We start from the raw sequence: 576,716 nt of genomic DNA, 5'->3' as shown, positions 1-576,716 counted from the left end.
CTGTTGGACTCAAAGTAAGCACTATTTGTCCTGTCCAGAAAGAAAGAAGGAAAGAGCAACCTGACTGAACCTATTCCTCCATGAAACTATGGGAAAATACAGTAATATGAAGTAGATGAGTCTAATGAAAGAATATAAATTTAGAAATTAGTATTCAATGAGTTATAAAGAAAGATCAAAGATTCTCAGAAAGATGTAAAATTGAATAAAAAACCGATGTGGCTTGGAGTCTTCACAGAGAAATGAAAGAAAACCAAGAATGAAATACAAGTTTTAGTTGACATGGAAAAGTACCTGCAGAACTGTATAACATTTCTGGTGTCTTTTAAGTACTTCCTTGAGTAAAATCTAAATATGATCCCAGTGCAACTATTCAAAACAGGCACCAAGCCACCACAGGAAAATAGGCTCCCTACTCGTTTCAGTAATTCTGTCATTGGGTCCATTATTTTTCATTCACTGCACAATTGAGAAAGGAAATTCAGACAGATATCATGTTAGTAATTTCTAAAACTTTTCTCCTATGTGGAAATGATAGTAGTAGATTTATAATCTCTGTGTTGCTTATTTTGAGTAGAAATGTATCTGAGCAACTGACTTGATCTAAATGCAGGTCTTTGAGTTGATCCAACTGCAGGTCTCTCAGTTGGTTTCTCGTCCAGAGGCAAAGACTGTGGATCACTTGACTTTGAAGGAAGTGTGTTGATTTCCATCGGATGGGGTCTGAAAGGCTGTAATAAACGTTTATTTTCTCTGAATATTCTCCTGAACCAAAAGTAGAAGATTTTGGGTTCTCACAGAAACTGAAAAAGTCTGTAGAAGAAAGCAGAAATTTTCCAAAATTACCTGGAAATACTTGTGCTCATAAGATACCTACTTACTCTGCAGACACTTAAGTTTTAACTGTTGTGAATAGATGGTACACGATTGTCGGTAGTTTTGATGCACTCATATATAATGCAAACCTCATTTTATGAAAACTTTTCATGCTTCAGATAGAGTTAATCAATTTTGCAGAACTAAGAATGAAATAAATTATGTATCATCACCTAGAAGAGAAAAATGGTCTTCACACATGAAAGACTGATTCACCAGTCACTAACACAGTTAACTTCCTGTGAGGTGTTGCCTTAGGCATGAAGGTGTGATCAGCACAAAGCAGGGCTGTGGAAAGAAAACATTCTTCTCTTGAAAAGCAAATTGATCATTTCCGTCTTGAAGAGCAAGTAGTTCATCACTGGTTATTTCAGCCAATGTTCTATCTTGAAATCTCTCAGTTTAGGCTGTATGGTTATGCCATAAATATCACTGTGGGTATCCAAAACCACTTGGCACATGGTTGTTGCTGTTGCTGAGTCTAAAGAACATCTCTTTCTCATCTCGTTCCTCCGACATAATGAAGTTTTGTGTAGGCTCATTACAGTGTGTAATGTGAGCTATGCCACTCTCTCATTTCTCCTTCTGTCAAATGGTCTTTTATTTTGGATGATGGTATATTGTTCACTATACATTCTGCTTTCATTTGGGATTCTGTCCTTGGTTTCCTTGCAAGTATCACCATAGCTTTGCTGCTCAAAAGACAGAAACTAAATACAGTATAATGCTGGCAGAATTCAACTGAATAATTTACAATGCCAGTTAGTCAGAGGAACTCACTTTAACAATGTGTTACATGATATCTGGAAAATAATTTTCCACTTTGTAAGGCTGTATGACTACAGAAAATCAGAACTAAATTTGCTTCCTCTACAAACCTCGGTAGTACTAGTATGTTTTGTAAATGACCTCATTTTTTTTTCTTTTTTATTTTGAGGAATAAAGTGCTGAAGGACTAAATGACTTGAAAACAGCTGTTAGAATTTTCTTTATGGTTAACTATAATTGCTGTAAACACACATGCTAGGGCACACATGTGCCTGAAGTCCTAAATTGTAAAGAAATGGTTAGAAATAGTCAGAGGCATATGCTCAGCTGAGAAAGGTTGTACTACTGCTTACACAGTTCTGGCTGTTGGACTTCACCTACTGCTTTCTGCAGCAGCATAAGCCCATTTACAGCTGTGAAAGGGCTCAACCTGACGGAGAAAAGCAAAGCTGGGATTCTGCTGGACGCAGCCAACCTGCAGGCTGACATCTGTGAATTATGCAAACAGAGGAGCAGAACGCAAGCTTGTCCTTATAAGCTGGTTGTATTTTCAGTGTAAGAGGGAATGGAGAAACATTCTTGCCTAATAATTATTGAAGTTGGGAGGGAACTTATTTTCGTGGTGCTTCTCAGGGAGGAATAGTTTGTTTTGGCTTGTCTCTTCAAGTGGAAACATAACTGTGAATTAAAAAATGGCATGCTGAGTTTTAGGAGCTGCTTTTTTGCTGCTTGCCAGAGAAAAGCGGTGGGTAGAGGGCAAGTTGTCATTGATTTTTGAAGCTTGAGTGCGCTTTTCATACTCTGATGCTGAATAGTAAGCAGTGTAATGCTGCTCATGATAGAAAGTTTATGAATAATGCTAATAAATGGAGTGTTCACACTGCTGTTCTTCCCTGACATAACATAGCCACCTGCTCCCTGCTTTTGGAAGAAAGTGGTAGAAGATAAATTCCACCTTATTTAGGAATATGAGAAGCTAATTTATTCACCGTAAGAATGTAATTCCACAAGCATTAGGCTTCTTTTCTTTGTTCAAGTTTCTTTCTAGTTCTGTTTGATAATTTATAATGAATATATTAAGTTATTTATTAATTATTTCAGTAGTATTCTTCTGTATGGCATGTTCTACAGTAGTAATAATGAAAATGCTCTTACTATTACTTTAGCACCAGTGTGAATGTAGATCTGGATGGTGCTATGTGGAGTCAAACAACAGGTTATTATAGCTTTTTTAGTATTGATTTCTTGAAGAAGAAAAAAAAATACTATTACCATCATAAAACATAAACTGAATTTTGTAGACCTTAACCTCAAATTTCATAAATTTCCAGACCAGATACAAATGATGACAATTTTATTAACATGCAAAACGTTTGAGAAGCTGTAAAGAGTGTAAATAGCAATACATATGTAACACTAAACTATTACAGAATTTGAATAACTTTTATGTGGTCTGCCTAGCAGAAAGCAGGGCTCACTCCATCAAACCTGATTTCATATGGACCACCGAAATTCAATCACATGCACAATATACACATGCACAAGTAGTGCTTTTGGGCAGGATTGTTGTCATTCTGGAGCCAATATAAACTCATGGTCTAACTGGTCAAACATAATATACATAGCTCATTTCTACTCTCGAGTTTTTCTTATCAATAAGATCTTATTACAAAGAAAGAGAATGAAAAAGCAAACAAGAACTAGAGTTCATGCATGTTTTCACGACAATGTCTCCTTCCTTATTTCATGGAAAACTTTGCTTATGTACTTAGATATTTCAGCCATAGCTGGATGGTAGGTTTCACTACCATCACTAAGAAGAGACATAATTTATTGCCTATGTTACTATAACGTAATTTTGCAACAAACCATGAAGGATCCATTGTCATGTCACAGAAAAAGAGTTTGCTTTGGATTCTTCCTTTTGAAAGAAATATGACATTAGGCTTTCTCTGCTAAGAATTGGGAGTTACTCTGTAGTTGAATTACATTTTCTAGAACAATGCCTGAGTCAGCATAATAAATAGAAGTTATACATTCCCATTTGTGCATGGAAGAGAGAGTTTAAACAGGGAACGTTTAAGCAGTACAACTCTTTTTACCTTTTTTCTCTGTGAATGAAATTCAACATTGTGCAGAGTGTATGCAAGCCCTAAATATCACGTACGTTCTATTTTGAGAGCTAATGGGGACTTATGTAGTTCATAGGTTTTGTTTGGACATGGAATTTTACCTGTGCGCTGCAAGACACCTTCAGAAGTCCATAAATGGATTCAATAAACATTGCTCAGATTAGGCTGTCTTGGAATGATTTTCTCACTTTCATTATTTTACTCTCCTTTTTGAATGCTGCTTAATAGCTTCTGCCAGGTGTCACTTACTGCTTTTGGACTCACAAACATCATATTGAACAGCAAATTCTTTTCTGTAAACAGATTTCGTTAAATGGCAGTTTTTGTCAAAGGCAAATGATACTCCCATAGGAAGACATCCTCAGAGTCCCCTAAAAGTCTTCATCTCTCTCTCATCTTTCATGTCGTAAATAACCTGCTACTTTTTATATTCTATAAGCTTTGCTTCCCATCTTTGCCTGTTTTCAGGAGGGGAAACAGGAATACAACAAATGTTCTATTAATAGATACTATTGCTTAATGCCATTGCTTAGGAAGGCAAGTGCCTGTGTGTTGCAAATTGCAGCCCACACAAAAAATATGGACACTAGGACAAGTATCATTCCTTTAGCTACCATTAATGATGTGATGTAGCTGAAAAGTTTCTTTCCCTTCCAGACTTATAACTGCCAATACCCACAGAGCCCAGAAAAAAAATTATATAAAAATGATAGCGTACAGTAAGTGAACTGTCTTTGATATATTTTATGAGGTACAGATGCTCTTGTGAGAAAAGGCAGAAAGAAGATCATATTTCTTACACATAAAACAACACTGTGCATAATATGAGAGGATGAACAAACCTCAAAGGCTAAGAATTAAGAAGCTGTTTGGAAAAAGGGTACACAAGTTCACATAAGCATCCAACTTTACCGATGCAGCAAAATATAACTGAAAACCATGGTAAGAAGGTTTCCTGTGGAAGTATTTATCATAATTCTTTTTCCAGCCTGGAGGTCCTTCAGCAAGGGCTGTAGTATTAGCTGGTGTTACAATTAAGGTGAAAACTACATTTCAGAAGAGTCATGTTCCATGTGGTTCGGAGATGCTGCGTTGCTATGGTTTCTCGATTTGTGTATCTGGTTGTCTTGAAATTTCAGTGGAGAAAATTTTGGGAACAAATATGCTTTTTAAGGTTATGTTAAAAAAATCATAATTAAACTTTGCCTTAAGCAACATAATTTGGGCTTTCATCCGAAAAGCTAATTCCTTGAAAGAAGTTAGAGGCTGTTTATTTCTTTTCTTCAGTGAAGCACATGCACAGGTGAGGTCAGTTTTCTGCATCATTGCCAATTAATTTACAGGCAGAATGGGTATTCCTGACAATTGTCTGGAAGGCCTTCAATTCTTCCATGGCCAGTCACCTGTGACTGGCTGTCTCCCAACAGCTTACCACAGTATTTGCTTTGGTTGAAGCCTCTTATGTTATCTCCTTGAAGGGTGGCACTTTTCTCATATATGAAGCCTGAAGGAAAGTATGCTTGAGGTGAGTGAAGATATGCATGAATAAAGCTACCTAGGTCTAGAACGATACATGAAAAGCCTCTTTCTCTAGAGAGTCTACTGCCAGGCCTCCTAGATCACCCATGATATTCCCTCTCACTTCTTTTCAAAGTGATACTGTAGATGAGTAGGATTTCATTGGAAATACAGTACTCTGGTAAATACTGTCACTCATAAGCATAAATATTGTATACAGTTATCAGATATACTGACAAGGACCTCAAAAATGTGTGTTGTAAGACAGTTTCATTGCATGCTAACCATAAAAACCGTTTTTCGCGTATGCCCCCAAATGTTACAGTGCTTAAAAAAAGAGGGAGAATGCCATTCATCAAGGGAGATGCTGTTGTTTTGCTACCACTACTGGTATTATAGCTTCAGTGGAAGTTATTCTGGGCTCTGCTGGAACTGGCAGTTTGCAAGTCTCTAATGGAAGCAAATGATAGACTTCCTAAAGCAACAATATCATTTCACTAATGTGCAACTAAAAGTATTTAAGTGAAATCTAATAGCTTCTACTTTCCAGAAACATTGTTAAAATAATTGCTCCCTCTTTTTGCAAAGTAATCTGTCATGTAGCAGATATTGTCTGAAAGGAAGGTAACCTAAACTATGACAGGAGAATGTAAATGGCCCAGATAGTACTTTAATAATTCCTGAGTGGTGTAACCAGAAGGTTTCAACATACCAAGACACTGTGAGCTAAACAGAACCTGCCTGGGGATAATTGGTCTCTTTCACATCGTCCAGAAGGTCATGGGACTCAGCCCATCTTGCTTATTTTACCTGAATTATTCAGTCTGTGCATTTACTTATCTATCATTAAGGCAGCAGTGTGACAGCTTTGTTGTACTCTGATGTTGTCTAATTTTATTTCCATTTTCACACTCTCAAATTTGTGTGTGTGCGTATTTATACACATGAATACTTGGGTAGTGTGGCTATGAATATATATATATGTAAACATATATATGAATCAGCGAAGAGAGAGAATACATGAATAAAATATTAGTGATGTACAATTAAAATACGATTAAAAGCAAAAGTAACGTTTGGAAAACACTATATATCTGAGCACATTGCCTTTCTTGGCATAAGCTGTATTTCACAGTATTGTTTACCATATTTTAATTTTTTTTCATTTAACAAGCAAAGAGGAGTAAGAAATATATATGAAACAACACCATAACATGAGCGTTTGGTGTTGTACACTTCTGTGTACACTTCTGATCAAATGGGTAACAGGTGGTTTTGTGTTTTATTTTTCTGAGTCTTCCTGACTCAAACCTGCTTTGGTTTCTATTATCAAAAGAAGAGTAAAACCACATTTCATTACCTCTATGAATTAAGCACAATCTCATGCTGTGTTTTTGATACCTCATTGCCCTCCAGCGTGGTAACCGGCACACTTGGTCTCTGGCACTTTTCTTTGCTGCTGCCTCAGAAAAGTGATATAATCAGCAACTCAGAGTTTTCCTGCTAGACCTGAGTCTGCTCAATTCCCACCCCCAGCTGAAACAGGTAGCTGGGGAGGTTAGGGACAAACGAAGGAGGTGCGGGATGTGGGAGGGCTGTGCTCTGCTCACCCCGTTGTGCCGTAGGGCAGCAGCGCTTTCAGAAACTGCTGCCAACTCCCTGCAGTTCGGTGCACCACGCTTTCTTGCCATGCCTCTGCGCTGTGCCGTGGGCAGCAGCTGCCAGCCTGAATATGTAGCGCGGTCTGGTTGAACTTCAAAAAGAAGGAGACTGCTGCAGCTGAGCCGCTATATTTCCTCCAGAGGCAACAAGTTTCCTTTGCAGGCTGAACTCTCTGTTGGTTTCCATGTTCTTCAGATTGTCTCCTGCTAGCGACCATTGCATGGAGAAGAGCAATGCGTGAGGGCATCTCAGCACATCAAAGGGAGGGCCGGGAAGGGGGGAATAACTTTAAGCCTCTATAAAGCGAGGGGATCTCCCATTCCTTTCTGATCATACGGCTCCAGGCCTTACAATCGCTGTGTGATTACAGCCTTGCATTAAGCTGACAGTGCAGCTCACTGCCTGAACCTTGAAGTTTAACACTCTGCAAGTATTTAACCTCCCTGGAATGCTGACAGCAACATTTGGTTTTAAGGTATATAAGGCCAAATTCTTCCTTCCCATAATTTCATTTGCTATAGTGAAATTATACCACAGAGAAATTCGTCACAGAAAATCCTAAAATAGCCAACCTTTATATGCTTAAATCACTAATAACCTCTAGTGCTGCATGAAATAAATACATCCCCTTTTCAACCTTCAAAGTGTGTGTCTAATAAGAAAAGTGAGAACCTATAATGTGGCACCATTGTACCCAGCTGATCTGCTTCCTTTCAGGAGCCAGAATCGCGTTAGCTGGCTTCAGTGCCTGCGTAGGATCCTTCCCGCCTAGCAGTGTTAGTAGCCCTGCAAAGCCAGCGACCTCAGAAAAGAAGAGTTACATTTTATTCTAATTAATTTTGCTCTGAAATGGTAGCTTAAATATATATTAGTATAATATGTGTGTGTATGTATTGTTTTAATTCTGTAATTCACTATCATGAAATTTTATAATTGTATTGCTATATAATGAGACCTCTATAATCTCTATCTGTCTAAATCTCAACTACCCCTATACAATCTCCTTGAGAGCGCTGGACAACGCAAAAGATTCTGAGCATATAATTAGAAGACTGTGGTGCTTATTGTCTGGTCTGTCCAGCAGAGCAATTGCTGGGGAATGTGCACCAGAAATAATCCCATTTAAAGCAAGAATCATTACTCCCCTGTGACACTGTGGTAGAGAAGGCTTAAGCTACTCTGAAGACAGTTTGAGTTTAAAGTTACCGCGGAGTAAACATCCAGCCCAAGGATACCCATTTTCCCCAGGTCACATTTGAGAGTAGGAATGTTCTATAGAACTAATTGACCCCCATGTGGACATGCTGGAACGTCCATGTATTAAAATAAGTGTTTCTCTGGACTCGGCAAGGCATAAACATGCACTTCATTGGAGCATGAGCCTAGTGTCAGCTGGGCTTGGGAAACAGGAGCAGATCCAGATTTAAGTGATGGGCAAACCTAGGTACTGAAAAATAAGAACACTCACTTCTTCTGTACTGACCACACAGAAAAGAAATTTTTCCAATATTTTTAATTCTACTAGCAAACTGGGCTTTTACTCTCTTTCCTTTTTTGACATCATGCGTCTACGTATCAACCAGAAATAATTTCATGATAAATCTTAAGCAGCAGAGTTCATCTGTCTTTCAATTCTGTGTGGGCAGAACAGGTGGAGTCAATTGTCCACCCTTTTTTCTTTTCCTTGGGTTTTTGCTTTTGTTGTTTGCCCCCCCCCAAGCCTGGGGGGCGGAATTCTTTTATGTTGTTTTATGTCCATCGGTGAGCGTGGCCTAGAGGCTGGAACATGGGGTCTGCAATGTACAGAGTTTGAGTCCCCTGCAACAATATCAATACTGAATTATTTCTTTCGAAAAAGAATTATCTTTCTGTTCACGTTTGTATAAATTTCTTGCCTTCTTTTCTGTGACTTTTTTTGCATTGGGTATGGCATGGATGTGTGTTTTTGAGAAGAAAGAGAGAGGTTTGAATCTTTAGAAATAAAACCTTGTTACTGGATCATTCCCCACATATTCAACAGAATTGGGACTTTTGTTTTCACCTCACAGCTGTAATCGTGCCTGAATTTATCTTTTCCATTGAGTTTCAGACTGTTTTCATTTGTCTCTTTTTCTCATTTTTCTGCCTGCACGCATGCACACACACACATACTTTGTCTTGTCCTCATATGCATATGTACACACACCCACACACTACTATAGGTAAGGTACAATTTAATTTCCCAGTGCACTCAGCGTGGCCTAAATCATATATATGCAGTGAATCCCCAGTGTGTTAAACTGCTGGGGAGATGTGACTGAGCTCTGCAGGCAGAGTGACGTTGACATTATCTTCTGCACTGAATTGGACCTGTGGTTTTGTTCCCCATAGTGTAAACCCCACAGAAGCCTGAAGCAATATTGTCTTTATGTTAAACAGTGCATTGCAGTGCGTTCAAATGATTTTGTGTACAGGCAGTAACAGGACTCTGGCTAAAGAGAAGAGAAGAGGCATTATCTTGATGCATGATTTTCCTTATTATTCTCCCAGTAGTTCCCCTTTACATTTTAGAAGCAGCAGCAGGTGTTTGTTTTATTTAACACCTCACTGGATGGGTCCACAGCGCGAATTGAGCAAACAGTGTTCCTGCAGTACACCAAAGGTGCTCAGCAGTGGCCTTTTACATGTGCGTGTGTGCATGATGTTGAAGGGGACAGCTTGTTAGAGATGATATCCCATTTAAAACTGGCTGGCCAGGGCAGCGTAGTGGGTTTCAACTCTAGTTTGGGATGCTGGCACAAGGCGCTGTCGCGCTACATTGTTTGCTGCCCTGTTTGATAGTGCTGCTGTCACTGCTGTCCTTCCCTCATTCCTGCAGGTATTGGGGATCTCCAGGGAGCACTATCTTTGTGCGAATGAGGAATATGACACTGCAGGATGCAACTAGAGTGTTAATGGGTCAGTGAGTGACAGCTGAGCCTTCTCTCTGAGGTATTGAGCTGGCTATCACTGCCAGGAGCACAAGGTCTATACAGTGAAGTGTGCCAATTTAATTTTGTCACATGTGGCCTGGGTTGTACAGATAGGGCTGTTTCTAGAACTCTTTGACAATGCTAAAACTGATTCAGGCCACAATGCAACATTTAAGGATGCTAATTAGAAAATAATTGTGCTGGGTTGTACAGACTTTACCATCGTAATATATCTTAAAGGCCCCTATAGAATGAGAAAGAAGGTATTTTAATGCACTTTACATGCAAAATGAGGCACTAGATTTTGTGATTTGTAACAAAGTGTAGTACAACTGCCATCACCCAGTAAATCAGAAAGCAAAAATAGTTCTTAAGCAGTTAGTATCCTGCTTTATTTGCTAATTAAAATGGGATTTGGAACTGCTCTTCAAAAATGATTGCTCTAATTAATTTGTTGTTCTTTTGCAGTTCTACCTTCTATAACATTTGAATACAAGGCAATCCCTTGTGCTTCTCAAAAGCATGACAGCCAACAGGGCATCCTTCCCTTCCTCAGAACAACAGGCTTTATTGCTTGTCATTGTTTAATAAAATGTCTATTCTACATCAGGGCTAAAAAGTCATCCATATACACACTACCACAAATCTATTTGCAATAAAATAAAAGTATAAACCCTCGTTTTTAATTAACATCAAATATTTTTTTTAATTTATGCAGAATTAAAAGAAAAACAGATGATCACTTTTATAAGGCCAGTGACAGATTTTAGCTTTAATTATTTTTTAAAGCTTAATAAAAGATAGTGATTATTGTAATTGCTATTCCTGTCATTGTGATATAATCTTTCATTTTGTGATTGATGGATGATATTTAAGGTAGTTCCTACAGTTGCCTTTAAAACATTGCCTGCGTTACTGGCATGACTATGCACAGTACAAGACATCATGTATTAAAAGGGAATAAAAGGGGTGAAATATGGAAAAAGATGCACTCATTTTGCACCAGAGTGCTCAAAAGTTTGAATATGATTCTGTCGTGATTTAACCCCAGCCAGCAACTAAACACCACGCAGCCACTCGCTCACTCCCTGCCTCTGGTGGGAGGGGGGAGAGAATCGGGAGGGCACAAGTAGGAAAACTCACGGGTTGAGATAAAACCAGTTTAATAATTGAAATAAAACAAAGTAGAACAGTAATAATAACAATGATAACAACAACAATAACAGAATATACAAAGCAGGCGATGCACAATGCAACTGCTCACTACCCACCAATAAACACCTCACACGTCCCGAGCACGAGAGCCCCCCCTTCCCGGACCATGCCTCCTAATTATATACTCAACATGACGTTACTTGGTATGGAATACCCCATTGGCCAGCTGGGTCAGCCACCCCGGCTGTGCTTCCCCCCGCAGCTCCCCATGCACCTGGCAGAGCATGGGAAGCTGAAAAGTCCCCGGTGCAAGCAGACCCACTTGGCAAGGACCAAAGCATCAATGGGCCATCAATGTTTTTCTCATACCAAACCCAAAACACAGCACCCCCCCCAGCTACTGGGAAGAAAGTTAACTCTGTCCCAGCCAGAACCAGGACAGATTCATAACAGTAAGGACAGAGATTTAAGGAGATGCAATTGAAATATTGGTTGTGAATAGTCTATTCTATTCTATTCTATTCTATTCTATTCTATTCTATTCTATTCTATTCTATTCTATTGTATCTGATAGAGGTAGCCTTGCATTTTCTCAAACTGATCCTATCTGTGCATATATTTATATTATTTACAGGTTTCAGTGGAGAATTTAATACCGCAAAGTGCTTGCAAACTGTTGTTTTTAGTGACTTGTTCAACACAGGAGATGTGTGTTCTATTGCTGGTTCTATTTATTAGAAATTTTGAATGAAAGGAAAAAATGAAGAATGGGTCTGGAACTGAAGTCCACTGAAGTCAGTAGAAAAAGAGATTATAGATGACTTCAAAATCAGTTTGATCAAATCTGTAATACTTACAAGTAGTAGCATGATCCCACAAGTATCACTGGAGTGACCCCTCAGCTTTATTCAGAAAAGAGGTGTGAATCTGTCACGTCTTGTGTTATTTGACCAGTTCCACTTACAGTAGCTGATAAGAAAGTTTTAAACACTTCAGATTTTCATTGCCAGCACATTTGGAACTAACCTCTGTTTTCTTCAGCAGTGTATAGATGGCCATGATTACAGCCTGTCATATTTTAAAGAATTTAGGATATTAAAGATGAATGGTCCTAAATTTAGTTTTGTGGGGCTTTTTATACCTTCAAGCTAGAGCTAGGTCAGCATAGTGGCTTATGGATTCTACTTTGTGCAGTATCTGGATAATAGGTGTTATGAGCACTATATTAAATATTGGGTAACTGTAACAAAAATCCATTTTTCAGAAAAAGATTTCTGTCGACCCAAACCTCTGAGCTATTTGGAGTTGACCTCTCCATATCTATTTAGTTGGTCTTTTTAAAAAAAGTAAATATGGAAATGACCTCACAGTATCTAGCTACTCTCTGGTTAAGACATTTCCAGCACAACAGTATTTGTTAGCAAATTATAAATCATGGGAAGGAACTGGAACCTATTTACCTTTCTTTTCTTGCCCATCTGTCTTTTCAACAGCAGTCCAAGATCAAACAGATGCTTTTAAAGTTTTCTTCCTTAAAAATGAGCAAGCAGGCTAAGTGGTCCCTACGGGTCCTATAAGACAAAATCTTCTCTGGGGACAGAGGCAATGCACAGCCTGTCTCCTCTGTGCAGGGTGCCTCTGGCCTCCTTGCAGAGGGCCTCCTCTCTGCCGGGCACACACTGATTCTTCCTGGGACAAAGTCCTTCCGACCCTTAGGAACTATGCTCCATCCATTTCTGCGTATCTCCCACCCTCATCTTGCTCCACAAGATCTTCATTTCAACCCAGCACTAAACTGTTTATGTTTCCTCTTCCATTTTTTGCCCCTAAAGATTTCTTAAATTAATGACCCACATTTTCATAGCAACTAACCTTGCTGAGTATTTGCATTTCTCAAATGGCTGCAAGTACTTAGCCTTCAGCCTCATGCTTCACAACATCGTGACTTATTGCTGTAATAGTTATTTTCCATACATCTGGAATATGACCTTGCATACTCAAGTCTTCACGCTCCTATACATTTACATGTGCAATTCCTTTGCATTTCCACTCCCACCACCCAGCAGTTTTGTAGCTAGGCATTTGCAAAATACTACAATGACAACAACATCATCTTTTCCAGTTAAGTCTATGTTTTAAAATAGCAAAAGAAAGACTTCTTGTGGTAGCAGTAAGACAAAAATTTCCACATGTGATTTGCTCCCTATTTTCACTATATTGTCGTCATCCCTAAGTACCTGTCATCTACTCCTGCCTGTCAAAATCTGCTGATTTTCTCTGTTGTCCTTCAACACCTTATTTTAATGGAGAAAGGTTTTCAGAGGTGCTTTCTGATACAAAAAAGAGCTAACACAAGTTTGTTCTTCTGCATAAGCAACATCTGCTGATGCTTCTACCTGTTAGAATAAATATGTCTGTAGAAAAAGGCAAGGGTGTCTAGAAGGTAAAACACAGTGTCTTACCAGTCTGAGCACTGATGAGATATCTGCTGGGAAATGTGTGAGATGGAGAGGGGTGGAATGGGAGAAGCTGGTGGTATGGAGAGATAGCTGAAACAAGCAGATGGCTTAAAGGAAGCTGAGAAAGACTGTTAGCACTTAAAGCAGCAGACACTTGATGATGAATTGCCATTTTGAATTGCTAGCTTTTTCTTCCTTATTTAGCTAACTACTGTTCCAATAATGACTTGCATAATAGCTTCTCTGTGAAGACTTTAAGTCTGCTTTAGATTGAAGGTACCTTTTTTATAGAATGAAAGCACAGACTTAAAAAATCATTAAGGACTAATGCAAGGAGAGGAAAAAACTGGGATGAGAGAAAGGTAACCATGCAATTTGCTTCCTTTTCCCTTAATCAGATGAAAGTCATTCGTTGCCCTATCAATGGGAAATAAGACCTAGGAGTCTACAGAACGCAGTCCAAAATGGCCAGGCTGCTCTTGGTGTATCATCTACACACACATCTGAGATAGCTCATCCCAGTCCAGCTTTGATGTCCTGGACACAGGCTCTGTATGACCCCTAAACTCTTCCTATCTTGCTGCTTAAGATGTCTCATTACAGCAGTAGACTTATTCGTTACTTCTTGCCTGACTTTGGACAGGTCCCTTGGTTTACTCTTAGCCTTAATTTCCCTACCTGCAAAATCTGGCTTACAACATTGGCTGATCTCAGGGCGGCATGTCTGGGAGATGGGAGCTCATTGCAATACCTCAGGTAATATAGTAACTATCAAGAATACTCAAGGAGGAAACATCTGTTCAAAGCAGGACACAAACATCGCATTTTGCCATGCTAGTAGAGTGCCAGGCAGACCCCTCTGTCAGGATAGTTCTGCACAATCAGCTGATCGCAGGAGAGAGGGTCTTTTCAGTACTTGTCTTCATCAGACAGTATGGGTAATATATGGCAGGTATATGTGTGACAGTCACTGCTTATTTGGACAAGGGTGTACTAAGGCATATTTCAGAAAGCCATGAAACGTACGCATCCATGTTACCAGGCCTGTGCTGAGTCTTCAGGCGGGGCTTTGTCTCTTGGGTTGTGACAAGTGTCCTCCATCATTGATACCTAACAATGTCGTTCTCCTAGTTTTTAAGAGAACAGTAATGTACTGATGTGTTTCAAGGCAAAAGTGCATGCAGCCCTTGGGATACAGACAGTACATGCATTGGTTTCATTTTGCTAAATACATTGCTTTAATGTTATTCTATAACACCTATTCATTACTGGTAATGAGCGTAGAAATGATGATGAAGATATATCTCCAATTTCCTACTGTACCTGTAAAATATTAGTAATTTAAATGAGGCTATGCAAACTACAAAATTACAGCATCACGCACTCTCATTGCAATGTGATTGGATTGCCTCTCTAAATGGTTCATCATCAATCCCAATAAAGACAAAGTGTGGGTGTAACTGTTGTCTTGGATCCAGTAGCTTAGTTTTATTGCCTCAGTAGCAGCTGTTTAAGTGCCCCTTCCTCTGCTACTCAGTGATGCGATACGCCTTTTCCATAAAGCAAGTCCATCAAACTTGCCAGGATTCTGCTCCAGCCCACCACAAGGGATCCTCTCAGGATTAGAACTGCACAAGTATATTTAGAGGGGCATAAATGAGTAATGAAGGCACGAGTTCCTCTTGTTGTCCGTTAACTGAATTAAAATTCAGAAGAAAAAAAAAAGAATATTCATCAGCAGTTCTCAAAATCTCTAGCCATCTCTAGGCCGTTACTTCCATGAAGGAAAGACACGGCAGGATAAGAAACATCCTGAAATATAAGAACCCTTTGGAAGTCTCCTAAAAATGTTTAAGTACTAATGAACTCTGGGTGAAGAATTTCCTGCTCTAGCTGGTCATTAACTGCCAGGAAATTCCTGGACTGGACATCATTACTCATAAATCGTGAAAATATTTAAGAAATAAACCAATTAGACAATTAACTTACTAAAAGTTTAAACTGAAAGACAAAAATATAAATGTAAATATGTGTTACCAGGGCCTGGAGTTCTATTTAGTTATTAATGTTTTCTTAACAGGTGAAGTTTAATAGTAGGCAGGACCTGATTCTCTCCAATACCCTGGGCCTATAAATGTCGTAACTTCTAATGATTGTAATTCTTTTTCCAATTTCAGTACATTATTTGAAGTAAGAAACAGTGACAATGTCTTAAGTGGGGAAAAAAACCCACATATGCAAATTGAAGCTGATCAAAATGAGGGTAAAAAGTGCAAATTATTTTGCCATTTCCTGATTCAGTTTTTGAAATAATGCCCACACTCAGGCGAAATTGTTTTTTACTCACTTTCAATTTTTTTTTTTTTTGAGTGGAAAATTCACATTTACTTTGATTTAAAATCCACTTCACTATGGTGGCTGGGGATTTGTAAGCATGCATACTATGGAAACGTTTCTTTGTAATTTCTGGGCCTCTCTCATCCCTGAGTTGATGCAGAATGAAAAATTGCTTCCTCTCTTTTTCGTATCAGTTGCAATGGAAAAGGTACTGCTCAGTATGAACACGTGGTAGGCACTCTAGAAAGAAGGACAGTGCAAGGAAGTTGTCATGTATTGCATTGAATGCCTAGGCCTTCTCTGGCCATCTGTCTGGGAATATAGTTCTGTCCCTATAGTTCAGAATTTCAAGTTTTAAATATCCTGCTGTCCTATTTAAGATGAATTTTAGATATATCTTGGTGCATGTCAGGAATATTTTAAACAAGGAAAACATTGTTTAAATGGAAAAGGATAGCATTTTTGTATCCTCCTTGACAGTGTAGCTTTAAGTGTGCATCTTTTGATTGTGTGCAATAATTAAAGATCTTTATAGTCTTACTCTTACGTATTATTTCCCAGCTAACCTAATTTATGAGCAGGTTGCTAATTTACTGTTCGAATGCATATGAAATACAAGTAATACACTGCCCGGGTGATTCCCACAAAATATATTTCTGCCTTGTTTTTAAAATTAAGATTATTAATATTCTGTGCAAATAAAATGTAATGCTATTATTTTGTTTTCAGGAGATTTTCACAATCATTTTATGCCACAAGGAGAATAAATATACACATCTCCACTACAGCTACTGTACATATTTTATTATAATCTTCTATTGGTTTGCATTTTTCAGCCTAGAGTTTTGCAACCTGGATGACAATGGTTATGCTGATGAAGTTGTTAAGCTAATTAATATATAATAAAGTAATAGCTAGGTTTATCTCTGCACTTCCACACTACTGCCCTGTAACAAGGGCTGTTTATCAATAAGCATTCATGCTGAAAAAAATAATTCTGTGAACACAAGTCATTTCAGGCAGAAAAGAAACTAATGCAGCAAGACTGATGGAAAATGAACCCACCACAGATTTTGGTGTGAATTTAAACTTTCGTCTTGACAGGTTTTATCATCGTCCTGTAGACAAGTGTAAAACAGCACCTGATGAAAATCCACAAAAACAACAGTTTATAGAAACTTCTATAAACACTTCTGCTCTGCTTCAGAAAATGGCTTCATTCAGGGACCAATGAATTTATATGTGCAATTGAGACAAATTCTCATAAATTGAATTTTGAGGTCTCCAGTGGTTACCACAGTATTCCACACATCCATCCTATTCAGCGGACTGCTTAAGTGTATGCTTTAAGACAATGCTTAGGAAATATCAACATTGCTGGCATGAAAACAATCGATACTTACAATAATTTGCTAAATAAGTATATTGCTGAATTGGGACATTTACCATATGCTAATATAAATATTTTGAGCCTTTTCTAGGCAAATGTCTAAGCACAAGACTTTCACCCTGAAGTTTAGTGAGTAATTTGAAGAAAATGTCTTACGCTATTTATTAGTCATTTTAATGGGGGAGGTGTTAGTTATTTTTTCATAATCATGACATGATTTCGTGAAGTGTGTCTTTCCCAGTTCTATTCATCAAATAAGCTCTCCAAATAATTTTGAAAATTTATTCAGAATACCTCACTGCAAATATCAAAAGATATTTCACTATAAATGTCAGTATTACCACGTTCATGTTTTCTTATTTTCTGGCCTGATTGGAGTCTTTGGTGACATATTACATTTTTTTCTGTTCCCTTGTTCATTGACTTACAAAAATGGGTTTTCTGAGTCTAAGCACTTGGGTTTCAGAATTCCTTTCTTCCAAATATTTATGGAAATTCTAAAAGAAAATATCGTTTCTGTGAATATACTTTCCAGGAAGTTAACATTCTGGAAAAGAAAACTGTCAAAAGTAAGGAGTGAAGTTTGGGGTTGTTTTATCAAATCAATAACATATTAATTACTTTTTAAAAAAATATTTGCCTATATTCTAGTGGAATTGTAGCATCCTCACTAAATGGAACTAAAACACTTTCAGGCTTGATTGTAAATGGGGTTCCATTGTGTTCACTTGCATCGTGTCTGATTTTTATTGTACAGTCCACAAAATCTGTAATCCTGTTTCCATTATTGTACACACAGGGACAGCCATGTCTTTATTTCTACAAACCTACTAATTATTAAGATCCTCATCTTGTTTCAAAGATGGATTTAAGATTAAACTATTTCATGAAAGGCTACATGGGCAAATCTATATCATAGGTATAAATCTGTGCTTTAAAAAGTGGATTTCAAATGCACTGTTGCTATGATTCTTTCTTAACATCTACTAAATAAGTTATTTTCCCAACAGTTATGCCTTCTGCCTAGGGCTATTTTATTTATGCATTATTTGGGAATTTTTATTCATAGACGTGTCCTAGATCACAGCAAGAGTAAATCCGGGAGGGACTGTAGGAAAATCATTGAAAACATCTCCGTATTGATTTTGCATGTTTTTGACCACTTGATAAAGGAAGTACATAAAAGCTTTAGGAAGCAAAGAGGTGCCTACATGTAGTACAGTGATCAGAATTGTTGAAATCTCAAGAACTAAAGCAATTCCCTGAGTCAAGGGTATATTTTATGAGAATAACACAATAAATTCTAGCAGTTGTCTTTAATGAGTTTCTAAATAAGCTTTAATATCCTCTTTAATACAATATAGGTTGATTTGATAGCCAAATTCATGGCATCATTTGGATTAGCAACTATCCATTTCCCCTAAATTAGGAGCAGTTAGGAAATGAGTTATTAATAGACTGTGTGGACTAGAAAAAGTATTTTTGTGAACTAATAGTAAATTGTCCCATCAAGCAATTGTGTCCCTCCCATTGTGATTGTCCTTTCTAAACAAAATTTGTAAATGTGCAAGTGAGCGCTGTCCTAGTTTTGTATGAGGAGCAGATGTAAACTGTGTTTGAGATAGTTTAAAATACTTCTATTTTTTCTAAATGAAAATATTTCATATTTCTAGCAGATTAACCTCTTGTACCATTCCTGTTAGTGGAGTCCAATGTCTGTACAAAAAAAACTCTCCAGAGAAACTACTTACTAGCCATTGAAATGCAAATGAGTGAAAGAAAAAGTGGGCTGTAAAACCTTCAAAGCAGCCAAGTGAGTTTGGTCCAGTTTTTAAAGCATATTTACGTGACTTTAATCCACAAGTGTCAGTTTTCGGTGTGGAAAATTGAATCTAGGCTCTTTAACCAGTCCTTTAAAAAAATATTCTCCCCATAGCCTTCTACTACTAAAAATATGTTGGATTTTATTGCCCGTCATGTTCCAAGTTTGAGAACAGCTCAGATTCTGAGAGCCAGGGAGGCGTCCTAGTCAGGATGGACATGCTTACCTGGTCTTTGATGATCCTTATCCCAGGCATTTTAGATAAATGTTTTCCTCTGGGATCTTCCCTGGCTGAACTCAGACTGGCTGGTTCTGAGAAGTGTCTTCAGAAAAGGAAATACATTCTAAATAATAGTGAAACAACCTCCTCCACCAAAACATTTTTGTCTTTTTCTGAAGGCAGAATTCAGTATGTCCATAAGATTTTTCAGTTTTATTTGACTGGAAGTGCTTATCATAATGGTTATGCTGAAAGTTCCACCCCCAAATGCCATTTCACTTTTTTTTCACCTCCTTTCAGTATTCTTTCGCACCCATAATTTTGTGCTTTCCCACTGGGCCGTGTCTGGTGTCTGTTATTGATGCATTTGTTCAGAGCCCTTGAAACTGGGACAGTACAGCTGCTGTCTTCCATTGGGATTTTTTAGGTTTGTTCCCATTAATGTTTCATTGTAGTACAATGTTATCAGAAGAAAAGCAAGGATGATCTTGTTAATTAAAATGGCATTTTGGTTAACCTTAAGGTGATGACAAATGGATAAAAGCCAAGACATGTAGTGTAAAGGCTGACATGCTTTACTAGGCTTGTCATGTTGGGTTCAAGCTAGAATATGCAAGCTAACTATGGTACTGTCTCAGTTTTAAGTTCAGAATGTCTCATTTTTATCAGAAAATCTGTGTCCTATAAATAAAAATAAGATTTTGTAGCCACAAGGTTTCCCTGGAAAAGCTATACTTCTTTTCTGCATATTGTACATTGAAATATAAGAGCTCCCTCATCTCTGCTTTGAGGCAGCAAGTGTTTAATCTCTTAATTCTAGAGCAGAAGAAAGCAGAGTGAGCTCCTCCTCCTCATCAGGATTTCCTTTTTGCTCTTCATTTTTCATTGTTTGTCATGTGTCTTAAATGTGTCATCCAGACTGAAACTAAGTGCTTAGCCCTTCATTTCATTACGATTATGCCATGCTCTCTGAGGTTTAAACTAGCTCATGCACCATTTGTAAATTTTGCAACCGATGCTGAATGCCAGGCTGTGATGATACCTCAATGGCAGAACTTAAATGGTTTCTTCATAATAAGTGGGAATCCTTGGATGAGCAGCAGTCAGAACTTTAGCTGTAGTGTAGACATAGGCTACCCTCTTTCACTTTCTGTTTATTTTTACAGATTTTAAAATAATTTTTCTGTATTGTTATAATTACGTCCTAAAGAACCGTTCTAAACAAGCAATTTTCTTTTCATATGTTGTAATAAATCCTTTGAGTTACTGCTTGTTTGAAAGTAATGGAGCCCTTTAAAAAGCATATTAATATATATCATGATACCTTTGCTCAGTGCACAAGGGAGCTACAGAAACCTAGTGAGCTACTGCAGTGAGTAACAGTTCGTAGGAAACGGTCTGTATACTTTATGTCTAAGACAAAATGTCTGGCTCTGCGTGAAGTTTAAAAGCATGATGGGCAAGTTAATTTCTGATAGGATACAGCTAATGCCACCAGGTCATAGTCTTAATTCAGTGCTGCTGGATCCCTAATGTAGTTTTGCCTCCTGTGATGGAACTGCTCTTGTTTTGGTTTAGGACACCAAAACAACCTTTGGTTTAGGTTTTGGTCAGGAGCTGGTCCACTGATTACACAGCCACTAATCGGCCAATGATGCCTTTCTGGTGACGATAGAGCCCTTCATAAACTCCCAGCCCTGCACATCTGGGGTCCCTGTGCCAGGGACTGCAACGAGAGGGGGAAAGGTAGAGGACGTAAATATTTGTATTCTTTATCTGTGTTTTCAATTGCTTTTGAATTTAAAAGCTTAAATAAAAAAAAAAAAATCTTATTTCAAGATAAAAATCTTAGCTTTTGATACAATCAAATTTAGTCTGTAGAAAGAAGAGCAATGCCAGCCTGTGAAATTCTTGCTTCTGTGCTTCCTCTTTCTTCAGAATTTCCTTTCTTAGGAGGAGTTAGGAACCTTCAGTGCCTGTCAGCTGAGGCCTCTAAACAGTCTCAATTCGATCCAGAAGATAGCCTGATTTTCACCAACCCCTGAGAAATAACCAGGCGGCCTCTTAGTGAAGCCAAGAAAGGGATAGTGTATACTTCCTTTGCTGGGCAGTTCTGATGGTGGAGACCACTAGAGGTCTTTCTACAGAGCGTGTTGAAGTTAAAACACCCTGGTCATGATGGTTTTCCAGGGCAATTGTGAGGTTAGAGGAAGCCCTTACAAATGAGTATTGGGAATCTGTGTATTCTGTGTGAGGTTTCTGGGGGTTTTCAGCTTTTTATCACCTCTTAAAATGAGAGAAAAAAGAAAAGACGGATTTCCTTCTTTATGTTTTCAAGAGAGATTGTATTTTACCCTCGTTCTCTGAATGATTATGGATGAATGGGTGTAGCAGTACTTACAGCTCATTGACTTTATGTTCAGGTGAATACCTGAATATATTGTTCCAAGAGGTAAATATTGACTTATGCCAGCAGTAGTCAATAGCACCATTTTGCATGCTCAATGTTGCTCTTCAACAAAAAGAAGTGGTAACAAGGACTGCACAACTGCATACATTCCTTACGCGGGTCTTCATTCAGCTGCTCATAACCACCTGGAGACTTAAATCATTCTTGCAAACTTTGAGACATTAACAGGGTGAGGGAATATGTTTTATCCTCCTTTCCCACTTTTTATTTGTCTTGAGTGGATTTGTTTGCTGTTTTCTGATCCTTCTTTGGCATTTAAACCCTGGAAGAATAATACTTTATATTCTCTAGTTACATTTTAAAAGTTAGATAAGAATTGGGGATTTTTATTCATATTTGGAAGTTGAATCCATATGTATAGTTGTTTTCAGCTCTAGACATGCAATATTCAAGAATTCAACAAGATTATTGTTTTTAAAAGGAGAGTGCTTTTTTAAAACTCCATGAATAATTAGTTCTTGGACTGATACTTCATATATCCATCACATTTCATTATCATGCAACAACTTTTCATGCCCTGGCAATAGAACAGCTTTCATTACAGTGACACTATTATACAGTGTTAGTATTCCAAGAAATGAAATATTAGAAAAATGTACATTCGCAGACTGTATTACAAAAAATCTGTTAACACCCATGAAAATGAGGAAATTCAAAGTTAAGACCAAACATGGGGATTTCTGAAATAAGCGCAACTACAGGGAAACCAGTGCACTGTTTTGGTACTTCCAGCTCTTCCAAGTCTTTCTTATGATATACTCTATTTCTAATCTCGACTGTTTAACTGTGCCCATTCCCCTTTTTAGAAATAATAGTCTATCCAAAATAACGCCTGAAAACAAATTTTAACTTTGATCAACTACTATATGAGGCCAAATTCACATTTCCACTCTCCTTGCCTAAAGTCTTCCAGGGCAAATACTGGAAAATTATTTCTTTATAAGGCAGGCTGCTCTTTCACTTGATCCATGTGCACATGTTTAAACTAGGCCTTTTAATACAAAGCAGGTGAAACAATGCCATGAAAATGACCAACCTACAAAGCCCTCTAAGAGTCTTATCATAAAAATAATCTTAAAATACCGTTATTTATTTCTGTTCAATAACTGGGCACCTCTGTAGGTTTGTATAACACGGGTATTTTCAGTTACATTGTGGATCTGTCCCTGATTCCATTCTGTATTTGAAGCTTCCTTTGGAGTAAATTGCATATACAAAACACAGAGCACATAAAACTTCAAGTCCACAAAAATTTGTGGCATTACATAATAATAGTCAGAAACCTGCTTCACTACATTTGATATTTTATCTTCCATACCTGATCGCCTTGTTAATCACTGGTCAGTTACCAATTCCTCCTTGTATCTCACTAGAAATACTTGTTATTTTCTGAAAGATTGTACTAAAGATATACTTTGCAAAAGAACTGCTCTTTTAAAGAAATGTTGTGTGTCTATTAACCCAAATTTGTGACATTGACTTTGAAAAACAACTGACGTGAATGAAAGGAAGTGTTTTCTTATCATGACTGTCACTATTATCCTGTTATGGTACCTCAGCCCTATGAATTTAAATCAGTGAGAAAACAAAACAACAGTAAAACCTAGCTTGGTCTTCCCTCCAACTTTAATTTTGCTTTATGCATTGGCTATGTGCTGGCTAAATCACCTTGCATTTGTTTAAATGCTTTACAGGTTTTCTCAGTCCTAGATTTTTTTTTTTTTTGCCAGCCGCTACAAGAAGAGTCACATCTCTAACATTTGACCTCTGTTACCTGCAATAATATATACCACAGGCCAATAAAGTGAGCTCATCAAAACTGTCTGTATGACTAAAATTCCCTCATTAGATTGTACAAGGAAGGTTATTCCTTGTTCTTTAACTTTTTAGCACTAATTTTCTGTTTGCCTGACTATTTCTCAACAACTAAGGAAAGTTTGCGGTTATAGAAATTGGAGCAAAGGAGAAACCTCTTTGCTTCTTTATTGATAGAGACCATTTATATATCTCACCATGCAAAACGTACATTTATTTTTCATAACATCTGAAAGTAAATACATTTTAAGGGGCAGAAGCACAGCAGAGCCTTAGGCAGTCAGCAAAGTAAACATCAGGTGAAAGACAAAAGCCTGGAAGAATTGATTATGCCACTTGGCTGCTCTCCTGGGGAAGATAAAAGAGGCCAGGACATGCTCTGCTACTCCCTGCATGTAGAAGTCAGGCTTGGAAACAATACTCTGACATCTTTGCCATGCAGATAACTCCAGCAGGCAAGTCTGCTGATTTAACTATTCACATTTTATATTTTTTGTGCCAACTGATTGACAGCTACAGAACACATTCTACCAGCTTGATCTTTGTGTACTGGCTTTAATGAAAAAGAATGAATTAGGATAGGAAAGGGATGAAACTGAAAAGATAAAGTGATTAAATAAAAGATTAGGATTCCTGAAGACTGGGTATTCTGCCAAGATAATGCAAGGAGAACTTGAGGCAAAGTGTCGGGCTGTATGCACACAGCCAAAGACACTGGAGACTGTTCGAACTTCTGCTGTTCAAAGCCTGCTGGGAAATGCAACTGCAAAAGAATAACACTTCAGAGATCCTCAGCCTTTGAAAGGCTGGGTCGCAAACATGGTGTTACCTATTGTGCTGTAATACCTCCAAGCCAACATATCAAAGGACAGCATGCTGCTTACGTTCAGTTCCCATTAAATACTATGTCAGTTAAAACTCACAACATTTCGTGGTACTGTGCTGGATCAAACTGGAGGTACCATGTTACGTTTTGCTGATACAAAGATCTAAATAATAGTCATTATCTGGGAAAGGAAGAACCTGAACTCTATGAGTTATGAAGTCCGCCCTCCAACAAGCGGGAAAGGAAGGAGCTGCTTTGCACCAGGAGGTGCTGGTCCATTATGATCCCAGTAAGACAGACACTAAGACCCTGTAAGTTATCGTTGAAAATGCTGGTTATTAGAGCTAACACTATAAGAAGAGAATAGCATAGGTAATCCGCTGAGAACCCCAAGTGATGTTGGCATCAAAATGACCTCTGACCCACACGCGGGCAGACCCTGTCCACAAAAGAGGTTCTCCCATTACGGTCATCTGAGCTATTAAAGGATTTTCTTACAAGAAAACAACTCTATTCATCATTTCTACTGTCGAACAGAAAGGATGTTCACAGGAGAACTTCTTGCTGCAGTTGTAGGTAAAGGCAAGGCCGGGCGTGTGGCGTGATCAGCGGTACCAAGTAGGAGCTGCCGGCAGGCTCCTCGCTCACAATGAGCTGGCTGAGTTTATCCTGCCACTAAAAGATTTATACGGCACAACACAACCTGAAGGCCACGCTGGGCATGCAGCACAGCACAGGCCGGCGCCTACTCAGGCTAATAGCTAGATGTACGCTGACTGCCAGTTGTACAGTGGTCGCCTGGTCAGGACCACTGCAGCAGCTGGTTTGGTTTTGTTTTAGTCTGAACTTTGACACTTTTATAATTCAGAAAGTAGTGATTCCTGAAATGAGTATGAAACATCAAGTTGCATTGAGCAAAAAGAAGTTGGAACCGCTGCTTATTCTGGAGAGATAAAATGAAATAAAAGGGCATAGACATTATGGATAAGAAGTCTGCCCAAAATTATGTCCCTGTAGTTTCTCCCCACCTTCTCTGGGAGCCAGGCTGTCCAATGGCAGAATTAGGATCTGTGTATGAAGAATCTGGCTGTGACAGCTTCAAAAATAAAAGCCAGTAACAAAATGCAAGAGCTTCGAGATCAAGCTCCCGGCCTTGATACCTCATGTTCTCAGGGTATGATGATCTATCTGTTGCTCTTAGCCTAGCCTTTCCCCTTTCCAAATACATGAAATACAAGTGTCAAGGCTTCCTACAGATCATAGCATGTTCATCTGTAGGCACTGAAAGGCGGGTCTGTGGAGTACCCTTTACAGCGATCATTCTGCCTACTTCCCATGGCAGCAGTGCTCCTCATGACTTCTGTCACCATGGTTGTCTTTATCCTAGTTGGGCTCCCCAGATCCTCCTGGCTGGAGCAGGAATCTGTGCACCATTCAGTTTTCATACGTAAAGGAACCTCAGTTAATTCTCAGGGAATGAGTTCAAGATTAAGCTACGCCAAAGGCATCCAGTTCTCTACTCTGCCACCTGAGAAGAGGAAAATAACAATATCATATTATTTCAATATATTTCATGTCACCACTTTTCTTAAGAAAAGGAGGAATTTTCCAGTTCTGCCATTCTCTCTTCTGAATACACTTGAGAGGTACACCCTACTTCTGCAAAAATAGCATGTTACATCTGCAAGATATTCAGGCACATGCAGCAAAACATAAATGTGCACAAATTCAATTTCTTGCATTCAGAATGGAGTTTCAATTATGTTAAGGTAAATCCAGTGCTATAAGAAGAAACAGAAAAGCTTATAAAATGGAAGTTATGATCTGTGCACAGGTAAGGAAATTACAAAATACAATGAGTTCAAAATAAACTCTTATGAGAAATTGCACTGACGGGGAAAGATAATATCAGCTAAGCTACCAATTAAAGATGTTAGTAGATGTAGAAGATGAAAAGTATGAAATGGCCATTATATAGAATAATTGCTGGGAGCCAAATGATAGGAAAGAAATAGGAAATGAAGAGAAGACTCAAAAATAATAGAGAAAGGGAAAAAAATCTAAGATGGCTGCAATTGTGGGATTAGGAGAGAGAAGTATATTAGTAATAAAAATAGTGTATTTTAGTCCAGAGGTGATTTACAAGGAGTGAATTTGAATATGTGGTTCTGAACTCAACATGACATCAATGAAGTTGCCTCTCTGCTGCCTTGTAGACACTTGTAATGTGAAATCTGACAGCCAAAAGACATAAAAAACAGCACGCTGCCTGGCTGGGAACTGTGGCCATGGGCACTGGAGCATACTCGTCTGCTTAAGAGAAGTATCACTGTTCTCTGTGTTCCTACAGGGAAAGACTTTGATGTTAAACTTTTCCTCCAAAGACTCACTCTGTGTTGGGAACACATTAAAGATAAAGGGTGCTGTAGGAAGGTGATTGGTGACCTTGCACTGAATTTAATCTATTAGAGCAGAATTATTTTAGCTGGCATTCATCTTACTGAGAGAATTATTTCTTGGCACTCACTACTGTAGCAACCGAACACATAATGAACATTAATAGATTGTTTTCATCGTCATAAGCCTTATGTGAGCTGCGTAAGAATTAGCCCCATTTTGCAGGTGGTGAACTAAGCCCAATCCTTCAACATGATGAACGTGTCCTACATAGTGTTGTATGCCCTCAACTCCCATTGGAATTGCAGAGCAGTGAATACCTCGGAGAAAGCTTCCAGACATCCAAGCGTTTTGTTTAAATGATTTGCTAAAAGTTCTACATGTGTGGCGTTCCTTATTCTCAATTACACTAAAACCATATTACATTAACTGGGCAGGAAGCCAGCGAACACAATCTGAACCCTACAATACTAACCCAGTGTCTTAACCACAGGATCATTCTTTCCCCTTAAAACAGGCACCAAAAAAATCCAGGATTTTCGGCAAAAACAGGTGTTGGGATAATGGAATCAGTGCACTTCCCTGGCACAAATGACAGTCTGTCGATGAGAGCAAAAGGATAGAAGCAGGAAAGGGGCTGGGGGGGGGTGTAAGGAAGCAGTAGAAGAAAGGCGTATCAAGATTGAGAGGGTGTGGAGGAGGTCAATAATAGCAGAAAGTGAGGAGAGACAATATGTTTAGTAGCATTAGTAGTGCATACAAAGGAGGCCATTATGGGAGTGAGAACAAGCACAGCAAATGGTAAGACATGAGTAAATGTATTGCACATGTTTTAAATGAACAAATCTTCAGTACTTGGTATGTTATTTGCATCCAGACACAGGTAAATCTCTGGAAGAAGTCATATGTACCTTAGAACACCACAATAGCTATAAATATAATGCAATTTCTACCAAATGGTGATTTGGATTATATGTTTATTGTTAATTGTCCTTTATGATTCGTGTATTATTTTCTTGTTACAGTGTTACATGTTACAGTGTTTATATTGATTAAGCAATTATTAAATATTGTGATATACTTCTTTATATTGATCCACCACTACAGTAACAATTGTGCTTTGGGGTTTGCTTTTTATTTTATTTATTGTTATCATTCACAGAATTTCCTTTCATGTTCTCCTAAGTCCTACACAACAGCTTCTAGACAACTTCTTGAGGGAATACGTGTTAAAAGGATTTCAATGGCTTGGGAATTAACACCCTAAAATCAAAGGGCATTAGACAGAGGCTTTGATCTTGCAGCTTTGTGTTCTACCACCTTCTCCCACTCCTTTTGATCTCCTCCACCTTTGCTGAAGCTAACAAGCAAACCACAAGTTGTCTAAGAGGGAACACATGCTGTCCTCCCTTAAACCAGTTTATTCTGCAGTGTAACTTACATATTCATTTATATTAGATGGTGTTTTGGAGAATTCCTTCTAGCTGCCAGGTCCCATACCTTCAATGTTATATTCCTCTGTAGGAAGGGAAGATGAACTACATAGACAAAGGCATAGCCATATGCCTATTGATGAAAGAAAGGCAAGTTTTCTTGAGAAAGATAATATGTTCTACCAGAACAACTCTTACTGCTGCTCTCAGGCCCAGAAGCCCTTCATTAAGTGTGTGAAGTTCTTCTAAATAATTTTTGAAAAATTACTACAATACTGCTAAAATTATAAAGCATGGTGGAAGAAGGCACGGGAATGGGCTGACCCAATTACTCCTGTAAAATTTCCCACGTTAAAATTATCTGTTGTGTTCCTGGTTAAAGATACCACCGGTACCTAATACTTTCACCTGGTGTGTTGTACACAGTGATCAGAGACTTTCACGGTACAGCACCCTCTGTTCAAAGGTAGAGTTGATCCTCGCAGATTTGCTGTATCAGATTTTCTGGCAAAAGGACCTTCAGTGGGATTTGTGGTCTGTTCAAGCAAAGGTCAAGAGTCGATATTCACCTTGTGCTCACATTCCCCTCTCTAAAGGGAGAATCGACTACCTAAACTTCTCTCGGTCAACCACAGGAGAAGTGATAAAGAGCCAACAGTCTAACAGTGGGGGAGAAAAAAAAGGTGAGCTGATAGACATAGATCACACACTGGGCTGAATAGCAGCCAAGCTGTCATCCAGTCTATTAACGCTGCAGTCACTCGCCATAACTTTTACCCTACATTGGTCATTGGCTATTTATTTTCAATGAGAGAAATACAGTTTGTCAAAATACCAGCTTTTTCTGTTAAAAAAAAACCTGTCGGATATTTTGCATGTCACCTCTGGAGGGACTGGTCACTTTCTGAGAGCGTGTTGCAAATGCCTCTCCAAAGTGATATGTCTTGTGTAATAGCCACAACCTCTTTGTTATTTTCGTACATTTGAAAAATAGAAAAACATCTTTTAAATAATCCCACTTAAGGTTTAAGCTCAGTGCTGCAGAAAGCTGTCATGGTGATTTTGATTTCAGAGTCTGAGCGAAAGGGAAAATGATGAAAATTGCACTGACCTTTAATTCCCGGTGTAATGGGAGTGGATAATTTCTGTGGTTACTGTATAGACAGCTTTGATGTTTTAGGATGAAACCATAGGATATTATTCACTGTTCACTTTTGAGAAACCATACACATAGCATAAATGTAACTTGAGTTTAACGAAAAATATATGCACACACACACACACGCACGCATGCACGCACGCACGCAGAGTACCAGCTCAGGTACTACAGAGAATACCAATGTGCAGTAAATTGGAAGAATTTGATCTCTTACCTGTACATCCTCCCCTGTGTGTTCATTTTTATTCCCCATGTCCTTTGAGTTGTCTGTTATTTTAACGTAGTGCCAGGTATCAGAATACTATAAAAATATTGCAGTGCCTCACACAAAGGAGAGCACAAGGGCACACAAGTGATGGATATAAATCTGGGCACACTCAAGACTAAGTGTTGCAGGAACAGTAAGGCTTCTGGCAAGCTAGTTTGACTCTCACAAAATAATTTTTACTGGAAAATATGACTAGGATGCTTTTTAGGGACTGTATTAGCCAAGACTACAATGCAATGGCAAGAAGACAAAGCTGCGAAGGAGGCTGTATGTGACCCGCTATAGGAATCAGAAGTGAGATTGGCAAGGTAGTCATATCATGCATATGAAAATCTATGAGCACATTACTGAGTACCAGAAAGCAAGGAGCAGAAAGGCAGAGCAGTGATTCAGTTTCTCTTAAGAAATTATATCCATTACTTTTAAAACCTACACAATAGGTCAGGGGCAAAAACAAGGAATGAAACGGTATGATTAAGGCCACCTACAGCCTACGGACCTGCTTACATCCATATGGTAAATTTTCAGCTATGACACTTACTTGTTATTAAGAGCGTGCTGTACTGCCGATGTCATCAGATTATTGAGCACTTCCCAGCTAAAATTGGTTGAACATGAAGAAATCCTTAGAAAACTGAATGAAATGCATAGTTCTTCCCCATACAACATTATTTCAATTTGATTTGTTTATTAGCTGGTGTTAATTGGCATAAGGTCAAATATTCAACCCACTTTTGTTATCATTTTGATCTTTAAGGGCCTGAGGACATTACTAGTCATTACTTAATTGGAATTTCCCTTCAAGTACATTTAATGAAATACCAGGTATGAGAAACTAACAACTTGCAAGAAATTTGTGGTATGCCATGCATCCTTTTTGTATTTGGCTGTGCATGTTTTGTTAATAATAATTTTTGTTGTCGCTGTGTCACTCTTCCAAGGACCAGAATTTTAATGTTAAAACATTCTGTAGTCTTCTTCCATTCATTTTAAGAACATGAGTCATGAGAAAACTCCGAAATTCTTAAAACATAAAACAAGAATAGGCAAAAATTACTACATATGTTCCATACATAATATTCCCAGCAGCTCACATGTAAAATAGGTTGATTCTCTTGTCTCATCCCATGCTATCAAGAATGACTGGATTGTCTAATTACCGTATGAAACAAGAAACAAGTAGGATGTTACAAATCAAAAGGCAAAAGGATATACATAGGCAAAAAAGACAGGAATGAAGATAAAGTGTATTTCTCATCTTTCACATGTCACAATCTCTGACATGTTTCTTAATGGCATTATGAATTGATCTTGAAATTTATTATTTCCAATATTTTTTTACCCGATGATCAGAGGGAAGTAGCTTTTTCCACTAAAAACAGATGACTCCTTCGGTGGCTGAATTAACATTTCTGAATACAAACCACTGCATATTACTTGAGCCAGTGAAGTATATTTGACTTAATATTATTCAACAGACTAATTATGGAGAAGATATCCAACCAAATAAACTAAATTAATGGCAAATCTTAAAACTAGGGAGAAATGTTTTCCTTGCATATTTAATCCCGTACTGGGTTTGACTTTGGACAGTAACAGAAGCAAATCCTCTAGCTGATCAGCTTCACAGGAAAACAACCCAACCTGAGAACAGGGATCCAAAACCAAAGGACTCACAAGCTCTGCTGTTGTTACTGATGGACTTCATAAGTTCAGTTAGTTAAACAGATAAATGAAGGAAGTCACAGCATCTGCTGAGAAGGTTTGAAGAGTTTAAATAAACACCTTGTGAAAAGTTGCTCTACCTTACACTACTTTTCCTAACCATTATGTAAGGAAAATATCTCCAAGCCTAGCTTTATTATCAAGCCCTGAGATGAAAACAGCCCTGGAAAGTCAAATGTTTCTTTCTCTAGCAAGGGTAATACCTCCACAGCTGCGGAAGCCAGGCTCTGTACTTGTACAAACTCACATTTTTTACTTCTTGATAAATGTACTACAATGTATTTTTAAAATGTGGTGGTTGGCACAAGCATCATGTGTGGATCCATCTTTTTGTCTCTCTTCAGTGGTACTCTTTGTACTAATACAAAGGAGGAGTGTAAATCACGTTTAGCTGGGAATCCTGGCTGCAGATATAATTACTGGAATCCAAGGCTTCGTGGTTCACAACTATTTTTTGCAGAGATTGATCACTAGAATGTTTCATTTTGTTTTGTACACCAGATCACCTGAGGACAGGTCTTACGCTATTGTCTAAGGAGTATCAGGACTTAAAAAAATATTTTTTAAATAAGAAGAGCCAAATTGTTGACACCACAGGCCTGTTTGGTAGTACGTCTTGGCTATACTATTAGTGCTCCCAGCCTGACTTGGCTTCTTGCACTTGTTCTTCCCTTTCCCCTTTCATGAAGGGCTCCAGTCCCTTCACTTACACTAGCAGAACAGCTACGCCATCACAACTTTTCCTTTTTTACTATTTTTTTATGGTTTTTTTCATGTATCTGGTTAATGGTGTGGACACACAAATGGTCGAATAAGTAGGACTGGGGGAATGGCAATGTGTGACAGCAAGAGCAAGAATAAGGAGCACAGAGCATAGCAGGGGCAGGGATCTCTTAAACGGATTCCCAGCTGACCTCCTCTGGTTCCCTGTTCTCATCTTCTCTTTGGAGAAGCAAGCATAGTCTACGGCAAAATACGTCTGTTCCTCACCCAGACTCAGTCATAAGGAGGAACGAACAAGAGAGTGATGGCTTGGGGATTCAGGCTCCTGAGGTTACAAGTCTCTGCACCCTCGTTAAAGGCTGGTCTTAAATAATCATCACTCATCCCTTAGACCTGCATCTAAGTTAAAGAATACTCTTAAATATTTAGTTATTAGTTCATGCATTTAACACACATCAGAACTGCAGAATCGCTATGGGCGATAGCAAGGAAGGGAGGGGTACAGCTGAACTGCCAATAACTGCACCTCTCCCTACCTGATGGCTGCTACACACTAGGAATGAAGAGATTTTACTGTTCCACTTTGTGCTTGCAAATAATTTTGTCTAATAATAATAATGGAATTATTATGAAATGAAATAATGAAATTATTGAGTACAATGTGTCCTGAAAGGCCATGTCCAGCTTGGCTGAAAACTGCCTGAGTAATGCTGTGGAAAAAATGAGAAGAAGATGGGAGAGAAAAGCTCTTTGTTCACCCTCTTGGTTCTGCATTTGTATGAGGATGAAGTAGACTGCACTGCAGAACAGTAGTTTTGTCACAGAAGATATCTTAGCTGATAAAAAGAAATAACCTTGTCACCTTCTGTATCCTTTGCTGAAGTTAACATTATGTCATTATGCTTCTGGTATTTTACAGTGAGACGCTGAGCCAAACTAACATTTCTTTTGTCTTTTTATTTTTTGTCCTCATCCTCAGAGCCTTGAACTCTAGGCATAATGTGGGCCTTGAATTAAACATCTGCTCCCTCTGGATTTTAGACATTTGCACCTTTACTAGGGACTTCAGCACGGGAGTGTAATCCTGTTCTTGCTAACACTGGTGTAAAGTAGGGATCATTACAATGCAGTCAGTGGAATTACTCTGGTAGAAAATGGGGGTAAATGGGGCTCTGGATTGTCCACAGACTTTCAGACAATTGGAAAAGATGTTGCAGTATGTCCTCCAATTACTATTAACAAAAGTGCTCTTCCCCACATAGCCATTTTTCTCAAAGTGCCAATTTCTTTTGAGCTCTGCTTCCCATTAAGACTTTTCCTGAATGAGGGCAAATGAGAGTGATGCTCACTTTCATCAGCTGAGCAGTATTGGAGGACTGGCCTTGCTATTACTATGCACTCACAAGCAGCTCAAAAGCAATTGCAACACACTTGGTTGTCTAATTTGAAACTTTGAAAAAAGAAAGAAAAGGGGTTTTAAGGCTCAGATCAGTAAGAGAATAGCTTGTGTAGCAGCATTTAAAACTTTCAAGTGCTTTTTAGAACAAATCCCTTGAGAAGAATTTTTTCCTCTCTTCTCTTTTCCAGCGTCCGGGATCTGGTGTGTTTCTCCTGCGAGAATTTGTGACAGCAACAGATATCTTAGAGGGAAGGTAAGAATTGCAAGAAAATGGTTTGCCTTGATTGTTATTAACGTGCCCAGATTTACAGCAAAAAGCAGACCTGGCCTTGGTAGGGTGAAGGAGAATGTTCAGATATATAGAAATTAAACTGCTGTGAACAGCAATCCCAGTTTGGCTGACAAATTAAATAATAAAGTTCTGCACTGAGGCCTCTCGGTGAAGTAAGGAGCGAAATCCACAGGCTCCTGTCCTTCCTGAGTCTGGGAGAAGTCCTGCTCACGGCCCATGAGCCCGGCTCTGACACGGGCACTCAGCGCTAACCCAGTGGTCAGGGTCCCGGCAGCCCGTTTAAACTAAAACAATTTTCATCTCTGTGATATCGAATTTATATCCATTTAGACTCTCTTATATATGCTTAGATTGAGAGTGACAGAATCTAATTTAGGCAGTTTTATTAATCACTTCTGAATTAAACTCTGTATCTGTTTTCTAAGGGAAATTAAATAAAGAAGATGTCCTGTCCATATTTATGAGGGTTTTCCCTCTACCTCAGAAACATATCCTCTGGCTTACTCTTCCTAAACAGCTTCTCAGAAGAATGCGGGCCAAGAAGCTGTTTACACTGGGATGCACACAGCTCTCTTTACTTACATTTATTTCTTGTGTCAGCATACAAGCAGCTGCCAGGTGAGGAGTACCCAGCACCCGCCCTCTTGGGCTGGAGTGAAGTGTTTGCATGCTCTGTACCTCACCCAGCAAAGCCATGTCCAGTGGGGAGAGAATATGCAAGTAATGGAAAACCTTACAGTTTATTGGAAAGTCTGTACTTTATCAAATTTAACCCATTTATTGGTACAGTTATTCCAGTATTTTTTCTGTTTATAAGCCACTTATTCCCCATCCAGTCGTATCAGAATTCAGGAATGGTAGCGGTTGGAAAAAATGATGATGGACAAATTCTAACACAGTTTTAGTGCTAATATGAATATGCGCTACTAAAACAAAACAGTTACTATAAATTTATAGGAAATTTTCAACAGAGAAGAGTTGAGTCAAAAGGACTGAGACTGAAGCAGTCTGATTTCTAAGTGACTTTTGTTTACTTTAGCAATCGTGCTGAATTTGCTGTTAAGGCTTAGGTAAATAAAAATTGTTTGTGTGAGAAAATATTTATATTTTGCATCCTTGTGGCTTAAATCCTCTTTGGTAAAAATCTGATGGAAATCTGGAGTAACTTTCAGTGTCTACAGAGGTTAAAGCTTTTTCATCAGGAAATCTCAAAATCCTACACAAAACCCACAAGTGACAGTTTTGTTTTTAAGGGAAAAACTGATAGTTTGCTCAGGCCATATAGTTGCAGATGGGTAGCAGTGAAATCTTCAGCTGAAGCTCTATCCACTTGGTATTTTTTCTTCTTACTCTCTTAAATAAATTCAGTATAGGTATTGTACATCTATATGGCATACCTTGTATACTTTTGGGGTTCCTGTCAAGTTTAATCAGTATGAGTAGATTATGTCTCTGTATGATTACAAAGATGATGATCTGGCTTTCATGCAAAAAAATCCCACCAAACCCCACCAAAAATCCATCCAGGCCTGTTTGGAAAACCACTGCCTTCACTGGTGCCATTTGAACTTGATCAGTTTTTTCCCCTTCCCCTCATCTTTTCTTAATAACTTAAATTTGAAGGAAATCCCAGTATTTTTATCACAGCTACTGTAGGAATTCGGTTAAAGGAATTCCAGTTACAGCAAGCTACAGGAAAGTGCTTTACACAATCTTACCCTAAAGTTGTGTATATGTCAGAGCCTCAGCACTTCACCAGAGGTTCTATACATTCTCAGTCAATGTTGCAGTTTGTCTGCATCAGTGATGGGAGCTAGTGTTGGGAGGGGCAGAAGGGCGGTGTGTGCACTCTCAGGGTGCTGCATGGAGCTCCCTTGCCGTTGAGAGGTGGCACATGGATGTAGGATTCTTTTCAAATTAAAAGGATCCAAATGACTGGGCAAAAGATGATGAAATCAAAAGTTTCAAAGCTGCTTTCACATGAATTCTCTTTTAAAATAGATGTGATGGGAGGAGACTATTTCAGGTATTGATTTTTTAACTCCAAAGTTAGCATAAATACTCAATTATATTCCTTGGTATTTCTGTCTGATGGGCAGAGTGGCACCTATATGCCTACTTGACATCTTCAAATTATCACATTGCTTAGTAATTTTCTTTAAAGCATTTCTAAATATTATTTTTTGTTGTAATTGTGTCTAGTGGTTAAGATGTAGGCTTGCAACAGAACCTTCCATCAGGGAAATTAGCATTTTAGTCTTAAATGTTAAATATTTTTCATGTTACCATTTTAAAGAGATGGGTTTATCAAACCTGTTTTCAGAAAGCAATGTTCACTATCCGAAGGAATCCAATCTGGTTCTGTTCACTACTGTTCAAAGTGTAGAAATGCAGAGATACCCTGGAATAAGATAGACACAGATAACATTGCTGGAGTGGTGTTGCAGCATTCCTTAAGTGGATTTGCCTCATCTCGGAGGCCTTCTTAACCTTGCTTGGTGGCTCCTTAATGAGACTACTGGTAAAAATTTCAGCGTGAGCCTTTCAAGTATGACAAGACTGACTGCAAACAGCCTCCACAGAGCTGCAGAGCACATCTTTGATTCTCTAGTTTGTCTACTTGACTCTATTCATTGTGTCTCCTCACAACACCCTGCCTAACTAACCTTGAGAAACGTAATTATACACTCACTATTGATTAGTAAGGATCCATATTTAATTATGTGTAACATGTTCCACTCTTAAACTTTCAGTTCTTTGTTCATCAACACGTCACGTCAGATTGCGGTTTATTTTCAGCCATTGCAGTAATGATCCTCATAGGAAAATGAAGTTTCCCCCTTCCTTAAACTGCTTAAGAAAGAGGCTTATTTCCCGCTCCTCTAGCTGTCATGCAAGGACATGCAAGCTGTCATCCTTCCCTTGGTACCGAAGCGTGACCAGTCATTCCTCATTGGAGAATTTTATTTTTTGCAATGAAAACAGTTTTGCTGAGGCAGTGCTTTGAGATCTTCGCATTGAATCTCTACTGCGGTCTCTGGGGATCATGTCAGTTAAATTTGGACCTATTGCCATAGCAGTTTCTGTATTTTTAGTTCACAAAAACTTACACCAGTGGTATAAGATCACGTACTTGAACAAACCTAAAGTCTTCCCTAACCAGTTCCTATTTACTGCAAAAATAAACTTTTCCAGTAGAACAGGAACATATAATTAGAAACTCCTGAAGTCTAGCTTTAGCATACTACAAACTATCTGACTTTGCAGACAGTCTCCTTAGAAGTAATATGTGGTGATTTGCTTCCTATTGAAAAAGGAATCATGCATGAAATAAACCTTACTTTACAATATTTTTCTCAAACAGGAGCCTAATCGAATCTTCCTTCCAGGGCAAATCTAATCTATGATCCTTAGAGATGCAGATTGCAATTCTTGCTTCTGAATCTGCGTCCCCCCGTGGTTTTGTTTTTGTTAGTTCAGTGAAGAAGAATTAAAACCAGAAGACCTTAGTCTCTAGATCTGGTTCACATATGCTCTGAATTGGAAGAAAGGCCGTGACAGCAACTCACATCATTGTAGAACTCCCAAAAGCCAGACCTTCCACCAGACTGCACTTCAGCACTGGAGTTCTTTCCTAGACCTTCTTCAGTCCCAAACATGGGCTGATTGCTACTGATAATTCAGGGTCAAACTCAGAAGCATCAAACTGGGTGCTAAGGGAGTTAACTCAGGATGAAAGAAAATTAAAAAGTCTCTCCTCAGAGATCACTTCTGTCTTCTTGCTGAAATAGCTTCTACAGACTTTATACAGGGTAATGATATTTGTAGGAGCATCCTTGCTTGCTTCCATGGACCTGGTCTGTCTTTATAAGACAATCTCATAGGAATCAGGGTTCTGCATTGTGCAGAACCTGTGCAGCCATGTCATTTTCCTCATTAACTCTTGAGAGTTCTGGTTGCTACCAAGGCAGAGCATGGGAGAGTAAAAGGAGAATGAATGTGTCCTCAGAAGACACCATTACTAAAACACTTCCCTATGCAGAAACTGTGACATGAAAATGTACTGATGAGTTCATTGCTTAGTGGGGCTTTTTCTGGGATGTTTACACTCACCTCTTGCTCAGAGCTGTGCCTAGTGTGAGCAACTAGTTTTAAAGGTTTGCTTAAGATAATAGTGCAGTGTTAAGCAGCGGAAGCATTTTCCTTCGAATATGTCTATAGTACAAAAGAAAGTAGTTCCGAGTAGCTCGTTTGTGCCATAAAGCCAGTTGGTAATACGCTTTGGGAGCTGTTTGGATCCAAGATGTTGTAAGTGGAGGAACATTATCACTGGAAAGTGCTTTCAATGGCAAATGGTCTGTATGAAGTAACAAAAAGAAAGAGATTTACAATCTCTTGTAAAGAGAGATTGTGTAAAGATCAGATTCAAAAGCATATCAAAGTAACTCATGGAGCTACAGCAAAGATTTACATACAGTAGTGTCATGGGGTTCTGTTTGTGTCGTGCGCTGGTAAGCTGCAGGACTACAAAGCATGATGCTGCCATGACTGAACTGAGAATGAGATATACATTTTGTAGTTGATAAAGGAGGTATAATAATATCTCATGATAAAAATAATAATTTATAAAATACAGGATGACTTACTTTTTTTCCTTCACGCTGAACAAGAACAGAATGAGAAAAACAGTAGTAATCCTAAGGCTTGTTCATTCTCTGAGCAAGAACTCGGTCCCCCAATCTTCCAGGCTGTCTAGATCAACAGAAAAAAAACGGACTGTGAAAACCTGTTTTAAAAATCACTTCTAAATACAGTAAATAGCCAGTGGATTTTTAATAGGTCTGCAAACAAAAGGCAAAAGGAATGTGTAACATTCATATATCAGATTATGGGTTGCATTAATTAAACTAAATCTTTTGTATGCTAGGAATCAGAGATTAGAAAGATGATGTTTTATAGTCAGGATATGTGTTGCTGGTACTGTAAAAGTATATTCTCCTGCTAGTAAAAACATCTGATTGAAATCCTCCATTTTCTAGTACTATTGATTAGCTCTGGCGCATCCTGCAGACTGTTTCTGCCCTTATTTTACATCTGATAACACCACCCTGATGAATTGTGTTGTGTAGTTCTAAAAATAATAAGAACCCTCAAACAAACATGATCATTTGTGGAACTAGAGAAAGGTGTGCAAGATGGTGATGGCAAGAGTGACAGGAGAAGAATTTTGTTCTGAGAAGTTCACTGGGAGGATTTACAAAATAGTTTGTGTGAGTTGAGACAGAAAATATGATGAGATGAGATTTTCTCTGAAAATGACATCCAAGCTACTTTTTTATAATTATTTTTTACTGAAAGCCTATTGGCATATCCTTCTAACTTTTTACATTTGGGAAGGAGGAGAAAATGGACAGGAGATTACCTAACTAAAGCAGTCCTACACAATTTACATTCCTGCTAAATGATTCACAGATCACCCAGTAACCAAAGTCTACATCAGGTAGAGAACTCTGGTAGTTGATTTAAAAATTGCTTATGGAAAGTACTGTTTTCAGTCTATTACTTGGAGCCATGGCAGATTAAAAATTATCTAGATCCTCTCTTTAGGAGCAATATGAACAGGATTCACCCTTGACTTCTTGACCTCAAAATACAAATCACACCGCACAGACAATATGACATCCATCCCTGCCTTCTCTTAGCTTTTGCAGAGCCAGTGTTATAGGGCAGGCAGTCAAAGAGTCAGTCCTTTACGAGTAGGTAAGCACAGTGCCTCACCTTTTGGTCTGTTGGGTGCAAACTGAATCCTGACATGTAAGTAAGAAGTCAGTGTATAAAAATGATGGCACAGTGCATTCCACAACTAGTGACTAGGGTCACTAGTTTCATGAGCTATTTGGAGTAAAGCTTGTTTACTGTCAACACATGTGTCTATGTAAGCTAAGCTGAATAGATCTGTACTGCAAACACCAGGCTGAACATCAGTATTTTCCACTTCATAATGAGCAGGGAAGAGAAGAGTCATACACTTAAATTTCTTTTGTTATGTATACTATTTATATGTTTGAAATTACTGTGTGTCCAAGTTTTTGAAAAATCTAATAAACATAGATGCTGCGTGGAGCTATTTTAATATCCTAAATGTCAAACACCCTCCCCCACAAAAAAAAAGCCCTGACATTTAAGACCTAATTTTTTTCTTCAAGCTATATGCATGCATATACATATAAGTAGTGGGTGGAATTAATATTCCATCTGACTCTAGTATCATATGGATGTAGCTGCATCTTAAATTGCCAGTTTCCAGGCCATTGTAGCTATTTCGCAGGTGATTCTCAGCAACTGCTTGTATGCAAATCTTGCATATAAAACTACTGTAGAAATCTTGCATACCCATTTACTGTGTTGCTTGTATTTTTCAATTCAAAAGTAGTAACCCCTGCCTAAATGGCAACGTCAGCCATTCAGACGATGCTTAGGTAACTAAAGAACTACGCAGTGTTACTGTTTTGGTGGTGTACATTTTAACAGAAGTAGGTACACTGTAAAGTTCTACTTTGTGAAGTATGCATTTAGTAAGAATACAGACAAAACCTCCACCCTTATTTTTTTTTTAATTAAATGTTCTTGAATCAAATAATGTGACAAATCAAACAAATGCCTGAAATAAGGAATTTTGAAAGACAGAGAGAGGGGTTAAAAAAAAACAGGGGTCAGTGCATCTGGATTTGGACTCATCTATCATATCTGGGTTGACAATTACAAATGTGAGACTATCTTTGCTTTAAGAAAACTTGTCCTCCTTGGCCAGTCTATCAAAGCTCTGAGATTCGTGATTGTTCTGAAACAGGGAAAATAACTTCTGGCAGCAACATCCGGGAAAGCAAAGGTTTCAGATTTCCTGGGATTTTAAAACATTCATCTGACTTTTAGTAGATGCACAAAAACATTAAGTACTATGGGAAATCACAGTGAGTCTCCTCAGTGATATTTGTCTTCAGCTGCTCTGCTCCAGCCGCCTGTTAGGTTAATGCATACAAAAGCACTGCCAACAAGGCCCAGCTAAGAGCCCCATTTTTTCATGTTAATACAAGAATGAGGAGTGTCAGAATGTGACAGTCATCTGCTGTAAACTTGCTTGACAAATACGTGTCCTAGATGGGGAAACTGCAGTCAAATTGTGTTCTTTTCTAACTAGCTCTGCCAGTTAACAAAGGCAGAGTTATGTCCTCCAGCAACAATTAATGGTATGTACTATATCCTGGCATTTGCATGGCCTCAGAAAGTCTTTAGACAAGTCATGACTGATACGGTAGAGAATCTGAAAAGATGGGGTGGAGGAATCAGCTCTCCTGCGCTCAGTCCATAATGGGGAACCTCAGAGATGAAGAAACCATCTCAAATGGATGCCTGCTGATTACAAGAAGTAGCAGCTACTCCACAGATATCATCACTTGGTCCCGTTTTTCAGCAGCACTGATGCCTGGGAACCCTGGTGGTCCTTGATGTGGGAAAGAACTTTTATGTTGTTGAAATAGCATTGCCTCATAAAAATGTTATGAGGAAATAGGGCAGGGATATGGGGAAATAGGGTAGGGAAAACCTCAAATGGTGCAAGAAAGAAAGTTCTCTTCAGAAGGATGTTTACTCTTGGATAGCGTTGAGAAGGAAAAGAGAATAAAAGAATAGGAGAAGGATGTGTAGAGGAAGCACTTGTTATCCAAGGCACTAGAAGAAAAAAGTGAAGGAATTCTGGTTCCTTTCACAATTCAGAGAAGAAGGTAAAAGTCCCTGTCTGCATTCCTGAACCATATCTCATTACACTTAAATGAAGGATGCTGTTTACTTTGATAAGAAATACTCGTCTCAGAAATTACTTTGGACTTTGACTGTGGAAAGAAAATAATGTGCATAGCCTAGTCAACACCTTATGTGAGTGGACCAGAAGCCCTCAGATAAACATTGAAGGCATAAAGAAGACAAACGAGGTTCTCTGAATAAAAAGTTGCAAGGACTGATGTGATATTTAATTTTTTAAAGCTGAAATAACGGAACGATATAAATCTGAAAATTTTGTGTCACAATTGAGTAGAAAAGCATGAGTTTTGTCAAGTATAATATGCCTGGGAGCTTTCACATTATTCATATAATGTCAAATGCAGAGCAAACAGCATAAATGCTGAGCTGTGAGAAACTCTGTGTGAATAAATATGTGCCTATCACACTTTACACATAAAATATTCATATATTTCAATGCTAATTCTTCCCTAACTGGACCACTTCCTGAAAAAAAAAAGGATGTTTTTACAGAAAAGTCACTATCTACAAGTTATACTTAATATTATTGGTACAAACAGTGGCTAGAAACACTAACTAGCCCTTGTTTAAACTCCATTCTCTTTTAATTGTGAACCTTCACATTACAGGGTGATAATTACAGAAGCAAACTGAGCATGGGGGCAAACAGCATTTTTCCTGCATCATGGAGCTGGTTGGGATTCAAGTCCAGACCCTGAATTCGCTGGTGTCTCAGAAGCAGCGAACAGATTAGCATTCAATAAAGAATAGGCCAGCTATGACCAGCTTTAATTGAAAAGGGACAGCCAGAGATAATTTCAAATGTAACACCATGGTTTCTTGCCCGTTTGAAAGAAAGAAGAGCTCTCACTTCCTTAAGTGCCCTTAGTGTGATGGGAAAAGCCCAGCATTTTCAATCCCTCCGGTCAGGCCCGGGGAAAATATTAAACCAAAAATTATGTATATATACTATTTTTATTGGATATTTTGGTCATTCTCAGCATTGTGGACTGAGAGAGACAGCTCACCTGCTTGTATGGCAAGTCTGAAGAGAAGAAGCAATTTTAATCAATGCACAAGCATTGCTCAGCTCCTCCGTCATGCTCCAAGTAAGCCCATATGTAATGCAAGGATCTGATTCCGTGCCTCCGTTCCTAGATCTATACCTTTGGAATGATAATCTCCAGGGATAAATAATGGTCTTTAAATTTGTGGGGTACTGCGATAATGGAGTGATACTACAAAGATATCTGTAGAGAGATAGGTGCTCCAAAGCAATCTCTTCCCAGGGAAAACAGCATGCACCCTACTGACATTGCAATTACCTAGCACTGCCCAAGCCCGCCTTTGCTTGCTTTTATGCCTGCTGGATTCCTCTGCCATGTTATTGGTATACACTTACCTCAGCGAGTTCAGTTCTCTCTTCCATGGCAGGTTCCCAAGCAGGTTCCTGGGGCTTTACCCACCTTCTCAAAAAGACAGCATTGCCTCTCTTGTGAGCTCCCTATTTATTTCTCACTTGGACTTCGTATTCCTTGAGCTCTACACAAACCTTGCCCCAGTATATTTCATTGGGTGTTTTCTTTCTCAGTCATCCTTCTTATTTTTCATACTCATCTTACAGCTGAATTTTCATTGTGTCTCTGTACAACTCACCGCTTGTGGTTCCTGACGCATTTTTTACTGCAGTTCCTGACATCTGAAAATGATTCCCTATAGTTCTTTGCCTCATAAACTCTCCATCTTCTTCCAAATCTCGGCTGAAGATGTACCTTTTAGCACCTGCCTATACCTCTTAATTTTCTCTTTGCAGTTTTTTTATTATATAACCCATCAATTTTGTTGCTAAACTGCATAAAGTCTTTAGGAATACATGGTATATTAAAAAAAAGTTATATAAAATATGGCTGAATTGTGTTGGCCAGATTCTTCTTATTCACATTCGTTGGAAAAGAACTCCATCATTTTCCACAGAATTACACAGATAGATACACTCTGGAGTCAGTGAAAGAGACTAGGCCACAGTATATTTCATGAGAAGAGCTGACAGCAATCCTAGGTGCTATGCAATGCACCAGAGGCGGCTCACCTGCGTGGTGGGCTGCTCTGGATTGAGCAACGAGCTGGTCCAGGATCGGGAAATTGGCATGGCAGCAAAAAGCCACGTTATAGTAAGAAACAAGCCGAGTGAGGGCTTCCGTGAAACAAACCTGGTGCATAAATTCAGCATTTTGCATACTGTCTTCAGTGAAAAATCTTCTTTTAGCCCTTGATACTTTATTTTCTGCAGCTTCCTTATTGAAACAAAGCGTTAAGGTACGAATCTCATATACACAGAAGGAGCAGTAATCTGTGCTCATCTTGCATCCTTGATCACCTTAGGCCCATATACAACCTCCAAAGCCACAGGGCCAGCAGAGCTGTAGTGAGGCTTTAAAATCACTTTAAGGTACTTATATCAAATGAGTTTTCCATGCCCCTGCTCTGAGGCGAAGTCAGAGAACAGAGAGTACGTATGCTGCCCCCAGAGGTTGTGTCACTGGCAAAGAAGTCAGGCATTGCTAATTACTGAAGTGCCTTACTGTGTCCTTTGGCTTAAGTAACTAAGGGACTGATCCAAAGAGACCACAGGAATCAGTGGGAATTTTCTTCCATTTACTTCAGCAGGCTTGGGGTCAAGCCTTTGTTACAGTGCTCCAAAACCTGCTTAAATACACCTCGAGTTTCTGCTGGCCTCGTAAACTCTATCAATTGTTCCCAGATGCACTGCGCAGAAAATAATTTTCCTTTTCTGTGAGATTTCAAATACAAACAGCAAGCAACATGAGAAGTCTGTGGGCAGCTGGTTTGACTTTTGTCCTAGAAACTCCAGTCTGGCCATGCATAACCTTTCTTGAATAGAAAAAATAACAATAATTCAAATTGATTTGGATGTGAGTGCAGTCAAAAGGATTGAAACTGGCTGAAAAGACCCTGGCTTGGGAGCAACTTCAAACACCACTGAGGAGAGAAATAAGAAGAACAGAGAATGGAACTGTGAGCAGGAAATTATAAAATGAAATTCTAACCAGAAAAGAAAAGTTAATAGACCTTCACCCAAATTGCACCTTATGTATTTCCTGTGTTCCTGATCTCCTCCTCTCTTGCAGGTTTTAAACAGGCCTGATACGGCCGTTGGCTTCAGTAAGGGCGTTGCTGTTTTGCCTCAGTGCCATTGCGAAGTATATCAGCCTCAAAGACTTCGAGGTGACTGCATGCGGTGTGGAAGAACGTGCCCGAGTTTCTCACAGTCTTCAGGAAAAACAAATATGAATGATATTTACATGTCTGTTCCTATATTATCCTTTTTCTCAGGATATCCTGGGAAGGGGACAATTAACATTATACAGCCAAACGGGGATCTGGCATTCCTAGCTCAGTGAGGGATGTGTCTTAATGAACTTCCAATGATCCTGAACACCGAAGAGACAGACTAGGCAGATTTGTTAGTGTGACACTGGATGGAAAATAATCTAAATTTAATATTAAGAGAATTCAAACTGAATATCACTTCCTATCAGAAGGGAAGTGTTTCCCTTGAAATGGGCTAAAAGACCTATTTCCTGAGATGCCTGAGAAGCAGTGGAAGATAAGTACACTGTAAGAGGCAGTCTTGCCTTGGCAGGAGGAAGAACCAGGTAACCTTAAGGTACGTGTGTCTAAAATGGATCCTGCAATGACTTTAATGGAATGGGTCTAATATAACGTTAGCAGCTGAATTCATCACTTCACTGGAGTATCAGTACTTATTTGAAAGTGTTCACACAGTGATATATATTTAGAAACCCACAACAGCCTAGTTTCAGCTGCTGGTCACACATGTAGAATGAGTGCTAGATCAAAGTGACATGAATTAAAAAAAAAAATAGAAGAGAAGAATTTAAGTATGAGCCACAGAGGCAGTGTGTTCCGTGCTTCCAAGGAAAGGTCCAGGAGCCAGAAGAATTAGTTGAGATCTTGTCAAAGTCATTTACTTCAGGGGTTTAATGAAGCCTGGCTACCAAACTTATGTCAGGCAAAAAAAAAAAAAAAAAGGAGCTAAGGAGTTAGCCTTCAATTTGCAGTTATAAATTTGAGATGCTATATCTAGGACATGTGGTTAAACAATTAGTAATACAAAATGTATCTGCTTCTATATCTAGTTCATTTTAGATAAAACAATCTATAGCTAAAATAGATTTATGGAACTAAATGAAGCAATTATGATCAGGCCACAAAATATCTATATGCATGAAAATCCAGTGCATAGAAAAGTAATTAGAAAAGCCACCAATCCAATACACTGTTAGACATACTGTACAAATGAGCGACCTAATTGTTCTGTTGTAGTGGTGTTAAGCAGATGTAAAATGGGTTACATTCAGATCCAATGGCTTGCTATGTGTTTTTTATTCAGACAGGGTTTGCTCTGACTTCGTTTGAGTACAGTGGTATATACCTAGTGTCACGGGGAGCAGCAACAATTTACTAATATTTGTGTGCTAATTTAAACATTTGTTGGTTTGTTAGGATGGACATAAAGATAGAAAGAAAGAGGAAGGAAGGACTGAGGGGCTGTTTATTTGGGGAAGAAAATGCAGACACACAAACTAAAGGACAAATAGGTAAACACTTAATTCAAGTTGATTTTCACATCCATATACCCAACACAGTTGTGCCTGGTAAAATCAATACAACTTACTTTTTCTTTTGCTAGAAATAGCTGCCTGTTTCTTTTTAAGCTACCACTCTGAAACTGCTTTCTCTCCTGTGTGCTTTTTTTTTTGCCCTGGTCTGCATTTGGGGTTGATAATCTTAGGGGTTGAGTAGCATGGACTCTGATGCTGTTCTTCTCAGTCTTAAAAAGCTTGTGTATCCCATTCTTCCCCTGAAAACAAAAACTCTAGGGTTTTTTTGGTGTTTTTAAGGTTAGGAAGATTGCGAGGTAAAGGAAGCAATTACGCTAGCCATTTAAATCCACTGATAGACTCTAACTGACAGGTCTAACATGATTGTAGTGACAATGGAAGAGGCAGGAGGCTCAGCAGACCAACCCCACAGTGGAGATGTACAGCAAGGAGAGTGTAGGAGACCGAGAGGGACAGACAGTGCCTAGATAAAATCAGATATCTTGGTAAAATACAATGGGAAATGCGGGTTTGGTTCAGATATGAATAGCAAGTCTTGTTGCTTTTGTTATTGCAGATGCTGCTGTTGCTGGGTTTTACATATTCTTCACTCTTTATGCTTTTTTTTATTTTTATTTTTTATTTTTCCTGAGAAAAACAGATATATATCACATCCACATCTTGAAATGTGCTGCATTCATAAGCCTCTGAATGACAAAATACATGAAGAAATCTAACACAAAAGATGAATTGTAAAAAAATAGAATGATGCATAAAAACAGAAAACAAAGAGTGTAGATTAAAATCCAAGAGGTGTTTATAGAACTGAGTCAACAAATCAGCTTGAACACATTCATACATTTACTTTAGGCCTATCTATAATTCAGTTCCTCGATTGTTTGCCTGAGTATGTAGGGACTGATTGCCCTCTTGCTTGTTTGTTTAAATCAGGAACATCTTCAGTGCGTTTGCTAATATAACAGTGACATAACGGAGAGATGAGTCAGTCACAGAAAAAAGTTATATAATGGTATTCAAAAAAGATGTGCCGTAGTTTACAGTGAGTAAAAAATAATTTTTATAAGCTCTTAGCAAAGAGGTGAACAAGTCGGACTATATACTGGGAACCAGTTACTCAGTGGCTCAGTCTTGATCTATGCTGACGAAAGATCTGCGTGGGGACGTCAGTCACTGAAATGAGCACAAGGCAGCAGTTTCTCCCAGTGATGCTATTGACTGGAATTCATGCTGGCCCTGTGCATGCCAGCCAGCGGTCTTTTACACAGGATGTGAAAGCCGGAGCCATCCCGTTCTTCTCATTCCTGGAGTCACATGCAAGGCGTCTACCGAACCCCCTTTTTGCAGCTTTCCCATCCAACACTGCTTTCACTTGGTCAAGAAACAGAAGTGAAGCCGCGTGATAGATTTGACCTCCTACAATTATTTGCCAATCTTTTTGGAGCTCAAATACAGAGAACAGTTCATATTCGGTCCACATGGTTAAACAAAATTAACTGTGGATAATGAATACATTTGAGGAAATCGTGACTTGCTTGTGGATAGTCCCACAAACAGGAAATGAGACTAAATCAATTTGATAAATTACTCCTTGCAAATGAGTCATTCAGACCTACTTTTACAAGCACTGTACTGAGAGCTATCCAGAGCGATTGGTGAGGGGGGGAATAGAGGGACTGTTTCCTGGCAGAGGGGTAAGCAGAGTGTCCATCCTACCCTGTCCAGGAACCATCTCATGGTAGTTCCCAGGCAGCTCCCACTATCTCCCACCTACCGTGGTGCTGATGTCTTTGTACTGGAAAAGGTTTCCACAGTGACCGGGGGACATCGCTGTGAGAGCTGTAGTTCACATCGATGCTCAGGTCACCTGCCAGAGACCTGTCGGAAAACAAGGGCCCCGTTTTTTCCTGGTGAGCTGTGAAAAAAAATTCAAAAATTCAGCCTGTGAATTTTGAACACTGTCAGTGAGGAGGTCCTCAGCTCTTTACATACATACTTCATAGGATTGAACGATACATGTCAGTGAGGAATTTCAGCCTCATTACCAACTACGTTACATCAAATTAAACTCCCTGTGAACTCACTAGATCTAGCTCCACTCCTAACGTTGTATTTATTTTGTTTTATGTTGTATTTATGTTGTAGGCATAGCTACATTGGGGAAAACAAAGATTCTGGATAGTTAGCTGGGTATGTGAAAGTAAGCTGGCTATTTTCATGGCTGTAGGATACAGCTGTGAAATAACGTGCAGAGGAATAAGCTAGATTCCTTAGTGTTGATCTTAGACCTATCCATGTCTCCTTTATCAATGTATAAAAGAGCCTGATATTTTACAGGAGGCGCGAAGAGCACGGCAGCTGATGTAGGCTGCCATGCGCGCTTAGGCGTGCTCTGCTGGCTTCCCTGTGGGTAAGCGCAGCTACTCTTTTGGGAGGTAGGAATATATTGGCTTAAAGAGAATTTGATGCAAAATGATTTAACACCATTTCTTAGCTTTCCACTGAATGTAGATACAAAGGAGGGTAGATAAAATTATTGAGTCATTGGTGCTACTAGATGGAGCAATTCTGTCTTTATTTTTCTCTTTCTGGGGACCCAATCCCTCTTTCTGTCAGATAAGACTGAGAAGATGGACTTTGTATTCCCACATATTAAATGGCAGGGATATTCTCTCTGGAAAATAACAAATCTCTTACTAATAAAGCAAGAAGGAATAGGAGAAACCTGTGGGGAAGACTTAAACGGGAGTATACTGGTAAGTGTAAGTGCTTTTTGCTCAGCAGAGGTAGGTATTGTGTGTGCATATTTGTGGGTGAGAGAGAAGTGCTTTCAAAAATACACACATTTTTCAGTGCAGGTAGAATAACCGTTTTTACTCCTGAGAATACTCAGGTGACAGACAAAGTAGTGCTTAAAGAAACTTTGAGCTGAAGTGTTATTTCTACAGCCATTATCAGCTGCGCTCCCATGACTAAAACGCGTTCCTCCAGAGAGAGAGGAAAGCTAACAGAGCTTCTAGCCAATTCGCAGGAAATCTGTTTCTTCTTCTTCAGAAAGGAGCAGAGGGAGTACTAGGTGAAAAAATTAACTTCGTTGAGACCAGATTTTCAGCACACAAGCAGACACGAAATGGGCAATTATATAAGAATTTAAAGCCCCGGTCACACAATGGGGAACCCCAAGGCCTCTTGTTTTTAATGGCGTGGTGACATTTGAGGCCAGATGAGCACTCACTCTTTCAGACTACAGCACACACGGTGAGGTAGTAAAAATTTTCAATTGCCAGAACTGTAGTTCTAGTTTTTTAATGTTCCATGCTTGAAATGAGACTACTTTGTGTATTATTAATCAAAGACCAGAACATATGTCTGTTACATGGTCTGTATAAGGATAGCATATCCATGATAGATGGAGCCACACCACATTTACACCAGTTGATGGTATGACTAACTGAGATAAGTTTCTGTCATCACTCAGAGAAACAGAGATTATCAAACCCATTTTGCAGGTGGAAAAGCAAAGACGCACATATATTGTGTAGCAGAGTTTGGAAAACTCTGTTAATTTGCAGGGCCCTTTCTATCTCTGCCGTGTCAGGTCTGTAGGTACTCCTCCTCCTTGCTAAATACTACCACTGGGCACAAGGGCACAAGGTGCAATCGGTAGTAGAAACAAGCACACAAGGAGGTAGCCCACAGCTGAAAATCTCTTCCAAAGACCCCATTGTGCAGTCTTTCTAGTTTCGTTCCTCTCTCCTACAAGTTGTGTAGATTTAAATATATGTTTCCCAGTTATTTCTGTTTCCTTTTCAGTACAGCATTATATCATAATGTATCATGGAATTCTGTCAGCACAGATCTTTTCCAGCGACATGCCACAGAGAGACATTTTGAAATGTAGGATAAGTAAGGGTTAAAAATTGATCAGTGGAACAAGCTAGTGTCTCCAAATTGCATTTGGTAATTTTAGGTTGTCCCAACATACCCAGTGACAGACATTTCATGAAATGTTTTTAAAAAATAATATTTGTCTGGATTAGAGGATTTTTATCTCATTTTTGTTATGTGCAGAAAAAGGCTGATAGTATGAACAAGTGAGAGGAAAACGTCTGTTTTTCAAAGTACAATATGTATTAGCCAGTATCCTATGTGTCAGGTAACTAAATTCACTGCATTGCTTGTACAGTTGGACATTAGCTATAGCCACTAGCCTGGTGTTCTGGAGTATCAGGGCAGAGGAAGAGAAACACAAACCAGGAACTCCTCTGCACTTCAGAAAGCAGGAAAAAAGTCAGGAGTACATTTTCAGAAATACAGAGGATGTTGGGAAGTATTTCTAGCCATGCCACTGTCCCAAAACAAGCATTCCCCCCAAAATCAGACAAATACAGAAGCTCCATTTGAAAAAGTTGTCTAAGCACTATGCATGTCTATGTCTGCACTGAATATATTGTCACTATTAGATATGAAATAGAAAACGCCAGGGGTCATGAGAGAAACAGCCAGCCAAAGGAGATGATGGGAAGCAGTAAGATTTTGAAACTGACTGTGATTAGTCTTGGTATTGATAGAAAGAGTTAATATCCAGAATACTTATGCATAGCATATCTAATGCACTGAGATGAACAAATTATCTAGGGCTGAGCTAAAAAGAACCCTGGTTTTAGACTACAAGAGAAAGACCACTGCTTTGAACTACAAGAAATCAAAAAATCCTGCTTTGAACTACAAAAAGAGGTACCAGTAAGAAGAACCTTGCTTTAGTTGAGCAGCAAAAGAATTCTGCTTTGAAATACAAGTAGGGGAAAAAAATCCTATCATATTCTGAGATGAAATGAAGAAATGCACTTCCAAAACAAAGACAAAACCTGGGTTTGGGCATTTGAAAGAGAACAAAGAGAAATAGCTGTAAATACAGCAGCAGAGTTGTGTTATCTAATGGTCAACACCTAAGATTGGAAAGAACTTCTGAGTCATGGTTGATGCTAATTTGGTCTCTCCTTAGCTGTGTTTCTTACCTAACTGCTTCACTTGCTCTCTCTGTAAAACATAGCTGACTCACTCTGCTTACCTACCTCGCAGAAATGGGGATATTTTTTACAGTGCTTTGAAGATGTTAAGCCTTATGTACAAGCTAAGTATTGTTATTATACTTTGCTGTGGATGATTACAATGCAAAGGAGCGAATAAAAGCCTGGTTTGATATAGAAAAGATAAATGAACGTTCTCGCTGTAAACAAGAGTAGGTAGTGTAGAAAAAAATCAAAAGACTGAATAAAAGAAAAACAAAATGGGGAGGAAAGAAGTAAGCAAGAACGCTCTTCCAAGTAATTCCGTCATCCATGAAATGGAAATGACTTGGAAATGACTTGCAACAGGGTGAATTTCCACATGGAAATGACTTGCAAGAAGGAAAGTGCTGTTTGCTTCCCTCCTACCAGACGAAGTAGGCCTCTTGCTGTCGCATTGCCATCTGGTGGGGAAAAGCGACAGGCTGTCACAGCGTGTGCTCTCCAAGGAAGGTTATCCAGGTAGAGCTGAGGCAGGAGCCACCAGGTATTGATACTAGAAATCAATAGACTGTCGCTTGATTGATCTCTCTGGCTGCTCCACCGTACCAGGGAGACCGACTGTGCTAATCTGAGAGCAAATGCAATATGTAATGGTGCTTCCGCTAATGGGTAGACAGAAGAAAGCTAGTCATGCTGAAGAGTATGTGCTGAGTACTTCAAAAAATAATATATAATTAGGGAGACATACGGGTAAATGAATTTCAAAGACTGGGTCCCTCATCCACTCATCTGTATGCTATAGCTAGCTCTTTTCTTAATATTTCCGGTGAAAATGGAGAAATAATGAGATAGAGCATATGTACTTGTACTTCTGTATGCATTAAACAAAGAGTTTGCTTTGGATGGCCTGATAATTATGTCCAGCATAATGAGGATATATGAGGAAAACACAAAATTAACTTTGTCTTGCAAAAAAATCAAAATGTGCTGAATTCAGGGGTTTTTTTCATTCAAGCACACACAACAGAGGAAAGTAAGAATGAAGCTGGCAGGAACAGAAAGGTCCACATTCTGCAGAATGTTTTGCTGTTTCAAAAGTGAATAATAATTGTGGTATAAATTTGTTGCATCTCCAAACAAATCAGCTAGTTAAGTCAAACCTTTTCAAAGGAAATGCTGATGTTTGTGGGCTGAAGCGTATTTCCAGTATGTAAAAAGACAAATCAACTGAAACAGGAGTGCCCCAGATAAAACTAGATTCCCTGTAGTTACTTTATCTTCATGAATGAAACGATTAAAGTCAGTCTTTTTCAGGGAGGCCAGATTCTGAGTTCATTTTCACCCGCGTTTGTCAGATCACCTCTGCTGATTCCATTCATCAGTCTTGCAGCAGTAAGGTTTCTGTGGCATCATTCAAAGGCATCAAAACAGAAAGTCCTTCAGATATTGATTCTGCCACTAAGTATTAGGCACACTGTTACATTTGATTTTTATGGATTGTTACCTTCCTCATGGACCTTTCTATTCCAGGTTCCCCTGAGATCGATGAACGTGCATGCTAAATAGAACCTATCAAACATTATTCTTCACTCATTTTAAACCATGCATTTCAACAAGCAGGATGGAATTCAACATGCCACAAAAAGCTACTAGGGAACTGTCAGAGCAAGAGCCGTAAGGACTTCTATACTGCCAAAGAACATCCTGCACCGGGAACAACTGTGCCCTTCTAAGCTGCATGGTTGAATCACAAGGCACTGGCGTAAACCTTCTCCAGCTTCCTAAACATTTCGCAAAAATGGAGCATGGACCCATTTTCCTCCCACAGCTTGTGATGACCCTTCTCTCAACACCATGATGCGGCCTGGAAAGCAAGAGCCTAAGCCGTCTTCTGGCCAGTGATGAGATGGTATGACATCAGACTCTACCCATGTTGTTGTACCAGCACCAGAACAAACCCTTGGGCTTTCCACAGTTTATATGACTCATTTTAGGGTTCTGTCCTCTGGCTTAAGGGAGCTTAGTGACATTCGGCAGTTTTTTCCTACCCTGATTCAGCTCTGTGGCATGTAATGTGTTGACTTTCTGAAGCAAAAGAACTGCCATGTTTCTGAAAGCGAAGAATGGACCTCTATAACTCTATCTCAGAACAGGGAAAAATCAGGAGCAGCAGAAACTGGGTGCGAGAGAAATGGAGAGACCACAATGCAGGAAGAAGCTGAGTGTTTGTACTAGCAAAGGTCCTTCTGCAAGGATCTCCGTGGTGCTTGGAGCATCTTCCTCTGACTCCTGCTGTTTAGCTAGGCCGAGCACCAATTCTCACGGCAGTAGATCGAAAAGGGCGAGGACACAGTAAGACAAGACTGCATTTAGGTTTATCAGAGTGGTGAAATGGTCCCATGGAAAGTGAAGCATAGTCCAGAACAGTCTTTCTCCCTCCTCAGTTTGGATCAATGCATGCAGGCTGCCCAGGTCTACTGGCGTGTGGCTTTTCCCTTTGTCGTACCCTGAAGAATCCCTTCTGTCCTTGAATTCTGTTGTGGTGCCTTTTTAGATGGAGGGTTTGGATGGATATGACTTTTCAAGTTTTCTTTACCTCAAAGTAATTATCTTTTAGCTTAAAAATCTAGAAATTACTTTAGCTAAAAGTGTATATTGAAATATGAAAGATTGCCAAAATTAGGTGATTACTGGAACAGAACTTATTCTGCTCTAGAATAAGTTCTAGACCCCTACCCCGGAGGGTACTTAAGTCTCTGCACATAATAAAAACTTAAATTCCAGAATATGAAGCTTTGATAATCCCTTCAGTGTGAGGAGATACTTTCTCCCTCCTTTCTGCATGACTTTTATTACATAACACTGAATTCTGGTTAAATATGGCTCCCAGTTCATGTGGGCCATATGGAATTTAAATGATCTGAAAAACAGGTGCCATCCAGCATGGTGTTTTTAGGAATATAGGGCTTGATCCTCCCTTGCAGTACCCACAGGTTGACTGTTTCCGCCAATTCAAGATGAGAGCAAAGTGCGTGGGAAGCATCATCAAATCTGTGTATTAAATACCCACTGAAAGCATATGACAGCAGTATAAGAAAAAAACTAGTGAAGGATGAACTCTACAGAGTGTACTATAGCCATTGCTTCCCAGGATTTTTATGTAAAATGCAAAGTCGTATAGATATAGGTATAGATAAAATGCAAAATACTTTTTTCAAATCTTCTTCAGCATTTCTGGAACACAGCTAGGGGGAAAAGTGTTATACATGTTTTTTTCTTCTTTTTTATTTGTTAAGTGCCTATCAATGTGGAAATGTAAAGTGTCCCACAGAAATCATACTGATATTTGTCTGTGGGCATATTTCACCACAGCAGGAGTTTAACGAGTACACTCAAGGGACAAACACGCTAAGACAGTGGACTCCAAGTCCATGACTTGGCATTATGAGCAACACTGCAGTATAACAATGGGAGAGGCTCAAACATGAAATCAGTCATACCCAGTTCATTTGGGTTTCAGGTTGTACAGTGAAGAAGCATTTGATGATCAAGCAAAAACAAATGCCACTGTGACAAGATTGATTATTTAAGTTATAGCAAGATACATTCATCAGCAGTTATAGCTGAAGTACAAGGCAGAAGGCACAAATGATAATGCACTTGCCATTTTCACACTCTTTAGCAATTCCAACTTTTACCTTGCAAACTCTTTATTTCACTTAGTATCTTGCAGGACAGAGCTGTTTATATGACTATTTAATTAAAACCAATTATCATAAAGTGATCCCATTTTCTGCATTGCAGTCCCTTTGCTTTACTTAGGAGTGCTCTGAATTTACATTAGCTCAACAATTAAAGCTCCAAACCAGTTGTGAAAGCCTTTTATATCTGGTTTTCATTAGTTCATATTAAACGATTCGTTGGCTTGATTTTCACTTCAGTGAGTCTTCTCATAAAATCTGCTTAGGCATAATGGTGATATCACATAGGGAGTGAAATGAATTAATACATCAGCAGAAACACTAACTAGAAGGCTATTTTTTTTCCTCGCATTTTATTATTTTGCAGATATACTTGTCAGTCATGTGCAAGATATACTGAGACCAAGAGAGTGGGAAAACAGCACTAAGTCAGAAGGATGCTTTGACACTGTATTCTGTGTTCGTCTGCTGAAGCAGGTGTGTAGTCAGCAAATCTCTGCTGAAGGGAATTATTCTTTAGATGGTCTCTTCTTAGTATTATAATGGCGCCGCTAAAGCTGCAATAATTAAGGATCTCTCAGCATTTCATTACAAAACCATATTTTCAAGTGGATATATAAATTGCATATAGAGAAATTTTGCTTCTTGTTCAAATGTCTTCCTAAAATTAGCATTCTGAGTGGGTTCTTAAAAAACCACACATATTAATTTTTTGATAAGAATGACTTAATGAGTATTTACCTCAGAAAACATGGAGGAATAGCTGTAACCCAATAAGAAGAAATGGTTTACCGCCTGTCGTGGTTTAACCTGGCAGCAGCCAAATACCACGCAGCCGCTCGCTCACCCCCCCTGCCAGGTGGGATGGGGGAGAGAATCAGAAGGGTAAAAGTGAGAAAAACTCGTGGGTTGAGATAAAGACAGTTTAATAGGTAAAGCAAAAGCCGCGCACACAAGCAAAGCCAAACAAGGAATTCATTCACTACTTCCCATCGGCAGGCAGGTGTTCAGCCATCGCCAGGAAAGCAGGGCTCCATCACGCGTAACGGTGACTTGGGAAGACACACGCCATCACTCCGAACGCCCGCCCCCTCCTTCTTCACCCAGCCTTATATGCTGAGCATGACGTCATATGGTATGGAATAGCCCATTGGCCAGCTGGGCCAGCCGCCCTGGCCACACTCCCTCCCAGCCCCCTGCACATCTGGCAGGGCATGGGAAGATGAAAAGTCCTTGACTAGCGTAAACAATACCTAGCAACAACCAAAACATCAGCGTGTCATCAACATTATTCTCACACTACATCCAAAACACAGCACTATACCAGTTAATAGGAAGAAAATCAACTCCATCCCAGCCAAAACCAGGACACCGCCTTCCAGATCTATGCAAATATTGTATAAAATGTAATGTACAAAATGCCCCTGAACACAGGAGCAGACATTGATCATCAGAAATATGTCTGTTTAGCAGGCAAGGAGCATCCTTGCATTTGTAGGTTTTTGATGTTTGGTGGAAGGCCTGTACAGGCTAATTGAAAATACAAATCTGCAAGATCTCATGTATTATTAACCTTATTAAAAGGTTGGAAAAAGAGATTTACAGTGTAGCTTGCCTAGGATGGCAAGCGGAGAAAAGCGCTTCTGTCATCCAGTTGTATGCTCAGTCCAATAATCTGCTTTGCCCAAATTATCCTCCATATTCTCTTGTATACACTTCAACAAAAGGCGATCATCAGGTATAGGAGCAACATGCTGGAAATGTATCTAGGCAGACAGGTCGATAGTATGGCCAGGCACTCCAGCCTGCAAATGTAGTTTGCCTTTGTGGCAGGCAGCGAAAGCGGAGAGTGACTCAGGCAGGAAAGATCCCACACTCATCTGCCCTCAACAGCTAGAGCAAGCCAAGGTTTTCCTTCTCCGGTTATTATCGGTGTGTTTTCACTCTTTTCCCTTCCACGAGCCTCCTAGTGACAAGATCAGATTGGGACCCTGTTTGTAGCGGTTTGTGAAACGGTGTGTGTTTGTGAGGGGCCGTCCATGGCGAAGCATGGCAAGGGCAATAACGTTATTCCTTGTCAGGCTCCATTCTGTTATTTTGGCTTTTCCCCCCTTATGCAAAGCCTGTGTTCGCCATATAGGTGTTAGGCAGGGAAGCATCAGCTGTGTATTTCTGACTTTGAACACCAAATGCTTTCCACAGCACTGTCACAGGCAGTTCTGGGGTCTGAGTTCTGTCTTACACATGTAATAGAGCAACAAATGGTATGCATTTTTTTCCTTCATTTATAAAGGATTCAACAACAACAACAAAAAGCATTTTTAATGTCTTTGCTGCACTATAGAAGTGTTTATTTACTTTTGCTTCAAAAATACCTAAACATTTTTATTTCAGATTTATTCAGTACTTACCCAGAAGACTGAAGCAGCTCTTTTTAGAACATATAGTGATACGATCTATAAATAACGAAGAGGATTAATTAGGTATTTATCCAACAGATGGTCAGTGAATTAAATAATACAGGTTTTAGAAAACTTCATAATTATGTATTTTTGCCTGAGAGCCCAGTTAAATCTGTATAGAACACCAAAGATGAAAATCCAAAGGATGACATTAAAAGGCAAATGTAAATAACAAGAACAGTAAATAACAAGAACAAGAACAAGAAGAGTTCCCTTTCCAGGACTTGTGCAGTTCAACAGCAAATATCTGCTCCTCCAGTCTTGTTTTGTAGGAGTTACTTCTGATTCATGTCAGTATAACTAGGAGCAGACCCAAAGATGAACTCTTGTTCTCTAGAAATCATGCTGTTCTGCCTTTTTTTTTATTTTTGACTTAAATAGTTCTAGCTTACCTGTCAGTTTGTCAGATCGTTGACACCAAAATATATTAAACCATAGTTCCTGTTGGAGTTACCCGCTGCATATCTAATACTTGCATAATTAAATTGCTCAAATCATGTGAAACACGGCCTGTATGTGGTGGAATACATTAACCTTTTGCATATTTATCAGGAAAAAATCCAAGATTTCGTCCACTTTCCACATAAGGATACACAAAAAAAAAAATGTGTATGTATAAAATGTTTTGAATCCTAATGCTCAAGTTTAAGAAAGTATCCAGTATTAAGCTTAGGTTTTGACAGCCTGATTCATTATAGTTATTTCCACTTAATTTGAATATTATCTTCTGCATGTCCTCTCCATTTTTCTTTCATATTGCAAAGCCCCATTTTAAGCAACAGATGAATTTGCGCTACAATTATGTTCCCTTTACCTGCCCATCCATGTAATCTGATGTCTTAAATAGGTGACATCTGAGCCAGGTGCTGTGGAAAAGCCAATCTGTCCCACCTACTGAATGATGGTCGTTTCCATACTTGAACAAAATGATGATTTTTTTCCTGATAAACAGCCCATACATATTAAACTAGAAGTCCTAATGCTGACATTACAATTCCATGAAATGGAAAAACTGTTTGTTTTTTTTTTTGTCTTGCCTTTTTAATTCACTTTGTAAGCATCCTATTCTCATTTCAGCTACATAGAGCACAGGCACCAGTTTATTGCCTCTAAATCTCTATATTTCAGTCAGGTTGAGTGTTATCATTACCCACTCTTCTTTAAAATTTTGTTTTATGTTTTACTTAGTACTTCAGGCCCTACAATCACGTGAGGCCAGAAACCATTTTTTATCACAAAAAAAGAAACAAAAAGATTTCTATACCTCGTAAGTGCAGAAAAAAGATTTAGAATCTGTTATCTGGATATCTGATAAGACTCTGCAAAGAACAATATGAACTGCAATTGTGTCATGATTTTAAAATCTCACTGCTTTTAAATTAAGCACATGGTATGATTTGATTGAAACCTGATTTCGGCATTGGCAGAAGGGTTCCGCTGAGTCCTCAGTGGACATGTGTGGGTGCCAGGAAGATACCCCTTCTGCCACCCATCCCAAGGCAAAGACCATCATGGTTAGGCTGCCATTAGGAAGGACGATGATCCAGTCTGTCTGTGGTGCCCTCCCACTAACACGATCACTTGCCTCCAAGTAGATGAGAAGAGACATGTCTGCTAAAAATATACGTCTCTCAATAGCTGAAAAGCGAGCAGGAACAATACTGTAATGCCCTCTAGAAACTAAGGGTGGAAAAAGGGCAGAAGGGGGAGGAAGTACAGAAAAAATTGAGAAAAGCTGTACAGAAAAGTCAAAGGGGAAGCAAAGCAGGTGACCTACAAACCAGCTACTACTCTTTAGGAAAGCGGCTTTGTCTTGGAGGTCGGAAGAGAAAGCACGACCAGTAGTAGATATGGAGTATGCAGTAAATGTGAGCCACCCCTGTCGAGCAGAACCTGTAAAGCAAGCCTTTTTTTTAGTTAAAAGATTAGACTAAAATTCTGTTTGGCTTGATACTGCTCACAAAATTTTCTAGGACCAGAGCTAAGGGGTCATCAGAACAGTTTTTAATTTATTTTTCGTTACTTATTTTTATAGGAATTTTTCTTTCTTCTATCAACCTTTTTTCCCTTCCAGCAACAAAACAGGATGAGGGAAAGATAAACAGAACCAGAAAGATGTTTTGTAAGATTTGAATCCACCTTTTTTTAATCTTTGAGGAAACACTGGAAGATTTTGAATAAATATATTTTCCTGAAAATACTTGTAGAGCTTTGCAAAGTCCTGTTGGAGGTAGGATAAATAAATAAATCCGGAACTAAAAAGTCAGGCTGTGCCCAGCCTGACTTTCTACCACAGTATCTAAAGCATGGGTGCCACAGTTAATACTGAAAAGTGGAAAGAAGCATGAGTATCGTAGCATTTGCTAACCTTCATTTGCTCTTACGGTTTTTCTGTACAACTACGATAACTTTCTAATTTAACTGAGGGTCTGAACCTACAGAAGTGGAGTCATGGTCTGAAGGGAAGCAATGCGAGCAGTAGCAGGCAGGTAAGAACCCCCTGTAAGTGCCAAATGCAAGGTGAGCTGGGACCACTACCTCTCTTCACACATGTCATCATGCAGATGTCATCTGATAACAGTTTACTTAACACTGTAGAAAGAGGAGGTTTCTCATCTTAATTACAACAGCTCTGAAATAGCACCATGGATTTCATTGAAATTATTGCGTGATTAAAGTGGCGACTGATGTAAAGGAGAGTATAATCAAGATTCATATTTTATTACTTATGGAGACCACAAACTGTGGCCTGGCATCCTGGTTTGTCCAAGTGGAGGAGGAAAATGTGGACATACAATAGGGACCCCAGGGCAGAAAGACAGTGTAGGACAAAGGGAAGGGAGTGTGGACCATGGCATTGATGTTCTGTTTTGAGAGGTGGGATAAATTGTGGTATACTACATTATAATATGGTTTATAATATGGAAGATGGAGTAGTCTGAGGATCCACAGATAAATGTAAGTCTACAAATTACATTTCTCCCTAGAAATCTGTGATTAGTGGCCAAGGAACAGCAATTCACAGACGGCCAGCGGTGAACAGCAGAGGAAGCGAATGAATGAAGAAGTGGCAGCGGCTACTTAGGGGCAGTGATGGCAGAGACAGGAAGCATGAGAGATATGCTAATAGCTATAGAGGAGTTCAGCGCTGCGGCTGGAACTGAGACTCAAATAGCCCACACCTACATTTCTGAAGTTTAAATGCCAAATCAGCCCGAAGAGCAAGAGAACTGACCACTCAATGACCCACAATTTACAAAACCGAAACCATGAACAGTTGGTAAAACAGCTTGGGATAAATGAAAACCAACTCCAGTCTTTCAGCTCACACCTTAAAAAACAACCAAGTCACCCTTCTCTGTCATTGGAAATAGTACTTGGGGAAAAAAAGGGAACCATGGAGTATTTAGGAGAAGTATTGGCTGACTGATTTAGGGTTTTTTTGATTGCATGTAATCATAGGAGATGGTCTGGCAGGGAGCTAAAGAGATCATCTAATCCTTTTCCACATCCACAGAAACATCTCAGTATCAGAAAATATATCTATTATATTTGATTTCCGACTTTCTCAGAACCACTTACTATTAAATAACTTTAGGGAATCTTTTCTTTCTGAATTTCAAGCTGGGGCACAAAGACACAGAAAATCAAGCAATTGCATTATCTTTTGAAATAGATATAACTTCTTTCAAATAGGGCAGAAATCTGCTCTGGCAGAGCAAGGAATAGTCAGGCACTGGAACCTGAACTGTCTCTTCAGTTTGCCCATTTAATGGATTAAAGGCACACCAAGGTTCATGCCTACCGCATGGTTTCTTTCATTACTGAGAACTGCTCTTATCAAGAAAATACTAACATTTACTTAGCACCAGTAATACAAATAGAAAACATTCTCTGTTCACAACCCAGCAAGACTGGTTCCATGGCTGTTGTCTCACACAGCCAGCTGAGCGACAGCTTCCAGGATAGGAATGAGCGTGCTGTGGTGTAGAGGCAGAGAAGGGATCTTCTTACGCCCAGCAAAGAAGCCCAAAGGGGAATAGGATTTGCTTCTTAGAGTCCAAAAAAGGAAAAAAAAGAAAAACCTGATTATATGTAGATTCTTCGTTGTCCAAATAGCTAACAATTTGGTAATATGCCTGCATATTTTTTGGCTGAATTGAATGCTACTTGGTGTTATTCCTAGGGGAATTTTATCAGTAAAAACATTCTTTCCTGTGTGAGAATTGAGACATCTCTAGGACAGTGATTGCTGAATAGAAGAAAACCAATAGAAACCCACTGACAGCCAAATATAGCATTAATTCGTGCCTCCTGAGAGGTAACAAAACATACGTTTTGGTAGCATCAAGTGGTGAGCAGCGGGAGGAAATCTTAAGATCTCCCTTGATTATCTGAGATCTTTCTCCTGTATTAAAACATAACCTTTGTTTTGCCCACTGAGAAATCCTTTCAGCATTTCACAACACCTCTGAGTACCTTGCCCCAAGGCTTTGTAAAACTCCTCCTCCCAGCTAGCTTTGAAATTGTGCAAATTCTGCACAATGTCGTGGGGAATGGAAATAATTTGTTTGTCCATTTGCACTTACTGCAGATCAGATGAGGCTCCCCAGTCAGGGCTCTGGGCAGAGTTTTCCTATGCAAATTCCAGCAAAGTGAACGTCTTTCGTGCTCAATATTCCCGCACAGTACACATGTTATTCCCCTGTCAAAAACAGTTTGTGCTGAAGTGCCTGGTTGTTGTAAACAGGGAACAAGGAAAATTACTTCGGGAGAAGGCTCACACACACACACACGTAGCTCTGCGAGCAGCTCTGATTGAAGCCGTAGGCAAACCAGCAGTTTAAATTTGTCTTTGGAGACTGTAGGCCAAAGAGACCTAAACAGCACAGGAAACTTAAGACATTATCCAACAGATGTGGTTTAATTTTGCTACATCTGTTGGCAGATACACAGAACGTGAGAACATAGGATGGCTGATAATAACAGCCTGGGAGGGGCAAAGCCACAGGCAGTGAAAGCTGAATGTCAGGGACGTGATGCCCGAGGCAGGTGTCTCTGGGCGTAAAATGAACTCCTTCCGTTCAGTCTGCCAGCTTGATAACATTTTTTTCTGTAGATGGAAAAGGTATTTCCTCTAGAGATGCTGCAGTCGTCTAGCAGGGTACATCCTGCAGGTACAGTGAGCTGGGAAATAAAAAATTACTATGGCAAATTAGCAGAGGGTTAAAAAATTAAAGTCAGCATTTTCAGGATGGCACACAGATTTAGGAAGGCTCAGTTTCTGCATGCTCAGCCTGAGAAATAATGGCTCAGATGCTAAAGGGCTAGACCACCACCCCCCCTTAGAAGTTCCAGCTTTTCAGGGTTTTCAGCCCTCATAAAAACCAGGCATTAGCTCTTTTGTATAGTGAACGTCTACAGATTAAGTGCCACTGTCACTACCGACTTCTGGAAAATGTCCCCTCCTGTTTCCACCTTTATGCTTTACGTTTGGCACCTCCATCCAGCTAGCCAGATGTGCTAGTGCAAGTGAGAACTGTGATCTCAAACCCACTTCTATTCTCATTCAGCTGCTGTGGTTTTTGTGGGGTTTTTTTTGTTTTCAAATTAACAATAAGCCCTTATATTTAGGACTGCATTCAAATAGGATTTTCAAAAAGAAAGTGACAATAATGGATTTTCATTTTTGAAGTGCCATATGCATTGACTTTTTAATAAGGTCTTCCTGAGCATCTCCTGGTTAGTCTTTTGCTAACTTATTCCTATTTTATTCCTAGTTTACATGCATAATCATTTAAAAAAGAAGCTATACAAAGACCTTTCACCTTCACCTTGCCCTGGCAGTGAGAAAGCAGCCTTGCATCTGCAGTTTTTTCACCATACCTCTCCACAGTGCCTGATGTCTCCTTGGTTAGATGCTTCCTCGAGAGAAGTGTAGCGTTTGGTATTACTTCTGCCATTTACAGAGAAGAGGAAAGGCTCCGGTTCATGCTCACTTTGCACTAGCAACCATTTCAGTAAACTGAGGGCTGTTTGGAAGGCACAACCATGGGCTGGTGGATACCCAGCTTGGCTCTGGCCAGCCCAATTCAGTCCCAGAGCAGTAAGCCATGCTAGCGCAGTAAACTCAGTAAGACTAATATAGTTGCCATCTGTAGAAATGCCTGTGCTTGCTGTGAATGAGCCGTAGGCTCTCTAGGTCCTTGATACCCTATAGTTACGTCAACATACCACTCTGTCTGGTGTAAATACCCTACATCCCCTCCTGGTGTGAGGCTAGCTCATCCAGTAAAGGCTCACATTCTTCATGCCTTCGTGCCTTCAACTCAACTTTCTTCCTTCTCCCCAAAAGGACATTTAATTTAAAACTAAGCGTAAATTCATTGTATTAACATAAGGATTTTTATTCAATTATTTCTTGGTACTTTATTTAAATAGAGCTTGAGTATTTTCTACATCATACTGGCAGATATCTGCAAGATTTCCTCCTGTCTTTCAACATGAGCATATGATCATCCTTTCAGAAACAGTGAAATCTTTTTTATGTAGTTCTTCCTTCTTCATCCTGTTCTTTCATAGCTTCCTATATCTGTGAAATACAGATAGTGTTGTGTATAGGCTTTCTCAGTGCCAAGGAGAGATAGGGAATGGAAGAAGATGAATTAACTGGAGCTCAGTCAAAACAAGACTAAAATTATATCGTTTAAATATTCAGTTTATTTCAGAGGCAGAGAATAGCAACTATCATTGTAGTAAGGCAAGATATATGGAGAGAAATACAGAAAGTATCACTGGTCTTTGCCCAGCATAAATGGCTCTTGCTTGTAAGCTATAAAAATCTACACAATATAATCATAGAAATAATTGTAAGTTTACCTTCTAAGGGCTGCTAAAATGAATCAGAGGATTTTTTTCAATTTTTCTGAGTCTTGAAGCTGACACTGAAACTCTTGTGTTGCAAGACTGAACTCTTGTTCAGTCACATTTCCCAGTGAATTCGGTGGGGGGGGGGGGGCGTTTAGAGCATGAAGGAATACATGACTGGCTCTTCAGGACACGTCAATGTTGATGTGAACTGAGAAAAAGGCTCCTGTTGCGAATATAACCATTAACCTTGTGCTTTGATACTGACAGGCAGCTGTAGCATTTAGCCACTAGGCAGAGAATGGAGCGGCCGCAGCTCTGGGAAGCCGGAGAAGGTAATGAGAGTTAGCAGGGAGCAGCTCGCTGGGCTCAGGTACTGCGGCTCCCCAGGCCCCCCTTCGCTGCGCCCGCTGTGCATGGCCTGATCCCTGCTTGCGCCTCGAGGGCAGCGCGGGCAGCTCCGAGTGTTTATGGTCTGCAGCTGTAATGGACCCAAGGGTACTTATATGTGAGCTTAAAATGGAAAACCAGAACACAAATAGCTACTGATATGAGGAAGAGGTGCTGAGGAAGCCAGAGCCCCAGACTACTGGTAGCCAGCATCAATGGGAGTCAGTCCAACAACCTGAAAACAGCTGTTTGGGCTCAAATTCAACTAAGGGCTTTGCAGGGAGCTGGGGTAGACCGCTCAGGGCTTGTATGGGGATATGTGGTGGTTGTGTTTCCCATCGCTTGGAAAATATATGTTGTTGTGCTCTGCTACAAGCACTGATGGGCTCCAATGGAATTATGAGAAGGAACGAAAGTAAATTTGGAAGGATTCAGAAATGAAAAATGACACAAAGGAGCTCTGGGAATCTGCAAGTAGGAGTGAAACAGAATTGTGTTTGCAGTGCCTGTAGTGGAAATGTGTTCCTTTTACACTGCTCTCACGTAGCCTGCGGCAATTTGGGAGGCCCACTGATGAAGCCAATGCACTTAACAAAAGTGTAAATCCAGTGAGAGAGAAAAATTAGGAGCTATGAGTGTGACATACATTAGGAAAGTATATTTACAGTGAATATAAACAAAGATAACTGTTGAATATAGTTGTTCTTGGAAAAGTTTTGCCTGCGCACTGTTTGCCCAAGCAATATCCTGCTTATCATAGGCTGGGTGCTTACTTAATGAAATCAGTTCCTGTTTATCTTCAGTTTCTGACCTATCTGTCTTTCTATCTGTCTGTCTGTCTTTGTATCTGTATTTCTATCTAATGGTCTGGTTTTGCATTTTCAGGCTAGTACTATGCAAGTTTTTCATCTAAGCCCGCTCCTTTTGTTTGTCATTCCCGGGCCTGTTCAGAGGTCCTTCCCAGCTCCAACCTGCCAAGGCTTCCTGGTAGGACTCCTTGTGCAGCAGGAAAGGTCGTCAGTATTTCTTACTGAAATAATCTTTTTCTCCTAAGGTTCTGTCAAGCTAGACACTTTAAAAGCTATGTTAAACTGACAGAGTTCTTTGGGTTTGGCTCTTCTTTTAATTCCTGTGTTTGACTGATTTATTTCTCTTGTCTGCTCTGTCAGCTTTCTGTTTGTTCTCCCCTTACTTGCTCTAGACATGCTGTTTGTTCCCTTGGCATTTTTCAGCTCTCTGCTTTCTTTTTGTGGGCAGCTGCGTCATCTAGAGCTGGGATCACAGCACGTGCTTCCTCTCGTATCACCCACTTCTGTCTGAATAGTTGACCTTAATTTTCTCAAAATTAAAAAAAAAACATCTAGGAGAGTTTTCCCCTTTCCACAGTTTCCAGCTAATGCTGTATCTTGCAATGTGGTAACCGGCCTCAGTCCCCTTCTCTCTGTCCCCTTCGCATACGAGTTCGTGTACTATTGAGTTTAACATTCCTCGAGGTAGAGCAGCGGGGCCTTTACTATCCCTGTAGAGTGCTGTATTTCAGAGTATAAAGAACAAAACCAGCAAGAAAATTATATTGTAACTGAAATAGGATTGCTATCGGGATTCAAATGGGTGATCTCCAGATACAACTCAGCTATCACAGGAAAGGATGTTACTGAATGCAAAGGTTTTATTCTTCCCAACTCAGCACGTTGTGGCTGCCTCAAAACCAGTTATTTGCAACACACATAGCCAACATTTCACCAGGATGACAAGAGATGCTGTACTGCAGGGCTGCTTCTTTCACTTAACTGTAAAACCAAGTTTACAACTGCTTATGGTCACTAATGTGTCCTGGCATACTTCCAAGTGTTGGATCATTAACCTTGCTGTCAGAGCTAAAATCCACTTATATAATTAGGTTATCTTTATCTCAGATTTCCACTTGCAGTTTCACTTGGAAAAAAATCAACCTGTTCTTCCTTCCCTTTCCTTCAGAAAACAAAACAGCTGTGTGGAGCTGCTGTCAAATAAAGGTGACTTGGCTCTTCCTTTGCCTTTTCCACTTGTTTTTTTAACACAGTAATAGATCTAATCCTTCACCTCCTCACTTTACCCTCTTTGATTCTGTATCTAAATCACAGAATTCAGTTTAATACTTTTAATGTCCTTATTCTGCACCCATGACTATTCCAGAGAGGTGTTAGGCCAGGTGAGTGGCAGCTTTCATGTTTTTTGCTTTCTCCTTAGGTGACTTCTAACCAGACAAAAAGTTATGGAGAAAGGGAAACGTTGTGGCTTGCTATAAGATGCTCTGGGGTTTACCTTTGAAGACAAGGTCAAAGCACCTTTTAGTCTTTGGAAAGGATAACGACAGGGTTTGAGGTAGTTCTTATTGTATGAGAACTTTTATGTGATATTTTTGGTGCCATTTTTCTTCACATTTATCCTTTTTCTACATAGTGCATTCCTCAGTAATTTGGTACTTTCTGTCATCTGTATAATGCTGTACTAGAATTTAATGTGATACTCATACAGTGCACCCCATCAGGCAAATGAAAAGCTCTGAAGTGCAGGCAGGCAGCAGAAGGCACCTTACATGCAATCAGCAGTGTGCATGCTTCCAGGTTTAAATCACAATTACAATTTGAAACTTATACCTGTGAAAGCAACATTGTGAGAGTTCGGAGTATCTGCTCACAAAGGTCAGAGGCAAAGTACGCTAGGAATTTCCTAATGGCCAGTGCTTTCAGCTACCGCCAGTGTTAGCGTCTGAAAATCCATCTTCACTCTGTCTGGCAGAGATAACTTCATCTGTAACAAAAATTCTAGCAGGGCAAAATCTTTCTTAATTTACATTTTTGCAACTTCATTGCCATCAGATGCCTCAGTTCCCACCACATTTTTTTTCCCTGTATGTACCTGAAGGGATGTAGACAGTGGAACTGCACAGGGGCCATGGAGGCACATCTGGACTGGCAGCTGCAGCTGCGTTAACAGGTTTGTTGTTTGAATGAGAGCAGAATCCAGCTCAGGCACGCTCTGTGCCAGATCTGCATGACTAGCAAAAATAAGATAGCAGCTAAGACACATTCTTGTCGCTAATTCCTATCAGCTTGTCTTGAAATGCATCCATTCCCACAATGTGATGGAGGCATACACTTTGGGTACCTGCTCCGCTGATGGGAATTTGGACATTGGTTTGAATGAGGGACTGTTTTCTGCTTCTTTTTTGCCAGAGCAGAGAAAATGTTTTTAACCACTCCCAAAGCTTTGGTGCTGCTCATTCAGTGTGGTGGTGTTCACGTAAACAGAAGAGGTGATGGCCACATGGGTTTGCACCTATTTTGGTGTAACCATTTGTATTTGTCTCCCTGCTACAACCTGTCCCTTTCAGCTGTGCTGAGCACTAAGAAGCTGTTCTTGGCAAAGACTACAGGCACAAAAGAAAGCAAAAAAACCAAAAATGTTTTTCCCATGAACCATACTTGAGACTGCCAGCTTTATACCCTGCACAGGAAACAAAAGTCAAACCATAGAGGAGGTACGCTACCCATAGCTAAAGGGAAGGATATTTTAAGTAATATAATGTTGATGAGAAAGTTTTATTAGCGATAGCATTGACTTGCTTTTCTCTTTTTAAGCTATTATGGAAACTATTCTGTATTTAGGACTACAATCTATCTCAATTATACGTAAGCCAGGAAACTATATAAAGTAATATCAATAATTGGATAATAAAGAACTTCACTTCTTTAGATATATATGGAGTGGAGTATAACCACCAGGAAAATATAGATTGCTTTCATGAATTGCTATGCTCTTTTAGTAAGGAGTAACATGTACTTTGGGGGTGAGAAATGACATATGAAAGAAGATTAGCCGCATCATATGTTATGCTTCACAAACTATCTCCATGGAAATGCAGAGTTCACTTTCTTCTTTGCTCAAAACCTGTTTTGGGTAGAGATCACTATTGATTTGAAATGTAAATCAAAATTTCCTCATGAATCAGAGGACTTCATTAGTCAGGCATGGCATTGTTCTTTCCAATATGACCTCTGTTTGCAAAATGATGTCTCGCTCCCATTCTCAGACTGATAGAGTCGGCAATGAAGGAGGAAGGTTGGGCAGCTTTGAAAAAGGTAACTATTTGTCTTGAGTGCTTATTTCAATATTTTCTGGTGTGAAAGCAAAACCACATCAGAACCAATTTCCTTGCCTTCTGTCAGTCTGCCTCACTTCTTCCACAAGGTGCAAGTTGTGGGAATTCACTGAACAGAAATGATACTGCTCATCCTGTCCTAAGCAGAGCTCTTACTTCCATTTTAATGTACTCGCCATGTGAGAATGTTGCATGGAGTGGAACGTCATTTAACATATACCGTATGATATTCTAGTCCCTGATGCCAATGGTGCATGGCTGAATACTAAAATCAACAGGGAATTCAGTGTACTATAACATTTTTTTCACAATACTTCTTCTGCGGTGTGAAGTTGATTGATGTCTTTGATTAGCCCAATTTTAGCATAGAGGATGGTGCAGCTTCTTCTCTGTCTTGTCTGGAAATAGTAAAAAATGCAAAGTCTGATATTTCTAGTTAGTATTTGTTGACTGTAGGTACTGCTTATTTCCTCAACCCCATAATGCACTTAAGGATTTATGTAGTGCAAGATGAATGCCTTCAATAGTAGAAGAAAATCCATTCTCTCTTCTAAGGAATATGCACAAGCGTATATGTAGATGAGCAAATACTTTTATTTCCGTTCTGAGAAATTTACAAATCTAGCATCAGGATCTAACAGTCTGATTAATGACATTTTAATTCATTTTAATTATCTATGTACTAAATAGGCTTCAGTTAAATGTTTTTATTAAATAGAGCTTTTAAAAGTTCAAATAATTCATATTAGTTTAAATTAAAATGGCAATGAGCATTTTCTAGCAGTGAAATAAAAGTTGAAAAACTTTTAATTAAAAGACAGAACTGTAAAAACTCTAAAAAAATCATCTGCTCAAATGATTTCATTATTTATACTAATAGAAAGTCTCAATGGAGTTTTCAAAGATCTCCATAATGAAAAAAAATCTAAATATAATAACCTTTCTTTTCTTTTTTCCTCTTTTTTTCCTCTAATTCATATAAATAAAAATAAAATGTAAAGCATTTTGTGAAAAGGGGGTATGCAATCACATTTTATGGCTTACATTTCAATTGGTTTAAAAATAGAGACATTGATGAGACTAGGTTTCTATGAAGTTTTATCATTAACTTTAATGTTCCCATAAAAGTGAATGAGAATTTACAGTGTTTTGGTCATCTCAGTAGTTAAACTAATAAAAATACATACTTTTTCAACCTTGCATACAATAGTACTCCCAAATGATTACAACAGTTGTTTTTTCCCCAGTTTTCATGTTTTTATTTATTGTCTGAAAATTTCCATTCTAACTATCCTAAATTCACCTGAGCATCAAACATCAGAAAGACTTCTCTTTTCAGGGAAGCAAATAAATCACAGTAAGGACAAAATAATGTGTATTCAAATGTCTTTTGTTCAGAGGTGTCATGGTTTAACCCCAGCCAGCAACTAAGCACCAGCCGCTCGCTCACTCCGCCCCCCCCCGCCCTCCCCCCCCCCCGTAGGATGGGGGAGAGAATCAGAAGGGTGAAAGTGAGAAAACTCGTGGGCTGAGATAAAGACAGTTTAATAGGTAAAGCAAAAGCCGCGCACGCAAGCAAAGCCAAACAAGGAATTCATTCACTACTTCCCATCGGCAGGCAGGTGTTCAGCCATCTCCAGGAAAGCAGGGCTCCATCACGCGTAACGGTGACTTGGGAAGACAAAACGCCATCACCTCTGATGTCCCCCCCTTCCTTCTTCTTCCCCCAGCTTTATATGCTGAGCATGGTATCACATGGTATGGAATACCCCTTTGGCCACTTGGGTCAGCTGTCCTGGCTATGCTCCCTCCCAGCTTCTTGTGCACCTGGCAGAGCATGGGAAGCTGAAAAGTCCTTGACTTCATAGAAGCACTACTTAGCACCAACTAAATCATCAGTGTGTTATCAACATTCTTCTCATACTAAATCCGAAACATAGCACTATACCAACTACTATGAAGAAAATTAACTATCTATCCCAGCCGAAACCAGTGCAAGAGCCTTTTTAGCTGAAGCAATTCTTTTGGAGAAAAATGTAAATTGGGGGGGATGTATCTTCCATTAAACTTTTAACTGAATTATTCCATTAAAAGAACAAAGACAAAAGAAAACATGTGAATATTCTACTTGGAACTTTTAGGATGATTTTTTAAAAATGAAAATTCTTTGGTTTTTCATTCAAAAATATTTACATTTTGAAATTTCCCTGCTTATTTCAGATTTTTTTCTAAAGTTGTGAAATCAAAATGGTGTTTTTCCACTATCCTGATTTGTTCCCATTGAACTATTTTGTTTGATCCTCCATTCTTCATGTTCCTCCTCTAAAAGACCTCAAATCAACAACAATGCAGAAAGAAATAAAACTTTTCTAGTTTCAATTGGAAAAAAACAAAAGCAAACTAACAAAAAATCCTACCTTGCAGGTCACTGGAAAACCTGTCTTCTGAAGCTAAACCAAACTAAACCAGGAATTATTCTCATCATTCTAGTTGTATTGGTTTAGATAGGAAGGAGCATGGGGAACGTCTAACCATACATCAGGTGTGCATGAAGAAAAACACAGGCCTAGAGAGACTGTACAGAAAAATGAGGCTGTTTGCTAAAAGCACATGGACTCTTAAGATAAATATTTTCCTTCCGAGTCCAAGCTGGTGTCTCTGCAAGGCATTGCACCACAGACGTGTACTCACTGGCGTCGAGGCTGCCTCTGCATCGTGGCACACCGCTTGTTCACACTAGGTAGAAATCACCACAAATGCATCTAAATGATTTTATTAGCCAAATGAAAATGCCCCAGAATTCAGGAGGCTGTGGATTAACAATGACCTTGTACGAGAACATTTCTAAATCGAAAGAGAAACAAAAGGCACGTACCAGTCACTCTCAGTTACCTTCCTGTCACTCACTTCCTCTACGGCGGGTCTCTTCAGCTGCAGATGGTGCTCCTCCCGCTCCCTCTTTCCTGCCCATTATCTGAGGCATAAAATTAAGAGATTGGGTATGTCCACACCACAGTAATAGCAATGACTGTTGCTTGGTGTTGAGATACCCACGTTGACTTTTAAGCAGCTACGCTCGGGCATAGGAAGCAGTCCCGTTCCCCTGGCATGTCAGCACATCAATTCACCCCGTTGCTGTGGCTTGTCACTGATGCGTGGACAAATGCTGTGAGTCTCAGCAGTGGAAACAAATCATAATCCTTTCACGCTTAACCTTGATTCTGCCTATTAAAATAGACTTGAAAGCTAATGAAAAAGATATTATTTGTTCCATACTTCATTTCACCACTAAGTCAGGACCTTTAAATATTCACTGCTAAACAAGGACTGTTTGGAAAACAAGACGCCAGAAGGTGACCGGGGATCTCTGCTCCTAGGTAGCAGCCCTGTTAGCTGATAGTAAAGCAAATGAAAGTTAGGTTTTTAAAACAAGAGTAAGCCCTGAGGCTTCTGACTCTAAAGGGAGATGTCAGCTGTTGAATTTGCTCATAGTCCAGCTATTCATGTCAAGGACTGGTCATTCAAACATGCTTTCCCATAAATATCCTATCTGCCCTTTGTAATAACAGTGAGAAACAGAAATGATTATGTTAACATAAATACAAGCACAGCAGAATTATCATTATGAGGTAAGAGGGGAAAAGTAGAAAATTTGGAAACTAGGTCACTCAGCATATGTTAACGTGGCCTTTTACTGGAGAGAGTAATAGAGAATTTTGTACAACAGCCACCCCTTCCAGAAAAATAAAGATGATACGCCGGAAGCAAAATCTTTCCAATGCTAATGTTTAATTCCACAAAAGATGTTTTTTTGCAGATGGCTACTATTTTTTTCCAAGCCATGAATTTATGAATATTATGTATATGAATACTATGTATATTAATGCACAATATTTTCTATGAGAAAAGAAATAATCTAATTTACACAGTATCCACCCATTCTTACAAAAACTAGACATTCACATAGCAATGCACTGAGTTGATCAGTTAGACAACTTTTAAGATTTGTCTTTTAATGTATGGCCTTGACAAAAAAATAATAATACTATTTTCTTACATGTGTCAAGCACATGAAAAAAGTAGGCACTCGCAGCCTGTTAAAAGTAACAGAAATTTCACTCTAGAAATTTTAGTGCTTCGTGGTTTGCTGTTTTACTAATAAGAAATGAAAGAAAAAGGACTCCTTGATAGTCAGCTTCTCTGTGTTTCTCCCAAAGTTACACATCTGTTCAATCCCAGTGGAAATAATTTCTTAACTTTATTTTAGTTACTAAGCAAAATTTTACAGCTGACCTACCAAAGGAAACGTAGTCTTACTTCCCCAAGTCCATTTAAAAAGAGCCGCAAGCAAAGAAGACTCTGACCTCAGCAGTGCAGGGCACCATGGAATCGGCACAGCAGAATTTCCGAATCTTGCATTAGCATTAGTGATATCCATTTTTCAACTGTTTCACACTTTGTAGAGCAGAACGCGAAATTTTTACAATTTTAACAACTACTGGTAAGAATACTGAGCTGAGGAGTTGTGATATCCAATGAAGTAAAACATCTATTAGCAGGAAAAGACTATGTCTAATCCAAGCTGCAAACTCCTATTCATCCAGGTGGACATTCCTATGAAAATCACAGAAAAGGTGTGTGATCCTAAGCTGTTAAATGAAGGTTGTATTTAAAAATGGGACTTAAAACCCTGCGTCACTTAGGTCTGTGTAGAATCAGACCAAAATATCTTCCAGACATCCATCTCTTAATCCCAGATCCTGAAAGCTATTCAGGTTCTTAATTCCCATTGAATCAAACACCTTTGAAGCTCTGTGCGTTCTGGCTCCAGCTAGGTCTGGAGGAAATTGCTGTCACACACCGGTGCCGGCTCACATCATTCCTTCCATAGGTTTTCATAAACTTCCATCTGTACCACAGAGATAGTACCACTTCCTGAGCTTTTATAAGGCTGTGAATAGAAATGAAGACCTGAGAGAAACTGGTAGTATTGTAACAGAAGTTTTGTCAGTGCAGTAAGTGGTATCTAACGCTTTTCCTGAGGATGGGCTACTGCAGGTGCTCTCGTTGGCTTCTGTGCGGCTTGGGATGGTACGAGGTACTATTTTCAGTGTTGGGAATGATGTGTGACCTTAAATGAAGAATGATGAATAAGTACACTGAGAGACTCTCCAAAGCGGGTAGCTGTTGAAGGAGAATTGTAGTTTCTGCCAAATAAAGAAAGAAAGGATAGAAAGACAGCGAGCTAGACAGAATCAGAAGAAAGAAGACAATTAAAGATAATTTTGCTACACAAAATCGCGCATCTTGTCCATGGCCTCCTTACAACTAACCAGAAAAAAAGTTGGATAAACAGGAAAATTATGTAGAGGTTCTTTTTGTTTATCAGGAACTCCCTTTCCTTCTGTAGATATTTTGTGCTGAGTTTATATACATGTTTGTGATGGCCAGCATCTGTGAAACATTGCCATGGAGTAACTGTCCCTTTCTTTAGTGATTTTCCTGTAAGACCTATGAGGTCTGTTCCTGCTTGCTTTTACTCCACTGCTCTTTTGCTCACACAGATCATTCGTCCCTGATTTAAACGGAGAAAATAAGCGAGATTTGTTCTTTGTGATCATGACAGAAACCTTTAAAGATGAAATGCCTTTAGTTAGTTTGGGATCTCGAGTCTCTGGGCCGGAAAGGGTAAATATGATGGCGATGACTGAGCAATGCTTCAGTCTTGACATGACTGCCTCTTCTAGCAATTACAGCAAAGAAACAATATGTTCTTTACCCTTCTAAGCAAACAGTTATTCGTTATTTGCACGAGATGCTGGTTAATAACACTGCGCCTGAAGTAGCCAGAGATTTCTTGCTTTTCTTTTCTTTTCTTTTATTGGTGTCTTGGTGTTTTTTTCTCTTTATCCCAAGGCATTAGGTGGATATTTTCATCACATAGACTGGCTCATTTGTCTCTGTAGCTCTTCCATTCAATGCATGCTCCCACTGCCTGGCGCGTAGCCCTTCAGCTAGCAGAACTGATTACCTCCCTCTTTTTCTTTAAAAGTGAAAAAAAACCCTCCCCCTCTCTCTGTGCTTACAATAGGGTTAGCCAAAGTACATATTCACAGCTATAAATATATCTCTTGGAAAACTGTAAGCATGTGCCATGAATTGGATTTATTTTGTCTTGGGAAATCACACTTAATATAAAACTACAGTTTCTGACCTTTTCTTTGTTTTTCATTGTATTACTTATTAGCATAAACTAACATTTATACTCCCGCTAATATCCAAAGAGGTGTTGACATGCTTGAGGATACCTAAGCTTGCCAGATAAATGACAAACCAAAGGGACATGTCTTACCCATGCAGTTGCTGCAGTGCATTGCAGAAAAGCGAAATATCCTGCAGTTCAAGGAGGTGTTGCAGCATGAACACCATCACCTTGACCGAATACAATAGATCTGCTTGAAAGCACCAACATCAGCTCAGGAAAAGGTAGTCACTCCACCAAGACAGGATTGATAAACATTGTCTGAGCCACCTAGGCTTCTTCCAGTTGCAGTACCTATTACAGGGGTGGGTGGATATACTTTAGTAATGACTGTAGTTGGCAAAAATTACCCCTTGTTCCCACCTAAACCCTAGATGAAACACATGGTTTGTTTTGATTTTTATAAAGGGAAGGGCTTGATTAAATCATTTCTCTTTCCCCAGGGTGTTTGTCAGCTGTAGGTTGGAATATTTATTAATACACTGAAATACTTAGAATCCCTTTTAAGGGATTTTATGAGAAATATTTGTATAGTTTTGTCTTTATTATTTTATATACTATTTATAATATTTCATGTGCTCTTATTATTTTATTAATTTATGAACTACCTTGAAAGAGGGTGTGATACGTATGGGCTAGTGCCTGCTACAAACACAGTCAAGGCTTCTGCTGACTATTAGGGCCATTCTTCAATTCACTGTGCTCCTTTTACTGCTAGCCTGAAAAGGACTGAAGCTTTGTAAGCAGAGGTAGCACCTGAAGCACAGCTGTGATGGAAAAAAAATGAATTGTGAGTAAGAGTCAGAGTGGAAATAAGACTATGGTATTTGGCCAGGTATCTAGTCCTCCGTACTTGAAATACCTTCCTAGGTGTTCCTTGAACTGATCCTTCCTAGGCTGGAAAATGCAAAAATCAGATGAAATAAGAAAATGTGATTAATTTTGACACATTCAGTCCCTGGTAAATGCACGTTTGTCACTCATAATGTAAAATTTGTGACTTGACTCCAGTAATGTTCACTTTGATCTTTGTATCAGTTTAACAGTCACAGATGTTTGGAGCATCTCCATGAACTCCCCCCTTCTGAAAGTCACAAGGTAATACTTCATAACTCCATTGAGCCCATTTATATAAAATCCCTGCTGTCCATTTGATATCATATCGTTACAACAGTTTCACACAAACTCTTGCATAATGATCTGTTTAACCAATGTCTCTGTCTTTTGGAACATTGGGAGCATTACCTTTTGGATCAGTGAAGGACAAGAGGATTTCTTGACAGCATATGTTGTCCATGAGTGCTCTACCTAAACCCTCATCAGTCCCACTACATTATGCTGAGTACGGCAACATGCTAAGGGGGACTCACTCCCTCAACTACAAGGGAAGGTTCCTGGTAGCCGGCAGTTTCCTCAGTGACCCACTCTTCCAGGACTTTGCTGAGGAGCACAGGCTGAAGTGTTGCAGTTTCCAAGGCATACTCCTGAAGAAAGCTGTAAGAAGCAGCCATACATATTCCAGTTAGAGGTATGACCGTGCTAACCTTGTGGTATCATAGGACTGTGGCTTCTGCTTCTCTGTAAGGGACTTCTACCCTTGCAGCTTTAGCTGCCTGTACTGCTGGAGGCAGAACTGAAGGAGGTGCAGCCCACAGGGCTGTGAGCAGCTGTGTTGTGTTTGCACCAACAAAAGCAAGCTGAGAGGAATCATCAGATCCTTGTTGCTAGGTCTCCCCTTTACTCATCCTGCCTGTTCTTTCTCTGACCATGAGAGATTCTTTATTCAAAGCTTTCTCCTCCCTGAAACCTGTTGTTTCCCAGAAAGCTCATTTTGTTTCCAGAGGTCTCCGACAACATGCAGGCTGGCAATTAAGGGCCAAGCTAACATCTACAGTAGCCAACAGAGCTTTAAGGTAGGTGAATAAGGTAGTCTACGGTAATTGTACCCTGCGTGTGTTTTGGTACCTGCTGTGAATTTAATGTGGAGATAGGTAATCAAGTACACTGCATTTGGTCGTAGGGAAGAGGGGATAGTTCTGCAGAGAGGCATCTTCACCCAGCTGTGCAGGAGTAGCGTGCAATCTGCGTATGAGGATGATGTGGGCAGAGATGAAATATCTCTAGCGTGTTTTGTGCTGCCTAAAGAAATTTAGCAGAGGTGTCCCCTTTCCAGACCCCAAATGCTTCAAATGTAGGAACTGTGATTAGCTGCATGAAGCAAAGTTGCTTGACTATTCTCGTTACTCTAAAACTTGCTTTCAAGCCTATTTTCTCTCTTTGTGAATCCAATAGACCTTTTGGAGCAGTTTTAAACTAGCTAATTGTGTGATGGAGGGGGTTTGTTACAGACCCATTTAAAAATGGGTCATTACCTTCTCACGGTGAGGGAAAAGGGTGGAAGAGGAGAGAAACTATTAAACAGCTTCAGGGTTAAAAATGGAATTGGTTGCTTTTGATCTGGCATAAAACCAACTGTAGGTAACAGATTTCCTGGGAACAGAGGTGGGGAAATCAAGGAGCGCTGATTATTTGTAGTGTCTACTGAGTCAGAAGCAACCGTGGCACAGCAATCAAGCCCTGCTGCGCAGGTGTGAAATTGAGAAGTCACACACGTCCAAGAATACACTGAAGGCATCAGATGCTGCTGTGATTGACCTTATTTTGTGTACATTAGGTTTGTAACCTTGGACAGTAGGTAACGTGTTACAGGCAGTACATAGTCCTGATATCCAGTGTGCAGTCCATTTGTTCTTTGCCTCAACAGATTGATTCAATGATTTGCCAGCACCTCTGATCCAAAAGCAGCTGATCTTTCTGTCCAAGTCCCAAAGACCTGTGCCCGCTTCTGCTTCCATGTGTTCCTAGCAATGTTGTTTTGGATCAGAAGCCTTCCTCTTCCCAGATAAAGAAGGAAGTGGCAATTAATAGTCAAGTGAAACAAAGAAAAAAGAAAATGCAGGGGAAATACGTTTCCCTTTTTATCTTAGCGTATTTTTATTTAAAAACGTCGATCCTTTCCAACCAACCTTGTCAATGATCAGAAAGGAAAAAAACAACTATTTAAAATACGTCTATTTCCCTCTCATCTCTTTTTATCCACTATTTCCTAAATATTGTTAACAACTTTTGCGATTCAAGAGTCTGAGTGGTGATGCAGAAGAATTTCCAGCTCTGCTTGGTGGGTTGGTTCTGAGATCCAGGTGATCACAGCCAGGCTTTCCATCAGCCCAGCATCAAGTAATGCAGCCAGGCATGTCCTGCAGGATCAGGCAATCAGTTAAACTGAGTGGAACTCGGCCCCGCTGCTGCCTTGTTCAAAACTCCCGCTGTCTTTGATAGGGCCTGAATTTCCCACTTTGCGTAACGCCAGGTAACCGTTGCCCCAGTGAAGCAGATGAACTTGCCTTTATATAGGCTGTTAAAAATGACCATGATTTCTGCCACCTACCCCAGGGAAACGGACATAAACCACTGGGAATCAAAATTAATTGGCAAGATGTTCGGAAAGAGCAGGAGCATTCCTGTGAGAAGGGCAGGAATAGCAGCAGCAGGTCACCGCCTCCACGTTGTGCCTTCTAACCTGAATCTCTTCCATTAATTGTCTCGCTTCTCGCATAGCAAGAGTATGTCAGCAAAGGAGCAGAGACAAAAGCTCTGTCTTACGAAAATCTAGTATTTATCATAGCTTTTCCTACAGTACACTTAGCTACTGCTTGCTCAGTGATTAAAACCTCCTACAACGGAAACAAAAAATAGGTTTTACACTTCCTATTGACATCGCATGTGAAGGGTGCCCTATTAATTACTAGGTATGTGTGAAAGCTCTCTTCTTTTTCGAGTAGAAAAAAGCCATTCTAAGTTGCTCGTTTGTGCCTACCTACAGCACAGTTTCCATCTTGTCCCACTGCTACTTTCACCGCTATCTGCTTATTGCACACCTTTCTTCCTCTAACCTCATCACGCTCTACTCTGCCATTGAAGCAGAAATACGTTGAAGTGCTTCTTTATAACCACTGAATGCTTCAGTCGCTTTTGCTTCCACCTTTCTCAGTTCCTTGCGCTGGCAATGCTCCTCCTATGGGTCCTTTGATGGATCACGCATCGCTGTGCATGCAGTAGAGCGTGGTAAGGCTGTATCTCCTTCGCAGCCTGTGTTGCAGGCACTTGCACTTCCAGGGAGCAGGTGCAGAGTTCTGCCTCTCTTTCAGGTGCTGTTCTGTAGTTGCTTAGTATAGGTGACTACACTGACCTCAAAGCAGAGGTGGGCCCTGCCTATGTAATTGTTAATACCTATTCTTACTTTTGAATCAAAAATGTAGAAAGCTTGTGCAAAAATCTGATCTTGGAGAGGAAGAAAGAAAAAGGGCAAAAAGCCTTTCTAGGCTTGCCTCTGCCTGCCTCTCCATACAATTGGCAGGATAGATGTTGCCCTGTTCGAACAGAATCTGCTTCAATTCACAGAAAATATTGGCAAGTGAATTATTTTACCATCCATAACTTCACTGCTTCTGTTAGCTGAGCACATGTCACGGTACTGCATCACCTGCTTGTGAATGCTGAGCCTCACAAGGTGGAATAAAACCTCCCAGGTCAGAAGAGCGAGGCACTGTGGAGAGCCCCACACCTCAGCATGGTGACTGAAAGCGGTGGGAAGACACACTCCCCAGGTTCATCCTTTGGGAATGAAAAAAAGCAATAAATTCTCTTCACCTCTACATCTGTGAGAGCAGACAAGAGGAGGGGGAATTAAATGTGGATAAGGGGCAAGGGATGAAGAACTACAGGACTGCTCTGCAATTTTTTAACTGTAGAAGTGGGAAATATAAATGAAGACTTCAGACCACATAGGCCATGCAAGGAGAGGCCCTGCTGTATACTCTGTAAAGTGTAACAAGACAAGCTTCACAGTATGATTCAGGCTGTTGTTAAAGAAATGCGGTACCACAGAAATAAAGACAAATTGGAAGCTTACTACAAGTTCCTTCCCAAAACATCATCACACTTCTGCTTAACATTGGATTTAAATGTCTAACAGTCTCCTTTCATCCCAGCAGCTCACAGCAGGCAAGGTTTCATCTTGCAAATGCCGTCATCACAACTGGCAGCCTTGCTGACCGCCTTAGCAGATAGGCCAAGGACTTGTTGATGTTGTGTTAATTTAAACGGAATAAATTGGTCTAAACAGTCAAAGGCATTAGCATGACCCTGTCACTGTACGCTTAAACAAGGCTCAGGGTTTTGAGCACAGAGATTTCAGCTGAGTCCCATGGCAAAAAGTACCATTAAAAATCTTTTAACTTTCATTAAAGATTCAGAAAAATAAAGAAAAACATTGAAGTCACTGAAATGTAGAGTATTAAGGCTTTCACTCAGCCTTCCTTTAACTCTTTAATTATAGAGCTTGCTTTATTTAGAGGAACAGAAAGCAAATATTTAGCCTTAAGTAGGATGAAACTGGTTTTGGGGAAAAAAAACCAAGTTTGTTGAGATGGTCTAGACTGTTGCCATTAAAGTCCAACCTCAGCTTTCTGAAAACAAACACTCGCAGTCATGCAGCAAATGGAGTTTCTGCTAATGGTGACTCTTCCTTGCACTTCTCAAGTCCCCCTGATGGGTGAGGACAGGGACAATCCGAAGCCCACCACAACCCAGTAAGCTTGCAACTCTTTCTGTGCTATTTACTATGTGGCTGTTAATAGCTTCACTGGTTACAGAGCCTTAACGGTACCGCAAGGGATTCACTTGACAAGGTAGTCAAAAGTGAAGACAAAGGGGAAATAGAAAGAAATTGAGATTAAAAAGAGGAGAAGACACATGGTGGGAACACCAGTTCCAGGGGGTCTAGCAATGCTCCTCTTCACAGCATATCCTGCTTAGGCGGCTTTCAGGGTTGGGACAGCTGAGGTCCAGGGGCTCAGAGCGGTAGTGGTGTAGCTCAGATAGCAGAAATGGTGTCCTTCAGGGTGATACTTCTTCCTGGCAGAGTTGCTCATTGGGAGAACCGCTGACTCAAGAGCTCAGCCCATGTAGTACTTTGTTCGGCAATTACACAAAGAAACAAGTTTTCCTTCTGTTTGCCTGTGTTCCTCGGGTACGATCTAATGCCATACTTGAGTTTTGTCAGTGCTCTTGGCTGGACGGGTTCTGTGTCTCTCTAAAGTTTCCTAGCTTCACTACGTGTACACACGTAACAGTCTGATCTGGACTTTGTTTACCTTGAGTAGCCTAATATACCGCTAGAAGAAGTGAAGACACAGGCTGGGCAATTGTGCACCTTATGGATCTGGCTAAGGCAAAGTCATAGAGCAGCGTGGAACAAGCATGCTATACTATTTTGGAGATTAACAGGATCTAATTCACCATGCCATCTATTATGATGATTCCTCAACCAGCCAAGCCTGAGCCTTGATTGTGGTAGGTGTCATACAGGTGTAGATGACAAGTCTAGCTTGCAGATATTTGATAACACAGTGATAATAATAACTTAAAGTTTGCAGTGGCAAGCCTGCTTCCCTTTCCATTTGGTTACTTAAAAAAAAAAAAGCATCAACAAAGGCTCAGCTGATACATGGTTTAGATGGTTTAGTTTAGTTACCTAATAGTAAAAAAGGAGTATTTAAAAGAAAGGAAATACAGCTGCCCATGAATGGTTTCCAAAAACACTGGATGGCATATTCCCTTACAGGGTACTGGGCAACTCTTGCATGCTGTCAGCCACAGGTACATATCAATATAGCACCGAAATAAGGGAATCTGTAGAGCTGCTTGAACAGAAAGATCATGCTCTGGAACAAACGAAGCATGCAAGGCAGAGGACAGAAATAGAAAATAAAAACCTTCTCACACCTGTAAGGGCAGACATAGAATGTTGTGCATAGGTCTGTACACCTATCTTTGTAGCCACCCAGCTTGCCTGACCCACCTCCAATTATTGTGCTGTTCTCAGCTGCTACGGGGACTCAAGAATAGCAAAAGGGGGAAAAGAGGAAGTTTCTCCAGATCTGCAAGGGTTAAAGCCTTTAAAACTCAAGGCTATGCTGGGTTCACAGGGACAGGATCTATTTTAAATGTAAAGTTAATTCCACATTACCAAATAAATTAAAGAAGTTTACTTGACTTAGAAAGGGGGAAATATAACCTGACTCTATCTCCACATGCAATCGGTGCTCTTTCCCACGCAAAGGCAGCAGGAGCTCTCCCAAATGCATTAATAAGCGTTTCCCTGCAAGACATTGTTCTGGAAGGCGGGGAGAGGAAGACTGTTCTCTGAGTAGGAATGGTAGAAATGCAGCAATGCAAACAAATGCTGATAAGTAAACAACATATGTACTTGAGCTTTGCAGTGGATTTAAATTATAAAATTGCAAAGACAACAGTCTGCACGTTTTCTGGGCCTTCAGCCACTACCTGGTAGATCTCAGGGGAGAGCAGCGAAGCATCTCCTGGAGTTCTTGGACAGTGCCAGACTTCAGGATGCTGGAGGTAGTTCTCTATATCTGGCCGTCCTTGTGTCCTTTCAGAGATGGCGCGAGGTCAGAAGAGCAGAGCCAGGGTTCAGCTACCAAGCAGAGCATTCAGCGGAGCCCAAGTGCCTCAGACACGATGGCAGCCCTTCCTGAATGCGTCCGCTCCCTGAATCCAACCTGCAGCAGGATCAGAGCGGGCACTGTACAGCTGAGACAGAAAAATGAGGCCTAATTATTTGGAGACCCTTATAACCCAGATGCGCTGTTCCACTAAGCAGAAATCGGTGCCGCTCCATTCATTATAGGGAAACATTGTGCCCATGTAGAATTTCCTTTATAGGTAGAACTTGATACCTTTTTATTATTATTATTATTATTCATTCTCTGCTGCTGTGTAATACTACACTGAGCTGTCGGGAGCTACTTTATTGTCCCTGAGTTGTTACTTTTTGGTAGTGGATGAGCTGACTCGTGTTAGAAAACAGCTTTCCTCTTCCCAAACTGTTTAGTGTAAACAAGACTTTTTTTGCAAGTATGTGATGTTGTTTAATTGAGGTGAAGTATTGTCTAATTGCACAGATCATGCACAAGAAATAAAAGTAGCAAAACTGCAGGATGGAATTTTTAAGGGTTGGGTTTTTTTTTTACTTTTGCTGTGAACAAAACATATTTTTACACTAATGAGTTTTTAATTAGACACAGCTCCCATTAGCTAAGATTAGGAGCTGGATTACATCTCCTGCATTTTTGAAATGCTATATAATGATGAAAAGGATAAGTGAAAAGGAAGAATTAACACAAATAGTTTCATTGCATCTAGGGATATGCTAAACAACATCTGAGCAAAGATAACTGCCTTTCCTCCACCCCTGCTGATGCGTCTGGGTTTGTCAGCAGGAAATGAGAGTGTTTATGTATTGGGAAATATTTGTTTTAAATATTTATAGGGTGCAAACTCCTTAGGCATTTACAGAGGGCTTTGTGAATTCATCATTAAGTTTTTTACACAGACGTATTTTGGTGAATCTTTTTGGCATAATGCAAAAAGATTCCCTGCCCAGCTTCTGCATTAACCTTACTGCACTGTCTGGATTAAGAGGCCTAGGAGAGGCAATGGCACAGATAAACGGGCAGTACCTGGAACACTGGAAAATCTCAATGTGAAGCAAGAGGGTTGAATTACAACACTGGCATTCCTAACATTTCATTCTTCCCTTTACCTCACCCGTGCTTGCAAAAAGAAGTATACACAAATATGATCCAGAGTGTTTGCTCTGACCCTGAGTGTAGCAAAGAGGAGCTTCTGAGTAGCTAGTGATTCTAAGACTGATGATAAGGCACTGAGAAGAATCCATCTCCTGTGAATAATCATAAAAATATAGGTGTTCTCTTGCCTTGCTTCTCTCCACCTTTTGCCCTCAGATATGTTTCCCTTATTTAGCCTAATAAAGCTGCACAGGGCAGGAAGTTATAGATGCTTAAAGATAAGCATAAGTCAGCACTTCAAGGTAGGTATTCTGGATCATGTCCTTTAGGTTAAGTGCAGCCCATTTTTTGGTGCTTTGGTTAGTTTTTTTGGAGAGGTATGGACGGGAGGCCACGTGGGTTTCTTTCCCCCTCAATCTAAACAACTGTATGTGACGAAGCACAACCCATGAATTTTCTTTTCCTTTTTGTCTCTAAGGAGAAACAAGAGGGAAAGGTAGAGAGTGTGTTCTTTGTTGCCATAGGTCATAGTGAGGTAAGTGTTCCCAGATCCTCTGCCAGCTCTTCACCTGTAAAGCAACAGATGAGCCAAAAATTGTTTCTCTCTCTGTGGAACGCTGCTCTGCAGAAATATATGCTGAGGAGCACTTTAACGAGAGACAAATACTCTCTCCCACTTGGCATTTCAACATCAGTGATATTTGGGATTCCGAGCTCTAAAACATTCACAGATCTCCTTGTACAACACCTTTGCCATAGGCACGCTAACTAAAGATGCAAAATCTGGCTGGACAGGCTATGCTTTGTGCCCACAGTTGATGAACAGAATGGGTATTTTGGCTGCCAGCTCTCCAGTCCCATCTGTTACGATGCTGCTTATGTCGGTTAGATGTTGGTCAGACCCTTGCCTCTACTCCAGAAATGCCGTGTATGAAAAGGTTGACAGGTCACTTTGATTCCAGACTTGCAGTTATTACTTGCAGAAAGCAGCAAGATGTGTATGAGTTGGGATGATTTATGACTTACACAGAATGTAAGACTTCATTAACTAGAAGCTCTATTAATTAGAAAACTTTTTTTTAAAGTCATGGGGTTCCGTATGCACATGTTATTTTTAACTTTAATTGTTAACTGGAAAAAAATTTAAGCAAGAAGATTATAATTAGCCACGTTTCTTTACTGCATGCCTTCATACACTCTGCCACACCTGTTGACATTTAAGTTCCAAAAAAGCTTTTCTAAACAAGACAATAGCCAAATAGCAGATGATGGGAAGGCATGCAGATCATAAGGCTTGTAGATGCCAAAAAGACAGATTGTATGCAGCAGGCACCCAGAAAAAATATTTGGAAAGTCACTTGGTCTCTCTAAGTTTGTGACAGTGAAGAACTGCTTACAGGCAGCCCCACTGCATCCACTGACACCTGCAGATAAACTGTAAAAGGAGTTAATCAGACGAGACATAATTTGGAGCCTGCCACTCAAAAAGGAATAATCCCAACTGGCCAACCTCAGGGTATCTAATGCCCTTGTAAAAAGACCAAGGACATCACAAAATATGACTTCCCTATTAAGTTTATTGCAATATCACCTACAGGTCTGACCTGAGACCAGGAATTTATTGTATTATAGGGTGTACAAATGCAGCCTCCACAATCAAAAAGCAGAGAGTCTATATGAATGAGGTTGACGGTGCCCAGCCATAAAAGGCTGGCCTGATTTGGGTACGTAATCTCATTCTCTAGCAGAGAGCAGGGAGTTAAATACAATACCAGGCACAAGGCTGGCTGCTTGGTTCATTGCATCCTGCCTCCGCTTGGTCTGTATGGCAGCTTTTCCTTGTACTGTATGTACTCATAAGTAAAATCCTCTCTTAGTGCTTTGGGATCTGAGTGGAGATGACCGTACAAATGTCCATGCTGACTGCAGATCATCTGTCATACAAGCAGAAGACAGCAGAGCATGTGTTAGGCAACGGAGAGAGATACTTTAATAACTCTAAAAGGAGTTCAGCAATTGTTAATTTTCAGATCTGACTAATTCCGTTTACCTTTGGCTATAACGATACAATGAGGAAGTGGGATTTATCATAATTACATTTTCACCCTGAGGAGAGAGACCTGGAGGTAATTCTGAACTGCAGCGCTATCTGCTGGGTTCACAGAAGGTTTGTGATTAACTAAGAAAGATGAGGTTTGCACCTCTTGCCACCAGGCTTTGCTGCTACAATGTCAATTTGAGCAAAGTCCCCTCATACAAAGACTGCTGGGAGTCACCATGAACCATCTCTAATGATGGTAGGGTTACAGGTGCCTTTTGTTTGAGAGAGCAACTGTGCTCCTTTCTGCACCAGAAAGGAACCAGATAGTAAAATCAGTTGGGGGAAATACATGACTCCCATCTGTGAGAAACCCGTGGACTTCTGCTGAGAAATTGTTCCAAAAAAAGCCCAAAGCACTATTAAAAAAATGGGAGAATGTTTGAAGGCTTAACTCACCATTTATTGGTTTTATTTTCTCTCCCTGTCTCCCAGTCCTTTTCTTCTCTAACCAAATATCCTTTACCACACAATATATCTTATCTTAGCTCATGGATGTAAACAGTGTTCCTCCTGAAAAGAAACCTCTTGAGCATAGAGCATGGCAGGAAATACAGCAACTGGTGGTCTCAGTGCCATGGGAATAAAAGTAGGTTTTGTCATTTCTGACTTGTAGGGCAATTATAACATTACTTCCAGACATCAGCTGAGATCATCCTCTTCAGCCCATTGTAACTTTGATTCGTTTAGATTGTTAAATAAATAAATAAATAAAAAGAAGCAAACAAGCAGCAACAGAGTGCACAACCCCATAATCTGTTGCTTCATTAATGCAAGATGTAAACGCTTCTCTTAATCTTCCTGCACCTAGGAGTACAGGGTGGTGTATCATGATGACAAAGCAGGGTTACCGAAGGGACACTCTATACACCCTTTTTAACTCAAACGCATTCAGTGCCATTGAACAAAAAGCTTTAATTTATCTCATATGCAAAGCTCTGAATGTATTGCTTGTTTAATCATGTTGATGCAGACAGTGCAATTACTCAGAGTTGGAACTTCTTTCACCGTTGGCTCAACTGCAGGTCATGTTAGAAGCAAAAGACAGAGGTTGATTCCAAAATGTTGTGGGGCATGAGACTCATATTGATAGCTGGGCTGGCCACAGAACTGGGAGACTCAAAGTGCCCTGAGTTCCCACCGAAGTTGTTGGGAATGAAAGCAGCGAGGAGGTGCTGATTCTCCCCGAGGCCACCGACTTGAGGTCCTTGTTGATGCCACTTGTTAGTGCACAGAGCACAGGCACTCGTCCATCAGCAGAGCTGCACTGCAGATGTGGCCATAGGTGCTTCCCAGGGACGTGCTGGCAGAAAGGACTCAGCTCAGCATCTTTGGGCATCAGGCATTTTAGTTGGATAGTTGGGAATGTCATTACAAGTATGGATAACGGGTGAAACCACATTGACCGTTTTGCCTCCAGATGCACATGTAAATTGCACTGGGCTTAATGCAGCTTCATAAGCACACAGCAGAGCAGGATATTTATAATGCCTGTTGCTGTGATACATAAGCACTTATCTAACTTACTTTAAGTGCTGAGCAAGCCAGCTGCAGGCCCTCCACGGAAGCAAGATTAGCAGGCAGCTTGTCGCTACACCCTCAATGGGAAGCACTCGCTACAGTGAATTCTTGCTACCAAAGCAAGGGTATGGTTGGTTTCTGTGCAAAAGTCATATCCAGATCTGGCAGCAGGATATGTATCCTGGGCAGGATACATTTGGCTATAACTTTTAAATATTTCAGAACTTGATTGTATTTTTATTTAGCTTGTGCAGCTCTTGTACTTCAGGTATTGCACTGCTTTGGTGATCTGAAAGAAGAAAATGTAATTATGCAATGCTGAATACAGGTTGTGCATACATGACCTGCTGCATCCCGTAGAAAATAATTGTATTAGAATAGATTTTTGTCCTGCCTCTTTCCCCCAGGCAAATTCAGTCGATTTCCCAATCGAGTATGTCAATCATTATAACAACCATTTCCAGATCATTTGAGACACTGCTACGTCCATGCCATGGGAAAAGGAGGAAAATCTTAGAGGATATTTTCACAGTTGCTACAGAGCTTTTCCCCAGTTTTATGCATTTTAGGCCCACGAAGGAGTATGTATGGGACAGTCCCTGAATTTGAGTTCAGCCCCACTAATCTTAATGTTGCTCTGCATGGATATAATGGATATATTTCCACACGTGCAAATTTCCACTTACAAACCCACTCTATCTTCACAAGCAGTACAACTACACTGCAAACCTCTGCAACTTGTCTTTACACAATACAATTGGCCAGAAGAAGTCTGAGCTGCAAGGCATCTATTTTTGCTTAAAGAAATTCAAGTCCAGTTCACATGCCATTGAATTTCAACCAAACAGTTTTACTCTCCTTGTGTTAACCTAGAGGGAGTTCAGCATCACTGAACATTTACACGGAGTCAGTGCTCTTCTGAAGTTGCTCCAATGTTTTGAGACACTCTTTAACTTGCTTTTTTAAGTTAGATATTCATATGGCCACCTTCTGTAATAGATGTCTCATTAACTCTATGAGTGAGAGATCAAGTCCTTTACTTTGAACTATTTAATTTTAAGTTTAATTTTATATATGTTACTACCTTTAAATTCATTTAAGGACTAAGAGCTCAGATTATTATTACTGGCAACGTGTTAATCTTTGAGGCATGGACGTGTGATCCTAAAATGCAGCCAGAGTCTTGGGACCCCTTTGATAAGTTCTGAAAGCAAAGGTAACTTCTCCACATACTTCCCAACTATGCAGCTTGCCTGTATCCTGGTTAAACTGGGAGGCTAACTCAGCGTGACTTGCAGAGGAGCGGCAGTGATGTAATAATTTGAATCAATAAGAATTACCCAATACTGTAATATCATTTCTAGGCATCACATGTTCAAAAGCTGCATTTCAAGGAATGATTTAAAAAGCTGACACTGCCAGCAAGTTGAAAGGCAGCTTAAATACCAATTCACATCTATCATGTCTGCAACTCAGTATCCATCACATTAGTGTATGCAGACCTCATTATACAGCTTTGGTCCAGTTATGGTTGAATTGAATTAAGTTTTAATTAGCTCAGAAATAGGGACTGTAGTGTTTTGGAAGTGAAAGCATATCTTTTTAATGTTATAAGTTCAGTGTATGCAAATTTACTTATACCACTTTGGGGAAGCAGAATTTAAGTAAGTGCCAAGATAAAGGTCTCTGTTGAAGCACTAGACTCAAACTTTCAGTTGTAGTTGAAGCTGTTCAAGGTGGGATAGAGGAGAGGCCATGAATATTAATATGGGCTCTACAATTTGACATATGCAAAAAAGAGGACAATTTTGTCCCTTATTTGCCAGAAGTTTTATTGCTGTGTGGAAGTACAAGCAAGAAAGTATCCAAACATCTTTGGGCTAAATTGTCTCCTTTTCCTATTCCTTTTCCTTCGTAATACATTAAATTGCCTTCATGAAGTCAAAAAATACATATTTTTGTGAAAGCCTGGGGCTCTATTAGAAGACTTGCACATAAATGTTAATCAGAGTTTTAAAGGGCTATTTAAAAATGTGTACAGAATGGGATTAATGAAACTAACTGGATTTGTATTTAGCCCAGTTTTGCTGTCAAGTTTTCAGATTTCTCGTTTTGAGGGCGAAGAGAAAAGCTTTGTTTTATGCTTAACTGCTGGCAGGTAGCACTTCACACATTATGCAGTAGACTAAAGATCTACTTTAGTTATGGAGCAGTGGATTATAAGTCTTTATTTCTAGAATAGTTTTATTGTTACTATTTCCATGGAATTGCTTCCAGGAAGGGCACCACTTAGGTTTTTCCTCTTTTTCCATTCTTTCTTCATCTTTTTTTTTTAATCTTTTCTTTCCTTTGCCTCTAGACTTTCACTTCAGATTCTTTTATAGAGCGAGCAAAGCTGAGCAGGTTTGGCATTCTATTTCAAGTACCATTAAAATGTGTATAAATGTAGTACTCAACAAAATGTGACAGTAATGGCAGTCCAAATTCACCAGTGTTGCTGTTTTACACTGCAGTCCCAGCTCCCTCGCAATTAAAAAGCACAATAGATAATGTTAGGTGACATACTCTAAATATTTCCATGTGTTTCTGTTTCTTATAATTCTAACACAATTCCCCTCCCTTGTAACAGGTTAGGGATTATTACAGTTTTTAGTGCACTTTCTGGAAGTATTATGCCAAAATATATCTCAAATTCAATTCTGTTTAATGTAGGCCATAATCTCAAAAGATATTTAGATGCTAAACTTTGAGGATCTTGGCCCTAAGCACATTGCAGGATGTACACACGTGAACAGTAGTAGCACTAGTCACATTTCTGAAGTTACTGCATGGTGGGATATATGCAGGATCAGGAGCTAGTGCTAGTGAAATTAATGAAAGTATGCATTAGGACTGTGGTCATAAATTGAGAGGAGCAAATGCAGAGCCCTATAATTGCCTTATTTGGAACACAGCTTGCAGATCTCCTGAAGTTTTCAATAATAATGGTTAAACAAAAGACAATTTACCTTTAATGCTTAGAATTCCTGGATCCTCGCTTCTTTTGGCTCTCCAGACGACATGACCGCCAGTAATGAGTCCAAGCTGTTAGCTGGAGACTTTCTGCCTCTCTGTAATTTTTACTGGATGATTATTAGACATAGAAAACTGACAGCCTGGAGTTTCTCCTAATTTGCCTCCTCAGAGCAGGTAAAGAATATGCATCAGAGCTGCAAACTTTCCAACTTCTCAGTCCTAATTAACCAGAAATCGAACCAGACACTAACTAAAGCCTAAAGAGGCTGCTCTGACCTCAGTATCAGCCTTAATGTCTGCTCTCACAATAATTCATCTTGCAAAAGAAATCTCAACTGTGTGTTTTGTGTATTTACAAGCCAGTCCATTTGCTGTTGTAGAGGTGATTAACTTGCACATTGTCTACTACTTGCCTACTTCTGCAGCTAAGAATCTGCACAACAAATCTGCACATCATTGTTTATTTAGAGTAGCATCCAGTCTTGCTAATTAGAATTAGATTTTAATTATCATTCCTAACAGTGTGCTTGAGACACAAGCTAATTTACCCCCCTTCAGGCAGTGAGATCAACTTCCAACCTTTCTTTCTATGATTCCAAAGGGATAAATGAGTTCCATTTAATGTCTAGTTAAGATGCACCCAGACCAAGCATGACCTGAAGAGTCCGGAGGCACAAAATCTTGTGGCTTTAGACTAAAAATGTTCATCCTCAAGTTCCCAAACTCTTGACATTGTTAATCCTCTTTGCGTCACGCCTATTGGTAATGACAAGTATTTCTGTCTGTTGTCTTTCTCTGGAGAGAGCTCACGAAGTTTTGGTAGAAACTGAGGCAAGCATTTCTGTGTGGGGTCTTCTCTAATGCAAATAGGACATGCCCCAAAGATATTTCGTTCATCAGATCTTATTCCGAAATCTACCGAGAAAAAAATTGCCAGACCAAGAATGACAACTGGTTCCTAACCCACCTTCCTGAAAAAAACCCTGAGATTATGCTAAGGACTGTGTATGTCAGGGGGACAGACAAAGAAAGATAAGCCACATGGAGCACAAATCTTTAGAAATGTCTGAGGAAAGATTGTAAGCCATCTACATATGTTTTAGGTACTCACCCTACACTTTTCTACTGTTGGACTGGTTTACAAACATTTAAGCAAGGTTTCTTAAGCAAGAAACCCTACCATCCAGGCTGAACCACACTTGATAAATATTGTTGTATTAAGTTTTGGGTTTGTTTTGGGTTGGGTTTTTTTTTTTCCCCCTCCCAATGTCTATACCAGGGTAATGGCTCGTTTTTCAGTTCCCTAGTGAATTCCTCTTGAATGTATGCTCTGTGTGCAGAATCCATCAGCCAAAACAGTCCTTGTTCCAGCAGCAGCCTCAGAGTGCGCAACTAACAGAATTAACATCAATAAAATGCATATGGAATTCCTTAAGCTCGTGAACACTTATTTTCCCGCCAGAGGTATATGGTAGTTCATAAGAGTACTAGCAGGAAATTCCGGTTATAAAGAATATTTGTGTCAGTAGCAAATGTAATTAAAGGAATCGTTCTTCGGTTTAATGTTCACCTTTGGCACTAATTCTATTGGGGTTTAAATGTGGAAGGACATAAATATTGTACGTGGGGAAAATAGCATCTCTATTTGCAGACCAGCTGAATTAAAAACCGCAAGCAGTTAGGTGGTCCAGATGAAAACTATTATAGTGAGAGGTGAAAACCATACTGGGTATTGTGGCCCTGAGTTTCAAGAAATGCACACACCCACAGTGATTTGCAGCAATGGCCTGGTAGTTGCACAGCCAATCTGCTAAGACACAGGCAACCTTTAGTAGCTATAGAAGGAATTAGTTCGCTAAGTGGTACCTGCTGAAGTTCTTAGGAAACCGGTAACAGACAAAGCATGAAGATTTGTTTCATGTTTTCATGGGTTTTAGGTGACTCCAGACAAATATTAGTTCTCTTCTTTGTTATTTTCTTTTCCAGTTGCTTTCAGTTTATGCCTCTCAATACCAATCACCTCCACCTTGTATTAATACTTAATAGGAGACAGGAAAAAAAGGGCAGCTCAGCTTCTAGTTCCACCACCAGCTGTGTCTATTTATCAGTGCTTCCAAATGAATCAACTAGATGCAGTGATCTAAAAATGTCTTTCTCCTCCAGTCGTAAATCCCCAGACTGGCACAAGTTTCTTAATTACACCACTCATCAGCAGAGAATAAGCATGACACCAACCCAATACCCAAGCAAAGTCCATTAGCTTTGGCCTTGCAGCTTTCTACAGCACTGTGAAACGTTAGGGGTTTTCCCAGCTTATAATTTTTTTTATATAATTTGGATACAAAGTACCACATAAATGATCTGCTGTTCTCAAAATTGTTTATATGGTTACATTTGGATGTCTCCAATAATATTTTCTCCAAAATTACTGATCGAAAGCAAGACCTGTGACTAAACAGGTCTATCAATACTTTCTATAATAAGCTGAACGGAAAACCGAAAAACTCCTTTATTTGAGGGCAGAGAGCCGTACTGCAGTGTAATGTCCCCGTGCAAAACTGTATTAAGTTCGGACTAGGTCTGAGCCTGATCCTGCTCCAAGACACTACACATTGTTTAGTACTTTTCCATGGCACAGAGTTTTACTGATGGTTTGGAGAAGCACAAATGATTAATGCTGGAGCTGCGGTAAGGAATAAACAGATCTTAGTCATACATTATGGAATTGTTGATGAGTGTACTAGTTCTGGGAAAACCAGCTAGGAGGATAAACACGGTATTGAATGTAGACTTGCCTCTTGATCCTAAGACCACTGTCACTGGCGATCTTAATTCTCTTGTAAACATTAAGGACACATGGTACTCCTAGGGCAGAAGAATGTCCTTAAAAGGGCAACGAAAGGTCTGGACCCATGCCAAAATGGGGTAAGACTGCACAGTGCCTCCTTTGCACGCTCTGCACTCTTTTTTGGAGCTCCGCCAGGCACAAAGATCTGGCTGGATGGATAAAGTCACAGAGCTACCTTCCACCGCATACTCGAAGGCAGTCCAGCTCACGGCACATACTGCTGTGCTAAACCACTGCTGTCCTGGCGTCACTGGAAAGGACGATGAGTAGGTAACTGCTGAGGCCAGTCACCAAAGGCTGCGCTGTTAAGACATGTCTGAGCACCCCTTAGAGCTGAGACCTCTAAGGTCTCTGTGGATTCTCTACCTGCCACGACAATGACCCTGGCTGCGACGCTCAGCTAATGGCCTTCCCCTTGGGGAGGATAAAGCACAACAGGGCCATAGTGCAAGCTGCATCACGGTGAGAATGATTTTCCTTGCAGAGAAAGATGGAAAGCATGTGTGGAGTAAAAGTAAATTTAAGTGGAAAATAAATTCTTTCTGGGGAAAAAAAAAAAGAAAAAAAAAGAAAAAAAAAGAAAAAACAAGAAAAAAAAAGAAAGGGAGAACTGGCTAAAGATGGGGTGAGCTACTTTGTTCTGTGCTCCTGGAGGGATTTTGACAATCCCCAAAACGTTAGAGGTGTGGGGAGGAACAAGAATCATGAAATCTTTTCTTGGCTTGTAACTGTGAACTTGTCCTAGTTATGATGATATTGTTCATCTGATTCTTCTGAGAAAGAGGATCTTGCAGCTTATATATACTGTCCTGCTACTTTTACAGTGTTCCATCCCCTCCAGTCCTCCCACATGCTCATCATTGTAAACTGTGATTAGTTCTTCATTAATTAAAAATTCAAAGGGTAAAAAGTCAGCCAGCAGCCTCCAAAATTCAACTCTTGCTCAGTTCCAATTTATGCCTTCCTCTTGCAGGAGGGCATGTAGAGCAGGCTGAAAGCATCAGAGGTCTCCAATCATTAATGAACTTACCGCCATTCCCTGTGAATTTTGAGACTGTCCGGCAATGTGCTGTCTCGTCCCCCTCCCATGTCTACTCTCTTCCATTCTATGCCTTCTATCTTGGTCACTTGATCATTAAAACTTGCTTTTCAAAGGGATCATTAAGCGAGTTGGCATTGTTGCTACTTGGAACAATTTAATTCCAGAGAAATCGATGAGTGCCCAGGCAGGTCTGTTATGGTCTAACCTTGTTGTCGAAATTGTGTTCTTCCCTTTTTCACCTCCTGTAGTCTGGAGAAGGAGGAGCTTTTAGGGATGTAAGCAATTGCTCTTTTTCTTGCTGATAACACGATCACTGGTACTGCTTTGTTGGGTCCAGGAAACTGGACTTTACAATATCCAGGTTTTCAGTGGTAAGTTCTTGTTCCGCATTTCAGAACTGGTTTTAATAACCTAGAGACTAAATAATGAATGATGTTTTAGTTATGAAGGTAAGATATCCCTTCTCATCTTAGAGTTCGTGTTACTCAGAGAGGAAGCAAAAGTCTTGGCCATTATCAAGCCAGTATTGTAGTCTGTATCTTATCAGACTTTTGAAGAGAGTCTATGAATAGTTCCAGTTCAGAAAAAGAAAAAAGAGAAAAAAAACCTGCAACATTTTATAGCGGATAATGTAGAATATTAAGTTTTTATTAATAGATTACCATCAACTAATTTATGAATGCACATGGAATGAAATGAACTAAGAAACTCAGTGCAAGATACTTTAATCATCCTCGAACACAGATCAACTGAGACATCTCATAAGAGAAAGCATTGTGTGGGGCCACAGCCAAGGGTCCATTTATTTGATATTACCTTTCAAAACGCTACTCAAAAGAGAAACAATGAATAAAAATGTAGGTCTCGAATTAAAGCGGTAATAAAGTAGATAGCTGTAGATAACCTGCAATGCTCCCCGGTCAAAATAAGGCTCTCACTATTATCTTTACAGTAGAGTCCTATAGGTGAAAGGGCACAAAGTTTTTCACATAGAGGACTTATTCCTAAAGGGCCTGAGCTCGTGTCTGTAAATCTCTGTGGAACTTCATCTGAAATAAGAGCAGACCCAGAATAACTACATCTACTCGGGGCAAAATTTAAACCTTTTTTTTCAGTGTGTTACGAGAAACGCATGTGGTCACGGTTGGACTTCAGAAGTAAGGGAAGACTTCTCTTTATTTTTCAAGTTTTGCTTGATATTGTCTGTGTTGCACATGAGGAAAAGCGCAGCTGAATTCCTTATAACGTCTTCAGACAAAGAAATCTTAAGGCTGTCAATTTAAATTACTGTAGTAACACAAACCACATAAATTACTTTCTAGCATTGAATAACATGCACTTTAAGGAGCTAAAGGTCATACTTAAAACAGGATCACATGTTATCGTTATGGGCGATTTTTATTTTCATAAACTTTTCATCTCTCAGCTGTGGGGCTGAACATTTTTGTTATTCCATCATTTTTCAGCCTCTGTACTGATAGATAAAACCGAGTATTTCTGTGAAAACAAACTAATTATTGCTGAAGAGTCAAGAATGTTGTTAATTATTTTACTTAAACAAATCATGCCGTTTGTGAAACATTAAGTTCCATTATAAAAGATGGTAATGATAACTACGAGTATTACAACTGCCTTTATGAAAAGAATGTTAGAATAAATGTCCTGGAAATGATACAGTTTCTCTTCTATGGTTTTACACAGAACTTTTCTACTTCATCTCTGAATTCTAAGCATTAAATATACGCACAGCTTGGAGCACTTCACAAAACAGAATAAATACATCTCCTCATTCGAATCAATAAAGCTACTTCAGTTAACAAAGACTTCATTCTTGTTGGAGCAATCAAAATCTATATAATGTTTGCTTTGATTACTGTACTGGGATGTCTTTTGCCTGTACATTTGAGCTCTAATTGCCCTGCCACCAAGAGGCCAGGAGAAAAAAGACTGAAAACACACAGCCAGGCTTCCCGTCACAGGCACCTACAACAGATTTCCTCCTAACTGTCGCACACTGCTCAGGAATTTCAGGGTTTTGCTATGAAAGCTTCTTTCTGTTGAGTAAAAAGGATAATCCAGCTATATGTTGGTGGGAGTAAATGCATTCTAGGAAGGTGCAGTAGAGCAGCCAGTAGGGAGAGTTGCATTTCGAACCCACCGTACAACAGAGTAGTTTGTCAAGTTTCAAAATGAGAAAGGAAAAAAAAAACCCAAACAACCCAAGTGAGGCTGTTTGTTCTTGTCATGGCTGCTTTTTCTCACAAAGTAGTTATAAATGGGAAGGCCGGAGCTGTTGCCATATACTCAAACTCCCATAGTTTGCTTAATGTGATGTTTTCACGAAATAGCTCATGCACGAAACTGCAAATACATTGAACTATAAAGAAAATCCGTGACAATTAAAAATGTGCCGTTTTTGATCTAGAAGATGACAAATGAATGTTACATAGGTCTGTGTGTAAGTTTGATCTTATTGTAGAGCCCTAAAATATCATGTTAACAATTAAGTTTCTCAGAAAATGTGTTTCTTTGTAGAACCTGCATCTTCTTAAACATCTTTTGCCAGAAAGTTCCCTTATTCTTCCTTTATAATTCTTTCTGTGTGCTATCAGTTTCCTCCCTTAAGAAGTGGTTTAATAAATACTGTAATTATAATTCTTTCTAATGTCACTTTATGCAAAGTGTATCAGGCAAGAGGATCCATAAAATAATAAATGGAGTAAGAGCAACCCAGCATACACGCCGCCAGGGAGAATTTGAAACAAAGATCCCAAACTGCAATTATGCCTTTATCTCCCGGTGGGCAAGGCAGGGAGAAAACTCGAGGGCAGAGGTGGGCAGCGTGGCAATACTGAGACATTGGAGGCCACGAAATTTGGAGGAAGCCCACCCTGAACTGGACAATCAGAAATTAGTACTCAGTAAATAAAACAAAAAACCACTTCAGTGGAAACGGAGGGGGATAATCCCGGGGCAGAGACCGACATCCGTCAGTCACATGAAGGTTCGACTCAAAGACAGATCTGTAGTTACAACGCTGCAAAAACAAAAGAGCGCGCTATGACCGCGTTCTGCAGCAGACCGAGAACTTTTGCAGGTGACCCGCGCCCTCCAGCCCGGCCGAACCCCGCCGCCGGCCGGGGCGGGGAGGCGGGCCGCCGCTGCCCGAGGCCGGCTCCCAGACAAAGCGCTCAGGTGAGGGGGGGGGGGGCCGCGGCACGCGCACGCGCTGGCGGAGCGCTCGCCTCGCGCCGGCGGGAGCGGCGGAGCGCTGCGGCGCGTGGCCGGAGCCGCGTGGCATAGCGCCCTCTGCCGGGCGGCAGCGCCAGCGCCCCGCCGCCGCCGGCGGGAAGGGGCCGGGGAGCGCCCGCTTCGGCGCGCCGCAAATACGGGTTGGCAGCGGCCTCACCTTTCGTATTTTTGCGGTGACTTCTCAGGCAAACGACTACAGAGAGTAAAATGCTCAAGCTTTTTCTTTCCTTTTTTTTCTTTTTTAAAGTGTTACCGAATATTTGCAGATGGGAAGTGTTTTGATATCGTGTCATGCAACAGGGATAAGGAAAATAGTTTGAATACTGAACTTCAAATGCTCGTGATGAATTGTGCATGAATGAGCTACAGCTCAGGAACTGCTCAGAGAAAATATTCACCAAACAAATGTGAACAGAGAATAAATAAATAAGAAATCTGTGATCTGTTTACAGATAATTCACATGAAAGAAAAAGCTCGTTGGAAGCATTATTTGGCTGTAGCTGGAGGATACATTTCAAAAATGGGCAAGGAGCCTAAGTCCCGTTGCTATTCAAGAATACGATGCCCCTGACTACTGAAAGTGAAATGTAAACACCTTCGAATTTTTTACCTTTATTCCCTAGGCATGTGAGTCCCCAGCTCCAGCAGCCTCCTCTTGCACAAGTTACAACAGGATATCATGCACAGTAGGATACGACAGGATGATATGCACAGTATCCAGCATGAATACGGGGACAGAATGTGGCCCTACCTTTAGTATAATTACTTGCAAATGGTCCTTTAGTTCAAGAATGCCCTCTTCAGACATTATGAAGAGCCAAACTGTTCGAAAGAACAGTGAGGACAACAAAGTTGTTAATTGCCATAAATTTATTAAACAAACAGGAGCGTGTGCACCTGAAAAGGCACCAGGAGCAGGACATCATACGGCCTCCCAGGTGATTCAGCACAGTTCCAGAGTGATGGTTGTTACGAGGTGAGACACTGTTTAAACTCTTTCTGTGGGTAGTAACGTATATGTTGACCCGTGGTCTTGCTAACACAATGTCGAGACTGAAAATTTAGCACACCAGTACAGCGCGTGAGTATGGATGAACTTTGGAAGATCTGGTTCCATAAATAAGCAAATAAAGCAGTGATTTTGGAAGCTGAAACACAATCACTTATTTTATTAGATTTCACTAGCTATGAAAGAGGTTTTCCTCGGACCACAATTCCACCACAAACAGCCATTCCCAGCGTGAAAAAAACGCTCCGAAGTTTTTACGGGGAATGAAGTTGCTCTTGAAATGTAAGACAGAAGGGTAGTCTCATTTGCTGATCCACAGTATCACACAAGGCAACCGCAGAGGAAGTACCTGCCTATCTGAACTGCGAGAGAAAACTGCAGTACTTGATAGCTTGTGGTATGTATGTCAGTGAAGTGAGAGGCTCGTCACACACCTGCTTTTTGCATTGTGTTGTGCTGGGCTCTGCCATAAAAAAACACCAGCATGGCAGAGCCTGGGGGAATGGCACAGCCAAAAACAGGTGTGTGATATACCTTTCATGGCATGCATGCCACATGCTACCCAGCATTGCAAACAGCTAGCGGAGGAGCTTGCAAAATAGAGCCCTCGCTCAAATACTCCATGCTGCTTTAGAATCATAGAATCATAGATTCATAGAATCATTAAGGTTGGAAAAGACCTCTAAGATCATCGTGTATCTCAGTAGCTGAGAGCATCTTGACTATCAAACATAACCACCTGATGTGGAGCCTCAATCTGTATCCCTTATTAATGTTTGTGTAGCAAATGAATCCTCAGGCCAGTTGCCCAGAGGTGACAGTATCCACCTAGGAATGCGATGCTCAGTGCGAGGATGGGTTACCGAGTCTCATTCGTAATTATCAATGCACAGAAGAGACTCCTCTCCTTGTTCAAACCAGCATTGCTCAAGTCCCACGTAACACAGGGGACCTTAGTACCTCTGCTCCAAAGTCATTAATCAAATTTCACAAGTCTTTGCAATGGGGATCGGGGCTCTTTGTTTTCGTACAGTGCCTGCTGCAATGTGGTCCTGAGCTGTGCCACTGTAACAAAAGAAAATATAAATTTCCCTTGAGTTCTGTAATTAGATTAAGGTTTGTATAAATAGTTATAAATGTAGAGGATCTTAAGGAAACGTCTCGAGCAAAACCTGGTACCTATACTACCATTCACAATATTAATTATGAAAGCTGATATGACTTTTCAAATCCAATATGCCTTCTAATTGATTGTTTTGCAACCCTAGATGCTTGGGCAATAAAATACACCGAAGTCAAATTCACCAGCTCTGTGCTTTCAAAAACGGCTTGTCAGGAGCTTGAAATTCCAGAGTTGACAGCAGGGGTGAAAAACTTGAAGTATTGATTTAGAACCTAACTCATTTAAAAAGCTCTTTTGGAAAAACAAACAAACCCTTCAGTACACAAGTTACATAGAAACATTTTAAATGTTACCCTAGATTTTATAGTCACTTACTGTGGGTATTTGATTTGGAGTTGCAATTTCTTTAACTTACCTGAAAAACTAGCTAAAGCAACGCCTATCAGGCTGCTAAATCCACTTTCCAATGCAAACTGTTTGACACTTGGTATTTTTGTCTAAGTATGAAAATTGGAGATTAATATTTGCTTCAGATGAGTTTATGAAGGGTATACAGTCATTTTTAAGGACATTAAAGGTGACAAAGAGATAAACTTACATTACATGTACTTTTAGTCACTAACTTTTCAAACAGCTGGGAAAACACCTTCCCAGCCAGGTTCTATCAGGGAAAAAAAAACACTTTTGGAATAAACCCAGGCAATTTGCACGTTCCAATCCCAAATCCCTGAATTATCTCAGTCCTTTAACTCCTGTGTCAAATCTGAAATTTACTAAGCTGGGCTAATAATTCTGCTTATCTCATAGGGAGAAAGGTAAAGAGCCCTTGGGACAGACTGGCTCCTGAATGGGCAAAATCCAGCGCAATGGTGTTAGGAATGGCCCAGGCACAAGTGTCATTTGTCAGTGCATGGAGGACCTCTGAGGAAGCTCCATGATGTAGGCATGTGGAGCATGCTTGGATGCCCTCTGTCATGCGTAATGGAGCATAGAAGGATTTGAAAGCACGTTTTCCAGAGAAGACCCCTATTTAGCTATTCGTTGCTGTGGCTTGAACCATCTTCTCCATGTCAAAGGTATATCTACTTCCAGTAGAAAAGTGACTACTGAACACCTCAGGCTGCAGTACCCTTGTTCTTCTGTTGTCCGCCACACCGTGGGTATTGGGAAAAGACTTGCTTTCTCTCCAAGGCAAGAGCTTGCGGTGCCCATGCCGTCACTTCTGTCACGGCTGTGAAGCAGCAATGCTCCCCCGTGCACCTACTCCCGGGCAGAGAGGCTGACGGGTTGGCAGCCACCAGGGATCCCTGGGCAGGGCTGCAGGGACATCATCTTGAAATTGGGATGGACCTATTTAATGAGGTCACTGAGCTACTAACTAGAAACTAAGCCTGGAACTATAGGTATTACTCCTGGGAAGCCCCAAAACATCAAAAATAAATTAACTCCACTTAATGGAGAAGCAAGCCCTCCCTCCCCCATCCCTCGTGGCAGTAGATGTGCCCGTCAGCTGGTGCTGCAACGAATACATCTTCCACGTGTGACATCTTTCAGGGGTCTCTTTTCTTGCCTTTGCAAAGTTTCCCCTAGCACAGGGGAAACAGTAAATACCCAACAAATGGGAGATGCTCCCAACTTACAGAGTTACGGTAAAACTGGCAAACAAACATCATACATGGGGAACTGCTCTGTTGACTACCAACCTGAGACACAAGGCTAGGGATCAATGTAAGGAGCGCATGAAATCAAAAAAGCTCTTGCTCGGAAGCCACATTCTCCTTTGAACATGGCTGCAAGTTGAGAGTTTCCTTTCCACCGCTTATACAGCCTCAGGACTTAACTCACAGGTTATGGTGGAGCCTTAATGTTTTCTGAACTATGCCGTAGTGTTTGAAGTGTACAGGACTCGCGCCCTTAAAAGACGTTGTACAGCCAGGAGATGGAGAGCTGGAGTGCTCTGGTTGGAGAGGACTGCTTAGAGTTTCTGGGTTAATCAGCCTATTGGGCTTGAAACGCACCCTTCCCCGGGCACCTTCCAGGTGTACCCAGCTGCGCCGCCCAGAACAAAATCTGCCCCTTTTTCTTGCTCTGTGCCTGTACAAAAAAAGAAATGTTGCTTTCCTGTTGCACTGCAGCCAAATGTCAGCTGCTGTGGAGGAGAAACCCCTCCCACCCCCCCAAACCCAGAGATGGGAACCGTCTGGGTAATTCCCTGGGAAGGGCATTAAAGTCAGGGGGCAGGTGGGATGGAGCCTCCCTGGGGGCAGGCAGCTCCTGTGGCCCCTGGGAAACCCTCCTGCAGCATCAGCAACGCTGCTACTGTTTTCCTGCCGGGGCAGAAGGAAAAGCCAGGGTCTCTGGGAAAATCCCAGCCACGCCTCGGAGGCAAATAGCGCTCCTTGACTCGCACGCAGCCCTGCTTGGGGGAGCTTCTGGGCTGGAGAAGGCAATGCTCCCTAGAGTGTCATGGTGTGGGGAGGGCTGTGGGGCCGCAACCCCCTGGAATTGGCAAAGCCTGGCGTTTGAGTAGTTGGGTCTGTCTGGTCACTGCTGGGGACAGCCTGCCTGGGTTCTGCAAAGGGAAAGGCAACTTAAAAACCAAAACAAAAACAAAAACAAGCCCCAGAAAGCAACAGTAAAACCTGGTTGAGCGGCGAACCTGAGATGTGGGCACTGCCATCCCACTGAGTGAGATTTGGTGTGCGCGTGATGAAGGCAGAGGCCAAGGGAGAGCTTTTTGGGGGTGTAAGGAGGGTGGGAGGGTAAGGTCTGGCAGGGAGCCGCCCCAGCCTTAAGAGAGAGACCCTCGGGAGCAAATGGGGAGATGTTCCCCAGGGATGGGGGTGGGGAGGGTTCCCCAACATCCCTCCTGGTGCTGCCTCTCCCCCTGCCCCCCACCCTGCTCCTTGTGGGAGCAGACGGGTGCCCCCCGGCCAGCATGGGGCTCCTCCACCCTGCATTTTGTGGCTCCCTAAGGACAGCCCTGGCCCCCCAGAGCCCCGTAGGTGTGTGGGGGTGTCACGGCCACAGGGACAGTGTGGGGACGAGAGAGCCACGGGTGCAGCGGGGTCCGGCCAGCGCAGCCCCGGCTCCTGGGGCTTCTCCCGGCTGCACGGCCCGGGTGGGCTGGGGAGGGGGGTGTGTGAGTGTGTGTTTGTGCGTGTGCATGCGCGCACGTGTGTGCACTAGCATCTGCGTGCGAGTGTGCCCGCGGGTGTGCGCGCAGGGGGCGCGGGCGGGGGAGGCGAAAGGGGGCCGGTTCTGCAGCGGGTGGCTCCCAGCCTCCCCCGCCCCCTTCCCTCTGGGTCTGCTCCTCGCTCCGGCTCGCATTTTATCGCAGGCGGCCGGCGCAGCCCCCTCTCCCCAGCCCCGGCCCCGGCCCCGGCCCCCGCCCACCCCCGGGGTGGAGGCAGCCGCGCCGAGCCGCCCGCGGGAAGAAGGCAGCGCTCCGCCGGGCTCCGCGCCGCTCCGCGCCCCTCCGCGGGGCCATGCAGCGCCCCTGCCCCCCCGCTACGAGCGGTGCCCCTCGCCCCGCCGCCCCCCGCGCAGCCTGAGCGCCTCGCGGGGGCTTCGCGCCGCTCCGCGCCCCTCCGCGTCCCCCCGCGCCCGGCGGTGGGACGGGGCTGGCGGAGGCAGAGGCGGCACAGAAAGGCTCCGCGGCTCTGCGCGACTCCCCCCCTGCCCCGGCCATGGGGAAGGGGCTGGAGGGGACGGCGGCCCGCTGCGGGCTGGGACTGGGATACCTGCTGCAGACCGTGGTGCTCCCCGCCCTGGCCGTCCTGGGGGCCAGCCGCCCCGGCTCCGCGGCGCAAGGTAAGGCGGGGGATGGATGGAGAGGGGCCGGGGCATCCTCCGGGTGCGGGCTGAAAATGCGAATTTATGCCGTGGGTTTTTTTCTTCTGTGCGTATCTGTGCAAGCAGCGCATTCCCCCGCATGCACGGCCCCCGCCGGGGTTTGGGGGGTCCGGTCGCCCCCGCCGGGTCGGGTCTGTCGTTGCTGAGCCTGGCCGGGACAGGCGTTTCCCTGCACTCCGTCCTGAAGCGGGGCACTGGGGCCGGAGGGGGTGCTTTGGGCTGAAGGAGCCCCGCCGGCAGCCCTCGGGGGCGGGGGAGCGGCGCCGGTGCGCCCCGGAGGGCTGGCAAGGTGCGTGGGAAAGGCAGGTGCGAGGCGGGTGGCCCTCTGCAGCGGCACAGCCGTGCCCCGGGGCTCTGCAGGCGATGGTCATTCGTGAGCCCCCCGTCTCCCCCCCACACCCTCCTTCTTCGTGCCTAAAACATGATACACCCGGAGGGAGTTACCGTGTCTCTGTTTATGCTTCTTTTTTTTCTTTTTCCCCTCCCTTGTCGGGGGTTCTGGAGTACATCTAGATCTGTTTTCCCTGTAGCCCATGTATAAATTCCCCTTTCCAAGTGAAAACGCCTTGCTTCTCCGTGCGTGTTTAGCGATGTCTTGAGAGCATCACAAAGAGCCCTGGCTCAGTGTGTCACCCACCCGGCAGACAGCCACAGCGGGAGGCTTTTTCTCCTGCGAGCTGATGTCCGATAAACTTTCTCGGTGCTTTTCTTCTCTCTTCCCAGGAGTTAGACCTAAAGTGGAAATGGGTGGCTTTTGCTGGGAAATACTTTTCTACAACCTCCTCAGCACTGGAGAGAGAGAGAGGTTGCTGCTGCAAGTGGGCAGAGCTGTGCATAGCAAGGATGTGCGGGTTCATTAAAGCACTTGGAAATATGGTTAGCAAGAGAAAAGGAATTTTACAAGCTGTTTTGTGGGGGGTTTTTTCCATAGATGCCACCAAGAAATAATAATATGCACCAAAGCTTTGATTTGGAGTTGTTAGCATAATGCCAGTGGACGAATGCTTGGTTTTCCCCCCGTCAACTCTGTGGAGAGGCACTTAAGACAACTGCACAGATCTGACCCCGTGCTCTCACCCAGCCATTACAAAGTGCATTCCTCTATGGCCTTTCTGACAGGAGAACGGTGCTGGTTACTCTGACTCCCGATGTCCCTGGCAGGCTTTCGGGAGCCGTAAGCTTGCTGCCAGTGGGCTGGATGCACTGTACATCATGTCTGTACATGTAACGGTGCTGCTTGGGTGCAGCCCATTCCCGCTGATACTTACTCCATCCTCAGAGTCACGTTCACTCGCCCGTACAGGGGCGTTTGTCTCGCAGGAAGAGCAGAAAGCTGGTCATGAAAAGAGGGTAGCAGAGAGCGAGAGTACAAAAATCCCTTATGCATCATGCCATGTTTCTTCCGTGACTTACGTACCATCGTTTCCTTTCACTGGTCGGTTTCATGTCTGAGATAGGACAGGTTTGATGTTATGCATTTAAAGGTTTTAATAGTACCATGTGCATGTAGACCTAGATGTCAGTGGGTATATATCAGTCTGTGCAGATGGGGGGGTGTTGAAGAGGAAAGATGCTCTCAGATAGTGGGACCTGGAGCAGAAAGGAGCCCGCCCGCTCTGCTGGCAGGACACGGGGTAATTCGCATGACAGATGGCCTGAGCGGGGAAGAGAGGACCCCCTGCGTTTGGCTGTTCTAGAGCGCAAATCTCGGTGCCACAGGGCATACCCCACGCTTTCAGACGGTTTCTCCTTTCCATGCATACCCTCCACAACGCCGTGGGACAGAAATGCCACGAGGGGAGAGGAGCCAGGCCCCCTGCGCCTGCGCTGCGAAGGGCAGCACGTGTGCGGGACCTGTCACGGGACACAGGAGTGCTCCCCTACCCAGAAAGGGACGGAGAGCTCTTCAGCAACGCTTCCCGTTGTGCGGTGTGTGATAAACTTTCCCAACAGAGTGGAAAATCCAGGGCATGTGGTTGGGATATAGTCATTCGTCTTGGACTTGTTTTTCCACGTTTGCTTTTATTTTTATTTGCCGTTTGTGAGGACCAGGCACAGAATTTGGGTGCAGACCTGGTTTTGGCATCTTTCCCAGAGCTGAAGGATTTTCTGATTGGTGTTTGCTGTGGGGATCTTCATGTATGTGTATGTGGTGCTTCAGTGAGGCAATGAATCAACAGTTTAACTATGCCCTCTTCAGGAAGTTTTCTCATCATATAGCACCGGTCAAAGTTTTCCCTCTGTTTTATTTACACGTTTCCAAAAATGCGTGAACATTGAAACGATTCTTACCCAACCTCTTTTTCCAGAAAAAGTCATCCTCCATTCAGTCCGTCTCCTTCTAAATGGAAACACCCCTCTAGTCTTTTTGGTTGCATTCCTTTGAGAGCAATAGAAACAGGACACGTGGAAGTTACACTCCAAACTGGTCTCGGCTTCTGATTTTCAGTGGGTCTGGAGCCAGCTGGTTTTAATTGTGCAAAAAAATTCAATCTTTCTTTGTGATACCTTGAAAAGGAGGAAACCCTTAAAGTGGTGTCTTCATACAGCAAACACATAGTTACGATTTAGAAAAGGGAGGAGGGGAAGGGAAAGAGGGTGTGTACATTTTTTTCCAGTACTTGCTGCTTGTACTATTTCTTGTTTTGCTTTGCTTCTCCATTCCCCAACTATCTTTATCTTTTGAAGCAGGCTAAGGAGGCCGTGAGCATTGCTGGGGCTTCTGCTTTCATGTCTTTCTTTTCCATTGCCTCGTGGAAAATAAATTTATTAACTGAGTAGTTGGTGGACCAACCCCCACACTCCCTGGCAGAGAGATTCGTATCACTGCATCTCAGCATCCTCCTGTGAGCTTCTCAGCAGAACTAAATACACTTTTTGTTTTATGAGCATTTCTTATCTTCTTATCTGAAGCTGTCTAAGTATTTTTCCGCTGTTATCAGGAGAGAACAGGAAATGGCCACAATGATAGAGACAGCCCTTAATTCTCAAAGTGGGGTGAATGGGGCCATAGTGATTATCAAGCCAGAAGCAACTCTGATCTGGCGTTTGCTGCATTTGTTATACCTCTGTGATAAGCTACATCAGAATGAGAATTCAAATGTCCCAAACTGTGAAAGAAAAAGCAGCCACCCCTGGGCCCAAGCACCTACCCCTGCCTGGTATTTCAGTGCCATCTCCCATAAGAGCAACTTTTCCTTCGGCTCTTCAATCAGCAGAGACTGAATTTCAGCTGTTGCACTTCTCTACTTCCCTCCCACCCCATCTTTGGGCATTAAAATTGTTTGAAGAACTTATCCTGTGGCCCCCACCTTTTTGGGGTGTAGGTGGGATGAAAGGGAGGGTCAGGTAACTATCTGTAGTGACAAGCATGGTTCAGGCAGCTTTATGGGCTAATAACGATGGCATAAGAGATGGATAGAAAAGCTAAAGGGACTACATATTAATGAGTTTTTGTTTCAGTTGTTCCTTTACAACAAAAGAGTACTTTTTTTATGCTTAACCCCTCAAAGCTAATTAAATCAAAGTGATAATTTAAAAAGAAAACTGTAAAAGAGCCATATGTGCAGATATTTGCCTTGCCCCAGCATAGTCTGTATTAGCAACAGCAGCAGTTTGAAAATGCTTGGTGTGGAAAAAGTGAAATATAACATCTGAATGTACTAACCTTTTGGGGATGCACTTCTTAATTAAATATCTAAACATATCTTGTTGAAAAAAGGGGGGAAAAGGACTTAATTATCTTGATGCATCAGTGGACGGCTTGTATTTGATCATGTGGGTGTAATAGTATTTGTGATAGTGAAGCGAGGGCCAAGTAGTATTTCGTTGTGAATGGATAATGTCCCTTTGGAACATTAATTTGTTTTAAAGCGGTGTGCTCTGGCAAATTTCAGTGACGTTGACGAGTTTGGGCTGGATGTGGTAGCCCGTACTCGCCCTGAGTAGCATTTTAGTACTGCAGTAGGCTTCGCTGAAAGCAAAGCAGCCACCGGGTTTCCTTTGCCGACTGAGGTGCAATTTAAGAAGGAGTAAAATGAAGTGGATGGATCTGTCCGTGGAGAAGGGGTTCTTCCCCGGGAACACAGGAGCCAGAATCTGGGCTCCTCTTCCTCCGGCTCCAGTCTCTAGCAGCTGGTTGCAACAGTTAGGAAAAAAGTATATACATCAAATACAGCCCCCTTCTGATGGCTTTTCAGCATTACTGTCAGTGTCATTTATCCCTCTGTACAGTAAGAACGCCTGAGTGTATCTAAACATTTCTACAATTATTGTGCATATTTACCCTTAATCATTTTATGTGGATCATTCATCACACAGCTTTTTTTTTTTTTTTTTTTTTTTTTTCTTTGGTAATGGTTCTAAACCTGGGTTATTCGCTATATTTTGGGACTAGCTTTGTGTGTGACATCCAAAGTCAGAGACAGGAAACAGCATTAACCATATTAAAAAGATTTTCCTAATTTAATTTTCCAAATACAGTACATCTGAAAACAGGAATACAGCTCTGTGCCAAAGCCAGGCAAATCAGTTCCATAGCTGGTCTGCGCAGCAAGAGAGGAGAAAATGTGGATTATATTTATTAGACATTTTCAAGTAAATATCTAGATTTTTGTGCAAGTTGAAGAGTGGTGTTTTGAGGCGCAGTCTGTCCAGTCCAGTTGAATAGGATGCAAAGCAACATCAGTTCCCATGGAAGGTGAGACCCAGGCTGACTAGGACAAAATTGAGTATTTCCATACAGTATAGGACCAGAGTTTTGTATATATGTAAAATACTAAGGAGATCTGTATTTTGAAAAGTGAAGCTACATTTATTTCGTGCTACCAGCTAAGTAATCTTCTTTGGAGTAACCCATTTTATAGTGTATGGCTATGTTTGTTGCTTTCTGGTGTCTTTCTGGATTTTAAATCATTGGACTTTTGAGGAAGTTCTGGTTCCTTTTTCTGGAAAAAGGCACAAATGCAGCTTATCAGCAAAATATGTTAATTGCTGTTGCAAAGGAGAATTCCTAGGTAAATTTGCATTGCTCAAAGTAGTCAACAGTTTGCTGCGATTTAGTCAGAGGATTCGACTCAGTGTGAGTCTCAAATGTTCACATCGTTGGTTTGTCATGGAAAACACGTCACTGGAGGCTATCTTTGAAATGAAAGTTAATTTAATCGTAGTGCTCTGCCTATGCAATATGTTTCATATAACTATCTACATGTCACTATAGGAAAAAATGGCATTCCCTTTCCCATTCCCTCTTTCCTCCCTTTCGAGTGGGGAGAGGGTTGCGCTAGTTTGTGAAGTGCACATCTTGTTAGCCACCCAGTGGAGGTATTCAAGTTTAGCAGGCAGCGATCTTGGCATCAGTGCCAATAAAGCAGTAATTACATCGCCTGTCATTTACATTAGCCATCTTTGCTTTCACGTTCGACTTGGAGGTATAAAACAGCGCAAGCTTTTAAAGCGTAAGTCAAGGATTAAAAGCGAGGAGTAAGAGATGAGCAGCGGTTTTTCCAGTTGGCTACAATCTCCGTCAACGCAGCAGCAGAATAATGTTGTGCAGAGGCACAGTTCAGTGCTAACTGCTTCCAAGGACTGAAGGGATGGTGGTGTTTTAAGTGATTTATTGCGTGTGCTCGGTAGAGTCCAGTCGCGGGAGCAGGCGCCCCTGGAGCTTTCCATCATAACATTATCCAAGAGGCGATCTGAAGGAAATGGTATTAAGTCTTCTGGGAGGCAAACTGTATCCAAAGAAAGACTTAATTTGCATCATTTGTAAGCAAGCATTTGAAATTGTGCTGAAAGGGAAATGATTATAAAGAAGCTTACGTGAACGCATAGGAACAACAAAATTCCCCTTAATTTTGCACGTACTTTTCTTCCCTGTGTTTAATTTAATGGGGTCATCTGCAGATACTCTGACCTCAAACTCCAGCGGTGTGATGGGGAGAGGATTTATTTAGTATTGTCACTGTTAAACATTTTGCAGAGCATCAGTTGTGGGTTTTGTCTTTAGATTTGTCTTTCTTGGGTAAGGATGTAGCATAAAACTGACTGTAAGCCGTGGGCGTGCACGCTAGCCGGAGAAGGTAGAAGAAAGCCCTAAACTGTAGTTGTGTTCCAGTCGCTTTCCTCGAGGCTGGCTCTGCTCGTACAAACAACAGGCACAAGGAAAGCGCAGCGAGTCAGAACAGTGGGCAAGAGCTGCCAGAGGTTTTCCCAGCTTTCAGAAACCTCAGAGATGCTTGTATACAGCTTTCCCCCTAGGTAGTCATCACTAGAACAGCTTCCTGTTTGCTTTTATAACTCCATCCCAAATCACACGTACGTTAGGCAGGAAACATGGGATTTCCTCCTAATTCATCAAATGCCGGGATTTGGGGAGTTCCTTTATAGCCTGGCACATTATTATCTAAAAGTTTGGGCTGGGGAAGAAAAGCTTCATGCAAAAGTAGTTTCACTGAAAAATATCCTTTTTATCAACATGGAAACTTCCGGGGGAAACAAACAAACAAACAAACAGAGTCCTTTTTCTTCATTTGCTGGGGGGAGCTTGAAAAAAAACAAGAAACCTTAATCAAACCCAGAAAAGATTCAGTTATTTTAGTCAATAAAGACCCAAATATTTACCTCACTGGCCAAACTCTTTCTGTTTATGCTCTCTGAAAATCTGTTAGGTGTTCAGTGAAAATGAAAAAGTTAAAAGTTGTAAAGTCTTCCGACAATAACAGTTTTCATTTCCATTTCCGTTTTTCCATATATTCCAACCAGCCTTGTGAAAAACCTCACTGTTAAACTTCACTTACAGTCCTGATTAAGCACTGGTAAGGCATATATTCACAGCAATTTCTAGGTCTCGCTCTCTTCTTTGTTTTTTTTTAATCACAGTGATTTTACTGTGATGCAGACTGAGACAGAGACCCAGATTCTCAGTGGTGCCAGACATGCCCTTCATGCTGCCAGGGAAGGGCAGGCAACGCTGGATTTAGGCGAGTGCCGTTGCTGTTCTGCAAATACAAGCAGTGCTGCTCTAGCTTGCGTGACTGTGCAGTAATCCCATCGAGGCAGGGGCATCCCCTATGTCAGTATGCGATGCTGCAGAGCATCAGCGCCTCCCCAGATTCTCACTTTCCTTCGTTACGAGTCCTACACAGGCAGGACAGGAAGAGGCAGCCAAAAAGCTGTGCGTGCTCGTCTCAGCTGGTGGTACCTCCCATGGGGGACGTCTGCAGTTGCATCTTTAGGATAGTTTTGCTACATGTTTGCGTTGCTAGAGACAATGGGAGGTTCTTATTTGTCACATTGCATTAGCTATTTGATCTTTAATCCATCTTGCGGGATTGGGAGGACAGGTATACTTATCTCTATTTGGTGGAGAGATATAAGGGGAATTGCCTAAGGGTACAGAGCAAATGTGTAAGGAAGCCAAAATGCGAACTAGAGGCTTCTGAGTGCCCAAGGCTCTGGTGCTCCAGTCCATCCTCCTTCTTGTCTGACAATCCCAAAGATGGTTGCTATGGAGGGAATGCTACATTGAAGGCTCTCAGGTACCTTCCCAATGTCGAATTTGTTGGGTCTTACTAATGGTTTCTTTATATCTGCTGGTATCTAGAAATATGTATAAAAGACGAAGGGCAAACCCATATGCTGTTGCTCAGAAACAGGGATGCTTCCTGGAAGCTCTGACTTTACGGTGGCAGGCGGTGCGGGAGGATTTGCTTTGCCCAGTGAAATCCACAGTGTTATCCCAAATTCGGAAGGAGCAAGAGTGGATCCAGTGGATGACTGCAGCACTGTTGTAAATGGAATAAGGATCACTGCGCTGGGTTGTTTTGTGCGTTTGGGTTTAATCTGACTATCTTATTCAACTGTACTTCATTCGTCTGAATGCACGACTGGCGGTCCAGAGGACCCTGTTGCCTTACGAGTCATAAAAGCTATGAGGTTGCCTAGGCAATGAAATCAGTATCTTTTTTTTTTCTTGTTGAGGTAACATTATCAACAATAATGCTAAGGAGCTCGGATAGGTTTTACTGGCCTGGCAACAAGCTGAGCATTTTCTTCTTAGGTAGCTCCTGCCAATCCCTTTTTAGTTATTTTCAAGAAGTAAAGTAGCTTTATTTCTTAGTCTCTTATTGAGTGAGAGGTTGAAATGTTAAGCTCTGTGGATTAACGGTGTGTCCTTTGAGAAAAAGGAAAGCTTGCATTTTTCTTGGTCCCCTGAGTGCTGGATGTGATTGTTTGAGAAATCTTGAATTTCATCAGCTAGATACAAGGAAACGTGCAAGTAAGCCTTGCATGATCTGTCAAAAGAGGTTGACTCTATCGCAGCCGTTCTGGAAACTTGTTTGAACTGATAGTTGTTCCCCAGGCGTTTCTTTGCTTGAATTTAGTGCATTTCACGTCAGGCAGTGAAAAGTGATCACCACAGGATTATTAGTAATTCAAAGCTTCTTGGAGAGCTATCTTCCAACCATAAATTTGCTAAAATAATGGCTGGAACATAAATTGCTGCACTCTTACGATATGGTGTATTTATTTATTGTTTAAATACATCGCTTGTCTTATCCAGTCCCAACATATGTGTTTATACTGGAAAGTTTACATAGTGAGCGAAAATAGTAATATGGTCTCGCTGAATGAGGTTAATTGCACTTCAGTCATACCGAAATCGAGGAATAAGAACTGGGGCAGAATAGCAAGCGAGACTAATGCTGTTCTCATGTGCATTGGATTTACCTACACTGACTGTAGCACAGGTAATTACCGGGAGTAATTCAGAGTACAGACATGCACACTGCCTTATTCTGAATTAATCTTCTCTTTCATTAATGTATCTCCTAGTTTTGCCAGTTGCTCATGGAGTTAGCACAGATGTATTCCTCTCACCTTGCCCTACAACATCAGCAACTTCATGTGTCCGCCTGGTTGCTCTGCAGCTCTACACATACAAAAGATGAGTGGCCGTGACTAGTGGTGACTAGCCGGGGCTAACAGGGTAGTGGCGAGGTGAAATTTTGGTTGTCTGCAGTCAGATGAGACTATAGAGAAACCTCTTTATTTTAGGATTAGGACAAAACTCAGTGGTGCTTTCAGCTGGGAGGAGATAAAGTTTCCCCTGTCAAACTCTGTCACTTCAGATCTGAAAATCAGAGTTGATTATGGAAACGAGAAGTCTGTCCAGTTAAGGGATGGGGCTGTAATTAAATGGTGGTGAATGTGCCCTTGTACCAGCGTCATTCACTGAAAATCTCGCTGAATTGGCTTATGAACTACTAGTATTCCTTGCTCTAAGCTTTGTGGCCCCAAAGCTGCACTAGTGTTTGGCAAGTCATCCCCATTACAAATTCCTTTCATGCAGATGTTGCAAACGTAGCTTTAGGGACTTCCTTTCTGCTTCCTCACCAGTTTCTGAAGGTGAGGGTAACTTTTTCAGTTTCTTGCTGAAATAAAATGCAGCGATCATCTTATGCAGCAGATCTCTGCTGGCAAGAGTGCGAGTGCTGGTTTTCCTTCTCTCCCTCATATAAAATAGCTGTGCTGTAGCAAATGGGAAGTTCCTCATTTCTTAGTTCCTAAGTAACTAGAAAGTTTGTAGCTACAAAGTTCAGTACGGGGACGTGTCAGTTTGCTATCAGTTTCCTTTTGTTTTTTTAAATCCCTAGTGCTTATACCAAGGATAGACTTACACTATACGAGGCCAGGTTATGACCATATAGCTGCATTAATTTCAAAGCCAGCAGACATCAGAAGCTGATCTGGTTCTGTGTTAAAAATATGTCGACGCAGTAGAGTGAGACTCTAGGATGGGTGGACCTTGATCTCACCTTTTTTGCTGGCAAGTTTTTCTGTGTTATTGAGCTTAAAAAAAATAATTGGAGTAATTTTCTGACTTTCCATTTCCCTTATGTGTAGCGATGTGGCTCTTTTCTGTAGAGACATTAACACAGTGCCTCACTTGAAAACGCGTTGGCGAGATTCTTCCAGGTAAATGTTTTTTCTCTTGGGTTTTGTTACGTTATTTCATATAAAAACACTGACAGCCAAATGTCACCAACTGTAGGCAGATATCCACATAAATATCTATTACATACAAACGTGTGGCAACTTCCTGCCTCAGCAATCAGTCTTTTTTTAACTGAAGACCTCTACTACTAAAAGTATGGGCTTCGAAGGCTTGAGTTAGAAATGCAACCTAGTAGCTGGTAACAAAAGCAGTTATTATCCTGGGTTAGGCAGTAGAATGAGAAGGGCCATGTACCTTTAACGAGCACTGGAAAAGGGAAAATTGTTCAGCTCCTGCTAGCTTTTGTCCTTTGCTTGTCCTGCACTATTTCTGCATGGAGATTTTTTTTTTTTGCTAAGTGTTATATATTAATTCTGTGTAGTAAACTAGTAAACACAGCTATGAGATAAAACCTTCCAAATCTTTAAAAAAAAAAAAGTCCTAATTTAGTTACTTGCTTTGTAAACATTTCTATCGTTTTGTAGTCTCGAGAGGAAAGTCTTAAATTTGCATTTATAAGAAACATTTTCAAAGTAAACTGAATTAAAATGACAAAGTGACATTGTGTGGACTATTCATCTGCTACGTTTTACTGGTGAGCTTATTTTATGAGTACTTGGTTTCATTGCGAAGATCCTTTCTCTTAAGGAAATCAATTGATGGCAGTACTTTGATCAAATTTTGCTTTCTCTCTGATTAGTTTCACTGGATTGCTTGGGATTTACTCACCTGAGCAAAACAAGGAAAATTCGGTCATTTGTCTTTAAAGCTTTATATCCACCAGTACCAATTCAGAACACATATTTCGCTCCTGGAGGCCGGGCTGAGGTTAAGTTGGTTTTAAAGATAACAGTAGATTCCAGCGTCCTTGCATTTGTTTTGTATTTGGTGACAGTCACTAAATCAGAGGAAGGAATGTTCAAACAACACACTTGAGGAAAAGTGATTTTTATAGAAAGGGCTCATTCCTGCTAATAGCCAGTAACTGCACATAACCCCACTGACATTAAAAGTCCATTAGCTAAGCCCAGTTTAAACAGCAGCTGATGCTATGTCAGCTAAATGTATGTTGGAATTTTTCATGTAATGCAGCAATAGCACTTTTGTAATTTTGCTAAAACTATGTACATTAAGGAAAGCAAATGTCATCTGATAGTAGTAAGATGAAGAGTTCACATTAAAGTAGGGAGAATTGTAATCAAACCGAAGTTACCATCTGGTTGCATTAGCAAGAAACAAAAACGGTTACAAGAAAAGCAGAGTGTGTCAGGTTTCTGAAGTAAAGCTAGATTAGCAAATCTAGTGTACAGGCTTCTGTAACACAGGACAACCACAGAGCTGCTTATCTGCTTGGTTCTTACCATTAAATACATTATGACCTTGTTCAAGAAAAGTTTCTACTGAAGTCAGCAAGATGCTTTGTCATGTGGAGCACTGGGTTGCCATGGAGAAAAAAGATTATTTGCTGGCTGTTTAGGAAATATGTCTCATTACAGTAGTGTGAAAACATTTAAAGTAATCAAGATAGTGTTTGTATGCCTATGGCCTTAAATTCTAGTTAACCATTGGCGCAGCAAATAGCATCTACCTATCTCAGTGTATCAAAAAGGGGGTTGAGAAGTATGGTGAAAAAATGGTGCGTGCTTGGTAAAGAGAAGCGTGACAGGTGATGAACTTGTTATTCATCTTCAAAGGCAACCAGCAGACTGAGGTCCTCGTACTGCGGTCGTGGGACCCACTGAAGCACAGTTTAGCACCCGGTTTGGTGACCGGTCTAATTCTGAAGAGTCACTTTCAAGTCTGCTTTGAAAATAGATCTTGTGCTATAAAGCCATTGTGGAGACAGGCAAAGGGTCGCTTAGTAAGTTAATGTGAGAGCTGGAAACAGAGAGATAATTAGTCGCTTACTGACGTGCTCCCAAGTACGGTGAAGTATTACTGTAACCTCCTCCGCCTCCTCTCTGCTATTATCCATCCATTAGTGAAACCTTGTACAAGTACTGACAGGAGTAGAGCTTAAATGCCTGATGTGGGTAGAGATACCCACTGCAAAAATCCTGCGAACACATCTGAAGGGCTCACTTAAACTCTTAGCAAACTGTGTTAGTAGTGCAAAACTCTCGAATCTGTCGTGAGGCTGAACTTCAATTTTTTGTCTTCCCAAGCTGAAGGAGTTGATATCAGTAGCAGGCCCAGAGCAGATCGTGTGTTTGCAAACCACAGGGTTTAAGGAGAGTAATTCAATTGCATTTTTTTCCCCCTTCTGGAACATAACATGTAAACACATTACTGAACTAAAGCCTGGTTTCAATTACAAGCAGTAACTTTTTCATGTTGACAGATTTTCACATGGAAAGCTTTATTGAAAATGAGAGAAGACCTTTTTGCCATCATTAGTTCTTGCTGCTTAGTGCTTTTATCAAGTACAGTAAAATACCGTTTGTAATTAATTCCAAGCTTATATGGACATGTTTAATATAATTGCCAAACAAAATCCTGTTTACTAACATTTTGCTTGTGAAACCAGTCTGAATAATCTGGTCTCTAGCACACATAAATCAGGCAGTAATAACAGCTGTAAATATTTCACAATATACTTGGAGTGCTTTGATTTTAATACTGAATCCACTTTTGGGTTTTAAGGATAAAACATAAGTCAAAAGTGACTTTTCCCATATGTTCTTTCCTAATCTCTTGCACTACTTTGCCTGAAAGTTATTTTAAAAAATCATTATTGGATTTGATGATGAAAAAGTAAATATACACACATTCATGCGCTGGGAGAATTATGTAACTGAACTATGCTGGAGCTGCAAAATGACGCCATTCACATTGGCACGGGACGATTGCTCCAATACCGCCGTGAAAATTTTTCATTGGAAAAGGCATTGCAGTGCCAATACTCTCTGTCTTTCTCGAAGTTTTACTATTTTTATCTGTCTGGATGTCCGTATATTGTATACTAAGCCTGAAACACGTGCATAACACTTAGAAGCAGCTGATGATGCAGCTAATTCAGGCGCCCAAAGGGCTGTGAGAACTGAAGGTGACCAGGAGCCAGGTTTGTAGTCGAGCGCTGGCGGACCCACGAGACTGTGTTATGTGCTGGGTCCCCTCTCTCTGGGAAGACTTTGAGCCTGTATTTAAATAGAAGGAGGAAAAGGAGACTGATAGTCTGTCTACTGCAGAATATTTGAGGTTGCATGAGGCTACTAAACCGCCTTTGTGAGTTAGGACTCTGCGTGTAGCTTGCCCAGTTCCACGGAAGGCCTTGAAAGTTCAGGAAAAGATTTATAATCATCCCTCAAGTCATTTTGCCCTGCCTCAAACAAAGACCTTGAAAAACAGTCATGTAAAACAAAACATTTTGCAATTTTTGTTTACTTGGGAATGTTCTTTAACCTCTAAAATAAAATAAGAAATAAAGTAACCAAAGTACTATTTTGAAAGACAAATTTGAAAAATGGTCACTTTGGGGATTTTTTACCCTTGTTCTGCAGTTGGATTCCCTTACTAAAGTTGACATAAATTTTCAGATGTTTTGGCCATTGCGCTCTTTGAAGAAATTATTAGTCTCCAAAACTGTGCCAGGCTCCTTCATGAATGCTGTCTCCTCTGAGCCGTGAGCCTCTCAGGCTTAGGACCCCACTCCCAAAATAAAAGGCACAACTAAAATAAAAGGCACAACTAAAAATTGTTATCAGGTAGGCGATAACGTTGGGAAATGTTGCAAATTTTTTGTCCTCCCTCCTGCCGGGGATGAACAAAGCCTGCGGACGCGTTCAGCTCCCCGAGGTGCGTGTCCGTGCAGAGGGAGCCCCTGGGCGCAGGAGGGACGGAAGCTGCGGGGTGTCTCGGCTGCTCCCCTGCACTAGGTGCAGGTGCCCAGGCGCTGGCAGCGGGGCTCCGCAGGGGTGGCCCCTGTGAGGAGGAGGAGGAGGAGGAGGAGGAAGTGCAGGAGCTCAGATCCCCCTGCAGCCCCTGCAGAGCCCAGGCTGGAGCAGGTTTATGCTGAGGGACTGCAGCCTGTGGGAAGGACCCACGCCGGAGCAGGGGAAAAGCAGTTTAAGTGGCTCAGCAGAGGGTTTTTTGTAGGAGGCAGATGAAGATCCATGGCTTAACTGGCACACTAAGCTGCCATTAATATTTTCTGCAGTTAGTTAAGGACAATAAATGATTGCATGCTGTCATTTATGCAAGCAAAAGCGTGTATCAAGCAAAACTTCTGGGATGTTCTGATTGTGTCAGCTCTCAGTGATATGTCTGACTTTAACGTGATTTTCCCAAGGTTTCTGCTGTTACGGTATCTAGGCATTTTGGAATTTGGTGGGCTTATACAAATGCATTTCTGACTCCCCAGTTATGAAAAGGGTTCTAATTTGACTAAAAAATGTAAAGACTTTCTAGTGAATTTGCTTCTTTTTCTGTTTCTTCTCTATGTATATCTAAAGAAAGAGAGTCTGGTTGCTCTTGTTGAAGTTCCTTATTTTGAGTCGTGGACTTTAGCACTTCCATGGAAGTACATTTGTGGGGAATTGTAGTTGCCACACAGTCTGTAAGGTCAAAATTAATCTTAAATGACTTCACTTTTTGTCAGCTACTGAAGTTTAGTTTGTTTGAGCAAAGTAACTCTTACCCACAGTTCAAGTTAAAAACTGTTGTATTGCTTGTTTTCTGAAATGACATCAGAAAAATAAATACAAATACTGGCCTATTTATTATTACTTGTGCATATTAGAAAATAAATGTACCAGGGAAGGTTTTGCTTAAGGCAGTCCTTAAGGGAAAAAAAAAAAATCATACTCTTTAATAATCAGATTTCATCTAACTTTGCCTTGCTTTTAGATGGTCAGTATTTTAAGATATATGAGTATATTTTGATCAGTATAATAACACGTGGTATCGTTATCTTGTGATCAGTATCAAGTGTCCCTATGGGCACCTAGGAATACATCGCTATGATTTGCAAAGGTGTTACTATGAAATATGTAGCAGGTTGTTGTCTCTAGAGAGATGACAGGGGTTCCTGAATGCACTGCTTTGATTTTGGAAAGCTGAAGTCCCAATTCTTAGTTTTCTGTAGTATGAGAACTTGCATTGAAGTGTAAGTCGTTGCTTGAGAACATTGCAGTGCATGAACAATATTAAATTGCTTTGTTATGTGTATGTGCAGGCTGCATCCAGACACTGTCATTGGGAAGTTATTAATATATATAATTACCTAACCATAAGGAATTTCTGGACTGAAATAGCTTATGTAAGCTTACGTGTTTCCTTCCCACAAACCCAGCTTAAAGGCCCATGCAAGTCTTTTGCCAAGGAAATGTCTTACTGACCATGAAATATTCTTTGGGAAGATGCACGTACCTGCAAGGGTAAAGACCTTACCTGACAATAGCCCTAGCTTCAAAATTCACTTCTTCTGAGTTGTGCTCTGGGTTGTTTATCAAATGCTGGGTTGTTTCCTATTAGGTGATGTGACCTTTAGATTTCAGCTGCCGCCATTATCTAATCGGCAGCATGAGTCTTCCTATAGGAGCCAAAATTATTAACGAGAATTTGTGCAACACCGAGTTTTCATGACTTGAGGGCCACAGGTATGACTTGTGTGCATGAAAACCAAGTAGTTGTAGCAGCGTAGGTCTGGAATTCGAGAAGGCCAAAGGTGTTTTGATTCGTGAGGAAATGGATACCGGCTGGTTTATTTATGCTTATAAATATATATGACTGTATTTAGGTGCACAGGTAAATTGTGTATGCCACTTAGCCCCATCTGTTCCTAATAAATTTCAGCCCACAGGCTCTAGGTTTGGAAACTTCTGATTATGTTCGGATAGCTGAACTTTCTAAGTGGAAGAGCTGGCCTTCGCAAAATGTGTTTGCAGCTCAGCCTCTCACTTTGTGTAAACCAACACAGCTTCCCCGAGTTTAGCGAGAGCCTCAGGTCTGCACCGGCTGAGGGCTGTTAACAGTTACCGTCTCTGTAAGGCTGTGTTCCTGGTGGAGAGATTTCTATCTCGTCTGTTTGGACAGAAAAAATTTCCATGACTCTAAGAACGCTTTTAAAAAAATGGAAAGAAAGGAGCAGACACTGCAAAGTACGTCAGAGAGCGATCCCAGTGTTAACAGAGATTCTTTGCCACTAAAATCAGGAGGAAAATGTCTGTATCTTTACAAGATCTTGTCCCATTTAAGAAAGCCTAAAGAAGAGATAGGCAATTATTAGGTAGAATGCTGTTTTATGACTACAAGTCATTTTGAGCTTTTCATTTTTTAAAAAGAAGACTTTCTTTGGTAGTTTTTGCAGCCACCCACCACCCCACAGATGCAAAGCCTCGGCAAAGACTTAGTAATTAAAACGAAAAGGCTGTATGTCCACATTGCCCCCACTCTCTGCAGTTGTTTGTTCTGAGAACATCACCCTACTTCTGATCAAAACCTGAGATGAACTTTTCTCAGCAGGTCTCTGTACTATTGAGGCTGTCTTTCTAGCTACGGCAATGACCGGTCACTTTTGATCATCTTAGATCAAAAACAAAAATAAAACTTTATTTTCCTCATTATTTTCTCTCAAAGTAGGCAATGGAAAATTAAAACATACAAAAATTGACCTGTTAGGATTAGCAGTTTCCAATATTAATTAGTAACAGTGGAAAGAATACATTTCTGTGGAGAATTAAGAGTTTTGAATACACTACAGTATTTATTTTTATTTCCCTGGGTGGTAAGACAAATACTGCACTGTACAAAGAAGTTAAAGCATCCTCTTTTCCCCAGAATACATGTTTATAAACACAAGATACAGACTAAACATCCAATTTTTCTCTTGCATGAAAACTTGAGATGGGAACAAACTTATCTGTGGGATTGGAGGCTGGAGAAAGACGGTGTTTTGATCCTCCGGCTAAATAAAAAATATGTTTTGGGGAGCAGAGCAGTATGTATTTACTAGCCACTTCAAAACCACAAGACAGACAAAAATGCACGCAGGCGGTCTGTTTAAAGATTACCAAAGCATGTTATGCATGATGCTGCTTGAGGCAAGAAAGGGAGGACGGTGACAAAGGGCTCCGTTTTGTTCGGACACCAGCACGCTGGGAACTACCAGCAGCAGGTGCCCATAAAGAAATGCCAGAGAAATGTTTGAAGCGGCAAATGCTGCTTTGGGAAAGACCTCAGGATCCTCGGTTCAGCCTGGAAGACGATTTGGTATGAGCTGAGGCAAGCGGGGACGAAGAACTCCTTGAAAACCAAAAGAGAAGTCACGTGAATTTAAGTTTTGTTTTGTTTTGTTTTAAATAAATGGTCATTATCTATATGAGCTATCTATGATATTGTGGCTGTGAGGCGTACTAAATAACAGAGGTACTTTAAAAACAAGACAAAAAATTAATATTGCCACCAGGTTATCACTTGATGTTGTTGTGGTTTGGTTTGGTTTTTTTTTTATGTGAGGCTGTTCCTTATCCGCGTGAGAAATCTTGCAGAAGTGTGAGGAATTTTCTGAATTGGTCCATCTAGCCACTAAAAAAAGATATCAGAGGGTCTTTATTATGTTTGAATGCAAGAGGAAACTGTAAAACCAAAGGCAACATAAAATGGGATCCCACAAGCTGTCTGAGTGAGGAATTGGGAGCAAAATAGATGGAAAGTCTCAGCGAAAAGGCCATGGATCAGGCCCTTGTTTTTGAGAGCTAGCGCTGCTGCCAGGGCAGAGCCATTTGTTATCAGTGATGCTGAGACAGGTGTCATTTTGGTGTGCTTGCTGAGTACGCTAAGCTGTAAATTACATAAAAGGAACCAACAAAGTCAATTTAAGCATTGTGGGGTTTCATACCTGTGGAAGAATGTCAAAGGAAAATTTAAAGCATAAATGGGAGTAAAGGCACAGTTCTGTAAAAATCCTTTCTCTCGTGAGCAGTCCTATTAACCTTTGAAGTGTGACGACACTTCTGCACACATCTGTGTTTCAGTGTGTGAGTAATCCCACGCCTCTAATACGCAGCTTTGCAAGGTTGTGGCCTAAAATGAGCAGTCCCACCAAAGCTTCCCAACAGGATCAGGAGCAGTCCCTTAGGAAGGAGTTCAGAGCAGGAACATAACTTCTCTGAAGAATTCTTAATCTAAACTCCCCATTGCAGGAGCTCTCATCAGAGAAGTTTTGATGATGTCTATTGATTACATTTCTTTTTTTCGTATTTTAAAGAGTAAATCGAAAGGTCATTTTTTATATCTGCGTGCAAGGAGTTTTATTGATTCTCGTTTATGAGGCATTAATGAAATCTATAGAAGCCTAACAAGATTGTATAGTTAACCTTGGCAAGATTGCCTGGTCTTTTTACATGTGCACAAAAGGGAAAATACGATGTTCCATTTTGGCGGTTTAAATTATGTGGGAGCGAGTGAATTTCACGGAATCAAATACCTCTTAGCACAGAAGAGAATATGATGTATCTGTACTAACCCATTAACTCCAAAATGTGCTTAGCAGAGATTTTTTGGGAATACTTTGTTTTCCTGCCTAATGGTACCACATATTTATCACTATGAAAACAAGCAGGGAAGTCAATCACTCATTACGTGTGCCAGAAATGCCTTCCACAGTCACAATGGTGGTATGTCAAGAGTCTACCCCACTTTAAAAGAACAGGCAGGATTTATTCTGGAAGTGTACCAAAATGGACCGATCTGTCTCAAAAATATGAAGCTGGCATCAATTTTGCAAAGTTAAAATAAACAGTAGTCACACTTGGCCCAGTATATTATGCTAACAGAGGAAGAAATGTAAAGAGCTGGGGGTATCTATGGATTTGGCTTGGTAGAACATTAAATATGATACATTGGATTAAAAAATTATCCACTAACTTAAAAACTATTCATAATAAAATTTGGGAAGGATTTGTGGAATTATTTCATTCCACATTATTTTCTTAAACATATTTTCTTTTTATACCACTTAAATTAATGAAGGCCATCTTGGCTATGAAGTACAAAGCTAATGCCCCCTGAGAAAGGATGCCCTTGCGTAGTGAAAGCTCAGATCACGCTCATCAGAAGCCTTTGTGCATTTTTATTTGCAGTAGGAAAAACAGATCGGAGAGAGGCAAGTATAATTATCTCCATTTTTAGATGGAAACCAGAGGAGCGGGAGGCAGCACTGGGGAGTGAGCAGACACAGGAATTCCCCTCTGGAGGGCTCACAGAAAACATGGAAGTAATTTGTGGTATGAAAATGGCTGGTGTTGCTTGTTTCCATCAAAAGGCCACGGAGAATGTAGGAAGCAGGCGCTGGGTTTTTACACCACAGTCTGATTTGTGACCAGCCTAACTCCTGCTGGCCCACCTCGTCTTTGCCACTCGTCCTCGTCAGGTGGTCAGCAAGCTGCTGGTACAGACAAAATTAGGAGTGGGGCTGTTAATCCTGATTTTTGGCTCCATGGACCCGCAGTGAGAACAGCGGCTGGCTGCAAAAGCCCAGTTGGAGGAGCCCTGGAGCAGAGCCGTTGGTCCTGCTTCGCCGGTGCCTCTGAGGACCAGCCTGCCCTGGTTTGCTCCTTGCCACGAGGTTTTCTCCAGCCTCCTCGCCTAAGCGCGCAAGTTTGTGTGACTCTAATGACACCCCTCACGTGGCTCTTCTATTACTCACCGCCCTCGTAAGAGCCTCGTTTTCTCCCCGCTGGATGGACAGTCTTCCCAGAGCATTCCTGAGGCTGTTTCGGCAGTGTAGGTGAGGGGATGCAGCTCCACCACTGCCCCCCTGCCCCATGGGGCTGCGCTCGGCTGGGCGCTGAGCTGGGTTTCACACGAAGGAGCCGCACTGCAATGCTGCATGCTTCAAACCTGCACAGCTGGAAGTCCCTCGGGGTCTTGGTGCAGTTACTCAAGAGAGGTGCCCTCGCTTCGCCCCTGTGTCAGGCACCAGTTGCATTTGAAGAGGGCGGAATGGGCTGGAGATGCTGGTCTGGAGTTGCCGGAGGGGCATGATGTAGCGGGTCAAGACTTTGCCTGTGCCCAGCGGGTGAATGGCTCTGCTTCCCGTTCTGGAGCTCCGGTCTCCTTCAGAGCACTACAAATCAAGAAAGAGATAGATCCCAAAACACGGAAGCGGTCTTTAGCTCGGCTCTTGCACTTTTATTAGCTGTCATGAAACTGGGGGCTAGAGGTTGCTGCACTTCTCAGCTCATAAAACAGGTACAAGACAATTCTCCTTTTTGTATTTTTTAAGTCATATTACGTCTTCTATTACTGGTTTGGATTTTGAGTAATGACCGCTCAGGCTCTGGTGTTTATGAAATTGTCTGCACTGGAGGACAGAGATCTGCGGTACCTTAGGCTCTCTTTATTTCTTCCTTTGAAAGATGTATCTAGAAAATCCATTGCTTGGGTCTCACTGGGTGGGAGCACCCCCAGAAACCAGCTGGAGTAACCTTCAGGGATACTGTAAGAAAACTGCGGGATTACCTGAACAATACGTCTAAAACGCATTGCAGGATGTAAGTGAATCAAAGAGGGACAGGCAGGCAGGCATGTTACCTTTTGTTTTCATGTATAAATAACACAAAGAATAAGGGTTTGCTTATTTTCCTTTTGATTGAACATTTTGGTTAAACTTCCTTGTAGTTTTGAGATGTCAATACATCAGTAGATTTATATATTTGAAAGTTAAAGACATTTTGATGGCTACTAATATTTAGTTTCTACTTCAGCTAAGCTACTGAATTCTTTTATTTATTGATCAAATGAGCATTTAGCATTAAAGGATGCCAAGAAGTATTTGGACCCTGGCACTCTAGTAATAATATAAGGAGTAAGCATAATTGTATATGCTATCTCAGGGTACATTTCCAGGCTGTACATTTCCAAGAAGGCAGACACTCCCAGTTTTGTAACAGAAAACACTGAAAAAAAGACTGAGAGAGATAACTGGATAGATGGAGAGACAAAAAGACGAATGGGTGGATGCAAAGCTGAAGAGAGATAGTTGGGGTTAATCAATCCTTTGCAAACATAGTACGTGCTTCAGGAATGGCTACTTTTTCTTCCTGGGAGCGTGCTTGAGAGAGAGTGCAGTAAGCAATGGCTCTGGTGGCCAGGCTGGGAGGTAGGAGAGAGGGTGCCGAGCTGTCTAGAAATGCTCCTGCACAATCCAGCTGGCAATAGAAATGAGTGCAAACACAGCTGGTTTTAGCTGTCGGTACCTCGCAGCACCAGGCAAAGGTAGGAGCACGTAGCAGTCGGAGGAGGCGTTCGGCTGCGGGGAAGCGGCGGCCACATTTGCAGTCCTGGTGACTCAGCCTTCTTTGTCCCCGAACCGCGCACGCCAGCCTCTGCGTGCTTGCAGGTGAGTGCACCTGCCAGACACCTGGGCCGAGTGCTCATGATGTGTCTATCAGTAAAATAAAATCTGTTAGGAGGCCTTTGGCACAGATGTTGCTGCCTAGCCCTCGGCCTGGCTTCTGCAGACTGCCAAGGTGACGGGTTTATGATGTGGAAAGGGGGTAGCATAATTCAAAGGGGAAAAAATAGCTACTGACCTAAGGGTGCTCCTCTTAAAGCAGTTTCTGGGGCTTCTCTAGCAGGCATTGTGCTTCAACCATCCCATGGTGGAGTTGGGCAAAATCATTAACCATTTCCGAAAGCCTTAGCCCTGCTCTCTGGATGGGCAACACCTTACCCCTGGCTCCACTGGGTCCTCCCACCCAGCACTTCCCATCAGTGCTTTATGGAAGTTAAGTAGTGGTGACCCGTGTTACAAGGCTGGCTGTTTTTATCTTTCCTTTGATACTGAAGGCTTCTCTGGTCAAGGTGGAGCTGGTGACTTCTCCAAGCCAAATGAGGTTTCTGCCTGCTGTTAAATTTGAGAATATTTTGTTACTACTTTGTATATACCTCTGGGTCCAAATGGGTGTTTGCACCCCAGAAACGGGATGATTTCCTGCACAGAAATACCACCGGGGTACAGTGGTACTGGTACCAAATATGCTTTAAGAGGCAAGCCACATTCCCCACAAGTTCAGAAGCAGGGGTTAAAGCCTGGGTAGATACATCCTAAGCACTTGCACTCGTTTGACTGGTCTCAGAAGGGAAATGGACTCCCCAGAACTACAGCCAAGAAGGCAACATATTTTGGACAAGTGGCCAAAAAACCTCTTGCTTTTTGAAAGTGTGGAACAAGAGTTCAAGCTTCATCCAAATCATTATTAGCTACAAAATGGGACTCTGTTGCAGTAGCCTTTAAAGTATCCCTGGCTTTCTGGCTGTGATTAACCCTCCACATGTTTTGCTCAAAAGCATCCCTGCCCATGCACAAACTCCATCATTCCCCCCTTCCTCTCCTTTCCTCTGCGTGGCATTTTGCAGGCTTCGTGTAACAACTCGTGTGTTACACACAGCCTCCAGGACACCCTGATGAGCAAACCCTGTAGGAACTGCCCCAGGTCCTGGTGACTGGCACTGCTGTAGCAGGTAACGCTTCGTGCCTTCACTGTAAGAAGCTGCATGACGTTCCTGTGGGAGGCCAGCTGAGCCCCGCACCTTCTCCAGAAGGTCATGCAAAACAAAAATCCCTGGTCTGCAGCAAAGGCAGTACTCTCTTGGTGTGGTGCACAACTTTACTTTGCTGTTCAGACATGGAGGATTAGTTCTCGGTGGTGCTGTAAAGTGAATTATGTTCTCGTGATTGACACTGCAGGGATAGCCTGCGCTAGTCGCTTCTGAAACTGATAGCTGGAGAAACGGGACTCGCTTTTGGCCAAGATGCAGTTGGGGTTTTTGGCACATGGCGTATTTCTGCTGCTTGTGTGCAAACAACTAGGCAGGGGTTTCCCACTGAAGTTCATCCTCTGGTCTTCTCTGAACACGTAGTTCAAAAATAAATGAAGCAAAGTATCTCAAAACAACTTACGCGTCTTTTTTTGCTGGTTACTTCTTTGGTATTGGTTTTACCTGGCACAGGAAGATTCGTTTTCCTTCCTTCTTCCCCTCCCTCCCCCCCTTCTTCCAAATCAGGAAGCTATATAACCTATGGATATTAGATTATTTCTCCCAAATGCTGTAGTAAGTACTGCACAAAATGATAGAGTTGCCCTCCCCTTGGTCTGGCCACCATCCGGCTGCCCTTCAGGTAGCCTGGCTAGGACTACTACACAGAGAGGCACTCTTATTCTGTCCCTGTGCAAAACATTGTTAGGGTTAAAATGGTCAGGACTGCCTTTTACTTGTCTGTTACATTCAAGGTCAGATTACTGAAGAATTTAAACTGCTGGTAAAAATAGGGGAAAATGGAGTTGCAGTTTTTTATATTGTCCTAAGGATATTCCATTCTCTTTGGTGTAATATTGTAATTTTTAATGGGTGAAGAGTGACTTACACCACTTACGACTTGCTTAAAACACTCTAGCAGGAATTCAGTTCAATAAGACTTTGTATAGGTTCTTTGCGTAGGTATGAATTAAATTCAGAAATGTCATTCATTTGCACAGGGTAGGAAAAAGACTTTAAGATTTTGTTCTGTTCTTAAATGTATTTTATTATATAGTTTACCACTCTAAATCTTGCTTTGATATTGGGATTATTACACATACTTCTATTGTCTTAAAAGGCTGTTTTCAAGTCTGTCTGTCTGTCTGTCTAGCACATAATAAATCTGCTTCAGAAAATTAATATATGGTGCAATACTTTATGCTGCAAATAAATCTGCTTCACTTAATTTATGCATGGTAGAACAAATGCTTGAGCTGGGGAACTGGAATCATGTATCTGATACTTAATCTGCCCACTTTTGGAGCAGTGTGGAGATAGTGTGCTTTCCATAACAGTCTTTGTCTTTCTGTGGAATATTTTGAAGTGTTAGATTAATCAGTCAGTTGCGTATTAATAACATATTGAAACTCAAGTATAGGGACAGCAACAGCTTTCTGGAGTGAAAACTAAGTGACGCTTTCTAGCTTTTCTCATACTGTAAAGCCATGTCTCGGTGGCAAAATGGTGGTTTTATGTCCTTTGCAATGTATTAGCACCATTTAAATGGGCATTGCGAGAAGTTAAGAAAAGGTAGGTGTACTCTGGAGAGGAACTGTGGACTGAAGTTTCATAGATACATGCCATGACACAGATCCGTGATGTAGTGAGCAGCAATGTTTTCTCGTTGCCATCCATTGGATCCGATGTGGAGAAAGTACCAATTTCCCATTGATCCTTATTCACAAGGCTTCCACTGGGGGCTAATGATACAGGAGTTACATGTGCCTTGCAGTCCTAGAAACTCTGATTTTTTTCTTTTTAAGCCTACAAGAGTGCTGCATCTTGATGGATAAAGGCAAAAATATTTAAAAATGTTCCTAACAAGTGCAGCTTTGTTGTTTCAAGGGAAGGTAAGGAAAAGATGCAGCAAAACAGTCAGGGTGTCTGTTGTGGGGAACAACGGACCATACCTGGTACTGGTTTGTAGTGTGAAATACTAAATGATGCCTTCGGACAACCCACGTCTCCAAAACATACTCCAGAACATACCAAGAGTGTGGTCAAACACTGGAACAGGCTTCCTGGAAAGGTGGTTGATGCCCCATGCCTGTCAGTGTTTAAGAGGCATTTGGACAATGCCCTTAATAATTTGCTTTAACTTTTGGTCAGCCCTGAATTGGTCAGGCAGTTGGACTAGTTGATCGTTGTAGGTCCCTTCCGCCTAAACTATTTTATTCTATTCTATTCTAACCTTTCCTGCTGGGAGGGGAGCTTTTGGGAGAATGGGAGAAGCATCCGTTCCCAGTTATAAACCAGCAGTTTGGCTGCCTTAATCTCTTGCAGCCATTATGTTAGTTGCATTTGCATATGTACTTCAACTAATCCAATCCTTGCCAGTTTTCTTGGCATCAACCCCAACACAATAAAGAAAAAAAAAGCTACTTTTAAAAAGTTTAGGAAATTTTCATGTGTGCGTGCTGATACTCAAGGCTTCGTTGGCAAGTTTGGGTCAGTGAAGGGTGTGATGGAAGCCGGACCTGGGAGGCAGAGCTCTCCAGTCATTTTGAGTCTCCCAGCCAAAATAATTCTGCTGTTGGCTTGCTCTCTGACTACAGAAATCCATGCAGGCAACGCTGGGGTGTTGTGTAAACTATTTTGTACGCAAACTTGACTAATGAAAACATGTAATTGAGAACTGGCATTTTTCCTTCCTTTTTTAAAAGACATGCTGCTAGGATTTGCTCTCTGCTTCGTATTTATATAACATCCATTGTAGCTGTCTGTTCTTACTATTCCCTGAGCATAAAACAAGTGAAAGCAGAAATATGTTAAAGCATGTTAAATTCCCTCTAGCATAGCCTCAGCCTTTCCTTCCAGTTTCTTCTTCTTCTTCTATGACTAGGTGAAACAATTCTCAAAAGTTAATCTCTGCCTCGTTCCACAGCTCCTTCCTCCCCACGCTTCTTCCAGATATTCTGGAATTAAATTTGAATCTTTCTGAAGTTTCTAAAACCTTCAGTTAATTTGCATGCTTTTCATTGTCTCATTTTGTTTCTGCACATCATTTTGAAGGATGGTCCAGAGAGAGCAACAGGTTTGCCTCTGGCAGTGGTCCTGCAAGTCAGGAGTCCAGCCTATCTTGCAAAAAACCCACCCCCAGGAACCTTTTTTTAAAAGTTTCTGGCTGAATTTTGCAGACTATTTTCAGAAGCTGTCCCAACAGCTATCCAAATATTGTGTTGCTTCTCCGGACGTTGTTGATAAGGTTGATGCTGTCATTAGTTGTAATGCTTTTTATCTCCCAGAGCAAACAGAAGTGTTAATGTGGATTAGCGTATTTGACGGTATGTCACTAGTTTTAATTTCTGTAACTCTTCCGGTCATCCTCGCCGCTATTTTTCAGCATTTGGATAAGATAGTATTGAAATTATTTACGAACCCGTAAAGTCCGTTAAGTTGTGGTGTGATTGATCATTTGTCTGAAAATTTGTATTAAAAATGTATTGCGTATCAGAGGGGTGTCAGCAGCACACTTATGATTTACTATCTTCTAGCGCTAGGAAGCAGGAATGGCTCTTAATATCTTGTATGCCTTGCCAGGTGAAATGGTATATTGCCAACACAAAATGTTTGGGAGTAAAGTGTACATAAAAATTTTCCATGAAAATAATGCTGTGAATACTGGCAAACAGCAAACATAGCTGAATAATATTCAGATTGGATTGTAAATAAAACTAAGAAAGAAATAAGGCGGTATATAACTTGTAAAGAAGAACGTGATAATTCTTTTTTTGCCACTACTTTATCTTCTTGCTGCCATTTTTCAGTGCCAATCAGAATTACTGTGGTTATTTCGAAATGTGCATTTGAGTTACTGGGTTTCGGGAAACATAAATCTGAACAGCTCTGTTATCACCTTTGACTTACGCTGCACATAAAAGGCAGATTTTTCTTATGACACACGTTAAAAGGAACATCAGTAGGCTGGCGCAGGTAGAGGTGAGAGGTTTTGTGAAGCGGGGCTGGTACCTGAAGCAGGGCTGACGGCGCGAAAGGGAGGAAGGACTCACAGGGCTCAAACGCTGCCTCCGCAGCAGCCAGCGGAAAGACTCCGTTAACGTCGGCAGGGACGGGACTTTACCCAGGGACACCAACGTGAAGCTACAAGTGAACCAGCCCTGCACAGGGCTCTTTCACGATGCACTTCTACTTTTAAAAAAACCCCACAACCAAAACATCCATTTCAATGGCAGAGCACAGTTTGCCTTTCAGAACGGGACAGGGAGTGCCGATTTTCAGCTTCCTTGAATTTGTACCCCTGAGGGCACAGGAGAAGTCGGGGGAGAGGAGAGAAACACGTTAGTGTGCTCTCCCGCTCCGGTTGTAACGATTTCTTCCATCGCATTCTGCCTCTGCCATCACGCTAGGCATTTTACCTGAATGTACACTGTTCTTTTATAATTGCAAATACTTGTTTAGAGAAAAATGTCTGAGCATTTATAATCTCTCAAGGGAGAGATTTTAAATTTAAAAGGGAGAAAAAAAGATAAAACACTAAAATCTGTGAGACTTCACATAAATCTTTTCTTTTTGAAAGTGGGGGGAGTGGGGATGGAGAAAGAGGGTAAGTCAGGAGGTTCCTCCCTCCTCAAAGCATCCGTGGGATGATAAGCGGTGGGAGGCTGTGCGGCGCTCGACGTATTGGGATTGAGCACACGCCGTGTTTCTTGAGTGACTGTCAGTGGTGACACTCGGACCAGGCGGAAAGGAGCTTAGGCTGTCTGTCTCCCCTTTGGAGAACTAGCAGAGCCAGAGCCTCCCTCTGGTATTTTATCAGTGCTTGCTTGAGGAGTGCCAGCTTACGCTGAGTAACAACACATCCGCTATCTCGCCTGACTTTTCCTTTCCCCTTTAAGTCAAGGAGAATCAGCTCTCAGGGCGGAGATAGCATGCTCTGTGATTGCAGCCAGTGCAGTCGCTAACATCTTCCAGATGTTTTATAGTCCCTTGCATCAGTTTCACAATGAAATCGCTCTCTCTCTTGCCCATAATTTCTTTTATTTTCAGTTAAATCTATACTCTAAGGGATACCTCCTTTGTAAGATGTAAATCACTCCATTTTTGCAGTCTGTAACAAACATTCACTGTCTGACAGCTCTACGTGAAGTTAGTGGGATTTTTATAAACTGGCTTCAGTAGAAACAAGATTGAATATGTAGTAAACATTTACCTGCGGAAGCCTACTGTCCAACAAGGAGTCAGGGAAATAAGTATTTCTTACATGAGAGTATATAAACCAGGATATTCCTGTACATAAAGAATAGGGATTTAATTCTTGCAGTCCTGCCTGGCTGCTGAAGTTGGGGAATGAAAGGGGGTTGGGGATTCAGCTGTGAGTGTATGGTAAATGCTTTCGTCTTCAGCTGGAGTCAGTCATTTTCAAGCCCTTCATGTAGGCATGAAGTCTCAAAGCTTGGAAGTGGATCTGCGTGATTCAGTTGAATAAATGTGTTTGACATTGAAGACAAATATTGTACTCAGTAGAGCAATTTTGAAGTCTAATACTCTCCTCTCCCAACTAATTCTAAGGCTTAATTACTGAATACCAATATTGTATAATTCACAAATAATTCCCTGGCTGCCTTTTGTTCACTTGTGCCTTTAGTACCATATTATCAAATACCAAAAAGATTATCAGATAGCATGACTGGTTTGCAGATGCTCTACAATACCAAAAAATATCAAAATGCAACAACTTGCCAATTCGCAAAGTGGTGTTCAACTGGCTCTATAGGAGGATGAAGTATTATTCCACTCTTTGGTTTTCCAAGCCTGATTTACATGTAGTAATCTTCCCTTCATAACACTATTAATCTCCCAAATTTGAGAGGCAGACAGAATGAGTTTCCTTTGTCTTAATTCGAGAGAATATATGCTTTGCCTGTATAGTTTACAGAATCGTTATCTGCCATCAAATTACTGTAGCTAGGAAATAGGAGACCGAGCCTTTCTGCATAGACAGCTTCTGCTTGAGTATAAACAACTGCATCTCTACTGACTTTATATTGCAGTCTTTCCAGGATGGCTCCATTTGGTCCACTTTAATAGCTTGAGAAAATATGGGGGTTTTTTACATTAGTTTCTTGAAAAGCCGAGCTGTTCATATGAGAACTTTTGAGTGTCAGTTTTCAGTTTGTTGAAGTACTGTACACAAAAGGACATAAAAGCAATATATCTAGCAGTGGAAATTGCTAGAATTGATTTTTGTACCATAAATTGATCTTATTTTTAGCAATAATCATATTACATTATTACATCTAGAGATTTGATAGATGTGTGCAGTTTTTTCTTCCTTTAATGAAAAGGTGTCAGTCAGAAACTTTTAGTGTTCCTACGCTCAATGTAAAAATAACACTGTGGGAAGGACTGGGATTTTCACTGTGAATATATATCCCATCATCAGACAGAGCAATTCAAATATTTCGCCTGACAAAGGAAAAGGCGTGAAAACTGAATTGCTACAAAGCCCTTGGAAAGCAGCAGAACGGTTCAGACTTTGCTGGGCACTTACCGATGGGTCTCACCTGGTAACTGCCCACCACCCTTACGATCCTTTAATCCTGGAGAGGTGCAGAAGGCTCCATGGAAGGTCTTTGCTCCTGTTAGTTTGTTACTGTATAAATGAAGAGTGTTGAGTTGAAGCTCAGTTTAGTCATGGCTCTCAAATTCCTCAGGCCAAGCGGTGAGTTCAGAATAGTCCTCATTGTTTCCTGAGTTCCTGGCCTAGATCTGTCACTGAAGTGGAGTGTCTTTAATCCCCCTGAAATACCACATATGGCAGCCGCAAGAAGACTAGTACATTGCTGCCAGCCCGCGCGACAAAGATGGAGTGACATGGAACTTTCTTTGCATAGACTTTTCTCTACTGCTTGGCTTTTTGTACTGAAGGAGGTGGTGGCAGCTCCAAGTGTTACCCCAAGCATCAGCAATCAGTGAGAACGGCAGCTTGAGTCCTTCCGCATGTGAGTTGCCGCCACATTCAGTGCTAGCAGGGCTGCAAATTCACTGTCACCAAATGCAAAGCCACACACCCTTTTGCGAAGATTCAAGGCTGTCGGGTGCTAGTTGTGGCTGTGACTGCAGCACGGTGACTTGCGCAAGGGGCCGGGGGAGATGAGGAGGTTAAAGAGTGTTAGGACTGAAGATAAAGCTGTTTGAAGCAGTTAACGAGATAAATTATACTGTTTGTGCTATGAGGCTGGGTTGGCAGCCATGGCTTTGCATAGGGCTTCAGTTTCATTTCCCCTAGTATATGTTTATAGAAGATGCAGGCTGTCACATCAGGAGAGGGAATCTTCCAGAGCCTTCTGCCGTGTGCCCAGGCAGATGGCTACGTCCTCCCACACTTTTATAGGAAACTGCAGCAGAGCTTATTGCAGCACGAAGAGCAGTGGCACAGGGCTTCAGAAATCCCAGGCACGCTCCTGCGCACGCAGAGCAAAAGTTCGGCGACATGGGCTCAGGAAAACCACGCAGGCACTGGGGGCTGTGTTTGAGCCCAGTGCTCAAACATGGGGAGCAAGTGCTGAGTTAACCCTCTGAGAAAGATACACTTTTAATGGTGCTGCTACAGCGTAGAGTGAAAGTGCATCAGTAGGATGTCTCAGAGAAGCCTTATATTGCTCCTGGCCATGTTAAATCTATCTGTGCATGAACAAAGGCCGTTGGTTTCTAGGGCTACCTATCCATTACCTCAGACAAACGAACGCAAGGTCTGGAGGAGAAGGATGTTAGAGCAGCAATTACATGAGGTTGTATTAAGGAGCCACAGCTGGCCACTTAGCTTGTCATTAGCAACCGTCGCTGGGTTCGAGTCAGGAAACCCTAGAAATCTGCCGAGGAAGCCTGAATTAGCAAAATTGTGAGGACAGTTTTGAGATCAGATGTTCAAAGGATTAATTAACTTTTGGACAAACCACCTGCTGGCAGATCCGTACTGAGCCTTTGAGACTGCAGGGATCGGACCACCACAGAGCGGGATGTGGTCCCAGGGCTATGGCGTGGCTGAAGCCATAGCCACGTAAGCACCCCTCTGCCCCTACAGAGCCTGCTGCAGAAGCTGGGCTGCAAATTCAGTTAGAAGTGCTTGAGAAAAATATAGGGTCTGAGCTGGAGTTTGCAGAGGTAATGAGGTATAATTTTTAAATGACGAAGAGCATGCATCAATAGCAAAGCTGGAACAGTATGTTGAATCCTGCTCGCTTGTCCGTTCCTTTATTTTGTACTTGTACCCTCTAATGGTTTCATGTCCCCACTTTAACATGAAGATCCTTTTTAACTTGCTGACCTCCAGAAGCTACCATGAAGCTGAGTTCATTAAGCTTTGAAGTTTTCAGCCTCAGAAGAGGCTTAAGAACTGCCTGCATATAGAGCACTGTTGAAGGAGCACAGTGGTGTTTAAAGCAACACATCACACAGGTTGATACTCTTGTAGCACCAGTCCTTAGAAACAAATAAATGACCAGAGTTAGTGATTTTTTTTTTTTTAAGGGGATTTTGCCCCTTATTTGAGAGAATCACAGAATCATTTAGGTTGGAAAGGACCTTAAAGATCATCGAGTCCAACTGTTAACCTAACACTGCCAACTCCACCATTAAACCATGTCCCTAAGCACCACATCTACACATCTTTTAAATGCCTCCAGGGATGGTGACTCAACCACTTCCCTGGGCAGCTTGGTCCAATGCTTGACAACCCTTTCGGTGAAGAAATTTTTCCTAATATCTAATGTAAACCTCCCTTGGCGCAACTTGAGGCCATTTGCTCTCGTCCTATCGCTAGTTACTTGGGAGAAGAGACCGACCCCCACCTCGCTACAACCTCCTTTCAGGTAGTTGTAGAGCGCGATGGGGTCTCCCCTCAGCCTCCTCTTCTCCAGGCTAAACAACCCCAGTTCCCTCAGCCGCTCCTCATAAGACTTGTGCTCCAGGCCCTTCACCAGCTTCGTTGCCCTCCTCTGGACACGCTCCAGCACCTCCATGTCCTTCTTGTAGTGAGGGGCCCAAAACTGAACACAGTATTCGAGGTGCGGCCTCACCAGTGCCGAGTACAGGGGCACGATCACCTCCCTACTCCTGCTGGCCACACTATTTCTGATACAGGCCAGGATGCCGTTGGCCTCCTTGGCCACCTGGGCACACTGCCGGCTCATGTTCAGCCGGCTGTCAATCAGCACCCCCAGGTCCTTTTCCTCTGGGCAGCTTTCCAGCCACTCTTCCCCAAGCCTGTAGCGTTGCCTGGGGTTGTTGTGGCCGAAGTGCAGGACCCGGCACTTGGCCTTGTTGAACCTCATAGAGTTGGCCTCGGCCCATCGATCCAGCCTGTCCAGGTCCCTCTGTAAGAAGTTCTTAAGAATAGGTACAAAGAGTGTACTTTGGTAGCAGAAGACGTCTTCAGCCGTTTTCCCTCTGATGATACAGTATTATTGCAACATGTGGGACTCTTACAGCTGTTACTGCTGTATAATGCAATGAGTGACAAACGCTACTTAGCATACTGAATGGGGGCACTGTCCCTAGCTTAATCTACCTAATGCCCCCACTGCAAGATATAAATAGATTAAGAGAGAAAATCTAATAATTTCTCCATTCTCCCACCAGAGCAATACACATTACATGTTCCTTGCCATCTAATTGCATTACATGGCAGGGATGCAATAAACATTTAATGGCAGTCACAGTCATCTGTCACTTCCCTTTAGATTGGTAATGTTCAGTATGATTTACGTGCTTAACACTGTACATTTTCAAAGGGAGGGGAGAGGATATGAGTAACCCACATCAAAGAATTCTGCTTTTAGCTAAAAGATTTTCTTTAATTAGGTTTAAGTAAAAGGAAGAGATTGAGTACCCAGTGCTCCTGAGTACCTTAATTAATCCCTCATTAAACCAGGATGGGACTTTAAAAGTCTTGGGCCTGATTCACCTCCAATGGTACTTTAGTTTTGCACAGGTATAATGCCACTGAAACGAAACTGGAGTCACACCAGTGAGTTAAGTGCAAATAATTAGAAGTGTTTAGGAAAAATGTTTTTGTGTCACTCTAGCTTGTTACTTAGACATCTTCATAAATTACTGTATTTCAGAGGGAGGTGCGGTGGGTGCTGGGAAGCAACGTGGTCTGATATATGTATATATTTCAGGACGTAGTGAATGTAATTGATCAAAACAGTGAATCTTCCATTAGCTTCAAGGAGAACAGGGCAGTTCCATCACAAAAGTCTGTTAAAAACATGAGAGACCATGAAATATATTGTTCATGTTGAACATTTTAATGGAAAAGCTACAAATCCCTGTGGATGTGTTAATATCAAATTATAATTTCCCTCCCCCAAGGGCAACTTGGGGGAAGATGCTCAGCCACACTTCTCGTAAAGCTGCTCTGCTTTGCCTTGTGTAGAGTTTTACCATGTGACGGGTAACACGTTACACATCCAGTGGCAAACCCCAGCTGTTTCTAAACAGGGAGAACAAAAGCTTTCACATACTTTTTCTCATAGCAGCATGGAGAGCTGTGCTTTTGAATACACAGGCCATTGGCTTTATTGAGCAAAGTTAAATGGCACTTCAAAAAGTGTCCTCTCCACACCAATGTTTTTCAAATTTACTAGATAGGCATGAAATGTTAAAAAAAAAAAAATCCCAATGTAGGTAAGAAGAAAGCATAAACCAGACACAATAACAAAGTCAGTGTGAATTAGAAGAGCTATTTTTAAGGCAGATAGGAAGGCACCAGCTTATTCCAGACAGACCACCAGCAAGTCGTCATCTGGTGAAAACTTTCAGCCAGTGTGAATTTGAGCCGAACAGTAGCCTGCAGGTGACAGTCTCTGTACCCCATTAACAGTCTCTTGAGGCCTGTAATCCTGCAGCTGAGCCCATTTCCTACTCTTTCTGAGAGCTCGGTTCACGTTTGCATTTGCTTTGCTGTGCTTGCGGCTTGCTGGCAAATTGGGGAGCAACTGTGCTCTGCTACAGCATTGTGCTTCCCCAGCCGTTAGGCAGTTTCCCTTCTCCGGCTTCTCCTCTTGATCCCAAGAAGGATTGCTCTAAGGTTTTGTCTTTTAATTTTGCTTTTTTGCTCTGTGTTTGTAGGGAAAAAGAAGGGGAGTGGGATTTAGTCTTCTTGTCTGTTAGAAAGTCGGAGTTGGGCTTCCTGGGATCTTTCACCAAGGGATGGGATGAGCAGAACAGAAATCCAGTGCTGAACTACTCTGTCCTAAAAAGAGCTCCCAGAAAGCGTGCTCAGCAAGGGTGAAACACAGTGTGTGTGTGCGCGTGTGTGTGGGTGGAGATTCACTTATTGATAAACTCACCTCTGTAATTTGCCAGCAAGTTACCTGCTGTATGGTGCTCTGGGCTGCTGCTAATTTGACAAGGTCACTTCACATGGCACTATCTGCAATGCAAACAATTACCAAAGGTGGCAAGGCAGCTTCTCTTGTACGAATCACTAAATCATTAACTTCTGTGTCACTGAAAAAATATCCTAGCTACTGTTTGTGTCCTCCTCAATCAATATCCCCAGACAGACTATCCATGTCCTTTATCCCCCCCAGGAAAGACTAAACCTTTCCAGCAGCTCCGAATCACTCAGCTAATGGGCACGGGAGCACAGACCTTAATTGTCCCTGACACCAACACAACTGCTTTTCTTCTTTGCATATCAATACTGTACATCTCTGTCCGAGCAGAGGCAAATGGAGTTATGAAAATGCTAAGGCTGGTCGTCTCAGAGTACATTACATCAAGTTCGGGGCATACCGACTTGATTCTGCTAACATTCCTGGGATTTTAACATCCTTCTGAAAGCAGTTATTTGTCATTCGTCTTGAGGCTGTCCACATTATGCTGCTACAGTGATACAATTTCACCAAAATCCTCCCGATTTCAAACTTCGGGTGTGAATCGCTGCCGAACCAAATTTTCACGCTGGGAAGGGTAGAAGAGAAAACTGAACGCACAGGCAACGACGGTACCTGTGTAAATAATAAAAAAATTAAAAGGCAGTAATTAGCGGTTTCTTTCCCGTAGGCCGCCAGCGGAGGCGCTTAGTCCAGCAGCGGCGGGGGAGCGGGGGCGCGCAGCGCGCGCCGCCACGCTGCGGTGAGGGCGCCCTCTAGCGGCCCGTGCTGGGGAGCGAGGGGCCCGGCTCGGGCCGAGGCTCCGGCCCGGCCCGGCCCCGGGCTGCCGGGTCCCGCCTGCTCGGGCTCGTTCGGGGCGGGGGGAAATGTCATTTTATGCACCCATTGCTTTGCAAAGTAATCAGTTGTGTTGCTAGCCTTCTAATGAAGCTTTAGTGTTGGGAAACATTTTAAACATTTAAAGCATTTTAATGCTTCCGCAAAATCCCCATAAAACTACTTCCATAGCAATTAAAAATGAAGACTATAACTATTGCTATCAATCCCTTGCATTCAGTGAATCAGAGATTTTAAAAACCTGGAAAAGATAGTAATGATTGAAGTTTTGATTGTGTTATTTTTGCATGTACACCTTGGATTCATCCATGCAGATGTTTTGATTGGAATTTCTAGTCATCTTTAACAGTAAGAAAACAACTCAGAGAGTTATTCCTTCTATATTTCACATTCTGTGGTATATCTGGTAACTTTCTAAAAGAAGTTAAGGTACTAATATAGCCATAACAACTGCAAAACTCCAGGCCCTTTCTTTATGATTTGAGAAATGCAGTAATTTGTGGGGCTAGCCACACCTGCGAGTGTGGATGTGGCTGCTTGACTGATGCACTGAATTTGGGGATGGCAGAGCAGGAATGAGTTCTACACCATCCCTCGCTGTCCACTTAAGCATCAGTACATGCTTAATTTTCTTAATTTTCTTCATTTATCTAATGAGATAAAATTTTACTTAACTGAAAAGTTTGCAAGGGTTACTGCCTGTCTGCAATTGGGATTTGTGGTCTGAGATGTTGGGAGCTTTGTTTTTGCAGGTAACAGGTCCTTGAGAAGTCTTCCCATACAACTAATATCAGAACGATATTTTGAAGCTATGTCCTTATGGATAGCGTAAATAGGTATGTCTTTTCCATCCTGTCCCATATTTAGTGTAGAACGATGCATGATTTAACCCGAGGCAGCCGCCCCAGTGCCAACCCCTCCTACCCTTGCTGCAGCCAGTGCTGGACCACAAGAAACCTGCTGCGATGGGAGGGTATGGTGCTCCCAAAACACACAGTAGTCTGTATGATCCCCCAAATCTGCCCTTTCTCCCCACCCGCCTGGCTCTGCTTTCCCTGGAAGCGTCTGCATTCGTCGTGAGTGTGGGGAGATGTCTGCTCTTACACGCTGGCTTGAATATTCAGCTTTGTTGCTGGTTTATTATTGTGCTTCAGGCCTCGTTAGAAGTTTTGATGGAAGCATGTGCATATAAATATAGTCATTAACACATTTATTATTTGCAAATTTACACTTAACTTTGGTTATTAAATAAACAAATGGGAACAGCCTGTACCAGTATTACTAAGCTGCCTGAAATATTCATTTCAGTCAGGTCTTGCAGTGATGTAAACTGCTGTAACCGCATTCAAATCAATGTTACTGTGTGATTTAGAGCAATTTGAAAATCTGGCCACAGTACATATTATTTGTTAATAATTTGGGGAGGGAGTTTTATTTATTCCTTTGAGGACGAACTCAGAGAAGCCTAGATTTAAAAACAAAGTGAAACAACCTATCATTAATTTTAGATATAATACATATCTCAGCAGCATATGCCATAAACCAGTATAAAAAACTGTAGCCCCTGGAAATCTTCTTTTTATTTTAGTTTTTTTAAACAAAAATACATATTTGTATTGCATACAAAGTGTGACTCCATCAAAAACAGTTTTTGTAAGTGGTTTTCATACTGTGAGAAAGCATAAAGGACCATGTTGGAGAAGAACAGTGTAGGGGAGCATTGGGTAGAGGTTACTTAGCATCCCTGTTGACTTGCTAGCCCAGGAAGCGGAAGAGGGTGCTTAGGGTGGCTCCTGCTGGGACTCTGGTAGGGGTGATGTGTCAGTCCCTGGTCAGCGTGTAGAGAAAGACACTCATCTCTTCTGCTCATTTCAGATGTTCTTGGAGATTTTTTTTTCTATATATATATATAGAAAAAAAAATCTCATATATAGACATGCAGACATATACAATAATGAGGAATGCATAAATTTAGAGAGTAATTTCCATCCTACTGCAGCGAAAATAGAGTTTCTTTATTGGCACCATGTTGATAGTGTGCTTTGAACACAATATTAGCAATTGCTCAAGGCTTTGCACCCTTAAAGGAAGCAGTTGAGTCTTCCCTTTCCACCGCAAGGCAGGGGAAGCATCACTGTCCCTCTGTTATGGCAGGAGGTCCCAGCTTGCACTCGTGTTAAACGTCACACAGAGTACTCACAGTAGAACAAGACTCGGCGTTCAGGAGCTTTAGGGACATGCGCGTGGACCGCTGTCCCATTCTGGGAGGAAACGCACTCAGGCCCAGGGCTTAGCAAGGCAGGGGTGAAACGCTTCGACCACCATGGAAGTGGTGGTCAAAAACTGAAAGTTCCCTGGGAGTGGCTGTGCAATGCAGGCAGGATCCTGGTTTTACAGGTCTTATTATCTGTGATGATTTGGGGGTGGGGAGACTGTTGGCTTTTCCAGAGCCGCTCTGCCTGGCAAAAGCATGCTTTTGCTATGCTGCACTGTCTATCATTACCTATTCGTCAGAAGCTGTGAGAGTCAGCTGCCCAATTCTCTGAGTGTTCTGCTTTCCTTTAATGTATTCCTAAATTGCTTAAAAGTTTATTTGTAGCTGTAATAGCCTCTGCTATCCCAATTTCTGTCTGCATATTTGTAAAATCGTATGTCAGAAGCCATCAACATTTGAAATCATTGCAACATATTTCAATTATATCCCTTTGATGCTGGTAAAGACTGTTTAAGTGTAAAATAACAACCCTGCACTTAATGCAATCAAAGTTTCCTCAAAACTGGGTTATACCATCATCATACATTCAGTATGGTTGAAAACACTTTGTATAATGCTATTAGAGTGACTTGCCAGTAAACAATACAAGTTAATATTGATTTTAATACACACAAATGATTCTTTAAATCCTCAAATGCTTAATGAAAATTTTAGTGTAGTCTTATAAAAGAATTCATGGATGCGAGCTGGATAGCATGCAAAGAACAGTAGATTCTTCCATTCCAGAATACAACCTGATATATGGCATACTTGTTTATCTTACCTACCCTCCAGGTAAGCAGATTCATGGCTTTATAAATATTTGACATGGTCTCTTCCCCCCCACCCCCCTTTTTTCCTTTTCTTTCTTTTTTTCCAAAGAAGATCACAGAAGTGTGTTTTTAAGGCTCTGTCTGGACTGGGAAAATTAATAAACTAATTCCCAGGATTAGTAGTGATAAGAGTTTTGGTACTGACAGTGCTTCATACTCAGATGTATTTTTAGCAGCACTTCACTTCACCGTTATGAAAACTAGCTGCGTTGAGTAGCAATGGGGATTTCTCCACCTGACCTCATCCTCTAACCTTGTTTGCACTGTTTTAATTTCTGAGCTCCTATATGAACTGTGTTCCCAACAAGCTAAGGGCTGAGACACGGAGAAGAGAGATCTGTAGTTCATGATGAGGGGAAGTGCTAACAGGGTTGGTTGATTATTTGGTTTTTTTTTTAAATCAGAGACCTGAAAGTGTACTTGCATTGTAAAAGTAGAAAGCCAAAGAAGAAGATTAGGTAAATAAAAAATAAAGAAAGAGGGCTCAGAAGGGAGATCGGAAGAAGAGGTATGCGAGGGTCATGCCAGGAGGACAGAGATCCCACCTTCCAGTCCAGATCTGCACAGATCAGCTGGGTCAACTGGGAGGGGAGAGCTTCTTCACTCCTTTGGCCCTCGGCCTCCTCGCTGCAGCTGGCGATTTTACAAGATCTATATAAGCTGGAGACTAGTATGCGCAAAGAACTCATCTGAGATCAAAAAACCATTTTACTTGTAAGCCACCAAGCAACAGTAGACACTAATACATCTGAGTCACTAGTAAAGTAGGTTAGATTTGAATTTGTGACCTATAGTGAAAAATTCCATATGTGACCGACGCTCCCTGGAGAGATGCGTTGCCCTTTCCTCTGTGTGGTCATTAAGCAAAAGTTACGTTTTCATCTCTCCAGCTTATGCATTAAGCGCTAAGGGAAGGAAGATACAGAAGGTATACAGAAGAAATACCTTACTCTAAAGCTGTACAAACTTGCTAATATTTGTGCAGCTTTATATTTTCTCATTTTTTGCCTCTTTTTTTTGAAGTCAGAGTTTGCTGTGCAAGAGAGACTTGGCACCCAGGTTGCAATGTGAAATCGTGACCAAAGAGTAGTTCTGCCTGTTTTTTTCCCAGCCTGAGAGATGCAAAAGCATCAAGGGCATACTGATGTTTTAACCACTGATGTCCAGCAAGCACTGCATGTTAGCTTTGGGTGGCAAAGGAAGCGTGAGTGCAGGACCCGCCAGTCTCTCTCTGGTCTGCTTTCACCCTCCTTTCCTTTCTGAAACCTCCATTAGTTGGTCCGTCGCCGCTTCCTTTTGCACCGATTCGCACATGGAGGGTTGTTTCCCCTGCCCAGGAGAAGGGGGAGCGTGGCCTTAATGGCTTCATCCCGTTGAATTCAGTAGAGGAGATGGCTTTGCATCCCCTGCCGTGTTTAGCTGACCCATTGCCACCCTTTCTGCTCCCTGGGGTGCCGGGGGGTGCCAGCCGAGTCAGCAGCACGGCACACCTCCTCCCTGCCCAGGCGCACTCCAGTGCCGCTGCAGCGTGCGCCTCAAAGCACAAACTATTCCACTCTGAAAATTGCTTCGAGATTGTAAATTGCTTTTTTGATCCTTTGGGATGAAAAGTTCTATATCAGTGTATTATTATTAATGACAATAAATTATTCTTGAGGCGGTGGGGCTGCTTGGCTTCCTGTGGAGCAAAATGAGTAAGCGGTTTCCCGTGAGGACACCCCAAATGCAAAATGCCGGCGGATGAGCCGAGCGGCCGGGCGGCCTGACGTTTCACCGCCTGGCGCGCGTTTTGCTCGCTGAAGACTTTGCTGGAGAGAAGACGCCCCGAAGAGGAGGCGGGCCGTGCTGCTGGTGGCACGCTCGCGGCCGGCGGGGCTGGTGCTGGCCCTGCGGCTCGCCGGTAGCCTCTGCCGGGAGCCGGCTGTACCAACGCCCTCTTTGAGAGGCTCGCTGAAGTCCCGGCTCCGTGGCTGAAGTGTTTCCACCATTTGTTTTTCTGGGATTCCTTCCAGTTCCTCTGAATCGGCCTCTTGTTTGCCCTCCTCCCCTGGCCTGTGCGCGGGCCGGCGGCGCGCCCCGGGCCTCCACCGCTGACTCGCGCCGCTTGGCCGGGGGGTTGTGCTGGGGCCAGCGAGTGATTCAGAGTCAAATTTCGGTAACTGACGAAGCGGCCGTTAACTCCATCACCGACTTTCAGCAACACCCTTGTCTTTTCTGAAACACTCAAGTTCATTACTGCAAGTTCAAGAAAGAAGAAATAAGCCCCCGCGCTGTAATCACTGGCTATGGAGAAGCCCGTTTTTTCTTACCCTGCCGCTGACTTTTAAATATTCAGGATTTATTGTTTTGAAAGATGCCCTGCGCAAAGGCATATTTCAAGAGGCAGAGGGGCTGACAGCGCTGAGCACGCGTCCTGGCGCGTTGGGAGCAGCGTTAGCAAAGCGAGCTGCGCCAAGACGCGTTTCAGCCAGGAACAACAGAGGCGTTGGGCGCGGTGGATCTGGGGCCGGGCACGAGCGGGAGCGGCTTTGCGCAGGCTTGAGAGCGGGAGAAGTGGGGGGGATGACAAGTCATGTAATAGCAGATTTGTGCGGCGGTTCTTTTCCTTCTGTTTTTATAGTAAGTGAGAGGCTACGGCAAACCGTTTTGTGCCAGGGAGCCTGTTTTCTGAAAGAAATCCAGACACTGTGGAGAAAAATAGCAAAAATCAGTGGTGAACCACCCCCCCAGCCACTTCATACCAAGTTTTCAAGGCTGAACTAAAGCCAAATCATGAAAAGCGTTCTTACTAATCACTCTAATTTCATGCAAAATGTGTTTATTTACTAATCTGAGAACAAACAAGGTAAGAAGGCCAAAAGAAGTAAAAAAAAAAAAGGGAATTTTTTCTTTCCGCAAAACCTAAAGGGAATGAGGTAGCTGGTGCTTCAGAAGGAGAGGATGGACAAGGGCTGGGGCTGGGATGTGGTGGGTTTATCCAGATCTAGCATGGGGTGGTCCTGCTTCATGGCAAGCACTCCTAGGCGGTCTTGCAATACATTTGCTGATAATAACCAGCCCAAGAAGAGGATGCCAGCAGCCGCTGGCAGCAGCACCGTCCAAAGTGGGACTTGCAGCCCGCCGCCCCTGCCTCAAGCTGCGTGCGTCACCCCTGCAGCTCTGCCAGCTGGGTTCAAAACAGCTCATGAAGCTGTATTGACGCCAAGGCCATGGTACTCTGCGAACTTGGCTTAGGTATGTAGAGCCCGTAGTTGCTTACTCATGTTTTCGTAGATAGTAAAGTACTTCTTGGCCCTGTGGGTGCATGTGCCCCATTCTCCCATGGTGCATGCCTTTTCCAGGAGTGGGGAGATGCCTAGTTTTTTAATAGTAAGCTGACAATAAGCTGATAAGATTGTCCTTCTGGATATACTTTTCTACCAGTCTGAAAGGAAGTAAGTGCAGTCAGTCCTCTAGAGATGAGGAAAATGTTCTGAACAACAGAAATCTCTTCTTCCCTCTTTAAAAGAAAAGGGTGAAGAATACAGCAACTGTGGGCTTGGTTGCTGGGAGTCTGCTGGGGGAGATTTGGTAGGACATTCCTTTGGAGGGTTTTTCTTTACAGCTGAAAAATGTCATTTCTCTATAGAAGGCTAGAAGAATGATAAAAGGAAAGTCCCTTTTACCCAAGCCATTGAGAGGCAGCACTGACAAAAAGAAAAGAGGGTTTAGGTTTTATGCACCCTTTTTTTTTTTTTGCTAAATGTTTGTATGAATTTTCAAATACATAAACACAGGTTTTTGATCTGGCAAATGCTGGGCTAGGAACTACCCGCTCTGTGCCTATGTGTTGGCATGAAACAGGAGGGGAATAGTGTGAAGGTAGAGAAGCATTTTCTTTTCCATAAAGCTGAGAGCCATTGTCTGAAGAGAGCTCTGTGAGTTCTGCATCTGGGCAGCTTTCCCATCTTCTAGGAGTGGGAGCATAGGTAAGATAACCAGGGGAGCAGCTGGGAGCTCTCCTGGATCTGTTCTGAATTGCACAGATGACAGATCATGATCCTGGGCTCAGATGTAGCACGTGCCTTTGAAAGATGCTAATTCGGAAAGCCAGTGTGGTTAGTTTTAAGAGGTGTTCTTGTAGACAGATGTAAGTGATGGGGATAGCAGCGTTCACTGTAGCTGTCGTTGTTTGGGACTACCAATGCAATCAAATATGAACAGGCAGAATCGATGGGTTTTTGGTCTTCTAGGCCAGATCCTTCATGGAATTTCTCCGGTTTAACCATAACTTTCAAGAACAAGAGGTAAACGCATAGGAAATGCAGCTTGCTGCAAGATGCAATATCATCACGGAAAAGGTGGATATAATAAAAAGACTAAACCACACTAACTAGACCACATCTTGACTGTGGTGTTCTTCATTCAGAATGAGCCAGAATTTAACGTCCATTGCAGCGAAACATCCTTAAAAATGTTAGGCTAGCATGCAGGTATTTACAGGCTTTGTCAGTAAAATGGAAGAATATACATCCAAAGAACTGGTGTTACTATTGAAGGCTCTAAACTAGACCTCAGGGACAATAAAGGGTTCAGATTTGCATGGATGATTTTTTTTTTTTTTGGAGAACTGACTACAGTTGTCCTCCACTCAAAGATGGGAGGATTGGATGGCCAGGGACCTATTCTCTTTTTCCTCTGCTTTTCTTGATTTAATTTTTTTTAATGAGACAAAAATAAAGGAACCATTTATCTCTTTTTGTAGAGAACAATTTAATATGACCTAACAAGAGCATTAACAGAATAGAGGCTGAAAATGGTAACGATAAAGTAGACCGCTAGTAATCTATTCACATGGCTTTGTGTGTGTGTGTTGGGTTTTTTTAAAAAAGAGTGAGCTATGCAGTCAGTCTAATTATTAGGAAATTAAGAGCGCAAGGGAAGTCAGGCAGAACTGTTCTACTCGGAGGGAAGCAAACATATGGAGTAAGTTGTAGAGCAAAGCTATCAAAACCAATATGTGAGTTGCAGATTGACAAAGAGAGTGATGTGTTTATTGTGAAGAGGGAGGGGGTTCTGAAAACACAGAAACAGTGCAAGTACGGGGAGATGAAATAAATTTAAAGGCTGGATTCTGTGGGCATAGTGTCCTTTTCTTGTGTGATGAGTTTGTACATGCCTATAAGGTAAGGGAGAAAATTATTTTTACATTGAAGTTCCAATTTAACTGGATGCTTTTAAAAAATGAAGGAGCATGGGGATGGAAGCCTTCATTTTTCTTGCAGCTACTGTTTCAAGGAGTTTCATTTCACATCCACCAGACCATTGTTGGACTCTGGTGACGCTGGTTTCAGTGGACCTGGGTATTTTATACCAGCGAGTAGGTCCTTGTGCAGGTCTGCCCTTCCCTCTGAAGTCAGTGGGTGTCCTTTTGGAAGAGAAAATCTGCTGATGCTGTGATTCTGGTGCTTCGGCAAGATACACAGCGGAAGCAGAACCCATATAAAGAGGGTGTCCTCTTCACAGCGCTCTGCATGTAGAGGGTTCAGCCCTGCCCCCAGAGACTGGCTCTGCTGGCCTTGGTGAGTCTGCTCAGGTGAGGGGTGGACAGCCTGCACAACTTGGAAATTAAGCATCCTTGTGACACAGGGAATTAATTGGGAATGGGCCCTGCTTTTCCAAGAACTGGTCAGGACGCTTGCTTTTTTCCCCCCAGTTTCGGGAAAAGTGTGGGGTTTCTTTAAACAGGAATTTTAATGATCTGAGCACTGCCAGGGAGTCCAGCTTCCAGTCCTTCCTCTCCCTGCAAATTCGACCTCTTCCAGGAGACAGCTCTGATCGCAAAGATAAGGCTGTTTTGTGAGAAACCATCCCCTGCCCCCTGGGATCTCCTTTGTGAAGTGTGCCGAAATGAAGAGCAGAAGGACAGATCCTTTGGTCCAAAGTGATAGCGAGAAAGAAAGGAAGCGTGACCTGAGATCCCCTAATTATGGCTCTGAGCACAGAGATCCAAGGCCGGGGGTCTGGTCTTTGCCCCCACGCTTTTCTTTCCCGTGATGTGAAACAATCCCGTGAGTGTGATAGCTGGTCTGTGGGTATCCTAGCAATGATATGTGCAGCCTGGAAAGATTGTCTGCTGCTTTGCATCAGAGCTCTCCTAATTTTGTGCTTAAATGTCCCACGTAACATTAACCTTTACATTCTCTCTTAGGCCTCAGAAATGCCTGGCTTCTTGACCAAAAAATCAAGCTAATACTTAAGGTCTCTGATAGATTGTTTTCTAATAGAATTAAAAAGTGCATGGTGGATAACATAGTGTAGGAAATTTTTCGCTTTTAAGATTGTCTTTTTTACAGATTGATAGCAAATACCATATTGGAGAAGTTGTAGCAAGCCTTAAGCTGAGAAAAGCCAGCCCTAGTTGTGAGCTGGGCCCAGCCACAGTAGAATTTAGTCTCTCGTCTTCTTTAAAAAAAATTGCCTATTTCCCAAGAAAATAGTCAATAGTCTGTTTATTTCTACACCTGCTGGAACCATTTTCTGTTAGATCACGTGTGAGCGATGGTTAATTAGTTGCTTTTGTTTCGGCTCTAAGGTTTGTGCAAGTGACTGTGGGAAGAGGGGGTTTACGAGCTGGTCTTCTGCCAGGGGTTGTCATTCACGTGGTTGACAACTCCATCTCGCTAGAAGGCCATATAATAATGTATTTCAAAATAAAAAGTCGGTTAAGGGGACATTCATCACTTTGAGAGCATGTTCAAAGCAAGTGTCAGGCATATAATTCAAGAGCGCTTCAAAGTAGGGCTCCTGAGAGAAGAATTATTAGGAGAGAAGCACAGCCAGTACTCCCTGTGTCCTTCTCTACCTAACTTTTCCTAACAGGAGAGATGTGGCTTTTCGTCTCCGTCTCAAAGACTGCAGGTTCAGCGTTACCAGCCGTGCCTGAGCACCACTGCCTGTTAGCATCAGCGCGGGTTCAGGCGGCCGGCGGTGCCCTTCCTTCTGCGCCACCTTTTCTCGGACAGAAAGGGACGGCGCTGATCTCACTCATGGTATTTTCACACTCGAAATGGCTCTGTTAATACAATATCAGTGTGAAGTAGGCACTGGGTCCGGAGTGTCTTGCCAGCTGGTGTCCTGCACTCCCATGGTAAGAAACGGCAGCAGATGCGGTGGTTCTGTGGCGCGTGCTGTTGATTTGACAGCAGCAGATGTTGCATCCCTGAATCACCTGCACACTTCTGCTTTCGAGCCTGATCTCATTCTTGATGGTCACCTCACTCTCTCGCTCCCACCGCTACAGCCACCGTTCAAAGATGAAGTTTGGGATCCCGGTACAAACTGGTGGTGTTTTGCTATGGCCGTGAGACCCCACTCACTAGCCCAGGATCTAGCCACAGTCATGTGAGTCTTAGGAGGGGTACTCAAGTCCTTCAGCAAACTGAGCACTTTTATGTTTTCTGAATAAGAAAATAGGGTGAAACTAGCACGTGTTAAATTGCTCTCAATGCTGGTTAAGGATGATTTTATCAGTTCTTGTCTTAGTCTTTAAATTAGTCTTGCCTTTTTTTCTATGATGTTTCTTTGGACCAATGTAAAGACATTATTTCTCTTATCTTGCTGTTTCTGTGCAACATGCCTGCTGTTCTGGGTCTCAGTCTGGGTAGACCCTTCCACTGTTCTGTGATAAATGTATATTTTGGTCTTGCCGTGATCTTATCTAACATCTCCATCGAGATGCATAGGATCCAGTGGGAGTTTTAAACCCAACCTCCCTTGATCATATTCGAATAGGAATGTATCTTAGACCCATTTGTGCCTTAAGTGGAATGCTGTTTTCTGAAATTCTTGTCACTTTGGGTCCAGGCACATACTGCGTGTCAGTGTTGCTGGGCAGAAGACTTCAACGATTGCTGTATGCAATCCCTAAACCAAAAATGTCTGACAACTGCAGGGAAGAGGATCAAGGTGCTATCAGTGAAACTACAGGTTGTTTTCACCTTTAGATAGCTGGTAAATGAAAATTGCTCTCCAATTTCTCAAAGAGGGAAGTGTGAGAAACTGTTAGCTAAAAGCTTTCTGCCTGACAGCATTAATTTCCTATTCATTTCATTAAAGGGACATTTTTGGAGAGACTTGTAAATTACAGCATGCTCCTAGCAGAATAATAGCTTCAGGAAAAACATGTAATAGCTCTCCTTAATCAAAATAAGGGCAAGTTGTTGTTTATCCAGCTGAGGAGCTTGGGATCACTAAAGCTTGATTTCTGTTTTTCACATTAAACAATTGTGTGTTTTTTGAACTATGTTTAAGAGAAACATGGGTATATTTCAGTAAAGTACATGTCTATTTGGTTATTTGTTTGTTCTGAACATGTTTATGCTTCTGTTTCCTTTTTTATTCCTATACCAGTCTCCCTGTCCATGTCCTTCCTTGACTGTGACATGTCGGCCAAAAAGAAACAACCTCGAACTGTTGGATAAAACAGAATTCTGCCCCTGTGGGATAATGTAGCAGATATTATCATCGTTTAGATAAAAGCTGATGATAAAACCTCCTGCCAGAGCTGAATGATTCTTGTCTTAGTCACATAATAGAACAGGTGGGAGTTTCTGCTGTCGCTTGCGCTGTGATGCTCAAGATCAGCTCACACTAACTCTACACATGTAAATAATTAACTCAAAGTGGAAGGAGATCCAGACTTAGACCACTGATTCTAGCGGGGCTTTTCGGAGAAGGATACAAGCTGCCTGGAGATAGCTAGGACTGTGATCTTCAAAGACACTTAGATACCAAGTCTAGATCCCCATGGGTATTTAGAAAACAAAGTTCATGTAAAATTAATATGCCAAAAATTTGATTTTTTTTTTTCTGGGGTACCATTTTCCTGCTTAGCTTGGGCTATGTTTGCTTTTAATTGGGTTTTAGATAGTTTGTACTGTGGAGTTGTGATTCCTCTTGCATTATCTTCTCTGTGCTTTGCAATTAAGAACAGTTTTATTCTGTGTTCCTGCAGCCTGTAGGTTTAATTAAGCCTCAGAACTTCGGTTTACCACAAAGGGTTTTATTTTCATTATAAATAAATAAAATAAAGCAAAGAGAATTTAAGTAAAATATAGAATAAATAAATTTCTGAAATAACACAGCAATTTAGTAGCTGTAATCCCTTGCTTATTGCTTGTGTACTTACGAGGACTGGCAGCATACTACAGCGTATCTTAGTACCTCCCAAAACCTGGGTGCTTGTGCTCTTTCCTAAAAGACTAGCTAAGAGACAGTAAAGCTAGGGGCTGTTTTTTGAAAGTTAGATACATGGAGTTCATTTCTTGGAGTATGTACTGTGTTGGATTTTCAGAAATGCAGGTGATTTCCATTGGTAAATTTGCAGTGTGATGGTTGGGTGGAGGCGGGAAGGGTTATGTGGAGGTGGGGCAGGACCGTGGTGTTACCGGTTGCAGGCTAACGTGAGCACCGGCTTTTCCCTTAAGGAGTCGGTCAGCATTTCTAGCCTCCCTGTGCTGACTCCCTTGGAAAAGGGCAAAATAACAGCCCTCTCTGGACAAAATGAAGACTGAAAAGCATACTCAGATTGATATGTACTTTTCAGTTGGCTTCCTTGCTCTGGTCCAAGAGATGTATTTAGAGATTGCAGCGTGGCAGGGAGTCGGAGCGAAGAGCTGAGGCCTCTCCATGTTGTGGCAGAGGGTGGGAAACTTGTGATTAGCGCTGCAACAAAATCATACTTTTCAGTGCTAATGGCTGACTTTACTAATAGTGGTGTCAATGCACATGGGGAGGAGCAGAACGAAATAATTGAGAAAACCATGAAGAGCAATAATGTTCCCCAGAAATAGCTTTTTTTATTTTAGATATATGAAGTGTGGCACGCAGTGCTCTTGCCTATATTGCATTCACCATCTGGCTGGTTACTGAAAGCTCAGATTCTCCTGGGCTTTTCTGAGTTATTTACTTTAATATTCTGCCTTTTATAGAAAAGATTATCTTACAAACTGGATTCTCCATAGTGGATAGATTTTTATGGTTTAATCCTGTTTTTGATCTCTAATTCTATTTTTTCCCCTTGAATTTAGTATCATTTCCCCTGATACACATACATAAACATGCACAGCATTTCATGTCTTTTTTTTTTTTGTGGTAGTGTCTCATGCAGAGATTCTTTCCTTACCACATTTGATTGAGAAATAGCTCCTATGGGATTCAGAGAATTGTTCTATACCTTCAGCTTAGGGACTGAGAAATCACAGTGCGCCTTGTTCCCTTTAAATGGGGACTACAACCAAAGCCCAATTAATACAGAGGGAATCCTTCCATTGATTTTGGTTATCTCTTGGTCAGCCTGTCTGTCTTTTATGCTTCATTATCATTATCACTGAGCATCTCATAATACATATATTTATCCTACTACATGCCTGTGAGGTAAGGAAGCGGTAGTCTTTCTACTTTATTGATAGGGATTTGAAGTACAGCGAGATGAAGTGCTTGATCTGGCAAGAGACTGAATTCGGTTATTGAAGCCCTGGTTTAGATAAATTCCAACGTATTGTCACCAAAAGACCCTGCCAAGTGGCTGTAGGTGCTGGTGAAATGCATATATCCTTTATGCAGATGATGCAGTTCATGAGAAGTAGTATGGAAACAGTTCTGGGAGCACAGCTTGGGATGCAGGGCTAGCCATCCTTCTGGGATGACAGCCTTAAATGAGAAAAGCAAATCTGCTTTCTCTCTCTCTCCCTGCTCTTGTTCTCCTGGGTACGCACTCAACGTTATGCTCAGTGGCATATATGCAATGAGAGTAAAATCTACCCCACACAGAATATTGCTTGGTGGCTGTAGGACTCCATTGACAGATTATGGATATGAGTTATCTGGAACTGAGCCTAAGTAGGGAATGACCAGTGACATATTGTCCTGCTTAGTTCCTGTGAGATTTCCTGCAAGACCTTGGCTCTTCAGAAGAGGTTTCAGGGTTGGAAAGCCCTAAGCTGGCAATTGTGTGTTTGGTTTCTTTTAGTTGGAAGGTAATTAGTTGGTCTCCAGAATGGTTGGTGATAGAATGCCGTGGGTTGTACTGGAGGACGTGCTTAGGATGGGAGGAAGAACGTCTTCCAAACTATAGCCAAAGCAAAACAGCTGGAGTTTTGTCAGCCCTGGGATCACGCCAGGGGCTTTCTCTGTTATTCCTCTATCCCACCCATCAGGCGCATTGGTACAGCACTGCATTATGCAGTGAAAGATAGATCTCTTCTGGTTTAGGTATTTAATTTTATGCGGGAAAATAATGGGCTTTTTATTTTCTTTACTTTTTAAGACATCCTTGTAAAGGTCCCATAGTGCCTTAGGCAAATCACTGTAAGATTTAAAGCAGAAAGTTTAGGACTGTGTTTAGTCTTGCCATTAGTCTGAAAGGGGTTTAGATTTCCACTGATTGACCACTGAACCCTCCCTTCCTCCCTCCCTCCCCCCACCAACTCCACTTCTCTAGCCCAGATCAATGTCAGTAGTTAAATGGATCGGTTATTTGAAAGCTGTTTGTTGACCTTTCCTTCATGATTGATTGCATGAAAAGTGCACAGGAGTGTGGCTTCCAGCTAGGCGAGCAGTCACTGCTGACGGCTCTCTTTCACCACTCCCCATAGCCCACTAGGATTTCCCACAGAGGAATAGGCTGCCTGCGAAGATGCCGGACCAGAGAGTGCTCTCAAGTAACCATAATGAAGCTGAAAGCCAGCTCTAGTCTTCCTCAATGGCCGAGAGGAATTATTTATGAAGAGGAGACCAGGGCTGAGTGGTTTACTGGCCTTCAAAACACTTCCTGATCAGAGGTCTGGAATTGGAGAGCCACAAGAGCCCTGGGTGGCAGTTGCCTACGGGTGTTGGCAGGTGTCCTACCAACAACGAGGAAAGAGGACAAAACCAGGGCCATCTGACTCTGGTGCACCCACCAGCATGCACTTGCCATCTCACGTGCTCGCCATCTTGCACACATGCTGTCCTAGCCCAGAGAAATAATTAACTTTTCTATCTTTCAATATGCATTTGAAATACAAAAACAGCCTGCAGGAGCAGATGCATAGAATTAGTGTTTGTGCAACTCTTCTTTCTTATGCTTTCCCAGTCTAAAACTAATGTTGTCAGAGCTTTAATTTGCTTTAAATCTCCTGTAACCAATTCCATGGTAACAGGTTTTGATTTCTGGCATATGGAACATTTTAGTTACTCGTGATTGTTAGCATTATGAATAATAAACCCACCTTTTAACTCTTAAAATGAAGTTTGACAGTGCAGTAAGTGACGTTCTGTTTGCACAGAAGCAGAGAATACAAATTACCCTAAATCAGGTAATGGGAAGCTGATGTATGATGATTATGTTGTTTCATCACCTAGTTTTTAGTAGGTTGTGCAGGATCGGTAATTCACTGCATGATCTCCCTTGTAAATCACTTTCTTAATAAACATGTAACAACACTACCTGATGTAGGGCACAGCATGACTCTATGCTTAATCTATATTTTACAAACCAGCAATACACCACAAGTAATGCAAAGGTTCACAATGTCAATGCTTGATTGTGATTATCAGAGAATTGCTCTCTACAGAGTGTGGGGCGACATGGAGAGTTGGAGAGGAGGGTGGAGCAGGCTGAGAGGAGGGTGGAGCAGGGGTTTCTGCTGATAAATACCGTGTACCAAAGCCTAGGCTGGTGTGTGAAATGACTATTACAACCTAGGTTAATGGTGGATGCTGGCCAATTTGGCAATTGGAACAAAGGTTGGATTTTTTTGATGGCAACAATTTGCCATCAGCTGGCTTCTCTGTTGCCCATCATGCTCTTCAACTCTGGCACTGCAGGGTGGTCTTGCCAAAGGGTTAGCCTTAACCCTTCACAAACAGTGGGGAAAATAGCTTGTGGAGGAGCTCTGAAAGGTATGAGCTGGGAGTGAGGAATGAGTGAGTCTGTTGGAGGCTGAAGAGGGCTTGGGAGCTTTAGAGAAGTCAAGAGTGTGATCCTGCTCCCCACGGACGGAAATATTTGCAGCCTGCTGTATTAATCTTTGGGGCATGGTGTGGTGGAAGGAAGGGCAAACAGAGCTGAAAATGAGAGATCTACCTCCTGCAAACTGCTATCTGTATAAGAGCCACCCTAAGTTTCAGCTGCTGGAACTCCACACCAGCAGATGAAGAAAATATAAGCCAGGTTGAAGTCTAGGGAAGGCTGCTAGCGGTAGTTTCACTGCATTACATATGACAACTTTGGGTGAAAAAGCCACTGATTTGAACGTGATTCCCATGTTCGAATGTGGGAATGCAGAGGGCTTGGGAATGGTGCTTCGTAATATTTATGATCGACTAACTTTGCCCTTCTGTCTGCTGGAGTCTGATTCAGGGTTACCATAACTGGTATCGCGCTGTGTGGGTCCCAGCGATGGGGCTGAGCTGGAGAAGGACGTGAGTGCCCAGCTCTGCAGCCATCCCGAACTGCTGAGATCTTCCTGGGTCATTCATGGCTTTAAAGGGCCTCCATGTGGCTGAGCACCCAAAAGTGAAATTGTCATAGGGAAAACCCCACAGATCTACCCGAAAGATACTTGTACTAGACTGTGGTTAATGGCATCTCCACATTCTCTCCATTTGGCTCCACTTCTCTTTCAGTTTTCATGAAAGTTGTATATGGCTTTTTTTCACCCAGCTAAGACATGTGGTTGATTAATTGACTCCTTCTCTTCTCACATGCTCCTCCACTCAACATGGGGTTCATTATGGCAAAACTCTCCATTTGTCTTGAACACCCTAGTAATTAACAAATGCCATCAGCATGCCACCAGTTGCCACTGTTGGAAAGTACTGGTGGAGAGGGTTCACCGTCACTTTCACATCATTCTCTAAATAGCCTAATAAAAGACTAGGGAGAGCTGTTTCAGGGTTAATAAAAGAAATTGTAGCTCTTGTAATTGATAGTACCTCTGCTCATCTATCCAGTCAAAAGTAATACCTTTCTTTTTCCTAAGGGGTGAGGGATCAAATGGTGACTTACCAAATCATACGGAAGTGAGATTATTTCAGGCTCTAAAAAGAGTGTAATCAGGAATAGACAATTTATTTCTTCTCTTGGTGCAAGATAATTTGAAGTTATTCTTGTACTGTAGGGGGGAGGGAAGGAGGAAAAAGGAGGCAGAAGAGGAACAAAATAAATTTAAAAAAAAAAAAAAAGTTGTGTCCTGGTTTCAGCTGGGATAGAGTTGATATTCTTCCTATTAACTGGTATGGTGCTGTGTTTTGGATTTAGTGTGAGAGTGATGTTGATAGCACGCTGATGTTTTGGTTGTTGCTGAGTAATGTTTACACTGGTCAAGGACTTTTCAGCTTCCCATGCTCTGCTGGGTGCATGGGGGGCTGGGAGGGAGCATGGCCGGGACGGTTGGCCCAGCTGGCCAGCAGGGTATTCCATACCATGTGACGTCATGCTCAGCATATACAGCTGGGGGAAGAAGAAGGAAGGGGGGGACGTTCTGAGTGATGGTGTTTGTCTTCCCAAGTAACCATTACGCATGACGGAGCCCTGCTTTCCTGGCGATGGCTGAACACCTGCCTGCCGATGGGAAGTAGTGAATGAATTCCTTGTTTTGTTTCACTTGCGTGCGTGGCTTTTGCTTTACCTATTAAACTGTCTTTATCTCAGCCCATGGGTTTTCTCACTTTTACGCTTCCGATTCTCTCCCCCATCCTGCTGCTGGGGGAGTGGGCGAGCAGCTGTGTGGGGCTTAGTTGCTGGCTGGGGTTGAACCACGACAAGTTGGCAGCTAGCCAGCTTGCTTGCAAACCCAGTTTGAACCTAGTGCGTGCTCAGTCTGCACAGCTGCATGTTTCCTTGCCCTGCTGACTCATCTGGAGTAACTCCATGCACAGCGCTTATTTGACTTAGACAGACTTGGTTGGGTGAGAGGGGTGTTAGGCAAAGCAAATCCATGATATTTAAGAAATATTTCTGTAGTTAGAATTAGCAGGAGAGTTGTTGTGTGTTAGAAAGGAGGCTGGCACTTACTCGACCCACTTATTCTGATAAAGATGGAACGGTAACAAAAAACTCCCAGGCAGAAAGCTGTTATATTAAGGCCTTGAGGAAGTGGACAACACGCTGGATGCTATGAACACCGAGAGGCTTGGACTCATGCAAGACTGTCGCAGAAATGGCTCTGCATTCCTGCTCAGCTCTTTTACCAAAGTGGTTCTCCCAGCGGAGAACCTAGGGAGAGCATCTCTAAGTCAGTTTAATGTCCACTGGGAGAGTGCCTTCCTCTTTCCAACAAACCTTCAGGTTTTGTTCCAGTAATTCCCTTTCTTATATTGTTTGTAAAATAGATACTTTTCTGGAATTAAAAAAGAAACCTATAGGGACATTCTTCTGTTGCAAAGATGGGATGAGGGCCTTTAATAGGGCTAGAAACTACAGACCTATCAAAGAATACATTTAGAATTACAAAGCTGTTCACAGGACAATTAATTGCTCGAGAGTAGCCAGCACCCATTGGTTTGGGTGCTTGGGCGTAACAGGGTTGAGTCTCCATTCTGTCTGACTCAGACCAGGGATTTGAATTTCAGTTTCTACTGAAAAACACCCACTGAGTGTCCTGACTATTGGCTGTTGGGTTCATTTCTGAATCAGAACTTGTATCTTTGATCTGAAGAAAGAACTGGCAAAAGCATCAGAGAAATAAGCTTATTTCATTAAATTGTTTTCGTTTTGGGTACTATGCCAATTTTCCTTTGGGAGGGAGCGAAAGGAGTAAGTCTAAAAATTTCCAACCAACCCAATAAAGAATGAAACAAAATATAGATGTCATATCGGTACCCGCTCTCTCTCCCTTCCCCGAGGATCCTTTCATTGCCACAGCTGAGATACAACAATGACTCTTTGCAACAAGTGCTGGGGAAAATTCTTATCCCAATCCTGGTGTCCTTGCACGGTCCTTCAGACCCAGCACTAAAGGGAGTCCTTGTGTCTCCCACTGATCTTGCCAGTTAGAGCCCGTGGACAACTTCGGAGCACGCATTTACAGCTCGGGGAAGCAGTTACCTGGGGTCACTGCAGCACTTTGTTGGTGGGGAGTTATTCCTGAGCAGAATACTTGATTCCTACACAGGGTCTTGCAGTGTGCCTGAGATAACAGCACCTTACCTTTGAATAAAACTAGGGTTGATGAAGAATTGTTTTGATAACTGAACAGAAGTGAAGAGGATGCAAAGCCTTCCCCCTTCCTTCCTCCTTCCCACGTAGCACTTTAGCTCTTCTTCCCACCCAGCCCTGGATGCCTGACTGTTCCCAGTGTCACAGTGCTCCACACCCACATTTCCATAGGGTGTCCAGCCATCCTTTCCACAGCATCCCCCCACAGCTTTGGATCTTTGCACAGGAGTTAGCAGGGCTCATTCAAAGAGCTTTAAACTAGATTTGAAGGGGGGAAGGGATAAAACCAGGCTCGGTAGAGATAAGCCTGGGGGCGGCACACCAATGAGGGATGGTGTGCTAACGAGGTCCTTCAGTCTGCCATCTCAGTGGAGGTAGGGGATGGAGATCTATGCAGCAGCAAAGACACAAGAGTTACAGAAGTGTTAGAAACCACAGAAGTGCCTGAGAATGGCCATGTAGGAATTAGGGCTTGTCCCCTCAAAAAGGTGGCAGGATCAATAGCCCAACTGAAGTGCATCTACGCCAATGCATGCAGCATGGGCAACAAACAAGAGGAGCTGGAAGCCATTGTGCAGCAGGAAAACTATGGTATAGTTGCCATCACGGGAACATGGTGGGATGACTCGCACAACTGCAGCGCTGCAATGGATGGCTATAAAATCTTCAGAAGGGATAGGCAAGGAAGGAGAGGCGGTGGGGTAGCCCTGTACGTTAGGGAGTGTTTTGATTGTCTGGAGCTTAATGATGGTGATGATAGGGTTGAGTGTTTATGGGTAACAATCAAGGGGAAGGCCAACAAGGCAGATATCATGGTAGGAGTCTGTTATAGAGCACCCTACCAGGATGAAGAGGCGGATGAAATATTCTATAAGCAGCTGGCAGAAGTCTCACAATCGCTAGCCCTTGTTCTCATGGGGGACTTCAACTTACCAGATGTCTGCTGGAAATACAATACAGCAGAGAGAAAACAGTCGAGGAGGCTCCTGGAGTGTGTGGAAGAGAACTTCCTGACACAGCTGGTGGGGGAGCCAACTAGGGAAGGCGCCCCGCTGGACCTGTTGTTCACAAACAGAGAAGGACTTGTGGGTGATGTGATGGTTGGAGGCTGTCTTGGGCACAGCGATCACGAAATGATAGAGTTTTTGATTCTTGGAGAAGTAAGGAGGGGGTCAGCAGAACTGCTACTTTGGACTTCCGGAGGGCAGACTTTGGCCTGTTTAGGAGACTGGTTGACAGAGTCCCTTGGGAGGCAGTCCTGAAGGGCAAAGCTGGGCATTCTTCAGGAAGGAAATCTTAAAGGCGCGGAATAGGCTGTCCCCATGTGCCAAAAGACGAGCCAGTGGAGAAGATGACTGGCCTGGCTGAACAGAGAGCTTTGGCTGGAACTCAGGAAAAAAAGGAGAGTTTATGACCTTTGGAAGAAGGGGCAGGCAACTCAAGGACTACAAGGATGTCGTGAGGCTATGCAGGGAGAAAATTAGGAGGGCCAAAGCCCAACTAGAACTTCATCTGGCTACTGCCATAAAAGACAATAAAAAATGTTTCTATAAATATATTAGCAACAAAAAGAGGGCTAAGGAGAATCTCCATCCTTTATTGGATGCGAGGGGAAACACAGAGACAAAGGGTGAGGAAAAGGCTGAGGTACTTAATGCCTTTTTTGCCTCAGTCTGTGACAGTAAGACCAGTTGTTCTCTGGGTACCCAGCCCCCTGAGCTGGAAGACAGGGACAGGGAGAAGAATGAAGCCCCCATAATCCAAGGGGAAATGGTTGGCGACCTGCTACACCACTTAGACACACACAAGCCGCTGGGGCCGGATGGGATCCACCCAAGGGTACTGAGGGAGCTAGTGGGAGTGCTCACGAAGCCACTTTCAATCCTTTATCAGCAGTTCTGGCTAATCAGGGAGGTCCCAGTTGACCGGAGGTTAGCAAATGTGACCCCCATCTACAAGAAGGGCTGGAAGGAGGATCTGGCAAACTACAGGCCCGTCAGTCTAACCTTGGTGCTGGGGGAGGTTATGGAGCAGATCATCTTGAGTGCCATCACGCAGGACACACAGGACAACCAGGTGATCAGGTCCAGTCAGCGTGGATTTATGAAAGGCAGGTCCTGCTTGACTAACCTGATCTCCTTCTCTTTCTGTGACCCGCTTAGAGGATGAGAGAAAGGCTGTGGATGTTGTCTACTTGGACGTTAGTAAAGCCTTTGACACCGTTTCCCACAGCATTCTCCTGGAGAAAGTGGCTGCTTGTGGCTTGGATGGGCGTAGTCTTTGCTGGGTAAAAAACTGGCTGGACAGCCGGGCCCAAAGAGTTGTGGTGAATGGAGTTAAATCCAGTTGGTGGCCGGTCACGAGCGGTGTTCCCCAAGGCTCAGTATTGGGGCCAGTTCTGTTCAATATCTTTATCAACGATCTGGACGAGGGGATTGAGTGCTCCCTCAGTAAGTTTGCGGGCAACACCAAGTTGGGTGGGAGTGTTGATCTGCTCAAGGGTAGGAAGGCTCTGCAGAGGGACCTGGACAGGCTGGATCGATGGGCCGAGGCCAACTGTATGAGGTTCAACAAGGCCAAGTGCCGGGTCCTGCCCCTTAGGTCACAACAACCCCAGGCAACGCTACAGGCTTGGGGAAGAGTGGCTGGAAAGCTGCCCGGAGGAAAAGGACCTGGGGGTGCTGGTTGACAGCCGGCTGAACATGAGCCGGCAGCGTGCCCAGGTGGCCAAGAAGGCCAACGGCATCCTGGCCTGTATCAGAAATAGTGTGGCCAGCAGGAGCAGGGAGGTGATTGTGCCCCTGTACTCGGCACTGGTGAGGCCGCACCTCGAATCCTGTGTTCAGTTTTGGGCCCCTCACTACAAGAAAGACATGGAGGTGCTGGAGCGTGTCCAGAGAAGGGCAACGAAGCTGGTGAAGGGTCTAGATATGAGGAGCGGCTGAGGGAACTGGGACTGTTTAGCCTGGAGAAGAGGAGGCTGAGGGGAGACCTCATCGCGCTCTACAACTACCTGAAAGGAGGTTGTAGCGAGGTGGGTGTTGGTCTCTTCTCCCAAGTAACTAGCGATAGGACAAGAGGAAACAGCCTCAAGTTGCGCCAGGGCAGGTTTAGATTGGATATTAGGAAAAATTTCTTCACCGAAAGGGTTGTCAAGCATTGGAGCAGGCTGCCCAGGGAAGTGGTTGAGTCACCATCCCTGGAGGTGTTTAGGGACATGGTTTAGTGGTAGAGTTGGCAGTGCTAGGTTAACGGTTGGACTCAATGATCTTGAAGGTCTTTTCCAACCTAAATGATTCTATGATTCTATGATTCTAGCTACCTGATGTCTGATAGACTGGGAAGTGAATATGCTTTCCTGTCCGCTGCTGGTGCAAGGATGACACCAGATTTTGCAAACGACCCTTTCATCCCTCATGGAAAGCTCTGGGTCTGGGCTTCAGATTTCAGCAGTTGTGTTTCCCAAATGGGCCTTTCCCCGTAGGTAGGCAGAAAGCAGTTGGATGATGGAAGACACACAAGAGCTTAACTCCCTGCCAGCTTAGTATAATGGTCTGCACCAGTGTGCTGTCTTGAAGAAAAGGGGAAAAATATCAGGCTATCTGGTTTGTTTTCATTTAGAGGGAGAAATGGAGACATTCTGAGAGATTAAGTGATATGCCTAAGCTGGGCAGGGGGTCTGACCGGAGCTCAGACCTGAATTTACTGTTGCCCGGTCGTGTAACTCGAGCTCAAGACTTTTTCTAACCTTTGCATAAAACGTGTTTAAAGCCAAACATTTACAGTTCTTTCTGGCATGGCTTCTTTCACATCATCCTAGTAAAAAGAAAGTAGAAAGTTTAAGAATAAACCCAGGTCACAATATCCTGCATTTTCCTGAAGACTCCTAATGATTTTTGAGAACATAATTTCTATTTTATTATGGTGAAAAGTAGCACCTGCAGTGGATTTATTTCTTTGCAAATGCCAAATCTAATGTTTCAAAGAAAGCTCAAGATTAAATGAAAATGAGAGCAGAAGGGTACATAGCTGTCATTAGCCTTAAGATTGTTTATGAAAACCTGAGATGACCTACAGCTTTAAATGACATTGATTGGCGTACTTTAACTTTGTGCTAATGGACTAATGACTTGCAAAGCTCTGAACATTCAGAGGGAAAAAAAAAAGACTGGCATCTGTGAAAGATGTTGATTGCAATCTGTTGTATTCAGCTGACTTTTCCAATAAGTGTTAAATATGCAGGACACTGCATAGAATGGTAATTGTTGCTATTTATAAAAAAAAAAAATAATTCCTCAAATAACAAAGTCTCTTGTCTTTAGTGCCAGGAATACAACACGTTGAAATGAATACTTTCAACTGTAGCCTCTTGACACTAGAGGCAAACCTTGCTACAATTAAGCAGCACGTAGCGTCTGAACAGTCCTTCTAAATCTTCAGTCTAACGGAAAGAGTACTGAGGGAATAAAGCTAAAAAAAATAGGAGAATACCCCTTCCTCCTTCTGCTGCAGAACACCAACTCCCTTTGATTCTTGTTTTCCCCCTTAACTCAGTCGGATGTTTGGGATAAAAGGGAGGGTAGGATTTGCCTTAAATTTCCAGTGTAGTGGTGACTGTTTTTTCTTCTTCTCCTTTTATTATCCTGAGTAAAATGTGCCACTACAAGAATCCTTTTGAGACGTGAAATACTGCTGAAAGGTCACTGTTTAGAGCACAGCCAATATAGCACGAGACACTGCTAATCTATCGGTTCTATGATGAATATGTTGACAAGCAGCTGAATTTTAATAATTAATCATGATAAAACTAAGGCGAGTTAATAATTTAGAGTCTGATAATGGAGAGTGGTGTGACTCCTTGAGTAGGCAGTTTCTATTAAGTTTCACCTCTGTTAATTTTAACCAAAAGGAGCACTGTCACTTTTAATTATCAACGAGAAGCTCTTGGAGCTGTATGGCTGGCACAGAGGAGGTCGGCTCCAGTATATGTTAGCAGCTCAGAGAGAAAATTCGGGGAGCGCATATAAAGTCAGTCTAAAGCTAATCAATGCGATTGGTTCCTCAAGCTGTACGTTTGCTTTACCATAGTAGTGTGTTACTGGAGAACAAGTAAGCAAAATGGTAAAACGGTGAATAGATAGAAAGTAGATGTTTGTCATCCCAAATATGTCAATCATAAAAAGTCAGCCCTGACCTTACTAGCGATGGTGGCAGAATTGTCATAATCTCTAATGGAACTGGAGTTTACCCGTTTATATGCATGTTTTCACCAAAATGTTCTCATGGCCTGTCCATCATTGCAATTTCCTCCTCTGAAAACATTATGGATTTCTAAAGACCTGAGATGTAGGTACTCACACTTTTGTCAAGCAGATTGCACCTCCAAAAATGTTGCATTTTTTATTTAAATAGCCCATTTCAAGAGAAAGAGGTAAGAGACCCTACGAGATATTTCTCCCAGCTCTGCGAAAATCAGTAGCAGGGTATGAGAGGACCTAAATGATGTTCTGGTGAAGGGAAGGGTGCATGCGTGGAGGGAAGGGTGCGTGCACCCTGCCCCTGCAGCCCTACTCCATGCTGCCCCAGCAGCTGCAACGGGAAGACTGCAGTGCTGCCAGTAGTGAGAGCCCACTGGGACCAGGGAAGGGGGTCTAGGGGATGTAAGGCAGGAATTTAAAGGAAACTGGGCTTCAGCAATTCTGCTGCTGAGGGAGTAACTTTTGCTTTTATATCCCAACTGATAAATGCATCATGCTTTCTCAGGGCTGAATATGCTGGTGTAGGGCACTGCAGCGAGCACTCCACATAAGATTGCCAGCGTGGCATTAGATGCTGCAGTGCCTGAGTACTGACTTGTGTTTCCCGCTACTTACGGTAGGAAATTCCTGAAATACTGGGACTACTGAGGTACCTATTGAGTTATCAGAAGCATTTGGCAAGTTTCTAAAGGTGGCCACTGTAGCTGAAATGTTATTTTAGTAATTTTACAAAGCTTTGATAAACAGAGGTTGACATTTCTAAGGAACCCTGTTCTCTTCACCCTTGTGGCAGTCAGAGTTGGCCAGCGGAGAGGAAACACCTCACACGGTGCGGCTCAGGTTACACAAATCAGATGATTTAACAGACTTTTCAATGTTCGCTTTTTAAATAGCTGCTTTTGTTCCAGGCTTGGCCGAGTTTTCAGAGGGCTGCCGTTCTCCACTTACTGTCTTATTTGCAAAAGTTGGCCGTTCCTGTTAAAGATGCCTTGGCATGGTTTTAAAAGAAGAAATAATAAAGCAGGGCAGTAAGTAGTTAAAGTATACGGTGTTTAATATTCAGAGTTACTTTACTTGCCCTCAGCACCGTATCAATGGCAAAAAAATTAACACCAAAAAAATGCATACAAAGAATGGCTGCTTCTGAGAAGCGCTCCGAGCAGTATCCGCTTGCCACTCTTACATCTCCGAGTGCGTGATCTTGTCTCTGTTAGTTGTTTGTTTTGGCCAGACTCCAAGGGATTTGTACCACAGGCTGTTTTGTCACTGCAGTTGACATAACTCACAGTTTTTCTCTTTGGTTTTTCACTAGAGATAATCGTATTTGTTGTACTGCACAGAATAACTTCATCACACTGTTTGTAGTTTCATGTCGTTGTGTTGATGTGTGATGAAGGCATGTCCTGTCATGATTTTATGTCATTATATGACAAGACACCTTCCTCATAAATTAACACAATTTGATTAAGTTGCAGTATTGGGTCAAGTTATTCTATTGCAAAGAGTCCCGGAGACCCACACTAGTTCAGAACAATAACAAAGCTTTAGGCTAAGCTTGTGGGATGTGAGATACTCCCCATAAAATCAGGATTGTCCCATGAACTTATTTGTAGACAACCTTTGCATCATATCCCAGCCTAAGGCTGTTATTAAAAATGTTCCTGAATTGGCTAGCAAGCACGGGTGATGAAATACATGTGTTTTAGGCATCCTTTCTTCTAAAGACAAAATTCACATATATCTGCACCTGCCAGTTTCCAGTCGACTTGAATGAAAGGGGTCTCCAAATGTCTGCCCTTCTTACTCCCTAAATTCATTATGTAGCAGTATGATGTACTGTAGCAGATGTATGGATGTTTGAAAGAATGACAGCATCCAGTGCACCATCTATCCATGGGGATCCATGATCCATAAATCATTACATTTATGTGTAGCAACCTGCTGCATAAAGCATGGCACTTAAGGTATGAACAGAGAACGTTACCTGGCAGGAAGAATAGAGCTATGCCTGTTTTATAGTAAATCGTAATTAATTGGCCATGTCCTCCATAAAATGTGCCAACATCTCTGAAGTCATATGTGAACCGCATGCAATTATAGACAAATGCCTGCACGAAAGGGTTGGATGTGTTTCACATGCGCTGAGAAGCCCAGTTACTTAGCACCAGACGTGAGAGCTAAGTCTGTATCTCAGGGGTCACCAGATTCAACCCCCTTATGTTAATGCTATCACCTACTGACTTGATTTATTTGTTGAGGTAATTGCATATGTTATTACTCAATTACTGTAGAATTTTTATTATAATTCACTCATCTATAAATTCCAGGCCAAATTAGACTGCATATCAGATAATCTTTATTATATCTACAGAAAGAAATAGTTGAATCACATTTTTATGTATGACAATTTGTATCAGCAGTCATCGGCTTCCTTTCTGCAGACTGGAGAAAGAGTAATATTGCATTCTTTCTTAAAAATACATGCTTTTGAGTTAGATTCCATATATATGTATAGAAGGTTTTTGAGAATCTTGTACCTTTTTCAAATGTTGAGTATTTTTTGTAGGTGACAGAAATGAGCTGAAAGTATAAAATTACCACTCTCCCCCCAAGTTTTTCTTCTTGCCAGTCATTCATCACTTTACAGCATATAAAACTCTGGAGCTTTTTTTAATCCAGCTTTGTACTTACTACATAACATCAATAACTACTTATATCTTCAATACAATCTATGGACAAGAAGACAAATCAAGTCTAGCTTGTTCATGATTTATTGTAAAAGGGCTAGCTATTAGATTTTGATTTCAGGCCAACAGAAAGCCCTTGCACTTTAACTATCCGTACCTAGTAAATAATTTTTCTCAAGTCATTCAACCAGTAGATATAAAAAGTGAGCGCTCTCCTACAAGCTCACATAGTTGTTGAATGGTTAAAATTGCCTCTTTCATTTTGGCTTTTACTACATTTTAAACAATGGACATCACATTTATTCCTTCCCTAAACAAATGGTGCAATGAAGTAACCTATTCTACATGACTTAAACAAAAGTAACAGCAAGAGAGTTTAGTGTTTAGGAGCTGACAAGTGTGCTTTAGGATTGAGATGAATTGCAGCCACCGGGTGTATATGATAATGTTACTACTTCTCTGTCTGCTGCATTGATCTGCAGCTCAGAGGTGGTGCTCAGGGATGCTCTGCGACCTCATCCCTTGGGACATTCACATCTTCCTCCGTCTAAGGTGGAAACCCACCTTCATCTGCCTGTCAAAGGAATGATGAGAGAAAAAGAGGGCCCCATCCTGCAAAGCGCTAAGCATACCCCGAAGTCTTGCATTCCCTCAGCTCCCCAGTGATGAAGATGCCCAGGTTTGTCTGTTCTGCTTTAGGCGCGGCAGCATGGGGAATTTCAAGTGCTCATTGCTCTTTCGCTTGTTTCTGTCCTCTAGTTGATCTCTAGTTTTTTTTGTTTGGTTGCTCTGTGGCAGCCGCAAGGCTGGTGCACTGTATCAGTGAAAAGTAAAACCCGTTACATAAATCAGATAAAGAAAATATCAGTCAATTCCTTATGGGGGTTTATCTGTTTTAAATTACTTTCATATGACTGATGTTGTGTGCTGAGCTAAGAAAAGAAAGCAAGCTGACAGTACCTCTGTCAGCCATTTAAAGATCTCTTGTGGAGAGTTTAATGCTCCTTTTGCAATCTTTGGGAGTTGTCTACTTGGGCTGATCATAAAAGAACAGTCAAGTAAAGACCATGAAACCAGCAGTGAAAGAAAGTCAGGGTTTCCCTCCTGTGGGCTCAGACCTATCGTGGTGTAACTGCCTTTAGCTCACTAGTGGTCACAGGTTGCTCCTGAAATAAACTGCACTTTATGTAGGCTAAAGATGTACTCCCAGCATTTTAGTTTTAAGAGAGACAAATATGCTTGGTTTTTTGTTTGCCTTTATTTTGCAAAGGTTTTTTAGTTTTGTTTTTTTAAGAAAGTGGCAGGGCAGAAAGCGTTTCCATATGCTGCAGCATGGAAAATTTGAAACCTAAAACTTGATACTGGTGAATTATTATAATTTGCTGTTTATACTAGAATACCCAACATGCTGTAGGATCTACCCAGAGATGCCAGGAAGGCATGATTCCTCCACTGCAGAGCTCCCCAAATCAGTATAGGCGCAGAGAAGACGACACAGGCCAGAGCAGATAAGGAGTGTTAAAATGGAAGTCAGCTCTGCTCGCTGTAATATGGCACAATTGTTTCTTAAGGGTATTTCGTGGGTAATGAAGCTAAACAGCTTAATTTCATTATCCAAGCTGAGATGAATGCATGGGGAATACATTTCAATACATCATCTAAGCCTCCATGTGATTTAAGTCTCCAGTCAAGTCACGGTCTGTTCAATACAACACTATGTTTGTAGGAGTTGGACTTTTAAACACAATTAAAACTTCAGTTCCCAAAAGTACATGAAGTCTAAATTTTTGTGAAGGATTGAGCGATTGCACAAATAAAGATGTTTCCCGACTAATTAGTTTGGGATCACTGCAGGCCATCTTATATTTGGCATGTCCCATCTCGCTTGGGCACTCTCACTGTGCTCAGAGCTGGGACGAGAGCGGAAGTAAACTGGAGGGTTGCTGGAGTCGCTGGGCTGGCAATACCGGGCAATTGGCTTCTGGATGCTTGGCCTTGGTAGAAGGGTGAAAACAAGAATATTTTCTGGCCTGTTGTATGGACAAAGGCCCTGTCCCTCTAAGGGTGTCCTGAAAACAGAACAGGGTATGGGGGGCAGAGCTGGGAAATCACGTAGCTTCTATAGATGTAGGGCTGCAGAAGTACCGACGGGTGTGATGTGTTCCTGAACTCAGGCACATGCACTGAGTCACGCCTTTGAGAGGGAAGTTGATACTGAATATGTCTTAAGGAATTTTGACTTAACAGCATATCTTATGAAGTGTAAACTGCATCGCTTTAAAATTTCTTTTAGCTACAATGATCTTAGAGCAATTTAGAAAAAGCAGGTAAGAAGTGTAAGATGGCACGAAGAGGGCAGCACCCTTGGCTGGCCTCTGCCTGCCTCTTTCCAGCAGGGCTCTGGTCGAGGGTTTGGCCTGTGGTGTTTATCTTGGTAATGTCCCTTTACATGTCTTATGCTCTTCAACCCGAGTAACTCACTCCAAAGCATCATTTCTGTTTCCCCCTGTGCGGTGCCTGCACAGAGTCAACAGGAAAGCTTCAGTGAACCAAATCTGTTCCCACAAGAAGTCAGTGGGGAAACACTGACTGATATCCATGGAAGTGAGATTTGGCTTCACTTGCTTGATAGATTACATTATCCAGAAGGGAAAACTTTCCATTTTGAGTTCTTTGATACCCTGTACTAATTACTGCTCATTGATAAGCATCGTGCTGTTCTTCAAGTGGTGAGTAGAAAGCAGAAGATGCCGTCAGTGTGTAAGATCATGAGATATGGGAGACGACATAAAGCTATCTGTCTGGCTCATTTGCTCGCCTGCCCTCCTATGATCTCCAAAATCTGCTGTGACTCTGTGCTCTGTGGAAAACCCGTAATATGCAAAACAAACATGATGCTGGCGATGCAACATTAAGCGACTGATGATGTTAAGAAATGTACTAATACTCATGTTTGAGGCCGTCTGGTCTGGTTTAGCCCTCCTGAGCCTCTTTAATAGCTGAGTATTACACAGTGAAGTGCTTTAGGATAAAAGTTTCATGTTATTGTTGCTACATTCTCTGAAATTAATATTTTCTGATTTATATTTCCCTTGCCTCTCTCTTCTTCATATGTATGCATGTATGTACGCAATGTATATACATTTTGAAAGAGAATTTTGTATTTCATCTCTCTTGGGAAAATTCTTTTCCCTGAAGATGCCTGGTTTTCCCTAATGTGGACTAGTGGCGGTGAGTTAATGAATTTTTGCTTCTTTCCTTAAGAACTTTCACCAGAGACACTTCAGTAATAGGATGGTACTGAATGTAAGTGGAATATAAATTTTACACAGTTGAAATGCCTGCTTCGATGGAAGGGGGCAGAATTATGAATGTCAGATATTCCAAACTGTTTTGAGATGACTGGATTCATTTGAAATACAGCTTTGGTGCAGAGAAACAGCCTGGGGGTGGATTGATCTTGTTTACCTACTGACACATTCCTTCCTTAGTTGTTTGTCTGTGCAGAAATTTGCCCATGCAGAACTGTATGCATTGGGGAGACAGGTTCATTTTAGACCTTTTGACTAATTTTCTTTAGAGTACCTGGTTTGTCAAAAAGAAATTAAAAAAAAAACCAAAGTGTTGTACTCTTCCTTAAGCTTTAAAAAGGACGCTCAGGATTCATTTAAGCCTTTAAAATGTTTCAATGCCTCAGTCTTCCTGCAGTGTCCCAGTGCAATGTTGCATCACCCAAAAGAAATACTTGGTATTTTTCATTCCCATATTGTAGAGTTAGCCAAGGGACCCAGTGTAAGAGGTCACGTCCGTACTGGCACGCTGTGGTGCTGTTTCTGTTGGGTTTGTTATTTCCCACATTCTGCTGAAAGCATGTCAAAATGGTGCTGCTGCACAGGTTCCTAAATCAAAGAGCTCTTCCCTCTCTCTTACCTCCCACCCTCACCCACACGCCCTGCTGGGGGCCTTGGGGTAAAAGGGAAGAGAATGCGAGTTTCCCTGTGACAGCGTTGTTTATAATGATTTATTATTTCTATTACTGTGGTCCTTAGAGGCCACATGTAAAGGTTGGGGCTTAATTGCACTAGGTGCATTGCAAACGTGGTAGAAAAAAGCAGGCATCATCCTGAAGACACTTGTTAATAAAACACCCTCGCTGGCCGCAAGTCAAACAGGTGTGTGAGGTGGATACAGGGGAGAGAAAGTACAAGATAAAACGGGAGCAAGTTTGCCGTACAGTAAAGGTATGCAGAGACTAAAGGAAAGTGTACTTTACTCGGGTGTCAGGTACTAAAATAAATCTTACCAGCCTCTGAAGAAGAGTCAAGGCTGAGCAGAGTGGTAAGCTGAGTGCTTACCAGGAGAGTTAACAAGCCTGACAATAAAACCCTGGGTAATGATGGCTCTGAAGAGTTACATTTGCTTTGGAATTTACTTTTATAAAAGCATGAAATTTTATATATAAACAAGATCTATAGCCACCTATGTAAAAGTAAGTGGTTTTAGTACCTCTGAGAATGATGGACCATATTCTGTATGCTACTGCAGGACAGATCTTGTATTAGGACTGTCGGATCAGAGCTCAGTGAGTAATTCAATATTGGTTATTTCATAAGCTTTGTCTTTGGTGAGCATAAAATATGACTTTCTTGAATCAATTTTTTATATGACTTCGTTTTTTTTCTGCCAATCTGCTCCTGCCAGACTTACTCTTCGCATTTCCTGGGTCACTAAGCAGTGACCCAGATGCCGAACCAGAGGTGCGGTAGCTGGGGTGTGGGAGCACTCTCAGCCTGGGCAGGGAGGGACCAGCCCTCTCTACTGCCTCCTGCGAGCATGCCCTCACCACCCTGCCTTGCCTTTCTGCTGTGCGAGGACCCACAGCCTCGAGACCATCCTTCTTCTGCGGGTGGCAACGTTGCAGCAGGTGACCCTGCTGCTGGCCTCTGGGCTCCAGCTGCGGCAGGAGCTTGGAGATACAGGGAGAAAAGAGGAAGGAAGAGTTAGGGAAAGGCAAAAGATTTTTTCTGAAGTCTTTCTTCTGTCTCTTTTTTCTGGAAACACTGGGGCATGAGATATGTTTAAGGGTAGCGTGGATATAGCTGTTGCCTTCAGCAAGAACACGCTGAAAAGCAAACTTGCTGGAATTACACTTTTGCTTATTGCTCCCACGAAGCAGCTGCCTTGTGAACCTGGTGATAAATCACAGCCCAAAGCCCACAGCGATGAAGAGGTGAAGTACGGAAAAAAACCTGCAAAGGAGAAAGCGAAGACAATGGAGGAGGCATTGATTTGATTTTGATAGCTGCTAAACAAAGTGGGCTGACAAAAACCATTAATGCCCCTTTCAGCCACCTCCACAGGAGGTCAGCTGCCAAACAAGAGAGGAAATGGCGGGGGTGAGTTATGTGCCGGCTATAAGGCTGATGACTTCTTAGGCTTGATGGAGCCAGAGCTGCTCGCTAGTGGATGTCCTGGCGTATCAGAGGGAGGCCTGGGCGTTTGCTTTCTGACAGGGGATCCTGAAGGAGAGGCAAGGCAAGAGTTGCTTGCAGTGGGCTGGCAGCAGTTGGCTGTGGGAAGTGCCTGAGCTCTGCTGCTGCCCCGGGAGGCACGCTGGCGTCACCTAAAAACGCCCTGTTCTTGCGCAGGGCACGGCAGCGGAGCACTGCCAGCCCTGACGCGCCGCAGGGTGGGCTGAAGGGAGTTTTGGCACAAGTCCTTAGCGTAGCCAGAGACCCAAATTTCAGAGACTAGGTAGCCCTAATGGAAACTTTGTGACTAAAACTCTGCTCTATTTTTAAATGCCCAATTTGTTTGCATTTCATGTAAAAAAGATAACCTACTCAAGTTTACCTGGACAAATTTTCTTTGACTGCAGATGTCTGATGTAGGAGTCTATAAATTACTAATAGAGGCAAATTAAGTGAGATTGCTGAGTGTTTTCCTAGATAGGTTACCAAATAACCTAACTAGGCTTGTGCCAGACTAACATGCCCTTCCTTGGCAGCAAAGTTGACTTACAGGGTTTCTCTGTGCTCCCCATCCTTCCTTTGCTCGCTGTTACCCACTTCACCAGATTTTTCCCTCTTGCCTGTGCCACACTAGTGTTTGTGGGGCAGTGCTGTAACCTTATTGACATGATCTGAGTTGAGAAAGAAACCCTTAGAAGAGTTTAAGGGTTGATTTTTTACCCATATCGCTTCTCCAATGCAGCTTGTAATAAAACCTCCAAAATTATCAGCATAACTGGGCAAACAGTGAGCTGTTATCCCATCCCCACAACACTCTCCTAAGCTGCAAATACCACTGGTGCCTACTCTAATCTCCCTCCTTTTGATAGTTACCATTATCCTACCACTTGCCACGTTATTCTCTCTTCAGTTGCCATCACCTTCCTTAAGCGTCTGATAAGCAAGCAGCTTCTGCATGCATACAGAATTGCTGGCTTCCAGGACTTTTATTTCCATTACTTGCATCAGGACAACACTAATGAGGTATGAAATCATGCTGGCCATGAGACATTTTCTAAGCAAATTCTCCTCCAAAATAAGCAGGCATCTGAGCCTGATGGAGCAGTGGAAATTGCATGGCGCAAGGAGGACCTTGGAGAGCCATATGTTTGAAGGCTGGTGGTGACATTTCTGCTTTTCTTCCTTATATGGTTCATTACTACAGTTTGTTTGTTTTCTTAATTGCTCTCTGTTGGTGAGTCTCTGTGGACTGTAATGTATGTAAAACAATGTGTATAATTCAAGGAAAAGCAAGGGTTTGACTGTCTTGCTATGCATACCAGTATGTGGAATACTGTGAACTACGAATTTAAGGAACCCGCTGTCCACTGAACTAAATCCTAAACCAGTCGTAACTTAAATCCTTTGTCCTAACTATAATTTAATATTTCATAGCAGCAGATTTGCTGTATAATGCCTAAGGCACTTGCACAGGATGAGGGCTTACTTGGCTGGACTGCTGCACGCACCATAGCCGTTCCAGCAGAAAGGAACTTGCTTTGTCTTAGCAGGCAAAACGTCTGGATAGAAGGGAGCATTTTCATCCTTATTCCGCAGAAGAGGCAGACTGAAAAATTAACAGACTTGCCCATAATCTCCCAGGGTCTTCACAAATGTGCTGGCGATTGAATCTCCTGAGTCCTGGTACATCATCTTCATCACAAGTTTTGAACTAATCGATAACACATTTATTTGCCATCCCATAATTGCAGCAGTATTTTGTTGTTAAATACCCTGCAGTGTCATTAAAAACTAGGTTATTTAAGAATTGTAACCAACACAGGCACTTGAGGCATTTCTAAAGGAAATAGTGTGTCAGCCATTCAATATAACTAACAATAAAGCAAAATACTTGATTACCCAGCGATGCAAACATGAAATCCTTCCTGAAGTCATCTGGAGAAAGCCTGGCAGTGTCATACCACCACGGCACATCCTCTTTACTATTCTGCATAGCACTGTAAAATGGCTGCAAAATGAAACACAAGATTAAAAAGGAAAAAAATTGACCTGGGCTACCTTGATCTGAGGCCAAGAGCGAGAACATGCGCTGGTCGCCTCTGACACCCTCTAACAGAGTGGCACGGTACAGAAGGGGGAATCCTGAACGGCAGATTGCAGCTTTGAAATTCCAAATTCAGCATTAAAGAAGATTGAAACGTCGCTGAGCAGGCTGGTGGTCCACTGGAGTAACCACCCGCAGCTGCATTTTCAAACAAAAGCTCTGAAAATAGCCACAGGGTGACCAACAAAGGGGCAGAAAGCTAATTTCCCACAATGGTCGTAGACTGTAACTCTGTCCCAGAGGCGGAATACTGCAAGGGAGTGATTCTGTGGCTAGAAATGATGTGTTACGACACTTTAAGCAAAACTAAAAAAGTTGCCCCCCCTAATCTTTACATGGGAAAAATCAGATTAAAACACTGCTACTGTATCAAGATCCAAAGAACTGATGCTAACAAGCTAGGCAAAGGAAGATAGTTAAGATTTAGCCAACAAAGGAAATGTCTATAGATAGTTTTCTAAATCCCGGCTGTTAAAAAAAATTATGAATTGAGCTGACATATGGATAATGCAGCATTGTTCCTGTGTTCTGGATGGGAACGGTGCTTTTAATTGGTTTTCAGTACATGTGCTTGCTGTTAGAATTGGGTTTGGATAAACCTGCAGGGAAGTTTGCTTTTAATGTATTGTTTTAGCAACGTTCTTGTTTTCTAACATTCTGGTAAGATCGATATTTAAAGGCTGTGAAAGCACTCAAGTAATTTTATTTACAATTTTGAATGAACATTTTGGGGAACTGTTCTTCTTTTTTAGTTGCCCTTTTTCCCATTTGGTTATCAATATGCTGGAGATAAGAAGACAAATCCTGTTCATCTCCTATTGATTTTGGACTAAGTGAGCAATCAGCCCCTGTAACTCTACTCCTCCGCATGCTCAAATATCTGTAAAAGCAGAAGTGTAGTAACAGACGTGAAGATCAGATATAGACACACTGCTTTTGCAAGGGAAGCGTTTAATAGAAACAGGAAAAATGAATTGAGTACAGTGAGTAGTTTGGGAAGGCTACCTGAATTATTTGCACTCTTGAAAGTTATAGTAACGGAAAACATAATTTCTCTCTAAACCAGTGGGGGAATTCCTCTACATCAGAAACCTGACTGGAGTATATGAAGCAATTAGTGCAAATATACTACAACATCACGCAGCACGAGCATATTTTTTTTTTTAATTTTGCAACAATAGAAGAGGCCAAATACCATTATATATTACATTAATGAGATAGATTGCTACTTCTAATGGAGCCTCTGTGCTCTGCACTGCACTGTATGCAGATTTGCTAGTTAATAAGCCCAAACAGTGTTTCTGTTCATGGAAAATGAATCTGAAACGTTTGTCAGATTATCTGTTTGGCATGCCTGACTGGTGTCTGGAGTGGCACTTTGCTAATGTGCTATTACTCAGTGTCATTAACCCGCAGAAGTGATTGAAAGGTGAATTTGTATTTGCATCATGCTGCTCAGAACAGGCGGTGCTCTGGATTAATCTGGTGCCCTGTGAAATGGTGCTGCACAGGATATAACAAACTGTGCATCTTGGAAAGCGCATATCCCTAACTCTTGGTAGCTTTATTCGTTAGAGGAGCGTCCCGTTGTGATTATGGTAAAATGCGGTCACGAAGTTGCTTGTGCGAATGTTTGTTTGTTAGCTGTCTGTTCAACATCATTAGAAATCCAAAGTTTTTATAATTCCTGTGAAAAGCTTCTGATTGCTTTACTCATCAGCATTAAAACCACATCAAATATTTTGGCAGCTGCATTATGTATGCATAGTTTTGAAATACTAAATTAAAAAAAAGGGGGGATTGGTCTGAGAGCTGATTTTTTTTTCTTATTGATTGAGAAAGTGTATCTGTTTGCATGCAAGTAGATTACTTTCATCCTACACTGTACTTCCTTCTCCACTGAAAGTGAATAAGTCTTATTTTCTTTCCATAAGCGGAACCATCGTTGTTATTTTGTTCTGGGTTAAATAACCGGTTGGAGACCGCTTAATGCTTTGCATCTTGTGCTATTTTTACAAACAATATTCCTGGCAGACAGTTTTAAGGGAGGTTTACCAAGTAAAAGCCACAGTCTTTTCATTTAGGTGGATTTTGGAGCTGAAATGGGGTTTCCTATGACCTGTTCAGGCATGCAAGGAGATACAAACCCACAAAACAAAACAGTTTCTTGCTTACTGAAAATGTAGGAAGATGGGGAGAGAAAAGGAGACTGGGGTTATTCTGCATCTCTCCTTATTGGACTTCTTTCTGTTTGGTTTTACATGAAAGTTTGAGGCTTGAAGTAATCAGTCTTCTGGGTTTTTTTGATTTTTTTTTTTCAGTAGTTTTGAAATACTGGTATATTTGTCTACGTAAAAAAGGCAAAAAACCGCCTTAGCTCTTTTGCACCGTGCTTCACAAAAGACGGAGGAGTGTGACATACCGTGATAATCTCCCTTTGACGTACCCCAGAGCTGGAAATGTTTTCAAAAAACCAGTGAACGGGGATTTTATTTCCTACATTAGCGGCTCAGGGCTCCCACTGGGTCTGCAGCCAGAACGCCACCGTTCCAGCAAGAGTTTTACCCACGTAACCATGTAGCGAGAGCCTGTGCCCAAACAGAACTGAGGAAAATTTAAAAAAAAAAAAAAAAGGCGTAAGTGAAGACTGTGACATTAACAAATCATTGCAAAAACGAGTGCAGAGCTGATCTTAAATGAGAGGTGTCACGGTAATAAATGACTTCTGAAAATCGTGGTGACAGGCTAGTGTGTCCGGGATCGGGGTGTGGAGAAGCGCCCGCCGTGCTGCGTTATGCGCTGCGCTGGGACGTTGCTTGTCCCACATCGCTTTAGAAGGATGCCCGTTCTCTTCCATTTTCGTTGTAGTAAGGATTAGTGCTATCTCCATTTATGAAGTTTACCCCTTTTTCAGGGACTTGAAAAATAACGGACTTGCTGTTCTTCTCAATTAGTGCTTTATTTTGTTTAATCAGGTAGAGATCAGTTTTCTGTCGTCATTCCTTAATAATAATAAATGCACTGATGAGCCTAATTGTTATAGTAATTAGACCTTAAACCCAGGAGCAGTCACCCCTAATTTTTATTGTTCAAAAAAGGATAAATGCAGAGCACCCTTGAATGTCTTTCCAGACGTTGATTAGCTGTGTAGCCTAAGTACTGGGATTCTTCTGTGTGTTATTTTTGCTGTTATTGGATGGTAAAACAAAGAAAAGAAATCCCGAGGAGTTCATCTACATTGACATGATAGATTACAAGAGCTTCTCCAGGGCATTTGTTCATCACGTATAGATAAATTCAATCTCTCTCTCCTTTTTCTGTAATGGAAAGATTGCTACAATATGGAAGTTAATTAGCAGAGCTGTTTATGAAAAGGGGGGGGGGGAGCGGTTTATGGGCATGGCTAGACGGATGGATGGATTGATGGATGAATAGATAGATGCTGGAATGATTTTAAGTTTTAAAAAACCCCCAAGTGTACAGGGGATTGCAAAATTTGGAGTTTGCCCATATTTATAAAAACAAAATTACTACTTGCTATCAGTCCAGGAAAAGCATTTTACGACAGAGAGATTTTTTATTTTTGTGTGTGCACATGTGTTTTTTTTAACTGAAAAGCACTTTCTGGACATTGTGTAAAATTCCACTCGCTAACAAGCAAGTCCCTTCATGTCACCCAATGGAAACTGGACGGGTAGCACAGAAAAATAAAGGAAAAATAATTACGAAGTTTAAGAAATCGTTAAGGAGAGCCTGGAGTGGTGGTGTAGTCTGTTAGTTGAATTGTTATCTTGATGAAGAAAATATGCATGGTAATACTATTTGTAAAGAGAAGGCAATTCTATTAATGTTGCCTTTTTTTTTTTTTAAAGACAAAACTGAGTCATATTTCAGGGGGTATTTCTTTATTATCTTCTATATTACTTAATTTGGAAAAAAGTTACAAACTGCAATGAATACATTTAGTTTTCTGCATTTCACTCGAACGGGGGTAAGGCAGTGACCTCCTCCTATTTCCACTTTAATGACTAATACTGATATAAATCTGAACAGATTCAGGCCTTTTCTGTTTCTGATCGGTTTGCATTCCTGGTTTGCATTCACTAAGGAAACATCATTGTGGACCAGCACAGCAGTCTGCTACTTGGATTTCCATTCCTCTGTTCTGATGTTTATTTCATTTCATTTGGTTTTTAAATAAAGCCATTATTCCAATTTAATTATAAAAAAATTGAGTAGCTCTTGGAGTTAAGGAGAGAGCTCATGAAATAATTTATTCCCATTTTAACTTCATTTAAGTAAATATCTATTTTTAAGAAATGGTTGAAGCCTTTTCATTAGAATATATACATATATATCTAGGTTTAGCTTAATAATGTGTCTTTGACTCAGAACAGTTTTTCATTACAAATATAAATGTTAAAAAAATATACAGAGGTCTTAAAAGCACTACAATTATTTGTAGAGTCGATTAGCAGGATGTATATAGATAGCATTCCTTTGGGCTTTAAGAGGGAAAGCGCAAGGCTCAAAGTCAAAATGCAACCAAAATTCATTGCTAATGAGCCTGTATACAGTGATATATGTAAACATGTGAGACAAAGCACATTTTGGGATTGCACAGAAATAATTTGAAACTTGTTGTGAGATGAAATATATTTCATAGTTGTCTTATTATCTGTTGACCTGGAAGAGCCTGTCGTACTGAACATGAGACCAGCGTGTCTCCCAGCCTCACAATTATTTCATTCTGTGATTTAATGCAGAAAATAGTATGACTGTGTTCACGTGAAAGTAGAAGTACTGTTTAGGAAGGGTCTTCAAGAGGAATGAGGACATTTGTCTGGAATAAGAACCCGTTTGGGCCGTTTGCTCCTCCACTGCCCCAAATTTGGCCTTGGACTTTTGGAGCTCTCCATGCCCTGGGCTGAGGCACACCTCTCCCAGAAGCACCGTCTCTCCCCCGAGCATGCCTTCCTTTGAAACGAACACCCCGCCGTGGCTTGCTGCCGCTTCCCCTGTTCTGGCTTCTCACAGCGAAGTCTTTCTCTGCGAGATGTCCAACTGCCCACGGTCTTCTCACCAAAATGTCTCCCCCAGGCATCCCATGAAGTTTTCCATTTCGTAAAGCTGCCTGCAAGAACACAATTTGGTCGCAACATACAGCATGGCTGTATACTAACCGTTGTCAACAAATTGTGCCAAATCCTCCACATGCTTTCTATGTACAATAGTAGCAGAGAAAGTGAGAGTCCTTCCATAGGGATCTCACCACGGATAGACGTTAGTCAGGTTCATAGTGAGCACTTATATGTAGACCATGTTTTCAAACATTATCAGTTGAGATCCTTCTCACTAACAAAAGGGAAGATCATGAACCAGTTTTCAAGGCAGTGAGCTGGTGAAACCCACTTAGGGCAAACGTCTCGCTATCGCTTGGAAAAATTAAAACAAGGTGGAGACTCCTTCCTTTGTCCATGTCAGAAACCACCCATTGCTCCTTCTCCTGAGTGCTCGGGGGGCTCTGCGATTGTTAGATTTTAAATTTTTTATTGTTTTGTTAGCTTAACCTGCAGCTGACCCATACAGATTTCATTCAGAGTGATGCCACTTAGTAGTAATGCATTTTCTGACACCCTGTAAAAATTATGCTGCCGGCGTCCTGGTCTGGACCATCAGCCCGGGCGGAGCTTCTGGCAGGTTCATCGCCTGCCGGGGAGCCTTGTACAAGGCTGCTCTTTTATTATTTAGCACCTTGCTTATGGCATCATGCTTGAACTCTGGAACTTTTCAAGTCCACTTCCCAGGGGTTCAAGGGCAATTATTAACCCCTGCAATACCAAAAATCTCCAAGAAGCTGAAACCCTATAGGTGCGTGTGGGCATGGCTAATGTGTACGGGGCATCTGCTTACTGCATAATGACTGTAAATTAATTTAGCCACCATCTTCTGTAACTCCCTCAAAGACACCTACGGGAGTCCCAGCGCAGGGCCAGACCCCAAAGGGTTGGCTGTCACCACCCCACATGTCCCTTTGCATCCTCCTAGGCGTGGGCATAGCCCCCTGAAGGCAAAGCTTCCTTTAGCCTTGACATGATCAGGATTTCACTCCTGATGTCTAATGCCATCATGTATTGAGAGTCTTACATTGCCTGCAGAAAGAGGTATTTAGTCCAGTTATTTCCAGTGCTTGCCAATATATGGTACTGGTTTCTTCAAGTGAAGCTTGTAACAATGTCTGTCTGTTATAACGTAACGAAGACTAACAAAACAGGCTCATTACCACACTGATCGCTGCTGATATTCACTGCTCAACGCCTTCTTGCAAACATGATCCTTTAGGAAATCAATTTTAATTAAAAAAAAAACCACCAACAACAACAAGTTAAAATTAATGTTTCTGCTGTGCCTCCGCCTTTGGAACAACCGAAGGAAGGCAGAATTCAGGTTTTCCTCTAGAATGTGTGAGAAATGAGAATATTTTATCTCATGAAGTAGAAGTTAGGAAAAACAACCAAATTCATTAACGTTTGATTTTGAACTTGAAGCTGCAGCTCAGGAAAGCATCAGGCAAGAGAATAATAATGCCAAGAACGAGCAGGGTTCTTGTGGTGGCATGTGCTTCCCTGCGGCTCTGTGTGGGTGTGTGGGGAAGGGGAAGCCAGTGGGTGAGCGCTTGTGTTTCAGAAGGACTTTGTGAAGCCGTCCCGTGCCTCCTGCTTGCTTTTCCCATTCTCTTTGCGAGCAGTGGGACAGCTGTCACGAGAACTGCGTTGCAAAGAACAGAGAAGGAAAAGCCAGCACCATTAAGTACTGGTGAAGGCTCCCTGGAACTGCTGGCACGAGCCCCGTATTTTGGAAGAAGACATCCTTAGGCAGATTGTCCAGGTGGACTTTGTTATTAAGGCAAGGGGTTGCTGGTGGTAGCACAGCGAGGGTCCTGTAAGGTCAAATGGGGAGTCAGGGGCTGTGCATGGTGCATCACCTATGCGAAGGCCCTGCTCAGGTACAAGGGCTCTCTTTGTAGGCTACTCCTGAAAGAAAAAGGCTTAGATATTTTAAAATGGAGCTGAGTGACTGTCTCAAAAACAAAAATGGTCAAAAATGCTTGAATAAAAAGCCAACCCTACACCTGTTTCCCTGTTATATTTTGGCCTCATCTGTGCAATGGAGAAACGTTTCTTTTGTACTTGAATGAGCTGGATGCAGATGGCAGCTACCTATAGTCCCGGTGCAGCTGTACTTTGAGATCTTTGCATTTTGCTCATTTTTCACACCACGGCTTAAACTCTCTCCGAGGGTAGGCGCTACCTGCCAGGTGGTTGCGGCAAACCACGCTTCCAAGCACATGGGGCTGATCCAGCCTTCATCTCTGCAGCTGCTCTGTCTGCCCTTCTCAGCGCAATGGGAAGCTAAAGATGTAAATGGTATGGTACCGGCATGAATTTTGTCCTAGAGCTGTACCTCCCTTAGCTTTGTAACTGTGGACTGTGAGTCAAAATAAAATGTGGCAAATCGTTATGCAAATGAGGAAGGGAAAAAGTGTTATTTCTTAAGTGCTAGATCTTGCAAATGGATGTCTGCAAGCTGACAGAGCCCTGCCCTCACATAGAGCTCTGAAGAGCTCTGCAAAAGCAGGACGGGGCATCTCCGTGCATCGGCTTGCAGGATTAGGACTGGTGTATTAAGGGGAGAAAAAAATGTAGAGCCATCATTTGTCTTACAGAAAATTACAGTTTGGAAAGGTTTTTCTATAGACAGGTTATCACTGCTTCAGAAATAAGTACCCACATGAAGACACAAAATTATTGCAGTTCCTTTGTTAAAGGGATATTAACTTTTAGTGGATGTGAATTTAATCTAACCTATCTATTCGCGTTAGACAGATCATGCATTATCACTGATGATTATTGGAATTCTGCTTAAGCATTTGAAATTCAGACAGGATGCTATGAAAGTAAAATTGAGTAGGAAATAACTCCAGACAAGTGTGAAGCTGACTATCCTGTCTTCATCAAGAAGGGGAAAAAAAAACATTTTAAGCCTTGAAAAACAAGCTAGGTGGTCAGAAAATCCTTCAGGTGTTGATAATCTTCACATGCTTCTACTGTTTATATGAACGCTAAAATCCAGCATTTTTAACCTCATTAATGTATCCCTCATTCATTTGATAGCATGTTTATTTTTCAGCTATAGAGTCTGTATCATAAAATTCATTAGCCTGTTGATGGGGAATCAGCTGGGAAAATAAAAATTAATGAAGCCCTCAGCAGGCAGCTCTTCCCCCCATCCCCAACAGACCAACAAAAGGGGAGAGAGAATCAGATGTTACGCCCCTCTGAGTCTTTTTTGTTGTTGGTTTATAAGGTAGCGTTTGCGCTTTGGTGGCTAAAATCCCTCTGACCAGATCTGCTGTGCCATCCTGTGGCATTTCCCAGCGGCAGCTGGCAGGAACGCTTTGCACTCGTGATTTATCACATCATGACTTGCACTGCAGTTTTATTAATACTGTAGACCCAGGTTAGGCTGAGTTTCGAATTGGGAGGGACCTTGAGGGAGAGGAAGACTTTTGAGATTGATCATCAGATCCTTATTTTGCCTTTTTTTGCTTATTTTACACTGCAAAAGAAGGTTATTTTCCACCTTTCAAAATGGGAAAATGAGTCTGGAGTGTCTACTAGAGTGCCCCAATATCAGATGGAGAGACACATCTCTTTAGTTCCATCTCGTTCACGGATTGCCATAAAAAGCAACCGTCTCCCAATCAACCAGAATTTTATAGTGTTTATTCTTTGCATAAAATACTTAAATTTTAATTCTTTAGCTCACAGGACTGTTTTGGGAATATAATTATTAATATTTATTCATTTAATTTTCTTTCATTAAAACTAACAGCTAACGTTTTAATTTTTAATACTGTTTCTGGTATACCTGGTCATAGAGGGAAAATAAGGATGCTCCTGGGAATCTTGTTAAATTTGTAGCTGACCTACCCAGTATGAATCATCAGTCTTCAGAGAAATTAGAGGCCCATTTTGCTACTCCTTTGTCTAGGGTTTTGCATCTGCATGAGGGAGATGGGGGATGTTTAAACACTTACCGGCTCAGTAACTATCTACAGACCATAACTGAAAAGCTCAGTTACAAGTGATGGCCAGGCAGTGGTGAATTTGGTCCCGTATGTTGAAAGAGAGAAAGAGATATAGTCCAGTCAGGTCAGCTAGACTGCTGGTAGGTGACTGAAGAAAAAACAATGTATGGATGAAGAGAGTCAACAGGTGGTTTTTGCTCCAAACTGCCTTTCTGAGGATGAGCCAGCTCAAAAAAGAGAGATATAACTGAATATTTAAATTGAAATCCAAAGTCCTCGTTGAGTATCCGAGTTTATTAAGCACTTCCTTATCTGAACTGCTTTTGCTAAGCTGTCTTGTGACTTGCTGACACCTCCAGAAGTCCCCCACAGTCCCTAATGATCAGCGGAGGTCGTGCCATCAGGAATAATGTGGGAAGCACAGACCAGACCCAGCCGTGGACTCGATGCTCCTGCAGTCGGTCGGCCTGAGGCATCTCGCGGTGGCCCAGCTTCAAGGATGGGCGTTCAGAGAGGGCCATGCCTTTGGAGCAGAGCTTTCCAGCTGTGAGTCCCTTTGAAGCCACGAGTCCTGCACCTAATCTCTGAAGGTGGTATGGCATCCCTCTGTTGAGTATTTCCTGCCTGGCTTGAGGCAAGGGGGGGCTTCAGCACACACAGTCAATGAGAGAAGCTATACGGCTAGCTAATCTTTACTTTGGCATGTCTGTGAAAATCATGCTGCTGGGGTTGGTTTTCTCTATGGATTACGTCTTCAAAATGTGTCAAAGGTGGCGGGAACCTGAGAGGCTCCTTTCAGGGGTTTTTTTGCTTAACTTCTAGTTTTTAAGAAAAAATTAAGGTGATGTTTTTTGTTCGTTTTTTCCCCCTAGATAAATAACATTAATATTGACAGAAAGGGATCAAGTCTCACAAGTGAATGACTTCTATTTGAGAAATCTCTAGGGAAATCTGAGGGCTTAAAGCTTACCTCTCTAAAAGAAATGGAAACCAAAGCTACAGTATATACGAGGATCAGTTTCTATATACTTAAGACTATATGTTCTGGTTGTATGAATGAACATGTGTGGATACAACTCACACATTTGTTGACAAGTTTCTTCAGTGTGTCAGCTGAAAAGTAGCAAAGCTGAACAGAAACGGACACTAAATTATTTCCTCACCTTAGAGTTTCTGGTAGGAATAAGGGCCCTCGTCCTGCACCGAGCAGGGACAGCTGCAGGGAACAGTCAACTGGGACAGTGCGATGTGATGCCTTATCTGTATGAATGTTAACCTTTATTCAAATTTCAGGATCAGGCCCATATTCCAGCTGTTCCTACAGTGTACTTGATGGAGTGTTTTCATGCTTTCAAATGATCCCTTAGATGGTCTACAGATGCTCTCAAGCGAGTGCTCAGGATCACACAGGTAGAGGTGAGGTGTCCCTTCTACTGCCCTTCGTGTCTGTTGTGGTTTAATCCCAGCCAGCACCTAAACCCCACGCAGGCGCTCGCTCACACCCTGCCTCCGATAGGATGGGGGAGAGAATCGGGAGGGCACAAGTAGGAAAACTCGCGGGTTGAGATAAAAACCGTTTAATAATGGAAATAAAACGAAGTAGAACAGTAAAAATAACAAAGATAACAACAACAATAACAGAATATACAAAGCAGGCGATGCACAATGCAACTGCTCACCGACGACTGACTGCATGTCGCGAATGGGGGGGCGAACCCTCCCACCCCCGGTTTTTATACTGAGCATGACATCATATGGTATAGAATACCCCATTGGCCAGCTGGGTCAACTGCCCCGGCTATGCTCTCCCCCCACCCCCTCAGCTTCCCCCACACCTGGCAGAGAATGGGAGGCTGAAAAGTCCCCAGTGCAAACACCACTCGGCAACAACCAAAGCATCAATGGGCCATCAAAGCTCCTCTCATACCAAACCCAAACACAGCACACCCCCCACCCCCAGCTACTGGGAAGAAAGTTAGCTCTGTCCCAGCTGGAACCAGGACAGTGCCCCTCCCGGATTACACCGTCCCGTCCCTCAGGCAACGTCTGGGAGCTCCCACCTTTAGCTGCTTCTCGGGGTTGGTACCGCACCAGAGATGTGGCACTGCTGGTCTCAGACCTGCAGCGAGCACGCGGAGGATGGGGAGGTTCCCCTCAGGCGGTGGGTTTACGCACCGGGTACAGGGCGGTTTGTGTAGCCCACCCTCTGTGCTGTCATGGATTTTGCTGGAGAAGAGAGAATCCAGCAGTGATAGTGGGTGCACAGCTCCCTTTGCGTTGCATGGAAACGTTGCCTGCCTTAGACAGATGGCAAGGTCAGGTCCTGTACAAAGCAATATTTAAATTACAGGCTGTGGAAATGAGTATTCTGACCTTTTTGTAAACTTTTTGCTACTCGCTCTTTTCGTTTTTAGTCTTCATTCACCAATGTTTAAAAAAAAAAAAAAATCCAGCAGAAGGTCTGAGACTGACATTTCCGAGTGAAACAGAGAGTGCAAAATTTCAGTTTGACCCTGGCACTGCAGCTGCTGAAATATTAACGGCATTAAATGCAGGTGAATCGGAAATGTGTGCGCAGGCCAAAGATTCCTCCAGGCGGTTTTCTTCGTGGCTGCCGCCGGCGGGGAGTCTCCTCCGCTCGTCCAAATGAAGAGTGACAGGGGTGATGAGGATGGCAGTTATTGCAACAGCCTTTCTTTGATAGCGAAAGCTGTCTGTCTGATAAGATTTAACGAGCAGCCCGGGTTGTTCAAGCAATGCAAAGCCACCTCTGGAAAGTGTGTAAGCCAGCTAAGGAAAAACCAGGCGTTCTCGCACGGTGTCGGCTGCCACTGCCAAGCCCACGACCGCGGAGGCCAGGGGACACGGGTGGCTTTATTGAGGTGAATCGGGACCTCAGGCCAGGCTGCATTACCTCCCTGGTACCAAGCTTCACCCGCAATGTTCCTACATTTATTAGTGATCGTATGTCGCAGCGCGGGCTGCCCCAGCGCACGCTGCAGCAGCGAGGTAGGGGAGTCCTGTGGCCACTCTTCCTGGGAATTGCTTGCTTTGATAAACGATCGCAGCTTGAAGCCTAGAAAAGGAAATATTTGATGAATAGAAAATAACGCTCTGAGCTGTCTGTCCCAAACAGCGGAGAGGGTGGTGGTGCTACACGGCTGTCAGGCGCTAAGCTCCCGTAGCGGCATGATTTTGGTGGTGTTAGGAGGTGAAATATTTGGAAGCGGGCACTCTGGTGGCTGCCAGAACCATTTGAATTGTTAATTTCCATCAATGTCATGCCAGCTTTTTCACAGAACTGGTTAATGAGTAAAGCAGTCATTTTGATATTGCCACATTTAGGTTACTGGAAAATCTGCCATGACATAAATGAACTTTAAAAAAAAAGCCTAAATAAAATGAAATGTCTTTAACTATTCCCCCCTCCTCTTTATTCGAACAGGATAAAATGCTAAGAAGGGGATTTGAATGATTATATAAGTGCCCAAAGCATGATTTTTACTCCTTTCTACTTTCAGGACATGAATAAAAAGCGTGGGTTTGTTTTCAAAGTTAGTTCTCCGTCAAGTTTGTTGCCTGGCTTTTCTTTAACTTTCTTTCTACTCTTTTACCCCGTCATTTTTCCCTCCCCCGACTGCCACCATCCTTGCTCGCTTTCTTGCAAAGCTGCCAAGAAACTGTGAGCAAATTTAATGTCTGAATAACTGCTCAGTCTCTCAGTGACCTTGAAAAAATTACTTTGCATCATTAAAAATTCATAGAAATGAAATTTTTGTGAGGAGACTGGCACATGCAAAATTAGTACTTGTTGAAATGCAGCTGGAGTAATCCAACCTCGTGAACTTTCGAAACTGTAATTCTTATGAGAGCTAATTGCGGCCACCTTACAACTTGGATCAAGTGTTGCTGTTTGACTTCCTAAAATAATACCATCCTAGGCATGATATACCTGTAAGCACAGGCAGTAAGTGTAGGTAAAATTGATACGTAGCTTTGCAGGGACAAAAATGTTTAAAGATTGTTAAGCGCTGATACGATGATACGTGCTGTAACAGGATGCAATGCCTGAGTGGGATAGTTGGGACGTCAGTAGATGACGATGCTTTGCCGCTGTGACTGGGCTCCGTAGAGCTCTGCCCTAGAGCTCCGTAGGGCTCTGCGTATCCACTCTGTGCTGTTAATTAGCTGTGGTGCCGTGAAGTTCAAGCCCACGTCAGATGTGACTTCTTGAGCTCTCAGAATATATCGGTCCAGACTTTTTCCCCTTGCGTTGGTCATCTAAGCTGCAAAGCTTGGTTGTGCATTTTGGGGGGGGTGAGGTGGGAAGTGTGTTTGGGTGCTAACTATGGTGTTCTGTGTTGTCTCGCTTTCCTGTCACACATGAAGAATGTTTCGCCAGGGAAAAACATAATTAAATAATAACTGCTGAAGTACAGCATGTAGTAGCAAAGTGCACTTTCCCTTCTTCAGCAGTGGCAGGATGGAGACTTTAACAGATGTCGTTTGTTCGGTTTTCAGTTCAGGGAAATAAAATGCGACGCTCATGGGACCTGGGCAGGAGGGATGCTGTCCCCGCGACCCGAGCGCATCAGGTTGTTCAGCCCTGATGGAGGAAACCACTTAAGGTTTCCGAGTACTGACCAACACCCTCGTGGTCTGGCTCTCTATTTTCGCAGTTTATTCCTTGAAGGCTGCTTGTTAATACAGGAAAGCCCTGCAGTGTTTTGGGCGTGATCCCAATTTCATTAATACCAACTGGAGATTTTCCATCTACTTGCCAGATTTGAGATTTGGGTTCGTTGCATCCACGGGAAAAGAAAGAGATAGCTTTTATGCTTATGATCTAGAGAGGCTATTTTACACTGTCATAATTTTAAAATCACCAACTTTTTGGGAGATTTCCTGGGGAATTCAGCACGTGTCACTGCAAGTCTGATGTCCCAGGCTCTCAAGCAGAGCTGGGACCACGCGAAGGCTGCAGCTGGCAGCCGCAGTATTTCGTTGTAAGCAGCTTTGTTTGCCCGGCTCTGAAACATGCCTGTGAGCTCAGTGGACACGCTGAATAGCAGTTGCAGCTCCGTCACCACTCGCGCTGCAGTCCATTTTGCTGTCACATCATAGTTAAAAAATCATTGCTCTCAGTAATGTTTGGCACCGTGGCTGAACCGAAGCAGTGAGCAGCTCAGATAGGATGTGTCTGAATGAAACAAAGTTTGACTGCCCGACATATTTCCAGCCAAAGTCTGTGAGGATAGCAATACATGCATAACTTTGGGGAGCACGCTCACTCCTTTTCGATTTTGCTTTGTTCCCGGGCGTTTTCCTGCCTTTGTTATACAGTACCTTGGTGTTTTGAACACATCCTGTTGTCTTCCCTGCTGGATGCCATTAGCATATATCTGGGCTGCCCCTTGTGCAGAGTTGTCCCCAGGTGAAAGCCCTCGTGGTCTGGGATGGAAAGAGGCTGCAATTTACCGAGTCCATTATCACCTCCGGACGTGTAGAATGATAATGGAAGTGACAGAGGTGCAGCTGAAAATTGGCTCTTAATATTTTATGTGTTAAAGCTGAGGATTGGAAATCTCACACTGCTCTTCAGGGAAAATGAAGTGTGTGTGTCTTCCCCCCCCCCCTCCGCCTCCCATCAAATTCAACCGTTGGGCAAAACAGCTTTCTTTTTACATCTACGCATGACGGAAACACTGTGCTTCCGTAGTGATATTTTAAAAGACAATGGCATGAAACAGTATGAAGAAGGATGAGTTATCCTGGACGGTAGTATGGTGCCATCAGGATCACTGCTGCAGTGAAACTTTGGAGGACATACGTGCAAGGCTGCTTCTTCCTTTCTCCCTTCAAGTTAGGGACAAAACAAAATGTCTGCCCTAAAGAAGCAGCATCTTCAAATAGCTTTCCTTCAGATCTTGTGGTCTGTAACCTGGGTGGTTTCATCCCTCTGCTCTAATGCTTGCAAATTATGCTCTTTTATCAAGGCAGCTCCCTTCCCCCTCCTCTGCACATACACACCGAACTATTATTCAAGATTACTGTTCATCTATTCATGTGTAATGTGTCATGGATACATAATTTTAAATAGTTTCTTCTTCTAAATGACTTATGCAAATGGCAAATTAGCTTCCTGGCCTTTCACCAAACTGTCTGCAGACTTTCTGCGTCTTCTTGGTAGTGATTACAAGCAATATTAGATGAAATTGGTTCTCGCAGCTTGGCTTTATTAATTTCTCGTGTTCTTACATCAGTTAAAACACTTAGGACTGGGTGCTGCCGTGATTCTCATTGACCCAGAGATTTCTTGAGTGCTTTGGAGGACTCCTTCCTTCTGCTTAGCCTCTTCTGTGCGAATGCTAAGACCGGGAGCACTCTGCTGAAGGGTGTTTCCATGCATACAAAAGGGATTCTGGCTTTCCTTGTGTGCTCTGCATTTTTGAATGAGCAAAGTTTTCATATGTACTGCATCGCTTCCCTTGCAGGCGAGTCTCGCAGCAAGCAGACTCATGGGCCACGTGTTGTAAGACACTGGTGCAGTTTAATGCCTCCAGCTGGCCTGTATTGTAACAGCCCCTAACTACAGTCGCATTCAATTTCATAGCATGGGCTGCCTTACTCTGTGCTGCACATTGTTTCTGCTGTCCTACGCACAACCAGAAATGTTTAAATATTAATGCAAACCACCATTTTGTAGTTGTCATTACCGTAATGGGCTGCGAGTTGTGTAGGTAATAGATTAGGCTCGGATTTAGGGAGCCCGGGTGCTAGGCATGGATCTGCAGAGACTTCGTCTGTCGGTCCAGACGTGTGATTTTTTCATGACTCGGTTCTTCATTTTTTAATGAGAAGTAAACACACTTTCTCAGTAGAGTTGTTGTGACATAACTGTTACTAATTTGGAGATTGCTCAGCTATGATGCCATTATAACAATGAGGATGCTTAGGAAAAGTCAATATTACTCATCACTTTAGAAATTGGTAAAATAAAGCCTTGAAAGAACTTCAGCGTAAACAAGGCTGACGCATCGTAGCTAATCATGTTTTTATAGTGTGCCGAACTAATTTCGCAGAATGGAAAAGCACCACCCACCCCCACGCTGTTCCGGCTCCTCTTCTCCGCAGAGACGTGCTGGGATGCAGGGAACACCATTAGCTGTAGCTGGTTGCAACTGGGTGCAAGAGATAGACGTGCCAGTTTGATGAGCGAGGAAAACGGCCAGGATAATAAACATCTTTTCTTCAGCGGTTCCCGCTTGACTGTTGTGAAAGTTATGGAGGTTTTTTTAATTAAAAATCGTTATTATTGAAATGAGCAACCGTGCATGCCATATGGGCAAATAAAATATAAAGTCCAACCTTTCCATACTATTTGTATTCTGTCTTTTTGCTTGTTTTGTTTTAAATAAAGAACCAGGGAATCACCCTATTAAGATTTAATTGACTTAACACACACAAAAAATCCTAACTAAGAATGAGGAACAAATGTTTCCTCTAATCCCAACAACATTTTATCTGAAATAGAAAAAAACTACCCATATTCAGATTTTGTTATTTAATCACCATGTTTGTTCCCAATTTCTGTGTTTCATGCCAAGCCTGCTGCAAATAGGCAATGAGTTTTTGTAATGGAAAGCCCTTGTGCAGATGGTCAGAAGGAGCAGTATATTTGCAGGACATTATAGGAAGTCATAAAAAAATGAAAGAAGATGCTCCAATAGCCTGAGCAAGGTGAGCAGAGAAGAATGGGATGGGAGTCAGAGTGAAACTGGGCAGCTGGAGTCTTAAATCCTTTTTGAGGGTTTTGGAAAGTGTAGGCAAGGGGAGGAATTAAAAATGGAGGAAGACTTTTCTCTGTATGAGAGATAGTTAAGATAAAGAGCAAATAAAGAACCACAACGTTAAAATGTAGCTCCAGCTCTTCAAACTTCAGGTTATTTGCATCTGGGTTTTGGATTTGTAGTAAGTCCTGCTGAAAATAAAACCATTCAGATGTTTTGCCTTTTGCAAAATACAAATTTGGGGAAGGAGGTAACTTTTTTTTTTTTACACATTCGTTTACATCTGCTTTCCAACAACGATTATTTAAATTTATCTACTGTTTTAGGTTTTAAAAATGTAGGGAGTCATTTCTTGGCTACCACAATAAGTATCTTCCAGAACGGGGAAAAAGTCAAATTATAAAGTATCCTCATAAACAATTGTAAAAAGTTGACATTCAATGTGGTCTGGTGCACATGGATTCGATTAGCTCAAGGTATGAGTGCTTGAAACAATGACGAGTAATACTCAACTGTTTCAGCAGCCTGACCTTTTTGAGGACACTGCTAGGTTGCTCATACGTGAGGAGCTCGGCACATTCAGTTCTGGCGTCCCATGAAGTGCTCGGTCCTGGCTGGAAGCTGTTGCCCAGTGCTGTAGGAACAGGCAGGCTCTTATGACGGGGCTGTGTCTCTCTCTTGCTTCAGAAAGGTGGAAACGGGTGAGACTGAGCTCTTTTCATTTCAAGGTTTTCTGCTGGCTGATGTCGTTCTTGACTCTTCACAACTCGGGGACATCTGCCCGTGCTGTGGCCTGCCTTGTGGGGACCGAGGCAGGGAGAACAGAAGCGCTCAGTTTAATGGCAAGCAGGATGCCGCGGCGGGAGGAAATAAACTCCAGGTCACTGATACGATAAATCTCTGCCTCCCCTCGCAGACCACAGCACCTCTGAGACATCTTATTTTCAATTCCATGTAGTTAGTAATCGCATCAAGTATAAATAGGGCTATTCATGCTTCACTATCTGGTTGTTATTTTCCCCCTTTTCTTTTTCCAGTTGCTTTAAAAGCAACAAATGAAAAGATCTTATTTAGGTTAGGTCTTTATTACAGCTGCACAAAGTGCAGAAGGACCGACCTGGGCAACTTTGCAAGTTCAAAGTTTCTGAACGAGCATGAAACCATTTCCTTCTCATTTTTCTTTTTTAATTTTTCTGTTTGACATTAGGTTAATTGCCTAATGTTCTCGAGAGAGAAGTAAAACAAAAGCACTGATGAAGGTGGTGGGCGCTTCTGTGCGCTGTGAGACCTAGCATCAAAAGACTTAAGTTACTCAGGTTGGAATGACCTCAGGGAACTAATGGGTTCCCAAAGCAACCACAGCTCATGCATTTTAGCACTGACAGTGTGTGGCTTCCTACCTGCTGTATGTTATTCCTTAATTTTTATTTTTTTTTAAATATTTCAGTCAGTGAATTAGCAAAGAAAAACAATCTTATGTGATTTAAATGACCAGTTCTTCTAAATTGTTTTGCAAATACTTCTAAGTAACATATATCCCCAAATTCAAGATCAAGCTACAGACTGTTTTCATTTGAAGAAGGGAAGCAAGCAGGGTTGCATGTGAAAGCCGTTTTCATAACAAATTATTTTGACAAGATTTTGACATGATTTTGCACAAATTAATCGTGTATTTTTAAAAGTGAATACTCCTTAATAAATAAGAGTCTGCTTTTATAATTTGAAGGAACAGATACCATTGCCTGGTGGGAACCAGCTAATACTCCTTTTCTCTTCACAGTCCATTGGGGGAAGAGATCCTTAGGATTTACAAATAAAGAAGGAGTTCAAAAAGTAAAATACTCAGTATAGATACTTTGTGTAAAGACACCTACTGATTTAAGGAGAAAAATGAGAGAGGAAAAAGAATTCCATTGTAGCAGTTGGCTTTTCAGATACTTCTAGAGCAGATGGTCTAATGGTCTAAGCATCTGGTTTGAAAGATCTGCTTTCCCTAGGGCCATCAGCTCGAATTTAGGCAAGCTTCGTTTATACCTTCATTTTCAAGACAGATCATTTGGTCTGACTCTCTGGTTGATTACAGGGTGGGGGTTTGCCCAAGTAACACCACTGTTACTGGCTCAAAGGGTTTCATGCTGTTCACAGGGTAGATTTTTCAGACTTGACCTTAAAAATAGAAGTTCAATTGGCTACATGTCGTTCTTTAAGAGGATCTTTGTGCCGCAGAGGGATTTGTTCTGGTGTCGTCGTTCAGAATTTCCCTCGTGTCCCTACTGCTATGCAACATTTCTTGGACGGATGATGTATTGTTCTTGCTTCTCTTTCGTGCTTTGAGTATTTAACTGAAAACCTTGGAAATTACATCTGAATTTGGACAGAAAGCTTTTGGGTAAGAGCAGATAACTGTGTTCAGAGTGAAAAAAAAGTCCCTCTTATATGGCGAGTAACACAGGGGTGTTGCATCCTCAGTGCTAGTTGCATGGGGTTTTACAGGATAAGGGTTGTTATGTGCCTTGAGTCACACTTACGTCTTGCTTTGCTCTCTGCTATCTATCATGCAGAACGTTCCCTCAAACTGAGAGGTATATATTTTCTTGTAATAAAGAGGCAAATCTGAAACAACGATAGGAGAATAGGAGGGCAATGGAAGGGCAGGTTCATTTTGTGATCATTGTGTGAAATTGTTTATGCTATCATGTATTCCTCATTGCTGAAATCGTCTTTCTAACAGATTTCCTGCAAATTTCGTATTATGCTGCGCTACAGCTGGTGACCTATATGCTGTCATCTGCATGGTTTTTTATAGTAAGAATTTGAGTTTGAATTAGTTTTCTTCTCTATTATTTATTGATAGCATGTTTTTAGAAAATCAAGGAGAAAAAAAAATTAATAACAGGGAGATTTATAAGTCAAATGATGAGAACAGAATTTAGCCTGCTGTATAGTAATTGAGTGGCAAAAACAATTCCCCCTGTTGAAGAGAGATTAATCAAAAGATTAACCAAAACCACTTGCTAACGGCAGTTCTTAGGACAGTCCGGAATATGTACTAGGCAAAATTAATCCTTCCAAATTGCTAAGAAACTCAGGGACTTCGAGATTTAACCCAGAGTGCCGCAGTTAGTAAACCGTTTCCAATCATTGTGTCAGGTTTGTAATTCTTCTTTGTTTTGTTTTGCTTTGGAAATGTAAATTCCTGGCATGTTCGTGCCAGGGGTCAAACCCTTGCCTGGACTGTGGCATCCTTGTGTCCCTCGGTTCCTGCACAGGTTGTACAGGGCTGGGGCTCTGGAGACTGCTCTGAGTTGTGCCAGCTATCTGTTCAATAGAAAATTGGGGGGCTACCGTTGATTTGGGGAGACTTTCTTCAGCTTGTGTCCCATCGGCATCTTTGCCCGTCTCTAGAACGGATCCCAGAGCAGTTGGTGTAGGCACAATGCTGACGGCTTTTAGCCGCTTTAGGGTCTGACTACATAAGCAAAGGGATCCTTCATTAGTCAGCTGTATTGATTTTATGTTGGCTTTGTACAATCGCAGCCCTACTGCGAAAGAGGTCTTACTCCACAGTATTGGATGTCACAGAGCTTTGATGGGGCATTGTGTATCTCTAGGGGTGATCAAGGGCTATAATGAAGAGCATGCCTTATTAAGGGGTGTCTCTGTAGGTTGACTTAATAGGTGACCTGAGCCATTCTATAGAAATATTTAGTACAAATAATGTCTGCTATGATTAGAATTTAACATAATCTGCTTCTCAGATCTGGTTCCCAATGGGTTTATTGTGATCAAGGAAAAATAAAGAAAGAAATGAAAAATAAACAATGCTGAAAAGATAAATGGGAATCCTGCACAATTCGTTTAGTCGTTTTTTCCTCAAGTACTTTTCAGAGTGCAAGAGAGAAAGAAGCAGCAGAAGGACAAAAGACTTCTGGAAATTTCACTGCAACGTTCTGTTTTCTTCAGGCTCTTTCCTCTGCCAAAGCACGCCGAAAATCACAGCAAACTGGGAATGAGACAGCAGCTTTGTCTTTTTTTGTTTTGTTGTTTCTCTTTGTCTTCATGACTGACATACCCAGTGCTGCACTTTCCAAACTGTCACCTTCCCGCCTCAAACTGCTTTCAAATCCCGTGGAGCTCCTCCGAGGGAGCAGCCGTGTCAGGTGTGCCCCTCTGCTTCTGACACATCGATGTACACAAGGACCTGGAAGAGGAGTTATCCCTCCTGCTCTTGCCCCACTTTTCTTTCTCTCAAATTTTCCCAGTCCAAATTTTCCTGGAAGTTGGGGGTTTTTAAGTAAACAGGGAGCCAAGCAGGGAACCTGAGCTCCATGAACCTTCCAGCCCTGGTGGCTTTGCTCCTGTACCTGGAGTTCAGTCTTGCTGACAGGTACTCCTGCTGCTCCGGGCCCTTCCCGCACTGGACCTGGTGCGTCAGGGAGGACATCTGACACCTTCATGGAGAGCTCAGCCGAACGTTGGCCAGAGACCACAGCAGTCAGAGGGGCCAAAGAGAATCTCGAAAACCTCTCCTGAGCTAGAGCAGGCAAGGCTAGGAGATACTGTGACACGTGGGGTTACAAATAAGGTTTCCTTTGCTGTGATAACCAGGGTGTTTCTTAACTGTCAAGTGCTGGGGTCCAGAAGGCCGTGGTTCTGTGTAGGACTGTGAAATGCAATATAATGGGCATCCTTGCCTTTAAGAAGTGCTCTGGAGGGTGAGGTAAGCCAGCAAGTATCCTGAGTTTACCATTCCCTTCCCTCTTGCTGAAATTTTTTGTTCCACAGTATCGAATTTCTCTGAGCACATTGAAACTTAGCATAAAAGTATGGGGTGATTAAAACCAGGCAGCAGAACAGTAGGATCCCATTGACTTTCTGAAGGGTTTTCTTCAGAGGATAATCTATTAATTCAGTATTTTGCTGTTGCTTACTTTTTTGCCACTTTAGAGACCTTTATTTGCTGCAAAAATGGATTAATTCTTGTTGAGTAGCCAGTTTTCTTTCTAGGTGATGGCCAAATATAAAATACTTAAGCAAAACTACCATCGTTAATTCTTCATCAGATACTCTGACTCGTTATCACATATTCTGTGTGGGGTTAAATGAGTTCCCATGTTACATATTTTTGCTACAGAAAACAATCAGCATTTTTTTCATCGCTGGTCCCTTCAGTATTTTGAAGGGGGCAAAAAAGGAAAACCAAACCAAAGCAGTATTTCTTGAGTAGTTAAAGGCTGAAACTGCAGTAGACACAGTCCCGTTGCTTTGCCTGGCAGGGCACTCGAACACCACCGGAGTTTCAGGGTTGGTACTGTTGCAATTTCTGCGTGGTTTCCTTTTGACATACTGCAGTTTTATGCTCCTGAGGTCCCCTGAGGCTTTATGTGGATTGAGAGAGCCTTAGTTAAGCTTGATTTGATGCAGCACTCTTGGAGCCAAGACAAAGCAAAGCTTTCGTATTTCCTGAAGAGCACATTATCCTCAGAGCACTTAATTTGTACCCTCTACTTTTGCTAGTAAAAGAGGCAGTGCTGCTCTGCCCTCCATGGGGTAGTAGCAGGGTTTTATTCCCTTCTGCCTCCCCTGCACATCTGTTTTAACCATAGTTATTTACCTGCATTTGCCTGCAGATCTTGACAAGGATTCTTGTATAAATAAGGTGATAAAAATGAGGCGCAGGAGGATATTTTGCTTTGAGCCTAGTGCATATCTGGAGGCCTTTTTTGTCCTGCTGTGCCTGTGCAAAAGGGTATCTCGGAAAGCAAGGGAGAGAAAATGTGCATTAGTAAATACGTGATAATGCTTCACAAATAAGAGAAGTGGGAGAAGAGCAAGAAAAACATTATCCACCAATATTGTAATACCGGTATCTTGTAGCTGACCTGGCAATGTATAGAAAACCTAATCCCCTGGATGTTTTCCCAGGCCTAATCTGATGGCCTCTTTTCACTGCTGAGTTGTCCTATTTATTCTTACCCTTGGCCACAACATATGCAGCAGATACAAATATGGCATGGCATAATACTCCTGAGGTTCTCAGTCCACATATCAGCTCATAAATATCTCTCTCTGATGCATGTGGCAGAGCCTTAGCAATTGCTAAGCAGAAGCCCCTTGCCGGCAGTGCTGGGGAAGTGGAAGCATAACTGCCCTGATCACACGCAGGGCAATGTGCTTGCGGAGAGTCTCGTGCTATAGTGTTTGACCAAACAGAATATGGTCATGAGCGCTTTATATGGCAGCAAGGACCCCCTTGCCCAGCACACGCAGATGCTGGAGACTCGCCGGAGACTCACCTTTGCTGTGCAGACGTGAACCTGGCACAGTTCCACCCAGGTCAGTGGGCAGACTGGTGATGGGCAGCAAAACCTACGAGATGAGAAGCTGCTCCGTGCTGTCAGGTGTTACGCAGCTCTGTACTTATTTATGCCTACCTGGGCCATGGTCCGGGATAAAAGAAATAAGGAGGATGAGATCCAGCATCCAAGAATGCCACAGGGTGGGACTAAGGATACGGAGATGAGACAGCAGCTTAGGAGCGTTTTTTCTGCACCCAGCTGGGCTTTGCTGCCTGGATGTAGAATAGAGGTATTAGAGCTTTGAAATGCGCTTCTTTTTATTCTTAATTTGCATCCTCAGCGTATTTTGTTAGGGATCAGTAGTAACCTAATTTCTGTAAATGCTTGCAGTTTTGCCTGGAAAGTCAAGGATCAGTGTGATCTGCAGCACACAGAAGGTGGGAGAGATCTTTGATTATCTGCTGTGTGCAGGGATCAGGCGATAAAGGTTAGATTCAGAGAGGTGTCCTGTGGAGCCGGTGACATGCATCTGATCCTCCTGAGATTTCCATGAAAAGCCATGGCACGCCCCGGTGTGGGGCCATAGACATTGCACAATAGAAGCACGTGAGAAGTATGTAAGAGTCGTAGGATACAGGTGCTTCTTCGTGCCTGGAAATCCAGGAGAGCAAATCCCCATACCTAGGCATGGAGATGGGAAAGTAAGGGAGCGTGCAAGCCTTGCATCAATTCTTGCTAGCCAGCTCTTGCACTCTCCCTCGCTAGATCTATGTGCAGTACCTAGCATGAGGGGAGCTCCATTTTGACTGTCATATCTAGGCACTGAGTAATACAAGCTATCAGTAGGAAAAATTAAAAACCGTTATGGGATCTTTTTATGTAATTTATATAAATCTATCTAGGTAGTGTGTGTTTGCTATGCTTGTTACACTCTCATATTTCTGTACTGCATTTCTGCTGCTTTACACGTCCAAGATAATCCTTTTCTAAAGCTGGAGGAAAAAGTGGCACTGACTAGGAAGATAAATCTGATTTACCTGCAGTGCTAACAAAAGCAGAGATGTTCTCTGGGAAGAAGAGGGCAAAAGCATTAAATGCATTTTCCGTACAGCAGAGCTCCTTTATTGGTTTCTTTTTTTCCCGTTTGGTTTGGTTTGGTTTCAGTGAGTGAGTAAGATCTGCACGCGTTATTAATAGTCAGGAGCACGAGTGAGCTGGCTTTTACCCGCAGCCCTGCTGTTATCTCTAACGCACAAATAAACTACAGCTAAATTGCAGAATTAATCACCTTAAATTTTTGGACCCTGATAAGGAAAATGCCACTCTATTTTTATTTATTTTGAGCCTGGAAAACAATTCAGCTGAGTTCCTCTGGATGTGCCGTTTGCTTCTCTTTCGGCATCCTACGGCATTACATTAGATCTTATCATTGCTGCTGCATTTGTGTGTCTAAGCAGCACTCCAGTGATTATATCCACCTTCTTCAACTCCACTGCTGAATGAACTGGGACAGAAAAGCTAATTACACCTTTGCTACGGAGGAAGGTTTCCTATTACCCAGTCAACATGCCAAAAATTTGGAAGGGCCCTGGCTCCAGTTTATAGTTATATTGCTTGCCCAGCCAACTGCCTTACCCAGGCCTGCAAGGATCGCTGAACCACGGATCACCAATACCTGCACTTCAGGAAAGGCTGGAGATGTGGGAACATCTGCTTTTAGCAGAAGGAGGTGAAGGAAACTGTGCTGGAGCTGGGACAAGGAAATTTTGGAGACAGGAAGGAATGCAGCGTAACAAATCCTGCAAGTAGAGGTAGGCTCCAAACCTGAAGCCACGTCCTTTGTGGGGCATTGGTAGGTTTGCTGTATGTGCAAGCCCACTCGGCACTATAAATGTTATAAACCATAGTCATAAAAAATAACAAGTATGTCTGAGGAAACCATGACCTGATTATAAAAAAGCATTTTAGTTTCACTGAATGAACTATTTCCTGAAAGTGATTAACTTGGGTGGAGTAATAAATGAAGTAATAAATCTCTGCATTTGATCCTCTGGGTTTAATCCATGAGACAAGATTTATGACTGGACCCATTAACTCTTGTACTGGGAAAATGCTCTTCATCTCTCATCCACATGATATTAATTTGGAAGGTTTGCAATCAGACAGGTACATCTTAGCTTTCAGTTGAAGTAGGGAAAAATTCTGAGAATATTTCACACTAAAAATATGCAAGATAATAAGCAATGTTCTTCTTATGTATGCAGCATTTTGCTGGTTATTCTGAAATTAGGCTATGGTCTGACTGAAACCTAAAAAATGACGAAAATCCATTTAAAGCTTCAGTCTGTTCTGAATTCATGCTGCTGTTGCCAAATGTGTTGGCTACTCATGGATCTATTTCTGCACGAGAGAAGACCATATGAACTGCAGTGTATTGTCCTAACAGATGTGTTAAGAGCAGAATGGAGGACTTAACTCTGCATTTCACTGTCTCTCTGGATTTAAGCCTGTCTACTGCAGGCATGTTCAGGCAATTTGAAGGTCCAGAATATATATGTGTACATTTTAATAGTCTGAACAATCAGAAAGATACTAACGCGTATAGATGCATTATGTAGGAGATTCAACCAAGCCAAAACACCAGACCTCAACAGATCTGGGCTTTTGGGTACTTCAGCACCAAGAGTAAAAATGACCTCATATTAGGCACTTGTAAGTCACATGCAACAGCATGGTTTGGAAACCTTACAAGGAATCTAGGAACCTCATTTTAAAATATTTTTAGCTCCAGATCTTGTGTTATCCTGTAGCAAAAAATAAAGACGGTCAGCAGAGCTTGCTGTACAGGAGCATTCAGCTACTATTGTATGTTGAAACCTTAGGAGCCACAATCTTAGAGTTTGGCTCTTATGGTATACCTTATCTTTCTTAGAAATTGTATTTCAAGACACTTTCCATAGTTATAAAATAGCTGCAGAATTATGTGCAATATCAGCTGATGGTGACAGCATCGTAGCTAACAAGCTCAAGTGAGATCTCTTTGTTTCTTCCTTAAGCTGTTTGAAAATGGATTTTTAGCTTATAGGGTAAAAAAATAAAAGCTAAATCAAATATTCACAGGTGAGCTAGAAGCAATATCCCATTTTGGGGTTCTTTTAATGGAGTTAATGCAGAAAAGCCATGCAGTCTGTGTGTCATTATATAATCCGGTGTCAAAAGTAAGGGGGGGTTCTCTGTGTGTATACATACATATATACATATACATATATACACACACACATATATATATAAAAAAAACCACCACTCACTGCTTCAAGTGAGTGTAAGTGCCTATTTTCAGATTGTTACTTCTGACACTAATGGGGAAATAAGTTCCTTTACAGTGTGCTTTCAGACACTAATATAATAAGCTTGTTACTATCCACAGCATTCAAGGTCCCTTAACATCAGCGAGAGCTTAATTATAAAATATTACCCCATAATAAGGAGATGCAGTGTTTCATAAGCGTAAACATTAAGGCTGCTCCAATTCCAGGCTTCCCTGTAGCTGCTTTGGAAAGACACATACCTCTCTGCCTGCTTTCAACAAGCAGAGAAGGGTGTAATCCATGTTATGGGCCGATCCTGCACATGCTCCGCTCTAGTGGCTGAATTGACATCAAAGAAAGTCTTTGGAAGATAAAATCTTGGCATCCTATGGCCAGCTAGGATTTCACCTGGGGTCCATAAATTGAAGTGGGTGTGTACATTTTTTGCAGATTTTGGACCTTAAGACCAAACACTACCCAGAGGTAGGGCCCTTTTAAAGTCATTAAGATTGCAAAATGGAGCTGTGCCACTAAATGTATAGAGAAGAAAGATTTCTTTCTTTTTTTCTTTTTTTTTAAAGCTGATGAGGTGGCAAACTGTAAAGGATTGGTTTGGGATGAGTATCCGGAAGGTGACTTAAATTAGTAAGCTGCACATAAATTACCACACTTCTTATTTGATCATTTCTGACGTTCAGTATTAAGTTAAAACGTTGAAAGGGTGTCCGCAGCCAGCACTCCCTCGGTAGTTCAGAACCCACATTCGCATGGCTTGTGTGCAGAAATGCTCTCTGCAACCTGTGCCCAACCAGCCCCGCATGCTTTGCTGTGGCTGGAGCTGACTTGGGTCACCGGGGTTCGATAGCGTTGATGCCGACAACCTTTAAGCTAGTGATGGGACGTGCTGAATGCCAGGAACTTCTCGGGGCTGCCAATATTGTTAAAATTCTGCTTGCCTCTGGACTAATACAAATTGTGTGCTCTGCAGACCAATTCAGCCCAGGCTTGTCAGAGGAGGAGGAGGGCCATAATGGTGAGACAGGTAGCGCCCAAATTGCAGCCATCCGCAACCTGATGGCGGACGTAGCTGGGAGAGATGACCTCCTGTTCTTGGGAATGCTTTTGGAGATGAAGCTTCTGCTGTGCCACTCGAAACACCCGCATGCCAAAGTTTCTGACACACTTTTAACGCTGCTCTGTGTTTTGTGATGCCGTCTTCTGCGCCTGCGCAGCGTTGGGTGGATGAGCTGCCCTTGCTCTTCGCATGTAGAGCCCTCACCCACATCGAGGATGTGTCGCCGAGGGCAGCTGTACGTGCGTGAGCTGGACGGGCCACAGTTCCCATTTTGTTCCTAGATGCCCTCATGGGTGCCTAAGCACGCTCTGCTTTTGCTCTTGATCAGCTGTCAATTTTCTACAATAATGTAAACACTCAAACAGTCCTCCATATCTGGTAGATCTGGAAGCAGTTAATTAGCTGAGTACAACCAAAGCAGAAGCAAAAAATAGATTCTGCTCCTCGGAGGTGTTTCTGGAGAGCCAGATGTCTGTCATCTACTGCAGTACGCAAATGCCCTCCAAATACCGGACAAATAGGTGGCGGTCATGCGGTGCGCCGGACACAAGGGCGGGTGAGATGTCCGGGCTCTCCCGACTGTCACAGCAGCGGAAACGCAGAATCACTCCTTCTGCATCACTGGGGTTTGCTGGCGGTGTAACTTTGCCGAGTCTAACTCCTGGCCCTGCTCGTGGGAGCTCCTCCGATCATCCCGCCTCTCTTCCCTGTCCAGGAGCGGGGGAGTGCGGTCACCCGTGCTCATGGAGGGGGGAAAACGTCCTGGATTCTCAGCAGTGGGTCTGGCCCACGACATCCCCTGGCTGTGCACTTCAGCGACCCATTTCTTACCCTTCGGTTTATTCTTCCAAGCCTTTGCACAGGGGAACAATCTGTTTTCATTTTATTTTTCCGACTCAAATCAACATGACTGCTCGCATCAGCTATGTTTACAAGATCAGGCTCCCTGATTTGTAAAGCTGCGCGTAGTTCATCTCTGTTGGTATACTTCTTTTCTTACTTGCAAATCTACCCAGGAGAAAATGGTCAGAAAATGTGTTACTGGCTTGGAGACTCACTAACCTACCATTTAACGATGGTTGAAAGGGTTTCTGTATTTTTATGTAGAGTGCAGATCGATAAATCTTTAATAAACATCCATTTTTTTAGATAATGCATCTTTTGAGCTACGGGGATGCTAAATTACCTACCAAGATGCGTTTCAGTACAGAAAAAGAAAAAGAAAAGCTCACTTACAGAATTTCAGCCCTGGGAATTTTATGTTTTAATCAGTTTGCTTAATAAAATACAATAAGGCTATTGCCGTTATCAACATGATAGTTTTCAGAAATCTGACACTTACAGCTGTTTCATTTATTAATATGAATCACAAAAACAAATGGTAAGTACAAAGTATTCAGCTGAAGTTGTGATAACTCCCAAGATGGCTTTCTCGTTCTGTTGCCTCACTAGCTTAAGTTTGTAATGACAGCACTGCAGATCTGATGTCTTTGTACTGAATTTTTAAATAATCCTTAGAAGAAAGAAAAATCAGGCCTCTAACCAATTAAGACTAGGGGTTTGGATTCAGAGTTACAGACACTTCAAAGAAAGCTAAGTTTGCCCAAAAAGACATTTTCCCATGTCACTTTTGGTTCAGATGAGAACTGTAAGATGTATTTGGTAAAAAAAGGCTGTTTGTTTCATTTTTAAAAGCCATCTAAACAAGCTTGTGTTGTAACAATGTAACAATGATCATGTTTAAAAAGTAGTTGTATATATTATAATATAATAAGATAATAAATAATACATGTCTGTCTATAGCTATCTATCCACCCATCCATCCATCTAGCCATCCATCCATATAAATCCATTCCTCTTAACTGTGAAATTGCGAATAGCAAAAAATGCTTGTTCTCTCTGATACGCTCTATTTTTTCCTAGGAATGATTCTGAACTTAAACCTCAGATTTAAAGGAATCCTTATTTCGATCAGGCTGGCTTACAAATCTAAATTTTCTGTGTGACACCGAAAATGTCAGTGCAACCAAAATGCAGATCTCCCCTTGCATTCAGCAATGACTTTTTGTGCTTGGCGTTTCTTTTCGGGGGGGGGGGAGGTCCAGTGATAAACCGTTATTGGCATTTACAATTTGTTACACTTCGCTTGCATGCAGTCTGTGTCAAATAATGCAGGAGCATGCCAGGCTTCACTAGCGTCCAGGCAATATTTGGGATTATCTAGAAGGGGACCAGGACCGTCCTCTTGTGCAGAAGACACGTACAGAGGCAGAGCCCAGCTCGAGCGGTTGGTCTCTGCGTGAATCTGAGGACCGGGACTTCTTGGGTCCAAATCCCAGCAGTGTCTCCGTGGGCTACAGCCAGGTAAATGGTGTTTTCTGTTACCTGCTGGTGGCGAGTAAAAGTCCCCGCCGTCCTTGGGGGGGCCCTAGGAGGCTCAGCGAGCTGTTTGGGGTTTGGGAGGCAGGCGGGGGAGCACGCCTCCCTCGCGGGGAGCATCGCTGCTTTGCATCAAGGCGGCTGCTACCAGCTGCAGGCACTAGGGATTTTAATAATTGAAAGCTTTGCTCCCCTACACAATTCAGAGCTTTATACCCTCCTCCTACGAAAACTTCCCGATTCCTTTTGCTGCTGGTAAAACACCTGTGCCTGCGGGCAGGTGCTGGCTGCCTGCCGATGCTGGCAGCTGGAAATGGGAATTTCACCGTGGGGCACGGCGAGCGCTGGGGTGGTGCAGGGACCGCGGAGGCTCGTCCCTGTGCTGCTTGGCGGGCGGGCGAGTCTGCAGGGATGCGCTGGGACAGCCTGGCACAGGCAGCCCCCAGCCCCTGGGAATGGGCACCCCACGCAAAGCCCCGATGCTGGGCTTTTATGCTGCGGGCTTTTAACATCCACGGGGGACGCAGATCATAAATAACCTCTCTGGTCCGAGTCTTCATCGTCGCAGTGGGACACCTGCGAGGGAGAGCAGTGGGAGGGCCAGCATGGCAAGGTGGTGGGGACGTTCTCAGTGCTTCTCCAGCACGGGGCTGGAAATTGCTGCGTGGGGGTCATTGCAATATCTGGCATATGGCAGGAGTGGCTCCCATGAGAGGAGGGGATGGGCAAGGCAAGGGCGAGGTTGGGGTGGGGAGACAGTGAGAGAAGTACTTGACACGGTGGGATGCTGGTGAGACCAGCGCTGCAGAGCAGTGGTGTTCACACAAGTAACCGTAACTCTTTTTTGGCTGCCTTCACATCCTCGTTATGAATTATTTTAATTTCTTCTGTGGATTTATTAAGCGCCTCTTGTCCTGATGGCTCAGCACTTATTTACCAAGTTAAACCAAGCAGTAAATTATCTATGCTTGCCTGGGCACAATGGACTATGCAACAGAACTGCAGTTATTGTGTTAGGAAATAAAAATCAGGCCAGAAATAAAGAAAATGGGAAGGCTTCTACTGTATTTCTTGCCTTTGCCTTCTGCTAGATCTCCCGGGAGAGAGGAATCCGTGCTGGAAGTCCTCCTGGAAAAGACCTCTGCTGTCCCCTGGGCCTTAAAACTAAGGAGCCTCCCAGCTGATGGATAAGCACTGATTTTCTTCCTGCTGGATCCTATGTACACAGTTGCTTTTTGTGACGGCTCCTAATATTGACACCTTCTCCCCAGCAAAGACTGCTCCAGCCTGAGAACTTGCTCCATCCATTTATTCTGGCTCCACTTTGTCTTCTGCAGTGGCGTTGCAGTGGGGCTGTGTTTCCCCCCGTGATTCACAGATAGGTCAGGTATTAGCTGGGCATGTGGGAGTTTTGCGGCTGGTTCCACAGTTGGCCCTTCTCCATGGAGCCCATTAGAGCTTTTATGCTACAATTAGGCTAAGAAATTCTATTTTATCAATTTCATTGTCCTCCAGGTATCACGGTGAATGTCAGATTGGATTATACAAATGAAGACGGTTTTACTGAGAGCCTGTTAAAGGCTCTGTGCTAATTTTGTAACTTAGTTTATAAAGTGCTTCTACTAACAGTGAATTGATTGTGAGCAAAGAGACAGGGGCTGTTTGGTCTTTTGACACTTTGCTTCTTGGTAGAAGCAACACAATTGTGGAGTTTAGTTGAAAGCATCAGATAATCACAGTGGGTTCCCAGCATTTGATCGTTTACAATCCCCATACGTTTTCTGTGCAAACATTTTCCCCTTTCTGATGCTTGTTTTTGCTGACCCTCTCTAGTCAGGAGACAGGGTTCCCTTATTAATCTGTAAATCAGAGACATTTAATTGCTTCTGCAATTTCAGTATGGGTTTGGTCATGTTCCAGTGGAAAAAATGTTGCTTTGACCAACCACTATGATATCTGTTTTTCCAAGCAGGAGACAGAAGAGAGAGCAGAGATAAGATACAGTCAAACAGAGAATGCCTTTTCTAATTACAAATGGCCCATTCTGTTCTGCTGTGGGCAAGAGGCCAAATGTAATATATTACAGAGTATAACAATATAACCGTATATATGTGTGCTTAATATTAGAGAAAAAAAACACATGTCAACTTAGAGTGTCTTCAATACAAGGAATATGCATGTTTCTTTGGAATAAACCAGCAATTTGTAAAAGGAAGAATTTTCTTCTGAGTAGCTATAGACGCGGGGCGCAGTTGCAATGCTGTTTACATTCACGACCATACTCAGATCAATTCATAATGAAGGCAGATGAAGGCAGGCTCTTCTAATGACTGGAGAGAGTCCAGAGTATGTCAGGAATTTCTGAGACTCTTTCTAGGGTGCACTGCAGCTAATTAAATCCAAGGAATAATAAAAAAAAAAAAAAGAAAAAAAAGTAGAGGAAGTGCAAGTACAGATTGCAGAACTAACCTCAAGGGTCTTTGCCATTTCTGAGCTGTCTTCACTTGAATCTAATTTTTGGGGGGGGATAACTACATTTTACAATTCTATGTACATTTGCTTTCTCACAGTGCTGCCTCCAGCTTTGTGTGACGAGCATCTTCAGAGCGGGGCCCAGGGGGTTGTGCACAGATAAGAAAGAACCAAACAATCCCTGTAGGATGGGCACTGCCTTCCTCCTTTCCTTCCAGCACTTGGAATGCTTCTGTGCTGCATAGGCTTTGTGCACCCCTCGGTACCTGAAAATGCTTCTTTTCACTTCCACGTGTAGGCATCTCTGTGAGTGTCTCGTTTGCTCCTCTCCATTTGAAGCTGTCCGAGAGTCTGGGCACACTGCTGAGAGTCACGTAAGAAAGTACAATTCACGAGGTGTGCATACAGGTTAAGCTTTAAGCATGGAAAGACTTCATCCCTCCCTGAGGTTGGCAGCCTGCACTGGAAATCAGCAGGCTCTTGCCAGACTCAAATAAAATGCAAAGAAAGGCTCAGGAGGAGTCGAGCATCAGCGTGCAGGGATGCAGGGCAAGATAAGGCTCAGCGGAGAAAGCGCTGTCCCCGGGACGCCTTGAAAGCGAGGTTCGGGGAAGCAGGCGGGGTGCAGCACCCTACGGACCCGAGGGAGCTGGGCGGTTGCTTTCAGGGTCTCCATCAGCTGGGAAAAGTTTGCTCATCCCCCCAGCTACTGCCACTTAAATAGCACTGCCTTAAATACACAGAGTGAGGGGGGTTAAAGCTTTTAGCTGTCTTTTCAGAAGCTGATTCAGGAGCGGATAGGGTGGCGGGTGAAAGAGAGCTGGTTGGGAGCTAAAGATCCGGGTGGTGCCTGAAGACTGGATGTGTAAGAAATGGCTTACAGAGGGATACTGGAGCAGCCTTGTCGCAGGGGGAGAATTGCTGGGCTTTCCCACTTGACCTCTGGTGGGAGTAGATGGGCTTCAGGGGCTCACAAAGCGCTTTGCAGAGAAGCCCTCTGCTCTGCTGGTGCTTGCAGGTCTGCACTGAGGCTCGGAGGCCAGCGACTGCTGACTCTTCTGGGCCCCTCTGTTTATTTGCCTTCAGAGAGTCTTTGAAATCCTGCTATATGAAGTCTTGTCTAAATATGTTTAAAAAAACCCCCACAGTTTAATGGGAGTAAAAAGAAACTTCTGTGTTCCTGCATTTGCTGAGCTTGTTTCCCACTGAGGAATATGAAGTTGTTTTAAATAACTAGTAAAGTAGCTGCAAAACTTGAGAAGGAACTACAGGAGGGATTCAGACTTTGAATTTGTAAATCCGTAGGTGTGATCCTGTAGACTGGCTACAGAAATCTCTTTTGGAGTATTTGGGGTGTGCATACAGGCTGCGGGACTAGGCTCTGTTGTGCTTAATAATGCCAAAGATTTTCTATATGAAGAGATAAATGCAGATAACAAATATTGTGGCAGTAACAGGAACCCCAGTGCAAAGCTGCAGAGCACCTTTTTTCTCATTTATGCAGGTGCAAGGCTTTGTTTCGAGATCAGACCTTGGTACTGCAATGCCACTCTGTGGAGCTGAAAACCCGAGAGACGTGCGAGCCATCAGATGAGTGATATGGCTGAATGGTGACTTCATTCAGTGTTCTCAGTTCAGAAGTGGTCTTTCTTTCAATCTACTAATTTTGTTTGTTCTCTGCCAGTCAGTTACCATCAAGTTCCCAAATATTTTCTGCCCTTACATGTGTATGTGCATCTATACATTTGTGTAAGCTTACAATTAAGCTCGAAGGCAGAGTAGACTTCATGATTTTTCTCTTTAAGAGCCATTTTGGTTTTTTTTCTTAGTGAAAACATAGATGCTAGGAAGATGCCAGGTTGTCATGTCCCACTAATAACTACAGGAGCTGCCTTCTAAAACTTCACTTTCATCTTGAAGAGTAAGTTCCTGATTTTCCTTTGCTGGAGAATGTAGCAGATGTAGGGCATATCTGAATGACAGCCATTGTGGGCTTTTTTTCCCCCCCTATTCCCTAACCATCTTGTAAATGGAGGGACTTCCCATGCTGCTACCATTGGGACAAAAGCATCTCTGAGCTACCCACGGCTGTCAGCCCTCGTCCGCAACTCACTTGCTCTTGGGGAGCCGTGGGCTGGGAGGGCAGTTCCCAGTGTCTGGGAAGGGAATGTGGTTTGTGGGGTAAAAGAGTGGCCCGGAGCGTGGCTGGCTTTCACAGGGCGCTTACAGGTTTTGCAGCATTTGGGGTCCTGTTAGAACCACAGCTGCTGGACTGCAGTTCGTGCTTGTGATTTCTAACCTGCATCGCTGTAGGCAGAAGCCTGACACTGTGACCTTAGGCATGCCAGGACCATCCCAGAAAATTGCAAAGGACCTTGAACAGATCCTTTTCTTTTAATTTTCCTTTCCCTTTTCTTTTTCCATCTTTCACTCTCCGAAGTGATCAGATTGGGAAGTTTCAATTGGTTTTGTTTCTCTTGGCAGCATTGTGTCTGGTACAGGTGGCAGAAAAAGGTAGTTGAGCAGTAAGTCAGAAGGAGAGGGGGAGTGTGCTCTGCATCCCCCAGGGCTGTACTCCTCGCCGTGAGCTGCTTGCCAGCAAGGAGGTAGGATGACACTCTGAAGGAAGAACCTTCCAGAGCATCCTTTGGGGAGGCCAGGCTTTTTGCAGGGTTTTTTTTTTCATTTTCCTGTCCCATCCCGCTCCCACATACGTGCCCGTTGATTTCATGAGCCTCTACCTCAGCGAGTGATGTGCTTGTGCCTTTAGCTGTTGAATCCTGCTAATATATGTCTTAACTAGATGGTGCCAAGCTGAACCTTACGGTCTGCAAACCATATTTCTTCCAATGCTGCCTGTCTTTTCATGAAAACAAGGCCCTTCCTCTGACATTATGGGATGCTTTTGTTTTATACAGATTACACTGAAATTCTCACTCACAAGTTTATTACAGTTTACAATCCCCTGAAACTCCATTATGAATCCTCTTGTAGTAACAAGTACCTGGCTGTCACATATGCAAATGCCTTATCTCATGAGAGCAGCCGGGCACAGAGGGTGCCCTTTGCTGAATACTTCAAGGTACGTGCTGAGATTGCTTGTTTCTTTTTGTGCGAGTTTATCCCAAAAGGAACCTGCCCTCCAAGAAATCAGTAATGCTTCTATATTTGTCCAGGGGTTTTTGTTGGTTTGCTTAGCTGCGCTAACAGAAATCCCAACCAGAAAAGTTACTGAAGCAGGAAGATAAATTTTGACCGGCTGCTACCAGAAATACCTCGTTACTCAGAATTTGTAGGGTATCATGCTGTATGTGCGATCTGCATGTCTGTGATGATCAGCAGCAGTGTGTACTTTCAAGTAGCTGATTTTGCATGTTAAAAAAAAAAACAAAAACAACAATTCTTTGTAGTCTTCTGCAGTACTCTTAAGTCCTTGGAAATGTGCAGTGAGCAGGCAGGGCTTTGCTTCACTGCCTGCCAGCCAAGGGGATCTTCTCATCTTACCAGCAGTAACTTAAAGACCTGAATTTCTTACAAACTGTCCAGTCTAATCTTAGGACTTGATTTGTCTCTAACACCTTCCTGCCTACATTTCTCTTCAGCTAATGATAGGGGTTGTTCACTTTCTGCAACACTGGGGAAAAACTGCAAACTTGGAAAACTACCCCTCATCCTTGCTATTATAGTAATTAGGGAACTTGCTGTATTAACATGTGCAAAGTGAAGCCAGATTGCATCTTCTCCTGAGACCCTGGGGAGAGAGAGATTCTAGGGCTTTATCGTAGGAACACCGGGTCTTCGTCTGGGCTAATTGAACTGTCATAAGCAGTGCATCAGTTAAGACAGTCGGATACATCTCCATTGCGAAATCCACAACTGACAACGTGGCTCTCTCCGGAGAAAATCCTGGCCTCGCCGCAAGGCCTTTGACTTCAGAGGTGGTGGGCGGGGGAGAGAAGGTTAAAAAGAAGAAAAGGGAAAAAGCAGGGGAGAAAAAAAAGGCTAGGGCCTAATTGAAGTTAGAAGTGACCTTATTTTAGAAAATGTTTTCTTAACAGAGTGTTGCAAGCCTCCGCCTCAGCGTTTTGGATTAAATTACTGTTGGTAGAGATAAGCTCCATTAGGGCCGTCATTTCCAAAGGAGGCTTTTCCGTTACTCTCCCTTCCTCCCCCAAACCTCAGGTACAACGATAAAAACATTAACAGGGGCCAGAGCGGGCCATGAGGATGAACCTTTTATTACTATGCAAATGCAGGCAATCTAGGAAATTAATATTTCATGCGTGCCTCTCTTCACAAGACGTGTTTCGATTACAGGCTCCTGCTCCCTCGGCCGGGCAGCTGGCTGCAAGGGCTGTTGTCCTAAGCGGGGTCTTGAACTTATTTTTGTTTCTTGCCGGCTGTTACCTGGGGACCAGTCCCCCGTTGTGCCGGGCGGGCTGCCCCGGGGGCTGTCAGCAGTGCTGCCAGAGGAGCGGAGCATCTGGGTGTGCACTGCACTACGAGTGCTGCTGCCCAAGCCCGTCACGCCGTGTTGCACATCCTTCCCGGGAAGTCAGCTCGGGAAAGGAAGGTCTGCAACAATTACAGAAGCGGTTGAAATCGTTTCCCCTGCACTTCCCTAGCAGGTAGCTAGGCAATGCTACAGACAGATGTACAGCCAAGATGTGAGTAGGACAAGCTGCCGTCCAGAACGATAGCCCTGCTGTGTGTTTGTACAGCACCGAGTAACGCAGAGCCAGGGCGCTGGGGTGCTGCTAAGAGTGGTTTGAGCAAAGAGCAGGTCTGCTTGGCGCAGGTGAAGATGCAGATTTCCCCAGGCTCTCCTAAGGGCACCAGCAAGCCTTGCACCTGCCTTTGAGAGAAACAGAATGTGGTCCCCCAGCACCTGCTGATGGGCAGAACGCTAACTGCGTCCACAGCGGGGTTTGCGGTGGTCACTTACGCTGGGGCTGGCAGTAGGCACACTGCCCAAAAAGCCTCATGTGCTTGGGAATACCGAGTTACGGCTGGCTCCTGCCCCTTTTCTCTCTTCCTCAGCCACTTTGCAAGGAGCAGCTGCAGTTTCACCTTCATGAAGCCTTGCAGCGTGCCGCGAGGTGAGTGAACGCTGCTGTACCGTTTGTTCAGCAGGCAGGCAGTTGTTAAATGGCCCAGCCAAAGTGACGTAGGACTCGGTAGTGAAGTTCAGGATGGGTCTCAGGATTCAGGTGCTCACTTGCTCTTTTCTTTACCGTGATTTTAATGAACGCTTATCACAATATATATGCAAGGCAAAAAGCGTGAGTCAGTACATACCACAACCTGAGACCACGCAAGCGGCATTCTGCTTCAGATGCACTCACCCAGAAGGAGTAAGAGCCTCTTCATTTGTTCAGAGCATTAATAAGCTTAAAGTAGATTTGAAGAAAAGGTAAGAGAATTGTGAATTAAATATTGATCCTGGTATTTCATTGTTGAATTGCAGACATCCAATTGCCCATGGATTATTCTGCCATCAAATCATAGCAGCTAGAGATGGAAAAGCTGTACAATTATCCCCTTCGTCTCCTTGCCAATGGAAGAGTGTTCCCCACAGTACATTCTCGTAGTGGTTGAAGTTGATTACTTAATTCCAATTACTGACAGTCTACTAATTGCTTAGGCTGTATTCCAATTTTTGTCAGCCCTCCCATCATGTTAACTCCTTATCTAGAGGTCTGCCCTACCTTCTGGAGGGGGATCACGCGAGTGGTTTTGAATAGGAACTTTTAAAATAAGCCAAAGTTTCCCCCTATTTTTTTTTTCTATTCTCCTTCATTTTTGACTGCATGTATTCTTGATCCACCTGCACTTTATAAAATAAACAGGCAAACTAGAATGCCTCCAAATGAGTCATTTAAGGAGAGCAGATGTGTGTCAGCATTCCTCAGCCATGATTATTTTCCTTTCAGTGTGCCTTGGTCACTAGTCTCCAGTGGATGGCTTTCTGATTTTATATACTTCTAAATAAATTAAGGCAAAATATCTCTGCCAAAATCTCTAGCATTGGATTCACATAATTTTTTTCCCCTGCCATTAGAGAATTATCCTCCAGCAATCCTTAGTTCCAGAAACTAGTCTTGATGAAAAGAAAATATTAACTTTCTCTGTTACTCACTGGTAAACTCCCACCTCAGCCCTTCACCATCTTCTCTCTCCTTAAAACTGCCCTGTTTCACCCCAGGCCATTTAGCTGTCAGGGAAAAATTAGCTGCGCAGAGGGCAGTGGGCAGTTTTCTGACTGTCCAAATTCCTTTAAATCATTTATTTATTCACTCATACATATTTTGGCCAGCAAATGTGTGTGAGCAAGGGTTTCTTGATAGGACTGGGCAGCCAGAAAGGTACCAGATGGAAAGGTTGGCAGAAATGGGGGTCACAGGAGAGCGAGGACGAGTCTGTGAAGTTTATTTAAAAAAGAAAGCGCTAGTGATGGAGCCAAGGGGTAAAGGCTGGCATGGGTCTGGGGAGAAGATGAAATGCTTGAAGGTGGATAAAAGGACTTTTCTTCTGCGTGTGTGTGCACTGCAGAAGCAAGTAGCGAAAGGCAGCTGGGCGATAGCAGCAGACTGGGAGGATGCTCAGCACCCCTGGGTGGTGCTGGGCTGTGCCAGGCACTGTGGGGGGACAGCGGGCACCGAGGGGCTGGCGGGCCGCCTGCGCCCACAGAGCTCGTCCTGGAGGTGATGTGAGTGTGGAAGGAAAGCTTTGCGGCTCAGAGTGGCATCGGGAAGCCTCCGAAGGGACCGTGGTAAAGAGGCTTAGTTTTGACAGGTGAGGGCACGGCACTCCCAGATGAAGTGACACCAGATAAATGACTGTCATTTTCAACCACATCTCCGGCACAGATTTTTGTGGAGGAAGATTTCCAGGCACAAAGGGAGGAATTTGACTGTTGCTGGGGATTGCAGCCAGAAAAGAGTAAGTCAGTAAAAGAAAGTCCACTTTTTTAAGAAGTTTACAAGAGACAGATCTCCAAGCACGTAAAATTAAAGAATTCTGCACAGTCACGAGATGACACAGAGATATGTCAAGCTTTCTGAGAGTTTATAAAAGGGCTTAAAGTCTTGGCTTTGCTTTTGCTTTGAACATCCCCATGGAGTGCTAAGCGAAAGAATACCTGGGAGCAAGCACGCTGAAAATGAGCCTGTGCGGCAGAGCTGCTGCATTGAAGGTGCGTGGCCTTTCACTGCCACACAGCTTTATCACCTCAGGTTCGCCAAGTTTTTAACCTGATAAAATGCAAAGGGAAAGGAAAATGTGCGAAGGAAAAATGTTACATCTGTCTGCAGTTTAAGCTGAGCCTCGAGTTCAGGTTACAGAGTGAAGTAAGGTTCACAGGAGTTATTTTAATATTTCAGTAACTGCGGTCAAGACCATGGTTGCATTTATGACTGGCAGTGTAGAATAACCTACAGGAAACATTATCTGTCCTGAAGAATAGACAGTCTGAGCAGGGATGCTGATGTTAGCTCAGAGGGTAATACTAAAAGGAGCTGCTATCTCCCATGGTAGTTGCTTACGAAAGAAATGTATTGCCAGTTACTGTAGCTACGCTATGTAACCTCCAAAACAATTCCCACCATCACCTCCAAACAATGGTTTGTGGATTTTTAATCTTCTATTTGATGGTTCACATGGCCATTCTCTCAAAATTTGAATTGTGTCTCCATTAGAGATGGCTATCTAAAGCAAGAAATCATCCTGCTTCTTTCTGCTTACCTTATGTTGCTGTATAGCTTATGGCACATGCACTTGACTGCTCTCAAACCTCAGTATATCCTGTATATTTCTGTCCCTTGCAATATGAGTCTGAAGCAAAAAGATGTTAAGATGACGCAGGTGATATGGGCCCCATGGGACTCACACCTTAGGCAGTTATCTTTAGACATAAAATTTTTGTCTGAATAGCACATAATTTTATACTTACAACTATAGCATTCCATAATTAGGGACTGCTTACATTCAGGAGACTTTAAAAATTCATTTACTTCCATTAATTTCCTTGCCAACTCTGATGGTAAGATATTTGTGTTTAAACAGATGAAAAAATTACTACAAAGAAGGGATCAGACATCTTTCTGTGTTCTCACAGGACAAGGCTGAGGGGGCTGAGATTACAGGAAGGGAGATTCGGGTAGATCTCCTGAAAATCTTTCAAAGGAGAAGAATAATTAAGCACTGGGATAGTTACCTGGAGAAATGGTCAGGTCTGCACTGAAGGGGATTAAAAATTCATTGGACGTGTGTTGTAAGCATGACCTAAATTGAACGGATCTTGCCTGTGGACTGAAGGGTGACGTCTGTTTTCAGTGATTCCCAAGCGTCAGGGAAGAAAGACAGCGGGTCTTACACCAGTTACTGCTATTCTGTCTGGATTTAACTCTCCTTGTCCAGGCTGGGTTGTAGGATTAAAGTGCTGTAAGCCCCCAAAATGGTGTGTATTTGTGGCAGTGCACTAGTTTGGAAGCACAACATAATTGCAAAGAAAGGTCAATGACCTTATTCAGAGTTAAGTGGAAAGATCTACGGCCCAAAGGGGAGTAAGCTTTTGACAAACAAAAATAGCCAAATTTAGCAAAGCAGAAGAGAATAAATCAGCAGGCAAATGCCCTTCTGTTATTGTTTAAAGTGTAACGCTCTTCTCTTTCAAGGTTGCTCTCCAGTTGAACCTTAAGCAGTTGCAAACAGAAATTTTAGGATCTCCTTCCTGAATAAATAACGGCTCTGGAGAGCAGGTCCCGATTTATAGGGTGGTGATGAATGACTGCAGACTGACTCCGTTAACGCTGGCGGGTATAGAGTGTCCTCCCAGATCACACAGTGTGGTTCACAACTTTTCCATCCACTCTCCGTGAAGTTTCTTTAAAAAGCACTCAACGTCCATCCTGGATGGCATGTTGTACTGGACAGGTGGAGGGGATTACAGAGCTCTAGTCTTGCAGCTCTTCTCCCAGTGATGTTGCCATCAAGGCAGCTCTGGAAAGAGAAAGAGAGGAGGAGGTAATTTCTAGTTCTCTTGCCTTGCTGTGGTTAGCTATTTCACTGTGAAATACCGAAGAAAGTTGTTCGGATACTTTTGCTAAGAACACTTTGGGACAAACGCCGGTAATCACGCGTGGCCCATCTGGCTGGTGGGAAGACCAAATGCAGCAATGCCATCCTGCGAGCATGGACCTTTGAACCGCTCTGAGCAATTACTGGCTTTCAGTTGTGCTACAGAACTGCTAAGCGATCCATGTTGCATATGAAATTATGTGCGGGTGAGAATGGAAAACCAAGCAAGCAAAAGTATGTTTTTTCCTCCAGCTTTGCACCTGAAGGAAAGCTTCCTGGAGAGTCAGGGCTGGACTGGCAACTGAGGAAACTGAGAAAGCGTGCCCATGCCTGTGTTTATTTTCAAAACAGCCATCCTTGTTCTGGGTGTTGTTTCCCAGGTAAAACAAGAGAAGTGTTCCCTTCCCTGCTGCACATAGCTCTGACAGATTGATGTAGTGTGCCCAGGAAGAAAAGAAATGCTTGTCCAAAAATTATTTCCCATATCTTTGAGAGGAACAAGCCATATTATTTTTTCCCTTGATTCTTAGTGCTGAAAGCTCTGCCTTTACTCTTTAATAGATGACTGTGTTTGATGAAGGTTTTTGAACCGCCTAAATGGTCAGGTGTCAGAGATCTATAGGCAGCTGGTGTTTGTTTAGTAAATGATGTCCCTGTTATTGTAGTAAAAGACAGGCCTCGGTGGGCTATAAATACGCTCTGTTCCCATGCATCATACCTCTGTCCAAAGGTACATTTCAGACCTTTGGTTGTTTGCTCTCCAATTTCTTTCTTTTTCATTACATTTCTCCCTCCCTCTCTCCCACCAGGTTATTACACTGAAACAAGACCAAACCAAGTAATTCGTGTAATAACCCTTTCAGAAGGAAGCAGAATTTTCTATATACAACAGTTGCCATTCTTTATCATTGTCCTTTGCGAACCGTCGATGCTCCCATGTTACTTGAATAAAGTGACAAAGATGACAATGAACATGTATTTAGTGGATACCACTATTGCAAAATGTTCCTATCTATCTGCATGAGAAATTGTGAAATGGAAATGGTGGACCTTAATCTATTTTGCGAAGTTGATTGCACGTCTTATTGTAGAGGATTAGAAAGGAAACTCTGCTGGTTAGAGAGTGCATGGGATTTTGTGATCAGATGGGTGGACAGAAGAGAACTTCAACTGCAGCACTATTTCCTGTCTGTCTCTCCTGGTTTTACTCCTGCGATGGTTGTTCTTGTAGATGAAGAGGAATTTTAGGTGATTTGCAGGATCAGTAGAGCCCCACCAACATCCCAAAGATCACCAAACATTTATTTGAATATCTAAAGCTGTAAGGTCAGAGGAAAAAATGGCTTTTGGGAACCATTTTTTTATATATATAAAAGTTCATGTTCTTCTGGTTTCACATACACTGACATAATCGTAAAAATAGCTTGTCTTGTGGCGTCTTGACCATTTCATGTCTGGTTCTGTTTGGGACTCTAATATGTAGAAGCGAGAGTTTGGTCCAAGGCTTGGAAAATACACGAGTGGGGCTTCTGCAGTAAACGGGAGCTAACCTTTCCTTGTCTTGGATACCGCATGGTTATTATTATCTCATCTCAGCTGGGTTGTCTCCTCTCTTTTGCCTTACCCGTAACCCAGAGCTGCTGGTCTGCTCGTCTGGAAGTGCCAGTGCGGTGTAATTGAGAATAGAAAGTGCTCCAAACACACCTGACATACAGGTGGTGCTGGGTGGTACCTCGGAGTCAAATCCATCCTGAATTTGAAAACATCTGAATCCAGGAGGAGTGCATTTGAAAGAGGAAAGGAAAATGTAAACATTGGAGAGATTCATAGGCTCATCAAACTCTGAGCCCAGTCTTTCCAAATAAGAGCAATCTCTGCCCTGAACTCTTTATGCAGTAAATCTGAACATCTGATATTTCACTTCTGGTGAACAACTGGCAGAAAGCCCAGGAACACAAAGCCTTGAACTGTCCTCCAGTTAACATCTCAACGTCTCCAGATCTGTGAATGGGGATTAAGCATCCCATAGCATCTGGACACACCCTGTGGCCAGGGCTGCATTTGACCATGACTTAACAAATGCGCTTATGATTTAAAAATCGACTTCAGATTCAGAATTGCATCGAGTTGCTCACAGAAGTCCTCCCCTGGTAGACAGAGAGTTACATTTACACTCCTCTCCAAAAGATCACAAGGACAGGAAAGAGTGACATTGCAGGTTTTCTGATGCTCTTCTGAAAGAATACAGTCATTTGTTCAGTACGGAGGAGAAGCACGGCCTCCTTTTGTTATTTTTTCCCTTCAAGCATATCTGGCAGAATTAGAACTGCAGTAAAACTGTCCTGATAATGATGCAAATGTGTGAAATTGCAGATCTCCTTCAACAACCTTTTGCTCTTAGTTTGTTTCTTTTCGGCTGTCGAGCTGCTGATTTTAAGCCTCCCCTTTCCCTGAAACAACATTTTATTGGAAAAAAGATATTTTCTCACTTTTTCCTGGCTTAACTTTCCATTCTCCTCATTGATACTCCAAAGACGAATCTTTGATGGAACCGAATAATTGGAATCTTCAGGGTACGAATTGTTCATTTTCCACTAAGTATGAAACCCATCATGCTGAACAGCGAATACAGCAGGATACACTTAGCAGGTGTATGAAAATGAAAATAAAAGGACACTGATTGAAAGGAGAGGGAAAAAAAACCATGAAAGTGACATTTCCTCTACTCTTCCAAAATATACAAAACTATTTTAACTGCTTTCATAACAGATACCGTGCAAAGAGACCCAATTAATTTTATCTTCATGCTGCTATACAATCTGTATAATTCTTCTGGTCACCAAAATGTCTGAGGTACATTATATTATTCATACAGACTTCACTCCTTGGAAAAAGAAATCACATTTAATCTCTTTTTCTCTTTATCTATGGATTGATCTGTCCATGAACAGCTCCAAATCTTAGCAGGGAAAAAAGTGTAAGTAATAACAACCTGATAGGTTCTGGAAGAAACCTTAAAGACAAAGCATGTTCGCATCAGACAGAGATTGACGTTTAAATAGAGGAGCACATACTGCGTGAATGTATTTGTGTTTAAAGGTATAATGTCTTCTAACTTGGTGTATTGAAGAGATGAAGTGCTTTTGCAGGAGGTCAGAGTAGCCTTACAATTCGCATGAGGGTAGTAAAGGGAACGCTTACAATAGCAAATGAAGCTCTAATTCCTTACGTAGTTACGGGGAGCCAAATTCGTTTCTACAGTTCCTTGAGCCAGACTCACTTTTGGTTTCCGCTGCTGGAAACCAGCAACAGTTTTGCCTATCAGCAAGGAAGGAGATGTGGCCAAGACCCTCAAAGAAAAGTGCTGGTTCCGCTGAGCAGCGGGAAGTGGCAGAAATTTTATGAAACTTCTGTGCAGGAACGCAGGACGGGGAGGCCAAGTTGCGCTCTGATTCTAGGAAAACCTTGTTTTCTTTGCAAAACTAGAGCCAGGTAAGTCCTTGCATTTTTGTTGTTGATCTTCACTTCAGCCTGTAGTGAACGTTACGGGCTGCTTGGTGTGCCTGAACCGGACATATTGATCTACAAGGATGTTGGAGAGGGAGAATGACACAATCTGCTGGAATTTGGTTTTGGCAACAAAAATGAGTATAATTGACAGGTTAGCAAGTGGGTACTCAGAGATTTGTTCTCCAGAAATGTCCAAGAGGGAGGATGGATGGGTAGGTTGATTTCATAATTAAACATGAAAATGCCTCATTTTCTGGTTTCATTGTCAGCTCAGAAGCCAGCCCCAGTTTGACAAATGGTTTTCTCCAGTTTACAAGGCTTTCGGAAAGCTTTGGTGCAGTTTCAGGCAATCTTGGGCTGAATTCGGCTCTATACAGGAGTCTGGGTAAATCTGGGTTAGTGTATGATTTCATGCATCCAGTACAGAGAAATCAGCAAATTGCGTAAGTTCTTCTTCTGCATATGGGCTAACGCAGAGAAGAGCGACAAATTTGCAGGGGACTCCAAATGCCGACTTTGGTATGTGGGCCTATGTTTTTTTTTTAATTCCCAAAGACCCAACATTTGACGCTTTATGTTTGTTGTCTTATCTGAATATAAATCACAGTGTAAAACTTGTTTATCTCCTGCAAAGTGAGAGCATGAAAATTAGTCTTGCATTATTCACTGTATTGAGCCTGCTGAATCCAGAGACCAAGCTGTGATCAGCTCACCTTTGGGAGAAAGTCCACAGGGTACCTGTGGCCATTTGGCATGGGGTAGGTAAGAGAACCATCTGGATCTGCAGTTGGAGGTGGAAAAAGTAAATGGCCATAGAAGAGGGGAAAGCACCACAACTTTGACTGGCTACAGATTTCAGTAGCTTCTTACATATTCAGATGAGAACCGAGAGGGAGCTGAGACCTGATCTGGAGCACTATTTGTTCTCAAGTTTGCTGCCCAGATAGCCCCGCTGCTCCCTGCCCCTTTCTTCCAGCAGATCACAGAACTACAGGCTAGCCTGCCTTGTGGGCTTGTTTTTGAAGATAGCAGCATCTTCTCCAGTCTGGCCTGACGTCAACCACATAATAAGTGTGTATTTGTTACAACATGGGTGAGAAGCCTGTTGGAATATAGGACAGAGAGCCTGTCCTATATTACAGGTTGTTGTTTTTTTTTTTTCCATTTAACAAATGCTCATTTATCAAGCTGCTGAGGGGAGAGAAACCCAGCTTTTTCTGCCTGTGTGCCTGCTAGGACTTAAAAAACACCCTTAAAGGTATAAACAGACTTGAAACCACAAAGGATTTAAAGACAGACATGAAGCATATGCAAGTTTTTAGAAAGATAAGTAGTTAGTTCCATCCTTATTGTGTTTTTACTGATTCTAGAAAACATCTTCAAGTAGGGATTTAAAAATGCTTCCTGTATTCCTCTCTATGCATTCATCTTTGCATGGTCTGCACGTTTCAGGGGGGCTTATTTTGAAATACTGGATTTGGATAGTGCTTCTCCTTTTCCTTATTCTAAGTCACTTTCTTGGCAGTGACTGTACTTAACATTAATGCCTAAACTAATAGGCAGAATGGATGTCATTGGCCCTCATTCTCTTCTCTTTACCAGTCAAAGGGTAACTGTGAAGTTAAAGTAATTATGTTGGTCTGAAGTTGGCATCAGAGGCTTATGCCTGCTAAAAATTATCTTTTCTGTGTTTCTTTTAATATATACAATGTTTTTAGGTTTTTGCTTACAATACACATACACACAACTACTTGAAGAATCATACCTACTTTTTGTGTCCTCTAATGACCTTATTTATGATATAACTATAAAAGAAAAAGCTAGATTGGTTCCTCTTTGAGGCTATGACTTTGATCATAGGACATTAAATTGTACCTTACTTTATTTTAGAGGTTCTAATGAGAACAAAAGTCAGGACAATTCAGAACACCAGGGAGGGCCTTTCTATTCAGAGGTAGATTACTTTATCTTTAATCCTCTTCCCTTCCTTGTGCCTGATGCGATATGCACATACGCGCATCCATGTGTACACAACTACTTGTACGTTTAAGTTTCCCTTGCCCTCCCTCAGAGCCAGAAGCATAAATCTTGTTTCTCTAATAAAGGCATTTAAAGCACAAAGTTATGAAAATATTCTCTATATTTCTGTGTTGGATATGTCACTGGCAGTAGGAAGCATTTATCTTCCCTGTCACTTAGTTTCCTTGCTGAAGTCTCTAGGGATAGCAACATTTGGTTTTCTTGAAATTTTCAATAAAGGCAAGGCAAATAATGTCTTTCTCTGCTACGCTTTCCAAGCTTAGCTCTACCAAGGGTGTCTTGCAGGGACAATTAAACCACGCCATTGCCTGAGTTTCGGTGGATGTTGTTATTGCAGCATTTGTCCCCTTCCTGACAAATCGCATTATTCCCATGGCCGCGGACCATTAGTGGGCCCAGGGGAGCCAAGAGCGGATCACGACCGGCTGCTCGCCCCCGGGGCAGAGGCAGCCCCAAGAAGGGGTGAGCAGAAGGTGGCCAAGAAGGAGCCCATTTGGGTGCTCTCCCGTACCCCTGAGCTGGCAGCTACTTAGTGCTCGGTGTACCTGATGCCCCCTTCCCTGCCTGGGGCTTACTTCTCTCTTAGCTTTGCAGTGCTGCACCCACTGTCCTCCCTACACCTCCTCCCACCGGGGAGGGGGCCTTCCCATGTGCTTCTCTCTCTGCCCAAGCATTTGGCCATAGGCGGTTGCTTAAACATCAGCAATGCCTGGAAACCATGCCATTTCGCTGAACTATCCCTTTTTTCTTTGCCTTTTGTGTGGGTTTTTTTTGCTTGATACCTGGTTCAATTTCAGGCTTTGGCTTCTCTGGCAGCGCAGTGTCGTGGTTTAACCCCAGCCGGCAACTAAGCACCACCCAGCCGCTCGCTCACTCCCCCCGCAGCGGGATGGGGGGGAGAATCAGAAAAGTGAGAAAACTCGTGGGTTGAGTTAAAGACAGTTTAACAGGTAAAGCAAAAGCCGCGCACACAAGCAAAGCCAAACAAGGAATTCATTCACTACTTCCTGCCAGCAGGCAGGTGTTCAGCCATCTCCAGGAAAGCAGGGCTCCATCATGTTTAACAGTTACTTGGGAAGAAAAAATGCCATCACTCCGAACATCTCCCCTTCCTTCTTCTTCCCCCAGCTGTATATGCTGAGCATGACGCCGTATGGTATGGAATATCCCTTTGGTCAGTTGGGGTCAGCTGTCCTGGTTGTGTCCCCTCCCAACTTCTTGTGCACCCCCAACCTGCTCGCTGGGGTGAGAAGCAGAAAAGGCCTTGGCTCTGTGTAAGCACTGCCCAGCAGTAACTAAAACATCCCTGTGTTATCAATGCTGTTTCCAGCACAAATCCAAAACATATACTAGCTACTATGAAGAAAATTAACTCTATCCCAGTCAAAACCAGCACACAGCCAGGAAGGGTAGCAGATGTCATGGTCTAGCTGAGGTTTTGAGGTCTGTGCAGCAAAAAATGGCCAGAGCTTTTCAGCCTGACGTCAGGCACTGCGCAGGCAGCAGTCGGGCACTGTCTGTGTGGGGCATCACTGCGGCCGCGGGAGCGAATACATCCTTGACGCTGCTCGTTACATTAAATGGAGCTATGCTAGGTGGCAGTTCTCTCTTTGAGACACTAATGTGAGGGGGACAGGAAAGTATTAAGAGGTCAATAATTAAAGCCTTATCTTGACTTGAAATTCTTCCCCTGTTCAGTTCCTGATCCCAAACATTCAGCTACAAAGTCCCCAAAGAGGCCGGTTTGTAATTCTCACCTAGTCTTTATGTAACCAGCTGTGTTTTCCGCATCCCAGGGGTGATGTGGGTCTCCAGGTCTCTTGCTTGAGTCTTATTAATTACTGGGTTTTTTTCTAATATGGATGTTCCCAATTCACTTTTTGACATATAGACAGAAGTGATGATGCATTATGTATTTTCTACTATATAGATATTTCTGTTAACCTAAATAGCCTGCTTGGGGAGGGACAGAAGGGAATGATTGTGCTTAAACATAAAGGAGTTTCTGGTCTTCTCTCAGATTGCTTTAAAAGCACTGAAGAAAGCTGGTATTTTATCACTTGTAAGGTCCTTTCTGTTTGCTTTCTTTCCCCAGAAAGCTTCACCCCAGAAACAGCGTGTACATGGTACTCCCTTCATATGTGTCACCTTCATATGGCACTGCTCCTTGGTGAAAATACACTTGTGGTCTGTTAAATCGGCTGATTTAACTTACTCAGCAGTTCAGTTCAGCATCTAGACTTGTAAGCACAGCCGTATTGGTAATTGTTACTATTGGAAAACAGATCCTTCTTGCTTTCCAGGAATTTTTAGATTTTGTTGGTATTTGTTTGTAGTATTTCCATTTGCTGTGGACAAAATGCATATGCTAACACAGCAATCTTGTGCAAATTTCTGCTCTTGGAATTTTTATAGAGTCTAAGTGGAAGCACGTGAATCAAAGTGGTTAAGAAGTGAACGCATAGGAAGATTTGTTCCTTCAGTTCTCTTTCTACCTTTGCTGCAGACAATGTGTTATTTAGTACAGGTGCTTCGTTGGGAATCTCAGTACCTTGCAGTAATGATCACTGCAGATAATCAGCCTCTGTCTACAACAGAAAAATTACTGCAATTGGATAATGATGTAGTTTATCTCTGCTGGGACCCCAGATGAGGCGCGTTAGCATAACTGCACAGCCAGCCGACACAACAGTTTTAAGCACCATCTTGAACTGTGAGATCAGCGAGATGCTGCGGTGCTTGGTTGGGCAGTGGTTGTCACCCATCTGCCAAGGCTACAGTCCCCACTGCTATGAACAGCACAGGCACTCAATTCCTAAAATATTCCTTCCAGGGACCATAGCCGTGGCTAGCAATCCTGCATTCCCAATCGTCTTTCTTTACCTGTGAAGCTCTTCTGCTCGCAGAAGGAGCGCTGGCTTTGCTGGCACCGCTCAGCTCTCCTGCGCTGTTTTGCTAAATATAGCACGATGCTTTGTCTTAGCATGCCTAAAAATAAATGCTGTGTCATCAAAACTGGGTTTTAAAGATAATTTACTGAGGAAGTGCACTGCTTAAAGTTACTGCTTTTATAAAGAAGCCACGTTACACTCTGAAGACTATGCGAGCCTTTAATTTGCTTTGGTGGTTACTAGGTAGGTTTAATTGGGTGCAGCTAAGCTTTAGAAGCACTGATCAGGTCTGAGATTTGGGAGTGCACCTTGACGGCATCCCAAATCTTCGTTAGAGTAAGACCCGAGTGCATGGGAGCGCAGCCCCCAGGCACGCTGCAAGAGCCCTAAGCCAGCAGCAAATACTGGGCCCTCGCGGAAGCTCCTGCGCAGGCAGAGATGAAGCAGCCCTCAGCTGCCAGTGCATCACAGGAGAGGATGAAAGGGGTAAGATGGGGCCAAATTATGAGACGAGACAGGTCCATGTTTTTCACAAGGAGTTTTTTTTGAGGGTTTGGGGTTTTGTTTGGGGTTTTTTTTGCTTTTAAGCAAAACCCAAGGCTTATACTTCTGAGAGCTGGATTTGCAGTGCTTTATGCTACATAGATATTAATACAGTACCCATGAGTTAAGATCTTGATCCTAATAGGAACTTTTAAGTGCTATATAATGTACCTCATTTCACTGGTTCAGCTGAATAAAACACATATAATAGAAATGGCATCTATGATGAAGAGTAAACTTTTAAAATTCTTTTTGTTTTCTGTAAGGTTGGTTAATTTGTGCATCCAGTTGTCTCAACAGTCTCTTGGGACTGTTTGTGGGAATAAATGGGCTAGTTTTTAATCCCTCAGGCTTTCCTAAGAACATCATTATGTCATTTAAAGCATGAGCAGTATTTATCTTGATGACCTCTTGTTATTTGAGATCAAAGTCAGATAAGACTTGAAAGTTAATTCAACCTAGCAATCTCGTTAAGAAGCCATCTACAATAAGAGTTTCACAGCAAGGTCGTTCTGAAGGTTTTATTTTGGTCCCTCACTCCAGTCTTTCCTTCCAGAAATCCACTTCTTGGCTTGGGGCACTAATTACCACCTTTATCAAGAGCCCTGTCCTCAAAATGCCTGTGAACACGTCTGTGTCTCCTGGCATCACTAGTGTCACCAAATGGGAAATTAATTAAATTACAAAGACCTAAAGATTTGATGAATTCTAGCCTGGAGTGAAAAATAATATCTGCCCACTTCAAGGCGAGTTGTGAGGGTTTGATAGGGACTTGCAAAATCCCTATTAATGCTCAAGTATTATTGGAATTAGGTCATGATCCAGTGCCTTTTTCCTAAGGATAGGGGTGTGATATTTATATCAGAAAGACATGTGTGAATCTGTGTGAGCCTGAAGCTGTACTAGCTTCAGAGTTGCTTTTAAAATATTATTCTTCCCTCCTCCCTTTCTGAAGGGTCTCATGAGTCTGTCTGGAGCTAGTACCTCAATGAAAACCATTTTCATGTCTAATTCAGATTTACTATAACATATGGTGGCGGGGGGGGAGGGGAGGAGCATCACATTTTGTGAATTAAATTCCAGAGACAGAAATAATTCAGCTTTTTTTGAGCTTGAAGATTTCTTCCAATGAGTCCTATTTATTACACACATTGGTACCAGAGGAAAAAAACCAACAAAAAACTAACATTCTGCTTTGGTCTGTTGAATATGTCCAGAAAGTTTCTTTTCTATTCATCTCCCTTTTAATGGGTAAATCTTGCTGCTTGAAAAAAGATATTCAAAATACTATGTGGAACAAAACCAGAGTTTTTTCCCCCAAGTTATTAACTCTTGCCAACCCAGTGGATGCATGAGTTGTAAGACAGAGCGTCTCAAATTACATTAGATGCCTATGTTTAGGCAACTGATTTAAGCCCTTTGTATGGTGATGGCATATAATTAATTCATACTATATAATAAAATATGCATAAGTAATTCATACCATAATGAAAAGTGACATTCTTATTGTCTAGTGTTAGTAGAAAGACCTGGTACTGAAAAAGACTTCAAGATTTCCTTGTACATGTTCACACATATGCAGAATATATAAAAATATTTGTAAGTTCTTATTGCATTGGGCATATCATCTAACACAAAAGAAGCGAAGTTGCATTACAAGCTATATAATTGACCTCGGCCTTGAAAGCAGTGTTAAAGATGGAAATTCATCTTAGGTTCTGTTTGTAAGCTTACAGTATGAAATAAAATTTATTGGCAGGTAAGTTTTAAATGGGTGCTCATCAGGGACTATGAGAATTGGGAAGATCAGTATAGCCAAAGAGAAATAACAAGCTAATGCTGAACTGTATCAGGAGCAGGAAGCCACAGAAATCAGCAGATCCCTCAAGATTTAGGGAGTAATCAGAGAATATGAGAACGTTGCAGATGCTTTTCAAGATTTTATTTTCCTTGGTCTTTGCTACTGAGAATGATGAATAAATTGGGAGTGGGGGAATTCCAGAGAGTAAAGGTGCAGTGCTCCCTTTGACAGATGGTTCTAAAAAATTTCTCTCTATATATCTATATATATGTATTTGTGTGCGTGTGTGAAATGGAAGAACTCAGGAAATTAAATGTCAATAAATCATTGGGACCAGATGGCATTCATCTGAGATTTCCAAAAAACGCAGTAGCAGAGTTACTATAAAAATATGTATAGATTATCACTGAAAAAAACCTCATCTATTAAATGAGAACAGTTGTCAATTGAAAAGACTTTTTAAAAGAATAGTGGCAGGAATGATATTGTGGCCAGCGAATTTAATCTCCATAGTAGGAAAACAGATGTACGATGTTTTAATAAATTAACATACTATTACTTTTGATGTCCTACAGTCTTTGACAGGCTTAACAAAAATATTTAAAACAATGCAGGAAAAAACCCTGTGTTATTAGAACATAGATATAACTAATTTTTTTCTTTCAAATGTCTTGTTATAAAGTTCTTTTTATGAAGTCTGTTAATGAAATTTGTTAACCAAAGGGTGAGGGTAAAGTTAGATCTGATCAGAGATTAAGAGAGGGAATTAGATAACCTAGATTACAGATAGGAAAAAAGAATACACGGACTGATATCTATGCCTCAGCACAGAAGGAGGTTATTAATACATAGCCGCAGGGTTCAAACCTAGAGTGGGTGTTGAGAGTAGGAGGGGGAGGAAAGAGGTGACTGCTGGCACAACAGGAACTCATTTGTGCAGCCACACAGTACACTGAAAATTCCTAAGCAAGCTAGAAACCTGGGCAATGTAATTCAAGATAGGCAGGGCCAATGAAATGCATACTGGAAAGAACAACTTGGCAAGCGCTCAGACAAGTTTTGGATTAACCCAAGCCACTCCCAGAGGAGATAAAGGGATGGGAGGTAAAAACCTGTCCCTTCTACATGAGAGCACACACGCGTCCTTCTAGAATAAATGCAGCCCCGTGGCTGAAGAGAAGGGAGACGAGCGTGACGTGTCGTGGGGGTGTCTGAGGTGGGTACCGCTCACAGCAGCCGCTGGCGAGCACTGCCTGCCTCTTCTTCGCCCCTGTAGTAATGGTCCCGTCACTGTGTCTCCTAGAGTGTTTATGCAACACGTCACTTAGCTTTCTGCAGGCATCCGGGCACCTTCCCTTACCCATCCCAGCGCAAACGTGTAACGAGCATATTAACCTTACAGAGCCAAGCGGCACTGAAGATAGACGGCTAAAGATACCTGTGTGGCAGAGAAAGATGATGAGCGGAATACCAAAATGTTGCACTTTGCTGAGGAGGAGATAATGTTGTCTATTATAGCTTTTCACCTTTATTAAGGGATTCACTTTCACTCATTTTATTCTGACAAAAAAAGTAAAAGAGAGCAAAGGAAAGAGTGAGGGAAGGCTCACCAAAGATGAGAGGAATGGTAGGTAGAAGTGAGAAAAGAGATTCGGCAATGGAGACTCGAAGCAGTGCTAGGAAATCATTTTGTCTCCCTTCCTATGCACAGGCTGTAACTAATGATTTGGAGAACGTTTCTGAAGGAGGCGCTTGCTATAAACCCCAGACTAACTCATCTGTTTCACTTCAAAGTATCTGATAGGGGAAAAGTTTACTTTATCTTCTCTACTCAGGGTAGCAATAAAGTCCTACTTATACTCCTTTCACTTCCAGCAAGAAGTCTGCGTCACTGACATTCTCAAGCCCAGCTCTGCAAAGAAAACATCTAGAGACTGTTTTTTAAAAGCAGGCTGAGATCTGGTTTCCTCCATGGGATCAAAAGGCTGGACATTTCACAAAAGATTTATGGGCATCTCTTCCAAATTCTCAGCATTCGGCTGAATAGGAAGTGTGCCTGTTTAAGAGTTGGATTGATAATTCAGTGCAGTGGGGATAAATATTAGCTTCTGATGTTTGCCAAGAATTTTGTATCAGAGCATCCTAAAGGAGCGGGAAGGAGGGCTTCCGTGCCTGACATTACAAAGCTCATCTCTAAAAACAAATACCTCGCGGTTTGGAGTTTCAAAAGAGGATGTGTTTTATTCCGCAGCGTTTGGAGAATTTGAGAGGTCAGCAGAACGGGACTTTCTTCCGCTGTGCTTTTCTTTCTAATTAGACAAAAGCCAACTTTTCCTCAGAAGGAAAGCCTGCCTTCCCCAGCTCCCTCATTTCCTCGCAGAGTGTGCTGTTGGCAGAACAAGGACTCGCTTCTGAAATCATTGCTACCAATTATACAGTAAAGATAATTCCGCTGAGAAAGTGTAGACCAAACTTTATCTCATTAAGACAAAGTCCAGATGCTCCATTTACGTTTGTTTTAAAACCAGCGCAGTAAAGTCTTCCAGATACGTATAATTGGCAAGAGAAAGCAGAGTACAAAAGGGTAATAGTTCTGCTCTTTTGTTTTAAATTAACAACTGTGGTGTATCGTCTCGTCTCCAAATAGAGATCTGAACAAGGACATGGATTGTGCGGCATGCCAAAAAGACTTCGAGGGCGTAAGTTGCAGGAACAAAAGGAAAGGACGCTCTGAGGGATAGGAGATGCTACAAAGACTCTCTAAGAGAGAGTAACATTGGAAAGAAATCAAGATGCCAGAAATGTGAGAAATAATGTCAAATTGTCGGCTTCATTATTTTCAGGGTTGGAGGGGAATAAATGTTCTTTCGGGTCTTTGGCAGGAGAGCGTTTCTGTCCATGAGCAGGGGTGGGAAAGACCCTCTCCCAGTTAGGCAGGCGGTCTGAAAGCGTGGGTGGGAGAGGTTGATGATGGACACGGACGCCTTTGTCTCAATTTACAGATACTCAGTAGTACAAATTCCTCTCCTGTCCCCTGGGAGCGAGCTCGCAGGTAATCGAGAGTAGCATTTTACACAAGAAGAGGAAAAAAAACTGCATTTAGACAATTCTCTTTGGAAAATTGTAGCCCAAGGCTATAATAAAGATGCCAGTTTCATGAAACTGAAACAGGCTTGGACACGCTGAATTATGGAGTAAGGGGAGCCCAGACAATTAATAGTAAAATTGCTCTTAAATATAAATGAGAGTTTAGGATAATGTTTTTGATAATAATCTTTTTGTAATAGAACAATAAAGTGATCCACACTCCTCGCCTTGCACAGAAGAGCTCATTTAAATGTCCTCTATTCCCTCAAGACCAGGCTTAGATATTCGACGTACACCATAATGTCAGTCATTATTTCCTGAGCACATCAACAAAGTTTGACTCCATTTATCCTAAGTGCTGAATTTAGCTGGGGGCTCTGCAGGCTCTACATTGCACCGACATGACCGCGGCTGTAATGCAAAATGATAGGCGAGGCGTAAATGGTGTTGCAGCTGAAGTTTCTGCCTCCCTTGGCAGGACACGGCGGAGGAGCCCGGCGCTGTGTGCTGGTGGGACGCACGCTGCGGCTCGGCGCACCCACTGCGGGGCAGGTGATGCTCTTGGCAGGAACGGGAGGAAAAAGCTCGTTATGAGGGGTCTGTTCGTAAGGCGAACACCGGCAGACTTTTTCAGTCTCTTGTTCTGAGTAATCCAGTAAGGTTTTTAAATGCGTCTCTTGGAAATTATACACTGGAAGACTGCACGTAGCCACAGCACAGGAGACGGCGCGGAATTGCTCCCTTATCTGTTGATGTTGGCTTCACAAAAGAGCACGGCAGAAACTACAGCCCCAATCTGTCTCCCAGCGGAGGGCTGCTAGCAACCCAATCTCATGTCTGCGCTGCTTTGTAGGGCATTGATTTTCTCTCTTAGGAGCAGATAAAGCTCTCACTAAAATCAAGGACAAAATCCCTATTGATACTGGTGGAAGTAGAATCCAGCTTTTGTGATTTAAGTGGTGTGTATAAGGAGGGGTCTCTGTCCCAAAGAAGAAAACCTCTAACTTTTTAAAGCTTGGTTGCATTCATCTTACAGGCGATCTGAAACAAATATTATATGGAACCCAGTTCCCTTAAGTGCTTTCCGGGGGAAGCGCCAAGCGCACCAAAGCTCTGTGTTGTTTCTCTTGCCTCTTGACTAAAAAGGCTGACTCTGATATTTGTGGATGCAGCAAAGCAGCAGCTCCCTTTCATGCCTGGGGAGAGCCTGGTTGTTGCCCAAAATGCCGCAATTCCCCTCCAGCTGGGGCAATGCCCTCCTCAGGCTGGAAATCCGGGCACAACTTAACGCTCTCGCCCCAGTCTGGCTGTGGCATCGCTGGCGATGAAGGAAAAGTGACGCATCTTCGTTATACCATCAGGATGCGCTCTTCTAGGGACAGGGCTCATTGGCTTTTTAGGGCGGTGGGAGAGAAAGGAGGGAAAGTGTGACGGCTGTTTCATTAGACGGGATGTTGAATGAAACAGTTAAGAGACTGCACCCCCCAGAGTTAACCTTTCCTGCCTGCATTTCAAAGCTCAATCGTGAAGTTAGGTTTGAAAAGGCTGATGGGGTGGGGAAGGGGAGGTTAATGTATTTTATTAGAGTCAGCTAAGGGAAAAAAAAAAAAGGTTTTTCTTTCGTGATGACCTGAATTACTCTCTCCTACTATAAATGAAATGACAGCTTACCTGGGAGAAGAGAGAGGGGATTTAAAACCAAATAACGATTCATAAAATCCATTGCCACAAGATAAATAAGTTTTGAAGAACATCTAGTGCTAGGCCAGCTTTGTAGCATACAAAAGCCTCATAGCTGAAAGCCATTAAAGTCAATTAATACTGTACAATACATCAGAGCTAGTTCATGCTGACAGAAGGTCAGCTCAAGGGAACGATGCCCTGGTCCAGCTGATGTGCTTAGCTAAGACGTCGTGTCCCAGGGCACTGTCCCAGCAGCACAGGGCGGGAGGTGGATTCTGGCTGAGCAGTCCAGGTTTTTGTGGTTTGCAGCTGGCTACTGCGCAGGCTTTTTCGTCCGACTCCTATCTCCTGGCGTTTGCTTTCTGCACGTTTTCAGGCTTCTAGGCCAGCATAAATGTCTCTGGCAGAAATTTGCACAACCGGTGCCCTATCGGAAGGTGTCCTTAGGGCTTGTCCTCTGAGCTGGGGAGCCACGCTGCTCTGTGTTTTGTACCACCAGGCTCTGCTGCGTTTCACACCGGTGTAAATCCGGAGGACACCCGTGGCCTATCAGTTTACACTTGGGAGAGAAGGAGACCCACTGCTGCGAGTGCATTGTACAAAATTAAGTAATAAGTCAGTCCGGGTCTCCGCTTGGCCTTGTCAAAGGGCAGGGTGAGAGACATGCAGCGGGGAGGTGGGGTGAGGTGGGGGGGTGGCAGGCTCAGTTTGAATGTTTGCCCTTTGAATTAATTCTGGTTGACCTACTTCAGCAATGATTGAAGAATTTTTTATTCCGTTTGCCCTGATCTATCCCCTGGTGAGCGTGCGCTTGTTATTTTTTAATGAAACCATTTTCACAGCCTGTTGTTTTAGGTGTTGCGAATGGAGGAGAGTGAGTTTATTTTTTGGTTCATATTCTATTTTTTGTTTCTTCAGGGTTCCCAGTGCCACGCGGTTGCTTTTAACTGCGTGTGTACAGTGCAATCCCCGTTCCTTGCTCTTGGCTCAGCAGGATTGTTTTCATAGCAGATAAAAATAGTGTAAAGATGTAATCGATGATTAAAAAAAGATCTCTCTCACAGGAGTCATAACAGAGTATTTTTGTCTTTCCCTGTAAGTCATGTGCAAGTAGACTTGAGGAGCATTTTCCTCTGACTTTCAACTTCTCCAGAGCATTGGCATTTGAGCCTCTAGACACAGAATATATGTAGGATGGGATGCACTGAAGTAGCTGTGAAAAATAGCTATTAATTTACACTCTCGCTTAGGTCATACACAAAGGACTTGCCATACTGGATGAGATCACTGTTCCACCTTGTTTTCTGTCCTGAGGAAAGTGCAGCAACTCTCTTCTCCCATCACAGCACGTACATGCACATTCTCCTACCACGGCTGTTTCACTGCAAATGCAGTACCAAATGGTGAGATCCTGAAGTCTCTGCATATTTGGGAGCTTAACATCACAAGAATTGCATTTAGTCTCCATCACTCTGGAGCTTTTGTACAACGGAAAGAGGCTCAGGGATGACTGACGGCTTAGTGCCTGTGCAGATCCAGGGCTGATTGCCTTTTGAAGGTATTGCTTTGGCTCTGAAGTAGCAGGTATGGTAAACAGCAAATTTCGGGTTTTGTTAGCAATCAACAGCCGCCGCATTTTTATCGCATTAAAAGACAACGGGTTTGGTTTTGTTAAGCGACACAAAGGAGGTTTCCTTGTGGCAGTCTGAGAGAGACTGGCGTGATGTGCCGTTCCCTGGCTGTTTGCTGACAGTCTCAGCTTTCGTTTTGCAGGGCAGGGCTAAGCGGCAGCGAGCAGGGAGGTTAAAAAAATTATCTTGGTTCTTTTTTGGGGTTTGGATTTTTTTTTTCTGTCTTAAAGAAAGTAATTTCCAAGTTTCTGGCTATGAAAGACAAATGAAAAATGTTACTTCTAAACAACTGAAAGTTAAATAAAAAGACCCTCAGTTTGTTAAGTGAATGCTTCTTAGGCAACTGGTATTGATCACAGTTTCAAATATCAATTACTGGCTTAAAAGAAAAATTGACCAAATGCCAGTAACCTTTTTTCAATAAAGAAAAAAATAATGCTTCTAGAGAGGAATTACATAGTATTGTTATTTGTTGTATCGTATCATTGTGCTCAGCTACATGAATTAAGGGACATATAAGTTGAAAGGCAAGGAAAAAAAAAAAGAAGCCTTTATTTTAAACAAAGACATACAGCTTTATTCCTCCTCAATATAACTTGCCAGGAACAGGTTTCATAATGGGACACTATTATCATAACTTTAATCTTGTTTAAATTCAAAATTCTTCCTGCAAGCCTCAAGGCCTACAGGAAAGACCTTTAGTAAGTTATCTTAAGAAAGCAGATTGCCTGTGAATCACTTCTTACAGTGATTATAAAATCCTTTGTAATTTACAGAACAGCTGTCCATAATAAAACATCAGAAAAGTTCTACTTTGAGTCCTTAAACTGAAATAAACATGATGTAGAAAAATACAGTTATGTGGAACACATTTAGAAAGGTGCAGGTGCCAGCTATAAGCTTTTCACTTCTTTACTGCTAAAAAGCCTTAAGGTAACAGGTTAGAAAAGGATGCCAGATTAAATAATAGTCAATAAAAATCCATGGAGGAGCATCAAAATGCTCAAAGATCATCCACTGGGACTTCTAGAAAAAAATGTGACCTCTAATGAATTTGAGAGGGAGAAAACATTTCTAAATGCAGGTATTGTTAAATCATTGACCTTCAGATTTTTAAGTTACTCTTCCCTTTGCTGTTCTTATAAACAAGTTCCAGGATCTTTTCAAGGTTAAGAGAGGAGTTGCTGTAACATTTCAGTGTAACAGGTGTTCACTTAGCATATGTTGGCCATGAAGAGGACAAATGGAGCCTTTTCACCCCATGGCTGTTTGGAAAAATAGCATTCATGATACTGATGCCACATAAATGTCTTCATAACGTACAGATACGCTTTTTTGAAATGAGATTTCCCGTAAAGTCAGGTGCCAGTTAAAACAATACTGATGCCTGTTTCTCTACCACCTTTGTTCCTGGAAGACCTTAAACTTACTTTGGCATCACAGACCCATCCATAATTTACTGACAGAGTCTAGGACATGGTAGGGTAGGAAATAAAATAACGGACCTGAAGACAGATTTTTTTAGAGAAGAGCTCTTACCTCCATTGGGAACAAAGTTGCTCCTTCCGATGCTCTTTCTGGGATTCTCCAGAGTGGAATTCTGTTTTGAATAATTTTCCTAGGTCCTCTAAGGAAACCAGCTCAAATTTATTTTGGAGACCTTTTTTTTTTTTTTTTAAAGAACCGCTGCAATTGGAATGGCAGCTATGGTAAGCGTACCCACCGTGGAAAAAATCCCTTCTTGAAAAGCAAACCGGCAGTTAGCGTTCAAGCAAGGCAATGTGGGCTCAGCAGAAACCCCTTATCATGGTACTTGGGAAGGAAAAACTAGGCAACTAGATCTTGGTGGCAAAACTGTTCCAGCCCTCTTTTCAATTTTATAGCATCTGAAGCCTTGTACTTCTTTCCTGACACAGTGACTGGCCGTATACTAACTTCACAGTGATTGGATGGCAATAGGTTTGGACACCTGATGATACGACATGTATAATTTGCAATATGCGATAGCCTTTATGTAAAACAGAAGGTTACTTAAACTATGTTGTCTTGCTTCTGTCTCATCAAATGAGAAAGATGAGAGAAAATGGTTGTTATGTCCTTGTGTAAGGACTTCACGTTATATGTTAACAGAGACATAGGTTTGTTCCTTCTGCCTAGTGTTAATAAACAGATGAGGCAGGAAGACAGTGGATTTTTTAGGGATACCTTAGTTTGCTCAGCACGCATTGAAGATTGTTGCGATGAAAAGGCATAGCTTTCTGAAAGGTAGGAGGTGTGTATGCTTAACTAGTTGAAAAAATATGTTTAATCATATTGCAGAACTACAGCAACTCCTTCATTTGAAAAGCAACAAGAAGATCTATTGAGGACAGATTTCAAACCAGCTTTTTACATGTTTTCTGTTGAAGACTCAGTAGCACTGTTACCCAATCGGTGGCGCTGAGAATGCAGTTGTGGTCTGACCAGAGGAACTATGGTAAGAGCAAAGACTCAATTCAGCAAATGAACTGTGGAGTAGAAAGATTTTCATTCTAAGTAAAAAAAAAAAACTCGGCATACCATATACACCAACTCCCTACGACCACTTCCGTCGTCCAAGGCTCTGGTATATGTCCCATACCAGTGAGCAGACTGGGAGTGGGAGTAAGAAGGAATGTCACAAGTCAAAGGAATTAAGATAAAAAAAAAGAGAGGGAATGTGAACAAAAGATAGCCTGTGCAACAAACACCCCGCATGCTTATGCTTAACCAACTAAACAACTTCAATAAGTAATTCTTTCAATTGCTTCCCCCTTCTGTTAGTATTTCTTATTATTATTTTCCCAGTACCATCTGATCTCGAATCTTCATCTTTATGGTAATTACAACTTAAGCTGTTACTTCCTTAAAAGAGTAATAAATTATATTGGATAGGGGAAGGAAACTAATGGGAAAAAAGAATGGATGATGGGAGGAAAAAAAGAGGTTGGGAAAGGATGCATAGAGTCTGGCCAGAGCTACAGACACGTTTTGTGTCCCCACGTATGAAAGGATATCCTGAAAGATGATTCTGCCAGGAAAGATTAAGTCGTGCTTGGGAAGAGGGGCTCAACGGTGGGTTTGGCTATTGAATGAGTGCGGCAGCTCTCCTTGGCTTTCAGGATGTTTTTAGCTATTTACTCTTGATAAACACAGTCAGAAAGAGAAGGTTGAAAAGGATATAGCTTCCAGTTGCGATTAGTACCCCGTACTGATAAAGAGATTCAGGACTGTCAGTTTGCAGTGTTAAGGGTTTCATTACCATTTTCCAAAAACATCGTGGTTGCTGAATTTTTTCTCTTCTAAACTGGGCAGATTTTGGTGAATGCTGCCCCTGCGCCTGTTCTCCAGCATTATCCCAATAGCGAGCTGATGCTGGGCTCGTGGTTACAGTTCTCCCTGTGGTATGTAAGAGGTAGTGCTAAGCCGTTACTTTTTCTAGATCAGTAATATTCACAGTAGCTTGTTTTTATTTTGTTAAATTCAAGCAATTAGCATATCCATCTGACATTTTTCTGACTTTCAAATTATATATTTGTCCTGGTTCCGGCTGGGACAGGGTTAACCTTCTTCCCAGTAGCTTGGGGGGTGTGCTGTGTTTTGGGTTCGGTGTGAATGGCCCATTGATGCTTTGGCTGTTGCTGGGTGGTGCTTGCACCGGGAGGGGGGAGCACAGCCGGGGTGGTGGACCCAGCTGGCCAATGGGGTATTCTATACCATGTGACATCATGCTCCGTATAAAAATGGGGGGGGGGGGGGGCCTCGCCCCCCGTTCGTGACACGCGGTCGACGGTCGGCGAGCGGTTGCGTTGTGCATTGCCTGCTTTGTGTATTCTGTTATTGTTGTTGTTCTCATTGTTATTATTACTGTTCTACTTAGTTTTATTTCAATTATTAAACTGTTTTTATCTCAACCCGGGAGCTTTCCTACTTGTGCCCTCCCGACTCTCTCCCCCATCCCACCGGAGGGGGTGTGATCGAGCGGCTGCGTGGAGTTTATTTTTGCTGGCTGGGGTTAAACCACGACAATATTTCAGATATGTACCTCCTTTCTGTCCTCTTAGCAACTCTAGCAGTTAAGCTGAATTTGCCAAAAGCTCCACTTACTTAGTATCGGTGGCAAAAGTTAGCGAAAACTTTGATGCAGAGGGCCTCAGAGCAGAGAGTCTTCCAGGGGGAAGGGCAACGCAGCTTAAGGTAGGTAATCTCTCTTTTGTGCTGGGTACCTGAGAAAGTCTGCACAGCTTAAAGTTGGCCAGGGCCTGTTGAGTGGGTGGCACGCTGGAGCGACACAAGCTGGAGAACCTGAGATGGCCTCAAAAGGCTATCCATAAACACCCACAGGTGTCTAGAGGCGGTCAAAGTGAAGGAGATGAGTGATGGGAATGATAGCTCTCCCCCACGCCACCACGCTGCAATGTTGTGCAACAGAGGGGACGGCCCAGTGTGCCGGGGTGTGATTTACACTCCCCTGGCCCAGCGAGGGCTGACAGTGTCAAGGCACCACGTATTTATTGCTCCCACACACCCTGAAACTCTGCAGTCTCAGCTGTCAGTTTGTCTTTGCTCAATGGAGAGGCAGCAACCTTCCTCCCTTAGCAGGCCATGCAACATCTGTTTCAGTTTATTAGCTAATTTCCTACAAAATTGGGAGGCTTTAGTCTGCTGAAAATGAAGTTTCTGCTATCAACAGCTGCCAGTGGAATGTGCTTTTGTGGACCATCTCGTGCCTTTGAACAGGACTTGCTCAGCTTCTTAATTAAACCTCTCTGGTCTGGACAGTGCGCAGAAGGTGTGGAACAGGAAAGATTTCATTCACAGCTATTTCCTATCCAAACTCTGATTTTCCCATTTTAGGTCTGGTGAAATTTTATTTTCCTTCTTTTGTTGGCTTCTGCCACCAACTCAACTACATATTGTGGTTTCCTTCATCTTAACCTGCTTTTCCAAAGCCACTGCTCAAGCGAGGCAAAGGCTTACTAATAGGGTTGTTCTAGTAGCTGATCCACTAGCTGCGAGGGAACTGCCTTCTTGGGGTGATTTTTAGTGACTCTTGCTGGGATTGGTGATGGACCACTAAAAAGAAGTTATGCCACCGTGCTGCCCAGGTCTGGCAAAAAATTCTGCTGGGGTAATAGCATATCTGCCTTGTATTTCTATTTGTATATATTTCAGTGTGGTAAAGTGTCCTCCAACTCAGCAGCTTGAGGAGCACAGCATTAAATTTCCCTGTTGCTGTTATTTTGAAATTTATCAACTCCTGCGCTGATGCATCCTAAAGTGACAGGTTTAAAATACAGCGTTGTTCTCGTGTCCTCCTCTCCCAGATGCAAAATATCGCTCTCTTTTTGAACTCCAGTAAGCGCATGTACAGAGTAAAATACTGAGCTCTCCTCACCCTCCCATCTGCAGATTGCTCCCCATATGTTACATTTTAAGATGTAATTTAATAACTAAAGGGAATTAATACATTTAAAAAATTGGGCATGAATTTTTAGTGCTTGTAGAAGGTGCCAGATGGACAGGCGGTGGAGAGGGAAGACCTTTCTTTGTCACCAGAGGCCCTAAAGCAGGAGTAGCTGCAGCACAAAGCTCTTCACATTGCCTGTTAACGTGCCTTAATCTCCCTTCTTAACCGACCGCTGAGCTTTTTCTCAGGATTTGCTCCAGACCCGGGCCAGGCTGAATTTTTTGGCTCTTTGGCTGTCTGTCCGTCCATCACCCTGCCCCAAGCAGGGGGATCAGCTTAACACCGGGAGGAGAGGAAAGTGGTGCATTTTGGGCAGGACGGTGAAGCACGCGCTGCTCTGGGGCTGGGAAATGGTTTGTGGACTTGCTGGAAAGCACGAAGGTGGGAGCCGGCAATTAGCGAAGCTCTTCTTGGGTGGCTGGTGCTTTTCGCAAGGATACAAAAGGAGCTGCAGATAAACAGAACTAGCACTTTAAGCACGTCTAGTCTGCATTGATATAGTCTGTGGTTTGCTGAGATTGCCAGAGTATTATAGAGCTGAAGTCTGTTTGAAACCTGGATTTATATAACTAATCCACTGAAATACTATAATGAGTAGTGCATTGAGCTTTTAATCAAGAAGTGGTCTTTCTAGCTACAAAATCATTGCACAATAGTATTATGTAATACAATTGCACATTTAAAAAAACCCCCAATGATTCAGTACTGATGGCTTTTGCTGTCTTATCATTTTCCTTCTCCTAAATCTGCTGTTCACCAGCTTGCTTGTTTCTCAGAGCATGCTTTTAGGTAACATCACAGGTAAGGCTTGCCATGTTTATTTAAAAATAGGTCACCAACAGTATGCAGTCTTCATTGAAAAGTATCTGCGTTTGCTTACTGGATATTGAGTATTGGCACTTTTTTTGTAGCCACAGTAAAGTGAAGCGGGACTCTAGTGAGTTTTGTTCAGTTCTTGAACTGCCTCGTAATCGTTGTCAGATTTCACGTATTTTTGATAGAAGTCAACCATTGATCTTAGAAAGCCTGAAGTTTTACAAGAGATTTAGCTAGTCCAGCTGTTAAAATAATGAAAACACAAATGAACAAAATCAATAGATAAAAACGTGGTTTGAGGGCATGCTAGAAAACCCCCTTTATCACCCTGGTGCCACTGCAGCTCATTCTGAGTCGCAGAGCACTGCCAGCCAGAGGCTGTGACTGCAAACATATGTGCTCCACGTACAGGGTAATGTTTGGAGCTAGGTCAGCTATAAATGAAGCCATTATGTCAGTGGCACACCCCAGGTTATTATTTTTAAATCTTCTTTGATGGAGCTTTTTACACCTACCTGACACGGTGAGAATTTTTGTAGCTTTCTCACCAAGCTGTGCAAAGGTAGCTGTGCAAAAAGAGGCAGAACAAATGTATGCAATTGGAGAGGGATTTCTTTTATTTTAATTTAATATTTGTTGTGTTTAAAAGTAATCAAAATTCAAGTTGGTAACAAAGAGCTTATAGCAGCATTTTATGTAGATATATGAAGCTAATAAATGAGCAGAACAGTTAATGGAAGTTAATGGAATAATTTTAAATGGGTGTGATAAACATAACTGTATAGATAATAAATTTTCACATTTTTTGTGTGTAAGACAATCTAACTTTTCCCTTCAGGATGATAAATACATGGTTGTAGTTACCTGCATCAGTTACTGCCTGATGATGGCTGCCAAGTGACGGTATTCTTGCCGAGGTGCCCAAGCGCCTGCCTTGGGTGGCCATAGAAAAATGCCACGTCTTGTCGAGGAGCATGTAGAGGCATGCCAGCTTGCGGTAGTTATCCTAAATTTAAAAAAAGGGAAGTAAATGTTCAGGTGGGTAATGAGTACGCTTGCCCGCTTTGCAGTACGTGAGGCGGTGCTTTAGGCACGGTTAGGGGCAGAGACCAGGTCAGAGGTGCCGGGCGCCGCCCTGCACACCCTGGAGATGGATCAGCCGCTTGAGAGTGGGGTTGCCCGCTACCATCAGTAGGAGGCATATTCGGCCAAAGCCAGGCACTTCTGAAAGTCCCGCTTTAGAATGATTTACCCGGAGTTCAGGGTATGGCCGGGTGCCGCAGGCGGGGGTAGGGTGCCCCAGAGGCACCGCGTTTCCCTGCAGCCTGCCCCGCCTCGGGGTGCCTGGCCTGCCCAGCTGTGGCCTGGGGTCCCTCATCCCCCGCCACGGCCTCTGCCGGCCCGGAAAGCGGGGCAGCCTCCTTAATCTGTAAAAATTGCCCGTTGGCTCCAAGGGTGCCTCATACGGGCCTCTGAATGCCGGCCAAGACTGCAGCTAGCTGCTGCTAAGCTCAGCCCCCCTGTATTGCCCCGAGACGTGGGGTCCGTAGCCTGGGGTCCAGCATACGTTTTTGGCCAGTCTGTACCCTGCTTTGGTTGCTGCCTGTGATAAATACGTTTAGCAAGTGAAAGGTGCTCCTTTTCTAAGGCACGGTGTTGCATCTGCACCCTTTATCTCAAAAGGAAGCACCAGACAAAGTAGTAGGGTTTTTAAGGGAAGTTTCTTTTTATTGTCTAATTGTCAAACTACCTGCAGCCCAGCTTTGATGCTGCGCCGTGTTTTAGAGCGGTTCTTCCGTGCACGCTGCGCTCGGTGTTTATCTCCCATTATCATACCCTGCTGACAAGACAGCGAATAGAAATTGTGGCGAATATGTGACAGGTGATTCGAGGAAGCGTTTGGATGCCCCTAGTAAGTTAATCAGCTTCTGATACCTGCAAACTGACTGTATTAGGGGCCAGAAGACTGATGGCAAGCCGCCGCAGTAAATTATTTCTTCTTCGCGGGAAGCGTGCGGCAGCAGCATCATTTGGAGAACGGAGCGTTTGACAGCTAACCCGTCAGGCGCGGCGCGCCCCGCGGGAGCTGCTCACCCTCCGTTTTGCATGCAGCCAAGCGCTGATGAAGCAGGGGCTAAATAGGAGAATCATTTTCCAATCAAACCGCCGCGTGGCTATTTATCCCGTTGCCGAAAGGGAGTCTGTCAAACCCCGCTGCCTGGAGGACATTCGCTTGGCATGTTTATTCAAGTAAGGCCTGTGCTTGGCTGGTCATTCTTTATGCATCAGGTGTTGTAGGCTTTTTCTTTTTCTTTTTAAAAAAAAAAATGGCCGAGGAGATAGGGAAAACAGTAGAAGTCTCAGTTAATATATGGCCTCATCGCATTCATTAATGCAAGGTGGCAGGATGACAGATATTGGGAAAACTATGCAGGGTCTGTGCAGCCATGCAAAGGGGATCTCGCCAATATTTAATAAAGGACGGAGTGATGAGACAAAGAATGTACGTACATGGGCTGACCTGGTTAATCAGTGCTTGGCTTGTCCAGATGTTGGAGTATTCGAGTAGCTTAAAGAGTGACCTGTAAGCAGAGTAAACAGTGTTATGCACGTGCTGCTGAGGCATTAATCTGAACTTCTTGAGGGATTTAAAATCCAAAGTAGAACTATGATTTTACTAGTGGTGGGGATTGGGATTATCCAGGTTTTAATATAGCTATTTCTTTTTCATAAAGCACACAATCTCTACTCAGTACAGAAGCACTTATCTTCTAAAACCAGCAGGAAAATCCTACAAGCAAAGACAAACTCAAACAGTATTATCTAAAAAGAAGGGAAAAATGCAGTTTTCATACAATAAAATTCCCTGAATTATTTTACATTTCTTTGCATGGATTACACAGCTTTTTCCCTATACCTTAAATTTTTTACTCTACCACTGCAATACTGTGGTTTTTAGTTGTTGGGTTTTTTTAGGTATTTCTTCAAAAATAAAGATAATACGTAGTTTGAAAAGTGGTAGTTTAGGCGCTTACAGTGGCCAGAGATCAATTCATCTTCCCTCAGCGTTCATCGGCAACTTTTTGCAGATGTTTGCAATTTTTCTTTAAGTCCTAAAGTTCTGCAGACAGCTACATACTTTCTTGCCTAATCCTGTATTTTCTTCACCAAGCACAAATCTTTTAGATTAACTGTGTTAAAAAAATCTTTGATTTGCAGTGATATAAATTAAGTGTATTTCTACTGAAATTGATAGGTCTGTTTTAGAGTTATACCTGGGCAGATTGAAAACAGAATTTGGCTCATTATGCACATACTTATTTTTAAAATATTTCATTACAAAGTTATGTATTACTAACATTTCTGAGACAGTGAGCTCAGATGTCCTGACCTCTCAGATTTGCTGATCCAGTAACTTTTGGCAATACTCTACCTCCTTTGGTCGTCTAGCTTTTCTCCTGGGTATTGTCTCCTTATGCTTTAATACAGCTCTTGTTCAGTTGTCTCTCTCTTGGATCACTGCAGCCAGAGCTTTAACCTTTAGGAAGGTGGCCAGGTTCAAGTATGCAAAGTGGTTTTACTTCAGTTCTTAACCCAAATCTGGGTCATTGTCTGTGTGCAGAATCAGTGCATGTCTTAAAATTCCATCTTAATTTCTGCCCATTCCCAACTGGATGTATATATCAGTATATCGGAAGTTCAGTAAAAATTATGAGGGGTCTTTCCAAGTAGAATTTGGAAATCTATGTAATTTTCACTGAGTTATTTCTTGAATCAACTTGTGCATCTCAGAGATTGAATACTTTGGCATCATGATGCTTGGTCCAATATTACTCAGAGCTCAGGTTTCACTATAATAATTGTAGGTTACCAAAGATCGTATGGGATCACATCACATGCAGTATATGTCCATCAGACCTCATGGGGCTCTGTAAGATCCTTGATTTTGGTGCTTGAAATTTCAGTTCAAAGTATGCGAAGACACTGGAAATAATCCTTCCCTCTAAACTTCGGTAGAAAAATGTAAACCCTAAAACCTGTCCTACTTCCTGTCTTCCCCCACGTTCCCTAAAATATGCCTGCGTGTTAACACATGCACCTGCTTCCTTGCAGAGATGGCCCAGATTTGAAGAGATATATATAAGTGTATGTTTCACTAGGTTTGGTTCTGTGTTTTCTACAAGTGAGACCTAAAGATTGTATTTGGGTTATGCTGCAGATCTAAGACCAAAGGTCAGCTGCGGACCCTAGTGGGCTAAATACAGCTCTGACTTTGCCTAGCCCAGTGCTGGGGAAAGAAAGCATGGGTGTGGTCTGTTGGTTTTGAATGCCCACTCGCAAGTCAGTGAATTTGGACGCTGGATGTCTCCTGTGCATCAGGATGCGGAGGTTGCTGCTCCGTGACTTTGCACTGACAGTGTCTGTCCCCTCAATACCGCTTTGTTCAAGGTCAGGAGCCAAGACACGCGCAGGTGGGAGTCGGGAGCCGGGAGAGACAGACCTCCAGGTCCAAACCTACGTGGGTGGGAGAGAAGAGGGAGGAAGGATCAGGGGAGATGACACAACACCATTATGGCTAACTGGTTGTGATTTTAGCAGCAGGTTTGCCAGAAAAAGACCAGACCACGTCCTGCCTGCTATCACAGTGTCCCCTCACTTAGTAATCCTCTGCACAGGTGACACAAAGTACGTACTATTGGAGACTCGCAACCAGAATATCTGGTTCCAAGCTCTTCCTAATGCATCCCAGTATTTTCTAGAAGAAGTTAATTTTCTTAAATTTGCTATGTAAAGATAGAAAATTAAGTTCGGTGATTAAATAGCATCAACCTTTTCTCTGCAGGGCTGGGTAAACCATAGTCATGTAACATAGCAGAGGTTCATACCACGTCATACACCGTATGGGCCTTTTAGGTTCTGCTTGTGTTAATGACGTACTTACCAGAGCCAAATAAAATGTGCCAGGGAGAATTCTCTTCCAATAACACACTTCTCCGTTAGAGTGATGTTATGTAACATAGTGGTATGTGACTATATTGAACATAGCTCCTTTTAGAATGAAAAAAACCACCTAAAAAAGGAGTAGGTCAATTGCATCAAAATACCTAGTTGTTCACCTTTCTAGTACAGTTAAAGGGCAGCAGTTTATGGACCAACAGTTCCAAATGGATGTGGTGGGAGTTACGTCTTGCTGCCATTGACTTCATAGCTCAAATAAAACAGGACTTGTTTGAATTAGAGTCAGCTGGCAGCCACCTTTGGAGGTTTTCAGAATGAGATCCAAATTTGCATAAATCTTTAGGAAGGTGTCTTCCCTGCTTTACTCCCTTAACTCCATAGCCTGTGGCAATTCTTGGTTATGCTGAAGAAGCACATGATAAAGACCCGAAGGAAGAAAGTTAAATAGGAATGATGCAACATTTTCCCTTTTCGCGTCTTTGCCACTCTCACTCAAGGGCTCTTGAAGACTTCCTGTTTGGGGGTAGGTATGGAGGAAGAAATGGAGTTACAGTACCTCTTGAGCTGCTTTGTGAGTTCATTTTTCCATCATTTAAGAAACTAGATAGTGGTTTCCATAGAAGCCAAGAATCTGAGGGGTATAAACATACTGCTTTAAAACTAATGGTGCACTGTTGACTCATAGGATTGTTTGAGCTGGGAACGTAGCAAGAGTGTCTTGAGATACACAATGCAAATCTCTTGTTTTGTACAAAACAATATGGTGATTTTAAAATCACATGGTGATTTTTAAAAACAATCAATCAAAACACTTGTTTTCTGGCAACAGTGATTCACACAGGTTCTGTGGCAACTCTAAATGAAATGCCAACATCGGGAAGGGTCTGCACATGCTTCTAGAAGCATTTATATTTTTCAGACAATGTGACACTTGTGGGTGTTTGGGGTTTTTTGGGGGGAGAGGGTGGGTTTTTTTAAAGACATGGAAAGCTGCATGCTATTTGCTGTGTGTCGTAACCTTATCTTCTTAGCAGATTTTCCAATACTGCAAAGTGTGCATCTGTGACTGAGACAAAATCAATGCTTATAGATTTAGCTGTGTAATCCTATCGCTTGTCCTCCTAGATATGATTTGAAATGTAAAGTTCGTTAATGTTTAAATGAACTTGAAGGCCTAGGGTCTCTAGAGGAGTTTTCAGTTTCTTAGAGAGTAATCCATTTCTTATCTTCTTTTTTCCTTCTTGTCACTGTCTGTCTTTTTGTCTCCTTAATCGTTTAAGACGGTGGAACGCTCAATCATGCCCAAAGTATATATCGAAAGAAGAAAGCAGGAATGTTGCTAATCATGTTACCGATAGCTGCTTAAGCATGTGGAGCATTTGAATTCCTCTGTACAAGCAGGGTTAGGAAAAGTGAAACAGAAAGTGAGTAATTGACTTTTACCTCTTTTGTCATAAAATCAGTTAAAATTCAGTTCCCCCACACTATAGACAATGACTCTTACCTCTTTCAAAAAACACTATGTATTTTATCTTACCTGTTTCGGCAATAAATATTTTAATGAAGATGTAGAAGAAAAATGGTTTATTTTATTTTTCTTGTTCTCAGTTTCACTGGAGTATATATACCAGTGCCAGGGGTACTTTGAGGCAAAAATTCCTGTACAAATTTGTAGAAAAGGGAGGCAAAATAATTTTGGGACTTGTTGCAAATTTTGCTAACCCTGCATTTATAACCATCTGTTACTTATTTGGATTGCACTGGTGAGAAGTCAGGCTTGTTCACCTAAGTAAGGAAGTAGGCTATTTGGGAGGAGATATTTGGGTATTTTAAGAGCTCACCTGGCACGAGTGCTTGGATGCTGAGAGCAATGATTAATTACTTTCAGTCTCTTAAAGCCCAGCCTAACTCTGAGACAAAATGCTGTTTCATTGGGCTGATGTTCTGCACTTTAATGGATTAAACTGCTGGATGGGGCCCTGGTTCCTAATGTTTTTCCTGCATATTCAATGTCTTCCTGCACTTTGTCCTGTTTGCCTCCAGGCTGAGCATTATTTTTGAATGAGAGCTGCTCTGAAGTTTGGAAATGGGGTTCACGTAGCAGAGCTGCATTCACCGCCGTCGGCATAGACTGCCAAGCCAAACTGCCGCAAACACATCAAACTCAGCCTAGGGTTTGTGTTCTTCATGTTTATGGCCTTCAGCGGTTCTGGGGGAAAGTTTGGCTCTGGATTTAGTTTATTCCCATCCCTCCCCCTTCCCTCGTTTCCCACCAAGTGAAACTCCCTCCGTGGGGGCACCTCTGAAAGTGCCTGGGGTGTGTTGGGAGGGACAGGCGTGCCTGCCTGCTCGCAGTCGGGGGACAGCAGCTACACATGGAAGAATTTCTCTCAGGTTTCTTCACTTGAATCCTCAAACAAACCAGCAAAGAATCAGTAAGTTGTGGTTTGGTTTTTTTTTTTTTGAAACCACACTCAGGCTTAATTTCCTAAAACCCTTACGAAGTGAATCCTCAGAAGTGTGTTTGTGTGTGTGCGTGCACAGGCAGGAGGGACAGTCAAATCATAGTTTCCCACAAACCTCAGTATGAGTAGGGCCTTTCAAGGACTCTCGGACCAAATGCAAGGAGGAATCTGAGAAGGATTTTTAAAATGTCATTGTAGGTTGGGGGTAAAGGGGAGATGTCTAACTTTCTTGCCTTAACTCAAGACTAATGCCAAGGCAGTTTGTTATTTCTTTTATTTATTCATTTACTTGGTGGGAAGGTAGGATTAACAAGGATTTTAGGATGTAGAATTTGCACTTGGTGATCTCGCAGTAATAACCTGTTCAAGCCTGTGTATTTGGAAAGTCTGATACTTCTTCCAGCTCAGTTGTTTTCATTGCCAAAGTAGAGCAGGGTAGGGGCAGCAGAGATACGGGTGTTTGATCCAAGTGTCGTGTCTCAGATCATTTACATAACATCCCCGTGCAGCTCCCAGGTGAGACCAAAACTGCAGTAAGCTTACTGAAAATGCGGGGTTTGTCTTTCAGAAAGAGGGTCGTGATAACAGAAGAATCTTGCTTTGAAAATCATTATCTGTGGGGGCTGATGCCTGCTTACATATACACAGCCTGTGGGCTCAGCTTTGATGTGAGGTTTTACACGCTGGCACGAACACTCCCCCAGGCTGACCTTCAGCCCCGGTTGAGCAGCTGAAGCTTGGGGCCGGTGGGCTGCCTGCTGCCGCGGAGCAAGGGCTCGTCCTCTCCCGGGGCGGGCAGAGGGGCTGCCGCTGCAGGAGGGAAGAGCAGAGAGATTTTTCTGGTGGCTGCATTAATGGGTGTGAACTCAAGATGATAGTGATCTTGAAACCCTGAAGCTCAGGGAAGGATGATTCTCTTCTGTCGGGTGGGTTCTCTGCAGTTTGCAGCGTGCACCCAGTGGGAAACGTGGATTTTGGAGTCAAGTGGTGAGATTCAAAGCATTTTGTTCTGACCGAATGAACCGTACTTTATGATGACAAAAAGCAGCACAGAGAGTGCTTAACTTGCATTTTAACTTACCCTGTCAGTGTGCTGATAAGGACAGAAAGATTTGGGGGACTTTGCAGATGGGGAAATTAAGGAACATAGGTGTTGCGGTTACTTGGGCCATGCCAAGTGGCCTTTAGGGGCAGAGGCAAAGCGCAAGGAGCTGAAACAGTACAAGAGGGTAGCATTAATGGAAACCAGGAGCTATTGAGTTGCTTGAGGGACTGTAAATTGGACCAGAGGCTCTGTTATATCAAGCAGGTGTCTGTATGCAGTGCTGTTTACGACTGTGAAAATAATCTGTGTTAATAATTGATTGTTCAATTAGTAAAACAAATGTTACAAAGTTAGACAGCTTTGTGTGCCAGTGATGACAGGAATATATTTGACTGCAGCCCATTATCAGTCCAAGGCTGAGAAACATTATTCCAGGAAAATCCTGTTTGTTATTCCTCTTGCTTACCCTTTTCTTCCTCCACCATTTATAATGGTATAATACAAGCAGACACTAAGTACATGCAGTGAATAGCATTAGATGAAGATGTAGCTATGCTTATTGTATCACTGGTAATAACGCTAGACAGCATAAAAAGCCCCAGAGCTGTCTAGGCAAGGTGACATCAGAGCCCCAACTTCTTCTGCAGATTTTGAGGAGGAAAAGCAAGCTGGCAGGAATTCTTGCAGAGGGGCACAGAAGCAACATCTGCTGCTGTTTTATCTCGTTTGCCCTTGTAATGTCGTTATGTCCAGAGTGACGGTGTGTTTTGCAGAAGAATGCAGAAACTCTGGTGTAAGCAAATGTAACTTTTTCACAAGCCTTGGAAATGCGTGAATGCAGGTACAGATTACTCCCTTTACAGTGTGAGGCTTTTTTAAAAGATGTTTGAAAAGTTCAAATAAATCCTTTTCTTGGTGGCTTATCTTACAAAACAGTGCACGCAGAGTACACTGTAAAGGTTTTCTGAATCAGTTGCCTGGAGCTTGCAAATGCCTTATCAGAAGTTAAGCAAGAGCTGGACCTCTTCTCGTTACTCTATTCAAATCTATAAAGTTTTTGTACAAGTCTGTATTGGAAGTAACACACCAGTAATCATTCTTTTGATTACCAGTGGTAATACATGGAGTAGCTTTCCCAGAAGAGTCTCAAAGAAACATGTAACCATTAATTGCTTAAACCTCACTGCACTCCTGCCAGGTGAGTCTGATGGGTGTAAAAATGTATTGTGACCATTTTTCAAGGGAAGGTTGCAAGTGAAAGGAGGCAGCTTAATAAATAGGTGGAACCAACTTAATAAATGCTGTGCCCTGTATTTGGCTCTCTCCTTTCGGGAAGCGTGATCCGGTCCCGCAGCCCCGCTAGCTCAGTCAGCACTTTTCAGGCTGCTGCCTGGCCGTTTGGGGACTTGAACTTCACGTATTTTTGTCCCTTTGAGTTTTGAGAAAGCAATTAGTAAGTTAGTCTGCTTATTGCTTATTTCCGCAATGCTCAAGCTATGCGGAGGCGCTGCGTGCGCGGGATGCACACCTCCGCCGGCAAGGCAGGGGCCCGTGGCCCGCGGTGTGAGAAGCGTGTTGGCACAGCGGGCTGTAGCCGGGGACATCGGGGGTAGGTCCAAACCGGCAGCAGCGGGTGTCTTTATTGACATCAGGAGTGAGGAGGCAGAGCTAAGCGTGTGTATGTAACGAATGCTGGGAAGAGACTTGTGATTAATAAAGATCATTATGAAGCTGAATGGGTACAGAGATCACTAAAGCTCATTTTAATAATCCCAGAAGGCTTTGGGTCTTTAAATAATGGCAGTGAAAAGAAAGAGTCAAAAATAATGATGTGATAGTGAAAGGCAGTGGCTTATCTTATTGTAAGAAGTGTTGTACTTAAACTTTCAAAGATTTCATGCCAAAGGAAATGGCACGACAGTTTGGAAGGAAGAAGAGGCAGCGATCAGAAGCGGATCTGCTTTTTTCACTGTTTTGTTCTGTTTTTCTCCCATCTTCCTTTGTGTTTTTCTAGACCCTATGCTTGCCAGCGCAGGAAGATTTAACAGGTGTTTGTACAGCATGTTTGGGCTTCGTTCTAATCGTGGTACTTGAACGCTACCAGAACAGAACTAATAAATAGTAATTAAATCAATAATAGAGCCACACAGACACATGTATAAAAGTTTGGAATGCTGAAATAAATCTCAATGAGATTAATTTGTGGGTAAGGTATATAATCAGGCTTAGAGTAAATTGCACTGGTTTTCTGAAATGTGCCTCTGCTGATCACATAAAAATCTCTGTCACAAGTCTGGCATATAAAATAGCTTTGCTGTACACATTTTTCTATACATATTCTTACATCAGTGCAGCATGAAAACAGCCTGTTTTGTGTTTCAGATTCCCTAACTTTGACAAAACGATTTCACAGTTCCAAATGAATTAATAAAACCAATGGTGACTACTTGCAACTCTTTGCATGTTTTGTAATATTAGAACTCTTAAGGGGAGGGATGTGGTAGGAGACAGACTGGAAGGAAGTTTGTCAAAGGTATGATAAATTATTGTATGCCTCTCAGATTTTATGGCACGGCTTTCTACTCCACCCATAGTGTTCTCCTACTGCTCTCCATTTATACATTTGTTTAAAAGGGGAATAAATTAACTTAGAAGAGCAGCTGATAGAAGTGGGTCAGCATCTTGGAGTGAATGTTCATGGCTTCTCCTCGAACTTGTGTTCAAGGAGATAGATCAGTGAGGAGAAAGCAGGTAAATGGTCAAAATTATGACAAATAAATTCTTGACATGGTTCTGAAAATTATGTTTGGATTCGATTATGAGGGATTAGCAGATGCCATGTGCCATTGGCATTTATTAGTGAATTTGATGTTGCATCCTTCAGCTTGGCTTGAAGGGAGTTTGCAGAGCTGCACAGGTTATTAATGGCAGGGATGCGAACGAATCTGGTGGTTTTTATGGCAATGTTGCTAGGTCCTGACTTTCAGAAGTGCTACTCTACATTAGCCAAAATGGAGCCTGAACTACCACATGAAGTCCATAATTGTCACTTTCCATCAGTGCCTTTCAGGGAAGGGCTGCAGTTGGAGTGGTCTCCCAGCCAGTGGCACAGCTACCCCCTGTCCCATCAAATATAAGGCCTGGGCAGGGCTTTTCCTTAGATGTTTGACTCACGACACACATGCCGAGTGGCTCCGTGCACAAGCAGGACAAGGCCACGCGCAAAGAGAGTGCACGCGCGAGGTCACTGGCTGGATTCACTCACTGTGCCAAAATTGTTCTGCATTGGTGAGATGTATTTGCCTGGGACTTGAGAGTAACTGAACCAACGTTGGGTCCAACTTCCAAAATCTTTGGGGCACACTGGATCTCTCTACTTTGGTGGTTTTCTATATAATTACTAGCAAGTGGCAAATACGAATAAAACTAAGTCGTTACACTTCGCTATACAGTTCATGAGTACGTAAAATGTATATTGAAAAAGCTATTACTAAAGGAGAATTAAACTGGGAAGGCTGTGATAGTCTTGGGAAGACTGTGATAGTCTTGTGCTGTATTAGACGAATGCATTGAAAGTCACTGCTTCGCTGAATCTAAATTCTGCTTCTTAAATTTAGGTATAGCATATCTCATCTCCTGGAAGTATATGGTGCTAGCAGTGATGTTCTATTGTGTAGCTTAATTTAGGCCTTGAAAACATGGAAGCCAAACACTTAGAAAGCAGCTGTTCATCTGAATGTATTAAGCAATTTACTTTAGGTAATGTAGCCTATAAAATTTTAATTTTGGATTAAATAAACCGTATCCTTCAGCATGACTCTTCTACCTCAATGTTCAGAGAATGAAATATGGACACATTTAGTGAATTTCTTCTCCAGGATGCTCCAGTGGATAAGGGTCAATAGTTTCCTAATGAAAGCAGTCAATAGCAATTTCTCTTAGTAAGCACAAAGAAATTAGCATTAAACAACAGGCATCAGCGGCGAAAGTTTTATGTGATTATGTAGTTGGACTGCTACAGGCTTTAGGAAATAGCTGTAGCAGGTAGCATACTACTACTCAATAGATAGGAGGCAGCTTAATTATATCCCTGTTGGCAGGAGGTGCGTCATCAAAAAAAGCGTCTAAACGAGTTGGCAACAAACGTACAAATATTTGCATCTGTGTGTGCAAAGGTAGGCGTGTTTTCTACAGTGTTTATATTATGCATTTTATGTCTTAAGATGTGGAACTAAGCAGATGTTTTGCTGTGGAAGAAAGGCTGAAATGATTTCTTGTCACAGTTCCTTCATGAATACCATTCTCACCCTAAAAACGTGTCATTTCTTGCCTCAGTTATTGTGGCAAGATTGCATGTGTTTTACCTGCACCCCTCTAGGGACAAGACCTTCAGCTGGTATTGAGAAATTTTGCTCTCCTGATGGTGATTGAAATGTCATTTGGAACTGCTGAAGATCTGGCCCGTCTTTCCTTAGTCTCGGAATAGCACAGCACTGAAATAATGCAACCTAAAGCATTAACTGAGGCTGTTTCCCTATATGAAATGAATATTATACTGCAAGTTTCAGATCACAATCCCACAGATGCCGAAGAGAGTCTCTCCATTGGCATCTAACCATGAGAGGATGTGGGCAGGGATGTTGGTGCGGGTACAAGTAGCTACACAGGCTGTGATGGAAAGTAGTCAACTATCTCAAACACATCTTGTTTTTAATTTAAAAAAACTGAGCCAAAGCATGTGTTGCAATTTTCTAAGGAGAAAAAGGTTCACCTATATCTGGAATGATTTCAGAAACACATGTAAAAATAACCAGCCCTGCGAATCAGTGAACACCTCCAGCCTTCGCTTACTCCTGTTTATTCTTGGTATCAAATTAGCTTTTGACTTATGACTCAGAGTCACATGTAGGCTCTGAGAGCCTACGAGATGTAGGTGTACGAGACAGGAATTCAACAGATTTCATTAATCTATGTAGAAAATGTTAATAACCTGGGAGGCCTGATTGTGTGTTGTTTGTCATCTGTTCGTTTTTAACTCCTTGTTTTTAATGTGATCCTTCTAAAGCTCTTCTCGATTTTTCACAGTAAAATAGAAGTCTTACACGGTCGATACCTGAGTTTGTACGATCTATATCATAGTATTGATTTGGGACAGGTGAGGAACTCAACTATTGGCAGACTGAGGAATGAAGGAGCATTTTTAATATGGCTGAGATGAGGTTGTGCCAAGGGCTCTTTATTCATCCCGATTCCAAAGCGATACCTCATTGCATCTAAATAACAGCAAGAGAGGCAGAGAGGCTGGGTAAAAACAGGGGAGGATAGCAAGATCTTAGAAACAAGTCTCTTCCAAATGTTGTCCAAGGCTGTAGGCTGTGAGGGACTGTGAGGGTAATGCCTGTTTAATGTGTTGCTTTTAAAGACTAGAGTTTCATCCTGAACATCTTGAGAAAATCTAACTCTTAGAATAAAATTAATACAATAAGCAGAAATGCTTTTTGAATGGTAGGAGAAAAAAAACAGGTATTTTTGTAAGGTGGCACAGCGAGCAGTCACTTTTTTATTAGTTTCAAAGACCCATGCTTTCATGTACTTATTTCTTTGATAAGAAAAGTAGCTTAGCGCTTGTATTATATCATATACTTTCAAAGCCGTTGTTTGATAGAAAAATTTAAGGCATGGATACTTTATTGAAGTCTTGATTTTATTCTTGATAGACTACCAATTCGCCCAGCAAAGGAAATTGTTAGGATAAATTTTTCTTCTGCCTGATTCATTCCACAGCTCCCTTTCCAGAGAGCACAACTTTATTACATATTCCATCTCATTCTCTGCTGTTACACAAAGACTATGCCGCAGAGATATGCACTGCCCGTCAGAAAAAGCTTTGCTCTTGGTCAGCCATGACTTCATGAATAACCAGGCAGAGAATTACTCATGTCGTTTATCCAGGCGGCGTTGCGATAGCAGCCTGGTTCGGACGCAGCTCAGGCAGAACTGAAGCAATGCTCTGGGCTGCCCGTGCCACAGGCGTAGGGCAAAAAGCGGTGTTTTGACTTCCAAGCTTCACACATCCACACAACTCCGTGGTCATCATCTCCATTGCAAGCAATGTCCAGTTGCTGTTTAATCTAGAGCGGAGAGACACCCAAAGCAAAGAGACAAATTGGCATTTATTTCTTCATAAGCCCAGGCTCCTTCAACAACAGAATTTGCAAGATCAGTATTATTTATTATTGTTTAAATGACGGTTTTACTAGAAACCCCAACCGGTTGTACCAGGTCTGCGTAACGCGTTGTACAGGCAAAGGACGTGAAGGCCGCTTGCTACTGGGAAGACTAATGGTGTGCCTGAATAAGTACAGAACAGTGGTAAATGCTCCTATTTGAATGTACATTCAGTGTGTTAGCCCAAATCCTTCAATCCCAGCTGACTGAAGGACATGTTGTTCTGACACACTGGAATAGCTCATCAGTTGGTACAAGGCAGTGACTTAGAGTAGCCAAGAGTTGGGTAAGAATTCATCTGACTCTGCACAAAAGCCCATTTCTGCTGGAGGAATAGGGGATGAACCATTTGAGAACACCAGAGCAAGTGAATAAAGATGCTCTGTATTGTGTAACTATATTTTGGAATAGGACAGGTATTATTTTTCATTGAATAATACTAGTAGGAGGAAAAGCCTGTGTTCAGATGGAGCAATGGCACAATGTAGATGCCTCTAATTTGGATCGAAACACAGTACAATTATGCCCAGTCAAGGGTTATAAATGCAGGATATTTAGACTTCAGTTCAGAGATCCGTGCTTGTGAAGGTAGGGAAGTGCTCGCTATCCAAACAGGCTTAACTCTCACCACCCCCAGTTAACAACCTTATAATTACAAGTGAAGCATTTAACCTTTCTGGTCCTGGATTAGGTTAAGCTGATCTTGAAGGGCAGTTCTTCTAGGTTTTTCCCCTCTGTGGCTGTGTGATTGTGTTGCGTTCCCATGCCTCTAGCCTTCCCTTGGACACACACATTCCCACGTGCATCTACGCACCCTCTCTCTGCAGTATCCCCTTCTTCTGCCAGGACCTCCCACCCCACAGCAGTAAATGCCTGCTCTCCTTTTTTCAAGACTGCTGCCATCTTCCCTTGGTATGAAGAGACTGGTGACAGAGCTGTGCTATGGTGCCCTTTCTCTACATGACCATTTCCTTCGTTATTTTCAAAAAAGTGAAGTTGCCTTTTTCAAGAACTAGCTGTAGTCTCAGTTCCCTTGTGAATAATGGGAGATAAATGTTCTCAAAATAGCCACCTATCAGTGGGTAAATTATGACCTTTATCCCTTTCAGAGCAATAGGAAATTACGGCCATTTGGAAAGATGGCAATTCTACATTAAATTCTCTATGGTACAATCATGTGCTCATGCTGGGAAAAAAAACCAAAACTGTTCAAAGTTAAAAAGAATGGCTGGAAAAATAATAAAAGGTTCCCTCCCTTCCCACATGCCCAGCTTCTGCGTGCTAGTTGAGTGAGTCCCTGGCTATTTCTGACTGCATAGTATCTAGACATACGGCAGCTTGCATTTATCTTAGGCACCACTGGTACAAATACTGTTGAAGATCCAGCATTGCGGATTGCGATGGAAGCTAAATACCCAGGGTCCCAAGTGGACTGGCACAGAATGTACTGAAGACAAACCTGTCAGTTACGCATCGCTTTTATTATCCAAGCCATAAAGATTAAAGTGGCTCAGTGCCTGCAAATACAATTCAAATTGTAGACCCAGATTTAACTCAAAGGGATGCATAATGCATCCATCTTATTCCATAATGAGAAGGAAATGGTCTGACACCCACAGGCCAAATTTCTTGAAGGGCTCATTTTAAAATAAACTCATACATTAATCAGTTTATTTGCATTGTCTTGGAAAGAAACGGTTCTTTGATCAAAGTCCTAAGCTCATTATTGGCGGAAGGTCAAGTGTCTTCCTGCTGGAAGCGTAAATACTTTGTTGCATCTGCGCCTAAATTCTGACATTTTGGGAAGGCTATTGTAGACACGTAGCCATGGCTTTAACTTCAAGGCTAAGCTCGCTCCGTTCTAGATGCAACGTGAATGCGGTGAAAGGTCATCTTTGCCCCTGTAAGACTTTAAAATATTAAGAGGTAAAATAAGAGTGGAAGGAATAAAGATTACTGCTGCGATCCTACGGACCAATGGGCTTGCCCATGGTTACTCAAGTTGTCTGTGGCAGAGCTGGGATTGACCTCGTAAGCCCTGTGTACACATCTGTCATGTAGCTCAGCTTCCTTCCCCTCAGGACTTTGCCGCTGGGTTTATGTTATATTGGGCTGGGCTTGTTTCCTGTGTGAGATGTTCAATCTTTCTTTCCGTGACTGGCAGGAGCGCACTTCACCTTGTCCTCATGTAGGACGTTGAGAGCACGGAGAAAGCCAGTAAGGGACACGCATCAGGCGCAAAGTCTTGCTCCCACCTGACTGGCACATCCTTCCACAGAGAATTGAGATATCATTGCGGCATGGGACACAGCTGTGGGTAGCTGTAATATAGCGTGCTTGCAAATTTCCTGGCAAAATTGATATAGTCAGCACACAGTATGCTTTACAGCAATGATAATCAAATGTTCCATAATGATGTATGATTGAAAAATAGTGCTGGCACTACCGGCCCCGCTCTCACAGGTTCTTCATATTAATGGACAGCTTTGCCAATTTTCCCTCTCCACGGGGGGGGAATTCATCCAGGCAGCTGGGTTGCATTTAGTTTTGCAGACCTCAGGGCATGCCTAGCTTGCTCTAGAGCGACAGGACCAGCAGCGCCGTATGTTTGCGGGAATATTCCTGAATCATTTCTGAAGCGCACCAGGTACTGGCCGGGGCCATAATGGGGATTGCTGAGAGCTTAGCGCAAGTCACGGCGGGCACCTGCTTGTAAAGTTATGTGAAATAGCAGCGGCTGCGGCTAGCACGTGATTCGGGGAGCCCATGAAGACCATCCTCCATCTCCCCTGCTTCTGTCAAAATTCTGCAGGAACTGTTCTCAGCACAGCCACCGGAAAGAAAAATAGTAGGCAGCTCGCAGGCTGTGGTGTTATTATTCGGCTGGTATTGACTGGCAGTACCAGGACACTGCAGAACTGCATTTCTGTAGCTGTCAGCCGATCAGCTGTGACAGCCCTAATAATGATTATGTCAGGAGGCAAGTAAAGAGATGCCACAAATGGATTGCACGTGTATAATTGCTTCAAAAACAAATCTGTTAATAAAAGGAGATGAGAAAATTGACAGGAAGAAATGGCTTATTGCATGCTAATTTTCTCCGGCTTTCATATTTTCTCTCTCTCTTTTTTTTTTTTTAATTCAATTGAGTCACTTCTTCTGGGGAGAATTGTGGTCAGAAAATTGAATGCAGGGAGGAATTCTATACAATAAATAATTACAATGATGTGTTTTTCCCAACAAGGATCAAGTTCAGGCAGATGGATTTGGCTGAAGAGCTGTTACCTATCTGATGGCTCTTTCAGATTACATTTACCCTGTTACAGTCCTTTGAGTTTATAGGCAAAGGAGAAGATAAATGGAGTGGCCCAGAAAGCATAAAATCTCTTGGCCCACATGTCTTCAAAGGTCCCATGATGATGTCGCACCTGCGTTATCCCTCCAGAGGAAACAGAAGATGCTGCAACTTCTTGTTCATAGAAATGGCAACATCCACAACAGATGAAAAGGATTTTATTTTCCCAGCCCACAGCCTATCAAGATCCATGTGGGTGTTCCTGAATTAAGATGCTTTGCCTTCTGCACCGTGTCAGTAAGGTTGCTAGTGTACATAAACAGGGGTGTTTACAGAGTGTATAAGACTGACTAATACCTATATCTAAGTAGTTGAAACCTGGGTCGTCCCAGAAATAAGATAAGGAAGCCCTGAAGCAGGGGAACTAGAGAAATGAATGGATATAGCTGATGAGACAATAAGGCTAGAAATAAATAATTTGAGAAAATTGTACCAAATAATGGGATCAATGCTACTCTTGATGAAGGCAATAGTTTTCATATGACATTAGAGGAAGCAGCTGCAAGACCAATAAATACAAGCTCAAGAATGCCCATTTTGATGCAATTTTTTATTTTTCAGAAGGAAACATTTAGTTATTCTTTCTAAAGAAAAGCATCTCTCTCTCTATATATAGCTAAATATATCTATATTCCCCAAATACATTTAGACCCCCCAAGTCTCCAAACTGCCAGCTGTAATGTGAGTCGTTCTGACTGCAGGAACAACTGGAACCCCTCCTGAGCTGGGGCCCTGTCATGATGCTGATGTACAAATCAAAATCTGTAGTTTGGTGGTAGAAAGGGTCAGTGTATATGCACCGAGATCTAGATATTCAGGTAGTTTTATGAACTTTGTTGGCAAACATTTGTTTACTTCAGATTTACAGGCTGAGCTGTATTCTGACTTGCAGAGCGTAGGTGGAAACAACCAGCTGGAAAGGACCTGTTTGGAAGAGGCAGGGACAGCAGTACGGTTTATTTTTTAGATTATTTCTGGTCTGAGGTTGCTGAAGATGAAAGCTCTTATTGTAGAAGCCGAATGATGCTTGATTGTTGTGAAGGTCATTTGTGCTCTTGCTGGCTTTCTAATGAACATGTTGCATGAATCTCGGCATCTAGATTGGTCACAATTTGCAGCCTCAGCAGAAAGCCCGGGAGTTAGATTGCTTCAGAGGTAAGGTTTGCTCTTTTAAAGCAGTTTAGTAAAGCTAGACAAACTGGTTCAAAGGAAGAATTGAGTCTAAACTCTCTAGGCTATGACAAAAATCTCAACTCAATGTGACAACCCTACCCCTAGAAAAGTTTGACTAAGTGACGACTAGGGATAATCTAGGAGAGTGAAGACTAGACTGAGATTTCAGAAAAGTGGGTTTGACTCCTGGTTCAACCAGTTTCCAGTCTGACAAGGTCCCCGTGCTGTAAACAAAAAAGGAAAATTAAAAAACCCCATCTTTGTCTCTAAGATGCCTGAGACCACTGCTGACAGGGAAATGGACAGGTTCTCTGGCAGGGGGGCAGGATTACTGTGCACTTGCAGAAACTCCTCGATGTGTCCATTTTTGGGTGTTGGAGCAACCAGCCCGGCATTTTTTCTAGTACTTAATTCATGCTACAAATACAAATTTAAAAAAATGTACCCTGGGAACAGTTATTTTCAGATTTGTAAGGAGATACTAGAAATGGCACATGATAAGAGCAGTAATACAACTAGGGAAAGTGGGACAAATATGAAGAAAGATTTGAACAATATTCTTTGATGTTACTCATTTAACAAAGATAGAGAACACTCTTTTCATAGATGACTGCTGTGATCTGTGCTAAGATAGTTTATGGCTGCATCAGTTTTTACACTTTTCCTCAAGTTGTTTGGGGATGTAGTATTTACAGTACATTATTTAAATACAATGCATGCTTCGTATTCATGCTTTCCTTAATTAAAAATTCTGCGCAGTGGCTTGGGGTTCAGGAGAGCAGTCACTGCATGAGCTCTCTCCGCTTGAGCAATGAAGAGCAAGTTGCTGTACATGACAGCATTTCATCTCTGTATGGCTGGGGACAGTAATGCATGAGCAGCAGGTGAAGGCATTAATCTCCTTAGCTATCCAGAAATGAAGTGTCATGTACAGCAACTTGTCCTCTGCTGCTGCTGCTACCTAGTCCCCTCTCCTTCTGCGTCCAAGATTACCTTTGCATACATTAAGCATATTCTTGAGGTAATGACATTTTTCCACCTGGGAGTAGCAGATCGGGGGAATATGAAGCCAGGAGGTGCTGCAGTCCACGGGGCCAGTCAATAGTGGTGGTTGTGGCAAGTATGGAGGCAGTGGGGATGCCGCAGGACATCCCCTTTCCAAGCCTGCAGCTCACAAGGTTTGAGGGGTGCGCTGGGGGAGATCCTCAGGACTTGAAAGGATGTGGGGCGGTGAGAAACAGGCTGGTAATTTGTTATCTCTGAAGTGTGTGCGATACATTAGAGTGTGTCCCCAGTACCCTGGCCCATTTGCTGCGTGGCTTATGTGTAAAATAGTCCTTTCCCAGTCAACTTCCAAACCCTTTGGAAGGGTTTCTGCTCACCTGGCCAGAGCATAGACTGTCCTACGTGGGAAGGAGGATCCTGGAAGAGAACAAGTGACTTAAAAACCAGCGCCAGCTGTAAGTGAGTAAATCATGCAGAGCAGTCTAACTTCAGCATCTTGGCAGAGGTTAACGTAATAGTGGGGGGAGGCAAATTCAGGTTAATTTACAGTGGTGGGAAGTGCTGTGCTTTCTTTAGTGTTGGCAGGGTGACAGTGTACTACACGGTACCAAACAGCAGAGATGGACTTGGGAAAGAAGCAGCTCAGCTAACAGAGATTTTGTTCATTAACAGGAAGCTACAGCCCAGAGTCCTGAGGCAAAACGCTGACTGTCTTGCTCGTACAATACCTGTTTTCAGCTGTGCTATAATGCGTTTTGGCTTCAGCGCTGAGTACAGTGGGAATCCAACCAAAATGCACCCCTCGCTTTAAGTATTAGCAACGAGCTACTGAGGTTTCTTGCATACAATTACTACCCAAATGCACAGCTGCTGCTTTAATTTAGATATTAATTTGCTTGCGTGCTGTGATTTTACCACTTAAAGGAAATGTGGCTCAGAGAGTGAAATGGAACCATTGCAAATGACCTTTTTGGTGTAAAACCTTTGCATACTATGGCTAATAATTAACGTTACGTGCTTTCAACCCTTTCTGCCCCAAGCCTTGTACAGTCACAGAATGTAACCTTCTACCACATATTTACAGATGTTTGATTTAATACTACCATGCTCTGCTGGTCACAGATTAGAAACCTGCTGAATGAGGCTCCCTAACATCAAAATGAACTTGTGCTATTCAAGCCAATTTTGCCAAATGAAGAGCAGAAAAAGCTGTTTAAACTAACTGGCGAACCACTTTAAACTGTAGTCTCTGGTTAGACACTAGAATAAAGTGGGATTACCTCTTGCCTTATTTAAATATTAGAATATTATTACTGTTGCATGGATGAATGATTTTGCATGAATGTGAGTAAAGTAGATCTGTAGTTAATTATTCTGAGAGTTATAAAAGTAGGTACAACTATTTAGGCTTGATGTTGGCTTTTGCGAGATTTCTGTCCTCAATTATTCTCTGTCTCCGCTTCTTGGCTACTAATCTTTATCCATTTGTAACAACATAGGAAGATTCCTGACCAGTCAGGTTTGCTGAACTTGAGGAAAAAAGGATGGGAGGGATGTGGAATTAAAAAAAAAGGGATAGAGAGCCTAGAGGCAAAAAAGAAGAGGATAAAAATGGGGAATAAAAGGTAGGACAGAAAACCCAAGAAAAGGGGTGAAGAAGGTCAGAGATGAGAAAACAGAATTGTAGTACGTATGTTTTACGCTCAAATCAGTCAGATAGCTTAGGTCTGTGTTTCTCTAGTGACGGCATTTATGATCACGACTCAACAGATTCAGCTGGGGCTGGATATCAGTTTCCTCAGAAAGGCTGAGGATGATGGGGAGGGAGATTAGAGCACTGATTCATTGCTCCCCAGCTTCGAGCTGACCTGCTGAGGAGTGCTGAATAAATAAATATGATACAGCAGTACAAAACATGTCCAGCAAATTAATTGCATTTCCATTATTCCTCTACAGTGTTTCTTTTTCTTTATGTTTTGGATTCATTCTTTAACATTGCTGCGCTGTCTTTTTGAGTGCAGGTCCATATTTTAAAAATCAAAACCAAAGGAATCTATTGGCGTCTGGTTAGGGCCAAGGCTCTGGCACAGGCAGCAAAGTTACTTACGCAGGGAGTTGACACCTCAAAGGTCTGCAGTTTTGGACTAGACTGAGATACAGACAAATGTGATTTCTTGGAATAATCTGGGCTATTATTGAACGATACCGCTTCCTCTAGACACAAGGGAGTCAATGGCGGCTATAAATGACCACGTGTCCCAATACAGGCAATGCACATTTAAGGGCCGGTTTAACCCTGGCTAGACGATACTGTCCTGAGTGCCATACAGTGTGTTAGCGCCTGTGGCATCTACAAGACAGAGCTGGGTATCTCCCAGCGTTTCTTATCCCTGCTGCTAGAGGTGGTCAAGCTAGAAACACTTCAAGTCACCTTTTCACTCTGTTTCTGCACGTGTGCTTTCAGCTACTGAAACTCAATACTGTTATTATCTGACCTATGGTTTCAGTTTCGGAGTGCTTCTGTTTTAGTCCAAAGCAATTCACAGCACCGAGGAGAAACAGCGTATGTAACTTGGTAGCGAGTCTTTTGCTTCTCAGGATCTGAAGCCCCTCTTCCAGAGGCATTTCTGTTGGCATATTAAGAGATATCAGTCCCTGTAGGAACCTTACATTAAAAATGGATGTGACAGACAAGAAACTATTTACAGATAAGGGAGAGAAGCAAGTCAGCGTGTGATAGATCCAGGAGTTAAACTTCGTCTGCCGGTCTCTGAACATCAGCACCCACCGTCTGTCTTTCCACAAAACATCAGCGCTGGATCTGTTCTCAGCACTTCCTGGGGATTTCTCTACTTTAACTATCACTGCCAGTCATGACTGTGACTCCTGAGTATTCAGAAGGTTTCCTTTTCTTTTTCTTCCTGTGTCTGTTCTTCCTGTTAGTGGCCACGGAGTGAACTTGAAAAGATTTGGAGGCAAAGGGTAGGGTGGTGGCTGGGAGGGGGGACCATGCACTTTGCCGGTACTGGAGTTTTACATGCTGTGAGCTGGAGGAAGTCTGATGGCACATGTCAGAGCTTCCCATAGGCACTGTGCATTTGCTATCTGGTCTCAACAACTTCTGTTTGAGCTATCTTGGGTGCTCTTGATGATGGAAGGGGTGATACTTCACAGGCACTTGGGCTGAAGGTTGAGTTGGAGGTAAAGCAAAGTCAGGAGCCTGCTGTCTCAGGTTGCTCTTTGAATTTTAAGATTTTTTTTTTTAAATTGTTAGAGTTTGAGAGTCAGAAATCATCAAGACTTAGGAAATGAGTGTGAAAGAAATTAGTCACTGCAGGGGGAAATTTCCAATCTGTAACCAAATACTTCAGACCTTTCGTGGACTCCTGAATTAACTGCGTGGATGCAGACTGTTTCTGTAACTCGTATGAGAGGGACTGTACTGCAGTTTCCCTCTGTGGGCCCTGGGATCTGACCATCATAGTTTCCAGCTTTAGAAAACGATAGGGTGGGTGTTAATGTCAATGAACTAGCTGCATTTTCCTTCCATCATCCTTCATTTGCTGAGTCTACTGATGGTGGGGGGTAGAGTGGCAAGAGGAGAGGATGTGCTCTCCTGTAAATAAACACGTGCTCAAAGAGGTACATTGTCCGTGTGTTTCCTCAAATAAGCAAGCTCTGCATGGAGGGTGATAGCTGATTAAATCATCCTGTACGTTTCCAAAATAAATAAGCCTTTCTTGCTTTCATTTTCCCTCAGAGGGAAATCTTTGTATTAAGATTTGGTTGAACACCAAATTATTAGCTTTATTAGTATATATAGTACACACAATCTGTTGTTATTTGCATGAATGCAACCATGATATTCAAGCGGACCAGTGCTTTTCATCTGCTTACAAAGTCTCATGTATTTACAAAACTGATTGCTAGTCAAAATAAATAAATAAGTGTTAGTCATATCTCTGATCCTAGGCAATAATCTGTGTTCTTCCATCTGGCTCCCTAAATACCTGGGTGCTTAATTCAGTAAGAAGTTATTTATCTTTTCTTTCCCTTTTCTTCTTCTTTTAAGGGTTTTTTTTCACCTTTTCCACATCTGGTGCTCAGATTCCCAACTTCCCCCCCTCCTCTTTTCCCTTCTCCCCAGAAGCTCCTGCTTAGAATTTAGCTAATGGATTTCTAATTTAATTTGGACTTCTGCTGGGATAAATCAGCCTCATACAAAATAATTTATGGTTCTTGAAAAATTGGCTGTGGATGAAATTAGGTAACTAGCACCAGGCAAATAATAATCTCATGAAGATCCATGGAAGAAAGTGGTGAGTAGGTAGATACTCATGAGGTCTAATGTTAGTCTCAGGACACCAGTCTCACCAGGATGCCCCTAGCCCACGGAGAGAGCTCTTCGGAGCACCCAAGGTCAGGCTCCTGCTCCAAATCCTGCTCTTCAACCTCTCCATCAATACAGAGGGATACCAGTGGCAAAACTTCCATCAGCTCCAAAATAGCCAAACTTTGTTCCCTAATAATTTCATAGATTTGTTTGTGGTCCTTTGTGTAACTGTTGTTGGCTGTTTAGTAAATGATGCTGACAGGTATATTAGAGAAATTTTGAAGGAAGAATCTGTGTACTGAGTTGTTTACTCAGTTCGAAGGTAGTGAATTAGAGTGCTACCTATTAGGTTGCTACATCCATTTTGCAGATAAGACCCTGAACCTGGCGGAGTAGATTCCCCAAGGTCACACAAGAATATCTGTCCCCTGGGTCTCAGCTCGATGCCTTAACCAGGTGACCATACAACTGAGCTATTATTTTAGGTATAGGCAAGTGTCCTGTGTTTCTCTGGGATGGAGTGATCCCACCAGATTAACTAGATTAACTAGATTAAACAGATAGCTGAAATCAGGATCCATGACATCCCACAAGACCTCAGTTTTATTAATCACGTGATGTTGGATCATCACTCTTTGCTGAGAAAAATGCTTGCAGTGAAGGCGTTAGAAATCTGGGAGCAGAATTCTGCAGCAGTTTTAATAATGGGAAAAGGAAGGATAAAAATAGCCATTCTTGCTAGAACCAAAGGCTTGACATTTTAACCCTAACATACTGATGCAAGAACCAAGCTTAATTATTAATATGAAAAAAACATAAAAAAGCTAAGAAAGTATTTGCAAAGTACCACAATCAGTTACAGATTCTCTTTCAAGCTAGCAGTATGGGACTCCTTTCATTGTGCCCTAGCCATCAACGATACATTGCGCACAGATTTATCTATATTAAACCAACTTGTGCTGTATGATATGATTTACCACTGGCCCTAAAATCCATCTGCCTATGGCTGACGACTCTCTAGCCTGAGCTCTGTCATTGTTTCTAGTACATGACAGAGCCTTAAGAAATCCTCGCATGAGAAAAGGTAGGATCAATTCTTCATTTGTTCATCGTATTTGGGACACCACATTCAGACTGTTGAAATAGCAGTCAGATGAAGAACCTGAGTCTGAACTTTTAATTCTAAAAATACATGCAGAGTTAATTATCCTCAGATCTTTCCTGAATTGTATGCTTTGAACTATACCCAGGAAACTTGTTTCTAACATGCGTTGAGAATGTATTTTATGTGCTATAAAATTCATCCTACCATCTAACCACAAAGGTTAAGTTAGGTCTTGTAAAAAGATATTTTTCGTATTACTGTAAGTGACACCTACTTTCATGTTCATGTAAATATGGCAGGCTCTGTCGTGTGTGACAAAGAGTGCCTGAAGGGGACTTGAGAATGAATAGGTTTAACAAAAAGTATTTTAGCCTAAGCCTTGTCCATCTTTAATTAGTTATCAGGGTTAAAGGAGGGGTCAAGAGCCTGGAGCTGCTTCAGGACTAATGTGTCAAAGGAAAGTGAAGCCTAACACTGAAGAGGAAATGATGCTCCTCAGAGGTTTAATAATTTTTTGACCTTGTGTCAACCAGTATGACTACTAATGGCAGCTGGGGCAGAAATGTTTCAAATTAGACTTCGCTTTGCAGGTGGTGAGGAGGGGATCCCATGCCGTCATACAGACCCTTCACAAGCTAGGATTCAAAATGAAAAAATGCATTTCAGTTTTACAGGCAGGACGGAAAATCTCGTGGTCTAACACTGAAGTTTCTCTGCTGTTCATACGTTGCCTTCATATCCGAGAAAACAGAACTAACAATAATATGCAGCCAAACTGCATGAACACTACCAGCACAACCATGTCTAGCAGGCGTCGTGTTAGTTTTCTAATTAGATTAAATGCCCGGAGCCCACACTTACGGAATACAGTGTGTGTGCTGGACAAAGTAACACTTACATGTGTACAAAACACTCTGTTTTTGTTACATGACAGAGTAAGGGGGAGAAAGTTTGGGAGACAGTCTGCAACCCACTTTTTTTTCTTTTTTTTTTTTTAAGCATGAATATTTTATTACTTTTAAAGAAATGGAAAGAGAGAGCAGGACAAAGGGAAGGGACAGGACAAAGGAAAGCAATCTTCCACAGGATAATAATTACCAAGAAGTGTCCCTGATGTCATCTGCTGTTTGCACAAGCACTGTAGTTCTATTTTCAGGTGCTGTACTTTTGATAGCCTTGGCACATTAACCTTATCCAGTAGCTCTGTAGAAGCACAACAGCAAAGTTTCCATCAGAATTAGTGAAAAGTGTTGCAAAGAGGGATGTGACTGACGGTGCACAGGACGGGGCAGCAGAGAGGCAGGACCTTTGCCTCTTCACTCGACGTTTCACGCAATCAGTGCTCGTAAGTCAAACTCACCCCCATCCTGTTTTATCTATTTATATAGTTAGGCAGCCTCATAATAAGTAGCACTTGCGGATTACCGCATTAGATTTCTTATACTGACAACAATTATCATAAACCTATTTGCCCAAAGAACAGCTTGGTGCTCTTCATATCCAACAGGAAGTATTTTCATTGCATTGCCTTGCATGAAATCATACCATGTTCTGGCGTTTTCCTACACCGAGTCCCATGGTAACAAGTACCTGTGCCATCTCTTGCATGTTTAGGCAGCAGCTGGTAGTCTGACGGACTTTGTCTCAGGGCAATGGTAAAGTTCTACATACAGAACCTTAAATGTCATGTCTATGTATATACCTGCAATTTTTGTCTTGGATTCACAATGGGATGTATAAAGAAATATCTCTCTCTTTCAGAGGGCTGAGAGAATCATTTTGAGGACAGATGTTTTGTCTTTGATTTGCCTCTGATCTGATTGATGATAAAATTGCCATTAGCCTCAAGAGAAGCAGAAACTTTAATTACAATTATGAATTAAACGAACTGGGGGGAGATGCCTTTTCCCCAGACAGTAATATATAACTCGCAAGCTGCTTTACAAAGCTGGTACAGTCAGTGTTTTCCTCATCTAGACCTGATTCTCCTTTTCCTTACTCTGATGCAAATCAGATCTGTCACACTGGAATTAATTGTTGATTGCCAGCAGTGCAGTTTACTAGGGTAAGCCGGGCAAAATACATTCCAACCATTGACCTGAGAGAAAGAGATGGTGCTATCAAAGCAGGGGAAATGGAGCACAAGCTGATTGCTGTAGGTACCGTGGTTGCACAGTGTCCACATTGGCCATGGCCAAGAGACTACTATTTACTCTTTCGCCTTCCTCTGCCATTGGTTTTATATCTGACCGTGCAGCATTCACGTGAAATAGGAGCACGGAGAGACGCCCACAAGGGGAAGGGCCTCCGCTCAGCCCGGTGCTGCCGGCGGGCAGCACCAGCAGCCGATCGCTTGGCTCCTTCGACCGTGTAACGTCCCTGCTTTTGAACCACAGCTCCCGGTCTTAGCAGGCACCCTGTGTAATGCCGGGCCGTGCGCTGCTGTGCAGGGGAAAACATGGCATTTTCTTCTCTCTTTCTCCTTTCTGAGAAAGGCTAGTTGAGTTAAGGTGGGCATAATGAATGCGATTACTATATTAGGCCTTTGGTAGCCTATTTATTTCTTTGGGATGTCCAGTGTAGTAGGCTTGTCATTGAACAATGGAAACCTCCTTTCTGAACTCTTTAGTTGAGCCAAAAATCCAGATGTCTTAGATGCCCATCTAAAACCCAGGTGGTTTTAGAAAGGGTTGGCGCCTGTGGCTGACAGTGGATCACGTACTGCTTCCAGTGCCTCTGTGGAAGTTGCGTCTTTGGTAGGAGCACAGGAGGACAGGAAAGGATGTGTTTGGGTTTTGTTTGATGTGTCTGTGTTTCGGGGAGAGACTTTTGCCCAGCAGCCTTCTGATCTATACGTAGCCACTCAGTGGATATGTTCCTCGTTCTCTAAGTGCATGCAAAGCTTGCATTTAATGTCCTGGGGATGTGTTGTTAAGCTGAGACCTGCTAGGAGGGTCTTCACCGAGCCATTGCAGGTGCCCAGGAAGTTCATTCCTCTTTGCGGTCTTTATTTATTCTGTTTCTGGACTGAAGTCACCCAAAAAGGATGAATATTGCATGTTCTATCGATTTCTGTATCGCTTTTCCCAGACCATGCCTACACTCTGCTTTCCCTGCGGAAAAGAGCATTTCATTTTGTGGGTGCTCAGTAAATTTGAGTCTGAAATTCCCTTGACCTTGCTCCCCTGAGAGTTCAGCAAGGTTCAGCAAGTGTCTGGTTTGTGGGCTGCCACAAAACCAAGCCTCATCTTTAGGCACGTAAAGGCCTGCAGTGAATTCAGCTACAAGCAAGCGGATGCCAGCCTCCCAAGCTGGCCAAATATTATGCTGTTATAAAATTGCAATCTTCCTGGGCTATTTGGTGAAATCTTCCACTCTTGAGATGCTAGAGAATAAGATTGCCTTATCGCATGCCTGCCTTGCAATCGGCTGGAGGTAGGAATGACAGAGGGTAAGTGCTGAGAAAGCCACCCTCCTCCTCCTCTTCCCCCGGGCAGGGCAGGAAAATGAGCTTTCTCTTTCAGGGCATAGGCTGTGCTTTGCTGTGCCCATTCTCTGTCCCTGTGTGGTCTCCAGGGCTGAGGCGGGGACGAGAGGGCCCTCTGACATGGAAACGACTCACTAGTAATTCTTAGAAAAAGTCCTGTTTTCTCCCATTTCTCATTCAGCTTGGCCTAATTTTGGATTCATAGTTCCATCGGTGTTACGGGGCTCTAAGGTGGAGGCAGGCTATATGGCATGCAGGATTTTTTGCTTCCTTGCTTCCCATTTGGTGGCACGGTGGTACCGCGTGCCCTTCCGAGGAGGACAGAAAACCCCGCGACCAAAGGGCTTCCAGCTGAGCAATTTTCCCTTCCTGAAAACGTGTCCGCTGTAAGCCAAACCCTTGCCTCCATTCTGATAAGCTGCCTTACCAAGCTAGCACCTGCTGCTAATTTCACAGTAAACAGTACTTGTTGCTCTAGAAAGCTTTTTAATCATAACATTAAAAAACTGAACAGAAATCCCATCCATACAGTTAACTCCAGCTGCCTTTCTTGCAACGCGTGGGGAATGATCTTGCCGAGTGATGGGCATCCAAATGCAAATGGAATTAGCTTTGCAGCCATTCATTTTAAATTGCTCTTGAATCATTCTGAAGTAAATTCCATTTGAGAAGAATTTGCTTCAGTTCTCGCACAAAGAGATAATGGTCCAATATATTATGATCTAAGCAATAATAGTTTAAGTCTCGCAGTTCAGAAATATAGTGAGTTATATGCTGGGTTGATGAGAATTAAAGCTTGATATATAGTAATAAAACTAGTGATCTAGAGATGAATAGATTGGTGTACGGAGCACAATATTTTCCTGCCACAGATTAGAGCAGGGATACTAGTCCATAAAAAAGGAAGTATACCATAAAATCTCCTTTTTCACTTGTTATGCATGAAGAGCTATAATATGTACAATTTGACAAACAAATGCGTGAAAAGAATAAAGACCTTTCCTAACATCAAAAGGTTCCTGACTTAGGCAAAGATTTGTTTTACCTTAAAAGATAATTGAACTAAAATTAAACTCAAATTCCTATGTGTGACAGTCCATGCCAGCTTCTGTCAATGCTGATTTCAGTGACACTTCACCTGTTCCTGTAGATTTTGCATTTGACTTGCCTTTAAAAAATATATAGTTGTCAGATACTACAGAAGGCAAATAAAAGAGCATATCTGTATTTGGGCCAGCAACTAAAGTAAAAATTCCAAATTAAGTTTATAGATTAAAATGGCTTTTTAAAATTTATTTTCTTAATATGAATGAATTGCGTGAGTGAAACCAGTTTAGCGGTACCATTAATCAGGTCTTTTGTCTTGCTAATATAAATCAGTCAATAACAACAGATGGGCTGCACACTTTATTATGTGAAAATAAAGATGAATGTGACGTACAGCAGAAGTAAACTTGCAGCTCAAAGTTACTGAGCACAGAAGGGGATTTGTTACAACAGGGGAGAACAATGCGTGCCTCGTATTTGCGTTTGATCAAGGTTGTAAGGGGAACTTGCTGCACATGACATTGGCATAATGATTGGAAATCAAGTATGTGAATTTTTAGTGTGTGTTTCTATCTACACTCCCAGATCACTCCCAAATGGTTTAATTAGCTTTTTTCCTCCAGACAGAAGAAAAAATGTCTAACTCCGTAGGAGAGTTAAATAAGAGAGATGTAAAGTTTGCTGCTTTGTTGCGCCATCGGGAGGTGAACATTTTAAACAACCAGTGATAACCGTCAGGAAAGTTCACCTCAAAGTCCCAGGCAAGATTTAACCCCTTGTACAGAGATGGAGCATGCAACGAGAGGCGACCCCATCCAAATTATGGGCCCAGCAGGCCACACAGTTATAACACAGTCATCCCTGAAAAACCTAAGGCAGAGTTGGTCTTTGTACAGACAGAGGAATGACCTGTGTTCAGCTAGAGCGGATCAGGAGGAGCTTTGATGGAAGTGTTTATTAGGTTGTTAGAAACTGTGGCCTCGTGAAAACACAGATTCGTGAGATTGCTTCGGTTTTACCACAAGAAGTTCGTTTTGTAGAGAGTTGCAAAAAATCTCAACACAGTCAAATGTCCTATATTGACATTTTCGGAGGTAAATATCTGTGTTGGATTTTTAAGAATATTTTGCTATATAATTACACTGCCATTATAATTATGCTCGCATGTTGCTGCAAGCGTTACAATGAAAGCATAACAGCGTATCAGTCTGACTAAAAAAAAAAGAAATGCAAGACTTGGATCCAAGATGTGTGTTAAGATTGATGGTTCAAAACCCTGTCCCAAATCAGCAGCTGAATCAGCCGACTGTCCTAAGCCGTGCCGCGGCTGTGCCTGTTGTGGTGGGCAAGCCATCACAAGGGGATTTAAGGTTCTTCCTCCTCAAGGCCTCCTCATCCCGAGAGGCGAGTACCGCCGCGGCTGCACACCCTGTCTACCTGCGAACCACCACCCTGCGACTTCAGCCGGTGCGGCTGCGTGCCTGGGTGGGAGGGGAGCGGTGGTTTGCCTCCCCGCAGCGGCCGATCCCTTCTCTTTGGGCATGCAGGGAACACCAAGTGACTTCCCGCTGCGATTCGGGCTGATAAAGCCGCCTGTTACCTTTCAGCAGTGAAGAGCAGGAGCGAGGGGCCCTGAATGCTAATGGAGGTGGGACTAGGTTTGCAGTGTGATTGGGGTTTTTTCTGCCAAATGCAGAATAAAACAGTTGTGGTTCTGTTCTGGTAGCTCCTCTTAAGAATCTGCTCTATAAAAAAAAGAACTCCAATGTTGCTACTAATAGCAACACTAAGAGGGCAGGGATTGAATGAACATACTCCAGCCCAAAAGATCTGTCTTAGCTACTACCTTAAATTTTTTCTAAAAGTGCAGATTTTAAATGCCAGTTTCCAGGGGCAAGGCAGCCTCTGCGCACTCTGTTTGTGTGACAGTTTGTGAATGGTTTCCATCTATATCCCTAACATTTAAGAGTGGTTCAGATGCCTCTCGATAGCACTGAGAAAGAGTGCGGAAAAATAAAGCTGGGCTTTATTATTGCTTAAGAAGAGTAAGGTGGAATTGTAGCAAGAAGCCAGTAACAAAACTGATTTGTACCTAACTGCGGGATGCCAGGCTGTTGGAGAGAAACCGCTATCCCCACAATCAAAACGTGAGACTAGGTTGTCGCGTACTGGGCAGTACTGTGAATCCACTTTAACATAAAAATAATATTTTAGAAGCAGTTACCTTTAGGAAGGAAAGCCAAAGCCCACACACATTCTCCAGGCTGATTAAAGAAATAATTTTTAAAACCATCTTTTTTCTTTTCTGCAGCTTGCTGATCCCTCCTTTTAGACTTTCTAGTTATATCTTGGATAAGATGTGGTTAATTGGTCAGGCAGCGTAAGTATTGTCTTTGATAATGTGCAGAAATCTAGTGATGAAAATAAATACATTTGTTCTTCCAGTCACCAGAAATTAGTGAAGCAATGCTTGTTTAATTATAAAACATATGTGTGCTTTGTTAGTTTCCATCTGTCTGCTCGCTGATTTGCAATTAAATGACCAGAAGAAAAAGATACGTCCTGTGGCAATTCAGGGAAAATGATTCATCTCTAATGTTTCTGTGTTGTGGATGTCTATGGAGCAGCGTGTGTGAGAGGGAGAGGGAGGGAGTGGGGAAGAGGGGGAGATACGGATGGAAGGGGATGAGGAATGCTGAAAAGCCTCTTGCTTCTGTTCAAATATGTTTTGTTGTCATGAAACCAAATGTGGACTCCCATTAACTTATTGTAACTTGTCTTTCTCTTTGGAAAAAACTGGGGAGCAAAATGGAGCAAGGAACAAATACCTAACGAGGAGAGGAAATGGGTTTGCGGAAAAAGGAGGCTGGTGTGATCAGAGTGAAAAGGAAACCGCAGGAAAAAAGGAAGAATGGGAAAGTGATAAAAATTAAATTTAATTTGAGTATTCGGAGATGATTAATTGGAGACGGAAATAGAATAGCTATAGTATGTCACAGATTTTCCCTTTGCTAGAAAAATGTCAGGTCTTATTTAGTGGCCCTTTCTTCTATCATTGAACCAATTCACTTCTATTAACTCTCAGGAAGTGATGCGGTAGTGAGTCAGGCCTGTTACTCTGTAAAATGAGACACCCAAAAAGGCAGGAATATTTTTAAATTAATATGGAGGGAAAAAAAATATTGGTGAACATATGTTCTCTTCATAAATAGTTCAAGAGGTTCACAAAATCTTTTGCTGCGTCAGGTATTCCCATCACTGATAAAGACGTACAGTCTGCCTCCATATAGCTACATGATGGGTACCATATTACCTTCTCCCCCTGTCTCCTTCATCTGTTCCTGTTCTTTCTTGTCTTTCTGCAAAAGCAGTAGCTGGAAGGAGAGCCTTTCATGCCCCTTGTAATTCTGGACACAGCGTGCACAAGCATGTCTCAGGTACGGGGAGGTAGCTGTCTGACATTTCATCTTCATGAAGACTGGCAGGGAGAAGATAGCCAGCCTTCCGCAGTATTTTTAGTTTGATGTTCTGTGGTGGTTTGTTGATCGTCAGCAGCGTCCGTCACTGTGTATAATGATAACTGCTTCAGAGGCAGAAAGGGGGAGATTGAATAAGGCGTTCAGGACTGTCAGCTTGCTGCTGGTGGATCTGTCAGTAGTTGGTGCCCCCCCACCCTTTGCCGCTGGGAGCCTCTTGGATGTCCTTGTGCGCTGACGGCAGGTGGGGAGGTGGGTGGGAAGAGGTTATTCTCCACTGAATTGGTGCTTTCTGATGTGGAAGACTTCCTCTGCAGAAAAAGGGGGATTTGTGAAGAGGGAGGGAGAAAGGAAAGTATGTGTTAGATGTTTTCAGTGTTGCCTCCTCTGCTTTGGATTCTTTTCCTCCTTCTCCAGACTTCTTACATCAACTTTATTCATTACCCGCAGCACCAGAGAGGTGCAGAGGTTCTTCACGTCAATAGCATGCGGCCGTGTTGGCCCAAAATGTCACCATCTCACACCTGCTTTGCCCCATGTCCCCGCTCCCGGTTCCTCTTCCGTAGTGAGGACTGCACAGACCAGTGTACTACAAACGAAGTAAATAAAGCAGAGCTTGGCACCTTCATTAGCAGTCTCAGCAAGAGAGTCAGAGTATGAACAAAGAGGCGCAGACTGGACTTGCATTTAGTCTTCTGCCCTTAGAGCAGATTTCAAATTGCTCATCTGAAACGAAAGGCGCTATTTCCTATTTGTACCAGCCTCAGCCAATACTAGCTATGTGCATGCACTTGATTAAACAGTGCGATAAGTCACTATTGAAAAGTGTGACCTTGAAGCCTCCAAAAGTTTCTATTATTTCTTTTTACGGTTTTGCAGGCAACTCTCCCAAGCGCTAACATAATGCTTTATTGCTAGTATTGCTGGTGATGATAACAAAGGACCGTTCCCAGACATATGAATGTGCACATCCCTGTCACATCACATAGAGGAAAGAGAGCTCAGGATGTAAAGAACAATTTCTTCTAGTCTGAAAACAGCAGTGCATTTAAGCCTCGGTCTAGGAATGCTCCTAAGATAACATTTTATTCGAAAAGTATGCTCCTCCTGAAATTTTCAGAAAGTGCTTGTTAAGTGTTTGCCAGCTGAATTTTAGTTGTTTCATTTGTCCTTTTTGTCTCTTCTCTACAGATGACGATTTTTTTCATGAACTTCCAGAAACTTTTCCATCTGACCCTCCAGAGCCATTGCCCCACTTCCTCATCGAACCTGAAGAGGCTTACATTGTGAAGAACAAGCCCGTGAATCTGTACTGCAAAGCGAGCCCAGCCACGCAGATCTATTTTAAGTGCAACAGCGAATGGGTTCATCAGAAGGACCATGTGGTGGATGAGAGAGTAGATGAAACCTCTGGTGAGTTTGTGTTATGTCATGGAGGGATAAGAATTGAAAAGCATCAATATCAAGCCCATTGTTGTAATCTGGCAGCTATTTCATATGGCAGCTACTTTTCTTTACTCTTGATACAGCTGTGGATTCTGTATCTGACATTACTGAACATTAGCTGTCATAGCACAGAGGTGGTGTCTGCACCCAGGTCAATTAGTAAAACATGATTGTGGAGCACCCTGCCCGAGTTTGAAACAAAAAACCCAGGAGAACAGTGCACAAACAAAATGGAATTGCTTTCTCAGCCAGGTCTACTCCCTGTTCACTTCCCCAGTGTCACAAATTCCCAGTGGTTGCACCGTATCGTAGTCACAGACCAAGAACCACATTCTCCCCAAAGTGCCAAAAAGCAATTGGGTTGTTCCTAGAATGATGTTTTCTTGGGGGATTTGAGAAAAAAAGGAGAAATTTAATCAGCTTCCAGCAAGAAAGAAGGAGAAAGCACACCTGGGCACAGTTTAGAGCAGTGTATCGATCAAGAGCAAGCACCTGGCTGTTATTCCATTACACTTTTCTGCCTGCTCCATAGAGCCTGTATGAAGGAGAACTACAGTAGGTTAGCAAGGAAAAGATAAAAAAAAAAAGAAGCCAAGAGCCTCATCCTTCCTCAGTCAATACCAGAAATCCCACTGACATTCACGGAAGAAAAATAGGACCCTCATAGTACCAAAAAAAAAAAAAAACAGGTTTAAAAACTTGCATAATAAACCAGCATAAATCAAAGATATGATTGCTCCCATTTGGGAAGTCTGGTAATCAATAGAGTTTGAGTCACATGCAAGGAGAGAAGTGGGACATACTGCTGTTTTGATGGCTCTGAGAAATAACTGGATACCAGGAAGGTACCTTTCATTTGGGAATTACACCACCACTTGGTCTAATTACTTACAAAAATAACTCCACCAGACATCTTGGAAGTCTCTTGTGACCTGGGTTTTATTTGTTTCAGCTCATTTATTTGCACAGAGATCAAAAGCATAAGCTTTTAATGGTACTGTGGTGCTCTCAGCCTGAAAAAGAGAAGGTGGGTGTAGGAAGAAAGGCTGTAGAAAAAATCTGTATTAAACTTTGGGCGTGTTTATTTGTTTATAAGAATTGGCTTTTCCAACAAGTTGACTGCAGCAGAAAAACTAAAAAAAGAAATTCTTGTTACTTAATACATCTTCAATTTTTTTCATCCATGGAAGTCCACTGGAATGACGAAGGACAAGCAGGAGGGCTGTGTTAATTTTTAAATCTTTTATTAACATCAGCATTCAGAATCATGAAATTGTTTTGCTACAGGTGAAATTTTTCACTGCAGGTGAAAAATTCATTCTTTTTTCTCAAAAATCTCATTGTAGAAAAACTTCGTGATGCCATAAAGCAAATTGCATTCTACAAATGTAGAAGGCCAGTCTTGAAAAGAGATGTGTCTGAATATATTAGAGGACAAATGTTTTGCATAACAATCAGCAGCAATTACATGCAAACGAAACCCATATCCAATTAGAGATTAACATAATCTACTGGAGTTTGCGGGGAGGAGAGTGTCCAAAGGTTTGCACATCAGGTTATTAGCACAAGAGCCACAAACCCAGTCACACTAAGAGCTTGTTAAAATGAAACTGTCATCAGAACCTAAACTTGTCAGTCAACCTGGTTGTTGCCAAAAGGTTGGTTAATGCGTGTCACGGTTGCCGTGTTTGTGCACCTTCCTGTAAGTAGACTGAGAATCTAGGGCACATAGCACATAGTTAGTACAGAAATGGGTAAACAATGTAGTTCAGGTAGTGGTAATATCTTCTTCAAAGCAATGGAAGCTTGGGAAAATATATCCACTGCAGATGGAGCTGGAGAAGAAGTTGCAGGAGGCAGTGACTGAGAGGATTCATTCTGGTGCCTGAAGAAGGAGGTATCCGCTTGGCAGCTTGCACCAGTCAGGCTGGCAAAGCCCTTTGACTCTACCACTTTTGAGGCGATTTTGATTTCATTTGCTCTTTTTGGCTAGCTAGTGCAGTAGTTGTAACCTGGGGCACAGCAGTGGTGACTGAGCTGCTCAGAGGGTGGCATGAGGACGGCAGCCCAAGCCTACGCTGCTGCTGGCTTCAGGCTTGCGGTTAGAGAGGCTGGAGAAATTGTCCACAAACCAGGTTAGGTCTAGCCTTTGCATGGGTAACCCGGGGCTCAAAGGGATCTCGGTTACACAGTCTTTCTGCTGGGTCAGTCGTGTAATCCCAGCACCTGAAAACTGGGTGCATTTCCTGATATTTTACCATTTTTAAGGCCTGTTCTGCCTAAATACGAAGAAGAGCACCATGCTGAGGCGGCTTCTGCTGCCATTTTTGAACAGGCATTCTCTTTCAGTTCTTTAGGTAGAAAAGCAAAGCAAAGGAAAAGAAGACAAGCAGACAATAAAATATATGAGAGGAAAAAAGTAAAGGTCGCCTGTGCTTTCTTTTCTAAAAGATGGGTAATCAGGAAGAAAGAGGACTAAAATACAGGTGTGATGCTAGCGGTACATCATCTTGGGATTGTAAATGATGCATGAAAGAGAGGAATAGGTTTTGATTTGCAAAAGATTATGTGTTCATGGATTTTGAGCCTGTGCCCAGGAATGAAATCTATGTAGAGATGATTAACTCTTCTTATAAGGCAAATTTGCTTCTGTCATTGATAAAACCAGAGACAACAGCACAGCAATAGCAGTGGCACAAGAGGTGGAATGAGAGTGCAGCCGAGCTCTCGTTGAAGAGAGCTGCTAGATAGAAATGGTGAATATATTAAAAAGGTTAATTTTTAAGAGGGGAAAATAAATACTTTTATCTTTTTCCTATGGATATATTTTTTTTTCTTTGTAACAGACAGAAGGTACAAAATAAGAGTTATAGTTATATGCACTTTGCACTGTGCGATATTTTTAAACAGTAGGTAAAACATTGCTGTGAAGAACACGCACAGGGACTCTGTGGGAGTTGTTGCCTTCTGGTTGGAGAGGATGAGAACAGTAATAGTGACAGGGTGTTCTAGTACCATTTTATTTAATTAAATTAGCCTGAAGAGAGAGCCTTGCAAAAAAATTCCAATGATTGAGGCTGAGAAGCCAGAAGCTTTACATAGAAGATCATTACGTTCAGTTTTTTTAATCCTCAGACTCGCTGGAATGTTTTTTTCTTTACGGAAAAGCTAAGCATTTTCATAAAGAAGTCAAATGAGTGCTTTGAAAATCTTTAGTGCACATCTTTGACTCTTTCATTTCCTATGTACGTGAAATACAAGGCAGGGCATGGTCTTTTTTATTTTTTTACTGGAGTATTTTCCCGTTAATATGGAAAAATATATGTAAAGAATAAGAACACTGGCTTTAAAAAACAAAGATGAAAGTTGTTTTAAGGGAACACATTTGATTTTATGGCTGGCTGTTATAAAAGATAACAGCAACAAAAGTAAAAGGAACCCTGCAGAATTGATGCTTTTGGGGGCAAAAAAATTCCGTTGTCACAGGACAGGAAGCTCAATAGCATCAATAATTGTTAGAGCAATTTGTGCACATTTTCCAAATTACTATACCTCTGAAAACGACTATGGCAAAAAGATTTTATTTTCCGTGGGTGCTTTTTATGGCGAAATATTTTCAGACACACACACACCAATTCTGCAGTGGTGGGAGAGTTGTGGATGTATAGAAAATCAGTGTCCTGCACCCTTTTCATTTGTCCAGAGGGACTAAATGCTACTAAATCAAACCCCGCATCCCAGTGATGTACAACAGAGAAAAATCAGGACTACAGGGACCTTGTTTTTGTCTTTTCAATTTGGATAGGCATTGTAATAGTTTCTCCATGACTATTAAGGTGAAATGATCTATAAAACCCCTCTTGCCCTCTGCAATGCCCGTGACATGTTCTTCTTCTTCCCTCTCCTTCAAGCAAGGAGAAAACAACATTTGGGACTCTTCTAAGTGCTAATTAAATAGACATATTGGGCAATTCAGCTGGCATTATTGTTTGCCTACACTTTCTGTCTTCTTTTGCTGGGATGCATAGGGAGAGGAGGGCTCAGGGAGTTTGCTGATGACCTCCTCTGTGTTCCCAAATAGCAGCAAGATGGAATAAGGACTCTTGAGCCTGGCCTGAGGCCCCAGCTAATGTGAAATGAACAGGCTTATCAGAGGAAAGGCATGCTGAGGGAGGCTCTGTTACGAAGCAGGTGAAGTTGCCAATCCTTTTTCCCATGTCCTGCCTTCAGAAGCAGGCTCTCAGAAGACCTGATGTCCCCCAGGAGCATCCCCGGTGCCACCCAGCCTTCAGCAAGGAGGACTTTCCCTTCAGCTGCCCCTTCAACTCTCTGCCTCCCCACGAATCCATGAAAACAATAAAGTTAGAATCTGGCTCAGAATAAGATTTTTGTCTGATTAAGAGGGTTTATCCAACTGCACTGAGGTGGATGAATATGCTCTTCTTTTCAGACAGAAATCTTAGACTTCTTTGTTTCAGTTTCTTTACATAGCCACCGCTGTGATCCCCACGCTTGCCTCCCACCATTACCTTTCCCCATTAATAAAGTCCTTTTGGACGACTTGCAGATGAAAGGAGACTGAGCTTTTGACGTAGGATCACCATTGATCTGGCAAATAGGAGGTTGTTACCTTAAGCAATGAGTTTGGCAGCCTGTGGAGGGAGTAGGTACCCAGCTAGCTTAGTCTTTAATAGATCACCCTCTCAACAGAAAGATCAGAGATTGACATCTGCCCTTTTGCCTTCAAAACAGCTCTTACAAGATGCTGCAGCCAAGACAGCAGTGGGGAAACCTCCACAGCGACTGTTTCTGCTCTTCTGGCACCATGTATAGAGGCAGAAAAATCACCTCCAGCACACAGTGCTCTATCGCTTTCTCTTCCTCTCTGTGTGCACATCTCATGAAAGGCGTTTATTTTGGTGTTTGTGACACCACGTTTTGGAAGGCTGCATTGCCCTAATGACAAAAGCCCCATCAACTTGTTCGGACCTTTTTAAGGTGGGACTTTTGATTATGCAGCAAAGATCATCATGTAGCCTCTCATTTTGAGCAGTTGTGGTCATTTATCTTAGTATTTTTTATAAATAAGAAAAACTACTGTTACTTTTTAAATAGAGCATTTCTTCCAATACCAGTGTTGAAGAACTTAATTTGGGAGCCCAGATATGAAATTCAGATGCCCCCTGCCCCCATGTAAGCACAGCTCAGGGAGAGGAGTGCAGAGGGGTACCATTTTACTTGTTTTCTGTGACCCACAGATCTTCCTCTCCTTAATGCTCTTTTCCCTCTCTGCACATCTTCCTTCCTTAATCTCCTTTTGCTGCTTCTTGGCCTGCTGTAGCCTCCTAATTCTCTGTATTATTTTTCAAGAGTCCAAAAGATAAGGAAAAAAGCTATTTTTCTGAACAAATGTGGCCAGTTTCCCTATTAACTTCACTAAGGAGATGACAAGTGATGCTAAATGCTGCAGTTTATACTTAGCCTGCAATATTTTGACTCTCTGGGGTAGAATACCTTGGGGTTATGTTAGTAAGGGTAGCCACATATCATAAATAAGGATTGTTTTCATTCCACTGTTGTCACAAGTCATTTTATTTTCCGTTTATCATAGGATCAAATCCATTACAAACATCAAGCACCCCGATTCAAAATAATTATTTCTTAGCAACATATTGCCAATTTTTAGCTCTGCTCCTTCAATACTCTGCCCTAATCCAACTCATTTCAAAGAAATTTAAAAATGTGTCTGTGTATCTCTTCCCAAATGCTTCTATTAGTAGTTTTGAGATGGGGATGAGAATTGATACTACAGTCCATTTTCTTTAGTAATTCAAAGTCTGTCCCCTCTTTGGAAGGGTGCTGTAAGTGAAACATGTTTATATGTGTGGTCTGAAAGGCTGCAGCTGGTGCAGAAAGGAGCAGACAACTCTATTTCTCCAAAGAACTGGAATTCTCTGGGGAAATACAGGCTGTTTACTTGCATAGAAGTATATGAACAAACCCACACTTTTTTCCTATTTGACATTTAGGTTGCAGCCATTTTACATGTCACTCGGGCCATCTTCTCTCTGCCTGTCACTCCCCGTGGCCTGGCGGGCAGCTCTCCCAGAGAAGAGGAGCCCCGTGCCCATCATCACTGCAAGAGTTGTTCTCGCTTCTTGCACTTTGCATCTTCAGAATCAGCTGCTGGGAACGTAGTCCCCAGCATGCCCAGGTGTAGTGGTTTAACCCGGCAGGCAGCCAAACACCACACAGCCGCTCGCTCACTCCTCCCCCCCTAGTGGGACGGGGGGAAGAATACGGAAAAAAAGTAAAATTCGTGGATTGAGATAAAGACAGTTTAATAGAACAGAAAAGGAAGGGAAAATAATAACAATAATAATAATAGAATATACAAAATGAGTGATGCACAATGCAATTGCTCACCACCCACCGAGCAGCAATTGCTACTTCCTGGACCACGCCTCCCATTCATATACTGAGCATGACATCACATTGTATGGAATACCCAGTTGGCCAGCTGGGCCAGCTGTCCCAGCTATGCTCCCTTCTAGCCTCTTGTGTACTTGGCAGAGCATGGAAAGCTGAAAAGTCCTTGACTAAGGGTCCTTAGCAACAACTAAAAACATCGGTGTGTTATCAACATTCTTCTCATACTAAATCCAAAACACAGCACTAGGAAGAAATTTAACTCTATCCCAGCCGAAACCAGGACACCAAGTCAAGGGAACACTCAACAACAAAGCTGCTGCAGACATTTTTTGCAAGCAGGCAAAGTTTCCACTTTTATCTTGAGTAATTGGTATACTTTGATAGAAAAAGAGCCGGTTTGGAAACTTCAGAAGCAACACACACGCAGAGGCAGAGAATCACCATTTTCTAGGATATAAATTCAAAATGGTGTTTATTTTTGTTGAAGTGAATGGAGAAATCACTGAGGTCAGTCCTGTCTTAAAGAAGGGAAATAATCTTTTTATAAACAGAATAAGAACATTGGGCCAGATATTTGCTTGTGGAGGGAAATCTGATTATAGGCAATACAAAACCCAGGAAGATTATCTTCCTGTATAGAAGCCTGCAAAAGACTGTGGGGTTTTTGAGTTTAGACTCAGTAGAGTATACTATCCACCATGTATAACACACTTATAAAAGATATGTTAACATATCATTAATTTCTTCTTTAATCAAGCTGTTGTGTATGGGTTTTTTGTCCCTATCATAGAATCATAGAATAGTTTGGGTTGGAAGGGACCTTTAAAGGTCATCTAGTCCAACCCCCCTGCAATGAGCAGGGACATCTTCAACTAGATCAGGTTGCTCAGAGCCCCGTCCAACCTGACCTTGAATGTTTCCAGGGATGGGACATCTACCACCTCTCTGGGCAACCTGTTCCAGTGTTTCGCCACCCTCATCGTAAAAAATTTCTTCCTTATATCTAGTCTAAATCTACCCTCTTTTAGTTTAAAACCATTCCCCCTTGTCCTGTCGCAACAGGCCCTGCTAAAAAGCTTGCTGCCATCTTTCTTATAAGCCCCCTTTAAGTACTGATAGGCCGCAATAAGGTCTCCCCGGAGCCTTCTCTCCTCCAGGCTGAATAACCCCAACTCTCTCAGCCTTTCTTCACAGGAGGGGCGTTCCATCCCCCTATCATTTTTGTGTCCCTCCTCTGGACTCACTCCAACAGGTCCATGTCTGTCTTGTGCTGAGGGTTCCAGAGCTGGAAGCGGGACTCCGGGTAGGGTCTCACCAGAGCAGAGCAGAGAGGCAGAATCCCCTCCCTCGACCTGCTGGCCACGCTTCTTTTGATGCAGCCCAGGATATGGTTGGCCGCCTGGGCTGCGAGCGCACATTGCTGGGTCATGTCCAGCTTTTCATCCACCAGTACCCCCAAGTCCTTCTTGGCAGGGCTGCTCTCAATCCCTTCATCCCCCAGCCTGTATCAATACCGGGGGTTGCCCCGACCCAGGTGCAGGACCTTGCACTTGGCCTTGTTGAACTTCATGAGGTTCACATGGACCCACTTCTCGAGCTTGTCCGGGTCCCTCTGGATGGCATCCTGTCCCTCAGGCATGTCGACAGCACCACTCAGCTTGGTGTCATTTGCAAACTTGCGGAGGGTGCACTCGATCCCACTGTCTATTCATTGATGAAGATATTAAACAGTACCGGTCCCAATACAGAGCCCAGTGGGACACCACTTGTCACCAATCTCCATCTGAACATTGAGCCGTTGACCACTACCCTCTGGATGCCCTTATACCCTCTATAAATCTTTGTGGAAGGCTGCTTCTAGCTCTTAAAAGTAGACACCTTCTTTACATATTCACAGCCATTGACACCTGCCTGTTCTGCTAATGCTGTCCTTTCCAGCAGCTCTTTGCCCTGTGGGGGTGCGTGCCCCACCACCTTTACAGACAGCAGCCATGAACCTCGCGAACCCTCTGCCCTCATGCTGCTAAGCTGACTGAGCTGGGCTCTTCCAGCTTTGGCATTTGCTCTATCCTTTGGGGTATTCAGGGATGCTGACAGGGGGGCCCAGAGGGACCTAGTCTTCTTGCCGGTTAATCCTGCTTACACTCTTCCTGTGAGTAATGGTGGGTCCATGGGAAGAGTCATTCACCTATTCCAAATTTTCTGGGGATTCACCATGTATCTCTGTGCAAATCACTCAACATCTCTGTTATTTACCTCTGCAAAGTGCTTTGGGACCAAAAGATAAAAGCTTTAGGATATTTATTCATTTCTTATTGCAGCATTAACTTCCTATCTGCAGTTGTTCACGTAATTGTCCTGAAGGTTTCCTGTGGGCTTCTAGAAAAACAAATCTGAGACAGGAAATAAAGTTTTTTAAAATAATAAGAGGAATACGGATGCTTAGTGCGTTCATCTGAAGCATCTGAGGATACCCCTCTGAATATTTCCAGCCTATACCTTATCTCCCTCCAAGTTTTTCCTTCATTAAACCCTTTGTTACACACTCGTAATCCCATGAATTCCCCAAAAGACATCTTCAGACATCAGTCCACCCACCACAGCTTCAGACTAGCCACAGCTTTGCACAGCAGTGCTTCCTTTTTCCATCCATGTCCCCTGGCTCCTTTGGAGCCGAACGCCCTTTGTGTGGGATCTGGAGCCCCTGCAGCGAGGGCTGGTGACTGAAAGGCCAATAAATGTCAGCTTGATTTGGAAGCAAGTCCCAAAGGATCGTCTCCGTCCTGCGTCTGCTGGCCTAAATGGAAAACAACTGTAAGGTCTTGTGTGCTGTCAAACAAAAGTGCTGCAGTCAGTAGCGCCCCAGCAGTGCAAGGGCAAGAACACTTGCATGCTATAAATGTAGGGGTTTCAGTTAATTAAATATGAGAATGAGTCAGATTAATAGGTCTGTGGTTTCTTTGCGAAAATCTCTAAAAATATTCCAGGAAATGAAAGGTCCAAATTATACCTTACTTTTCCTATGTTGAGAACAAGTTATAGTCTGATGCAGTCAATGGAAATGTAGTCTAACCCTGTTTAGAGACGTTAGGGTCTTGATGACTGTGCAAGACATGTAAGTGGTGTTGTCTTGAGTCCCGTGAAGTCTGTGTAAGCTTGTATCTCAGTTACTTGAGTAGTATCTTCTACTTTTTTCTCTATTAGCTCATTAGACAGTGAAATCATTCTCTGGAGAGAGGTAGAAGAATTCCTATTGCTTAAAACCAGACTGGAGAAATCCTTTTTTTTTAAAAAAAAAAGCCATTTATATGGAACAACCGTTGCACGTAGATCAGATTTAGTGAGGATTTTTTCACTATGCGGGTCGGGTACCAAATCATCGCTAACGTGTAAGGGAAAGAGAGGTGGCCGTCACATGCAGCTCTGGCCCGTACAGGATCTAATTTTGTGCTGCCTTTGCGGGTTCACCGCTTGTATTCGTTTACTCATTCCCATGCATTCCTCATTCGTACATAAATGAGCAGCGTGATGTGGTAGGTACCAGCAGGACTGCCATTCACTGGCAAGGTTATGTACAGCTCTTTCTCATCAGGTTTTGATGGGATGCCTTTCACAATTCCTCATAACTTCTCATCCCTCTTCATATTTTGATTGTGAGAGCAGAAAGGGAGGCTTTAGTCAGACTCTTCTGTGTCTCTTCTTCTCCCTGAATACTGATCTTTAGGCCCTCGTGGCCTCTTCTATTATTTGCTCTGAGGTTTTGATTTTAGGATATCAGTTGCTTGATTGCCGCTTTTGGCTTCCCAGTGACTTGTATAATGATGTTTTTGTAATAAGTGCTGACACTGCACCTGGGTCAGTTGCCGTGCCTTCCTCTGAAGAGGAGTAAGGATTGCCAAGCCTGAAGAATAACGATGCCTAGAAGTGGATCAGGCTTGCTTTGGGGTTTAGTTTTAATCCTTTTGTTCTTCAACTAAGGTGGAAACCAGTATTGGAATTCAGTCAGAGTGGGTACCCAGGGAAAAAAAAAAAAAAAAAAGAGGCAGCCAGAATCGCAAGGATAGTATTGACAGCATTTACTTACATAACGAAAAGAGTCTTTTTTCATGTCAAAGTCACATGGATCTGCAGAGCCACTTGCTCACATCCCTGGTGCCTCGCTGTAGCTGATGGGGATCATGAGCCGCGTCGTATCCAGAAACATGTACGCACCAAATGACTTCTGTGACCACCAGCCTGCCTTTTCGCACACCTTCCTGCGATGATTCTCTTATGCTCTACAAACTAAGAAAAGTCTTCTGGCATTCAGGAGCCGGTGTTTTGACTGCTGCCCTGGCACAGCCCTGAAAACACGCTGGATGGGGAGCACACAGTAAATTCTGAGATCTTCATCTCTGTCTGGTGAAAGTCACTTCACTTGACAGCGCACTGGACAAAGCTGCTTTCAAAGCAGCTGCTTGCCTTTTTCTTTTTTTCTTTTTAAATTTTTTTCAAGGTACCTAAGTCGGCTGTGAAATGGCATCCCTAGCATGCAGAACAACATCGGCAAAAAACAGTGGGGCTTTTACACTTCTCCCCCAACCTGCTGTTCCTGCACATTGTGGACTAAAATATAGGAAAACAACTGCTGAGGAAGGCTCCCGAGTGACCCCTTGTGTCACGTTGTGACTGTCCTTGTTCCCACAATAGCTGCACCGGCTACTGAACTGTGTCATTGCATCAAGTTCACAGAAATAAGGCATTTTCACATTGCCTTTGCTTCTTGAAACCACGCAGAGTGGGTGTGGTACATAAGTACATGTGCAGATACATATTTTATACATATACACACACGTATATGTCAGTAAGTCAAAAACATAAACAACTTGGTGTATATTTTTATACAAAAGTTTACACACAAACTCATTTATTGTTCATTTCCCCGTCCCCCCACCCCCACTATGCAAAGGGAACGTAAACACGCTGTTGGAAATTCAGATGCTCTCGGTTGGCTTCCCAGATGTTTGAAGTTCAATAGATTTTTTTTTTTTCCATAATTTCCTTGGCTTCTTCTAGTGAAGTGCTAAACAACCATTATTCCTTTTTGCCAGCACATTGAAATTCATCTGTAGGTTCTAAACTGCCTCAAAAGTGCTTCAATTTTGCATGAGCACTAAGCTGGGGACTGGGAAGCATTACCCACTGCTGAAGGCCCAGATCATTAGAAAGAGCATGTAAATCCTCTGAACCAGAAATAAAAAGTGCACAGATTTTCATTGTGAAGTCTCAACTGCAGCTTTAAGTAAAACATGAACCATTGGCATGTTTTTTTCCTGGCCCTTGAAAAAAAAAACCAACATCTTTTCTTAGCTGCACGTGCCTCAACCAAAAGAAGGGAAGATTGGGCTTTGACCCAAAAGCTGGAGCTGCTAAGAGCTCATACTCATGCTTTCCTGTGCAGATGACCTCTCTTCTTCCTGCTCCCTTTAAGTAGCACCAGCCTGGCAGAGAATTGCTCAGGTACTGCTGCTCGGGGTTGCTTGGTCTCGGGGTGGCTTGGGTCAAGATGCTTCCACTTGCATTTGTTTCTACTCCTAGACCTCAGCCTATGTGAGTTTAGAAAAGATGGTGCCCATGGTTGAATGTAAATATATGCTTGTGAGGTTTTCTTTGGAGTCCTGCTACACCGGAGCTTGATTATTACTTTTGTACCAGTAAAAAGGAAAAAAGAAAGCGGCAACAATAGGCACATGTTGTTACATGTGGAAGAGAACAATGCATTTTGGAGCAATTTGTGCATATTAACAAATGCCGTCAACCAAAAAATAGCCGCCATTAAAAAAAAAGGGGGAGGTGTTTTTCCTTTGTCTCTGAACTGTTTATAGGCTGAGAACAAGCAATCCAATGCTGCTCTAAGGTATTAAATGGCAATAGTTCAAGGCTGATGTAAAGCAATCAGCTGCTGAGGTTGGCGGGGGGAGGAGATAGCAGAGGGGCTATTTTACCTTCCCCACAGGACTGTACTGCCCACCTCCACCACGCTGGCAGGGACCAGGGCACGTGGTTTGTTTTCCACCAGCGTTCAGGAACTCAGTTTTGAAATCTTTCCTGCATCTTACACAACTTGGTGCTTCAGATGTTAAAGAACAAAAAGGCCTTGTTTTCACTAAAAGAAAATAAAACTCAAACAGAATGCGTGTTCTTTAATTCCAGTTCAAAGTAAAATCCCTCTGAAGACAACCCTTTGTAATTTTTGTGTAAGTCAGTTAAAAAATAGTAGGGGAGCTGGGATTTTAGCTTAACTCATTACCATTAGCTGGTAATTAGATACCATAGCTAACTGATGCAAACCAGTGCAAACTTGACTTCATTAGGCTGTTGCCTTCATCTTTATTAATTTGAGTTAAGAATGTATCTGTTTCCTAAAGAGAAAGTTATGAAGAGAGCAAAAACAGCTGGAAGCCTTTAATTTAAATATTTAAGCTAATATTTGTGGAAAATTGTTTGTGATCTTCATGCAGTCATTTCATATCACCAGCCAGCCACAATTTACAGAAAAGCAGTATTGAGGCAAAACCAGGTGCATGCAATCACAGCGTGAAGGATTACTGGGTGTTAAAGCTGTTTGCTCTTTTAAACTGTCTCTAGATATCTATCTGTCTACATGTCTTTTGATAAAATTACAGATACTCTACATAGAAAATAAGCTATAGGCAAAGTGTGCTGTTATGCAATCATCTCTGTCCCATTAGGATGCACAGAGCACATTTTTCTCAGCAAGAACTTTAATATTTGAAGCCATTCTTCTTGTGCATAGCCTATTTATTCATTTTTTAAACACCAAATTCCATAGCTTAAGTACTCTGATATATTTGTGCGGAATAACTTTCTTACTGCGAGGGATCTATCTCTGCAAGAGGGTAAATAAATTTCAATTCTGACATAGCACTGATTTTATTTTTACCTTTGTAAAAAGGTTATTTCACCAAGTAAAGTGATCAGGCTTCTGCTACAGAGACAGGTTGTTTATAGCACCTGTGGTGAGCAATTAAATAAGTTGGACAGGTCATTCTGGATTATCGGTAAGTAAAAAGATCATCATTCTTGGCTTTGGTCACTTAAGTTTTACCATCAGAGAACAATCTAACGACAAAGGACTGCATAATGAGAAAGCAATCTGTTTACCTTTTATTAAGTCTGTTTAAAGTATTACCACTTAGGTGTATGGTCTTGGCCACTTTCATGAAGCAAAAAATATGATGCTGTTTTAAAGATTTTTGGATGAAGCTTTGCATGAAATGTAAGACAGATGGGAACTATGAGAACTGAAAATGCTTTCATCCTTTTTGCCAAATACTGTGGAGATAATCCAGCCCCTCCTGAAATTATTGCAAAACTCCCATTTTCTTTTTTGGTATCAGGATTCTCCTTCCACCCTCGTCTTGCATTAGAAAGTATGTATACTTATGTCATTCAAATCTGTCCTGACTGAGCAACATTCATAAAGTATTCCTTCACTCTCCTCTCCTACTCCTAATAAATAGAAAAACGAACTGTGAGTCAGAAAGCATGGGCTGTTTCAGACTGGCACTGATTTATTTTAAGACTGAGCAAGCCACTGCATTTTTCTCTATGGCTAGGTTGAGGATCTGAATGGGGACGCACCGTGGTTTTTCTAAGTTACTGTGCTGGTTTTGGCTGGGGTTAATTTTCTTCACAGTAGCTAGTATGGGGCCATGTTTTGGATTTGTGCTGGAAACAGTGTTGATAACACAGGGATGTTTTAGTTACTGCTGGGCAGTGCTTACACAGAGTCGAGGCCTTTTCTGCTTCTCACCCCACCCCACCAGCGAGCAGGCTGGGGGTGCACAAGGAGTTGGGAGGGGACACAGCCGGGACAGCTGACCCCAACTGACCAAAGGGGTATTCCATACCATATGGCGTCATGCTCAGCATATACAGCTGGGGGAAGAAGAAGGAAGGGGGGACGTTCGGGGTGATGGCCTTTTGTCTTCCCAAGTCACCGTTACGCGTGATGGAGCCCTGCTTTCCTGGAGATGGCTGAACACCTGCCTGCCGATGGGAAGTAGTGAATGAATTCCTTGTTTTGCTTTGCTTGTGTGCGTGGCTTTTGCTTTACCTGTTAAACTGTCTTTATCTCAATCCATGAGTTTTCTCACTTTCAGTCTTCTGATTCTCTCCTCCATCCCGCTGCGGGGCGAGTGGGCGAGCGGCTGCGTGGTGCCTAGTTGCCAGCTGGGGTTAAACCACATATAATTTGATTCTATAGCAGCATGTGTTGCATGCAGAGGAATCCCCCTACCCCAGAGCTGTTTTGCTGCTGACTCCCCAAAGCCTCTTTTATGTCATCAAGAAACACCATCCCTGCCCTCTGTGTCCCCAGTGCACAGCTGGAAGGGAGACTTTGGGGTGCATGCAATCAGGGGAATCTGTGCCTGTCTAAGGAGGGAGGGAGCCAACAGCACTGAACGTCAGGTTTGGGAGGGTGCTCTGATTACTGATTTCAAGAAATTGAACTTGTAAAGGTTTGCAAGTTACCTGCATGAAAATGGGCAGTATTTCCATACTTATTTACAGTGGCTGCGATACACCTGCAATCTATATGCATGTATTACAGTAATGTCTTTTTCCAGACCAGTAGGTCATAAAGTTCCGTCTCCTTGAGAAATGTGTTCTATGGTGTATGTGATTACTAATTAATGAAATACCTTTTGGGTAAATGAAAGCACAAAAGCACAGAAATTGTTTGAACTTCGACTTACAGAGAAAATAAACAAATTATCCATGCAGTTTCTTAGAGTTTGTAAGTGCAGTTCAGTCTCACAACTAAATAGCTCCTGTTTAGTGTTGTGCCAGAGGGTCAAACGCATGGCAATATAATACTCCCACAAAAATTGCTCTATCAGAGTCCTGAGGAATATTTTCACACATGTAGAGTATTAATATCAAATGCAGAACATTTATGGCAGCCAAAATGCATCAAAAAAATTTCTTGGCAGAACAATGCCCAGTGAGGTGTAGATACTAACTCTGTGACCTGGACTGACTCCAGGCTGGATAATTACATTTGATTAATTGATAATAATCTTCTGTTTTCAGACATTTACAGTGATCATTTCTTGTCTTGAGCAGTCATATTCGGTTGCAGAACCTTACAAGACATTTTTGTTTCCCTCTAGAAAGAAATGAGTCTGATTGGCAAATCTGCCTCTATTAAAATCATTGGGAAATTTGCCAATTACTTCAGCGGGTACAATATGGAACCCATGAGTTATTATTGCAGTTACTAATAATCTACCATAATATCATACAATTACATTACATTTGCATACATTAAAAAAGATAACATTTCTGCCTCTGAAGACCAGATAATCTACCTCACAGTTTGTATAGCCAGCTAAGTTAAGCACTTGGGGACCCTGTGAATGAAGTGTGTCTTTGCTTGATTGTGTTTCTAGGATACAGTTTATAATAGAAGACCATGTGTATAAGGCACAATTCCCTCTTCACGCTTCCTTTTGCTCCAGGAGGGGTAGTAATTTTATTTTGATATATACCCATCAGCCATTGCCTGTCCCCTGTGCTCATTTGACTGCACACATTAGCAGTAGGCAGACTGAGCAAGGCTCCCGCTGCCCTCCGCCTCTCTCCGCCCATTAATCCCTCATTAACGTGCAAATAAAAAAATAAGTAAAGTTCTGGTTCCTTCCTACTCCTTTTCAGAGCCCAAGTTGTGTTCGTCCCAGAGATACATTTATTTTATTGAAATGAATAATTGTATATGCTGTGCTACTAAATATGTAAAATTGTCACTCATGAAGAACCTATTTAATTTGTGGGACTAGGACATAATCGCAGATTGATTATGCCAAACGCCCTAAGCCTTCTTGTAAGCCATCCTCCGTCCTCAACTGGACAGAAAACTATTAGGGGTAAAAGGATATCTTAGACCCATTTATTTAGTCTCCTAACGGCTACAGGGTTTTGGACCTCTCTTTAGGGAAATTCCACCAATGTAATGTCTTTTTCTGGTGCCAGTTTTAGGTAAGTGTATTAAATCTGACTGATCTGTGTGTATAAATAGCCCCAGCCTTGAGCAACCTCTGTGACATCTTTTATAACCCAGCAGATCCAGATCTGTATACTCAGGACCCAGAGACGACAGCAAATAATTTTGGTTTTGTTTTTTTCCTGAGATTTTTTTACTTCCGCGTACTCGAGTTGTAAAACTTCTTATGTTGCCTCTCTCTTAGGAATGCTGTAGTTATTCACCAAGATCAGAAAAGAAACGCTTGTACAGAAAGATCCCAGCAACCTGGGGATGCTTTTTCAAGGATCTGTGTTTTTTTCAGTGAACAATCTTAAGATACGATTACCTTTTATTTTGTAGAATTGCTTTAAATTACTTTGGTTTTCTGCATTTTCATTTTAAAGCTCCTCTCTTCACAATCTTCTTGTTGGCAGAAATAGGGTGGTGATAATTAGACCCAATTTCTTCACATATCTGTCTTCATACCCAAGGTCCAGATGGGCTGCAAGAGGCTACAGAAACAGTTCTCACTTTGTTGAATGCAAATCAAGTTTGGACAGTGCAAGCAAATGCTTTTCCCTGTCATATTCTAGTTATTCATCACAGGGAGAGTACGAGTTAGAAATACTATATAGATGCTCTTTATGGATTTATACGCACTAGAAGGGACCTGTCAAGCATTCTAGCTGCCCACATTTCTGTTATCTCCCTTCAGCTGTGTTTGTTAATGCATTGCTTTAAAATAGGAAGTTCCTGACTTCTTGTGGATTGTGCCACCATCTATGTGATTATATTAATTCTGGAAATGTGCAGCTTACTCAAGTGTTGTAAGAAAACATTAATGCTGCATATCTTCACCCGCTGTACAGCTTAGCCATATGAGGAACTAGACTGAAAAATTCAATATATTTCTAATAAAGAAGGTAAGGTAGAGGAGATATTGTGTGTGAGAGGGTGACATTTTGTTACTTAGGACTGTGGCAAAGTAGAATTGGCCAATACCAGGTAGATTATATGCTGCATGAATTACTGCTAATCTCTTAATCTGTTTTGTCCTAAATATATTTAGGCAAAATATAGGGACTCATTTTATAAAGTGACTTCTAATTTTGCACTCAGAGGTTGTGCACTCACCTATAATCAAACAATCCGATAATGCCTGAACTACAGGTGCAGCATGTCACATTGTCTGGAAATATTGAGACATAGGTTGTTTGACTTTTTTCTTTTTTTCTTTTTTTCATTTTTTTTTATGACTCCAGCTACTGTCCTTTGCTGTAGAAGCAGAAACAGCTTCAACAGGGACAAGATGAAGATCTCTGAAGTCGTCATACCAGGGTTGTCCTGCACTTGGTGCCCACGAGGTGGATAAGCGATCCACTCCTGAATAAAGCAGACAGGCTGTACCAGCTCCTCTGTGCAATCTGATGTACAGCAGTATGTCAGCTGGTAACAAGCAGTTGCTCTCTGAGGAATCTCAGCAAATTGTGGGTTTTGTGATCTAGCTTAGAAAGGCATTTTCTATTGGGGGTTACGTTGAAGTGCGTTAGCAGAAGGACTAGGATTGCGAGTTGGTCCAACAAGGGAAATGCATGCCTTTGCGCTTGCCCCAGAGTCTGAGGCCTGTGCATTTCAGCTGGTGAGATGTTTCTCCTAAATCGATGTGGCTGTTTGTGCAGTGAGGTGCCAGTGGGCGATGCTGAGAAGGAGTGGTTGAATCAGGTTCGAGTTCTGGCCGTGGATCCTTACATCCCAGATGATCTCATGGCATCACCAACTGGTTTGATACATTTTGAAGTCTAGGAAAAATAGTTTACCTTGGAGTCAAAGGCACAATGATGGTTTTTGCTTGTAAGCAGAAAGACGCGGCATTTGTTTGGTGTGTAAAGAAGTTGTGCATCTCTTTGGTCATGGCACAACTGTTGATGTTACTCAAAGATCAAAGGCCAAATTACTTTGAATAACCTGAAACCTATCAGTAGTTCACGGCTGTCCCAAAAGACATTACCTGGAGTAGCTTGTTATTTTGAATTAGGAAACATCTCAGGAAGTCAGAGATAAAAAGTTCTGCTGGTGCGTTCAGTGGGAGCTATTTATCATATGGTTTTGTATCTTCAACAGACTATCAGAAAACAGCCTGAATGTTAAGACTATTTCATAATCATTATTAACCAGTACTGTCGTTACGAGCCTGCTTGCTTTAAGCCCTCGGGTAACAAAGTTCACTGCTCCATCAAGCTCTGTCATAATCAGCCTTATTATAAAAACATAATATTGTAACCTTCAAAGGCTCCCTGGGCTAGTGCTGTAAAAACTAGGAATGAACTGAAGTAATCTTTAGGCTAGCAGCAGTTGCACTGGGAAAATATAACCATTTTTATGCATGTAATGTACATGATCCCTCCCCACCCTCTTTATGCTCTTCTCAACAGGACAAAAGCTATCCCTCAGACCCCTTTTGGAGCCAAATTAGCTCATCAAAGCAGAACAAGTTTATAACACAGTGTTCACTGCATATCAAATGCCCATGCACTGCCTTGACTTCCGTTCTTTGGAGTGCAGTTGCCATATTTTGAGTATTTCATTTCAAGGAGGAAAGCTATTAAGTGTTTCCCCCAAAGCAGCTGATTATTCAATGGCTAAAGATGTCAAGGATAATGAAATAAAAAGGGAGCTAGGCTGTGATAGTCTGTAGCAGGAAAATGCATCTCATTAGAAGGCATTCCCACCAGAGAAGTCTATGGTATTACATGCATGAATTCCTTTCTGCTGTTGTTAACCAAGTTTTGGATGCAAACAGCATGCAGCCTCACTGACAGTGCACAAGTGTGTGCAAACAGTAATTAATCGTTGGCTCTCTGAATGGAGCCTCTGTGAGGCTGGAGGCAAATCAAAGGGCTGGCCTGGTTTCCAGCGCTTGAGGAACGCGTCGTGCTGTACAATTGGGAACATTCACATTATGAATATCACCTTGTAAGCCGTGTGGCGGGAGGCTGAGGGGAGCTGGCCTCCACGGGCTCAAGTCTGTGCAAGCAGAAGGACCTGCCCCGTGGTGTTTGGTGATGGGGACAAACTGTGCACGCTGTGATCCAAGGATCTTTCAGTTGAGTTTCCTGGCAATTCTGGAAGGAAAAAGAAAATCAGTCCCACTACACAAAATACTGGTATGTGAATTTATATATTCAAGGCTGTTTGCAAGAGTGCATTTTTGGAATGGCGATGGTGTTTTCTACAGGCAGACACACATTAGAAGTTTATTGATACTTTGGCATTGGCAACAAAGAGCAAATACGCTGACAAGAGGTGTAAGCACTCGCTCCCATCCCCCCTAGTATCTTGGCTGGAATTAAGAGCGTTTTGACCAGGCAGTGCATTTTGAGGCAGAGAAAGGGGTTGTGTCAGTATGAAACACAGTGGTTGTCGTTAGAGGATCAACACATTACCAACGATCCTTGCAGTGGTGTCTGAGACACCGCAATGTTTCCTTGCGCTTACAAGAAGCAGAATAGCTTCCCAATGGAGGGCACTGTGTGGGAAATGTGGTAAATACCGGTCTGCTTGGAAGGAGAGGGAGTGGGTCACTGTCGTCGTCGGTGCGACCGGGTCTGGGGGGGTTGCGCTGAGATGCGTTATGGAGGGCAGGGCCAGGGAGACTGTCAGGCACTGAAGTTTATTGCACTGTATTATAAAATCACCTAAAAAATATTGCAGTATCTGCAGTATGTATGACAGTAATAGCCCCCAAACTGGCAGCTTGCAATAACCGTACTACAGCACACGTGCCCATCATTACAGAGTATCAGGCTGCTGGAAAATTTTCTACAATGGCAAAATCCATTTTCCTGGGCGATTCAGTGTCAGAGTGAACAAGTCTTCTCCCTGTGCTGTATCTGTCTAGCAAAAGGAGATGAAATACAGGAGGGCTAAGGGAATCATATAAATTGAATGACTCTATGGTTTTATGATATTCAAATGAAAATACAACAGGGCTGGATCGTCACTTCGTGTAAATCGTCCTAGGGACGTGGTACAATTTATATCAGCTGAGGTGCTGTTCCTCTTATTTGTCTAACACACATGTGGTATGTAATAAAAGTAAAAATCCCAGTGATTAGTTTTTCATTCACCCACTTCTCTTATTATGCAGATAAAGTGTTGGTTTTTTTCCTTCACATCCTTATGACAGTCCATGTTGCTGAGGAGATATTGGTAGAGAGCTGTAAGGTCTCACAACAGCTTTGCAAGCAGACTTCTGTTCCTACGCTTCTTTCTTTCTATCTGTAAGCATAACATTGACCAGCATTACTTGTACCCTGACAGGTCTGATTGTCCGAGAGGTAAGCATCGAGATTTCCCGCCAGCAAGTCGAGGAGCTCTTCGGGCCCGAAGATTACTGGTGCCAGTGCGTTGCCTGGAGCTCTGCAGGCACCACCAAGAGCCGGAAAGCCTACGTCCGCATTGCATGTGAGTGTCTTTACTCTGCATGTTGAGTCAATGGTGTTTGGGTGAGGAAAAGTGGAGTCTCTGCCGTTCGGGAGAGAAATTTTGTTTCCGACCAGTTAGGCTTTGTGTTTTCTGCAGTTATTGATGCATACTAAAATAAGGCTTTCAGAAGCATTCGTAAGAATTTCAGTTTATCCTGTTCTTAAGAGCAAAATCTCATTCTTCTTTGTGTGTGGGGGAAAGCATCAAAAACATTATTTCTTGAGTACAGCAGTTATATGACTCGAGAAAAGTGTCTGAAGCTAATGAGTAGGAATATTACCAAAGAAAGCTATGAAATGAGGTGACAGCTGTTCCTTTCACAGAATCACAAAATGGTTGAGGTTGAAGGGACCTCTGGAGGTCATCTGGCCCAACCCCACTGCTCAAGCAGGGCCACCTAGAGCCAGTTGCCCAGGACTGATTCCAGATGACTTTTTAATATCTCCAAGAAGGGAGACCCCACCTCCTCTCTAGGCAACCTGTGCCAGTGCTCGGTCACCCTCACAGTGAAAAAGTGTTCCCTGATGTTCAGATGGACTCTCCTGTGTTTCAGTTTGCGCCCATTGCCTCTGGTCCTGTCACCGGACACCACTGACAAGAGCCTGGCTCTGTCCTTGTTACACCCTCCCTTCAGGTATTTGCACACATGGATGAGATCCCCTTGAGCCTTCTCTTCTCTGGGCTGAACAGTCCCAGCTCTCAGCCTTTCCTTCTAGGAGAGATGGTAATCATCTTTGTGGTCCTTTGCTGAACTCTCTCCTGTATGTCCATGTCTCTCTTGTACTGAGGAGCCCAGAACTGGACCCAGTACTCCAGGTGTGGCCTCACCGGTGCTGAACAGAGGGCAAGGATCACCTCCCTCCACCTGTTGGCCATACTTTGTCTAATGCAGCCCAGGGTACCATTCGCCTTCTTTGCAGCAAGGGCACGTTGCTGGCTCATAAACAACTTGGTGTCCACCAGGACCCCCAGGTCCTTTTCTGCAAAGCTGAAGATATGTATCTCTGCAATCGTATAATAAAGCTGCTGTTCCTTAACAAAGAAAAAAGCATGTGTTTAGCATATCGTGTAATCAGATTGGTAATACGAGATTGAAAGTGATCATCTCAACCCTAATATTTCATCGTTGTTATTCATGGTTACTGACCTCAGTATTTATTTTGAACCATTCCCAGCTTAGACCCCAAGCACACAGGGCAACCAGTTCCCTGAAAACAGATCTTCACTTGACTGTACAAATATTTAATGTTCATTAATTTTCAAAGAGGTGCTTTTCTTTGTAATAGAGTAGTCACACTGGGGACTCCCATTTCTCTTCCACATGATGAAATCCTGTTTTGTAAAATAGGAACAAAGTATATCATCCGGAATTGTATCTCTTCCGCTGTTTTCACCTCAGCAAAAACGCATTTTGTGAGAAAAGGTCATTAGAAGCTGGGTTTGCAGCATACTTATATTTCTTGCACTGTGCCTAACAATTTCTAACAAGAGAAGAGAATTCTTCCAGCCAAATAAAGCTTTTCACAGACACGTTAGAGGAAGGACTCTCTGTCATTGAAAACTCTCCATTTAGAGCTTGATTCTCCTTTTGTTCTTGAGAAAGTATTATGGGGTTAAATTCTTGAAGAGGAGTTACCTTCTGTGTAAATATCCAGATACAGATCTAGGAGGTGCAATTTAAATACCTGTTTTTGAATGCTTTTAGTCCAAGTAACTGACTAGAAGTAGAGGACCTGTACTTTTGAGTCCAGGACTAGCCTCAGAGAAGAATTTCCCCAGGGCTAAGGGGAATGAAAATTATTGTACAGACAGCCTTCCTGCAAAATTACAAACACCGTTACGTATGTGCATAGTGCTTTCCCATGGCAGGAAACTTTTCAAGACTTTGAGGATTTTCTTTTTCTGTACTGAAACAAAAGAGAGGCATTTTAATTTTTTGTCTCCTGAGCAGCCAGCACTTCAGAGAGGCTAAGCAATGTTTGAACAGGTTTTTTAGATTATGACTCCTAAGCTAACTCATTAAGTAGATTTTCATGTCCTGCCAGTTAGCCCTTGACAGATGACCATTAAATTAACGCAGTTTGGAAGTCTGAGTGTATTTCACTTGATGGTTAAATAACTTGTGTGTACTGCCATACCTATGCACTTTATTTCTATATAACACATGATCATTGTATGTGTATGCAAGTTATTTTATATCAATTGACGTTTCTTCCCAGGTGTCCAAATTTCTATTGAAGGCGCTCATAACATAAAGTTTGCTTCTTTTTCTTACTGTATTTTGGAGAGAGAGGAACAATCAGTTCAGTGATTTTTCTAGAGCCTTGGTGGTTTTTTTTAAAACAGTCTAGTTAAATGAATTCCAGGAAGTTTTATGTGCCTGTAACTCAGATGTGGCTTTGTATTTTAGTGAAGTTTTTTTAACCTCTTGTTCCTGAATTTGGGGTTCTTGGGCAGCTGTGACACAGGCAAATCACTTAGAATGCTTGGGGTTAAGGGTTGAAGTGTTAGACCTTCAAACTGCAGATTTTCAAACAGCAAAAGCACATTTTCTGCAAAATCGTCCATTTCTAATTTCACAGATTTCTCTAAATTTCTCAGGTAACTCAGGACTATTTTTTTAGGAACTCAGACATATGATGTGGGGTATATGCTTTACTTCGTGATGCCATTTGATCTACAAGATCCCTATTTCAAACTGTGGACTCAGATATACCGATACTCGTCTATATTCACAGCCTTGACTTCAGAGGACTGAATCTGTACTGGCGATATAATAGTTGTTTCCTGTCTAAACTTTAAACACAACTAGTAAGTTTTCTGATGGCTACACAATGTACCACGAGTCTGGGATGCAAGGTAGGCCCCATGCAGTATTTATTAATCTAGAAAATCAAGGATGTCCAAAATTTGAGAGGGGCAGAAGAGTCCATCTCTCCAGCTCTGTCTGCAGCTATAGTTGCGTGTTTGTCACCAATGCAATCTTCACTTTTAATTGGTACAAAAAGTGAGCACTGACACCTTTGGGAAAGGTGAGGGGTAAACGGAGCATGTAAAGTACTCTGCTTAGGTTATATTATTATTTATTTTAATTCCTGGACCTGGTGATTTCATCTTGACAGGTACAACTGTAACATAACTAGCCATACGTAGCATGTTAAGAAAAGCTTCTCTCCTTTTTCCTCTCCCTCTTCCTCGCCTCCTCTTCATCCTCCTTCTCCTTCGTCTATTCTTTTCTCCTTCTCTTTCTCTCTTTTCTCCCTTATGCCCACCAGTCTTATTCTGGAATTATTGTGTCCTCTCAAGGGCTGGAGCTGCACTCCATTAAAACAAACAAAAAAAATAGCATTCAACATCTCTGTTCACTGAGCGTGTAATAGAATTAACTGAAAAGTAATTTGAAAGTGTGAAAAATGTGCATCCTGGAAAAGCGGCTTGTATTTGTTTAATGCAGGGTCAGGCATGTGTCAGAAAGTACATAACGACCTAGTCAATGAAAGTTCTCTGTGAAAATCAATTGCAACATTGCTCCGGCCAATAGCTTCAGTTATTCAGGAAGGGAGTAATCTATAAATATGGAGTGAAGATGCTGCTGGTTTTCAAAGGCTGCCCATGCTAGCAATATAAACAGGAAAAGAGTCTGAGTCTAAAGCCAACATCCTGGCTTCTCTAAGTGTTCAGAGCACTTAACGGCGTCTCGCCGTTGTGCTCCTGGACGACAAGTATGCTAGGAAATCAGTCCCTTCTGTGCAGGCTGTTTCTGAAAAGGAGGAGAAACAATAGGTGATAGAAGCATCAATATTTTCAGCTTTTTTCCTATTTCATGGAATTCATCTTCCTGAGGCGTTGGTCTCCCCATGAGAACAGAGCTGAGCATTTCATCCTCTTAAAATAACAGATTTGTTGGGATTAATTTTCGCTTTGCCATTCTAGATATCTCAGTAACCAACAAAGTAGGGACACCTAATGTATATCTTGGTGGAGCTGGAAAGACATAATTTTCTGAAATATTGGCCTGTGAAAGTGCTAAAATGCATTTCGTGTTTATTCACACGTTTCTTATTTATTCTAGGCACATCCTGTCACGAGCACTAGGAGTCACTAATATGTTTTGATAGAGTTTTTCTGCTCAATTAAAAAAATGTTACTTTTGTGGAGGGAGGAAGGAGGGGGTTTGGGTGGCTTTATCTTTGGTTGAAAAAAACCCAAGCCCAATATAAAGTTTTGATGTGAATTTTATGTAACAAGACTGATGTCATTGAACAGATAAAACCTAGCAGGGCAACATTCCTGTTAAAAGGATGAATGAGGCCTGAGCCTGTGTAACCAAGAGTAGAGTTAAACCCACTGGAAAATACATCTGATAAAGACTAAAAAATAGCTGCAGGATTTGACCTAATTTTTAGATCAGATAATAAAGGGGTGGAAAAGACAAATTGTTCTGAGCCCATGTGCATAAAGCAGCCTTACTTTTCATTGCTCCAGTTCGGTGTTTCTGTAGCCTCACTGACTTGATGATGTTAACCAGGCTGTCTTTGAGAAAATACGGTAAGAATATAAGCCCTAAATCTGCTGCCTGATTTTGGATTTGTTGAAAATCTATAAAAAATAGCAGCTTTCTCTGTAATTTCTGTTACCTGATCTTTTTTGGTGTAATGAATGTGGATATTCCCTTCTTTTCCTTTATTCATTATCTAAAACCAGAATTTAAAAAAAAAAAATCATTTTAAAAAGTCCTGATGTAGTAAGGAACTGCGCTTGTTAATCTTTTGTATGATTTGATATTAGTTTCCTATGTACTTATCTAAAAGCATTTTTTCACCCAGTCATTTTTTCAAAGGAATGTAGCTAATATATGCATGTCAGATACTGTATACTGATAAGATAAATGTAGTACAGAAAAGCAGACTAGTTCACCTGATGGTTTATCTCTACTTACAAGGGGTATGCAGTCGTACAAAGAAACAGATATGAAAAAAAGAAATCACAGATTCTTTACTGACACTTGGTTATCTCACCTTTTAGTACTGGGGCCCACGCTCCGCATTACATTGCTGCAGTGCCTTTCTCCCCTCTCTTCACACACCTAATCCAAGCACTGCTATGAAGACACGCTCCTGTAGCCACCAAGTATTAAAGCACATTGCAATAGATACAAAGTTGGGTGGACGTCGAGATAAGGAGAGAGAGCTGGGAAGGACATCACTTGAAAATTTTAATAGGAAGGTACATCCAGGACATGCAGTATTAAAAAATAACCCAAAAATGTGTTTTGTGCACTTTGATAAGTGTGTATGAGAGCTAGCAGAGATAGGATCTTAATTCCTTCCTTGTGTACCATTTAAGCTGCTACTAATCGATATCTGCTGCTTGTAGTTAGTAAAGGGATGACTGAGGCACGTGGTCTTGAGCTGAGATTACTGAAGAGAGAACGGCAGATCACAGAAAGGGCAGCAGAGAAGTTAACTGAGCATTTAACATATTTGATACTATCACTCTGCTTTTGCTCCTGACAGGCGTGTTTCTGTACCGCTTCCCAAGTTAACAGGCATGACCGGCTCCCAAACTTAAGGATGCAGTTGCAACAGTAGTAAATACAAATCGCATTGCTTTGTAATAAAGAGCTAAGACTTTATATGATGGACTTGACTTCACTGTTAGCATTGCTTAAAAAAACAAAAAGAAACCCCTTTACTGAATTTATATGAATTTAATTCCTCAGTAGGAGCCTTGAGAATATCCTACCTACACCGTCATGCCTAAGAAATTATCATCTTTCAGTAGCGTCTGCTTACTGCCTGATGGTGAAAGATAGATGCAGTCGGGAAGTTAACAAAATTTTGGGTATATTTTGGTAGTGACCAGAGAGCTGTGTGAGTTAGATTAGTGTATCAGAAGAGCCATAACAACAAAATACCACAGTTATACAAATTATTTTCTGTTTTAGTGTTTCGGTGTGTTGTAAATTCAATTGTACATATGAATTGTAATGTACACCTGATGTTTCTAACGTCTATCTTTAGTACCTTTAGTATACCTTTCATCTAAAAAAGCATCTGTTGAGGTTAGGTCATTTGAACTTTACATTTAGATTTATTTGAAAAACAAGAACTTTGGATTTCATCTTCAATCACCAAATAAAATAATGAGTAGAATTAAGTTTATAAGTTAGTTTGTAGGTTAAGCTTACAAAGAAAAACAGAAATACCGAGCTATCAAGTAAAAATATAAGAGAACAGTGCAATCAACGTACAACTGGGAACCCATCTGCTCAGTGAATTCTTGATAAAGTTTGCTTGCTTGTATTTTTTACAGTTGTATCAATACCAAATGTGTTGAGTGGGTTGTTCTTCATTATAAGCATAGCCCACATGGAAGCTGTGTTGCGAAAGTGTTTTGTCTTACCAGTACCTGGCTGAACTAGCTTAGAGCTGAGGAGAGAAGGGGAAAAATGTTTTTTTTGCAGACATGCAGGCGATGAGTCTCCAAGGAGTCGTCAGGGTACAGCGTTATCCCCAGCTGGCTGAAGATGCCATCGGCAGAATGAGGGGCTGGCAGGCGTGCACCAGGTGTGCACCTCCCGTTTGCTTGTAAATACGTAGGGAATAAAAGAGGAGAGGAGATCCTGGGCTCAGGCAAAGCGTCTTGCACATTGTAGCCTGGCAAGCAAAAGGTGTTCCTCACCTCATTCCGTACCTCAGGTCAGCGGATGTAGCAGCCTGCATCCCCAAAACATGTTGTGCACTTCCAAGAAGTCTGCTTCAGTCCCCATCAGCTGCTCGGCTGTGAAAGCTGATGCTGCTTCCTGGCTGCATGGGATGGCAGCCCGAGGCTTCGCTCCCTGGGCCGCCGGAGGGCTACGGACGAGCTCAGCCCAAGCTGCGGGCTGCCAGGCATCTTTGGAAAGGGGGAAGCTCCACCGTCCCTGATGTTCCTCTCCAGGCTGAGAAGGTGGCTGGGACAAGCTCGTGGAGCTGCGGCATTTGTCTTTAGGGCTGGCCAGATATGAAACAGCCCCTCCAGAGAAGGAAAGAGTGGCACAGAGTTGTGTATTGAGCATAAAGACAGGGGTTTGAAGCGTTGACTTATTTCCTCTGTCCCCAGCTCCAGCCGCTGGTGCTTGGGCCGGTGAGAGCACAGCCCTGTCCAGCCGCGCTCGCACCCCGGGAGCAGCAGCGCACTGAAGGAGGGCAGGAGGCTTTGATCAACACCCGGCGTGCGGCTGATACAGCGGGGGACTCCGCAGGGCCAGGCTTACAAAAGCAATTGATAGAGGTTTCAGAGGGATCCCCTGGGTTACAGACTGATGACACTCCTGTGACTGTCTCAGTGGAGATCTGGTTTGATCTAATTAACAACAGAGGGCTGGAACCACAGAAGGACAAAATGAAAAAAAAAGGAGTTTTTTGTACCTAAGCTTTCCATTACTTACCCACCGGTGTGATTGATCCCTGCACAAAGGTCGTAGACTCAGCTGTGAACAGAAAAGAGAGGCCAAAGTATACCAATAGCACATGGTTTCTTACATTTAGAATTGCAATTCAGTCTCAAATGCCTTCTTTGCAGTAAAAGGCGTCTCTTAACTCTACCCACATCGTGGAAAGAGATGGAAGATGAACAGGCCAGTTTTACAATGTTAGTCATGTTTCCCTAACTCAGCATCAGTCATCCAAGTTTGGGAATAAATGCAGTGAGATGTTTTTTCACAAGCATGTGGATCCTCTTTCATTTTGTAGAACATCAGTGGCATTTTCCCACTCTTTTTCCACAATTATTTTTCTGTTTGGGTATTTCTTATTAGGCTAGGTAAAATTAAAACAGCATTGAACCTTGCCTCTTGCGAACACTCTCAACGGTAGGAGGTAGACTTGAAGTGGAGAGCTTGGCTACCTATTGATCTTCTAATAATGGTTAAAATAATATCAAGCCATATTCCTTTTTTTCTAGTGTTTTAATTGCATTTTTTGCTTATGACATGTTTGGTTTTATGTGGGTGCCCGTATATACTTACCCATATAAAGCAAGCTATCTTCTATATGGAAATATGTACTTCTTGTGAAGGTCTTTTCACATTCTTAAATCCTTATTTCTCTGAAAGCACACACCAAACGTGCTTCTTTCAATGGGCATAGTTAATATGAACATTGGATAGAAAATAATGTGGTTTTTCTTTTTCTGCTCTTAAAGCTTGCTCGTTTTTTGAATTGTTTGTTATAGAAGGAAAGTTGACATTGGAGTTACTAGGAGCACAGAGTCTTTAAGGTCTACCAAGGGCAGAAATCCATCTTTTCCTGACAGTAATGCGGCATTGTTCTGTTCGTTTCTGGTTTACATCTAATTCCTGGCTGACAAGTGTCCGTTTTTCATGCTCATTCATTAGTCACCCTTGCATTAGCACTGCCTTGAAGGCGTCTGGTCTGCCTCTTATCACATTTCTCAGAAATGATAAAAGATATCCTTAAAGTTTTACCCACCCACCCATCACAGTAAAACCCAGAACAGCAAAGAGATAAAATACATTTGATTAAAAAAAAGAATAGGGTCATTCTTTGTTCTTTCTTAGAAGTTGACAGGTAGAAAAGGAAGTGGGGAAATGCCATCGGTTCCTCTAGAAACTATTATCTGTAGCAGGCAAAAATGCAACTTCTGAGTGGTTTGTAAGCTAAAAATGCATTAAAGGTCAAAGGAAGTCATTTAGCAGTGCATCAAAATTAAGATCTAATGCCCCTCTCCCCAAAAAGCATAGCGATTCAGGAATAAAGCTAACAATACGGTGTACACTGAGATTTTGATTTCCCATTATACTATTTCAGTTTTATGCTTGTGGAAATTCTCTCTTTTCAATGCAGCTCTGAATGCAGCCATCTGTCCTTACCAGAGAGGGTTGTGCAGGAGTATTTCAGGAGTCTTGGAGGAAAGTCTCATCTTAAGTATGCTGTAAATGTGCTGCGATATATGCCACAAGAGCCCCCTCTGAATTTACTAAGACTATACATTAGTAAAGAAAATAGAGTCTGGCTCAAGGTGGCAGACCAGAATTTTAATTCTTCTCCTTGGTTTCTTTTTACGAAGACAGCCTTGAAGGGAAGTTAGAGGCAGGAGAAAATTCCTAATGGGGGTGCAGGCTGTCCCCTGAGCCCGCCGGTGACATCCCCACCTGCAGCTGGGTGAAATACGTGAGAGAGATGGTGAGAAAAACGAGACGGACCCTTCAGCATCGCTGTCCACCAGGCCTCGCTCCGCTCCGGAAGAGATGAGCTGTGGCAGCAATATCACCTGTGTAAGGGGGGGAAGAGTATTGCTAACCCAGACAATCAAGGATTATTCTACATTACCAAAATAATATTGGAAAGAAAGTGCAACTGCCTGTGTCTTGTGTCTCTCCCTATTGAAGGTGAGGGTAGAGAAGGCGCTCTCTCAGCATCGCATTAACAGGGCTGCTGCCGACCCGAGGCTTTAATAATTCACACTGCCTCTTCACAGACAGAGGTCCTGACCCAGAATGGATCAAATGTTCTATTGTTTTGCTTTTTCAGGCATATTTTCTGAAGATTGTTAAAAATTTTCTTTTTTTTTTTTTTTAAATGGGATGTATTTTATTTGCCTTTTACCATTCTCTGGGAAAATGTATCCCTTCTGTCCTTGCTTGCAAGCCATTGTAACTTCTATGACACTTTGAAAAAGTGAAAAATGTTATTGAAAATACTCCGCTTGGAAAAGATCCAAAGTCCCTCAGTACATTAGCAAGCTCACCCACTCCCGGTCGACAGTGTGAAGTTGCCATGATGACTATAATTGTTAAATGGCAAAGGAAGCTGAAGACTGAAGAATTAGACGGAAGTCGTTGTTATCCACAGAAATCATAGCAAGGGCCATAGAAAAAAAGCAGTCATTTCAAAAGCCAGTGCTGTCCCAGCAGGGTGTTTCATGATAGAGCAGATGATAAAGTCCGTGCCCTCCGCTTCTTCATCACTTAAAAAACTACCTTTTTCACTTGTTTGTTACAACCGGTGAACCTTATGCTTGGTTAGGTAAAACCTGCCCTGCACAGCCGCCATCTGCAGCTATTTGTAGGTGGCATGGCTGCGGCGGGAGGTGGTGGGTAGTTCTGGTGGGATAAAGCTGTGAACATTTGGGAGGGAGCCAACAGAATAGGGTATAAGAGCTCCCTCTCTTGTAAATACACAATTATGTAGTTCTTTTTTTTTTCCCCCACAAATTAGTTTCCTTTACTCAATAGTATCTAATGGCTCCTTTGAGAACATTACTGTCTCTTATGTCAAGGCCCCTACTTAGCGTATTTTTAGTTTGCGGATCATTGACCCGCTCGAATCCAACGGTGCCGTTAAAGCGTCCGCACGCAGTGAGGCTCCGCGGGCGGGGGGCAGCCGGGGGAGCCGGGGTCCCGCAGGGTTCGCCTCACCTGCCACAGCCCCACTGCAATGGATCCTAGGGAGAGGGGGCTCTTCATACCCAGCAATTCCAGCTGTTGATAATAAAGAGATTAAAGTGGGAGTTTTTACTGTTATTACATATTTCTAGAGAAATGCTATTTACTTTCGTATGCACTAAAATTTGGGGTTTTTAAAGGCAAGTGCTTTATGAGAAGGTGATTATTGTGCATGTGAGGCTATGGAGAACTTCAGAGCTCTATTAATGTTTCAGGAAGGTAGGCAGGACAGTAAATCAACATGTCAAGGAAAAAACTCAGATTATTATCTATCTAATCTGCCTCTACTGTCTTCATCCCTCCATATCTGAACACCTGAAAGCTATTATTAATGTACTATTTATTACTGTGCTTGTATGCTTCTATTATCAGCATGGTAACTTTCTCATTTATCCTCAGCCATGATATTAGAGTACGATACATCTGTTAAAATTGTCTGCATCGTGCATGTATGTGTACCTGCTAGACGCATTAAGGTGTACCTGATGTGGAGGTAATTCTTTTCCTTTGGAACTAGCAATAATAGGATCATATGGGTACTGCTAGCAATATAACGCCAGTTACTTGCTAATTTAAAGCAAAGTGCATTAACCTGGCGTTATGTGTGCCCAGGATATTTAACAAGCCCACGGGATGTGTGAAGAGCCTGGGCGAAAGGAAGAATGTCACATCCCAAGAAACCCACCTGAAAGAGCAGCTCATCTCTATGTTTAACATGCAGAAGTACAGCAAACTAAAACTCAGCTTTTTGTCCTCGGAATGACTCCCACCCACAGGGCCCCTGAGGGTTTTTTTTTACTTAAATTGAGCCCTACAACCCAAATGTCCCCTGGTTAGCCTGTCAGAAAGGGTGGGATGAAGCCGGTGGGCTGGTGATGCTGGAGCTGGCAATGCGGTGGGAGCTACGAACAGGCGTCGGAGACTGACCTAATCTGGTCAGTTGTCTTGCTGTGGTCACTCTCGTGTGAACGGGCCTCGATGGCCTGGAATAACTCCAGTGTGATAAGGATGCTGACAGGCACAGTCTGGTGAAGCTTGGCATGTCATCCTAAGAAATGATCACTTCCAGATGTTTGCTCCTCCTCTTTGCCATAAGTTATCCGGCGTTGTAGGTTAAAGCCCCCTTCATCAACAACTGAGGTTAAAATGGTGGATTTTGTAGTGAGGTAGCTGTGGCGTTGGCGTGTGCTTCCTTTCGACAGAGGGTAACCCCCAAACAAGCAGACAGCTGGAGGCAGTAATTTCTTATATTGCCACAGTAAGATCTGCCAAAGCTTATCTTTCTGTGCCTTAAACTGTGGCCATAAATCCCTTCCCATCAGAGGGCTCTCAGCATCCCTGCCCTGTTGCTGGAGGGAGCAGGAATGCCGGTGGTGGGGAGGGAGTGGGGTTTGGGGTCTCTCCTCTCGTGCCTGCGGTGCAGGGGAAGAACAGAGATGCTGCAGTTTCACTAGGGAAATGCATGGGTTTAAGGACGTTAAAAGTTATCAGCTTGAGTTAAAATCAGCATCTCCAGCTAATGACAGAACTTTTCCATGGTACAAGTAGATTGACATTTAATGCCAGGTAGCTGAACAACCACATTTTCCTGATACAGGCTAAGAGACAGAGGTCTCGTGCTATCTGAAGGTGAGTTTCAGAGGAGCTGATTTTGGTGGCAGACACCCCATCTCCTTTTCCATCTGTGCATTCGCCGGCCCCTGGTTTTGCCTTTTGGTAGTGCTGATGCAGTTCCTTGTGGGGTCAGCTGTAAATCAGATCTTGGAGGTAATCTAGATGAAAAATAACTCTTTTGATGGTTTATTTGTAAACCGGTTCAATTCAGTGATCTGTTTTCCAGCACAGCCGCAGGTTACGGCTTCAAAACATGAAATATTTGGCTTTTAAATTGTTCCCATATGACTTGTTTCCAATATGACACAAATATTTGTGCAACCTCGCCATGAGCTGGCATAGGGAACTGGTTTTGCAAGGTTTTTTTTAAAGTCAGGCCAACTCTCTGATGTGACTTTCAACATGGCCCCATGTCCATTTGCAGCAGGAACCAGCAGCGGGGAGAAATATCCCCAGTCGCTACTGGGGCTGAACGCTCGGTTCTCCAAAACCCCATCCTCCCTAGCACAGCGGAGAGGGTGCCAGTCCGTGGCAGAAATACGGAGCCAGTGGTAAGGAGGGAACTTCTCAAGTCCATTTTACCACCAAGGAAAAGATATTACAGGAGCATACAAAAAAGCCAGGGTGCACAGCTGTCCAGTATGATGAACTGGTCCAACGTTCGGAGGCTCATTTGATGCCTGCCACATTTCTGTGGTGCTGTGCAGGGATCCAAGCATGGTTCAGCTCCACATTACGATTATTATTACTATTATTATCTATTTAGTGCTACAGGGATAATGATAAGGTGAAGACAAATTAGCTAAAGCTGTAAAGTTAATCCTTAGAAACTAAAAGTACATTAAATCGCAGCACGAGCACTTTCATCCATGAGTTTAAGGAAACTCAGCTTATGTGCTGTAGTTTTACAGATTTATTTAATTTTCCGTAACTTACTTTACTACTTCACTGGCATAGTTTACCAAACGTAAATTTTCTGAAGAAGGGACTTGTTTCGCTTTTTGTTCTGTGTCTGGACATGACCTTCCACAGTGTGGCCTTGGATCCTCGCTGGGTTCACATGCTCTACCACAATATAAATAATAAATCCACTATGAAACCTTTGACTGCTTAATGTTGGAATGAAATGAAAACATGTCCCAGTCTTTTTTAAGTGCTTCACTTTCCAGGGAGCAGAAATGCTATTTTCTCTGTTTAGAAAGATCTCTTGCATTTATGCAGTATGGCAATCAAATGTAATTTAAACAACCAGCTATTAATACTATTAATTCTTTTTCTTCTCCTTCAGATCTCCGGAAAACTTTTGAGCAGGAGCCCTTGGGGAAAGAAGTGTCCCTGGAGCAAGAGGTCCTGCTCCAGTGCCGTCCCCCCGAAGGCATCCCAGTAGCCGAGGTGAGCAGCAACAGCAGTGTCCTGGCACTTGGACATCCTAGCTAAGGCCTGATCGGTGGCTGGTGGTGCAGTGAGTTAGGGCATGGCGTGATGAATGGGCGGTAATGGAGAGCTGACTGACTGCTGCTCGTAGACAAGATTGATCAGGAACTGATTAATGGCTTTGGATTATGTGCCTTGCTGGGCAGAGCTGCAGGAGGTTTGGTTTCAGGTTTCTCTCCCTTTCAAAAATCACAGTTATATCTGGCATCCACAGGACAAATAGCTGGTGGAGCATATTAATACCAGCCTACTATCTTTCCTTTTCCTTTTAAAGAAAAAAACATTTCACTTATTCTGAAAGGCACCTTTCAAGCATAGTATAAAGACGTTTTAATTTTTAGTTTGCCAGATTATGTTTCCCTCACATGTTCGTGCACACACTGTGTGTGCACCAGCTGGCCAGCTCGGCACAAGAGGATGTACCGTGGTCCGGTACGGGCTCCCAGGTGAAGCAGCATGAGGTGGAGGGCAAGTGGGGGATGTGTCTGCCTAATAATCCATCTTCAGGGGCTTGCCTGGTTTTCCTACTGGCATTTAAGTAAAGCCGGAGAGGGTAGCCTGCCCTCCACCTGGCAGGAGCGAGCTTACCTTCAGAAAAATCTGTGCCCACTGACAGCAGCGGGTGTCCCTGTTAACAGGAGCCTACCTAAGTGCAGTGGTGGCTCCAGCTTCAGCTTCATTGCTCACGGGAAGGGGGGTCTCTGAGTCACAGGGGGGCCTCTGAAATCCTAAATCCTCTGTGGCTGTTAAGAGAAAAAGTGATTGTCAATGACGGTAATTCCCCTATCTGAATTCTCCTTGGTTTTCCTCTGCCACGCACAGAAGAAACTGTTGCCAATTTGCATTAGGATAAGTTAGACTGTCATGGCTAAGTAGCAAAGTGGTTGTCACTCAGCACTGATGACTGATTTCTCAGGAGATGAAGCTTAAAGTGTTACCTCCCCATCTAACCCAAGTTTAGATTTAATCGGAATTGCAGAAACATGTCCACAAACATCAGAAGGAATAATTAGCATAGAAGATTTTTCCCATTTTCTTTTTCCATAGGCCGTTTTTTTTCCCCGTTAAGATCCCCAAAACTGTAAAGAGCATTTAGGTCTGCCGAGCCAGCTTGCTGACAACTGTAATGTTAATTGGTTGGCTTTCCTTGGGAACTTAGCAGCAATTTTTTATTTTCCTTTCTGATGCTTCTTTGCATCAAATCAACTTGCCGTTGTGCCATGGCAGGAGTGTTTGCAACGGGATATGTTGTTCAGGAGGCGCAGGGTAATACTGGGGAACCTTTGCTAGAAACAAAGATTGATGATGACGGGCAGTTTGCTTGAATGCAGTGTTACAAGCACCTCTGAAATTTCAGCAGCCAGTCCAGTTATTCCCTCGGAAAGGTCTGTAATGCCCAGTCAGGCGGCTGGGACCCAAACATCATGATTTAACATGATGCCTGGAAGTGATCTCTGAAAAGATCCTCTGTGAGCTGCTCTCATAATAATTGCACTTTTTCCTGCCTTCTAGTATCCTGGCTCACTCTGTCAATAGCCAAGATTCATGACTGTACCTTAACTGGCTCTGAATCTTATTTGTACCGTGGTCGGGGCAGACACCAATTAACACTTGGCAGGCTCAGAAATCGTATACTCCCTGTCTGACATTCAAAAGAACTGTTCTCAATGTTGGGTTTTTTCCATTTCTGACTTTTGAAGTCAGAAGGAGATCAAACACCCAGATTGGACAGCCGCCTAATACAGCCTCTTTGTAGATTCTTTCCAACACTATTAAAAGAACAAAGAGCTGAACACTAATGAATATGAATACCTTAATGTGACACTTTATTACAGCCACTTGCTGAAGCTGGTAAGATAAATTTAAAAAAACAGAAAGATGAAAGGTAAATTGGTGGGTTGAAGGATTACATGATTGTTTTAATTTAGAGATGAATGAGTTCTTTGTTTAAGACTTCGTTTATTTGTTCGGAGAAGTTTCTGATACGATGGTACAGGTAACTAAGTAAGAAAGGACTTGGAAGAAGGCAGGCAGCAGGCTGAGGCTATTTTCCATCTTGTTGAAAGACTGCTTTGATTCCAAGTAGAGTAGGGTAATGCATATGCTGCAGCTGTGAGCAGCATTTCCAAATGCTTTGGTGAGCATGAACCTCGGAGTCTTCCCACTCTGGGCACTGTGTTTTGTTTTCATGGTTTTTTCCACTTACTGGCTTCTGAAGTAGTCACTGGATTATTTAACACCAACACAGAGGAAGAAAAGCTTACGCTGTGAAACTGTACAAAATACACGTTCAGTGTAAAGTAATGCTGGAGTCCAGAGTCCCAGCATCTTCCCCTTGCTGCTTCTCTTTGATTTCATTCTCCCCCTTCATTTTGTTTTTTCCTGGTATTTCAAAGTGGTGGGAACAACCATGCTCAGGGATACATTCTGTCCTCTTTTCAGTAGCTGGGGAATTTAGTCTTACAATTCCCAGCATATTTAATTGCAATTAACTGTGTCAAGCTCTTATGGATCAATGCTAGAGCAGATCTTACTGCTACTGAAAAGCTGAACCACACAGCAGCATACAGCTGCTCCAGAGGGCAAGAAGGACAAAGACAGAGATGGGCAGGCAAAGCTTTTAAGGCAGCACTTACCGGTCCCTCAGATCCACCAGGACATGAGAAGCGTTAGAGTAGGCTCAGATCACGGCCACTAGAAAAAAAAAGGCCAAGGTCCAAATAGAAGAAGGTGTGTTAAAATACACCAGCCTTATGGCCTGAGGTCAAATCAAAGTACGTCTTGCTTCTTCACTTGGGACAAAGCGAGGAACCGAGGGTTTGCTTGGTCTCTGGGAAAACCAGATCAGTTTCTTTGCGGCCATATACCCCTGCCCAACAGCCCCGACCGGCATCGGTGCCAGCTGCACCATGGCATGGCTCCCCACTCCCAGTTTTATAGCCAATATCAAGCTAAACCTACCTACAGGTTCTGAAACACCCGGGTAAATGTTCTGTCTTTTCCAATGCATGGCGCAGGCATGCAGCAGAAGGACCAGCGCAGGCGCAGTTACACTGAGGTTTCCACACACAGCTGAGGGGTGAAGGGGCAAACTCACATATTCCTGCTGTGGAAAAAAAAAAAAAGGAATGGCCATAAAAACAAACAACACCTGCCCTAGCTCCATGCTTCCCTGCCTTTTGCTTTTCGTCAATGGGGAGCAGTAGGATAAGGTGGTGAGATAAGCAGCCTGACCCGCCAGACTCGGCGGGAGCTGGCGGTGCTCAGTGGAAATCAGGCAATTGCAGCTCCCTGGTGTCAACAGAAACATCCATTTCAATTCCACTCTCTTCTGTGTGTGGATTTTTTCAAACCTAACCTGAGAAGGCAGGAAGGATCCCATTCTGTGATGCTCCAACAGTAATGGCATAGTTATTAGCAATTAACCCCTTAGCTCATTTAATTTGTTCTTTGAAAGATGCCAGCTTCCTATTGCACGTGATAAAATATAGTTAGAGACACCGAGTCACATCAAATTAGATCATTGCGATAAGTTATAGAGATGTAAGATTGGTTAATATGCCATAAGCTGCCAGAAGAACTTTTGCGTTGAAATGTATGATTTGCGACGCCTTTAACAGGGGGATAATTGCTTCTTTAATTATAATTGTGGTGTTTCACAGAGTAGTTTAATTGCAGAACAGGGTGTAATGTACAGTTTGGTGACCCAGTTGGGTTTAAAACTGGACGTGATATTTATCCACATTCATGGCTTTAATTAGGAACTAGAGCAAGGGGAAAAGCATCCCCGAGTCAAGAGGCAGAAGAGGGTGTTTTGCCGAGACAAGATGACTGTGACACAGACTTTATTCAGCTGCTCTTGCACAGGCAAAAGCTGGTGGAAGCTGGGGACTTCTCCAAAATATTCAGCATCAGGTGGCTGCTCCTTCTAATTGATTATTAATATGACTGTTGTTTGCTTTGTTTCATGAGAACCACTTATGTTTTGCAGCAGTTATCCCTTAATTGGGAGTTCATGTGTATGCATTTCCATGCAGGTGTGTGTCGCCGAGGCAGTGTTTAATATTCCCGGCAGGAAAGTGAGCTCTAAGAAAGGCGAGTAGAGGAGTTTGTGGCCACAAATACTAATTAGCTGGGAAGTGGCACTGTCCTTTGCAGTGCCTTGCGACATACAGCAGAACTGCCTTCGGGTGTCAATGGGAGAAAGAGCAGGGAGGGGGAGGCGGGTCTGTGTGCAGAAGGAGCACAGCCCAAAATGAATGAGGACTGCTCGTTCATTTTGTCCTGGAGAGCCATTGGGGAAGGTCTGGCAATGCAGGCCTGTCCTTCTCCACAAGTACAGGATAAAGCTCCCCGTAATTGTCAGTGTCTGGTCCCATACATTTCTGTTCCTTTGTACATACTTTTTATATGCCAATCTACTGGTGGGTGGTCAGGGCGCTCTTCTGAGAAGCATGAGAGGCAGGTTACAACCCCCTGCTTGAGGATAGGCTTGCATTTGGGTCTTGTGCTTTCCTGGGAAATACACTGACTGCTAGCTTATTAGGTGGTCTTATTTTTACATTACCTACCAGTTCATTTCCACAGCGTGGAAACCCATGCCGAGATGCTCAGGTCTTCTTGCAGGACTGAGTTTTTTTGAGACCTGAATTTTCTATGGGATCTACCCCTATACTTTTCCTTTCCAGTGCATTCCATTGATGCCAATGTAAGTGAGGGCAGAGCAGGCTCCTAAGTGAATCAAGTTGCAGTATGATTGGATCTGACCACAGGCAAGGATGAGCTGTAGGACTGGAGAACGGTCAGGTTTCTAGATCCTCCATAAAATATTACAATGGGAGGTTTTCTACATGAACCCTGCTAGCTTATCCTCTCTACAGCTTGCTTTTTGCAGCAAAGATGGCTCTGGGATGCTGCTTTAGCTAACACAAACTACCTCTCCTCTTCAGGCTGTACTCAGAAAGAACAGCATTTTACCTTACGCATATTTTTGGAAGATACGCACTGTGGGACACAGGTTTTAGCTGCATTTTTAGATGAGGTAGATGAGCATACCTCCCAACTTTCCCCTTAGAGAAGATAGCTCCTCATCCTGGAGATGCTGTTCTGTATGCCTACAAGATTAGGCCATCAGGTCCTACCTTGACACCAACTGATTCTTGCTCCCTATAGCCAACAGGCCTCGTAGTGCCTGAAGTGTGAGAGTTACCTCCGGAAGGCTTTGCAGAGCCCCCGGTTCTTACCAGCACCTCAGTCACCCGGTGATAGGTCAGTTCCTCTGGCAGTAACTTCTACAAATGCAGTGCTCACCTTAGGCATGAAGAATTACGATGCTCCCATGTTTTAACGGAGATATTTCCAAAATGCAGTCTGAAGAGCGCACATCAGCTGTCACTCGAGTCATTTGATGAGGTTTTGCTGGGTTTTGCTCAGGAATTTCCATGTGCTTCTAGAGCTGATGCTTTTCTTTCACTAAAAAGTGTAACCTGGACAAAATCCTGTATGCCTTTTAAAACTGGTAGGAGGACTTGTCTGTACAACAACAGGCACTATGCAGCTTTCAGGGAGAATGGGAAAGGGACCTTCCTCAGGGACTGCAGCCACCCCCCAACATCCTGTTCCCTTATTGAATTTGATGATCCTGAAAAGCTTATAGCTCTGTGGTGTGAAGAATGAGATTCATCTATCCATCCAACCAAAGAACCGCAGACATCACATTGGTAACTCGTTTAAAGCTGTTTCCAAACAGACCCCTCCCAGTTTCTTCAGGGATTGGTGAGTCCATATGCCCACGTGGTGCCAAAATTGCCAAGCAACGTACGTGAGCCATGGGACCTCCAACTCAAGCCCCTCTTTCAGGTGGGAAAGGAAGCCCAGCAACTCCTGGTGGCCACATGGCAGCTGCCGTGGTTTTCGGTTAATAATGCCGCGATCTGTGTTTGAATTTGAGGCTTTATGAAATGAAGTTCTCCATCTGCTGCTACCAGTCCACCCCGGCCTTTGAAGGTTTTTCTGCAAGGCTTCACTTCCCCATTGTGCATAAAGCGAAGCTGTAATAGGGCCAGAGACATCCAGCAGCTGTACGTACACCCTGTGTAGATTTTAGTACTCAAGCAGAAAGCTGGATCTATGTGCAATTAAGGAAGTGTTTCCACAGCAGGAACACAAATTCCCCTTATTGGCAGCAGAAGCACAGTAGCAACAACTGAACAAAATGTCATGGTGGTTTGCATTTGCTGTCTCATTCTCAATATGTGTTTTGCAGTCTCTCATAGCTGTAATTTCAGCCTCTTGGAAACCACCCTTTTTTTTTTCTTTTTTTTTAACCTTAAACGGGTACGAAATCTATTATTTCCAGCAAGTAGTACATGGAGGACAGCATCCTCTTCAGTGGGCAGTTGCTGGGATGAAAGTGTGCATTTGAAACCAAATCCAAAAATCAAATAAGATCCTTCAAAGAGGCACTCAAGTCTCAAGGTACCTGAAGTAGCTGCTGGCTCAATAGCCCGTAATGGAATCTGCTAAAGTTTTCTCAGTCTCACTTAGGCATCTTGTACTGTGTCCAAATCAGTAGTTAGCTTCGCAAATGTTTTATTCTTACTGGCACATGTATGTGTGCCCTTACTATCAATATGGTATGGGATGCGTGTCTGTGGTTACAATTCAGGTGAAGCAGAGGGGCTGTGACTTCCCTGTGGCGATGCGAGCTCAGCAGGGACTGCGGCAAGGCGAGCGGTGCCACCGTGACCAGTCTGCACGACTGCAGAGAACACCAGCCGCAACGCCAGCACAGTTGGGGGACCAGATGGAAAGCGATCCTGCCGCGTCGGCCAGGCATGGGGAAGGCAGGGGTGCAATGGTCTCGCCTCCCAGAATCCTAAATCGCCTTTTTATCGAGGCAAATCTCCCGCTGCTCCCAGCGTTTGCATCTTGTTTCTTCTGGAGAATTGCACTTATGGGCGCTGGAGGGAGAAGACTTGCTGTTTTCAGCAGGTGCTCTCTGCTCTGAAGACGACTCTAGGGCAGGTTGGTGCGGTGGAGGCAATGAGAGACCAGGATCCGGGACTCGGCCCTGCTGACTTTCCTCTTGAGATTGCGAGAGGTGTAAGGAACGACTCGTACGATCAGGAGGGGAGGATCTAGATAAGCTCGTATCCCTTTTCCATTTTTGGGTTTCTTTTGGAGCAGATGTGCTGTTGCTCTACCAGATTCTAAAACAGTCATGCATATGCAAGTGTGCCAAGAGATTTAAACGTCTAGTAATGCTAGTAACTTGGCATGGCTAAATTTGTGTCAGCAATTAGCTTCCGTAATAAGTTTTCCTGTGTATGTAATCGCTTGTGTGATTTATGTTCCCTGTGTTCATTTAGTCTGCACAGAAGCCTGGCCCAGCTCTGCAAATCTTAGTCTCTGCACGTGCTGCCTTATTTCAGGCTGCTGCTGGAAATATCCTGCAGCAGCACAGGTCTGGCTGCAGTTCCAAGGTACAGCCGGGGCAGTGATTGCAGGTTTTCTGTTCTTGCTGATGGTCTCGCTTTTCATGTTGGGTGGCATGTGGCAGGTTCCCTCTGTTAATTAGAACAAATGTGCCAATTATGTTAATGTATCTCCCGATACCAATCAGCGAATAATTAGAGACAACACATCTGTCTCTCACTGGGGAGCGGGATGACAGAGAAGATGCTACAAGGTACGTTGCTCTAAAGTACAGCTGCCTTGGATCGTGCGCTTCCTTAGCCGGTCGCGGGGACGGCTCAGGCTCATGGCAGGCTTGCCAGCGCGTTGGCAGCACTGGGTGTGTGGATCCAGCACAGCTGGCAGGAGCTGTGTGCCTCACTGCTCTGCAAATTACATCCAGAGCACTAAGGAGCTCTGACCAAAACGTAGCTCCGCTTTCTCGGCAGTTGCTGTGAGTCAGGATTTCGTTCACTGCACTCACACCTTTACAGAGGGGCCTTCTCTTGCTAGTCAGTTTGCAAACATATAACAAAAATACCTTCCTGAGTGGAAAACTAAAAAAAAGAAATGGGGATTTTGTGCCTGCATTGTTCCGGGGGGAGAAAAAACAGTTGCATGTTGTTGTAGTTTTCCATAGCTGTCATCTCCACAAGGGAACACTTACCCCATCCTTCATGGCAGTATTGTTGCCAGTTAAATGATTTCTGTTATGATAAGGAAAAACTGATGCCCAGGCTTTTTCTACGTATATGCACAGCCATCTGTACATTTATTAATAACAGTTGGTGGGACATGCCTGATTTAATTGAATAAATAGAGCTAGGTACCTGTTCAAGAATCGTTGTGACTATAGCTAGTAAATATACATCCTCAATATTTAGGCCAAAGCAAACGTCTGCTCTAGAAACATCTTCTCCAGAGAGTTGAAAAATGGAGCCATGAGGGCATGATTTGGTATGACCGTGAAGACAGGCATCTTGTGCACTTTGAAATGCCCGTGGGTGTCCTGCTGCCCCTCTGTCCGCTCGCCCGGAGGGGTACAGGTCTCTGGCAGATAAATGTCTGGTGCCTCATCTGCCATCATGTTGCAAGCATGGTGGTTTCCCCAGGGCACCAGTCACCGTTATTCAGGCAGCGGAATTAAATTCAGGATAAGTTTCTGCATTGACTGGATTAACAGCCTACTTCAGCGAGGAGGCTGCGCCTTGGGGAATGACATGGCATCAAAAGAGATCGTTGCTTTTAACTTCTCTAATAACAGTTTGCATACTTGTCATTCATAAATTACACTACCTCGTTCCGCTTTGTTCTCTTCTTTTTGTATTTGACACCTGATCTCTTCTTACTTACGTGGCAGAACAAGCCTGCTCCCACCTATTCTGGTTACCTCAAAAAAATAAACCTGAGGTTTGGAGGTGCTGAGCACTGCAGTCACCTGCACCAGAAAAAATGAGGTCGTTAGTAACTGAAAATAAGTGCCAACAAAAGTCTCATTTACATATTGTAGTGTGTTCAATTAGTTTCCATTTCTACAAGGACTGAGGGAGAAAACACAACCGCTGGAGGGGTGTGCTCTTTTTTGTGTTGCTCTGCTGATGACTAAAATGTGTATGAAAGGAGACTCCCGCCTCTTGTCAAATCATCCATCAGTTCCTCCCTTCAGATTTGACGACATTATAGTTTGCAACATGAACAGACTCATGACATCATAAAAACCTGGATGCCAGAGAAGACTGAATTAGGTATATTAAAGAGGTATCTTGTAAAAGAGATGGGGTTTAGACATGCACACACAGTACCGATGCACTTGCAAAACAGATTTTTCAGAATACAAGACATCCTGTTGTTCTGCAAACTTAACGTTTTATTGTTGGCAAATTCTGTGAGCCATTAGGTGAAAAGGATCTTTTCCTAAGAGATTTGGTGAAGAGCCAGAGGCAGTATACTGAATTATACAAAGTATCTTTTTTTTCTGATATTGGCAACTCCTGTTTTCATATTATCTTCAGTGTTTTTGCAGGGATGACAGGGAATTTAATGCTCATAGCTTTAATTTTGTCTAATCAGCTGAGACCTAAACTGAATATGCATGTGTGTCTTTTTCTGGAGAGAGAAACTGTTGGAGAGTACAGGAAAAAGAAAACAGCGTGCTTGAGTATGGAGCCTTGCATAGTGCCAAGGGCTGCTAGGGTATGTGCTTGGATCGGCATACCAGAAACATTTTGGACTGAGCCTTAGACCATGCAGACTGTAGTCCTGTCCTCACTGACGTCCTGATGTCCTCAATGTGTAGAGCACAGGAAAAGTACAGAGGGACTTGAGGGTGGTACGTACACAGCTGTGGCAGCGTGTGTAGCATCTTTTAGAATCCTGACACAAGTCTGTACTCCATCCCAGAAAATAAATAATGGTATTAAAAACCAAGAAAGACATTTTGTTTGTGTGAGAGGGGTTAAGTGGGAGACTACCACTGGTGGAGAGGTAAGCTCCTGGCTTGTTTTTCAATTTGGGATGCATGCAGACTTGAACTGCAGGTGGGGAAGGAGCTAAATATTGCCATTGACTGAACAGGACTCTGTCTGTCTTGATTATACCTGATACCTACTAGGATTCAAGAATGGAGGAAAAACCATTTTAGTCATCCTGGCAAGGAAAAACAGGTTATTGACTAAGAGCTTGTATCTTTCATGGTAAAACATGAATGTTGTAGCAACAGAAACATGACCTCCAAAGTTTTATGTCTTTTTTCTTCCTTCCCTGTTCCTCGCAGACACACGTATCCATTTCCACAGCCCTTTTTGCACCACCGATTTTAAGTTATCCAGTATCGATAGTTGTGAGGCTACCATACACTGCAGCAATCTGCTGTGGGAGAGGAGGGTTTAAATCAAGCCTTCCTCGGGGCAGTGGCTTTACATTCACTGAGGTGTACGTCTTTGGAAGCAGCTCACGCCTGATGCACATCCACCCAAACTGGGGTAGGGGAGCTGGAGGTGCTTGAAGTAGGGTTAAAGATAGGGAGCGGGCGGTGGGCAGCTTGAATCCAAGCCCACGTCCACCAGCGCTGGTCTTGCAGCGTTGGACCGGCTCCGTCCGGGGATGAATCGAGCCCTCTGTGTTTAACACCGGAAAGGCCATCGTTTTTCTCCCCACAGCTGGGGGAGGTCTGTACAGCTGTCTCGGGGGTGGGGGGAGCAGGTTCTCCGTTGGTTTTGGGGTATGTCAATGCTCAGGCGGTTCCTCAAATGTCTTTGGAAAAGCGGGTTTTTGAGAGCAGGTCTTGGCAGTTAGCACCTCGTGGGTCCAGCGGGTTGATTGTGTTTATGTTTTTCTTCCTTTAAATTAAATCCTGGGCACAAACTGAAGTGATCCAGTGACATGAAGGCCCGGCTTTGATCCATCTAGGGCCCCAGTCCCATCCTTCAGAGCACGCTCAGTTCAAATGAAAACAAGCTACTAGATTTGCAGCCAAATTATATTAGGGTGGCTCACAGCAGTCAGCTGGGATATAATAGGGTGTTTCTTTAGGAAGGCAATAAAGAGAACATTGTCTAGATTAAAAATCACATATGAAAATATTTTTCTGTGTAACCAAGGAAATTACGCTTTATTAAAATAAAATATAGCTTACATAAAGAAAAGGGAAAAATAAGCACTGATGTAGTCTTTGTGATTCCCTATTTCCTTGGTAACTGTCTCTATTTTGTTTAATCCTGATTGCAGCAAAACAATAACGTATATGTACGTGTGAGTGCGTGTATACTTAAAAACAATGGCGTGTTTGTAATTTGTTAGTGTGACCTCCTCTGGTATAGGACCTCATTGTGTTAGGGCAGGTACATACAAGGTTACTGCATTATTAACTGCCTAATTAGACAAGATGTACAAAAGCATGGGTGAAATCTCTGCTGGTTTAGAGTTTCTGATGTTGTAAGGGAATTTTCTGTTAGTAGATATGGTCCTAAGGTATCACCCCTTCTTTATCCCTTGCCTCAACTCTGAAAACATAGATCAGCTATTTGTCTCTGTACAGTAGCTGGCAGCCTTTGAAAATGCATTGATATTTTCAAGGCAAGGCAAGACAGCTCTTGTGTGGATGGGAGGGAAGGGGACCTGAAGGAAAGGGTAGGCATGAAGGGTGTTCTCCCATGTTTCTGCCGTGGTGTTTTATTTCAGTTGGCAGCGTGCTTCAGGTGAGTCCTTCGTGATGTGCCTTAACTCATTGTGCTTTCTGGGATGAGCAGTGTAATCACAGATACTGTGCCCGTTGTGCTGTGACCTGGTGACTCACTGCCTCCCCTCTGGCCCTTTGAAACCCTAAGGTGGAGTGGCTGAAGAACGAAGAGGTGATTGATCCCGTGGAAGACCGAAATTTTTACATCACCATCGATCACAACCTGATCATTAAGCAAGCCCGGCTTTCTGACACGGCCAATTACACTTGTGTCGCCAAAAACATTGTGGCCAAAAGGAAAAGCACCACAGCGACTGTGATTGTCTATGGTAAGTGATGCCTTGTCCCGCTGCATGTGGATGGACGCGCGCTCAAAGCGAGCGGTGGGACAGGAGGGGGATGCAAAATGTCTGTATGCAACTCTTACTGTGGTGAGTGACCAGGCTGGGCCGCCTGTGCTGCCTGTTGACTTGCAGCCATACGCAGCAATTGCAGTCAGGGTTCATTACCGAAAATACTCAGAAGTACAGATCTGATGGCTTGGCGTTAAAGGAGGAGCAGGCGCCTACACAAACAGCCAGTTGCCTCATTGAAGAGAAGGCAGTTGCTCCCATTGCCAAAACATGTGCCGGCTGGATGCAGCAAGGAGCCATTAGGGCACTTCCTCCAGCAGGAGCGTCCATGGCATTGCTTTCTACCAACGCATTTCACGTTCTTAGTGTCACTTTTCACAAATAAGAGTAAAACTGAAAGGAAGTTTGTGCTTCCAGATACTGGTAAGAGTGTCAGAGCACAGCAGAATCTTCCATCTTCTTATATGTCTTTAAATAAACTTATTTTTGGTGTCTACTACCAAAACACACTCTGATGTCAGGGGCAAAGTAGCAAAGCAGTCTGTGACTGCAGTTCCTAGACACACAACCTAGCTTAAAAATAAACATCAGGGGAATTCGAAGCATGGGATAACATTATTCTGTGTCTGCATCCAGTCCAATCCAATCTGATATTGAGGATGGCATGCTTTGGCTGGGGAGGGGCCGGATGAGATGCCCTCCTGGGGTCTCTTCCAGGCTGTGTTGTGCTGCAGCTCTGCCCCACCAGCCCGAGCCTTTGCCCCTGCAAAGTTACTGCCCCGATGCGTCCCAGGCAGGGGTATCCACCAGAACAAAACCCGCTCTGATGACGTGCCAGCTGACTGTCCTGGTGTTCCTTACAATCAGCTTAATTATAGGATAGACAAGTAGGAAAAAATCCCTATGATTATCCCTAATATTCATTTCATATTCAGGGTAGCAGTTAGATTTAATTGTAAGCAGTTGCTTCCCTGAAGTTACAATGAGGGCCTTTTAGTTCAGTTTTTACAGAAAACCGACTGAATTGAGTTGATTAGCAGTGTTTGTGATACTGAGGAATGGACCATGCAAGAGCACTGTGTTTTTTAACTGTGATGAATGCAGAAACATAAAGATGTAGGCATACTGCAACACTTCCTCACACATATACAGCATTTTGTTCAGCAGTGCAGTCAAGAGACATGTGTAGGGGAGCAGCCATTTTTATGGGGTTTGCTACCAGAGCTGCTTAAGGGTTGTGTCATATCACAAACATTTGGGTTTAGAGAATCTGAGCAGTTAGTATGTTATCCATACCCTGACGACGACATTATTACATAGAGCAGCACAGCTCCTTCTTCATCCATCCATCTATCCCAGAAACTGAGGTGAGTGAAAAAGAAAGTCAGCTTAAATATCTTTCCAGAGATAAATATCTTCCCAAAGTCCAATAATAAAAATTCATTTATTGTGAGTTCACTCTCAACAGCTTAAATATCTGTTATGGAAGTGCTGGGACATTCATATGCACCAGCTATGTCCACAGAGGGGTGAGTGAAGTTGTCCTGACATCCTGAAACCACCTTCTGGAAAGAAAGGGAAAGAAAATTATCAATTTCTAATCGAAGCACGGGGGTCTCTCAGCATGCATAGATGATGGGTACGTCTGAGAACGAAATGGCGCATCTTTCAGAGTGCAGACTTCTGGCTGGCAGAGCTGTGGGTGCTCTCTGAACCCGCAGAGATTTTGGCCATACATACGGCACCAGTTGCTTAGTGCTGGGTCAAGTCGGTTTTCAGCCAGCCATAATAGTCATCAAATGGTCAGCGTCATTTCAGCGTCAGCTTTTCTTCGACTTGTACAATGACTTTTGGCATGCTGTGCATTCGGTACGTTGGAGACGTGGGTTTGTGCCTGTTCAGTGTTGCTTCTCCGGCTCTTCCCAGCCATCACTTGTGACGGCTGTTGGAGGCAGCATGACACAGAGCCAGAGGCGCCTTTGGGGTGAACAGGATGGCTTGCTTACGCGCTCATACTCTTTCTCTCTTGCTTTTCAGTGAATGGAGGCTGGTCTACCTGGACTGAGTGGTCAGTGTGTAACAGCCGATGTGGGAGAGGCTTTCAGAAGCGTACGAGGACCTGCACCAATCCTGCCCCACTGAACGGTGGTGCCTTCTGCGAGGGCCAGAGTGTTCAGAAAATAGCTTGCACCACTTTGTGTCCAGGTTCAGTATGAACAGTACATAGCCTAGATAAATAGTTTGTCTGTCACCAGTCGTTTCAGGAGAAGACTATTAGTTACAAAAGCCTCCTTCTCTTTATTGATAAATCCAACATTTCAGTGAATGAGTATGAAATTATATTACGTAAGCAGATAAAATAGTGAGCACATTATATCAAGCAGCAGAGGATTCAGAACCACTTTTGCATGCAGCTTGCACCGGTGTCTCAGCCTTTGTAATTCAGGGGATTTGAGGGACATTCAGAGCTTCAAACTGTAGGAGATAAAGGTTGAAAGCTCTGGAAAAGGACTGGAATTTGAATATAGAAAGCAACTGTGATGTAAATATATTTGCAATGTCTGTTCAGTCCAGCTGTCACAGCAAGTGGAGCATCTGGGGTGTGGATGTTAAATTTGAGGCACGTGTTTACCTGACTTCAAATACAAAGACATTTATACTGGAAAGAGATGTGCATGCATGCCTTTAAAAGGTATTTAAATGTAAACTTCTGAAAAATACAAAATTGCTTCAGGACACGCAAGGTAGTTGGTGGCTTTTCTGTGACAACAGTCCTGCCATCTGTCCTATTGTCCAGTGGTTTCCTACCTCTGCAGTCCCGCTCAAATCGATGGCAGCAGGGTTGTGAAGCTTATGAAGCTTGGGCATCCAACTCCAGGTCTTAGTGGTAGGTGAAACTTAAAAGCTGAAATTTCATCCCAGGTCACTATTTCAAGTGACAGACTCCTGGCTCAGGCTGTGTCTCTGGAAAAATTTCATAGTTTGTTCTTTGGCTGTTCAATTTAGTGCTTTGGAAAATAATTTGCGGGATTTTGAAAGGCGCTAAACAAATCCCTGATTCTGCTCATGTGAACTAGATCGGTGCCTCTAGATATTTCTTTTAATAGAAAATATTTAACATTAAATATCTTCCTACTAAAGAAGAATTTCTGGCCAAGTTTAACTTTAACCTCTGTGTTAAAAAATGAAAAAAAAAAATCACAGATTGCTGACTTGTTCATTTTCTTGTACGCTTTGAGCACAGATAAACTGCTGACAAGTTTATATAAAAGGGGAGGAAAGAGCAGAAATGGGGCTGGGGCAGAGAGAAAGGAGAGGGAGAGTGAATGTGCATTTACAGACCAGAAATAGGACTTTAAGAAGAGCAGACTGACGATCCTTCTGCCTTGCTGGGAATGGCCGGGAGTTGCAGGCTGGCTTGTGCCGAGACATGCGTCACTCTCGCTTGGTCTCACTTTTATGTACCCCCTAACAAGTCATGTCCTTTCCTTGTCTCAGTGGACGGCAAGTGGACGTCCTGGAGCAAGTGGTCCACCTGCGGCACGGAGTGCACCCACTGGCGCCGGAGGGAGTGCACGGCCCCGGCGCCGAAGAACGGGGGTAAGGACTGCGAGGGGCTGGTGCTGCAGTCCAAGAACTGTACCGACGGGCTCTGCATGCAGGGTAAGTGCCGCTGTGACGCCTCCGGGGTCTGAGATGTATGTGGCTGCAGAAAAACCTGCAATAGCTGCAGATCAGCATCAATGACCTAAAGTCACAGAATCATTTGTAGGATGGAGAAATGAGTTAACCCAGTTCTCACCAGTATGGAGACCCCGCTCTTCTTCCCTGAAGATGAATGTAATGCTGTCTGTGGTTTATGAAGTTGAGCAGTGAAGAATTAGAAAGTCTCATAACACAGCCCCCTCCGCTCTGCCCTCCCCACCAAACAGCCCTTCTCTCTAATACCAGCTCAGCATCTGTCCAGGGAAGCTTGGCAGTGACTCTTATGGCAGTGCAAATGAAAAGTAGAGGGTTTAGGGCAAAGCCAGCATTTTCAAAAGAGTAAACTTGGCAAAGCAGTTCAGCTTGTGGCTTCTTACTGTCAGGAATGGTGGGTGCATGTGTTTCTACATAGAATAGTTATGCCCCTTTTTGAATTTGGGGTAGTAGAAAGAGGTACCCTGTATCTATGCAGTGCCTATGCAAACTTCATCTATGGTTATCAGCATGCTGCAGCCTCATGAAGATCAGCTGTAGCACCGAAGTCTATTCTGCCTGCACCTATTCAAGCCATGGTGCTTTTGTGACTAATAAGAGTGAGAAGTAAAAGAAAGTAGGCTTTTAGTATGATTCTGACATATGCTGACAACCAATTAGTGTTCTCTGCACCTCATCTCTTCTCAAAAAAGAGGTCGTCTCTGTTCTGCTGGTGCATTGAAACTTCCTTTCACATTTTGTTAGCACAATAATCTGAGCCAAAATCCTCACATACACCTCTCTCCTGTTCCTTCATCCTGTCTCTCTGCAGTACTACTCTGTTGAGCCTCAGCTCTCCATTGCCCAAAGAGTTGTGGCTGTAACTATCTGGTATCTATGTGTCCAGATCATAAAATGCTTTGAGTTCTCTCATGAAAAAGGAGTCAGGAATTTTTATTCTCTGAGACAGGTTACTTTTGACTGAAATAGTCACAATGACAGAAAAATGACACTACTAGATAATAAATAGGTCTGCTTCTTGAATAAGTGCCATATGGGTGGCTACTGTGCTGGCAGTGATCTCTGAGCTACCCTATGGCACAGCATGGCCATTTGCTCTGAGGTTTCCCAGATTTACAAAAAAGTCTTCTTCAGCGTGGCTTGCGCACTTTCATCACTTTAAAAACTATTAGTCAACGTCAGCAGCTTATAAAGCTGTAATACCTCAAAACGTTTGCTTTTATGGGGAAGACAGAAGGGTGCGATTCAGAGCTCCTCACTTTTTCTTTTATAAAGATAGAAAAAAAAAAAAATCCAGCCACACCTTACTCTATAACACCTTGGTGACTTCTACAGTGGGGAAGCTAACGTACCCCTAGCTCCAGCGGTCTGAATAAGTCATTATGGTAAATTAGGAAGAACAGATACAGAAGAGCTCTTCACTATCAGATTATATTTAGACAGGTGTATGTCATCTTTGTGTGTGTGCATAAAGAGAGCCATTTAAGCAGAAATCTTGTGGAAAAGTAGATAAAATGGTACGGCAGAATAAAAGCCCTGGGGATCTCATTTATCTGTTGATGGTATATTGCATTTTATTTGTGAAAGTGGATGCTGAGTATAAAGCAGAGGTCTTCAGCAGGAGAGAGGGTGAGGCTGTTGTGAATCCTATTCTGCTTCATATATATGTATATAAAAAATGGTAATGAAAAATATACAGTCACATATTGACCTGCTTGGCTCTAGGGGCTGTGATCATCCTTCAGTGTTGGAATTTAATGGCAGTGTTTTAATGGTGTCTTTATACTCACGGGGTTTCATATACCTGTAAAACTTACAGTCCTGCTCCCTGATCCATCACTGCTGAGAAGATTGATTAGCCATACTTGGTGGCAGTGTGCCTGCTGATCGCTCTGTCTCTCTCTCTTTTTCTTTCTTTCTCCTTCTCAGTTTATGCAAAAACAATCTGAACACTTACATTTTTGCCGGTGTGGATCTAGATTCATAGCATATCTGCCTGATGAGCTAAGGAGAAACACAGGACTCCTTTCGTTCCTAAAACACCATGCTGCTTTCCACGTTATTTGAGGCTGGTGGGGACTGGCTTGGGGTTGACATTTCTTCTAGCCTGGGGACCTGGGATCCACAGCAGACTTTTCCAACACCTTCATGCCAGTGAGTCTGTTGTGGCACGGATGGCATGGGGTTCGCCACGGCCACCTTTCCTCTGTGGCCATAGCCCTCCAGGAGATGTGTTGGCCAGCTGCTTACCTACACCATAGCCAAATCCTGCTCCTAGGTGCCCTGGTGCTTCCTTCTTAGTGACAGTCTTTAGTGAGAGCTTGAAGGTTGACTTTAGCACCATGAGTGTAGTTGACAGACTGTAGACAGACCGCCTTACCAGGAGTCACTAGGCTGTTGCTTTGACAAAAACCCACTTGTAAATATATATCTCTATATAGCTGTACATAAAAGGGATCCTGGAAAATGTTGGATTGAATGAGTCTAATTTACAAGCCCTTTCTCTTCCAGTCTATTATTCACTACAGTAGCATCAGCTGGATAAATCAATAAACTCTTTCATCAGACTGCCCGTGCTCCAGCAAAGAGCAGCAGTCTGCACCACTATCGATTTCCGTGGGGATAAAAACTGTGGAGCTTTCTCCATCCCTTGTAATTACAGTATTTTACACCCAAAGCTGTAGTTTGTGCTTACCACTAACTGTGGCATTTCTTGTGCAACTCTGCTGTCACATTTATTCAGACTAATGATCTTGCTAGTACACACATACACTCCCTTATCTAGTAGTTAGTATTTTTCTGTTAACATGAAAGGATGAGTAGTCATTAAACTAGGGAGCCTGCAGAGAGGCAGCAGGCTGAATTGAAGAAGAAAAGGAGCTGTAGTGAAAATTTAGGGCGGTCATTACTATTTTAAGTTTCCAAATACACAATATTGCCTAGCAGGTCCCATTATAACAATTTTGTAATTCTCATAATAGCATTAATACGATCTTCTGGGACAAAAGATGCTGTAGGTGTAAGAAGAATTGGCTGGCTACCACCCACACTAGTTGCATTATTGCCTCCGTAGTTGCATTATTTCCCATTTGAAGTATGAATACTGTGGTAAATACTTCAGTGCAAGGAACAACACCTTTAAAGGCACGCACTGCATCTCACAGGGGATGGCTATAAACTGAAACACTGCAATTAGCCCTCTGCTCATCCCACCTAATGACTTTGGTGGGCGTTCTGCGTGGGGACTAAGAAAGCAAAGCACTCCACTGCCAGCTCAAACTTCAGCACAAGTAGTTTCCTTCACTAGATCACAACTATGTTTAAAGCAAAGTATGAGGGGAGGTGTTTCACTGGGCCCACTCTGGAATGACTGTGAGATCGTGTGTGTGGTACCAAACAGATGCTAAAAGTCCCCGGCAGGCCAAATGCTGCTTTGCATTATGTGTAAAATGCTGCTGGTAATCAGGAAGAGGGGGACAGCCTATGAAGAGAGTTAGCTGTGTTGCATGGTTATGTTGAAGGCTTATTACATGAGTTGTGACGTGCAGTTGTCATGCACAGAGCATGTCACCTGTGTCCTTTCTCTTGAGGATCTGAAGTGACAGTGTTCAGATCTGTATTCTCCCTGTATTCTCCTCTTGAATAAATAAGTACAGAAAGTCCGTAGGCGTGAGGTTGGTGCCTGTGCTTGCTGGTAAAGCTGTTGGTCTTTTCTGAAATCGTGCCTGTGATGCGCAGGGTTGGCACTAGCACGGTCAGAGGGAGACAACCAGTGCCCCTTCTTCAGCTCACTCTCAGCTTTAGTAGACCACCGTGGCTTTTCACAAAAGGCTCGCTAAGTTGTGCTTTCAATTTTTTTCCAAAACACAGCGCTAGCTATCTTACAGCAGCAAGGTAATACTGAAGCACATGTTGTCACTTGAGGACTATGGATTATATAGTTACATAAATAGTACTGTTGCTGTGTAGTGAAAACTGTTCACTTTATACAGTCTTACAATATGGAATACAAATCCGTCACTGAATAGGGCCAAAAGGAAATGTCCATTTGTGAATTATTGCCAAGTGTCATCAGATCCAGTGTGGACTTTTCCTTTGTTGTTTTGGATTTAAATAAATCCGAAAAGACTGAGACGTGCTACTATCACTTAAAGAATGGAAGAAAATATTCAAAACATCTTCACCCGTCGTTACAGACAACGCTCTAGACTAGCTCTCGGGTCACTTTGGTTCTCTCTCTGCATGTAGCTTAAGTACTTGGAATCAAATAGCAGATACACCACTTGAGAAAAAGGCACCTACTCCATGGTGAAGATGTTATTATCAGACTAGTAATTCCATTTCTTGTTAAAAAAAGGCTGCCTTCTAGTCGAGAGTGAATTGATGTGAAATGGTGACGGCAAATCTGTATTTGCCGAGTGCTTTGAAATCCTCGTCTGAAAGGCAGTATGAAGTTCATAAGATTCCCTCTTACAATGATAGTGCCTAAGTGAGTGAAAAAGATGCAGTTTGTCATGCTTATGCACGAAATGGTTAACTGCTGTCCTTTTCCAGTCTCGTGCCTGTTTATATACAGATCTCGAGTAGAAAGCAAGATTAACCTGATACTAACACCTCTTTCTTCCCAAAACATATATATTCTGCACATGCCCTGCTTGTTTAATGTAACATGCCAATGGAACAAGCATTCATTTCCCTTTTTGGCTTGTTTTGAAAGCTGGCATTCAGGGAAGAATTAGAGGGCAGAGCAGTTTGATGAGGACCTCTGGTCCTCCAGAGCAGATTAGCGTGCAAAGAGCAGGGGAATGTTTTCCAGACTCCACGAGGTAAGCAAAGCTCCCTCAAGGGAGACTGCAACAGAAGCCCGTGTGTGTGTGTGGAGGAATGAAATAAAACCTTTTATTAAGAGCATGTGGGTCAAGAGAGAACTTCTAATACGTTCAGTCTGTCAGCATAATGATTTAGCCACCTGGCCTGTTTCACTGAGCCCTTGCAGGGAGGTGTTCATTCATTTGAAGAACGCATCTCATCTGTTCCTAGAGGAAGTTTCCTGTCATACTGTTATTTGATGTGATGCGTTATTCTGTTTCTAACCCAACTACTATGTGATGATGCAGCAGCCAAGGGAGTTTATGCACACATCTCAGAGTTATGACTCATCTTTATTTTTATTGTAGCGACAGGAAAAATCCCCAGCTGAGAAGCGTCCACACTCTGGTGGGCCCTCTGCACCGGAGAGCTCTTGCCGAGAAAACCTACTGCTCGGAGCAGACAAAAGCATTGAGAGAAAACAGAAGTGCAGAGCCACAAGCAGAACCCAGGACACTGAAATTGCTGTGTCTTACCCATCAGTTCAGAAAAAGCCACCTCCACATTAATTTTAATGAAAGGCACGTGCTCTAAGATCTCTAGGCTGTTTTGAAAAATCTCAAGTAATTCAAAAATATTTTAGCCATGCAGAGAGGAGAAAAACCCCAACCTTGTCCGTCTATGATTTTCATTCTTCTTAATTCCTTTGGGTTTTTCTTTCATTCTTCCCTTATTCCTCTGCATATTAAAAAAAAAGCTACTTGGATGAAAGAAAAATGCAAGCTTATAATAATGTCTAACTGATACATTACCTTCATTGTGGAAAAAACACCAACCGTACAGTTACAATAATGAGTGTTTATATTTTCCTTACCATGTACAGAGGTGGGTATATTTCGTGATTTTCGCTTTCCTGGCAGGGTGTCAGACAGAGTGGTATTACATGAGCAGCCCAAGGCTCATTAGTGACAGGATCAAGAGTAAAACTCAGCGCTCTCTATTTCTAAATCCGTGTTCTACATAAAGGACTAACAAAAACATTGGCGGCATCCTTAAATGAAAACTCGTATTGGGGAAGGAAGTTGCTGTAGTTTGGGAAATAAACACTGAGCTGATCAACCGATTCTGGAGTCTCGGGGATTTTTGAGGTTACAGGCCAGAAAGCGAGATAATACAAGTTACCTTACCTGTGAGCTTATAGACCTGCCAAAGATTTCGATACGTGTCAGTGAACGTCCGTGTGAATAGCTCATGCTTTCCACAAGCCTTTTTCCCAGCAGTCCTAACAGTTTCGATCCTCCTTCTAGATCGCCTCCCAGCTGTCCCTTCCTTCATCTTGTTTTCTGCCATGTGTCCCCTCTTCAGTGCTGCCCCTTGTCCTTATTTCAGCTCTCCCTGTAACCCGTTTCCTCTCGTCCCACTGCAATAGCAAAACAAAGCAAACCCCAGGAAGTCTATTTAACATTCAGTCATTGCAAACGTGGAATTTGCAAATACACAATCTAGCAAATTGCAATGCTAGACATGTGTTTAGTTTTGCTGTCAAACATGCATAACAAACCCAATGTTAAGGTTCTGTGCTTCTAAGATACTAAAGACTGACATAAGATTGAGCCAAAAGGTCAAAGTCCTTAACTGTAAAAGATTGCATAATGTCAAAATTGCCTATTCTAATCCATATCAAATTTTAGCAACAAGTTATCCTACTCTTCCATCTTCCCCCACCCCCATATAGATGACATGCATGTTTAAACTCAGGCAGGATCTTTGTAACAATGTTAACAAAATGTCAGGAATCTAATTTAAAATGAAAACATAGTTGCAGTCTTAATTATAGAATATCATAAACTCCTGTTCAAGGACAGAACAAGAGAGACTCCCCATTTAACCTAACTGCTCAGGAAAGATCTGAGATAATACCCGAGTAAATAATCAGTCACAAAACCTCAAGCTCCCTGTTTATTTGCCCACCTTGAACATGCCAATAATTAGTCCTTTAGAAGGAAAATAAATTACTGTGCATTATCTCTGGGATGCCTGATATCATATCTGACCTTCAGCATCATTACTGCAGACATGAAGGTCTTTCTTTAGAATAGCAAATATAGGAAGAAGCAGGGCACGTTCTGTCTGAGAGTTTTTTGCAGCTCCAGGGACTTTGTTTGTTGTTGGGTTTTTTTAATTTTTAACCAGGTATAAGATATCACATCATCTTCTTTATGTGCTAGAGTTCCAGGGGAGAGAAACAATGAACAGCAATTACAATTCAAAGATTATTGTTAATATTTCTCCTATGGTAAATCTGCATTAGCAACATGTTAAGTGAACATGAAGCCTTACTAAACAGTCAGAATACGGGGTTTACTCTAAGGTTGCTCTTGTGCCGTTAAGTCTGCCCCCTTGTAGAAAAGGAAATACTGGAATTTTGTGCAGTCGCAGTCTCTGGATGGTGGGACCTGCACAGAGCGATTCAAAACTCCAGGATGTCAAATTAAGCCTCCTAAATTCCTTCTCCTAACGTGAGAATATGTGACTGCTTGTCCATCATAGGGACTAAATGGAAGCCTATAGCATTGCAATGCATCTGAGTTAACATTTTGAAAGCTCTTGAAAGTCTCTTTTGAAAGTTTCTTTTGAAAGCTTTGAGCCTTTGCACACTGTATCGATCATCTAGAATTTCCTTTAAAAATAATGAAGAAATTCAGCAAGCTGGTGATAGCTGTAGGATTGCTGAGAGGTAATGGTGAACTAGGTAAGGCAAAAGGAGGCATAAGATAGAAACAGGACTAGTAATGCTAGGTCACTGCTACCATCACGGCACTGCAAACGCTGCAGGGGCATGTGCCTTTTTTCCTCTTTGTCTCAAAAATGTCTCTTTGTAATGGAATTCAGAATTTAGAGTTGCTGGATGTCTCTTCTGAGGAGTGCAGAGTTTTACAAAATTTGAATTTAGGCTGTCTTTTTATTGAGAATGGCATTTTACAGAAAAGGGAAAGAAGCTGAATTTCCAGAACCTGGAATTTGGAAACAGCAGTATATACTATTTTTGTACGTATTGAGATCCACTGAACTAAGAAATCAACAAAACCAAAAAAACATGATTTGACTCAAACTTTTCAGGATAATTTCTGAGACTGAGGCTGATTATAGAAAATTTCAGCCAAATCCAAAGATTTTAAAGAAAATTCTGAGCCACTGGAGCTGAGGAAAGAGGCAGATAACTGAATTAATGCTGAAAAAAAGACCTCATCATGGGAATTAAGAACAGAGCAATTGGATGCATGTTGTTTAGGACTGGTGTGGGAGAAATGACCAGCTTGCTGACTTTGGGTTATTAAATACTGGAACTCATCTGACGTGTATGTATCACAGAGAAACCAAGGTTGTTCCAGTAAACTCTCATTTTGCAATGTATGCACCACATACCCACTTTAAATCATCTAAGAACTGCTTCCTTCATATTTTAGGCATCTACATGTGAGAATTATTCTATTCATCTGTCGATCGTAGCTCTGTGGTTCAGAGCCTGTTGCCAGCAAGAGCTTATTCCTACATCAGTGTCGCTACACCGGATAAAACCATCAAAGTAGAGGAAGAAAGGCAGCAGTTGAATGAGTGCCCTCTTCTTTTCTTGTAGGCAATTTAAGGGCATTGACTTTGGAGCCAAAGGGGGGAAAAGTGCTGTTACAATATATTATGCTCAACCTGTTGAGTTTATTGCCACAGGATGTTATTGAGACATGTCATGTGGCTAGGTTTTCAAAAGAGCCACGTAATTACGTGACCTTAGCTCCTTTTGAAACTGCTCCATAGAGGGTAAGGTAAAGAGCGTTTATAGATTAGAAGCAAGCGGTGCCAGATCAAAATATGATGCATTAAACAAACAAGCAGTTATGGCGTGCTTTATGCAATCTTCACTTTATTAAATGAAAGTGCATGTCTCCAACTCTCACTGACCTTGATACAGTCTCAAAATATGTATCATTAACTGTGATCTCAGAAGCTAATGGTATAAAGCAATTTCTGTGCAGGATAATTGTAAATATTTTTGTAAATATGACCCAAACTGTATAAGCCCTAGTAAATAAGTGCCCAGAAAGACCACCTTCAGCTACCCCACCATCTTACCTAGTTACTTGCTGGGAAGAGACAAAGTAGCTGGGGAAAATACAAATGGAAAACTGGGAATTTCTCTTTCTCTCTTACGTGAATATTTTATTTTCTGCAAGCAACAGAGCGAAATATTTTCATAATCTGATCAATTCACTCTAAAATTGATATCCATTAATACAAATTCAGCATGACTAGAAAGCTAGCAAAATCTATCAAGGACCAAAAAGGGAAGCCAGTTACAAAGTTCCCTGTGCATGAAGCTGTGACCTAGTGTTTTATACCACAGGGATAAAAGCTGTCTTGAAAATATGCCAGTTCGCAGGGCAAGGCATTATATTCCCAGGGCTTTCTAGGTAAAATCAAACACAGGATTTCAGGATGCCCATGGTCGTGATACTGAGTTCCCAGTCTGAGCACCATGTGTGTGTATATATGCCCATGAATACGCTGAGGGGTAGATTCTTCCCCAGCAAAAAAAAGAGAGCTTAGAAAAGTTATTTTGGTGATTATTTGGTGACACTCTGTTTCAATTTCAGTCTCAAGGGAGTCAGTGCCATAATCTCTGCACAATTATCTTTCATAGGTCCGAGATTCTCCATTCCCAAATGCTTCATTTTCCCCCAACTTGGCAGAAAGTTTGTCTACTCTTCCCAAAGCGAATTGCAGCAGATGAATTCATGCTGTAAAAAGGGTCAGCCTGTCTGTTTGTCATAGCTAGCCCCCTACGGCAGATGATCCCACACACGCAGATACGCTGAAGGCCGTTCAGCCACAGAGCCCCGCCGCTGAGTCTCCTGTGGCCTCTGGCACAAATGTGTTTCCAGAAGGTCAGAGCAAAGCATGTGGGACCAGAATGCTCAGGTGTTTGAGGATCATCTGCTTTCACTAACTGCACCAAACTAATTAAATGAGCTTCAAAATCTATTTAGTTAAATGGACACAATTCCCCAAATCAGTGCAAGTGCGACTGATGCTGAAATTCAGTTAAACTAAATTAATAAAAATCCTGCTGAAGTCTTTTCTACATACCAATGTTGGACTGGTTTATCTTTTCAGTACAGTCTGACATATTCACCCTTCTTCACTTTTCCCAGTGTGTTACATCATTATAAAGGTGCTTAAATTGCTTTTCACGTGCTTTATAGAAAGAGAATAGGCAATGCCTACGTAATGCACCTTTATAATGATACATCTCCATTTGTACAAAGGATTTGTGCCAGTATAATTATATTAGTCAGAAAGCGCCCACCTTTAACACTTAATAGAAGCACTTCCACAGGGACAAAAAATATATTTACAAGCCTAAAGTGGAATATAAACTAGAATGCATGGAGAAACATCAACTTAATTAAAGGCTTTTTAGTGAATCCTTTTACCGTGCAATTACAGTGGTGCAATTTCTGTGCGTTAACCCAAGCCTCCCACTGATTCTCCAGGTATGACATAGGGTGAGATACTTGTAAGATGAGGGAAATAAATACCCACTTTTGGTAAGCCTCTGAAAACCTCAAACAGAAAGGACTACGCAAGTATAAAGTATGATTATTACTATTTTACTCATCCAGCAGTAAATTACACAACAAAACATCAAAAGCCCCTTTGAAAATGTACATTTCCCAACAAGCTGTAGGAAGAAGCTTAAATTACTTTTCTCAAAGCAAGTAGCTCACTGTGAAACCAGCTGCTCCGAGTGTGAGTCAGCAGCCTCAGCAGCCTTCCCAGAGTCAAACCCACCGACACCTTTCTACATTCACCCTCGTTAAAAATTTTGATGATCCTGGTAGAAGTCCCTCAGGTACTTGCCAAGCAGCACTGTTGATACAAGGAGGAAAAAAAAAACTCGCAAGAAAAAGATCTCTTTTCACTGCAGTTTCTTTGAAGAGAGAAGGGAAGTCATTCTTCATTATTTCAGTTACTAATCCCAGCAGGTTTGCATCATTATCTGATGAAAATGTCCTTTCTCATTGTTTGAAGGTGTAGTCAGAGGGACCAGTGTGAAAGCCAACTGTCTAAAGCAATACCTGTGCTCTTGTGCTGGGAGCATGGCGATAACCCTACCTCCTGCCCAGCCACCACCACCAGCGCATGGCTGCAAGCCTTCCCCCTACTGCTGCCACTGCAACGCCCGCTCCCTTTTGGAAGAGTGCTTTCATGACAAAGGAGTGTTTAAAAGTAGTTTTATCCTAAAAAGTTCTGCCCAAATGGCAGAAAGCATTTGTAGTTGCCGTGTTTGAGTGATCTCTGACAAATGTGCTTAATTTGCAACTGCAAATGGAGCTGGCGTTTGACCAGCGGACGGCTGGGGTTGCCAGCTTGGCTGGGATGCTGAAAGTCAACCCAAGGTAAGGTCTCTGCCAGCTTCAGCCAGGGAAGCCAGCCCACATACTGCGAGCAAACAGGGTTGTATGACCACCGCAGCATAGCTTGCAGTCACCTCAGCAAGGACTTTACTCCCAGCACGAGTGGCCACCTATCCATCTACAGCCAGGCTGGTCTGCTGTGACTCTTGGCCCTCAGCAAAAAATTGGCATGCCCATGACTCAGACGCATGGCATCTCACTCAGCAGCCCTTAACTCTTCCACCTCAGCCATGCCTTCCTTCTACGTAAAAAACACATGTTTTTAAGGCTGAAAATGTGTCTTCGCAGACACTTGTGCAAGCCAGGCTATGTTTGCACAGAAACAGTTGGCTGGAGTTGGGTGCTTGGTTCAGTTCGCAGCACACACAAGAGAAAAAAGTCAAGCTCACTTTACTAAGGGTGTTGGTTTGCGAGACTAATGGAAGCAGCAAGCAGTATCCTCGCCTCATCCTCCCGTTTTAATAGATGTGCCTTTGAATACATACACAAAACATTGCTATTGAAGAAATTGGTGTCGCTGTTATGTAGCTGCAAGGATGCTCTCCATAGCTATCAGTAAGAGAATCTATGCAAACTTGTAAGATGGAAATAAGTATTTCTGACAAATGGGGTCTATGAAGAGGTTGCAATGAGGTAAATTTCTTTTAGAGTATTTGAGGACCACACCTGTTTACTTTGCTGAAAAGAATCGAATTTGGATTTCCATTTTCCCAGGAGGAGAGAATGCTTTTAGTCATATCACAGCTAATCCAGTCCTTTGCACCCGTTGAGTGGCAGTTGCTAGATCACTTCAGATGTGGCAGGAATGACGTACAACCTTGAATGCAAAACTTGCCAGCTGAAGTGCAACCTAAGGAGGGAGGAATAGCCTTTCCGGCGCTGCACGGGTGAGCTCGAGCTCTGTGGGTGCTGCAGAGCCGGGGGACGCATACTGCCCCATGCTGGCTCCCCCAAGAACGTGCTGGGGCACACGAAGTGCAGAGAGACGTCCTCAGCTTTCCCAGTGGATTTGAGTACGAGGCAAAAAGGCATTCGGAGATGCAGCCAGCTTAAATTCCACCTTGTCCTTGTGCCTTGTATTTCCTGCTGGCTGCCTCGGTCTCCAGAGACATCTTGCCAAAGGAAATATTGGGCATTAGGCTATAGCTGAAATTGAGGTTGACTAAATATGGGCCTCAGCATTCATCTGGGGAGTAAGTGGGGAGTAACTAGGGTATTGTAAATTCATGCCCAGACTTGCTGAGCACTCACTCAAGCCCTCTGAAGTTACTCGCCTGACTTTTTATGGCCAATACCTGGAGTACACTAGTAGAAGTAGGAAGCAGTTATTATGAAAGATTGAGTATGTGTGTTGAGAGTATAGATAGGTGAACTTGCCTCAAAGAACCAAATAAATGAATGTAAGAACATAATATTTCTAAAAGCAATTATAAGGCTGGCTTCATTGCTGTGAAATAAAGTTTTAAATAGATATTACAGGCAATACAGTCTGTCCCATGATGCCTCAGAAAAAACATCATCATCAAAAAGCAGCTCTTCTTGCACTGGTGTGGTGGGTTGACCTTGGCTGGATGCCAGGTGCCCACCAAAGCCTCTCTGTCACTCCCGTCTTCAGCTGGACAGGGGAGAGAAAATACAACAAAAGGCTCATGGGCCTATCATGGGAGATAAGGGCAGGGAGAGATCACTCACCAATTACTGTCACAGGCAAAACAGACTCAACTTGGGGAAATTAACTTAATTTATTACCAATCAAATCAGAGTAGGGTAATGAGAAATAAAAACAAATCTTAAAACACCTTCCCCCCACCCCTCCCTTCTTCCCGGGCTCCACTTCACTCCCGAATTCTCTACCTCCTCCCCCCGAGCGGCGCAGGGGGACGGGGAATGGGGGTTGCGGTCAGTTCATCACAGCTTGTCTCTGTCGCTCCTTCCGCCTCAGGGGAAGGACTCCTCACACTCTTCCCCTGCCCCAGCGAGGGGTCCTTCCCACAAGAGACAGTCCTCCATGAACTTCTCCACCATGAGTCCTTCCCATGGGCTGCAGTTCTTCACAAACTGCTCCAATGTGGGTCCCTTCTACGGGGTGCAGTCCTTCAGGAACAGACTGCTCCACATGGGTCCTCCACGGGGTCACAGGTCCTACCAGCAAATCTGCTCCGGCGTGAGCTCCTCTCTCCATGAGTCCACAGTGTGGGCTTCCCATGGGGTCACAGCCTCCTTCGGACATCCATCTGCTCCAGCGTGGGGTCCTCCACGGGCTGCAGATGGATATCTGCTCCACCATGGACCTCCATGGGCTGCAGGGGGACAGCCTGCCTCACCATGGTCTTCACCATGGGCTGCAGGGGAGTCTTTGCTCCGACGCCTGGAGCACCTCCTCCCCCTCCTTCTTCACCGACCTGGGTGTCTGCAGAGTTGTTCCTCTCACGTATTCTCACTCCTCTCTCTGGCTGCACTTGTGCAGTTTTTTTCCCCCTTCTTAACTATGTTATCCCAGAGGCGCTACCACCGTTGCTGATGGGCTCGGCTGGCATTGGCTTTATTGGACAAAGGGGAAGCTTCCACATCTTCTCACGTCTGTAGCTCCTCCGCTACCAAAACCATGCCGTGCGAAGTCGGTACATCTGGTATTTCAGTTAAGGTAGCATTTACACGATAGTTAGTCTGGAAACTTCGGAGGGAGGTATGTCTATACCTGCGATTGGGATGGACTGTATCTTCATTAGCAAGCAATGCAGCCAGGCAGGAAGATCTATGTAAAGCACAACAGATGCCAAGCACCCAAACTCAGCATTTCTGGGAGCTGGGGATTATTACTCCAGTCTGTCTGCAGTGTGGTCCTGTGCATTAGGCACGCGCCAGGAGTGCATTTTCCAGTTTCGTTCCACCTGCGGGGAGTCCCCGGCTGTGCGAGCTCCTCGCAGTGTGATCCAAGGAGAGGGGGTGAAATTCCTTCAAAAGCACTGGAGGGAAGGTGATGGAGGAGAGGTACCTTCTGTCTTACACCGACTCTAATCCCATCCCTGACAGCGACTCTCCCGCTTACTTTGGATTTGTCATTTACCTTTCCAGCAGGGTGGGACTTGCAGCATTTCACTCGTTTCCCGTATGGATGGAAAGCAGCTGGGAGGTGCTTAGGGAGTTCATAGGACTCGTGTGCGAACTGAGCAGCTCCAGCGTGCCGTGCTGGAGGAGCTGCAGAAAGAAAAGACAAAGGAAACAATCTCTCTTATTTATCCGTTCCGAAATACAGCTGTAAATTGTGTTACGACTTTGTCGATATACGGTGCTTGCAAAGATTTCAAATAAATAATGTTGTGACCCCAGGGACCTTATTGATTTTGTAATAATTTCGAAGAGAAGCCACTTAGTTTCCCGTTTGCTGACAAATTCTTTGCTCCCTGAGGAATTCCTATTGAACATGTATTAAAGACAGGATAAAATAATTCCAGGGAAATACAGAGAGAGGGCTTTGTGCATGGACTCTGCTCAGCGAATGGGTATTTAACCTCTGACCAGTGACGACAGGTCTCCTTTAGCTTTATTAGATCAACAGCAAGCTACTATAATTAAATAAAAAAACTGTTTAGAGCCTCACCGAACATGTCCTGGGAATTAAAGCATATGGCAGGGATAGGGAAAAAAGACTTTCCATATGCTAATGACCCTTGATGTCTGAAATAAATTAGATCCATTAGAGTTTATGCTCAATAAAAGAAAGACTTTAAGCACTCCAAAGTTAGTGACTCGAGACCGATTTTGGCATAGAAATTCAATCTGCCTGCTTATTAATTCTTAGTAAGGCTCTGGAGGAGACAGGGGATGCAAAATCATAATTCTGTGCTGTATCAGAATTTTAAAGTGCCATCCGTTTCTTTTCCTTCTTTTTTTTTAATTAAACCATTTTTCATGCTTCCCTTTTTGTTCTCCTCATTAATTTGATTTTGTTCCCATTTTTGTTTAATTTCTTTCTTTTTAAGGTTTCATTTATCCTATTTCAACTGAACAGAGAACCCAGAATGAATATGGATTTTCTTGTAAGTTTAATGTTTGATTTTACGTTCCTGGATGCTAATTTGATGCTGTTTCTTGGGTCAAGCTTTACTGTTACGCCAGCTCTGTGTGACTGGCAAAGAGGGACGTATTCGGCAGAGTAAGTGGCATGCTGCTTTCCTGACAGCAGTCGCAGCGTTTCGCTGTCAGCGGGTTGACACAGAATGATAACGGCCCTTATGCACGAGGAAAATGGGAGAAGATGCTGCCTCTGAGGCAGCAACTGGAGAGAATGAACCCTCTTCTCATTAAAATTTCCTTAGCAAATGTAAGAAATGTGGTGGAGGGGTAACTTGTCTTTGAGCTGGAACTTGGAGATCTGCTTCCTGAACTGCTGAGGGAAAAACTGTGATGTTTCGAGAGTGGTGCATTGAAGGGCTGAAAGCTAGGAGCTTACAGAGGTTGATCAGTCCCTTTCAACATCTGCCAGCTCTCACCTCGGTGCTGGAGGGCAGCCTGGCTTCAATGGCTAGAAGGCAGGGAGCAAAAAAATAAAGTAAAAATTATTTCACATGTTTTAAACAATGAAAATGGGGTACTGAAAAAGTCTGATTTGGGTTTGCACTTTCTTTTTTCATTGTGCTATCTCTAAAACTGGGATTCTTCACTGTATAGAAACACATCAAATTTTGGTCATATATTCAGGCTTTTTGGAAAAAAATGTCTAGTGGATAATGACACTAGAGATTAGCCTGGAATTAGTGCCGAAGATACGTTATAAGCAGCTAGTAGAAATATCATAGCCATTTTCTCACAAGACAGCTCTAATAAATCTGGGTTCCTTTTCGTAAATTACCACATTATTTCTTGCGCTTGCTTCGGCTTTTATCCAAATACGGATGTGTTAATGCCAATGATGAGAATTCAGTGTTTGGTTCTCTGCTTTACTAGATTATTTTTTTTTAAAGGGAAATGGATAGAAGGGAAAAATGGCTTGACACATTACGATTCAAAAAAAGCAGAATCAAAGATACATCCTCATAGTCCAGGTATTCCATAGAAAATGGACTTTTTGGGTTTTTGACTTTTTTTTTAATTAAAAAATAGGGCTTCTGAAGTTTAAAAACCCACAACATTTTTTTGTTATCAGATGAACCACTGAATACCAATATTATGACACTATGTCACTACGATATACTGTTTTATTTCATAACTTCATAATTTCATGAATTTACTTCATGAGACTAAGTTTGTAACTTGTGTTATGCTTAACAGTTCACAGCCTGGGTACTAGACAGATGAACAAGTAGATAGGGAAAGAGTCAGAACACAAGTTAGAGAGAAATCAAAGATCATTTCCATCAAAAGGGCATAGACCTGTTATATAGCTTTGGAAATGGATTTTAAATTAACCTATAAAAAATGTAGTAAATATCTGCAGGAAACGAGAATAGTAAGAATGTGTTTTCTTGAAAGTCCCTGTGAGGAGCGCATTTCTTCAAGGTTCCTGGCCTCTCTCCCTCTAGCTGCTCCTGACTCAGATGATGTTGCTCTCTACGTCGGGATCGTCATAGCCGTGATCGTGTGCCTGGCTATTTCCGTGGTTGTGGCCCTGTTTGTCTATCGCAAGAACCACCGTGACTTTGAGTCAGATATTATCGACTCCTCGGCACTCAATGGGGGATTTCAGCCTGTTAACATCAAGGCTGCAAGGCAAGGTTAGTTGTCATTTCACTCCGTGTTGACCAATTCAGGGAGATGCTGTAAGGTTGTGGTCTCTTGGGCTGCATGAATGATATTCGCTGGGTGCTTGTTGGCACTTCATAAAAGGGAGAAAGATGATATCCATTTGTTTCTGATGGTCAAGTGCTCAAAACCCACGTTGGCATTTTTCAGATGTGCTCAAGAGCATAAAGCAGAGGAATTTAACTTCTGAAGAGAGAGCATGAATGTGAGAGTGAGACACAGAGACATTTATGGAAATACAGGTCCAGCTCAAATTTAAATCAAAGGCAAAGCTCTGACAGAAACAACAGAGGCAGGATTCATCACAGGAGTGATATTACAGTACAGTAATTCTATCACATCTTCCTCCCCTTTGTTTCACTAATAGCCTTTTTTACTGTGCCCTGCCTCGACAGGCATAAATAGTAGTTTGAAAGTACTGTACTTTCAATAGACAATGTAGAAGAAGAAGTTGCCATGGAACATCATTTAATAATGAGCATTTTTATCACTGGTGCATAACAGCTTGATTATTTCCACACTTCATTGGCCAGAAAAAACCACTCTGAAGTTAGTGCTGGCTTTTTCCAGATCCATATTTAGGCTGCAGAGTTCCTCTTTTTTTCCAATATATGTGCAAAAATAATAAATCAAAGTAAGAGTTGAGATGACAAGAGAGTTGTCATGTGGAAGATTGGCAGAGGTGTCATTTTCTTTTCTGGGGATACTTTTAAAACAAATCTCCAAAAAGTGTGATGCAGGTACTAATCCCCCACTGCGGGGAGTTGTGGGCATGATGACTTCATGGGTTTGTTCTGTTTTTTATTTCAGGAATGCTATTGTTAGGCCAATTAGATATATCGGTTAATGATTCTCACTTAGCATTTAGAGTGGGGGGATTAGTTAATAAAACTACATCTACTGAGTATGGAAAACATCTTGCCCTGAAGCTAAGCATGTCATACTGGAAATCTGAGTGCAGCCTGGAAAAATAATCCCAGTGAAAAATCCTTAGAGCAGAAACATGCTGTAATTTTGTATGACAATTAGATTCCATAGCGGCTGGGGCAATACAAGCCCTGGGAGTTTGCTGGAGAGATGCATGGGAAAGGAGACCAAGGTCAGTCTGCAAAGGCTTTGCATATCTTAACCTTTGGTATGAAATGCAAAATGCAGAATGCAAATCCAAATCATTACCCAGGAGAAAGTAATCAGAATAGAGAAGTAATTCTGTTCTTCCTTCTCATCTCCAATGCAGACCTCCTCGCGGTACCACCAGACCTCACTTCTGCTGCAGCCATGTACAGGGGTCCTGTTTATGCATTACATGACGTCTCTGATAAAATCCCAATGACCAATTCTCCGATCCTGGACCCGCTGCCCAACCTGAAAATCAAGGTTTATAACACCTCTGGCGCAGTCACTCCCCAGGATGACCTCTCTGACTTCTCCTCCAAGCTGTCCCCACAGATTACCCAGTCTCTGCTGGAGAATGAGACCCTGAACATGAAAACCCAGAGCCTTGCTCGGCAAACAGATCCATCGTGCACTGCGTTTGGGACCTTCAATTCTTTAGGAGGTCACCTAGTAATTCCCAATTCAGGTAAGTGCTAGCCATGTTGGCTTAAAGGCTCAGTTGTTTTGTGTTTTTAAGCGGACTTTGCTTGCTTTTATGTAGGAAAAAGCAGGGTCACTCCTGGGACTCTGCCTTTTCTTTGTTCAGAACAAACAGATTTTTTTCCCCCTATTCAGGTCTACCAAGGTACTTCAAGTATTCCTTTCCCAAAGTCCTGGCCACCTTTTTAACAGAATATTGCAGGGCTCTTAGCCACTTTCTGAGACATGCGAGGCTTCAGAGCTTCCCTGTGTGAAGTGAGATTCAGCATCCTTGACCTTGTCCTTTCATGCAGCTCTAGAAAAGAGACTCCAAGCCAGAAAGCTCAATCTTGTCATCACACATAAAAAGGACAAATTAATTAAAAAACAAATCGGTTGTTCCACTTCCAATTCATTGCAGACTGTGTGGTATTGAAGTAGGACAGCAGAATACTAATTTTTGGAAGGCTTTTTTCCTGCACACATTACATACCCAAGGAAAATAAGGCCCAAGTGTGTCTTTTCTATATTTCTTTCCTTGTTATACATATGATTGACTTGTTTTACAACTAGGAAAGAGGGGGACCGAGCAGCGAGTGCCTTTTGATGTAATTGCAAAGTGCTGCTCAGTCTTTCTCATACAGTACAAGGCCAGGCTGCCGGGCCCCCTTCAAGCCACCCAGGCACCGGGAGGCAGTTGCAGAGCATCCAGGGAGCTCCTGGGCAGCCTTGGGAGAGTTTGGCGCTTGCAGCCAGATTTTTTAGGAGAGCCATTCTGCTGTTTGCTTCCTAAATGAAGTGTTGACGTTCAAAGGAAGTTCAGCATGCTCCCGTGGGTTGGGCATGCTAATGTAGAGCAACATTAACATCTGAAGTGAGGTCGAATCAAATGCATAAAACACTGGATGTGGGGGGATATACAGGCTATACAGTGATGAGGATTCTCCCTGCCTGGTTTCTCTGGAGCTCTGAGTCCGGGTAGGACCACAGTACATGTGAGACCACAACTCCCTGATGAGATAGCTCAAGGTCTCATAGCTTTTCTGCCTTCTTCCTTTACATCTGGTGGTCAGCTCTAGGCCTTTTTAGAGCAGAGTGCCCTGACCAAGGAGATAGTGCCTACCCTTGTCTCTTGCTCCTTTGCTGGATCTTTTCTTGTTTGTTGATGTTATGGAGAAAGCAAAACGCCTAGGTGGCCCAGAACCTTCCAGGACGCAGCCTCACACTGCCCAGGAAGCAGAAAAAGTGGTTGGTGAGCAGTAGCCCTCCCCTCTGAGCTACCATGGAACAGGGGGCAAAAATAGCTATTAAATTTAAAAGCCTGAGTAAAAGCTGAACTACTTAAAGAAATCTGGTGCTGACTGCTGAGCAATGTTGAAAAATTATACTATACAATCCTGGATTTCACATTTCTCTAAGTAGCAGCTGAAGGTAGATATTAATACTCAGGTTTCTTATGCCATGGTGGTGTACGTTGTCAGCAAAGTCTATTAGTCACATTTAATTCACATATATTAATATCAATTTGTAAAGAAAAAAAGATGGTTATTTATTGCTGTAATCCCTTCAAAATGATTAAAATAAGTTTTGTAAAATACATCAGTCTGTCTACCGCTACCGTGTATGCCTCCGTGCTGCTTCTAGATGTATGTATATCCACCTAGTGATATGATCAAAGCCCTTCATTTACGCTACGCCTGCCCTGTTACAGCTGAGAACATGCACAGGTGAGGTTGTAACAGGCCTGAAAAGAAACAAGTGTCAGAAGGCATTCATGGAAAATGCTTTCGTAGCTCATCCCACCCCTTCAAAGCCAGGTATGGGACTGAGCCCCTACACGTGGGAGGGCACCAGCGTAACCAAGCCATGTATGCTAAAGAGGAAAGACAGGGCCGTGCAAAGTTTCTATAAAGCCTCTCTCGAGCATATGTATAAATGTAAATAATCTGCCTGTAGGTTTGTTTTCAGCTGTGCAGTAATAACTGTATTAAAATCCTTGCCACTGATTCCCAGCCAATCCACATCTGCAAAGACAGCTGGCTGAGACGTGTCCAGCAGAGTGAAATAGCTGGTTCGTGTGCCGTGTTTGTCATGTAACGACAGGACCCTCTGTTTTCTGGGGAGTCACTTGCTACATTTCTGAAATTGCAGTAATGTAAGAACAGTGTTTTGTAATCAAGTGTGCAGCTAATCATCACTGGAAAGGGCACGGAGCATATTTGCCCACATTTTTTTCAAGGTTGGATAACCGAATTTTGAGCCACCCTACACTTCAAAATACCAAGAAGCCCAATTTTGTCTCCCTGGCAGTCTAATTAGAAGCTGAGTGCATTAAAAGACAGGATCCCAGTCGCAGAAGCCATCTTTCAGAAAACAACTAGTTCTTGTTGCTTCCTGGGACAGTGCTGCACTGCCTTTCTTTCCTGATTTTAATTAAGTAAGAATTGCCTAGGGAGAGATGTCCCGTTACAGCTGCTGGAAGTTTTAGTCAGAGTTGTTAGTTTTTCCATCATTGTACAAGGTAAGCAGCAGCCTAACCATCTGTCTGCTCTTTAAATAAAATAAAACGGAAGGGAAGAAAATCCTCTTCTCCACTCCCCTATTTCAGTGCCGACGCACAAGAGGAGTAAGAACAGACCAGCTGACTGCCGGATCTGCAACGCCAGGGTTGCAGTAAATACTCTTTCTCCCGAGTTTCTCCCGAGGTCATTTAGAGTCTGCTGGCGAGGTTGGGTGAAAATCTGGGATCGCAGGCTTCATCTTCTGCCTCTCCTGTCATGCCTCTTCACAGGCCCACTTGCCTCTTTTTTTCCATTTTATCTTTTGTGTCTCTTCCGTTCTGCAGGAGTAAGCTTGCTGATCCCAGCGGGGGCCGTTCCACAAGGGAGAGTCTATGAAATGTATGTGACAGTTCACAGGAAGGAGAACATGAGGTAAAAGACTGTCTTTATCTGCTTGTGCATTAACAGAGGGGAAAAATCTAGTAACTGAAGACCTGTGGTAATATGTTTATGCAAAGTCAACTGCATTGACTTGGAGCTGAATGCGGGTAAAGCCAAGGATAAACTTTGCCACAAAACCAGCTCAGACTTTTGCTTTTCTAACCAAGAGTTGTGTTCTGCAGCAAGCCCTCAAGCTGGGGGATGCTGAATCATAGCCAGAAGTGAGGAAAATGTGTCAGCGTGAGTTTGGTGCAGCAGAGAAGGTGTGAGGTAGTCTCTTAATAAAGACCCGTGCTGCAAAGGAGAAGGGAGCAGAGGAGCAAGGTGGCAAATCGGCTCAGCAGAGGGACAGGTGCCTGAGCACCTGGCTTGGAAAATCCCCTCTCCTAGTATAATGAAGGTGAATTTTTATTTTACCCTTCATGGGCTTGGCTAGCGTGTGCAGTGAAGAGGACAGAGCCAAAGCTTTTGATGTCCTTCACCCCTCCTTGCTCCGAGGTGGAAGTAAGCAAGTGGTTGTCCTGCTTAGCTCCAGGCACAGCACGCCGAGGGCCACCCAGAGCCAATGTTGGGATGACCCCTGTTGTTCTCACCTGTTATCTGCATATTCTAGATCTTAATGTCTACTGAGTGATCGGGCAGCCTTGGCATAAAAAAAGTTTCCAAAAACACCAAGACACCATTTGAAGCAGTTTAGGAAAACCTAATGAAGAGAAAGGTGAGATCTTAGTCTGCAGGATGGACTCATGTGCACAAAGGCTGAATGGCAAATGTGAATCTAAGCAATCATTACATGGTACTTTACCTCTTTCTTCTCCTTATAGCTAGGTACATTTTTTGGCTCAGCCCCTTAATGGCTTTTATTATGTGCTAAGCCACAGCTGTTTATACATTGCGTGATATTGAACACTATTCTTTAGCTCGGTAGTCTTTCACCCATGCTAAAATAATCTGCTTAAAGAAAAAATAAGTAACCCCTCCACCCACCCTTTTGCATACATTATTCATCGCCTGCTCTTTGAAAATAGCTAATTGCAGCTACAGAAAAAGTGTCTCTGTTCATATCTAGTATTGATTGTATTCCTATTACTTTTGGCAGTGTTTTAAAGACACTTATAAAGAGCATTGAATAAGGACTTTCCTGCAGAAGGAAAAAAAAATTAAAATCAGAGGGCATCCCCTGTTACTCAGCTTGCCTCCAAATCTGCCTTTTCAAAATATCTAATTCTTCCAAAAAAAATTAATTCATTCCTAGGAGGAATTATTTTCTTTCCAGCCAGTTATGGAGGGAATCCCTGCCTCCTTATTCATGCAGCTGTGGACAACCAATGTCACGTGCTAGTCTGATTTATTTTCTTCGAGGGTCATAAAGCCTCCTCTGCGTGCTTTGTGATAGCTGTTACTCAGCAGGTCACACAGGAGATAGAAGGATAGGTTAACCTGTTTTGGCAAAAGCATGCTTGGAGCTGTGCTCTGCCAAACTGAGCAAGTGTGCTGAAGTATGCTTGCAGAAGTGAACGGGAAAGGTGCGAATCCTCACTTGCAATGAAGACTTTGAGAAGTGATTTCTTCCCCGAGGAGAGGAGAGGAGAGGAGAGGAGAGGAGAGGAGAGAGGAGAGGAGAGGAGAGGAGAGGAGAGGGGAGGGGAGGGGAGGAGAGGGGAGGAGAGGGGAGGAGAGGGGAGGAGAGGGCGGGCTGCCTTGGCCATCAGGGCAGCAGGGCTCATCCCATCGTGGTGGTAATCGCTTCCTGGGCACACAGACCCCAGTTGCTTATTTGATTTATGGCAGCTTTTCAGCCCCCCTCCAGCATACCAGGCTCTTCATGCTCATGGAAACCAACTGCTTCTAGGACATTTAAAATGGAGCTCGTCAGGTGTTGTCTAGATCGCTCGGAACCAAATAGTCTCTGAAAAGGGCCTAAGCACTGCAGGACTCTAACGTCCTCCCCTGTTCCCTGCTCCCTTTCCCCAGGTGCCCAGGAGCAGAAAGGGGTGGGTGGCACCCAGCACCCAGCTGTAATGGTCCCCCGCTGCAGGACTGTGTTACCAGACACTTCACTTTCTGTAGCAGAGCTGTAGCTCGGTCAAAGCCTCTTTTTCTGACTGCATGGCCACAGATGTTACTTCGTATAATTGAAGTCATGTGGGTACCACAGAGTTAGTGTGCAGCGTAATTATTTTTTAAATCCGCTGCTGCACTCTTACGGCACTCCAGCAGAGAGTGATAGTCCACAGTAAGGACTAGCTGCAGACATTCGCTTTTCTGGCCAAGCGGTAACTGGAGTGTGTTCAATAAACCCTGTGAGACCCTGTATTTATTTTCATGTGCACTGTGTAAATGTGTGTGGGTTGAAAAGTCCTGTCGTGTGTTGATGTAGTTTGGAAGCGGACATATAGGAAACTATAAAATGGGTGTTATAATCAGAAATGAAAGCAGGCTCTTTTTCTTGATATACAACCGCCACTGAGGCGAGAATGTAGTCCCCGTAGCACTACCCTAAATAGAACCAGTGCAGCAGCAGAGAGGCGTACCATCACAGCTCACGTATCTCCAGCAACTTCAGATTTAGCTCTCACTTTGTTTGTGAAATATGGAACGACTTCTGAACAGTCAAGCTGAAACAGGAAATCTGTTATCCGGGAGAGTCCTGCAAATTCCCCTTTTCTTTTCCTTCCTTTGTTTTCCTAATACATTTCCCCAGTTAATCTCTGAAACCTGTAGTACAGACATTTGAGAGACTTCATAACCCAGTAATATCACTCTTTGTGTTGCCTTGCAGATTGGTTAGGAGAGCTTTCCGAGACACTCTCTTTATTCCATTTCATATCCATCAAAGCGTGTGAGAGCAGGAGGGTCACCCTCAAAGCATTATCCTTCTGCGGTGAATTGGGGTTCTGATGGCTTGCAATAAACGCCACTTGAGGCAGTTGTTTTCTCTAAAAGTGTGTTAGCGTGCTTGTGGCACAGTGGGTTTTCTCGTCTCGTAGACTGATACTCCAGCAGGCTGGTTTTCCTGCTCCTGCACTGCAAGCTCATCCTCATCCTGCCTGTCATTCAGGGCCCGATGGATGGCAAGTAGCTGCCGGGCTCTGATCCCTGGCTGGCGTGAGAGATTCCGGACCTCTTGGAAAGGCCCATGTGCTTTATGAAGTAGCTACAGTGGGGAAAAGGATATCTGTGTATTTATATGTATACATAGATATGTGTGGGTGTATTGGGTGTATGGGTGTGTATATAGATACATGTATGGGTGTGTATCTAGATACATATATAACTGAAAAAATGACAAGCCTATGAGAATATTTTACAACTACCTACAGGTTTCTGTCTTGAAGCTCATTGGCTTTTTCAGTGGTGATCAGATGCTCTCTCCCTTAGTCTGGGGAAATATCACTGACTTTGAGATTTGCAAGCAGGGGTGCCTTCTTGAGCTGTGGTTTCATCTATAAAATAAACACGTTGTTGCGACCAGTACCTGGCGAGAGCCTGTTCCCATGAGCATCTGTGAGAGCCTAGGTCTTACACGGTTAAGGATTAAATAGCATGAGTATAAACCTCCAACCTTCAGGATTTTCTTGACTGCCTCGGGTTAAAAAACAAGTTTAGCTGTGAGCTAAATTAGTGGAGCTGTGTGCTTCCTTTGGAAACATCTGGCACTGGTCAGTGCTAGACGGGGTCTGGGCCTTGATGGACCACTGGTTTGATCTTGTATGGCAGTTCCTGTGTTCCCGCGTGAACCCCTGCCGAGCTTGCACAGCTTTAGGTGGAGCTGCTCTTGCATACTCTAATCAGAGGCAAGAACTGCACTAACTATGGCACGGTGAAGGGCACTCCTGTGTAATCCATCACACAGGAGATGACGCAAGTGAGAGTGGATGTCGCCGTGCCCACGAAATGTGACAACCCTGAAGAATGGAGGAAGCAGTGCTCCTGAAGATCTTGATGGAGAACACACATAAATTGTGCAACTTCCAAATTAGCTACCTTAAAAGAGAGAATAGTTGGGTGAGCCTTGTCAGGATTTGAATCAGTGGCTTCACAATATATGTATAGACTTTATATTAAAGTCACGCAGCTGATCAGTGAGTTTGATCCAAGGAACAATGTTGCCTTTTTCACCAGTAAACTCTAAGCTTAGTGATGTGAAATAAAAGAAATTGAAGTCTTCCACATCTCGTTTCTCTACTTTCCTTCTGTATCTCAGTTGCATAAACAAAATTACTTTGCAACTCCAGAAGACAATTTCATGAAGCGCCAGTCATTGTAATTGAAAAATTCAAAATAAAAAAAAACAGAGCATGAGCAAAAGGGGAGGAAAACTTTTCAGCTCATTTTCCTTCTGAAGGTAGACTAGCAGAAGAATCAAGGTCAGTCAAGAATATTAAGTCTAAACTTAAGAAGGAATACATATTAAAAATAAGGCCCCAGCAATGAAAGGAGAAATAAAATGTCTTCCTTCTGACTTTTGGCTAAGCTGTGTAGAAGGGTTGCCATCTGTTGCTATGAGTCAGCCAGTCCTCTCTCCCTGCTTCGTCCTGTGCTTCCTGAGCTGCTGTGATTGCCTGTAACATCTATACACGGTGCCAGGGAGCACAGTGTAGGCCCACAGAGGAGCAGAGATTTCTCTAGTTGTGCTCACATCTGCTGTCTGACAGCTACCTTAATGAATATGGTCTGGCTTGTTAGAGGGAGACAGTTTCGAATGAGTAATCCCATTAAAAACACAAATTTGATTGTGAAGGGACCAGATATAGTGAATAAAAGTTTGTTTGCTCTTAAATAAAAGGTGACTGTTCTTGATAAACGGATGGGACGACATTAAAAATATCTGAAGACCTTTCAGTTACTGTTAGTGCCTTTTAATAGCAATGCTAAGCAGGGGATTGAATTTTAGTCTCAGTCGTATCTTTGTAAAACAAAACCGTCTCTTTCACCTGCAGTGAAGTGACTTTGGAGTCATACTAGCACAGCTGAATGCCCAGTCCCATCTAGTAAGTCATCCTAAGACTGCTGCAAGCCTCAAGTGAAGCACATGTGGGTGGGGTTTTTTGGGGTTTGAGATTCTTTTTTGTATAATAGCCTAAAAGTAGGTTCTGGCCCACAGTTTTGAAGATGTCTGCTCAAAGATTTTTCTGCTTTAGCGGAGATAATTCCCTTGCTCTATATGCTCCTCTGTGTCTGTGTTTTATGCTGGATCCCCTGCGATCTATAGCACCGAAATCACAATACTCGATTACAACAGGCACTCGTCTAGGCCAGGATCCTGGCCAGGTGCTGCATCACCTGCTCCAGGAGAAGGTAGAAAATTGCTCGTAATGAATGACTACACAATAACCTGTCTTCAGGGGAATTTGTTGTTTACTAATCCCATCAATTAGTGTTGGGTTTATACCTTGAAGCAGAAAGATTAATATCTCTTGTATAATGTATCTTGTCTACTGCATCTGTTTCTATTCTCATTAGCTATAGTAAGGCATAATCCTTTTGTTTTAAAATGGAAATTAGAAACAGTGAGAAATAAGAAAAAATCTGCCAAGAGATTTTTGTTCCTTTTTCCTGTCAGTTGTCATAGGGTACCTCTCTGCTGTATGTGCCGTTGCGTGGTTTAGCCTCATTCCTCCGGGTTTCAGGTGTTTATTTCTGAGATCTCACTGTGGTCCCTAAACACCCTGCTACCTCCAGTCACATTAGAGCTGGATAGGAAAGGGAATATCACCTCAGTGTCCTCTGACATGCCTTGTCCCATATAGCCCCAGAAATCAGATTTGCTTTTTGCCACTCTGTCACATTACACGTTGACGCCTGCTGTGTTGCAGTAAGCTCACCTGAGATCTTTTTCACTTTTATTGTTTTTCTTTGCTGCTAAATAACTACGTTTGGAACTTGTTTTGCTCTGGAAGTGTGAGCTGCTGTACAATTAATAGGATTTTGTCTCCTACTCATATTTTTACCCTCTCTGGATCTTTTGCATTATTTTCTGGCTCTCATTGTTACTTGCAATAATTCCTTATTTGCTGTTATCTGTAAATTTAATGGTTGTGTTGCTATTTACATTGCCTTCCACGTTGTGAGTAGAAATCCTGGCCTCACAGTAGTCAGGGGAAGGTTTAGCATTGACTTCAATAGAGCTGGGATTTCACCTGTTCAGTGACACTGACCCCTGTTTCACACCATTCGAGAACTTCTCTGCAACTCATTGTATCTCAGTTTTTAAAGGCTTAAAGTAGTTAGGTCACTTGCAGTCCCCAAACTGGTGGAGAGCTGAGGTATCTGCATGAGGTGGGCGGTGGAGGAGAGTCATTGGGACCAGCAGTGTTCCATAACTTTGTGGTGCCGGACTCAGATGCGTGTCTGGTTGGCAACTGAGGACTGCAAAGTCCACCACCCTCTCAGTTAGCCCATTTTTCTGCTCTTCACTCATCAGTGTCCTGTATCTTAAACACCCGGGACAGGAGCACACATATCTCATCCACTTGGCAATGAATCTCGTAAGTCTGGTGACAAAGATGCTGTTTACCAACTTGGGGAAAAAAATACTAAGCCTTTCTATTTTTTGCATGTGCTTTGTATGCTTGTATCTGCTTCCCATCTCACTTGCTGTCTGTGCAGTCTGGAGCGCCTCCCGACTTTGTGTTCTGCATCATTTCTTACACTTGTGCTAATCGGATATAAAATGTTGCAGCGCAAAATCGTGCCCTCCGTCAGAGTCCTAAAATTTAACAGCTAACAAAATTTTGTCACGGAGCAGTGGCTAAACTTAATTTTACTTTGAGACAACTTTAGGCTGTATGATTTATCAGTACCATATTATTTTAATGACCTTTTGGCTTTTTTTAACCGCATGCATCAGTGCTCAGATTCTTGTCGATTTTAACTCATTTTTCACCTAAAAGACACTCTATGAATTTTTTTACAGCAATCATGATATATTCCCTCCTATATTCTTTTTGACTGCTGGTTTTGTAATTCAGACCAAAAAACTATGATAACTTGTATTTTTTTCCTTCCTTCTTCATGGGTCAGTAGTCTTTTAGATGAAGTTAGGTCAACCAGATCATTAAGTCTATAGCTTGTCATATCTGTAGCTTTCCAGACAAATACTGTAATTTTGAAAGATCTTTCTCATAAGACATTATGTTTTTTGAAATTTCTTGAATTAGACTGTAGGAGAGTGTTCAAATATCCATTAATGCACAAGGACCATTAAAAACCACCACCACACTGTGAATGTTTTTTAAGCTTCTTGTTGCTTCTTATGAAAAAAACTGGAGTAAATGAGTCTGAAAAAGAAGCAACATTTTAGTCAAAAACTGCCCAATTATTTATTCAGTTCAGTCTTGCAAGAGAGCAATCCCTGATCTTCTTGATGTGAATCCAGAGATCCCTACAGCATGCAAGAGGAGCTGGACTAGGTACTCTATCTGCTAGCGTTTCATTTCTTTTGTGTGCTGTTCGTTAGGCTAAAATAACCGGCATAATACACGATAGCTGTCCAGATTGCTATATTTTACATCTTTTTTGAAAGGCAGCTATCGCAGCTGTTTATTTCCAGTCCACGGCTTTTCAGAAACAATTGTTAATCATTTAGTAAACTCATCAGTTAATTTCCACAGATGCATATCATCTGGATTTACTGATTTCCATAGATTTAAATTTTTCCATGCTGGACCTTTTTTTTCTCAAATGTTATAAAAACCTCCCACAACAGTTGTCGCAATAAGAGACACTTTTCAAAAGTCCCTTTGTCCCACTTTGGAAAAGGATTTTTCAAAAGTTCGTCTTTCATTTTCTGTGGGATTAATGGATTATTCAGGGAGAATTAAGGTGGGCAAAATTAGGATATGTGCGTGGACGTGTCTTGGCAATAGCCAGAATAGGTGCAATAAATTGGATATCAACACAGCTTCTGTCCTGATTGGGCCTCCTTGAAAATGTTATCTAAGATTACAGCTACTTTTTTTTGGTAAAGGCAAAGACTTGCAGAAATAAACAGTATTTAATGTTATCTCAACTGATTCCACTAAGACCAATACAGATGTAAATACAAGTATTTGTAAATGCAACAAGGGATTGAACCCTTAGCTGGAGCAGAAGATGGGAGGTCCTGTGGGCAGAACTGGAGTTTAAGCGCAGATCACAGAACACTTTTAATCTCCTGCTTGCTGGTTTCTGGATCATGAATTTGTCCTCGGTATTGTTTAGGGAGGCAGCCGATGAGGCACATTCAGCTGTATTTGTCATACACCAGATGTCGGGATAGTTAAAGTCACTCATGCTTCCTCCAATTTTGAGCTCCTGAGCAGTTGGTCTGGGGTAGTTTACACAGGCGCACACGTGCGCGCGCACACACTTGTTTACAATCTACAGTGTATGCAATGTATCCTATATATTTCTATGATTTCCCATATCACCCATTCCTAGTGACTGGCCGCAAGCGCACTGGACAATACCCATGTTTTTGACTGAACAGCTCTGGGTTATCACTAGAAATCTCAGGCTTTGCGAGCGTGTTTTGCCCTCTGCACTATTCCTTACCACCCCTTCGCTCCCCACAGGCATATTTGCAAAAGCCATTCTAGTAGATCTGAACGCCCTTTAAGTAAAATGGACTATCAATGGGTTTGGTGATGGCTCTGAACCCAAACTGCACGTCTCAGATGTGCTGTATACCACTTACGAGGTTTCAGATGTGCTCATTAGTTCATTCTCTTCCTTTGTTCTTCAATTTTCTCTGTCCAGACAGTAAATAATTCTCACACGTGGTGCTTACAAGAGCCACTGCTCATTTTTGTATGCTGCTAAACGACTGCCAAATGCAGCAGTGACTGCATTTCGGCAGCGGGTGAAGTGAAGCCTCTGCATATTGTCTGCAAGGATCCTTCAGAGCAGGGGGTGCTCAGCAGGTGTGGTCTATAATTTGCTGCCACCTAAATCTACATTTCGGCAAATGAGTGATATTTGGCAACAAAAAACCACTTTGGGATTTGGGAAAAAAAAAAAACAAACCACAAACCAAACCCACCCATTCTTTGCTTGCACAATGTTTTTATTTTAAGAGAAGGATTTTTTATTTTTACATACCTGAATGTACCTTTTTGCCTTTTCCAACTCACTTGACGTACCCATCTTTCTGTCCCGTTGCTAGGCCGCCTGTAGAAGACAGCCAAACCCTGCTGACACCGGTGGTGAGCTGCGGCCCCCCAGGAGCGCTGCTAACCCGGCCCGTCATTTTAACCATGCACCACTGCGCAGAACCGAACACGGAGGACTGGCAGATCCAGCTGAAGCACCAGGCTGCCCAGGGCCCGTGGGAGGTGAGGCTCCGGGGCTCCAGCCTGTGTGCCGAGCTGCATGCGGGGCTCTCTGCTAATCCTTCAGCTGCCTTTCCGAATACAGGGTGCCTGTAATTCAGGCCTTCCGTGGGAGGTGCGTGGCTGCTGCGGGTAGGCAGGAGTGCACCAGTTACCTAAGCTGCCCAGTGCCTATACAGAGGTGCCGTCTTAGGGCAGTTTGGTGCCTCCTAATTCTGGCTATTTTCCATGAAAGAACCTTCATGGCAGGATTTTGACACTTGAGCTTTTGGTCGTGGCAGGATATTGTGCCAAAGACATGGGGAGAGAAGGAAGAGAAAAGACAAAATAAAAAACAATGGCTGAAAAGAATTTCTGACTCGATTCTAGAAATAAGAAAATGTTTTTTATGGAGTAGTTTGAACTCCCCTGGTTTATAGTCTGTTTTCAAGAAAATGAAAATGATTCTGCAAATGAACTTCTGCTTCAGCATCAAGATGTCAGCCAGCTTAGTAAAATTTATAGGCCTTACTTTTCTTTTCTTTTTCCCTCCCAAAGTGTTGGTGGAGCATCACTTTGATTCAGTTCATGCGGCCGGGATCCAGCTCTGCACCCTGTTAACTCGGGAGCTGCACAAGCGTTGCTGGGCAGTGCAGGCTTGGTGGGAGCCTGGGGTGGTTCCTTGCCAGTAGTGCAGCAGGAGAATGCCCTGGGGCGGGGTGGCAGAAGGATCTTCCACTGGAACTGGAGCATAAAGTCATGCTTTCAGCAAGGCTGGGCCATCCTGGCAGAGCCTTCCTCTCCGGCTCTGTGCTCCTAGGTACCTGCTGCCACCAGTTTGGTCTCACATAATTAATTTGGCAAAGGCACCTTCTCCTACCGGTAGGTTTAATGAGGGCAGGGTGGCTTTTGAAGGCAGTTGGGCTGACAGCAGCAAGAGCGCTGTGTCCGGCATTGCCTTCTAAAGGATCTTGCTTTTGTCCCCTGCCTGTGGCACCGGCTCTTCCTCACGCTGGGAGGGAGTGTGCAACGAACATGAGTCTGTCTCGCCAACTAATCTGCACCCCACCGGCCTGACTCTTGGCACCGCACATATGTTCCTTATTTGTGTCTGTGTGTTACTGGCACCTCTTCGTTTTCTCCCCCATCCTCCTCCTGCCCTTGACAGAGCGGTTGCTCTGCCGGCCGTGCACATGCTGTGGTGCCAGCGCAGCCTCCGCAGCATCCATGGGGTCCCTGGCCATCGCACGGCGATCTTCTTCCTCCGCTCAATTCTGGAGCAGCTCCTCCAAGTTGAGCCCCACACGTGCACGCACACATGCCTACACACGTGCACACACACGCGCATGCATGCACACCCCTGCAGCGTCGCTCGGGGCCAGCGCCTCCTGCCAGAGCCAGCTGCTGGCGTGGCTGTCGGGGGCTGCAATCAGCGCTGCAGCGCCTTGCCCTCCAGAAGGACTGTGCCACCCCTGCAAACGTGGCACGTTTGCCTTTCCTGAGACCAGGGGGCCCGAGCTTAATGACAAATTTCAGTTGAGCCTGCGCTGCTCAGCTGCCAGATGGGTACGTTGTGCTGCAGACCTGCAGGCAGCGGGGATGAAACGGATGAGTTGTGCCGAGCATCATGTGGCGCGTGGTGGCTTTGCAAGAGGCGGCCGTCATCCACTGCTGCCTTTTCGTTTCTGCTCTCTCTCAAAGCCATTCAAAGCACCTTGTGTTGCGTGCAGGATATTACACGCAGGGTTGAATGGAGAAATTAGCAGGGGAGCTGTTTTCCTTTACGCACAGGATGGGGAGGTTGTCTGCATTCGGGCTGTATGTATTTTTTTATTTCAGCCTGCAGTCTCGTCGCGGAGGATTATTCCGACGAAGCAGCAGGTGATATTTCATGTAGATGTGGCATTCAGCCGTCATGGAGGTTACTTCCCTTCCTTGAGTTTTTATAACTCCTTATTGTCATGCTTAGGAAGTGAAGGGCAGTTATTTCTTAAACACGCCTGCGACTACTGGTGTTAAATCGTGGTCACCAAATGATTAGTTCTGCAATATCTTTTTCAATAAAGTATTGGTGATATTTTCGTTATTTGCCTAACTCTGCCCAGGGCTTTAAAAGCTGCTGCAGGGCCCAAAGAGTTACAAGCCTTACGGGAGTGAGGACAGGAGGAGTTTTCTGCCACCATCATCACCACCAGCACCCCAGAGAAATCATCCCCTCCCCGTGCCCACGCAGGAGAAAAGCCAGAAGCAGGAGTTTTAAATCTTGATTAATCTAAGGTGCAAACAGCAAGGACTTTGTGCATCATTCAGGCTTGAAAGGGGCATTGCTGTCTCAAAGGAGAGCAGCTCTGAGGGGTCGGGAGCTCTAACTTGGCCTCTTTCTCCCTTAGGATGTGGTGGTGGTCGGGGAGGAAAACTTCACCACTCCGTGCTATATCCAGCTGGACCCAGAGGCCTGCCATATCCTGACAGAAACCCTCAGCACGTATGCCTTGGTGGGACAGTCAATCACCAAAGCAGCAGCCAAACGTCTCAAACTGGCCATCTTTGGACCGCTGTCCTGCTCTTCACTGGAGTACAGCATCCGGGTGTACTGCCTCGACGACACGCAGGATGCCCTCAAGGTAGTTGTTGCTCTCTCGCTCGCTTTCCCTCTCCCTCTCCAGCTCTCACAGGACTGCAGTCATAGCGGTGACTAGACCCTGTGCTCCATGTATTCCTGCTCCCTGGGTTATTTTTCCGATTAGAAGAAGAGCTTGACAACAAGCTGCTGTTTTACAGTTTAACCCACACACTATAAATTGTCCTTTGCATAGGGATCTCACGCTATTTTCCGCCCACCAGTCTTTTTCCTTTGTTTACCTGTATCATATCCTGAATCCTAAGATTTTTGCATTATTAAAAGGCCATAAGGTACGCAGGGCTTCATTCATTATTCATGTATTTTTAATGCTAAGTGCCAGCTCCCCAGAGATGGGGAGACATATAAATGCTTCTTTGTAAATAGTTGATAATGATAAAAGAAGCTTCTGGGCTGTTAATCACTGCCTGCTTTCATACTGTTTTATTACACCTCTTCGCATGCAGCTTTTTGTGTTGGGAATTCGCAACTAAAATAAACCAAAGCTGTTGCTATCTCTAACTATATAACCTTACTCTCACTACGTAACTCTGGCATGCCCACAAACACACAGTCACTACATACAGGTGAGCAGATAGATAACCATACTTGCTATTTCTCTTTATAAATACCTGTATTTATACAGATGGTATCTATAATAGATGCACTCATGAAATATGTAGCTCCAACTGCACATGTAAGAATGGAGGTTATTAAAAGGTGGGTTTTTTTTCTTCAGTTGTAGGCAGCGCAACTTGCCTCTTTGCAGCAGAATGAGTTCAAAGCCTGACTCTAAGCAGAGTTATCCTGGTGCTGTATATGTTTTTGTTTCCTCAGCTCCACGTGGGAATTATTGGGATTCAAACCCACATACACTGCCTGGGAGATGTTTGTGTTTTTCAGAGCAGTGCCATCACTGCAAATGGCACTCTCCATTTTCCTCCCCAGTACTATCTGATATCAAGGCTTTGCTGGGGGATACACTTTCGCTAGATGTAAGAAAGGCAGTAAAGTATAAGGGTTGAAGCAGGCATATCGTGACTTCAGCATGGTTTTGTCTGTACAAGGCCTGGGAGCTTGGTCTCTGTCAATGCTTTGGTGTTACCAGGATTTTAGAAACAATTATTTTCCCTGGTCTGATTTCCCTTTTGTTTTTCCTCTTTAAAAAAAGTGAAAAGGATCTTTTGTAGCAATCAAGCTTGAAGAGTCCTGATGGTTTTATGCCTGTGCTGCATAATACAATTTTCCACAGGTTCGTCAAGGCCTGAGGTAATAATAAGTGACTCGGAGGGGGTCTTGGACAGACAGCTAATGCAGTCAGAGCTGGGGCAATCCAATTAGGTGTTACTCAAGAGTTGTTGGTTTGTTTCTAATAGACTGTGAGAGTCTATGGGGAGAGTTGTGAGGTAAAAAGTTAATCCGATTTGGTGCGATAGCAGAAGGAATCAGGAGAGCCACTGAGCAACACGGAGGAACCATATTTCACCCGAGAAGCTGCAGCCAACATTTGGGAGAGGAGCAGGCCAGTCTTTGGGCTTCTGCTGCAGGTGGACCCCAAAGCAAGCTTGTAATTTGGTGAGGAAAGGTGAGCAAAGTCAGGCGGCCACCGTCCCATTCTTACCTACCGCTTTTTTACGGCAAAGTATGTGCATTTTAATTTTCTTCTTTTTGGCACATCTATCCCAAGACTGGAAGGCCACCCATGGGGTTCAAGACCCAACTATCTGGTGGTTTACAGGAGGACAAGCAAATGTACTTGCTGGCCACAAATTCCACAAATGTATCAATTGCACTTCTCTGGAAATAAAAGGTCTGGGGAAGGAGAAGATTTAAGAAAAATAACGTAGTAAACTAGTTGTAGATCATAGAATCATAGAATGGTTTGGGTTGGAAGGGACCTTAAAGATCACCTAGTTCCAACACCCCTGCCACAGGCAGGGACACCTTCCACTAGACCAGGTTGCTCAAAGCCCCATCCAACCTGGCCTTGAACACTTCCAGAGATGGGGCATCGGCAACTTCTCTGGGCAACCTGTTCCAGTGCCTCATCACCCTCATCGTAAAAAATCTCTTCCTTATATCTAATCTAAATCTATCCTCTTTCAGTTTAAAGCCATTTCCCCTTGTCCTATCACTACATGCCCTTGTAAAAAGTCCCTCCCCAGCTTTCTTATAGGCCCCCTTCAGGTACTGGAAGGCTGCTATAAGGTCTCCCAAGAGCCTTCTCTCCTCCGGGCTGAACAACCCCAACTCTGGCAGCCTGTCTTCATAGGAGAGGTGCTCCAGCCCTCGCATCATCTTCGTGGCCCTCCTCTGGACCCGCTCTAACAGGTCCATGTCCTTCTTACGTTGGAGGCCCCAGAGCTGAACACAGTACCCCAGGTAGGGTCTCACAAGAGTGGAGTAGAGGGGGAGAATCCCCTCCCTCGACCTGCTGGCCACACTTCTTTTGATGCAGCCCAGGATACCGTTGGCCTTCTGGGCTGCAAGCCCACGTTGCCGGGTCATGTCCAGCTATTCATCCACCAGTACCCCCAAGTCCTTCTTGGCAGGACTGCTCTCAGTCCATTCTCCACCCGGCCTGATTTGTGCTTGGGATTGCCCCAATCCAGGTGCAGGACCTTGCACTTGGCGTTGTTGAACTTCATGAGGTTCACACAGGCCCACCTCTCAAGCCTGTCAAGGTCCCTCTGGATGGCACTCCTTCCTTCCAGTGTGTTGACTGCATCACACAGCTTGGTGTCATTGGCAAACTTGCTGAGGATGCACTCAATGCCACTGTCCATGTCGCCGACAAAGATGTTAAACAGTGCCAGTCCCAATACCAATCCCTAAGGGTTGTCACTGGTCACTGGTCTGCACTTGGATATCGAGCCGTTGACTGCAACTCTTTAAGCCATTGACTGCAACTCTGCCAATTCCTTATCCACCGAGTGGTCCATCCATCAAATCCATGTCTCTCCAATGTAGAGACAAGGATGTTATGTGGGACACTGTCAGGTGCTTTGCACAAGTCCAGGTAGATGACATCAGTTGCCCTTCCCTTATCCGCCAATGCTGTAACCCTGTCGTAGAAGGCCACCAAATTTGTCAGGCAAGATTTGCCCTTAGTGAAGTCATGTTGGCTGTCACCAATCACCTCCTTATTTTCCATGTGCCTTAGCATAGTTTCCAGGAGGATCTGCTTCATGATCTTGCCAGGCCCAGAGGTGAGACTGACTGGCCTGTAGTTCCCTGGGTCTTCCTTTTTTCCCTTTTTAAAAATGGGGGTTATGTTTCCCCTTTTCCAGTCAATAGGAACTTCACCGGACTGCCACAACTTCTCAGATATGATGGACAGTGGCTTAGCAACTTCATCTGCCAGTTCCCTCACGTCCCATGGACTTGTGCACCTTCAGGTTCCTTAGACGGTCTTGAACCTGATCTTCTTCTACAGAGGGTGGTTTTTCATTCTCCCAGTCCCTGCCTTTGCCTTCTGTGACTTGGGCGGTGTGGCCTGAGCACTTGCCAGTGAAGACTGAGGCACAACAGTTGTTGAGTACCTCAGCCTTCTCCATATCCCAGGTAACCAGGTCTCCCGTTTCCTTCTGGAGAGGGACCACATTTTCCCTAATCTTCCTTTTATCCCCGATGTACCTATAGAAGCTTTTCTCGTTGCCCTTGACGTCCCTGGCCAGATTTAATTCTATCAGGGCTTTAGCTTTCCTAACGTGATCCCTGGCTGCTCGGACAATTTCTCTGTATTCCTCCCAGGCTACCTGTCCTTGCTTCCACCCTCTGTAGGCTTCCCTTTTGTGTTTGAGTGTGTCCAGGAGCAACTTGTTCATCCATGCAGGCCTCCTGGTGTTTTTGCCAGATTCCCTCTTTGTTGGGATGCATCGCTCCTGAGCTTGGAGGTGATCCTTGAATATTAGCCAGCTTTCTTGGGCCCCTCTTCCCTCCAGGGCTTTATCCCATGGCACTCTACCAAGCAGATCCCTGAAGAGGCTGAAGTCTGCTCTCCTGAAGTCCAGGGTAGTGAGCTTGCTGTGCGCCCTCCTCGGTGCCCTAAGGATCTTGAACTCCACCATTTTATGGTCACTGCAGCCAAGGCTGCCCTTGAGCTTCACATTCTCCACCAGCCCCTCCTTGTCGGTGAGAACAAGGTCCAGCATAGCACCTCTCCTCATTGTCTCCTCTACCTCTTGGAGAAGGAAGTTATCATCGACGCACTCCAGGAACCTCCCAGATTGCTTACGCCCTGCCGTGTTGTCCCTCCAACAACAGGGGTGGTTGAAGTCCCCCATGAGAACCACGGCTGCTCCTATCTGTCTGTAGAGGGCCTCATCCACTCGGTCTTCCTGGTCAGGTGGCCTGTAGCAGACCCCCACTATAATGTCACCTGTCCCTGCCCTCCCTTTAATCCTGACCTGGGTCAGCTCCGCATCCATCCCCAATCCCCAGCACTCCAGCTGGTCATTGACATAGAAGGCGACACCCCCTCCTCATCTCCCCTGCCTGTCCTTCCTAAAGAGCCTGTATCCTTCCATCCCAACACTCCAGTCGTAGGACCCATCCCACCACGTCTCCGTGATGTCAATAAGGTCATAGCCCTGCAGACGTGCGCACGTCTCTAAATCCTCTCGTTCATTCCCCACACTACGTGCGTTTGCATAGAGGCATTTAAGTTGGGCCCCCGATGAAGCTGACTTACTGGCTGGAGTGGCAGCAGTTCCTTCGTGCTGCTCTTCAGGTGCTCCCCTGCTGACCTGAGATCCTTCTCCAGGCTCTATTGCTGGCCCTGGCATCAAACTGGTAGGAGTGGGATGGACTGAGGTTCCCCTCTCCCAGCAACTTTAGTTTAAAGCCCTCTTCACCAGCCTGGCAAGCCTATGACCGAAGATGCTCTTCCCCTTCTCTGACAGATGGACCCCATCAGCCCCCAGCAGACCACGTTTCTCAAAGCGAGTCCCATGGTCTACGTAGCCGAACCCCTGGCTGTGGCACCAGTCCTGTAACCATTTGCTGATTCGCCAGATTTGACTGGCCCTTTCAAACCCCCTCCCTTTGACCGGGAGGATTGATGAAAAAACTACCTGCGCTCCAGAGTCCCTTACCACCGCTCCCAGGGCTCTGTAATCCTCCTTGATACTCCTCAGACTGCTCCTGGCTGTATCACTGGTGCCCACGTGAGACAGCAGCAGCGGGTAATAGTCAGCAGACTGTAGGAGGCTTGGTAGTCTCTCGGTGACATCCCTGATACGAGCCCCCGGTAAGCAGCACACCCCTCGAGAGCGCGTCCGGTCGGCGAGTGGGTGCCTCCGCACCTCTCAGAAGAGTCGCCGGCTACTATCACCCATCGCCTTTTCTTACTTGCGCTGGTTGTTATACGGGGAGCCATGGACTGTGGGTCCACTGCAGACTGCACTTGGAACCAGCTAACTCCTTCTCAGCCTCCCTGATGTTAGCAGCCTTCTCACCACCTCCTGCAGCTCAGCCACCTGCTGCAGGAGGTCCTCCCCCTGGGCACACTTTTTGCAGGCAGGTCTGCCGCCTGCCCCTGCCCCAGGAGAGAGGTCTAGGCGCTGCCTCCAGTCTGAGGTCTGCGCTGCAGCCTCTCCCTTCGGCAGCTCCGTTTGGGTGGAGGCATCGGCCATCACTGGGGTAGGTGGTGCAGACCCCCCAGCCGGAGCTGCAGCCTTTGCTCTCAGACGAGTGCCCACCATTCTGCCTTGAGGGCCAGGTAGGATGAGTGCCCTTGCCCTGTGCAGATAGTCACAGAACGGTGCCCGGTTCCTGGGTTATGTGTCAGATGAAAGGGTTGAGCATGGACCAGTGTGTATGAATCGGTGTGTACAAACCAGCCCTGTGTGATGGTGTTGTGTAGACTCAAACTATGACTATTTAGAAAGAAAAAAAACGTTGGGGTGTTTGCTGCGTGCTTTCACAACAGCTGGCACCGCAGCAGCCCCGGCCGTGCTGGGAGGAGGTCCTTGGCACTGCCATATTGCCAAAGGGAAGGCATTCACCAGGCAATTACTGCTGGCTGTGCAGGACAAGGCGTGCAGATGGGGCTGGACCAGCGGGTCCTGAGGTTAAAAGTAATTTGGAGAGGGTGGGAAAGTTGTAGGCAGCAAGCAAGGCACCAGCTGCAACATCTCGGTGTCTTGGGGCTGGCTGCTCCAGGCCAGGCACGGCAAGGGGAGGGAAGAGCAGCGTGAGATCTTCCCACATTGGGATGTCTGAGGTTTGGAGGAGCCTTTGTAGGGGATTATGTGTTTATTTTAATAGGCGACCGAATGCATTCTGTTATTATTTACAACTAGGAATGAGTGTGCCATATGCTGAATGTGTCCTAACAGCCACCAAAGGAAGACAGGCAGTTGCAGTATAAAACACAGTGCTGTATTTATCCAGCAGGCTTTTCCTCTCATCATGCAGAGTAAGCGCTCGCTGCCGAACTGCCGGCGCCTGCAGTACAGTAGGGAAGTGTAATGACTTGTCATCAGTAAGGGCTCGGTTACTGTGGGAAGGGCTTGGCGGGGTTCCTGGGGGCTGTGGAGCAGGGTAGGCTCCACGCTGATCATGCATGGAGCATCCTCCGCCCCAAGCCGCCCAGATGGGATGCTCACAAAAATGCTTTTTGGGGAGGGGCGAGGGTAGCTGTGACCTCGAGCACTGGCCTCTTTTTTTAAGGCTGATTTTTGCACTTTGAGGGGGATGCCCAAGCTAGTCTGCTGTAAAAAAAAGTAATAATACGATAACTGTAAAGAAATCCAGCTGCTTTATTCTCATCTGTTTATTCACGTATGGCTTTGAGATTGAGGTATGTGAGCTGTGTGTGGCAGCGTGGCGGGGGCTGAGCAGCCGGGAGCGCAGAAATGGCTGCCTCCCACACCAGGGGCAAGTGAATGATTTCAGGCTGTGGCAGGGTGGCATCCCCCAACCCACCTCGTAACTGTCCTCCAAAAAAACCAAAAAAAAGGCACAACAGGCATGTGATCTTCTCTTGGTTATTTAATGCGCATTTTTCCCTCTAATGAAGAAAGGCAGCAGCTTAGACTGAACACTGTTGCTTGCTTGTGCCCTGTTAATGAGGAAGCCCTTTCTAAAAACAGGTTGTGGCTGTCCGGGTGGCGCTGACAATGGAGCGATGCCTTACACCCCTCCCTCTCCTAGGAAGAGCCTAAGGGCATAAGTCCCAGCTCACAGCGGTGGTGAGAGGCAATGGGGAGGGACGCCGGAGCCACCTTTGCACGGGCAAGCAACACGCAGCTCAGATTTTGGCTCAGGAGGGCATAGAGGCGCCAGCCAGCAGGATAAGCACTGCTCTAAATAAAATGCCGTATGGCTAGAGCCAGCCTGCAGGTTTGAAGGGCTGTGCAAATCATGGCTCCAAATTAATTCTGAATTCATTAGCTGAGCGGCATGGGAGAAGAACAGGCTGCTTGGCATCCTCCAGTTGGAGCATGTAGAGGGGCTACAGTGACCAAGGGTGGTTACCAAAAGTGGGATATTGAAACTAGCCACCCAGAGCTGGTGGGTGGGATGGTGCAGCATCATGCTGCAATGTTTTTCCCCACAGTAGTGCAGCTCCCCGGGCTGGCGCTGCACGGCCAGGAGCGGTCGTTCGGCCCCCGCGCCCCGCGTGCCTGAGAGGTGGTGCCTGCAATTAGCTCATGCAGTGCTGCGAGTCCTCTCTGGCCCTTCCAGGGAGGTAATTTGGACGTAATGAAGATCTATAGTAATCAGATAATTACTATCGATTGCTCTTTAGACATCTTGACGAGGTAATTAGGGGGCACTGGAAAGAAGCTGGAACTGATTCATTGGCATAACCTTTATCTAAAAGGTTTCCTGATTTTGTTTCTTTTCCTCTAATGGCTGATAAACGAACATCATTTTAGCTTCAGTATCTGCCAGGTGCTGGGCTCGCCAAGGACAACTCTGCTAACTCGATCCTGAACGTGGTTAAGAGTAGCTTGTTTTGTGCTTAGCTAAAACGGAGGCTCCTTCAGTTGGCCTGGGGTAGCATCCTGGTTTCGTGTGCCCACGTACTCCTTGAGTGTGCTCGCTCTGTGCCTTGGCTTTGGCCGCGTGAGACTGGTTTGTTGGTTGGCTCTCGTAATTAAATATGACTGAATTTGGCTGTGTTGGTTTCTAATGGGGCTCGTGTAGGTGCCTTTGTTCTTGCTTCTTCCATGTGGACTACAATTAGGCTATTTGTAGGCAACGATCCACTGCGGTCTCATTAGTTACAAGCATATATTTATTTTTAGCTGCAGAAAATGACCAGACTCTTGGCTGACTAGCCTTTAATTGCAGGATCAATATTTCAGTAACCCTGAACCTATGTATTCGTATGTACAAAATGCTCCATCACAGTGCCTTGCTCTTGTTTTGATACCATGCCACTTGACAGTTAGTCTCAGAGCAGGCATTTGCTATCTCCTGTACCGTTCTGTCACGGAGCAGTTTGCCAGGAGGCTGCAAGCTGAAGGACCAGCAGTATGCATAGGTCCCATATCAGCAGGACCTATGCAAATAAGAGCTTCCAAAAGCAAAATAGTAAAGGTACCATTAGATGTCCAGTTTGGTGAGTGATGGAGAAGACTGATATACTTCAGTATTCAAACAGTGCCTGTATGCAAAGTCTTTGCATTCAATATAATTACACACAGTCAAGCTTTTTGCTTATAGGACATGTCAGATAATGCTGTGTCTCCCAAAGGAGACATCCCTGCTGGGCTGCTGCTGTATGAGGGGGCCAGGGTGGGTATACTCCGATCCACTAGTGCAATTCCAATTCACAGGGAAACACAAGTCTGTGCAATGCCTGTGCATTTTTTTTCGTATTATACAAATTACAGCATCTACAGCAGTCGATCTTGAGGAATCAGAGGACCAGTGTGCTGGCTTGATGAAACCTGACCGCTTTCTTCTTATCACCATACTGCAGGAGGTTCTCCAGCTGGAGCGGCAGATGGGCGGGCAGCTTTTGGAGGAACCCAAAGCTTTACATTTTAAGGGAAGCACCCACAACCTCCGCCTGTCCATTCATGACATTGCCCACTCTCTCTGGAAAAGCAAACTGCTGGCTAAATACCAGGTGAGCAGCACAAACGGTTCACATTGGATCCTAGCAGTGAGGCTTAAAGAGATATAGTGACGCACAGAGGTGTTTAAAAAACACCCGGTGCCAGGCTGCAGTGCCATGGACTTTTTTTTCCTTGAACCATTTGCAGTGACATTACCAAGGAGCCCACGGTCTCTGGTCATATAGCATCTGCGCCCTGGTCCCGCATCCCTCCCTTACTATACTTTTTTTTGCTTTTCTCTTGCAGGAGATTCCCTTTTACCACATCTGGAATGGATGCCAGAGGAACCTGCACTGCACCTTCACACTGGAAAGGTTCAGCCTGAATACCCTGGAGCTGGTGTGCAAACTCTGCGTGCGGCAGGTCGAAGGAGAAGGGCAGATCTTCCAGCTCAACTGCTCCATCTCCGAGGTAAATGACATCTATCTTCTATCCGACTGCAGGAACGTGGGAGGGCTAAGGAGGTATATCCTTTCCCATTGCTACCTGTTTAGTGCTTCCCATTTTCCTCCTGACTGCTGGGATAGGCATAAGGGATGGATTAAGTCGTTGCTTTCTATCTCCTGTTGCATTTTCCCTTCGTTTCTCTCATCTGGAAGGGAGCATCCCCCCTTCAAGGGAGGGAGGAGGGCAGCTGTGGTCTCCCTGCTAGTGCTGCCTTTCTGTGTTTATGTGGAGGAGCTCCTTGCCTACCGCTCCCTAATGCATCTCACGAAGCACTGCATGGTCCTGTTTCCTGGCAGACCACAAGACCATCATGCCCAACATTTCCCTGGAGAGGGAGGAAGGAGAATAGGAAAATGTCATTGCCATATGTTTGCATGAGCCACTCCACTCTCATCCCACATAATACCTGCTGTGCAAGAGGGAATATCAGATGGTCTAGTTGCAAGACATTTCTCCTCAGATTTTGCTACTGCTACAAATCCTGACTATTATCTTCGACAATTTTTCTTTTGATGGCTGACATTTTCCAGTAGAAAAATGATCATAAGTTTTGGAACTTCTTTGCTGCTGCTACGTAACACCTGGAGAATTTTCGCTCCTTGGGGCAGTCAAGCTTAGGGCTGAGACCAAGCGACATGTTCAGGTGTGAAGTGACATGGACTTCCGTGAATGTGCTGGTGGCTTTTGTGCCTGGTACCCTCAGCGGCTACGAAGAGCAGGCTCTTGGACAGCAATTGCTGCTGGCTGACTTGGGGAAGGGCTGGGAGATCACAGACAAAAGTTGCTTGTGCTGTAGGGCCCCGACGGCGTGCGCCATTACCCATAACATCTGCTTGGTTATTGGGTGTAAAGTTACATGTTCATCTGGGGACTACACGGCATTAAAGACAGATGGTAAAACAAGTATCATAAACAATTATTGTAATAAGTGCTGCATTGAGGTAATCTCTAATTTAACCTCACAGAGAAGAGAAAGAACTGAGAGTAACTTTAATGAAATGCAAGTATACACTATAATCATCTTCAGCTGCTTGTGTGTAATAGGGCCTGGTAATGGATTCAGAGGGAACAGGATAATATTCTTGTCTTGTGCTGCGATCCCATCCATCAGGGATGAATAGAGGGAGGGAATAATACCGCCGCTATCAAGGCTGCCTACTGCAAAATTGCTCCTCTTGGTTGACATGTAGCGATGTTCCTGAGCCCAAGTGAGGGACAGGAGGACCTTGAGCTGCTAGGGGCTGGCATACAGGGTTGTGTCAACTTTGTTACTAGAAAAAAACCCTAAAACTCAGCTGGTTTGATGACAAAAGTTACCTGGAAGTGTAATAACAGCGTCCTGGAAACCGATGCGTATGCCTCTAGAGGCAATAAGAGGAGGGGGTTGTTGTGATAAAGACACCAGACCAGGCATCAGGAAACCTTAGCTGCAGTTCCTCACACTTTCTTCTGGTGACTAAGTAGGTCATATAAGGGTGTGTTTTGGTCTCTGCTTTCAGATGGTGTCTGGTTTGGTTTGCTTCTTGTGATTTCAAATTGCGCACGTTATTCCCTTCTTCTAGGGGAGGCAGGCAGCTAGCGGTTAGGCATTGCAGGACCATGCTGACACCTTTCTTGCTTGATGGCTCTGCCTCTCTGCCTCTGTCACCCTGTGGTAAAAATATAGTAACCCAGTTTCCTGCATCCTCCCTCTATGGGCTTTCTTGTCTCCTGTAAAGGATGTAAAACTTCTGCAGATTAAACTGTCTTATTCTGGCTTTATACAGTGTCTTCCACTGGGACTTCAAAAATACAAATGCAATGAGTGCCAAAACATGCAAATTTGTGAGGCAAGACGAAGAGTGAGAGAAAGGTCTCCCGCCGTTTGTTTTTGAAGCCCCTTTTTTATCTTGCGCTGTCGGTAGTCACCTGAAAGAGCCCCAGGGCACCGCCACGGGTACCTGGGCTCCCTCTGCAGCCATCCTGAAGCACCTGGGGCAGCAGGACACCGCGAGAGCCGGGGCAGCGCTGCCTCAATGTATCGCTTGCGTCCCTTGGCCCGGAGTAAAAAGGGAAGGTTGTCCCAGCAGTCACCACCCTACAGCCGCCTCTGACCTGCCAGCGCGGGTGAGCCTGCCGGCAGCAGCGGTGCCGTACGAGTCGTTTTGCCGGCTCCCGGGCAGCCCCCGCTGCCAGGCAGTTAGAGGAGAGTAGCTCGTTGCCTGAAGCAGTGGGGTTGGGGTGGCCGGTCTGCGATGCCCGGCTTTGGCACTGCTTTGAGCATGTTAACTGAGGACATTACAGTGTGGCATAAACCTTCCTTGGTTAAACATTTCACTGGTTGCCTAAAATGCCATTTCTAAAAAAAAAAAAATGCAAAAAAAGGCACATTTATAGAGCGGAAGAGAATTAATTGGTGTGGATAAAAGAGTGTAGGCAAAAGAGGTTTAATTCTGTTCATTGCTCACGGATACTGGCTCTCCCCTTTCCATTTCTGCGCACATGTTTTGGGGGGAAACCAAAGACTGCGTGTGACTGTGAGCATCTCCAGCAAGCTTCCTGGGGGATTTGCGATGGCAGCTTAAGCCAGGCGTTACCTGGGTTTGAGACAGTTTCAGGTTTTACAGGGCCTTCCCAACAGCCAGCTTGACGCGAAGCAACAAGACAGCTCACAGAAGAGAAAACAAATGGACATTTAACGAGTCTTTTGCAGAGGTGTTCCTGGCTGCCTGGGGCTGTGACTTGGGCACAGGCGGAGATGGAGCAGCTCCCCCGTTTCTGCCAGCCCGGCCTCAGGTCTGTCGGGCTGCAAAGGAGAGCAATTGAGAAGGCGGGTGAGAGGCACGAAAGGAGACCCAGCCCTGCTTGCTGCTTTTTCCATCGCATGCTTTGGTAGCTGGAGGTGACAAGTGCGTGGGAGGAGTGTCCCTGCTGCACGGTCGGGCGGCCAGCCGGCATCGATGGGGTTTGGCGAAACTTTCAGCCACCCTGCAGGACCTTGTCATTCCTAAGCAAACCCAACCATCCACATAGACAAACTACCCTTGTCCTACCAGCTACTGAGCTCCTCTTTCTACCTACCTGTGGGTGCTAAATCCTTCCAGGCCAAGGAAGAAATAAAATCCTTGCCCAGAAGAGCCAACCACTTGTTACTCCCAGTGGGGCCGCATTACAGCTGTGTCACGGGCAGCCTCCCAGCTGGGAGGACCGCATCAGAGAGCATCAACCCCCATACCCGCAGGGGACAGGCTGGCTTTGGAGGTGACTTTCCACTTGAAACACTGCTGCCACCGCCTTTGAGCGCAGCGCTGGTCTTGGAGAGGAGGGCGACGGCTGCCCCCCGAGCACACATGCTCCATCTATCTCCAGCACAGCGTTAAAGCCGCATGAAAATGAGGGATCAGCTTGTGCCTGGGGCGGTATTAGCCGTTTCTCCACGGTCTGGGCAGCATCAGAGGCTTCGGAGAGCGCGGGTGCTGCCAGAGGGATGTCAGCAGCGTGAGCCCGGTGTTGGCTCCGTGTGGAGTGGGGGGCTTAGGGGGCTGCTGGGAAGGGGGTCCTGCCAGCCAAGCTGGGAAAGCCCAGTTCTGCCCTAGTAGTAGTAATTTGCTCTTAAATGTGTCAAAGTGCCTGATCTTTCACTATTTCCAGTAAGTGATTAATTAAGCTGGGCTCAATTTTGTCCAGCCATAGTAACCTTCACCCTCAAAAAAAAAGAAAAAAAAAAAAAATCTGCTGTGTACCCAAAGTCAGTTATAAATATTTCTCTTTTTCAGCTGACTAACATAAACACTTGATTAGCGGAGGGCTGCTCCTCTCTAATGCAAGTAAAAGCACAGAGTCTCAGAGGATACACTTCTACAATCGTCTCTGCACTCAGTAACAAAACTGCTGTATTTTTATATTTTCTTGCTTTCTTTCCAACCTCAGGAACCTACTGGCATCGATTATCCTCCCATGGACTCAGCAGGCACCATCACCACCATAGTGGGGCCCAGCGCTTTCAGCATCCCCCTCCCGATAAGGCAGAAGCTGTGCAGCAGCCTGGACGCGCCCCAGACCAGGGGCCACGACTGGCGGATGCTGGCCCACAAGCTGCAACTGGACAGGTGAGCGGGGCTGCCTACATCTGGTAGGGAGGCAAAGGCCCCTGGGAGGGATGTGCAAAAGGGTCCTGGTGAAGATGATTGACAGCAGATGTGTCTACAGACTGGTCAGTCTATCCGCACAGGAGACGCGCACCTTGACAATGGGAATGGGCTGAAATCTCATAAATCCAGGTAGCCTTCATGCAGCTCAAAAAACGAGTTTGCTTTTGGCTTGTTGCAGGTACCTAAATTATTTTGCTACGAAATCGAGTCCCACCGGGGTGATCCTGGATCTCTGGGAAGCCCAGAATTTCCCTGACGGCAACCTGAGCATGCTGGCGGCAGTTCTTGAAGAAATGGGAAGACACGAAACCGTTGTTTCTTTGGCAGCAGAAGGAAATTACTGATGCAGCCTTGGTGTGAACAGGAAGGACAGACGCAGGGAGCGGTAATGCCCTATTATTACAAAAGAGAATTGAAATGAAAACCCAGACCAATGAGTTACGCAAGAGACATTTCAGAGAAGAAAGCAAGCAAACAAATAAAAAAACCAGCTCTGACCTTCACACGTGCTCTCCTTGTACATTATCACAGGATCTAAAAGAAATCATGCAAAGTTGTACCTTGAAAATATAAATCAACCTAATGTTCCTCTCGGCTTGGCTGTACACTGCTTGGTACAGGATTTTACAGTTTCCTAGGAAACGCTTTTTATTGCTATCCAGATATATGGATAAACTTTCTTAACAATCCCAGTTTCTATGGATGTTGTTTACATCAAATTCTGGACAGGGGTAAGGAGACTGTCCATGGCTCTTTATATTTTTTGTTTAAAGCCATTCTAGACAAGGCTATGGACAGTTGGTTGTGGCTATTTCAGCTTATTGGTTTCTGGTGAATTCAGATTTTGGCTACAATTCTGCATATCAATTGTCTCACAATGATCCTCCTGTCATTGTTCTGTTTCCTAGACCTACTTGTAAAAAAAAAACAAAACCAAGAAAATCAGAGTTTAAGAGGTGTGCATCTGGAAAGCAGGTACTCTGGGTGCTAAGCAGGAACACACGTAACGTCCCCTTCCTTCCCCAAGGCAGTCCCACTGAGCCTGTGTGGGGAATAGCTGTAGGACAGTGGGGAACGTAGGATCAGAGTTAATTTTCAATTCACAATGTAACACCCCCCTTTCCACCCCTTTGCGATATGAGGGGGCTGGATATGCAATTCAGAGTGGTTGGGGGGGGGGGAAGAAACCCAGAAAAAGATAAAAAAAGAGAAGTTGCTATGGTAATTATTTACTAATTAGTATCTAGTGCAAGGATTATAATGATTATTATTATTATTATAATTATTATTATTATTACCATTATTACTTTATTTCTAATTTTGTCAGCAGCAGAATGAATCATTCCTGTTTTTATGGAACCTGTTGTCCCCTTCCTGAAGGTCTTCTAAGACGCGTCCCTCTACATGCTGTCTGTCCTTCCCTTCTCCAGCCCTCATACTCCTCCTCCAACGTCCTCTGCTAGCCCACAAGGTTTGCTCACCTCGTGTTAGCATGGCTGTGCTTCATGCCCAGTGCAGAGGTGGTATAAACTGGTGACACTCCGCTGAAGTCACTGATCTGCACCCGCAAAGGATCCAACCCGGCACCCCTCCCTGGGATGTTTTGCACCACCTTGGTGTCTCCAGGTTGCTCCAAGAAGCAATCCTGTCCCGAGGTGGCTGTGAACCAGTGATGGCCTCCCAGTCCAAATACACGTAGCCCACTGGTTGAGGAGCACAGGAGCAAGCATGTGGAGGCACTGACGTTGACCACCTGATTTGTGTGTCCAAGATGGGCTTCCATATGTCTTGCTTTGCTTTGAAGCGGTCTGAGAGCCAGCAACTCCCGTTAGCTTCCCACAAAGCCGCAGATACTCACTCTTACCGAAGCCCACCTCCTCCCATAATGTTTGCGATGGTCAGGGCTACTGGGAGTCATCTTCTGGGTCATTTCTGGGTGAGATGCACTCAGCAGGTCTCTGCTGCTCCTCCCGAGCTTGCTGCAGCCAGGGAAGCCTCTGCTGCATGGGCCAGCGTGGGGTGGTGGAGTGCTGAAGTCGAAATCCCGTGTACCGCAGTTTGCTGCCTGCACTGCGCTCCCTCCGCCGCCTGGGCAGGGTGGAGCCGGTCCTCACTGCCTGACCGGGGGACGCTTGTCCCTCTCGGCCACGTCCCTCTTGGCCACCACAAACAGGTGAAGTGGGAACTTGGCAAAAGGAGCGAACTCCTGCTTTTTCGGTTGTCACTGCAAACATATTTTATTTTCTGCTCAGTGAAAAGACTGACTCTTTGGTACCTGGCAGCGCATAGGATCACAGTAGTTTTACTGCCGGGCGTGTCTGGCCTCTAGTTCTGGTGCAGAGGAGGCTTTCCTCCCCAGCCCGTCTGCTCCAGGTTTCCAGCCAGGCCCTGGTTATTGCTGTTGTGCACACACACACCCCTTTCCATGCACATATTCCCGCTTCATCTGCTTCCCGAGACTGGAGTCAGTTTGTTTTCTTTTCTGTTTTTGGTGTTGCTTTTCCCCAAGGCTTTCCAGATTGCGCCTTTAAAGGTAACTTTGAAAATGTCATTGGTCAAAATGAAAAGAAAATTTCATCTGACCATTTTCCCATTTGACATTTCCATAGGCTTGGGACTTTTTGGTTTTAATTTCTCAGCTCCCTGACACCAGTGGGGTTTTGATTGACCGCTGGGCAGTGATCACAAAGCACTCCCTTCCTCATAAGAGGTAACCTGGCAGTTTGCAAACCAGCACTTCAGTCAAAACCGGAGGCCAGAGGACATACATTTTAACTTTCAACATCTGTCTGCGTTTTGCCTGCATAAACCCCACCTTCTCTGAATGTGGAGATGCCAGCGGCATCCTTTCCACAACCAGCCACCTTCTTTTTCACCTTGGGCATCTGATGCAGCCCATTGCAATGCTAATGGAAATCTTGCTTTCAGCTTCAGGAGGCTTCGACTGGGACTTCCAGCCCTGCCCTTTCCCTACATTTTTTACTCACCTTGGAGCTCTAAAATGGCTCTTAAAAGATAGGTCTCAGCTTTTCTCCCTCCTGTGCCATCTTCAGGTATAACCAGTCGTACTTAGTTCGTGTTTCTTCCCCCTTCCCGCGCGACTCCTCTTCCAAGGCAGGTGCCTGAGCTGAACTGTCCTTCGGCCCCTTCCCCTCTTCGGCTCAGTCTTTGTTAGCTGGTGCCCAGGCTCTCTGGTCCTCCCACCTCTCGGCTTTTGCTAGGTGGGCAGCGTGTGCACCCTTCTCACCAGGGCCTTGCCAGAAAGTGTCTCATAGTTATCGGTATCGCTACGAGTCGATGCTGCTTTTGCTAGCTTTTTGACCCCCCGATGCCTCCTTCAAGAAAAACAGATGAGCAACTTTCTTAAAATATTCTGTCGCATTTTCCTTTTACAGCGTCACTGTAAGGGGGATTTATTGAGAGGAAAAGTCATGCTCTGGTTAAGAGGAGCATCCACAGAGGTAGATAGTGGTCAAGAACATCACTAGGGCATCAGCATGGCCATCGTTAGGAGGTGGAGCTGCTCTTCTTCCATCCCGACTGCTCAGAAACCTGCTCTCGCGCACTGCGATCACAGGCTGGATGGTTTCTCCGTCCCCTGCTCCATCAGCTTTTGCAGGGTCCCTCCGTGCAAGCTGCCCCAGCCCTGGCAGGGCAGGGAGAAGGTGCCAGGGATGTTTCCTCCGCAGAGCCACACCTCATCCCAGCAGCTCTGCGCTCGTGCTTTGCCACCGCTGCTCGCAGCAGTTCCCACCTCACTTGACACTCCCCCTGCATTGATTTTGCTCACAGTTTTTTCTTTTTTCTGGGGGTACCGCGCTGGCAGGGCGCACGGCTGGGGAGAGGGCTCTGGGCCAGGCCAGTGGTGCACACCCCTCAGCATCCCCATCCTGCAGCCCCAAAGAGGGAGGGTGGGAAGCAAGGGTGGCCAGATCCGCTCGGGATATTATTTTTGGTGGGAGAAAAACCAGCAGCGGTCCCTCCGCCTGGATTGCGTGGACACAGTGCCATCTCGTGGGGCTGAGCCCCAGCTCCAACACGCCGCTGCGGCGAGCAACATCGCTCGGGAAAAGGCAGCTCTTGGAAAATGGCAAATAATTTTGGCAGACAGAACCGAGTCTTAAGAGTTGTTGTAACATTTTATGTCAGGTAAGCACATCTACTTTGACAAAAACATGGCTGCAGGCTTCTTATCCTCCAGTTATTACTACTTTTTTAAATGCTTATCCTTTTAGTTGTTCATCTTCGGCTATGGGCTGTAGCAGTTTCGCTGCTCTTCACACCATCTCTTCATTATACGTTGATTGCTAGTGCTATAAATAATATATATATTATATAAATATATATAAAATGTCTACTGACTTCAAGGAAAACCTTTAATTTCCAAGTAAGAAACACTATTGGAGGCAGTCCTTTTCACCTGATTTTTCTTCAGTTCTTCTTGTGTTGTGTTCTTGTAAAGGTGGCTGTCAGTTTATAGGGTAAGTTTGGGGTTTGGATTCCCCCCCCCGAATTTTCTGATCACAGCTGATCCACTGTATCTCGCAAAACAGTGCAAGACCTAAGTGCTGTTTTACTGAATGTCAAAAGTTTTGAGGCACTGAGGGTCTCTTGACTCAAGATTTGTTTCTATGGGAGACCGAGACGCTTTTTTTCTGTATCACTGGCAGAAATGCAGACACTCATGAGACATGTTGGAGTCTGGGATGCCCACAGAGCAAAACATGTCTGTTCCTTGGGTTTCTTGATATTTCTGTTGCTTACATATAGAATAAATGTATTTACATGCTGTAAGCCCATCATTGTGGACAGTGTCCTAATGTCTCGTACTGCTACCTAAAATAGTTTCGTTTTGGTTCTCCTTTTCTTCTTGTTTTGGGGGGTGGGGGGTGGGGGGGAAGGGGGGGGTGGGGGGCCCTTAGACCATTGTATGCTCTAGCCAAGTAGTTACCACAGCTCTGAGGATAATTTTAAACAAGATGATACTGTTGAGGTTGTTTCTTTTTTAATCTCTTGTCCAGGGCACTTTGTAAACTGTCTTACTGAGTGTTCAGAAGTCTTTTCAGGTATTACTCTGGCTCTTGTCTGGCCATGAAGTAACTAATTGTTTGCAGGCTGGCTTGCTTAATATCAGGCAGTGCAAAGATGGGAGTGTTCCGTGAAAGAAAACCAAACCTTTGGCCCTTCTCCCGCAAGGACTCCAATGAGGTATTGACTTTGGGGTCACCACCACAATCCATTCCTAGCTTGCGTGTAAAACCTTGTGTTCATAAAATGAGCTGCACTGCAGATTTTTAAATGCTGAAGCATGTATCTCAGACATCCTTTGAAGTGGGAATTTAACAGAAATGCAAAGTGTGTTTGTGTGTATACATATACAGACAGAGAGAAGAAAATAAAGGACACCTACTGCTGGAGGCTTTTAGCTCTGATATTAGTTGTGGGCATCCTCTTATGACCAACTTTTGCTTGGGAAGGTGAAGGTCAAAATTCAGTGCTGTATCATCACTGCAAGGTCAACTAGGCAGTACATTGAGAGCCAGCAGAGTAAAAACTGGCAAGGAACTAGAGTTGGACTTGAACCAAAGCCACAGAAATGAGCCCTCAAGTTTGGTAGGTCAAGCTCCTCACTTGAAATAGGAGCACTTAGTTATTTACTTACTTGTCCTTTAAGCTTGGCACTTGCTCCCTGAAATCTGAAAATCCCTTTATCTGAAAGTCCTTTGATAAGCTCTGCCTGTACAAAAAAGCAATGATAATCCCGAGTTCCCACAAACCTCTATCACCAAACAGCTATTTCACATTTTTTGCGATGCTGGTTAAATGTATTTAATAGCAGTTCAGTCTCCTCGACTGCTTACAAAGAAATTAATTGCTACGTGTGCTAAACCCTGGGCCTGCCCTTTTCTCCAAAAGCATCCCGTGCCATGGCATGCGAGTAACTTCTCGATGCCCACGAAGAAGCGGGATGCAATCAGGCAGGGCCCCCCCGCAGCGGTGGGGCGGCTCTCCGCGCACTGGCACTCTGGTCTCCAGCTGCCGGCTTGCAGCTGGTGGGACAATAGCCCCTAGATGAGAAAAGCTCACGCGGCCCTGAGAGCTGCTTTCGCTGCTGCCAGCTGGCTCTCGCTACAGCTTGCCAGTAGATTTGGGAGCTTAAACAATACGAATAAAAAGCAAAACCAGTCTGGAAAGTAAAAAAAAAATTAGAAAGAAGGAGAAGCAAAACACTATTCTCCCATAGATCTTGCAAGGCACCTTGCAGAAACGCCCCTCGACCCATGAGTCAATAACCTACTTTGAAGCAGGGTGCGTAACACAGCCAAGACAGAGAAGTTATGGCATTACCTGGCCAAATTACCGTTTTGGCACATCTGTGTGGTGGACTTTTTGCTAACGCATGTTCTGTCTGTTAATGTTGGAGAGTAAAAAAAAGAAAAACGTGAAGATGGCACCTTTGGTACCTTTCCAAAGCAAAGAAGGAGGGCCCATAGGAAATGAAACATCTGTGCGACCCAGGCCGAGAGGGTTTACTGCGTTTCTCCCTCCTCTTCCCATGTCTCAGCTCTACCAGGGTTTGTTTTCTTTGCTATTCAGATCTGGAGAACTATTTTGGTTTTAATTTCCCTATTGCTGTATCTTCTATGCAATTCCTTTTCTAAAAACTGACTTACTACCAGAGAAGCGCTAGCCATTGCATTATTTGTATTGCTGTACAGTGGAGGTGTGGTTTACTAGTTCTGAGTGTGCCTCTTACCCCCCTCCCTTTTTCTCTTTCCCTCTGTTTGTAAATGCCTGCATTTATTCTGTCAGCCTGACATGTACAAAGTGTAAGAAAGAATTTTTAAACAGGTAATAAATTATATTTATAAGCAACTGGAAAAAAAAAAATACACCACTACCTTGTGTTCAATTGTTTAGTTCCTGGAAGCTTGGAAGGAAAGAGGAGCCTTTTATTTAGTTTCTTTTTAAAAAAAAAAAAAATCTGCTCAAAAGAAATGTTTCTGCACATAAGAACTCCTTGTGATGTAGTCTCCCTCATAAGATACCATTCATGATATCCACACGCCCACGTAAGCTGTTTCATTGCACTTCATAAAGCCGCGCGCCTCTCCCTCCCCATGGGGTTTTACCCCAGCAGCTATGGGAGGATTCGCCCTGGACAGTTTTGCTGGGATTTGCGTTTTGTGGCCACAGTCAAACGTGGAAAAAAGCAACAGGCAAGAAAATGCATCCTCAGCCACTGAGCTCAGCTCCCCTCCCCGCATCCAGCGGGGAGCTGTTTCGGAGCTTGTTACGGAGGGGAGCAGCCCTCTGGGCTTGTCGCAAACGCCTGGGAGGCAAACTAAATGCCACTTGGGCAAGGTGATCTTGTCCAGCATTACCTGCGTATGTCCGATTTAGCCAGCTGGATAAAATGCCCAAACACTGAAGTTCACCCTTCTCTCACCTGTCCCCCGCTGTCAGAGGTGGTGGTTGTTTCTCACCAGCCTCAGTATTAAACTGGTTTCAGGGTGTGCAAGAGGCAATTCCCCAGTGCGGCTGCTTCTCCCAGCTGAGGAGTGGGGTGGCGGTGGGAATCCAGTTGTCTCTTACAGCCAGCCCCTCGTCAGTGGGTCAGCCCGGGCTGAGGAGCTCACCCTGCCCATGATGGAGGCGATACGGGGGCCTGTGCGCTGCCAGGGGCAGCACCATCCCATCCCATCCCATCCCATCCCATCCCATCCCATCCCATCCCATCTATCCTGTCCCATCCCACCTATCCCGTCCCGTCCCCTCCCCTGGGGGTGCAGGGCTGCCTGCCGGCGCACGGGCTCTCCTGCTGTACTCTGCCGAGGAGCGCTCAGCCCTTGCCAGCTCACGTGCCAGACCCACGGCCTGCCAGCACGGCCGCGCGACGTGCTCGCTCAGCAGCTCTCCCTGCAAGAGGCAAGTCAAGGTTAAGTCAAAGCAGAAGCACTCCGATAGCACACGAAGCCAGACAGCCCAGAAGCCGAGAACACGGTGACAAGTGCATTTGCCAGGCTTGCGAGACCCTGCAGTCCAGCCCCAGGAAAAGGGCAGACCTTTAAAAACCCATCCCCTGTATGCTTGGATTACAGCAAGCTTTTCCCAAGGTGTAAAGTAGCTTTATTTTCTTTTCCTCCCATTACAAGTTTCGACGCAAACTACACGGCGGGCAGAAGACAGCTGCTCAGGCTGTTCTCCCTAAGCATGGGACACCGCTGGCTTCTTCATTCTGCAATGAAGGGCATCACAAGGCTTCTCTGTTTCCCTGGCTTCTCTGCTAAAAACGGGATGTGGGCAATCTCTACCCAATCTCTACCCATTGACTCCTGTAATTTATTTGCACTTAGCGGGCAGTAGCTCTTTGCAGGAGGCTGGGCACGGGCAGCCCCGCAGTACCAGCTCATGCAGAGGAACCTTGCGGCTACTGGGGAGGGAGCTGGGGACTGGCAGGACCGGCAGGTTACTGAGCCAAGAGCCGCCACCCTGAGTCCAGATGAAATACTGGGCATTGCTCAAGTACATCGAGCATGGCACAGAGCTGTGGCCAAGCGCCAGTGACAGGTCTACTCCATCCAAAAACCACTGGACCTTTGGCAACATGGAGGGAGAACTATTCATTTTTTTCTTCTATGATTATCTTCTCTGCCATAGGAAGGAGCAGATTACGTATGAAGAGGACTTGGAGCTATGATGTGAATGGAGAATCTGTATCCCAAGGGACACGAGGCATAACTTCTTCAATGGCAACTTTGGCCAGAGAGCTGAGCTGCCGGCGGGGCTGGTTTCTCTAAAACTAAGATGCCCGCTTCGGACACAGTCGCTGCTTTTACATTTCCTGGTGTCCGTCTGCCTTCTCTTCCAGTTTTGTCTTTCCATATACAGCTTTCACAGCAGACAAGCTCTTTTCTGTCCATCCCACTGTTCCCACCCTGACTACGCGTATTGCCGAACTCGAGTTTCCTTTGGTTTCTGACACCCCTGTGGGTTGGGTCTGCCGCAGCCTGCAGCCTTTGCCTTGGCCAAGCAGTTCCCTCCTTATCCTCAGGGGCCTTTTCCTCCGGTACCTCACCTCTAGCTGTTCTCCCCGAGACTCCTGGAAGTGTCTGCTCCGGAGCTTCTGCATGTGAAGGTGGGACCGCAACTCTCCTTCCCAGGTAGTGAAAGGCACGGTTCAGTGTGTTTCACAAGGAAGCAGAGCTCTGGTTTTGGCAGGGGACAGTAGCATGACTCTGCCAACCTCGAATGGAAGTGAAACAGGCATCGCCTTCAGCTGCAGAAGATACAGGTAGCAAGGTGGAGAGGAAAGCCTAGCAAGGTGGACAAGAAAGAAAATGAGAACAGAGCCTAGGACTGCCCCAAAAAGCCATACCTAGAAAGTTAGGGGAAAAAGCAAAGGAACAGAAGGCGGCTGCAGAAACACCTATCTCGGCAGCACGCTGGAGAAGGTGCAGCCCAGAGGGGCTGTGCTGGAGCACCAGATCGCCCCCAGCGCTGCGCAGCCAAGGGGAGCAGAAGCAGCCCCAAAACTACGGGATACGGTGACATACCAGGGACAACGTGCAGCAAGCATGGGGCTTTCCCGCCTAGACCTGGCCAAGGGACTGTGGAAATGCTGCTGCTGGAGCATACCCAGAGCGCTCCGCCGCTGATCGCAGACAGCCCGGGGCAAAGCAGGAGGGCTGCAGGGTCTGTGTTAGTCACCGGCAAGACGCGGCTCAAGGGAAAAATGCTGTTTACACACTTCTCTGAAAATAACTGGCAAGGTACTTACACGTTAGGAAACACCGAGCTGCATGCTGCATACTGAAACACGGCACTGCAGAACGAGAAGAGAGCTCAGGCCGCAAACACAAATACATACAAATATCTCTATGTATGTAGAGATACATACGCTCCGATGTGTCTCAGCACTAAGCAACGCCACGTTTCAGCTGATGCGGTGTATGTAGGCTGCAACTTTTTTCCTCCTGAAGCACGGGGCTGGCAAATCTAGCTTCAGCCTGTGCACAGATTACCTCCTGTGCCTCTTGTGCTATTAAAAATAGTAGTCGCAATTCATAAATATGTGGGGGAAAGAAGGGAAGGGGGGCCCTCACAAAAATATTATGCGAATGCCAAATTCCTACAGATTTACATAATCAGCCACAAAATGCAAGTGACTGCTCCATTAGTGATAACACTATTTTAATTATTAATTCGCTCTTCACTGAGTTGTGAAAGGGGTGATGCTTTTTTATGCCAGTGGAAGCATATGCAACATCTCACTGTTTACTTGTTTGCTCAGAGGAAAAATCTTATAAAAAAAAAAAAAAAAAATAAGGCACAGTCAAAATAGTCTAGCCAGGGAAATGAAACCCAAAGGTGGTGCTTTTCAAGCACATGAAAAGTAAATTGAAGTAAAAGCAATCTCTTTCATGAGGAGATGGAAACAATTTTATTTGGGGGAATGTTAAAACAACCATATACAATTTGAACAAATACAACATAACAGTTTGTTCCCCGGGTTTTCTAATTACAGTATTTACAGGTTTAATAAGGCACTGGTTCTCAAAAAAGAACACAAATTAGTTTCTTAGTCTTTACATTGTCAACCTTTTCTTTAACAGAAATAACTTTGTGCTAGAGAAAAGATAGTAGTTGCTAGATGGCATATCTCTTCCTTTTGGGTTTGTTTTTTTTTTCCTTCTTCCACTTACCTATGCCATCTTATCTACACCAGTAAGTCGCTAAACTAAACTTCCTTCACTGATTTACATTTGAAAACTGGATTCCCAGACCTGCAGGCACTGAAGCCACGATTATCTCCACCAACAACTTCCAAGCCCTCATCGACGTGAACTGTGAAACTACCAAAATCTGGAAGTGACATTAAAAGGCCACACCTGACAAAATAAATGCACTGACCTGTAGTCACTGTACATGCTGAAACCATAATAATTACACGTTGAGTGTTGCAGAAAGTCAACCATGCAGGCAGTAACTCGAACGTCACGGTGCTAGAACAAACAACTTCCAAGCTTGCCTTAAGCTGCTTTCTGGCCTTAGGAATATCCCTTTACAGTATCATCGATTACAGTGGGTAGGAGATTTGAGGGCAAAATCTGGCCTTTCGAGTCTTGGGAGAAAAATGGGCAGGCACTAGTTATACAACTGCAGACCCTGTGCTTTCTCAGAGGTGTGTCTCCTTATATATAGATAGATATTTATTTTCCTATAACGCACCGTTGCAGTGATTTGTCATTTATGCATTTTCATAAATAAATATTATGTTTTATCTAGTGCTTTATCATCCGTAATAGTTTACTCTTAATCCACATACTGGAGTTATTCCAGACTCCCAACTGAATATATATATATATTTTTTTATATATATATATATAAAAAACACACATAAACTTGAACATTTAACATACACACTTTATATAACCTATCAACCAGTATCTTAGATCCCTTTCTTTTGGACCAAAAAAAAGTAAGACTTGTTCAGAAAACCAGCGACTGGCCCTTGCTCTCCCAACACACTGATGGCAGGTGCCGGGGCCATCGCGTGCCTCACGTCCGCCAGCCGGCAAAGCACCCTCCGAAACATTTCTGGGGAGAGCCACGATAGTATTTAAAAAAAAAAAAAAAATCTATTTGAGGAGAGCAGACGTGAAACACACCTAAACAGGGCAGGCAAGAGGCATCCTGCTGCGCGACCGCTTACCCGGGACCCGCAGGGACCGGGCTCGGAGGTGGGACCGCGTCAGCCTGCCCCGACCGCTGCCAAAGTCAACGGTCCCATCCGCTTTGTCGGAGCCGAGAAACCCCAGCTCCTCGGGGCTGCGCTGGTTTTTATGAAAGGTCACGAAGGCGAAAAGGAGCGAGAGCAGAAACCCTGTGGCTCCATTCACTAAGACAAAAAGGTGAAGAGAGGCTGGGCTGTGCTCCTCATTTTGGGCCACAAATCTTCAAGCCAAGGCAGCCAAGGAGAGGAGCTCTCGGCCACGCAAGCGCGCTGTTTATTAAGGACAGGGGAACCAGCATCACCCCTCTTGGGGCCAGGGTTCAGTGTACTATTAATTCTCAGAGATTTTCTTTTTGTATTGCTCGGTATTTTTGGGTACAGGCAGGGAAACTGCACTGCGGAAAAAGCACTCTAATTAACGCAAATCCTCCGATTAAAGTTTTTAACACCTACAATCATGGAGGTCCTGGTGGTTCTCTTGAACCTGCGCATTTTTGCCTGTTAGCTTGAAAGTATAAAATGGTAGTTTTTCCAACTAGAAATACCTTCAGGGAGCCGTGAAGCTAAACCCCAATTATATACCTACCTACCACAAATAAATCAGTTTTGTCCAAAAAGGGAAAAAAGAAGCATTACAGAAATGCTGAGGCTAAATCCAGCATGGCAATTATTTCAGTTCTGAAATAGGCTTAGCATAATCAAAGCAGCATTTGTAAGGACTTATTTCAAAATTAAACTGAACACCATTCTAGTGAAACAGGACATAGGCAGGCAAAAAAAAAAAAAAAAATAAATAAAAGAAGGGTAAAGAAGGGTAAACCGGCAACTCCCATACTGCTCAGCTTTGATAACCTGACGAAGAACGGAGACCTTTCCAAAGAAAATACTTCATGGGCAACACTTCACCTCTCATTTCCCCTTCTGTAGTTTTAACATCGCAGCAACTGCTGCAGCCCCAGGAAGGAGAAACGGGGAAAGACGGTAAATACGCTTCCCGTTGCTCTTCTCCTCTAGAAGCTCCTCTTGCTGGGAACCACGATGCTACGCAGCCCCAGCTCGGCGGCAGAGCCTGTCACGACAGCGCGGCGGCTCCCAGAGGCTGCGAGGCTGCTGGAAGGCCACACGAAATAGCAAGGCGGGGATGAAGCTTGAGCCAAATTGTTGGGTTTACGGCGGGAGAGGCGCTGGAGGCACCTGCCCGCTGCCGGCCGCGCTGCCCGGCTCTCGCCGCGAGCCAAGTCCCAGGCTCCTTCCCTGTTGGCTTCCTACTGCGGCCAGGAGGCACCAGGTCTCCTCACGCTTGAAGAAAAATTACTGCCACCCCAAAAATGGGAATTTTTGAGGTTTTCACTCTCCCTTGAAAAAGGGAACACAGATTATTATTTTTTTGCCAAGCTGTGGTTGTAGATGCATACCTCACTTTTACACAGATGAAAGAGCAAGTTAATAATTTTTCCTCAGAAGGAACTTCCTCTTACCCAGTGGTTGTGTATGTAGGTCACAGCAGTTTCAAATTTACCAGCGGATCCAAATGCGTACCTCATTTCCACTCACACACAAAATACTTTATTTTGCAGTGGGGGGAAAGAAAGAAAAGAAAAAAGAGCTGAGAAAAGGGACACTTGTTTACTGTCATCCTGCTACCAACCCATCAGATTTCCTAGAAACGTGAAAAGCTGCTTCAAACAAGCAAGTCACACCAAACCGTATTCACACAGCTCCCGATTACCTTAAAGCACAACCTCCCCTGGGACAGGCCACCCGCAGGAACCCGGCCGCCTGTGCTAACGATGGCAGGGAGGTAATTGGGCTCCGTCTCTGTACTGAGAGCACTGCTCCCGTGGGCAGGGCTATGGAAAGTCGTCTCCGCAGGTAGGCGGCTTTTAAGATGGTTTCCATTACAGCTCCTCTGAGCTGCACAGACCCTCTCTCCTTTTTTTTGTTTTTAAACGCTGGAGTGCAATAGTCTCTTTATAAATGAAAAAGTCGCTTTGCTTTCAATTTCAGCACAGTTTCTTCCAATTTTTTTTTAATGTAACAATATACATCTTTTTTACTTCTAACCAAAAGTTTTATTTTCATAAAATTTAAAGCAGTATCTTTTTAAACAATCAAAATAATAATAATAACAATAATAATAATAAAATAATAAGTGGCTTTCACAGAAAGCAACATGCATAATCTTAAACCAGTTACTAAAACTGTATTTCCCCGTGTAAACAAGGGCAGACAAGCCTCTTCCAATCACGTATGTCGAAATTCAGCTGATTTTTGCAAAGGATGGTCTCCTCAAAAGCCGTCAAACAAACTTACAGCTGCTCTTAAGCATGACTGCATTCAAGGTACTTATTAGCGAAGACTTTCAGCAACTCTTCGGGACTTCTGCCCGCACGAGAAAGTCCGTTTCCATGGGCCTTCAGGAGCCTCTGGCCGAGTCAGAGTTTAATGTCCTGCGACTCTGACATTTTGGCAAGTGTTTTCTTGACCCGCAGGGCTGTGAGCCGGGAGGCGGGGTTGTGAGCCCAGCACTCCATCATCAGCTTCCCCATCTGCCGTAGGCACTGCAGAGAGAAATGGGAGAGAAAGTCCCGCCTGGGTCAGTGGAAGAGGAGACTGCAGGTGGTGGCAATGCTGAAAAACTGAAGGGAAAAGCTCTTCTCTAAGGGCAGCCAAAAAAAAGACAACATGCTGGCCGGTATCGCTTTTCAAGAGCTTTTGTTTTCTGTATACGAAGGAGACTTCTCCAAACATGGCAATTACTCTTATAATTTATGACAAGTTATAGTCATACGCTCCACAAAAGCACTTTTCTTATTTCCCCTTCCCTAAACCCGCGTAGCCTGACCCGCACAAGCGTGGCTCTGTACAGCGAGCCCGTTGCTGTACACATTCAGTGGAATTCGTTTTCTTCAGCCAGCAACCAGCCCCCGGGGTACAGCCCAGGGCGAGCACGCACCCACGGCTCCCGCCCAGCCCCCCCCGCCCCGGGAAGCCGCCTGCGAGCACCTGGCGCGGCTCTGCCCTGTCGCTCCATCCCTGCTCGCTTCTGAAACATAGCCAGACCCTCCTCCGGCTCCCAGCAACAACTCTCTTGCTGACAGCATCTCAGCATTGCCTTTGCCATCCTGGAAAAGGAGCATACATCCCTGCTCTGCGTCTGCCACCTTCTTCCAAACATAAAGCGCCACGGAAGCCACCGCAGCCGGGTGATGACCCCGTCAGCCTACGGATTTACACTGCCTGAAGATTTGTGCTTGCTACATTAGGAAAAGAGAAGTTTTCCATCTCATCCAACTTGCTCTCGTTTTCATGAGGCTCCTGGCCCAGAAGCAGTGCAGACCCTGAAAGGCATTAAGCGTAAACACCACCAGCAGTGCCCAGACCAGCCTAATACATTTCAGATTAATGCAGATTTTCATAAACGCGTTTTGGTGATACACAAGGTTTTATGCACTAACAAGCCTGCCTCTCACCACTAGAATGCCTGAAGTGGGATTACCGATGACGCTAACCAAGTAATCAGGAACAGTTATTTCAACGAGCCTCCCCAATCCTCGATACGTGTGGTAGCACACCAAACGCACGCTTCGTGCCACCACACAAAAGCCCTTCCCGGGATCGATACTAACAGTGCTTCCTCCAGTGTTTCCACTCCCGGTCTGAAGGCTCAGAGGGATTTGGCCAGGGAGAGGATGAGGCAGGTCAGTCTCAGTTAGACCTTCCCACACTGGCTGTTGCACAAGTCCTCGAGCCTCCCAGGGAGGTTGTTTTATTCTTCCCCTCAGATTCCCAAAATGCCTACATCTCATGCCACCTAAATCTTTCATCTACCTGCAGAATATTCATCTACACACTGCTATTCCCAAATGGCAGCTGTCTTCTCCGACTGTAGAAAACTTTACAGCATTAAACTGTACCATTAACATGATTAATGACCCCTCCTCTATAGCATCTCGAGAGCAGTCGGCAGGTTTGCCTGCCGTACCCCAACTGTTCGTCTCTGATCCCACGAGCACAACTTTGCTTCGTTACAGACGCTCAGCAGGGAGAGTTCAGATTCTCCCCCAGCCCTCTCACCTCCTCGTTTTATTCTGGAAAGCATTTTCTGGATTCTGCATCTCCTCTGAGAGGCCACATCTGTAGCCCTCTTTGCTAAAATGTGAAGACGTACATGAGCACTGTTTCTGTAAGATGTAAAGGGGTGGAACCATCGGTGCTCCTCGGTGCAGCCCAGCTACTGTTGTCAGTACTATTGCCTACCAATACCGTATGAGTGCAAGTTAATATCTTGTGCTTATGTTAGCGTAAAATCACGGTAAAATCGTGTTTCCAAGCCTACACACCTGTGATCACAGAAAAACTGTATGCTCATTTCATTTCAAAGAGACAGGAGATACTTCCTTCTTTAAAAAAACAAAAGGAAAAAGGTTGGAATTACAGCCCACACATCAGTACACGCTGAAGTAGCTGCCAGTACACCAAGCACGCGGCCACTGCACTATGCACTACAAAATAATTTCTCTTTCGAAATTTTTGGCTAGCCACTGATTTAATGCTGTTAATGCCAGGAGCAGAAAGCAAAATGAGTGTAAGAGGAAAGCAGAGACTAAGAAGGTCTGAGCACAGCCTGGTATCGCTGTGGGATCTGGTAGAGAGCACACGAGTAACCCGCTTGCAAATATCATAGCCTATGGCCCCTGGGGCTCTGAAACCTTCAGTGGGGCTATCTGAGAAGGTTGCACTCCTTCCTGAGCCCTGTTACACCATGATGGTGCTGGCACCAGTGGTAAAGCTCCTCACTGTGATGCAGAATTGGGTCAACCTCACTCACTCGCTCTGATTAAAAACACAGGTTGCATTTTAAGAGGGACAATACCTCATCACTGCTCCACCTGTTGGGAAACGAAGGGCGTAGTCTCTTGATGCACACAATCTCCCGCATGTCCTCATACGAGGGGTCGCTGGGCACAAGGTCGTGGTACGGAAGCTGGTATTCCTCAACTATTCCTGAAAGAAGCAATTAGTTGCTCGTCACTTGCAGAAGACACTTTCCACCACCCTCTTCCCCTCTCATTTTATAACAGATCGACCATCTGTTTAACAATTAGAGGTACTTCTCCTTAAAAGGACTTCCCTGCCCTTAGAAGTTTATTCCACAAGTCAAGCTCCAATGTAACCATTGCCGTGAAAAGACTGGCCAATATCTTAATCCAAAAGCGCTGCTACTTGCCAAGTGAGACAGTTTCTACCACTGCTGTCCAGTCCAGCAATTTCCATTAAGTTATCACAGAAACAACTATTAGCATAGGGCCCGTATCAGAGTAATCTGGCAGAGAATTAACTTTGAATTAGGTCTCCTCCTTATCAGTGGACCTGGTATATATTAAAGGGCATTTCTGTGCCTTTTCAGAACATGGCAAGGTACCTTTCTTTGTGCACAGCAACGATGACAATAACGTTACAGAATTTACATCGCATCATTGCAATACACTTTACCAGTTTGTAAACACAGGGATCACGTTGCTCATCAGTGAAATTCAGCTCCTCCAGGGTAAGCGTGGAGCGAGCATTCAGCACAATACTGCAGGCTTTAAAGACCCATAAAGTCTGGTGAAGGTAGCGTAGACCCGAAAGAGCCATGCTCTACTCTTATTTGCCACCAATCTGGCACGTAACCGCTGCCAAGTCATTTCTCTGCATTTAACTTTCCTCAGTGGCAAAATAGAGGTAATAACACCCATCATTTCTGCACTACACTGAGCTCTACGTGCAGAAAGCACACACAGCCTACGCGTACAAGGATGGATCTATGCCCTGAGCCTGCAGCTGGCTGCATTGCTTTATCTTTGCTCTCCTCACGCTTGAATGCCTGATATCAGAAGGAAATGAGGCACATCACTGGTATGACAACAATGTAATAAGTGCCATTTCCCTCTGTTTTTTTTCTACTTGTCTTGTAAATAGATTATTTATTTTAAATAGTGGCACAGCATACCCCCAAATTGTTTGTCCTCCTCCTTCTATTTAACTCTAACAAAACAAAGAAATCACTATTTTCTTTTTGCTAAAATAGCTGAATACCCTCAGTCCAGCAAAAATGTGTTGCCATTGGAAAAGGCCCCCAGATGAGTTCCATATTCCTTCTTCAGTGCAAGCATCCGCTGCCTTCAAACGAGCCATTAAAATACAGTCTAAATCTTTGCTGTTGAAATAGCACTGACTGATGCTTTAAAATGATTTTCAACAAGAGAGCAGATATTAGGAGAGTTACCTGTATTTGTTTATTACAGTAAAAACAATTACCCAGAGAAAAGGATGCAACGGAAGATTTGGGTTATAAATGGGGTTCACTGACACAATTAAAAGCAATCTCCCAGCAATTTACCTCCCGAAACACATCTCCTTGCTATCTCCCAAAGGATAAGTCCAAAACTGTACATATCAGCCATGATGTACGACTGGAAGTGATTTCTATTCAAGCTTTCATCCAGCACCTCAGGAGGCATATAGCGTTTTGTTCCTACACGGGTATTTGGAGGTATGTCTACCTCGTTTGTGTCACTAAAAGAAAAAGAAGGGGGAAAAAAGGGCATCAAACATGCAATGAAGTGGCTTGAAAAGCAAGCAATTTAGATGGGAGAAGTAGTAAATTCACACCACATCCGCTCTCAAACAAGGTCAAAAGTAATGCATAATCTTAATGGAACAATTCTTACAGGGCAAGCCTCTTAGTGTGAAGGCAACCCTCCTTAAAAGGCTGACCCACCTGAGGCTATGTTAAGCATTCAAATGCAGAACCACAATGGAGATAAGACTCAACAGGGATGCTGTAGCATTTGTGAGATTTCATTAGTATTAGCCTGAGCTCTAAGGCTGGTGATAACAATCAAATCTTCATTAAATGCTGTTTTCTTAACATATTCCATCCCCTAATGCTTTAGTCTTAGCAATTAATGGAGGACACTAAATAGGTGGGGCAGATTCACTTAGCTGTAGCAAATCAGATCTGCAAGGAAGACGAGTCTAGCTATTTTTTGTGCAGGCATTACGTTTGATCTCTCCCAACCTTTACACATCAAGATGTGTAAACACATAGACGTAAAGGTGTAAAAAAATCTAACCAAATGTGTCACGTCTCACACATTGACCAGAAGAGACAATGCATATCTAACAGGAAGCAAATTCCCATTGATTATGTGACTGGATTTATTTTTTTTCTTACTAACTCAAATTCAGCTGTATCAGCTTTAATGTTTTTCAAAGTTTAATATATGGCATATATTGTGCTTTGCTTAGGAAGGTCTGTTTCCCTTTGCCCACCTTCAAAACGTAAACATTTTAAATGTGATGGATACAACAAAATCTCACAGAATAATTATACAACTTCTTCTGTAATTTTCTTCACCTACAGCAATTTTCCTCACCTACAGTTATGAAAATGACAAAAAAAGCCGAGCCTGAGGTACAACCAGTCACCTACACAGTCATTAAATCATACATATGCTGGTGGCATTTCTGTATACCTCCAAGAATGTGACATAAATCTAGTGACCTGCACCGTCTTGCAATATTTCGAATAAAATGAGAAATGCAGAGAACTTTACTAAACTCATTAGCTTCAGCAGAGCACACCCCTTTCAACTACTTTTTTCTGTTCCTGGTCATTGCCTGAGAAATGCTGCCTAAGGAAGGATTCAGTATGAAAACAAGCTGAGTATGTAATGTAAATTCCATTTGGACTGTGACAAATACATATTTCACCTTCTTTTATAGCAACACTTGGTAGTTCCTAGTTCTTCTTGGTTCATATCTAAGCAGTTGCTGCTCTGGACTTGTCAGGCAAGGTATACCTGCAAAGGGTGAATTTCTCCCCTGAAACTTTTACAGCAAATAGTGTATTTCCAAATTGTTTTCTAGGCCCCTGTTCCTCAAAGTAAAAATATTCCTTTCTCATCTCCTAAAGAAAGGTCAGGTTCATAAAGGAAAAGCCTCACCAAGAAACCTGGTAGGTAAGTGAATGGTGAGAAGAGCACATAAAAACTGCTTTCCTTACACTCTGAATAATTTCAGTTCAAGATTTGTACAGAATTCTTCAATTTTTTTTTTTGATACTTCAGGGAGCCCATGGTTTCAGAGCTGACCTCTGGAATGGAAACCTTCAGTCTATGGCCACATTTCTGTGCACAAAAAAATCAGAGACTTCATAACACACGTCTCCACCACCAGGACCAGTGCCGAGAGCTCAAGCTCCTTTTGAATGGAGCTGTCAGACAGCGATGACTCCTTCACGAATCCCAGGAGTGCATAAGTCCTACTTGTCTGCTCTTTCTAAGTTGCTTAAACACACAACCAATTTTTTTAAAATCAAATTTAAAAGCCATTTAAAAAATCAAATCTGTACTTCAGCAATTTGATTTGTAGGAAATGAAACAAAAGGCAACCCAAATGGGGTGCTTTTCAATAAATCCCAATTAGTAACTTGTGCAAATGATTGGTATTATTCTATATAAGTTGTGAGTGAATTATTTTGGGATCAGACAAGCTGAAAGGTTCAGTGACAAGTTTACTGACATGACTTCAACCTTTTGGCGTGTGGTAGCAATACTCAGGTTGGTATTGAGGGTGAAGTGATGAAAACTGAACCTTTAAGCAAATGCAACTAATGTGCTCAATAATTAAAAAGCAACTATTTACACACCTGCATTATGTGTTTATGCGACATCCTCATCTACACAGGTAGCCCCACCTCACATACAGATGAGCATAGCGTGAAAGGTATGCACATACACTGCAGGTGCTCACACGTTGCTCAATCAACAACTAAACCAACGTTGGCGTCTGACTTACCAACTTTCCCTCACCCTCCTCACTTCTACTCACCTGATAAATTTAACAGCCAAGCCCAAATCTGCTATACAGCAGGTGCCGTTCTTTTTCACCAGAATATTCTTACTTTTTAGGTCACGGTGGGCAATAGCGGGTTTGCCCTGAGTACTGAAGATCTCAGTGTGCAGGTGGCACAAGCCACTGACGGAGGAGTAAGCCAGTTTTAGCATGGCTTTTGTGTCCAAGGTAGTAGATTTTAGATAATCATAAAGTGAGCCGTTCTCATGGTAGTCGGTGATGAGATACAGCTGGGTCCAAGATCCTGTACCTTTAATGTCTGCGGCAATGAATCCTGCAAAAAAGAGAAGATTTTCAAATTAATACTTCTCAGGGCTTTTTTTGACTGCTCAGAACTCTGGGCTGTCGGCCACTTCAATAGTTTTATTTAAATAACATATCTAATTTCTTTCATCTTATTTTCATGCAACTATGCCTCACCTCTAGCCTTTAACACATTTTCAGAAAGCCCAGATATGGAAACACAGGTGGCATACGGTGTTTGGAATAACAGCCCCTAAACCCCATTCTTTTTTAACTCTTATTTATGCTTCAGTAATCCTTGAAACATCTTTCTTTTGAAAAGTGCTGGGTGGCTAATTGCAGAGCACAGCAGGTAACAAAGCACATAGGAAAGGGCATCAGACAGCAGCAAATACAAAATTATTAAACTTAAGAAACCTGTACACTAGCAAATAATTCTCTTTAATTTCACTCACCAAGAATATTTTCATGCCTCATCAGGACAGTCTGGTAGATTTCTGTTTCTCTGAACCAGCTGGCCTCCTCCGTGGTAAAAAACACTTTCACGGCTACCTTTTCGCCACGCCACTTTCCCATCCAGACTTCTCCATAGCGACCTTTTCCAATCTGCTTTACCATCTGAATCTGTTTTGCGATGGTCCTTTGAACCTGTGAGATGCCGAGACAGGCGGTTACAACTTGCTCCACAGAAACCTTCTGCATTCTCCTCCCTCCTTCCGTGTCCCCTTCCCGCGCAGCGAGCCCAGTGGGAAGGGGAACACGCAGCCATGGCGACGCGGACTGCAGCAAAGCTCCACAACGCGGATGCTCCCTGTTTCCCCCAGGACGCAGTGCCACTGTGAAGAAGCCTTTCCATACATTCCCAAAACGCACCGTTTTGGCCTCTCAAGAAAGTAAATCAGCCTGCGTGAAGGGAACGTTTGAGTGCTAACCTTGAAATTTTTATTTGCCTGGGAGGTTGCCACTTTCTGGAAATTTTTTTGTTATTTTTGGAAAAGCTTTGACAGAAAACACTCCTGGCCACCCCAACCCAAATCAAATTCCAAAGGGATAGGTAACACATTTTTAATTAAAACGGGGATGTTTGTTACATACTCAACACTGTTGAGACTCAAGGCTAGGGCTCACAAAAGCCAAAAGCATATCGGCACTCCAAAACTAGCAAAATTACTGAGAGCAGCTTACTATCACCTTCCTTGAAAATCCCATGTCTAATAATTTCAAAATATAAGTTTGGTGTTAGGAACCTCAACCACTACTTACACAGTTAGAACCCATGTGCCTACATTAATTTTAATCATCATCATTACATAGTAATAAAGAGTAAGAATTTTTTTCCAAACATATGGAAGCACAGCTTTAAATCTGCCCTTTCTAGTATCCGTACCAGCTTTGTCACTGGCTGCACTGTGAACTGACGCTAAAGTCAAACCATTTGTGCAGCTGTAGCATAAGATCAATGTACTCGGCAGCACTGCAGAGATACCCTTCATAAGGATGGCAGACCCCACGTAGCAGATGGACTGATTCTACATTTAACAAGCTTGTATGACTACAAAAAATCTCGGACAAATGGAGACTAATATATTCTCATAGGATTGGAACATGTCCGCAGATCACATATTTCTAAAAGTTCACACATAAAAACTCAAGTAGAGGCTGCAACACAACCACTGGTGTTCGTGGTTGACTCAGCCTCACCCTAGTGCAACAGGAGATAAAAATGTTACCCTCATTTACTGTGCTTCAGTATTGCCAGTTTAATCCATAGCTTATGATTTTTGGTTTGGTAGGATTTTACAAGATTTTGAAAGAAAAAAACTTTATCGCCTCCAATGCAAGGAGGTTTTCATCTGGCTCAAGCAATTGGCAAAATCTGGACAAGTCCAAATTCGAGATTTCTCAGTTTTGCCACCATCCGTATACAAATTTCAAGCAGCTTATTGCAGCAAGCATACGCTGTCTGAATCCCTATGAAATCATACGCATTTCATGTAATCCCAAATATTTTTGCAATCTTGGCTGACAGAAATGATCAAAACTTGATTTTAAAAACATTTGCTTCTTTTGTTATCCCTGGGAGGTCCAGTGGAAACCACCAGTTTGGTAATGCAGCGCAGGACTGCCACAACCCCACCGCAGCATGAATGTATGTCCAAAGACAAACTCAAAACCTATTAGGTAAGGTCTATTATCATTTATTTTGTAAATAAATTACTGGTTTTCGTAGTAGACAATTTAAAGAAGAAAAACATACAGTGGCATTCATGCAAAACTATTTCAGAAGTCCCAGCTTTCTTCTTCTGTCATTTAAACAGAATACCATTTTTTCAACCCTGCAATGTATTATTAGACTTCCAAGATGGTGGCTTCAGTGCCATTATTTTTGATTAACATCAGTGAAAGCCAAGAGCAGAGATTAGCCTTAATTTTTTAAATTGATTTATTCTCTTTTATACTCTCATATAGTGATTGAACAACAGTTACATTACATTGGAATTTTGCTTTAACATTTCGTAATGTCATTTTAGCATTGTTGCTTTCTATTTTGCCCATTTTAAAAATGCATCCTGAACAATAATGCAGTTATATCAAATAACTTAATTTGTGTAAATATATGTAATGGCATCATAAAGTACACGGAATTACAATACTTAATGATGAAAAGTTCCTTATTAAATTACATTAAGAAGATGAAAAACACATTTCTGTTATGGGTTTTCAGGCAGCAGAATACTATGTGAAGGGCCTTAACCTGGTTTCCTCTTGCTAGAACTGGTCAAATGATTTCCTATGAACAATTTATATTATTTTTAGGAATTTAGCCCTTTCTTGAATCATAAATGGATTACGATTTCTAAAACAAATTGGTTAATCAAAATTGTTGGATGAACTGATTTCATAAGCATGCTGAATGATGCGTTCATGTGAATTACTTACACTGAGTGGGGTTGGACTTTTTAAATTTCTTTTCAAATCTGTATATTTTGCTGCTTGAGCTCTGTGAGCAGCCAGATAAGGTCACATGGCCCTTTGTTTCCTCTCCCTGACTCCCAGTTACCAACTATTTCTACTTTCTGTTCAGCTACTCCAGATGAAAATTCAGACAAACCTTTTGTAATTTCAATATTTTGAACAGAGAACTTCATACCTATGGCTGGGATGCAGTCCCTTGAAAAGAGAAATTCATTGGAAGAGGAATTAGGAAAAAAATAAGTGAAAAGGTAGAGACCAAACTGTAATTCAGCAAACTCTTCATACAGACCACTGAAATAAATGTCCCCAGTGTCTAATCTCCTTCCCCAATTTTGCATGTGGATTCACGGGGGCAACAGCTTCGCCTACACTTCTTGCTTTGTCAAGGCCAATGGGGTTCTCCTTGCTTGCACAGACTTGATTGCGCACCTCAGTTTGCTGGCTCAAAGCCTTTACTGACAACTTACTGTATTTTTTTTCTTGGTTTAAAATCTGATTGGCAGCATTTGACCTCCAGCAAACTTTTCTGTCAGAGGTTTGAACAGGTCAGAAGAAAGAACGCTGGCTGAATGTCACAGGATTGATAAAAATCTTGGTTAATGCTTGGGTTTGGTATAATATTTGTACTCATTAGAATAAAGGTTCTGCACAGAAGGAAAACATTACTGTTTAGCATAAAGTGATATTTTGTAATAAATTTGCAGCTTACTTTCCTGAAATAATAACTTTGGATGTTTCAGTCTTTGCATAAGAAATAATACAGTTAAAAACAAACTCTTCCACAATAAAGTCTAGAGCATTATTGCCAGGCACTTTCTATATACTTGTTTCAGGCGTGGGCCCAGATGTATTAATCTGTGCATTTCCAGAGAACTGTAGCAGTTGTAGCTGTCTGGGAAATGCAGGAAACATCTATTACCAAGTGCAAGATTCATTATAGCTCTCGTTTCTCTTCTCGTCCATAGAAAAACACTACTTAAAGGGAAAGTCTGGGAAAAAAAGGTACGCATTTTCGTAGGGAAAGAGAGAGGGGAAAAGAGTGCCTTCAGGAAGAACACTTGGTCCAGTGGCTGCAAAGTCTCCAGGCTTTAGAGAGGAGAGAGGAGGACTGGCAGAAGACAGGATAGTTTCTGCATCTCGGAGCACCGGCACTGCTCTGAGAGCTACTGAGCAATGACCCAGTTGGGATGCCACCTCGGCCATTACAGCAGTTAATTAGCAGAAGTTAGTTTTTCTGTCCACTGCAAGGGTAGACCTGGGGACACCAGTAAGACTGTAGATCCCATCTTCAACCAGCTCACTGGGACAGAGGAAGGCATAAAGCGCAAGCGGTCACAACCAGCGTTGCTCCAGTTTTTTTGTCTCAAGGGCATCCTGGGCTGAAGTATCGAGCCACGCACTGCTACGAGATGCTCCAGGGCACCTGCTACCATGTGAGCTGCTGGAAACATCCTCTCAGAGAACAAACATCAAGTTCCTTGTGTTTGCTCTAAATTATTACATTACTTCTGTCACTGTAACAGATAGGAGCACCAAGCGCAGACCAAAACCTTGATGTGGCAGGTGTTATGCAAAAAAAAACAAAGCAAAAAAAGCAAGAATCCCTCACAATTAAATCAATTGGAAGCACTCATTAGGAATGGTCCTAAATTGTAAGCATGATCCCACCCTTTCCATGGCTGCTAGAGGGACATTGGTATGGGATATGACAGAGCTTGCTTGAAGCCTAGACCTAAATGATGGAGTTTTTCTCAACAGAGAAAAATGACCATGGGTTTTCCATGCTCAGCACCAGTCAGAACACCCACTTGGCAGCTTGGCTTTTTTTCTCAATAGCTATGTTAATTGTGAGAAAATGGGATTTTTTAAAAAGTCAGCACTTTATTTAAACGGACTCTAAGCACTTATTCCTGCCAGAACAAATTGAGTTTAGTCAGATTTTCACTAGCAGCTCAGCCCGTTGCTTCATTTTAAAGAATTATAAAACTCCCCATTTTATTTCTTCTTTAGGGTGTAGAAAAAAGATGTGTGGGCAAAAAGCAGCTAGATAGTATGTATTACTTGGAAACTGGACAACATCTACAGTAATAGGATCACTACAAACTAATAGGTTTGGGAGACAGGAGGGACACATCATCTCTGAAAAATGAAATCTAATTCATTTTCTCAGAGGCAGTATTTTAAATAAGTAACCTGGCTTTTTTTTCAGTGCTAAAAAGCAACGATGACCCCCAGGAACAAAAACGCCTGGTGAACAGAACTGGTTTGCCACAGAAGGTAAAACTTCTGCCTTTTCAGCAGGTGAGCTCAGTGGCTCAGTCATCCTGGAATCAGCTCAGAAATAATCACAAACTCCATCCCTGTGCCTTTAACCTTTGAGATTGCCACACTACAAGGAAAAATAATTTGCAAAGTGAAGCCTACACATAAAAAGGTTCCAGGTTGATGAATTACAGTTCCCTTTACATACAGGCGATGTGTCAGTGTTTGAAATGCTATTGTGTGTTGCACATAAAAAACAAGAAAATAAGATCAGCGGGCCAGATGCTGTCCTGTACTCTGGGGTAAATCCTAATGAATTTCTGTGAGTTCTATTAGCCTGTACTTACCCTATGGTATCTAAAATAAAGAAATGAGCTGAGGTAAAAGAAAAACCCCTAAGCTTTTTTGGCTGAGTCTACATGAAAAAAAAGTCTCCTGCTTCCAAAGCAGCTGTTCTCCAGCTTAAATCCTTGTCATTTCCGGGACAGAAAAAAACCCTAAAGCAACAACTGAGGACACCTAAATGTAATTTCTTGTGCGTCATTTTGTCTTCTCCCTCTACTCATTTTTGCCTTTTAAACTTGCATTAAAATACTATTGCTTCCTTACCAGGAGAGGGAGCCCGGAGCCGCTCCCTGAGCTCTGGGACTGCTCGATCAAATCCTTCAGGGACTCTCCAGGGGGAATGTAGGTCTCATCCTGCTCCAGCCCGATGCTGTAGCGGGGCCTCGTCTCTTGGCGTTTGTACCTGCCGTTTTACATGAAAGTGAAATTAGCTCTGAATACAATGAACACATGTGCAATGAATAATGCACATCGTCCTTCACGTTTGCTTCATTTATAGACTCACAGCTTCCTCGGCTTCCCTGAGGAATATGCCGGACTCACTGCCCAAAATTTTCTATTTTATTTTTAGCAACTGTTTTCAGCATCAAAACATAAAACTCAAAGACCACGCAATCTGGTGTAAGTTTGCAAAACAACCAAATGTTTTTCTTCAAAAAACTTAAATACGTTTAAAACACAGACCAAGTAAATACCCAATTTTATTTCACTGACTGCAGTGGATATTTTAGGAACCAGAGGAGGTCAGGTCATGGGACCTGGGACGATTTAAAAAGTGTGACAAATTTCAACATAATGTATGTAGATTATGGTAACATTCTAGACATTCATACATTCCTGTATCCCTCTCTTTTTTATGATCAGTTCTTCACCACATAAACACATTTAGAAGCCTTAGGTTTATTTACCCTATATAAAATTTGTCCTGTGGCTTTCTTAGACTCAGTAAAGAATAATCCGTGCTTCTACCTGAATGGCTTTTTGGGATGTTGGGCAAAAGATGCTACATGAAATACATCACACAGGTATACCTGTGACTAGCATGAATAAAATACGTATTTTTCCTCATATAAAATTACAGTTTCTCATTTCTTTTCCTTAATGTCCACTTCAATTTTTTCAAATTCCTACGTCTATAGAAAGATAAATATTGGGAGGAACATTAACAAGCTGGTAAAGTATTCCTTATTTACCTGAAGTAGCAGAATATGATGATAAGCACCAGAAGTATGCTGCAAACGGTAACCGAGATCAGCAGAGCCTTATGGTGAATGTTTCCTTCAGCGAAGTCTGGGGTTAAAAACAAGGAAGGTGGAAAATTTGGAAAGGGAGGTGGTACAAAGTCAGTATCAAAAGACACACATGCCTTAAAAAGTGCAAAAGCAGAAGATCGTTTCCTTTCTTTTTTACTGAAGTCCTGTGCAAGATACCCCTGGATTCCCCAGGCATTTTGTGCGCTTCCTCTTTGACCCTCACTGATCAGGGCAGAAGTGGCACCTCCAAAAGCCTATTTGATTTTTCAGCCCTCACTCAGGCAAAACATTGTCTTGATTTGCAATTCCCTGTTTGGCTCTGAATGAAAAATCAATTAAGACCCGTAACTCTGTGTCTTAACCTAAGTGATCAGCCAGGACATACAAAAATGACTGCCTCTATCTTAAGTCACTCTTATTAAGTAGCATCCTATCGACCAGTTAATATAAAAAAAATGAATAATTGCATTTATCCTCGGAGGGAAGACACAGCAGACCATCCAACCCCCAAGAAGGCAGGCGACGAGAGGCCTTGAAAGTTTATTTCCACCACTGTAGAATAATCTCTCTCTCAGATCCTGTTTTAAACACCTGAGCAGGAGTTTTCTCCTCCATTTGCTCTACAGCAGCCTTGTGTGCCTGCAAGTTCTTCCTTGCTGGTGGGCAAAACTATCCTTCCAGCAGCTATTCTGTAGAACACTTTGAAAATGAAATGTGTCAAAAAACTTGTAGAAAATGCCGTTACTTAAACTATTAAAATGTTTCAGTCAATCTTTGCATGGGAGACTCACATTCTCCTTTAAAGTATACCATTAATCTCCAAATTTGTATTCTTAACTCAGGCAAGCGAGTCTGACCTTCATGCATGCTCCTCTGCTGCAAAACAAAGAAACCTAGCACTATTCTTCTTTAACCTCCCCCACGCCCCGAAGTCTCAAAATGATGGGATTTCAGCACACAGACACACACACCGTCCTCCCAAAGCTGCTATCTGGTGTGACGCAAATGAGGACTATGTTTTCTGAAGCTCTCCCAGCTTTGCTGTCTTGCATCTTTCACACTAATGCCGAACACATTGTAAAATGCAAGAAATCTATCCGTCTCGACTCATCCTGGAACGGTGCTATTACGTTTCAGATTTACAAGGGTAATGAGACAAGGAGATTCCTAAGGGACTCTTGGTTTACTGTCAGGCTCTTTTATTTTAAAGATCGGGTTTCTCCTTCTGTTTTTGCCCCCAAACTATTTCTTTCCTTCCCCTTTCCACTACAAACAGAGATTACCTACTAACACACCTTTTGATCACGCTGGTCATGTTTTAGCCTGCCATTACCTGCTCCGGGAGCATTAACAATGTAAACATTCAAGACACGGCCGATGCCTTTGAAAGGGGACACTGACACGATGTCTATCACGAAAACACTGGAGCCCATCATTCTCCCTGCCGCAGCAGATTTCTACCTGGCCTGCCACTCCAAGTGGGCTGTGAGCCGAAACCGAGAGCCCACCGGGGAATCCAGACCCCTCTCGCGATGGCTGCTCGGCAGCGCTAAGGGCTCTAGTTCATGCTTCGTAAGCAGCCTGCGCCGGCCAGCCATCTCCCTCTAAAACGTGTGGTTTGTCACGGTTTAAGATGTCGCGGCCCATCAGCTGAGGAGAGGATAAACAGAGCAGGCAGACCATACAGGGGGATTTCATACTTGGGAGAAAGCTGGATATCTGTCCACAGCAAGGGTTTTCCCACTTCACAGAATAAGCCGTGATGGAAGTTGGGCTTTTGTGCTTAGCAGTAATGAAGGCTGATGTCAGACGCACAGGGAGCAATTCACATCTTGCTCATACCTGTGTATGCTAGACGTTCAAGCCATGGAAGTCTGCGTATTTACACAGACACAAAGTGTTGCACTACCAGAACTTGTAAAGCACTCATACTGTTCATGCTGCCTGTGTGTGTCCGAGTATCATCCCTTTCCCAAATATACATAAAGATGCTGAAATCTTGAATGAAATTCCAATCTCTTTTAGGGTTTAAATGATCCAAACCCTGTGCTCAATGTTTCAATGGGCTTCTCCCATTCAGAAAAGTAAATAAATGCAGTTTGATTTTCCCAGAGGCCAGAAGGCATTTTGGAAGTGCTGTGTAGGTCTCAAACTTCAGACTCCAATACTGCAACATTTTTTGGTACCCGAATGCAATTATGTGAAGCAAGTGCAAGGAAAGCATGCAAGACGTAAAGGAACGTGTCTTGATCTCCGTGCTGGGAGCGGCCAATGCAGACTGCAGCAGCAGCAGGATGCTTATGCTCTTGCAGTAGGTGACGTCCCCCGTGCTGATGAAGTCAGCTAACATAGCTGTAGTAGTGGCTCACAACGCACAGCATGGGCATGCAACTGGATCTCATGAGAGGAGAATAACTTCCATATGTCTTTATATTTATTTGGCTACGTATGATGAGAGGCAATACTGACGATAAGTGAGCTATTGTCTCACCTTTCAAATACTTCCTGCATTTTCAAAGCATTTTGGCAGAATTTCATTTGCTTGCTCACTTGAGGACTTCATAAACCCGCTGGTGCATGGACAACGCAAGATTAAAAGCACGCCCCCGTTCTTATACCAGCAATGTCTGTTTGTTCTGCTGACCTGAGCCAGGCTGGTCCTGCTGGAGACCAACTCTTCTCTCCTCCTGCAGCCCGTGCTGTTCCCCACAGAGCAGCAGGACAAACCTCCCTTTCCCCGCACCATTTTCGGCACCTCCTTGGCCAGGTGGAAGGGATGGGGCAGCTCAGCTGTGAGTCCACTTCATCACTGGCTCGTGGGCTCCATGGTGGAGACTGTGGTGGGTACCAGTCGGTGCCAGTTTGCATGATGGAGATACTCTGTCCTTTAAGAAGTCCAGCGCTGTGCTTTTTAGTGTTATGTTACTTGGCAACGGCAACATGCCAAGCAGCGGGGTTATGAGAATAAGCAGTAGCTTCCACGGAGGCAGCAGTGAGCGATTACCAGGAGCACGGTGAGGGGAGCGCAGAACAAACACGCGGTAGGTTTGGGAAGCTTCTTCACATACCTCGGCTGGCTGATAATAGTGAAGCCCAACAAACGGCACATTAACCATTTTACGTTGTACGAAGACAGCGGTGCGTACTGGTGTCAGTGGTGAGCAGCGCAGAAAGGGAGAGATGGCAACAAAAGGAGGGTCTTTGGGGATTACCAAGCTGCCTCTCAGTTATTTTCTCGTGATTTCCCCCTCCTCCACCACTCGTTCCCCCTCACTCTGCCATCTGCGGGACCATGCTGAGGGGCGCATTGAAAATGCCACCCAGCAGGTTCAAGGGAGAAGTCAGCATATCAAAGGGAGAGGAGGTTCTCCTCCCTCCCCAGGTCCCTCCAGTTCACAATGTTACGGTTATCCAAGTAAAAACTGCAGTGAAATCTGAGGCGCGGAGACTGTGTGCACACATCAAACCCCATCGTTCCTCCAATCATTCCCTTGCCCATTCATCACTAGCTCTACAGGCAGGGAGCCAGACACGGTGGCACCACCACTTCTGCTTATATAGGCTCTAAATCAGTAAAGATATATTTCTCCTTTCCACTGGTCTCAGCCTGTGCTTTTGCTGGGATTTCCAGGAATATCTTTTATTGTTTAAAGCAGAGGTGTTGTACCAGACCCAATTATGACTCTCATTTCCTTAATAAGACAGATGTACAGCTGGGACGAGGACTTCATGGTTTCTCTGGGGTATTTTATCCTGCTAGTTCTGTACCGAGATGAGCTCAGAACTTAGGCTTAGCTGTTGTTTCTTCCATCTTGCTTAACAAGCCTTGCTTTGACCAGTGTTAATTCTTCTAGCTCCCACTTTCATGTATGTGGTCCTCCTTTCTTTTCATGGGGGTGAGGTAAAACCCACTTTCCAGCACATGCCAGGTCTGGAAAAGCACTTTGAGAACACAAGTCGCCTTTGTAGATGTTACCTTGGTGCATAGGTTAATTTGCAGTTCAACAACCTCTGACCTGCAGCTGGACGCTCTCCCTAGACTCTCTTTCCCATGAGATATAACCTCGGACGTAAGTTCATCAGAAGCCAAATTTCTGTTTGTTTTTTAAATGCTGAGGAACATACATATTTTTCATGGAATCCTGGAGGTCAGAAGGTTGTTCCTAGAAGCTTGTTTTTAAGTTCATCTTCTCTTTGTACTTACAGTTTACGTTAAATTTGGTATACAATTCTAACAGTACTCAGTCAATCACAGCCTCATCTAAATGTTTCCAGTAGAAACAATGATCACAGCCATAGTACTGGGCACTGGCAGTAGCGTGTATTTGTACACAGCACTTGTACCTGGTTGCAGTGAGGATCTACAGTTCAAACTATGGCTTTTCTCTGAGCTTTCATACTAGGATACAGCAACAACAAATTAAAACAGGCCTGGCACCAAGAATGACATATTTACTTAAGGCTTTAATAAAGGTGCTGACTTCAGCCCTGTTCAGCCCTGTCCATTTAATGAAGCAGCTCCTGAAATGTATTTCCACAATACACTATCAGGATACCGGTAGTGCCAGAGCTTATTTCAAACAATAGTCTTCAGAATATGTTGAGTGAATACATTGCCTTTTGTTTGTCAGGCTAAAATAGACAACTTTGCAACACAGAGCAGCTAGAATCTTGTTCCAAGTCTAAGAAATTCTTCTTTCAACAAATATTCTCTCTGCTATTTAATGGGTCTGCCACCACGGTGCCCAAGTGATGTTTTATTTACCCCACATACACACGGAGCAAAACCAACATCGATCCAAACAACTTCTGCTACTACCAAAAGCTTGTTTTATTGCGTTCTATATAAACAGCAGATAGTATTGCCAAATAACTAAAATCTTAATAAAGCAGATGTCTGGTGTTAGGCATTGGTTCAGTATTTTTAAGTAGTTTTAACGTAGAATAAACTCAGTCAGCAGCAAGAAGAAATCATGGCAGTGTTTTCCAAACTGAAATGATATTTATTGATACACTAAGCAAGTGTGAACAAATATTGACTTCCTTTTGGAGCTTCTCTTTCAGTCCAAAGAACTTTTTAAAATGAAAAAACCAACATAACTTTTATGTTGGAAGTCAGAATTTTATGAGGTTTCGCTGACTTAATGGCTTGCTAGTAAACAGTGAAATATTTACATACTACTCTCCACAGGCCTGATTCTGCAGCCCATCTGTGCAGAATTTCATAGGCGTGAAGGGAACAGCTTACATGAGTGAAGACTTTCTCTGAGTATGCATTTGTGTAAGTATCTGCTGTTTGCGTAATTAAGAGTGCATCTGCACACTGGGATTTTCAACTCAGAACACCACGATTACAAATTCTCCTGCAACCTTGAACTGATTCTCACAGACTAAACTCCGTGCTGACCACCACAAATCTTGGCCATTGCTGCCAATGCCAAGAGTTTATCATGGATGAATTTACATTTACTTAGGAATACATTTCTGTAAAATGTATTCTGCAACATGCAGCCAAAATAGTTTTACCAACTTTCAGAAAGCGATGTTTAAGCAAATAAACAAAAAAGCTAAAACCTTGCCCCAGAATCTACTAAGTTAATACATGTCCATTTGTTCTCACATAGCAAATAAAAAGAAGAAAAAAATCAGTGCATGAGTTCTCACTCTACGTTCTATTTTCAGCTACATTTTTCAAGTAGAAAATCCGCTTTAGTGACTAGTTTTTGTCCTAGTACTGGATTATCAGGTCTTTTAAATAAGAAAAGCTTAATAGACTTCAGTCAAATTGAACTGACTGATTAACCACTGGAGACCTGGTCCCAGACGTGTGTGGAGTTATGAACAACAGTAATGCATGTTGCAGGGACTAGAAAGAGGATTCAATTTTATTATCGGGCTAAAAATATACACAGCAAGAGGCATCCTCTGCTACAACTAACCTAAGTCTTTGGGATGATCACTGATAGCCAACAGGTCTGTGCTAGGACAATATCGTGTGAACTCTAATGCATCTGGTGCTCACTGCATGTATGCAATAGGAATAATAGCAAGTATAAGCAACCACGGGTCAAGGCACTGCTCCCCACATGACCTATAGGAATTCAGCAATACTCTTTAATGCAATTTATCTCTCTAATTATGTGCAGTTGGAGGGGGGTGCTTTGGTTTTGGCTTTGTTTCTTCCTGAGGCACAAAGAGCAACAGCAGGAAAAGATCAGTTTGGGACTGGATTTACTTCCCCTTACCTCGGTTTTTCAGTGGTGGCAGAGTAGGGTGAAGGTGTTTGTTACAGTAGTCTTGGCCTGTGCAACATTCAATAGATCTTCTTTGGTGTGGAATAGGAGTGTCCTGCAACAAACAATTTGATAGAAAGCAAAGTAATGATCTGTGTCATAAATATACACCGTCATTCTGGCACTTGGAAGATGTGCTAGTTAGCCGGACTGCAGTCTGTTACAGATTTCCAGGACGTGTGGAGCAAGGATTTCTGCCACTGATCGTATCCAGCAACACTTCATCTAGATAATCAAGAGATGAATTCACCCCTAATGTATTTCAATTGGTGCCCTAGTGCTGCACAGTTTAGCCAGAATAATACAGGAATTGCTGTGTGGACTAATTTAGCTGCTGCTTCTGCTCTCATGGGAAGCTGGGTAAGGTCCATGTTCCTTGATGGTCAGACTGTTCCTGTACTCATGTAAAATCATTTCAGATTAACGTAAGGAAAGGCAAACACTGTAGAGCCACCTTGCTCCATTGCCCATACCCCTTCCATTCCTGCAGTGAGATTTGCTTTCTATCAGGTGATCACTGTACTTGAAGGGAATTTCTGGCACCAGAAATCCAAAACCAAAGTGCAACTCCATGTAAGACATAATGGTTGCTGCGGTCCATCAAATAACATCCTAACTAACTTTAGCTACCATGGAGACTTCAGGAATTAGACTGCATTTCTCTAAATTCAAAATTCCTCTGAGCAGGAGCATTACTAGCAACAGCAGTGCCAAAACCAAAAGTTATTGTTAGGAGCAGCTATAATATCACCATTTGGGGCTATAAATGCACTCCCCTCAGCAATCAATGCGGTGCAACTATCTGCCAAATGAACAGAAGTGAAAAACATGGACATAGGAATGTCTGTTAACTGCACTTCAATTGAACGCTATCAAAAAGCCAGGCGACACTCTGGCAGCAAATGCCTTCTTACCCGACACTGGAAGTCCGAGCCCTCTAATCCAAGACATCCCTTGGTGACTAAATGTCCACCGGACTCATCTTCTTCTATTATGGTGAAGCAGTAGCCATCAGTGCTGAGGATTGGAAAGAATGGATCAGGAAAAGACTCTGAAGTGAAAAATGTGCTGGTGAATACAGTCTTAAACTTTGTTCCTTGCAAGACAAATCTGCCATTAACAAATTGACGTGAGGCAGGCTGGAAGACTCAGGCACCCAGGCAACCTCTGGCAATGCAGTCCAACAGCTGGCAGCGCTGCGGACCAGCTCGTGCACACACAAAGGAGGCTCTGCCTTGGAGCTGACACACTTACCTTTCCAATGTTTCACAGCTATAAACCCCACTAACAAACACCTCAATTCTCTGGCTATGGTCATTAGTGTGTTAAGACTTTGGAGACCTATATAAACGCAAGCATCGACGCTTGTGCGTGGGAACAAAGCATGGACATTTGCACCACGGTGGAGACCTGAAGAAAGAAACATTTTTGAGACACTGAATGTAAAATATTATTAAGAGTGATTTGTGATTCCTGTTTTAACCACATTACAAACTGCAACACTCTTGTGTATGAGTCCTTGAGTTATCATCAACACCCTTCATAACTGTTTACTTGGGTTATAAGCCTAAAGTGATCCATAACGCTTCCGTTTACAAGAACGTGCACCAGGGAGGACAAGTATAATAACAGATGGCTAGATGGTGCTGGTGATAAATGTCCTTCCTCGATGAAGGTCAAATGCCTAAATGCTATGGAAAGAGGGGGAGGAGGGCACGAAAAGGGTGGCTGCATTTTACTGAGACTGCTGTACATTAATTTCTCAGCACTCTGAGGGAGATACGTAATGTCTGTAAGAAATACAAATTGACTGATTTGCAGGAAGAGGATCCAAAAATAAAGAAAAAACTCTTTAATATAAGACATTTAAGTCGCATAAAAATAAAATATTCTGTTGTTTCCCCAGGAAAATAACACTGGTTATTATGTGCAATGAGTATTTTTCAGAAGAGAAGAAACAAACTTAGTTAAAACAAGGAAATAAAAAGAAAAAAGGATTAGAAAATTTAAACACAGCAAAATTTCAGATGATTTGCTCCTCACTTGAATGAAAGGAGAGTCTAACAGAGCAACAACAGCAAAGGCAATGAAGATGTAGGAAACGAGAGGCACAGTTACACATAGAAGAGATAAAAACAATTTGTAAGTATTAGCTACACGACAGAGAGATGCTGGATAGGATCATGTCAAACATCTGCTGTGGCATATTTTTATATTAGTGATGCAGGGTCTAGCCACAGTCAGCTTATTACTTCAAATAATAATCTATCACGGGTTATTGACTTCTGGATTTGAAAAGTAACCAGTTGCACGTTACAAATGACTTTCTCAGAGAAGCGAGCGATGACTCCTACCCTTCTTTGACATTGTGCATACGAATAAGGCAAAGGAGACAGCAACCCTTCTGGGCAACAACCACCTTGATTTCATTGCTTAAGCTTAAAAGATAGGAACAATAGGATTGCCAAGAAGAGAGACTGTAAGGAATCCATTAGAGTAGAATATTATATTAGATTAGATTTTATTTGTTTGCATGGTGCCTTTGATTCAAAGTAATGAGTAAGTTTAACCCAGGGGACAGAGCAACAAACCAATAAATTGCAATCAAGTGAAACACAAAAATTAACTCCACAGCTAGCAGTCCCCAGCAAAAACAAAACGCTCAGTTCACCAAAGGAAAGCAGGGGAAGCAAAAGTCAAATTGTTTGCAAAAGGGAAAAAAGAAGCAGGAAAGTCAGCAGTTTTATTTCTTTTTTTTCTGACTTGCCATGGGACTCTGATTCTTAGCTCATTTCTGAAAATTAAATTCAGGCTCCTCAAGACTTTAGTCCCTCCAAAAATTTTACTCCAAATTTAAAAAGGCAAACAAAACTACATTGGATAGAGCAAAACGGAAAAGTTAGAAAGCTCCAACAATAAGGATAAATCATGTTCTTTACAGACAGCGGTAAAGTAATGAAGGAGAAGTGCGAGACAATTAAAAATAGCAATGCTGAGCAGAATAAACATTGGCACCACTTGTTTCTACTCTAAGAAATAAATAAAAAGTTTTTCATGCAATGTAAGAACTCGTTATCTACTGAAAATTTCTCAGGTGTTTGGGCAAGAGGTAGAAGTGACTCTTCTGAAAAGAAAGAAGTATCTCTTACCTGCTTCCCCCCTCCCGCCCCCGAGCTCTTCTCCTGGTTCACAGGATGTCAGATGGACCACACGCTGCAAGGAAAGGGCAGGGCATACCCCTGCTGTTTTAGTGATTACCCTACCTCACACCTGCCTGTGGTAGAAATGAAACTGTTCTTACTATTGTAACAAGTCAGAAAAAACAAGTCAGGTAAGCCTGCATTGTCTCCAATTTTATGTTTATTTCGGTGACACAAATAGAAACATTGTACATCGCTGATACGTGCAAAGCAATACGAAAAACCTATTCTCCGCTTCCTAGCAAAAATTTGTAGTATAGAATTATTATTTTCTTAAACTCTGTAATTTGAATTCTGTGTAATTTGATTCTGCAAAGGGTGTGTAAAGAAGGAACTCAACCTGATGTTAGTGAATACGTCCCGGTACACACCCACTAACCTCCTCCACTAAAGCATCATCTTATTAGAGTATGGTGCAGGAGAGCGATTAAATACATTTTGGCTGTGATCACTAATAAGCACAGATTTGGTATGTCATGTATTTGCCAAGAGTGAATTTTTACAGCCAAGTCAAACGCCAGGAAAACAGAGGGAGTTAATAGTGGAAACACTGACAGACACTGATGTAGAAGGTGCTGCTACAATTACAGATTACCAGAAAGAAAGAGGTGATCTTAACTGAGACCTTGACTAAATGTCACGAGAGAGGAACAGAGGCCAACCGCTTTGCAGCTGCTCACACAGATGTCCTCGCTGGCCAAGAGCCTTTTCTCATAGAAGATGCAATACCTCAGCTACCAAAACTTGACTGCTGAAGGTTTCCTGTCCTGCTCTCTGTGTGTGTGATGCAGCCAGGGATGGCAATATATAGCTTGGAAAAGCAACGTCTTTCCCTCGTTCAGTGCCTATCACAAACAGATGGGTTAAATAGCTTGATGAAAAGATTCCTCATCTTTAATTTTATTTGCAATTGAGTCCATACGAGTACTATTATTTTTGTCCACTCCTCTTTATACTCCTCGTTTTGATACCAGAAAGAGCTACAGCATCTTTTCATTTCTATCCAAAGCAACATGACAAGTTTCTGCACTGTTTTTAAAAACGATCAAAAAATGTTATGTACAGAAACCGGGAAGATCATAATCTTCTGTAAAGACTGGCTGAAATAATGTAATTTGAAAACTGGCTGACTCCCAATTTGCATCTAATTCATGTATTTTGTCGCATCCTTCACTTAAGGAAGATGATGAAGGCCAAATTTAGCAAAACACTGTCTTTGGACACCATCCATAAAACAAAAGAGTCACTGTAAATGTGTTCAACACATGCTAATTTTTCAGAAAAAATAATATAGTTAGCGGCTGTGCATCAGGGAAGTAACATGAAACCAAGCACATGTTGTTGAGCCAGATGCACCTTCAGATGTTTGCACAGCTACTCAGAAGGCAAGGAGAGACATACAGGTGTAACAAAGCAAAGAAGTTGACTCTCAGCGGGCCACAGTTTCTGGCCACACTAGTCTCCAAGATGGTGATACTGGTCCTAGCAGGCACGCTCTGCTGTGTATGGCACTTTTTGGCTCTCTGGGTGCTCAATGATGACTCTACACACAGAGAGAAAGGGCGGTACCCAATGCATCCTAGCAGAGTATGTTTTCATATATACGTCTATCAATCAATATTTTCTCTATACTACCTGCCCATACAATTCTCCCAGGACTGAGACATGATCCGGCCCACCAAATGTGTCCTGCATTGTTCTACTAAATCACAAGTCAGATCTAACTGTTCTCCCTGACACGTGGGGTCACAACGCAGAAAACAAGCGATTATGCCAAACTGTCCAGGCTTCATGCTGGGTACCTAAGATTTGACAGGTCTATAGACCTGATAGCACAACTTGGGGGGCAACAGCACCAAGCATGGGTACCTCTGCATTTTCACCAGGGCTCTCTAGCATCTTTCACTTATGTGCAAAATCCATCTCAGTAGATGTCAGAACTATCAAGAAGCAAATAATCAAAATAAAGCTACTCATCTTCCTCTCTTCCTTTTCCCTTTCTCTTTTATTCCTTTCTTTTGTTTCCAACATTTAAACACAGACCAAATGTTTTCTTTTATTTGACCTTAAGATTACACTGCAGTTGAAGTCATATGATGTAGCTTCTTCTTTAATGCTAGGACAGACTTAACATGGATATTTGCCGTTTTGGAATTTTTTTTTGTTATAAGTAAATTCAATATGCAAGGGAAGGCTTAGGTATTCTAGCACTTTCTGCACAGTAACACCAAAGTACTCCCACATGCTAAAAAACTATCTGAGAGTAATGCAACAGGTCTCAATACAGGGAGACTGGACTTGCATTATTATTTAGTTTAAGGTTTATATTAAATACCTAATGGACAAGCTCTGAACAAGGAATTTCTGGGGCACAGCTGAACAGCGTGGGAGGGGTGTTTCAGTTTAAACACTTGGAGCAAAGTCACCTGCTGAGCCACGTATGAGACATACGGCCCTGGCAGAGGGGGCAAGGAAAGACTGGAGCTTGCAAGAATTTGTCTCTGTTGACCTTTGTTTTTTTGTTTTAATCATCAAAGGGGCCTTAACTGCCTCAGGTACAGCCCTGTAAAAAGGATTACATTAAAAAATAAAAATGAACATAAAAAAATCTGAAAGGCTAACTTGTAAGATCTCACCATAGCTCCTTTATCAGAAAATGTTCAACTTTACCCTAAAAATTAAAGTTACTTAAAAGAAAAGTTGCCTGAATTCAGTGCTTTGGCCCACTGTTGAAGTCTTCTTCCTTCTACATACCAAATTATACAGAAAATTCAATCCTATCATCTGGAGAACAGGGGAATGAAAATAGCATCACTCAACTGAATTATCACCACTGGTAACACTGAAAAAGAAACTTAATTATTTTATTGCTTTAGATAACCAAAGCTACCTCAAGACACAGTTGGGCAGAAACACAATCAAGACCAGTAGGCAACACATAAGAAATTAAACTCTATCAGCCCGATCTTTAAAACTGTCAGCATTTATTTGTGAATGGAAAATAGAGCACAACAAGGCACCTAATCAGCCTCTGCCTTTATGGCAATCCCATTACAGTCAAAGCCAATTAAATCTAACACTACTTTTTAAAATATGCAATTAATTATGATTAGACGCAACTGCCCATGCATTCACTTTGTACACACAAAGCTTGAAATGGAACAGTAAAACAAGGTCCTGGTTGTGTTCAAAGCAGCTTTGAGCTTCTTTACTGAAAGCCTTTTATGAATCGCACAGATGTTCAGAAAGAAGAATAAAGTTTCAACATGTTGGAGGTTAACACACCCTTTACAAGCAGAGGATTGTGAACCTTCTGCAACGATCGTAATTGTCAGGGCCCTGAGTGCACACATGAGCTTCAGTTGCCACTGGGACCCCCCCCCACCCATACACACCCCCTGCCGAGGGCTCCATTTAAGCATCAAACCCTCCCTGAGCGATGGTATAGGAGTGCCTGTCTCCTATATCCAGATCACTACTAGCCATGTGAAGGGCCACCGAGGGAGCCATCTCTGCCCGTTGTGTTCAGGTACGCTTGGGGGAAATGGGGTCCTGGTGGGTGAGGGTCCGGCTGGCCCCAGCATCACCCTCAGCTCCCGGCTTGGCCCCCTTTCACTGCTCCCTGACACCAACCCTCTATCGATGAGATGACCCCGTAATGGGTCTTCCAGAATTTGTTGTGCTTGTGGATTGCCCCATTTTTTTAAAGCACATTCTAGCTAGAGCTACTGCTTTTCCGTTGATATAGAAAGCAATCTGCATTTTAAGCTGCAGTGTTATCCTTAGGTCCCTAATGTATTATTGGACTTAAGCTGCGGAAGTATAAAGAAAGGGAAATTCTGTATAAGAACACAGCAGGCTGTTAGAGGATTTGATACAGATGTGGTTAAAGAATATTGACTTTTAAATTTCTAAAAATACAATTATGGAGAGGATTTTAAATGGCCACCAGATGTCCACATTTTTATATAAACATTCAGACTACTGGTACTACAGGCGGGATCTATACTTTAACAGATAAATACCTGTGGTAGCAGACCAAAATCTTCAGGTGGGATGGCAGACTGCTTTTTATGAGAAATTTTTAATGGTGATTGCAATAGGACTAGCTATTTTATTCCGAGAGTTTTAATTTAAACACAGCTGGAAATGCTTTCCCATTGAACTTTCAGAGTCCTCCTTGCTCCTGGGCACACAAAAGGCTTCCCTGCTTTGGTGAGAGCCCCAGTAGGGAAGTGCCTGATGCTCTCCAGAGCCCAAGCCCTGGCTACGGATGTGCTCAGTTAATTTCTTGGGTATCATGGCTTTGCCAGGCCCCTGGGTGCCCCAGCATGCGCTGGCTTGTCCCTGTGGGGCTGGCAGATCCAAGCTCTGCAGGTCCAAGCACAGCCCAAAGCTTAACAGACTGATAGAGTTGATGAGATGTTTGGGTTTTTTTAAATATAAAATGTAGAAGGCTTTTAGTGGCTACATCCGAGGGAAGCAGATAATTAATGCAATAACTTTCAATCTGGAGCAGTTCATTCATTCTTCAGACAGTGCGATCGATACTGCTTGAACTTTAATATGGGGAAACTTCCTTTACAGCGAGGTTCAATGAGAATTCCTGAGTGCTTTAAAACTGTGCCAACACTTGTTCGGGCTAGGATGAAATATGAAAGTTACTGCCTGACTAGTAGGATGATCCCAAAACACAGGGGAAGTGAATAATCCCCGGGAACCTGGTTGGTCTTGGTCAACTCTCTTGAAACCTGGTCTCAGCCCAGCCAGCTAACTGGAGACCTAATAACTACTCTTTCCCAACAGTAGACTTAGGACTCTCTGCTCTCTGTAATGTCCCATTTCACTTTTCATCCGTAATTCCAGCTACGTAGTAGGGAATTTGAGCAGCAAATGATTACAGACTAACAGTTGAGCAGATGTAGGAAAAACAAGGGGTGTTGTGTCCTTCATACCTCACCGTGGCTCTCCCCAAGGCAGGGGGAGCCATAGCGATGGTCACCATTCCGAAAAGGATTATTGCTGACAAGCCATGAAGGCAGGGTATTTAATTTAAATTAATTTTAATTTTTTTGTTTTATATTACTCCAAACTCTTCAGCAATTTTTCACTTATGCTGTTGCTCACTGGGCAAGTGGCAAGGTGGATACTTCTCAGGTGACAGCGCAGGATAGGAAAGAGGAGCAGCTCTAATGCAAGTCTTTTCACTGTTTCCATTTTCCTGGACAAAAAAGTGATTAATATTTGACAGGTAAATTCCATTATTTTGATATCTAAACTGGAAAAAATAATTTTGTCACTCAAGTAGAACATTCAAGCCTGAAATGTGCAAAGATTATGAAGACAAAAGGGGTTATGACTTCATGTTTTATTACCACTTAACTGCCTATCCTTGGGCATTAACACCTTAAAAACAAGTTTGATATTTGACACTGTAAGGGAGACTCTGAAGAGAGTTTCTTTAAAGTTTCACAGTGAGAGAAAATGCACAAATCCATTTTAATAGGATATTTACTCATAGTTCCTCATAACATGAAAAATACTTAATGTCAATGATGCCTATGAAGCAATGTGCCACAGCAGGCCTACCCAACTGGGGTATAAACCTTGTTCAATGGGTTCCTTAACATGGATCCCTTTGTGCTTCCTAATTCATGGATTTAAAAGTCATCTGCAGCTTCCCTGTTACTGCGTGTGTGAGACAGCACGTGTGAAAGCAGCGGCTCTTGCTGGGCAGGAACAGGAAACAGCTGATTGACGCTGCAGGGGGTCTGCAAATTGACATTGGAGTGGGTTTTTACAGCTTTTTAAACTGATTGCCATGTGAGAGCAGTTAGGTCTAACTCCTGGGTAGAGCATGGGTTTGAAGGAAGAGGATAGAAAGGGGAAATGGTATTTACAGCTGTCATCAAAACTTTGATACGCTTCAGTGTGAAACTGCAGGCTGAGCAGAATTAAGTCAGGCTACAAAACAACACTCAAAAATCCAACAAAGCAATCAATTTCTTCAGCAACCTTAGACTTTCTCCATCTATCTTTAGATAGCCTTGAAGAGCTGACACAACATTAGACTGTCTCACCTCAAACAGCACCGCATACCCAACTGGCATGTCCATCTGTGCCCTGCTTCGATGCTTCTCACATTCCCACAACTCCACTAGGCTACAGCTGATGGTGAGTATCTCCAGTACCTTACCTGCTCTAAGTAAGCAGAAAAGTTTAAGTTCCTCATGTGGATCATGAAGAGCTCAGCCCTGCTTTGCTGCAGCTAAAGCAAACTGTATATGCACCTCAAGCCAAAACAGAAGCGTTTGACCACTACCCTCATTCAACAGCAATAGTATGTGCCCAGCAAGAGCTGCTTTTGGGTGGGGGAACAGCAGCTTGGTCCCACCACAAGTAACTCCAGTCACCTCTGCTGCTTCAGGCAGTGTCAGTGCAACACAGACCAAGGCTGAGCCTTCAAAGGGACTGTGCCCAGCTGGACATGCCTCTCCCCCAGGGAGGCAGAAGGATCCGAGGAAGCAGAATCCAACCCAAATGAGAAGTCTGTACTCTAAACATGAAACCAAACAGAAGACTATAGGTAGTATAAGAAAATACTCAACACTTCACCTCAAGAAAAAGATCACTTTCCTTTTAGCATGGAAGCAAGAAAAAACCCAAAGTCTTGAGGACCTACAAAAGATAGCTCGGCTATTGCAAAGACAGACACCAAGAGCAGGGTTCTTATAAATGGTGTTCCATAGAGAGCGATTTTAAATTTATAAGCATTTACTGACATTTCAATATATTGCCATTAAGTCTCCTCTCCTTAACTGCATGCACCTTTAAAAATGAACTGCTACCTTCAGAATATTTCATATGCAATGAATTAATACAAGTATTATCTAAAACTGTAAAGATGTAAACACTCCAACATAAAAATATAAATATGTAGCTGATATCTAGGTGAAAATTACCTCTGATTTTTAGACACAATGTATAAACAACTCATTTACATATTACTGCTTAAACAAAACCTGCAACGCCCAACTTGGGACTGCTGAGCTGCCACAAACAGGTTTTCCCATGTTTCACCACCAAATATATATCTCCCACAAACCTGCAGGTGCTGTTGACTGAGTCCTCAGGACAGTGGTGGTGACACTGACAGGACAGCTTCTTCTGCGGAGGGGCAGGCACCGTGCTCTCACCATCTTCTTTTCTTGTCTCCATGCTCAACTTGCCAGAACTTCGCAAGGGCATGTTGTCTAGAAAATTGGCTATAAATATAAGGGGGGGGGGGGAAAGAAACAGTTCTAGGCTGGATTGCAAAACTTGGAATGAAGGCTTTAAAGTATTTCTACCCATCAAAATTTGAGAAAGTTATGTGAGCCGGGTGTTCACTACAGAGTGGTTTTCTGTAGAAGTCTCTGAAATCGTCACCATATTTGAGGCTTATTGGGCCTCAGTGGCATTAGATCAAAGGTGCTGATGTTCAAGTTCTGCTGCTGCCAAAGAGATATGTTGTGCTTTTCAGATTGCACAGTACAGCTCTTCTCCTATTGCATTACGCAGGTCAAATCCTTGGTTACACCTTTGCGCTTTCTTTGTCTCTATACTTGGCTCATGTCTACATCCAGTAAACCCCATAAAAATGAGTGGGATTTATAGTACTCCAGGCAGAGCAGAACATGTGCATACAATTTAACAAAGATTTAACACAAAGTGATGTTCTTTCAAGTTCAACAGCACTTTCTGTCACTGAATTGCATAAGCACTACTTGGAAAACAAGGAAAAATAGTTCATTTCTATTAAAAAAAAAATCTATAAACAAAGTAAAAGGCAAGAATGTGTTTTAGAATGAACAATGCTGAAATATATGGAGGTGATTGCTTCTAAAAATATCAGAGTACTGAATCTCCATGGAGCTGGTGGAATACAGCTAGAGATGTTGGTGATGGGCTAGGAGCTGTTTAAGTGACCCTCCCGCCCCCGCTCTACTCATAAATATCAGCTTTCAGTGCTTGTGAATATTTTAAGCCTCAAAGACAAAAATGAGATCAGCATGAAAAGCTTCAACTGGCAGTTTCTCACTTTCCTTTTGCTTCCCTGTAAGAAATCTTACTAAAGGGTCATTTACGAACAGCTGTCTCCAACAGAGTAGTTGAAGAGCAGGCTTAATTTACTGGTAAGTCTTTAGAAACAATTGGCATTATTATCATTATTTTGATTGGCTCCTGAACTGCTGCTTTGACTCCAGTTAAAATCTTCCCCAAACCTCCACCATCAGGACTGATACGTTGTGGAGCTGACAGAAGACTGTATTCTTTTCAGCTCCCTACGGAGAGATGGAGTGGGCAAACAGGCAGAGGTGATGGGAACAAGTAGCTACACTTCAGGACTGGGATGGCAAGCAACACCCGAGGCGAGAACAGGCTGAAAGGTCCTGAAGCAGGGAAAGGCTGGAGGAAGAGCAGGGCTGTTCAACCAGCCCACGCCCTGAGGAGGACTAACCAAGTCCAGCCTCTGCTCCTGGGTGCATGGGACCAGCCAGTGCCCTGAGCACAAGTGTGCATGTCACGCCTCCCAGCTGCACACCCCTCCTCTCCTGGGCCAGCTCTGGTAGGAAAGCCCTGCAAATGGACAGGCACCGGCAACCAGGGGCAGGCAGGCTTTAGTCTTCTTCAGTGTAACAAGAGACATGCAAGCTTGTCCCTAGCAAACTAGGAAAAAGCTTAAACTTGTTAACTCTGGGAAAAGTGGGGCTTTGCACATAAGAACAGCTCATTTAGAGAAGTGTTAGCTTTTTGAACATTACAGCCCTTCCACTTCTTGCATATTCCTTGCATAAGAGGTATATTAATAATATTAAGGTGATACATATGAAAGACAATCATTCACCATATCAGACTATAACACCTATGAAATACAAAACTCATACGGCTTGATCTTTGCTTAGTACCTATGTATTCCACTGAAACCAATTGGATTTTTGATTAGCTCACCTCTTCTTGAAGTCAAACCAGAAAACTAGTTACAAAACATATAGAAACTATGGGCTTGTAACCCATATGCCCAGCATCAAGATACTAATTGGATTCATGACACAACTGGACATTGAAGTCCCATACTGTTTTTAGTAACATTTGGTAAAATTAGAACTAAATGGATTAGTTCACTCAAGATGCATTGTATATCTGTGTACTCATAGCTGTACCTCAAGATGCAGTAGGTGTTTAAATTTAAAAAAAAATGCACTGTTGTTTGTTTCTCATAATATGATACTTTAAAATGCAGCCTATGTACAACAAATTAGCACCAACAGATGTTTGCTCCCTGGGTCACAGGATTAGAGATTAAGTAAATTCCAATTTTTGTCTGTATTACTTTGTTACCATTGAATGGGGAATATTCAACTATTAATATTCCTGTCAAGGATTTTCAGACTTCAAGCTCATGAGATAACAAAGTGAACTTCTAGCTCATCATGAGGCAACTGAGTGAAATAGTTTGCTCTGTGTATCATTTCCATGGCTCTTTCTACAAGCTAGAAGAAATGTCTTTCTACATTTTCAGCAGGGATCTTTCCTCAGCAAGGAGTGCAAAACCAAAAGCATTTTACACCTAGCACAAAGAAAAGGAAAGGTTTAATTACACATTTGAAAGTGCCCGAAGATGTTAAATTTAGACAACTAAATACCTTCCTCATAATACATACAATTGTAGGTCATTCCTTTTTTCAACAAATGTATAAGGCAGTCATACCCCAACGCAATCTGTGCCCATCACTTATCAGGGATGTGATCATGAACAGCTTCTGCAGAATTTGCCATAAACAACAACAGCTTACATCCCTAGACCTGGTTGTAGTCTTAGTTAAAATAAGACAGGTGGGAGCTGCTGAATTAGAATCAGAAATCTGAAGTACCATCAAAGCATCAGAGGTGGCTATTTAGAGATGTAGTTTGGGTTTTAGTAAACTTAGGACAAACAGGCTGGCATTCAAATTTACACTTTCCAAGAGTCTGAAGTAGGGATGTAACCTAGGATTTTGCTTTCAGCTAATGCCCAGGGTCAAAATTAGTGTAAAATCATTGCAGTTTAGTGTTGAATACATTAAATCAAATAAAATTAAAAGAGGTAGGAATAAGATACTTTCAATCAGGCCCTTTCCTATTTTCTAAAAAGAAAAACTCTTCTCACTCCATTCCCTTGTTCCTTTCATGCCTTAAATTCCTGGCTGCTAACTAAAAAGACGGGCAGATCTTTTGCCTCTGAAATTCAGATGTCTCACCCAGCAGATGACTGTGGAACATGTAAGAACTCTTCTTCTCCCACTCAGAGTTGAGTTTCAACACGGTCTTTTGACTTCTACACCCGCTTGACCTCGGAGCAGAAAGATTTTCTGCAATCCCTTCCCCAAAATGTAACGTGTAGGAAGAAACCCACAAGCGCTTGCCAGTTTGGCAACTAGTTCCTCCTGATTTCAGGTGTGAAATGCACAGTTTGGGACGGTGAACAGCCTACTCCTCTCGCATCTGCTGCTGTGCTGTAACAAGCACGGGTTGGTCACGGAGCCCTGGCTCTGCCTGGGGATTAGAAGCCCTTTGGGTTTTGAAAGCTATCCTAAGGAGCTATGTCCAAGTACCCTGAAAGCAAGGGATTTCAGGGTATTTAGATTTGGCTGCTTCTGCTGTAGGCTATTCTGTTGCAGTCTGCTTACGGCCAGCTTCCTGTCCCTGGTGAACTGAGCACAGCTTGGGACAACTGCAGAAGAACAGTTGTATCAGAAATAAGGTTATTGTAGTCTGCTGAGAAACTTGCTGACTGCATCGGGGAATAATCAAAACAGTTGAGAACCTGAAGATCACCATTAGACTGGTATACCTTCATCAAATTTAGTTGATTTTCTCAGCTTATCCCTCTTTTTCCACTAAAATTCACCAGCATGTACAAAGCACCTTCCACCACAAGGACAGGCAGGTGGCCACCAGGGCTTTTACGTCTCTTCGGAGTACTGCTCCTCAGAAATATTTTACTCTGTAGGACTGGGACCACTCAAAATTGTGATGTGATGGCCTCTGTTACGAATCTCTACCTGAGAATAAGGACCGTGTGCTCAGAAGCAGCATGCTACTGGTGCTTTTCTCCAAATGTGTTAGTGTGTCTCTCTCCAAGCTTTGCTTCACCTGAGCTCCTTTACAGAAAGGCACATCTACAAAGGTCCTCAAGCTAGGAGAAGGAAAACAAGGAAAATAAAGCGCTGTAAAATGAAAGCATTACCCTGGATGACCATGAGAATGACTAATGTCTAGTCTAAACCCCTACTAACCTCCAGGCCAACAAATAATCTTTCTTAGATATATTCTTCCATTTTGCTTCCCATCCCTCCTAGACTTCATGGTAATTTAATGAGCACTAAGCTTTTGCATCTAAATACTAACTTTCTCATGTGGCAAACCCTTTCATGGTTTTTCAGTTTGTTTTGCTATCATTTTTTTAAATGATAGAGAAGTGATCATAGATCCCCACTCAACAGTCACAGTGAAGTAACCATCAGGATGGATTATATCTTGGTTTTAAATAATGTGGTTTAATATTGGTCTGTAGACAGTGGTACCTCGCACACAGAAGGAAAATCACCTATATAAGCTATTTGCATTGACTCATGTAGGTGCAAAAAAAATTTGACCTAGAGAGCCCATCTCTTAGTGTACATTCAGTCCTCAAGCTCTCTGCCGTGGCTGCCAATGAGTACTCCAGCCCCTGCCAACTGTAGCCATAGTTATGCGATTTGGACAGGAATTTCTCCACTAGAACCTGGATAAAGCCCAACAACTCATTTCACACCGGCCCACAGCCATCAGATGGTAATGACTTTTGGGCACTGCTCTGATTCAACAAGTCTGGTAATGGAGGAGGTGAAAAGCTCTGTATTCTGTTACTCTGTATTCTGTAGTCCAAATCTTAAGCCATCCTGTTCCCATAGGATGAATAATTAGCAATAGTTATCTTAACAGATTGATTTCTGTGCCACAGCTGTGTGATTTATGTGCTGCTATGCAGGGGAACAGCAGATCTTCCATGACCCTGCATGGGTTTGTCAGAAGTAAAAGTCAGGCTTGCTCCTTCCCGAAACAAATCCTAAGGGCCACAAAAAAGTCTGTTCAGAAAAAAAATATCAGAGTGCTGTGCTCACTCCTCTTTCTACATAGGGTATTTGAAGCCTCAGATTAATGCAGTACCATCCATTCACATTTTCCCAGGCCAGTAACAATCATGTTTGACTGACAACAGCACCCACTGATGGGGAGCAATGCTTACTGCTTCAGAGAAGATACACACCTAGGAAGCTTTGTACATCATGGAATGGTTGTTTCAACTGCTGCTTTGGACTGGAAATTAAGTACACTCATACAAAAGTGTCTGAACAGTAATTAAAAAAAAAAAAACAACCACCCAAACCTCAAAAGAAAATCAGTCAACTTGATAAAACTGTTGGACGGAAATTTTAAACCGCAAGGTTACTTCACCTATACCCTCCACCAGCCTATGCAGTTAGTGTGCTTCTCCTTAAATCATACTTTTATTAAAATATGAAACTATCGTGCAACACCCTGCTAGAGTTTCCTATGCTGTATCATAAACTACAGCCTGATGACTTCCCACCAGGCCAGGGTTATGCCAACATGATTGTTTTAAGAGAAAGGGAAATAACTAACTGCTAACTCACTGTACTTTACAGTCATCAGATAAAAGAATTTCCGTGGGATATTTTTTGGCAAATAGTCAGCAATGAAAACACAGCGCAGTTAAAGAAGTTGAAATAAATTACACCTCTTAACTCAGCCTGATCTACTGTGTAAAATAGTCAAGAGGTAACAGTAAAACACTTTTTATTGGTGACAATCATATAACAGAGAAGGAAAAACGGATCATGACAGTTTCCCTTTGCTGGATATTCAAGGCTACCATAAAACTCAAGGAAAGGTCAGATGCCGAGACCTGCATATTTTTGATCCAAAACCACAGTAAACAAAACGTGGCATAAAAAAACCCCAGAAAAATGAAAACAACATGCTTTCCTTTTCAGTGTGTGACTGTATTGCATTAACGAGCCCAAACTGAGGTTAGTGTCAAATGGTGTTTGAAAATAGCTGTACCCTGATATACATCTACTGTAATAAATTAGCATACTAAAAAAATTGTGGCATTGTTGGGCTTATGTATGATTTGCTTCATTTCCCACCTATGCTGGATTTCCTGTACACCAAAGTACATATTTTGTATATTTCCAAATTTGTGGTGGTTTTGCTTCTATTCATGATGCAAATAAATAAGGTTTACAATCCGATGTAATTTTAAACAATCTGTCAAGGTAGTTTTCTTAAAAATTGTTTCCGTCCATATTCATAGAATTGCCACCGAGTGCCACTATAGCTACATGTATATGGCACTACTTTAAATAATGTATTTATATTTCAGAAATTGCTTTTGCATTTGGTTTGAAAAGGATAAACACCCTTCTCCAAAACACCCTTCTCCTTCATGGTTTAAACCATGTTAATCACACACGACGTTATTAGCTAAATTAGTTAAGTTCAGCATGGAACGTAACAAGCTGTGACAAAGCCACTGAGACAAGACCCTTCAAATTAATACTCATATCATACTACTCGCAACTTAAAAACGCAAAGGCTTCTTTGGTGTCATAGCTCATGGAAAACGCACATGTAATTTGCTGTCCACCAATTACATCACAGTTTGATTGAGTGTTACTTTTTCCTGGTTTCCTCTCATTTCTGCTATTTCTACTTTTCGTTTGGAAGAAAATGAGAATTGGTTGGCACATTTTTCATAGCATGAGATAGCGTACCAACAGAACAGGAAAAAAGCACAAAAGAAAGACAACTTTAACATTTCCAAAGGAAAGTCATGTAACGTGTTTTAGCCCACTGGCTTGGACTCAGTAAAGTCTACCCCTACCCACTGTAATTCCCCGTTAATAAAGAATTTCCCCAACTCTGTCGAATCTCTCACTTAATTCTACCTTCTACAATCCTTTGGTTCCATCTATAAATGTTCCATGACAAAGACAAGCTTTTAAAATGTAAGCAAGTTTTTATATTTTCAAAGATGAATGAAAAGGTATTTTCCATAATTCTCATTAAGATATCAACATATTTTCTTTATTTCTAATCTCTTTTCAAGAGCCACATTTTACACAGCAAAGGTAAAATGTATTGGAGCTACCACTATTCTTTTCTGAATTATGTGTTCTTGTACAATTGAAAATGAACAAACATTTTGCAAACGTTTGTGTAAAAGCATTACTGTTTGACGCATGTATGAGGATAACAGGTAATAAAACTGGAACAGTGAGATCAAATATTTCAGGAATACTAAGGTGAGATCCAAGGTCCAATCTGAGAATAACTGACTCTTCTGACTTCATCCCCAGAAGGATTTTGAGCCATAACAGAGCATCACTTGAAAAAAAACAGAGATGCAGGTGAAGCATCCCAAAAGTGTTAATATTTAAGGTACCACAAAATAATTAGAAAGGGATATTTATTTCAAAGGCACACTAGCCTAGCAGAAATCTAAGTTTTCCATAGTGGCATTACTTTATATATTGCTTCATTTATCAATATGGTTCATACTGAGTGCCTACATTTACTTTACAGGATAGCTTCAGATAGAAAATAAGCTACTGAATACATACAGTGTACAAAGGCACATGAAAGGATAGTCTCATGTCTTCATCAAACTTACAATACTCCTGACCACAGAAAACAAAATTAACTATTTCAGTGAAATTGCTGAAGCATTTTCTTTGAAAGAGGTTATTTTTATCTCTCATCCTGTTATGTACCCAAGCTTTTTCATCTCTTTCTCAGCAGCATCTTGGGAAAATGTCTAGCTAAATGTAACCAAAACTCATGAAACTATGCCAGCCAAGGCTCAGCTGTAAAACCCCATCTCCCATCTAAGAGCATCACCTGATCAAAACAGGGAATGGAAGCTCAGGTACAAAGATGTGGAACAAGCAGTCTGGATACTAAGCTACAAACAGCAGAGTCTGTGCCACATTCTTAATTCAGAAAATTTTTACGTAAAGAAAGATAGGAAGACCCCACCTGGGTTGGGGCAACCCCCGGTATCAATACAGGCTGGGGGATGAAGGGATTGAGAGCAGCCCTGCCGAGAAGGACTTGGGGGTACTGGTGGATGAAAAGCTGGACATGAGCCAGCAATGTGCGCTCGCAGCCCAGAAGGCCAACCATATCCCGGGCTGCATCAAAAGAAGCGTGGCCAGCAGGTCCAGGGAGGGGATTCTGCCCCTCTACTCTGCTCTGGTGAGACCCCACCTGGAGTCCTGCGTCCAGCTCTGGAACCCTCAGCACAAGACAGACATGGACCTGTTGGAGTGGGTTCAGAGGAGGGACACAAAAATGATCAGAGGGGTGGAACACCTCTCCTTTGAGGAAAGGATGAAAGAGCTGGGGTTGTTCAACCTGGAGGACAGAAGGCTTCGAGAAGACCTTATTGCGGCCTATTAGTACTTAAAGGGGGCTTATAAGAAAGATGGCAGCAAACTTTTTAGCAGGGCCTGTTGCGACAGGACAAGGGGGAATGGTTTTAAACTAAAAGAGGGTAGATTTAGACTAGACACAAGGAAGAAATTTTTTACAATGAGGGTGGTGAAACACTGGAACAGGTTGCCCAGAGAGGTGGTAGATGCCCCATCCCTGGAAACATTCAAGGTCAGGTTGGACAGGGCTCTGAGCAACCTGATCTAGTTGAAGATGTCTCTGCTCATTGCAAGGGGGTTGGACTAGATGACCTTTAAAGGTCCCTTCCAACCCAAACTATTCTATGATTCCATGATTCTATAAGGTTGCTGTTAGCATCCAAAGCTAGTTATTTCTGCTTTTAAGCTGCAAATCCCCACATACACACATACACTTGCAGTTCCAAGCAGCAAACACCGAATGCCACCATCAGGAGATTATGCAAACATCACTACAAGCAATCTTGAAAACTCTCCTGAGCATTAGCAACAGGGGAAAAAAAAAATACAGATGGGAAGCAATGCAATGTGATACCATTACTACTAAACTATGCTTTGGTACCTGATCTTTAGGAAAGCATCAAGATTGCAATGGGCAAGCTGCAGATTTTTACTTATTATCATTTCAGATGATATTTAGATTGAGGCATTCAGACAATGGCGTTTAAAAGAAACAGCAATAGACAGCTTTGACCATGTGGCTCTCTTAGATATGTTTAATAAATCATTGTCACTCCTGTTCCCTTTTCCAATGAAAAGAAACCCAAGAGCACCATGCCAGTAGTCAAGACAAAAATAGTGCCTGGAAGATAAAAATATCAGTTAGACATTCTCACCCCAACATCAAAGACTGCACCTGTATATTAAAATCTAATTAGCATGTGCACATGCCATGCTTGCAGAAGACAGTGCCAGCATTATTCAGAGGTGCCAGTGCCCTTCTAACTGACTGGGTTTGGCTGTTCATGAGTAGATGTGACGTATCCCCAGCTCAGCCTAAAGAGCAAACTACTTCATAAATCACAAACTCCTTTCTCAATCCTACTACATTGGAGTTGCGCCCTCTCACTTCTCACAAGAATAAATTAAGCAATGTAAACATTCACAGGAACAAAAGTGTCATATAGCTATCTCATGGCATAAGCATGCTCTATTTTAATGGCTTTTTTAAAATTTTATGGCCATACATATATAACTTTTTTTAAACATGGTTTATTGATTAGCTTATCACAAATGCTTCCCAAATCATGGGGATGATCATGCTTCCTACCAACTCCCCTCCCCACTTTTCCTCAAGTGCCCGTCTATCTCCCAGAAGGACAGATTACTTAGCGTCTGAAAACATCACCAGTATATTTTGATAAGTTTTCATGGGCGGATGCCATCGGCATCCCTAAATCCCGCGTGTTTACGACACACTCGGCAACTAACTGTCGCTGAATGAAGCACTCAAGGATCTGCAAGAATTTTTCTTCCTGGAGGCAAATGCCACCCTGCCAGGTCACCAGGCCAAGCAGTGTTTTAAGTAACTGAGCAAGTGACAGTATAAATTCTTGCCCTGTTCAGCTGCCAAGGCAGGGACTGAATTGAACTGACTGCCGCTACTGTTGGCCTCACCGCACACGCTGAGCAGGGATTTGAACTGCACGTGTAGAAATCGTAAGCGATGAAGAAGATCTTTGTGTTCGCGAAGGAGGGCTGAGGCACAGATCTTATCTCTGCAAACGTGGCCAAATGCAACAGGAAGTGTCACTGACTTATTCACTTTGACAGAAAACAGATAAATCCATTTCAAGGGGGAGGAAAGCATCTCTATTGCAAACCAAAATTAATTGCATGCATGGAATAACAATAATCAATTTCGACCGCAGACATAAGCTTATGGTTTTCCTGATGTGTTCGAGCAGCCTAAAAGCATTTCCCTGTCTGAACGCCTCAGAGCATCTGCTGAGCTCGTGTCTGGGCGGGAAGGAGGCACATGCCACATGCGCCCAATGACACTGCCACCAAACCATCAACTGGTCCCCACTGGCAGGCTGCCACGCTCGCCCACCCACTCGGGACTCTGGAAGAGGAGGAACCAGCCGCCAGCGCCACTGGGTTTGCTTGCTTTGGTTTTTTCCAACGTCATATGGATACATCTTCGTAACTACGCTTCATAAAGCACCTCAAAGTCTAAGAAAGAAAAGTGAACTGCAAATGTCCTTAAAACTTGTATCCCATGTTGCTCTTCTCCTTGACCAGAAGTTTTCAAGAGCTGCGTGACCACCTTTCTCTCCTTAGACTTTCTCTACAGAGGATGAGGCAAGAAACAATTCTGGTCAAATGTAAAATTGCTTTTTCTTCCAGCATCCAGCCATATATGAACAGTGATGAAAAGTTTTAGGAGAGAAAGTACATTTGTTTTTATTTTTTGGCTATTTTTCCAACTAACTAGTATTTAAAATTTATAGAACAGATATGGCATTTTAATAAGCATTATTGACATACACATGCACTATATATTGCCAAAGTACCTTTAAAATTAGACAGAAAGGTGTCTATTGCTAAAGCTAAAACCAGTCCCAGCTCTGTAATTCATCCTCAAAACGCAAACCTGGCATCAAAATTGGTCTATTTTTGCCAAAATATTTATTTTTAAATTAACTTCAAACCCAAAGACTAATACAAAAGCACATTTCAGGAGAAAAAGAGAAACACCCTTTTAAATTAATTGTCAGGCTGCATGCCAATTACCAGGTCTTCTAAAAATCTTTTTTTTTTCTCGTTCCTCACCAAAAAAGGGAAATATTTTGTTTTATTTGCAGTATTTTCTCCGTAAATCTACCACCTCTCTCCTTAAAACTAAACTAACGAAAGCACACCCAAAGGTTTGCAGCAGACCCCTGACACCGTACAAACTCTGACCCACAGTCCGAGTGAATGAATAGGAAATCTCCAGTATGCTCCCCCCGCCCCGCAAGAACTGAAGCTTCAGACACAAGACGGCGCGCGTCACGAGCAGCCAGCTCCCCGCTGCCCCGCGGGGCAGCCCCGCACCTCGCCAGCACGCCAACGATGCTGCTTTTTTTGTCAGTCACACAATTCCCTCTTTGACCTTTCCGCAAAACCCGCTGAACCTAATTGGTTGTTTGTTTTGGTTTGGTTTTTTTCCCAAAATCTCTTTAGTGTTCTGCTTAAACCAGATTTTAAAAAAAAAATAAAGAAAAAAAAAAGGAAGAAGAAAGAAAAAGTAAAATACAAGAAAAAGGGAAAAAAGATTAAAAAAAAAAAAAAGCAAGTGCTTTGTGAGCCAAAAAGCAAAGCCTTCTACTTACACCGGGTTTCCGCGGGCTTGCTACATCGCTGCCAGATTCCCTGAAGATGAGAGTCATGTGAGGAGGCAGAGGGCGGCTCGGGGGGCTCCGCTAAGCAAACACAGCACCGTACGCTGGGCTAATCCTGCACCTGTGGCGTGTTATTCAGCAGTAAAGAAATGTAGCCCAGACTGCCTCTGCCTAATACGGCTCAGCTGTTTTTCTCTGTACTCCCTTTGATTGTAAGCTGGCAAACAATATTATTTCAGCCAGGCGCAAAGCAATATTCAGGCCGCATAGGATATGACAGTTGAAAAGTGGAAGAAAAAAGAAAATCCTGGAATTACAAATAAAATAAAGATTCTGAGCAATACAGATTTTGTAACTGTTTCCAGATGGTTAACAGCGGCTTCCAAGGTCAGTATGTGAAATGCACACTGGAGCTGCAGCCCTTTGCTCCCTACCTCCTTTTAAAGTGGGTGTACCTGCGATACGGGACACACCACAGCGGCCTGGCTCTCATTTATCCAACTCAATACATGTTTTCCAAGGAGCGCAATCACAAAAAGGTTTCAACGGTTTTCAGGCTTCTTTCTGTTTACTTTGTAGGCAAAACAAAAAATGCCGATAGAGAACAGGCTACTACAAGAGATGGCATACAACCAGCAACCTGTGATTTTTTTTCAGGGAAAGGGCCACACCAAAGAGGTCATCAAGTTGCTACCAGGATACATAGGTTTTATCATAGCATGTCACAAAAAAGATAGGAAACTTGATAAAAACTATATACAAAGAAGAGCAAAATCTGGTCCCTTAATGGAAGGATAGCAAGAAGTTCACCCCAAGGTAGAGACACGACCATTGAGAGTAATTAATTATGCTGATATTTATCTTACAAGTTGACTAACTACTGTTAAAAAAAAGCCATGTAACTGTGATGCACACAGGTATATAACAGGAGAATATTATTTTAAAAAAAACCCACAGATTATTATTTCAGATCCTTGAAATAATTTAGTTAGCTTGTAACTTTAATGCAAGGAAAATTAATCTGGTAATTGACATTTATTCCAGCTAACATGATCGTTTAATATATCGCACCCCCTTCACATAACACATAACATCTATCATTTCCATGCTACTATGTAACTGTTAGAGATAACCTATAGCTACTGTTACTAATCAGCTCTTTTTTCTTTCTGATATTAAGCCGTAAACATCAGACGTTGCAGTCAGAACATCATCACAGGATTTTGTACTTTAAAGGCTTTTCTCTACAAAATGATACTTCGGTTTCCGCTCCATTGTTATCTAATCTAATTCCACCTTTGGAAACTGGTAATGAAAATAAGAGATAACTGCACATTCAAAATTATGTATCCAATTTCTTGTTGGAAGGTTTATTGCTGCTGTTGTTTACCGATGGAATTATTTCCAAAGAAATATTTTACGATAAAAATTATGATATTTTAAGAAAAATGTGTGTTTTAGATGAGCTATATTCCTATGAGAAAATGCTCAAAACTAATCCGGAACTATATGAACTTTCAACTGATTTCGTACAGAAGAGCTGACTCTTCAGGATGCTGAGTGAAACCAGTATGATTCCTAGTGAAATATCCAAAAGACAGGTATCTGCATATTTGATTTGATCTACAGAGGAAAAGGTAAGAAACAAGACTTTACACAACATCAACATAAAAATAAAAAAGTTGCCTCCAATTTCCTCTTTCAAAAAATTTGCATATATTGTCTTTGCAAATACTTATTTCCTTTTTTGGAGCCTTACACATGCTTTTTTAAAGCTCTTCGATACTAGCAGAGGCAACGGTTGAATTTTTCCTCCTCCATACTGTTTGGTCTGTTCCTGCCGCGTCCCTACTTTAGAGACCTGCTGGTACGTACTAACAAGACCATGCGTACCACGTGAAAAAGATATATGTCGTGCAATCTTCTGCCAACGCAATGTTGTAACATGGGCCAGCTAGAAACTGCTTGAACTGCCTGGTGGTGCTCCCAGCAGCCATCACATATCTCCTCTCTATCCCCCTGAGGGCATCCTGCTTATTCTACCTTGTGTCTCTCGTAGACCGTTCATGGGAACGTCCAATAAAAACATCTTCAGGGCTGTAAGTAGTGTTTTGAATTTGCTTTCTTTGTATAATGTGGCCTTTGCACTGTACGTGGTGTTACCCAGACTGTGCTCTGTACCAGCCTGCTGTTCTCCAGCCGATACAAAGCTCAAAATCCACTTTTAAGATAATGTGAAAGCTCAGAAAAACAATGAAAAACATGGAAGCTGAAGCATAAACAAGACTGATACAAGTTTCTTTGAGTAGGAACAGCTTTCATATACAGTTCCTTTTACAACCAGTCACCCACCTAAATGTTTACATTTAATTAGCTTTTCAAAACAGTGGCCCCTTAGATGGCTGTGGAGACATAGGAATTAGGTACGGAGACTGCTTTGTATATCACTAGCTAAAATTCACCTAAAGCCAGCAAACGCTGGCTGTTGGATTGCCTATTTGAAACCAGAACCTTGTCCTAGTTGAAATTCTTCAAGGCCGATACCCATCTCGCAACACCTGTATTTGCAATTTCCAATAAATACTCTTCTTGCAAGTTAAAAAATCTCAGCTAAAAGATCGTATGAACAAGTTGACAGAAGTATAGAAGAGTATTAATGCCATGAGGCATTGTTGCTCCCCATGTTATTTAAACTTCATGGATAAACAAGCAACTTTTGTTCCTAAGATAATAGTAATATAGCATTTCTCAAGAGTGGTAAATCTATTCCTTTTCTCTTTCTTTCCCCTCTCTCTCCCTGAAGCATGCACTTAACCCTATTACAAAGGAAAGCCTACCGCTCTCCATTCAGGAACCAAGCCAAAGGACTTGTCAGGAAAATATAAAAAAGGCATCTTACTTTCATTAATACATTAAAATGTCATGAAAAAAGCCCTAGGACAAAATGCAGTAATTGCCAGCTGCCTAATTATTTTCTCATCCTCTTTCAGCCCTCAACACAATGCCTCCGTTAGGCTGGCTGCCAGTGATGTTTGGAACGTTAAAAATATCCCCAATTTCTGCAGAGATTTCATGTTGCAAAATGTGTTCTGATGGGCAAAACTGAAGAAAATATAAGAGTAAACTGATGTTATTTACTTTGAATGATGAGGGAAGCGAGACGACTGCAGGCTGTCAACTCACCCTCGGGTCTCTATCTGTATTCGTAGAAGAATAGTTCAGTGATAGGAGGTTAGAGGTGGCCGAGGACAAATTTCGGTTCCCAATTAACACTACTGAGCCCTGAAAGCCTTGTCTACTAGGCGCCATGACATACAAACTATCCTCCCGCTGCACAGGGCCCTTGCTCTCTGCAGGGTTCAGTGTCTCCTGACTTGCTCAACAGTGTAAGCAGAGGGATCATTAGTTATCACTGGTAGAGTCTAGGAGATAATGTTGACTCTTATTTCAGGAACTATTAAGCTATAAACACTGCTCTGAAAGCCATTTATCTGCATTTTAAGATAAACAGAGAAACTACTCAATTAAGTAGATTGCAAGAAATAAGCTACAGATGCCAAAGCGAGCGACTTTTAAATTCCAAAAAGGAAAATCTGTGCATTTAATAAGCACAATTTTATACCGTGAAATTACTGACAGGGAAGTTCATAAGCAGCATAGCTTAACCACTCCGCGATGTCTGATAAAGAAACACAAATCAAAGTGTAATTACAAAACAGTTAATTCCAAGCGATGCAAATTACATGCACTTACAATTTGCAAGTTACTACCACAGATACCAGTTTTGAAGTATAGCATTATGAAATGGCAATCCTTGTTTACATTTTATCTCCACATCTCTACAATTTGAAAATGAGATGCTATCCCAGATCTCTGCAAATGAGATAAATGCCAAAGCTGTCATGCCTGAACCTGCACTTGCTAGGGAAAACTTTCTTACCGAGATAAGCAACAGAGTAATTATTTTCTCGAGTCTTGCCAACGAACCAAATTTTTTACCAAATACTATTCATCTATTTGGACATATCTCTACGAGATCTTTAAGATACTAGTTTAATAAAATTAAAAGCAAAAAAAAAACGCCAAAAACCAAACCACCTAAAAGCATAGCCACAAAATAGTTTCCAGTATCCTTTAAAAAGATGTAAAATACAAGGCATTCAAAGTGTCAAGAAAAAGATGGATTTTTTTTTTTTTTTTGGTCACAAAAATTAAAAACTTGATCTTCCCTCGCACTTCCAGATGCCAGAGCTTTTCAAGCCCGCTCCGAGGTCAGACAGGGGAACACGCAGGTGCACCGCATGTCGGCAGCTGAAAGCTTGCGAGGTTGTGCTGGAATCCGATCCGCCCCCCCACATTCCTGCAGGCATTATAAACGCTCCCTGAAGGAATATTACCCTAATGCAGACTAATTTTCCGCAAACAGCCCCAGTCTTATTAAACCTCTTCTTTATCAGCATTGTTCAAAGCAGTTTTTCTGGTAATATTGAACTCCCTTATGCCCATCTAAGAAGAAACGAAACTCCTTTTATGTTCTCTCCAGTATCATTTCTCCTATTCAGGTCCACTGGCACTACACAATAGATTCAATAAAAATATTCAGTTTCATCATACGGTAGTAATGTCCTAAAGACTATGACACAGAGATTAAGAGAGAGGTTCTGTTCCCATAAATAAATATAGAGTAAAGAGACCACTCTCCAAACAGGGTTTGATAAGATTTATATGGGTGACTCGACTCAGCAAGCAGGCAAGCCCAAGTGAATTAACAGGATAGTATTCCTAAAGCAGGTGTTTCCTGGACCTGCAATTCTTCACCTCCTGAAATGGCCTTGTACCCTTCCCTTGACAAATCCTTTTGCCTTCAGTGGGACACACAGACTCTGTTCTCTTAACATGAATAGCCATTGCCATTAAAACGATTTAAAAATTTGAATGTGCTTTCACCTAGCTTTATCGCGGAGAGAAAAAAAGAGCTAGTCTGCAAAGCAGCATAACATAAAAGTGAGGTTATGACATGCGGAAACCAAAAGTAGATCTTCTTCCCAAAGTGACGACTACCTGTGTGACCTTATCCCAGATCCTCCGTGATGCACTTTGCCATCTGCAAATCACTGATGTGAACAATAATGTTCTTTTAAAAGCATTTTCTGTTTTGCAGATGAAAATCATTAGTACAGGACTGGCAAAAGAATACCATCCGCAGGCATTCCTTCTTCCCCCGCTCCATTCAGATTGTCCTGAACTGCCTAAAACTCCAAATACGGCTCAGGATAACAAAATGCAGAAAGGAGACACAGCCGGAGGATATCTGCCTATCCTAACCACACTCTAATAACAATCCTGAAATGATAAAACCAGTTGTACCGTAACTTGCTTCTTCTGAGGAAGACAGCAGACCGAACAGTGCTGTATCTTCCAGTGATTCTTTTACCTGTTGTTCAATGTACAAATGCCCAAGAGAGATTGCTAGGAATAAGGACATCGGGAAAAGAAAATTCGGGCAAAAGCACTGGGAGAAGGCAAGCCATGCATCCACAGTCTTTGGCCAGTTCACTTCAAGCTGGTAGGGATTTTTTGAAGAAAGTAAATAATAAATAAATAAATTTTATCTTTGTATTATTTCTATATTATACCTATATACATAAAACATATATTTATATATAAACAAGAAATACGTAAATAAATAACCCATGAGGGCTCTGAATCGGGGGAACAAAGAGTTTAGTTACACTGAACAAATCACTGTGAAAATGAAATTATTTGAAAATTGGAAATACTGCTACTATCAATATGATAATGTCAATATAAGCAATGTAAGAATGAAAGCTATGGTCCTCACAGCCACTCTTCACACGTGCACAATGAGCACAAGTCTGTGGTATAACACTGTGATCATATGCATCTAACTGTATAAAATAAGCGACTTCTTAAATGGAAATGGCTGTTTATGAACAGACTTACGAAACCAGCCAAAGCAATAGCCCTGCACAAGAAACCAGCCACCCCACGCTCTGGACAGCTCAGTTACAGACCGTAACGCAGAGAGACGCAACGTGCAATACTAGGTAGTGCATGTGCTCTGATGTCCACGTGGTGCTGAGCACAGCAAGAACGACTGCTTATGCCCTCCCTACCACACTGAAAAGAAAAATCCAAGTATTGCATTTCACACCATTGATCAACAAAAATAAAGCAATGTTTCTCATAATTTAGTCTTCTGTTCTTCAAATCACTCTCTCTTCTTTCCTGTTTTCCCTCAACCTACTTTCCTCCATAATGTTTTAAGCATTTAACTTCTTTTTCTCAGTCCTTTTTTTTAATATTTGTTTCTTTCTTCATGGAGTTTTCTTTTAAATAAACCAAGTCAGTTTCTTTCTGAAAACTCATTCTTCCCCCACTTATATTCCCTTGGACTGCTTTCCTCTCTCTCTCAGTTGCCTTTCTTCTATTCTCTTCTACAACCTGATCCCTCTTCCAGCCCCTCACTCCTCCCACTTTCCAATGATGCTTTGACAAGCTCACTGATATTTTTCCCCTTTCTCTCTGACTTATTTTCTCAGAGGTAACAGCCCTCTGACGTGGTGAGTTGCTTGCCAAGTCGCTAGCTGACATGACAAGCTGCCTCCTCTTCCTTGATCAAGTTTTTTGGGTTTGTTTTTTGGGGGTTGGTACGCTTTTTAGAGAAGACCCAGATAAGAGAACAGAGGCTGCCTTATTTCAACTGAGATCCCATCTGAAGTTCACCAAGCTTCCATTAGCCCATTAAAATTGAATTAGAAACCCTCACTTCAGCAAAAGTCAATGAAAGTTACAACTAATCCAACGAAATACAACAGCATGAGTCTTCTAGAGACCTCACATGAAATTGCAAGGAAGTGGCTATGCTCACCGATACGAATTAAAAAAATCAAAATTAGATTTTTCTTTCACTTTTCTTCTTTTTAGTTATTTTAGAGAGATGGAAATGGTCATCCAGCTGAAGTTTCATTTCTTTCAGCTCCAGTCAATCTCTAAAAATACTCCAAGTCATAAGAACAAGGGGCCTACAGCAAATACGTGTTTCAAGCTTAGATGCTGTGTAATTTCAGAGAGAAAGAAAAATATTTTCCCAAGCTTTCAACTTTTCATTTGTATAAAATAGTTTATTTTATAGCTAGGTAAAGATGTAAAATTAAACTTCTTCATTAGTGTAATGTACTGTAAGTCACTATAAATACTGTTAACATAACTAAATGCATGAATTGTGCAACATTTTCCATCAGAATATGTAAGGGAATAGATGCCAAATATAGGGTAAAAAAATATAAGAAGTCAGCTTTCTTCTATAAAATAGCAGAATTCTTAAAGAATGTGTTGGTGGTCAAGTCTCTGACAAATAAGAGGTTGTTTCCATGCTACACAGCCCAACTATTGGTCTGATAAACCTTAACTAAGGAATAAGAAAAAGTATTTGGATATTCTGTAAACAAGCACAGGGAGTATTATCTTCCTATAAAGTCATCTGAAATTACTCCCTCCCAACTTGTATTTCTTATTGCCGTTCTTTTAACGCACCACTGCTAAATTAATTCCCTACTCAACTCTGCAATAGAGGAATGATTTTCTAAAGCCCTTTCCTGGGTGGGGACCGTACCGGATAAAATCACCAGTATCACTGAGTTGCAGCCAGATGAGAAGGAAAAGGGTAAAAGCAGTTTTTAAGGATGGAAGTGATGACTGTAGACAGTCACACATTTTCCTACATGTAATAATTTATATTTCTACGCTGCTTTCCTTTCCGAAGTAGCTTCCCCTTGGACTGAAGGTGGTGGACAGAAGTACCATCCCTGTGAGCTAAAGAACTGGACTAATGTCCATGCCCAGGCTGTGGAAAAATCCTTCAAAAAAGGCCAGTTGATTTGCCCCAACACAGAGTTCACGTTTTTGCCCTAAGTTACCACCATGCCAAGGAAACGCAATTAAAAGATTTAGTAATACATTCAGCAGAAAATCAATGTAAATGCTTAAATATGTGGGACATCAGAAAATATGTCGGTTTTAATAATTTTCTTCTGTAAAATATACCACAGTTAGGTTTTAAGTAAATAACTAATCTTACTAAAAAATTATTTCTTTAGAATGCTGCACTTGCAGGTCCGCATATCCACAACGCCTACTTTGTTCACCAACAAAAGCAACACGTAACACAGATGGCACAAACTCAAGAATGCCAATCGGAAATTCAGCTGCAACTATGACTAATGCTCGCCAAATTGATAGTGAGATACGGTTGTAGGAGCCTCCTTAGGAGTTGAGCTGCGAGGCATGCATTCCAGCTGCTGCGTTGTATCAAGAAAAGTAAGAGGGTGTATTATCGGGAGGGAAACGTCATGGGTACTCTCTTGGAAGTCGGCTTAAAACTGAAGTTTAAAACCCTGACTCCTAACATGAGAAAAACATGAAGCTCAACATCAAGCCTAGAGATTGTGGAAGTGTTGGTAGGCTATACACAGTACTTCTGTATTAAATGTTACCCACCTAACCTCAAGACAAGCAAGAACGAACCTTTTAATAACTACTTGAAAGAATGAGGTTAATAAATTTATGTTCAGAAAAGTTCAGAATATACTCTGAGAGAAAAAAGTATTTTCTTGTACAATCAACTACATATTTTTGTTACTCAGCAACAGAATTGCTATATGAAAATAACTGTCATAAATCAACAAACCTGGGAAGCTACACTTAAAGACGGGCATTGGAGATCCATGAAAAAGTATCCAAAAGAGGAAGTGTTAAATACAAAAATAACTGAATTAGCACTTCATAATTTGTTCTATATCCTGCCGGCTGCAGTTTCAGTAGGATGTGATACACTCAGGATAAAAACAACCATACTTCTTCAGTTTTATCCTCAACAGCACTGTTGACGTGAGTTATTAAATCAAGTGGATTCAATTCCAAAGCTCGCTATGTTTCAGGAGAGAATCAGTGATTTCTGCAAACTGTTTGTACATCTCTAGTACAGGACATGATCTCAACTCTTCACTCCTTTAAAAATCCTGAAGCTAGAGAACAAAATCCTGGCTTTACTGCAAGCGTTGTTAGTTTTGCCATTGCCTCCAATGGGTTTAGGATTTCAAGGCAAGATCTCATATGTGCAGAATTCCTCTGGCTTTTTCTCTGTCAGTTAAAGAAAGTCAATTAAAAAATTTATGTACTGAAGTAATTCCCCTGTTTCTCGCCTAGACCCTAGTTCCCACTGAAAATAAACCGAGTTGTGATGTTAAAAATGACGGTGAAACCAAGCCCAGCATGCACCGTAATAGATTTACAGGGTCCCTTTTGGATTTCACATTCATTGTTCTGCAGCCCATGAAATACTAGGGAGTCTTGGGAAGAAGTCAAAATCCTTGACTTTAAAACCTCACACCCATTCAGAAAGATGTTATTAGGAACAACAGTATTCTAGCATCATATTTCTGGTTCCCTTCACTAGTATAAAATGTTTTCAGATTCAGCAATAATATTAATCAAGTGTTGTAAGACCACCTTTTCCTTTCCCCGCAAAATTGCTCCTTCTCAGCACTCTCAGGAGTTTTTGTTTCTGCCAAAGGCAAATTCAGTTTCTGCCCATAACAATGGTGGCAAAGTGGAATTCAGCACACTTCTAGCAAGGACCAGATGTACTTTATATAGATCATTGTATTAGAATAGCTCAAACCAAAATACTGCCAAATTAAAAGCAAAAAAACCCATGCTTTTTGGACATGCTTACAAGAAACCAATCAAATTACTCTGTCTGTATGATGTATTTCTTACACAAGTCCAAAAAAGTCCAGTAAAACAGATTCTTTCTCTTTTTGTTCGTATGCTTCTTTTAGAGACCTTTCAAACCAAATATGCAAACAAGAAAAAAAGCAACACACTGAAAAATAACCACGAGTCATCCATCTTAGAGATGTGGGGAGAACTGGGGAGAATTATTTATAGAACAGATGCACTAGAAAATTTCCCTTAGAAACATCTTCTCCCCGTCCCCCAAGGAATTTGCCCCTCCTAATTTTTCTGTGTGTCGATATCCATTATTTAATTTGCCCTATAGCAAACGTGGATCACGCCACCACTGTCTCCCTTCCGGCCCTGCCACCCTTTCCAGGAGAAAGTCAGCTCAATACTCTTTCCTGAGCAGAGGGTCACCAAAATCCCCCAAAAGACATCACAGGACTGTCTGACAGGTGGCGGCCAACCTTTCCTCAGTAAAGCCAGCCATGAGATTTTAAGAGGTTGACATTCAGCTTCATCTCAATAAAAGGTTTCCAGGGGTTCAATTCAAGGAGAAGAGGTGGACGACAATGCACTCAAGCAATTAGCCCTGCTTACGAACTTCTTAAATCCCCCCAACAATTAGGATATGGACAAAGGACTCCACTTCCATAGTGACCCCAACTAGGGAGCTCTTCTTGCCAAAAGAAACACCTCTTTCAAAATTCCTCAGCCAGCAAGGATGTGCAGGTGTTTCCCCCCTCCTAATTTTCTAAGCCATTGGTTGAGGGACCTCTTCATCTTCCAGTCCCAAACCACATGTGCTGGGACTTCCCTAAACTGTAGAGATTATTGTTAAAGAAAAACAAACGATGGAAATCTAAACCTAAATAATCCCTAGGGATCAGATTTATAACTGATTTAAGCTGTAAACAAAGAAAAATTGGAGGTTGGAGGATTTAGGGTAGGTCTCCTCTCATTTTAGCCGTCAAAACCTAGTCACCGAAGTTTCCTCCCACATAACTCAGACACATATTTCAGATATAAAGAATCATTTTCTGGACCCATCTTTCCAAAAGATTTAAATATTTCTAAAGCATCTTTCACTCTCCTTTGCCTATGGACACTGGGCAGACAGCTAACATTTAGGCAGTAGAGGAGAGGTGACATACATTGTACTCCCATGGTTTAGATATGCTCTTCACTTCTTGCACTTCGTGGTTCACAAAGATATGAATTAGAAGCAAATGACTCCTTTCCTGCTTGCGCTTTGCAAAGAAAAACAGGACACAATATCCGAAACGCACAAACGTACTGTTTTGACGCCTGTTGCCAAAACCAGACGCAGTGATGCTCTTTGGCCAGCCGTGGTCCGCAGGACATCAGTAGAAATCTTTTTTCACCACGAAAAGCTGTCTACAGCACAACCTCTCCATCCTCCCATTCCAGAGACGCATGTTTCAGGCCGCAGCAGATTTGCTCGTCTGAACTAGCAGCTCCGTGACACAACCCAGAGGCTGAAGGAGATGTAAACTATTTACCCTGCCTCCACGTACGTTATTTTTGCAAGCCAGCAGGCCGGTCTCCCTGGGCCATGTTTGTTTATAAGGCAAGCGTTCCCCGTCCCGCGGCGCGCTCATCGAAGGAGACGCCTGGGAGTTTCTATTTGAGGAAAGGCACTAAGTGATCCGCATTTCTGGCACGGGAGATGCTTTGTTTAACTTGAAAATAGCTTTGAAAAGTAGTACAGCAAGTGCATTCTCCCTGAAGAACCCGGTCACCAATGATGCTGCCATACGAATAAGAGGAGAAGACACACTCATACGGAGGAGTTCGTATGGAAATATTAAGGCATTTTGAAAAGCAGTCAGTTAAAATTTCCATGGTCTGGTTTCACACGTATTCTGCGTGCTTTATATCTATCTGTCTATCTATTTATCTCTCACTCCCACCTCTGTAATACTCCTCCCTGTCTTTCTGCCTGTCATCATGGTTGGTTTTGGGGTTTTGTTGTTGTTGTTGGGGGAAGGGGGGGTTAAATAAAACAGGGGTGCCCAAGCTTGAGGGTGAACACATAAGGAATTTTCAAATTCGGTGACTAAACAAAAAATAAAGATTGGAAATAAGCTTAAATATCAACCAACCTGCAAATGTCACTTTGAACGCATATTGTTCAGCCCAAAGGATTTCGTTTCTTCTCTAATTATTTACTGCTTCTTGAAATCATTGTATTTTTGGTTTTGTTGCTTAGAGCTAAGTCAATGTTTACATGGAAATTTATTTTGAAAGAAAAATATTTACATTTTACTGACAATGAGTTGTACTAATTTTCAAAAATCGTGCTTTTATTTAGTTGAAACTATTAGTCAAGTGTGAATACTTTGGTTCTAAATTGAAACATTTTTCTCCCAACCTGTACTTTCTTATGCTTTTTAATCATCTTAACTTTTTCAATCAGCTCTATCAACCACACCACTTTCCAGTCTTCTAGGAGACAAATTAAGGACAATGACGAAAAAGTTAATTAGAAATTTCCTATTGTATCTATAAATTTTAATAGGACGTTAAGGTCACATATTAGACTGAAAAGAAATACAAGATAAAGCCCAATAAAAGTGCCTTTTTTTTTCCCCCAAAAGTAGAAATGCTGGGGAATTAGCACTTCAAAAATTCACAGGAGGTCACTGTAGACACTTGTCACCATAGTAAGGAGATAGTCACTGAAATACCTACACAGTTATGATAAAAATCTAAAAAAGCCCCATTTAGATGTGAAAATAAAGTGACATAATGGGTCCTAGTTAAAATAAGTCATCACTCCGCTGTCCTCTCAGTATTCAGGACTTTGTCACAGTAGGCAGCGTACCATTGGGAAACACTTCCATTTCACAAATTCACCTCAGAAGTTTGGTCTCACAAAGATGCCAATGATTCATTTAGAAGTAATCCTGGGTTTTAATAAGGCTTAATGCAAACCACACACTTTTTTTTTTTAATACATAAGGAGGCCGCAGCTCTACATCAATGGTTAAATTCCAGGGGTGAAACAAGGGTTTCAGCCACAGCTGGGGCCAGCCCCGCTCGATAAAAAGTATCACAGAGGACACACCAAATATTTCCCATGGAATCACGGAAAAGTGGCATTTTGAGAGGGAGGGAAGTATTCTCGTGTAGGTCTCCTTCGGTGGCAAACCCCACAGTCAATCACTCAAGTCTTTTCAAAACATTCTACTGCGTGAAGGCTGACTTTGCTTCTTTCCATTTACTTATTAAGCAAGGAGGAGAGAAAGAAATAACTCACGTAAAATGCAGGTGGGCTGAAGAAATAAGGCTAGCTAAGAATCTCATCTCCTCTCCCACTGATGTGTTGCAGTGTGCACCATTTCGGGCAGCACGCAAACTTCTTAGGGCAGTTCATTTTCGTTTCCACCGCAGCTTCACTTCTATTGGCACAGGGCTGCTTGAGTTTAGTATTGAAGGAGAAGGTTCAAAGATGCCTTTGAAACTCCGCGTGGCTCTCTACGCAACATGGCTACAAGCTAATAACATCTGCGTTTGCTAGTGAAACAACTATAAGCTTTAGCTTCAAATATTAGATAAATTTAGCACTAATTAAATGGCAGTCCTGATGCATGAAGGCTCTGCTAGACTACAGGACAGCCATAAGAAAAGCTCTCCAGTTCTGGCAGCCTGCCTCGTCCCCGATTTGGACTTTTAAGGGTAACTTCAGCATGCTTCACATAGCACACTACTGTCAACAACCACTCGTCACTTCTTTTCCGTCTCCTCTGCTTTCAGCCCACCTGGCAGGGTCATTATTTAAGCCAATAGAAAAAAATTTTTCATTAACATTTTCAGAGTATTGAATACCTTTTCAAGATTAAAATGTATTAGATATCCAGCATTTGTTTCCATTTTTCAACATTTAGTGTTCAAAATGTCAGTCTTACAGTACTTTCTGTGGGATATTTTGCTGTTAATACAGAAAAAAATACTTAGATAAAGTACATGTAAAGTCAACGGAGCAAATCTTAAATAATGGCTACTGACTGCAGTGACTAGCGCTGCAAGGAAACCTAAGGGAATTTATAGGTTTACTTTGAACGGTTTAATATATTATTTTTCATAAATGCTTGCCCCTAAAAATGGGACCAAATTATGCAAGGGTCTTTATTCTCTGAAGAGATCTGTACTTTGCATTACTATGTCCTGCTAGGATAAGACTGCATGAATGTTGTTCCCCACAGAATGACATGAGAAGACTGAAGCAAATCTTAGCAGAATGAGAGTTAAACGTTGCCAAAAACCACCTACAAAGAACACCTCTTCATTCACCAGCTTGGACATTAACCCTCATTTATATAATTTTAAATAAAACTTATAACCTGAAAATGGGGGGTTTTAAGTATAATGCTCATTATAATAGCATTATAAATGAAACCTGCTCACTCTGCAAGTATTTCTGCTTTTGAAAAATAATACTGTCTGTACTTCAACTTCTTGTTGCCAACTGTGTGAAAAACAACAGTGAAGGAGCAGAAAAGAATGGCTCCGATTTTTTATTTTGGGGGTTAGTTTCAAGTGTTTGTCAGTGGGATTTACTTCCATGCTCTACAGATCAGAGGCAAAACAGCTATTTGAATTCTTTCTCTGTTACCACCTTTCTGTCACCCAGAAGTTCACCTTTGTTCATTAACAGAAGGAAGAGATGGACTACGGAGAGGTGAAATCCGCTCAGTCAAAACCCTGCCTTTTGTTTCTCACAATGCACTGGGATTACTTGTGTATGAGGACAGAATGCTGCCCTTCGCTGGGATTTTGTACAATAAATACGATCTTTTATTTTGTGATTTTAAAAAAGTTTAAACAAATGATAATTCAAGGTGAGAAACTTCTGAGTCTAACCAGCTGAGCTTTGAATTGCCGTGCATGTCTCTACTGTATCTTTTAAAATGAGACTCCAGTTCTCGTCTCAGTCTCCTACGCGCTGACAGAAGTGCAGCCTTCAAGTCAAAAGTCCAGTGCCAGTTCTCATACGCTGAATAGATGCTGATGGATACATTTGTGAACAGACACGTTAAGTGTATAGAAACAGTGAGATACATTACGGGAGATGCTGAAAATGAAACTCAAAGCTCTGGCATTTCCTTCAGAACGGATAAAACAACACAGCGATCTCAGCGAGCGTTATTGTGGTGAAAAAACCCAATAGTACAGCTGTGTGAAAAACCCGAGACAAATAATCCTTGCTCAGTTAAAATTCGATACACTGCTAAGGCCCCTTTGCACTGCTTTGCTGAGAAGACCATTCTCCAGTTCCTGAATAGACTGAAGAGATCTTAGTGTTTAATAAGTGTGTTTAGAAGAGTCTTCAAATTATTTAACAGATCATCAAGATATTAGGCGGTTTCCTCCAACTTTCCAAAGCCATTAATGTGCATATATTGAGACCCAGATCTTCCAAGGGAGCATGAATGTCTTTGCATGGGCAGAGATGGAAGATTACATCTCATTCTCTTCTGCGTGCTACATGAATGGGCATACAGCAGATTTGAGTAAAAGACAAGTTTCTGCATTGTTCAGAAAAGTGGCTGGATTGAACTGTGTATAAATTTACCCCGCAGTGTTTTGTCCCATCTACTGAACGGTAAACAGTCACCCCAGTCATCCTTCCAAGCAAAATCAACAAAGGAGCTAATCCTGATTAGGTCTAATGTCGTCTGAATCACATTTATGTTCACCCTGGAAAAAACAGGTCACAGAAGTTAATCCAGCCTGTAAAAACATCTAGAACCAGAAAACCTATTAGCCAAAGAACAAATCATATGCCCAGTCACCTGACACAAGCCACACGCCCAGCCTTAGCACGAATTTAACCATTAGCAACCTCTAAAACATCCTTCCTTTCCTCTCCTCTCTCCCCTTTCCTAAGTTGCTCAACAACAACAAAGAGCTAGCGATACATAAAGGGAGGTGAATTGCATCCTTGTATCTGAATTGAGTTATTAAAAAAAATGAATTTTGCTGAAGAGTTGTAATATAAAGGTATAAAAGAGGGGCAAGACTCTGTAGGGAGAAGCTTCTGTTAACAGAGTCCTTCTGTGGAAGATGAACAGGGAAAATGAATCAGAAAAAGCCCTTCAGGAGAGCAGTTTATGAAAGTGAGAGGTTCTCTGTAACAGCAATCAGGGCAGCCTAAAATTGATCCAAGGGAGACCAGGTTTTATCCCCCTTCAGGCTTGACCAGACATGATACTTTGCTGCTCACAAACCAGCTGGACAAGGAAATCCCATGCTGACAGTTTGGGTATCACCAAAATTAAGATGTCAGTCTTACTCCAAGATCACCCAACGGAAGAGTTACCTTAGCTCATCCAGAAGCGTTTCACTGCTAATAGCCAGGAAGCAAAGTTGCTGGCTTGCTCGTTTCCTTCTATGAATATGCCCCAGCACACCTGAATTTTACAGCAGAAAAAGGAAAATCCAGAACCCTGCTGCTAAACTTACCGCTTGTAATAAAATCACTGCAAGATCTTTTTTTGCAGACCTTTTTTGGGCCATTTTCCAGGATGAAGCAACAGCTGTCTTTGCCAATCTCCTCACAGGCAAAGAAAATTTTCAAGATTAATTGCTCTGATAGAAAGCAGGAGATTTTTTTTTTTCTTTGCTTTGCCAGTGTTGCTTCTCCTGGAGTCAAGTTTCTGATCCTGGAGGCACGTCCAACTGTGAATTAATTACAGGTTTGATAAACTGCGTACCTGTCGTTCATAGAGATCAGGAGTGGTAAACTTAAAAAACCCTTTTATTTCCTAGAAGTCTGTAAAATTAATTTCCCACTTCTCCAAGTAGGCTAACATGAGGCAATCGCTGATGTCTTCCTATGGATTGAAGTGTAGCAAAAGGAAACCTCAGCTGTAAATTGGGCTTTGGCAGAGGCCATGGGCCTGAAAACACAGCAACCCTTGTGGGGGAAGAGCTTCCAACCGATTGACGAACCAAAATAGCAGAGCCCATAGTCCGGACTGGTGGGTGCCCTTGCTGAAACCCATGCTTCTCAGGATGTCGTCCTTTTTAATTAGGACATTTAACATACGAATATGGCCAAGAACCAGAATTGCCTGTTCTTGTTTAAGAATAAGCTCTCTATCCAAACAAAGTATTAATGTGTCACTCTGTATAATAAATACACGACTTGCTATACAAAGAAGTATAGTCGAATGGCTTTGGCCTTGTCTCGAACTAATTTATTTTAAGTCTATATATAACAAGTTCCTCTGACAATGAATTGTGTAACGTCTACAAGACAAAAAACGGCACACTTCGTTAGCTACAGAAAGACAGGTGGACCGACAGAAACTTCTACTTAGTGCTTTATTGGCTGCCTGCCATGGTTTGAATGGGGGCAATTATGAAAAAATTGAACACATGACTTTAATAAGCTTCAGTACGGATCGCTGTCTGGTGGAAACAGAGCTTTACAATAAGTTACTCTGGGTCTAGTCTTTGCCGCTAAGAACAAATGTGTTGTTTCAGACGTCAATCACGTATTCTTGGTATTATTTGAAAAGGTTAGCGAGAATACTGACATGTGAAATTGCGGATGACAGGAAGCAGCCACGGCACTGACTTCCCGCCACGTCCTGTGGGATAGCAGACCCCCCCCGTGCCGGCAGGGGAGCACCTCCCTGAGCACAACGGGGATGTGGCAGCAGCACAGGAATGCACAGCAAAGAGCAGCGACCCTTGCTGCGGGGGTTCGGTGGCCGCCCCTGCAAGCGGACTCCTCTACTGCGGGGGCAGTTGCTAATACGATGTTCTCTCCCCACAGCTGAGCACTGAATACTTTCCAGATAAATGAAAACCAATCTTATCAAATATTTAGGGTGGACATGTCTTGATGCAAAGATATCCTTCACAGGTTTTACAGTTCAAGCTGCCAGCTCCAGCATTTGAGTTAGCTATGAATAAGGCAGCAAATAAGGCATCACTTCACACTACCCACGAAGTCAGGGAGGCATCGCTGCAGCAGTTCATCCTTGTTCCACGTTTTGAGCAGTTTAAATGAAAGCTGAGGTTTGGATGAACCACCAAGTCTCCTGCCCAACCAATTCTCTTCCCTCCCCAGCCGAGCACACCCTGCCTTTTAGAAAAAACTCACTCACACGTCCCCCCAAGGGGACTGCTGTTTCAGCAATAAAAGTCTGCAGGGAACTCCTTCAGCGCCGAAGCAGCACGTCGATGGGGGAAGCAGCATGGCATCAGCCCCGTTGCCTGCCTGGCCTACGTGCGAGCCGCAGAAAGCCAGGCTTGCTGGAGCTGCTCACGCGGGAATGGGGGCAGAGAGCCCGATCACAGCAAGAGCAGCCGCGGTCCCAGCCCCCCGTACAAACTCTTCCCACTCCCTAGCAGCACAAGCTGCAGGACGGTTTCTCCCCGGTCTCCCGTCCCCACTCCTGTCCACCAACTCCAACTCCAGCTCCAGCTCCCTCCCCTGCCAGCACTGAGGATGCACCAGTCCATCGTGCCTATGTTGATAACAACATCTTTGGTCAGCTCTGCACTACTTCACACATGATTTTTTACTCTGTGTGTATACATACATTCATTCAAAATACAACACCCAGCATAACTATTTCATAACAAAGATGCGCTCAAATGGCCATGTCTAGTAGGACATCCCAGGACTGAAGGCTCATGTTTCCAGTCCTATATCACCTCTGACAAGACTGCTAAAGCAACTGCAGATTATTTTATCCCCTTTCAAAAACGAAAAACAAACAAAAAAGGAAAACAGAAAATGCTGTTCTATTCAGTGAGAAACTCCAGAGAGCTGCATCACCTTGGGAGTGGAAAATAAGAGGAATATGAGTAATTTTCAATGGCTTTGTCCTTGAGTAGGACCATGCCAGAAACATTTTAATAGCTTAGGATGCACAGCTACAATATTTATCAGAACCGCTCCTCTCCCTGCAAGTTTCTATTTTTCTGAATGCCTGTTGCTTCTGCCTGTGCTGTTCTTGCCTGCTTTGCTCATCCTCCTTCACGTGCATTTGAGAGGAGCTGTGCATGGGCCCCGCATCCTTTCGTATCTCCAGGCTACTTGTTCTTAAACTGTATGAGTGCAGGATTTATAAAAATCATACACAATATAAAGTAACTATTGCTATCACTTGGTTACTACTAAATGATGTTAGTAATGGTAATTTTTACTTTCACAGGTTTGATGTATTTTCAAGTGTTGCCCCAGAAATTACTGTATTCTGTAATTTCAACCTGACCCCAAACTTCTTCATCTGTAAAAATAGTAACAATTATTAACAACACAAACAATGTGCACTGATGACAAATCCATATGAGATGTTTCTGACACACCATAAATTCACTAAGGACAAGTCCAAATAATGAACAGTCATAATTTGCCACACAAATACAACATGGAGAACAACTGGCTAGTCAATAATCTGCAGCATCAGACAGTGGGTCACTGATTTAATGCGAGTCAATCTATGAGAAAGCAGTTGCTGTATCAGGAGATACCCATAGACTGTTCCGCGTAAGAAAGGAGAAACAAGCCTCCTGCTCAGGGCTGGGAAGCCCCTTCAAGAGCAGTGTCGTGCTTTGGGCACCATTGCTGCCCGAGGAGAAGAAATTATGAAAAAAAAGTCCAGAAAGGCGCAACAAGCACCCTCACAATTTTAAAAACAATGAATTATGAGGAAAGATTAAAATGATGAGGTTTGTTTAGTCTAGAGACAAGGGCCACACAGAAACAGCTCTGAAATAAGTAGAAGGTCTCTGCAAAGAGAGACGAAATGTACTCTCGCTCCACGTGCACTTGCACAGGATGGGAAATAAAGGTTGAAATTTTAGCACTGAGATCTCAGACATTCAGAAAATCAAGTTTTCTTCAAAAGCCTCACTAAGAATGGGAACAGATTATCTACAGAGGTACAAGAATAAACCTCTCTTCCCAAAGGTTTAAAAAACGATTAGACAAATAGTTGTCATAAATGGCTTAGGTAGAGTTATACGTGCCTTCAGGTGGAGGGACAGCCTAGACAACTCAAACTTCCTTCCAGAGTTACTTTCTGTCACTCTTTACAAACTTACCCCAAAATGCAAATTGGACTCATTCAAAAATTGAATCCAAACCTCCCGATTTTTAAAACTGTTTTAATGTACTTTCACTTTTTTATTTCATAACATTGAAATTCTAACTTGGCCTAACGAACAAAAGAGAAAATAATCTAAAACCAAAATGTTTCAATGTAATGCTCGTAAAACATGTATTATGGTGACTCTCTGTATTACCGTTAGTTGCCCACCAAGCCAAAAGGTCCATCCTCCACAGAGCTCTTATCAAGATAATCAAAATAATTCCATTATTGGAATTCCAATATTCCAACAATATTGTTCCATATTGTTTCCATTATTGTGTTCACATCAGAATATGAATAGAGGTTGGATCAGTTATAGTATCAATCTTGGTGACAGTCTGAAATCCAGACTGTTATCACCAGAGAGAAGAAAAAAAGAAAAAAAGGAAAGCAGCATTTCTGAAGACATGCTAAGGAACTCGGGGGAAAATTGTTTTGAAGAGACACTGAAACTTTGGAAATAACGAGACTACAGTATCTTGCTCTTTCTTAACTCTGGAGACTCAAAATTTGCAGCAAGCCCTAGGCTAAATTAAAACATATTTTTATTACACACTGAACCTGACTCTGCAGTATGTTTCCTTGGTCATCATAGCTTAATTTCAGAGGAAAAAGGCAACATTAACAACTGCTCTGTGACTCTACCCATGTTTCCTAATCTCCTCTGAGATTATTTTTAATGAAGGCAAGAAAATATCTTTTTCAAGTAAAATAATCCATATCACATTTGTCTCCAGACCTTTAATTGTTTAATGCAATTTCCCTCGGAAGATGTTCAATATCATCTATACAATCTTTTTTTTCCAAAAGACTACTCAATATTTTGAAATATAAAGCTACTTAGTTTATAAATTGCCTTGACTTCTCAAATGAGTCAAACTGAAGTTGTAACAAACAACACAATTTGCCGTGTTTTCGCCCACTCAATGTCTGCGACCTCTTGCGAATGGTAGCTTCTGCCAGTTGGGATTTTGGTTGTCAGAGCAGTAAAATTTTGCTTTCCAAAGCTCATTCTTTACACACTGCTGGAGAACTTTGCATTTAGCACAGAATTGCCACGTATGCACATGCAGCTGAATTGTTAATTTATAGGGGAAGGTGGAAAGCAGTATTTTCAATGTAGAGTGAAAGAAGATAATAAATAGTCAAACCAACAAGGGCCATGCATGTGAAAAGAGATGGAGAGTGTGGTGAAACCAGTCAACTCTGCTGGACTGAAGCTGCCACGCAATACCGTTTCTTTACTAACAACAATAATGCTCTATCCATAGCCTAGATCACTAACAGACAAAAGAATGTTTCAAAAAAGGGAGGAAAAAGGCTATTTCGAAGAGTTCCTTCATGTCTCTTCTCAGGGGGGTTAAGGAAACAGATACCAAGTGCTCGCAACATTGCAGAAATGTCTTGAATTTCTTTACGGTCTGTGTCCACCAAGTTTCAGGGGAAATTTCCGAAGAGGCAGCCCCGGATGCACCACTGGAGCGCGTTCCTTGCTCTGCAAGGATGTCGCGTTCAGCTTCGTCCTTTGGGAAGCACACGCAGGTGTTTCGAAGGAATGCTTCGCCTGAAACCTGCCTTTTGATTATTATGGCTTTGGAGACCTTCTGAAAAGAAAGACCTGACAAGGGCACTGAGCTTTGTTTAGAGAACTTAATCCTCATTCTCCCAGCTGCTGACAGGAAAAGGCCATGTTTTGCTTAAGTAAAAAATTCCTTTCTTAGAATCAAGGGATGAAAGTGATCGAGAAGAGCAAACACCCTCCCCGTACAGCACAGTGAAAACACCCAACAGCTGACTGTTAACAGCAGCAGAAGCAGCTTTTTCTACTCTGCAACATATCTGAAAGTAAAAAATCTCTGCCAGGTGGATTAGGCATTACAGGGATACAAAACCCATCCAAATAATAACCTGATCCTGTGAGATACCGAGTTCCTCCCTCCTGTCGAAATGCATGGTGCAGAGAGTGCTACGGATGTAACCCGAGCAGTGAATCACACTCCAAAGCCTACAAAGCATAAGCCATTCCAGTGCTATACTGAACATTATTTGAAACATTTCCAAAAAGATAAAAACCCACTGCTCATTTAAACTGAAATTCAGGTCTTGGATGCACACTTTTCCACGAGCTTTGATTTCCATTACTCCTACAATACTGATAGTGTGAGTCCAAGGAAAAAATTATTCAAAGTGTTCATAGATTGATTTTTTTCCCCTTAAAAACCAATATTCTTACCAGTGGCACACAGACCTACAGACTTCCAAACGTATTTCAATATTACAGGCTTGTAGTAAATATAATTTGAAGCATTACAGTTCATTCCATGAAGCAGTTTTATTAACCTTTTCTTAAACAAAATCTTTACCCATGAGTGGAAGAGTTTGTACTAGGTGTGCGTTTGTTGCTGTTCCTTCGAAAATCCGACCTAGCTTGACCAAGTAATAAACCAGTAAACCACCTAGGCTATACTAATTCAGACCCCAGGGACCTAAAGAGTTGGATTTCCTGACAATGTCACCTCCAAAGGGAATATGCCAACTCAGGAGGACTTTTCCAGCAGCCTCAGTTCCTGCCTGCCCGAGGCTATAGCAGGCTGTGCAACAGCACGGCGGATGATGCACTGTCGTTCATCCCAATACTTGGAAACACAGGCAGATCTGATGAGGAGTCAGAATGGGTGGAGAAAACAGATCGAGCTGGACTGAAAAGCTGGGAAAAAGCACTGGAGGTAAAACCGATAAGCCTGACAAGCAGCAGAAGTGAGCTAAGAAATCAGGGCAGTGGGAACTATATAAACTCACTCAAGGAGGGGAACGGACTGGGGACAATTGAGTCGAGTGGAAACAAGCGACAAATCTCATCACTCCTCTGTGAAAAAATCTTTCTGCAAGGCGCTGGCAAAATGACCTGCCCCTTCCAAGTGGTAGACACATGGAGATTTGTAACCTATTATTTGTGCCACTTACTCTGTTTACTCAAGGGAAAAGTTTTGTGCAGTGGATGTGCGTGGTCATCATGCTGCATCATGCTTTGGCATGATGGGTGTGCGCGCTATGTGACGGGACTTCTGGTTTCCATTTGCTTTTTTCAAGTCTAAACAATCACCTATAAAACCACAATATGTTAAAAGCACACGTAAAAAAATCATCAACTTACCCACCCACCCAGGAGGTGATTGAATTACTGTTACTTCTGCAGGTTTGTTTTATAAAGGATACTTCTTATTGCCTGTAGAATCCTTTTTCAATTTTTGCTAGAAACTTAAAAGGTAGGTAAGGTAAATAACCACGAGTAGAAAAAATTATTAAAAAAGGAAGAAGCAAAGGAATGATCTCCGAGTTATGCAGCTACATGCTTTGCCGTGACCTGTTTCTCCCAGCGCTACCTGGGTGTGAAACCAGCAGAAACATCTAAGCCATCTTTTCTCAGGCGATGCCCAGTTCTTTGCTCCACTTTTCTATGGGCTCAACCTGAAAACCTAGGGCCTAATCAGCAAGCACGGAGCACTCGCAAGTACCACTGACGTCAGGAAGGCCGCACTTTACCTTGAGTAAGTAAGTGCCAAAGGATTGAGCCCAAAGTGCCTCAAACCAACCATGCGGTAGAACGATAGCGTGACTTCACAGGTGGATCCAGCCAATGTCAGAACACGCTTCCATTGAAAGAGACAATCCAACCAAAAATTGGTTTTCCTTCTGTTTTGGTGGGGTTATTTTGCAGTCATGTCAGTGATCTGCTCCACCATGCAGCTGCCTAAGGACCAGGGACAAGCGGAGAGAGGGATCAACAGCAAGGAGGTCTACGCTGCTGCTCGCTTGCTAAGTTAGGCTGGTTTTATCCAAATGTGAAACCACAGCCTGGGTGTCGTCTTCTAGCCTGATCTGTCCTCTGCCTCGATGCTCCATCTGCAAAGTGGGGGGACAGATAGCTCTTTGTCTAACCGCAGGGATTTGTGAAACTAAACTGAAGTTAATGAAGGTTCAGATACTATAATGATGGGTGTCTCAGGAAAAACACACAAGGAAATGAATAATTATGGCCTCAGCAGGGTTTGAATAGCATGCAGTAAATAAGGCGATGGTCACACATTGAACAATGCAACTGAAATAAAATACTGAATAAGGACTCATTAAGCAAGTGCTGCTCATCCTTTGGACTGAAGAAAACAGGGGTCCAATGGAAAAGCTAATCTGTTATGCAATTAAAGACTGCATAGTAATGCATGCGCACAGAGGTCAAAGAAAGGTTGCAAGCGCAACATAAATGCAGACATTTTGAATGCAACTCTACTAAGGGTATCTTCATCCAGATTGTGCTTGTGTAGTGGGACTTGTTCTGAATATAAAACTTACCAGGCAGTGTTTACAGACTTGCCATCATTTTAGATCTATAAATTGTCTTTCCAAATGTCACGTTACTCTCCTCAAAATTTATTAGCGTGGGTGCATTAAGCGCTTGGTTAAATTCTTTGGTCCAGATCAGGCAGGAGACCAGATTAACGATTCAGCTTGGACTACTGAGGTTGGGACACACACCCTTCCTCCACCACACCCCTCCTATGGTTCTTGTGATGAGACCAAAACATGGTTGCCTTCACTCCACGAGTGAAGATCCTGTCTGTGAGACAGGCAAATGAACGAATGACAAAACTCTCTTTGCCATTCTGCAAGGGAAATTTATTCAATATTATTCTAGATTAAGCTGCCCTGAGAAAAATGACGGGCACGTAACATGGAACTAGCTCGTAACCTAAGTGAGCTGCCATAGGACCCCTCAAATTTTGAAAGCCATTTGGTCCAGCATATAGAATAGCAAGGGTCTGTTGCTGTTTATATATATATCTACAAATATTTCTATGGCCTTTGTCACCAGTGGAGAGGGCTGCTCCCAATTAATATTTCTTGTAAACAGCTCTATGGAGTCAGACTGCATTATTATTTCCATTTTGCAGGAGAGAAGGTAAAACAAGAGATCAGACCAAGTTCACAAAGGTATCTTTGTGCCTAACGCCCACTGAAATCAGACGAAGTTGGCTCAACCACAGAACTTCTGTGGATCTGGATCCACAAATCAGATGTGCATCTAGGTGGGATTATACTACAAAGTTGCAAAATGAACTTAATATTTTTAACTCCCACTCCAGTTTTACATCTTTAAAGGGTCATTAGTGGACTGAACACAAAATTGCACATTCAGGAAATTGAGCTGTATTATTTCCTTTGGTAATATCCTCTTTTCTGTTACTACCAAGACAACATTAAACAGACAAGAGAAATTTGGAGAGAGAAAGGGGAAAAAAAAGAGGGGTTTTTTATATCAAATGGTTGCAATGGTGGGTTTGATGGCTCTCTTTCACACTGCTTATGACTTATTTTTCCTCTAATATTGTCCACACACTAGAAGAAATAGTATACTGATAAACACTGAAAATACAAAAATCATTAATGCTGTCATGCAGTAAGAAAAATCCTATCATTTTAGCCAACAGTTTTGGAAGCACAAATTTCTATACATCTTTTAGATCTATACAACCATATAATAAAGACTTACAACACCACCTTTAGTTAGCTCTGAAAAATCCTTTTGGTGTCAGACGTAAGCATTAAACCTAACCACAGGACCAAAGCGCCCCTCTAGCCCTGCAAGTCCGAGTATGGAAGGTGTTTGCCCACCAGCAGAAACGTATTGTTTGGAGAGAAGTGACAGCAGTACACCGTTCACGGGATGTTTTTCATCAATTCTCATTTTCTCTATTTGCCCACCGCTTGCCAGCACGCCCACGGCAGGGCTGCAGCCGACGTAAGGCCCACCTAACAACCGCCCACCGAAAGCATGAAGGTGCTTCCCAGAGGCAGCAATGTCATCTTAGCGCCAGGACGTGAAAACATACGGGTGGAAGCGTTTGTTCTTAGCGGGTGCTGGTGCCCACGGTTGTAAAGCTACAGATTACATTCCCTCCTTGCTCTCTAAACAGGCAGAGGACTCTGCAAACACGTCACTTACAGAACTTGCAGAAAAATCAGAGCTTCTTCACCTATTAAAAACAACGTGTTTTAGAGACCGAATTTATTCTCCCTTCGTTTTACATCACCTAGGCCTTTATTTCTCTCTGTTAGCTAAAGTAAATGTAAACTATTTGTTACAAAAGGAAGGCTATACCATTAACCTGATTTTGCCACATTTTTTGTGGTGGGATGCTAGCTTAGCGCACAAGTATGTTTCAAGGGAAACGTGTCTGGCAGCCCCTTCCTGGGGCTGAAGGGAACTTGGTTACAAAGGTTAGATTTTTACATAACGACTGCCCAGGCACTTTACGTGCTTCCACAACTTAGTGGCATTCCGTTTTGTTTATGAGACTTAGTTTGCTCTTCTTTGGTGGTACTATTTTGTTATTAAACAAAACATGTACATGACTCAAGTGCATGTCCACGGAGCTAGAAAGAGTTTAGGGCTCTTCTTCCCCCCAAAGAAGAATTTCTGAGTGATCTATGAAAACGTTACAATATTATATTTAAAAAACAAAATACCAAAGTACAACGGCAGTAGATATTCCAGACCGAATCCTCCTTGGGTTGTATAAAGCATAGCATCTCCCTCCGTCCCAGAGAAAAGTCAGCTTAAGACAAGCATTAAAAAAACCCCTCGAAAACCAAACCACCACACGGTACTGTTAATAACCACCCACGATAGTGTCAGCTATCACTGACTGCTACTAAAGATATTGGATTCAATCCCAAACGTTTTGGAGAACCCCATTTTAAAGGGAATCGACCAGTAAAACTATCAGACTATAACTATACTTCTATATCTGGGTTTGCATGGAGACAGTAATCTAAGAGAAATGTGAATTTATGTACATTTAATACAGCCACTTCCAAGGAGGAACCATGACACATACCAGCATCTCTATTTCATACAGAGCAGCAATTCCATGCCCAAATTTTCCCACATGAACAAGCCTCTCGCTAGACAGTTTAATCCTCACTCTCCAGCTAAAACGCCTACTGCAACTGTGCTATCCCTATTTGCAGTAAGAAACTGAATTTCCTTTATTGCAGCTATAGCTGGAATTTTTCATCTCTCCTTTTTTTTAAAGGGAAGAAATGTTAATAACAACTGATTTGGACAGAATCAGGTATAAAATTTTACAAAAGCCATAATTACTGCAATTTTTTACCTTCCTTCTTTTTACTGATGCCTTCTGATATACATTTATTTATTTTCCAATTTATAAGGCAACAAAAATAATAAATAAAATACATCTTCAGGCAGCTACTAACAACTGAACTGCTAAGACAACATACAGAAAACCACATTTAACAAATAATAGAGTTTATGAGATGTTCCAGCTCTTTGAAAACTGATCTGAAAGAATGCTCCCGATGCCTAAATGTATTCGCAAAATTGAAGTCAGTAATGACAGATTCAGAAGGCAGCGATGTTATTTCTTCATCTGTAGCTGTATTTCCAGCTGGTGAGTTCCCACAGGCAGCTATCGTTCATTCAACAAAAACTACTCGGTGGCCTTTATTCAAATAGAATATATTTAACAACTTAAATAAAATACTGAGTTTTCATTTGTTACTCAGTCACAATAGAAAAGAGGTTAGTGTAATGCATATTGATCGAATCAACATGCATTCAGATTTAAGAAGAAAAATGTAGTTTGGCTCAGATTCCGACAGCTAATCTGCGCTGAAAGAATAAATCAGAGCAAGTCCCAAGAGACCACCGGATTGCCCTATGGCGGAGGGACCCAGATAATCCACCCACCACAACGGCGTGTCTCAGGAGGACGCCTTTTCCTCAACCCAGATACTTCTACCCTGTACGAAGACGCTGATAACTTATGCTGAGACATCTTAGCTGGTAAGAGCTTCAAATATTACACAGTGAGCAGCATCTATTTGGGCAGAAGGAACCAAGACAAGTTCAGTTACAGCCAACACTGAGGAAAAACACCATGTGATGCTTGTGCTTGCCTTGTATTTCTAATAAGACTGAGTTGCCAAAAGGAGATAAAGCTGACTTACACGCTCTGTCACTGTATGTTGTGTTCCAAGAAGTGTGGGAAATGCTTTTATTTTCATTCCTTACGCAGTGTACTTAATTAATAATTTATTTAATCTATTTAATACATATGTTGCTTGATCGCAACATATGTCAATGTAGAATTAGATTGTTAATCATTACATTTCAGAATAGGATTTTTGTGCTTTTTTCTGCTAAAGGAAAATCTAGCTGGCTGCTGTAAAGTTTATATAGAAGTTGCCACCGTTAGAAAAAAAAATTTCTCTTATTGCTTAGGCTGACCAGACACAAAACAGAGCCACCCATTAAAAGCCTTAGACGGTACCTAACCCAGGTAAACGAAGAAACTAAGCTCATTTGTTTCTGAAGCTATGTCACTTATGCTGAATTTCCCAGTGCTACTGCACAGTCACCAAGACATTCTGTGGTTGGCAAGAAAGAGAAATTTGCTAGAAACCTCCTGCAAATGAAACCCAGCTGCTTAAGCACAATCCCAGATGTCTCCTGCACCGTGTGGCTTTGATAGATTAAATTGAGCATAAGAAAGAGATGAAATATTTATGAAAATTAAATTTGCAGGATGCATGTCAGTAAGCCTGAAAAACACTTTTTCAAACGAAGACAGGAAACCACATTTTTCACCCAACCGGGTTAGGTTAGGTTATAGCAGTGGTATTCACGGAGCTCCCGAGATGCTTATGTTTCCTGCAGACTGCTTAGCTTTTATTCAAACCACTCATTCCAGAAACAGCAACCGCAAATACTGTCTCTGACACCAGTGTATCAAACGTTTATAAACAACATGCTCAAATGAAATACTATGTTTTGCTCCTTATCCACCAAAAGTTTTGTATTTTAAAGGCTGGGAAGAAAATCACATACGGTGCTCTGTGTAATGATGCCGTACCCAGGACACCAAATACAGCTGGAACGAACAAAACCCCCCTGTTCCACATTTAAGGGAATGCTATCAGATATTTAAGCACATGAATATATTCTGAGACATCTTCAGTCTCTTTGTTCATCAGAACTTCATACTTGTATTGGCTTCCTCAAAAGAGCAGTGAAAGGAAGAGTCAATGTGGTAAAGGAGCAACAGAAAGCATAAATTAATTAAGATAATACTTACAATCAAATGAAGCCATGGAGGCACTAAATACCTCAATTTTTCCAATGATAAATGTCTTGCATAAAATCCCCAAACACAGTTAGCTTCTCTCTCTTTCTCCACGGTCCAGGTCTTGCCTGTCTCAGCAGATCTGCTATCACTACGGTAAGCGCTACTACAGAATATGATCAGGTTTTCCTTTCCTAGCTGTTCCTACTTTTCATCCCTCTGGAGGCAACTGTCTTAGAAAGGGTGGCACTCTCTTTCAAGGAGCTCTTCTCCCTCTTTGGGGGATTGAGAAACCCAGAAGTTTTTTAGGGAGTTAATCCTTGTGATCATGTAGCACTCAATTACTTCAAAATCCTGCTTGATACAAATATCCATACAAATATAGAACTCTGACTTAATTCACACAGATGTGGTCATCTTAGCAAAGCAAAACTAATACACAAGATGAACATTTGTTCTGTAGATTAATCATAGAGGGGCTGCAGCTCTCTGTGTAGCTCATGAATACTTTTGAAACAGAAATCAAAAGGCTGTTAACTTCAGCAAAGCAGGAACAGAGACCAGTCTAACACTTCCCATCGTCCTTGTGCTCCTCGAACGCCTCCCGAGCGCGTTACAGGGCCGCGGGACGAGCCAGGACAGCACAGCCGTCCCAAAGGAGATCAGGAGTTTACTTGAAGGTGCCCAGCAAGCGACATTTCCCAAACTCTCTTTCAAAAGAGGAGCAATGTATATCCCAGAATATCCCATTTCCTTTTCACGGGATGTTTATACGCTAGGACTCGAGTACCTTTTACGCTGCTAAGCTAACGCAAAGCCAGACTTCAGCAGAGGAAGAACAATACGCCTTCTTAGGGACTCACATTTTGAGTTGTGTTTACATGAACACACTGTACCTGAAGCAACCAAAACTTTGATGATAGATCAGTACCGTGCAACATCACAGTAACTCCACAGACAAACAGACGTCATAAAAATCAGTAGCATTAGAAAATACCTCCCGACAGTCAGTTTGCGGCATGAAATACTAAAAAATAGTAGAGCTGCAAATAGAAGTTCGTAAACAGACATGATTGTCCTTGGTCTGGATAACCAAACTGACACACTAATCCTGTATTTTTTTAAAGGAGTTAAGCCTCCACTTCTGCAAAGTACTCAAGGAAGAGAGTAGTCCTGTCAGTCTCAAAAGGACCATTTAAGTTTAAAACCATATAGGTGTTTGAAGTAACCTGCTGAGTAAACGCTTCATGGTTACTTTGGCTAATACACCCCACATCTAGTTTTTTCAGTCCACTTAAATATCCTGCTTTCTAGCGATGAATCTTGAACAAAAGGCATTCAAAAATCATACAAGTGAAACATTTGCCAAACTGCAAAACAAGTCAGGCCTTCAAACCCAGCATCTTTGTCAAGGCCAGACAGCTGAGGGACCTGACACTCGGCGGGCGATAACCTCCCGTTCAGAACAAGTGGGTGCAAAGTATGCTTCATGTGTCCTGGGTTGAACCGTATCCCCTAGAAAAACGAGGAGGGAGGGAATAAAGGAAGGAAAGATCCTAGTATTGCTATCTTCCCTCCAGGTGTGATGCTGAAGAGATCAGATTTCGAGCATCTGTGATGCTCACCACAAGCTGCTTTTATTGCTGATTAATAGTGAGAGATTAATAGCTGGGGATGCCACGTAATAGCTGCAGTATAAAACTCCTGAACACACAGTCGTGGTTATGCATTTAACAGCTGGGTTCATACTTGCAGTGGATTTTGCCATATGGTAACCAGGATCAGTTTACACTTACAAAATTATTACTTTAAACGTGTGCTGTACAACTATACCTCATAGCTACCTCTGAAGTAATGCAGCCCAAAGGTTACCTTTCCTCGTGTTTCCCGAGTCATCCTTCAGCTTTCAACACGCCAAACAATGTCAGGTTCTATCTCCTAATGCCCAGCATTTTTAGCTTTAAAGCTCTGAGTGTAAAACGCATTGAGGAGCAGCAAATATCAGCAGTGGGAGGCAGAGGCCTGGCACTTCGCCAGACAACAACTAGACCAGCAGGTGAACGTGAATTTTTTTGGATTAAACCAAAGTACAGTACTGCCTGCTAAATCCCTTGAGCAGTGAACTGTATGACAAGTAATTATACCAAAGAATTTCGTTACATCAGGTTTATATATTCACCAGATTGCAACGATAATTAACAATTGTGTCTACTCAAAGTCCCTGCGGCTTTGGATCTGTTAATTGTGAAGGCTGATGTGTCGCTCCGCAGCATGAGGCTGAAGTATACCAACAGAGAGCACCATAGGCATAAGCATTACACTCCTCCTCAAAGATACAACTGGTTCCTGCCCAGTTTTCTCATACTTTCTCCCCCATATTTTTCATGAACGCTACACTTTTTCATTCAGAAATACGTCTCACTGATTTCCGCATACCTGTTTAGGACAAGCCTGCAACATGGTCAGTGCCTTTCGGAAAGATGCTCATTTGTGGCCCTGCTTGGGATACCACCAACGGTAGTTGTGGGAAGATGGAAAAATCCGTCAAATCAATGTCCTGCCTCTATCTTACATGGGCAAGATGGGCAGGAAAAGCTACATTTTTGGATAAAGCTCCATTTTTACAGTAAGTTAAGGCTTACACTTCATTCCATGTACAGGGCTGATACAGCTATGCAGTGCCGGATGCAAGGGATTTGGGCCAAAACTAAATTTTGCCCCAAAACTCAGCCTCTAATACAACATTTCTTCCTTTTTTTGAGCTGAACTTTGCTCAGATCATGGGATAGAAGAGAGTTTTCCGAAAAAAGAAGAGGTGTTTTGGCAAGATGAGCTTTTGTCACCTGTCTCCTTTACAGTACAACCCTCTAGTTTGCATCATCGAGCTGAATTAAGCATTTTTTCTAAACATCCAGTTAAATTAGCTTTTGGCCTATGTTATTTATGCTTCAGTATTCAAACGATGATTACCTTTTCTGACTTTGCTTTTGAACGTTTCCTTCAGAAAGGATCTCCTTAAGTCTGAATTCCAGCCTGGAAAATTACCCTCTGTAAGTTTGTAATCCAAGTTAGAAACAGAAAATAGCGCTCAGTCCTAAAGCATGAACACAGGATCTGCAGTTCAGTCTGACTGAACTGCTCTGCCTTTCCTCCTTACACTTTGATCTTTAGAGAAGATTAAATTCAGCCAAAAATACCCCAACCAACAGACAGAGATGAGCAATGGCCAACGTAGGTTTGTCAAAAACAAACCATGTCAAAAGTATTTAAATTCCCTCTAGGACAAGGTATAGGCCTTGTGGACATAAGCAAGACTGCACGTGAACTGGAGGACAGCGCTAGTACTCAAAAATGTTCTTAGGAAGTTAGAGAAATGATCGGGAGAAGCTGGGGTGCTGTTCAGCCAGTATAACACAATACACGGTCGGTATAACATAATGCATGCACGTAAGCAATTGCGCAAAAAAAGAAACGCTCAGGTCTGAGTTTGGCATTTTAAGAGAGACTGAAAAATGCACAGCAGAGGTCAGCAAGAGTAATTGGAGACACCCAAGACTAGACAAATAGAATTGGGCTTGAACCGGAGCACAAAAGACCAGAGTATGCTTAAGACTAATTTTTCTAGAGTGACAATAGGGAGGCACTGGAACTGATTGCCTGGAAACCTGTGGTCTCCTCAGCACTGAAGGCAAGCCAAATATTGGTAACTAACATTGTATGCATGTCAGACGGACTGACTAAACTCTTGGCGTTGTCTTCCTGCCCTATATCCAATGCAAATCCGCCACTACATTAATGGTATAACCGTATTCAATATAAGTGGAACCATCAGGATCTCCCCAGGCGTGCGTACAGGCAAAAGGCAGACTCCACAGGCTAATAATTCATGTCCCCACTGTGATCACCCGGCAAGGAAACAGAAGCTTTGAAGGGAAAGAATAGAAGCATCTACTAAGCAAATTTAAGCTAGAATGAATATGGCTTTAGAAAACCTTGCTCTCGGCCTGAGGCACGGACTGAATTACTTAAAAGACCTCTTAATTTGATTTTAAGCTCTCTTTTCATCACAATTTCTGGCCTTGAAACTGCCTAGAGCAATGGCAGTTGCTCTGACCCATAACCCAAAGGGTAGGAGGAAGCAAAGTGTTACAGTCATGTAACTTAAAAAAGAAATAAATACATAAAGAATATCATTACACAATGCATAGCTTTACAAGGTTTTTTTTCAAGGATTTAGCCCCTAAAATTATCCTAAAGCACTCAGCTTCAACTGCTATCACTTTCTCTTTCTTTAATTGATGAAAGATTTTGGGCCAGATTCTATCTCATGTTCAGTATTTCGGAGGAGGATATGGAGCTGGTGAGAGCACCCGTGGGAACCCGCCTGGGCACTCCCTGGCAAAGATTCCCCAGCACAAGCCCCTCGCCCTCTGAGCGGTGCTGGCAAACAAGAAATACACAGTCCTCGGAAGGGAAAAAATCCTGTGCTGAACAAGACATTAGTTACATTTCCTGAAAAGTTTGTACAAGTGCTCAAAAATCAAGAAAAGTTTTGACTCCCAACTGCCAGGAAGTTGGGAACGTATTTCAAATGCAAACTGTGAACTCATGAGCGGCTGGGTTTCAAATTATGCCACTGGGAATCTCCTTCTGACACTTGTAGTTACACTGTTGACAAGACACAATATCTGAGGATCTTATCTTTTGGCATAACTTTTGCATACTCATCTTTGTGCCTGGAATTCTGCAGAGAGGGAAAAATCTTGGTCTCTTGCAGATGCTCCTATGTCAGACTACATCTGATTTCCTTGAAGATCATCGCACCAAGATTCTCAGTATCTTTAGGAGCACATTATTTTAGCATGGATAACTCTGAGGATAATCTAAGAACCCCGTTATTTTTCAAGGGATCACACAGAAAAAAAGCGTCAAAGCATTTACCCATCAAAATTTTAAAAGGGAACAGAGAAACTAATAAGACTCAGAAACATTTATGACTCCTGGTTTTGGGGAAGTTGATGCAGCCCCAGCTGCACTCCCCACTTCGGCAGCAGAGGGTGCTGGCAGAATACCGCGGGCCCCTGCAAAAATATCGACGGCTGGTCAGTCAGGTCGGTCAGGTCGGACAATTGCAGGTTGACTGCGATTTGTCCAGAGCGAGCACTTCGCACAAGTATCACTTAAGAAGAACAGCACCGGTGAATGGTTTTAAACTAGGTTTTCAGTACCACCTAAAGTCTGCAAGATCTGCTCATCCCACGCAAAATTGCGCAGCATGCTCACTCCTATGCCTCATATACAGCTCCTGCAGCCAAGTCTGAAAACGAGGTCAAGTATTAGATATAAAACATCAGTCCAGCAGTTCTTGTGACTCGAGGAGAAAATGCCCGACCAAGGAGGGCAAGCTTGAATCTGAACTGTGTACACCATTACACTTGCACAGACTCCTGCAGTCCAACTGCTGCTCTGAATCCTGCTCTGCAGCCTCCACGCTCTCCCCAAGCCCAGCTGCTCCCGTGGACACCGCGTCCACTTCCCACCATATGAAAGCTTTCACGACAAATGGACTACATGAGTGGCGCTGCTGTTTCTTCTGCTCCTTGGCTTTATCATGTCTTATTAGGAAGCCAGAATAAAATCATCTCAAGCATCAGAAAAACTCATGGTTGATGCTGAAGAGCTGTAGGTGAGGTCACAGAAAGTTTATCTGTTTAGTTAATGGAACTGACTAATTTATGGGGAGAAAGAAAAACCTTCCTTGCTGTGCATGTTTTTTTCTCTTTTCAGATGTGATACTCAGCTTGCTAGCTAACTGCTTCATGATGAAAACATCCAAGCCAAAACATCAAGAGTGTTTCACTAAATTATTTACCACTTTGTAGAAGACACTAAGCTTAACAGAAAAATGTCTCTTCAACGACAGTAATTTTACAGTTCCAAAGAACGTCAGTACATGAATGAAGCGCACTACTGTAAGCGCATTTATAAACGCTCAAAACCACGCCATCTCATTTACTGCATCCTGAACTTGTTTTCAAATGCAATTGTTGCAAGCATGTTTCAAACCCATTCATACACGTTCCTTATTTTCGGTCTCCATAATGAATAAAGCTACTACGATTCTGTTGTCAATCAAAATTCTGCCTTATTACAATCTCTGTTTACTGCTAATTAGTGTCCCCTTATTAGCTATGTCAAATTTTTGCTTCTTCATGGGTAAATACGGCATTTTCACTTATAATTAGCATGATGCTTTCCTGTTAAAACTGCAGCATGAACAAGTTCAGTCTTCCTACGAAACCAGCGCAGTCTTTCTTAGTCTACAGTTACTATTTAAAAAACCCGTCGCTATTAAAAGGGGTAAACAGACAAAAGTTACAGAAAGCATAAGCCTAAAGGCAGATTTAACATAACGCAGTTGCTTTCAAAGTTTTTCTTTCGAGCGGTGCGAGTAGTCCCAAGTTGTGCTATCAAGAAGCAAGCAGCACCGGGAGCTGCTGTTTCAGCCGCCCCCACCGCGCTGACTGTTTCGGCAAGCCCTGCGCCTCGGGAGCATCACCCGCGCCGTCACCCCGAGCAGCCCGACAGGACCAGAATGACAGTCCTGAGCGAAACACCCCCCCGCCCCGCCGCGGCAGCCCTCCCCGCTCACCTCGGGCGTGCAGCCAGAGCAGCGCCAGCACGGCGAGGCGCCGCCGCCAGCCCCGCGCCTCCCGCCGGCCCATGGCAGCGCCCGCCGGCCCCGGCTGCCTCCTCGCCGCGCCCCCTTCCCCGGCTCCTGCCCCGGCCGGCTCCGTCAGGCGGCGGGGCAGGGCTGGCGGCGCGCCCGGCGGGAGGGAGCCAGGCCGGCGGCGGCCCGCCGGGCTGCCACCCCGGGGCTCGGCAGCACCAGGGCAGCGGCGGGGGCAGATGTGAATGCCCCGGGGGAGCGGGGAGCCGCCGCCGGGCGAGGGACCCCTCGGCTCGCCCTGCCCCGGCAGACCCCCAGCCCCGCAAGGCAGCCGCAGCCGCCCCGTCAAGCTGCTTCAGGCCTTCGCGCATCAAAGGTTTCCTTTGCCTGTCAAGAGACCACGCCGGCGCGCTCGGGAGCTGCGACCCTCTCACGGGCAGAAAGTCTCGCCGGCAATAGCGGATAGCAGCCAGGAGAGAGGAGAAACACAGAAAGCTACGCTTCTGCACGGCGTTATTTAAGATAAGGCACCTCCCTGCAGCATGAACTGCTTTTCACTGGACAACTGCTAGAAACACGTTCTAAGGTGGTGTCATTCTTCAAGTACTAAATGAGCTGCTTCAACATCTGTGCAGTGCGCGATTGCCCTATAAGCCTGTTAGTGAATCAGGCATGCATACGGATTTAACTTCACCCCTGACGGTGACACTGCACACAGCAGCTGTATCACTTCTCCGCCAGGTGCACTAAAACAAAGCCACCTCATCGATGGCTAGGGTTATTAGACTTCTACGTTAATCATTTCCTGATATTTGCTCAGCAGAATATTATTTTCAACTGATACACCAATTCTGATCTCTTGCCCAGAGAAAGGCTGCTCAGGTAGCCTAAATGGATGCAAACCCACAAGACAACCCACCTTCACATCTGCCCCTTAGGATAGGAACAAGTGTGTTGAACAACTGTTATGCCATCAAACAGCAGAAGTATGTGGTCTATGTTCTTGAACAAAACACAGGCGAGATCCTTAAAACACTGAATACACCAACATAACAGGAAAATTACAGACCGACATACCATAATAAAAAGAGACTCCCAACTACCACTGAGCAAAAAAAACACGAGCAAGGGTAAACTAGGTATTTACAAATAAACTCCAGTATATAGTCAGTATATCAGTATATACTCATTATTAATGACAGCACTATTATTTTTATCTATAAGAATGAGAAAAGTAGGTTTTGTGATTCATTAGGTCATTTTTGATGATGATTGTTTGGTTTGGCACTGATACTGGATTGCTGTAGCTAACACAAGCCTGGCACCTCAGTGTGCAAATTCCACTACCACGCTTCGAACGGTATTTTGCTCCAAAAAAGTGCTCTCCCAGAAGCTTTCTGGGGAAGATCCACTTCTTTGATGATGCTTAGCGACATGGAAATCTTTGAAGTGGCCGCCTAGCAGCTGTCATACGATGATTAGTAATTACAATAAAATTCAACTTAATGTGATTGAGAGTAATCTGGCCAAAGCATTCATAAACCAGACTTTGACCAGCTATCACAAGTGTGATGAGCATTAGTCTTATCTTCCCAGTGATGTGTGGAATTTATTTTTCTTTCCTCATCCTTTTGTTTAAAACTCTCTTACCTGTTTGATTACTACACCATTTTGCAATGCAACTGCAACACAGACATACGTTTCTATGCACATGATTGGAACACATCATTTATGTGAATATAATTTTGCAGTCTTTCTCATGTGTTTTCATTGGAATATATAGCAAGAAAGTAACATGGTAGAGTCTAAACTATTTATGTTCTAGTATGAGTCCTAACTACAGATTTGCTCCACAGATATCAGTTTTCATGGGAAAAATTATCTTAGTTCTAAAATTCATATTTAATCTGTATGCTCTCTTCAAAAAGCATGCTTGATGTTTCCTTCCCAAGCTCCCATATAAGCACAAAAAAAACCCCTTAGAGCAATGCTTTATCATCTGCTGACACCATTTTAAATGTTTCTATTACTAAAAAAAATCCCAAACTGCCACATATCACACATCTTTCATCAAATGCTACAGAGCGGACCATTCTTCCTACGTCAAACATAGGATGGCACTCCTGGGGCCTTTTTGACTGCAAGGTGCAAGAGTATCATTATTTTGGACACTTGGGACAGAGACCACAAGCCCCAGTTGTGTGACCATAAAGGACTGGATGAATTCAGAGCTGCAAACGTCTGAATCTGAAAGACTGCTATTAAAAGTATGGGGAATCTAATTGGGATGCTTTTAGGATGCCAGCAGACTCAGCACATGAAAAAAGAGTTTCTTGTGCAGACTAAAGCAAACATAATTGTTTAAAAATCAGTCTTTAATTCATGTTTGTATCTGTCCACAGATGTAACTAACAGTGCAGTAGCGAGGTCAAAACTCACGGTGGGAAGAACCTCAAATACAACTGGAAAGCTGCACCACAACGGGGCAATTTACGTCAACGTGCTGGGATGGCCATGGTTAGCTAGTCTGGCTCGCTGCAGGAAACCAGAGATCTGCAAGTAGGCACACAAAAGTTAGCCAAGGTAAAGCACCTCTTAGAAGTTACTACTTTCAGTTCTTTTTCAGTATTAACCACCAGTGCCTAATAGGTATTTATTTGGGTGTGGATGGCAGGAGGACTCTTTTAGATAAATCATTGACTCTTTGTCTCTTTAAATTAGGTTTCCTTGCAAATCCATACAGGATAGATGGATACCAGGTGGTGTTCCTCCTTGGGATAGTGGCCAAAAAGAAAGCATAAATTACTTTAACATATATCTTGACCATCTTTTGGAAGAAAAAAGAGGGGAAAAAAAGTGTGACATGGTTGCTCAAGACACCATGGTCATGGATTTGATGACACAAGAGATTTCCCTCCTGTCCCATATTCCAGTTTCTGCCCTTAACATGAATAATACCATCCCATTCAGCAGAGCAGAGGTGACAGCTCAGAGATGGGAAGCAAAGGAAAGAGAAAGGTTGTTTGCAGATACATGTCCTGCTCATGTTTCTCTAATGTCTTCAGAGTTCAGGGTGTGAGCTGCAACTAAGGAATCTTTTTTATCATGCATTTTCAATGAGGAGCAGGACACTCCTGTTGTTATTAGAGCACAAAGCAATATAAATAAACAAAGCAAGTAATAGTGTGCTGTAAGTACAGGGTTTGTAGGCAGGCTGTCAGTGTACATGGGTCTTCCCCTCAATCCTGGGCAATACATCAGTATTACACACGTACAGAGTATGTAAGCAAGCAAAAGTACCGCAAGTTATTGCCCTGATAGGGACATTATGTTTCTAAAAATGGAAAGAAAATTTTCAAGTTCTCATAAATGTGGAAAAAATATTTTCACATCATAGAGGATGACATCATTGTTTCCATAGTTGTTAATGTCATCAGTGATGTAACTGTATCTTTGATTTCTTCCTGCTAATTAAACTACAGTACTTAAACTACAATAAGTAATATCCACAAATGGAAGGCGCTTCCTTCAGACGAAACCTGCTTAGCAATGCTTTCTCCATGAAAGCTGGCAGAAATTAATTCTTTATGGCTCTATTCTCTAATATTTTTACTCTTTGTGGTGAAACTCAGCATCCCCATTCGTGGAGCACAAACTCAAAAAGAATAAAAAGATGCTTTCACTCCGCTTTGAAAAACTGAGGCATTCAAACCCAGGGACAGGCAGACAACAAAAGCTGTGACGTGCTTAGAAATCTCTGAAAAGACTCTTAAACAGCGCCAGAGAAGCAAGTTGAACCTCTTTTGCTGAAGTTTCTTCCCTCCCGCCCTGCTCCACCCGTGGGGTGCTCCAGCAGCAGCCCCGAGAGGAGCAGCGCACCCCAGCCCCTGCGCGGGGACTGCCACCGCCCTGCAAACAGCCCCCATCCCCCTGCCGCCCGGCTGAAGGGGCCGGCTAGTATTCCAGGCACGTATTCCTCTGGGGTTTGCTTTAGTTTTTTTTCCAGAGATCTGCCAAAGTTTCCCCACCTCTCTGTCACCTCCCCCCCCCATTTGGAAAGGGTAAAATGGGAGCGAGAAGGGAGAAAATCCCGTAACTTGTCCAAAGCGTGCAAGGATGATTTGTGTTCTCACTTATGGGGTACGACTGTCACTGCTGATCTGCTTTCAGGCCTAGATTACATCTGATAAGGGCTGACCTTATTTGAGTATTCACACATTATGCACTCATGGAGAGCACGCTGGACACAAAAGTCCCTCAGATGTTCTGGGCATCAATCACGCTCACAGCATGGAGGCTGCCAAACTTTTCTTCCCTTTAACTCGGGAGAGGAGAGGGTAGTCCAAGACAGACTTAATAAAGTTTAAAGCTGTGCCACAGTATATTTGGGGCCCATTGTCTTCTAAAAGTGTGCTTTTCAACAAATTCTCTGCAGTTACCACGGGCAACAATTCGTCTTTAACAAATTGGGGCGGGGGGGGCAGACTGTAGGGAGGAGGGAAGGCAAACAAAGGGCTTGCCAGGTCCTTTAAAAAAAAAAGCTAGACAGACAAACCCCTTCTCTCTCTTATTTGCCATGTATTTACAAAAACAAAGTAATTTCTCAAAATCATTCCTAAAACCAGAGTAATTTCAAAACATGTCTTAAAGCAAATCCCATCCTTAAGAATTCATGAACCTATTGTTCACCACACACAAATACTTACACTCATTACCTCAAATAATGCATGCTTTTGTAAAGATTATAAATATCACTAACCACTAAAACATTTCATCCTTTGCAATGACTGACACCTCTGTTTAAACTTTCCTGATTTCACAAGAATTACAACTAGTTTTATGAACCTTCTGTTTCAGTCTGCACATTTATTTTCAATTACGAGAGTCAGGAGGAAATAAGAGCACACAGCAGGTGATGCACGTGCTGCTCTGAAATGTACTTACCAGCAGGGCCCAGCTTAATTTCTAAAGTCTAAAGTCTCATACAGTATCATCTTTATAGACAAAACAGACTGCAAACTTTCATGGAAACAAACAAACAGCGCAAATAAACTATCATACCTAGCTCTCAAACATCTTTTATTCCCCATATCTGTAGACAACATGAGATGACTCTCAAAACAAGGTATGATGTGCTTTGCTTTGCATGCTTGTTAACTCTGAAACCTACTTAGGCCATATGAACTTACTTTCTTCCACAGCTGGCCACTCCAGCAGTAACACTGAGCTAAGGCATTTTTTCATATGACTGGAAATAAATAAGTGCAAAATGCAAACACTCATCAACCAAAGCCTTGGACAGGATGTCCTGAGGAGTTCAGTGTTTTCTCTCTTTTTCAGTTTTAGATGCCCTCAGTGATGGAGGGTTTGTTGCTGCAGTTTGAGGGATCAGTTCACAGTATGATACATCCCATCATGGGGAAGTTCTGCTGCTTTTCCAGAGCTGGTTGGTTGGGGTTTCTTCCTTCCAATTTAAAACCATTTATTTCTCAGTTATATGTCAAAACTGACTGATCCTTGAGAAAAGGAGCAGCACACTGCCAAGAGAGGTGAAAAGACCTTTGGATTAAACCACGGGAAAAGTATATTGAGAAGGAAATCGTTTTCAGGCACAAGAAGATCTAGTAGCTTCCAATAAAAGGGACAATATCCAAGATGATAGCATGGAGAAATCCACTACCAGTTTCTCTAAAATTTTCATTTCAGCCATTCCCAGCAGTAGCTTGGACACTCACTGCCTTCAGGAGGTACATTTCCTAGTGAGGACCTGCTGTGGCCGTGCATCAAGTGTTGCAACATACTCTTTTTAAAATACAAACAGCAAACCATCCATCTCATCACATGTGGGGATCAGGATGTGGTATGCTAACTAAAGGCTGAGATTTAAGTCCAAGTGTCCTGTCTATAAAGCTGTGTTCAGTCTTAACTGAAGTGTTCATTAGAAGGTTTTTGGCTACACAGCATTTGGATCACAAAGTTTCAAAAAAATAATCATCCTAATAATAGGTCCTATGCAGCCTAATATGGTCTGCGGGTTTTTTCCTTGGTGAAAAACTAGCCTATAAACATAAGTTAAAACTTGCAATATTTTGATGAAAATAAATGAATTTCTTTTACCAGTATAAGCATACACAGAAACATACACATATAGATGCTTACCTTATTAAAAGTTCATTTGTTGGTTTCAAATGCATTACCATATTATAGAATGAAAACACATTTCTCCGACAAGCTGGATCAAAATCTAAACGTGCGAGGGAAGAATGCATCTTCACCTTTACTAAAGCTCCTTGCTAGGCTGGCTATACTTCAGTAAGGAGCCAGCATCGTAAAAGGTGTCTATTTAGGGAAGTTAAAGGAGCTTGGACATGTGTTTGACTTAATAAACCAGAAACAATTATTTATAGTGTTTTGTCATATTCTGCCTGATCTTGCAATGAGAACCTGCACAGACCTTTACATGGTACTCCACCAGAAGTTACCCCCACAAACTGGGGGCCACACAGCCACCATCAGCTCAAAACAACTGAGCACCCCACAGCAATATATCTACCAGACCACCACTACCACAGCAACTGTATCTACCCAGCTGGTGAGCCAGAGCAGGCTTCTCTCCAGATGTCTCAGCCTGTGGCAAAACAAAACCGCACCTAGCTACAAGGCTAAAGACAGCCCCAAAAGGTCATATAACATAGCGGTCTCTGCACTGCCACACCACATCAGACCAACAGCTCAGCTTGTCCGTATTCCTGTCTCCAGTAAAAGGTATTTGCTTTTTATTAATTTTGAAACGCATCGCTTTTTAATTTCATTGGGATGTCTCCTGTCTTTCATTATGTAAAAGGTTAAATGGAAGAATCCAATTTGCCTCCTCTTTTTATATGTATTATTTTATTTTCCTTCTTCTGTCTCCTCTTGTTGAAGTCCTCTCTAACCCGCCCCCAAATTTGAAATTCCTCGCTCCTCTAGGAGATAGTTCATCTCGTATTTTAGTCACCCACCTATTTCTGCCACACCTTTTTATTGGCTGAGGAGGCCAGATACGAATGCAGTGTTCCCAGAGGGATGGGACACTCACTCAGCAACACAGTCACTTCCAGAAATCAGCTCTGTCTGTTGTTTGGAGTCAAATGTTTTATTCGCTTTTCTCACTGTGCAAAGCAGAAGATTTCATTGACTTGTTCAAGAGGACAAGAAGGATATTTTTTGTACTCTGAGTTAATTCAACATTCAGGAAACATACCAGGATTTCATATTTGACAATGTGCATTTGCCAAAAATACTTGAACCTGCCTATTAATATCACTTAGAAAATCTCTTGTGGCTGTGCTTGATTCTTTCTGATCTAAGCTAATTCAGATAATTACTTTTTCCTTTTCTGAAGTCACTCTTTCCTCCAAAGTCTAACACATCCAAAACCAATTCCAGAAGTAGCTCATTACTGCCTTCCTGGTTAACATGGCAGGAGCAGTGTGCCTCCCAAATTGCTGCTTCTCCTTTCCCTCTCAGTATGCCAAGGAATAAGGCTGCAAGACCACAGAAGAGGAAGACCAACAGAGATGGATGGTTCGGCATGACGGATGGGTACAGAGGGGAGGAGAGCAAGGAGAAGGCTGTAACTACCCTCAAATAACTCTTTTATCATTCACACTATTTTTTCAGGGCTTTCCTCTCTCATCTGTATGCATTAGTACAGACATCGTTTTGGTGCAGGCAGTTCGCACGCCCCCCTTGGCGCCCGCCAGCACAGCCAGCCTCCCGCCGGGGAGCCGAAACCCCCGTCCCCGGGAGCCCGCCCGCTCGCTTGCCGCGGGCAGAGCTGGCAGCTGCTCTTCAGCCCCTTTCGCCACCTGGGAACCTAAATTTAGCCCTCTGGCCTGGCCAGATGAAAGGGTTGAAGGGCTCGGTCCTATTCTCGGCACGCCATTAGGGAGCTTAAGCAACGCGCGTGCATCTCTGCGCACGTCCACTCCTGCCTGGTACGTCGTTGGGCAAACCGACCACCTCCCCGCTGGGCGAGATCTTTCAAGGTGGTTGTAACGCCAGCTAACATGCAAATTTGAAAGCGTGAAACGCCAAGGTTTAAACCTACCATCAATAAGCCATTCTCTCGTAAATTTTGTCTTCTTTTATAACTGAGAAAAATTACACTAATGGGTTTTAAGCATGCATAAAAATAATAGGTAATGCTTTTAAAACATAAAGTGTTCTCACCCACTAAGTTATGGCAGAGTTTGTGGTGCTGTATCTTATCAGTACATAATTTCGTATTTCAGAAGTTCCTTTCACCACAGTTTGCGTTTCAGCCTCCAAGCTATTCTTCCAAGCAATAAATGGACAAAGACATAGATTTATTTCCCTCCCCGCCCCACAAATGCATGTCTGATGGATTTGGAAAGTGTCCTACAAGTTCAAGATAGGCATCTGCCAAGATAAATCCGACACTAAATGCTTGCAGAGGATATTTTTTTCTTCCATACCTCCTACTTACTGGTTAACAATTTCCAGTTTAAATCACTTTTTTTACTGAGCAAAACAACGTGTTCCTCTGTTTGCAATCACTTTGCTCTATAGGTTGGACTTCACAGCAGATCACCCTGAAGAACCACAGTGGCACACTGGTTTTAGGTACCTAGGCCTCCAGGGAGGTTAACGCCATAATATACACCCACTATTTATAACTTTCCTATAATGACAGGTGCACAAAGACCACAGGAGTAACCAAACACATAGAAAGTAAATGCATTTCATGACTTCAGTGTCACAAAGAGCACAAGCGGTACTTGGCATCAAAATAAATCTCAGCTGTATTTACAGGTTTACCGCAAGCACGTTAGAAAAAAGGAAAAAAAAAAAACCACCAAATTTCACTCCATGGCTACTAAATTCTTTGTATTACAACAGAAGACATGTCAAAACCTCAAAGCAGTCCCTAATGTGACATGGACACAATACGCCCTCTCTGAGTCACTTCTAACTGGTATGATGAACTTGAAGGCAAGTAGGAGCTTGCATAGTCCACCGGGCTACTGAATTTTCAAGTAGTAATTTCAGTAATGTCGCTTTCTTCTGCAATATTGTTAAAAATAAATCTACATTCGAAGATATTTGACTTAAACTGTATCCCTTCTTTTGGTGGAAGGTTTTGTTTGTGTTTTCTTAGCTAAAATACATATTAAACATTAAAAAAACCCTTGGCTCTTCCTCTTTAAATAAGTAGACAGCTTCTTTAGTCCTTCACATTCCTTCACCTGTCCCCAGTTACACAGCACAGCTGCTTGTGGGTTTAAGATTTTTTTGTGAAGTAACAGTTCATGATAATCTCATTAAATCCTTTCTAACACTTTCCAGTTCATACAGGATTTCCTTCGCCTGGGCGAGTGGAGCGAGGATTGGCTGTTTAAGCAATCTCTGTGCAAAAAAAAAAAAAAAAGGCATCCACAGCCCTCCTCACAGAGCAACCCTCAGCAGCCGGAGCATGCAGGGGAGCCGAAGCTTGGCCCCAAGCGAGGAGCTGGAACAAATCCGGAGAGGCAGCGGCTCTCTTCACTGTCTCTCTCTACGGCTGAAAAACAGCATTAAAAGTGTAATCCCCAGTATCTTCTGTGTGTAAAACAAATCATGTGCTAAGTGAGCTCCGTTACCTGTAAATCATTCTGTTTAAATGCAGACAAGTCCCTCTCTCCGCTAGCCTAGGAAGTACTCATCCCAAAGGAGCCGGGGAGCTGTGCTTTCCGAGGGAGGCTCCACGACCAGCTTGGCTGCTCAAATGTCTCAGCCATTCCCAAGAACAGGAGACAAGCCTCCCCAGGGGGAACAGAGAGAGTGAAACAAAAGCAAGAAGAAAAAAGCTGCCTGATTATTTTATAGATTATGCCTTCAGATCTTATAAGCCATGCTGTGGGTGTCCTGAAAGCATTTTCAAGGAGAAGGACCTCCACAGAGAAGCCTTGGTGATGAGCAGATGTAAGCGAGACACTGGGAGTGACAGCAGGAAAAGCTGGGATGTCTTAAACCGCTCTACGAGGAAACGGGAACAATTTTTAGGCTCCATTACAAAACTTTTTATAGCATCAGCTGCTTCTATCAAAACGGTCAGTTTTCATTTCACTGTACATGGTCTCATCAACTTCAGTTTAATGGGAGTTTTCCCTATTTACATGCACTTAAATGGCAAACACACATTTCCTGCTCCAACTGCCAAAACCTACTTTTTCAACTTGCCTGCCTAAACCCATCCAAAATGAACAATGCAAAACATGTAAGTTTAAAGTCTGTAGAAAGGGCTGGCCAGCTCAGGTATCTGGATAACAAATATTTTTACAGGGCTTTCAGTGTCTTAAATCCAGGACAGCTCTGCAGTGATTTATTTGTCTCCAACAGCTCTAGGGTGGCCTATGTAAAGCTAGCTGGTAATCACAAACCAGGTCCCTAGTGGGCACGTTCCACACTCAAGGCAGCCGTGACTGGTGCTCCCTTGCTGAGGGTCGCAGTAGAAAGACCGAGGACTGCAGGGGTGATGCGGGATATCTCATGCCATCAGAAGGAACGAGGCTCAGCGGCAGAGCATTATGCTAGGATTTTGCAGGATCAAAGCACAGATCATCTTATTTAAGCCATAAATATAGGTGTCACTTTTTATGATCGCCCTGCTAGCACTTTGAATAAGCATTAAACACAGTTTTTAAGGGTTATGCAGAATTTGTCTTTCAAAAACATACTCCCTTAAGAACACACAGCATAGGCTGTTTGCAGTCTGAGTTGCTACTGCAGTTCACGGTTTTTTATCTGGCAAGGTGAAAATTGTCCCTACATCTCAATGTGGAAGGGAGCAAATATTAATGGCATAACCTGTGTGTTCACCACTGAGGACAGTTCTGATGTCTGAGACTTCACTGATGAAGACTTTTTGCATGATTGTAACACCTTATTTAAGATAGAATTGGTTGCAATCTCCATGCACTGAAAGTCTGCAAGTCTTGCCACCACCTCCTCTGCTGAAGGGCACCATCAGTACACTGCCCTGGCCGGCAGGCTCCAGCTTCATCCATAGAACAAATATGCTTCTCAAAAACCACGTGAAATATTATTAGTGGTATAAGCCTCATTGGATGGTGCAGGAATATACTTTTTAATTCTTGTACGCTCTTAAAGTGAAGATTGCCAATCAATGAGCTCCCAGCCACTCCTTGCAACCAAAATAAGTGCTTGCTCTGGTCAGGAATAACTAGCCCAACTATTACCACACAAGTCTCATGATGCTGAACTCGCCTCAGTCAGTCATCGCTGAGAGGGCTGCTCAAGTAATCCATATTAATGGCTTGGCCCTTGGCAGCTCTGGTACCGCAAAAAGAATTTTGCTGAATCTCCAAAAAGCAGCATGTGCATACACCAAACCCATACTGACACGTTTATTCCATGAAGTCACATCATGCCGGCGCAGGCCACTCGGTGACATGTTAGAGGAGGCTTTTGGGAGCTCATTAAACTTCTACCACTAAACTCCCCAAATGTAACTGAAGTTGCAATGATTTTTTTTTTTCTTGCCTCCTATGCAACTCCATCCACCTCCACCAAAACATCCAAGCAAGACAGAGGCTAAAGCATAGTGCCTATAATTTTTGTTTGGCTGGGATGATTCAGCAACACCTGCACGGTCAGTTCATGTGCTGATGCAAGTCTGGTATCTTCATTGTCTCTCAGTAACCATAAACATCATCAGGCTGTGGTAATTCTCATACTCTCAGATGAAAGCTAGAAGCTGATGGGAGACTCTCAAATCTAACGCAACCAAAACAAACACAGAAATGCAACTTCTTTTCCTGAGCAATTCCCCACTATCTTTAAGAGACATGATTCAGACAGATATTACAGTTTTATGCTCTCAATTCCTATTATATTCACTCAGGTCTAACATAATAAGTACCTTGCGACTAGATTCAGTTTTGCCACGTTTTTCATTAATTTTGGCTGATCTATTTTTGATATATCCTCTAGATGTACCTTCTTTAAAATGTGTTAATTTAGTTCTCTGGTTGTAGATAAAACATTAATCTCAGCACTTGCAAGTATTCAGATGGAAAATAAGAACTAGACACTAGAAGTCACATGCTTCTTTAAAACATGTAGCTGGACAGTATCAACATGACATAAGGTTAGTAGATTAAAATTAAACTACAATTCTGTAATATCATCAAATAAATTGACCTGCTAATAAAAGGAAACACATTTCCATAAGAATACGAGTGGTATCCAAGTAACAATTCCACAATGATACATTTACAATTAAAGAATTAAAATACACTACTCTTATTTTTTCTCTCTAATGTTAGGTTGTAATTCATTATTGTACAGGCAGCTGAATATTAACTTACAGTTTCTGTTCTTTGTCTTTGTAGTAACTAGGAAATGTTTTCAAGGTCAAATCCTGATTTTATTACAAAGATATCTACACACCAAATTTTTGAAGTTGTCTTGTTTTCCTTTATCTGGTTGCTTGTCCTCATCTTTTTTATCAAGATACAGAACTATTAACAAAACCTATGAGAAACCGACTGCCAGACAGACAAGAGTGCAGAGGAGTGGGTAACACAACAGAAGCAGAAGTAGTTCTATTTACTGCTATTCTGTAACCAAACAAGGCTAATTTCCTATACAACCACAAGACTTGGAAAGCAAATGCATGGTTATAAGAATGCAGAGCCATTTAACAAGTCAATGTTTGCAGGGGGTAGCCAATTTATTATTTAACTATCCATTTACGGTGACAATCTCTTAAGTGCAAGAGTGTGAAAATTAGGTAAAACATGATCTTTAATTGTCTTCTTATGTGGTCACTTCATATCATATTCTATCACAACATATCACTCACTGACATTGCTATATGATATTACAAAATGATCACATTTAATCAAATTACAAGCAAAACACATTACAGTCTAAAAATTATTTTTCATATGCAGCTATGTTTCTGTCAATAATTACATTTCTGAGTTTTACTCAGATTGCATTGATACCCGAGAGGAAGGAAACAGTGCCCTGTATTGTCAAATTCTCCACTAAGGTTTAATTTCAGCAATTCAGCATTCATTCCAAATGCTTAAATTCAGTAGTTACTGAATTTAAAGCTTGGAGAAAATCCTACCCTCGGAATCTGAGAAAAGCGTTTTTCCTGGAATTTTACAGGAAAAAGGGGGAAAAAAAAAAAAAAGAGAGGTATGGAGAAAGAGAGAATCAAGACATTGTTCCCATTACACAGTATCTGTGGAAGGATTATTCCAAGTTAGAAAGCTACCAAGAAATACAAAGAAAAATCTTACATGCTGAACGGTAGTTCCTGCTTCCCATGGAAGCCATCTGTTCTGTGTATGTACATGGTTTGAAAGACATTCCCGGGATTGTGTCAAGCCAAAGGAATCCCCACTAGAGTTACAGAAATATAAACTCCCTTTACACTGGCAGGAGAGCTCTAAAATGCAACTCCGAAGACACGTATACCACCATCAGGCTCAGAACCATAACAGTTCTGCTGACATACCAGACGTTACGCGGGATTTTCTCATCTGATATTATATTATGAGAACTGAAACTTTAGCAGGGATAACATTGCAATACTTTGAATTAGAAATTCTTCAGATGAGTATAAGGCGAGATCTCCACTCTTCTCTATTGCGAAATGGCATCATCACCCTTTCTCCCGTTTGCAGCTGACATGAAAAATGCCTGGAAAATATTTTTGAAATAGGATTAATTCCATAACGCAATTTTTGCCATTACTGATTTTAGTGGGAGTGGGACATGGCGCAGTTTGAATTATATACTTGTTCCATATTCATTTCCAAACTCTGGAAACAGGAGTCTGAAAACAAAAGTCTAATAATTAATACTCTTATAAGACGGACGATTCTTCCTGTGAGCCTTGTGTTTTCGCAATCCCTTGTCTACTATACGACTGAGTTCAAATTGCAATTATTTTTCCTAGGGAGCAATTAAATACTGCTACCAACGTTAAGCATAAACACAACTCCAACTACAAGTAATGCTCAGATGACCAGCTCAGGTTCAAGGGTTCACTGCACATGAATATCCATAAATACCACTGACAGCCTTAGCAGTATAATGAACTTCGCAGCAACTCATGCAGGCAGTCTACACAATACATGAACATAATGCCCCTAACCTTAAAGCAAGAAACCTCCAGAAGCAATTCTGCGCTACTTTTTACAGCTGAGACAGTGTATTTAAGAACTATTTAAGAAATAGTCCAACCTTGTTTTTTAAATGTTCATGTGTTTATTATTTTTTAAATCATCCTGCGGAATCAGACAGTAGAACCAAATGAAACATGAGCTGTACGTAAAGGTGGTCTGTTCCACTGAATTGTTATGCCAATTAGCAGTATATTCTTACCTCCATCATTTAAGCATGCAACATTACAAATTAAACACCCTTTGCTTTTTAAGGAAGCACATAATATTTTATCTTTAAGATGTTTACATTTTTTTCTTGCAAACAGTGGCCACAGTACCACACAGCCTCCCATAAGCAGATATTTCTGGCATCTCTTGAAATATACGCCCCGCTCCCAGCTCCAAAATCAGATCTGTGTTAAAGAAACACACTCTATTTGAAATCCAGGGAATATGTTTGAAGCATTGGTTTTGTTTCTTTAACTTCACTACTTATTTTCCTAACTGCAAAGATGCTGCTTCTCTACTTCTGTGCAGCACGAATAATAAGAGGAAGCTACTATACAAATCTGTATACTTCATACATGCTGCTAACAAAAATGAGCAAATTGAAAATACAGTATATTTTCAATTGACTCCAAGCTTTACGAACCCTAAAGGTTGATTAAGATTACTTTAAAGAGTTATAAACTAGGAAGACGTACGGTTATTAAGTCAATGGTGGTTTTGTAGGTACATAGATGTAACAGCAATGTCCCTTCCTATCTTCTTATCTAGATCATGGAGGAGATCTTCTTACAGGGTGTTTTTTTGCTATTTTTTAAGTCACACAGAAAGTTATCACATCCGTTTCTGTCTCTGCTGAAATATTATCGCTCCTTACAAAACACTAGCTAGAGTGAACCGTGCGAGACCCCCATCTATTTCGCAGACAAGTCAGCTGGGCTTAGTTTAAACAGCCTTCAGCAGCAGCTTAAGGCAAGACATCCGAGCTTATACCAAAGCAGATGAGAAGCACTCAGTGATCCCGCCACCTCTCTTCGGGAGAAAGGCAGTAATCATCAGCAGATAAGCAGTAATGTATTAAGACCAGCACATCTGTTCCAGCAGCAAACATCTGTCTACATCCCACTTTATCAATGTACTGACCTGGAGTTCAGCACTGTACGGGAGCTGAGTGTTATTATCTATGATGCAGACTAAGAATTGCCAGCATAGGTTAGAGGTGCTACAGGGCCCAAATATAAGCTAGAGATATCATCAATTATTTTATTACTAATTTGCTTTCTGGTACTTAACATTAGATGAGCAGCCTACTGAAGTTAACAGACCCTTCTGATTTTGAGCTCAGGTTACATATTGATCGCTGATGATCACCAAATCTCCACAGGCATTTGCTATGGTCTGATCAGCTTCACTAACCGATGCACTGGGAGCTCACACGTAAATACCATGGCATGTAATGAAAACCTCCTTATTTCCTGTGTGATCCTGGGTTGGGAAAAGTGTTTCCCAGATTGATCGTGCTGAAAGACAGCTTTTTAAGTGTCGGCTTTTTTTTTTTTCTCTGCTCATCAGTTGAGACGTGCTTCTGCACAGCTTCAGAGGTGCTGCTGCACCCACCAACCAACCTGAACCAGAGATGCTAGTGCTTTTTTGGCCTCAACAGGCCTCACCTTCAATGCAGAGACACCCAAAAGTCATGTTATTCTTGTAACCGATTCCTCTGTACCATGACGGGGGGAATTCTGTTTTTAGCAAGAGGGCAGATGCACACGTCTCTGAGAGCCTCCAGAAGAGAAGATGACAAGGAAGGGCCCGTGCGGTGCATCTGGCTGGCCCACACCGTCACAGTCCTTGGGAGAGGGAAAAGTGGGGTCTAGATCACGAACGAGGTGACCCACCCCTGCCAATCACTAATTTTAAGTGAAGAATTGGTTTGTAATTCCAGGAAAAACAAATCAATACAGTAGCTGCGCTGTCTGCATTTTCTGTCTCCAGTGTTTGCCTCCTTAGTGCTTCAAATTTCTATGGGTGGTTTTGGTAGTCCTTTTAACATATCACCTTACAGCTGATTACGATCTCTTTAAAACCTTTGCAAGGGATTTTCCCCAGATAGATGGGGCAGTAACCACAAGCCTATTGAGTGGCTGAAGTAACATGACGTGAATGGGTTAGTCCCATCTTTTCTTTCTTGTTCTCAAGAGCTATTCAACCATACTCACCGTAAAGGGGGATCTGAATGAGGTTTTTATCATTCATCTTGGATTGAAAAGTCCTCTAACCCTGCTAGGACACAGGCTAATATATAGAAAGTGGTACTACTTGCTTCCTTCACACCTATAAGCTTGCACAAGTTTGTAACACAAGTCTGAAAATTGACATAATGAAATGTAGCTATTTGAATATCCTAATTGCAAATTTATAGGGGATTATTGCAATTCTTTGATAATTCTTAAAACACTACAAGTGCTGCCCTAAACTTTCTCAGTGCCATGCAAATATAGCTTGAAAGCATTTACTATAGTCCTTCTCTGATAACCAAAAGGCCATTATTCCAAAGACAGTATTTTGCTTTAGGGTTGATGTGCTACAATTATTAAAATGTATAGACTGAGATGGTACTTTACGCATGTGCCTAGGATGCAAATATGGTCTCAAAGCTAGAGGCAAATAGCAAGCTATCTTAAAGGCAACAGGAAAAGCTGGCTAGGGAAGAGTGACCTGACCCACTGAAGAGCATGATAAAGGCCATAAGATGCCATGCAGTGGTGCACAAGTGCGAAAAGTAAGCCGTCCACTGGCCAAGTGTGGTCACTCTCAGCTGCCAGAGTGGCTGCAACCTCAAATCCCAGCCAAATATTGAATAGGCAATAATCCTACAAAACAGTATGTATACAATAGGCTCCCAGAACTAACTAATACTGCTTTAAAAAAAAAAAATTATTTATTCAACTTGTTAAATTCAGGCACACTGAAGAAGTGCTATTTCTCAGAACTGTTACCAAATCAAGATGTTTTTTCCATGTTTCTTTAGAGGTATCGTTTACCTTTTAAAAACACTATTTAAAAATACAGTCAAAGTATAAAAGCACAGTCACCATAATGTTTAAAAATTTTACCGCAACAAATGATACTTAGTTTCCAGGTTACATCCTGGTGCTGACAGCTTGCCTATAGCAGGGGAAGAAAAAAAAAAAAAGAGTATGCTAAATAGCCCCCAGGATAAAACTGATATACACTGAGAATTTGGATTTTAAACTTCTGCAGTTTAGGAGACTCACCCTCCTCCATGAGCCAATCAAATCCAAAATGTGTAGTACTCGCTCAAAAACTCGTATGTTGCACGATTCAGCATCTTGATCACTTCAATAACTCGGCAGTCTTCATCTTACTTCTTGATAAATGGACCCATAAGGCTGCTTGAAGACTCAGTTTGTTTTGTTTTGTTTTGTTTTTTCCCAGAAAGCATTACTGAAGCAACTAATGATAAATTTAAGGGAACCATCCTACAAGACCTTGAATAGTTCAAGGCTACTAAGACTTCAGGGCACTCAGACCTTAAAAAAAGACAACAAATAAAAGTCGATAGCCAGCAACTATTCAACTCAATGTATTTACAGAGCAACAAAAAAGGCACGAGCTTTTACATCTAAGGCCTATCATGAATCAACTCCAGGCAACAATCAACATGAAATATTGACCTTGGCTTAACATATAACTCACAGAAGTCAGCATCGGACACTACATATAAGGGAATGTTAGCATTCAAATGGTGAGAGATGATCTAGCAAGAAAGAGTGGAGCTTCTACAGTATGAGTCTCTGTAACAGTTGCCCAAATGGATTCATCACAATATCACTTAGGAAGATTGTTTCTTGCCAACAGGACAGTATCTACAATGCCACTGTATTTGCCAGCTCCAAGTATCAGGTTTTGACAAGTCATAATTCCGCTACCTGTGAAGTGGAGAAGAAATGTTCTAAATTAATAATCTACAATGCAATTTGTCACATTTACTGGCTACCTAATGTCCATCAGTTGGGGTCAGTGGCTTTGACAAATAACTTTGTCAGTAAATAGAGAAGTTACCATTTTTACTGTTCTAAACTGGTTTGTAGAAATTTTCATGCAGCTTCTTCTGTGCCTTCCCCATACAACTGTAGGAGTCTTTCCTACTTCTCAGGTTTTTTTACCCTACCAATTACTTGTTCAAGTACTGATCTTCTATATAATATCTAGCTGATATAATTTTTCCTCTGAACTGCTGAATTTATGGGGCAGGGGAGAACAGAATTTCCTTAATACCCACATTCTAGACTGCGAGAGGGAAATCACTCCCAATAAAAGTTTAGGATTACTCCCACCGCCCCCTTGTACGTCACGAGCTTCAACTTAAAAATAATTATTCACAATCTACATGGGAGACATAAGTAGTGCAATTAAATGGGACCATATAACAGCATTAACTCCTTGCTTTCATATCAGCAAAGCGGGATTCTCTGTAGCAAGTACATATAAACCACAGAAATGGACTTACCATTTCAAGGCATCTGAGCAAGAACAGAATCAAGTTTCAGATATGGAACTCCTTGTTCCCAGAAGTCATTTAATCCTCTGTGGCATGAGTAATTTTTATTCAATTTCTAGCATTCATGCAATTCTTTCAAAGACTGCAAGGTAGTCTTTGCAGCTGAATTTCTATTCTGCTATTGCTAACATTCAGCAGAAGAGAAGGATTACTTTGGAAGGTACTCGGGACTTGCCATATTAAAACTTGGACAGAAATTACCATAGATAATGATTCACGTTCAAAGCTGGATTTTCACAAATTAAATCCTGCATTTTAGTACTTTCCACCTCTATTCTACAGAGTAATAGGGACCAAATGCGTTCATACTTGCCTGTGGCAATCTAGAAGGAACTAAGTCTGGAACCAAAAGGACCCTAACTAAACCATGAAACTTGAGACTCTCAAAACAGGAGGAATGGCGGTACCTGAAATGCCATGTCAGTCATCCATAATATTATTATATTTTGTGTATATTACATACATCTCTCAGAAACTCAGCACCATAACTTGAATAGACTTGCGAGTCTATTAATTAGCACTGCTTATACATAATAGTCACAATGAGGAAATATTTGTAAAGAAACCATGAAATTGCCTGGGAATCTGTCGCCTAAAGCCAGAGGGACAGGAATTCAATTAACTCCCCAAATAGAAGAGCTCTTCACATGTCTCAGAAGTTGTTTAAACTCCCCCAGTGTTTTCATTTGGACTCACAAACAAACAGAGCTCAGCAAAACCGTTAAGGCTATCACTATTACATGAAACGTACTAATAAGGCAGAAGAGTGCGGGGCCCAGACACAACTTTGAAGACACCACCTTCATACAATAGCATCTTAATTACTCTTAATTAACAGGAAAAGAAAACACACTGTAGTCACACTTGTAGTAGACACCATCTGGAAGGGCTAGATGCTGCTGAGTTGATCCCTAGTTGTTACACTCCATGACAATTTGGAGAAAAGATTAGTTTGGACCTTCTGAGCTTTTCAAGATTTCAGGGTTTTTTTTTCTGCCACTGTACATTGAGATTTTTTTTTTGTTTTAAACATCTGCACAGTCTCGTACCTCAAAGGTACAATTTTACAACAGAAAAATCTAACAATTTCTGTGATGCAGGCAAATCTGTGGATGCATCTTCAGTTCCAGAAAAGTTTGGGGATTGCTTTTTGCCGTGTTGCAAAAGTTCTTTCGAGTATGAAGCTCATCAAATGCCAGAAGACAGAACTGAAATTTCTTCTCCCTTGCCAAGTTGGCATTGCACAGCGCCCTTTTGGCAAAGGGGCAAACAGCGGCCAGACAGCTTATGACAGTGGCAGTAAGATCCACATTGCTATACACTAATGCCTACACATTTGGAAAAGTGCCTACATCTTTGCAGGTTGGGATTTTCAGGAGAGGTAAAAGCACCCTGCAATCATTTGCACAGTGTTCAGTTTATGTTTTCATTCTCATTTAATAGTAAAAGCCCATTCGTAGCTTCGGATACTCTCTTAAAACACAGATGATTTGAACACAAGAATTTCTTGATTTTTTTTTCATGCTAGTCTTCAAGCTTTTGGAAATCACGTTTTCAAACTTCTCCCTGACTTGATGAGAACTAGAAACTTCGTTTTGCTTTCTTGCATGAGAGAAGGAATTTTTGTTTGATCACTTGAGTGTGGACACTAGGGATATCAGACAAAGAGCAATTATTGGGAGGCTAATGATGAGGTTACAAACGCTGGCAGCTTTGTGCATCCAATTCAGAGCATTGCAGGGGGATGCTGACAAGTTTGCCTGCTTATCCTTCAATCTCCCATTGAAAATGCAAATTCACTGCCATCTATCAAAAAAAATCCCACAACAAAACTTTCAAATGGCACTTTCTAAAACATTCTTCATTGTAACTTTAGGACCTCGTCTCTTGCATGTGAGGTGACTTCCCGGGTGTGACAATCACTGACAGATGACTGGACTGTTGTTTGACCTTAACTGCTCACACCGAGCCACCAGCTGCTTTTTCAGTAAGAGGGAGGAAGGACCTGAGGGAGGCAGCCCAGGAAAGGAATGGGTAGGGAAGGAGGCATGAAACGCACCCTGCATCGCCACGCTGGCTGGCATCGTACAATTCCCAAGTTCTGCAGGTATACAAGAAGGATATTCCCACCTATCTGTGTCACTAGGAAACACACCGCAGGAAAATGAGCTGGATGTGTGGCTTCAGCACAAAATGCAAGTGAACACATCAAATGTAACAGGGGAAAATACCTGCAACAGGAGAGTCCTAGGGACCTGAGGCAATGCTGAGACAGATGCCGCTGAAGAAGTGATCTTTTGTGCCACCCTTTTCAAATAAACATAAAGAAGCAATGAGTGCCACTATCAATTCCTGACCTGCCCCATCTTGAACATAGAGGGAATGGTAATGTAATTAAACTACTGCATAACACCTTTTTTCTTTTAGATTCTAGGCAAGTGTGTGCATTCACATTACTACAGGAGTTTGACAGACTGCTTTAGTGACCTATTAGCAGTTAAACTTTGGCCAAATAGGGATTCTTATTTCTGCTAGGCTCCAGCATGCCTCTTGTACAGGCACAGAAAAAAAAAGAGGAAGAATATAGTTTTCCCCTTGAACAGCAGGCAGCAGAAGTGAGCTGTCAGGCCACTGGAGGAGATGAGCACATGATGTGAGATGTCCTCCATGGCACAGGAAGCCTTCAGCATCTATCCTTCACCTTCGTATCCCTTTAAAGTGTTTGTAAAACCAACCTCGTATTGTGTTCCAACTCTTGCAACTTTCTGTCCTCTGCTCTGGAATGTGAAGACAAGCTAGACAAAACACCAGGGAGGTCCTCGGAGAAGGAGGGAACCTTCAGGCCCACGCAACCTCCTCAAGGATGAAGTTTACAATCCACTTCTGTATTTGCAGTTGGCATGAGCAAGTTTCAATAATCGTAATAAAACACACACTGAAACTGTGTATATCTTAGCAGACATTTAAAATTTCAGCTCTCCATTCTGAAATCTGTCCTCAGTGAGCAAGTATTAAAAATAGTTGACCCTTGCTCATATTGCCTGAACTGACTTGAGTTAAGATAGGCAATGCTTTTGGCATTGGGTTTTGTTTGCTTGCTTTAAATTTTTGTCAGGGCCATGGAGATATATGAGCAATGAATTGATAAAACATTAGTTACGTGTTTCAATGGTTAAATATTTTGGTTTTAACTAAAATAATTTTAATCCTCAATGCACCTTCTAAACTGTTTTAAAGTAGGAATAAATTTTGAAATCTCTTTACAGATATGTTCTTTGTTTTAAAAAAAAAAAGGAAAGCATTTCAAAGTAAATGGCTTATGGCTTGGGGAGCGTTAATGAGGTAAGACATTTCCAAAGAGACAGGAGAGTGACAATAGCACACGGACTGTGGCGGTGCCACAGCTGCAGAACTGTCCCCCAACAGTGAACGCCTACTGAAGCGAAGCAAAGCAAAGCCAGGAGGGAGGGAGGGAGGGAGAGAGATGAAGGAGGGAGGGAGGGACAGAAGGGGAGGAAAAAAAAGTTGCAAGTTCATGCACCCCTATTACAAATTCATTTTAATTAAACAAAAAGATTATACAGACATTGCTGACAGGGATTATCAAAATAGAATGGCGCCACCTGCCCCTTGCAACCCAATTAATTTGTAGAGAATCTGAGGTGCCAATTATCACAAAGGAATAAGAAAGGATCAGTAAACACAGCTCATGGTGAACTTGAAAATTAACTCTTTCAGCTCACAGCTGAAGCCCCACAGCCTCACACAGAGCCCTGATGCTTCTGCTGCAACCCTCCAAAAGCCCCACACTGAAAACACGCAACAGACTTCTGCAGATCCATGTTTCCCATAGTCTTGTGAAGGATGACCTCTTCTGCTTTTCCTAAAGTCACCAGTATAGCTTTAAAAATTATGTTAGGAAATTTAAAATAGCAGATAAAATCATTTAAGTTTGAAAGGGTTCCTTCAAAGAAAAAGATGGACTTCTTAACTGTGCTTGAGGTATGGTCAGGAAAACGTAGATCATTTTCCATACCATACCAGAGAGTTTTTAAGACAGCGAGTCCCTGAGTAGAATTCCAGTTATTGACAGAAATCAGCTAAAAGTTTTCATTTTCTAGGAAGTATGTCTGGCTCATATATACTTGCCCCCTTCTCTCCCTCCCTATATAAGAGGAAGAATTACCTCTTCTCTTTCAAGCTCTGTGCTAGGATGTCTCCAGGAGTAAAAGGCTTGCTGAGAAAGGAAATAGGAAGGCTCAGCAGCAGTAACTAACTGCAAATCTATTTTCCTGGGGAATCCAGAGTCTACCAGAGCATTCCAGATACTTCTGGATTTGGATCTATGTTGTGTGAGCCATCACCAAAGGCACTGCAATGTCCGTAAGGGAAGTCTGCCTTAGCACTTGCACAGCAGGCTGATGGTGGCCCTGGAAAGGGAAGAGCTACTGTCATTTGCCCTTCCCTGGTATAAATCCCGTATCACTTTTAGTAGAACTTCCCCCTCCTTCTAGAAGATTCAAAATTGTACCTCCCCTCAATCTATGGGCTTGCAGCTGTGTTGCAAAGAGGAATTAGTACTTCAAGCGTGGGGCTTCTGTATTTTTGCCAGCCGTTGGAGGAAAGACACCGAGTAATGACATCTTCAACTCTACCCCACCAGAAGAGTGATCCGCTGCTTTTGGGGAAGCAGTGCTAGCATGTTTATGCAAACTTGTAATCACAGCTTAACCCTCCTTCATGGTTTCCTGAAGGTCATAAAACACAAATGAACAATCAGATGCAAAACTATAGAACCAAAAAAAGGCAACTGCTCTGTTTTTTTTCATTTATTTCCCTGAAATAGAATTTCTTTTAGGGAATGTCTACCTCTCCACTATGCATATGCTCATTTTATGGTTATACTGACAGCTACTGAAAGTATGATACAGAATGACAAATTTGGCTTGTAGAGCTATAAATGCTCAATACAAAAAGGCTGGGTGAACCCTCAGTCAGCCCAGTGTAAATTCAGTGTTATTCTGTTGTCTTTGCTGGATTTTGAGTGCCACAGCTGGAATTAAACATTGCTCCCTAGTTTTGTGCTATTTCTTCTTTATTGCATTTGAAATAGAAAAAAAAGCATTGTACATGACAAAGTGTGTCATTAAGTAGCAGCTAGGTGAAAGCTGTATTGATTCAAATGGAGAAAAAATTCATTTCAAAAGTTTGTTTTCACTGTCAACGTTGTTCAATACTCCTGTAAATAAAAATGAGAACATGGATGTTGGAAGCTTGGATAGAAGCTTGGATAGAAGCACCAGGCAATGCAATTGGATTTAAGTTAATCGCACAATTGATGTTGCATGATACATAATTACATTTCCGTATCTGTCTTGAGGCCAAATAATTCAACAACGGCAACGTGTGAAATACGACAGGTTTTAAAAGCAAATTTGCTTGCAATTCCAAACTCCTCTCCTCTTGTAAGTGCCTGCTGGATCTTTACTCAATGGCTTTATTGTTTTGGGATCAGAGAGCGAGGGCTTCAGCTCTACAATGCACAGTTTGTCACCCTTTGGATAAAGGCGTTGCGAACCAAAGGAGCAGGACATACTTGCATTTAACACAGCGTGCTCTAAAGAGCGGAGCACATGCTGGCAGGACTTGAAAGCCCTGAAATACCAACCAGTCGCAGCAGTTAACTTGATGAGACCTCCGCATACCTGTGGGGTGTGAAAAGACCCTGGTGCTCATCCTTCTGCATCAGGATTGAGTTCATCTTATCAAATGGGCCTTTGAGCATATTGTGAAGTAATTTACCAACTGAAAAAATCATAACGATTTTCCACTTCATTTACTTCAACAGTAGCTACGTAATGTCAATAGTTTTAAACATTTAATTAGACACACCACGTGTTTTATGCTCTACTAATTACATAAAATTGTGCTCAATAATTTTCTTCCCATTGAAACAAACCTTAAGCAGCTGTTAAAACACTAATTGGGCGAATGCTTCCACGCCGCGCATTTGACCCGGCGCCAAGCGCGTTCCTCTTGACGGTGAGCGGGGTTTTTCCAATGTCCACGATGAACCGTAAACGCACGTCAATCTCTGCCGCACCGCAGCGCCAAGAGCGAACTCCAAACATTTACTTTGGCCCTCACCTTTGAAAACTAACATAATATATAAAATGCAACAGTTCAGAAAGATGTTTAATTATACTGGGCTCTTAATTTTCTCCGCTTCCATTTGTACCTCCAAAGAGCAGCTAACTTTGACACGGAGCTTGTCATTTACAATCTCCTATGAAATCAGCACTTTTTACGACATCGGAGCGGCTTCGCAATCGTTATCTCGCAGTATGGTCAAATGGAAACGCGCACTGAAACGCCTTGCTGAGCCCGGTACGGATGAGGCCCTTAGTATTGGAATATTTTAGGGATATTTTGTTTCTGTAATGTTTAAAACAAGTACGTGAATCACAGTTATCCGTGCATACAGCGGCAAGGGATGGGAAACTTCCCCCCCCCCCCCAGTTTTACATGAAAAGAGGATTCAGAGAGTTTTTATTTGTTTTAGATATCCTTACGAAAGGGCACGCGAGTCTTACCACGGACAAGTTTTGGGCGATCCCAACGGCAGTCTGAACTGAATCCCTCAATTGGCTTCACATGGAGTTTTAACCCTGGATGTAACTCCATTAAAATCAGGTTCTCTTAATTAGTGACTAAGTCTGTCCAGCTGCAGGCCTAATCCTGGCACTCCTGGGAGGACGGAGGCCTAGCAGAGGGGACCGGACTGCCGGCAAGAGGAATGGTCCCACACGACTCCCGCCTCGGCAGTCCCCCAAGCCTGCCTACGCCTCTCTGAGCTGGGATTTTGGTCCTGACCACATCCCGACAATTCCAGCCTCCGCGTCGGGATTTGTGGGCAGGGTTCCTAGAAGAAGAAACTGCCCACGCCGGCCGTCTTCAGAGACAGACATTTACACTTTTCTCTGCATCTGTTCTTTGAAATGAGACCCTAGCGGAGTGTACGTAAACGGTCTAAAATTCAAAAGGAAAGAGGTTGTTCCCTGTCTTTGACATATTTCGACAAATTTCTAAACCTTATCACGTAAGCATGATTGCTGCCTCTACAGCAACAAAAGTATGCCTTGCATATTACAAAAAAATCGATGTCTTGGATTTTTAGTTAATATCAGGTCTTCCCAAATTACGTTAGCTGTACTTTTTTTTTTTTTTAAATAATTTCCAGCGATTGGTGATCCAACAGACAATGGGTCTCCTAAAATACATCGCATCTGTGGACTTTCTTCTTTCATATATTCCATGTAGAACAAATAATTAATTAGTGTTCACAAAATAATTATTTCATTTGAAATAATTATAAATTTACCTTAAAGGCTGTTTATAAACCAACACCATAGCATTCATTGAAACAAATCCTCAGTTTACAATCCCTTGTTTGTGTGAAGCATTAACCCTGAAAGGAAAATTAATCACACGGCTTTCCACTAAGATGTGAAGCCTGCCAACGCTTGTGGGACCCTTTCCAAAACACTTCTGGAAAACGAAGAGGGACGCATCCTGGCTTCCTTTTCAAGTACCATTATCATCTACATCAGGTGTACTGTTGAATGTTTTTATTTTTTAACTTGAGCATTCTGAAGTTAGGTACATCACTAAAAAAGGCGCAATTTTAATCCATATAACACATCACTGAGAACTGTAAGAATAGATTTGCTTAAAAAAAACCCAAAACGTAAAAGATGTTGAATTCCCATAGTTCACATTGACCTCATATACCTGTGCAAAGGGAACAAACATTTTCTTAAAAAAAAAAAAAAAAGAAACGAAACAAAAAGAAAAGAACTAAACATATTTAGTGTCTGGATATAAATTCAGACAGATTTCCTTTTTCTGCCTTGTTATATTACATTGGAAAAACCCTGCCAATGCCTCAACAAAACACTGAGAAACATTTCCTGGGTAAAGAAGAGCGTTTTGCCTGTTTTTTGGCGGTTCCCAGTTTAGCCCTTTTTTAGTCCATTTTCAGAGGCAGCAACATGCCTGTGCAAAGTAGGCAAAGGAAGGTATAGCTGAGTCAAACGATTTCCCTTCTTTCAGACAGTCCCTTCACCTAAGACACAGAGTGTAAATCCCTATCAATAAATTGTACTGAGATGTAATACAAGAACAAATGGAAGCTGTATTATATGTATCTGTGGATATAATTTCAAGCACCCTTCCTGCAAAAACAGGCCTATAACATTTTTCCTAGTAATTAAGATGTCATTGAGTCTCACCGTTAAACTCCTGAGTTCCAACACAGAGTTCCCTTTCTGACCTCTTCATTTTACAAATCAAAATAGCAAATCTAGTATTTATTTTCCCACCTTGCACAATAAAACATCTCCATCCACAGGCTAACAGGAAAATGTCATCTGAACAAGCTGATTAGTGCCCAGGCACCATTACTGCAGGACAAACAGTTAATGTTAGACCTTTTTTGTGCTGTTACAGATGAAAATTTAAGTCCTCTTTTCATAAAGAAGTCAGGCAGTCTCATACCTGTGGAAGGGAGGAATTAATCAACATCGCATTTCTGATAAATACTTAAATGAGATGGGCATGGGCACTTGCCATGGATTTGGAAATTTAAATTAGTACATGATAGCCACTGTGTTTTCTTCTGCTTTTGTGTGGACTTGTTTAATGTACTGTAGGGACGTTACACAGGGATGCTGTGTAAGTCTGTAAGTTTAACATCAAGAATTTAAAAACAAAACCAAAAAAAGAGTATTAGATACGACTTCTTCTATATTCACCATTACAGAAAGTTACATATCCACAGTAAAACGCATCGGCCAAGCTAGCACAAGGATTTTCTAATTTTTGCATGCATAAAGAGCTGTGAAGATTAATCACTTAAGTGTTCTTCCAGAAAATGATAGTGGAAATTACACTAGTGTGGAACAATTACACTGTACACACAGTGCTGCTCTTTTCTGCAGCCAGTCCCTACACAAGCTGATGGGCTGTAACTCATAGCAAGACTCTAGTACGTCCTTCCAACATTCTCATTGCATGCCCTTCCAACATTCTCATTGCATGCCATCTGAAGATGTGTTTTAGACGGGATCAGATGACTTCCCAAAGTCCCTTCCAACCTGAACAAGTCTATGATGCCTATAGAACATTAATAATTACATCAGGTGGCCATAACCTCAGTATCTTTCACACACAACTCATTTCCTAATTCTTCCGTTTTACTGCAGGAGACTGCTGCACCCACCCACCTCAGCCCGAATAACTCGATGATTTCCTTTTTATGCACAATGCGCAGCAGAATATGGGGGCTACATAGTAATTTTCGCTTTCCAGCTTCCATATATACTTCACAGAAACTTCCTTTATCAGCCACATTCGTGTTCTTAGAAATGTGCTCGTTTCAATAAAAATGACTTACTATTTTATGGAAGTTTAAGGCCAATGACCCAAGTCCTATAAATCATTAAAAATATTTTTTCTCATAGAATCCTATGTTGCTTTTTTCTCAGTAGCAAAGAAAGCATCTTACTATAAACAGTTACATTTTTGCCCACACTAAAAATTCTGTATTAAAAATACACTAAATGAGGGACAGATGTTTAAAACAGTGGACCTACAATGAAGTATTAAATATTGCTGGCACAGTGAGTCCTTTGGTACAGTTTAGTCTCTTTTTGCAATAGGCATGTTTTCACAGCTGTAAAAGCACCAGAAATTACTGTCTTTGCTCCAATATTAATATAGAAATCAATGAAAAAATACACCAGACTGCTGAACAGATTAGACTATTGTTCATACATTCTATTATTAAAATAATTTGCTTTTGTAAATTAATATTAAACTCAAATGTTTTGAAGTTGTTCAAGAGGAATAGTATTGCTTTGAAGAGTACATGGATTACCTATGTAAAACCAAACAATTCCACTTTTGTCAAAAGAAAATTGCAAGCCTCATTAAGAAATCAAACCTGCTACTTAATTTTATGCTCAGTGACAAAGTCAGACCCACAGCAGCACAGAGAAGACGGACGATCTTGTGTGATATCACTCCAAACTTGTGCTGAGTACGCAGTGGTAGGATGAAAGCCCTTTTCCACAGGTACAGGTAGATGCCTTAGAGCTACGGGAGCAAGAAGTGAGACAGGGCATGGAAGAGCAGATTCTATGGTGCAGTAGATTTTGGTATTAGTACACACTAAACATAAACATGAAGGGCAAAGAGATAACACGTACAACAGAATGATAATATCTGCAGACTTTGATCTAGTCACTGCGGGGATGGACTCGGCAAATTTGTAACCACGGTAGGACCTGCTCACCACAGTACATTAATCTGGTGCTCCCACAGGAGGAAGGGAAGAGCACGCGCCATGAGCACTTCATTTTGGATCTCCTGCTACATTAAAGGTTTAATTTCTGTGTCCCAGTTTGGTGGCTCAGAGCTCCAAAATCAAATGTCACCAGTTCACGCTACTGGCCAAATTTTGTCTCAGCCTGTGCTCCATTTACTCGAGCACTAAGCAAGCTATGACCATTATAATCCTGATGAAGTGATGCCTACTTAAATTTGCAACCAGTCTGGAATAATAATAGGTATGAGATGTCAGCATCTCAATTTATTTTAGTGGGTCCTACTTCAAATATCAATTAGGAACATTAATTCTTGTGACATTAAATTCTCTTACTACTCAAAGCGATAAGGAGAGGAAATGTTACAAAAATCTGCTCCTATTGTTACATGAAGTGTGGAGGATTAGCTTGGGCCCTTGAGGAAACTGGGAAAAAATTAATCAATTGAATGTGTAGGCATCTAATAATCTTTGTTCAAGTTCCTGATAGAGAAGGGATGGGCTACTGAGGAGAGACAATGCTTGATTAAAATTTCCAAAGTCCAGAAACACTGTTGTAAAAGCTGGAAAGAAAACCTGGAAGAAAGGGCAAAACAAGACAGAATGCAGGCAAGGACTCGGCATGTTGGCCAGCCTGATCAACGGGCAGGATGCTAGCATATACAGTAATAGAAACAAAACCCCACAAGGCTTACAGCCCCAGCACAGCTCCTACTCAGTAAACAAATTCCTTGGACTGGAGACATTTTTTTGGAAGGAGTTTGTATGGCACAAGTATTTCTGTTCTCTCCTTGAAGCTCCAAAAAACCAAAACCAAAAAACCACACACAAAACCCAAACTGAAGATGTCGACGGCCCAATTGAAACATGATTCTCATCCTCTAGAAAGTCCCTTGTTAATCGTCTTGAGTAAGTCTTTGTTGAGTAGGTCCCACCCAACTATGAACCCCGAGAATGAAGCTCCAACCCCGTGACATAACTTAGTAATTCTTGCCTTGAAGAGATGCCCACTGCAGGGCTGGGGGTCACTCAGCACAGAGAGGACTGCTTGCAGTGGCAAGACCAGTCTTTGCAGGCACCAGTGCTCACAGCCACCCACATCTCTGTAAGCATTGCTGCCGTGGTGGGAATGTCCCACATGGAGTTCTACTAACTTCCCCCAAGCACGGGGGCCCAGCTGTGTATGTCTGGGGACACAGGCACAAAATGGCAGTGCTGCCATGGTGGCCAGCACAGCCCAGCACATAAAGAAACAAAGAGAGCCCTCACCCTTCTGGTTAGAAAAAAAAAACCAGGAGCCATAAAACATGGGGAGGAAGGGGGAAGGGGGGAGTAAAAACAATCTCTGAGTAGAAAAACAGGATAAATTCATTGAATAAATTATTTACTGGAATTATTCACTTAGCTTCAATTACAATCTATCCATTCTATCCACCATCTACATTAAATTATAATAAATTCTTCTATTATAACTTGGCTTCATGCCTGCTGATTTACAATACCTTATTTATTCAGAAAACAGAAGTCTGATGCTGTGCAACCTTCCACGGGATTTAGATGTGCACACCTGGACATCCCCAAAAGACAGTTTCTTTTTGAGAAACTCATTCCTTTTCTAAATTAGAGAGACGAGAGTGAGCGTATTATATTTAAATTGCTACCAGATATTTCGAACAACATAAAAAAGGCCCAAGATATCATAATAATCTTAAAACAAAAATATCCTGCTGCTTTCCTGAAGAGTTTGGCATACGTCCTGTACTGAATACCCAAATGCAGTTCTGAGAATATATATGCTCTCTCCATCCTTCAGCCATCAGGTCTTTTTACTGAGCAGATGTTTTAGGATTGTTCTGAATGAAAAATATCTTGTTCTACTTTACCAGATCATCTCTGACATTCACAAAGGGCTGTACTTGAAAATTAATTACACTAGCACACAGAAAAAAGAAAAAAACATGAAGGTTGCTTTTTTATGTAATATACATAAATAAGTTTGGTTTCCACAGCAACACAGAATGATTATTTGTTAGGAATCCAGTCTGCACTGGGATTAAATGAGCACAGGTTCAAACTAAAAGGTTTAGTTACGTTGAGAGAACAGCAGGGGAAACCTGCAATCAAGTCGAGGGTTTGCAAACGTGAGAACACTGCTTACCTTCCTCCCCTCTTTCCCATACTCCTGCAGCCACTATACCTATAAACTGAACTGATCAGACTGACACTGTATTTTTAATTCTATACTGTAATTTTTACATCTTCCTTGACTTCAGCACAGCATGTATCATATTACGGAGGAAAAGTAGAAATAAATAAGGAAAAAGGTGAGCAAAATTGACTTTTATACATTTTAAGAGTACTCTATGAACCAACACTACAGAGCAAGAGATAACCAAGACCTTACAGATCTGTTTTACCAAGGGCCGCTGCTGGAGCAGCAGGGCATGGGTCAACTTCTACCCATGTGGGCAATTCTGAAGGCACAAGTTAAACCAGCTGGGTGAGGGGGTGGTTGTGCTCTGAATGGGACGGATTTGTTCTGTCCCTGGCAGAAGATCAAGCGCAACATAGAAAATACCAATGCAGAAAAGCTCCACCATAAATTCGTATACATGTTTCAAGAACCTAAGAGCACCTTGGATGCAGCCACTTCAGATCCTTAATGACACAAAAATCCAGGTTTTCAAACCTGCATCTCAGAAAAACCACTAGACATCATACCAATAAGAGGAAACCGATGTGTACTTTCTCTCTCACTCCTTATAGGAGTTTTTCCTGATATCAACATGTTGTTCTATGCTAGAAGTGCTTTTGTAATCCTGAAAACACACTAGCACTACTTCCATGTAGTTTCACTGCTGATGTCTACTACTATTAAAGGGTAAGCATATACTTCAAAACTATAATTCACTTAGCTAGTTACCAGAACCAATATTATGTGAATAAGCTTGATATATCTCTGTTCCTAACCTATCAGAAAACAATTTATGGAATCTAATAAATTAAAAATGAATTGTCTCCAGCAACCATATATTTCACAATAAATGTATGCTCTTTGATCACAACTGACTGTGCTATGGTCTAATTAATTTTTATACAGAACTTTGCTATTGCCCCTTAAATAGATTTTATACACAAGACTAATCAGCTAGCATTTTCAGCTGTGCCTTTGTCTTTTCACCTTCCAGCCAAGTTAAAAATTCACAGAATTCTAGTATTTATGGCATAGTTTTCTACATATGTGCCATTTCAGTTTATGGAAGCAAAGACCCATATTGCTCCTTTGCTTTCTTGACCTCCACAGGCATATAATACAGATAAATATATCCAGATAGGTTAAGGACTTGCCTCTAGACTAGATGACCATGGAAATGAACCCCTCTCTAGCTCTCAATTACTTTTTTTACCCAGTGAAAAGTACTGGAATTACTCAGTCGCTGTGTATCCCCTCCACGATCTTCTGAGACAGGAATAGAGCCATTTGATACTGCTGTTTGAAATGGCAGGGTAGCCAGCATGGAGTGGCGTTTTGGCCCTGTTTCTACTGGGGTACTGTAACCTCCCATACGTGAGTATATCTTCCAGTATCAGTGACCAGGAACCTGGAAAAAACATGTACGAGCACAATACAAAACCTCTAATTCAGACTGGATGGTCTATGCACAGGTTATTTTATGCATCTGATGTGTAGATTCTGGCATCAGATTTAGGGAGAGAAAATAATGGTAAGGGTGGGGTAGAAGGCAGTAGTCTGGGGAGAAAAGTAAAGGAGGAATGAGGAGGTTGGCCATTGACTCTATTTACCTCCTGCTTTGCCATGGGAGCTAGATCCTGTTCACTTTCGGGACTGATATGTAATTAAAAATTCTAATTGATTAGAAAGAAGAGCTCTACTGTCTTGACCAAATCTTCCTCTGTCTTTACGCATTCATGTAGAAAGGTCTAAGGCTCTTTGCATGTTTTTGGATAGCACCATCATTGTCCTTGCTTACAAGTAATAAACTATTTCTGTCTACCTACCATTAATCTCTGAAGTGCGGTACAATGCAAACACTTAAGCTATGAAAGATGCTCTAATACATTTTATATACATACATATATACACATACACATATATGTATGTTTTGAAAAGCAAAAAAAAAAAAAAACGCTTGAGGAAATGAAAAAAGCATCCCATAAATTCCAATGGATTCCCAGTGAGAAAGAGAACAGCAAATTTAGCCTCAGCAACAGGCATCACTGCACAACAGAAAATTCTTGTTGCATACCATGTGGTCTAGAGACACCAGTAAAGTTGGCAGAATATCCATTTAAGAAAAGGTCAGAAAAGTGTCTCTCTAGAGTGGCTTAAGTATATAAGGATCCTGCCTTGGGATACAGCCGTAGGTCAGCTGACCCTTGGAGATCCCTCTCAGCATTTTTCTATGCCTCTGTAAGAATTAGGGTTATGGGGATTTTAAAAACTGGTATTTTAAAAACATTCTTTGCTCTGTGGAGGAACTCTGACAAGAGGTATTCTTACACTTTGCTGCTGTCTTTCTATGGATGGATATTACAATAAATAAGTAGAAATATGCAGAAATTAAATGAACCTTTTGGATTACAGAGTGGGGATTTTTTTTTGCGTGTACAGACCATACAAGACCTTTTATGTTAAATGCTCAAAAATTAAAATAAATTCTGTAATACAGACAGGAAGTCAGTGCAATGGGAACCAAATGGAAGTAATGGGACCCAGGTGGTTGGAATGGGTACAAAAAAACACATAGATGGCCATGTACGGCACAAATTGGAGCCTGGAGATGATTATAACTGGAACTTTGCAAAAGAAAGAATGGCTGTAAACTATTAACTGTATCAATGCAAACATCTTGGTATCTTACCACTGAGGAGCGGGTGGGGAGGGAGGAGTGTATAATTTCCTCAGCTAATACAACCTGATGTGTTTGTGCTGAAACTACCGTATTAAGGAATATATCGGTATAGGGCATCATATGCACATAATTTTAACTCTTGATTAGGATGAGACCGGAACTTAACAGAAGTGGTTCTTTCCCCAAGTCGAGATGGAATTTACTTTAAATTTGAGTCAAGGAACAGACAACCTTACTGCTTCTTAAGTCACAGGACAAAATTGTCAGTTTAGTATAATTAACAATAATAAGCAGAATCAGAGGAAGACCATTATTCAGTACATAAACTGGCAGGACAAATACACTTAAGCTTTAGTAATATAATATAGTTTGAGTCACTGAAATACCTTCATTTACTTATCTACCTCTCTATTTATTCCAAGGCAGAGGACTAACATCCCTGTACAAAAAAGGTCACATACAAAGCACATCTAACTAATGAACAAAGCTCTCTTGGATGAAAAATAAATAACTCTAAGAGGTTTTTCATTAAGAGGAAGAATATCCACAATATGGTACGAAATGGTAACAACTAGTCTAAGAGAAAGAGACAAAAAGGGTTTCTGGCATTGGATATATAAGGTTAATACCCTGAAAGAACGTAAGGAGACTTTGTGAGCCCTGACTAGCCCCATTGACAGCAGAAGATACACTGACAGGGAACTAAGAGCCCTTGCCCAGGACTTTGTAGATTTGCATTTCATAAAGATGTCCAGCAAAATATGCGACACAAGGACAGTATACTGGTTTTAGTACTCTGCTGCCACTGCAGAAAGATTGAGAAAGTGCACACCATTTTTCTTGCTGCATTTAATAAAGCAGTAGGGCTTGCTTGGCCCCTCTGGGATTCTGTAATAGCTGAAGTCTGCTTTTGAGCACCTTTTTTAGGAGGAGGGAGTAATTTTTTGGCAGAGGAGGGAAGGAGAGAGGGAAGACATTGCTGTATATCATAGTCCAGTCTGAAATCTTTAGAAACAGTTTATATGTATACATCTATGTTGTACATTGATGAAATATAATCAGCAGACTAGTGTAGCTACCCACCCAAAGAACAATGAACCAAAAATTGAATTTATAAAGTCCCAAGTAATGCGGAATTTTTAACTTATTCAAATCTATACTGTCAAAAGAAATAGATATTATTTTCTCCTACTTAGATGACACATCACCCCAAGAACAAAAAGATTCAAAGTACATATTATTAACATGTATGTAGAGTTTTGGGGGTTACTGTTTCCCATTGTAGGGCCATTCATTTGGGTGTACTTCATTGTTTGTTAATCTTTTATCTGTTTTCTTTTTTTTTTTTTTAATGAGAACCAAAGCCTTTGTGGCATATAGCATAAAAATAAATGAAAAAACAGAAAGGAACAGTGAGGAAGCAATCAGAAATTTGTAAAACCATACAGAATGTAAACAAGCAAAGAACCAAGCACTCTGGAAGTTAAAAGTGGCAGCAAAAGTCAGTTTCAAGATGGTAACAGAGTGAGACCAAAAACCAGAGCCAACACCATCAGGTTGACCTATAATCTAAAGGCAGACAATGTAGAGGACTTTTTTTTCTTTTTTTTTTTTTTTTAAATTAGAAGGTTAAAAATATGAAATGTCAAACTTCTGCAAAACAGAAGAACAGAGAAGATGAAGTGAATTCATAAAACCCAAAATACATCAACATTGTGGATAAATAACATCCATATAAGTTTGGTGCCAGTAACCCAGTCGATACCTTTTCTCATGGTAAACAGCCTGAAAGAGGTGGCTGGCCTTTACTGGAGTAAAAGAATAGATCTAAGTAAATCCCACATGAAAAAGAAATGAAAAACATCTGCTAAGGACAGAAATGGTTTGTTGGCTGACGTCAACCATGGGAAAGCTTCCAGTATATCAGCTCTGGGCTTGCCAGCAGGTGTTGCTGCAATTATTCAGAACAATTAGAGGTGATATTTCCAAAAGCACGGAGACGACAGGGCCAATAAATAAGGCAAGCATGATACTGTCAACAACTGAAATATAAGTATTTCTCATAAATCCTTTGAGGACCTGTGCAGCAAAGTATTTTAAAGCCAGCCACCAGGGCCTCAAATTTTACCAGTTGAACCCATGTGAAATAATATCCTCCTCCATGACCGATGCCACTGAAATCCCTGAAACGACCTGATTTCTAAGATACCTCCTTTACTATGGAGTAGAATCTCACGTTGACAAAGAGAAATATAACCTAGAGAGAATATGCCAGATAATATTTTCAGATAGCATAGATAATATTTTCAGATAGAATGTATTTGAGTGTGTTTATTTATTTTCAATAAACATGAACTTTCATCAATGTTGAAATTCATTATTACTTAGATTAACTAACTTGATTAGTCTTTTTACACATTTTCCTTTCTCTTTTCCTTTGCGGAAGATTTCCAGTAGTTATATTCTTTCACTGTGGCTATGCTCCACCTTACAAGAAGGCATAAGACTCAGCTTTAATGTTTAGATGTCAGGTTTCTCAATATACTTTGAGTATGACTATACGTACAATATTCTCCGGCTGGGCATACAGGCTAGCATTACTTTGTAGATCAACACCAAACACAACATAAATTCACCTAATCCTAAAATCTCCCCTTTCTTCCCAGTAATGAACTGCATCATGCACACCCAACAATATCAGGATATTTTAGGGAATGTTCTCAAAATTATGTCCACCTCATGATATGCTCTTCAGCCTGATTTAAATTGCATTCTTAATTCATTCATAATTTTAAAAGAAATCAGAGCTTGTTTTCATTTTTTTTTAAACCATTCATCTTTCTAACTACCTTGAACTCTAGATAAGAAAAAGTCTATTAAAATACCCAAACTGGACATGATATGACTTGCATCATTTTGAACCATTAAATTACTGCTCACGGAAAGCAACTAAGAAGTGCAGTGGCTTCCTCACACTGAACTGCATCATGACCCTGCATCCCTTGATTTGCTGTCTTGCTGTTAAGTTTTACTGCTGACTTCAGAGGACTCTATGTCAAAAGCAAAACTCTCCATCATTTATATCATGCCCTGCATTTTGTGGAAAACCTGAACTGAGAAAAGACAGCAACTTTTACTTCATTTGAGTTAGAGAGCTAAGCTGATGCCCCAAGGCAAATATGCCTGCTTATTTCAATGTTATATTATGGAGACGTCGTCTAGAAGCCTGGCCTTGGGATCAAGAGCCAGTCCCTCCTCCCAGGCACATTTTACAAAGTACTGACTGACTCGGTACAGGTGGAGTAACCACACTGCAGTTCATTCTTCTTTTTTTATAATTAATTTCCAATCGTTCATATGCTTAGAGCTGAAAGTTAATTACATGCTCAAGTCACTTACTCTGAGATTAAATGGCCCAATTCCTTGTGTGCCCAGAATAAGTTACTTAACACACTCTCAGCTTTCACCTTAAAAACATGCACGTTGACATTTCCCTATAGGAAAGAAGTATTAACGGAGACTTTCAAAATCTTCTCAGGATGCAAATTACTATAAGTGGTAGATATTACTTTATTCTAAAGAGCTCTAAGGGTGGAAAAAGTTAAGATGCTGCTAACTGGCAGAAATATTCAGAAACCTCCATGAGAGAAGTAAGACCTGGTAGTGCAAGTATAGGATGAAAAGTGGTTTGGCAGAAATGACACAATGAAATTCAATATTTGTCTTACAACAACTCCTAAGTACATTTTCTTAATCTACAAGTTTAAAACAAACAAACCAAAAAAATAAGAAAACAAGTTGTTCTTCTAACAGCCCGCTTTACAAACCACACCTGGAGCCTGACCTGAAGTCACGCTGCATGCTCTCTGGCTCACGTTAGAAAGCAATTAACGATTTTGTTGACCATCAACAAACCAGAATAGAATCCAGCTCATTTTCTCATACCGCTATAGAGCCAATAAAAGTAAAAAGTCATCAGCATTTATTTTTGAACTAAGGAAAGCAGATATATCTTGGAAGAGAGACAGATTTTGGATCTCTGGAGAAGGATGATAGCATTTGTACACAGTCATTTTCTGACCATATATGCACTTTACAAACAATTCCTCTATCCCACAGCATCTTAGCTGGACTTGTTCAAAACTGGGAAAGCGACTGCATTTTAAATAGCATCCCTCTCCAGCCACATCCAGTGAGTATGGGATTTCCTTCCCTCAAACTGTTGAGAAGGGCTGCAGAAAAACTCTTTGCCTCGTGACAGATGGGCAGCTGCGCTCGGTGGCTTAGGAAACGGGGTTCGTACCTGCCATGCGACACCTGCGCTATAATCATGAAATAAGAAACATCTTTGTTCTAACTAGGTATAAAATAAAGCAAAAATCTTGTCCTGCACATGCATTTCTTCATCTTTTCGGGAAGTAAAGCAGGATGGTTTGAGAGAGAGCGAGAGGCAGCTAGCCCGCCCTGCTGCCCCGCTGACATGACGCCGCTTTCGGAGGGACAGGCTGTGAAGCCAAAGCGGCGCGGCCGGGGGCACGCAGGAGGAGCGCTCCCACAGCCCCTCTCAACACGGAGCAGAGGGGCTCTGCGTTTGAACCTGACCTAGAGACTGGCTGAGATGAGGCAGGCCTGAGCAAACGCAAGGGTAATTCTTTCAAATTCGTTCCGTTATCGTGCTGAGAAACCACGAGATAAAAGCTACTCTCAAACCCAGGGTGACCTTCTGCACTACGTGTGGAGGAGACAAGCAGCGTGAAGAAGGAAGAGAGATGAACATCAGCTGGCACCTACCTGGCCCTGCTCTTCCTGGCGCAAGATAGCTAACGGCCACATGTCTACTAAAGCAACCAGAACTACGACGCTACACGTGCATCAAACTTATTAGACGTGCACTTTTCAGCACAAGGAGAAAGGAATTATCCCAAGTGAAAAACATCCCAGGCGAAGGGCATGGCATAGCATCTCACTCACCTCTGCAGGCACCAGGAGCCCCCGGGCCGCTGCTGCCTAACCCGCAGGGCTGCAGAGGGCTGCCCACCAACTGCACCTACCGCGGACCAGTCCCCAAAAGCCCTGGCCACGAGAGGGTGCCGGCAGAACTGGTTTCCTCCAAGCCAAGGTGGCAGCGGGGCTCTGAGCGAAAGCTGGGCAACCCGCCTCTGGGACAACCTGGGCCAGGTTTCAGTGGACTTGCCTCCGTTGAAGGCTCTCACAGCATCAGAAGGAAGAGTATTTTAGCACACACAAAAAAATTAATTAGCAAGAGAAAGGGTTACAAACTCCGTAATTCACAGGTCCCACATTAATGATTAGCTAACCAAACTAGCCGCCCGTTGGTAATTTGATTCGTTGGAAAGGAAAAGGCACTCTACGGACCTTGAAAGGTTTTAGCAGAACTGCGTGTCCCAGGTCACCCTGCTTCCCCCTGCCTTCACCATCGCATTGTCAAGCTCAATTTGCCAGCAAGGTCCTGACAATAAACACAAAGATACATTTCAAGGTTAGCAGGCAAAACTCTTGCTGGATGTCATGACAAGCCATTGTAGTGATGAAGTAAACGAGATGCAGGGATGGAAAGGGTTGGTTTTTTTGTTTTGCTTAGCAAATGGCATAGCCTTATTCAATTACCACCCTTCATTTATTTTACCTTGATCATTAATACTTCATATGTACCTATGACTGCTAAAAGTAAGCAGAAAAACTTCCTGGGAAGTTGAAGGATATTATTTATGGCTTAGAGGGAGAAATGAATGGTCTGCTAAACTGTCTAGATACTGATATGTAATTTTCCAAGTCAAAGCACTGGGACAATGTACTTGTTAATTAAAAATCCCACTTTACACTTATGCTTTCTGAGGTGGGATGAAATACAGTAAATAACTACGATTCACTGGCTTATTTTAATTTTTACAGAAACCATGGTCCCACTTCAGTGCCCTGGCACATAGTGCAAAGTCTAAGTAAAGGGTAGGCTGACCTTAAGAGAGAGATTTCAAACATATGGCCTGTGGGCCAAGTAACAAAGTGGGCCGCAAAGGATTTAAGAAAAATCAGAATATTTTGTCCTCTGCTTTGATAAATGTGTTCTTGAGTGACAGTTTGACATAGGAAGCAACAGGCTGAAGACTTTCAATTTGCATTTTAGAACGTAGAGTAGTTGCCTGGTTCTTCCTCTGCGCAGTCACTGTTTGAAGCACTATTATTTTGTTGAGGTCATCGACATTAAAGTCTGCCCATATTAGCCAATATGAAAGACAGCATCTAAACTAAAAAGCACGTTAAAAGCTCCAGCTCTTTTCCCAAACCCTTCTTTCTGTATAGTCAAGGAGGTCTTGTGCATTTGTAACTCCTAAAGTACGAGAATGTCAACCTAGATCAGATTTCAAGATGTGTCTGGGGCTACCAGTACTCAGTAGTTTAAATCTGAACCACAGAGAAGTGTTAGCAATGACAATATATTTTTTTACACAATTATTAAACACTACAAAGAAATTAGGAGCAGCAGTAGACCAAAAAAATCATATTTTTTTAAAATGGCATGAAAACTTGAGTCTTCTTCATGCTGTAAGTACTCACATATCATGGTCATAGACTAAGATAAACTTGAAAGGACTGTTCACACTGCAAATGCTATTTCTAAACCAACATTAACGAGCAACCACGTGTAATTGTCTGCATTCTTGGTCTGCCTAAGTGAGCACTGGTTAAGCGAATAAGTCTTGCTCAAATAAGACTGGACTTCCTGTGTGCGGGGAAAAAGATAAAGGTCAGTGATCAAGGGACTCAGGGCCCACAAATACAGCCTTCTGTAAACACACGTGTTGTTGAATGTGCACTTGCTCTCAGGCTAAGCAGCGTTTCCCTCGGACATTAAATACTCTCATGGTATCTATACATAACGTTGTTGATGTAACTACTTTAACGGAAGTTTTCTCACCCATAGGGAAAATTCAATGATAAGAAGCTCTTGGTAGTGATTTGCAAATACAAACCAAACTGCAAAATCCAATACTCGCTACCCATTCAAGGAGTAAATTCCAATGCCAGTTCAGTTATTAAATATCCATGGCATCATGCCAATAACATTGCTGTATGGGACACCTGCAGGCAGGGTTCACAAGTTCTGATTAGGAGGGTTTTCAGGCTAGGAAAAGAATATACCCAGCCGTAAATTCAAAGGTGGAAGGAATAGAAAAGGCAAAATCACTTCTGGGAGAGATGGGAATCAAACAGGAGCTCGCCTGAATATAGAAAGAGCACTGACTCCCAAAATATAAACGTTTTTCTTTGGTTGCGTAAGCGCATTTTTGCTTTTTTTATTTGCTCTCAAGTTTATTACAAAACCTGAAGAGCTCCCAAAGTCATCATCAGCAAGCTATGGCAATGAAAAGATGCAGGTGCCACTCTTCTGAACTAAAAAGTATCACAATTGAGGCGACACTGGCATAAAAATTAAATTTCTGCCCATTTTCCCATTTCTGCATGGGAACGTGTATTTTATAAAAGGAACAAAACAATGCAGAGGAAACTAACCTGAAGATGAAAATAAATACCGCAATGTATATTACTAGGAAACAGTTTGCCCCAAGATGAACTCTGAATGGGGGATGGCCTAGTAGAGATGGCCATGAAATCTGATGGAAAGGAGTATTTTTAAAAAATAAATTGAGAGATTTTACTCTTCAATCTCTTGAAACCAAGATCTTTCAAAAAGATTTCCTCAAAAATCACAGAGGAAAAGAGAGAGTATTATTCCAGAATATCTAATAGCCTGCTCTGAATTATAGAATTTGCACACAAAAACTAGTATTTCTTAAGACAGATCACAAGACACAGAATGACTCAACAGCCCAGACGTTAGAAGAGTCACTTACAATACAGGAGATCCAGGTCTGAGTCCCCAGTCCAGTAAGCATCTCAGCATATAGCCTCGGGTAGAGAGGCTTGAGAAGCTCTCAGTATTTCATAAGCTAGCGTGGGAAGTGCTCAGCTACAGTGTGGGAAATGAGGGCCCACATCCCTGACCCGAATCAGGCAAACCCATGAGATTAATCTTGAATCCTTCACAACCCACATATGTGCTCTCTCCGTCAGGTATCAGCTATTTAACATAAAGGTCTTTGTAGTTCCAGTCCTGACTAGAAACTCATTCCCAGATCCAAGACAGCTTTCCCAATTAAAATGTCTTCAAAATTGATGTGTTATAAGCTGAGCTCCCATATTGGCATACCATCATTAGAAATAACATCAGAAATTGTGCTCAGCCCTCTCCCTGCCCTGATAAATCACCGAAACCCCCAGGGACTACCTATGTTATTTGTGCAGCATACCTTGTGTAAGGACTCCAAAGGACTACCTTCAACCAAGGCATGCACCTATTCCTATGAAGTTACCTTTACATGTACACATGCATACTTTTTTTTTAAAAGTCTATTCCTCCCTTCCTTTTTTCACAGATACTTTTTTTGGCTACAGCATAATCTCATTTCCCCCATGAATGCAGAGCATGGATGACGCTGTTGTGTCAGCCTAATTACTCAGTTCTGATGGGGACTCCTCAAATGGAACGTGAGAGCAAGCTAAATAGGAAGCAAACACAACACGAAAGCAAACGTCCCAGTTTACACCATCCCTGGAAACGCAGCTGCTAAAGCTGAAGTTATACAATGAGTTTCAAGCTCCAGAATGACTAAGAAAAGAGGCAAGCTGGCTTTTGACATTCAAAAAAACAAAGATAACCGACATCCAACCCCAAACACAACATGGTTGTGAAGAGACAGAGCCAGGCCCGCTAATGTATTTCTATGTCTTTGCTCCTGCTCCAATTTTATTAATGGGGGGAGGAGGGCATCATAAAAAACAGTTATCCCTACCGTCCTTTCCTGTGAAGCCTTCCTAGCCATCAGTTTTGTAAAACCTCTGTGGAAGAAAACTTCAGCCTCACTCAGCCTGGGAGTTCATCCCACCCTAGCAGGTAACCCGTGACAGCCCTCCCAGGCATATTAACAACAGTCAAAAAACCCCAACATTAACCCCTGCAACACCCAATGCTGTTAGGATTCCTACAGACGCAAGTGCTAAAGAAGCAGCGTGTGACTTTTCTCACCCCAGCCCCAGCAGGTAATTGGAGTTTCCATGGATAATCCCAGCTATCAGAGAGAAAATCTCTGCCTCTAACGTGACCCATTAGCACAGAGTTCACTGATCAGTAGGTTAACATACCATTAAAGCATCTCTCTGTGGGGCTTAGGAAGGGTCAAGAAAACTCCATCACAAAGAACAAAAATACCTACAGAGCTTATACGTGGATATACCAAGATCTTCATGAACAGGTCAAATTCAGCTCAGAGGCTATTCTCTTCCCTGGGGCGAGACCAGCAATTCTCCACAACTTCCCTTGAATGTCACTTAAATACGCAAAATAGAAAATGTTTTACTAAATTTTATGGGAAAGCAAACAACCTACCTCATTGTAAGGTTGGATGGATACCATTCTGCATCAGCTACTCCACAACAGTTGCAGTTTACGGTCCCTGGTTATAAATGAGAGACCTTTTTTTTTTACCCATTACCAACAGGTAAGCCACATTAACACAGGCAGTTACTGAAGAACAGTTTATGCTTTGTAAGGACCATGCAAGTTCACCAATGGTAAATCATTTATATGCCTATAGTAGTAAACGGCACAGTAATAGTAAAATACTATAATAGTAAAAACTGTCAAGGCTGTGATCATCTAGGGATGTACAGTCATAACAATGCAAGTCTGAGGATATGGACTAATACTAGTAATCTACTGTGTCCAAATACCCCATGCTAAGTCCCTTGTCACAATACTTTCTCTTACTTCTTATTAGTTGCCTTTTGGTCAAGATACTAGACAAAAGAACACCCTTATCACCTTCAAACAGAAGCAGAGATAAATTTGGGTAAGGAAGAGGGAAAAAATAGGAGGTTTCAGCTTGCATTTATCATTTATTCATAAACCCCAAAGAGATGTGACAGTGCTGTTCTCTATAAAATTCACTGGTTAGAAGGCAGCTGATTCTTTTTTTTTCTTTTTCCCGATGCCCATGTACTGGAATAGCTCCATAACAAGAGAATTTCCCAGCAGATTAGTTTTATTAGTGTTAATTGTCCATATAACACACATTTCTGTCTCGCCTATTGCATTTCCCAAAGTAGTTTCTTAATGTTTCTAGTGTTTGTGATAACAAGTGTTCTAACCAAAATGTGGAATATATGATACACATAGGAAATAATGATCATCGTGGTCATTAAATATATACAAGTTTTTCTATGAGACTGCTTTTCTTATCTGGAAAGCACCACTGTTACTTGCTAAGTCTTAAAACTGGTGGATAGTGGCTTACGTTACATGCCCCATGCACGCAAAGCTTTGGTGTTAACAAATAAAGTTAAGGATCTAATGTGAGCCTTATCTTGCATTTTCTTTTATTTGTTAGTTTGAGTCTCAAGCTTAAAGTTATTTTAACACACTTTTGTTTTCAACACTTATTCAGTATGTGTCTAACACCCTCTGGAGTTGCAAGCCACCCTCCCACTCACCCCCAAAAATCTTCAACCAGTGCCAAAGTCTATATTTTCTTAACTTAAAGAAGTAATTCCAGGGCTGTCAACTGATAAATTTCATTCAGGGAAACGCTGTGTTCTTTAAGCAACACATTAATCTTCTCTGAGCTAACCATAGTAAACATCAATGTTGAATTGTACAGATTTCACATGTTGCTGCCAGGAGAGAGTTTTAGAAGAATTATCCCCTTTTTAGGTAACCTGGCTTTTAAAATTACACCCTAGAATATGCAAACAAAGATGACTAATGAACTCAGCAGCCTATATGCATTGAGGAGGCTGTTGAAAAAGATACTGTGAGTAATGGAAAAAGGTTCATTTTTCAAAAGCTGTAGGGAGCTGCATGTGTGAAGGTAGGCGAGGGAGAATCTCTCTTTCACCGTGGCTGTAACAGTTTGCTGTAAACACTCATTTCCCTCCGGTTATCAGGGACTATCCTGCAGGGGTGTGTGTTCTATGTCACCTTGAACAATTCACGAAGGAGGAGGAATTTTTCTCTCCTAATAACCCACTCGCCTCCTCACCACTTTTTTTAATCTTTTAAACTGAGGTATGCAAGAACATCCATTAACTACTGTCCTGCTCCTCTTAGAAAACCACAGTTATTGCAGTATTGACCCCGACTGCTAATATAACAGCAGACAGAAGTTTGAGCAGAACTTCTTGTTTTCTGCTACTAAAAGCAGTGCATATAGGATAGCAGGCTTGCCGTGCAAGTACAACCATCTATACACATCAAGAAACGGATGCTTTAAAACGTTACCTAGACGTTACTAAGAGATAGTATTTTAAACGACCCGCATTACTTTCAGTAGTGGAAGTAGACTGTGTGTATTTCTTCTCTGATGCTAACTGACCTTTTCAAGCATGCTGCTAAATGAAGAAACAACCTGATATTCCTCTGTAACTGTATACAAAATCCCCGCACGCAGCACATCCTTACACAGCAGGCAGCACTACGCCTCAGCCACAACATGCATGAGCTCTGGACGCAGTGCCCTCCAAGGGCAGCGAGCTGGCTGGGACGCTGGAGGTAAAAGCGACACTAAATCAATTACTTACCCTCAAATGTCTTGTTTTAAATCTGTTGCTTCCACCTGGTCATAACGCAAAGCAGGACTGCTATGATTCACCAAGAGAAGATTAAACTTGACAAGGGGGATTTATTTAATGTTGCTTAAATAACAGAAACCTGAAATAAAATTGCCCTCAGTTCAGCCAAGATTTCTCTCGCACTCCCTCTCCGTCTCTCTTTCCAGGACTGCTACGCAGTGGTCTATAAATACTGGCCCCAACACTTGCTCAGTGCTTTCCTTCCCGATGGCACAGGTCGGTGTTACAGTACACCGCGGCATGGCTCAGATGAAGTTCTCAGCTGCTCAGACAAAGCCATGGACTGGCTCCCCACCCCGCCTGCCTGGAAATACCGTGCTGCTGCCAGCTTTACAGATGCTGCGGGCCTTTCCTGCAGGCCCAGATCAGGCACAGAAGGGCAATTATGAGGCTCGTCTGAAAAAAAAAACCCTACAGCTTTTTACAAGCAGGTGGAAAAATGGGGGAGGGAGAAGAAGGAGGAAGCACTTCTGTTTCAGCCCCCTTACAGTGCACATCTACATACCGTCTAGCTACGATTATAGAATTTAATTCCCAGATAATGTGGATGTCAAAAAATTCTGCAAAAACATTTTCTATAAAACAAGTTCTCCGAATTGAAGACGGTGTGTGTTTGTCATAGAATTCACGCAAGAGCATTAAGACTATATGGGTACTCACAGTCTGATGAAAAATACATGTTAACGTCGCCTCTCGAAATTTCTGTCAGTAGTCAGGTATTTGGTCCCCAAGTTAATATTTCATAATTATGCACAGCATGACAGTAAGTATGAGACATCACTGGGGGCAGGAATCCACAGTCCTGCCCTGCAATAAATATGAGTTTCCAAGTTTAAAAATCCTTCCAAAAAGCAGAATCACCATCTCTATAAGCCCCCGAGAAACTGGGCTGTTAAGAGACAGGGTCCTTGAAGTGGAAAACTGAGGGAAATTGAAAAGAAGATGGCAAGACCGGCACAAACAATTCTGTATTTGATGCATGCCCTCAGTGTACACTGTGGGACAGGCACCACAAAGGCAGATAAATGTCCTGCCTTTAATCAAAACCTTAGATGGCATAACGGGGAGTTTTTGCCCAAGTAAAACATAAAACACATCATAACTGCATTAACCGCTAAGAGCTACCGGAGTTTCACCTCAAAATCGGTGTCTTTTTAAGGTAGCTTATAACCATGAAATTTTCCTTGCCCTCCGCACTTTCCCCAGGACATCATCTATACTTAAATTTAAGGCTGTTCCAAGGCTTACAGGACCATCAAGTCTGAGTGATTAAGACAATGCAGTTTCTGCCGCCACTGGCACAGCCTGGCACAATCAAGTGGCTAGCATCCCTGCACACCTTTGAGGTTACCACCGAGGTCATGGCCAGTGCTCACCCACCCATTTGCAGTTCAGTCAAGTGGAGAAGTTTTCATAGGAAGTTTGGAACAAAACAGGAATTTCATCTCCTGCATCTATTGAAAGATATGTTAACTCTCACTGCTTTACTTTCACTACTTACATCAATAACAGCTTTTGGAAGTGCTCCTAGTATCTTGTTCACGGAGTTAAGGCTTCTCCTTTCATATGATTTATTTATTTTTACTGTACAGCTTGAAAAACTAAGTTTATCATAGTAATACACCAGTACTGAAGTGGACTTTGTTTAAATGGATACTGTTTATAAAACCTTGGTTTAGAAGCTCTTCATTAATGCCACAGAAACCGTTTGTCTTTAAATTAAAATACATTGTGATGACATGGGTAATTGCTAAGCCTTGGTGAACTGCCAGATGCAAAGTCTGACTAATTTGCTCACTACAAGTTTCTCAGTCATAAAACTCCTGCGCATAGCTCTCATCCTCAATGATGTACATGACAGTTTCATAATATCATTCCATCAAACTTTTAAGCTGCCACAAAAAAATCCGTGAACAACCAGAATTCAGAGTGGTTTAATACAACTGAGCAAGCAGTTGAAGTATTTATCATAGCTTTATGTGTAGTATAAGGTCAAAACATATTCTTGGACATCTACATCTGCAAAATAGAGAATTATCTTAGATTTTTGGAAATGATGCAGGAGAAGCCTATAATTTTAACGAAACATATACATCCCTCTACTTCTGGAAACAAATGCACAGCATCACTTTATCATACCACATCACTACCATTCCACACAAAAGCAAAAGGAGACGTCTAAAGAACAGCAAGAGGAGGATACCACAAATACGTCTGTTAGTGAAGGCTTGTTTTTTAACAATTCGTTTATTTGGCATTGCACATGCAGAGGGGTTACGACACAAGTGATGAAGCACACAAAACCAGCATCACTGACATCAGACAATACAAGGGCAGTGAGCTGACAAAAAATGAGAGCATAACGTGCTGGAAAAATCTGACAGCACTGAGAGGATGAGTGTTGGAGGGGGGCAAGGGAGGAACAGCAGTGTTAGCCAAACATTCAAGAAAAATATCCTAAGTTTTTAACAAAATGTCAATAGAACCTCTTAAAATCCACAGATAGCACAAAATATCTTGGAAGATCTCATCTGTTGGAAAAGACAAGGAGTTTGGTTTTTGACTCCAAGCAATGTTCATTCAATTCACCAGGACACAAGGTTTTCCTAAGTACAAGGTCCATTCTCCGCCAATATGGGAACTACAAAGTTTCCCGAGAAACACTTTTATCCAATCTCACATTCTTTTTTTTTTTTTTTTTACATTGAGACTGCTTATTATCCTGATTCTTCTCAACCAGAAATTTAGCCCAATACCCCACAAGGACTAAAACCAAATTGTTGTCATTCATCACCTGGCGAACTGTCATGACTCTCCCCATTCACTTCATTAGTGTCCTGGTTTCGGCTGGGATAGAGTTAATTTTCTTTCTAGTAGCTGGTATAGTGCTGTGTTTTGGATTTAGGATGAGAATGATGTTGATAACACACCGGTGTTTTAGTTGTTGCTACGCAGTCAAGGACTTTTCAACTTCCCATACCGGCCTGCCAACGAGAAGGCTGGAGGTACACAAGAAACTGGGAGGGAGCATAGCCAGGACAGCTGACCCAAACCGGCCAAAGGGATATTCCATACCATATGACGTCATGCTCAGCGTATAATCTGGGGGGAGTTGGCCGGGGTGCGGCTGCTGCTTGGGGACAGGCTGGGCATCAGTCGGTTGGTGGTGAGCAATTGTTTTTCATTTGCATCATTTGTCTTTCTTGGGTTTTATTTCTCTCTTACTGTTACTTTCCTTTTAATTACATTATCATCATCATCATCATCATCATTATTATTATTATTATATTTTATTTCAATTATTAAACTGTTTCTTATCTCAACCCACAAGTGTTCTCACTTTTACTCCTCTGTTTCTCTCCCCCATCCCACCAGGGAGGGGGGGATGAGAGAGCGGCTGTGTGGTGCTTAGTTGCTGGCTGGGGCTCAACCACCACAATTAGACAAGGAAAAAGAAAAAGTCTCCCGTGTCCCAGTGTTAGAAATGATAACTTACATTAAAATCTCACAGCTAGAGTGTGCATAACGTAGAAGAAGTGGATGCTAATTTGGGTCACCCTAATATTTTCTAAAGTTTCTGAAAGCCTCCAACAAAATTTTCAGTAACAGGAGAGCTTTGGAGGAAATGCCAATATGCATTTCTGGGTCCTTTCCTACTCCGACCACTGAAGTTGATGGGACAAACCACAACAGGCAAAATTAAACATGTGTAAGGTTTAGCTGAATCACGGCCTGCAGTTTGTGAAAGGAGAATGATAGCTTAAGAAAAATGTGAATGTATTACTGCTGCTTTTTTGCTTGCATTTTGCATATCCAGCAAGTCTGCAATTTAATAATGAGACAGTTGTTACTACATCACTTAAGCTCAAAGTCTTAAAATGCAATCTGGTTAGCCCTAAATCTAGGTTCTACAACTAATATTAATCAAAGATAACAGGCTTACTTAATATATGCCAACAGTATTAAATTTTAAAAGGGTGTTGTAGTTAGGTAAGATAATCCCCATGGGACACAGGACTGTATATGAACAGTATGGACCAGTACAGTTCCAAAATCCCCTTTTAGCAAGATAAATAATACCAAAGTTTCATAATCACCTAGTCTGACTTAAAAAAAGGAAAAACCTGCTCAATTAAGTAACTTGAAAAAAGAAAACCAGTAATGTGAAAGATTCAAGTTGTTCGGGAAGGAAAAAAGGAATGCATCCATCAGCAAGAAAAGTATTATAAGGAAAAATGATTTCCAGTAACACTATAAAACTGAAAGATTGTAGCAGACACTAAAATCTGAATTGTGCCTGGAAGCCTGGATTTTTGCAGCTATAAACCAGTTTAAATAATGAAAAATATTCCAAATATTCTGTGTATTTTTAAAAGCATCTCATTCTGTTTTCTTTTATTACATCAGTTATGGTACAGTAAATCATGCCAAAAGTTCTGAAACCACCAAATAGCTTTAAAGGTCTGCAAGATTATTTTTAAATCTTTTGAAAACTACCTTAACATATTCTGCCTCTACAAACATTCAAACACCTTATATAAAATCTCAATACCATACGAGAATCTCCATCTACGTTTTCATGGTACATTATGTTTTTATTCCCCATAATGAATGAGCGAATTTTATCCTCACTTAAATGAAGACTTCTTCCTTGGTTATTCCTACCAAATAGGGAAAAAAGTCTATGCGAAAAGCCAACCGTAGATTATGACTTGATCCTGTAGGTTCAAAAAGTTCTGTGCCTGTGAGGCTTGCAGACTTAAATCTGTCCCAAGTTCTACCTACAGTAGAACCTCTCTACCCACCATTACCACACAGGATACCTCCTGTATTATTCACGAATAGCTCAAAAATAACTTTTCAGATGTTGCACAAAATAATTGCATGTTTACTTGTTTCTGTACGTGTAATGGTCATGTTTTCGTGCTTTGAAAGACTCATGTACTACCAGCTGGTGCTCTTATCCCTACTTTGGGAAACTCTGTGCTTGCTGCTTGGCAGAGGTATGGTCATTGTATGAAGGTGATCACTACAAGGAAAAACATGCAATAAGGAATTCTGATTTTTTTATTCCATACTTAGAGATCCTGAACTTTAGTACCTTCAGAGAACTTCATTTTGATTACAGATATCAGATGAGAAAATTAGTATGTTCACAATAATTCCTAATGATCTGGAAAGCACGATTGCACAGCCCCGCTGTTTTCCCATAAAGCTACAGTCTTAAAACTAAGAGTAAACATTGTTTGAACAGGGTAAAATATGAGCATCTAATTCCACACTGCCCTCTGTCCGATCTTGTCACTACTACGTCAGGAAAGTCGCAAAAAATGTCAAAGCTAATGGCAGAATTCTTTACAAAGGAAGAAATGACTATATTAAAGAAAACAAAGCTCCGACTGTCTTCTATAGTCATCAAATATAGCAGAATTAAAAAGAGGCATAGCTTCATTTGACTTCAGTGTTAGATGTAGAAAGTTTTAGGTTATTTCAGAATTCAGTCTCTCCAGCAACAGAGTGTAAACTACAAGACTAATACAGTAGACCATGACCACTAGTTTCTTCCATTTTTTCAGTGGTCAATACTCATCTGAAGGCTTCTGTTACATTATAGAAATATATTGCTAGAATCCAACATCTCAGTATTGTATGCAAATTAATCAGTAAAAGATAGATTGTTTGAATTATTTTCAGTATATTTCTAGTTTTTGACTCTGAAATTTTAATTTTTTTCCTCCAAAACTCTGAACTTCCCTGAAAATTAGGAACTTAAGGCATGAAACCATCACAGAATTATGTTTTATGTGCATAGGTAGTAGTTGCATTTCCTTATTTAAAGAAAGAAGTTAACTGAAGATGTATATATTGGAATTAGCTATTGTGTGTCGCACACTGTAAAAGATGGCTTATGTTCCCTTCTAACTGGAAAGGCGAGACAGAAATCCTCCAGATTTTTTTCTGCTGTTTCCTCTGATTAATAAATGCTTTAGAAACTCTGAGTGAGCTCTCTGAGCAGATGACTGAAGCAGTAAGACCAAATGCTATGGCATTCTGTAGTATTACCTTTCAACCAGCCAAGAAAAATAAGAAAATAAGCACCTCTGAGGGTTTTCATAATGTAGCAAAAACTTAGACAAACCTATATTAACCACACAAGGATAGTAACATCTGTCATGTAGACTGGAGCATTTTCAAATGCAATGTATGTGAAATTGCGGTCATTCTGCATTCTCAGTCTTCATCTCTTGTGTACAGTGCACAGTGGGAAAGTCTATCAGCTGTGCAGACACTAATGAACACGGCTTCAGTTTGCTTTTATGAAATCCGGAGAATTTAAAGACATTGCTGGAGACATACAGTTCTTCCACAGGTTTTGTGACTCAGTGCAAAGAGTCATTCAATGTTACACAACATATACCATCTACAGAATTATGTTAATTATCCTCAATTGTGGAATTTTAAGTTTGAGTCAGAAAGTTAATTTCAAATAATGTTCCTTCTCAACAGGAGGTTTCTAACCACTTACACATTTACAAAAAATAAGATATCTCGTGAAAGCCACTCTCAGGGCGCTTGACAACTAGGGACCTAATTCTGTAATGCTTTCTCAATGAATACACACTTTGACTGAGTGCTGTTGTGAGACCCACCAGATGAAGGACCCAGTCTCTCACAGTAGGGCCACTGTCAATTTCTGTGGGGGCAATCCGCTCTCAGGGGACCTGCTCTCTGTCTCTTCAGTGACTAAGAGCCTGTTAAGCCTCTAGACTGGCCCAACCCAGCTGAGCACAACTGGACTAACTGCTGATGACAGCTGTGCCATTTGGCTGTAGCTACACATCTCTGTCTTCACACCTGTACCTTGATTTCTGCCCACTATTGTCCCATCTCTCGTTCGTGCTCCTGACTTCTTACGGGCTTCACCCAATCCTCAGCTATCTTCAAGAACAGGTTCTGATGGTCTTGGGCTCTCTGCTCCTCTCCTTGCCTTCTCTTCTTTCATGTACTCATATCTTTGGCTTCTCAGGTTCCTGAGCTCAGCTCAAGTTCAGCTTATCCTGACTATGTTTTCTGGCTCCAAACTTGTTCCACCTTGACTTGAGGAGATGGCCCCAACTACCTTTGGATTCCCGAAGGGGTCAAGATTCCCTGAGGGTTTTCGAGTTACCTTTTCTCTCTACCTTCCCCGCTGTGACAGGATTTCGTCCGCATTTGTAACCAGAAATGTACTGAAGGAACAGAATTTCTCAAAAGTCAATCAAGCACTTACTCCAAGCTATTCCTAATTACCATTGCCGACTTCATCAGTATCCCTTTCTGGAAAGTTTTCCTTAAAATCACATTTCAACCTCTGCAGCATGCTAGGCTCATTATAGCCGGTAACGGTAAAATCTTGCACCCCAGGTACAATCTGTAAGCATTCATGGCCAAAGAAACGCCATTTAAACTAACTCTGATGTCCTGACTTATCAATACCAAGAAAACATATATACAATGTTTGTCCATGCATACATCACAGCCACCTCTCTTTCATACTATGCATTCTTATTAAGATGTTCAAGTACCTAGCACAGAAATTTTAGAAAGAACATAAATAATTCATGAAGACATCTACATATAGAAATAATGAAAGTGAGTTATGTTACAAATTTTTAAAGGCAAGGTCTTAGACTTGGTAAGCCAGACGGAGTCAGTTAGCCTCTAATGATGTCGCTTCTTCATTTCAAAGACCACTAAAATTTGTGGAAATTGTAGCAGGGATTTTGTCACGCAATAATATAGAACTGTCCAGAAACTGTGAAAATTCATTTCTGCTTCACGGATGCATTCCCTCTCAGGAAAATTAAAATCAACTTAAACTTTGTGATCTCACACTGAATTAAATGATATCTGTTCGCCTCTTGCCTCCTTTCTCTTTGATGCACAGACAGATCAGTTCTGTTTAATCGAAGAGGAAATGGACATGACAGTAATGAACCAATTGGGCAGTGAAGCATACCTTGGGAAGACACCATTAAACAGTAGTTGGGAAGGGAAGCTGTTAAGAATAACTCAATCAACCACTTCAAGTTACATTCATTTTGAAGATGATGAGCAGAGGATACATCACAAGAATAATACTGTTTGCATTCAAAAAGATAATTTCAAAGAGAAATAAATTTATTCTATCACATACATATTAAGGCTACACTGAAAAGATGATTTTTTTTCCTAAGTAGTTACCAACAGCTTCTATCAGCTTCAGTGAAATTTCATGGAGTCTCTATCACTGACTTTGAGAAGAAAAGCAATTGTCCCCAAATATTTCTTTTCTTGATTTAAATTAAATCTCTCTATTCTTCTACAGGTTCCAAACTAAGTATTACCTTAGGCTAAGTTATAAGGAATCAAACACTTCTGTCAAAACCTTGACAATGTTGCAATCAAAAAAAAGCAAAACCACCCCCAAAACTCAAACTAGAAAGGCTAGACTTGCCAAATGACCACTACGTTCAAACTGTGGATTACAACACAACATTGAGACTTCCCTATGACACTTACATGTCATAGCTAAGGCCATGAAGCTACATTCATGTCTGCAGAACCCCTACTCAGTCTGACCTCTGGGCACGTGTGATGCAGATTGCCAGGAGGGAAGCTCGTAGGAAACAAGTGAGTCAATTGTTCAAAAACTAACACCAGCTCCCAAAGTCTACACATCTAATCTGGCACTTAACTTCAACCGCTTTTAAAAGCATGTGCAACCCAGCAGCTTCCAACCAAATCAACCCCATTTGAAAAATTCTGTCTGTTTCTTGTCAGAATTCAGTTATGCATCATCTGTCCTGGCACTGCATGGCCATATGCTACCTTGAGGGTGCCACACAGGAGGAGAAGTAGGGCTTCAAACTGTGTTTACCCTTCTGGCTGCATGTATCTGAAATAATACCTTGAAGGTGTTGCAGAAAAATATGGGAGGAGTCAAATTGCTATCTGATAGACAACACAATATAAATAGATCCCCTGCTTAGTTAAAGTTCTTCCTGTAACGCAGTAACTCTCTGCCAAGCAGAAATGCACAATGTGGGAACACGAGAGCGTCCCAACGCAGTGCCACTACTAACAAATAACAGGTAGCTTAGCATTGTTACTTTTACACTGCACTAACTCATTGGCCTCACAACAAGGGGGGGAAAAAAAAACCCCAATAAAAAAAATCAATAATCAATTAAGCATTCTGGAGTTGGACTTCACCAGCTCCACACAATAGCTGCCGTATCATCTTTGGGGTCTGCCTCCCCAACCACACATGTCCCTCGTGAATGACTGGTTCCCGCACCAGCCACCTCACTGCCGTAGCAGATGCTTCCCGGTGAACCACAAAGGCAGAGGCAAGATTTGGTTCATGTCATGCCTCATGTTTAACTTTCATTCAGCATGCAAATTCTAGCATGGAATCACTAGTGAACAGATAAAGAAACCACAGTTAAAACAACTCTTGGGTCACTAACAACAACTTCCAAAATCTTGGAAGGCTGAAGTCAGAGGAGAAAGATTCTCAGTAAACTGTCTGTGGGTCTAGTCGAAAACGTTTTTAGTGAACTGTGGGAAAAGAAGCCAGTGCATACCTGAGCTTTTATGGCCTGAGGTCAAGCATAAGGAATAGTTTTTAACACACCTCATTACAGCAGGGTAGCTCTTCACACTTTACAAAAATTACTTCCTCATCTCTTGAAACTGATGAACAACAGGTCAATGCCTTAGTGATAGTTTAGTATAATAATGCTTTCTCATTTACTCACTCAGTTGACACTCATTTGAGACACTACTCTTTAAAAATGAAGTTAGTCACAATGTTGTACTTATTTTTTTTAATCTAAAACTAATTTAGCTGTTTAATCAGAGAGTAAATCAAGAGTAATCTTCCAGCTACATCAGTCTGCTTCCCTATTCAGAAATGCCATAAGCAACAGAAGACACAACTATAGCAAAAGACCACTACAACAAAAGTGACACACCTATACATGACTTGTTTGGAATGCCGTCTTCTTTAATTATTTCCTATAAAAGGTCAGTAAACAACTTTAACCACATAGTCTAAGCATCAGTGTGAAATTTATTGTCTAGTCAAAAATCTGTTACCAATACCTTGCCACTTTGATACATCTCTACATCACTTCATCTCTGATTTGTCTGGCAAAATTAGATGTATTCTCACAAAGAGCTAGTTTCACACAGTAATGCAGAGGCTGGCAAATTCTTAAAGTGAAAACAGATCAAGTGGCATTTCTTTCCCATTGAAAAAAATCTAGTCCCTAATGCCAGAATTTATAGGAGTAAATGACTGACATCCATTTATTTACCAAAAGCAGCTGCAGAGTTAACATTACACAGTCTACTCTGTACTAATGAGTTCTTCCAATAAAACATGTTTTGGGTGCCACATGACTGAGCAGTGAAGTGAAGGCAAACTGATCCTGCAAATGATTTTGGTTGAATTTATGAGAGATGTCACTGTTTCCTAATGTTTCACGTGAGTTTTAAAGCCCGTGCGTATGAAAGAACACCTGGGAAAATGTTGAAAGGTGGGGGAGAAAAGGCAGAAGGATAGGGTGAGTTGTCGCAGACCTCCGGTGGGAAAGCAAACGTGCAAAATAATGTCATTAGCAGAGATCATTTTCAGCGCGCTAAATTTACAATACATATTCCTCCACGTATGCTTTGCTTTGGAAGGCACTCTGGAGCAGGTTTTGCACATCCTTCCCTAACCCAGCAACAGAAACCAGACCTCTCCTCCCCTTCTGGGGATTAGAAAAACTTCTGATTGTTTAGATACATATATACACACATCTGTGGAATCATCTACATACCTAATACATATCAATGTAAGAAATTTGGTTTGAATAGAGATAAAATTCTATACAGGCAAACTCCTTTCTAGCAATTCAGCGCAGCGTATGTGAAACAGTTTTAATTCCACCTGCATTACAAACTCTAATGAAAGGATAATCTTCCTTAAAAAAATGTTTCCTTAAATTTTCCTCCCAAGCTCAAAAATATGAGTTTAGGCATAACTAAAATATAACCAGTTATTTTCAAAGTTTAAGGCATCCTTAACAAGCACCTCAGATATTCATTAAACACAATACCAATAAAATAGCTATCACTGAAGAAAGGGGTTTGCAAAATGGAGAGAAAATAATAAAACCACAAAAGGTCCCTTCATTTATGGAGAAGGCCACAGGATTTTCCACATTCCTTCAAGTAAAAAGGCTTTATGATTCTAACAAAATAATTTGGGGAAAAAAGCCCACAAACAGTAAGCCGCACATGGTTGCACACATTGTTCTGTTTCTGGAAGATGAAAACCTAAGTCAAGTTTTGTGAAATCTGAAATTCAGGTTCCCATGATTCTGGGTTTCTAGTTTCTTCTCTCTTGCAACCTTAATGATTAGTCTGGTTTTCATTATAAACCCTGGTCTCTTCAGCTAACAAACCATCTCCTCCTTCTCAGGTGTGACAAGCACGATGTACATTTTTAACAGCAGCACTGATTTGAGTTTTACTTAGGTGTGTTTGCAGCGTGTGTACAACTGAACCACAAAAAGGGAACTCTAAAAGGAAGATAAGCTCACAGTTTTATCAGTGCTGACTGTGAAATTGTTTTAATCAAACATACTTCAAAGAGTAAGTATTTCAAATGCCAGGAGAAGGAATATGTAAAAAAAACCCCACAAACCAATTTTCTTTCTCCTGCTTGAGGATGCCTATTTGAAACTCTGAATAAGTGCCAAACATCACAATAAGACTTTATTATATTTCATTTGTCCTCGCATTATGAGCCATCCTAATAATCTTCACTCATTAGAGTGAATTCCATTCAGCTTTAAAGGATTTATCTATAGGCAACTCAAAGTATAACAAAATTTGTTTTTTTCAAGTTTGCTGGAGCTCTGTGAATCCTGCACTGTAAGAGTTGTTAGCTTTTTCTCATAAAGTTAATGGAAACAAGACCAATTTCATTCCTAATTTATGTTATTTTCTTAAATATGCCCATCCATGATACAGATTTGTCACATCTGAAGAATTACAACGTGGAAAAAAGACACTCACTCAAAGATTATTGCTCTACGATATGGGTGGGCCATGCTGCCACGAAGGCTTTACATATTTAAGAACAGCTTTCATCCAAACACCATTTAAGGGTCCAACCTCACAGAACATTGAATCTACTCAGAGTAATCAACAATACACTCAAAAGAGTGTCTGCAGAACCAAATGCTATATATTTGGCTAAAACAAACATGCGAGAGCGTTGCATTCCTTGTAGACTAATGAATGCATGTAAAATATATGATGATGCATGAACTCACTCTTTATGAGCGTGGCCAGAGGGAACTGCCTCTTTGCTGAAATAGCTTGGAGGGGATGGGGTGGGAAGAGAAGACTGAACGTACAGTGGAGGTCCCTTATTAACTGCTCTCCACCACATTCCCGTTTACGGGCATGCTCTTGCTCTTTCAGCACGCCGTTGCTTACCTTTGACTCTAAGGGTCTTTGTTTCCAAGTAATAAATACTTCGGGCTCCAGGGAGCAGACAGGAAGATCATACATGACTCAAAAAATAACCTTTGCTGTTGATAGATTATTGTAAGTGCTTATTCATTATTAGCTGAAATGCTATTGACTGCACACTTAATAAATAGCCTATTTGTTCTTTTCAACTGAAGCAATACTGTAACAGGACTTCTGAAGAGAAGACCATTAAAAATATAAAGACATCACACAGCAGGTAATTTGGGGAACGTGGTTTCAGTTTTCTGTTCATCACAGCACAACCAACAAATACTGCATCAATTAAAATTTCTGCTGCTTGAATAAAAATTTAGTGCAGGCTACTCATACACCCTAAAAATGATCTAGACATTTTCAAGAAATGAGGCACTGAGGTAAACTCTAACTACACTAGAGTAGCTTTGTAACAACACGGTGTAATTAATCACGTTCCTCTTCTCTGGACAAAAATGGCAGCCTTGGCTCTGCCAGGGAATAAATGCTGCCCTGAAGCAGAGGACAATGAGCCAGGTGAAGAGCCCACTTTGCTGCAAACCACTAGCATGTTGTCAGAGCAAAAGCCATGCAGCTGAACATTTTTCCCACTTAATTTGTTTTTAAAAGGAGCCTAATTTTATTCAGAAGGAGAAGAAAATATTCCCATTTTAAAGTTCTTTTGCTCTAAGTCAGTCTATTTAAACATTTTCAGCTACTCACTAAATCATTGTTAACTAATGCACTGCTTTTAAGACCACACTTAATAAACTATGTGCTAGATAACTGTCACTTAATGACTACAAGAAGGAAAACCATCACAATTTCAATTGCTTAAAAGGATTCCACACAATTAAGAAGTAGACTAGAAGCATATTGTACAGGAGGAAGAGATTAACCAGGAAGGAAGAGACAAAAAGAGAAATATTCAAAACATATGATTGCAGACTTAAATAAAAAAAAAAAGCACCAACCATGCACAGCAGTTAACAATAATTAATTTGCAAGATTGCCAATAGGAAAAAGCAATACGTATGTCAGAGCTAATACTTAAGCAATCCATTCCCATAATAAAAACCACTATATCATATAGTTAATCTCTTATTAACAGATTAAAAAATCCTGATACAGTAGGATATCCAAAAGTTTGTGATGTATTTGTGTTTTTAAGATGCTTCTGAAAAAATCTTACACAGAGCTTGTACTCAGGTAAAACAATACCTGTAAGAACTGATGAAGGCAAAAACATCTATAATAACACTTACCAAGGAATATGTGTTTCTTTGTGGCTTTGTATGGTAGTGTCACTGTAGCACAAATGAGCATAAATTAACTGAACATTACAAACAATGTCTGAGTTTACTTAGGTTCTGCAGTCCAGTATGTCTTCATTTTCTAACTTTATTAAAAACTAACAAATATAACAAACAGCAAAAAAGGTCAAAAACCAGCATATATTTCAGGTATAATTATTTTACACACGCAATTATTTTTTAACTTCACAGTTAGGCAGCTTACTGACTCATGTGCTGATAGCTCATTTTCAACAGCAAAGGATCAGTGTAATCTGTGAGAGTAAGTGATGCTACTTATCTACAAACGCATTGCTCAGGTGCCTCATTTTATTTCTGATGTTGGACTTCCCCAAACAGCTGCATGCCTGCACTCACAGCTGGATGCAAGCTGCTGGACAGCTACACTACCCACGGCAGAAGGAAAAACAGAGGTAATGATATGCAGTGAATTGGGCTTGTTTGAATCAGACTAAATATTTGGATTAAAGTCAAATTCCTTCTAAAATACATATTGCAGGCATATGTGTGACAGTCAGAAGATGAGTTCATTGGAGGAGAAATACAAAATAAAGAAATAAGTAAGACTCCAATGCATGGGAAAGGCAAACCAACTCCCTAAGTGTTTCTCAAACGCAATTGATTTATTTCTTGCAATCCTATAAGAATTAGTTTTCTAGTAGAATTAGTTATTTGATGTCCTCATTTCTTCAGCTATACTTTACTCATGCATCTTCCTTTTCTTCACACGGTGAATGCAATAATCTAAACATCATCACAACATATTCTAATGTAAGAGAGTCTCCTGATTTAAGATTTAGTGCTACTGGGACAGATGTTATCTTTGGTTACACCAGCAGAAATCCCACACTGACTCTGCTACTGATGACAGCTATAGAACCGCACAGAGTTTACACTAGGCTAACAGCAACTTTTTCTATTACCTTGCGGTAAATCATGTCAACGGCACCAAAACTTCACGGCAAGTTTTGATCCTTCCAAGCTGTCAAGCTTCCTTCCTCTGAAAAGCCAAGATACCAAACACAGGAGGAACATGAGGCACGCTGGGTCTATTCTTGACATGAAATCTGAACAAGGTCTGAGACGTGCAGTCTCACCTGGGACTCCTTGACCCACTTTACCGGTAGCCATTGATCCACTTACAGATATCACGTGAAAATTAGAGATGAAATACCACCACCATTTTGAAGTAGGCTTCGAATCAGCTTTTTATTACAGTACTGCTCCTTGCTTTGTATTCTCAGACCCTCCCACCCAGCAGAATGACTTCTAACCAAAAGATGACTACCATTTATATGAATCCAAAGCAATTTGAAAAGTTACACAACATGGGAAAGTAACAGATGAAACATTTCAAAAGCTGCATTGGCAGCAACAAAAATAATTTTAGTTCCATCTTAATTATTCCTTTAAGTAATCATATTATCTTTAACTAGGAATGCACAAACAGTACGCTAATTAATGAGAGGCTGCACTTTACATTTTAAACTAAGTTTCCATGCTTTGCATCGTTGTGCTTCAAGTCTGAAAATGGTCATATATTTCCTTATTATGGAAAAGGATAACTACATATAATACCTTCAGATTAGCCCAATAAATTGTTTGGTCAGTTCTGGTGAGAAATAAGGTATCTATCTTTTAGATAAAACACCCAATTCCAAATTGAATTTATTATTTCGTATAATCACAGAATGGTTGGAGTTGGAAGACACACCTTGGAGAAAGTCAAATGCAACCACCCTGCTCAGAGCAGGGTCACCTGGATAGGATTCCTGAGGACCTTCACCGGTTGGGTCTTGAATGTCTCCAGGGATGGAGACTCCACAACTTCTCTGGGCAACCTGTGCCAGAGTTTGAACACCCTCGCAGTAAAAAAACCTCCCCTCTCGCCCCTTATGTTTAAACAGAATTTCTTGTATTTCAGTTTGTGCCCATTGCCTCTTGTCCCATCACTGGGCACCACTGAAAAGAGCCTGGCTCCATCCCCCGTGCACCCTCCTTTCAAGTATTTGTACATACGGATGAGATCCCCCTGAGACTTCTCTTCTCCAGGCTGAACAGTCCCCTCTCTCAGCTTTCCTCATAGGAGAGATGCTCCAGCCCCCTAATCATCATCATGGTGCCTTCACTGGACTGGCTCCAGTATGTCCATGTCTCTCTTCTCCTGGGGAGCCCAGCACTGATCCCAGCACTCCAGATGCGTCTCACCAGTGCTGAGCAGAGGTGAAGGATCCCCTCCCTCGACCTGCTGGCAGCACGCTGCCCAGTGCAGCCCAGGAGGCTGGTGGCTCTCCTTGCCGCCAGGGCACATTGCTGGCTCATATTTATGTTGTTTCCTGGTTAGTCTTTTCTATTCTCTGAGTTACTGTTATATGAATGTTGCTTCGTCTTCAGCACTGACTATATGAATTTTATTAATTTGAAAGTTATCTCATACCAGTGAAAATTCCTCTCATTAGTCAAACATTCACATAATCATTTAGTTTGGCAATCCAAAGAAGCTTTTAATCCTTTTTTTCAGTTGTCTGGCAAAAGCTTGAGTTTAAAAAAGAAAAGCTACAGAAAAGCGCAGATGGATTGACGACTAATGAATCTTCCAAAATAAGCTATATAAAGACATTGAAAATACAGTGGATTAGAGCAAGCAGTGGATTAGAGGAAAAGGTAGAAAGAAGAAATATCTTAAGAAATGAATGGAAAAATTCTCACTGTGTACCACAACTTTTTGGTTGACCACGGGTCATAATTTATTCAGTCAGGTATGGATGTTTCCACAATTATTCACAGTCTTGGACTCATTCCTCGTCACGCTTCTCAACATGTTTTTGGAAAGTGCTAATATGTAATGAACACGAACCCATGTATCAAACTGCTAAATTATTAAAAAGGAGACTTCAAAGCTTGAGAAGCCATTGGCTATTTCCTTGAAAAAACAATCTTTTCTTTAAAACTTCCCTGCTTTATGCCTGTATCACTTCCAAAACCTTTATCCACCAGCTACTAGCTGAAGAGAAAACAAAAAAAACAGGAAAGGCTGTTCTGAACCCTGTTCCATGTAGTGGCAAGCTGATTTTATGACTACACAGCAAGGGTGCGCAACATGTGGCAAGAAAGCCAATTATGGCCCATGGGGTTATAAAATGCAGCCATCAACCATCTCTCTCTCCCTGTAACTACGTAACTGATTAAAAGCTGATTAACTGTACCTATTTGCTTGTTAACACAAGCAAGCAAATGTTGTTCAGCTATCCAGGAAGCTGGCAGCCTAGGAAAGTATGGTTGTGTGGCTTTTTTGTAGCTTAAAAAAAACCAAAATAGTAAATGCAAAGGGAATTCAGAGTTTTAATTCAGAGTATTGATATAGCTCAAAAATATATCTAATCCAGGGGAATTATTGCTTTGACTCTCTCTCCTTTTCACACAATTTCTAGTTTTCTTGCAGAAATTTTGGGTCTTTTTACTTCCAGCCACCATAAGAGTTAGGCTGAAATTGGTCAATGGGGGTTGAACGTTACTAATACACAGACTTACAGATGGACAGTGTGGTCACAAAATCCTGGTGGGAAACCAGTCTCAAGCAAATTTTGCATTAATATTTCACATGTAGCATTTGGGAAATGTTCAAGCTGTAGGAATCAAAAGAAATTGGGCACTCAAAAGCGGGGGCTTATAAGATAATTCATTTCATCATCTGTTGTGCCTTATTTAGGCTTCATAGAATCTCTGACAAAAACCTGGATGTCTCATCAGTCCTGCAGCAAACACATGTGCTCAGCCAGATGTGCAGTTTGCAACTTACGTCCAAGTGAACAAGAGGGTCTCAGCACAAAAACATTCACCTGGGAGGAAGAGAGTTGGCATTTTCTCACAGATAAGAAATAGAGGAATAAAAATAAAATCTTTCAAGTATATGAAATATTTTGTCTTTGTACTCTTTATTCTAACAATGGAGGAAATACTTTACTTAGCAGTGATTAGTGTTTTAAAAGCATTAACTTAAGATAGTTAACGAAGCCTGACACTCAGCTAGTATATTATCCACTGCAAAACACGAGAACAGAAAATGAAGAACCCAGCATCTGCCTGACTTTTCAGCTTCTGAATGCCCGTGATAAATTGTTAGTTTATGTGCCAAATTTTTCTTCATTCTTCATTAAGTTAAAAATAAAGCAGCTCAAAGATAAGCTACAAATAAGCAAAATTCTGAATGAAAACATCCTGGAAATTACATATAGTTCAACTATATTGTCTGGAAATTTTTTTTTTTTTTTGGCTAAGGTATAAATGCAGTACATAAGGAGTCATACCTTTTTAAAATAAGATAGGATTATTTTTTAATTTACATTTACATTTTTCTGCAACCAGGAGCTGAGACAGAGAAAAAGCATTTTAGTCATAATAGCTTGTGATAGAAAGGTGTTTGGAGTTGTTATGTCCTCTTCCAATGAAGGAAAGATATAGATCCCAATGGAAAAATGTCAGATACTTAACACAATCGGAGCCAAAAGGTTGCAATCCTCCAGAAAATGTCACTGATTAGATAAAATGCGCCTAACTGAACTGACATTAGACAAAAGCACTTCCTCTAAAATAAAGAGAGAGATGGGAGAAGAACAGAGAGGAGGGAGCTCCTGGATTATCACCAGAAAAAGAAGGGAAAGACTTAGTCACCTCTGATGGAAGAGAAGCAAACTGCCCAGAAGAGGAGACTCTAAGATTCTTCAGAAGCAGCTGAAGAATCGGGAATTAATGGATTTATTAAGGAAAAGGAGAAAGACCAATCTACTTAGCCAGCTATAACTTGGGAGAACAGAGATTACAAAGCACTCAATTCCCAACCAAGAAGAGGAAAGCATGTGCAAGGAATGGGTACATCTTTCACAGCACAAGGAAATAGCAGAAGAAAACTGTTGCCCTGCGGGGCTGTGGAAAAGTGGTGAGTAGAGCAAGGGTCCTGGGTGCATGAGTACAAACTGATGTGAGGATGCATAATGAAGAATCCTCTAAGAAGGAGAAGAGAAACGATTCCAAAAGTTTTCTGGAGAAAAAAAAAAAAAAAATTCATCGAGGTGTCTGCAAAGTGCAAATATATGAAAACACAGAATTAATGTACATGTGCTAAAATTCACATGCTTTACAGCAGCTAGAGATAAGTCCTACTAATTTATGTGGAGAAGAAAAAAGAAAGGAATTTTGCTCAAGTGGAGAAATGAAACTAACTGTTACCACCTAGAAAAGAAACATTTGTTAAGAGGACGGATAAGGACAGGAACAAGAAGTCCATGTTGCAAGATTCTTCTTGGAAAAGTTAAAATAATATAAGCTATATTTACCTTTCATTTATCGAAGAGAACAAATCCAGTGAATTTTATTTCTGTCATCACAACATTCAAAGTAGTTAAGTGGAAACTGGTGTGTAATCAAAAGTTATTATATACCAAACAAAGATTCCATGTCAATCTCACTGCTTCCTTAAATTTTGATGCTAGTATTTTATCATTACAAAGCTATTCAGATTCAATAGGCTAGCTTCCAAGCTTGTTACATCAGCAAAAATATTAAATATTATTTATTATTATTAGCCTAGATTTGGCAAAAGTTAACAAGACTACGCTACAAGATACATACATTAGAAATTAGGGTAAGAGAGTATCTTTGAATTACTACCACATGTGCCTCAAATTATGTTCAGGGAGGCACCAGTTCCACCGTTCAGAGTCTCTATACATGTTACACTGAAGTGTAATTTACAGCAGACCTTACGCATTAAGCTTTCATGGTGGTAGCTGTGTCTCTCATTATTTTTTAAAGAGAGATTTGGATGACAGTGATTTGTCCCACATATGTAGTCCTTACACAAAACAGACTGTGTTAGCGTTTGTGGTCTACCTATTCAGGTCACGTTTTTCTGTCTCTCTCCTTGGCTTTTCTTGGCCATACATGCCATTTATTTGCTTACATCAGACTTGCACCTTATATTTTGGCATGTCACCGTATATATCTGTATTTCAGCTCCTAAACAATACTTCACACTACATTTGCATTGTTTTGCTTCTCCATCCTTGTGCCCCAACACATGTGCTTTAATCAAGGCTTGAAAACAATCTATCCACTCACTCAGCTAGACAAATGCCAAAATGTCTCCAGATTTTAAGCTTTCTTTTGGCTGCAAAATGATCTTCCAAACATGAATGGGCATGTTTGCAAGCAAGTAAACAATTTTTTGGATACCTCTTCAGCTGCAGAGATACGTGCCAAGCTGCAGCAGATCACGGCTGCTAATAAGAACCACGCAAGACACAATGAAAGCATCAAGGAACGGCTGCCTGCGAGGATGGCGCACAACACGGCAGCGGAGCAGCAATGAAAACGCCGCAGAATTCAAAGCGGAAAGGACGTCTTCCACCTCCTTTGCTATAGGGTGCTAGGGTTTAGGTTTTTTTCCAGGCCGATTTGTCACTTCCTACCTGGAGGCTGATATCAAAAAGGATCCTACCCTGGCACTCATCACACCCAAAGAAATCCCAGTACTTCGGGGGGAAGGAAGGGAGAAATTGAGTGCATATAACTTATGAAACTGAGAAGGACTCAGCAAATTAGTGTCTGTTGGAAGGACAGAGCTGAAAGGTATTGAGGATGAAGGCTTCAAAGATACTTAGGGATCTACAAGAAGTGGACCAGCTCACACCAGCTGAGACCAAACAAGGAATACATTTTTCTTCTGGAGGCAGAAGCGTAAGGGACACAACACACTGCATGAAAGCAGTGAAAAAACACACTTCTACCTTTTGCTCATTCACATCTTTCTTTCCTCACTTATTTTTAGTCTACATGTAGTTTAACACGGAGACATCTTTTTTTTTTTCATGTTCAAATCCATGTCCTCTTCAGTGACAGCCTACCAACACAAGAGGGAGAATGGCAGCCCAACTATTTTTCACCTTGGTACTTAGGCACAGGCTACATTTTTCAGGCCCTGGCTTCAGCCTAGCTCTCTGGTCCAGCTTCTTGAGGCGACATGACAGCTCACTCGCACCTCATTCTGCAATGTGCGGAGAGAACTATTTGTTCTCTTGCTGCAACAGTATAAAAGCCAAACCGCCTCAGGACTCCACGGCAGCCATAGGCTCACCCTGCAGCTACAGTCTTCAGCAACAGCTGGCATTAGTATAGCACTATCAAAGCAGGGAAGACACCGAAGACAATTAAACAAATGGCACTGAGGAGCTTGCTACTGAACTTTGCTGCTTTAATAACATTTATTGCTTGAGAAGGGATAAATCCCACCAAGAGGGGTAACAAGCATTATGGTTATCACATGTGGTCCAGCCGGTGCAGAGAGAAGTGACTGCTCTGCGCGCGTTAGTGCCCACCACACCGAGGAAACGCCGAGCAAAACACAACCAGAGAACGTCAGCTAAAAAACAAGCCCAAGTAAACAGGTTTTATGTGAAGCGTCTTGGGAGTGGAGGAGTGGAAAGACAACAGCTCCACAAATGCTGTTTTCACAGTGTCCCTGTGGGAGGACTTGGCAGTACCTTGAGCCCGGTAATCCACGTGCCCACGGGCATCCACACAGCCTCCTGGCATCACAACCCAACTCCCACAGCGCATTTAGGACCCTCAATGAGTCCAGGAACAGCATTTGTCCTTGTACACTGTACAAGGAAGCTGAGTACTGTTTACAGATTCCCTGCTCCCACCCCATAGCAGAGAGGGGTTTTCTTTGTCCACTATTTGATAGTCCACTGGTACAAAATCTAGTCTCCAAAAGTCATTCAATAAGCTGTTTTCCTTCAGTCTGTAGTAATAAAACTATACAACACTATAAACATTTTCCGCATTGGACTCCAAGATGTTTGGCGCTCTAGCTGGAAACACTGCTCCTTTTGTTTTTACATTACAGCAGACCCCGTTAAACCCACTTTCCATCAAGACACCGAATATCTTTGCCTTCTATTTTCTGCGAGGAGAGCCCTTTCTAAATCTAGGAAAGAGACTTACGAGCAGCTATTGGGCAAGTATCATCGCTCCAGACTTAAGCACATCACAAATCAGACTCATCAGAAAAGCAGAGCGATGCCCAGGGAACAATTTTCCCTTCTGTAACCGTTCCAACGCACAGGCTGGCCACGCAGGGAAGATTAGCATTAACGGGAGATACGGATCTACATCTATCAAGCGGGGAGAAAGAAACAGACCCCATTAGAAGGCAAAATTTCCTTTTCATTAAAAATGTAAGTTAAGGAAAGCAATAAACACTCTCCGACGAGTGTTGTCAGTCTGTGTCTAAGGAGACATCTTTGTAACTGAAGATATTCTCCCTTTCTGCCCCATGTCTGAGAAGCGCAGGGCAGCTAAACCACGAGCAGAAGTATGGCATATGAAATCCAGCGAAACACCATGCCCATGCTGCTGCTGGCTTTTCTGTTAAAGCTGCCAACAGGAATGCTAATGTTTCAGTCAGGCAAAGTTTGCAGGGAAAGGTAATATCTTTTATTAGACCAACTGATACTGTTGGAAAAAACAGACAAGCTTTTGGGCATGGAAAGCCTTTCCTGCACAGACCTGAAGAAGGGCTTGTTTGTCTGAAAGTGTCTGTTTTCTCCAGCTGTATTGGTTCATCTAATAAAAGACATTACCTCTCCCTGCAAACCCTGCCCCACTTAACAGTCTTCGAACATCATGGCTACAACAGCGGTAGTGTTATGTTTTGGTTGTACTCATGGTTTGCGGCATAGACTTCTGCATTTGGTCTAATGTTGATGCCTATCAACTCATTTCAAACCAGAGAACAGGCTACTGGTTTTAAAGGCAATAACTTATAATAAATTATACTCGTTGCCAACATGGGCCAGCCTGAAGCTGATGGTGATAAAGGCAAAAAAACCCCCAACACCCTAACCCCTCCCACCCCAAAAATAACCCCAAGCCCTGTTATTACTGTTCACACCAACCATTAGAATACCCTCCACATATGACATGTACCACAATATTAGGAAACGCCAGGAGAGCACAGATTCTCAAGTATCTACTGAAGGAGGAACAAAACAATCCCACTAGGTGATTTTTAAATAGGACTAATGAGATAACATTATTTTCAAGACACCTCCAAAACCTTTTTCCTACATTGTGGCAACACTGCCATGCTTACAAGGACTGGTCTTGGAAAGCAATACCCTAACATGTCAACCACACCCTGAAGACTTTATCATGAGGATACACATTGACATAGCAGAGAGAAAAACACACAGAAAGAAGTCAAGCCTGTCAAATACTGTGGGCCTCAGGAAGGTCTTTGTGTTACGTATTTTGATGTTCTGAGTGGTTCTGGTGGAACAGATGAAGTAGCTGACTGACCTGCTTCAGGCACTGACACTAGGAGATGCAATAAATATCTGAAAACTCATGCTCAGCTAATTAAAATATACTTTTCTTCCCATAGTCTATCATTAACTTTAGCACAAATCTGATTGAAAAAAATCTGTACTGCAAATGAGAAAAATCAGTTCTCACCCTCAACGTAAAATTTACTGTTATTTATAAAACAGACTGAATTTAAACACTCTTCATTGTCCTCTCCTCTCACTCAAAGGTTCATGTTTTCATTATAATAACCATTTCAGGTTTATGACTGTAAGAAGGTTCTTCACTAGGAAAGCCACAGGTTAAGTAATTTTTCATTGAATGACTTTTTTTTTCCCCACATATTCTGTAACCAGGACATATTCCAAGTTTTATTTCAGAGCGCGATGAGGTAAAATGAAAAACATTTTTCATGATGTGTAAAGAATGGTAGAACTTTTATTTTCCAGATCTCTTTGTATTCAAATTACAAATACATGATCCATATTTTTATTTTACTCAGTGCTGTAACTATAGATTAATTATATTAATTTCAGTGGAACTTCTCCATAGTTTTGCTTTGCCATACAGGTCAGAACGGATATGGTCGTTATCGTTAAATTACTTGATATTCTACATATTGTAGATTATAAGTATCAATGACTGAAAAATTATTTTCCATCATAAAGCATTTTGTCTCTACAGGATGCTTGATGTTTTGCATTTTTTAAATAAAAATAAAACAATAGCTACAAAATAGCTTTATTTTGTAGGTAAAATTTTTATAAGCTGAGCTGGCTAATATTTATCTCTGACATCTAATTTAAAATCTACTAATATATATTTATGCAAACATCAGTTACTCTCTGGAACCTTCTTTTTTTTTTTGTGGGAAGGGGGGAATGGAAAAACTGTTTTGTAAAGAAGTTTATTTACTGAAATGAACCAATAGAACAATCCACAGCCTGTTTGTACACCTGAAATAAGCCAGACTGAATAGAAATGCAACGCCAGAGAGCTGTAATTTCTAAAATGATATGGGGGTTGAGGGAAGCGGAAGGGAAGAAATTAATTTCTGCATGCTTTAAAAAGGACAAACAGTAAGCTACAATCAGTCCATCCCTACAACTTTCCCCATATTGGGGAATTTTAGGATAATGAGAAAGACACTTTGCTCAGAGCACAAGTGTATGATAAGAACTACAGTCTCAAAATACTTTCTACATAACATGATGTTTCTTCATTTTGCTTTCTAATTACCTATAAAAACTAAGTGAAAATGACACACAGCTTTTGTTCCACTGAACATCAGACTTCTTATACTCATTTCAATGTAAACAAGAAAAGAATGACAAAAAATGAGTTTCAGAAATTTTTTAATGCTGGAATGAAACTGGATTTGTATTAACCGTACCACCCTGGTGCGAGCTGACCTTCAAAAGGAGGTGTGTGGTTTGAAGGTGTGTGTACAGCACAGAAGCCACGGACATCAACCATTAGTCGCTGGGTACCACTACTAATGGTAGCGTACCAAATACTTGAAGGAATAACCTTAGCTTTTTTCTGTAGGCATCAGTCACATTATATACTCACATGCTGTTTTAGGTATAGTGTGGTTATAAACCAGAGGATAGTTTTCATGTGTTCTGCCGCATCTGGGCTAATAATAATTTGCATTAATATTATTTATATATTATGTGCTTTCAAATCTGCTTTAGGACGTGAATGGAGAACAGGTCAAGCAGTCTTTTGTAAAGTTCCTGCTAGATGAAGAAGGGCTTGTAACTGATAATCCCCAGAAGGCATTAGTTATTTCTTTCATGAAATTATTTCTCTATATGCAGCCACAAAATGGGCACCATTTGATGAACACCACAGACAGGGACAATGTAGCCCTGTCCTTATCTAGCTTCTCATTGCAAGGTTAGAATCGATTTTCTTTTAGTATTCTGCAATCAGCTCACAGTCACCTGGCTGGTGCATAAACCATCTCCCTGCATCACAAAGAAGAGAGAGGTACTTAGTTGTTGCTTTTTTTCCCCACTCAGGAGACGAAGTACAGGTGTCTTATTTCCAAACAAAGAGAGAAAGCAGACCAAAAGACACAGGACTAAGATAGCAGCATTAATTGATGATGAGTCATCTTATGGCCGTATTACATCGTAAGGCTTGGCCTGTCTCTAAGTCAGCGGGGCTCCAGCACGCCCTCCCCCAGCCAGATTGGCCGAGTCCGTGCAGGGCTGGAGCCTGCTGGGCACTCCTGGACATCAAACACCCAAAACTGGCACCTGAGCTCTTGTGCCGCAGCGGGGACCAACTTCCTATGGTGATTCATACTCAGCACACCTCTGGACCACACATCCCTGGGTACAGCTGAGTGGGCAGCACAGTTCATGCATTACTGGAACCATATACTGAAATATATGGGTTGCGCATTTCCCCAATATCCCAGTCTGATTTTTTGATCCTCTATGCAGGTGCCAAGTCTGAAAAGAATCGTAGAGGAACACAGAAAAAAAAAGATCAGCTGAAGTTGAGCCCTGGTTGCAGAACCATTAAGCAAAACCCACCCCATCTAACAAGAAGCTGGACTTCACAGTGGATTTCGCAGATTTCTCTAAGCAGCAGTTGTTCCATCAACAATCACTGTTGTCTCCTTGCTCCAGCTGGAGCACCCAGGTGAGGCCCGAGTTGGCTGTTAACTCCTGGCTTGCTGGATGGCAGGAGTGACCTACAAGCACCTCGCTATCCTGCACAGCGCTGCATGTTTCTATCTAGAGCCATGTAAAGGATAGGTTTTGTTTATACCTGCTATTTTTGTTAAATCAAATGCAGATATTGCCGAATGAAACATACCAGATTTCCTGGTTGGTTTGTACAAGTCACCTAAAAGATACTAAAACTCCAATTGAGATATTCCAGACAAAACGCAATATAATGATCTAAAGGCCCACATCATTCTTTGACACCTTTCAGCCATTTACAGATGGAGCCAGATAGAAAATTAGGTGTAACAACAAGATTGATGAATTCCTAGTTTTATTTAATACTCTAGGCTCCATGTAAAGTGGCCTCCAAACCATCCCTGAACGCCAGGACGTTCAGAGAAACAACGAAGCAAGTCTCCTTGATCTGAACTGTAAGAACTGAAAAGAACTTTAAAACCTCTATGCACAGTCTGCATAAGAATGATATTAGAGGGAAAAAAAACCACAACAATAAAATTCTTCATGCAAATTGCCATCTGGGCCAGGAAGCTGAGTACAATACTGTTTTCATCATCTTTAATGATGCACAGTTTAGTTCAGGGGGAGGGGGGGAAGGAAATGGGACCAACCTTTGACCAGTATGACAGCAGCATAAGTAATCCCTTATTGCATTATGAAACGATTCATACATGGGGACCTGTTACATTACTGGCCTGTTAACAGTATCACAGCTCCCTACTTCGACTTTTTTTCATTTTGTTTTACATCAGACAAGCCTATTGCTGTCATTTGTAGAGAACGGAAAAGCTGCTACAGTTTTAATATAAAACACAGGAAAAAAATACACAGCAGCTGTTCATATTTTCTAGGAAGTCTGTTACAATAATGATGTCATGGAAGAAGGCTGGAATCTATTAAAATGGATCAGACAGGCAAGCCATTCAAAACCTTCAAACAATATGTGTATACAAGCCTGCACCGTGTACCTTACATTAAAATAAAACCAGGCAAAGAGTGGAGTTCCTTAAACATATTATTGGGAACAGGCAATTAAGGTCATTTCATAGATTTACTTCAATAAATTCAGTTTACTACTGGAACTACCCAATAAAGCAAAATACAAAAGCCACAACCAGCTCACTGTCAGTTAAGCTCATTTTCACCTATAAAAGCATTTAAATCTATTTTGAAATCACTGGCTCAAGCTGCATGAGAACAAAGAAGCTCTCCCAGCAAAAGATTCTCCATTGATAAGTGAGACGTTTAAACAGCAGGTATAAACTTCAGCTCATTAGGAAGGGTGTTTTCTTGGGGTTTCCCCCCCACCTCCAACTTGGGAATTAAAGCATGCAGCTAAGGGGAGTCCCATCCAGGCACTCCGTTTGACCTATAATTAGCAATCAGATATTCTTCATTTATATGGTGCTACTCCTGGGCCCTAGCAAGTTTGCACCTCTTGCTGCAGCTTGCTTGCATACTCCAAACTCCAAACTCCAAACACAGCCCAAGGCTTGCTCAAACATTATGCTTCTCTTCCCTGGGGACATGGAAAAGAGGAGGGTTTGTGGTAGAAAACAGGCAAGTTTTGTGGTTCTCTGGATGTCTCAAAAATTATCTTTACGTTGTCCCATTTCTGTTAAGCTACACCTTCCTCCCCAAGGCTTTCATTAGAAAGGTTTTTCTGATGGTGGCCTAAATATGTCTTCCTAATACATGCAAAAACTACTTAGCACAACATGCATATACTTCTTCTAATGTGAGATCATATTTTGACCCCACATTCTTTAAACATTCAAGCTGACTTTTTGCATATTCAGGAGCTGGAAAAGTAAAGCAAGACTGATCATGTTTAATATTTTAAAGACACAATAAAAATACACAGACCAAAACAAACCGGATGCAAATACCACAGGCAAGGTTTTAACTTGTATACTGGGAGGGCAGAAGGAGCAAGAGCAATATTCTTCAAGACAAGAGAGGAGACCCTCAACTCAATAGCAGCTGTGAATAGTTTGGAAAGTAATGATCCCACCTTCCCTTGTGTTTTTCCAAACTCCCCTGAAGTCAGCTATATATGACATCAAATTTTGAGTATTCTGGGATATACTGATGAGGTCACATGTAAAGGGAATATACTATAGAGGAAGCATTATAAATTTGAGGTCAAATGAAAGTTAATATGACATTCTTAAATTTCTTCCTTTTCAAACCATCAAATAAATTCTGTACCTGTTAATTACAAAATACCAGCTACAAACAAACAAAAAAATGAAAATATCTTGAGACTCAAAAAATTAATGAAGCTATAAATAGATTTAAAGTGATAATTCCATCACGTCACCTGAAAAGATGTTTGATTACAGCCCTGGTCAGTTATGCATACGTAAGTTAAATTGCTTTCATTATACTCCATATTAAACTACCTTCAATACTACGACTACAACTACCTCTACAAAAAAGAATTACTAGCAGAACTCCAAACCAAAATTCAAATTGCTAAGCAAACTAAAACCCCCCAGAAAACAATGACCCTAACTTCACAGACACATCCACACTGAGGCCATTTAACACTTCCTCCTGCAACTGGGTATGAACAAACAAATTTCTGAGTTCACACAGGCCTGGCTGCCAAACCAGATCCCTACAATCTTGCTCATGTTTCCCGTCCCAGTAAAAACCATAGTTTATGCATCCACTAAAAGCAATAGGTTAGGCATGCAAGTAGCTCTGTGCACTTAACTAAAAGCTCAGAAGATTTGAGCCAGAGTACAATAAAATGAGTTTGAACGCCTTATCTTAGGCACCCCACAGTATTCATAAATTTTTACTTTAAGCTGTTACTGGTTATAATAAAATAGTGTTAACATTTCAGATGAACATTCAGGGCAAGCTTATAAACTATTCAGCGATTAATGCCCTTGTCTCATGTTTTCAATTTTCATTGCTACTGCAGGTCATATGTTATGATGTCAGCTTGAATCTGGATTTCCATTTTGAGCAAATCTAATTTAAAATTATGATGCTAAGGCATATGGTAAAAACTGCTTAAAAGTTCTATACTGAGTAAATTTATTCACTCTGTTACTAAGGTAGATTTCACATTCTAGTGCCACCTATTCATGAAGCAAACATAGTTTGGGTGTACCTTCCCATACAGTAAACATGCCATAGGTTGAATGTGCAGGAGCAGAACTCATCTATACCGAGATGCAACAGCACACTTGCCAACCTTGAGTGCAGGGGTTTGCCGGACTAGGCCAATAATAGGAAATTAATCAAATCCCCAGAGCGTGACATAAATTGAATCTGCCAAAAGGATTCAGGAGGAGGAAGAACAGGAACCTTAAAAAAGCTCTGAGCTGGAGGGAGGCTTGGGGAGTATTTTCCTTAGGAGCTAGTGGGATGGAGATGTTTCATGGGGTCTGACACTAGTAAGACACTCACCCCTTTATTCTGCCCTGCTCAGCAGACTGGAGGATTCCTCACCCCCTTGCAAAGAGCAGTTTTATGAGACAGCTGAGTTCAGACGACAGTAGGTTGCCACTGAAGAGACCACTCTGCTCTCCTCTCCCAGTCCCCCCCTCACCCTCCTTCTATTTCCCTTGGACTACCGCTACTTTTCTCACGACCCTGTCTGTGACACCAGCTTACGAAGCTAAACCACGTGAGAGCTACCTCTGTCTTCTTCCTCCCTGGTCCGCCCTACCCAAAAGAAAAAGCTTTCAGATGGTTGTGCTCCCTAAGACAACTCTCTATGGGCCTCATAGGAGTCAGCTCAAGAATCAGAGTGGTTTCAAGCCCAGGCCACAGAGTCAGAGTTTTCTGAATATTGCCATATCCTTATCTCAACTGCATTGGTTCTATATGAAATATTAGCAGAAAATGCTTTCAGCTGAAGTTACTAGGTTTGACATTATTATTTCTTCTTATTATTATATTATTATTTCTTCTTTCCACAGAAGAAATATCTGTGGAATAACCACAATTAAGTTAAAGTCCGTCTCAAAGCAAAACCAAGCTCAAATGGGTTTTTCAGGTGCACAATGTATGAAGTACCAGACTTATTATTACTATTTCCTATCATTTATTATTGATTTTTCCAGTAATAAATGGTAGTGCAGATATACAAATAGAATATTTATATACAGCCTTTGAAGGACAACAATTCCCTATATTGGTAAAGCAGTGGCAGACACAACCAGTACAACCCATTGGAGCTACTTCAACCATCGCATAAGGGAGGGCATTCTAAATTTAAGTAGTCACTAAAACTTCAAAGCTTGATTTGAATTATAAATGGTCAAGTGTTAAAAAGTTACTGCTAAAAGAGTGGACAATCTTCTGTAGCATTTTACAGGCAGAATCCTATTAACGCGGTGTATGCCAGCTCAAAATTTTTGTTTTATGCAAGTATAATTCTAAAAACAAGGAACAGTACAGGAATTGCATAGAAAAATCGAGGACCTACTCATGGTCCTTTGTGTTTAATTTACTAGTGCACTTTCTTCCTAAAATGATGGAACTGGCTAGGCACATAATATAAGATGTCCAAGAATCCCCTTCCTCCAGGGAGACATTTTAAGCACAGAGTAATCCAATGACCTTCAGAAGGTCTTCAATGTGAAGCAGTAAAGCCATTCACATTATGCAGATGTACAACCAAATGCAACGTATACATCCATGCAATTAAATCGATACTATTCTCATCTTTGTACTCATTTCTATTCTGATTCCATCAGATAAACAATAAACTAGGATATTGGAGAAGCAGGACTACCATTTGCTATCATATAATTACATACGGTAAATAGATTACTAACCTTAAAAAGATTCAAAACCAACAGCAAAAAAAAAAAAGTTTCTTGTTAAACGAAATATTTCTAAACTCAGTTTAAAACCTGCTTGAACACCTAACAAGAAAAATAATCATTTTCTACAGTCATGGCAAGACAGAGATTTGGGATAGAACACAGAAAATTAATAGCATTTTAATGGCCTTAAAAATTCTTATATACCATGTTCCTATATAAATAAAGATTAACATAGAAAAGATCATGCTTAATTCATTTGTTTATGTTATAAGCGTTGGAAGATAACAGATAGCTTTTTCTTTTCTTAATACCTCCATCCAACTTACTGGCACCTCAGCGATAACATGTCCATTTTTATAAGAAAAGGCTACAATTTTATTTTAAACTTAACAGGCATTCATTCTTTTTCCTTTCAAAACCTAGGCATAAGTAACAAAGCACCAGAGTCTTATAAATTTTCTAACACCAAATGCAAATTAAGTCGTGAAATTGCTCTAGGAAAAGTTCCAAGAATGCAAACCCAAAGGAATTTCAACACAATTTCTCAATTTCAGGCTCTTTATGATACTCAGGCAAGGTAACAGAATATGGTGCAGTCAGGAAGAGCTATCTGTGTATGGAAAAATGTTGAATTTCAACAACTTCCTGTATTTTGTTTATAAGCTCTAAGATGAAATAGGTGTGTATAAATGGAAGAAACTGAAAGGATGGCAAGGGCTGTGTAGATTGAACAGCTCACAGAGTTTTCATTACCTTGGAAAAGTGGATTGACAGTTCATAACTTAAAGGGTAGCTTCATATCTTTTGTAAACATCTATCAAATTAACTCCTTTGCTTGGAGTCGAGTGAACTGCTTACCTGCATTGTACCAGTCTGCATTAGAAGTAAAATAAGCACAACTCCCACCCCATTATGTGACAAGGTAAAACTTCTCACATTTTATTTATGTCAGCTGTGACTATATGGCTTTACAGCACCATCTCCAGCAAATCGGGGCTTTTCCCATAATGAGCAGAGTAATTATTTAATCTTTCAACAATCCTCCTGAAAAGCCTCAAATCCTTTTTCTTAAGCATAAGGCAGGAGTTTTAACAGACTGTTTAAACAAAGAGCTGCTGATTTTTCACTCTGCAGAACTACTGCTTGTTTATCCCAGGGGAGACATCAGTCAAAGAACGACAACTTAACTTGCTGGGCACACTATTATTTAGCAATAGCCCCAAGGGGACTAGGGACATTTCCTGAACATGAAGTTTCGGCCTCTCAATGCTTCTCTGAAAATATGAGATGGACAATGACAAGCAGCCTCCACCAGAGCCATGTTGCTAAAACCTGGTGTCAGAGTGCTGCCCGTTAACTCCAGCCGCTTTCTCAGCTGGTTCCCATTTTTCTGTCAGAAGACAATTTTTTACCAATCCCTTCTTGAAAGACATACTCTGTATGAAGCATTCAAAATAGTAAGATCATCCAAACGTGCATATGTATGTCTTTCTCAAGTAGCCTGTTTACTACAGCCTATATCACCGTGAACATCTCAAGTGACTTTTCTTCAGCTTTTCAAAGTGTAGTTCACAACCAGTAACTGTCCTCTGTGTTCACTTCATGCTGGTGCTTATTAACAACAATGGTCTTTATGGAAAGAAAATGACTTAACTCAGTCCTTACCTGAAGAACTCTTAATTTTCAAGAAATATTCCTGTCTCGCAGTTTAAGTAAGATGGTGTAATCTGCAACAGAGCAGAAAGATATATCAATTACATTTGATATTGTGCATTTAACATGAGCATTAAAATTCAACCACACCTGAGCAAACTGACAGATAAAATTTTAACTATTATCATGGTGTGGCACATCTTTTATGGAGACACATGTCAAGCAGTAATTGTACAATATTGCATATACGCACTAATAAGAGGTACCTTTTTCCTTTGCCAGTGTTTCTGCTCAGACATCAAGGTGTAAGAGTTTTCATCTACCTCTACTTATAATGCTCATGTTGTGGTTAGATAGATTAAATAATTAAGGTCCTGCTGACATTGTATTTCTTGTCACTAAACAACCCAATCAATTGAATTAGGCACTTCAGGAAGAGATGCATGATTGGGCCCAGATGCACTCAACTCCCATCAGCTTCTAATGAGTTCTTCAGTAAAAACAAACAAACAAAAAACCATACTCGCTTAAAATACGGATCTGATTACATCCTAGTGAACACTCAGTGAAGTCTAATTATTAATTAGCATCCCGAAATGCAGCTAAACAAAACACTATGAGCCCAACTTTCTACTGACCAAAAAAGGCTCCCCATCCAAAAAGCAGCAGTCACACTGCAAAGACATTCAAGTCAAGAGAGCACACATTCATATGCACCATCTCCCACTGGGGCCAGAAGCTATGGGTTTAATCTTTCGTATGTCCTGCTGAAAACACCGTTAGGTATCACAGTCAGTTACATCTACTGTTCTTTAACCTGCACCTGGTGCCAGACCTGTGTAAAGTTTTTCACTTATTGTTCATGGAGTACTCTTTGCTGGCTTGATTTTATAGAGAGAGACTGATTTATAATCAGACCAAGAAGCTTTGTTGTAAGAGACAGTCTATATGAACATCTGCAGAGCTCAAATCTTCTTTTTCTTTCCTTTTTTTTTTTTTTCTTCTTCAAGTTACCTACATTGGGACAGCACAAGCTGCCTCAGTTCTAGGAGAATTTGCTGGCATAACCATCATGACAAATTTACGCCTGGCCTACCTAAACAGCACAGTGCCGAATGCCAGCAGAAGAGAACAGCAGTAACAGTATTTTGCTGCTCAAATGTCTGAAGGAACCGGTGTTGAGCCTTTGCTCTCAGTGCTGGTTTTCCAAGGCAAGGATAAGCAACCACAAGCCTCAAATTACACTTCATTGATCCAGGGAAACTGAGCTGGTGTTCAGTTTCGGTTCTGCAACCTGCACGTTGACCTGCATGTTTGTTGGCCTAAACGACGAGATTTCAGGAAATGAAGAATTTGCACTTTGTCTGAGTCTTGTTTTCGGAGAGGGGGATCTCTATCTTAGAAGTCTAGGTTGGTGTGGGAGAACTGGGAGGAAAGCAAATCACCCAGATCCGGGCTTTTGCACTACATTCATTCACCGAGTTAATTTCTGCTCCGAATTCAATACGACCAAAATCAAACACAAACCTAGGACCTGGGAGGTGGTCTCAACAAGTTCAAATTCCTTTTCACTACCTCTGGTAAAATTGGAGAATGTATGTAGGAAGAAGGCAGGGAGATTACAAAATAGTTCACTCAGTAATATTTTAAAAACATATATTCACACACGTGGAAGATTTTATACAGTCGGTCAATACAAAACCAAAACCCAGCCATTTGCAATAAAAACACAGTTTATACGGAAATTTGAAAAATTCATGTAAGATGACATTAATAAGATTCACAGTACTGGAGTGCCACAGTCTAAATGTAGAAATAACCTATCTGAGGAAAACAAAACAAAAAAAAATTGTTTCTTCAGTGTTCTGTGTAAAAAACCTAAAATATTCCTTGATAACTTTTCATTAAACTATGTTACAGATTAAAGTTGCTCAAACATGCAATGCAAGAATTTCAATTTGGGACTCAAGAGAAGATCTTTGTTTCCATAGTGCCATGAAAACATTTCCAAAAAGATGCTTATAAGACGACACAGCTTAAGCCCCCACCCACCGCCCAAAAAAACCATACAATATGAATAAATCACAGAGAAGAAATTTTTGAGAAACAACGTTCACTTCTCTAATGAAAGTAAGAAACACTATCTCACTGTATTCATGTATGGCAAATAGAAATCTAGAGTTTCACTTACTTGCTTGAAACCATACAAGAAATACTATAATCCTGTGCCTCACTCAATTCTAAAACCAGCTGCAGTACTTTTGTGTTATTTTACCTTCCTTTTAAAGCTTGCATAATTTTAAAGTCCTTTAAAGGATTGCAACCTTGCCTTACGCCTCCAAGCAACATTTCATTATTTATTCTGGCTAGTTGATTTGTCTGATTCCTCATCCTCATTCAGAAGACACCTCCTGTTTGGAAGGAAAACCTAGCGCTTCTGGACTTTAGGTTGAGGATACCCATCACATCTGAGCAAAGCCTAAGACCCTTGTTTCTTTTAGGGTGTTATTTCCTATATTAAGATTTTCACAAGCCTAACATTGACAACCCACTTTTTCTTGGGTTTTGGGTTGGTTTTTTTGTTTGGGTTTTTTTTGTTTGTTTTTTTAAAAAAAGACCTTGGACGTCTTTCCCTTGTTTTTACTTTAATTTAACCTTAAATAAAAAGACTTGTGAAATTCACATTTATACCCCACAGAAGCCAGTTCTTTACAATTTGCAGCTATTTTTACCCAGCAACATCTGAAAAATGCATATGTGGCACAAGTTTATGCGAGTGCTCCATTACAATAAACCAGTATCCTGAAAAAGTCAAAAAGGCCAGAAGCTCATCACATTAGTATACTTATTGTCTATCCTGAACACAGAAGAGAACTCTCCGTAACCACAAATGCTGTCTCCAGTGCTGATGACCATGCTCAGTTCAGAAATCCCTTTTTGCCTGCTCAAGAGAGGACCCGAGGCACCCTGTGGTACATTTACTGCCAGAGACCCAGTTGTATGCCCCACTAGTAGTAGATGGACTGTTAAGAGTAAGTTTCCTTTTCTGAAGTACGAGATAGCCTTTTATTTTACACTAATGTCTTAGCTTAGTTTTTCCTTGTACTTCACAGCACAAGAAAAGGAGACAGTAGAAAACTGAGGACGAGTAGAAACCCAGCTAAGACATGGCGTCCTTTACAGTTGCTTCAAAACTAGCAAGACGAAGTATAAAGTTTCGCCTTCTTATCTAGAATATGTAAATTTTTCAGATTCTGATCTTGGGCTGACTTCCACCGACAAGAGCGTCGTGGCTGCATGGGGAGCTGCCGCTGTCCATCTGCTTTACACTGATACAAGATCGCAATCAGATCTGGGTCCTCTCACCTTTGAGTTTGCCACGCACATAAATTAAGAGATCACACACAACAGTGCTCGTGCTAACTGAAATCTAACTTACAGGCATAACAATATTTTTAGTCTTTTCCCTTCCACCCACTGATGTGAAACTTACGTACATAAATGAACGAGGAATTTCTTTATACTTGCACTTTCCTTTATGAAACAGAGGAACACCCATGCAGTATGTTTATCCGTATGTCTATGGAAAATAGACCAAATATGTCTCTAGTATATAATACTAGAGAATTTTAATAGCTAATAAGCTATTAAAATACAGGGAATATATTTTCCATTATTCAAATATTACAAATATGTCTACATAATACTACATTTAACATAATTACAAGCATTATAGTACTCACATGCCTAATAATTACTTTGGTGGGTTTATACATCTCACTATTTGTGAGATGTCTGTGTACATCCTCCTGGATGACATAAGGATTTCGAAATCCAGCCACTAGAAAAGCATGAATAGTGTAACATGCCAAGTTGCCGTTAGCTACTACCCTATTCACTTATGCTTATAACCACAAGTAACTGGTATACTGGGAGGTAGCCACACTCTGTTCATTCAAATCAAGCAAGTCCTAACAGGAAGAACAATCCAATAACTCCAGCAACTCAACATGCAGTGTTGCATTTTAGCAAGATATTAATGTCTGAAAAATAACAGCAGGGGATCCCTGAAGGATTCAGACTAATTGGCAGATGCCTTTCAACGTCAGAAAAAAATGAAAGTGCAAAACCTGACCCTTCCTGTTCTGAATATATACATGCTGCATTATTTAACGCCAAACTGGCATCTCAACCAAAATATGATATGCCAAACATAGTTTTAATACAAAAAGCATGAAAAAAAGACAGCACTGCTAGACTCCAGCTTGAACAGCGTATACCAGCCTACGTGCACAGCTCCAAGTGACTGCAAACGTTAACTCATCCACGCGTACACAACTCAGGTACATTTCCGATGTCCTCTACCGTTGTTTTCTTAGTCACAAGAAACACAAAAGAAATAAAATATTACATATGGAACCAAAATTTTCCATTCAGTTTATAGAACCAGTATTCTCCCTCGCCTCTTTTCGTAACTCAGTTATGTTTTAGATTTACATTATAGAGAGTGTGTGCCAAAAGACAACAGATGACAAGTCAGCTGAAGCAAAAGATACCTCCCATGTGGGTCCTTATTTTAAAGGGCATATAACTGAGGGGCTCAGGTCTGCATGACAGATTTACTGTATTTGACTCCCACAGGTGAGTAGTTCTTAAGTACACAACAGTCATCCAGTTGGACCAGTACGATGTCCTTACTTTTCAGAGCTTATCTTCTCAATGTCTTAGAGGAGGTTTTACTATGAGCAAACACTATCCCTTCCGAAGTCAATGTGTTTATCAGCCACCGAACTAAATGGAGGATGATTAAAATGGTCTTTGTAAATGTCAGCTGAGACAACAAAAGCCACCACTCAAAGACCAGCATGAACAGTAAGTTACGCATCTGCTGTCTCTGACAGATGTGCTTGACAAAATTCTGCAGTTCTTGGGACACCTGGTGTGATCTGGTTTACATTCATAATGGGAATTATCAGGGCTTTGGAGCACATCACTCACTGGGACAAATACGCAATAGGCTCTGGTCCATGGCCAGATTTCCCCAACTCGGGATGTACTTTGCTTGCCCTGAGGACAATTAAGGCGTAGGCTACCCAGGAGGGCCAGGAGGCTTTCAGGCTCTTCCAAGTGTGATAGTACAGATGTACCTAAAGGGATGAAGAGCTGACTTGGTTGCAGCTATATTTCCTGCATTAAACTTGCACGGAGGAGCAAACCCAACAGGGGAAGTCACGGGCAGCAGGGAAACCAACAGTTTATTCCTCCCTGCAAAAGAGAGGCAGATTTTCGGACAGGGCACTGGCTGCGAAGCCAAGCTTTGTATTACAGGCAAGGAAACTGCTTCCTGTTGTTTGATCTTCCCACTTTAGGAAAAGAGCACTTGCTAAATATGGCATCAAAGACATTCTTATTGTCATCATTACTTCCACCTGTCCACTGAAACACAACTCCAAATACCAGCTAAAACCTCATACCCCGGGTGGCAATGGCATGCGCTCTTGGTTTGATGCTACAACATGAGCAGTCTTGGTCACATCTTGAGGACATTTTGCATCAGAAGCTGTTCTGCCATAGAAATAAAAGGTTTGCACTCTGTCCCCTAAGTCAAAGGTTTGCACTCTGCCCTATGAAGTCCAACACAGGACAGTAAGCATGCTAGCTAAGAGCCTGTATTATGCAGTTTTCTTTTAAATTTTGAGAAAAGTATCCATTTCAAAGAAAGTCAGTATGACTAAACATACACAACTGTTTTAGGATTCCCCTGAAGATCTCAGGGCCCCTACCAAAATAACACCTTCTCTGCCTCTCCAGAAAAGCACTCTCTACATATATATCCTATATATTGCTGTGATTTTTCAGCTGTTCAAATTTTCTGTTCGGATCAGAATTGTTGTGGGTTGTGGGTTGTTTGGGTTTTTTTGGTTTTGGCCTTTTTTTGGGGGGGGTAAGGTGGTTTTTTTTTGTTTTAAACAGAGTAAGATAAGACCTTTATTGGAAATTAATATCTATAACCATTGCTGCTCCTACTGAATAAAATCAGATCCATAAAATGAACAGCCAAGCAAACAAAAAAATGCAGTGAAAGTGAAATTAATGATTGGAAAATCTTCATAATACAGTCATATCATAAAACTTTTACCAACTGTTCAACTAACTTCTGTGATTTTTTTTTTTTCCTTCAGAAAGTTAAACAGGAATACACTGAAGCATATAATTGCATCATTTTTGCTTCCATAAATCTCCACCTCCGGTAAAGTCCACAAATTACCTGCATCATGAAACCTCAGCAAATCTGGCAGTGAACATAAAATTTGAGTTCTTTCACATCAAAAATCATTACAAAAAACCCAAAACCATCTGAACTAATCTATATAAACTGTTGCAAATAAACCTGGTCACTTGAAAATAAGCAGGATCACACTTACTTGAAAATGCCTGGATCTTTATATTCTGGCGGAACCCAGAAGAACGCACTCCTATTTCACAAGCCTGGCAGCCAAGCGACCCAGAGGGCAGCCCGGGAAGACTGGTGGAGCTGCTTTGCCTGCAGTGATTTTTCAGCGGGAACAAACTGCATCTGAACTGCCAGCTAAACTCTGAGTGGGCAAGCACATCACGTAGTACAGGGAAGGCGACTAATTGGCGGAGGACGTGGGAGCCTTTCAAGGAGAGGGAAAATTCATGGCCAGATGAACACCTCTTATTCTTCTGCTCCCCTACTCTGCCCTCCTCTTCCCTTTCACATTAATGGAAAATATCAAACTAAACAAGGCAGTGCAATATATCACAAAGCAATCGTGTCACAGGACATACATTTCCCTGTCAAAATAAGGCCACGTTTTGTTTCAGTGATACAACACAGCAATAACGGATTAGTCAACATACAAAATCCTAACAATAATTATGCAAAAATAACACAAGACACGTGTTGGCTGATGTTCTGTGTAGTCTTTGCGTAAAAAAGATGTTGGAAAACATGTAGACATGACAGAGCTATAAGATGCCATATTCACAGACTTCACGAGAACACGGAGCCAACAGTTTTGCAATCAAACCGTGGGGTAGCCTTTTACATCCTCCTCTCCGGGCTCTTGCCTGAACATAACGATCTTGAAAAACGTGGCTCCTGACACCCTGCTTTGTGACTCACTGAAGTATTTTGAGCCTTTGAATCACCCGGGGAAATCACATCTGGAAGTGCGCTACGACATGCTATTCCGATCTGGAGGACACGCACTAACCAAAAGCAGAGACCATTATCGACTGGTTTGCTACAGGCAAGCTATTCAAAACACGGTATTGGGTCTAAATCAAACCACTGAGTCCTGCCTGGCTTTTCCCACATGCTGAAAGGATCCACATGCATTCCAGCCCTATCCTGAAGTTCACCCCTTCCCATGCAATGCCGTCTTTTACATTCTGTATTTTCCTCCCTCCAAATATCAACTGCAGCAACGTGAGTAGAAAGTTCTTAGAAAATAGAAATACTACACTGGCAGATGGTGAGCATGAAACAACTGAACGCTTTCTTCCTTCTTTACTAATTACACTGAAAAGAATTTACCTTGGCAGTGTCTTTTCAAAACTGTACTACCAATTCCCAAATTTTCTTTGGTGATGAAGCCTGGTTAGATCTAGAGTGGTTTGTACTCCACCTCTCCCGTTCCCCTGAGGCTTTTCATCTTCACACCTAAGTTAAACAGAGCACCAAACTTCTGCTTTAGCAGGTTTCTCTCACAGGTTTCTTACATGCACGTGATCTTTAGGGTGGTTTTCTTCCTTTAAAAGAAGCCAGACTATATTGTTCTTATATTAAAAGCTTACCTAGTGTTTGTTTCTTCAGTGCTTTAATCTTTAAATGGTGTTTACTAAGCAGCTAAATTTTAATTCTGTGTTCACCAAGGAAAAAAAAAATGCTGTGTATTTATACAGCATTCAGCTTTATTCCTCTCATATTTTAAAATTAAGCCTGCAGAGCACAAATACATATTATTCAGTCCTGTCACTCCTAAAAACAAGCTGTGCTGTGCGTTAAGTGCCTGATTCATCACTTGCTGGTATAGTCTTTCATCACTTTTAAAATTAGTATGCAACAAGACGCTCAGGTTTTACACACTTGTTTCCCCCGCGCACACTGAAGAAATGACACAGGCAGCAGCAAACCAGGCCAAGCTGTGTTATCCATCCATGCGTGCCTCAGCACCGCCGCTCACAAGAAACCTTTTTATGTTTGAGCAGGTCACCCTTCCCCTTACATCTACCCTAAAAAGAGCTGGATTCGTCCTCAGGCTGCCGGAGGTCACTTTGCACTTCCAGAACATACTGGGAGCGCCAGGACACAGCTTGCGCCCACGGGCAGGCAAGGTGGAGGGAGGGCGGCTGCCTGCTGCTGCCCACCAGCACCCCACCTCTGAGCTGCCGTCACAGGCTGCGGCACCTACCGGGCTCTCAAAAATAATGGCAAAAATGTTCTGAGCACATCACTTCACATCCAATGATCCAGGAGCACTGAGGAGTTCAGCAGTCCCACCTGGCAGCGCTCGTGTATAAACCGATGTATACGCAATGAGTGCCAGATTTCCCCACAAAATATTTGGATTTGTGGCTTTTTACCAACTCCGCAAAACAGGAAGCAAGAAAAAAAAATAAATTTATGCCAGAGATCCTGAAAGAAACAGAAGCTACCTTCTGTTGATGATGAAGCTTTTGTTTTCATTTTAAGGGCCTACATGAAAGACCTTTACGAAGGCACTGACGGCGCGGTACAGAGGGGGCTTAGGCATTGGCGTTCAATTATAACCATTTTTCCCTTCGAATAGGAGGCAGCACCACTGGAACAAGAGCTTGTGGCACTTTGCAATGCTCCCTGCTTTATTCAGCAAGGAAGCCATGTTTAATTAAACAAGACAAAACAGATACTTCATCATGTTAGCTGGAAAAGCCGGCGCAGGGGCTCCGCTAGCATGGGGATAGCCAACTGGGGCTTCCCAGCTCGCCAGCAGCCCGTAAAGCTGCTTCTGGGGGGCCCTGGCATTGTATTCAAAGCCACTTTTAAGAGCCAATATGGTAAGCTGTGCAAGATATGATGTGTAGGGAGCCCCATAAAAACCTTTAATGGAAACAGCGGGCCTGTGTTGGAAAAAGTTTCAGGAGCCACGTACACCAGTATAAAGAGTTCAGCTCCCGTAAGGCACCACAGCCAGCCTAAGCGTACAGGCTCCCGTAGCCCCAAACCTCACCGCGAGCTTCTGGGACGCTGTGTTCCGTAAGGAAGTTTGCAACGTCAAGTCACAGTTCATACAGCAAACACTGATATAACGATAACAGAACACTTTTTTTGTCCTTCTTTTTTGGTGTTGAACAACAGGAGGCAAGGTGAGTAGGTTAGCCAGCTAGAAGGCCATCAGTAAGACAGGACTGCAGAGCAAGCTGCCTGGACTACGTGCTCTGGGAAGGCAACACGAACCTAATAAGGATACGTGGCTGACGCTGGGACAGTACCGTTCAATGTCCCCTTAATGAATTATTCTTAGATAAAGAACTATCAGTTATAACTCCCACTAGATGGAAGGCGGTCCGAGGCTGTCTCAAGGAGGAATATACATTACACTGAGGGTCTTTTCTACCTCTTCTTCCTTCCGTTACGTACAAATGTAACGACCTTTCTCTTTAAGCAAAAGCTCTGCAGATTTCTGGTACCATCACCTGCAGTGCTGAGTTTTCGTCATTTCTAGGCAGAGGGGAAGGCAGGACCCCTGCTCTGAAGAGCATTACGGAAGTATGTATGGGGATGAAGCCAGCAGCCCTCCCATGGTTATCGAGCACCCCCGACTCTTCATTTGCTCCTGCTCCCGGACCCCAGTGATGCGGGGTGCAGCCGCTCTGCCGTACGAGGACCTGCTAGTCCGCTATGCCAGACGCTCAGGATCGCAGCCTGGAAAAAAGGCTGCAGGACTGCAGGGAGCATGGAGGCACTTCTGCTTCAAGGAGCCTTAATAGAAACCGATTCCCTGGATATATAGGCCTGCGCTTACGACACTTTCCCTACCACGTCATCCAAAACTCCTTTACATCATTCACCAGCACAACATAAGCAGCAGAATGTGGCTATCACTGTGTAATCAACTGTCACTCGGAATATATTTCGTGCTTCTTTACTTAAGTTCTTTACAGCTTCCCCTAGCTACTCGGAGCAACCACCACTTGCCCAGCCTGAGGAAGAAACAGCAGCAGCTCTAAGCAGGCCAGGAGAACACCACCACCAGAAAGAAGTCCTTACACGCTGGACCTGGAAAAAAGCTGCTCTCTCATATCTACATATGAATGACAATGTAAGTATTCAAGGGATGACCATAAAAAAGTGCAAGCGTCAACCGTTAGAATATGGACCACCCACTGCTACAGATTAGATCTTCATTTCTAAAAATTATATGAAACCTAGAGCATCGAAAACACTGCTTGAACTGAAGTCTTTTTGATATTCATGTACAGTAATTGCACTTTTACTCCTGCTTTGAAGGATTAAAAGCACTAACATGGTCATTAGGGAAGCTCATCTGTTTAAAGCCAGAAACAATCAGAATCCACAGAGGAAGGAAGGAAGGAAAGAATTAATACAATCACCTTTTCTTGATGCTTATTTTGTGTGTAAGGACTAACACATTGCCGAGTTTTCCATGCGATCTACCATTTCATGTTGGCAAAAAAAAAAAAAAAAAAAAAAGGTCTTTGGAAAACAGTGAATTACTTTTTCAGGACTGAGTATCTGGTTTATATTTGAACATACAGGAAATAGATTCTCCTAATCAGCCCTTTTTACCTACTGCCAAAAATATGAGTGCAGCTTTACAGCTAAAGCTGTTACCCACTCCTTTTATAATTCACTCCAAACCCCTACATTAATGCAATATTGCAAATGAGCACTTAAATGGAGCAGAACCAGGAAAAGCAAATGATAGGGTCCCTCTGACACATGAACATGTCCTACAGACTTCCCATGGTAGACCATTCTTATGCTGATTTTTCCCAGCACAATCTAATTTTATTAAAACCTGAAAGTAAATCCTATATAAAACCACACATACAAAACATAGGAAATATCATTTGTCCCTAGTAAACTCTCCAACAAAATATACTTTTAAAACTTCTGTTTGCATACAGTGTCATCCTGTTCATACTCTTTCTGCTTACAAAAAATGAAGTTATCACACATTCTGGCTAGTTTAAATGTGTTCTCATTTTCCAAAACACTTTTTTTTTTTCTTCCAACAGAAAATACTCGTTTGGCCATTTGTCCTGGAGAATGGCTCTTACACCTTACTTAATGTACAATCACTGCACAGATGGCTTATATATGTGCAATTAATAAAAAAAAATTCTACATATCAAATTTATTGCATACGTGCCGAACAACTGCACAATTCATCGACACACAGTAAATTTGCAATATTTAGAGCGCTTCAGATTCACTGCCCAGGTACAAGCCATATGGCCAGCCCTACAAAAATGTGACTTATTAGATACCAGCTACCAAACATGGATGCTTGCCACGCAACTGGAACAAGCATTTTATCAGAATCGGTAAGAGATAAAGCTCACAGCATCTTTAACACTGTTAAGTGACAGATGATTGATCCGTTTCCATTTCCCCTGCCAGTCAAGGAGGAATCCCACAAGGAATGGAGACATGCATATGCACATGAGGAACACTTTCATTCTGACTTAAAGCAGGCAAGATCAAAAGAACATTTGAGATATATAATTTGGAGGAACAGAAATTAGAAATAATAAGCCCAGGTTTGAAAAACATGACAAGTGTTTTAACAAAAATACAGCCGAATAGCTACTGTATTGTGACAAGGCAGAAAACGCTCACTTCCTAAGACAGGGCACCTGAACAAACATTTATTATCCCGACCTAAGTGCAACCAGAGTTCCAGAGTTTATATGCTAATGTACCTTACTTCAAAGATTTCCTTAAGCTACATCAGAAGGCAAAATCTCTAACGCCAAGAATTTTAGCACTGAAGAAAAAAGGACTGACAAACTGTCATGCTGGCAACAGGAAAAGACACTGAGAAGTGTTCAAAGATATGAAACCTTTATTTTTCTTGAAATGGACTATTGCTGTTTTCTGTAATTGCAAAACCTGTACCTAGGTGAGCTTTGTTCCCACACAGGACAAAACAAAACCTGGTAAAAACTTCTATTTCCTAAGGTACTCCCTGACAGCCACTGCTACCCTTCTAAGGTTCTAAATTACTTTGTGTTACCGGGTGCTTGCAAATCAGGAATTTGATCTTCTGGCACCTGGCAGAAGAGAGATGCAGCTGAAGCATTACAAAGAAAAGGTCCTGTGGCAACACAGTTTACTGGCAGAAGGCTCAGGTCAGCAGCTGGGACTGTTTAGAGGAGTACTTGAAAGAGGATTTTAAAAGTAAATAAAATAAAAGGAGAGAATTAACTTCGCTAACTCAGGATGGCTACAGAAACCTGCTGGGATGATTCTCATGACAGTAATGTGGGAAGTTACAGTGTTTGGGAAAATGGAGCGGGCATTAGCACGTGGCTCCGTGGCTGGTGTCACCGCCACAATTTGGGGTTTTTTTGATAATGGGATGGCCTACACGGCACCAGGCTTGCTGGCATGAGATGGGATTCACCTTTCTCAAAGGGGGAAGAGGGTCTTTGCTCATGAGCTAGCAGGACTGATTGACAGAGCTTTAAACTGGACTTGAAGGGGGATAACATCAGGCTCGCCCGTGACAAACTGTGGGACGACACGCCAAGGTTAGAGGGACAGGGTGCTAGTGAGGGCCCTCCCCCTGTTGCTCTGAGACATGCTGGGGACGCTGGAGCACACTTGAATTCTTACAGAGAGGAGCAGGGGCTCCTCAGGTAATAGAAGCCAACAGGGAAACACCAGTGAAACACCTCGAAAGAATTAAGGAGTGTTCCTCTAAGAAGGTGACATGGCCAACAGCCCAGCTGAAGTGCCTCTACACCAATGCACGCAGCATGGGCAACAAACAGGAGGAGTTGGAAGCCACTGTGCTGCTAGAAAGCTACAACTTAGTTGCCGTTACTGAAACTTGGTGGGATGAATCCCATGACTGGCGTGCAGCTATTGACAGCTACAGGCTGTTCAGAAGGGACAGGCGAAGAAGGAGAGGTTGCCCTCTACATCAAGAAATGGATAGAGTGTGAAGAGCTGTCTCTGAAGAATAGCCACAAGCAAGTTGAAAGCTTATGGCTAAGAATTAGAGACTGAGGCAACAAAGGGAACCTTGTGGTTGGTGCCTACTACAGGCTGCCCGATCAAGGGGAACCTATTGACGAAGCCTTCTTACTCCAGCTACAGAAGGCATTGCGCTCACAGGCTCTCATCCTGCTAGGGGACTTCAACCACCCTGACATCTGCTGGAAAAGTAGCACAGCGAGCTGTAGGCAATCCAGGAGACTCCTGGAGTGCATTGAGGATAACTTCTTAAGCCAGGGAATAGCCTTACCAGAGGGGATGCGATACTGGACCTGTTGGTCACCAATGCAAGTGAGCTAATAGGTCACGTCAAGGTTGGAGGCAGCCTGGGCTGCAGTGATCATGCACTGGTGGAGTTCGCAGTCCTGAGGGATATGGGTCAGGCAAAGAGTAAAGTCAGGACCCGGAATTTTAGGAAAGCAAACTTACAGCTGTTCAAGGAATTAGTCAACGGGACCCCCTGGGAAACTGCCCTCAGGGACAAGGGAGCAGAATAGAGCTGGCAGATCTTTAAGGATATTTTCCATACAGCGCAAGAGCTCTTGATCCCCGTGTAAGAAATCAGGAAAGGAAGGCAAGAGACCGGCATGGCTGAGTTAAGAAAACCTGATGGTCAAACTAAAGGGCAAGAAGGAAATGCGCAGGCAGTGGAAGCAGGGACAGGTATCCTGGGAAGAGTTTAGAGATGCTGTCTGGTTGTGGAAGGATGGGGTCAGGAAGGCCAAGGCACAGATGGAGCTGAACTTGGCAAGGAATACAAAGAATAATAAGAAGGGCTTCTACAGGTATGTCAGCCAGAGAAGGAAGGTCAAAGAAAGTGTATCCGCCCGATGAGCAAGACTGGCAAACTGGTAACAAGGGACAAGGAGAAGGCTGAGGTACTCAACAACATTTTTGCCTCAGTCTTCACTGGCAACCTCTCTTCCCACACCTCTTGAGTGGATGGACAGCAAGGCAGGGACTGGGGGAGCAAAGTCCCTCCCACTGTAAGAGAAGATCAGGCTTATGATCACCTGAGGAACTTGAATATACATAAGTCTATGGGACCTTATAAGGTGCATCCCAGAGTCCTGAGGGAACTGGCTGATGCACTTGCCAAGCTCCTCTCCATGATATTTGAAAAGTCATGGCAGTCCGGTGAAGTCCCTGGTGATTGGAAAAAGGGAAACATTGCACTCATTTTTAAAAAGGGTAGAAAGGAGGACTCTGGGAACTACTGACCTTCAGCCTCACCTGTGCCTGGGAGGATCATGGAACAGATCCTCCTGGAAACTATGCTAAGGCACATGGAGGACAGGGAAGTGATTCAAGACAGCCAGCATGGCTTCACCAAGGGCAAGTCCTACCTGACCAACCTAGTGGCCTTCTATGATGGAGTGAGTACATCAGTGGACAAGGGAAGAGCTACAGATGTTACCTATCTGGACCTCTGTAAGGCCTTTGACACGGTCCCCCACAACATCCTTCTCTAAATTGGAGGGATATGGATTTGATGGATGGACTATTCGGTGGATAAGGAATTGGTTGGATGGTCGCATTCAGAGGGTAGTGGTGAATGGCTCAGTGTCCAGATGGAGATCGGTGACAAGTGGTGACCCGCAGGGGTCTGTTAAACCAGTACTGTTTAATATCTTCATCAGTGACATAGACAGTGGGATCAAGTGCACCCTCAGCAAGTTTGCAGATGACACCAAGCTGAGTGGTGCGGTTGACACGCCTGAGGGACAGGATGCCATCCAGAGGGACCTGGACAAGCTTGAGAAGTAGGCCCATGTGAACCTCATGAGGTTCAACAAGGCCAAGTGCGAGGTCCTGCACCTGGGTCGGGGCAACCCTGGCATCAATACAGGCTGGGGCATGAAGGGATTGAGAGCAGCCCTGCCAAGAAGGACTTGGGGGTACTGGTAGATGAAAAACTGGACATGAGCCGGCAATGTGCGCTCGCAGCCCAGAAGGCCAACCATATCCTGGGCTGCATCAAAAGAAGCGTGGCCAGCAGGTCCAGGGAGGGGATTCTGCCCCTCTACTCTGCTCTGGTGAGACCCCACCTGGAGTCCTGTGTCCAGCTCTGGAACCCTCAGCACAAGGAAGACATGGACCTGTTGGAACAGGTCCAGAGGAGGGCCACAAAAACGATCAGGGGGATGGAACACCTCTCCTATGAGGAAAGGCTGCGAGAGTTGGGGTTATTCAGCCTGGAGGAGAGAAGGCTTCAGGGAGACCTTATTGCAGCCTATCAGTACTTAAGGGGGGGGGCTTATAAGAAAGATGGGGACAAACTTTTTAGCAGGACCTGTTGTGACAGGACAAGGGGTTTTAAACTAAAAGAGGGTAGATTCAGACTTAGATATAAGGAAGAAACTTTTTACAATGAGGGTGGTGAAACACTGGCACAGGTTGCCCAGAGAGGTGGTAGATGCCCCATCCCTGGAAACATTCAAGGTCAGGTTGGACGGGGCTCTGAGCAACCTGATCTAGTTGAAGATGTCTCTGCTCATTGCAGGGGGGTTGGACTAGATGACCTTTAAAGGTCCCTTCCAACCCAAACTATTCTATGATTCTATGAAAGAGAAGAGTAGGTTAGTAGTCTTTGGATGGGAGGGATGTTTGGATGTTTCGTGTTACAGGTATAGCTTCCTCCTTCTCAGACTGATGACCAAGAAGCAGATGACCAGGAGCGCACATGGGTCAGGATGTAGGGGCCTGATTTGGTCCCCGTGCAGCAAGCACATAGGGCAAGGGTTCCAGATCCAGAGCTGGGACACGAACCCCTCTTGATTTCTACGTGGGGCTTAGACAAATTACAATAAGTCAAAATAGTGAAGCTAAAGATGAAAAAAAGATCATGCTTAGTAATGCTAAGGATAGTAAGGTCTTTTTCAAGGGTATTGGGCACAGTGGTTATCAACATTACCAGATGGACGTGATCTAACAACAATGCAGAAAACACATTAAGTTTACACAGATTAATAAAGACAGAAGGCACCATTCTAATCACGTAGTGATAGTCCTTAATTGTACACTGTACCAGAAAAGCAAAATAATACATTGCTACCACAGTAAGATGAGGTACCACTTCTTCATTTCTCATGGTGAATAAACAGGCTCTGGCGGCATGTGACATAAATCCTAACAGGCGTGGATAAAGTCATCTCTGCTCCATTAGTAGCTTTTAATAAGGTCTATAATACCAAGAACATTCAAAAAAACTGGAAGATAGTTAATGTTGTGTCAACATTCAAAGAAGGACAACCCAAATAACTTACAGGCCGTTTATAATCTGACATCGATCCAGACAAGGAAAGGAAATATTTTCAGGGGATTCAATTGATAGAGAACAAATGAAGAGTTATTAAATTAATGCCAGACATCATGGATTTATGGAAAACAGATCTAGTGAAACAAAGGAGGTTTTATCCTCTGATGAGTATAACAAATCTATTGGATTAAATAAGGGCTTACAAATAAAGCACATCAATATTTGTGAGGCATTTCACTTTGTATTATCCAAAATTCTGATAAAAAAAGTTGATGCTAAAAATAACTAATAAGCATCCATTGAAAAGACTGGCTGATCTCAGAGTCATCACCAGTGTAAAATCGGGCTCTACTAGTAATATCCGTATCAAGCAAGCTTCTGCAAGAACATGTATTAGCCCAGTAGTGTTCCACACCAAGCTGAAGCGTTTCTACACACAGCATTACCAACATCAAAATCAGCTTAAAAATTTGTGGCCCACCTTTAAATGATATTTTAAAGTCAGAGAGAACACAATCAAAGATTTGTTACTAAGCAACTAAAAGTTCAACTTCTTTAACTCACAGAGAAGCTCTGAGAACATACTTTACTGCGGTTTCCAAGTGCCTCCACGGGAAGAAAACACCAATCTTACTTCAGCTGATGAAGGCATAAAACAACCTCAGCTATGGATAGACGTTCCAGAAAGGATGATTAATCAATGGTCTAAGTTACCAAAGCCAGTCATTTTAGATTCTTCAGCTCTTAATACCAACAGATTAAGGGTTAGAAACCTTTCCAGAATATATACAGTGACAAAATACAAATTCGTGTTAGTCACATGCAATTTATTGTCTTAATATAGCAAGAAGTAAGTGCAAGAAGTACAATGGCCTGTGATATGCAAGAGGATCAGACAACTTTTTCAACAAATCCTTCTGGTCTTACTTTCTTTGACTGTATGAATAATTAAAAAAAAAAAAAAAGAAAAAAAAAGGGCACTTGAAGTTAAAAGGTAAGGTCTTTCAAGCAATGGCTGTATTTTTAATCTTTACAAAAGAAAGTTAACATTAACATTGCCTCAACAGTGAAAAGTTTTTATACAAATAAACAAGAAAAAGGCACACCATTCTTCTCTTTCATTTACTGTAATGTCTTGAATACTTACGGACTGCTTGACTTGCTGTTGCTGACAGGAGGAGAATGAAGTAGAATGTGTCCAGTACAGTACAACGTGAAACTGATAACATTATCCTACTTGAATGTCAAGTTTGCTTTGGTAGCGCATGAGTGATACGAAGCCAAAGGAAAAAAAAAATCAGCAACAACAAAAATCTCCAAGACACTTAGGGAAAAAACAGCAGCTAAAACGAGCAATTGATATCAGAGAAGATATCAGAGTCAAACTTAATCATACACTAAGCAAAAGCAAGTATGTCTCAGGCAAAGTGAATTACCTTTGCAAATGAGCAAGCAGTGAAAGGAGAGTTTACTCAGTTCCTTTACATACTCACAGACTGGAAATACAGCTTGGAAACGAGCACTATTGAGGAAAAAAATCTCACAGCAGGGGAAGACCTCAAAAGCAGACGGGAAGACAGGTGGCAGTATAAACCGGCAGGAAGGCCAGCACTGGATAGCAAAAGGTCAGAGAGAAAATATTGTATAGCTTGAGAAATTTAGCTGTAGGAACAAACTGTACAACTAGATTAAGGAGGAAGGTCAGAGCAGAATTGCTAGAGCACTTCACTACTTTCCCTTCTATCAGAACCACGCAGGGGTTGTCAAAGTTTGCACAATGCCTGCTGGATCACATACAGGATAAACAGCTTGCCAGGCAATTGTCTGAATAAAACAAATCTCGCTGTGCTTCTGTTTGTTCAATGCTACTGCCTGCATCAGGAGCTGGAAATGTTACTTTCAGAAATCACAGCAAAATTTCACCTTCTAGGATAAGAGTAACATCCTTGTCGCTAGCTGATGGAATTAACACCAAACTACCGCCAAAAAATACAGAAAAGCTGCAGTGTCAAGAAGCTGCACTTACACGTGGAACCTTTGCCCTGCATGAAGTAAAATGCCAAATCCCTTCCAGCTGGTGTGACACGGACATAATCTACTACTAGCTCTGATACAGCTAGTAATGAAGAAGGTCTGTGAGGAATGAATACATGAGGAAAGAGAAAATTCTTTATGGAAACCAGAGACACTCAAATGAGCTTGATAGCACCTGGTATCCCAACGCTGGAAGAAAAAGTTGCCTGTCCAAGTATCTTGAAAATCGGTTTTGATTTTGAATAACTTAGGTCACCTGTGACTAGGTCACTTCAATCCTTCATGTAATAATAGCATAACCTTTATTGAGCAAGCAATATGTAGCCATTTCTTCATGGCCCACATTTACCACTGTATGTGACAGTTTACTACACATGAGGAGCTTGGCTAATTACTACCATCATCTAACCTGTTTCACTGATGAGCAGAGTTATTGCTCTTGTGTAAATATGATCTTTATATATACACTAGCCTTTTTAGCAGATGGAATATTTCTTTTCAATTCCTGAATTCAATGACAACCTGCTTTTTTTTATACAGACTACTTTACAGTCTTGAAGGTTCACACAAAAAACAGAGAATTTGTTTCTTTATAAACATACTCAAAGATTTCTGTATGAACTTGGTCAACACTATGCATAAAGTGTCAGATAATAACAGTACTTTGACCAGGACTAACAGCAGGACAATGTGAAGAGAATCGACCTAAGGAAAACCAGAGGCAAAAAAAGCACGGTATGCATTGATGACGGATTCAGAGCAAACATGAAACTGGCACTGAAGATCTCATGTAACAGTTCTGATTTTTGGGTACACTTCTACAAATAACATCTCAATAGGCTATAGGATGACACAAGGATTACAACCCAAATTACTGAAAAGGCAGCAGTCCTTGTCCTGTATCATCATCTCATAAAAAAAAAAAGCTCCATCCTAGAAAACTGTTCACTGGCTCTCTCAGTGTGCTTTGTGTCCAGCTGAAGTTTGCTCACTCACCGTCACTGCAGTTCACGCAAATTGAGCCTTACAAAAGCCACCTTGTCCAACCTGTCAATATTTCTCCATCAGATGAGCACACAGGGGAACTTTCTTTCAGCATATCTGCACTACAGAATTGCTCTGGTCCAAAACATCAAGTAGTAATTTTGCACTTTGGTGTAAATCATAAGAAACAATACATATTCAAAACTGAAATCTCTCATGAGGAAACATTAAAGATAAAGAGGTACTGTATGAAAGCTTTACAAAAAGTATATTATTGAATTCATGGTACTGCCAAAACTCTGGATAATTTCACTCCCTGACTGTGCTCTCAAGTTTCAGCAACGTACAAAGAATTCATTTTCACCTTTTAATCTTATGGATTAAATATGTTTGAGAAAAAATTTGGAGCAGAAAAGAGACCTCCCAGTTTATAATTCATATATTAAAGAGGACCTCCTACTATGAGCAACTATTTCCTAAATGTTGATTTAACAGAATTCATCACTTTAAATGCATGGATTATGATGTTTGCACCAAAATAAATGGTTCCTAGTGCAAAAGCTGCCATACTGGATGAAATATGAGGGCAGGTGTTTTTATAGGAAAACAAAATATTATGAAACTCTTAAAACAATGAGAAAATTACAGACACCACAAACGAAAACCAAGAAGTCTGTAAATTCTGTTTCTGTGGAAGAGTCTTCCTGCTATTACTAAATATTTTGCCTCTTAATTCTGTAAAGGCTGAATAATCCAGAAACACCTGAAGAAAATACAAGTCATTGTTCATTTCTGGGAGGAGAGAGGAGAAAAAAAAAAGTCAAGTTTATTTTTTTCTTTATTTTTACAATGAGCTTCAAGTGGAAAGCACTATGAAAAAAAAGAAGCCATGTTTTCTGCTTATCTGCAAATAATGAAATTCAACAACATTTCTACATATATTCTTAATATATTCTTCTGGCATGCTGCTCAGCAAAGAGTTAACTGATTTAATTGTTATAGATGTCAAGGGCTTTAAGGGCAACGAGTTCCTCATAAAATGTGCTCAACATTTGGCAGAACTGGACCTTTCTAATGCCTTTGAATTTATTTATTTATTGAATCTTTCCATCTTGATTCAGTAAGTAAGTAGTAGAAATTGTCCAATTTTAGGGAACACAATCCATTTTATTTATGGTCTAAAGGCCAAAACCTGGCTACCTTTTATATAAGAGAAGAGCAGGTGAAAGGCATGGTGCAAGAATTATCTTTTCTTAAACAAACTGAATGAAAGGCAATAAAGTCCAGGGAAACAAAGGCGTGGGGAAGAAGTAACACAGAAGTGGCAAAACAGTTCTTGTAATAAAAAAAGTACCAACACTAGTAGACCTTGCTAATAATACACAAAATATGACCGGATGTCCTTTTATATTTAATTTTACTGCAGTCAAAGTGTTTAGTATGCTCTCCAAAGACAACTACTGCTCACAAAAACATAGGAAAAAGGAATTAGATGCTTTGCTGTTCACAGGCCACTTCTGACTTAACATGGTTAACATGATACATGAGTAAAGACAAATTCAGACAAAAATCAATTCATTCCAACAAGCTCTCCAAATAGAAAAAATGTCTGACCTTGTTCTTAGGTTTAGGCTCTTAATTAATACTACCTCTAGGGAGACAATAATGCTCTCAAGTCCTGCAACATTAATTTTTTTTATTGGAACAGATTATCTTTTTTAATTGTATAACATCTGCCCATTGATGCACCTGTCCATGAAATTATTCCTTCATTAAACGACTACCCTCCTCAAACAAGACAGCCCACAATATTGAACAAGTCTTGCTCCTATTACAACATCTGTTAAAACCTGGCCCTCCTTGAAAATAAGAAAACCTCTTTGGAACAGTGGGGTCTCAGAGCCACCGCAGTTAGCATCTGCCACCTGACGTGAAGCACTTCTACAAGCACCACGCTTCCCAATGAAATAATTGCTAAGAAAAAGATTCCAAGTCATCTCTATGCCTGTGCGCAACCACTTAAAAAGTATTAAATGAGAGGGGGTCACTCAGAGGTGAAATTTGAACATAAATTCCTTTATTAATCAAAATTTGGGGGCGGGGAGAGTAGATGTAGTTAGTACAAATGCTAGAACCATATTGTAATTGTCCTAAATTAAAAGCAGCGCTCTCCTGCTCAAGCCCCATTTAAGGAAAGCTGGCATGCTGCCAGCTGCACTAATTATAACACTTGCAAATACTGTCCCTATGCACCTTCATCACAGACCTTTCCAGATGAGAAGTCTCATGCCTGATTTATATCAATATGATCAGACAATGTACCAAGATATAAAGAAAAGTGCCTAAAGCAAGTGTTTGAAGTCATGTATCTGCCACAGTGCAAGTCAGTAACTCAAGACACTGGAAAATGAGAGCATGAGACCCAGGAGATTTTGAGCTGCTGTTCTCTGGTGGTGCCAAATTTCAGAAAGAACCTTACCTCACTTTAGAAATGCTGCATTTTCCAATTTAGAAGAATTCCTATCCTTTAAACTAAAAGTGCACTACAAGGTTTTCAGATACGGCTGGGAGCAATCCATGCTGATGACACTTCAGACAGGTCTAAGTTTGCAAGGAGAACGTGGGGCTGAGGAGCATCCTGCTCTGTCCCATCTCCAGCCCATCACCCAACCCTCAGCTCCGTGCCACTGGCTGTGCGGCCTCCATTGCTGAAGCAGCTCAATAGTAAGAATGAGCACCCACGATTGGAGGAAATGAGGCAGAAACTAATTTTTGCCACCAAAACGTGTCTGTGGACCCATACCCAGGAGTGGTATCCTCAGTATCTAAGCTGCTGCTGGGCATGGGACCCTATTCTCCTAAGGGTCCAAAGGTACTTTTCACACTGCTGCAAGTTTATTACTGTGCTGGTTTTGGCTGGGGTAGAGTTAATTTTCTTCACAGTAGCTAGTACGGGGCCATGTTTTGGATTTGTGCTGGAAACAGTGTTGATAACACAGGGATGTTTTAGTTACTGCTGAGCAGTGCTTACACAGAGCCAAGGCCTTTTCTGCTTCTCACCCCACCCCACCAGCGAGCAGGCTGGGGGTGCACAAGAAGTTGGGAGGGGACACAGCCGGGACAGCTGACCCCAACTGACCAAAGGGGTATTCCATACCATATGGCGTCATGCTCAGCATATACAGCTGGGGGAAGAAGAAGGAAGGGGGGATGTTCGGAGTGATGGCGTTTGCCTTCCCAAGTCACCGTTACGTGTGATGGAGCCCTGCTTTCCTGGAGATGGCTGAACACCTGCCTGCCGGTGGGAAGTAGTGAATGAATTCCTTGTTTTGCTTTGCTTGCGTGCGCGGCTCTTGCTTTACCTGTTAAACTGTCTTTATCTCAACCCACGAGTTTTCTCACTTTTACCCTTCCGATTCTCTCCCCCATCCCACTGGAGCGAGCGGCTGCGTGATGCTTAGTTGCCAGCTGGGGTTAAACCACAAGAATTACCAAGAAGCAAACAGGATTCTCTATGGGTGTGGTATGATTTATATTAAGAATGAAGGTTAAAATGATTATATATTCTAAGACTGAGAAAAAGAACGAACAGATTCCTCTAACTGAAGACATACTATTTTCCAATCCAATTCAACTTTTTCAGTTGCTCAGTTTTATCAAACATTTCTTTTGACTCATTCTCATTGCCCAAAGGAAAAATGTTGCTAAATCCAGGTAACATGCATGTATGTATTACTGAGTCAAAGGCGAATGAGCCACACAAATGTTTTCCAAGTACACCAGATGAGAAATCTTGCCATTGGGGAAGATTTCAGACAAGTATTATTAACTTGGCTTGGGTTTATTTAGACTTCCTCTGGATTTAAAAATTAACTCTATACCTAAGGAAATCAGTTCAGATAAATTAAAATTCGCAAAGCTTTCAATTCCACAGTCCCCTGAAAGCTTTAGCAGAGCATCTTTTTCATTCTTCTAATTCTTTAAGAATCTCCAACTTCATAATGAATGTCTGTATATTCAACTATTTCAATAGTTAATGCCTTGGGGGAAAAAGCATTTTTCAAATGCAAATTTCATTCACAATTTTTGATTTTTCAAATGTAAAATCTAAATTAGCACTAAAAGATCATAACTTTAATTTTTGTACTGTTATTTTACAACGTTAGTTGGTATTCATATACCCAGGGCCCTGCTGAATCATACAGTAGCTTTGGCAGTTCTGGGATTTCAGTCAAAAAAAAGAAGTTAGCTAAGAGGCAGACAAGTCCAAGCTAAGAGGAGGCAAGTCCAAGCTAAGAGCTCTTTAGTTGTTGCTAAATTCCAGTTTTGAGCCCAAGAGACAAAAAACTGAGATAAAGATATTCAGAAAGCATGGATATGGACATCAGTTTGTTCTGTAGAGTTTTCATTTCTCCTACATGCATTTTACTTCTGGGATCTTACTGATTTTGAAACTGTACAAAAATAAAGCACTTATTTAATATTAGGTCAAGGGAAACAGAACTACCTACATAAGTGAAAACATCCCAAATGATTTTTGTCCTTGCTTATCTATCCAGGATGTCCAGGATCACAGAAACAGAGTTCTCTATCTCAGAGGGCAACAAAAGCAGAAAAACGAGGCTCACAGTAGTTTATACAATGATTTTCTACTCAATTTCATTTTCAAGTTCGTATGCACTAGAAAATTGTGCAATGTAGAAAAATAAACACTTTTGGCTAATTAAAGAACAAAATCACACCTCAAAAAAAAAAACTAGCTTAAAATTGACAAGCAGGATAGAAGACACTAATGGAAAGGAAGTTGTAAATCTTTACAGCCACAGGAATGTCTCAGCAAGTAACAACTAAAATAAGTCACCTGAAAAACCTGTGTTTGTATGGGTTTGCTGTATTTATTAGCCCTTGGATGGCAGCAGTGTATTAAGATACTTGCCTTTTCTCAGCACATTCAGCATCTCAAAACACTTGATATCAGATACAAATTGTGTGTACCACCTGAACAGGAGTCAAGAAACAGAAGGATGAACCGAGAACAACTGTTTAAAATGTATGGCCAACTGGCAGCTTTTAATTACTTTGTTACTACTTTTACCACAAAAACAATCAAAAGCGGCATCAAAACTACACCAGGAGTGTGCTGAAATACATGGTAGGACCCTGATCCCCTGAGCGTCCAGGCCTGGATGTCCCTCTCCCTAGACCTGGGGTTGGCATCTGGCCCAGCCTACCATGACCTCAGGCCTAGGAGGGATTCCTGTAGTTCTAAAGAGCAAACTAACAACATTAATATTAAAATGCACATACACATCTCATACCAAAACTACACCCAGCTACAACACCATTAGCCTTCAGCCCAATGGGAGTTCAAATATGTTCAAATGTTGACAATGCAGCATCTTGACATACACTTCCTGAAACTTCCCTTAAATTGCACTTGAATACTTGCCACTCATATAGCTATTCTTGTAGCATTCTTTCTGATATTAGTTTTAGACTCCATATCTGAGAAGACAAAAATAAACTTTTGGGTGGTAAATATGAATCACACTTGTGCTGGGACAAAGTCTTCCTCCTGGACAGAGATGGAAGGAGAGAAGAGCAATGGACTGGAGCTCTCCCGTCCTATACAGCAAACAGAAGGACATTTGCTAACTCAGAAGCAGGTTCCACAAGTGCTACATACGAGCAAACTCATCTGGGAGGGCGAGGACACTTCTACAGGTGCATGCACCTAAAGCAGAAAATACCCAGGCACATCTGATGGTGCACAAGCTGAACTTGTGCAAGCCTTCAAATGCCTGCTGAGTATAGGAGGTATTTTTAGCTTTCTTCACAAACTGAAAAGAGTAGTTCCCAAAGCTTGAAAATGGATTATTTAATTTCATTTTATTTTTCCTGGCATTTTATTGCAAACACTCTTAAGACTGTTTTCAGGTTAAGAAAAACAAGCGAAGGGAAAATGCACAGGTTAGAGTTCGCTCTTCTTGAAATTTAGCCCAGAGTTGCTAAGTGTTAATCTCTGGAGGAAAAGCAAACTAATTCTGTAAGAGTGGCTCTGATTTTAGGCCATATGACCTGTTTCTCACATCTCTCTCAAATTTCATATAGTTCTTGACAATCTACCATTTGCACAAAATCCCAGGAAGATTTTATTCATTAAATCTAATGATTGTAGCAAACTCTCTTCTCTGTTAATAAGCTTTCAAGAGCACATGTCAATAGCAGCATTCCTGAGCTACTATCTACTGACTTAATGTGGTTACGGCAGCTGAAATTTTGCTTTCCTCAAAACATGATCAAAAACAATACATCAATATCTGCTTAGAAAAGAAAATAGTAACTGAAAATGGGGCTTTCCATATTAACAACTAGTCAATGTTTCTTAAACCTCGGTAAAATTGTTCAAGTGTATAATAGTGTCACAAGTGACATTTTGTGAACGCATGTATTTTGAAATATGCTGCACATCACAACTCGTTTTCCAAGTAATTTGTATACATGGTTAGCAAGTCTCAATTCTGTGTGATATTCTCCATTTAGCATTTATACACTAAATGCAACATGGTTTGTTTCTAACTGACTGTCGTCATTATTTGCTTATATTTGCTGGCAGGGAAAAATAGAATAAAGGTTTTGTTCTTTCTTCACTAACCTTCTGCAAAACATACTAAAGCTTGTTGTGTTTGTTGTATTAGAATAGGTGTTAGAGCGGATGCTTCAGGAAGCTACACTAATAATTCAGCTATATACACAGGGACAAACGCAAGGGACTTCGGTCACTGCAAGGGGAAACATTTTCTGCAGGACACCTCTAACTTCACAGTTCAGGCTTTCTGTTAAGGTCTGCCTTTCAGCTCCTCCTGCATGGAGCCCACTGTGGTCCTCACTCCCTACCTACCCTCAGCCTATGAAAGTACAGCACTTAAGCCAAAGGCCCCTCACCTTTTTGATTTTTTTTTCCCCCTTTAAAAATACATTTCTCTACTTTGAAGGCTGCTTTTGCTCCCAGCTCCTCAGTGGGGCAAGCCCTTCAGTGCCTCTTGGCTGAGCAGCAGATGTAACGCACTATGTGCCCCTCGGGTTGTAACGCTGATGAAGGAACTGGCCAAAGCCCACCATGGTTAAACATATTTGAACTTCCTCTCTCTGTGGGACAAAGCAAGTGAGTGGCATCCATCCCCACTCCACTATCTGTGAAAGGCCTCAGATTCCCAGGCAGCTGAAACCTCTGGTTTTTCCTCTACCTACCTCCATGCTCTGCCAATAAAAAGGCAAAAAAAAAGGGGGGGGGAAGACAATGAAAGAGTATTTGAAATGAGAGTTGATTTGTAAGTTGATCCTTACGTGTAGACCTCTAACCTGCACTGAGTCTTTCCAGGTCAGTAGAGTACTTGGATAAGGAGTTACATCCATCTAAAACAACGGCAGGATCAGCGTAAGACGCACAGGCATGAACATCTTACGAAGCTGTGTAAGACGTTTACTGGCAAACTCCCCCAAGCCAAAGCAGAATAGGTGGAGGGATAGAGACAATCTCTCTTGACTGTCATGGCTCTTAAACAACATGGCACAACAAGCAGTAAAAGTGTTATGCAGTCTGATCCTGCACCACGCTAGGAATTGACATCTTGTATATACCAAGGAGTAGAAGCTTCTACCTTTCTGACCAGGGTTTCCTGAAAACAAGTGTGTGCGCCGGCACCATACGGCACTTCTGCAATAAGCCTCGTACATCTGGCACAAATTTATGGAGGTGCTGACCCATGAAGATGAAACAAACATCCTTCAAGCTCCACAGAGTAATCCTTACCCCTTCTGTTCCAAACCCAAAGCACATTTGTTGACCCTGCCTTCTCAAACAAAAAAGTATATAACCACATTTATACTTAATGCAAGAACTGCATAAATAAAATAACTTTAAATTTGTCAAAATTACATGCCACTGTATAGTTTTTTAGCAAGATACTATACTATGTATACAGTCAAACTTTTGCTCAATGTGGAGATGAGTAAAGTATGAGTCTTACTGAACAAAGGCAGGCTATTAATACTAAACTGCTTATTTTCAGATTAAGAAGTGAGGAAGGTTCTATTTTAAGAGAGTTTTTTTAAAAACCCCAAAGCATAGAAGACCTCAAGTATATTTTTTTATTATTACTTTCTATTACACCCAAGACCCTATCATTCAAATTAAAGATAAATATTGTCATTCCAGTTCACTGCTATTATACCAGCTATTTTTCCCCCCTACGATCACTATCCTTTTTTTCCTTCTTTTTTTCCACCCTTTACGGCCGCAGTGCAAAAATACAACTGACGTTGAAGGTAGGCGCCATGCACAAAGCCAGCACTGAATCGGACTCACGGGCCCGATCTCGTGCACTGTGGTGCCTTTCTGAAAGGGAGCGTGCAGCTCAGCCTGCAATGTTGTGCTTGGACGCTGTACAGGTCTCCAAAGGAAAAAAAAAAAAAACCCACAACACACAACCACCCCACCTTGTTTTCATTCCAGCCGTGTTTACATAAAGGCTCTAAAGACCCCCACCAGCAGGTTATTTCTAACCCCCAGCCTCCTTCCCGCCCCCCGTGCCCCTCTCCGGCCAGCCCCCGCAGTAACAACCTGCCATTCTCCGCAGCGGCGACGGTTAAACATCTGGCCGTAAATTGCCGGTGCTGCACGCTTCGAGCCGTAACTCTTTACGCTAGCTGAGAAGGAAGGCAGAAATGGTTAACTGCATCTAAGCCCAACTCCACTGGCATGGCAGTTTTTGTTACAGCATCATCTCTTGGCATCTGGGCAAAACCGGCCAACAAACCTGTTTTTAGTTGAAGTAATGTTTGTAGTGAATTAGCCAGTATTTATCTGACTGACTCTAACATGGGTCATTGAACTTCACCCAGCTTTTCCTCACAAAACAGAGGGAAGTACAACCTGGCCGTCTGTGGTTACTTGTATACTTGTACATCACTCGCAGCCCTGCAGACGGAGCGAAGTAGTACGTTTCCTATGAGCTCTTCAGGGCGGGGATCAGGGTTTCACTTTGTATTGTAAAGTACCCCAAACAGTGCAGCAAGGAGGTCCTTGGGCAGCAGGTCTAGGCAGTGCCTCAGCACAAATGATAAATAATAAGAAAAAGCAAAGCAATCCCTGTTTTCACATGCCCTGCCACAATTCTGCTTACTCAGCCGGGATAGCTAGAAGTGCAGATTTAATCAGCAGAAAAAGGCTTGCGCCAGCTGACGAGGTCTGCTGTGGCTTCTGCTCATCACTCGGCACACACCGCATAGAGCAAGGAAGCTGTTTCAAGTAACGCTCACAAAGATGTACTTTAAACTTGTGAGCAAGCATGACGGCACACTGCATAATAAGCTACACACTTCTGATGTTTTAAGGACCGCTTCTGTGCCCCACTGAACCCAGGGGAATTTCAGCACACGTCTTAAGGCCGCTGCATCTGGCCCTCGTCCCCTCAGGTGACGACTGCATCCCACCTTCCGATCTGGGTGAGGCACAGGCAAATGCCACGTTCCACGTGCCTTGACTTTTGTAGCTTGGTTTTGTCTATTTTACGCATTATTAAAGTGGCAGAAATCGTTAGGAGAATGCCCTTGAAAGAAGTTTAAACTCATCAAGATAAATACCTGACTTTCTATCCCAAACTTCAGAAAACAAAAGCACTTTCCTCATGTCCCAGTATAGCATACATTGGGGTTTGTTTGGGGGTTTTTTTGTTTCTTTTTTAAAACTTTTTTCCCCTGTCATGGTTTAACCCGGCAGGCAGCTAAGCACCACACAGCCATTTGCTCACTCACTCCCAGTGGGATGGGGGAGAGAACTGGAAAAAAGGTAAAACTCGTAGGTTGAGATAAAGACAATTTAATAAGACAGAAAAGGAAGGGAAAATAATAATAATGATAAAAGAACATACAAACCAAAGTGATGCACAATGCAATTGCTGACCACCCACGGACCGATGCCCAGCCAGTTCCCAAGCAGCAGCCGCACCCCCCCAGTTTTTGTTCAGCATGACATCATATGGTATGGAATATCCGTTTGGCCAGTTGGGGTCAGCTGTCCCGGCTGTGTCCCCTCCCAGCTTCTTGCGCACCCCCAGCCTCCTCGCTGGCAGGGCAGTATGAGAAGCTGAAAAGTCCTTGACTTACTGTAAGCACTGCTCAGCAACAACTAAAACATCAGCATGTTATCAACATTATTCTCATCCTAAATCCAAAACACAGCGCTATACCAGCTCCTAGGAAGAAAATTAACTCTAAACCAGCCAAAACCAGGACATTCCCCCTTCCCATATTTGAATAAGATGAAATCCGCATGGCTATTTTTACTTAACTTTCTCCAGCAGCACTTACCAAGCTGACAGCCCCTCATCCCTGAGCTAATGGCAAACTAGCTGGAAGCCTGAGATCCTAAAGCACTCTGTGAGTGCCATATTTTACAGGTAGCCCTTACAGATCTATACAATTCCTAAGCACTATCTTAGCCCAGCCTACGTGCCCACTCTAACCATGGTCCATGTACAACTATTCCTGAATATATTAAATAGTCACACATATGACATTGGTAATTTGATCTTACATTCAAACATGTTTCTTAGGAGGTATTTGTAACAGAAATCACCTTGCCAGGACTTTTAACTTCTTCACAGGAGGTTTATTTTTATGCTTCTAGTCCATTAATACAATGCCAAGGAACAATCTTGTGTTGCTTACATTAAAAGCTGTTAATTTTTCATCTGAAATTCATGTTTAAGATTCTTAAACTATGAAGCAATAATAGGTATATTTGTAAAAAACCAGAATTCTTGCAGACAAAACTGCCCAGCTGGGTCACCTATACTTTCTTTCTAACGTATCCTTTGTAAAAAGTTTGGGCCAGAGGCAGTATATCTGGGTTTGGTGCAAACTGTCACATGCATACTTGGTGTTATCTATGAACTTGCATCAACATAACATCCCAGAAAGGGATATAAAGGTTTCAACCTTCAGTGCTCCTTAACAAGGGAACATAAGTAACGCGAGGACATAAATATCCCCTACTTTTGCCTCGTGCACAAACCCAACAGCCATCTACTTCACACACCTATTCCATCTTTACTGCAGTCTTTATCTTCACCTTTACATGTTCCTGATACACATTAATTTGTCGCAGGATATTGTTGGAAGGTTGTCTGATGAAATGTAAAGAGAATCTCTCAAAATTTATGCTGTCTGTAAGTAATAAACTTATTACCGCTCTTCTGATATAGTTAGTCCATGACAACACTCTTGCTCAGTATTATTTTTGGCTTGGATCACAGCATTACTTGTATGCTGCTTTTTTTTTTAACGTGCTTATTAGGATCATGAACTGAGGAGGAAAATCATTTCCTCAGCGGAAGCCTCCAAAATTGGAGGATGTCCTCAGAGTGAAAACTGCAGCTTTTATGAATCCTTCTTAAATTTAAGTCTTATGCTGGGGAAAGGAAAACAGAAGGATGAGCTTGGCCGCCACTTAGTTAAAAAATTAGTTCAAAGATGTCAGTTCATCTCCCACCAGATATCCCATTTCATCTGTTCATCTAGGGAAAGCAGGTCAATGACTGCAAGATTTAGCCTATTCTGAACAACTGCTAGAAAGGTAGCAAGAAGGCATACTTTAGAGATCAGAAAAACTTATGGACTGCTGTGCAATCATTATGCCTGTGCAAATGAAGATGATTTATGGTAGCATTTGTTTTTCTTCCTTCAGCACCATCCCTCACTTACAGCATACTTCAGCTCTGCTGGAATCGAGCACAGATTTCCTGCCTAGCTTCAACAGACGGACCATCAGGCTATTAATGCTCTAGACAGAGCTTGTAATGGGTTCAAAAGCTACTGTAACTTGCACAGATGGAAGTATGATTGTCAGTAGCCACCAAAAATTTCTACCCTGGAAGATGGAGCACTCTAGAAATCTTCAAGATTCTCTCTCCGATTCTGTGGTCCTTTCCCGTCCTTTTATTTTACTCAATGTCCTTCAGATACAACTTTGTATGTGTTCAAATCTAACTGGCAGCATCTTTACAAAACTTACACTGCCATTTTGATATCAAAACCATCTATTTCTAGCTTTCTACAAAAATCTTGAATATTTATTGTGGAAAATGAAGGTAAAATAGAACATGTATATGTTCTACGCCAAAGAAAACAAGTCTTGTTTGGGCTTCATAGATTTAGGAAATGGTTCAAGAACAGCTTTTCTGAGTGAAAATGGGATCTCTGTAATGCTGCTAACGCCAGCGAGAATAGTTCTTGCGAGGAACCCTGTAATTTTGTTAAATTTATACCTACTGCATTTTATTTTTTAAATAATAAAAAGCTTTTGTAGGTATTATAACCATCCCATACTAAAAAAAAAAAAAAAAAATCATCTCTACACTGGGACAATTTTATAACATTTTATTCTGCACACCATGTCAGGCCTGTATCAGTTTTTACACAGCAAGTTATTATGGGCAGAGGCATTCTTTGAACCAAGTGCCTTAGATTGCATACTCGATATAAAAGCTTTTGATGGAACAAGAGTGAATGTGTAGGATGCTTATTTTTGGTTTTCTTGTGCTTTCTTTTGCTTCATTTGTAAATGCCTTCTTTCCTGACTATCAACGTAACAGGAAGGTACTACCAGTGCTACCAGTACTTACAGTAGTTCACAGGAGAATCTGGAATTGGAGGAATACAGAAACTACTCTTTTCTGTGTTTAATATGCTATGATTCAAAACAATAAGTTGCTATATTGACACAATTTGTCCGAAGGATTGTGATTCTTCGACTGTGGAACTAGCAAAGATTCATGCTGCTGCTGCACTACCCTAATGTGCAAGTATTGCCAAAACCCAAACGCCTCAGGTGTTTCTAGTTCACTAAATACCCTGCCCTACCCGGGACTCTTGAAAATGGAGGCAGGGTATTGTTAAAATTGCATGACCAGTTTCTATTATAATAATTTTTCATTAAAGATGTTTTTTTAAAAAGTAGTTGTTTTTTATTAATTAAATTTTGATTGATCTCACAAAAAGCAGAATTAAAAAAGATTGCCAAACTCAGAAATATCTTTTAATGAGCAAATTTCTTCATGACTGAACATACCAGTTGGATCATGCACATTGGAAAATTTTTGGTCTTTTAAATTACGAGGGGCTCTGTGTACACCCATCCATAACTGAAATACAAACCAAAAGCTAAATAAAAAATACAAGAAAAATCAAAACTATTTCCAACTGTTACTTTGTAATGCAGATGCTCCTTTGCTTTCAATTTCTTCTTTTCCCATCACTCTGCATATACAATTTTGTTGTTCTGCAATTAGGAAAGTATCAAACATTCCCTATGGGAGGCATTTATTTTAGATGACTTAGTTGTTTGTTAACATGGTCATTTTTAAATATCACATCTCAGTCTTCATGAGGGGAATACCTCTTTAAATGCATGTGTAATATGATTTAAAGAGTCTGTAGCAACTAAGAATCTATACTATCAAAAAAACCCAGTTTTTTTACAACAGGAGTGGATCATTTTTATTGCATCATTGAGTTAGATCAAGGAGATTTTGATGGGTAAGGGGTAGTCAGTTATTTTCAGGACTGCAGGACCTGCTCCTTTGGTGCATCAGGGGAGACAGGCACTGAGCAAATACAAAGACTGAAGCAGCATCAAAACCAAAAGGCAACATTTGTTGCGTGGATCGGGTCAGCTTTCACCAAGCACTTGTTTTCCCCCTACCAACCAGGACAACGCAACCTCTATCAATGCTGACATCGAAGGATTGGCTCAGAGTGGAAAGCTCTTTCACTGTTTTTATGAAATAATGGGCTTTGACACCTTTGGAGGATTGTCGAGACTAAGGAACTCTGACTTTGCTGGATTCTCATTGCTTCCTCTCCCATGCCACTGGCAAGAATGTAATACAGTAAAGACTATTGTGGATAGAAAGGAGCTAAGATAAACCTGACAGAACTCATCTGCCACAGACGTGCCAGGTTCAGAGCAGTTCCACAAACCACCACCACACAAGTCATTACTGTCTCAAACTGACGCAAGTCATTAGGCACAACTAAACTGAAATGAAGGCAGTTCTACGCAGGAAGCTTCTACTTTGAGTGTCTGTCTCTCCCCAATACTCCACTGTACAGCAAATCGTGCACCACCAGGAAAAGGATTAAATGAGCTAGTATATTTTTAAGACCCTATAATTTAGATGAGAAAGAGTTTTAGAAATGTCAAGGAGCAGATGTCCTATAAAGAAAAACAACAGAAATCTATTACTATGGATTTATGTTTGTTTTCTGGCCGAAACACCAACTCAAAAGCCGCTCTCTTCAAAACGAAAAAAGTTGATGCTGCCAATTTGACAAGAAAGAAAATTCACATAAAAATTTGCAGCATTTGTTTCTGTTTCTTACAACACATTTCACTATTGCCTAGCTTGTATGTTAGTTAACAGCTAAGTCAATTAAGTTCTATACCCATCCTGTGTTTTATTTTTGGTTGGTTGGGGTTTTTTTCTAGTTTTTCTTTTCGCATCCCTCCTTGAAGTACCTCTGATTTTTGACAGTACCCATTTGGACAGTCCGATGTTTTTCAAAGGCACAAGCAGTATCCTTTATCTCGGCATGGCCACAGACATAAAGCTTAACTACGGCTGATGTCACAGACCAATACAAGATTTAAAAATGCAACTTGTGAATATTGTAAAGAACAAGAAGAAGCACTAAAAGGAAGCAAAAAGCTTTCCACTGGATTAAATGTCACTGTGGTACTGGCCTGTGCTGTGTAATACAATAATGAACATTAGGCATTCAGGGATGCGGATACAGTAAGTCCAGTAAACTTTAAAACTTGAAGAAGCGCCGGTCTTCCTATACAAATTTGTCACTCAACCACTGAGGGTACTGAACAGAATATTCTCTCCAAGGCCGACAGTTCATTTTTGCTGTCTCTGGAACCTCTATATTCAGGTTTCAAACTCTCAACTTCAGTATTTTCTTAATATCCAGCCTCATAACTTTCTATTCTACCATCTCTTTGCATGTGTGCATCAGATACTTTGAAGACCACACACTTGCTTTGAGAACTTCAGCTACTACAGCCATATAGCGATTACTCTGTTGGCTGTGAAATAAATAACCAAAACAAGAAATCTACATCTATCTTAACCAAGCTAATAACAAGAAAACATGCAGCTATGTTTGGGAGCTCATTAGCAAAAAACACAGACATACAGACATTCCCTTACACAAAACCTCTTTCACCAGCATCAGATATAGAATACTTTCTGCATTTGTCACCTTTCAGGTCTGAGTTTCCAGCACGCTCCTTGTTATACGCAATTAGCCCCATGCCAAGGTTTGGTACATTTCGTAATAAATCCCTGACCACATTTGCTTCGGGCTTGGCAGCTCTGGAAAGGCGCTATTCATCAGGGCAGCAGCAAGCCCCAGGACTCACCATGCTGCACAACTCACTCGCAGAATTCCAGCACGCTACAGATTTCAACAAGCCATCCCCTCCCTCCTCCTCTCAAACAGCCTGACATATGACTGTGATTAAGTAGGATACAAAAAAGCTCCAATCAATTTTTCTCTTTTTCATCCCTCACCTCCCTCTTTCCACCTCTTTTCCCTTCAGACACTCCCCCCAAGAAAACCCTCCCTTCTCTCCCAGCACTGCATGTTAGGTAGGAATCCATAATTTTTTTTTTTTGCCTGTACTTAAAACAGTAACCATCTGTTACTTGCAGGAAGGCTGTCTCTCCTTCTCAGGTTTCTTCAGCTTCAGAGCACTACCCTCACAGCAGAGCATAAGGCTAGCTCTAGGTTGGGAAAGCTCTCCGTGAGGCACCCGAGAAGAACAGTAAAACCAACAGCAGCAGGAGCAACCACCAGCCATCGGGCCGTCTGTTCACGGACAACACAAACAGGAAAAAAAAACCGTCCAAGCATTCAGACAGCTACAGTCACAAAGAGGGAGCTGGGAGAGGCACCAGGCAAGCACGCAAGCCACAGAGTATGAGTGGGGAAACAGTTACCTCCATAGTACACATACTGGATTTCTCTTCACACTGCGCTGTGGGTCACGCTCACTGTCAACACTAGGATAATCCATTTTCGGCTTAAATAAACCCATTCAGAAGAGAGCAGAGCTCTGGGTAAAGAGGCCTCATCATGCGTAGTAGCAATGTTGCAAACAGGCCTGAAATGAGCTTTTGTTTTAACTAAGAAAGGGTAAAAAACCTCTGGTAACTCATTTTATCTCATCTTTCATAGAAGGGAACCCCAACTGTTACACTAGTACATAGTTTGACTCAGGTCACCCGTACAACACCTTCCAGCAGTGCCAAAGCATCTTTGCACGTGCTTCAATCCTCCTTTCAGCTCCAGGCTCACGTTCCCAAAGCTTCATCTTCTTTCTCAGCAACTTTTGCCCTTCAGCTTAAGGAACTGCCACAGACATAACTGGGACACTGCTGAGCTGTGACACCTCCATCACCCCTCCTTGTCAGGCAAAAGATTGACAAAATGACATTTAGCAGGCATAAGCTAAGCTCCAAAGAAGAGCTGTAGCTCAAGGGTACAGTCAAGAATCAAGAGACATCATGCAAAAGGTCATGTTGTATTAACAGGCCAGGTTTTCTGCAGGTCTGATTTCTCCTGGAGTCCCTCCTTTCAGGATCCATCCTTCCCAGAGAGCCTTCCCTCTGCCAGAAGGCTGTTCACGCCAAAGCCTACATCCAAATTACAATACCCCCTTTCAACATGATAAAGCATAAAATCACGCCGCAGCTGACTATACCCAAAGGCAAAACCTGATGAGAAACTAAAAGAGAAATTAAACCAG

General features: G+C 42.3%; 2 protein-coding genes across 3 annotated transcripts; one reads left to right on the top strand and one right to left on the bottom strand.

Moving 5' to 3' along the window:
• The first annotated feature begins 103,366 nt into the window (after positions 1-103,366).
• Positions 103,367-371,374, top strand: UNC5C (unc-5 netrin receptor C). 2 transcript variants are annotated; one of them, XM_075149587.1, is made up of 17 exons: positions 103,367-103,490; positions 272,893-273,114; positions 293,930-294,073; positions 307,447-307,550; positions 319,373-319,553; positions 321,615-321,782; positions 323,076-323,240; positions 338,542-338,598; positions 340,081-340,272; positions 341,538-341,882; positions 344,721-344,808; positions 353,966-354,134; positions 356,501-356,734; positions 365,669-365,818; positions 366,054-366,218; positions 370,164-370,342; positions 370,563-371,374. In XM_075149587.1, exons 1-17 carry the CDS (start codon positions 103,367-103,369, stop codon positions 370,726-370,728), a joined length of 2,853 nt encoding a protein of 950 aa, XP_075005688.1. In that variant the 3' UTR covers positions 370,729-371,374. The 2 variants fall into 2 exon arrangements, with proteins under 2 accessions (XP_075005688.1, XP_075005689.1); XM_075149588.1 differs by lacking the exon at positions 338,542-338,598.
• Positions 371,375-384,424: 13,050 nt separating this feature from the next.
• Positions 384,425-414,845, bottom strand: BMPR1B (bone morphogenetic protein receptor type 1B). The gene is made up of 10 exons (XM_075150430.1): positions 414,703-414,845; positions 405,312-405,414; positions 404,350-404,452; positions 398,045-398,141; positions 397,116-397,254; positions 391,724-391,916; positions 391,002-391,299; positions 388,507-388,682; positions 386,998-387,128; positions 384,425-384,682 (listed from the first exon to the last, which is right to left on the bottom strand). The coding sequence occupies exons 1-10, from the start codon at positions 414,843-414,845 to the stop codon at positions 384,557-384,559; spliced, it is 1,509 nt and encodes a 502-aa protein (XP_075006531.1). The 3' UTR covers positions 384,425-384,556.
• Positions 414,846-576,716: the final 161,871 nt, after the last annotated feature.

This window comes from Calonectris borealis, chromosome 4, assembly GCF_964195595.1.
Source record: "Calonectris borealis chromosome 4, bCalBor7.hap1.2, whole genome shotgun sequence".
Taxonomy (NCBI): Eukaryota; Metazoa; Chordata; class Aves; order Procellariiformes; family Procellariidae; genus Calonectris; species Calonectris borealis.
The sequence above is the reverse complement of the archived record's forward strand: the minus strand, read 5'-3'. Positions and strand labels throughout refer to the sequence as shown.

What these genes read in the sequence shown, in the direction of transcription:
- UNC5C (XM_075149587.1), top strand. Translation starts at nt 103,367, where the DNA reads ATGGGGAAGGGGCTGGAGGGGACGGCGGCCCGCTGCGGGCTGGGACTG. An exon ending in CCCCGGCTCCGCGGCGCAAG is followed by an intron (nt 103,491 to 272,892) that starts GTAAGGCGGGGG and finishes TCTTCTCTACAG; the next exon opens with ATGACGATTTTTTTCATGAA. An exon ending in AGCCTACGTCCGCATTGCAT is followed by an intron (nt 294,074 to 307,446) that starts GTGAGTGTCTTT and finishes CTTCTCCTTCAG; the next exon opens with ATCTCCGGAAAACTTTTGAG.
- BMPR1B (XM_075150430.1), bottom strand. Translation starts at nt 414,845, where the DNA reads ATGCCCTTGCGAAGTTCTGGCAAGTTGAGCATGGAGACAAGAAAAGAA. An exon ending in AAGGAGATGTGTTTCGGGAG is followed by an intron (nt 387,129 to 388,506) that starts GTAAATTGCTGG and finishes TGCTTCTTTCAG; the next exon opens with GAATAGTTGAGGAATACCAG. An exon ending in ACAGGTGGAGCAGTGATGAG is followed by an intron (nt 384,683 to 386,997) that starts GTATTGTCCCTC and finishes TTCTCTCTGCAG; the next exon opens with TGCCTACGGCAGATGGGGAA.